The 576,716-nt window shown below is 48.1% G+C and overlaps 3 protein-coding genes, 1 long non-coding RNA gene and 3 pseudogenes across 6 annotated transcripts; 4 read left to right on the top strand and 3 right to left on the bottom strand.

The window, feature by feature from the left end:
* Positions 1 to 81,803: 81,803 nt before the first annotated feature.
* Positions 81,804 to 82,745, bottom strand: LOC149361476 (uncharacterized). Its single transcript, XM_089568089.1, has one exon. The coding sequence runs from the start codon at positions 82,743 to 82,745 to the stop codon at positions 81,804 to 81,806; it is 942 nt and encodes a 313-aa protein (XP_089424215.1).
* A 45,695-nt stretch (positions 82,746 to 128,440) lies between these two features.
* Positions 128,441 to 569,645, bottom strand: LOC149361470 (uncharacterized). Its single transcript, XM_089568088.1, has 3 exons — positions 569,496 to 569,645; positions 408,028 to 408,046; positions 128,441 to 129,027 (listed from the first exon to the last, which is right to left on the bottom strand). The coding sequence occupies exons 1-3, from the start codon at positions 569,643 to 569,645 to the stop codon at positions 128,441 to 128,443; spliced, it is 756 nt and encodes a 251-aa protein (XP_089424214.1).
* Positions 212,199 to 217,036, top strand: LOC149361475 (uncharacterized). The gene is made up of 3 exons (XM_089567456.1): positions 212,199 to 212,202; positions 213,591 to 214,718; positions 217,029 to 217,036. Exons 1-3 carry the CDS (start codon positions 212,199 to 212,201, stop codon positions 217,034 to 217,036), a joined length of 1,140 nt encoding a protein of 379 aa, XP_089423582.1.
* On the top strand, positions 242,905 to 252,915 carry LOC149361474 (uncharacterized; annotated as a pseudogene).
* Positions 255,106 to 279,065, top strand: LOC149361473 (uncharacterized; annotated as a pseudogene).
* On the bottom strand, positions 431,918 to 453,308 carry LOC149361472 (uncharacterized; annotated as a pseudogene).
* LOC149361471 (uncharacterized) lies at positions 522,280 to 524,878 on the top strand. Of its 3 annotated transcripts, none has more exons than XR_016288421.1 (4): positions 522,280 to 522,329; positions 523,445 to 523,561; positions 524,197 to 524,386; positions 524,441 to 524,878. It is a non-coding gene; the product is annotated as an uncharacterized LOC149361471 (long non-coding RNA). The 3 variants fall into 3 exon arrangements; XR_016288420.1 differs by lacking the exon at positions 522,280 to 522,329 and adding an exon at positions 522,494 to 522,683; XR_016288422.1 differs by lacking the exons at positions 522,280 to 522,329; positions 524,197 to 524,386; positions 524,441 to 524,878 and adding exons at positions 522,494 to 522,683; positions 523,732 to 523,983.
* Positions 569,646 to 576,716: the final 7,071 nt, after the last annotated feature.

Below are 576,716 nucleotides of genomic sequence, written 5' to 3'. Positions count from 1 at the left end.
CTTCACTTCCTCTCGACATGCTGCTGCTATTTCCTGCCGACGGAATGCTCGCGTTTTCACAGCGGGCATTTAGCGCGCCTTCCAGAGAACCCAGAAGGCAACATTTCTTCGCTGGAAACGTTTACGCAAGATGGCAGCAATACAGAATAAGAAATTTGCGTAAACAACGCAAAAAATGTGGCGATGCTCGCTGAAAATAGGGAAGACGCGTAAACTAAGTGCTTCCTTCATCTTTATATCCGCTCCGAACTACTTTCAGCCATCGCGGGTATTTTGACATATCCGACATTACGTTGTGGAGAGTCGCAAGCGTAAAAGAAAAGACGAAAGGAGTGAAGTAAACTGGTAGAAACAGTCAGGCCAGGCCGTGCAGCGATGCACCGACAGCTGTGAAGACAGCTGCGAGGGCAGGGATCACAGCGACAGCACCCGGCGCCGAACCGCTCCGTGGCACCACTGGCGCGTCACCATGAGGTTCCGTGGGCGGCGCCTTCGTCGCTGTTGTCGTTGTCGTGCTCGCGTCTTTGCCAGGCTTGTCACCGGTGACCTTGCAGAGGCCCGTTGTCCCGACGCACTCCGTTAATTCCGGGCAGAGAGCAGGGTGGCCCAGACCGGTACAACTCTTGGTCAACCACGTTGCCGGCCGCTGCGTAGTTGCAAATATACATCTGTAGTCTTAAACCGCCAGTTTAAGCTATATCGAGTAGCCCGCAGCTGCATCCGACGGCGTAGGAGCGTGTCCAGGTGATGTGGGTAAAATTTGTGGCTGCCTCCACCGAATCTCACTTTTCGACATTAGCCGAGGAGTACAGGATGGTCTCGTCGAACGAGTCCCGAACAAAGAAGTGCCTCGTGGCCCACCCTTGCGGGTTCATGCACTGGATGAGGAAGTTATGGCCCACCTTTCCAAAATTCACCTTGGCGCGTTGCTCCGGCAGGTTGTGAGCCACGAAGTCTTCTTCAGTGGCGCAGCGTTCTATCAGCGCTTCGGCCACCTCGGCCAGCTCGTCCTCCCAGCGCATTTCGAGCATGTTGCCTCCCGCTGGAAAGTCGGCCAGATGTCCCACTGCCAGGTGGCTGCGGTAGTGGTTGTGCAGCCAGAGGATTTCCTCCTTCCATTTCTCCGTTTCTACATGGTTGGCGTCGCAGCCGCCGTAGTACAACGTGGAGCAGAACGTGTGGACTGGTATACGATTGTACGACTCTCGGCACTTCGGCGGCTTCTGCGGCTTCTGCGGGGGCTTGGCGGTGGCCAGAGGCAGCAGCAGTAGGAATGCAGGGACAGCCGCGCGTATGCCATCCTCGTTTTCTTCTACTCGCGCTGCTGGGGCACGAGCTGGGGGCTAGAAGTGCGAGAGGCGCACCGAAAAAAAAACTGCAGAGTATGCTTACCACCTTCGAATCGTAGCGAAAGCCCGGATTTGTGCTGCGTAGAAGAGGACGATGAGCAGGCAGTGCCGTGGGACGGAGCAGCTGGAAGTAACACTGCTAATCTTTCCAGCAGTTCACCGCCTTTGTCATGGCCACTCCCCCGTAGTGGGTATGCGCTATTTTACTTGAGGTCAACCAACCAACCAACCAACCAAGTCGATGGAGACGGCGCTCTTAAATGTACGGCGCGAGAGTGTGGTGCAGTTTAACACTAGGCGTGTTGGCTGCCGAATCACCACGGTCTTCGAAATGTTTCTTTCGTGAACACGGCACTTAGGTGCGGGGAATACCGAGGGAAACGCATGTCAAGAACGACCGAACTGTGCGTTTCGCAAATTCCAAAGCCAACGCGACCCGGAAAGCAAGAAAGGAATATGAAATCCCACGAGTTTAGCTGCACATGCTTACATACAGACTATCTTTAACTAGAAGCTATTGCTACATATTGCGTGGCCAGACTGAAATACGCCCAGAGCGTGTCCTAGGCAAGCATTTTTCCCTGTGTACATGCTGCCGTGCAAAACCCTCCTAGCTGTAGAGTAGAAACCTGGGTCAGTTGGAACATGTTTACGAAATAAAAACTGTCAGAAGACATAACAGAGCCAGAGACGAGGCACACACACGACGACTGGACGAACAACTGGACTGAGAACCGCCCAGCTGGCTCTCCTATCTGGATGCATGTGTGTGCCTCCCAGACTTTTGACGTCTTGGAAGGTAGGGTCATGCGAGGGTATGGTGACTTGGTGTTTTGTGGCATCAGCATGCTTAGATTGCTTTTTCGGCACTATTTCCATGCATTAGAGGGAAAAAAAATGCGGCGAGAGCCCCGTTGTCTCGCTGAGCGGCCCTGAAAGATTCGTGCTCGCGCAGCCGCGGGTTCGACTCGCAGTGATCAGTATCGAATCAATTTCTCTATCATTTTTCCATGGTTTGGCCTCTCACTCAGCTGGAAGTCAAAACTAGGCACCCGGCGACAGAACCACGAGTGCTCTAGTGAAGATTCCCCTTCAAAAAATGCTTGCAGTTTAGCATTACTAAGGATGAAATTAAGTGCGAAAGCGCAGTTTTTTGCAGGCGGGCACCACCTCCACGTACCTGAAAAGGCGATTGAGATTTCCTCTTACCCGGGGAGCCTGTTAAGCGCGCGTTCAACTTTCTCATAGTAAATGCCATTTATCTCATAAACGCCCGCGGCCTGGGCCTCAGTGCCGCTTTTCAGCGACAGTGTTGCTAACGGCAACGCGTGTTGCTCCAGTGCCGTGTTTCTGCAGCAACGTTGTCCACGACAACGCATGCAGCGCACATCTTACTTTCAGAACCGCCACACAGCTCGAAGCACGAATATTAGTTTGAAAGCAGTAGTAGTGGTCGAAGGAGACGACTTGCAGTGCACAGCTCAAGAGTGCGTTGCAGTTTAACACGAAGCATGTTCGGCTGTGGCAGTAGTATAGGGCTTACTCGGAGCGGTCTGCGAAGCTGATCAGTTCACGCCGCCATGGGTTCGAATCCCTGTCGTGGTTATTTTTTTCGATCCAAGATTCATTTATTACTCTCACTTCCACAAACTCACATGCGCTGTCAACATACAAAAATCCCAAGATCTGATTGACTCATCGGAATAATGTTTTTGCACTGAAAGAACACAAAAGAAGCTGCCGGCACAATATTTGCGTAGTAACACGCCCCAATCACAAAGGAGGAACTCGCCAGACTCGCTGTGGAGCTGAGTGGTTAGAGCGCTCGGCTGCCGAGCTGGAGCATCCGGGGTCGAACTCGACCACGGCGGACGTGTTTCGATGGAGGCGGAACGCAAAGGCGCCCGTGTGCTGCGCGTTGTCAGTCTACGTTAGACATCCCCAGGTGGTCGAAATTATTCCGTAATCCTGCACTACGGCACCTATTGTTCTCTTCCTCTCTTTCACTCCCACCTTCCTCCCTTCCCTTACGGCGCGGTCTAAATGTTCACCGAGGAATGTGAGACAGATACTGTGCCATATCCGTTCCTCAAAAACCAATTTGACAACTTACCATATCACTAGCGAGAGAAATTAAGCATAATCAAACGCTCCATGGCTTTTCATCAATTTATGTACTCTGTTCATGTAGCCATAGGAGGCACTATTTGCAGTTTCGACTTTTGGGCCTCCTTATGTATATATATATATATATATATATATATACCCCGTAACCACGTACTGTAGTGTAACTATGAAATAAACTTGATTTGATTAGAAAATCGGCTTTTAGGCACCTAAAGGAACCAAAAAAATATTGGCTGCGGCTTAGCTGTCGTTAAACCTGGACTGACGCGATGGCCACAGGTGGCCCAGTGGAACTCGCTGAGTCGAATTTTACGTTAAGTCAGTGTTTCGCCGCTACGTTTCGCTGGGCGTTCCTTCTTCATCATCGTCCCTGGACGTGGATTCACTCTTACTGCGTAATTTCCTTTCCTCAAATTCATTTTCTTCATTACGGCCTCTCTTCCTTTTTCTTTTATCACTCTAACTTCCTCCCTTCATCTAAGAACGGATGTCGGGTGTGTACCTAGATATGGGAGAAAATTACTGCGTAACTTTTTTTCCTCAAATACAATTTTCACTTCCTTCATTACGGCCCCTCTTTCTTTTTTTTTTCTTTCACTCCAACTTTCACTCCAACTCCAACTTCTTTCACTCCAACTTTCACTGCAATGAATGGACATAATCAGAGGATGCAAGTGGCCCCAGAAACCTGTGCGTGCCCGCGACTCAGTGATTTTTTACTTACTGCCCTTCGCATACCGGATGGGGCCCACTCATTCGAAATAGTTCATTGCAGCGTTATAAGCTTCCATGGGAAACTGCTATACGTAGTCATGTATAGTATTCGCCCAGCCTATTGCGAATCCGCGCTCAAGATATCTAGCGCGACGGCGGCGACGCATTTGTCTAAGCTTTGCCCTCGTATCACTGGTTGTGCAGGCGGGGGTGGCAACAAGAAGCATGGGATCGCCGACGTTTAAGGTGTCATAGCTGCGATTGACTGCATCCTCCTCTCTTGTGGGGCTTCATAGGTTGGCCAAACTGGCCGCTGCATTAATGACCGCCTTCGGGAGCATGCTGATAACGTAGAAAATATAGACGCAAATGCGAATCACGTGTGGCACCTTGCTTGGTGTGACAGTACGTGTAGGGCAAGATTTCAGAAGACCACGATTCATGGCTAGAGCCGGAATGATAAGGCTCGGATACTTCTAAGGGCTATTACATCAAAAATTTGCTGTGTGAGTGACACATCTGTTCACGTATATTCTGCTGAATGTACTTTTTTAGGCTCGCTTTTTTAAAAACATTTTGCTAGACTTTTGGGCCTTTTCTTTCCTGTCAACGCGCATTCTCGCCGTGCCATTTTATGCGCCTTGTACAACCGCATTAATAAACAGTTTGTAGTAACACTCGCGAATGTCTTATGCGTCCCTTATTCAGTCCCTTGTTAGTTTTTTGCGCTAACTTCCTCATAAAATGCATCACCAATTAGACCGGCAGTTTGCTGTCGAGAAATCTTGATATTACTTCCCGCCATTACTTCTGCTGAAGGCATCAGCATATTCTTACGGTGTCGCAGGGCCAACACATAATGTGATAAGCTGTCCCTGTGATTTTTTTTTCTTAGCGTCCTTTTGACTGCGTTCCACGTGCAGGGAACCTATGTACAGTCGCCCACAGACTTAACACGAATGACGGATTGTGTGGTCTGAACTGCCGTCAGCGCCATGAAGCGATTGTCATCGGGTGCGAGATAATACTCTCGGAATGTTTGCGGTGTCTGACCAAAAAAGGTGCGAACCGCGGCAACTTAGCGGGAAGTTCCTGGCCGCCGCAATAAGAAAACTGCAAAGAGCGTTGCCGGGGCCGTCGAAGCCGAATCGGCGAGAAAAAAGCTCTGAAACGTCCCCGTGACGAGCGCGCTGTCACGCGGCGACCAGGCACAAGCGGAAAAGCAGTATAAGGGAGCTGCGCACCAGATGTCGTCAGCCACCGCAAACATACCGAGAGCATTGTCTCGCACCAATGACTATCGCTTCGTGGCGCTGACGGCAGTCGTCCAGGCCACGCTTTCCGTCGTTCGTGTTAAGTCTGTGGGCAGCTGTACAGCCTGCCTAGCAAGAAGGGCGGCAATCAGGACAAGCCTCGGCTCGTGATGGCTCCCGACGACGCTGCGGGGATGCAACTGGGAAGGCAGCCGCCGGGCACCGTCCACGTGCTGCCCCCTGGCAGCCTGGTCATGATAAACTCGCACTGAAGACTGAGGCCCGGGCCATCCTGGACGACTTCTGAGAACTTTTCCGGGGCCGGGTAGTTTAGGAGTGGGAAAACAGAGCCACTATTAAAGCATACTTCCGGGAACGTTGCTCTACACTCTTTTATTTATTTTTATTTATTTATTTATTTTACCCTCAGGGCTTACAAAAGCATTGTAGAGGGGAGGGGCAGAAATACAAGGGACACTATGCAATTTGGTTAATAAAAGGAAACAGAAAAAAAATATAAAGGCAACAACAACAACGACGAAAAAAGAACAAAAACGGCACGTATTCAAAGCACACGGGTCGGTTACAAATTTGCAATAGTTTGGTGGAACAGAAAGCAGCAGAGTACAGCATCAACGTAAAAAAAAATAAATAAAATGAAGGAACAGTCATACAGATCATGATACGCGCCAGTGCAAGTTTTAAAAAGAAAATGAAAAAGGGCTTCAAAATATGTTAGTAAGGCAAGTACGAAATCGGTGGTTGTCGGTGATAGCGACCAGGTCAGCAGATAGATGGTTCCAGTCACGGGATGTTTTTGGTAGAAATGAATGTGCATATGTGATGGTGTTGTGGCGAGGTATGGCGACTTTGTAGCAGTGATCTACACGGGCAGAAACATGCGCAGCATCTGTGATCAGGCGCGTCCTGAGTTGATGGTTATGATGATAAATTTTATGGAAGAGGCAAATACGAGAAATCTTACGACGGACAGTGAGAGGGGGCAAATTTAGACTTAGTTTCATGTTAGTGACGCTTGCTGTGCGGTGGTAATTATTGAGAATAAAACGAGCAGAGCGATTCTGTACGCTCTCCAAGTTTTTATTCAGTGATACATGGCCAGGGTCCCATATGGATGAAGCGTACTCGAGATTGGGTCGTACATAGGTAGTATATAGCTGTTTTTTAAGTTTAGCTGTTTTTAGCTGTTTTTCGCTATTGTTTCTTTTTTCCTGCAAGAGAGCCATTCCCACGCGGCAGCCGTCTTGGGAACAGCATCATTGAAGGAAATGACGTTTAACGACTCTACGGGGTTGACGTAGCAGGAAGCAGGGTTCAATAAATCCATCCACCCGCTTCCTTTACCGGAACCGGCATTCATAAGTATGTATTCGTGAATGTGTGGGCTGTATTCGCTAGCAATGCCTGAGGAGCTAAAGACAAAGTCAAGATGTTACAGGCTAGCTGCGGAGGTGACTACCATGCGTCTTCCTAAAAACGCTGATTGTTTAGGTCTGTATTCTTCCGAACTAAAACCATCCAGTTGAAATTTCGCAGACACGGTCACAAGTTTCACTGTCTATAGCCCTCACAGCAACCTTTTCCTGTGCAGCAGAGCGTTAAACAATTAAGATGGTCAATAGGTTTCGGGGTAAGTCAAAAGAAAAAAAAGAAAATCAAAAGTAAAAGAATGACACCCGGGGCAATAATATTCTTCCCACTGCATTGAACTCCTCCGTAATCACGCAGCCACGTTGTAGTGACGGCAGTCCAGCGGTCAGGAAGACACCAAACAGTCTTGGAAACGAAGCAAGTTTATTTGGGCTGACTTGCACCCGCAAAAGAACTGAATCATTCGGCGGCGGCGTATGCAACGAACGTGCTCGTCAGTCGTCGAACTACGAATGTCCGCCGCTCGCGGCATCGCTCAATTTAAAGCCGGCAAGGAAACTTCCAGATAGCAGATCAAGATTATCTACAGTAATCTGGAAAAACCTAGATGCAGCCTTTCATGGCTGCAGTCAATCGAGATTAGTCTGGTCGCTTCTCTTGTCACGAACAAAAGTGATAACGACCCTTTCCTGCAGCCTTGAGCGTGAACAAACAAACACTACAATGATACGTGGCATTACCCCCCTTCCAAAGAAGCATCGTCTCGGTGCTTTAACATGAAAATAAACACGGAGAATGAAAACTTCGAGTTCTTTAGCGTTCATAATAAGCCTTCAGGCGTACGACATGGACGACTTCCGGGCGTGTGCGGCGTCGCTGAGATGCCTTCGTGCCGTCGGGGATGACTTCATAGTCGAGGTCACCGATGCGACGGAGAACCCTGTACGGGCCGAAGTAGCGCCGCAGCAACTTTTCACTCAATCCACGGCGGCGAACTGGCGTCCATATCCAAACACGATCACCTGGCTTGTAATGCGTGTCTCATCGGCGCATTGTAGCGTCGGGAGTCGGTGTGCTGCTGGTCTTGAATGCGAAGCCGCGCAAGTCTTCGGGCTTCCTCGGCGCGATGAAGGTAGGCAGCGACGTCCAGGTTGTCTTCGTCAGAAACGTGCGGGAGCATTGCGTCGAGTGTTGTGGTGGGCTTCCTGCCGTATACCAGCTGGAATGGGGTAAACCTGGTTGTCTCCTGGACGGCAGTATTATAAGCGAAGATCACGTACGGCAGAAGGGAGTCCCACGTCTTGTGTTCGGCGTCGATGTACATGGAGAGCATGTCTGCGATGGTCTTGTTCAGACGCTCTGTGAGTCCGTTGGTTTGTGGATGATAGGCAGTTGTCCTCCGATGGCTTGTCTGGCTCTAGTTTAAAATGGCTTGCGTCAGCTCCGCTTTAAATGCCGTCCCTCTGTCTGTGATGAGCACTTCGGGGGCGCCGTGACGGTGGTGAATTTATTCGACAAAAAATTTTGCGGCTTCTGTTGCGGTACCATTAGGCAACGCTTTTGCTTCGGCGTATCGGGTCATGTAGTCGGTGGCCACGATGATCCACTTGTTACCTGATGATGAAGTCGGAAAGGGGCCGAGGAGGTCCATTCCTATTTGCTGAAAGGGCTTAGTTGGAGGTGGTATGGGGTTCAGGAGTCGGGCTGGTCTAATCAGAGGCGTTTTGCGTCGCTGACACGGCACGTTTTCACATAATGGGAAACGTCGTCAGCTAGCTGCGGCCAATAGTACTTCTCCTGAATGCGGTGCAACGTGCGAGCAATCCCGAGATGCCCCGCAGTCGGCTCATTATGATATGCCTGCATAATTTCTTGCCTAAGATTCTTGGGCACGACAAGAAGATGTACTGTCCTGTTGGGCGCGAAGTTCTTCTTCAGGAGGACATTATTGTGAAGGCTGAAGGACGACAGTTGGCGCTTGAACCCCCGGGGAGGTGGTCTTGCCTTTCAAAGAATCAAATAGGCTTTGCAACTCAGGATCCGAGCGCTGCGGCTGCGCGAAACTGCTGGCTCTTACCGGTCCTAGGAAAGCGTCGTCGTCTTCCTCTTGCGGTGCTGCGTCTACGGGGGCTCGCGATAGGCGGTCTGCATCGGAATGTTTGCGGCCAGATTTGTAGACTACAGTTATGTCGAATTCGTGAAGACGCAGGCTCCAACGAGCAAGGCGGCCGGAGGGATCTTTCAAATTGGCCAGCCAGCACAGAGCATGGTGATCGCTCACAACCTTGAATGGTCGTCCGTGTAGGTAGGGGCGAAATTTGGACGTGGTCCAAATAATGGCGAGACATTCTTTCCCTGTTGTCGAGTAGTTGGCTTCGGCTCTCGACAGTGAACGGCTAGCGTACGCGATAACTTTCTCTTGTCGGCCATTTATCTGAACGAGGACCGCTTTAGCCTAAGCCCACAGTGCTTGCATCGGTATTAACTTCGGTTTCGGCGTTTTCATCAAAGTGTCCGAGCACAGGAGGGGACTGTAAGCGGCGCTTCAGCTCGTTGAAAGCTTCCTCTTGCAGCCTTTGGCATTTAAAAGACACGTCAGCCTTGGTAAGTTGGGTCAAAGGTTCAGCGATGCGCGAAAAGTTCTTGACGTATCGTCGGTAATAACCGCACAATCCAAGGAATCTGCATATAGCTTTCTTGTCATTACGCTGTGGAAACTGCGATCGCAGCCGTCTTCTGGGGGTCTGGGCGAACTCCATCCTTGCTTACGACGTGACCAAAGAACAACAGCTCCTCGTAGGCGAAGTGGCACTTCTCTGGTTTCAGTACCAGGCCTGAAGACTTGATCGTTTCCAGCACTATCCGAAGCCTTCTGAGGTGGTCTTCAAAGCTTGAGGAGAAGACAACAACGTGATCTAAGTAGACGAGGCAAATCTGCCACTTCAAGCCTGCGAGCACCGCATCCATAACTCGCTGGAACGTCGCTGGGGCAGAGCAGAGGTCGAATGGCATCACCTTGAACTCGAAGAGTCCGTCTGGCGGGATGAACGCAGTCTTCTCGCGATCTCTTTCGTCGACTTCAATTTGCCAGTAGCCGCTCTTCAGGTCCATCAATGAGAAGTACTTAGCGTTGCATAGCCGATCCAGTGTGTCGTCGATGCGGGGGAGGGGGTAGACATCCTTCATCGTAATGCTGTTCAGGCGGCGGTAATCGACGCAGAAGCGAAGGGTGCCGTCTTTCTTTTTCACTAGGACAACTGGTGCTGCCCAGGGGCTCCTTGATGGCTGGATGACGTCGTCACGTAGCATTTCCTCTACTTGCTTGCGCATAGCTTGGCGTTCTATCGGCGATACGCGGTAGGGGCTCTGGCGCAGTGGTCGGGTGTGTTCGTCTGTGACAATGCGGTGCTTGGCAAGCCGGGTTCGTCGCACCTTCGGTGCTGATGAGGAGCAATCGCTGCTCCTTTGAAGAAGACTGCGTATTTGGTCTTGTCTGCTCCGGGGTAATGCCGGGTTGATGTCGAACGTGGGTTGATGGCCTTGGTCTGCTGGTTCTGCGGGTTGGTCGGGTAGGGCACATACGTCTCTGATATCTGCCAGCTCGTCGAGGAAAGCGATCGTCGTACCTATGTTTAGATGCCGGTATTCTTCGGTGCAGTTGGTTAGCAACACCTGGGCTTGGCCATTTCGGATTTGGGCGACTCCCCTTGCGACGCCCAGTCCTCGATCAAAAACTAACTGGGTGTTCCCTTGGAGGACGCCTACGGCAGTTTCGATGTCTCCAGTACCTATGCAGGCGACGACACTTGATCGGGGCGGCACGCTCAATGCTTCGTCGAGGACGTTTAAGGCAATGTGATGAGTCGCTGTTGTCCCGGCAGATATGGCTTTGTCCGTAGAAAGCTTGATCGACTTGGATCGAAGGTCGATGATCGCCCGATGTTCATTCAGGAAGTCGATTCCCAAAATCACGTCTCGCGAGCATTTCTGTAGGACCAGGAAGGTTGTAGCATAGGTTCGCCCATTTACTGTAATTCTCGCAGCGCAGCGTCCTGACGGCGTAATAAGGTAACCACCTGCGGTGCGGATCAGCAGGCCATCCCAAGTTCTTATCACTTTCCTGAGTCGGACAGCGAGTGGGCCACTCATGACAGTGTAATCAGCTCCCGTGTCGACCAAGGCAGTAACCGCGTGACCGTCGACCGTAACTTCAAGGTCACTTGTTCGCGTTCTCGTATTGTACGTTGTCTTCGGTGTCCGATCTGGGCTTCGTCGAATAGTGAGGCTGCGGTGGGCGTACTCCGAGGTTACTTGACTGGGCAGCGGTAAAAGTTTCAAGTCTGGCCGCGCCGTCGTCGTTGTCGGTGTTGTCGTCGGTGTCGTAGTTGAGGCATGGACTTCGGTTTTCGTCGATGGAGGATCTTTGTGCTTGCGCTCGGAAGCAACCTAACCTCGAGAGGCGGCTTTATTCAGTTTAACCTTCGGGGGCTGGCGGAGCATCCACGCACTGCGTAGCCTCGGCTAGGAGATACATAGCGCGGTGACGGCGGCGACTGGGAACGTGATAGGCGGCTGGGCGGTGAGCATTCTTCCCGACGCAAAAACTCCTCGATTTCGGCTGGTCGCTGGCCGGGTCGGGGTCGTGGGGCGTCGTAAGAGAACCCTCGGATGCCCATTCTTCTGTATGGGCAATACCGGAAAATGTGGCCGGCTTCGCCACAGTGGAAGCATAGTGGGCGGCGCTGGTCGGGAGTTCTCCACTCGTCGCATTTCCTCGGCTGTGTGCGACGCTTGTAGTAGGACGGGCGTGTTGGGGCGAGAGGGCGGTGGTCCAACGCAGCTGGCTGAGGGCGATAGGGCTTGCGTCCCGTCGTCGAGGGCAGGACGGCGCACAGCTGCGGCGTAAGTCATGGCTGGGGGCTGCAGAGGCTGCGTGGGTGTCGGCGTCGCACCCAAGGCCTGTTGAACCTCGTCTCGGATGACGTCAGTGAGCGATGAAAGTTGCGGCTGCGTTCCCGTTGGCAGCAGTCGTCGGAGCTCCTCTCGCACAACTTGACGTACAACCTCCCGCAGGTCATTGTTGTTAGCGGTGTCCAGGCAGCTTGCTGAGAAAACGCGCTGCTGGCGCTCGTGCTGGCAGGCTCGGGCATCAAGACTTTTTTCCACGGTGGTTGCCTCTTCGGCGAATTCCGCTACGGTTTTCGGTGGATTCCGTACCAGGCCGGCAAAGAGTTGCTCTTTAACTCCTCGCATAAGCAGCTTTACTTTTTCTCCTTCCTTCATGATTGCGTCGGCACGCCGGAAGAGACGCTTCATCTCCTCAGTCTACATTGCAACGGTCTCGTTTGGATGTTGCATGCGAGACTGTAGCAGCTGCTGGGCTCTATCCTTTCGCACGACGCTCGTGAAGGTCTTTAGAAGCTGCTCCTTGAAGGTTTCCCATTTGGTGAGGCTAGCTTCCTCATTCTCAAACCAGATTCTTGCTGGTCCCTCCGAGGCGAAGAAGACGTACCTAAGTTTCGTGGCATCGTCCCAGTTGTTGGATAGCCACACGGTCGAACTGCTCCAGCCATTCTTCGGGGTCGGCGCCAGGCGAAGCGTCGAAGATTGGTGGCACCCGGGGCTGCTGAAGAATGATTGGAGTCATCGTCTGGGGCAAGATCATGGTAGACGTTGCTGCTGGCCTTCGCTTCCGGGTAGGGTCCGGCAGAATCCCGAACTCAGGTGCGCCCCCTTGCAGGCGTCGGCTTGCGCGGTGGACTGGACTTAGGTCCTGCGGTACATGACTCAGAGGGCTGGCGTCACGACTTGTAGTGGTGTCCGGAACATGAAAGGCTACCCAGCACCTCCACCAGATGTCACGTTGTAGTGACTGCAGTCCAGCGGTCAGGAAGACACCAACCAGTCTTGGAAACGAACCACTTTATTTGGGCTGACTTGCGCCCGCAAAAGAACTGAATCACTCGGCGGCGGCGTAAGCAACAAACGTGCTCGTCAGTCGTCGAACTACGAATGTCCGCCGCTCGCGGCATCGCTCAATTTAAAGCCGGCAAGGAAACTTCCAGATTACAGGCCAAGATTATCTACAGTAATCTGGAAAAACCAAGATGTAGCCTTTCATGGCTGCCATCAATCGAGATTCGTGTGGTCGCTTCTCGCGTCACGAACAAAAGTGATAACGACCCTTTCCTGCAGCCTTGAGCGTGAACGAACAAACACTACAATGATACGTGGCAGTATGTATTCGTGATTGTGTGAGCTGCATTCGCTAGCAATGCCCGAGGAGCTAAAGACAAAGTCAAGATGTTACAGGCTAGCTGCGGAGATGACTACCATGCGTCTTCCTAAAAACGCTGATTGTTTAGGTCTGTATTCTTCCGAACTAAAACCGTCAAGTTGAAATTTCGCGGACGCGGTCACAGGTTTCACTGTCTATAGCCCTCATAGCAACCTTTTCCAGTGCAGCAGAGCGTTAAACAATTAAGATGGTGAATAGGTTTAGGGGTAAGTCAAAAGAAAAAAAAGAAATATAAAATTAAAAGAATGACACCCGGGACAATAATATTCTTCCCACTGCATTGAACACTTCTGTAATCACGCGGCCACCATAGCCGCGTGAATGAGATCAGGGCCGTTTGCAGTGCACTTGCGTCAACGAGAAACACACAACGACGGTGTTTGTCCAGGATATAGTGCGGAATGCAACATTTCTAGAAAATTGAAACAAAAATATAGATATATGTAAGGTAACATGCGGAAAAGTAAAACGGAAAAGTGAAATGACACCTAAAAGCAAACGAAGAACCTGAAAAGGAAAGGCCGCTTTTTGGCACGGAAATGAGGAAAACAATGGGGCCCCGTTTGAAGCATAACGGGTGGTGATGTTTTTTTTAGGTTGTAACAAAGTAACTGCGGTAACCAGACGGTTATCGTGTCTCTGACTCGTTTGCGGGGTGTAACCGGTAGTACCGACGGTTTTGTAGATACGTTACATAATACAATGCATACTGCTCATTTCTGCGCATAGCCCACTGAAAACAGCAAGGTCCACTGAATCAGGAAGCAAGTGCCACAAAGCACGCGCATTACCCGCCGTCCATTGTTGTCTGTGCGATTATTTGGCCGTCTTTTTTGGTTGAGGTCTTTTTCACCACGGCTTCCCGTGTTTCTGCTTCAGAACTAGAAGGCGTGCTTTTTAGCTTCATTTCTACAGGTCTCGGGCTGAGATCGACGTACGTCGCCGATGACCTTCAGCGCTCAGCCAGAGTCAAACCTTCGTGTATAAGTTTTTAGAACCCGTGGATGGTCAAGCACGGGAGCTGTGCATGACCCGATGCAAACTCCTCGTTTTTGCAGGTAAAACTCACCATCCCAGGTGAAAATGAGTTACCAACTTGCCCAAGCATCTGTTTTAAGGTCTATAGCTGCCTCAATTTCTTTTCGTCTATAGACTGTCTATAGACTCTCTATAGACCAGAGTCTATAGCTATCTCGATTTCCTTTAGTCTATAGACGGTCTATAGACACTCTATACATTAAAGTCTATAGCTGCCTCAATTTCCTTCAGTCTATAGACGGTCTATAGACACTCTATAGACTAAGGTCTATAGCTGTCTCAATTTCCTTTTGTCTATAGACGTTCTATAGACTAAAGTCTATAGCTGACTCAATTTTCTTTCGTCTATAGATGGTCTATAGACTGTCTATTGCCTAAGGTCTATAGCTGCCTCAATTTCCTTTCGTCTATAGGCGGTCAATAGACTACGGTCTTTAGCTGCTTCAATTTCCTTTCGTCTATAGGCGGTCTATAGACTCTCTATAGACTACAGTCTACAACTACCTCAATTTCCTTTCGTCTATAGACTGTAAACTATAGATAGTCTACTGCCTATAGACCAGTCTATAACAATGCTAATTTTATCTAACAATGTTCGATACACTGACTTTCGACTAAGACCAGTACAATGTCAATTTCTTTTTGCACTGCATGCTGAGGGGACCTGCTTCAGGTGACCGCAACTATGTCGGGAGTCCTCCACCTCCGTCGCTATTACAGAAATTAAAAAGTATGGCGTGAGAACATTACAACACCCTCCTGTATATTGTTTTCAGGAGCCTTGACAAGATCTTTTTCGTTATACCGGGACGTATATTGTCAATACAATTAAATATTTAATGCTAACAAGTAAGCCGAGGAAAGGCAGCCGTTCTTGAAGTAAGGGCGCCCGCAAATTATACCACACCGAACGAATACGCTGTCCCTTAAAGGAATCGCTCGACACAATTCCATTTAAACTTTCGATCATTCCTGTCCAACGCGCTGAAATCAGAAACATTTTATCAACGTTCTACATTTCTCTTTAAAACGTCCTGAAAATAAAGGGGGAAAGGCGGGTGTGAGAACTCAAGGAAGCGCCCATCCCTTAGAAACACCTTACAATAGTCTTAAAGAGCCTGGTCCTCTCTGCGATTAACATCTGCCATTTATACCTTTGCAGATTGTATTCACGTGAATAAGTGCTGCGACGCAACAATCACAAAGCCAGCATTTTTTCGTTCCTACCCTTGCACTTGTTGCTTCGGAGCCGATGACACGCAGATGTCGCGCATATCAGTTTTCTAAACACGAGCACACGCATAAAGGACGTTATGCTATGCAAGATTATAACTATTATTTGAGGATTGTACCACATACTATTCGGTGGGAGATGCGGCGCGTATATGGACAAGCAGTTAGATTTCGGTTCTGTTTTCACGAAAACGATAAGATTTTTAGAGGGTAAGCGAAGAATTTAAGCTTATAAACCAATTGCCTTCTGTGGTCTTGGATGTCAGATCAAGCTGAACACGGCAAGAGTTCGAGCGATAAAGATACGACCGTAAAGTGGGTTTCTGTTTCACGTTTTACCCGTTTTACCGCAAGACGGCGGAAAATCATTCAGGCTGCAAACAACCCTGCGCGTGGCTGCATCGGTGGTGTTGGCGTGTTTTTCGCAGATTACGTTTTCTTTAAAATCCAGCTTCATCGTCCGCTTACGGTAAGTCTCACGTTTATATTTTATACATTTGGTCCCCTAAACCACTCTAAGCAGAGGTGTGTGTGCGGAACAGATTATGTGCGCAGTGACAAACGTCTTATCTTCGTTTCTAAGGCGGAAGCCATCGGGTTCTCGACTCATGCCGCTTATCTCTGTGCCGCTCGCGGAAAGGCAGTTTGTGCGATGCCCTTGATGATAAGCCGCTCCTCGCGAGCTGTCTACCAGATTTTTCGTGTTTCAATGTATATTTGCGGCCAGAAATGTTGTTTAGCCTGTGAATGACGGCTGAAATGAAACTGTGCGTTAGTTAGCGCCGTGTGAGCTCAATTTACTTTGCACCTCTGAACACGTACTTACATACACTCTCGTTCTGTGGTGGATTACATTTATTTTCTAATCTTTGTGTTATCGCCTGTCTGGACCATGGAGTGTTGTTCTTTTTGAGGTGTGCATTGCTTGCTACGTATGGACGCTCGCTCGGTGCGCGTTGTGGACGCCGAAGTTTCAGCAAAGGTGTCTGGCAACGCTATTGTCTGGAGCACGAGACGTTTGTCAAAGTTGTAGTCAAGCGGCGCTGGAGGAATGCTTATAGTGTGATGGGTAAATAAAATTCGCTGCCAGAGCGAATGGCCGGCGTGCTCAAACACTGCGAAGAACCCACGAGCTCCATCCCGTCTCCTCTTCGTTGCAGACGTACGGATTCGTCCATGTCTGTTATCAGAGCCGTTGGCCGCCGCCGCTCGTCTGCGGGCACTTCATTTTGAAGCTCGGTAAAGGTCGGCTCGACAAGAGATGGCTTATATTTCGTTCCGAGTGGTTCGTTCATGAATCCCGCTCACGCGTGCACAGATTTCTCGAATACCATTTGCGCGAGAGGCAAAGTATGTGTTTCTGATTTCAGACTGCTACGTTACGAAAGCGCCGAAAGCACCTCTTTACTGCGCTTTTGGGGCTGCACTTGAAGGAAAAACTAAGTGGATTTCAGACAGTATTTTATCGTGACAGTAATATGTTGTCTCAACCTCGCGACTGCTTTTGAAACGGCGCAGCTGCAGCCTCTGTGTGCTGTATGAGTTTTCTGAATAATGAGCGCGGCATGGAAGCGCCGCAACCCGCTTGTTCCTAAGAACGTGCGCTGATGTATGAGCATGCTGTTCTGTCATTGTGGTTCAAGTTATAGGCGCAAATCTGAGGTGAACTAGTTGCTTCTGCCTGCTGGTTTTGTATAGCTCGTGCCCGTTTGAGTATCGGCTTAGGTACACTCGGCCAAATCTTTAACTGCCTGTGGTGTTGCATCGCTAAATGCACCTTGTAAAAAGGTGCCTTTTGGCTACACTGCTGGCATATTCATGTTGTAATTTGACGCGTGAGATGGCATTTCATAGTTTCTTTTTGTTAATATAGTGTTTGAGTGGAGTACTTGCGTGTTTAGATCGAAGTTATAATAAATATTCATCGTCTGCCGCTACGAAGAGCCGAAACAAGCGGAATACGCAGCAATGGTTCTGGTGGCGCATTTGCACTTACTCTGGCTAAACGACTTGTCCGCCTTGAAAGAGTGGTAGTTTACCCTGAGGATGAGGCCATATGGACCACATCCATTGCTGCGTATGCCGCTTGTTTCAGCTGTTCGTAGTTGCAGAGGAATATTTCTGATAATGTTGATCTAAACAATCAAGTACTGCACTCAAACATTATATGAACAAAAAGGAACCACGAAATGCCATCTCAATCGTCAAATTACTGCATGAATATGCCAGCAGTGTAGCCGAAAGGCACCTTTTTTACAAGGTGCATTTATCGATGCAACACCCGAGCCAGTTAAAAATTTAGCCGGGTGTACCATTCTTCACGCAGGGTATTTTGAAGCGCTTCTTCTCTAGCGGTTATAAGAATAAATGCTGGAATATTCTCCTTTTTGGATCCCTGTGTGAGGTGCACTGAATGTGTATTTTATGGAGGTGACATTCTTAACAGCTCCTTGCGAGTGAATGCAGATATGTGGCACAATTGTTTGAAGTCTTCTGTTACAAATAATGTTGTTTTTAATGACCACCATTCAGAACGACTTTCAGTTGGCTCTGGCGTCCCGCAGGGCTCGGTGCTTGGGCCTCTTTTATTTCATTTGTTTATTAATGATGCACTGCATGGTATTCCCGTTAAGGTTAAGCTTTATGCTGACGACTGTGTATTGTACTCGGAAATAGAGAACGCCGCTGACCAGGAACTGCTGAACAATGCCTTAGTACAAGTTGTTGCCTGGTGGAAAGCTTGGCAAATGTCAATTAATTTTCAAAAAAACTTTTTATGTCCATTACACGCAAGAAGCACAAGCTTAAATATCCATATGCTACTAACGGCATATTTCTCTCCGAAGTAACACACTACAAGTATCTAAGACTCTGGATCACTAATGATCTCACTTGGACTAAGCACCTTGAATATGTAGTAGTTAATGCTAACCACAAATTATTCTTCTTGAGGAGAGCTTTCAGACTTTCCACCCCTTCTGTTCGTCTGCTCACATACAAAAGTGTAATTCTGCCGATACTAGATTATGCATGTGTAATTTGGCACCCTTTCACTAAGACTAACATCACCAAGATGGAAATGGTGCAAAGAAAAGCAGTTCGCTTCAGATATAATAGCTTTGGACGTACATCAGTAACCGAACTACTAATGAAAGCAAACCTGCCACCATTAACGCAAAGAAACCGTGTATCACGACTAAAATTCCTCTTTCAACTTATTAACGGTCATTATAAAACCGACCTTAAGGGAGTAATTAGATTTTCATCTGGGTATTCTACAAGGCAGAGACATAGTCGCACAATAACCGCCTTTAGCACCCATAATAACTGTTTTAAGTACTTTCTTTCCCCGAACAGTAACTGAATGGAATCTAATAACCAATAATAAAATTTCCAAATCATCACTATCGGCATTTGTTTAAGGTATTGTTTAGAAACGTGTTGTCTTTAACTGTTTATACGCTCCATGGATCTAATTGGTATTATATGCTTTGTCTGTGATATGGTTTTCATTATGTATTCATTGTATCCCACCCTGCTAAAATCCCCAGAGGGGATTGCAGTATTGATAAATAAAATAAATAAATAAAAGTAAAAGGATTGCTATACAGAGATCAGTATTGGCTGTAGCAGTATTGCAATACAGAAATCAGTATCAGTACTGGATTCAGAGTAGAGTGCTCCAGGGATTATGGGGCTTTGTTACAATTTTTTATGACGACACTTATCTGTCGTGTATTTACTGAAAGGATTAAACCGACGCGATAGCTCAGTGGCTATCATGTTCGTCTGGCGACCTGAAAGATGCAGGTTCGATTCCGGCCTAGGCGGTCGCATTTTAATAGAGGCAAAATGCTAAATGCCTGTGTATTCTGCATAGGTGGCCGAAATTATTCCGCAGCCTTCCACTTCAGAGTCTCGTAGCCTGTGTCGCCTTGGGTCTTTGAACCCCATAAAATCAAACCAAAAGATCAAGATTGCCTTTCCAGAATGGCATAGCCAGGATATGCCTTGCATTGTAAAGCACATGCTTAGAGATGGAAGGGGATTTTTTTTCAGTTCCACTTATATTTTTTTTTCCTTTGTGCTGTGCAAGTGAACATGCCCGGATGACTGACTGCAGGCAACAGGCCGCAGGAATGCTTCTGAGGAAACTAGCCGGACAGTTACTTTCAACATTTATGTTACTGTGGTGAATTCTTATGGTGCATGTATTGCATATTCTTAGCCTGGATAGCTTGGAAATAAACTAAATTTGCAAGCGTATTGATTGTGTCATTTATGAACTCTGTCTGGTGACCTTTTTCAACGGTTGTAGACTGTCTGTCTATAGGCAGTCTATAGATGAGGGTCTACTAATAATTTAGTAGACAGAAGTCTATAGACTGTCTATAGATATATCTCTACTGGACCAGTAGACTTTTGTCTGTAGACTGTCTATAGACAGTAAACTACAGGAAGTCTATGGCCATAAGTCTATAGGTCGTCTATAGACAAGTGTCTATAGACGGTCTATAGGCAACTCTATAGGAAATGTATGACCATAAGTCTATAGATCGTCTATAGACTGTCTAAAAGACCTGTGTCTATAGACTTCCTATAGAACTATAGACTTTCAGTAGACATTTGTCTATAGACTGTCTATAGACAAGTCTACTAAAAGTGTATGGCCATAAATCTATAGACTGTCTATAGACCAGTCTAAAGGATTTGTCTATAGACAGTCTATAGACTTCATAGACTAAAGTCTATAGACAGTCTATGGACTGTCTATAGAAATTTTTATAAGGGGGCCACAGTGCCGTCGGCCGCCGCCCGCGCTCGCCCGACCAAGGCCCGTTGGGCCTGCAGGTCAGAGCAGCCGAGCAGGGTCTCCTGCCAGTTCTCCCGGGTTGTATTGGGGTGATGGGGGTTAGCACGGTTGGAGGGGCAGTCCCACACCATGTGATAGATGTCCGAAGACTTCCCCGCACAGTGCGAACAGTTGCCTGAAAGTGAAGGGTGGAAGTGATTGACAGCTGCCGGGCACAGCAAAGTATTAGTATACACGCGTAGCAGAAGCCGCTCCTCCACCTTTGAGAGACCTTTACACGGGCGGGGATAAAGACCGTGGCCGGATCTATATAATAAAGCCATGTCTTTGAAGGAGTAAGCTGGAGTGAAGTTGAGTTCATGATCGTCGGGGTCGGAGGGAAATGTCCAGCTGGAGAGCGCGCGGCAGGCGGAGTCAGCTGCCTAATTTCCCTCAAGGCCCATGTGAGCAGTAGCCCAAAGGAACGATAAGCCAGTGAGCGTCGTCCCCGGTGTAGACGCTGTTTTGAAGAAGGCGGTAGGCTAGGTACGGTACCCAGCCCTGCTGGACGTTCCGACAGGTCCTGCGTGATTCGGAATAATTGTTTTTGAAGTGGGATCAGATGCTGCCAATGCCGTGGCGACCTCATCCTCGTGTGTTATGCCACGGCCTCGGAAAGAAAGGCCGGTCACTGTTTTGATTGGTGGACGACTGTGGCCGTGTACCATTTCCCATGGTGGGGGCGTGAGGCATCCACGTAGAATAGGCCGGGTTTCGAGCCATAGTGGCGGGCCCGGGACCACCCGCGCCAAGCGCAAGTCATTACGATCCTCACGGTTCATGTTCGTGGGAAGGGGGTGAACGTGGAGGGCATATCTCTACCAGGATGGAATGCGTAGGCGCTCTTCCATGAGAGCGGTGTGCAGGATATGTAGTCGGGCAAGGAGTCGGCGACCCAACGATGTCTTCAAGAAATGTGTGTATCGGTTGGTCAAGTGGCTACCGGAGATTCCGAAATGCGTTCGCCATGCCCCGCTCCAGGAGGCGCTTGTTGGACATGTTCGCGGTGAGGTCCAGAGCCCGCTTGATAATTTTGCGCAGGATGACTCCTAGTGCATCCTCGTCTTGCTTCCGCAGGTGGAGGTACGGAGTCGATTCTATAATTCGACTCGTTACAAATGAATGTGCCAGCCTCAAGCCGTCCTTACATCGTAACCCCAGCGCTTGTTAAAAACACGGCGGACCAAGCGGCCCACCTGTTCCCCCACCTGACGGAGTTTGGCCAATGTCGTTCCTGAGCTTTTGTGTTGATGTATAAAGAGCTCCAGTACCCGGACTTCGATATTTTCAGGGGCAGACCTGTCTCAAGAGAAAATGAAATTCTGGCTGTGCATCTTGGTGACGGGTGTGTGTGCACAAATTCAGACTTCTGGGTGACGCATTGGAGGCCGCAGAAGCGAGCATAACGGTACTATGTTTGCCGCCTCCTGCACGTTGGCCTCAACGTCTCGGAGGGAACCCTGTGTGGCCCACAGGGTGATGTCATCGGCGTACGCGCATGCTGCACACCGGCGACAGAGCTCAGCTGGGTCGGTAGGTGCATCATAGCCAGATTGAATAAAAGGGGAGAGCACCGCGCCCTGTGGTGTACCCCTGGCTCCTAAACGTGAAGGGACATGTTCCTTAACCTGGAGTCGAGTCTAAGGTTGTCGATCGGTAGCAGGGCCGCGCCTTCGCGCGTACTTCACATGTGATGTTCGCGTGCTAGGACGTGACGTCACGCGTTCAGCTGAACATGAAAAATAAGCGGCACTTTAGCTTTGACTAAATCGAGTGAGAAGTGGTAGTTTGGCGATGGTTTAGCCTGGAAGATACCAAAGAAACGACCAACCGACAGCATAAGGAGATTTCGGCCGGCTAAACAAGCGTGAAGCTACCGCTGCTCACTCGGTTCAACCGAAGCTAAAACTCCGTTATTTTTTTTTTGAAGTTGTGCCCTTGTTAGTAAGTAGTGCAGAAACTCCACCATTGCATCTCTGACGCCAGAATTCAGGTGCGCTTCTTGCGGTTCTCGCGAGGCACTTTCCTGTTGTTTTGCAAAGAAGGAAGTGCTGAGAGCCTTAGACACGTTCAGTTCTTTTTACTAATCCTCTCATGACCACCACTCCCGCAGGAATGGCAAATGGCGCCTAAACCTTCACAGTGCATTTTAGTTTGAAATGTTAGTTTTTTAGTGCATGTTAGTTTTTAAAAACCACCGCTTTTTGTATTTAAGAATTTATTTCGAGTAGTGCTTTTAATCTCCTTGTCATTTCTAGATAAAAGGCCAGCAACATTGCTTTCAATTTCTTTTCAACTTCTAAGGGCCTTAGAAAGGACATTGTAGACCACCCTTATAATACACGTCCATCAGAATAGAAACCTTATGTGCGCAACATGCACTACCTATGGATCCATCGCTGCCTCATTGTGCGGTGGGCCGGCACCTATATCGCGCAGATAAGAATAGAAAACCCCTCCTCCAATTCCCCCCCCTAGCAACCCCATAAAAAAAATTATATTCTTACAGGTTCTATTTACAAAGGTTATTTACATAGGCAGGTTGACCCGATCCTGGCGCGTCAGCGGCAAGACACCGAACTTCCTCCTTTTCCCCCGCAACCCCAGAAAAAAACAATTAAATTGTTACAGGTTCTGTTTACACAGGTTATTTACATAGGAACGTCGACCCGAGGCTGGCGCGTCAGCGGCAAGATACCGAACTTCCTCTTTTTCCCCCGCAACCCCAGAAAAAAACTATTAAATTGTTACAGGTTCTGTTTACACAGGTTATTTAGATAGGAAGGTCGACCCGAGGCTGGCGCATCAGCGGCAAGATACCGAACTTCCTCTTTTTCCCCCGCAACCCCAGAAAAAAACAATTAAATTGTTACAGGTTCTGTTTACACAGGTTATTTAGATAGGAAGGTCGACCCGAGGCTGGCGCATCAGCGGCAAGACACCGAACTTCCTCCTTTTCCCCCGCAACCCCAGAAAAAAACAATTAAATTGTTACAGGTTCTGTTTACACAGGTTATTTAGATAGGAAGGTCGACCCGAGGCTGGCGCATCAGCGGCAAGATACCGAACTTGCTCCTTTTCCCCCGCAACCCCAGAAAAAAACAATTAAATTGTTACAGGTTCTGTTTACACAGGTTATTTACATAGGAAGGTCGACCCGAGGCTGGCGCATCAGCGGCAAGATACCGAACTTCCTCTTTTTCCCCCGCAACCCCAGAAAAAAACAATTAAATTGTTACAGGTTCTGTTTACACAGGTTATTTACATAGGAAGGTCGACCCGAGGCTGGCGCGTCAGCGGCAAGATACCGAACTTCCTCTTTTTCCCCCGCAACCCCAGAAAAAAACAATAAGATTGTTACCGGTTCTATTTACACAGGTTATTTAGATAGGAAGGTCGACCCGAGGCTGGCGCATCAGCGGCAAGATACCGAACTTCCTCTTTTTCCCCCGCAACCCCAGAAAAAAACAATTAAATTGTTACAGGTTCTGTTTACACAGGTTATTTACATAGGAAGGTCGACCCGAGGCTGGCGCGTCAGCGGCAAGATACCGAACTTCCTCTTTTTCCCCCGCAACCCCAGAAAAAAACAATAAGATTGTTACCGGTTCTATTTACACAGGTTATTTACATAGGCAGGTCGACCCGTGCCTTTCCCGTCAGCGGTCAGATACCGAACTTCCTCTTCTTATCCCCGCAAGCCCAGAAAAAAGCAATTGAATTGTTGCAAGTTGTATTTACACAGGTTATTTACATAGGCAGGTCGACCCGTGCCTTTCCCGTCAGCGGCAAGATACCGAACTTCCTCTATTTCCCCCGCAACCCCTGAAAAAAGCAATTAAATTGTTACAAGTTCAAATTATTTATTATTTATTTTATTATTTTTATTTATTTATAAATACTGCTGTATCTGAGGAGAGACATAGCAGGAGTGGGTAAATACATGAGTAAAAACAAATAACATGGGTAGCATATTAATAGATAACACAGAAGTATTAAAAACAGATCAACGGGTCAAATTGTCAGGCAACTCAACAACAAACTCTTCAATTGGCAATGAACGAAGTGAGCCGTCCAATCCATTCCAAATTTCAACAGTTAGAGGGAAAAAAGAAAATTTAAAACAATCTATATGTGGTTTGAAGGGAACAATGTTTAATGGGTGGGTCCGTCGGGTTTCGCGTGCGCTTGAGGACACAAACATTAAGGGTGCCTGAATGCCAGATGACGTGTGAACGATCTTGTGCAGCATAATGATGCGTTCACGTGGGCGCCTATGTTCTAAAGTTTGTAAACATAAACTGTGCATATGGCAAGAAGGTGAAAACTTGCGATCATATCGGCCGAAGATGAATCTTATTGCTTTTTTTTTAACTGATTCTAAACGGTCAATGTCGCGCGCGTAATGAGGGGACCAGACAATTGAGGCGTACTCCAGGATGGGTCGAACTAGTGATTTGTAAGCAGTAAATTTGCATTCCTTCGTGGCATTTTTTAAGATTCGTTTGAGATAACCAAGTTTGCGAGGTGCTTTCCCAGATATGTTATTTATGTGAGCATCTGTAAACATAAACTGTGCATATGGGAAGAAGGTGAAAACTTGCGATCACATCGGCCGAAGATGAATCTTATTGCTTTTTTTTTAACTGATTCTAAACGGTCAATGTCGCGCGCGTAATGAGGGGACCAAACAATTGAGGCGTACTCCAGGATGGGTCGAACTATTGATTTGTAAGCAGTAAATTTGCATTCCTTCGTGGCATTTTTTAAGGTTCGTTTTAGATAACGAAGTTTGTGAAGTGCTTTCCCAGATATGTTATTTATGTGAGCATTCCATTTTAAGTTATGCGAAAATATAATGCCCAGGTATCTGAACTCACTGACGTGGGTCAAGCAGTTACAATTGTTACTGTAAGAGAAATGCAGCGGATTCTTTTTGTTACCAAAGGTGATTGCAACAGTTTTAGCGAAATTAACTTTCATTTGCCATGCGTTACTCCTTTCACAGAACAATGTAAACACTTTGTTTAGTTCCTGTTGATCATCGGCGTTAGCAACGTTGCGGTAAAGCACACAGTCACCGGCATATAGGCTTAACTTCACTGCGGTGCCGTTAGTAACATTAGCTACATCATTAATAAAAATTATAAAGAGTAGAGGCCCAAGCACCGACCCTTGGGGCACACCTGAAGTTACAGTGACTGACGATGACTGTGCATGGTTAAAAGTGACGAACTGGGATCTTAAGCATAAGTAGTCGGTTATCCAGTCCAGTAACTAATTGCCGTTAAACATGGTGCGCAGTTTACGAAGAAGCTTATTATGGCAGACCATGTCAAATGCTTTGGAGTAATCTATAAATATTGCATCGATTTGATCACGGTTATTTAAAGCGAAAGCGATGTCGTGAGTAAATTCAATGAGCTGAGTGACGGTGGAAAAACCAGATCGAAAACCGTGCTGACAGTGTGACAGTAGATTATGACAAGTTAAGAACTGAACAAGGTGCTAGTGACTAATGTGCTCAAGATGCTTGCAGCAAGTGTAAATTAGGGAGATCGGTCGGTAATTACTAATTTGTTGTTTATCGCCAGATTTAAACACCGGGATGACATTGGCAATTTTCCAAGCCTGGGGAACGGAGGATGTGGTCAGTGATTTGTTGAAAATCACTGTAAGGTAACGGGCACTCCATTACGAGCACCTCTTTAAAAACATGTTAGGTATGGCGTCTGGTCCCGCACTTTTAGTTGTGTAAATTTTTACTAACAGATTGTGAACCCCAGCGTACCTTACTTCGATGTTGGGTAACTGGTGTTCCGGTCCATGAATGAAAGGAGGATTGGTACCATCATCAAGATGAAAGAAAGAGTGAAAGTAGCTATTGAACGCTTCAGAAATGGTTACGGGACCAATGCAAGGATGCTCGTTGATAATGAAGGGCACAGAGTCATAGGAAGAGGGTAATATTGTTTTCCGAAATTTCGATGGGTTCTCTTCCATGAATGTAGACAGTGTTGTGTTGAAGTAAAAGTGTTTAGCTTGCGTCATTTTTCTCTTTAGCTCCGACTTGAGTGAAAGTAGTAGTGAGTCGCGGCTTTCGTTTCCTGGCCGGCTGCGCTTGCGCAAGCGCTTGATCCGTCTTATGAGATGAATTATGTCTCTTGTGAACCACGGATGCTTGGGGTTATGTTTCACACATTTTGTGGGGAGGAAATGAAGCACACAGTTATGTACTAGATAATAAACCTGCTCTAACAAAGCATCAACATCCCACGTGGCAATGCCTGTCACGAAATATTCCAAAGACGATGCTAGCAGTTCATTAATAGCACGGTCGTTGGCACGGGTAAAATGTTTAACAATATTGAAATTCGGCTTATGGGGCTCGCAAACCACATTAAATTGCATGAAAACACACCTGTGATCTGACAGTCCGTCGACTACATCACACTGAAATCTGTATTGTAGCAACAGTTCATTAAATGGAGACTGAAGCACTTTTTTTGCAAAATCAGGTTGGCAGCGGCGTCCAATAGTTTTTCATGCTGTATACTGGAATATCGCATCTAAATAAGGCAAAAAAAAGCGCGAGTTGCCTTTTTTAGCCGAGATATGCGGCCTGTGCCGCGGGGCACGCTGCGCGGCGCGCCGCCGCCCGTGATTGGTCAAGAGAGGTCGTGACGTCACTTTGAGGACTGGAGAAACTGCCGATGCGGATCCGGCGCTGCGTTGAGTGCAGATCGCAGCTTCCCGTGTCGTTGTAAAAGCAAATACGGTGACTATTTTTTTTACTGACCTCCGAAGAAAAGGATACTACAGTTTTCTCATTCCACGTATCGACTGAAACCAAAAAAGACACAAGCAAGAAATTCTACGCCTAGCACAAGCATACATCAGCGTCAAAGACGCGATGCAGACCATGCTTAAAAGGTGCCAGCACAACCTCGGCTCGTATTCTCGGAAAGGAAGCGGTGCGAACAATACTCAAGTATATTACCACCACCGGACGCCTCCTGGCTCGCCCGGAAGAGCGTCATTCTAAAGAAGAGGCCCAAAGCACTGTGTACACAAAATCCTGTTCTCAGTACCCGGCGCTGCAGGTGGGGGCCAGAAAGTATTTCAAGGAAACGATGAAGGAGCACAAAGTTGATGACAAAATTAGCGAAGCGCAGTAGCCAAGCACTGCGAGGCATGTGACCACAGGATAGTGACGCAATCATTGTGCGCTGGAAACCAAGCCAAATACGCGCACAAGGCTGCTGCTTCACTCGTGGCGCGTTCAGCAGATGCCAGAAAATATTAATGGCTGCCTCGGGAACGTTCGCCTTTCCTAGATTTGCAGTTTAGGTTCAGTGAAGTAGATGCCAACTATATGTGTGTTTAAAACCCAAGCTAGCTGCAACTCGCCGGCTGCCACAACTTGATGAAGAAACCTAGTAAGGTTGCGGTGTTTTTTTGCAAGAACTCAGTTGGCATTCATTTCTGTCATAAATTTACATCTTTAATCAGAACGTCGAACGCTTTCATTTTAATCGCTTAGCTACGATTAAACGAGATGCCGCATATGAAGAGCTTCGATGCTTGCTTGCTTTCCTCTGCTTGCTTGCTTGGACACATGGAACCGAGTATAAAATTACTAACCGAGCATTGCTGAGCACGTTTCAGGTGGCCTGGCCGCACCTAAGCTGAGGAGAGCGACACATGCTTAAGCCTCTATAAGGTTTCTTCAGGGGCTAAGTGAGCATGTTTCTACTTTAGAAGAGGCGCTTCTTCGGAATGGTGACAAGCCTCTCATGCGCGAGAAAATCGAAGGAACTGTCTCATGGTTCAGCCGCGCCTTTTCGACAGAAATCTCCAGAGGTCACATTAGGGACAAGCTCTGCATGTAGCCGCTCTTACGAAAGTGCTTCGAGCAGAGTAGGCTTGCTTTGGTCAACTTGAATACTTCGTCACAGCAGCGAGCGCTTGCGCTGCGAGCTTATGATCTTGGGAAAAACAGTGGAAGACGACACAGTCTCGGCCGTATTTGTTCATGGACACGAACGCAAGAGTAGTACCTCGTGGTGAATCTGATTCTCAAGGTCGGCTGACACACTTTGTACGTCACAACACACACAGTACGAAAAACATCGCGCGCTGAAAGCTCGCTCAGGAGCGCCGAAGTATCCCCGGCTCCTCAACGTGACGTCACGTTGGCCGACATGGACGAGGTTTCCCTCTCCGCTGTTCTCCTCTCCTACGCTAGCTCGGGGCGCGGGAGATTTGAACCTGGCGTTTTTAATTGGTGATTGCGTCACTGTTTCAGCAAAAATCGAAAAAATAATTTCGCAGACGTGATCAGCAATGACACTAATTCAAAACCCTAAAAAATTAGCTGATTATAAAACCGCCTCAGTATCCCTTTAACAAAAACAAGGTTAAGAACAGAGTTTACTCGAGTTGGACATTCATCGACTTGTGTTAAGTCAAATGATATAGCCATATTAATTAGGGATTCAGAAACAGCCTTGTCACGACCTGTTGAAATTAACAACGTCCAATCGATACAAGGAGCATTGAAATCACCTGTAATGATCATTTTATACTTGTGGAGCCTGTGTTTCGCTATGTATTCTGTAATGTGCGAGAAAATGTTTTCCGAACCGGGCGGACGGTACACAGCACCCACAACTGTCACGAAACCAGAAATGTTTATCCGAAACCAAACAGACTCAGTATTCGGAAGTTCTGGCAATACAAAAATTTCAATGCCTTTTTTAATGAACAGAGCTACGCCCCCTCCTCTAGCAAACTGCCTGTCCTTTCTGATAACCGTTGACAGTTGACAGCCGTGCTGTGCGGACGTAGGTTTAGGTGCTCTTCCGATCACGCGTGGAGACCGGGACCGCACCGACTGCGAGAGCGACTGCGTAAAATAAATGAGTACTTTCCTTTAATAGTTTTAATAGTGTGCTTAGTTTTTTTTAGGCTGTTAGGGGAAGTGCATGTTAAGGAATAGAATTTAGGTCAGTGACCTATATTCGGCCGGGACTATTCGGCCGGAAGGTTTTTTTTTTCCAGCGTTTTTTTTGTGCGTTATCCTTTAGAGAGATACCTATTTTTTTCTTAGTGATAGATCGGCATTTGCGGTAGGCAGAATTTTATTTTATTTGTGCACGTGTTTTCAAGTGTGTTTGTCTTGAGCCTGTAGTTACTTTAGCAATCAAGTGTTGCTAAGATGGTTAAGCTACTGAAGGTTAGTTGTACGGAGTTTGAGGCGTCGATGAATTTAAAAGAAACGCGGTTCGATTCGGTGGAGGAGGCCGAAGGCGCAGATTTTATGTGCAAATTCTGCGTATTAGGTGCACGCCTGAATAGGGCTGAACAGGCGAACAGCGAACTAGCTATAAGAATGGATGCTCTAGAAACAGAGTTACAGATAGAGAGGCCAGAGAAGCGTAAGCTTCAAGAACAGCTTTGTCAGTTGGAGTTAAAAACGGCTGGCACCGCCATTGGAAGCCACATTGGCGGGCATTCCAGCGCCAGCCACGTGGATGGGGCTTGCACTGGCATGGACAGCGAGAAGCCAGCATGTCAGATATGTTCAGGCAGGAACAGCTACGAACAGGTGACAGCTGGGAAGTCGAGAGGCGATACTGAGAAGGGGCCCGAGCTAATTCCAGGAAATGAGGTCACAGTGGCTGGTAAGAGGCAGCAAGATCCGGAAGTTAGGAGGGAGGGGCAGAGTACCCTAGTGCTTATCGCTGGTGACTCAAACATGGGGCGCTGCAAAAGAGCTATTCTCGACCGACTGAAGGGTGATAGGCGGGTAGCAGTCGGGGTGTTTCCAGGAAGGACAATGGACGATGTTCTGAGAGCGACTAAAAGTGAACTTTCCGAGAAGGCTGCAAGGCGTAACTTGGTAGTGGTAGCGGCGGGGCTAAATGATGTCCTGAATGGTAACGCGCACAAGTAGGAAAAAGATTAGCTGAGGGAGTTGACGGTATAAGGGCGACAGCACAGCAAGCGCAGATCGTGGTGTGTACAGTGCCGAGGTACAAGAAAGGAATGTAGAGGTTGCTAAAGACGTTGTGAATCTTAATCGAGAGTAAGGCAGTTAGGCCTCGACAAGGGCTTTGAGGTGGTAGACATAAACAAGGAAGTGCACAGAGCAGGTTTGGGCAGAGACTTTGGACGAGATGGCATCCATTTCAGTGGAAGGGTAGGAGAAGAGATAGGCGGGCGCCTGGGAGGCCGAGTGGTAGCTTTTTTAGGGGGTCCACGGTGGCTCACGGCGTAGGGGTAGGTAGAAGCGATGTAGTAAATGTAACAATGGCGGCTGAGCCCAACAAAATGGCCACTAGGAGGCCCAGAAAGAAAACTACGAAAAAATATTTAACGCCAGGATCAGTTACAGAAACATGCAAGGGGTAGAAAGAGAGCGAAATGGCTAGAAATAGAACAGTAGTTAAAGGACGAAGCAGTAGGTGTGTACGCTCTATGCGAGACACATCTGAGGGATCTAGAAGATACACCTTTAATCGATGGCTATATCTGGGAAGGGTGCAACAGAACAACAACGGAGAAGAAGGGAGGAGGAGTAGGTATGCTGATACATCAAGGAACAAATTGCAAAGGATAAAATCAACTTGCAAAGAACATGTCTGGGTATCAGGTACAATTGCTGGCAAAAGGACATGGCTAGGGGCAGTTTATTTATGGACCGGGGACAAATGCAGGCAAGAAAACAAGGATCTTGTTAAGTGCATCAATGACGATATAGAGCAGATTGGAGACGGTGTCGATATTATTTTGCTTGCAGACATGAACGGCCACATCGAGGATCTGGATGGATACACAGATTGTAACGGGAAGTTAATGCTAGACTTGTGTGAGCGGCACAACCTAGTTATTGTCAACAGAGAAACTAAATGTGAGGGACAAATCACGTGGGAATCCCGTAACAGGCAAACAACCATTGACTACTGTCTAATGTCGCAGGGCATCTATAGCAAGCTCGCAATAATGGAAATAGACGAAGAGGGGAAGTAGAGCCTAGGAAGTGATCATAAACGTATTATTCTACAGTTGGGAGCCCTAGTCAAAAGAGAAAGGCAGCGAAGTGAAAAAGACAACGCAAAATTAAACGATGAACAAATAGCACTAATATCAGCCGAAATAGAAGTAATCGAGAAACGCCCCATGCCAAAGTGGGATTATAATCAGTTAGAACTGCTCATCGCTACAAAAATGAAAGAAGTGGAAGGAGTAAACCGCTGGAGATGAAAGAGGAAGCCACGAAGCTGGTGGAATATGGAAATCAAGGAGGCCATCGAACAACGACGTGTGGCTTCAAGGGAACACAGAGAAGCAAAGAAGGCGCAGTTATCTGAAGAGGAAATAGGCGAAAAATGGGAATCTTATCGACAAAAGAAACAGCAAGTTCAGGCGCTAGTCTAGGCTAAAATGAAGCAGTCCTCTGATAAATGGCTGGCTGAAGTTCGCGAGGCAAATAAAGGGGGGCCAAGAAAATTCTGGAACCATATAAGCTGGTTGGGAAAAACAAATAAAAGAACGCAGGAACAGATTATAGATGCTGAGGGAAAATGTTTAGAGGGAGACGATGCTGTGAACTACATTACATTATTTATAGCTGCGTCTTTTAGCAACGACAATGGGGTAATCTTCCCACGTGAGGCGGCAACACAGGACAGCAGAATAGAGAACAGCTTAGAACTGACTAGTCTTAACTGGGAAAAGGCGGAAGCGAATATTCCTAAAACCACATCCGCAGGGATAGAAGAAATTCCAATTAAGCTGATTAATGAACTTGGCCCAAGAAGCAAGGAAGCGCTGATAAAAGCACTGGAGACAGTCATAACAAATCAGCAAATTCCGCCCAGCTGGAGACAGAGTAAAATGAATTTACTTTATAAAAGGAAAGGAGCTAAGATGAACATCAAATCCTACCGTCCGATTACGATAACGTCTGTTATGTACAGGCTGGACATGCAGGCGGTGAAATTAAAAATGCAGGCATAGGTAGAAAATATTCGGATACTTGGAGAACTTCAGAATGGGTCCAGAAGGGGTAGGCGTTTAGATGATAGCCTGCTCGTGCTTGCCCAATGTATAGAATAGCTAAGGCGGAAAACAGACCTCTGTTTTTAGCCTTTCTGGACATAAGCGGTGCATACGATAACGTGAACAGGGAACTCCTGTGGAGCATAGTGAAAGATTTAGGTATCGGTCATGACGTAATTGATTTTCTACAGGAAATCTACCCAGATAATGAAGCTCAAATTACATGGGAAGGGAAAAAAGTACCACAACTGTGGGGGTGCACAAAGGATTAAGGCAAGGTTGTCCTCTATCACCGCTGCTGTTCATGCTTTACGTGATAAATATGGAAAGAAGGCTAGAAGAAACTAATCTAGTTTATAATCTGTCGTACAGATTAGGCGGAAATGTAGTTGAGCAGCGACTCCCGGGTTTAAAGTATGCGGACGATAGTGTACTCTTAGCAGATAGCCAGGAAGATTTACAAAGATTGGTTAATTGCTGTGGAGACGAAGGATTTTAGCGCAACTAAATTTTAGCGCAATTAAATTAGGTGTGATGGTTTTTAACGATACAACTGACCAGGTGCTTAGAATACAAGGCCACGAAATACCCAAAGTGGCCGCATACAAATACCTCGAGATATGGCTGAACGAAGGGCAGATATACACGGAAAAGCACGAACAGGCTCTTAGGACAAAAGGACGAAGAGACGCCGGGATAATGAAACATAGGGCATTATGGGGGTACAACAAATATGAAGTACTACGAGGTATTTGGAAAGGAATAATGGTGCGGGGACTTACTTTCGGCAATGCGGTTCTGTGCTTAAGGGCAGAAGTTCAGTCGAGATTAGACGTAAATCAGAGAGCGGTCGGAAGATCAGCCCTAGGTGCCCACGCCAAAACCACAAACGAGGCAGTACAAGGGGATATGGCCTGGGCATCGTTCGAAGCACGGGAAGCTAAGAGTAAAATACTATATGAAGAACGCCTGAAGAAATTGGACGATAACAGGTGGGCAGCTAAGGTATTTAAATATTTATACAGAAAGAGCGTTGACTCACAGTGGCGGAAAAGAACTAGAAAACTAACCAGTAAGTATGCAGGTCATGAGGACGGAGAAACAAAGAGCATTAAACGACAGGTTAAAAACGCGGAAGTTAAAAATTGGATGAATTCAATGGAAAAGAAACATAGTCTAGAACTATATCGATGCTGGAAAAGGCAGAACAGGAAAGATTTTTTCTGATAACTCAAGAGGCAGTGCCCTACTTTTTGATGGTAGGTCAGGGTGTCCTAGAACGCGCAGCTACAAAAAGAAATTTAACGAAGAAGATGACACATGTGCAGTGTGTGGTAGATCTGTGGGAACAATTGAACAACTCATAATCAAATGTGACGGTATCCATCCGGATGTCGATGCAGGCGCAGTCACTCTTCCTGAGGCCCTAGGGTTTAAAGATAACAATGGTCATGTAAATAAATCTGCAGTGGAAGTCAGCAAAAAGCGATTCGAGGATTGGTGGCTGAAAAGCAGAGATGTGGCACAAGGTTAGAATTGTAAGAAACCGTAGGTAAAGATGGTGGCGATTCTTCATGAGAATTGCCAACACAGTAAACAAAAAAAACTAACGAAGAAAAGCTGAGCATGGTGGCAACTGTCACCACCCCGTTTCAAAGGGGGCGCTCCTATCCGTCCGTCCGTCCGTCCGTCCGTCCGTCCGTCCGTCCGTCCGTCCGTCCGTCCGTCCGTCCGTCCGTCCGTCCGTCCGTCCGTCCGTCCGTCCGTCCGTCCGTCCGTCCGTCCGTCCGTCCGTCCGTCCGTCCGTCCGTCCGTCCGTCCGTCCGTCCGTCCGTCCGTCCGTCCGTCCGTCCGTCCGTCCGTCCGTCCGTCCGTCCGTCCGTCCGTCCGTCCGTCCGTCCGTCCGTCCGTCCGTCCGTCCGTCCGTCCGTCCGTCCGTCCGTCCGTCCGTCCGTCCGTCCGTCCGTCCGTCCGTCCGTCCGTCCGTCCGTCCGTCCGTCCGTCCGTCCGTCCGTCCGTCCGTCCGTCCGTCCGTCCGTCCGTCCGTCCGTCCGTCCGTCCGTCCGTCCGTCCGTCCGTCCGTCCGTCCGTCCGTCCGTCCGTCCGTCCGTCCGTCCGTCCGTCCGTCCGTCCGTCCGTCCGTCCGTCCGTCCGTCCGTCCGTCCGTCCGTCCGTCCGTCCGTCCGTCCGTCCGTCCGTCCGTCCGTCCGTCCGTCCGTCCGTCCGTCCGTCCGTCCGTCCGTCCGTCCGTCCGTCCGTCCGTCCGTCCGTCCGTCCGTCCGTCCGTCCGTCCGTCCGTCCGTCCGTCCGTCCGTCCGTCCGTCCGTCCGTCCGTCCGTCCGTCCGTCCGTCCGTCCGTCCGTCCGTCCGTCCGTCCGTCCGTCCGTCCGTCCGTCCGTCCGTCCGTCCGTCCGTCCGTCCGTCCGTCCGTCCGTCCGTCCGTCCGTCCGTCCGTCCGTCCGTCCGTCCGTCCGTCCGTCCGTCCGTCCGTCCGTCCGTCCGTCCGTCCGTCCGTCCGTCCGTCCGTCCGTCCGTCCGTCCGTCCGTCCGTCCGTCCGTCCGTCCGTCCGTCCGTCCGTCCGTCCGTCCACCAACCGAGTAATCTGGAGGCAAAAATTCTACATCTGATATAGAGGTGTCCAACCATGTTTCTGTTACGCAAATAACTGACGGAGTGTAACACTCTACAAGCCAATTGAAATCTTCAATCTTATTGAGCAAGCTTCTAGCATTTAAGTTCAAAACAGTCAGTTTCTGCTTTTCTTTCTGCTCATTTCTACCTTTCTGCTCATTAACGAGTCATTCTGTGTTCCTAGGCACTGCAGCACGTGCAGCCTTGACATCATCCCAAGTGTAACGAACACTGTCGACTATCAGGGAATCGTATTGCAACCTATAATTATCTGCTTTTTGGCGGATATCAACCGAGTTGTCCCAGAGAGCCTTCCTAATGTGCCGTACACGCGCAGAAAAGTCTTCACTAATGTGCGTATCAGATCCTTTTATTTTTCTGGCCTTTTTAAGGATGGAAAGCTTGGTTCTAAAGTCTAGCAGTTTAAAAATGACAGGTTTCGTCTTTTCAGTTGTTTGCGTGCCAAGCCTGTGACAGTGTTCAATACCTTCACAATGGATTCCAAGCTTGGAATAGAGTAACTCCGATACAGAAGCTAATAGCCCCTCAGAAGTTTCATTTGATGGTACCTTCAAGCCATAGATGATTAAGTTATTCCTATGGGATCGGTTTTCCAGGTCATAATTTTTGCGGTCAAGTTTGGTAATGACATCTTTAAGGTTCTCAACAATTATCTCAAGATCATGAACACGCTGAAGAGCATCGTTAGCAGTTGAAGCCAACGCCTCTATGTGCGTAATACGCTGTTCAAAGGTAGCCATTCCAGAGTTGGGCGCGGAAAGCTGTGCGCTGATTCGTGCTTGTCCAGCTAGCAGCTCCGTTAGCATTTCCTCTGACTTTGGGCCTGGATTTGTCTTGACATCGCCGGACAGCTGCAACAAAATTCTTAACGAATGCAGTAGGCAAGAAAAAATACACGCAAAGTGCTAGGGTCTGGCAGCAGCAACAAGAAACGATTATCGCTGCTATAACATTTGAAAGCGTATTTGTGGCCTACATGCAAAATGAAGCACACGTGTTTTCCAGAACCGTGCGCCAAGCCGCTGCCAGACCCACTGAAGAGGATTGGTCGGTGTGTCGCTTTTATATCCCGTCGGGTCCGTATCCACGACGTTCCGGGGTTGTGCCATGCGTGGTCGAGACAAGCAAGATCGACGGAAGATGAGGCCATGGTTGCATTGCCATCTATAGGCTGACGGCAGGAACTGAATGGAGGGTCCGTGAGCATGCATTTCCCATGAAGGAAGCTTGAGGAGGAAGCATTGCTCAGGAAGTATGGTCCAGCGATGCTTGCGGCTATCTGCAAAATGAAGCACACGTGTTTGCAACAACCGTTCGCCATGCCGCTGCCAGACCCACCATATGCAGGTCGACAAAAGCATGGCGCGTCAGCGGCAAGATACCGAACTTCCTCTTTTGCCCCCGCAACCCCAGAAAAAAGCAATTAAATTCTTACGAATTCTATTTATACAGGTTATTTAGATAGGCAGGTCGACCCGAGCATGGCGCGTCAGCGGCAAGATACTGAACTTCCTCTTTTTCCCCTGCAACCCCAGAAAAAAGCAATTAAATTCTTACAAATTCTATTTACACAGGTTATTTAGATAGGCAGGTCGACCCGAGCATGGCGCGTCAGCGGCAAGATACTGAACTTCCTCTTTTTCCCCTGCAACCCCAGAAAAAAGCAATTAAATTCATACGAATTCTATTTATACCGCTTATTTAGATAGGCAGGTCGACCCGAGCATGGCGCGTCAGCGGCAAGATACCGAACTTCCTCTTTTTCCCCGCAAGCACAAAAAAAACCAATTATATTGTTACAGGTTCTATTTACAAAGGTTATTTACATAGTCAGGTCGACCAGAGCCTGGCGCGTCAGCAGCAAGATATCGAACTTCCTCTTTTTCTCCCGCAACCCCAGAAAAAAAAACAATTATATTGTTACAGGTTCTATTTACAAAGGTTATTTAAAGAGGCAGGTCGACCCGAGCCTGGCGCGTCAGCGGCAAGATCTAGAACTTCCTCTTTTTCCCCCGAAAACCCAGAAAAAAACAAATGAATTGTTACAGGTTCTATTTACAAAGGTTATTTACATAGGCAGGTTGACCCGAGCCTGGCGCGTCAGCGGCAAGATACCGAACTTCCTCTTTGTCCCCCGCAACCCCCAAAAAAACAATTAGATTGTTACAGCTTCTATTTACAAAGGTTATTTACACAGGCAGGTCGACCAGAGCCTGGCGTGTCAGCGGCAAGATACCGAACTTCATCTTTTTCTTCGTTCGTGCGCAGTTCTTCGTTGTTCGGCAGGGCCCATGCGTAGTTCGTGACATTTCCCCGTTCGCAAACGAAGCCCTCTGGGCCAGTCAATCAATCTGGGTCCCGAGAGTGGAAGCCCTTTAGCCGTGCGACATGCACGACTTGGGGTTTCCTTGAGCGGTGTCCAGGCGTAGATTCTGGAGAGACCACATAGTTCAGGTCATTGAGGCAAGCAAGAAAGATGAACGGGCCTCTGTAGTGGGACAGCAGCTTTTGTGATAAACCACGCTAGCGTAGAGGCGTCCACAACCATACAACGTTACCGGGCAGGTAGCAGACATCCCTGCGCCGGTGGTCATAACGCTGTTTAGAGCGATCCTGCGATGCCAAGGTGCGTATCCGGGCAATCCTACGGGCTTCTTGAGTGCGACATAGAATGTTTGCAATAGTAGGCTCGGTGTCGAGAGATAAAGGTAACATGCTGTCGAGGCAGCTTCGAGGCGGACGGGCATAAAGAAGGAAGGACGGGCTGTAACCAGTTATTTCATGCCTCGACGTGTTATAGGCATATGTAATGAAGGGAGGCACGTCGTACTATTTCTTATGGCGGGAATCGACATACATGGCAAGCATGTTCGTAAGTGTCCGATTGGTATGTTCAACCAGTCCATTCGTCTGGGGGTGGTACGGCGTCGAGTGGCTATAATGACATGAACAAAGACGCAGAAGCTCTTCCATAACGTCTGCCGTAAACTGGCGAGCACGGTCACTGAATGAATGAATGAAAACCTTTATTGTTAGAAGGGTTTTTTCTCTGAGCGTAGGTGGAGCTGAAAACAACTCGAGGAGGTCCATGCTAGAGGATGGCAGCATGAAGAAGAAATAGCGAGACTTCAGCAGCGGTGGCGCAAGTTCGGGCGGTGGTTTCACAGTAACGTGTGAGGTGATCAACGCACAAGAAATACCCAGCGCTTACCGTTGGACGAGCGCGGAAACGGGCCGAGAAGATCGAGACCAACTTATTCATATGGTGTGCTTGGATGTCGCACATGATGCAGGCCTCCAGGCGGAGAAGTTGTGGAAAGCTTAACCGCTGACACTGCACGCAGGTGGCCACGTAGCGCTGAACCATGCGATGCATTTTTGTCCAGTAAAAACGTTCCTTGGTGCGGTTAAGGGTCTGGCAAACCCCAAGTGCCCAACAGTGACGTCATCGTGCATTGCGTGTAGAAGAGAGGAATACAGAGTAGCGGGAACGACGAGGAGAAAGTGTGGACCTCCAGGCGAGTAATGAGTTCTATAGAGCAAATCATCGCGAATGCAGAAAGTACTTCCGGATGTCGGGTAACGGGCCTCAGCAAAAAGTGGCACCAAGTGCTGATCCTTGCGTCGTTCGGCCTGGAAAGTGCCAAGATCCGGAAACTCTTGGGAACCGGTAGCGACATAGTAGTCATAGTTTTCATCATCGGAAGTGTTAGCCGTGAGCGGTAGCCGCGCGAGATAATCTGCGTCGGCGTGTTGGCGGCCACTTTTGTAAGAATCTTTGAAGTTGAACTCTTGCAGGCGTAATGCCCAGCGGGCCAACCGACCCCGGGGGTCGCGTAGATTCAGAAGCCAGCGCAGAGAATGATGGTCTGTAGCGACTGTAAAAGCACGTCCATAAAGGTACGAACGAAACCGTTGTACGCCGAAAACAACGGCGAGACGCTCTTGCTCTGTTGCAGTGTAATTGCGTTACGACTTGCTTAGGGCGCGACTTGCATAAGCGAGAACGTGTTGATTGCCCTCACGGCGTTGGATAAGCACAGCACACACGCCGATGCCGCTAGCGTCAGTGCGGAGTTGAGTGGGTGCTGTCGGGCAGAAATGACGCAATATTGGCCGCGAGATAAGGAGAAACTTGAGCTGGCGAAACTCGGAGTCGCATTCGGGAGTCCAGTGGAAAGGAGTGTCTTTCTGCAGGAAACTTTGGAGCGGGTAGGCTAAATTAGAAAATTTGGGAACGGAACGCCGAAAATATGAGCAAAGCCCTAGGAAACTCCTGAGCTCTTTCACTGATCTGGACTGTTTGACACTGCTTACAGCTTTAACCTTCTGCGGGTCGGGCCTGACGTCATCCTTGTCAACGAGATGACCAAGCACAGTAATTTGGCATTCACCGAAGCGACACTTCTTGGAGTTCAGCACGAGGCCCACTCTCTCTATGTAGTCTAGGGCAACGGCTAAGCGGCTGTCATGTTCGGCGAAGGTCATTCCAAAAATAACAACATCGTCCAGATAACACATGCAAACTTGCCACTTCAGGCCACGTAAAAGCGTATCCATAAATCGTTCAAAAGTGGCAGGAGCGTTACAAAGGCCGAATGACATAACATTAAATTCATACAACCCGTCAGGTGTCAAGAACGCCATCTTCGCTTTGTCTATCGGGTGCATCGGCATTTGCCAGTATCCGGACCGCAGATCCACCAAGGAAAAGTACGAGACTGAGTGGAGGCAGTCAATGGCATCATCAACGCGTGAGAGCGGGTAAAGATTCTTCTTTGTGACAGCGTTAAGCCGGCGATAGTCGACACAAAATCGCCATGTGCCATCTTTCTTTTTGACGAGGATCACTGGAGCATCCCACAGGCTTGAAGATTCCTGAATAATGCCGCGGCGTAACATGTCACGGACTTTTTCATCGGTTATCTGACGTTCAGAAGGGGAGACGCGGTATGGCTTCTGTCAAGTCGGTTGTGCAGACCCAGTATTGATCAGTATTCATTATCCAGTATTCATTTTGATTTTGAAGGCATCATAAGTATCATAGATCACATGAAATTATGCTCTTCCTGCGGTCCAGATAATATCAGCAGTAAAGTTCTGAAAAAGACTAAAGTATATTCTGCCATAATACGGTCAAAATTATTTCAGCAATCCCTACAAGACGGTGAACTCCCTGATGACTGGAAATTAGGTACCGTGGTTCCACTCCACAAATCAGGCGGCAAACACCTTTCACCCAACTATCGACCAATATCATTAGCCAGCATTCCTTGCAAGATAATGGAGCACGTCATCCTGTCTCACCTAGCTAACTTTCTTGAGTCATCTTCGTTCTTCAACTGTGCACAACATGGTTTTAGAAAATACTTCTCTTGCGAAACACAATTAATAAGTCTTACAAGCAATATTAACTTCATACTTGATCATGACAACGAGGCTGACTGTATTTATTTAGACTTTCCCAAAGCATTTCACACAGTGTCGCACAACTTACATCTTTACAAACTAAGTAAACTTAACATTGACCATAACGTACTAAGATGGATTGAGTGCTTTTTGTCTAACCGATTGCAGTATGTACACGCTAATGGCTTTAACTCGTCATCAATTCCTGTGACCTCCGGCGTCCCACAAGGTTCTGTTGTAGGTCCTTTGCTGTTCCTTGTATATATTAATGACCTGCCAAACAATGTAACATCTTCAGTAGGACTCTTTGCGGACGATTGTGTCGTTTACCACGAAATAAAAAATATGAATGACGTTGAATTACTTCAGGCAGACCTAACCACTATCTCTAACTGGTGTTCACAATGGCAAATGACTCATAATACAACTAAATGCAAAGTAATGCGCTTTTCCGGTCGCGAAAATTCCAGTCCCGTTGCCTACACTGTTTCTACTTCCTTGCTAATACCCGTGGAATCTTATAAATATCTCGACGTCATTCTAACATCAGATCTAACTTGGAAAGCACACGTCAGCTCTATCACGGCTTCCGCTAACCGCATGCTTGGATACCTTAAGCGCAATTTTTACTTAGCACCAACCCCTGTCAAGCTTTTTCTGTATAAGTCACTTGTGCGCTCAAAATTAGAATATGCTAAGTCTGTATGAGACCCTTTCACTAACACACTTATCGACGCCCTAGAAACTGTGCAGAATAGAGCAGCGCGTTTTATTGTGCGCAACTATGATCGTGCTTCTAGTGTCACAGAAATAAAAAAGTAGTTTATCGTTAACCCCTCTTGCTCTGCGCAGAAAAGTATCCCGTCTGTGTCTGTTTTTGTTTAAAATTTACAGCATGGTTTGGTTTGGTTCATGGGGTTTAACGTCCCAAAGCGACTAAGGCTATGAGAGACGCCGTAGTGAAGGGCTCCGGAAATTTCGACCACCAGGGGTTCTTTAACGTGCACTGACATCGCACACTACACGGGCCTCTAGAATTTCTCCTCCAAATAAATTCAAGCCGCCGCTGCCGAGATCGAACCCGCGTCGTTTGGGTCAGCAGCCGAGCACCATAACCACTGAGCCACCGCGGCGGCAAATTTACAGCATGAACTCTACTCTTAAAGATGCATTGATCCCAACACCAACATATGTTTCATCCCGCATCGATCACTCACGGAAAGTTGTCGTTCCTCGTTGCCGGACAACATTTGCATAAATTCCTTTATTCCAAAAACATCGTCGGAGTGGAACCACCTACCACCACATATTGTAGCTGCAAAGGATGTTGATGAGTTTAGGACACTGTTGTCATTACAATATGGTTTACCATAGCCTCAATTGGTTCACTTCGTTTTGAAGATTGTGTATTTAGCTCTGTTCCTTTTTTTTCGTATGCACTTTGTTTCATTAATAGCCTTCTGCCAGCGTACCCGTACAATGTTTCTACGAATGGTGATGTTCTTGTTCATATCTTTGTGTTTACTTGCAACGTTTTTCGACTGTTTTTGTGAATTTATTTGTTTCGGTGATGGTATTCCTAATTATTGTGTTCTTTCGCTTTTTTGAATCCTGTATTTTCTTGCAGCTAGTTTTCTTTTTTCCATCATGCGTATCATTTTTGTACGTATGTTTATGTATGCGTTACCCCCCTTTTTTGTAAGTTTCATTTTATATCTATGTACCACTCCCCTCAATAATGCCCTGTGGGCCATGAGGGTATCGGAAATAAATAAATAAAAATAAATAAATAAAAATAAAGAAATGTGATGGGTAGGGGAAGCTGGAATCGGCGGTGGTTGGTCGCGACCGAAGTCAAACACGTCCGCATGCTTCATAAAAACGGCCACTAGTACCTGGCGGTCGCTAGTGGGTAGGCATTTCTTGACCATGGCTAGGAATTGAGAGTCGCTGAGATCGCGGCGTCTAGTTGGACGAGACACGTTGTCAGTGATCACGGCAACTGGTACAGAAACACGTTCTTCAAAGCCGGCAAGTTTTAAACCACATGACAACACGGCGAGTTCGTTGGAATGATTAACAGTCCAAACAGTGGCATGGCCCTTGGTCACATGGACGAGGCCGCGGGGTACCAGCACACTTTATTTTGCGCAGTTAAGGGAACCAGGTTCCACCACAGCATCAAAGGCATCAGAAACAGCGCTAGACGACACAACGGGAACGAATATGGCAGACATCGCTGGAACGACGATATCTGCGGAGACGGAAAACACTTTGGCAACCACCGGTGCATTTTCTATGAGAGCTGACCGAAGGCCAGGACTTAATGATATGCCGTCACTGCCGAAGTCGAGGGTAGCGCCTCACTGCTGCAGAAAGTCAATACTTAGGGTGATCTCCGTAGAACGAGGAAGCTCCATGAATTCAGTTAGGAACACGTGGCCAGAACAAATAGCAATCGGAAGCAGTGATTCTCCCCGTACACCACGGAATATGACAGTACTATACCAAGCGAACGTTATTTACGACCCAGGTGGTTTTTGAAAGCTGATGTACTTGACACTGTGAAAAATTCCGTCACCTTGCGCAGTGATGATACTGCAAAGGAGCTTCAAAATGAGGTTGAAGAGATGAAAAAATCTCTTGAGTTCATCAGCAAGGAGTTTGAAACCATAAAGAATCGGAACGCCAGTCTTACTGCCGAGAACAAGAAACTACACGAGAGCAATGAGGCCCTAGTGCGCAGGGTTGCCCACCTGAAACAATATTCGCGTCTGAACAATCTAGAAATTAGAGGTGTCCCTGTGATTCAGGGCGAAGATTGCAACAAGATCGTTGAGGTTCTCGGCAGCGAGATTGACTACCCATAAATTCAGGATACAGTGCACAGGGTTCCAACACGAAACAAGAATGAAAAAAACATAATTGTTCGTTTCCTCTCGCGAAATAAGAAGGCGGAATTCCTGGCAAAAGCTAGGAAAACACATCCTACAACGACATGCCTGGGTTTCCCTCAAACGCAAGAGGCTCCTGTTTATGTCAACGACCATCTTTCACCTGACAACAAGGACCTTTTTTCGAAGGCTCACAAGCTTAAGAAAGATAACAAATGGGCCTTGTTGTGGACATCGAACTGTGTTATTCTAGCTAGGAAGGAGCAGAACAGCGCAGTCTTTCGGATAAATAATGTAGACGACCTTGAAATTTTCCGTGAATAGGCATACGGGTGCGGACGTTCTACATCTTTCTAACCGCCATCATGGCATCATATTGCCCGGAAGATGCTCGTTCGATCTTATCCGAAGCTAAAGGTCTGTCTGCCATACACTTCAATGCTCGTAGCCTACGGAAGAATTACGATAACTTAACCGCTTTGCTTACTTCCCTTCAGCATCAATTTTCCATCATCTCATTTTCTGAAACTTTGCTATCATCCCTTGATAAAGATTTGTATGCTTTTCCTGGCTATTCATGCGAATACGCACACCGTGTTGATAACCCCTATGGTGGTTCGGCTATCTACATTTCATAGCACATTGCTTACAAAAGACGTCTTGATTTGTGTTTGAATGTGAGTAAATGCGAATCGGTTTGGATAAAAATTGATTGCCGATCTACTGGTGGCACAGAGAAGGTTATATGTGGCGCTATATATAGGTCTCCTTCAAATGATGCGTCTGAATTTTGCCGGGCTTTTGAACTAGCACTCCATAAACTATCACTCGAAAATAAAAACGTCTTCATTATGGGAGATTTTAATATCAATATGGTAGACATGACTAATCCCATGTGTGTCGACTACACGACCTGTTTATACAGCTATGGTTATGCAAATGTAATTAGCACGCCTACGGGTTGTACTGACCATGGCTCGCATTCATTACTTGATCATATTCTTTCGAAATTTCCCACTGCTCCTCCAGTTGGCGTGATAGAACGTGATGTCACTGATCATTTTCCGGTATTTCTTTGCGCACTATCATCTCGCTGTAGTAACAACATGTCCACAAGAAAGTCAGTTTTTGATAGCGGAAAATATTTTGAAGCCATGTCTAATACTGATCGTTCATATATATTGGGACTCTCGAACCCAGAAGTGGCTGTATTTGAGCTGTCGAAAATAATTGAAATCAGCAATCAATAAATGCGCATTGCTCCAATCATCCACGAGAAAATATGTTACCCCCATTTCCCCATGAATAACTACTGCTCTATTAAACTCTGTGAAGAAAAAAGAAAACATGTATAAGAAAACTAAACACCAGCCGTTCAATCTTCGTCTTAAATTGAGATAGAAAAGGTATTCCAGTGTACTAACATCGCTTCTAAATAAAGCTAAACGATGTTATTATGAAAACAAGTTATCCAGGCATACTAACAATTCTGAACGAAAGTGGCAGCTGCTTGACGAATTTCTGAATATTCGTAAGTCACATAATGTAGTTAAATCTATTTTCCACGGTGGTGTTACTTTATCTGATCCCGTGGAAATGGCGAATATATTTAGCAATTATTTTTTCAATTCAGCTAATTATCCTTTCTCTTCGTTATGCACACCTTCTCTTGAGCGTTGCCCTCACTCCTTTTTTCTTACCCCCACGTGTCCAGACGAAGTTCTATCTGTAATTGCTTGGCAGCAGTGCGTGCGGATTTCACAACGCTCATTCAAGTTCTTTCTCGTACAGGTGCGGAGCGCATACTTTTTTTCGGCACGTTCCGTTGGATTCTGCGAGGGTACAAGCTGCGCTGGAAAAGAAGGTGTCTGACAAGCTAAGGCGTCGATTGCGGTGAACATCGCTGCGCTGTTATCCTCTGGGATAAGCTGGTGAACATCGACGTTGCCGCGCCTGCGCCGTGCTCTACCAAGCCACAGACTACGCCTACATATCCGGGCCGCTTTCGCGGGCTCCCCTCAGTTTGGCAGCAGTGCGTGCGGATTTCACAACGCTCATTCAAGTTCTTTCTCGTACAGGTGAGGACCGTTTTCCTCATTTTTATTACTTTGCTGTTGTTGCGCGCACTGCTGCCAAAGAACAGTCCTTGTGTTTTCAATCAGTTATCTGTCATGTCAAACACGAAGGAGCTTAGTAAGACGCTTGAGGATTTCAAGCGGGAAATTCGTGCTGAACTTCGCTCCTTTAAACAGAGTGTTGAATATTGTAGTGAATCTTGTGACAGTGTCAACGCACTCTCCGCAGAAATAAAGGCTCTACGTGATGAACTGGCCGCAACGCGCAACTGCAACCAAGAACTCGCTGCAGAAAATCAGAAACTGCACATGCGAATCACAGAATTGGAACAATACTCACGGGCCAATAACCTTGAAATTAAGGGTGTGCCTGATAGTGGAGATGTTTTTGACACTGTGCAGAAGATTTGTGAAAAGGTAGGGGAGCCGGTAACCCAGGACGATGTTGACATTTGCCACAGAGTGCCAACGAGCAAGTCTGATGTAAAGAACATTGTCGTACGCTTTGTGCGCCGTGACAAGCGAAATGCTGTTTTGGCTAAAGCCAGGAAGGCACGTATTTCCACTAACGACATTGGTTTCGAAACGGATGCTTCTGCATATGTCAATGAACATCTGACTAGGCAGGTCAAACAGCTTTTGGGAGCCGCAGTCGCACAGAAACGAAAGGTCGGATGGAAATTTGTTTGGACACAGGGCGGAAAAATTTGTGCTAGGAAGACAGATTCATCAGATATGGTACGAATCACCTGCCAAGAAGACTTGAACAAAATGCAATAGTAGGACTTGCAATGCTTTTGCAAGCTAACTTTCGCACTAACAGCGATATGGCTGCCACACCGGAGTGTAAATACTATGAACCTGACAATTTCAACAAAGCATTTAAAGCGCCGTCTCACTACTTCAGGGCATTTCACTTAAATGCTCGTAGTATTAAAAATAAAATGCATGATCTGCGCATGTTCTTCGATGACTTACGGGACAAATTTGATGCTGTATTATTCACAGAATCCTGGCTTTCTGTAACTGATAGGCCTCCGACAATACCAGATTATATTTATCACGGCATCGTGCGGCCCGCAAACCGAGGCGGTGGAATTGCTATGTTCATCAAAGCCTCAATTACCTGTGAAGTTGTGAACGAATTAACATGCATTACACCCAGTGTTGAGTGCCTTGTGGTACGGCTGAAAAATATTCTTATAGCAGCTGTCTATAGGCCACCATTAGGATACAAGTCCCAATTTTTTGAATTCATGGAAACTTTACTGTCAAGCCTCCATGCAATGCAAGGAGCCTTCTTAGTTATGGGTGATGTGAACATCAATATGCTCGGCGAAGATTCATCTTCTGAGCACCTAGAAACTATACTTCGAACTTTCGCTTGTTCAAATATAATTTCCTTGCCCACCCATGTTACCGATACCAGTGCCACACTTCTAGATATCTGCATTACCAATGTACCGCGTGACCAGTGCTTATCAGGTGTGCTTTCCCTTGATATCAGTGACCACCTCCCGGTTTTTACATGTTTGCCGACGGCGATTGCCAAACAGAAAGTCACTTACAACTCTTCTTATCGTGACATAAACTCTGCTACGCTCGAGAAATTTTACGCCGCGATGGAAAATATTCACTGGGATAGTATCTACGCCGAATGCGATCCTAGCCAAGCGTATTGTCTTTTCCTCAGCAAATTTAAGGCCTGCTATGAGAAACACTTTCCCTTGGTGCACAATTCTAACCGAAAAAAGAAAATACGAAAGCCTTGGATTACGACCACCTTGCACAAGAGAATAAAAGTAAAAAACAAAATGTATCACACTTTCCTCCAATCACGTGATACTATTCTACTAAAGCAATTCAAGGCATTTCGCAATAAATTAAATGCCGATTTAAGGAAGGCAAAAATGTACTACTATCAATGTTTATTTGCTTAAATATACAACACCCCAAGAAAGCTATGGCAAGAAATTAATAATTTATCCGGTAACCTTAAAGCTAAGTGTCCTCTTAATATTGCAGCTTTTGCTGATGGGAAGGCTGATATAGAGGCGTTAGATGCAATGAATGGGTTCTTTTCTAACGTTGGCGAATACATTCCCCCAAACAGAGACTATGCTAATTCGTTTTCTGTACTTCGCCCAAGGCTTGGAAATTCAGTTTTATTCTCCCCAGTTACTTCCGAAGAAGTCATCAGCCTCATTGCCAGAATTCGAAAGAATGTCGCCACTGGACTAGATGGCCTGAGCAGTGTCCCTATTAAACATGTAGCACCGATTATAGCCACCCCACTCGCATTTATAATCAATCAATTGATTGCAACTGGTATCTTTCCTTCTGACCTTAAACAAGTGCGTATAACCCCGGTCCACAAAGGTGGAAGTATTAGTGATATATCCAACTATCGCCCGATATCCGTTTTACCCATTTTCTCTAAGGTTTTTGAGAACGTTATTAATGCTCAACTTACAAATTTTCTTACTAAATACCGTGTTATCAGCGATTCGCAGTACGGCTTCCAGAAAAGAAAATCAGTTGAAATGGCCTTACTACAAATCAAGGATGAAATACTTAAAAACATGGATAACAAACAATTCACTGTAGGCTTATTCATTGACCTGAGGAAAGCATTTGACTGTGTAAACCATAATATATTACTCTCAAAGTTGCAAGATTATGGCATACGTGGCGTCCCCCTTGACCTTATCAAAAGTTATCTTTCAGACAGAAAACAGTGTGTAAAAGTTGATGACCTCACGTCTTCGATTACAACGGTAAAACATGGTGTACCTCAGGTGTCGATCCTGGGGCCTTTGTTGTTCATCTTGTATATTAATGACATGTGCAATTTGCCTCTTTCACCGAAACTGGTCATGTACGCTGATGACACAAATATTTTTTTCTCCGCACAAACCGTAACCCAATTGAACACTGTCATAAATAGTTATTTGGTCAAACTTGAAGAGTGGTTGCATAAAAACAGATTAACCTTGAACGTTAAAAAGACTAAGTATATTATTTTTAAGCCACATAACAAAGCCTGTGACACTGAGCTAGTCCTAAATTTTCAAGATACAACTTTGCAGCGTGTGACATCAGAAAAATTTTTAGGTGTATGGTTCGAAGAAACCATGTCGTGGAACACGCATGTTAGCAAGCTGGTGATAGAACTAAGCAGAACAGTTGGCTGTCTCTATAAGCTGAGAGAACTACTTCCACTGAGGCTCAAAAAAGCAATATATTTTGCTAACTTCTACTCTCGTCTTTCATATTGCATCTTAGTTTGGGGAGTTACAACCATCCATAATTACAATAAACTGGAGCGACTACAAAAAAAAAAGTGCTACGAATTCTTGAGAACTTTTATGGAAACCCTAGCCAGCTGTCTACTGATCCCTTGTTTACTAAACATAATCTGCTTAAAGCATCTAAGTTATATGACTACAAACTGTCTCTGTATATGCATAAGCATAAGCTTCCAAACGATGCACACCGTCCCATGCATGCTTACAGCTTACGTAGGGAAATAAAACGAGTGCCGCGTACACGAACTAATTATGACCGGTCCACACTTGACTTCTGCATACCATCACTTTATAATAAACTTAAACCCCACATTGATTTTACAGCCCCACTTAGCTCATTTAGATACGAATTAACAAATTTTCTGATGAGTCAATGAATATTAGTGCAATCCAAATAAATGACACTGACCAATGAACTGACACCACTACTCGTCCGGCGGAAAACTGATGTTTGTAAGCTGTTTGTGAGTTTCATGTTCATATTCATCTTGATATCTGTTGTGTGTGTAATTCTTTAGGAAATGTAAGCACTGCATTTCCATGTTCATATTCAATTTTATAGTGCTGTGAGGTCCACTGCGTGACGCTGCCTTAACTTTTGTTTGCATCATAATGTGCTAGCATGCATTGGTTTGTTTCTTTTTAAACGTATTGAAATCAAATATATTATATTGAAATATTATTGTATACCTCTTCAGGAAGTGTAAACACTGTATATGTTGTTTGTAAGTTTCATGTTCATATTCATCTTGATATCTGTTCTGTGTGTAATTCTTTAGGAAATGTAAGCACTGCATTTCCATGTTCATATTCATTCTTATAGTGCTGTGAGGTCCACTGCATGATGCTGCCTGTAGGCCCCCAGGGCCCAGTCAAGCTGTCTGAGACAGCTTTTTGCCTGGGGGACCCCCAACTTGTAGGTTGGAAATAAAGTGGATTTGGATTTGGAACTTAAAGACGACCGTCCCCGGCGTTGAAATATCCATGGAAAGCATGTGAAAAGTATCCGATCATTGCTTGCACCAGTCCTCAGACACATCTGCAATCTAGTTCTTAAATCTGCAAGTTATCCCAAGCAGCTCAAGATAGCGAAAATAATACCGGTCTTCAAAAAAGGTGATCCAGCTTTGTCAAATAATTATCGACCGATTGCAATTCTTCCTTTTTTTGACAAAATTTTAGAAAAACTAATTGAAGTAAGGTTGTCTAGTTATATTGAAATATTTAACGTATTGACAGGTAGTCAACACGGCTTTCAGCGCGGACTATCTACAGATACCTCAATAGCGTCTCTCATAGATTACGTTAGGCTAACAATTAATAAAGGAATGTTCTCAGGAGCAGTTTACATAGATTTTAGAAAAGCATTTGATTCCATTGATCGCTCCACCTTGTTTCACAAATTGGAATCTTATGGTATCACTGGACCTCCCCTAATGCTCTTGAAGAGCTTTTTCTGTGACCGAGAGCACATAGTCTCTATTAATGACCATACATCTAACATAGCTTTATTTAACAAGGGTGTTCCACAAGGCTCAATTCTTGGCCCTGTATTGTTTTTACTCTACATTAATGATTTACCATCCTGTTTAAAGAATTGCAATATTATACACACTATACGTAGATGACTCTACCATGCTACCCAGTTGAAAAATCCACCAGAATGGTTTGGTGTGTTCTGGTGTTAACACCAGGATTTCCTGGTGTGGCTGGTGTGGGCACCAGGCCAGCCTGGTGGTGTCTGGTGTGCACACCAGACCAGCCTGATGGTGCTGGTGTGCGCACCAGACTGGTGTGGTGGTGTCTGGTGTGCACACTAGACCGGTGTGGTGTTGTCTGATGTGCACACCAAACTGGTTTCATGTCGTCTGGTGTGCACACTAGACTGGTTTCATGTCGTCTGGTGTGCACACTAGACTGGTTTCGAGTCATCTGGCGTGTATGATCCAGCTCAAGCACACCAGACCTGTTGCTGTATTCATGTGCGGGAGCCGAGCGCCACCAAAAAGATCTGTTCGGTTCATTCTAGTTTGCATGCAAGATGTACCAGATACAATCTCAGGCACATTCCAGACATGTGACCAAGGATTATTTCATGCACTGACCAACATGTAGGTTGGTTTGGTACTTACTGAGATTAATGAAAGATTTCTGTCCTGCTTAATTGCATAGTCCATTGTTGCAACTATGGGTGTTCATGTCTTCACACCACAGTCAAATCGTAAAAAAGTCAAAGGTAAATTGTGAGGTGCATTTGCATATCATACAGCATATAATTTAGTATTTATTACTATTACACTAAGGATGAATGGCAGTCTGTTTATTATGTGGACAAAAAAGGCACACTTTTTTTAGCTTCCAGGTATAGTTAAATGCTCATATAAGCCAGGACAATAAAAAATTTGTATCTGGTGTGACTATGAAAACATAAAGGCATGACAGCAGGTTGAAAAGCTTGAAAGAAATTAAAACACGTTTATTCACAAAATTCAGCATAGAACTCCTTCGTTTCAGAGCTGCAGTAGTGCCTCTGCGAAATGGGCATTTGGGAAAGTGCCCCTGAAAGCATCACAAAAGAACACCATCAATTCATTCCCCTGAATTGTAGCAATGTGGGGCCTTTCATACAGCCAGGCAGCTTCCACAGTGCTTACCAGTGCCTTTCACAGTGATCAAGGCAATGAAATTACTGGAATCGGAATGGTGATAAGGAGGTGGGCTTTTGTGCAGACACAATACTTGACGGGCAGGTGGGAAAGTACTGAAGTGTTGCCAGCTGCATTAAGCACAACAGCAAATGCCAGCTGAGTTGATAACAAATTTTGCAAGGGCATTTGAAGACAACTTCACACAGCACTGTGCATTTGCTCATCGACGCAATGCCCGAAACCATAAGGAACAGCAAGACAGAAACAGGCATGGCTGAGTTGGCAACAGTGAAAAGTGCCACACGGCAAAACAGCCGAAAACATCCTAAGCTCCCTCTGTGCTATAGATTCTGCCTGTAAGAGCTTAATTTTCTGACTGACATGAGAGTTGTACATTGTTAAGAGATGCAGAAGAGAATGTGAACTATCAAGTTTAAATGGCCGAGGATTATTTCGTGCACTGACCAAACACCACCAATTGCATAGCTGCTAAAAGGAGCATTTTGCTACTATAGTTTACTTGTTTTAACACCGGCTAGGAGAGATGCCCCAGGCAACTTTTTCATCAACAGCCAAACAAGGTCTCAAGGTCAGCACATGTAGGTAAAAAAAACAAGCAAAACACATTTTACATATCATTATATAAAGGGTCTTGAAAAACAATGCCCTTCCAAAGTTACATGCACTGAAAAAATTCCCCGCTGTACATTACCACTGAAGGCTATGGAAAGGTGCAAAGGAAGTGCAAATACACTGTAGACAACATCTTCAGCATGAGTTGCTGTTTTTCACGACAATGCCTACTTCAAAGCATGAAGGACAAGAAACCAAAAACTCGTGCTCAGCAGCAGAACAACAAATAATGCACAAGACAGTACACCGCAACTTGACATTACTTAATAAGGCACAATATTATATAAAAAGGGCTCATATCACAGGATACAATGTCAGTCAGGTTATCAAGCTGAAGTAAGCAAAGAATAAAAATAAATGGGTGCAGTTTTCACTGGATATAAACGAATGCATGTGAACTGCTTCAAAGAACTGTTCATGTACTCGGAACAGATTGAAAACACAGAGATAACAGTCCCTGATAAGTGTGTTCATTTAACACAAATGAACACTTACAAAAAAGCTGGCTCATTCGGGTTGCTAAGTCATATATATAGGGATATATCTTGCAGAGAAATCATCAACTAAACTGCATATACTGTGGGGCAAAGGCTTCTCCGAATACTAAGTTCCGAACCTCATGTGAAACACGGCACTGCAGGAGCTTTGGTTGGTCTGTCCAGCGGGCTCAATTTTTAAGGCTACGTGTTCCCTTGATGGAGACAGTTGGCAAGTACGTATGTGAATTTTTTACTAAGCTGCCATTGAAGCATGTATGTGTTGACGTGTTGGCAAATGCAAAGAAAAACATGCCTATCGAAACATTTTCTTGCTGAACATGCACAAGACAGTGTACTGGATGCCACTGCCATGTGACAGTGAACATGCACAACAAACAAGACAGTGTGTTAATGATAATGCAACACGCTGCAACCTCGAACAACACTAACTAGGTACCTTGCAATGTGCTGTCAAGTTTCACGACAGTAAAACGCGATAGCAAGTTGGCCACATTCATAAATAGAGATCAGTGAAAAAGTGGATGAGTGAAACTGCTATGAGGAAGATGTGCAACAGAGTGGGCAAAGGGTATTTTGTGTTTGTCGAAAAGATCAGCATCATCATTTTGCATTTTTCACAAAGCTGTATTCGTGTCTCACATGCTGCATATATATCGTAAAACTGTGCTCAGAATGACATCGCTTTGAAGCAGTTATGACCACTGGTTTTAGTAGAAAAAAAGAGGAACAGAGCTGTAGCAATCACTTCATAAAAAGACCTCAAATATGGTAAATATCCATGCCGCATTCTTTTGGATGTATAAGACGACTTGCATGTACACTGAAACTTGCTTCAAGAAGTATTATGATGCAGTTCACCGATGAAAAAAGCTCAAAAGCTGAAGAAGTTTAAATTTTTGTTTCCCTGCAAAAGTGGGCCGTGTCGAACGGTACACCCGTGCTTGTAAAAACATAACACCAAGGAGGCCTAAAAGTTAAAAATATGCCGAATGGATTGTTTCATAGCTCGGTAGTATCCAGCATGCAAAAGTATGGTGCACAGGGGCAGCATTTTCCCATTTGACAGCATTTGAAGCAAGTGGGATACAAGTGTCTTACTTAAGAATATTTTCATGCTGTTCCCTCATGGTACTGAAAATGACTAATCACTGTCATGAAGATTAGGCATCTTCACTAAGAATGTGCTCTCCTGTTCCACAAGCACACAAGATGAAACAACGCTTTCTTCGCAAAGCATGCCGAGAGCGATGCCAAATGGAGGGTGCTCGATTCTGAACAAAAAGGGCAGCTCAAACACTTCAGTAATCAATTCTTGACACAACAGCAAGATTTTACTGTCAGCAGCAAACACCTTGAGAATTTTAACAAGTTTGCCGTTATTTGCTTCCAGGTAGCATGAACATGTTCTTTCTGCTTGTTGATAATGGGCGTTGTGTACAGTGAACCCCTTGACACGAGCTCTAAGGTACTCACTTACACATGCCTCGGAACCAATGTTTTGCCTCAACAGTATTTGGATGGGTTCTTCATAGACACAAGGTGGCAAAGCTGCACCTAAGACACTAGATTTGCGCTGTTTAGAAATTGTACCTGAAATTAGCTCCTGCTGCTTTTTCAAAAATGGAGGAATAGGTACCAGACGTTTCAAAGAATTTAGAACTCCATTCATAATGAATCTTTCTGGTATTTGCCGAGGAACCCCTTTCGCAGCAGACACAAGCTTCAAGATGTCCCCTTTGCCCCCTTCAAATGGGAAGGTTGACGTGGCCCACAGTAGACCTGTCATCCTAACAGATTTCGCCAGATGTAGAAGTTGATGAACATTGAACGTTTGCGCACCTTCATCATAAAATATTTTCACTTCCTCCACAAACTGTTTCAGCAACCTTTCTGCAATAAAAGTGTCACTGCGTTCAACACTTTCTCTCAGCAGCATAAAAATGCCTTCTACCAGCAATGAAAAATGCCTAATATATCTATCTGGCAGAATGTTTTGAAGGCATGGCACACTGTAGTATAGAAACCAATACTTCCATTCTGTGGCTTTCCAGAATGCCCTCTCTGAAATTGGCCTTGGCAGTCTCGAGAAGCTTATTGGTGGCCGTGCTTTCAATATACTCTGATTTAGCTCCGCAATTCTGTTTCCTACATACCAAGGCTTCCCAGTTGCAGACAGCCAAAGCTGTCATTTGTGCAGTCACACCCTCCAGGACACAATGCATATAATCGGGAGGGAAGCCCCGGACCAAGTCCAATGTTCCTAGCTTCGTAACTGGAGATGGCCCCTTCACTCCATCGACAGAGCACTTTCGTGTAACTGCAAGGGACATGGCTGACAGCACAGTGTCGTGGGACCTTTCAACCATGGCACCGCCTTCAAACGTGTACTTTACTGTGCCTACAACAAAAACACAACGAATCATTAAAATCAAAATTCACTTCATGCCGCACAGATCAAAGCAGTAGTAAAGAACAAATGAAAATAATTAAAAACATGAATATAACACCGGCAAAGTATAAAACATCCAACTAGCCAAGTAGGCTGTTATTCCTTACTTTTACCGCTGGCAACCAATCTGCCATGTAAAACATATGCTGTATATCTGTGTCCTTCATAAGACTGAATGAAAGCAGGAGTCTCACCGTCAACAAAAGTTCCCTTGTTAAGACACCAAGTGCAGCCGTAGTACCCGTTGTACTGCTTTGCACTGAGCAAAGCAGCTCTGGCCGGTGAGTCCACACAGCAGCACACAATTCTGACTGCAGACTCCACACCTTCATCAGCAAAGGTCCACATCAGTCTGCCAACCTCTTGGAACTTGTCCACAAAGGTTTTCATAAAGAGATGTGCAGGTGGATGCTCCTTGCCGAACCAAACTGCTCCAACCAAAATATTCTTCCATCGCAGAGGAACGGGAAGCTCATTGAGGGCAACTTGTATTGGCCACACAGAACCTTTGCTTGACTTAAATACCGGTGCACCATCAGTATTCATCGTCAAAGTTAGGTCGCTCCATTTCATTTCATGGTCGCTGCGAACTTTCTTGTAGAGCAGGCCATCTGTGATATCGGTGAAAGCCTCTGGGCATGATGAAGCAAGCTGAAGCAGGTTGCTTCCAACTATTTTGTTCATGCGTTTCAGGAGCTGTTGCAGTTGTCGCTTCAAGTTAAGAGTGATGAAAAAGCTCCCCTTCTTCAAAACCTCTCCTAGGCTTGCAACTTCTGAACAAATTCGGCAACGCCAGTGGCTGGTACCATTGCCATCAATTAAGAACTGGCAAGTCGGGCAGAAGGCATGAATGCTCACCATTTTTGACTGCTGAAGCCTCCACAGTTTTCGAAAACCATATTTGGTTGAAGGAAAAACCTCTTCAGCAAAGAGGGCGTTCAGAAGCTTGAGCAAGCTGTCAACTTGTGTCCATGGTAGCTTAGCTGCCACAACAAATGATAATATCAGGAGCATGGCTTGCAGTCGAGTTGTGGATTGGCCAGGAAGAGTCGTCTTTGAGTTGGCTGCGATGAAATCAGAAAGATCATCATCTGGGTCGTCAGCTTCCGCATACACATCAGGGTCTCCCTGCTCAGCATTCTGGTTAAAAGAGGCAGCACTTCCTGCTTGTTCAGAGAGCTGAGGTAGTGGCAGCAGACATTCTTCACTCTCAGTTTGTTCGTCTGTAACCTCAGCGTCCCCTCTTGGTACCTCATTTACTGCAGCTAACTGCAAAGAATAAACAAAAGAGGAATGTATTAGCTACATCAGACAGTGACGAAAGCCCGAGTGGCATGCTTTGAGAAATCTGGCCGATTAGTGGGTCAGCATCTTATCATGGCATGATGTGAGCCCAATTAATGCTGAATTGCTGCTCCATCCTCACACCGCTTGTTCTTTACCCAGATTGAGCATTTGAGACTATTCCAGCTGACGAAATGGGAATGGATGTGAGAGGGCAGCAGTTGTAATTGCGTCCACTGCACACAACTCTGCCATTCGCTGTGATAAGATGCTGACCAAGTGACCGGCTACAGCTCTCACAGTGCTATAAAGTGAGCTTCACACACTAACATGAGAAGATTTGTCTGAACCGGTGTTCTGCTGGACAAAGAGAGAGACCTGAGAGATCCGCTATGTTGAGGGCTCAGTGTTTTTACTTTTTGTCATTCTTACTGGTATGCACAGGAATTTTCCATAAAAATTACTACGGGCTTTAAAAAGTATCAGTGCAATCCGTGCTGCTCACAGATGATGTGAGAGCAGAATTGCATGCATACTTCCCGGCGTTTGTTGCATACTTAACCAAGTGTTGTCAGTAATCAGAGCTTTATTTCCTCGGATGTCTTTTATGCCATCGCCTAGGATGGTGAGAAATGACAGGTGGTGGCTAATGTACGACACGTAAACTCATGTTTGCCACATCTACATATAGTATGCCGATGTAATCGACACCTCTCACACATTTATAGTGTTCAGTTGGAGTTCGTGTTTGACTGCATTTATGTTGATGAACTCTTCTATACGCAGCATTTTTCATTGGCGCCTGTGCTCAAGTCCCCAAATGATGGCGGCTACATCCAATTTGGCTGCTATTTGGCTGTATTTCAGCCTGGCTATGTTACAAAAGGCCCTCACAACGCAATATTTCGATCCACATTTCACCTCACCAGTCTCCTTCTGCTTCTGTTTCTTGTTCCTCTTAATTCGATGCTGCGGAGTGCTTTTTTTCCTGATCGTTGTACACCCGCGCTGCCTTGCTCTTCTGCCACAATCTTTGATGCGACAAACTTTTTTGCCATGGTTTCATTCATTACATTCATCATTTCCGTTTCCTAGCCCTGTTTCTCATTTCTGCATGCTGCGTTCTGCTATCAGCCGTCTGCATCCATCACAGACAATATTTTGGACGTTGATAGGCCATGTAAGCAATGTAAGCTCCGCCTTTTCAGGAACTCTCTTTAGATGCTTACCGCGCAGGTAAGAGCATGACCACTGCCTGCGGTGGGTGTAAGGACGCTAGGTTCTCGCGATTCCGCAAAAGAAAAAAGTCTGACTTTAGCTTTCTCCCCCCCCCTTTCACAAAGAAAAAAAAGTGTGTGTGGTGGGGGGGGGGGGGGCAAGTTGAAATACAGAATAAACGAATAGGTCCAAGTTATTCAAAAGGCAACGCTTCAAAGGAGCGCGGCACAGTCTAGCGAAGCAAATCTCCATTACGGTAATGCACGCACAACGCACAGCAGCAGCCGCGCCGTCATGATCCGTGCCGCCGGTGCTCGGCGTTTCGAGCTGTCCAGCTCCAGCACCCGTTTGCCCTTCTTTGCTGTCCCTACTTCACTCAACTTCTGCAGTGCCTTTTATTTCGCAGCGACCCGTACCTCTTTTCCGCATCCACACCCACAAATATGCACTTGCTCGCCCCGCGTTTTGCTTGAAAAATTCACTGAAAAGCGGGCTTCTCCTCACGGCTCGCAAGCCTATTGGCAAAGGTCGCTTTTGCAACTTTGCACAGCTCGGAAAAAAAAAAAACATTTGCGGATTCTTTATGAATTCATGGAATGTAAAACTTTTCGCCGCAGAAAGTGAATGGGCCCTAGCATATGACGTAAACAAGTCGGTGAATTACCTGCGGTGCTTGAGACGTTGCAGCGGATTCCTTTTGCAGCCGGCTCCATGTCGTCTGCCGCGGAATTTTCGGTGATAGCGCATTTGGCTCCAAATAGGCGCGGTAGCGTTTTTTGGGAGGTATGTTGGAGCACCTCCTTTGCACGCTTGTAACAGGCTTGTACAAGTAGATGAGGCGTTGGCTTGTATAAGGTGCAAGAACGACACTGAAGACAGATGGAACGCACAGCCAAGGAGGCGACGACAGACTGCGCGGGAAATTCCGCGCGCCCGCCTCTCCTTTCCTTTTTTTTTGTTTTATAGCGTGCTTCAAAGCGTGCCCGCCTCTCCCAGCAAGGCAAACGCTACAATGTAGCCAAAAAGAAAGTGGCGCTTACAAAGTTAACTATTACATTTGCAACATATAATACAGATAATAACTCAATCTGTTTCAGAGCAACGCGCTAAAGCTGTGTGCAGTCTCATCAGCATGCAATTTTTTGTTTGACAAGACTGCAGCGCCACACACACCATTATGTTGTCAAAACTTCATGTAGAGAGTTTGTTCCAACCGTTCCAACATCCTTTTTGTTCTATACTGCGCGACGTTGGTGACTTGCTCCCGAGTGTGCATCAGTGCAATGGTGTTTTACGTATACGTAAAGTTTCTCCTTGAAAACGTGAAAAAAGTCACTTCATCGGTTCTTGTGAAAATTTCCACGCAAAGAGCACGGGCGATTTTGCGGCGGGGAATATCTATCAGGTTTATTGGGAGGGGGACGAGAAAACAAAGGGCGGATACTACGACGCAGGAATCCTACAGATGACAGGTAAGAACACCTTTATTACTGTCTGAGTACTTTTGTAATTTCTGCTTTGCGGTAGCTGTAGCTACCCTTGTATTTACGTAGGGCGTTGATTGATATTGAAACTTCATTCAGCCTCTATGTATGTACCGCCGTGAGCACGCTTAACACGGACGCTCGAGCGATTGTCTTTCACTGACGTTAGTGCCGCTGGGCGTCGGCCGCTGCGTCTGAGACAAAATTAAAGTGGAAGCAGGGCACGAGCTGTCTCCAACGTCCGCGAACATACCGTGCAGTATGGTCTTGGACTCTGCGCCCAGCGCTCAGAGGCTGTAATATCAGTGCAGGACGCGCAAGCGAGCGTTCCTGTTAAGCGTGGTGACGGCGGTACAGCACTCGAATTTGCTTGTCAGGGCTATAGGAATGTGTTCTTGAGCTTTTCTGCCTTTCGTAACGCGCACCGCTGTTGTGCAGTTCTCACGTTCAACTTGCAGGTTTGCGCATTCCGTCCTGTTTGCAGCATGTTGCATGTTGATGGATGTAACGAAATTAATCTGGCAGTGTCGGGTAGATGGTAGAGTCGCCCGGCAGAAATTACCCCGGCACCTCCCTCAACTGGGCCTCGTGAATACGTTTTTTTTTCTCACTGGCGCCCCTCCAGGCATTCTTCAGTAGTAGTAATGAATGTCTTATGTACAAGTGATGAGTGGCTGGTCTTCCCAGGGTGAACCCGTTGCTTTTTTTTTTTTGGGGGGGGGGGGGGGGGGGGGGGGGGTTGTGTGTATCACTTGGGACTAGTTCGGAAGCATAAAATGTATACTTCACTGCTCTCGGTTACAGCTCAGTTGATGACCATGTCCTAGCTACGTGCATTGAATATTGTGACGCCCATGAAAAGGCCAATTCTACCTATTATTATTCTACATGGTCGGCGCTGCTGACTAAGCCGAAGATGAGGAGAACGAGGTTGGTGGTGTCTCGTGCTCGGCAAGCGGACCCAGCTGCTTTCAGTCCTCCGTCCCGGTCTCAATAAACCCTGGGCGTAACATCTTGGTGGAAAGTGCCGGGTATGCTGGTTCCCCGAAGACGGATCCTCTGCTGCAACCTCGCCGGAGTCGTCGCATTGTTGGTCTGCCGCCTTCTGTGCTCATGATGTCCCTGGACGGCGACGCTCCGAGGTCTGTGCCCAGCAGTTCATGGCAGCATTTCCGGGAGCCACGGCCGTTCGCAGGCTCAACCAGCGAGGACGTGGATGAATGGCTTACCCACTACCAACGGGTGAGCCGCTACAATAAGTGGAACTCTTCTGCCCGACTTGCCAACGTCGTCTTTTCCCTGACCGACACGGCCCTAACGTGGTACGACAACCACGAGGATTCATTTACGACATGGGACCACTTTGTAGAGGAGCTAAAGAAGTGTTTCGGCGACTCTGTCACGAGGAAGAAGCGGGCTGAACAAGCGCTTGCGCAAAGAGCTCAGCTTCCCGGAGAGACCTGTACAAAGTACATTGAAGAAATTATAAAGTTATGCAAGGTCGTCTCTCCTGGCATGACAGAAGAAGATAAAGTTGGTCACCTACTTAAAGGGTTTGCAGAAATCATTTACAATTTTCTTATCGGCAAAGCAAGTCTAGATTCTGTGTCTGACGTCATCCAGCACTGCCGCACATTTGAGACATTGAAGATGCGTCGCATCATACCGAAATTCGGTCGTTTAGCCGGAGTGACAACGGTGGCAGCCGTAGACACAACATCATCGTGTGATCTGGCTTCCACGATCCGCCAGATCGTGCGCGAAGAGTTGTCCAGGTCGATGGAACTCACTCGGAATTCTTCAGAGCTTCCCCCTGAGTATCCGACGCACCCTCCTCCGCCAGCCGCAGTTAACGCAGCGGACTTTGAGGACCACCGGGTGCCCCGACAGCTGCGACCGCGATCGCCTCCAGAACACCGGCCCCGCTTTTACCAACATCCGCCGGTCACATACGACGAGAACACTTGGCCCAATACTAGGCACGAAGACTACTTGCCGGCTCAACGTGCTCCTGGTCCCTCTCTTGTGTGTTACCGCTGCGGTCAGCCCGGTCACATCTCACGATTTTGTCCCCGCCGCCAACCATCGCGTTAGGGCTCCTCAGGCTATCCTCCGCGGCAAGATTACCAACCTGTACCTTCTCGGCGCCCGTCTTACCCGCCTGATGTCGACAACCGATGGCCTGAACAAATGCGGAATAGTTCACCGGCATCGGATAGAAGCGTGACTCCACCTCCAGCTTCCCGCATTCGTCGATCTCCATCACCCTGACGCCGCTCCTCTTCGCCTCCGCCGGAAAACTAGTCGGCGCGACCGATGGGGGTGAGGTCGCTGGAAGTCTGCCGCCGGAAGTGATACCCCTGCCTGTAGTTATGTTGCGGAACAAAGTGAATGTGCTAGTGGATGGTGTACCTGTAATGGCTTTAGTGGATACTGGTGCTACTGTTTCCGTTATGAGCGCTGCATTTAAGTCTCTCCTTGGACGCAAAGTTTTGTTTCGGTGGGACAAAAATGTCCAGTTTTGTGGTGTGAGTGGCGAACCGTTGCCTGCAATCGGAGTGTGTACTGTTAAGGTTTCTTTGAGTGTTCAGCACGGAAATGGCGGTGCTCGCCCGATCGACGCACGACGTCATTCTTGGGCTCGACTTTTTGCAGATGTGTGGCGCCAACGTCGATTGTCGCACCGGTGAGCTCAGCGTCGGCAAATGTTTTACCACTGGCCTTGTGGAAGGCTCTTGCAGTGGAGAGAGTGTGCTCGTTGTTACCCGAGATACTGTCGTGCCTCCTTCTTCGGCCGTATGCGTACCGGTTTCCTGCCCCGATACCACTGTCGACGTGTTTGATGCGACTGTGGAACCGAACCATCTTACCTGCATGAAGAAGAATATTTTGGTTCCTCATGCCATGGTTTCCGTCACCAACGGTCGCACTGAATTATGGGCAGTGAATTGTTCTACAGAAGCGGTACTTTTGCCTGAAGGCCAGAAGCTTGCGTCGTGCAGCCACGCCTCACAAGTGTCCGTTGCCTTGGTTACCGACGCCTTGCACGCGGAAGCGCCAGAGTTTTGTGACGAGCCGAAACTACTCAGCATGATTGACAACTCGCTCTCGACGCATGAGCGCCGTGATCTCTTGGCCATTCTTCTGCGACACTCCACCATGTTTGACTTTTCACAGCCCGGTGGCCCACCTTCCATCCCCTCGTCTCGGATCCTTCACAGGATTGACACTGGCGCCTTACATCCGATCCGGCAAAAGCCCTACCGAGTGGCCCCGTCTGAACGTAAGCTGATCAATGAGAAAGTGAAGGAGATGTTAACTAAAGGTGTTATACAAGAGTCGTCGAGTCCCTGGGCTGCTCCAGTAATTCTGGTTCGGAAGAAGGATGGGTCGTGGCGTTTTTGCGTGGATTACCGTCGTCTGAATGCCGTCACGAGAAAAGACGTATACCCCCTACCTCGAAACGACGATGCCATCGACTGCCTATTTTCAGCCTCCTACTTCTCTGCTATTGATCTTCGGTCGGGGTATTGGCAAATCCCTATGCATCCCGCGGACAAAGAAAAAACAGCGTTTATAACGCCTGATGGCCTTTATGAATTTAATGTGATGCCATTTGGCCTTTGCAATGCGCCCGCCACCTTCGAGAGATTTATGGACACTATACTCCGCGGTTTGAAATGGGAAATATGCATGTGCTACCTCGACGACGTTGTAATTTTCGGAAAGACATTCAGTGAGCACAACGACCGTTTAGCTCTCGTCCTGGACTGTTTGCGCCAAGCTGGCCTTGTGCTTAACTCTAAAAAGTGCCACTTTGGTGCGCGTCAAGCGTTAGTGCTTGGACACCTCGTTGACAAAGACGGCGTCAGACCTGATCCAGCCAAGACTGCAGCTGTCGAGTCGTTCAAGCCACCGCGGTCTGTCAAAGAGCTGCGGAGCTTCTCGGGCTTATGCTCTTACTTCCGCCGCTTTATTCATCGTTTTGCGGACGTAGCTTACCCCCTGACTGGCCTACTTCACAAAGATGTGGCTTTCGAGTGGACACCTGAGTGCGACTCCGCCTTTCGCCAACTAAAATTCCTCCTGACATGCCACCCTGTACTTCGCCACTTCGATCCCTCCGCTCCCACAGAGATTCATACTGACGCCAGCGGTGTTGGCCTCGGCGCTTTTCTCGCCCAGCGATGCGACAACAAAGAGCACGCTGTTGCGTATGCGAGTCGATCGCTCAGCAAGCCGGAGCGCAATTATACAGTCACCGAGCAAGAATGCTTGGCTGTCGTCTTCGCCACGCAGCGTTTCCGTTCCTATCTGCACGGACGACCGTTCACCGTCGTCACCGACCATCATGCCCTCTGCTGGCTCGTTAACCTTCGTGACCCGTGCGGGCGCCTTGCACGGCGGGCTCTCCGGCTACAAGAGTTCGATTACACAGTCGTCTACAAGAGTGGTCGCCGTCACGCTGACGCGGACTGTCTTTCGAGGCTGCCCCTTCCTGAGTCTGAGCCTACCATCGCTACTTTGGACCACTGCGTCGTGTCAGTGTCATCTGCTTTTCCTGATGTCGCAACGTCCAAAGCGGAACAGCAGAAAGATTTAACCCTACGGTCTCTCCTTGCGGCAGCTGAAGATCCTTCCAATGTCAGCCACTTTTGTGTGCGGGATGGTCTTCTGTGGAAGAAAAACTATTCTTCTACGGGCCACCGCTTCCTGCTGGTAGTCCCGAAGAGCCTGTACAACTCTGTTTTGCAAGCCATGCACGATGACCCTACATCTGGACATCTTGGTTCAGCACGGACGCTGCACCGTACTCAGGCACGCTTCTATTGGCCGAAAATACGGGCCACGACCGAGCGGTACGTCGCCAGCTGCACTCAGTGTCAACGATACAAGCGACCTACTAGCCTTGCATCTGGTCAGCTTCACCCTGTGACACCGTCTGCAGCACCGTTTGAGCAAGTGGGCATAGATCTCCTTGGCCCGTTTCCGAAATCCTATCATGGGAACCGCTGGATAGTGGTTTGTGTCGATTACCTTACTCGTTATTGTGAAACGGCAGCCCTACCCGCAGCTACAGCGCATCATGTGTCCTCTTTTCTGCTACGATTCATAGTTCTACGTCATGGACCTCCAAAAGTTATCATCAGTGACCGTGGTCGGCAGTTCACCGCTGACGTCGTGGAGCAACTTCTCCGTTCCTGCGCATCGCATTTTCGCCATTCCTCGCCTTACCATCCCCAGGCGGATGGACTCACTGAGCGCACGAACCGCACGATCACCAACATGCTGTCAATGTATGTTGATTCAAGGCACAAGAATTGGGACAGCGTCCTGCCGTTCATCACGTACGCGTTCAATACCGCGCGCCATGAGACTACTGGCTACAGCCCCTTCTTTTTACTCTATGCTCGACCCCCACGCTACACCCTGGACACCATCCTACCATTTTCTGACCAGCTTCCTGAAGATCGCTCCATCGCTGAGACACTGCCTCGCCGAAGAAGCCCGACGCCTTGCTCGTCTTCGTGTTCTTGCTTCCCAAGATCGGTCTAAAGCGCGCTACGATGCCCGCCGCCGTCATGTCACTTACAGGTCTGGTGATTTGGTCTTGTTCTGGCGGCCTATCAGAAAGCGAGGATTGTCTCAGAAGCTGCTGTGCCATTACGATGGACCCTATGTCATTATTGAGCAATTTGGCGGGCTCAATTACCGCGTAGCTCGTCTCACGGCAAGCGGACGTCGTTCAGCGCGAACTGAAGTCACTCACGTTGCCCGGCTGAAGCCCTACCATTCGCGCGGCGCTTCTTAACTCGCCCCGCGGGCTTCGGCTGCGTAGGGGGAAGTGTGATGCCCATGAAAAGGCCAATTCTACCTATTATTATTCTACATGGTCGGCGCTGCTGACTAAGCCGAAGATGAGGAGAACGAGGTTGGTGGTGTCTCGTGCTCGGCAAGCGGACCCAGCTGCTTTCAGTCCTCCGTCCCGGTCTCAATAAACCCTGGGCGTAACAATATTAAACTGTGAAGGCCTCTGTAGCCGAGAAAGCTGCCCAATGTGACAGAGGTTCTCACGCCACACTAGGTAGGAAGTGTCGATTCTTCATTGTTTCTTGAAAACTTGACATGAATGCGAAATTCTAGAGGCCCCGTGTACTGTGCGGTCAGTGCACATTAAAGAACCCTAGGAGGTCGAAATTTCTGAAGCTGTTCACTGCGGTATCCCTCATAGCCTGAGTTCCTTTGGGACGTTGAACCCCCATAAACAAAAAAACCTGGGGCTGCAGTTTCATATAGCAATGTTTGTTACTGCTGCTGAACAGTGGCGAAAATGATTCATTCTAAAAAAAAGGACAGACTACTCAATTGAGCAGCCAGTCTCTGATGAGTGTTGGTTGAATTTTGGCTGATGGCCAGATAGGCACTGTCAATTAAATAATTTAGAATAGAAGCTGCTGCAAAAGGCTTGGTGCACGAAACATTATCTTGAATTTTATCACTACAATCAATGTATGGAATATTGTGCGAACATACCCCTAAAATAGATTTCTTTTCTTCCCAGAATCGAAAGAAGAAATGGACCAACATATTTCTGGTCAACGTCATCGTGGAGCAGTCGCGCGCCCCGCAAAACGCCCAAGAGACCTGGCACGGGATAAAGTATGTATGCGCAATTGAAACCCGAACCTTGTAATGAAATGTGATGTTTAATAGGTTTTCAGTAACGTTGTGTCACATGGAAGCATTTCTGCAGTTTGCGTCCAAAGAAATTTAATTTTTTTATAATGTTAAAGACAATATGGGTGAATATGTGTTTTGACACTGTGTTAACTACTGCAGGTTCGAAACATCAAAAAGTTGCAGATGCTCGCGCAGCAGGCCGCAACGGACGACCTTATGGCCAGAGGCACAGAGACAGCAGTAGAGAAAGAGGTGCAGAAGCTGAGAAGAGAAAACGAGGAGCTGCGCCAGCTGAACATCAAGCTGCAGCACCAGCTCTTACGCTTCCTCTCAGCTGATGGTACACTCCTTATAATGAGTTTTTTTTCTGTATTTCCTGCTGTGCAAGCTTATTGATTAAATGTTTTCAGGTCACATAACCCGGGAAAAATTTTTGGTTGGTTTAAGAAGCAAGTGTGTGTGTGTTGGGGTGGGAGGGGGGAATAGCTTACGGCGCATATTGAAATCTGCGGACGGAAGAGCAACTTGCTCTCACTTTGAAGGATTTAACCTAGCCATGACTGCCGACAAATCTTTTTGTGTTACTCTTTTACTCTCTTCCCTTGCTTTAAAACACCATACCAATAATTGCTGTACCTGCTTCAATGGCTGAGTGGTCAGGGCACTTGGCTGCTTAGCCAGGACACCTGTGTTCAATCCTGGCCGTGGTGGCGGCGTTTTGAAGTAGGCAGAACACAAAAAGGGTCCGTGTACTCTGCAACGTCTGCATATTAAAAACCCCATGTGGTCAAAGTTATTCCGAAGCCCTCCACTGCGGTGTCCCTCATAGCCTGTGTGTCGCTTCGGGACATGGATTAATTGTAAATTGTGGCTAAGCCATAAATCACAATTTTTTATTTGTTCACAAAGTCAACACGCTAGTATTTCACTCAGTCATGTTGGCTTGTTCAATAAGACCAAGCTTTCCATTAATGTCAGATCTTAAAATTAATTAGTTCAGGTGTTAGAAAAAAAATAATAAATACCTGACAAAGCCATATCTAAACGTGCAGTTTCTTGTGGGACACGAACTGATAGATTTTTTGGCACAGCAGTGAGCCATGCCGCAAAAAAACCCCAGCTATGGGAAGGAATAACGGGGGATAAGGTTGTAGTGGAGCTTCTTTTGGAGGCACTTTTCGCACAAGTGCATGGCTGATTATGTTGGAATCAGTGTAACATCTACCACAAAACTGCGTCTAAACTTGAGTCGGGCATGCATCTGCAGTCAAATTGTCAACCAGCAAATGCATGAGCGTGTAAGAGGGCTGTTTGTGGAGTGCGAGGCGTTTACCATGGGAACAGGCACATAATATTATAAATATACGGGACATGTGCCTCGCGGCCCGCTCCTAACAAATACTCAAGACTCGTCCTCTGTGGCGTCAACATTTCTCTTTGAAGCACTGAGGCGACCAACTTGCAATGCATTCTTGCAAAGAGCAGTAAACACAGGAGAGGACGCTGCAGCCGGGCAAGGGTTGTACTGCTCCACTCCGCACCCCTGAGGAGCGTTCTTTCAGTGTTGTAGTTTAGAGGCCTTGCACTGGATAAAGCGGGAGTGCTCCACATTGTACTCTTGAGGGTAGCTTAAGTATTGTCTGTTTTCTGCCTCAATATATAAAAAATTAAGCTGTGCTCAAATTTCGCATTACAAAAAACCATGATCGTTGGTGAAGTTATTTTCATTGGTCTACATCTGTGCCACCCTTTGCAGCACTGCCTGCTGCGTCTGCACCTTCCGTGGCCGTGGCGGCTGCATCTGCCAGTGCTGCACCTGCCCGTGCTGCTTTTGCCTCTGCTGCACTTGCCCATGCTGCATTTGCCTCTGCTGCATCTGCACCTGCGGCGTCTGCTTCTGTTCCACCTGCTACATTGGCACATGCGGCATTGGCACCTGCGGCATCAGCAGCTTCTTCACTGATGGCTGCTACATCGGCAGCTGCTACCAGGGCGCCTGGAATAGATGCTCCTTGGGCTGAAGTGTTATCAGCTCCCTCCTCTCCGCCTGCAGCCCCCTCTGAGCCTCCACCGAGCCCCATTCCTGTCGCCCTGGCTCATGTGGACTTCACAGAGAGCTTGGGTAGCCAGGAGGAAGGCCCCACCAGGGAAGGCACACAAGTGTGCACAGTAGCAGAGGATGGGAGGGTATGTTTAAAGATACAGCTTAATAATATTTAATATTAGTAGTAACGTTAGTACTTAGTTGTTTCACATAATAGCGAAGGCGAGACAATGAAACTCTTGTGCCACAGGCACTGGCAAGGTGGCAGAAGCAGAGTACATTCACAAGCAACAAATTTGCCGGGCAATTAATATTTAGGTAGCTTCATTCCTTCAGTGACCGCCGTAACATTAAAGGTCCCGTGACCATGTTCAGAGATTACAAACAAACAAGTACTCTGGATAAATTGGGCCGCTAGTGGCAACATCTGTACATCGTTTTTTGGTGTTTTCTAGCTGATAAAAGCTCACATTTTGAATGAGAGTGGTCTCTGAGAATATAACGGGATGCATGCCAACTCAAATTTATATTGTGTGTTCCTCTAAATGATAGTGTAGGAATGCAACAAAAAACACGCCTGTACTTCCATCTTTTCATGGCTTGCAGTGTATGTGTGCGTGCTTTGATAATGCTGCACTTTTCAGTTGCTGGAACCAAAACAGAAGGCAGCGAAATTTCTTGATTCTGATAGCTATATCTCCAATATTAATTGGTCAATACAGAAATTTTTTGTGGGAGCGCATTCTTTGAAACAGGCCGGAAACCATTGAGGTCAAACAAAAATCCAACCAGATGGTGGTCAGGTGCACTCGGGTGCGACGAGAGCAGTGTGGAATGACGCACAATTCTTAACAATAGACTTGCATGGGACCTGGGTATTGATTTAGGCAAGATGTGTGGTATATAGCTGGTTGTCTGCGAGTGTGAAAGCTTCGACAGCTAGTGAGAGGACACATTCTGAAAATATTTGGGGCTGTCAATTCCTCAGGTTTGTTATTGGAAATCAGTGGGAGAGGCATTTGTGTTGCAGTGGATGTAACATGGCCAATTTTGATAACTAATGTCTTGGAAGTGCCTACCTTTTTCTTGTTTTGTTGTTTTATTACTTGGCCAGGGGCCACAATATTGTCATGAGCTGAGGGCAGATACGAAAGTGACGTAACCTTTTTTTTTGTGCTGCATTAACTCCTATATTCCAACCTACACTGAACACAGATTGCCTTGAAGCAGCTGTTTTTATGGGCTGTATGGCTGTGTGTGTTTTTTCACATTATGAAGTGGTGTTTGGTTTGATTTCATGCAGGTTCACCTGGCCAATGGGGTCTATTTGGCCAAAGGGGTGTACGACCAATTGTTGACAGTGCCCAAGGACTCACACTTCGTGAAGCGAGCCGCGACTGCCATTTGGTCGACGGAAGTGCGCGCTAAGCGGAATGTGACGGGCACACTGTCAAACCGGTTCGTCGCCCAAGGCGGAGAGAAGCCGCCCCAACAGCCCCTCACCCCCCACAAAGTTGATGCACTGAAAGGTGAATGCGGTCATCTTGCTCTCTGTTCTGTGATTTAACTGCAGTTTAACTCTCAAATTTATTAGTAAGCAGACTAAAGTTTTCACTCAATGTGCTCTGTGTCCGCAAAAACTGATTGCTGTTGGTGTTACACATTCTGTATGATTGATATTGTGCTTCCACCTTCAGCCATGAAATTAAATATTTAAGTGTCTTTAAAAGAAAATAATGCCTGAAAGGTTTATTGTTCACAGTGGGAAAGCAATTGAGGACTTTTGAGAGCAGATAATTTGACAGCTAGGGGAAGAAAGGACCATATGTTGTGGCGTCATCACAACATCCCCACTGGATTGCGAGAAAACTGCCCATCATGGCAGGTAGCAGTTAAATTAATGATTGGTTGTGAGAGGTGGCTGTTAAATAAAGAAAACTGTGAGCCGCAGAGCTTAAATGTCCCCTCAAATTTTTTTTTGTTTGTTTACAGCGGCATTCTAATGTACTGCAGCTAAATTAACTAGTGCGGAGATCCAAATGTGCGTCATTCAAACACTCATGGTGCATTTTCTTTTCTATGCAGTGTTTTTCGCGCACTACGCATCAAAAAGGGCTGCGCAGAGGAGGACGTCGCCAAGGCCTCGAAGAATGTTAGGATGTCGTTATCACAAAAAGCCTGTGAGCTGCGGCGACAGAGGCCCCCAAAATAAACATCTTGCGTAAGCATAGAAAATTGCATGTTTTTTTATCCGAGAAGTGGCATGGGATTTTTTCCTATGCAACTTTCTCCATATAATGCACCATTACGTCTCACCATACATACCGAATGCAGCAGGGCACATGCCAGGCTCGTGATACGAGCCTGTATGCCTGCATGCATGGAAACGTCGTCTGGTGTCACGGCCTGGTGGATTTTTATGCCCATAAACATCAGCCCGGAAACCCCAGCTCGGAGACACCAAACCGTATTTTCTGATGGGTTTCTCAGCCCCAAAAACACCAGCCCAGAAACACCAGCCCGGAAACACCAGCCCGGGAACACCAGCCCGGGAACACCAGCCCGGAAACACCAGCCCGGAAACACCAGCCCGGGAACACCAGCCCGGAAACACCAGCCCGGAAACACCAGAACCGTGTCTGAATTTCCACTCTGGTGTTAACACCACATACGGCCTGGTGGAATTTTCGATTGGGTCCCTTAAGAGAAAAGTATACAACAGCTGTATCTTACCAGTACTCACCTAAGGGGCAGAAATGTGAAGCTAACAAAGAGAGTTCAGCTTAAGTTAAACACAACGCAGCGAGCAAAGGAAAGAAAAATGATAAGTGTAACGTTAAGAGATCTGAAGAGGGCTGAGTGGGTGAGGGAAGAAACGCGTGTTAGTTGAAATCAAGAGAAAGAAAGGGGTTTGGCAAGGGCATGTAAGGCGAAGGGAAGGTAACCGCTGGTCCTTAAGTAACGGAGTGGATTCCAAGAGAAGGCAAGCGTAGCAGGGGACGGCAGAAAGTTAGGTGGCGGATGAGATTAAGAAGTTAGCGGAGATACAGTGGCTGCAACTGGCAATGGACAGGGTGAATTGGAGATACATGGGAGAGGCATTTGCCCTGCAGTGGGTGTAGACAGGTTGATGATGATGATGATGATGATGATTTTGGTCAAAAAACATCGGGTCGATACTTTTTCTGCGAGGAGAGCAATGCCGCGTCTGCAACAATATCTGCTCGGCACGAACCTGGTGCGGCATGCTGGTGGCTGTGGTGAAGAAGAAAGTCCTGTGCCGGAACTTCTCGGTGCTGTTTTTGCTTCTCAGTGCATCTCTTTGCTGGCGTTCCACTGCCGTCTAGGCCTCGAGTTTCGAACGCAAAGTGCTACGTGCCCAAATAGTCGACAGTTCCTATTCCATCTGAAAATAAAACTCTGCTTCTTGCAGGAGTCAGCTCGGAAGCATGATGAAGAATTGACTCTGCGTTGTCGTACGGAGTCTCAAGCTGAGAAGTAGGTTGTTAGAGTTATGTTCTTGCACAGGAGGCTCTTTTCCTTGAATTTTTAAGAATCCGTCTGCACCGTAAAGTGACAGCCTTATACTATGCATTACGATTTCAATCACCGAACGTGTATCAATCTGCATGTATGTGTATTCTAGTTTAGAGCTAAAGCGTACTGTGTGCTGCCTTATATTTGGAAAGGTGTTTGCACGGCAGACGGAAACGTCTAACGTAGTGCACATCACTTGTGATGCAGATCTGGAAAAGATAGTCTAGTTAATATTTCTGGAAGAACTTGAATTTTCCCTTTTCCTTTGCGATGATTGCAACGAATCTTATCGAGCAACCAAAAAATGACTATCTTTCCTTTCTGCACTTCAATGCACAGTCACTCCGGCACAAATACGACGAATTGACGACTTCCCTTCTTGAATTCCGTTTTCCATTTCATGTGATTATGATAACCGAAACTTGGTACACATCTGCTGACGCATTTTCCTTAGCTGGTTACCAAACGTTTTTCTTAAATAGATCTTGTCGCCGTGGCGGAGGTGTGATGCAGCTTATATCACAACGCCTTTCATGCAGCATTGTGAAATATTTTTCCTTAATCACATTAGATTATGAAGTTTTGACTGTACAGTGCCAGAAATCCATGTTCGTTGTTTTGTACCGTCCGCCTGATGGTGAAATCGATGCGCTGTTGGGATTTTTAGACAGACTGCTAAATTTTGCTTGCACTGATAAGTTGTGTGTCACTCTAGGGGGTGACTTTAACATTAACCTATTGCACCATACATCCATTGCTCGTCAATTAGAACTTCTTCTTGATTCATTTGGGTACAAAAATGTCATAACAGAACCCACACGAATAACTTCTACGTCCGAAAGTTTGCTTGACCTTTTCATAACAAACAGTAGGGAAGACTGTGTATCATCGGGTGTTATTGAGACACATATCAGCGATCACTTACCAATTTATATGTTTAGCAAGCACACTGAAATATTGAAAACATCGAATCACTGTGAGTCATACGTTGCACAAGAAATAAACCTTAAAACGCTAAATGCTTTTCGAACTCGAATTCAAAACGAAGACTGGAGCCGCATTTTTCAGAGTAGCAATCCTGATAGCACTTATAACATGTTCATGGCAATGCTGATAAGTATATACAAGGAGTGCTTTAAGTTCAAAAAGGTTACGAAGAATCGTAAGATACGTAAGCCATGGCTCACCAATGAGTGCCTGGGGATGATCGAGAAGAAAAATTTCTTCTTTTCAGAATTTTTGCGAACCAGAAATCCAGCAGATTTCTCCACTTTCACAAAATACCGCAATTTTGCAACAAAATTTTTGCGTAACATTAAAAACAATTATTTTGAGAATATATTCAGTGCGAACAAATCTCGCAGCGACGTATTATGGCGTAAACTTAACCAACTTCTGAACCGTGGTGTTCACCAAAGGGAAGAGTTCGAAATAACGGTAAATAGCAAGCAAATTAAAGGCAAGGAGTTGGCAGACTTATTCAATGACTACTTTGTACATCTAGCCAAGAGCGTCTGTTCTAACCCTTCAACAGAACATTTGGGCGATCCGAGTGTGAATAGCGCTGTTTTTCTCCCAACAACTCCAGAAGAGGTTCATTCGGTTTTCATGTCGCTTAGGAATAGCAAAGCACGTGATATAGACGGCCTCCAGATCAGGCCGATAAAATTTGTTCTAGATCTCTTGGTCCCAGCACTTACGCATATAATTAATGTTTGCCTCTCTACAGGAATCTTTCCGGAAACTATGCAGCGTGCCAAAGTAACAGTTCTTTTCAAGTCAGGGAATAAAAATGAGCTCTCGAACTATCGCCCCCTCTCGGTTCTGCCTATCATATCAAAAGGACTAGAAAAAATTATTTATAAACGCGTGAATGCGTTCTGCGAAAAATATTCCATTATATCACCACAGCAGTTCGGATTCCGTAAAGGAATGTCAACTGAGTTGGCTCTGCTCACTCAAAATGAATTAATATTGAATGGGTTCGAAAAGAAGAAATTAACCGTAGGCTTATTCGTAGACTTTTCTAAAGCTTTCGATAGTATTAACCACTCCATATTGTTCACTAAATTGCAGCACTATGGATTTCGCGGCGTTCCACTGAAACTTTTAAAATCATACTTACAGCATCGGAAACAGAGTGTTGCCATTGGTGAACAAGTTTCATCTCTGCAAGGCTTAACAGCGGGGGTCCCGCAAGGCAGTATTTTAGGGCCGGTATTGTTTAACATATATGTAAACGATATAATTAGCATCAGTGACAACACTCATTTTATAGTTTACGCAGACGATACAAGTATCTTTTTACAGTCAGATAACGTCACAGAACTTGGGCGTTTAGCCAATACTACACTCGCTTTTTTGTCTGATTGGAGTGCGACTAACTCGCTAAAAATTAATACATCAAAAACAAAGGCAATTTTATTTGTACCATCACAAAACCCTGTAAACTTTGACATAAACTTATACCTTCGAAATGATAGGCTAGAACTTGTGAAAGAGATAAAAACCTTGGGAGTAATCTTTAATGAACACTTAATATGGGATACTCATGTAGACCGAATAAGTAAAAGCCTCGCGAAGACTTGCGGTATACTATCTCGACTTCGCTACACTATTCCTTCAAGGATTAAGGTTTTATTGCATAACGCCCTATTCTCTCCCCATATAAATTATTGCAGCCTTGTATGGGGCACAACTTCCCAAAAAAACTTTCATAAACTATTTCTCATACAAAAAAGAGCTATCCGTCACATCGCAAACGTTTCGTACGATGCTCACACAAGCGAATTATTTCCACTTCTTGATATTCTTCCTGTCAAGCATATATACGAATTCAACCTTTTGCTAAAATACCAACACAGCTTGAAAAACTCTCTCAACTACTTTCTCAAACTGTGCAACCTCACAAAAACTTCGCAACTTTCCTACGACATCAGACACAGAAAGAATTGGACACTACCATTTTCTAGAACTAACCAAGGGTGCAAGCGGATAGCGAATTGTCTTCCAACACTGTTAAATAATTTAGAGGATGTAAATCTCGATATAAAGAATATCTCAAGAAAAGAATGGAAAAAATATCTCATTTCTAGCACAGATCTTGCAACTTAGCCTAGAAATGTAATTAACTTCTGGTCCTAAATGACAGTTCGTTCCGATTGCATCGATAATTTCTCTGTCCTTCATCTAATGATGGCTTCATATGGTTCCCTTACATTTCATTTTGTCAAGTCTCACGTAAGTTTTTTTTTTCTGCTGTGAGATTACAGCAAAATAAACACGGTGCGTTTTGTAGTGTGTGTATTGTGTATATTATGTGTTACATAACATGCCAAATGCGTGGGTAGCATTGCAGTGTGTAACATATGTACTTATGTATGTCCAATAGTCTTATTAGTTGTGTCTTATTGCTTGTATTATTTTCCCATGTACGCCTATTAATAATACGCTTGATTGTGTCCAGTGAGAATGTCTACAAGATACGTATAAGTGATCTACTCTGCTTTTAATCCACACATCTTTAATTGTTTCAATGAAAAGCTGTATGTTCACGCCCTTCAACCTGCCAAATATAGGGGCAGCAACCTTCGTCAAGCTGCTAATCAGCAGCTTTTTGTTGCTTGCCCTCGCATTTTTGTACTGCTGTAAAAAATGCGAAATAAACTGAATTGAATTGAACTGAATTGAATTAAATACTTAGTTGTCATGTCCATTTCCTCACCTCCGAGATGTTCTAAGTAGGCAACGAAAACATGCCTTGGTGACTGTTATTCCAACTCTTCCGATATATTGGATATTAGGTTCAAAGGCTTTGCACAGCACAGTGCAGAAAAACGAAACAGTTCCCCGCAGCCTTTGAAAGTAGTAAAGAAAATAAACCGCAGCGTTCCAAAACCAAGTTTTATTCGGCGGTAGAAGACAGCCATTGCTGAGTAGTGCGCCTCCCTGAACACATGAACAGAAGTCGCAAGAAATTTTTTTTCCTCTTGCCAACAGAATTCTCTCGCACAGGTCGCTGGAAAGGCAAACTGCCCATCCTAGCTGTACCTCACAGAACCCCCTGCCAAAGCAAGCCTCACGAGGCAGCCCAGTGCATCCACCATCCTAGGCGAGCTAAGCAGCTGTCAATAAAGCACAATAAAGCAAAAGAAAAAGGAATTGTGTGTTCCTGAGAGCCAGCTGTCACCGCTGCTGCCACTGACCGCACTGGCAGCAATAAGAGGAAGCGAGCGCACCCGTTTGGTTCGACTGCGTTCTCTTCACACCGACTGGAGAGGGACAGCCAGACTAACTACTGTTACTTTAGCTCAGGGTACTTTGCCCCACACATTGGAATTCAACGAGCTGCACCTCGCTTTTTAAAACGTGCACTGAGTGACTCATTCTGATGTCTTCAAAACAAGATTTCTTTACCAAAATGCTGGGGAGTTTTTCAATTTTTGTTTTCTCCGCCAATGCTACCCGAGCACTGCTCATTCTGTGCTGCGTGTTCTAGGTTTGTTTTCTTGCTCCCTCATGAATTATCAATGGCCGATTGCCGAGTCCTGGGCATTTAGGGCCCATAAATACAAAAGTATTGACTCGAAGACCTGCATGCTCTATTCAGGAAGCTGGCTTCAATTTCCAATAGCGCCTCATGAAAACCCTATTGATCGCTCGGCTGCGCAACTGCGAAAATTGGGCTCTATTTCCTTGGCAACTAGAGCGTAGCAAGATGTGTTGGTGGGCGAGTTTGTTCGAAGACGCCAAATTGTTTCTTTGTACACGGTGAAACCATCCAGAGACTGGTAATTAGGCCATTTTCTGTTTGTCCTACAGCGGCAGATCAGGCAATTTCAACAATAATTGCCATGTGTAATGGTTCTAGAGGAATTTGACAACATTTTGATCTCACAGCGCAAAAATAGCCATATAAAGAACATTTAGTGCACGTGCTCACACTGACAGTTCTGTTTTCTCTACTGGCGTTTTTCAGGCAGAAATGAAGATATCAAAAGTTGTTTTCCTATATGAGCCGAAAGACAAAAAAAAAACATTCTTAAGTACAGGTCGCTGACGATATCATCGTTCTAAAACAACGTCCCCGAAAAACAGCTAGATGTAAGACTTCACAGCTACTTGGAAATGCATAGTATTCTCTCACCCTACCAAATTGTATTGAACAAAGGGTATTCTAAAACACTCCTGTTGCGAACATTGCACGCGTAGCTCGGAATTTTACATTTTCTGGTTCCCAAGAATCACGTATATTCATTGACTTCGCCAAAACGATTGTTTCGTTAAACTAAGATATGCTAAAAGAAAAATTTCTATATTCCTGGTCGACATTATGATTCTCAGGCGGCTATTGCTACGTGGGATCTCAATATGGGGCCGTACGCCTGTATTCAACATACTGAGACACTACTGTTTATAGGCTCTTACATCGCACATAAAGTCGATTTTAATTGCAAATAAATTTTAAAACTGTCGCGCCGCCAATGAAGGGGGATAAGCGGCGATGGCGTCAAGAATTTGCGGAGAATACGGAATGAGGCACGGATATGGCGCTTTGCAGCACGACGATACCGACGTTGTGTTGCGATTGGAATACTACAAATGATTTTTTTAAACTCTTTTCATGCGTGATTTACAACTGTTGCTAAGTATATCTCGGTGCAACAATTTCTTTGGCAGTGGGATTATGAAGCTTCTGAAGGCAAGAAGGTCATCAAATCAATTTTTGTAAAGGTTACGGACCTTCTGCAGCCTTGTAGTTTATCGAAAGATAGTGCCACTCAGTATGTGACGAAGATTATTGTACAAAGCACGATTTATTTAATGTAGAACTGGGGCATTTCCATGGCCTTCAGCAGAACAAAAATTTTGCACTTTCAGTTTATCATCGCGTTTATAAAACCAGGGAAATTAGCAATTCATTCCTCAGTAAAATCTTTTAGGGCTATATTTCATCAATGTGAGCAAACAGCTTGACAGCGATTTTTCAGTTGCACGATGTTGCCGTCTGCAGGAAAGGACAGCCACGTTTACGAAAAAAAACCAAAATTTTATCTCAGCGCGCTGTTACTTTTAAAAAAAAAGTCCAATGTGCAAATAGAAGACCAGTTTTATGACGCATGTTCGTTCCCACGTTAAGCCAGCTGCAACAAAAAAAAACAACTCTTATGCGTATTCTAAAAATGATATTATTCTCTAACCCCCTTCCAACACATAACGGAATGTTCAGATTCTCCACGTAGCCGTTTCCAAACGGCAATGCATACCGAAAACTACGCAAAAAACGTAGACACAGAGCGAGAAGGCACGACACGGGCGCAGTGTATGCAGCGTAATTCAGGAAACAATCGATGATTCTTTCAAGATTGTGGCTGTTTTCGCTGAAGCGAAACGAATTTTGCAGGGCAGCTGTTGCTGCCTCGTGTTGAGGTTCCGCAGGAGGTAGGAAACTTCAGTACGTTTCATTGTCCACCAACTCCAGACGACAGAGCTTATTCATTCCGAAGCGTTAAAAGAAAAGCCAAATGCAGTGTCCTATCGTTGTCACGGCAACGTTATCCAGCTGAAAAAAATAATCCCTGAGAAGTTTTCGAACCTCCGCCGGCGACAACACAGCAGCGTAGTTTCCCCGTGCTTCGGGCAATTTAGCCATCGTCGCAGGATTTTTTTTCTTTATTGCATGGAAGAACTACCGTAGAAAGGAGGAAAACTTCAATCAGACTGGTTCGCGTCTCAAGTTACCGGGCTGCTTAATAGGAGCCCGCCATAGCCCTAACTCAACACTGCATCCCCATCAAAACAACAAAATTCAGGGAGGCACACACATGCACCTAGACACGGCAGCCAGCTGGGAGGTTGTTCGCGTGCAGCATATACACTCCTCACCAAAGCACACTGTTCACGAAACACAGATTTGGATGATCTTGGTGGCTCGGCATGTCTGTCCATCATACGGCATTTCCAAAGACTGAATAGTCCCATCAACATAAACAGATCATAAGGCACAACAGAGTTTTTGTCAACAGGCAGAAATCTAATAGTGTATGGAGTAATTTCAATGTCCTTCTTAAGAGTTCGTTGTAGTATGTCCCAAAAGAACATGGCATCACGGCACAGGATGAAGCAATGATCAATTGTCTCAGGCACGTTACACAGACGGCAATTCACATTCCAGGGTACAAACATCCCCTTGTCATTAAGAAATGTCTTGACAGGCAGCGTCGCTGTGTGTAGTTTGAAAAAACGTTTTAGCGGCTGCCTGAATGCACATCCACCTAACACGCTTTAGAACACTGATGTCCAAAGAGCCCAGATAAGGGTGCCGATACAATGGTGTAGGGAACAAAGACTCAGTGAGAGCCTGGGTCATCTGTTTTCTCGAGAGGCTATACAGGTAATCTAAAGAGAAGCGCACAGTGAGAAAATTAAAAGTGTCAGCAACCTCCTTAAGGAATCCCCATAAAGTCCCCTCACGAGCCTGCACAGTCGGTGCGAATAAGTAAGGCAAATGAAAACTAAGCCGCCTAATGAGCACAGCTACCAGAAACGGGTGGTCTGCCGATTTGAAAAAGAAAAGACGGGAAACAAGTTGATGCACGAACAGGTGAACAAGGCCCACTCCACCACCCTCTAAGGGAAGGAACAAGTTGTCACGCCTCATGGGCTCCCATTGAGAGCGCCAAACGAATGTGGCAAATATTATGTGTATTGCTTGCACCTTCCTCTTCGCACAATGCAGGACTTGAAGGACATACGCGTGCTTTGCAAACAAGAATATGTTACAGACATGTGCCCTCGCAAACACTGAGAGTTCCCTACCCATCCAAGCCTGTGTTTGCCGCCGTAGAGTTACAATTTGTGAATCCCAGTAGGCTGTACTGCTGCGAACTTGGTGCAGCGGAACGCCTAGGTACTCAAGAGGGCTACAGTCCCAGCATATGCCACCGAACTGGCTTGGCCTATTTCCCCAAAAACCCAACCAAAAGCCTTTGGATTTTTCTAAATTAAGAGCCGCGACTGATACATCGCAGAACTGTTTAGTCAAGTTTAGAGCCTCAAGTACACTCTTTTTTGTCAGAACAAAAGAGGGCGACACCATCAGCGTAGGCTAAAACTTTAACTTCACATTGAGCCAGAGAGAAACCGCGGATAGCTGCGCTGTTAATTATACTGAGACAGAGGGGTTCCAGATATAGGGCAAACAACAATGGAGACAGTGGACATCCTTGACGAACAGATGCTTCTAGTGGTATTGGTTTCGTTAGCTCCTGATTAACAATAGCCCTTGTATAAGAGTTCTTATAGCACAGCCTTATGCCTTTGAGCAAGACGTCACCAACATTTGCATACTCCAAGACCGCGAACAAGAATTCGTGCCGAACTTTATGAAACGCCTTCGCCAACTCAGAGCAACTTGGCCTGTCTCATCTGATACTGTCTCTAATACTGAACGTGCAATATGGATATGTGTTTGAATACTGCGGCCTCTAATACCCCAGACCTGATGCGAACCTACCAAGTCCATAATGACGAGCTGCAGACGACTGCTAAGAACCTTGGCAAAAATTATGTAATCAACATTGCAGAGGGAAATTGGACGATATCCCTCAACAGTTTTCAACCGATTAGTATCTTTGCTTTTGTGAATTAATATTGTGTGCCCAGAATAGAAAGTGGGAGGCAGGACACCCACATCATAAGATGCTTGGAAAACTTCCATCAAAACAGGCACTAGGCAAGCCGAAAATGTTTTATAGAATTCGCTAGTAATAACATCTGGCCCAGGAGATTTCTGGCTCTGCAGGGCAGAAATGGCTGATTGAATTTCATCCAAAGTGATAGGTCCCTTCACTATAGCACACTTCTCATTGTTAAGTCGAGGGAAGTTTCCGAGTAAGGAACTATAATCGAAACCCTGATTTGGATCTTCGCAACTGCCAAACAGCTTCCGATAATAGTCGAAGAAAGCAGCAAGAATACCAGGCGCATCGCTGTATGTGCAATCACCATACTGAATTTCCAATATTTCCTTCGCAAGAGCATTCTCTCTTTCATCACTCAGGGCCCGACGAGAAGGTTGCTCATCAAGAAACCTTCGGGACCTAGATCGTATCAAGGCCCCCTTATATCTTTCTGTCGCAAATTGTTGAAGCTCTGCTTTTACTTTATTAATCTCTTCGAGATAGGCACCCGGGTTTACCCTCTCTAGCTCATGTAGCTCCGTTAGGGTGCGCCCAAGCTCACGAAGGTGGTGTCTCTTCAGGAAAGCGATTCTTGCTGAGGCCTCAATTGCCAAGTTTTTGACATCCTGTTTAAACAACTCCCACTTTTGAAAAACGGACAGATCACGGCGTGACCATACGTCCTTCAAACAAATAGGTAGAGCACGCTGAAAGATTTCGTCTTAGAGCAGACAGTTATTCATCTTCCACAACTCCCATCGAGGGTGAAGTACATGCCGAGTGCACCTCCCTATCTGAAGAGACACCATACAGTGGTCACTGAAGAAGATGGGCCGCACCCAGTAACCAAACACACTTGCTAACGCGTCTACAGAAACGTAAATTCTGTCAAGGCGAGCATTAGAGGAAAACTGAAAATGAGTGAAATGCATACTGTCGCCTTTTTCCTGTCCCACATCCACCAGACTATATTCAGAAACCAAGTCGGTAAGTAATGCAGCACTAGGGTCGCATCTCTTACATACCACTGATCGGTCCGCATCCCTAGAAACGCAATTAAAATCTCCCAACGATATAATTTTGCGGTCCGTGCACAAATGTTCAACTAATGACAGAAAGAAAAGCCTTCTATCGCGCTGCTTTGTGGGGGCGTAAACACAAATAATCCGCCACTGTACACCTGAAATTGTGAGATCACAGCATATAAGTCGCCCCTCGTCATCTATGCAATAAGACATGGCTGTCATCTCTAGCGTGTTCGCCAGGAATAGCGTACAACCTCCGGATAAGCCTCTCGCGTGGCTAACAATAATGTTGTATTCCGACAAAAAAGACTCGAGAGCAGCTGCTGTCTCTTCATCAGAGGACAACTTTGTTTCCTGGATAGCGGCTACACACACACTCCATTTCTTTAAGAGATGCCGTACCTGCTGTTGCCTCCTACGATTACGCATACTCCTAACGTTAAGGGTACCGACTTGATATGCTGCGACGCTCGCCATTTTTGATGCCAGTCTTAACAAACGCCATCCCCTGGAATGGGATGGCCCGCCTCCAAATTGGCGGCCTCTCGGGCAGACATCACCCTCCTCTTTAACGCCACCCTTCCCGTGGCCTCTACACATTGTGCCTTGTGGTCAGCGCCATCAATACACACCTCGTCAGCATCTGCTGAACGTTTCAAAGGTGCGGTGCTCTCCATGTCTTCCTCTGAGACAGCCAACGCCTCGGCCCAAGAACCCGGGGTGAGCACATCACTCGCTGCCACACTGACAGCCGACAGAGAACCGGACACGTCAGAGATCTACGCCACACACGGCTCACCGTTACCCTCCAACGACGAAGCAGAATCAGCAGCAGAGGAGGATCGGCGAGCATTCACTGGCTGTATCGCATCGACTGACTCCGCATGAGGCATATCCGGACGTTGACCTGTGGCGACGAGGTGTTCCTGTAGAGCAAGCACAGCAGTCTCTGTAGCACTCACGGGGTGCCCGGGTCCGGCGGTTTTCGTTCTGGAGGCGCGGATGCTAGATGGCCAGTCGCTTCAGATTCCGTGTTGATTTGAGGTATCGGAGTCTTCTGTTCCCCATCTATTCGATGCTCACAACTTAGTTCTCCGGTCGCGTCGACAACCTCAGACACATCCATGATATGTTCTGATGCCACGTCGTCGTCCCATGACCACTGGCCTTGACGCAGCCTGTCAGAGTAACTCAAGACACAGTTCTCCGCAGTATGGCCAAAGCGTCGGCACTGGGTGCATCGAGGCGTGCGACACTGGCGCCGTACATGTCCAACCCGGCTGCATCGGAGGCACAGTGGCGGTCTCCCCGGGATAAGGACTAATGCCTGCACTCCATAAACATTAAGTGTGTGCGGGATTGTGCTTGCTGACACTCCATCCTTGAGTGTGAGGGAGACTTCACGGTTCGCCGTTTCCATATGCTCCATCCCTGGGCACCGCCACTTTTCACGCTCCACAGACTGAATCGTGCCATAAGGCTCTAATGCTTCCACAATCCTCCGGTGTTCCATACAGCGGGGAAGCCAAAGGAGCTTAACCTTGACGTTCTTAGTATCCGGGTCAAACACCATGCACCACAGTCCTTTGACAGGAAACTCCGCTTTGTTAACAAGCTTCTGTTTGGAAGAACTACTCTCGCAGGTAACCATCCACACGTGGCTCATTTGGTATTGACCAATGCACAAAATTTCCCGGAGATCCAATATCTGTGCGAGTGCGTCACGGAAGTCAGGTGCTCGGTACGGGCGACCCTTAAGGTCAGCATGCAGGAAAACGGTATTAAGGACAACATTACCGGTAGGCAATCGGGGAAGTACAACTTTGTACGAGTCCATAGTGTCCTGAGACGTCGGTAGACCTCGGCCAACGGCCGATGCGCTGTTTCCAGCAAGAAACATGTTGAAGCACAGCCGCACAGAACGGCTTCTTCCTCTTCTTCCTCCCATCGTCGCAGGATATATGTGGCAGCCTGCATGCACTCGATTTAATATTATCCTGAAACGTCAGGTCTAGCTGAAACCGAAACTAACCGCAGTATCGTACCCCTGGCTCGCCTTTGGTGTAGCCCCAACCGATCACCCACCACTTCCTGCACTTTTTTAGCGCTATGTTACTGATGGCCTCGGAGTGAGACGCGCGCCCTCGATCACTTGCCCATGCGCAGCTTTTTTCGCGATTGGATGCCCGATTCGTGCGAGCTGGCCGTGACTAGCGTACCATGCAACCTCCGTTATCAGCAGATGCTGCACGCAATCGCAAGAAGTCCTGAGACGCCTTAAGATATATTTCGGAGGCTCTGTGCTCGTGTGATAAGAAAACAGCAGAATGTAGTGAACGAAAGGATGAATTCAGGGTTAAAATGGGCACCATTACAATAAATAAAAATGCGTTATTGCAGCACAGCTAATAAAAATTCACCGTGCGATTACCCCACTCTCTAAGCGCAATAAGACGCGCCGCCCGAGTGGAGCGCAGCGAGGGTGCAGCCAAGATGCAGGTGTGAAAACTCCCGAAACAAAAACGCGGCGCCGCCGCGGTGGCTCAGTGGTTACGGCGCTCGGCTGCTGACCCGAAAGACGCGGGTTCGATACCGGCCGCGGCGGCTGAATTTCGATGAAGGCGAAATTCTAGAGGCCCGTGTGCTGTGCAATGTCAGTGCACGTTAAAGAACCGCACGTAGTCGAAATTTACGGAGCCTTTCACTACGGCGTCCCTCATAGCCTGAGTTGCTTCGGGACGTTAAACCCCAATAAAAAAAAAAACGCGGCGCCGGCGTCACCGAGATCTAGCTGTGCGAGCCGGTTCAGCACAGCAGTTAGCATATAAACAAAGAAATAATGGCTGAACATGTTCAGAAATTCGCACAAATAATCCGGAATATCTTTTCTGTAATAATCTTTTAGCGAGTGGGGTAACTGCGCTGTTACTGTTTTTTTTCAAAGTAACAGGGCAACCTTGGCGCCATCGTAACGACAATCTTAAAGGAGAAAATGTGATAAGATTTCGAAGTTGCCACTACTCTCATTATTACAAAGGACACCCCAAATTTTGGATGTAGCCGCACCCCAGAAAAAACAATTAGAGTGCAATAGTGGGATTTAGTGAATAGATTAAGCTGGATTAGTGAAGTTTACTGGGTAAATTATGTTGGTTTACAGAGATTGTTGGTAAATTAAGGTCGAGGAGCGGGGCGAGTTAGTGTTCTACTGTGTTCTAATATTGTATTCTGAAGAAAGGTTCCCGAACAAGGTCACGACCCTCTCGATCAGTCAGAAATTTTGTTATGGAGAAACTGGATGTTTTTTTACAAACCTACAAGCTAAATACTATCGTTTTAAAAGAGAAAAAGAAAACGATAAGCTACAGTGTTTCTTTTTTTGGTTTTTATTCGAGATGTTGGTCCTTAGACATAATGAGCGAGGGAGAGAAAGTTAGAAGGCGAGTTAACGAGTCTCGTTTAAAAATTACAAAAGTTCTCGAAAAAGCGAATATCATGTGTCAACTTGCGGTATTCGCGTGCAACGTCCCATTGCAGGCCTATCTTCCTTCGGAATCGTCGCCTGACGGAGGCTGTAGGGAGGTCAGCTCACACTAACAGTTTTCGTCACACTGGTCGGGCGCGGCACCACAAAGGGAATACTTGTTAGTCACTTCTAAACGTTTGTCACGCCACCGATGACGCACAGGAAGAGACACAGCCGCCCCTGTCCGATTCCGGCGCACATATACGTACTCCTCCCGAGTGAGACTAAAGGGGAGAGGGTACGAACGCGGAGCAATTAGAGTACGTCTTCGCAGACGCAAAGCATGCTTTTCGGAAACATGGGACATGAACATATCTGGTGGAAGAAGGGAAGACAGCAGGATGTCTGAGGTGTCAAGGTGTGGAAATTTATCCCCATGAGTATTCTGCGGATCGTGAACATGGCAGCGAACACAGTTGATACGCACAGGACCGAGGTAATTTGTGCAAAATTGGTGAATGAATTGTGTAATGTGGGATGTGTGTCAGAGAGCCTTAAACTACCTAAGGGCGGCAATGTAGTAAGTGTGGATGTGAACAATATCGAAATTGAGCACGAGTGGAAGGGAAACATTTGCACTGTGTATCGCTTGAGGCTCCAAGGCAAGGGGAGAGAAAGTATCCGCGCTATATGTAGCGCGGGAGTGAACATGAGGATGGGAGGGATACTAAACCGCGGTAACTCCCTGCAAATGTGCGTGTGATGCATCGGTGTATAGTATCAACCGCGAAGGTAGATGCGAGGTTCATATACGCGGCGAAGCAGAGGAGCGATTGTCTTTGAGTTGACACTATGCCCATGAAGGAAGAGTCTGTAAACGATGAAGTTGAAGCGGCATCTTGTGTGGTCTGCTTGCCTCACGCTGGTAGATGATTTCACTTAATGTATTAAATTGAGTGTACACTTGCAGAATGGGTATTGGTGGGATGCGAGGAAGATAAGGTATGGCGCGCATATCCTCCCGATTGATTGATTGAAGGCAGTCGCACTGTCGACGGGTGAGGGTGTGGCGATGAAATTGAGCCTGGTACGGTATCTGCGACTTGAGGATGGAGCGCACGAGCTGAGGGGCAGTATCAAAACGCGCTCGGCCAGAGCGCATAGCTACGCGTCGAATCAGAACGAGAGCAGCGTGAGCCGATTTACTGGTCACGTTTAGACACGGAGTTCCAGTCCCACAAGTATAAGCTAGAATACCTAGAACACGCACACTCTCTACTTTAGGAATTTGAGAATTATCTACCGTGAATGTAAGACGGTTACTTTCCGTAAGCGACATGTGTTTAAAATGGGAATAAAACGTGGTTTATTACACGAAACGGTCAGATTCAAAGGGGGCAGTCGTGATGTTAAGGCATCCAGCGCTTGATGGAGCGCCGACTGTTGCACAGACGTATTTGGATGACAGGACCACGAGGTTACGTCGTCGGCATACGCAAGGGCGCGTTCAGAAGACATTTTCTCTAGGGCTGGGTCAAGAGATATTTAAGGTGCGTTAAATAATAAGGGGGCGAGGACGGAGACCTGGGGTACGCCGCGGTTGGAGGTAAAGTGACCAAAACGCTCTCCACGGACTTGTACACGGAACGTTGTGTTTGTTAACGATGAGACGAATTGAGAGGAGAAACCGGTGCGGGAGACCGAGATCTTGAAGGGTGCCAAGAATTGCAGAGCGAAGAACGTTGTCATATGGCTTGGTGATGTCAGCAGCGATCACCGTGTGAACAAGATGACTGTGGCAGAATGGTTAGTACGTCCCATAAATCGATAATATGGGAGATGGGGTAGGAACGCTGCCATCATGTGAGAAAAGTGACCGGCTGCCTGTTGTGCAAATGAAGCTTCAATCACATGCAGAGCCGAGGGAATCCTTTCGGCATTTTCAACTACTTGAAAAGTTCGTTCCATGTCTTGAAATACCCGCCAAAGCGGTCGATTACCCTCTGTAGAGGAGAGGCGGGCACACCATGCACCCCAGCGTTGTCTGCTAAGCAGCTTTGAATAGCGCCGGGCACGTGCAGTAACCCGCTGAAGAGCTGGAATGGCTGAAGGGTGATCAGGATTACGAGAAGCGTAAATATTCGCCCGGCGACCAAAAGCCCAGAGATGAGGAAGCTGCATGTCCGGGGTTCAGATCATCTTCATTTACAGTAGTGGAGAATGTGTGAGTCGACAAAAGAGCCCAGAGTGCAGACAGAATAGTAGATGGGTTGAAAGTAGAAAGCCGATTATCTGCGCGTACGGAAACACATGAAGTAAAGGGCACTCTGCGCTGTATTTGCCGGAGACGCGAAGGTATGATATAGATTAAAATACCACTGTGATAACTGCACCAAATGTCTGATTAAACCGTCTAACGAGGGTTGCCGGGGCCTAAACAGCAGGACAAATCCGGGGAATACGGACGACACTGTGGGCGCGTTCAATTTTGCTGTTTATTTACAAGTTGAAATGAAGTATCTCGAAAGGTGCCATTAATGTGTGCACCCCGGCAGGAATCCCAACGGTAGCCCCACGAAGTGTGAGCGCGTTGAAGTCTCCGCCATCCAAAATAGGGGTGCCCTAGCAGTTATTGCGTGGGAAACGAATCCAACCTAGGTTGGGAGATGCTTTTCCCGGACGGCCATAGAAAGATAGAGTATCCGTGGTGTATGTGCAGGTTTTACGAGAAGGCTATGGACCTCTTGGCGAGTGTTACACCACCGTGAAAGACCTACCGGTGTACGGGGAACAGAACGATGAACATAAATTGCAGATTTACCGGGTTGGACGGTGAAAGTGACAGAGCGGGGATGAAGGACGGAAGGAAAATGGTAAGCGCAGAAACCAGAGAGACGAGGAGGGGATTTGTGCTCTTGAAGAAGCAAGGTCCGTGTCTTGAGTTTACCGCCGCCGAGGAGGTTGTTCACTTCAGATGAATTATTAGCAAATCGTCAGCACTTCTACTTCACTACCAAAGATGATTCACTATCCATGACGAGGTCGAAGAGCTTCAATGATCAGGGTGGCCAACTGCTTCATGAGTGCCAATATTTTGTCCACCGCCGGGGTGTGCACATTTAATTGGACGTCGTGGCCGGTATGTGGCTCAGTGCTTTTTGGAGACGCTTTATGAGTAGGCAGCTCGTTTGTTGTGTTTCTCCGAGATGACTGCGGCCTCGGCTGTTCTCGGAGCTTATTGAGTTCCTCTAAACGGCTACGAGGCTCTGCGATGGCATTCTCGAGAGCAGTGTCATCATCTGTGATGTCCTTGGCCTTATGTGTTCATGCGGGCTTGCTTCCTCGACGGTGTACAGCTTGTGTGTAAGAAAGTTGTTGAGCAGGCAGGTTGAGAGTTGGGGGTCTGGTGTAGGAATTTTGGGGAAGCCGCCTTCAACACACGCTAGAGCAGCGAAGCGATTGCTTGTGCTGATGCCAATGCTCCCAGATGCCTTATTCAACTTCTTTGCCTTCTTCCTCGGAGAAGCAGGAGAACGAATGTCGACACCTGGCAGTTTGCAAAGGGCGTGAAGGCCTGCTGTCTGGTCCATATCGGGTACTGCTGCAAGATTTGGAGAGGTATTTTGCTTATACCCTTCTTTATGACAATGATAACAGAAGATAAGACGGAGGACAAGGCATAGAAGAGCGACGCTCGCCACTGCTAATCCTAATTCTATAGTCGGCTCCGCGGTAGTGCAGTCCTTATAGCACTCGGCATGTGACCCGAACGACGCGCGTTCGATGCTGAGCGCAGCTACCGCATTTCGATGCAGGCCGAATGCAAGAAATTCATGTACTGTGCAATGTCAATGCACGTTAAAAAAACCCGAATGGTGTTTATTATCCGGAGCCCTCCACAAGGCGTCCCTCATGACTGGATTCGTGGTTCGACGTCAAGCCGCATCAAACCAGAAATCTTCTAAAGATTCTGTGGTGTCCTTATGTCTTCTTTCCGCTCGTTCTTTCAATTTCACCCTTGCACTAGCGGGCATGGCATTTCGCATTGCATAGAAGCTTTATTAATTAACAGAGGCTGAATATGATCAGTTTTTTCTCTTATCAACCATTTTCCATGCGACGACTCATATCAGGCTTTGGGCATTTCTCTATCGTTCTAAATCCGCTACGGAATTTATCGCTGCGTACGCTTCGCATACATCGCCTTCGTAGTGTGCCCACTTCGTATATTTGTGTTCTAAGCCTGCAAAACTAGCGGAGGTGCCGCATACTTTCGTATCCCGTAGTGAACCTTTGCAAAACATGCGAGGCAAATAGCACACAGAGTGGCAAAATGTTTTGAGGCGCCTAGTACGCATTTGTAAGGAGCCAGCGCCACATTGCGGCGACAGAAGACGCACGGGAGGCGAACGAAGATGACAAGGAAAGGAATACGTGGCAGATAGAACGTGCGGGGGAGAAGAGAGCGACGGAGGTCGGCGACGGAGGTGGACGTGTTCTGCTGGCTCCCCTAGTTCCCAGGCTTGGGCCTCAGCCGCAGACGTCCGGGTGACCAGACCCGGTAGTGGTGGTGAAAACATTTATTACGAATGAGCAGGAGGTATGTTTGGATCAGCCCGTAAGGGACCGATCCTTACAAACACTAGGTGGAGGACCCTAGTATGGGACCCCCGTGGCGGTTGCCGCCGCCCGGGCGAGCCCGACTAAGGCTTGTTGGGCCTGTAAGTCGTGGCAGCCGAGCAGGGTCGCCTCCCACTCCTCCCGGGTTGGGTTGGGGATGGGGGGAATAGCGGGGTTGGAGGGGCAGGCCCACACCACGTGATAAGTGTCAGAAGACACTGCACTACAGTGTGGGCAGCTGCCGCTAAAGGAGGGGTCAAAATGTTTTAGCGCTGCCGGGCACAGCAATGTATTGGTGAGAAGGCGGAGAAGGAGCCGCTCATCCGCCTTCTTAAGGCCTTTACATGGGCTAGGGTAAAGGCGATGACAATTTTGATAATATGTTGTAATATCTTTGAATGTATAGACCGGATTAAAATCGGGTTCCTGATCGGACGGGGAGGAGAAAACAGCCCGGTGAGAGAGCGCGCGGGCGGCTGCGTCTGCTGCCTCGTTTCCTGCCAACCCCTGATGAGCAGGGGCCCATATGAGGTAACGGTGTGCGGGGTCCGTATCCCGTATGCAATTTTGGTATATTCGATGGGCTAGGAAGGGAGTGCAGCCTTGTTCGACGTTCCGACAGGCCCCTTGCGAGTCGGTGATTATGTATTTTGAATTGGAATGTGAGGCCGCGAGAGCAATCGCGACCTCTTCTGCTTGTGTTGCACTGCGGGCTCTGAAAGTGAGGCCGTTAACTGTGTTGCTGTTGTGAACTACCGCGGCCGTGTACCATCCCCCGTGGTGAGGGCCGGAGGCGTCCACGTAGTATACACCTGTTTTGTTGCCATAATATCGGGCTAGCGCTTGCGCTCGTGCCAGGCGCCGACCATTATGGTCTTCATGTGACATGTTTGCTGGAAGAAGCCGCACGTGGAGAGCACGTCTCCACAGTTCCGGGATGCGAAACCTGTCTTCAATTGGAGGGGTGTGTAGTATATGGAGTCGAGCAAGAAGGCGGCGACCCGACTCCGTTAGCGACAAGCGCGTGTACTGGTTTGTAAGGTGCGCCTCCCGGAGTTCCCGGAAAGTATTCACCACCCCAAGAGCCATAAGCCGGCTGTTTGAAGTAGTGATGGGGAGGTCAAGGGCACGTTTAACAATTTTGCGAAGGATGACCTCAAGGGCGTCCTCCTCTTGTTTCCGAAGGTGGAGATAAGGAGTCGAATAGAGAATTCGACTGGTTACAGAGGCGTTTGCCAGCCGCAAGGCATCCTTACTTCGTAACCCTCCGCGTTTGTTGGAAACCCGGCGGACCATGCGGCCCACCTGGTCCCCCACCTTACGGAGTTTGGCCAATGTAGTGTCTGGCCGCCTGTGTTTGTGGATGTAGAGTCCGAGTACCCGTATCTCGTCACTTTCGCGTATGGGACCACTCTCAAGAGAGAGAGATATTTTAGTTGTGCACTTCTGTGAGGGGCGGAGGTGCACAAATTCCGATTTTTGAGGGGAACATTGAAGACCGCAGCGGCGGGCGTAGCGGTCTACTATCGTCGCCGCTGTTTGCAGGCTGGTTTCAATGTCTCCTGTGCTGCCCTGCGTGGCCCACAGAGTTATGTCATCGGCGTACAGGGCGTGCTGCACGCCGGCGACACCACTCGGCTGGGCCGGCAGGTGCATCATGGCCAGATTGAAGAGCAGCGGGGAAAGTACCGCGCCTTGAGGGGTTCCCCGCGTGCCGAGTAGGTAAGGACCATGGTCTCTATCTTGAATTCGAATGTAGGATTGACGATCTATTAAAAATTGGCTTATGTATTGGAATGTATTGAGGCCACAGTCGGTGTGACTTAGGTTAGTGAGTATGATCTCATGTGTTACATTGTCAAATGCCCCTTTAAGATCCAAGGCGAGTACTACCCGGTCATTATGGGGGCATTCGAGGGGGTCAAGGACTTCCCGATTGAGTTGCAGGAGGACATCCTGTGCGGATCTGTGTGGGCGGAATCCAAACATGGTGCTCGCAAAGACTTGTTTGTTTTCAAGATATGTAGATAACCGATACCGCATCATCGTCTCCATTAGTTTGCTCACACATGAGGTGAGAGAGATGGGGCGGAGGTTATCTGTGTCAATTGGTTTGCCAGCTTTAGGAATAAAAGTTACCAAAGCCGTTTTCCATTCGATTGGCAGGGGGGTGTCTCCGCGCCAAATCGCATTGACGTATTCCAGGAGGGACTGGTATGCCAAGTCGGGCAGGTTCGTCAAAAGCTTGACGGTGACCTTATCCCGTCCTGGCGCAGTGCCCCGTTTCAATTTGGCAAGAGCCGCCCGCAGATCATGAAGCTGGAAAGGTTGATCCAGCTCCATGTTCTCTCTGCCTGCGTAAGAGTACGCAGATCCACGGGGGTCTTGGGCTGTACACAGATACTGGTCCTGAAGTTTCTGTGCCAGTTGAGTCGTGTTGCCAGAAAAAGCGTGCAGGGCTCGGTGCAAATGTTTTTGTGTTTCGGTTTGTGTTTGTGTTGGGTCGATTAGGGCTCGAAAGAGACGCCACGTGTTTCAGCCGGACATTTGTCGCGCGGCCGTGTTGCATCTATCTACCCAGTTGGAGTCGGCGAGTTGGGCCGCGTACTCTGCCGCTTTCTGGGTAAGCTCGGCAATTCGAGATATAAGCTTTCTATTGTGTTTCTTGCGTCGCCAACGGCGGACGAGGCTGCGACGGGCTTCCCAGAGGTGTAGAAGGTGGTTATCCACGTCCGTGACCGCCTCTGAAAGCTGGATGTGTGTTTCATGCGAGGAAAGGTGTGCCATCAGCTGTTGGGACCATGCTGTGTAGCCTTGCGCGGAAATGGGTGTATTATCAAGTGAGTTAAAATTTTGCCTGAATTTCGTCCAATCTGGGATATGGGCTTGTGTTCTGGGACGCTTGAGGGGGCGTGTGCGTAGTGTAGTGTTAATGATGCAGTGGTCGCTACCGAGGGTCTCCTCGGTGTTGAGCCAGTCTGCGTGTCGTATGTTGCGAGTGAAGGTTAAGTCCGGACACGTATCCCGTGTCACGGAATTTCCTAGCCGGGTTGGGTGGACAGGGTCCGTGTGGAGGGTGAGGCCCAACGTGGACGCAAGCTCCGCCAGCTTACGCCCGCGCGACTCCTCCTTGCGATACCCTCACTGCTGACTGGGAGCGTTAAAGTCGCCCACAATCAGCAGGGGATCGCGGCCCGCTACTCTTAGCGCGCGGCTAAAGAGGTCCGCAAAAGTCACTCGCTTTAGTTTGGGAGAGCAGTACACGTTGAGTATATGCAACGGTGGGTCCCTGCGGCGGACTGGTAGGAGGGTCACCATTACATAAGAGTACTCTAGTTGTAGGTCGAGATCCGCTAGGTTGGCTGGGTAGTCTTTGTGAACGAGAAGACAAGACGCGGGATCCTGTTGGAACGTCGTGTAATTTGAAATTGTGGCGCCCAGGCCTGGCTCTTGGAGGGCAACCACGGCTGGTAAGGACTCGAAAGTTTCAAGGTGGAGGCGGAAATTGGCCCGCTTAGTGCGGTCCTTAAAGCCTTTACAGTTCCACTGTGTTATTGAAGTTGACATGGCCGAATTGGATATGGCGGAACTCCTTTGATTAAGGTGTCTCGCCATGATTTAAAATTCTTGGGGGGGAGGACGGACAGCCGTCGTCGGGAGCCTCAGCCATCAGACCCAGGCGCCTCTCTCCCCGCCCAGCCGACAGCTTCTCGACACGGGCCGCCTCTGACATCTCCGCTGCATAGCCGGGCTACCTGACCTGGGGGCCGTGCCCGGAGCACAGAGACGCCGACTATTTTCTAGGGCAGCGTTGAGACCGCCGTGGACAACACCGGCAACGGTGCGTCGACACTGGGACGCCCAAAGAGACTGCCTAAAGACTGCCCGACGCCCAGCCACTCCTCCTCGCTCGACGCTTCTGTAAGAGACAAGTGTGCCTTGCCTTTTTTGACTACTCTCTGTACTTTTCGCGAGGGCTTTGTTCAGTTTTCCGGTTTGTTTTCCATCTTGTTGTTTCCTCCTCGCGTGTCTTTCCTCTTTTTGTTTCAACACCGAAAGTAGAGTTTCCTTTCCTAGAGTTCCTAGAGTTTCCTAGAGTTTCCATTAAACTATCGACCCATCTCGTTAACCAGCACTGTTTGCAAACTATTTGAACATATCATTCACAGCAAAGTCATCAGCTATCTCGAAGATCATAACATTATTTTCAATTATCAGCACGGTTTTGGTTTTCGCAAGGGATTTTCTTGTGATACTCTATTAGCTGGCTTTATTAATGTCTTACAATTATCACTTGACGCGGGCTTTCAGGTCGACGCAGTGTTCCTGGATTACTCGAAAGCTTTCGATCGAATTCCTCATCAAATACTTCTACTGAAACTACCACAGCTTAATATACACCCTAACGTGCTCGCTTGGATTAAGGACTTTCTATGAACTAGAACTCAGTTTACCTCCGTTAATAATTCTAACTCTTCCTCTGCTAATGTGGCATCTGGGGTACCACAAGGAAGCGTGCTAGGGCCTTTGCTTTTATGCGAAGCATATTAACGTAGGTTTCAGGCCTTCGCGCGACGCCCGGCGGTGGCCACCATTGACCTTGAAGTGAGATCACATGGTGTGACGTCACGTGATGACGTCACACCGGCTGCAGATAGGGCCTCATATCGCGCCGTCGGACGTCGCCCGGCGGAGGCCTCCACGCTTGGGTTCGCGCCGTCGCGCGCGACGCGGCGGCGGCGCCACCATCGCTGCATCACGTGATTTGTGACGTCACGTCAGGGATGAAGCGGCGCGCGCCCGCCGTCGCGTCAGTCTCTGTGCCCGCAACCGCGGCAGCGTCTTTGCGCCGGGCGTGTATGCGGAATTCAAAACGAAGGCTGCTTCGCATCCACTGGGGCTTAACCTTGATAACCCTCCAACTTTTTTCTAATCTATATTAATGATTTACCTGCCTGTGTAATATCTAGACTTCGCCTTTTCGCTGATGACTGCGTAATTTACCGTAACATTACTACAGACAGTGACCGCCAATCCCTACAATCTGACCTGAACGCAGTAAGCTCTTGGTGCTCATCATGGTTAATGACACTAAACGTTTCTAAAACAAAACTAATATCTTTCACTCGCCGTACAGCTCGCATTCCAACCACTTATATTCTAAACGACAATACTGTGGAACTAACATCAACATACAAGTACCTTGGGGTGCACCTTCAGTTTGACCTAACATGGCATCACCATATCGACCTCACCCTAGCATCTGCTAACCGCTCCCTTGGTTTTCTTAAACGTAACCTCAGATACGCCCCTATACATGTTAAAAAGCTTGCTTATATAACTCTAATACGCCCTAAAATCTAATATGGCATAATGCGGCCATTTGGGACCCTATTCAATCCTACGTTATCACTAGCATTGAATCCTTGCAAAACCGTGCTGTTCGTTTCATATTTTCAGACTACTCACCCTTCACAAGCGTTTCAGGATTGAAAAAGCGTGCCAAACTGGAAGATTTGTCATATCGCCGTAAACTTGCTCGCTTAACCCTTTTCCATGAGCTTTATCACCCCCCATCCCTTCGCCGTGATTTGTTTCATTCACCTGATGCTCTCTTTCCACGCCGTGATCATTCTTTCAAAGTTAAACGCGTAAACTGTCATTCATCGTCTTATGTCAATTCATTTATTCCCCGTACTATCACTGAATGGAATAATTTACCATCAGTAATCGCCACAGAAACTGACAATAAAATATTCCAAGAGCTTCTTCGCTGTGAGGGAAATGTGTGAACGTTTGCTGGTTTTGTTAGTGTTCAATTTTTCTTTGTGTGATGCCTTATGTGTTAATTAACGTTTTTTTGTTACACTTACTTGTTAAAATGTATCGCGATTACTTATGATTGTACCCCCCCCCCCCCCCTATGTAATACCCGCTTCTGGAGGGCCTTTAGGGGTAACTTAAATAAATAAATAAATAAATAAAAATAAAAAATGCCGCCTCGTTTATTTCTTTCCTTTAACTGATGAATTTTAATGCGTAAGTTCGATCTGCAGTCTTACTTCCTCACAAATTTTGGCGTCCGCGACAGGACGAGGTCAGCTGTTATCGCTTTAGTACTTGTTTTTTTTAGGCACAATGAGCGCGTCCGAGCTTGTGGCGATAGGAGAGCGCATGGGACTCCAAGGTGCAGAGTTGCGCGCTTGGGTAGAAGAGGAGCTTAAGAGATCGCGGGATGAGAGAGCCGCTGAGCGTGAATCTTCAAAGCGGAAATTGGAGTTAGAGCGTGAAGCTACGAAGGAGAGATTGGAGTTAGCGGCACAAAACTTAGTTACGAGTGAAGCTTATGGAGGGCGGGGAGCGACTTGCCGCTATGAACCAAATGTTCCCAGGACCGAACCGTCTGTGCTCATCAACTCCATGGGTTCATTCCCGTTTTCGACGAAGATCGTGATTATCTTGATGCATACCTCAAGCGATTTGAGCACGTAGCCACTGGTCAGGGTTGGCCGAAAGACAAGTGGGCCACGGCGTTGAGCCTATGCTTGGGAGGAGAAGCTCTTCGTGTTTTCGGAAGGTTATCGCCGGAAGACTCTCTACATTACACAAAATCTAAGGTAGCGCTTTTGCAGCGATTCCGCTTCACGGCGGAGGAATACCGCGAAAAGTTTCGCCATAGTAAGCCCCACGAGGGCAAGACCGGTAAGCAGTACGCTACGAGGCAGTTCAGTTTTTTCTATCGTTGGGTCGAAATGAAAGGACGAGGCAAAACGTTCGAACAGGTTCGCGACATGATTGTCACCGAAGAATTTTTGAACAACTGCCATGCCAGGCTTGCGATATTCGTTCGGGAGTGTGACTGCAAGACAGTCGAGGAGATCGCGGTTGCCGCGGATCATTTTTTGGAGGCCCAGCGGCAATCCAACTTGTCAACTTTCAAGGATAAGTTGGAATAGAACATCCCCAAGGCGAAGGAAGGTACTACGGGATCAAGATCACAAAAGCGATGCTTTCTGTGCGATAAGGCGGGACACAAAGCGTCCGACTGCCGCACGCAACTGAAGCAACCGTACTGAACGTTCTGTCGCAAGGAAGGTCATGAGGTACAGTCCTGCAGGCGCAAGAACCCAGGAGACCGCGAGGCGTCAGCCGGTTGTATGCATCCTGCCAGTCCTACGGTTGAAGTGGGGCCTGACCTCACCAGTGTGGATGCAGGTTACCCGCCAACGGTTTTCAGTGCCAGCATGCCTGTGCACCAAGGCGAGCTGTTCGGGCAGCCGGTTTCTGTTTTGCGGGATACTGGTACCAATAGTATCTCGGTGCGCAGGAACCTGGTTCCCGAAGCGGCTTTCACCGGTGCTAGAGCTACTCTGCTCCTGGCGGATGGCAGCAGTTTGGAGGTCCCAGATGCGGAGGTGCTGACCTCGTCGCCATATTTTTCGGGCAAGTCCATCGCTAGGTGCTTGGAATCTCCACTGTACGACGTCATCATTGGGAAGGTACCAGGCGCCCAGGACCCCTTTTCCATAAACCGTACGGTATCACCAAGAGATGTGACTGTCCAGAAAGGGATAGAAGAGGCTGAAGGCTCTCCCGTGCTGGGGACGGCGAAGGTTCCTATGGCGTGCAGGGACCTGTCCATCAACGCGTTGGAGGTATCGAGACCCACGTTCCGAAGGGAGCAAGAGGAGGACGCAACCTTGGATGTGTGCCGGAACAAGGTCGGCGAGACTTATCCTGGCAAGAACAATACCGCCTATTCGTTTCACTTCGAAGACGGAGTTCTTTTCCGTGCGTTCCAGTGCTGTGCAGGGCAAACAATACAGCAGGCCGTGGTACCGAAAAGCCTGCGCCATCAAGTCTTTGCACTTGCGCATGAAAGTGCTTTCTCCGGCCATCAGGGCATCCGCAAGACCACTGAGAGGGTGCGCAGCGAGTTTTATTGGCCAGGAATTCAGGCGGATATAAAGACATTCGTAAAGTCTTGCGATGTATGCTAGCAGACTCCCCCAAAAGGAATGTGGCGAGAGCCCCGCTGGGTCGTCTACCGCTCATTCATGCACCGGGTTGAATTTCTAGAATCACTGAAGTTTACTCATGGGGTAAATATTGTACATACTGGTGAATGTAATATGCTCTTTTAGTGTATTCCTGTGTTTCCCCTGTGCTGTTCCATTGTGTCCATTGCTGTATGGCTGACTGTCGTGTGCTCAGTGTTATCTGGTGTGAACTGGGTCAATGCGATCCGGTGGTTCCGTTCAGAGTGCGTGTGTGTGGTGATGTGGTGCGTGCAAAACAGTGTCCGGCGCCTCCTCGTCGCGTCGTCGGCTTCAGTCTTGTGTGCCGCTGCCGATCAGTAACCCGATTTTAATCCGGTCTCTACATTCAAAGATATTGCAACATATTATCAAAATTGTCATCGCCTTTACCCTAGCCCATGTAAAGGCCTGGAGAAGGCGGATGACCGGCTCCTGCTCCGCCTTCTCACCAATACATTGCTGTGCTCGGCAGCGCTAAAACATTTTGACCCCTCCTTTAGTGGCAGCTGCCCACACTGTAGTGCAGTGTCCTCTGATACCTATCTCATGGTGTGGGCCTGCCCCTCCAACCCTGATATTCCCCCCATCCCCAGCCCAAAACCCGGGAGGACTGGGAGGCGACCCTGCTCGGCTGCCACGACTTACAGGCCCAACAAGCCTTAGTCGCCGGGCGGCGGACACCGCCACTGGGGTCCCATACTAGGGACCTCCACCTAGTGTTTGTAAGGATCGGTCCCTTACGGGCTGATCCAAAAATACCTCCTGTTCATTCTTAATAAATGTTTTCACCACAACCACCCCGTGTAATTTTTTCCGATGAAAAAAAAACCGAAAAGGGGGGCTTTTGTAAGGAGCCAGCGCCATACTGCGGCGACAGAAGACGCACGGGAGGCGGACGAAGAAGAAAAGGAAAGGAATACGTCCGAGAGAGAACGTGCAGGGGAGAAGAGAGAGACGGCGGTCGGTGACGGAGGTGGACGGGTTCTGCTTTCTCCCCGAGTTCCCAGGCTTGGGCCTCACCCGCAGACATCCGGGTGACCAGACCCGGACAGCCGTCGTCGGGAGCCTCAGCCATCAGACCCAGGCGCCTCTCTCGCCTGCCCAGCGACAGCTTCTCGACACGGGCCGCCTCTGACATCTCCGCTGCATACCCGGGCTACCTGACCTGGGGGCCGTGCCCGGAGCACAGAGACGCTGACTATTTTTTAGGGCAGCGTTGAGACCGCCGTGGACAACGCCGGCAGCGGTGCGTCGAAACTGGGACGCCCAAGGATTGCCTAAAGACTGCCCGACGCCCAGCCGCTCCTCCCCGCTCGACGCTTGTGTAAGCGACAAATGTGCTTTGCCTTTTTTGACTACTCTCTGTACTTTTCGCGAGGGCTTTGTTCAGTTTTCCCGTTTGTTTTCCATCTTGTTGTTTCCTCCTCGTGTCTCTCTCCTCTTTTTGTTTCAACACCGAAATTAAAATTTCCTTTCCTACAAATGCCGCCTCGTTTATTTCTTTCCTTGAAGTCATGAATTTTAATGCGTAAATTCGACCCGCAGTCTTAATTCCTCATAAATTTGTTCGGAAGTAAGACTGCAGTTTGTCCAAATTGTCCAAATCTTTTAAAACTGAGAATACATTGTATTTACTTGGGGTGGGGCAGAACGTAAGGCCTCGGGAAAGAACTGATTCTCGTCAGTCGTTAGGGCGCTGGATGATAGATTAATAATGTTATCCTGGAAACCAGAGCCAGAGCTTATCGCAGCGGATTTATAATTAGTGGCTGCTCCCGTTCCAGAGCGTTCTGCTTCTGTTGTCGGTATTAATGTCGTTTGTGTGGTTGCGTTGAATTTGTTGCTTGGGCTTGCCGTAACAATGGGGTGATTATTAGCAGCTGCCTCCGTTTCTGATTCTTCGCGTGCAGCAGTATTTTTCCACGCGAGGTGTGGAATCCCGTCCCTAATGAATTTGTTTGCGTTTTATCTCGCGTACCTCGCTGGTTTTCCTTTGCTCAAAGAGCGTAAGTTCGGTGGTCTCAGGCGCGGTTAGGGGAATGCGTTCACGAGCACGACTATGTTCTTTTCTCAGAGTCCCCAAAACCCTCTCTTCGAGTGCCGGCTTGACCAGCCTCGGCGGTCGTCCTCCTTCACAAGCTTTCTCCCAAACGCTTACACCGATGTCTTCATCGCACACCGTGCTGTTACCTTCCCTCGTTCGACCATCTTGACGAGAGCGGCGCAATCAAAGAACCTTAAGCACTCCCGCCATTCATAGTGGCCCCACGCGACAATTCTTCCCCAAAGTCGCCTCGGTTCCCGGCCTTCTTTTTCCTTTTTTTTTGTTGCTTCTGTGGCTGTGTGCATGTGAGGGCGTCAACACCCCACGTGTGTCTAGTTAAATTACACTCTGCCCGCCTTGACTCATCCTGCCAAAGGAGTTGTATATGGCGGAAGTCCCCCCCCCCCCCCTCCTCTTGCTTCGTTGCATTTTGTTTACTCGTTTAAGCGGACAACATCTGAGTGCATCTCAAATCTAAGCTTTGTTTCGGCTACTGTTTGTCGCCATACACTTTACTAGCTGCCAGCTGTGTTAGCACTCATGTTCGCCGTCCATTCTCCTATCCCGTTTTTTTTCTCTTGTCTCTTTTTTTCGCCCTCTCTCTTCGCGACCGCATATGTGGGTGGCGCGTGACGGCAATGACCCACCCCCCTCTTGTTCCCTTTGTGAATTTTTTTTTTCTCGTCCTTGAGCAATCGTCTGCTTGTTTTGGCTCATGTGTCGAACACCTCTGCAGATGAAGACCCTTTAAAGGGCCACTGACCAGGGTCCGGACATTTTTGAAAAACAAGCCCACTGCATAGATGAGGCATCGAGGATAACCTCTGCAAAATACTAGAGCCATGCGCGCCCCGAAAAGCTGCGAAAATTCAAATCAAAGCCCGTTCGTTCTTTCCTTCATTCAAAAACGGGCCCGGCCCACTACTCTGCACCCCGCTGACGTCAAGGGGGGCTACTTTCGCTAAAGGCACTCCATTGGTGCATCGTTCTGACTGACGGGAGAAGGTTGGGCGTAGCCTTGGCGTCGCGTCGTCTGCACAACGCTTTCCGCAGCGCCTTCTGTTCTGGCTCATGCCTACAAACCCGCATGAAGGAACAAAAAAAAAAACTGCGGAGGGAGTGTGCGGCGACAGCCTTGAACCCTAGCCATAAAAAGTAAAAAAACAGTAAAACTGAGGGAGTTGGCTCGCCCCCCCCTCCCCCCCCCCCCGCCGTGATCCCGTCACGAGACGCTCTGCGTGCGCGCCTCCTTCTCAGTTTTTTTCTTCTATGCGAGCCCCCCAAAACAAGGTTTTAATTAGTAGCGCAGCAGAGCCTTTCCCTCGCTCGCCCACTTTACCGCTCCGCACACATACCGCAAATCTTTCGTGCATCTTGCGTACGCCTTGACTCCAATGAATGACATATGCTTTGGAGCGGAGAAAAGACACAAACACACAGAACACAAACACGCATGGAGAAAAGCAAACGGGCGGTTGCCGGGTCCGCGCCTCGCCGTGTGTTTCGAACACAACCGACTTCCGCCCCTCCGCTCGTGAAGCGGTGGGGAGGCCTAAAAGAAAATGAAAAGGTGGCTCGTTAATTGGGAATGACAAACAGATGTATGAAAGGATGCGCTCGCTAACAAGTCTAGGTGGTCGAGCCGATCGCGCCTCTCGATCTTTCAGTGTGCGGAGAAAATGCAAAACCCAAGAAAAGAATTCTATTGAAGGCGGGGCCATGACGTCGCCCTGTGACGCACTCCACAGACACCACGCCTCCGGCTTACACCGGAGAACGAAGGGGTGATTTTGCCTTGCCGAGCCTACTCGACGAGGAGCGGGAGAGAAAAATTTCGAGGAGGGAATTGAAGGAGAGGAGGCTCGCTCAAAGCGAGGTAGAGAGTGTCTGCTGGCCGCGGGTGGGCAGGGGGCCTTTAAAGGCCCCGTGCCCACCCCAGCGCAGCAGACACTCTCTACCTCTCTTTGAGCGAGCCTCCTCTCCTTCCATTCCCTCCTCGAAATTCTTCTCTCCCGCTCCTCGTCGAGTAGGCTCGACAAGGCAAAATCACCCCTTCGTTCTCCGGTGTAAGCCGGAGGCGTGGTGTCTGTGGAGTGCGTCACAGGGCGACGTCATGGCCCCGCCTTCAATAGAATTCTTTTCTTGGTTTTTGCATTTTCTCCGCACACTGAACGATCGAGAGGCGCGATCGGCTCGACCACCTAGACTTGTTAGCGAGCGCATCCTTTCATACATCTGTTTGTCATTCCCAGTTAACGAGCCACCTTTTCATTTTCTTTTAGGCCTCCCCACCGTTTCACGAGCGGAGGGGCGGAAGTCGCTTGTGTTCGAAACACACGGCGAAGCGCGGACCCGGCAACCGCCCGTTTGCTTTTCTCCATGCGTGTTTGTGTTCTGTGTGTTTGTGTCTTTTCTCCGCTCCAAAGCATATGTCATTCATTGGAGTCAAGGCGTACGCAAGATGCACGAAAGATAAGGGGTGTGTGTGCGGAGCGGTCATGTGGGCGAGCGAGGGAAAGGCTCTGCTGCACTACTAATTAAAACCTTGTTTTGGGGGGCTCGCATAGAAGAAAAGAAACTGAGAAGGGAGCGCGCACGCCGAGCGTCTTGTGACGTGATCACGGCGGGGGGGGGGGGGGGGGGGGAGGGGGGGGGGCGAACCAACTCCCTCAGTTTTACTATTCTTTTTACTTTTTATGGCTAGGGTTCAAGGCTGTCGCCGCACGCTCCCTCCGCAGTTTTTTTTTTTTTCCTTCATGCGGGTTTGTAGGCATGAGCCAGAACAGAAGGCGCGGCGCTGCGGAAAGCCTTGTGCAGACGACGCGACGCCAAGGCTACGCCCAACGTTCTCCCGTCAGTCAGAACGATGCACCAATGGAGTGCCTTTAGCGAAAGTAGCCCCCCTTGACGTCAGCGGGGTGCAGAGTAGTGGGCCGGGCCCGTTTTTGAAGGAAGGAAAGAACGAACGGGCTTTGATTTGTATTTTCGCAGCTTTTCGGGGCGCGCATGGCTCTAATATTTTGCAGAGGTTATCTTCGATGCCTCATCTATGCAGTGGGCTTGTTTTTCAAAAATGTCCGGACCCTGGTCCGTGGCCCTTTAAGAAGAGAAGCAAGGACCTTGTAACTTCAGTCTTGAAGAAGGATAGGCTCTGTCCGAAACGTTGACTCGCAAGAAATGTTCACTTCAATGAAGCGTTTCTTAATTTCGGATATATATACATATATATATATATATATATATATATATATATATATATATATATATATATATATATATATATAATGTATGCGAAATTGAGAAACGCTTCGTTTATTGGGAGTCGCCGTTTCGGACAGAGCCTGTCCTTTTTCAAGACAGGTTACATGGTTCTTGCTTCTCTTCTTAAAGGGTCTCCATCTGTACACGTGTTCGACACCTGAGCCAAAACAAGCCGACGCTGTAGAAAGAAGAACGGCTCAGGGAAGAGAAAAAAAAAGAAAAAAAGAAAAAAATTAACAAAAAATACACAAACGGGACAGGGGGTGGGGAGGGTAAATGTCGTTGCCCGCCACCCACGTATGCGGTCGCGGGGAGAAAAGAAAAAAGGAAAAAAGGGGAGGAAAAAAAAAGGAAGAGCGGGAGGGGAATATGGACAGAGAACTGAGTTCTACAACAGCCGACAGCTAGGAAAGTGTATAAAGACAAACAGTGGCCGACGCACAGCATAGATTTGAGATGCACTCAAATGTTGTCCACTTAAACGAGTAAACAAGATACAATGGAGCAAAAGGGCGGGGGGAGAAAAAAAAAAGAAAGACTTCCGCCATGTGCAACTTCTTTGGCAGGATGAGTCAAGGTGGGCAGAGTGGAATTTAACGAGACACACGTGGAGTGTACCTGCACACACCCACACAGGCAACAAAAAAAGGAAAAGAAAAGGCCGGAAACGGAGGCGACTTTGGGGAAGAATCGTCGCGTGGGGCCACTATGAATGGCGGGGGTGCTTAAGTTCTTTGACGGCGCCGCTCTCGTCAAGATGGTCGAACGGGGGAAGGTAAGAACGCTGTGGGCGATGAGGCCATCGGTGTAAGCGTATGGGAGAAAGCTTGCGAGGCCTGTCAGACCGGAACTCCAAGGTTAGTACTGGATTTGAGGGGGCGTATTGAAGACAAAGCGCCCAGGTTCTCATTAATACCTTGGGCAATTGTTCCAAACTTATAAATAAAGTACGACTCGCGTTGCTCCCGCTCCCGGGTGTTGTTGAACCCACCCTGTAAGACTTTTAATTTAAGTGCTTCAAATGGGTGTTTTTTGTCATTAATGTGTTTTGACAAGGGGAGGTTAGGTAGAGATAGGGCATGAGCGCGGTGGTTATTAAAGCGAAATGGTAGAGGGTTAACCGTCTGCCCAATGTACTGCATACTGCACACACCGCATTCTAGGAGGTAGATAACGTTGGAGGAGTCACAATTAAAGTCGCCATTGATTTTCCATTTAAAGCCTGAGGCTGTGCTTATCGCACAGCTGGTTGTTTGCATATGTTTGCAGACGTGGCATCTACTTTTGGCGCAGGGTCGGCAACCCAACCCAAGGTGGTTATGTGTTTTTGAGTGTGCGAGAATGTTTTGAATGTTTTTCGGTCGTCTGTAGACTACGTGAGGGGGAGTAGTGAAAATTTTTGCGAGGCACTCGCTTTGTTCGAGAATGTTGAAATGTTTTTTAAGGATTTTGTTTACGTTGGGGGGATTACCTGTGTAGGTGAGTACCAAGTTTGCCCGGTGATCTGTTTCTTCGCTGCGTCGACGTCCATCTAGTATTTCATCTCGGTTGAGTTTAGATGCACTTTCAATTGCATCGTCGACAATGGCGGGGGGATATCTTTGCTTGGTGAGGACCTCTCGCATGCGATTGGAATTTGTCTCGAAGTCTTGATCTTGTGAACAGATTCTTTTAAATCGGTGTGCCTGAGAGTATGGAATACTTGTTTTGGAGTGGCGAGGATGACAACTTTGAAAGTGTAAGTATTGTTGACGGTCCGTCGGTTTTCTACATGCGCTGGTGTTAAGTGAGCCTTCCGTTACCGAAATCTCGACATCTAGGAAGTTAATTGAGGTGTGGGAGTACGCGTGAGTTAGTGATATGTTGGGGTGGACAAGGTTGAATTGTTCAATAATATGTAGGAGTTCTTGCTCTGTGTCAGTCCAAATTAGAAAAATGTCATCCAAATAGCGTTTGTATAGGATGGGCTTGATGAGAGAATCTTGCAAGAATTTAGATTCAATACTATGCATGAAGATGTTGGCGTAGGCGGGGGCCATCCTTGTACCCATGGCTGTGCCATTAATTTGTAAGTAGTGTTGATCGTTGAATTCAAAGTTGTTGTATTCGAGTACGATTTTCGCAAGTATTTCTAGAACACGTGTGGCAGGAGACTCCTCTTTTCTATCTTGTCTGTACGCTTCGGTCCGAGATCTGATGCCATCGGAATGAGGAATATTAGTGTAGAGTGAGATTACATCTAATGTTACCAGAAACGCACCTTCCGGAAGTTTAAGGCCCTCTATTTCGCGAAGGAAATGGTTTGTGTCTCGTATGTAGGATGGGTGTGTTGTTGGAATATGCCTGATTAGTGTGTCAATGTAACTGGAAATTGGTTCTGTAATCGTGCCAATGCCAGATACTATAGGGCGGCCAGGATTATCCTTTTTGTGGATTTTTGGTAGTAAGTAAAATCGACCTGGCGACGGATGTGGTGCGAGGAGGGCTTTAGATAACCTTAGGGTTATGTCCCCTTTTTGCGCAAGCTGATCCAGAGTCTCTGCTATATATTGTTGGTATTGTGGAGTTGGGTCTTTTTCAAGAAGCTGGTAGAAGCAAGTGTTAGAGAGTTGTCTCAAGCCTTCCTCAATGTATGCTTCACTATCCATTACTACAATACCGCCTCCTTTATCTGCTGGCTTTATGGTTATATCTGTCCGTCTGCTGAGAGCCTTCAATGCATCCCGTTCTTTTTTGGACAGGTTCGGTCTCCCTGGAGTGTGGCTTTTGTAAGCGTGAATTATGTCGTTCTGGACCGCATTAATATACATATCCAAGTGTTTGTCTCTTCCCATGGTAGGAGTCCAGTGTTGGTTTGTAACGCAGAATTCTCTGCTGTCTGCACTAAGTTGGGGCCTGTCACAAAAGTATTCTTTCAGTCGCAACATTCGTGCAAAATTGTCCAAATCTTTTAAAACTGAGAATTCATTGTATTTACTTGTGGTGGGGCAGAACGTAAGACCTCGAGAAAGAACTGATTTCTCGTCAATTGTTAGGGTGCTGGATGATAGATTAATAATGCTATCCTGGAAACCGGACCCAGAGCTTGTAGCAACGGGTTTATCATTAGTGGCTGCTCCCGTTCCAGAGCGTTCTGCTTGTGTTGTCGGTATTAATGTCGTTTGTGTCGTTGCGTTGAATTTGTTGTTGGGGCTTGCCGTAAGCCCCAACAACAAGCTTACGGCAAGCCCCAACAACAAATTCAACGCAACGACACAAACGACATTAATACCGACAACACAAGCAGAACGCTCTGGAACGGGAGCAGCCACTAATGATAAACCCGTTGCTACAAGCTCTGGGTCCGGTTTCCAGGATAGCATTATTAATCTATCATCCAGCACCCTAACAATTGACGAGAAATCAGTTCTTTCTCGAGGTCTTACGTTCTGCCCCACCACAAGTAAATACAATGAATTCTCAGTTTTAAAAGATTTGGACAATTTTGCACGAATGTTGCGACTGAAAGAATACTTTTGTGACAGGCCCCAACTTAGTGCAGACAGCAGAGAATTCTGCGTTACAAACCAACACTGGACTCCTACCATGGGAAGAGACAAACACTTGGATATGTATATTAATGCGGTCCAGAACGACATAATTCACGCTTACAAAAGCCACACTCCAGGGAGACCGAACCTGTCCAAAAAAGAACGGGATGCATTGAAGGCTCTCAGCAGACGGACAGATATAACCATAAAGCCAGCAGATAAAGGAGGCGGTATAGTAGTAATGGATAGTGAAGCATACATTGCGGAAGGCTTGAGACAACTCTCTAACACTTGCTTCTACCAGCTTCTTGAAAAAGACCCAACTCCACAATACCAACAATATATAGCAGAGACTCTGGATCAGCTTGCGCAAAAAGGGGACATAACCCTAAGGTTATCTAAAGCCCTCCTCGCACCACACCCGTCGCCAGGTCGATTTTACTTACTACCGAAAATCCACAAAAAGAATAATCCTGGCCGCCCTATAGTATCCGGCATTGGCACGATTACAGAACCAATTTCCAGTTACATTGACACACTAATCAGGCATATTCCAACAACACACCCATCCTACATACGAGACACAAACCATTTCCTTCGCGAAATAGAGGGCCTTAAACTTCCGGAAGGTGCGTTTCTGGTAACATTAGATGTAATCTCACTCTACACTAATATTCCTCATTCCGATGGCATCAGATCTCTGACCGAAGCGTACAGACAAGATAGAAAAGAGGAGTCTCCTGCCACACGTGTTCTAGAAATACTTGCGAAAATCGTACTCGAATACAACAACTTTGAATTCAACGATCAACACTACTTACAAATTAATGGCACAGCCATGGGTACAAGGATGGCCCCCGCCTACGCCAACATCTTCATGCATAGTATTGAATCTAAATTCTTGCAAGATTCTCTCATCAAGCCCATCCTATACAAACGCTATTTGGATGACATTTTTCTAATTTGGACTGACACAGAGCAAGAACTCCTACATTTTATTGAACAATTCAACCTTGTCCACCCCAACATATCACTCACTCACGCGTACTCCCACACCTCAATTAACTTCCTAGATGTCGAGATTTCGGTAACGGAAGGCTCACTTAACACCAGCGCATATAGAAAACCGACGGACCGTCAACAATACTTACACTTTCAAAGTTGTCATCCTCGCCACTCCAAAACAAGTATTCCATACTCTCAGGCACACCGATTTAAAAGAATCTGTTCACAAGATCAAGACTTCGAGAGAAATTCCAATCGCATGCGAGAGGTCCTCACCAAGCAAAGATATCCCCCCGCCATTGTCGACGATGCAATTGAAAGGGCATCTAAACTCAACCGAGATGAAATACTAGATGGACGTCGACGCAGCGAAGAAACAGATCACCGGGCAAACTTGGTACTCACCTACACAGGTAATCCCCCCAACGTAAACAAAATCCTTAAAAAACATTTCAACATTCTCGAACAAAGCGAGCGCCTCGCAAAAATTTTCACTACTCCCCCTCACGTAGTCTACAGACGACCGAAAAACATTCAAAACATTCTCGTACACTCAAAAACACATAACCACCTTGGGTTGGGTTGCCGACCCTGCGCCAAAAGTAGATGCCACGTCTGCAAACATATGCAAACAACCAGCTGTGCGATAAGCACAGCCTTAGGCTTTAAATGGAAAATCAATGGCGACTTTAATTGTGACTCCTCCAACGTTATCTACCTCCTAGAATGCGGTGTGTGCAGTATGCAGTACATTGGGCAGACGGTTAACCCTCTACGATTTCGCTTTAATAACCACCGCGCTCATGCCCTATCTCTACCTAACCTCCCCTTGTCAAAACACATTAATGACAAAAAACACCCATTTGAAGCACTTAAATTAACAGTCTTACAGGGTGGGTTCAACAACACCCGGGAGCGGGAGCAACGCGAGTCGTACTTTATTTATAAGTTTGGAACAATTGCCCAAGGTATTAATGAGAACCTAGGCGCTTTGTCTTCAATACGCCCCCTCAAATCCAGTACTAACCTTGGAGTTCCGGTCTGACAGGCCTCGCAAGCTTTCTCCCATACGCTTACACCGATGGCCTCATCGCCCACAGCGTTCTTACCTTCCCCCGTTCGACCATCTTGACGAGAGCGGCGCCGTCAAAGAACTTAAGCACCCCCGCCATTCATAGTGGCCCCACGCGACGATTCTTCCCCAAAGTCGCCTCCGTTTCCGGCCTTTTCTTTTCCTTTTTTGTTGCCTGTGTGGGTGTGTGCAGGTACACTCCACGTGTGTCTCGTTAAATTCCACTCTGCCCACCTTGACTCATCCTGCCAAAGAAGTTGCACATGGCGGAAGTCTTTCTTTTTTTTTTCCCCGCCCTTTTGCTCCATTGTATCTTGTTTACTCGTTTAAGTGGACAACATTTGAGTGCATCTCAAATCTATGCTGTGCGTCGGCCACTGTTTGTCTCTATACACTTTGCTAGCTGTCCGCTGTGTTAGGACTCAGTTGTCTGTCCATATTCCCCTCCCGCTCTTCCTTTTTTTTCCTCCCCTTTTTTCCTTTTTTCTTTTCTCCCCGCGACCGCATACGTTGGTGGCGGGCAACGACATTTACCCTCCCCACCCCCTGTCCCGTTTGTGTATTTTTTGTTAATTTTTTCTTTTTTTCTTTTTTTTTTCTTCCCTGAGCCGTTCTTCCTTCTACAGCGTCGGCTTGTTTTGGCTCAGGTGTCGAACACGTGTACAGATGGAGACCCTTTAAGAAGAGAAGCAAGAACCATGTAACCTCAGTCTTGAAAAAGGACAGGCTCTGTCCGAAACGTCGACTCCCAATAAACGAAGCGTTTCTCAATTTCGCTTCTTATTTTAAACTAGCAACCAAGTACGTTTACCTTATTGTGCTATATATATGTATATATATATATAGATATATATATATATATATATATATATGTGTGTGTGTGTGTGTGTGTGTGTGTGTGTGTATGTGCGTGCGTGCGTGCGTGCGTGCGTGTGTGTGTGTGTGTGTGTGTGTGTGTGTGTGTGTGTGTGTGTGTGAAGCCAACAGCCACAGACACCAGGGAATATAGGGGGTTTTTAAATAATTGATTTCTTTTGTGCTGTTGTTCGATTTAGAATATTACTGAATATATTACCGGTTAAAGCTAACTGATTAGAAAAGCAGAAGAAAAAACAACCACTTGCCGCCGCTGGGATCCGAACCCACAACCTATGAATTTCTCGGCAGACCAGGCAGCGGCATGTGGCCTTACGCACCCTTCTGTCTAACCCAGGTTTTCCTGCTTTGTCATGCCGGAGCGGACTATCAGCACAACTTCCATCAAGAGCCTGATGACATCACGAATCTGGCTACGTGCGTCACGCCTACAGCGCCGCCGCATCAGCATGTGACCTCACCGGACATCCCTTTAAATACCCGACCGCAAGAATATCACTTCAGTGGGCTCGGCAGACCAGGCAGCGGCATGTGGCCTTACGCACCCTTCTTCTGTCTAACCCAGGTTTTCCTGCTTGGTTATGCCGGAGCGGACTATCAGCACAACATCCATCAAGAGCCTGATGACATCACGAATCTGGCTACGTGCGTCACGCCTACAGCTCCGCCGCATCAGCATGTGACCTCACCGGACATCCCTTTAAATATCGGACCGCAAGAATTTCACTTCAGTGGGCTCGGCAGACCAGGCAGCGGCATGTGGCCTTACGCACCCTTCTTCTGTCTAACCCAGGTTTTCCTGCTTGGTCATGCCGGAGCGGACTATCAGCACAACTTCCATCAAGAGCCTGATGACATCACGAATCTGGCTACGTGCGTCACGCCTACAGCGCCGCCGCATCAGCATGTGACCTCACCGGACATCCCTTTAAATACCCGACCGCAAGAATTTCACTTCAGTGGGCTCGGCAGACCAGGCAGCGGCATGTGGCCTTACGCACCCTTCTTCTGTCTAACCCAGGTTTTCCTGCTTTGTCATGCCGGAGCGGACTATCAGCACAACTTCCATCAAGAGCCTGATGACATCACGAATCTGGCTACGTGCGTCACGCCTACAGCGCCGCCGCATCAGCATGTGACCTCACCGGACATCCCTTTAATTACCCGACCGCAAGAATATCACTTCAGTGGGCTCGGCAGACCAGGCAGCGGCATGTGGCCTTACGCACCCTTCTTCTGTCTAACCCAGGTTATCCTGCTTGGTCATGCCGGAGCGGACTATCAGCACAACTTCCATCAAGAGCCTGATTACATCACGAATCTGGCTACGTGCGTCACGCCTACAGCTCCGCCGCATCAGCATGTGACCTCACCGGACATCCCTTTAAATATCGGACCGCAAGAATTTCACTTCAGTGGGCTCGGCAGACCAGGCAGCGGCATGCGGCCTTACGCACCCTTCTTCTGTCTAACCCAGGTTTTCCTGCTTGGTCATGCCGGAGCGGACTATCAGCACAACTTCCATCAAGAGCCTGATGACATCACGAATCTGGCTACGTGCGTCACGCCTACAGCGCCGCCGCATCAGCATGTGACCTCACCGGACATCCCTTTAAATACCCGACAGCAAGAATTTCACTTCAGTGGGCTCGGCAGACCAGGCAGCGGCATGTGGCCTTACGCACCCTTCTTCTGTCTAACCCAGGTTTTCCTGCTTGGTCATGCCGGAGCGGACTATCAGCACAACTTCCATCAAGAGCCTGATGACATCACGAATCTGGCTACGTGCGTCACGCCTACAGCGCTGCCGCATCAGCATGTGACCTCACCGGACATCCCTTTAATTACCCGACCGCAAGAATATCACTTCAGTGGGCTCGGCAGACCAGGCAGCGGCATGTGGCCTTACGCACCCTTCTTCTGTCTAACCCAGGTTTTCCTGCTTGGTCATGCCGGAGCGGACTATCAGCACAACTTCCATCAAGAGCCTGATGACATCACGAATCTGGCTACGTGCGTCACGCCTACAGCTCCGCCGCATCAGCATGTGACCTCACCGGACATCCCTTTAAATATCGGACAGCAAGAATTTCACTTCAGTGGGCTCGGCAGACCAGGCAGCGGCATGTGGCCTTACGCACCCTTCTTCTGTCTAACCCAGGTTTTCCTGCTTGGTCATGCCGGAGCGGACTATCAGCACAACTTCCATCAAGAGCCTGATGACATCACGAATCTGGCTACGTGCGTCACGCCTACAGCGCCGCCGCATCAGCATGTGACCTCACCGGACATCCTTTTAAATACCCGACCGCAAGAATATCACTTCAGTGGGCTCGGCAGACCAGGCAGCAGCATGTGGCCTTACGCACCCTTCTTCTGTCTAACCCAGGTTTTCCTGCTTGGTCATGCCGGAGCGGACCATCAGCACAACTTCCATCAAGAGCCTGATGACATCACGAATCTGGCTACGTGCGTCACGCCTACAGCGCCACCGCATCAGCATGTGACCTCACCGGACATCCCTTTAAATACCCGACCGCAAGAATATCACTTCAGTGGGCTCGGCAGAGCAGGCAGCGGCATGTGGCCTTACGCACCCTTCTTCTGGCTAACCCAGGTTTTCCTGCTTGGTCATGCCGGAGCGGACTATCAGCACAACTTCCATCAAGAGCCTGATGACATCACGAATCTGGCTACGTGCGTCACGCCTACAGCGCCGCCGCATCAGCATGTGACCTCACCGGACATCCCTTTAAATACCCGACCGCAAGAATATCACTTCAGTGGGCTCGGCAGACCAGGCAGCGGCATGTGGCCTTACGCACCCTTCTTCTGTCTAACCCAGGTTTTCCTGCTTGGTCATGCCGGAGCGGACTATCAGCACAACTTCCATCAAGAGCCTGATGACATCACGAGTCTGGCTACGTGCGTCACGCCTACAGCGCCGCCGCATCAGCTGTGACCTCACCGGACATGCTTTTAAATACCCGACCGCAAGAATATCACTTCAGTGGGCTCGGCAGACCAGGCAGCGGCATGTGGCCTTACGCACCCTTCTTATGTCTAACCCAGGTTGGTGCCTATTATTGTACATTTAAAAGCGATTGCCGTGGTATTCTGGTTCTGCCTTGCCCCCAGCACTGCATTCGTCTCGCATGTGATGTATACCTAATGTGCGAGTTGATGTTGTGTGGCGACGTCGAACTTAATCCTGGCCCCGAGACCGACTCTGACAGCATGAGCACGCAAGAGATGTTGAAGCAACTGATTCTGGGACAGCAAAAATTGACAGACGAAATGGCAGCATTAAGGACGCATAACGCAAAGATGGAAAAAATATTGTGCGAATTCACTCAACAGCTCGATCTATTAAAAGACCAATAAGCCCGTGTAGATAACCTGGAAAGAACAGTCACCTTCCTACGCGAAAAAATTATTGACTTGGGGGACAGAAGTAGGCGTTCCAACTTAGTTGTGTTTGGGGTAGAAGAAGACAGCGATGAAACAGAATCTGTCCTTAGGGAGAAAGTTATTTCTGAGGTTTTTCAAGAGAAGCTTGGTGTGACATGCAACTCAGTCGCCAGAATCCACCGTATTGGCAAAGCTGGGAAAAAGCGACCCGTCATATTGTTCTTCCAGGACTTTAATGAAAAACAAGAAGTAATGCGGAATGCCCGTAAGCTTAAAGGGCCACGGACCACCCCAGCTCAGCAGACAATCTCTACCTCACTTTGAGCGAGCCTCCTCTCCTTCCATTCCCTCCTCGAAATTTTTCTCTCCCGCTCCTCGTCGAGTAGGCTCGGCAAGGCAAAATCACCCCTTCCTTCTCCGGTGTAAGCCGGAGGCGTGGTGTCTGTGGAGTGCGTCACAGGGCGACGTCATGGCCCCGCCTTCAATAGAATTCTTTTCTTGGTTTTTGCATTTTCTCTGCACACTGAACGATCGAGAGGCGCGATCGGCTCGACCACCTAGACTTGTTAGCGAGCGCATCCTTTCATACATCTGTTTGTCATTCCCAGTTAACGAGCCACCTTTTCATTTTCTTTTAGGCCTCCCCACCGTTTCACGAGCGGAGGGGCGGAAGTCGGTTGTGTTCGAAACACACGGCGAAGCGCGGACCCGGCAACCGCCCGTTTGCTTTTCTCCATGCGTGTTTGTGTTCTGTGTGTTTGTGTCTTTTCTCCGCTCCAAAGCATATGTCATTCATTGGAGTCAAGGCGTACGCAAGATGCACGAAAGATAAGCGGTATGTGTGCGGAGCGGTAAAGTGGGCGAGCGAGGGAAAGGCTCTGCTGCACTACTAATTAAAACCTTGTTTTGGGGGGCTCGCATAGAAGAAAAGAAACTGAGAAGGGAGCGCGCACGCAGAGCGTCTCGTGACGGGATCACGGTGGGGGGGGGGGGGAGGGGGGGGCGAGCCAACTCCCTCAGTTTTACTGTTTTTTTACTTTTTATGGCTAGGGTTCAAGGCTGTCGCCGCACGCTCCCTCCGCAGTTTTTTTTTTTTGTTCCTTCATGCGGGTTTGTAGGCATGAGCCAGAACAGAAGGCGCTGCGGAAAGCGTTGTGCAGACGACGCGACGCCAAGGCTACGCCCAACCTTCTCCCGTCAGTCAGAACGATGCACCAATGGAGTGCCTTTAGCGAAAGTAGCCCCCGTTGACGTCAGCGGGGTGCAGAGTAGTGGGCCGGGCCCGTTTTTGAAGGAAGGAAAGAACGAACGGGCTTTGATTTGAATTTTCGCAGCTTTTCGGGGCGCGCATGGCTCTAGTATTTTGCAGAGGTTATCTTCGATGCCTCATCTATGCAGTGGGCTTGTTTTTCAAAAATGTCCGGACCCTGGTCAGTGGCCCTTTAAAGGAACCAAATATTCGGTACAGAATGACTATTCACGTGACACGCTTAGAATAAGAAAACTTTTATGGGATAGTACAAAAATTGATAGGGATCAAGGCAAGAAGCCTATTCTGGTGCATGATAAACTAAAAATGGACGGGCAGATTTTCCCGTGGGATGAGGCCAACAATTGCAGAATCAAGTTACCAAATGAGTAGAGTAAAGAGTGACTCGCATCACCGCTTGTCAAGGAACTTAAGCTTCTAAACATAAATGCGCGCAGCGTGGCAAATGAAAGCGATCATCTTGAATCCATAATTCTAGGGTATCAGCCACACATTGTTGTAATCACAGAGACTTGCTTACATGAAGGAATTGATGATGAAGATGTTTTCCCTCCCCTTTACCGGGTGTTCCGTCCGGACAGATCTACCAGAGGAGGTGGTGTTGCCGTACTCGTAAAACATGGCATCGACACTTCTTTCCTAACTCAAATTGAAAACCATGAAAGCCTCGCGTTAAAACTTTCTTGTTGGGGACGGTCCTTTCTAGTAATTTCAGTTTACAGAGCTCCCAATTCCCCCCCCCCCGCAGTTTCTACGTGAACTGTCTGATTTCATGAATGATTTTAATCATGACAGAATCTTATTAATTGGTGATTTAAACCTTCCATCAATTAACTGGGACAAGCCCTTTCTTGATCCCGATCATGCTGCTCATCAAGAGCACATATTTAATGTTATGTTGAGACATGACTTGCAGCAAGTAGTGAGGCAGCCAACACGTGTACATGGTTGTACTTCTTCTGTACTTGACCTTATCTTTGTAAGCCGATCTATTAGTGACTACCATGTTTCAATTGAGCAGGGAATTTCCGATCATGATTTGGTCCATTGTTCTTTCCCAGTCCATATTGTTTGTAAAAAGCCTGTGGCCAAAGTCTGCTATGTAAAGGACTTCTCGCGTGCGAAAGATGAGAGCGTGTTGGATTATTTAGATTTTTGACTCAGCAGTTTCCGAGGCAGTAATGCTGATGAGCTATGGAATAAGTTCAAAACACTATGCACTCACTGCCTTGAAAACGTTGTCCCTAACAAAATAATAAAATCACGCAAAGCCTCTCCCTGGATCACACGTGAAGTCCTGCAATTGAAAAGAAAAGTGAAACGTTTGAAACGTGGAGGTGCCAGTCGTTCCATTATTCAGTCTTTTCAACTATCCCTTAATTCAGCTGTGAGGACCGCTAAACGCCATTACTTTGAATACAGACTGCCTAATTTCATTCGAACTTCACCTGATAAATTTTGGAACCACTTATGTCAAAAGAAAAACCTATTGACCGAATAATGCACGATGGCAAGCCTCTCACAGATAAAAACGATATTGCTACGCAATTTAACCGCTACTTCCACAGTTTCTTTGCTAATGCAAGTGGCGAACACGGTCCTTTTGAAACGCCCTCTACTATGCCTTTTGTTACGATATCAAGACCTGGCATTGTTGAATTGCTCCTAAACCTGAAAACTAACGAGTCGCCAGGCCCTGATAAAATTTCGAACGCTTTCTTGCGCCGGTATGCCGAAAACCTTTCCGAGTTTCTGGTTGTTATTTTTCGCGCATCTTTGTCATCAGCTGTGATTCCTTCAGAGTGGAAAACTGCACGTGTTGCTCCTGTTCTAAAGAAAGGGGACGCATCACTGATATCAAATTATCGTCCCATCTCTCTCACTTCAACCTGTTGCAGATTACTAGAACACATAATAGCCAAGTTCATCATCGGTTTTCTTGACAATAACAATATCCTTTCTAACGTTCAACACGGGTTTAGGAAGGGCTATTCTACTGTAACTCAACTAACATCGGTTGTTTATAGTTTCGCATCTGTACTTGATAAAACCGGCCAGGCTGATATTATTTTCATGGATTTTAGTAAAGCATTTGACCTCGTCTCCCATTCTAAATTAATTGACAAGCTTAAACAAGTTGGTCTTCCTAACTTTATAGTTAACTGGGTGTCAGCTTACTTATCTAACCGACAGCAGTTTGTTAGTATTGACGACCATTATTGACACAGCCTGCCTGTCTCTTCTGGTGTTCCCCAAGGAAGTGTCCTCGGGCCCCTGTTATTTTTAATATATGTGAATGACATTGTAAAAGTAGTTACTCATCCCGTTCAAATCCGGCTGTTTGCAGATGACTGTATTTTGTTTAATGTAATTACATGTCGTGAGAATCAACTATTACTCAATTTAAACCTAAACAATATTCTGGATTGGTGCAACCAGTGGGACATGAAACTTAATGCTCAGAAAACCGTATTTATGAGATTAACCAAGAAAAAAAACAGACTTTTATACCCTTACGCTCTTCCATCATTTCCACTTTCGCAGGATACTGAATATAAATATCTTGGCGTGACGATAACTAATAATCTAAGCTGGAACAAACACATAAGTAACGTATGTGCATCAGGGTTTCGTAAACATTGTGCCCTCAAGCACAAACTGAAGAATGCTCCTGTGGACTTCAAATTTCTAGCCTATTCATCATTAATCAGAGCCAAGTTAGAATACGCTTGCATTGTCTGGGACCCATTTACTAAAACTAACATTCAAGCGCTTGAAATGATTCAGCGCAAGGCCATTCGATTCATCTTTTCAAAATACCGTTCAACCGACTCACCTACTGCCATAATGCGAGCAAACCGAATTCAAACATTGCAGGTAAGACGTAAAATTCTCAGATTAAAATTTCTTTTCCTTCTCAAACATAACAAGTTGTCATTGTGCCCGGATCCCTACGTCAAGCTATTTTCCGCTCCACGACCAACAAGACATCGCCACTCTGATTCACTAACTCCATTCACCGCCAGAACTAACCTATTTAAATACTCCTTCTTCCCCCGCACCGTAACTGAATGGAATGCTTTACCTTTAACAGCACTATGTGACATTGACTCCATTGAAGAAATAGAAAATTGACGCCATCTAAATTATTTGCTTTGTGTTTCGAATTTTCTTTCAGTGTTTTATTTTTGTATATTCATTTTGCACTGTATTGCCCCTCCTGCTAGGGCGTAGAAGGGCCTGCAGTATTCTGTAAATAAATAAATGGTGCAAAGTTAGCTTTGTACAGCACGTCGTGGCGCGTACAAAAAGCCTGCGTCCATGCGAAGCGCTGGAGAACATCTATGGCACGCTTTTAGGTATCGATGACAGTTTTCAGCGCCGGGACATACTGCTGCTGCTGGGAAAGAGTTGCTGCGTCTATTACTGCAATGAGCGGCATGTCCCCTTGACTAGAGACCTGCAAAAGCAGTCGGCATCGTTTTGCTGGCGGCCTGATCTGTACACGATGGTCATACCAACCTCCGTAAGCTCCAACTTGCAAGGAAACCAGAGGGATCCCGCAAGTTGGTATTGTAGCATAGCGAGTGGCAGTCACTCACCACTTCCAAGTGCCGGCAATACACGTACGGTTGAAGTTTCATCCGTGCCCGAACTCGAAGGGAAACTGTGGAAAACTTCTGTTCCTGGTAAGAGCCTGTTCTCTTATTCATTCTGCTTATGTTTATGTTTTCCAGTCAGGAAAAGACACAGGTATTACTGAAACCGAGTTATTTAAAATTTTTCCGCCGCCCAATCAGATTTGTGACGTGCAAGCACAAAATAACTCGGTGGACCCCGTGTGGGAGAGGATGAAAATACGTCACCAGCGGGAACTTCCTGTCAACCAGGTTGCCTGGAATGTGAGCTGCAGTTATGGAAAGACACTTTTATGCGAAGCATACTAGCCGCACAACCGAGCTCTTCCTTGCTGCGTCGCGCACGGCCGCGTAGCTACCACTTGACCTTCATCGGCGCACCACGTGATATGACGTCAAAACAGCTGTGAAAGCTGGGGCCTCGTGCGCTCGCTTGCGGACGCGCAGCCTCCGCCGGCGGCCTAACTCCCGCTCCTACCGCTAGGAGATACTGACGTCACGCAATTGTATAAAAGGCGACGCACTCGTTGAGCCAGTTGAGCAGCGAGATGTCGGCCAGGGAGAGGGCGGCTCGTCATACCGCAAAGCGCAAGTTACAAAGATCCACGGGAACGGGAGAAGAACGAGAAGTACGGCTTGCAAAGAGACGTGCACAGTATGCAGATAGACGGCAGCGTTCGAGAACCGATGCCGAGGTGAAGGATGAAGCTTCGAGTACTTCTACTCGGTTCGAGCGGCGAAATGCTACCAAACGGAAAATGCGTGCTGAAGAAACTCCTGAACAACGGGAACAGCGCCTTGTAAAGGAGCGTACTTACCGGAAGAAGCAACGTTTAATTTTTTTGGCTACTATGCTTCGCATCCTAGGCATAACCATGAGCTAAGCCAGGCCATTTTTTTCATTTCGTTTTTCATAGTCACCGAGGACTACAATACAAATATTTATTTCTTTGATACCAGAACAAAAGTTCGCTGGTGAAAAATCCTGAATTCTAATTAGCTAGACAAAGCCTCAATTCTCCCTAAAGACTTTTATATGACCTCTTTGAATATCAAAGACAAATGCGTTTTCTACTGATTAGCGTTAACTTCCGATGTAGGCAATGAACTATGTAAAAAGAAACTGCACCAAGAAATAATGAATAATATATACAGCCCAACGGGTTTGCTTGCGGGGCCTTCAGCGTGCCTAGCTATGCATCCTAAGTGACCGTCATCTCTCGAACCATAAATGGCCTCGAGTCCCCAATCCTGCCAAGCTTTGTACTGCTAGCTGTGCTAAGGAGCCGCACTAAAAAGTTTACAAGCAAACCCCCTGGGCTATATATATTTTTGACGGGGACTGTACACATTCCAGAGCAGCCCCGCACAGGGAATTAGAAAAGTTGCGCAAAAAGTCAAACGAAGTCGACACGAGACAATGTCCTCGTAACAGATGCCGGATGTTCAGAACACTTTTTATTTCACAAGAGGATTCCGGTTACAGGAACCACCTCCCTCATTAACGAAGTCCCTCTATGCTTTCCTCTTCCTGTTTTCGTCAAGACACACCATGTAGATAAAGAAGAAAACATGAAAGATACATTTACTGCGAATGGTTTGCTGGCAGCAGTGAATGGGATGCGAGTTGTATATTGAATAAATTATGGATATATTTTCAGAGATTCCACGATGTGGTGTCTTCCTCCTGTGGTCGTCTTTTTTTTTCCGAAATGCGAATACTTGCCTGTAACTCGATCGTTCTCGTACTGTGCAAAAAGAGGTATGGTATAATAGCCGTCTTTCAATGAGTGTTCTACGGTTTTCGCATGAACACGCTGGATGTTCTGGCTTATTTTAAAGCCCGAATAAAAATAATCCCCTCTCTCCTTTGGTTTCTGTGGCTGTTGCTTCTGTCATATTTATAACTAGCCCCTCATTCCCCTTCCCTTGTTTGCTTAATTGCTTAGCGAGGGCCTCGGTTCTGGCAGCCTTGACGCCATAGGAAGCATAAGAGGGTTCTCACACAGCTTCCACGTCGCCGTTCGATGACGTACTACGTCACATCAGCGGTAACTCAGGACATGCTACGTCGGCTGCTTAAGAACGTGGGTGGCGCTGATGAACACTCTCAAGGTTAGGCTATTTGTGAACATAAATATCCCCGAAAGCAGAAGGTTTGACAGCCGTCGCCGTAGCTCAGCGGTAGAGCACCGGAAGCATAATTCATAGGTCGTGGGTTCGGATCCCACCGGCGGCAAGTGGTTGTTTTTCTTCTGCTTTTCTAATCAATTAGCCTTAGGCGATAACATATTCAGGAATATTGTAAATAGAACAGCACCAAATAAATAAATTAATTAAATATCCCTTGTGTCAGTTGGTTTCTGTGGCTGTTGGCTTCACACACACGCACGCACACGCACACACACGCGCGCGCCCACGCGCACACAGACACACGCACACACACACACACACACACACACACACACACACGCACGCGCGCGCGCGCACACACACACACACACATATATATCCGAAATTGAGAAACGCTTCATTTAAGTAAACATTTCTTGGGAGTCAACGTTTCGGACAGAGCCTGTACTTTTTCAAGACTGAAGTTACATGTTTCGTGCTTCTCTGCTTAAAAAAGGGTCTTCATCTGTACAGGTGTTCGACACATGAGCCAAAACAAGCAGACGATGCAGGAGGAAGAACTGCTCAAGGAAGAGAAAAAAAATTAACAAAAACACACAAACGGAACAGGAGCAAGAAGGTGAATGTCCTCGCCCGCCACCCACATATGCGGTCGCGAGGAGATAAGACGATAAAAAGAGACAAGAGAAAAAAAAAACAGGATATGAGAATGGACGGCGAACATGAGTGCTAACCCAGCTGGCAGCAAGTAAAGTGTAGGGCGACAGACAGTAGCCGAAACAAAGCTTAGATATGAGATGCACTAAAATGTTGTCCGCTTAAACGAGTAAACAAAATGCACCGAAGCAAAAGGAGTTGCGGGGGGGGGGGGGGGGACTTCCGCCATATGCAACTCCTTTAGCAGGATGAGTCAAGGCGGGCAGAGTGGAATTTAACTAGACAAACGCGGGGTGTTGATGCGCTCGCATGCACACACCCGCAGAAGCAACAAAAAAAAGGAAAAGAAAAGGCCGGAAACAGAGGCGGCTTTGGGGAAGAATTCTCGCGTGGGGCCACTATGAATAGCGGGAGTGCTTAAGGTTCTTTGATTGCACCGCTCTCGTCAAGATGGTCGAACGGGGGAAGGTAAGAACGTGGTGTGCGATGCAGACATCGGTGTAAGCGTTTGGTAGAAAGCTTGCGAAGGAGGAGGAACCGTCCAGGCTTGTCAGGCCGGCACTCGAAGAGAGGGTTTTGGGGGCTCTGAGAAAAGAAAAGAGTCCTGCTCGTCAAAACATTCCCCTAACCGCGCCTGAGACCACCGAACTTACGCTCTGTGAGCAAAGGAGAACAAGCGAGGTACGCGAGATAACACGCAAAAAATTCTTTAGGAACAGGATTCCACACCTCGCGTGGACAAACCCTTCAGTACGCGAAGAATCAGAAACGGAGGTAGCTGCTTATAATCACCCCATTGTTACGGCAAGCCCCAGAAACAAATTTAACGCAACGACACAAACGACATTAATACCGACTACAGAAGCAGAACGCTCTGGAACGGGAGCAGCCACTAATTATAAACCCGCTGCGACAAGCTCTGGATCTTGTTTCCAGGATAGCATTATTAACCTATCATCCAGCGCCCTAACGACTGACGAGAGATCAGTTCTTTCTCGAGGCCTTACGTTCTGCCCCACCCCAAGTAAATACAATGTATTCTCAGTTTTAAAAGATTTTGACAATTTTGCACGAATTTTGCGACTAAAAGAATAATTTTGTGATAGGCCCCAACTTAGTGCGGACAGCAGAGAATTCTGCGTTACAAACAAACACTGGGCTCCTTACATGGGAAGAGACAAACACTTTGACATGTGTATTAATTCGGTACAGAACGACATAATTCGCGCTTACAAAGCCACACTCCAGGGACACCGAACCTGTCCAAAAAACAACGGGATGCATTGAAGGCTCTCAGCAGACGGACAGATTTAACTATAAAGCCAGCAGATAAAGGTGGTGGTGTAGTAGTCATCGATAGTGAAGCATACATTGAGGAAGGCTTGAAACAACTCTCTAGCACTTGCTTTTATCAACTTCTTGAAAAACACCCAACTACACAATACCAACAATGTATAGCAGAGACTCTGGATCAACTTGCGCAAAAGGGGAACATAACCGTAAGGTTATCCAAAGCCCTCACTGCACCAAACCCGTCGCCAGGGCGATTTTACTTACTACCGAAAATCAACAAAAATGATAATCCTGGCCGCCCTATAGTATCTGGCATTGGCACGATTACGGAACCAATTTACAGTTACATTGATCCATTAATCAGCATTTTCCAACAACACACTCATCCTACATACCAGATACAAACCATTTCCTTCGCGAAATAGCAGACCTTAAACTTCCGGAAGGAGCCTTTCTGGTAGCATTAGATCTAATCTCACTCTACACTAACATTCCTCTTTTCGATGGCATCAGATCTCTGACCGAAGCGTAGAAGCAAGATAGAAAAAGGAGTCCCCAGCCCCTAGAAATGCTTGCAAAAATCGCACTCGAGCACAACAGCTTTGAATTCAACGATCAACACTACTTAAAAATTAATGGCACAGCCATGGGTACAAGGATGGCCCCCACTTGTGCCCACATCTTCATGCATAGTATTGAATCTAAAGTTTTGCTAGATTCTCTCATGAAGCCCATCCTAAACAAACGCTATTTGGATGACATTTTCTTTTAAAATTTGAACTGACACAGAGCAAGAACTCCTAGATTTTATTGAAAAGTTCAACCATGTCTACGCCAGCATGTCGTTCACTCATGCGTACTCCGACACCACAATTAACTTCCTAGATGTCGAGATTTTCGGTAAAGGAAGGCTCATTTAACACCAGGGTATATAGAAAACCGAAGGACTGTCAACAATACTTATACTTTCAATGTTTTCATCCTCGTCATTCCAAAACAAGCATCCCGTAGTCTCGGCACATCGATTTAAAAGAATCTGTTCACAATACCAAGATTTCGTGAGGAATTGCAATCGCATGCGAGAAGTCCTCACCGAGCAAATATATCCCCCCGCCATTGTAGACGATGCAATTGAAAGGGCATCTAAACTCAACCGAGATGAAATACTAGATGGACGTCGACGCAGTGAAGAAACAGATCACCGGGCAAACTTTGTACGCACCTTCACAAGTAATCCCCCCAACGTAAACAAAATCCTTAAAAAAACATTTCAACATTCTCGAACAAAGCGAGCGCCTCGCCAATATGTTCACTACTCCCCCTCACGTATTCTACAGACGACCGAAAAACATTCGAAACATTCTCGTACACTCAACAACACATTAACCACCTGGGGTTGGGTTGCCGACCCTGCACCAAAAGTAGATGCCAGGTCTGCAAACATATGCAAACAACAAGCTGTGCACTAAGCACAGCATCAGCCTCTAAATCGAAAATCAATGGCGTCTTTAATCTGGACTCCTACAACGTTATCTACCTCCTAGAATGCGATGTGTGTAGTATGCAGTACATTAGGCAGACGGTGAACCCTCTACGAATTCACTTTAATTACTACCGCGCTCATGCCCTGTCTCTACCTAACCTCCCCTTGTCAAAACACATTAATGACAAAAAACACCCACTTGAAGCATTTAAATTAAGTCTTACAGGGTGGGTTCAACAACACCCGGGAACGGGAGCAACGCGAGTCGTACTTTATTTATAATTTTGGAACAATTGCCCAAGACATTAATGAGAACCTGGGCGCTTTGTTTTATATTTGTATATGTTTATATTTTTTATATTTGTTTTTTATTTGTTTTATTGTTCATTTGGTTAAGTGCTAATACATCAACTCCTGTTTTATGAATTACTCTCCACCCTTTTTGTTATTTGATGACTGGTCGTCTACTGTGCTGATACCCTTTTTTCGTTGCTGATACCCTCTTTTGATTTCTGTGTATTCTGTTCGGTTACAGACATTGCTTATATTGATGTTTTTGTTCATCTATGACTTGATGTTCAATTTAGTTCTTCGTTTTATGTTCTTAATGACTTGATGATTTGATGTTCAATTTAGTTCCTCGTTTTCTGTCACTGCCGTCTGAACAGGAGAGGAGAACTCCGTCAAGCGGATAGCCGCTTTTTTTCTCCCCTCCTCCATCAAATTGTATTTGATATGGTGGAAATAAAGCATTATTATTATTATTATTATTATTATTATTATATTATATACGCCCCTTTCCATTTCAGAACTGACCTTCGAGTGCCGGCTTGACAAGCCTGGGCCGTTCCTCCTCCTTCGCAAGCTTTTTCCCATACGCGTACACCGATGTCTTCATCGGACACCGCGCTCTTACCTGACCCCGTTCAGCCATCTTGACGAGAGCGGCGCAATCAAAGAACCGTAAGCACGCCCGCCATTTATAGTGGCCCCGCGCGACGATTCTTCCCCAAAGTCGCCTGCGCTTCCGGCCTTTTCTTTTGCTTTTTTGTTTGTTGCTTCTGCGGGAGTGTGTGCATGTGAGCGCATCTAGACCCGACGTGCGTCTAGTTGAATTCCACTCTGCCCGCCTTGACTCATCCTGCCAAAGGAGTTGCACATGGTGGAAGTCCCCCTGCCCCCCTCCGTTTGCTTCGTTGTATTTTGTTTACTCGTTTACGTGGACAACATTTCAGTGCATCTCAAGTGTATGCTTTCCTTCGGCCACTGTTCGTCGCCATACACTTTACTAGCTGACCGCTGTGTTAGCGCCCGCATATGTCGGTGGTGGGCGACGACATTACCCTTCCCTCTCCTGTTGCTTTTGTGTTTTTTGTTAATATTTTCTCTTCCTTGGGCCGTTCTTCCTCCTGCATCGTCTGCTTGTATTGGCTCATGTGTCGAACACCTGTGCAGATAAAGACCCTTTAAGAAGAGAATTAAGAACCAAGTAACTTCAGTCTTGAAAAAAGACAGGCTCTGTCCGAAATAAACATTAAGATGGTTTCAAAATGGGCTAGTTGGTAGTTAACATGGTCAAACATAATAGCGCTTTTGAAAAAACGGGAAAAAACTGGGACGACACAAACTCTCGTGCGCAAACTGTCAACTCAAGTTTTATTGGTATCAACACACATATACGAGGGTCGTTCAATAAAGATTTCCCCTGACTCACTTCCTTTGGACGGAGAGCAACTAAACTTTGCAGATTTATTAGTCCTTCTCTACATAGGTGCCACCCAAGGACACACACTTCTCCCATTTTTTTATGCAAGAGTAAAAACCTCGCTCGCAGAGGTCAACAGGTAGCTCCAAAAACCATGTTGTGACTTCAGAAATCAGAGTCTCATCATCTGGAAAATGCTTGCCCTTCAAATATGACTTCATTGTTAGAAAGAGCTGGCAGTCTGATGGTGCGAGGTCGGGTGAATAAGGGGGATGCGGTAGAATTTCAAAGCCGCAGCAGCGTGCTTCCATCTGGGCAACATGAGAGTTGTGAACTGAGGCACTGTCTTGCAGAAGGCGGACGCCATTGGTGAGCATGCCACGTCTCTTGCTTTTGATGGCCTCCCGCAATTTTTGCCGCAGTGAAGCATAGTATGCCCCAGTAAGCGTGGCACTTTTCGCTAGCAAATCCACCAAGACTACTCCGTGCTGGTCCCAAAAGACTGTGAGCATGACCTTGCCCGCCTAGGGCTGGGCGCGTGCCTTCTTTGGAGGCGGTGAGTCCAAGTGCTTCGATTGCACCGACTGGACTTTAGTCTCCGGATCATAGTAATGGACTCAGCTTTCATACTGTGCAATCAGTCTGTTGAAAAAGTCCTCCTGGTTTCCATAGCACATGGTCAAAAGAGCCTGGGTGCATTCGGCTCGTTTCTGCTTTCGGAAAGGTGTGAGCAGCCGGGGAACCCAGCGAGCGGATACCTAACGCATGTGAAGATGGTTCTGAATGATTTTTTCCACGTACCTCACACTAATCTTAATATTTTGGGCTAGGTCTCGAACGGTTACGCGGCGATTTTCTAAAATGGCGGCCTCCACTGGCTGGATGGTGTGTTCATCGTTAGCGGAGTGAGGTCGCCCTGCAATCGGAGCCATTTCCACCAAAGTCCGACCACATTTGAATGGACAATGCCAGTTCATTACTACATCACATGATGGGGAATCCTCCCCATAAACCTGTTTTGCCTCATCGAACGTCTCCCTTGGAGTGCGGCCTTTCAAGTACAGGAACTTGATTACTGCTCTGCATTCCACTGCATCCATTATCACACTTCACACCACTTCAGCACCTGTGAAAGGAAGACCGTTATTCGTTGAGAGTTGCACATTGGCGCGTGACCTATAGGGACTTAAGTCATTCCACATGTGCAGTTTCAGCATCCTGCAATAAGTAGAAGTGAGTCAGGGGAAATCTTTATTGAACGCCCCTCGTATAAGCTTCACGTCTTAACATAAATCACCAAAAAAACGGAGTTAAGTAGCAGTTTTTCAATCACGTCAACAAGCATCAAAAAAAGAGATTTTGTCCCAGCTGATTTGATTACAATCGTTCACACTGATCCAAGAGTTGCCTTCCCTGTTTGGAAAGCAAAACTGATGGGTCACTTACAAAGGTCCCTTTTTCCGATTCCATGCAGTAGGCTTCCCACAGCTCCCTGATTGTCTTATCTCCGGATTTTAGCAGAACTGTTGTCTGTTGGAAGTGGGGTTTGCAGCTATCGCACCTGGCGCCGTGCGCCGCCAGATTTCCTGGTGAGTTAATCTGGCGACAGTTGCGGTTGTGCTCCTTTAGTCTTTCATTTAGGCATCTGCCCGTCTGGCCCACATATGCTCGGCCGCAAGATAGTGGTATCTTGTAGACCACCCCTTGGTGGTCTACAAGGGGTGGTCTACAAGGGATGAGTAGTTTCCCCGAATTTTCACTTTGAAGTTCGATGCAGTGCTGGAAGCCGTTACTGATGTCATCATCTGTGAGCAGACTTTGCAACGTGATTTATTACATGGATGACAGCCGATCGACATACTTGTGCTTGTTTTAGAGGAAGTGAGAATGTCACTGAGGTTTTTGCCACGGCGATAGACGACCCGGGGAGCTTGTTGAAAAATGTGTTTGAGTCGATCACTTTGCATGAGAATGACATGGTGTTTTTTCAAAATTCCCGCGACGTTTGGAACCGATGCTGAGTGGGTTAGTACCAGGTTGATATGCGAGTGATGGGATGGTTGGTGCTTTGCTTTGAGGAGTGCCTCACGGTCAAGAAGGCCTGCGCGTTCTAGAGCGTCGTTTATTAATTGCGCAGGATATTTTCGTTTAGTCAGGGCGTTTCGGAGGTTAGTACAGTTTCTTTCGAAGTCGCGCTCGTCAGAACATATCCGTTTAAAGCGGACGGCTTGTCCATATGTGATGCTAGTCTTCCAGTGTTTAAGGTGGCTGCTTTCGAAATGTAAGTATTGTGGTCTGTCACTGGGTTTCCGGTATAAATCTGTGCTAAGTTTGCCATTCTTTATTGAAACTGTTACATCTAGAAAACTAATTGTGGTTGCTGAGTAAGAATGAGAGAAAGTAATGGCCTCATGCGCGTTATTAAAACTAGAGATGAATGATAGAAGTTCAGCTTCACCATGCTCCCAGATAAGAAAAATGTCGTCAATGAATCTTGTAGTAGAAGGGTTTAAATGGGTGCGTAGCAAGAAACTTGTCTTCTAATACACCCATAAATATGTTGGCGTAGTTGGGACCAATCCGTGTGCCCATCGATGTCCCGTTTATCTGGACATAATGTCTATTATCAAATTCGAAGTTGTTAAGTTCGAGTATTAATTTCAAAAGTATGGCTAGCGTGGGACCATCCACGTTAGAATCAAAGTCTTGCTTCTCAAAAGCCTCCACAGCTGACCGGATGCCGTCTAAATGGGGAATGTTAGTATAAAGCGACGCAACATCAAGGGTTACAAGCAAAGCACCATGGGGGATGCTGATGTCGGCTATCTCGGCTAAGAAGTGTGTTGTGTCCTTTATGAAGGACTGAAATGTTGCAGGAATTTTGTTGATAAGGGTGTCAACGTAGCTTGACAGTCTTTCAGTCACGGTTCCTATTCCGGAAATGATCGGTCGGCCAGGGTTGTTGGGTTTGTGAATTTTGGGCAATAAGTAAAACCTGCCTGGTACAGGGCTTAGTGGAATTATTGAATTTACTGTACTTTTATCAAGTTTGTTGCTGAGAATGAGATCGGACAAAGTTTTTTCCAAATCGGTTTTAAACTGAGCAGTTGGATCGCTGTCTAGGAGACGGTAAAATGAAGTATCTGCAAGCTGCCTTTCGGCTTCAGCGACATAATCGGTTTTGTTCATCACCACGATGGCACCACCCTTGTCAGCCGGCTTGATAACAATGTCACTTTGAGAAGCTAGTCTTTTTATTGCTGCGGTTTCTTTTCCAGAAAGGTTGCGACGGAAATTCTTTTTAGTGTTGTATGCCTCTAGCACATCCTTTTGAACTGCCTTAATGTAGATGTCAAGGCAGTTTTCTCTCTGAGTAGGGGGGGTCCAGTTGTTTTGCGACGGCAAATTTTCATCTCGTTTCGGATCTTGGGGACGGTCATGGAAGTGTTCTTTAAGTCTCATATTGCGGGCAAAATTTTCTGTCTTTGAACAGTTGAAACTCATTAAACCCACCGGACGCGGGGCAGAAATTTAGACCATGTGACAGGGCACTCTCGTCATCAGGAGTCAAGGTGAAGTTTGATAGATTGATAACTGAGTTTTGCAAGAGAGATGGCAGTGGCAGCAGAGGCTGGCACTGCGTGGAGGGAAATATTTTGTCGCGCGAAAGCTTTTTTGATTTGATGGCATTTATCTCGGCCCACTTCTTGTCTTTGTAGACTTCAAGGGCGGTTAGTTCTTCGGAAGACAGATTAGAGTGGTTGAGCAATTGCTTCTCTGTATTTGTTAGTGAATTTAGGGTTGATCGGTGGTGATCGAGAACAACACGCGTAAATCCCAAAGCAGCCGTTGCTGAAATGTTTTCCCACTTTGCAGCGTTGCTGACGGACAGTTTTGACGTTGCTGGATTGACATTTACGCGGAGACCACGCGGAGCAGTTGAGGATGCTACATAACTTTCTAAAGTGTTAACATGAAGTTGCGAACGAATACGTTTTTCAACAACTTTTCTAATGCGTAGGAATTTGTCTGAGTATATGGGACAAAAACTGGCGTCAGGAAGCGAATTTGTTAGTCAACAGGCGGGTTTTCTTACGGTGTTTGGGCGTTTCTTTCGTAGGTTGTAGCTGTCCTCGGTCGAGGCATGGTCGGCTGAAGCTGGAACGGACGTAGCGTTGGTCCTGGAAGCTTTTGCTCTAGAAGTGGAGGCTCCAGAGCCCAGAGTGTTGCGATCCTGAGGGTTGGAACATGGCGTAGTTTTATCCCGAGGGCCACGATGTCGGGGTTTGGAAACACTAGCACCAAAGTCCCGAGAGCCGGAGCTTTGGGCGTCGAAAACTCCAAGGTTTGAAGTATGAGGGTCACAAGCTGATATTCTGGGAGCAGTAATGGCACAATCGGAAGGAAGCAGAGCTGAGTCAGCGGGACTAGAGGTGCTAGAAGCATGGTCATCATCAGCAGGAATGCCGGTTGCTGAAACATCAGGAGCAGGAGAGCACGAAGCAGGAGCGTCGGGAACGATGGTGTCGAGAGCGCAATCGTCAAGGGCAAGAGCATCGGTAGCTGGGACGTCGAGGGCCCGAGGTGCGGGAGCAGCAGCATCGGGAGAAGCCGCATCGGGAGAAGCAGCGTCGGGAGAAGCAGCGTCGGGAGAAGCAGCGTCGGGAGAAGCAGCGTCGGGAGAAGCAGCGCCAGGAAAAGCAGCGTCGGGAGAAGCAGCGCCGGGAGGAGCAGCAACGCCGGGAAGAGCAGCTCCGAGAACAGCAGTGCCGTGAGCAGCAACAACGGGAGCAGTAGCGCCGGGAGCAAGGACGTCGGCAAGACATCAGTAACGGCTTCCAGCACTGCATCGAACTTCAAAGTGAAAATTCGGGGAAACTACTCATGTGATACCAGAAACGTAATCTACATGCTCGAATGCTCAGTCTGCGAAATTCAGTATATTGGCCAAACAGAAACACCATTCAGATATCGTTTCAATAATCACAAAGCTCATTGCAAGACAGTGCCTAGCCTTCCTATCTCTAAACATGTGAACAACACTAAGCACCCTTTCGAAAAAATTCAAGTAACTTTACTGGAATCAGGCTTCAAGACCCATCATGAACGCGAAGTTCGTGAATCATTTTTTATACACAAATTTAATACTGTTTCTTGCGGTCTCAATGAAAATGTTGGGAAGCTGACTTGTCTATCATCATAACCGCAACACTTCATAGTATCATGCCGTGTTTCATCTACACTGATCATTTTTGTCCTCTTTTTACTGTTAGCGCCGCTTTTTTTCTTTTTTAGTAAATGGCTTATCTCTGAAATAGGACCGCATCTTAGTACCATACCCTTTCACAAGAGGCGTTGTTTAATCAAAAGTGGTATTCACCTGTGTCCTCGTGTCTGATGATTTTATTATATTTTTTATTATTTTGTTGTTGTTGCTGTTCGCCTTTTTCTTGTGCATTTCAGCTACGACCAAAACATTTTTGTATTATTTACATTTTTTTCACAATGTGATTGCAGTTATACTCCACGATGATTTAGTAATTTTTGACTGTGCTTTCTTTACTACATTTATCATTCACTGGCGATTCATACTGAGCTGTTTGCCGCTGCGATGCGCCAATCAGAATGTTCCCTCCCCGCGTACATTCCCTTATAAACTGTGTCTTATGCCTGTACCCCATCACTCTGACGAAGGCCAGACCCTGGTCGAAACGTTAGAATAAAGTTGTTGTTTTTCTACCGTGTGTCAACCGAATTACGTTTATATATATATATATATATATATATATATATTGTCCCAGTTCTTAGTTTTTCGCTCAGTGCTTTCTGGCAAGAGACCTTTAAAGGGAAGCTGCACCACGGTTTGATCATTCGGAAATTTTTAACGATTGAATACTATGTGAGCTGTAGGCTAAACGCGCAAAATTTTTTGCGCTGACATCCTAAAATGTGACGTAATCGACGATTAATTTTTCAGCTTCGTCTCGCTCCACCAGACAAGTCCAAAGAAGCTCAGTGTGATCTCATACAGGATACAGTTTGTATTTCCGCTGCCGTCAATCAAGCATTTATGTGCATTGTTAGATGCTGCGAAAGAAAACCCGGTGTTCTTTGCCTTTGGTGGCGTTGGTTTTTAGCTCCTTCAAAACATGCGCCCATGCGTTGGAAATGTACACATACATTCGATGAAGTTATCATGCGCCTCCAAACAGAGCATCGCGAAAAAGATTTCGCATGCTTTACCTTGAAGTTTCACTGTTTCGACACGTTTTAGTGCCTTTAGAGCCTTTACAGCTGAGCTTTGAATACTGCTTTCATTGGCTGAACTGTTTGAGAAAATGTTCACCGCTGTTCATAATATATGCGTACTAGACGCCTCTAAACATTTTGCCGCTCTGTCTGCTATTTGCCTCGCATATTTTGCAGAGGATCACTACGGGATACGAAAGTATGCGGCACCTCCGCTAATGTTGCAGGCTTAGAACGTAAATATACGAAGTAGGCACACTACGAAGCCGATGTATGTGAAGTGTACGCAGCGATAAATTCCGTAGCTGATTTAGAACGAGAAAGAAATGGCCAAAGCCTGCTACGAGTCGTCGCATGAAAAATGGTTGATAAGGGTAGAACTGATCATATTCAGCCTCTGTTAATTAATAAAGCTTCTATGCAATGCGAAATCCCATGCACGCTAGTGCAAGGCTGTAGTTGAAAGAACGAGCGCAAAGTAGACATAAGGACACCGCAGAATCGTTAGAATATTTCTGGTTTGATGCGGCTTAACGTCGAACCAGGAATTGTGTCATGAGGGACGCCTTGTGGAGAGATCCGGATAATCAACACCACTTGGGTTTCTTTAACGTCCACTGACATCGCACAGTACATGGATTTCTTGCATTCGGCCTGCATCGAAATGCGGTAGCTCAGCTCAGCATCGAACCCACGTCGTTCGGGTCAGTCGCCGAGTGCTATAACAACTGAACTACCAAGGAGCCGACTATAGAATTAGGATTAGCAGTGGCGAGCGTCGCTCTTCTATGCCTTGTCCTCAGTCTAGTTAGCGCTGGTTTATTCCTCATACCGAGCCATTCTGGACAAAAGCATTCTTAAGCGGGAAACAACTTATGAACGCAATTTTTTTCATGTAATGTAAGATTTCACGATAAAAATTAATATCCGCAGATTACACGATGGCACTCTTACATTTTATTCTCCAATAACGTTTTTGGTTTCGACAAAATCGTTCCCATTTGGTTTTCTAAGGCGGTCTTAACTGTTCGATGTGATCGATGGAAGCACTTTAAAACAAAGATTCTGTAGATATCAGATTAATGGAACATAACGTCCAAGATTTCCTTTAGAGTATATTATCTCCGATTTTCAAAATTTTTGGCCCAGAACGTTGGACATGTGTCAGCAAGAATTCAGGGCACCAGAAACACTGAAGGGGGAAAGGAATAAGCCTTTGAGCTGACGCGTGTTGGTTCTAAACTCTGTGTTTTATTCTTGTTTCTCCTGTTGACGGTCATTATGCGCGGGCTACAAAATGCCTTCTGGGCAAACAGGGTACAAGGACACCCCTCTGGACAGATTTCCAGCAAAGTGGCCGAAATCTCAAGTAACAAAACATAACTGCCAACACTAGGCGCAAGCTAACCTAAGTTCGCCGTTGCTCAGCGAGGCCGCGCTACGCGCCTTCTGCATGGATTCGCCTTCATCAGTGGCAGGCACACAGCCTTCTGCTGCTTCCACGTCAAAGCAAGCTTTCGCGGCTACGCACTTGCCCGTCCTCGCGCTCCACGGCTTGTGACATGGACTGCTCAATCTCCTCCGTGCCTCTCGAACTGCCTCAATGAACTGTGCGCGTGGCTGCAGTTGCGTCTCCCCGTCTAAAGTCAACTGTGCCGGCTGAGCCCCTGACACATCGTCAGATGCCTCAAGAAACTGCGCCTGTGGAACCAGCCGTGGTTTCTTTACCAAGGATACCGGTACTGACTGCACTGACTAAGCCCCGGCCACGTCAACAGAAACCCCTGGTGAGTAGCGCCACAGGTGCACTTCTACCGACTCCATCAACCCTACATTGCACTTTGACATAACTGCCATCCCGCCCCGTTATGTTCAAGCCGCTATTGATCACGTTCTGGGCTCGTCTAACTGCTGTGAATTTGTCGTTCATTGCCCTTCCAACACTATCGCGGTGAACCTACCATCCTCAGAGGCCGCTAAGAAAGTATGCACTGTTACGCAGATCCCGTGGACTCAGTAAACATGTCCCCGTACAAATAAATTACGCATCCGCGCTTAACACCCTCTGATGCGTCGCCTACCACGTGGACAGCAGTACCCTCCTGAGGAAGTGACAACAATTATCAGCTGTTGAACACACTCAGTACTCCAAGTCCGGCCTATGGGGTGCAGGGGCGCGTACTTCGTCACCCTTCAAGGCCCATATACTCTACCAGACTACATGACCTACTACGCCGCGATTGTCAAGCCGCGGTACTTTCGTCCACGCCCTATCTTCTGTTCTCATTGTCATAAAGAAGGGTATATGCAAAACACCTCTCCCAATCGTGCAGCAGTGGCCGATATGGACGAGACAGCAGGCCTTTACGCCCTTTGCAAACTGCCAGGTGTCGACATTCGTTCTCCTGCTTGTCCGAAGAAGAAGGCAAAGAAGTTGAATAAGGCATCTGGGAGCATTGGTATCAGCACAAGCAATCGCTTCGCTGCTCTAGCGTGTGTTGAAGGCGACTTCACCGTGCTTCCTACACCTGACCCCCCAACTCTCAACCTGCCTGCTCAACAACTTTCTTACACACAAGCTGTACACCGTCGAGAAAGCAAGCCCGCATGAACACATAAGGCCACGGACATCATCACAGATGATGACACTACTCTCGAGAATGCCATCGCAGAGGCTCGTAGCCGTTTAGAGGAACTCAAAAAGCTCCGAGAACAGCCGAGGCCGCAGTCATCTCGGAGAAACACAACAAACGAGCTACCTCCTCATAAAGCGTCTCCAAATAGCACTGAGCCACATACAGGCCGCGACGTCCTTTTAAATGAGCACACCCCGGCAGTGGATAAAATATTGGCGCGCATGAAGCAGTTGACCACCCTGATCATTGAAGCTCTTCGACCTCACCTCTGGTAGTGAAGTGCAAGTGCTGAGGATTTGCTAATAATTCATCTGAAGTGAACAACCGCCTCTGCGGCGGTAAACTCAAGACCAGGACCTTGCTTCTTGAAGAGCACACATCCCCTCCTCGACTCTCTGGTTTCGGCGCGTACCATTTTCCTTCCATCCTTCATCGCCGCTCTATCACTTTCACCGTCCAACCCGGCAAATCTGCAATTCATGTTCATCGTTCTGTTCCCCGTACACCGGTATGTCTTTCACGGTGGTGTAATACTCGCCAAGAGGTCCTTAGCCTTCTCGTAAAACCTGCACATACACCGCGGATACTCCATCTTTCTATGGCCGTCCGGGAACAGCATCTCCCAACCTGGGTTGGTTTCGTTTCCCACGGAATAACTACTAGGCCACCACTATTTTGGCTGGCGGAGACTTCAACGCGCTCACACTTCGTGGAGCTACCGTTTGAATTCCTGCCGTGGTGCACACATTAATGGCACCTTTCGAGATAATTCATTTAAACTGCTAAATCAACAGCAAAATTGAACGCGCCCACAGTGTCGTCCGTATTCCCCTGATTTGCCCTGCCGTTTAGGCCCCGGCAACCCTCGTTAGACGGTTTAACCAGACACTTGGTGCAGTTATCGCTGTGGTATTTTAATCTGAATCACACCTTCGCGTCTCCGGCAAATACAGCGCAGCGTGCCCTTTACTTCATGTGTTTCCGTACGCGCAGATAATCGGTTGTCCACTTTCAACCCATCTACTATTCTGTCTGCACTCTTGGCTCTTTTGTCGACTCACACATTCTCCACTACTGTAAATGAAGATGATTTGAACCCCGGACATGCACCTTCTTCATCTCTGGGCTCATCGTCGCCGGGCGAATCACTAGGCTTCCCGTAATCCTGATCACCCTTCAGCCCTTTCAGCTCTTCAACGGGTTACTGCATGTGCCCGGCGCTATTCAAAGCTGCTTAGCAGACAGCGCTGGGCTGCATGGTGTGCCCGCCTCTCCTCTACACATGGTAATCGACTTCTTTGGCGGGTATTTCAAGCCATAGAACGAACTTCTCAAGTTGTTGAATATACCGAAAGGATTCCCTAGGCTCTGCATATGATTGAAGCTTCAGTTGCACAACAGGCAGCCGGTCACTTTTTCTCACATCAGTGCAGCGTTCCTACCCCATCTCCCATATTATCGATTTATTGGACGTACATCACGAATCTCCCATAGTCATCTTGTTCGCACGGTGATCGCTGCTGACATCACAAAGGCATATGACAACGTCCTTCGCTCTGCAATTCTTGGCACCCTTCAAGATCTCGGTCTCCCGCATCGGTTTCTACTCACAATTCGACTTATTGTTAACAAACAGAACGTTCAGTGTACAAGTCCGTGGGGAGCGTTTTGGTCACTTTACCTCCAACCGCGGCGTACCCCAGCGCTCCGTCCTCACCCCCTTATTATTTAACGTAACTTTAATATCTCTTGCCCGAGCCCTAGAGAAAATGTCTTCTGAACGCGCTCTTGCGTATGCCGACGACGTAACCTCGAGGTCCTGTCGTACAGATCCGTCGGAGCAGCGGGCGCTCCATCAAGCGCTGGATGCCTTAACATCCCGGCTGCCCCCTTTGAATATGACCCTTTCGTGTAATAAACCACGTTTTATTAGCATTTTAAACAGATGTCGCTTAGGGTAAGCAACCCCTCTTACATTCATGGTAGATAATTCTCAAATTCCTCAAGTAGAAAGTGTGCGTGTTCTAGGTTTCCTACTTCATACTTCTGGGACTGGAACTCCGTGTCTAAACGTGACCAGTAAATCGGCTCACGCTGCTCTCGTTCTGATTCGACGCGTAGCTATGCGTTCTGGCCGAGCGCGTTTTGATACTGGCCCTCAGCTCGTGCGCTCCATCCTCAAGTTGCAGATACCGTACCAGGCTCAATTTCATCGCCTCTCCCTCACCCGTCGACAGTGGGACTCCCTTGAATCAATCAATCGTGAGGATATGTGCGCCATAACTTATCTTCCTCGCATCCCGCCAATACCCATTCTGCAAGAGAACGCTCAATTTAATACGTTAAGTGAAATTGTCTACCAGCGTGAGGCAAGCAGACTACACAAGGTGCCGCTTCAACTAAATCGGTTACAGACTCTTCCTTCATGGTCATGGTGTCAACTCAAAGACAATCGCTCCTCTGCTTCGCCGCGTATATCAACCTCGCATCTACCTTCGTGGTTCGTACTATACTCCAATGCATCACACACACCTTTGCAGGGAGTTACCGCAGTTTAGAATCCCTCCCATCCTCATGTTAACTCCCGCGCTACATATAGCGCGGATACTTTCTCTCCCTTGCCTTGGAGCTTCGAGCGATACACAGTGGAAATGTTTCCCTTCCACTCGTGCTCAATTTCGATATTGTTCACATCCACACTTACTACCTTGCCGCCCTTAGGTAGCTTAAGGTTGTCTGACACACATCACATATTACACAATTCATTCACCAATTTTGCACAAATTACCCCTGTCCTGTGCGTATCAACTGAGTTCGAGGCCATGCTCATGATCCGCAGTATAATCATGGGGATAAAATTACACACCTTGACACCTCAGATATCCTTCTGCATCCCCTCTTCCACCAGATATGTTCGTGTCCCATGTTTCCGAAAAACAGGCTTTGCTCCTGAGAAGACGCACTCTAATTGCTCCGTGTTCGTACCCTCTCCCCTTTAGTCTCACTCGGGAGGAGGACGTATATGTGCGCCGGAATCGGACAGGGACGGCTATGTCTCTTCCTGTGCGTCATCGGTAGCGTGACAGACGTTTAGAAGTGACTAACAAGTGTTCCCATTGTGGTGCTGCTCCCGACCAGTGTGACTAAAACTGTTGGTGTGGGCTGACCTCCCTACAGCCTCCGTCAGGCGACGATACCTATGGAAGGTAGGCCTGCAATGGGCCGTTGCACGCGAATACCGCAAGTTGACACATGATATTCGCTTTTTCGAGAACTTTTGTAACTTTTTAAACCACGCTTGTTTACTGTCCTTCTAGCTTTCTCTCCCTCGCTCATTATGCCTAAGGACAAACATCTCGAATAAAAACAAAAAAAGAAATACTGTATCAGATAGTATTTAGCTTGTAACGATAGTATGATGGGCTTGGCATCACCCCAACCATGACGACCGCTTCTCGCCTGCGACGCTTGTTCTTGCTGCAGCTGTCCATCTGCCTTTTCAGGTGCGACGCGCACTGCGACGACTGGAAGGATGCCGGAAGGCCCTCATGCATGCCGGCCTGGACGCCGGAACGGCGCGGTGCCCAACATGTGCGGCATCACTACATCACGCCCGCCACCCCCGCGTCAGCTACAGCGTTGCGCCAGTGCCCGGCACCACCGCCGGATAGAAACGCCCCCAGGCTATCACCGCTACTTCCGATGATGATTCACCAGCGATCAACCTCCTCCCCACCTGACCGATGTATATACGCGACACCAGCCACCGCCGCGCTCTATGGGCTTGGCAGCACCCCAACCATGACGACCGCTTCTCACCTGCGACGCTTGTTCTTGCTGCAGGTAAATTCTCAATACTGCTTTTTTGCGCGACGCACGCGGTATGCTGGTTTACTGGTGCTGCCAAGCCCAATGTGTTGCATTCATATTGCCTCTGATTGTTACCATGTCATAAAGCAGTTACTAATCTTGTCAGGCGATATTGAGCTAAACTCCGGTCCCCCTACTCTTCGTTCCGGTGAAAGTGGCATTTTCGAAGCACTCGACGAAATCCGAGCCGGCCAAGCCTCACTTCTCACAGAAATGAAGGCTATCCGCCTCAAGCTTTCCCAAAGTGACGAAGCATTTGAAGAAATTAAAAAATCGACTGGCAAAAATTGAAGCCGACTGTTCATCGATAACAGCTGTAAAGAAACAAGTGAACGATGTACAGGCGCTCTCCGAACAGAACTCTGAGCAGATTGCTGCTATTAAAAGCAGACTTGATGATTCGGACGACACGTCGCGCAGATCAAACCTGTTTTTTTTTTTGGCCATAAAGATGACGAACGGGAAACATGGGCGCAGTCAGAGGCCCTCATTATCCAACACTGCAGCGAGCAGTTAGACACCACTCTTGCTCCCCTAGATATCGAAAGAGCTCTCAGGCTGCGAAAGTGTGGGGCGGACCGAAACCGACCAATAATTGTTAATTTTAAGGTAAAAAAAAGTTCTTTCATGTTCCAAAAACTCAAAGGTACAAGTTACAGTATATCTGAGGACTACTGCCCAAGTACTCTTGCAGCTAGAAAGCGCCTTGTGGAATTCGCAAAGGCAAGGGAAGAAACCTAATTCAAACTCAGACACGACAAACTAACCATCGGAAAGAAAACTTATACTTTTGACCGCAGTAATCAGATGGTCGTCCCCCACCCTTTACGCACGTAGGAAACACTTGTCTTAAACCTAGCCGTTCTTACTTATCCTTTATATATACTAATATCAGAAGCCTTTTGCCTAAACATGATCCCCTCAGCAATATAATTCACACAACAGAGTCTAACCGTGTTGTTCTTACCGAGACATGGCTCACATCATCAATCACCGACTCTGAAATTCTCTCGCTTTCTTCCGATTTAAATATTTTGCGGCGAGATCGAATCGACAAGCGTGGGGGTGGCGTACTGATAGCAGCCCACCGAAAACTCCAATGCATCGAATTAAAAATGTCATCGCCCCTAGAAATTATGTTTATTTCCAATGCCTCTTACCCGCCTATAATAATCGGCGCCTGTTATCGCCCCCCCCCCCGCCCCCCCCCCCCCCCCGACGCCAACGCTTCCTTTGTCGCCGAATTCCACGCAGTTCTTCAATGCGTAACTGCAACGCACCGTCAGTCACCTATTCTGCTGTTCGGACACTTTAACTTTCCTGCTATTACCTGGTCTAATCTCGCCATAACACTATCAAAGAATAACATTGAAAGTGACTTCGTAAACACGTGTCTAACCTTTGGACTAACGCAAGTAGTCGCCCAACCAACACGTCATAGCAGCAATTCGTCTAATACACTCGATCTGATGCTTACCTCGGACACCGATAAGCTCTCTTCGCTCACATATTTACCAGGTCTTAGTGACCATTCCATCGTTCGCTGTTCCTTTCATTGCCATCTACCGGGTACACCAACAATAATGAAAACAATAACATTATATGACAAAGGAAACCATTCCGCAATCAACACTGCACTTCAGGAATTTTCCGCCTGGCTTCTTGAGGACTTTTCTAAACGTTCCACTGAGACTAACTGGTTACTTTTGAAGGATAAAATGCATGAGGTGATAAAGACGTACATACCCACTATCACTGTAACCGAAAAACAATCATCGCCATGGTTCAACCGCACGCTGAAACGTCTCAACAACAAAAAGAAAAGACTCTTTCGCTCTGCTAAACGAATTAACTACGGATGCTCATGGAAAAAGTATTACACTGCCGAAAAGGAGCTTGAGTCACTTGCTAACAAAACAAAGCGTATTTTCTATTCATCAGTTTTGCCAACCATGTTAAAGAATGACCCTAAAAAATTTTGCAGTACTATAAACCCTATACGCTCGCAACCATTACAATTACACGATCACTGCAATCGTCCGATTCCTGAAAGTCAAACAGCCGAAGAGTTAAACCATGCAATCAGTTCTGTTTTGACGCAAGAACCTGCTAACAATTTACCAGATTTTCCCCATTACGATCACACTGTTATGCCTGAGATCACTTTTAATCCTCGCGGTATTGTGAAAATCATTGACTCATTAAGGCTTTCATCTTCTGCAGGTGTCGATGACATTAACACCAAGGTACTAAAACATACGAAAAACACTGTCAGCGTGATTTTATGCCATATTTTCCAGCAATCATTGTCATCAGGAATGGTGCCGGAAGACTGGAAAGTAGCAAGGTTGTTCCAGTCCCGAAAAAAGGTCCTCCATATTTATGTTCTAGTTATCGTCCCATTTCACTAACTAGCGTTTGTTCAAAACTAATGGAGCATGTGCTTTACTCTCACATACTAAAATTCCTGATATCTATCACTTTTTTCATCCTAATCAGCATGGGTTTCGCAAAGGGCTATCATGTGATACTGAACTAGCTTTATTCATTAACGATATAAGCTCTAATCTCGATTTAAACATTACGGTCGACGCTCTCTTTTGGATTTTGAAAGGGCATTCGACAAGGTTCCCTATCAAAGACTTCTACTTAAACTTTCAAGCTTACACATTAACCCCCTTGTATTAGATTAGATACGCAATTTTCTCACTAACCTGAAACAATTTGTGCATGCTAATAAACTTTCGTCATCTTGCTCCCCGGTCCTTTCCGGTGTCCCCGAAGGCACTGTGCTTGGGCCTTTGCTTTTTCTAATCTATATTGACGACCTGCCTAATAATATCACTTCTCATATCCGCCTATTTGCAGACGACTGTGTAATCTACCGCCCCTTCCAAACACCTCTGACTCTCGCTTACTTGAAGACGACATTAAACGTGTTGAAGCCTGGTGCAACCTTGGTTAACGTCCTTAACCACTAATAAAACGTCATTGCTTTCTTTCCATCGGCGCCAAAACTATCAATGCTTCAAGTATGAAATAAGTGCATCTGAAATAGCATCTGTTCAATCGTATAAATATCTCGACATCACATTTTCTAACACACTTAATTGGTCAGCGCACATAACAATCATAACAAACGAAGCCAATCGCACTCTTGGCTTCCTCCGTAGGAACTTGCGACTCGCTTCTGCTTCAATTAAAACATTAACATATCTCACATTTCTCCGGCTGAAGTTGGAGTACGCATGCTCAGTCTGGGACCCTCATCAATCTAACCTTTCGAACACCCTGGAATTAGTTCAGAATCGCGCAGCTAGATTTATTTTTTCTGAGTACTCGTATCACACCAGCGTCACTGCACTTAAATCTGAGGCTAATCTTACTAATCTCGAGTCCAGACGTTGCATCTTTCGGCTCTGCCTCTTTCATAAATTTTATCACAGCCAACTTGATGTTTCAGCTATCCTGCCAGCTCATCGCTTATCAAGCCGTACCAACCATCCCAAAGCAGTTTACCCTCCCCCCGCACAGACTACAGCTCATCTTCGCTCATTCTTCGTGCGAACTGCTCGAGACTGGAACGGCCTGCCAATCGACTCTGTACACCACTCCGATCCACTGCACTTCAAGGCTGCCATCCAATCTCCCATTAGTGACACATTCAGCCCATCCCTCATGTAATACCCCATTCCTGGGGCATTTGAGGTACTGATAACAAATAAATAATAATAATAAATAAATAAATAAATAAATAAATTTAGCTTGTAGGTTTGTAAAAAACATCCCGTTTCTCCATAACAAAATTTCTGACTGATCGAGAGGGTCGTGCCGTTGTTCGGGAATCTTTCTTCCGAATACAATATTAGAACACAATAGAACACCAACTCGACCCACTCTCCGACCTTAATTTACCAACAATCTCTGCCAAACCAACCTAATTTACCCACTAATCTTCACTAATCCACCTTAATCTATTCACTAAATCCCCCTATTGCACTCTAATTGTTGTTTTCTGGGGTGCGGCTACATCTAAAATTGGGGGCGTCTTTTGGAATAATGAGAGTAGTGGCAACTTCGAAATCTTATCACATTTTCTCCTTTAAGATTGGCGTTACGATGGCGCCAAGGTTGCCTTGTTACTTTGAGAAAAAAGAACAGTAACAGCGCAGTTACCCCACTCGCTGAAAGATTATTACAGAAAAGATATTCCGGATTAGTTCTGCGAATTTCCGAAGATGTTCAGCCATTATTTCTTTGTTTTTATGCTAACTGCTGTGCTGAACCGGCTCGCACAGCTAGATCTCGGTGACGCCGGTGCCGTGCTTCTGTTTCGGGAGTTTTCACACCTGCATCTTGGCTGCACACTCGTTGTGCTCCACTCGGGCGGCGCGTCTTATTGTTCTTAGAGAGTGGGGAAATCGCACGGTGAAGTTTTTATTATCTGTGCTGTAATAACGCATTCATATTTATCGTAATGGTGCCCATTTTAAGAAGGCTGGATAACTGGGCGAGTTTGTACTGATACATCGTGGGAGGGAACAGCGCGAAACAAAACGACAGACAAAGCAACAGGACACAAAGACGAGCGCCGACTCGAAACAAAATTTTTTTTGAAAAACGAAAACATATATACATCACAATCACGTGAACAAACAGAGGAACGAGCATTGGTCTAGCGGAATCAAGACCGTCAAACGCACAGTATGCCACGTGGTGAACTCCGAACAAAAGCACACCTGAGAACCGAAATGAAGCAAGTCACGAATTATCTAAAAACGATACTTCTTTGGCAACTAATGCCAAAGAAGGCTGGCTGATACACTGTGATTCATTCTTCCGTATGAAATAAGCTTCCATAATCTCCCTTGTCAATTTATCCCGATGTCTAAACAAAATTTTAGTTTTTGTGACCAAAGGGCAGCACTTTTTCTGTTTTTCATCATTTTCCTTCCCACACTCGCGGCAATGATCTTTCAGATGAGAGTATCTGGTGTAGCTCTTGCTCACATTGAAGAAATATAGCCCTAAAAGATTTTACTGAGGAATGAATTGCTCATTTGCTTGATTTTATAAACGCGTTGATAAACTGAAAGTGCAAAATTTTTGTTCTGCTGAAGGCGATGAAAATATCCCAGTGCCACATTAAATAAATCGTGCTTTGTAGAATAATCTTCATCACATACTGAGTGGCACTATCTCTCGAAAAACTACAAGGCTGCAGAAGGTCCATAACCTCTACAAAAATTGATGTGATGACCTTATTGCATTCAGAAGCTTGATGAACCCACTTCCAAAGAAATTGTTGCATCCAGATATTCATAGCAGCCGTTGTAAAGCACGCATGAAAAGAGTTAAAAAAATTGTTTGCAGTATTCCAATCCCAACACAACGTCGGTATCGTCGCGCGCCATATCCGTGCCTCATTCCGTATTCTCCGCAAATTCTTGACGCCATCGCCGCTTCTCCCGCTTCATTCGCGGCGCGACAGTTTTAAAAATTTATGTGCAATTAACATCGACTTTATATGCGATCCAAGAGCAAATAGATAGTAGCGTCTCAATATGTTGAAAACTGGGGTGCGGCCCCCTATTGACATCCCACGTAGCAATAGCCGTCTGAGAATCATATTGTCGACCAGGAATATAGAAATTTTTCTTTTAGCATGTTGTGGTTTAACGAATCAATCATTTTCGCGAAGTCAATGAATATGAGTGCTTCTTGGGACCCAGAATATGTAAAATTCCTAACTATGCGTGCAAAGTTCGAAACAGGGGTGTTTTAGAATACCCTTTGTTCAACACAACTTGGTAGGGTGAGAGAATACTATGCATTTCCAAGTAGCTGTGAAGTCTAACATCTAGCTGTTATTCGGGGTCGTTGTTTAAGAACGATGATATCGTCAGCGACCTGCACTTAAGAATGTTTTGTTTGTCTTTCGGCTTATATAGGAAAAGAACTTTTGATACCTTCATTTTTGCCTGAAAAACGGCAGTAAGGAAAACAGAACTGTCAGGGTGAGCACGAGCACTAAATGTTCTTTCTATGACTATGTTTGCGCTGTGAGAACAAAATGTTGTTAATTTCCTCTAGAAGCATTACACATGGCAATTATTGTTGAAATTACCTGATCTGCCGCTGTAGCACAAACAGAAAATGGTCTAATTACCAGGCTCTGGTTGGTTTCACCGTGTACCAAAAAACAATTTGGCGTCTTCAAAAAAACTCGCCCACCAACGCATCTTGCTACGCTCTAGTTGCCAAGGAAATAGAGCCCAATTTTCGCAGTTGCGCAGGCGAGCGATCAATAGGGTTTTCATGAGGCGCTATTAGAAATTCAAGCAAGCTTCCTGAATAGAACATGCAGGTCTTCGAGTCAATACTTTTGCATTGATGGGCCCTAAATGCCCAGGACTCGGCAATCGGCCATTGATAATTCATGAGGGAGCAAGAAAACAAACCTCGAACACGGAGCACAGAATGAGCAGTGCTCGGGTAGCATTGGGGCAGAAAACAAAAATTGAAAAACTTCCCAGCATTTAGGTAAAGAAATCCTTTTTTGAAGACATCAGAATGAGTCCCTCAGTGCACTTTTTAAAAAGGGAGGTGCAGGTCGTTGAATTCCAACATGTGGGGCAAAGTACCCGGGAATACCTCCAGCAAGCAGGCGGTGAATAGCATTGCCAAGACCATGTCTCCCTTCTTTACACCTTTCCGTTTTTGGAATTTTTATTGCTGACTTTATGGAGAGCTATAGTAGCTGTGCAATCGTTATAAATATCTTCCAATATTATCACATAACACTCTTCCAAATCATGATTCCTCAATGCCTGCATGACAACTGTGGTTTCCACTGAGTCAAATGCTTTCTGGTAATCGATGAAGGCTATACATGTATATATGGTTTGGTTATATTCAGACTGATAGTGTGAATGTGGTCTATTGTCGAGTATCCTTTACGAAGGGCTGCCTGATCATTTGGTTGACTGAAGTCTTAGGTTGTCCTTACTCTATTAGCGATTACCTTAGTCAATACCTTCTAGGCAACGGACAGTAAGCAGATCGGTGTGTAATTCTTCAAGTCCCTGACGTCTGCTTTCTTATGAATTAAGATAATATTATTGTTCTTTCAAGGTTCTGGTACTCTCGAGGTCACAAGGCATTGCGTGTACAAGGTGGCTAGTTTTTCTAGCACAATCTCTCCTCTGTCCTTCTCACAAATCTGATTGTTCTTGATCCTCACCAGCTGCTTTCCCCCTTTGCATTGTTCCTAAGGCTTTCTTTACTTCATCCTTCGTTACTGGCGGGATGTTCCATTTCTCTGCTCGACTGCCTCTCTCAGTAACTTGATGATTACATTCGCTACTATATAGATTTGTGTACAGCTCTTCGGCTACTTTAACGGTCTTATACATATTGCTAATGACATTGCCCTCTTTGTCTTTTAGCGTATACATCGGATTTTTACATATGCCCAGTTTCCTCTCCACTGAATTTAGGCTACCTCCGTTCCTTAGATCATGCTCCATTTTCTCCATGTTAAAGAGTCTTACATTGGCTACCTTGAGCTAATTTATTAACTTCGATAGCTCTGCTAGTTCTATTCTGTCTGTGGAGTTAGACGTCTTCATGCTTTGGCGTTTCTTAATCAGATCTTTAGTCTCCTGGGATAGCTTGGTGGTTTCCTGTCAAACCATTCCGCCACCTACTTGTGCGGCGCACTCTGTAACTCGCACAATGTATTGTTTCAATACTACGGTCGTATTCTTCATTTAAAGCGCAAAATCTGTTCTGCAGCGATATTGTGAATTCCTCTACCTTCCCTCATAATGCTAACTCATTAAACCTTTTCGCTTCACTAGTTTCCTCCGTTCCCTCTTCAAATCAAAGCTAATACGAGACCTTACCATTCTCTGGTCGCTATAACGGACCTTACCGAGGACCTCCAGATTCTCTTCGCTGCCAGGGTGAGCGCACAGTATGAAGTGTACTTCATTATTAGTCTCACCAGTGGGGCTGTTCTGCTGCAACTTCCTGTTTGCTCGTTTGCGGAAGAAGGCATTCATGTTTCGTAAATTATTCATATCTGCGAAATCTACTAATTACTCTCTCCTAGTATTCCTATATTCTATGCCATAGTCAGCTACCGCCTGGTCTTCAGCCTGCGTTTTACCTATCTTCGCATTAAACTCGCGCATCAGTACAGCGTACTGTGATTTTACTTTGGCCATTGCTGATTCCACATCCTCATAGAAGCTTTCAACTATCTGGTCATCATGGCTTGATGCAGGCGCGTAGGCTGGCACCACCTTCAGCTTGTACCTCTTATTAAGCGTAATTACGTTAGCTTCCACTCTCTCGCTTCAATACTATAAAATTCATCGATGTTACCAGCTATATCCTGATTTATAAGGAAACCTACGGGGGATACCTTGGGCAGCGACAACTGCCTTCTCCGCATCACGCTTTTGGCGTAGGCAGCCCGCAAAAAAATGGGAAAAGGCCAGAATAACCGACTGGCAGGAATTTCGGACTCATGATATCCCTCCCGTACTCTTCTCCGACGGCTATGCGGAGTGATCAACACAGGCCACCAACATACAGAAACAACACATGCGAACACTTCACACCACCGACGAAATCCCCGCAGTGGAAATCACCTCCTGCATTTCTGGGAGGCGCGCCGGAGCTTAACAAAACTGTGGAAGAAGCAAAATACGAATCGCAAGCTTGGAGCTCGCATTCCACAAATTACGGAGCAGGCTGCGGCATATGGCCCACAGGTCACAGACACCAATTGGATAGAGCGTTGCAACTCAGCAGTGCGTCAGATAAGCTCGAAGGAGCCTTGGCGTCTCTTACGCAGCCTCATGGACCCTTCTCAAACGAAAAGCGAGACGTAAAAACAGCTCCGGTGGGCTGTGCACGGGTACCAACCTGTCCGGAAATGTCATATCTGGTTTGATATGAAAAAATCCAGATATGAACAAATAGGGAATTGGGCATATAAGGTCTTATATGAATATACGGGAGTATATAGCCTGATATGCGCAATTCCCTATATACCATTATCTTAATTGAACTCATATAAGGAAATATATGTACATATGGTCATATATGTCCTGATATGCCCTGTTCCCTATATAGCCATATCATGACTGAACTCATATATGATAATATATGAATATATCTGGCATATGTGGCCTGATATGCCCAATTCCCTATATATTCATATCATGATTGAACTCATATAAGGATATATCTGGCATATATGGCCTGATATGCCCAATTCCTTATATATCCATATCATGATTGAACTCATATATGGATATATCTGGCATATATGGCCTGATATGCCCCATTCCCTATATATCCATATCATGATTGAACTCATATATGGATATATCTGGCATATATAGCCTGATATGCTCAATTCCCTATATAATCATATATGGATTGAACTGATATATGGAAATATATGTATATATGGTCCTTATATAGCCAGATATGTCCTATCCTTATATTACCATATCTGATGGAGCCCATATATGGGATTTCTACATATGGTCTTTATATACCCAGATATGGCTATATACGGATTTGGCCGTATCTGCGAACAGTCATATACGGATGAATTGTAGTGAATTACAATTAACGCGCCTGAACTATTATGAATGCGCCTCAGGTTGCCTCGATGGCAGACGAAGAAGTTGACGACGAAGTGTGCCGGCGCGCGCGGCTCCAGCTCTCTGGCTGTGTAGACTGACTGTGATTTTGCTGCCGTCCGCTCAGCTGTTTGGTGAACTGTACAGCTGAGGTCACTAGTACGCGAACCCCCTTTCAATATATATATATATATATATATATATATTGTTACGAAGCAGATCAAGAAGAAGCGGGCTGTTGCGCGAGACGGAGCGCTCGCGCTAGGCCCGCAGCCGTTAAAATCATATTCCATCGGTTATCATGTCGTTCTGTTCCCTGGCTTGCCACCACGTATCATGGCCATATGGGCCATATATGGCCAAATATAGATAAATCTGTATATGTCCATATTTGGCTGGAGCTTATATATGGAGCTAGTTCTATATACGAACATATACTGACAGATCTGCACATAAGCTTATATACTTTTGGTTAAATGTTGAGGGAAATTTTCCCCTAAGGTGGAGAAGACTTCCATTAAGGTATTAATTACTTATTCGCATCCATCCAAGCACAGTCATACACCATGTCCCCAGATCAGGACGAATCTTTTTACGAAAGAGCAAAAGTTGCTGTGGAAGCTGTGTCGGGTCCTTTTGTAGCCGTGTGACTGCTTGGCGGAATGAAAATGAGTGATTACTCCCTTATTAAAACCTTATAAGCTTTCATATGGAAATATATAATAAATGGCAGCCTATGTATATGTGCCCTCATACGGCGAGATCTACCGAAGGAGACGGTACAAAAAAAATTGAAGAAATCCAACGATTTGCGGCGCGCTTCATCAGCTATCTCTGCAAGCACCTAGGCTCCCCTTCTCCAATGTTGCAGGCTGCTACTTTAGAACCACACCAGCATCACATCCAGTAAAACTATTCTCATTCAAGTTCTGTACTGCTCGCTCTCAGTGACTGCCTGCAACAGCGACGCGGCCTTCTATCACATTAGCCAATAAAGAGTGAACCTGGGGCGTGGCGTCTCCAAACAGTGATGGACGGCGGCAAAACAAAAGATGTAATGAAATTAGTTACAACCATTGCAGAATGCTGTCAAACATATGCCGTTATCGCCACATGCAGACGTAAGCGACTGTGCAGTACGTCCTTACCGCTACTACTTCAGATATGTAATACAGCTTAAATTTTTGACGCAGATTTTTATTTTAAAAATTTGAGAGATACGTTGGTGCTATGTAGGGGGGTTATACAGGATGGTTAACATTATGTAAGCGATAAACCTGATTTATTAGACGATTAATTAACTAACATTAACTAATGGACATTTTATTTTGATTCTAAGGGGCAATATTATGTTGCGAAATTAAAGGCCGTCATTGTAAAAGGTGAGCCCAGTTTCTAACTTTTTTTTTAATTGGTATAGGGGTTTGAAATATCGAGAGCCAGATTTTGCGCATTTCAAAGCTCGCTGAGTTGGTTTACCCGCGTTGAAAATGCATAAAACTGTCGGTCACATTTTTATGCATCAAACACGGACACCGTTTGTGTATTTTATGATGTAGAAAAAGTTTCTTTGAATTCGGCGACAATACGACGCGCAGCGACGCTTTTATGAATATGCGAAGCGGACAAAGCAATTCACTGAGCTTGCAAGTGTGTATGTTCAGTATTTCGAACCACATTAACGATTACGAAAATTTAAAAGCTAAGGTTATCTTTTTTTACTGACGGCCTTCATTTTCGCGATACAGACTTACGCCCCAAAATCAAAATTATGAAAGCTGATTAGTTAAATATAATTAATCATTTTTCAGATTATTGAGCTCTATTACGTACATAATTCCCGTCTTGCTGTACGGTCCACCTTCACTGACCAAACCGACATATCTCTCGCACTTTGTAAGTAAAAATCTGTGAACGTTAAAAAATGTCATCCAATACATCTCTAAGTGATGCTTTAAATTGAAAAACCACTCGGTTTTATGCTGCTCTAAAGCTCCTGATAATCATATAGCATAAGTAACACAAGTAACACAAAGTAACACAATTACCACACAGAAATTACGCAGGAAATTTTATTGGGGTACATTTAATGCTCTTATGGTTCTATAGTTCTGTATGCTTCTTATCGTCGATGCTTTTCTTTCTCGCTCCTTATTTCGCCGAGTTTAGTGCCCACGGCCAGCAACAGCAGCTTTCCGGAGAGCTCCCGCCCCTTCTTGGTCGGCAGGGCCGTTGTGTAGGCTGCGTGGGAGATAATTTAGAGCGATCATGATATAAATCTGCGCAGAACTTGTGCACATGGCCACAGTAGCATAAGTAGAAGAATAATGCACTGAATCCGAGACAGCCTACCGTAAAATTCATTGTGGGATATTAAAGGTGCCTTGCGACGTACATAAAACATGGATTCTTTAATCTTTGTATGCAGAGTAAGGGACATTGTGAGTCCTGAACGCGCAATGAAATCACCGAAATCATAATATTTGATATTTTAATCTTCGCTAGAGATGCTTCTTTCAAGCCGATGGTGTCGCAACGCGGTGGACATTTGCGGCAGCGGAAATGAGGTGGCATCTAGATAGGGCGCTACCTTTCTCATTGGTTGGGCGTCCAGTTTGCATATTGTTCCTTCATACTTGCGAATTGGTCCAAAATATTATGTCTATGAGTACTGAAAGCTTTTTCGCATGCCACCAAAAATGGAAAGAAGCAGGGAAAGCGAACGAAAACTAACAAGAATACAGCTAGGGGCGGCACTTTCCATTCCGCTTCAAACCTTCATGGCGGCCAGCGCTGTTCAAATAACGTTGGCTCAGACCAGAAAGCGCGCGCGTCGAGACCGGCCGTGACCATACCAAGACGGCAGCGAAAAAAAAGCCAGTCGACAAACCTTGCCCAAAATGTGAAGAGAAAGGCCGGACAGGAGACGGGAGTCGAGTTTGGGGGGGGGGGGGAGGGGGGCTACCACTGACAGCCTTACAGTCCGACTAAAAAAGAAACTTCGGGGAGCTTCCTTTCGTTCGTCAACCCTGCCCTTACTACGGCGTCGCGTACACGGGGGGAAGACGCCGTCAAAATGCGCGGCTGTCTACAGCCCCGACAAAGCAACAACTGCATGCACGCTTCCGCTGCGTGGGCGCTAGGCGCGGTTCTGATTGGTAGCGCCCAATCTCGGTACTGGGTGAGTGAAATGGGAGAGTGAAATGCGTTTTCGTCTGAGCTTTTCATTTCGAATTTTCAGAGTGGAATAATTTTCGCTTGCATGCCCCGATTTCAATAATTCTTTTTGCTCTGGTCTCTGGAACGCATGATGAATCTATTTAATAATATTAACTGGTACAGAGCAAATCATCGCGATGCCCCATTAAAAGCTTAGTCTCATGCTTTTTTTTCGGCACAACCGCGAACGGAAACAGGTATACGCCAATTGTTTCTGAAACACGTTCGTTCGCACTAACCACCCGAAATAAAACGCGTACCAGATCTTCATTCCACTGCTCCTGCTTAGCTGTAGAGCGCAAACCTTGTGACAAATGTAATGGGGCCATTGTAACCTAATTGGATACGCAGAACGCAGCAATGCTGATCCCGTGTTAAAATAGAATTAGCACTATTACTTACGACAATGAAAAGGGTTCAGTTCCTGATACGTGCATATGACAGAATCCATGACAGGTTGTTGTCTACGCCTCGTTACTTAGAAAATACATCCCTAACTAGCCCCGCAATGTGCTTAGCGAGGTTAGTCTATGTTTTTTGCGTTACACAATTCATATCATGCACTTGAACTACCGCTGGCAGGAACGCAACTCGGTGGCGGTAAAAATTTCGCTACTGAAAAATGAGTGATTACTCTCCGACTGCACATAGCCCAGCTTACAAATAAATCATGCATTATGATACTATTTAGCTTAATTTATAGCCCTATCATCGAAAACTGCCGACAGCATTGACAAAGGTAAACAACAGAGCAATACGGGAAAAACAGTAAATGGTTGTTCACGCTCACCTGAAATATTGATGATTGCAGGTTCACAGAAACCTTGGTATTTCCCGCTCACTTGCACCCTGGATCCTTCCGATGGCTCATCATCCCATGTATGCTTGGCGCAGGTCATTTTAACGACGTCAAAAGTGTCTTCTTCCTCAAAACGCACAAGTGTGGCGCTGTACCATGATTTCAAAGGGAAAACAAGTGGATTGCTCGCCCGGCAGGGAAGTGCGTAGAACACTGCAGAGTCCGGCTTCTAGCTCTGTGCAACAGACGACAGTCAAGGGTGGCGCCACCAATGCGTTCCTTTGCAGATATATGTGCATATCTGTGCATGTCAGATATCGGCACCTGCGCACGGGCGCTCACGCGCGCGTCAGAAGCGGGGTCCGGTTTACAACAATGGGAGGACCGCGGGGGCTCTCGGGGACTCTTTTTCTTCATGGCTTGAAGCTCTTTCAACCTCCCCTAAATTTTCTTGGAATCCTTGCAGATCCCCAACCATCTCTTGTTCACGGCTTGACATTTTTTTTTCAGTCGGCTCCCGAGGGGGAGCGAGTCAGCACCAGGAGCATGGAGGTTCATGCCACTTTTCGACGCCCGTCGCGGCGCGTGCTGGGCGCGCAGGCGCTTTGCGTGTATGCCTTGGAAGTGTCCCTCGAGATGGGGCTTTATATCGCGTGTATATTTATCAAAATAAATATAACTAATGATACCCCTGCTGCGTCGTGTTTTCGGATCACTCTTTAGGACGTATTATGTAAACTGAACCGAATAAATATTTCGTCCTATCTACATAAACCAAAGAGAGGCTTGATTGAGACCTGTTATATTCGAAGTGATTGTTAAAGCGAATTTCGAAAATCGCTAGCTCTCTGCTCCTGGTGCTGGACACTGCGCAATGAATTCGACCATACATCACGTCAGATACATCACAAAGGTCCCAATCGCCTTTCCAAGAGATTGATATGATGCGCAGCTTGACGTTTGCATTCGATCGCAGATTTAGCATCTGCTTGTTCCTCAGATTCGGCACCCCATGCGTGAGCGGTCTTCTCTTCTTGAATGCCTATACTAGCTGCCCGTTGTGGCTCATAATCACGTCATTTTACATGTTTGTTGCTTTAGGACAGGGTGGATTACGGCAACGTTTCAGCTGGTTATCAAAGGTAACGGCGCGCCTTCTCTATCAAATATGTAGCTAGTCCAACGGCAATTTCCGTTTTGGACAAATAAGTTTCATGAGTTTTTTGCACACATAAATGATATTGTGAAGGTGCGGTTTCACAATTTATATTAAGAAATGATTAGCGGTACACCACAGCGGTTTCTGTATGCAAGTTATTCGGCCAAGCGGCCGTTTACTGTGGTGGAATTATCACCGTTGATTTCCTAACAAACCTCTTAAAATTCTAATTACTTGTTGAAGCTTAAGTGCTTGTATTTGTGAAAACACAGGCAGTCATTGCGTTAGGGCGTTATCTTTGCCTGAATTTTTCAAAAAAACGACGGCGTTCTGAGGTATCTTCAATGTCCGGTTAAATCGACGTGATTACGACCTGACTAGAGTGACCAAGGGCGCCAAACTTTTCCCTGGTGTGATGACTGGGTGCATCGTGTGATGTTTCTTCGATTTCTCTTGCCTACAATGAAACAAAACACTTTTCAGCTTCATCTAGTGCTCGTCGTCATGAACACACAAAACTCAGCAACAAATGCCTTCTACCAGGGAACAGCAGTTAGCAAACTTCATTGGAAAAATTAGATCGCTGGTATATACTGTTTTGCATGCATAATTGCACGGATTGGGTCGGAATTTTTATCTTTTTTAGAGGGGGGGGGGAGGGGAATTTGTGTGCGCTGTACTCCATTGCAGCACACAACTACATGTTGTAGTTCTTTAAGGAGAAGCAGAAGGCTGGAACGGCTGATCTGAGGGTCGCTTTTCACTCCAAAGTTGAAAACGGGGATCGTCATCATCTTCATCCGTGATCAATTTTACAAGACAAAAAACCCTCCCATCGACCACCGATTAGCTGTTGTTGAATTCAGTCAGGCAGGGTCAGGCTACCCTTGTTTTTTGTCACATCTGCTCATCAGACATTCAATAAGCTTTGACTGTGACTCGCTGCCCTTTGTTCGGCTCGTTACTTGGCCACCCTAAGCTCATTTTTTCCGCATTTTGTTAGTGCTAAGATATGGATGACACCAATTTGTCCTGTAATACTCTAATTGCTCCCCTTGACGTTATCGCTAGTATTTTCCTTGTCATGCCCAATGCGTGCTACAAGGCTGCTTGAAATCCCGTCGAACCGATCGCCACTCGAGACGACAGAGCTTTCCGGAAAATGAGAAGATATCTTAGCGGAAAATTGAGCACTCAGAGGCTCTTCGGCGTCCGGCCGACATTCGACGGTTTCAAATGCTTACGAAATGCGAACAGAGACCGCCCCTGTCATTGGCGGTGGCCGTTATCTTGCCTCAGAGCCGCGTCCTGCAAATGCTTCGGCCCTTTTGATTTCGACATCTGCTGCTGACTTGTTTCTGCTCCTCTTTGTTTAGCACACTGCTTGCGTTGTCGCTAATTTAGTGCTTCAAGTTAATGACTCGTCATTCAGCATTTACAGCGTGCGCGTGAAATTTCAGCGGGAATACACAAATGTCGACTGCACTGCAGTACCACCGTTGTCTGCATACCCGTTATCGTTTGTATATGGCATAAAACGCAAGCTATGTTGAATATTCTCTTTCTGATGCGCGGATTGTAACTATGCTTGTTTACACAGCATGATCACTGCAAGAAGACCGGATGATTGCGACGAAACACTTGATAGCCAGAGAACTGGCGCTTCCCGGTCGTGGTAGATCCGCTTTCTTCCATACCACAAATACTCGGTGCTGAACTGCTTTATCCAGAAGCATGTTCGACGATTGATCGCATCAATGAAAATTATCTGATTTGTTATCCACGAGCGGCGCCAGTGGTCGACTGTTGACAGCTCCCTAAAGCAATGCTCGGCATGCCGGGTGACACCGGCGCTTCCCGCTCGTTCTATTCGTCCTGCGATATCAGCAATCCTCCGCTAAGGGTTGCAGTTTCCAAAACTTCACTTATGACCATTTGCATTCGCCAAAACTTGTGTATTCGCTCTCCACAAAAGCCGAGACCACATACGCGAACAATGCGGACTAGCGCTTATTCGTCGAAAGCAAGGGTCTCATCGAAGCAGCTCATGACGGCGCTGGAGAGCTCGGAAAGCGCCGTGATAAGGTCTGGTTGCGTGCACAATGGACTCAAATTAAAAGACAACAGTTATCTTTCTATGATTTAGTATTTTTTTGCGGAAATATGGGGAGTCATCATACTAAGAAGCAAACAGAATGAGCGTGAGCGTCACGTTCATTATAACTAGGATCGGCTATAGAATCCAGCCGGAATGAAACGCGAACACGCATATCGCCTTCTTTTTCTACATTGCAGAGAAGTATTCACTTGGAGCCAGTTAAGAAATATGTACTTCGGTAGATCCTTCACCCAGACACAGGAATCAGCCTAGTTCTGCACAACAGCTGAAAGTATACAGGCAAAATATTTTGTTTTGTTCACATGGGCTGTTCGCTTGCCTTGCTGTAGACGGAACAAAATGGGCTGTTAACATCTGACCAGTAAATAATTTACAACTTAAAACAGTGCGCATGGACAGGACACAGTCAAGAAACACACAGACACAGCACTGACTGACAACTGAGGAATTTACTGCTTTGCTTGCAATAAATACAGAAAGTATCGTCTAAAATACAAAGAAAGCCTTGAAATCGTCATTTTGTCACTTCTGTCGTCATTGCTTGTCCAGATAACCCATTTCGTTTTTCGTCAACGTTAGTGATGGTGTGCTTACGCAGGTGGAACGATTCTTTTGAATGATGAACGCTTCGTATATCTCTCGCATGAGCTTTCGGGGGTATCTTCTCAGAATCTTGCAGCGTCGAAAGTGTGGAATGCATTCGCAGTCCGACACGTGTCCCGCTAGCTTGCTGCCATATCCTTTTTCGATGTTGCCGACGTGTTCCATGAGACGTATGTTGACGCAGCGTCCTGACTGCCCAACATATGACGCCCCGCATGACCAACTGGCCCCGCTACTTCCCATGATGCAAATAATTTACATAGCATTTTTTTTCTCACATGGTGTTTCGAATGGGGTTTTAATAGCCGAACGATGGCTGTGGTGTCCAAGTTAAGTATAGGCTCCATGCGCTGCAGTTTGGCGAGCACGAGTGACGTCATCTGGGTAACAGGGAAGAGGGAAGGTGGACGTCGCTCTCTCGCTCAGTTTGCAGTCAGCTAGGAGAGCGCCAAGATATTCCCTCCGAAAGCGGAAACAAACTTTGCTAATTGTGGGTGGCTCGACCTACTGCTGTGTTTATATACCGAAGATAAAATTACATCCCTTTCCATGGAGATCATGCATGCTTGCGCATGCACAATGAGGGTCCACTGGAACAGAGTGCATTTTGGAACTGAATTCATGTGTGCAAACTGGGAGCGGATTTACATAGTCTGGGGTGTTTTCAATGTGCCATCACTGGTAGGAGTCCTAGGAGTTGCTTTGCTTCTTTGTGTAAAGAGAAGAAATGCGCTGAGTAATAGGCAGTGGTTTTGGGGGGCGTTCTTGGAGCGGGCATCTGTAGTTTCAGACTACGGTTTTTTATACATCTGTGTGGTTCAGCGGGTTAGGGCGGTTTTCTTTACATTCATGCGTGCGCGTTGTGGGTACGATGTCGTTTTTCTGAGCGTGCTTATGTAGTTTTTCACCATGTTTCGCTTACAAGTTTTTCTGTATGGATTTGTATCACGTTGCAGAGAGCGGTTTAAAATTTTTATATTGATATTGGTGAATTCCCGCCATCTAAAATCTTTTTCTGGATCAATAGAAAGAAAACTAGAAAGTGCATTACATTTTGTAAAGTAATTTATTGCATTTCACATCGCTAAACCCTTCCTGTAGTTTATCATCACAATGCGATGCATCACGTCAAAATTCCTTTGCTGTCCCTAATTAAATGAATGCCCTGAGGAAATACCTAACACAAAAGTCCTGTAACATACAAATTCAAATTCTTTATTTCTGCCTTGTAAAGATACAGACAGCGGAGGCGCAGAAAAAGCTGAGAGACAGCTTGACTAAGCCGCAGCCCCCTTTCGCTTGGCTGCAGCTTGACAGCAAGGCTTTTAATACAAAAGGCAGTTGCAAAGCGTGATAACAAGTATACAATAATGAGCAGGTACAAGAGAAAACGAAAGAACATTATACAATATTGGCACAATATTCACATTGGGTAGACACAGGTAATGGCAGCAAAGAAAAAAAAAAGAGAAAGAAAAAAAAAAGCACAAGACAAAAAACCCTACATGCTAGCATACAAAGCACGCAAAGACCTGCTTGACGAACTGAAAAGGTCAAAATTATTATATATATACGCGTTTAGCAGGGACGGAAGAGTGAACTGCAGGCGTTCTCTACCCGAGTTTAACCGTGGGGTCGGGACTATCCATGTCTCCGCATACCTTGTTGTGTAGCTTGCATCTCGGGTATGTAGTTCAGCAAGTTTACGTATGTGGTTTACATTTCTACGTGTTTCGAGTTTAAACCGGACACTCAAGCGATATTTATACAAGTTGTGTATATTTAGCACACCACTTTGTAGAAAGAGATCTTTTCTTGGCGAGTCCCAGGGGACATTGTAAACATGACGAAGAAACTTTTTCTGAAAAATGTAGATACGCTGAAGACAGCTAACCGTAGCTGTGCCCCACACTAGATGGCTGTAGTTTAAATAGGAGTAGAAAAGTGAATTATAGAGGAGTAACTTTACTGTTTTTGGAACGACGTATCTGAGCCGACTTATGACTCCGGTTATTTGAGCCAGTTTCGTGACAATATGGTCCGTGTGGTGCTCCCAAGACATGCTGGAAGAAAAAACTACTCCAAGGCATTTAAATTGTTCAACTATGTCTATACGTCGCGAGTTTAGTTTAATCTCGATGGGGGAAGGAAGTAATTTGTTTTTAGGACGAAATATGACAGCTTTTGTTTTCTTCTCATTTATACGCATGTATCTGGGTTCGGACCGCTTTTGTAATTCACTCAAGGTGTCATTGCATTCCCGAACAAGGAGATCAAGATCATTTCCAGTAAAAAAGATGCTAGTGTCGTCAGCGTAGATAATAAATTTAGCGGCGGAGTTAATGTTGGAGATATCATTTAGGTACATATTAAAAAGTAATGGTCCCAATATACTACCCTGGGGAACGCCAGAAGTAACAAGTTTTAGTTCAGATGTCACATTGTCTATGCTTACAGCCTGTTTTCTATGCGAAAGATAATGATTTCAGGATCATTTAAGCCAGTCCACGAATACCACAACGCTCCATGTTTTTCAGGAGTACACTGTGGTTTACTAAATCGAATGCCTTCGAGAAATCCACGAAGACACCAATAACAAAAGCCTTATTTTCAAACTGTGTTAGTATATATTCCTTTTGTTCGAGTAGTGCTAACTCGGCAGATTTATTTTTACAAAACCCAAAATGATTAGGTGACAAAAGGTCATGTTTATCAATAAAATCAGACAACCGTGTATACAGAACTTTTTCAAAGGCTTTCGAGAAGATTGGGAGTATTGATACTGGTCTATAATTTCCTAAATCATTGCGGTCTCCTTTCTTATACAAAACCGTTACTTTGGCTATTTGCATTTTTTTAGGAAATGTGCCCGTAGTAAAGCATAAGTTAAATATATCTGCAAGAACAGGGGCAATACCTGTTATAACATGCTTGACAGGCCTCACTTGAATGCCGTCAATGTCACAGCTATGTCTGTTATTTAGGCTTTGTACGACTGATATAACCTCCTCTGTCGTAACTGGGTTCAGAAATATTGTGTCCCTATTGTAAGAGCTAAAATAGGTGTTGAAATCACTTGACGGGGTGTTATGGGCAAGGGTGGTAAAAAAGTTGTTGAAGGCATCTGCCAACTCTCTGCCGGATACATCTTTATTATCAAGCTTTAAAGCCCGCGGGGCAGCCTGTGGTTGCTCACGCCTCAGTAAGAAATTCAACCTTGACCACAACAGATCGTGGCGACCATTTTTAATTTCAAGAAATGTCGCGAAGTATTCCGCACGAGCGAGACGTAGCTTTTTTGTTAATCTATTTCTGTATTTCTTAGAAATGCTTAGGTCATCTGTTGAACGTGTGTTTAAAAAGATTTTGTACAGTTTGTCTTTCGTTTTAATTTCTTGGCGCAACTCAGAAGATATGCAAGGTTTGCGAGTTTTACGCTTTATTGCACGCACTTTTAGCGGGAAAGACGAATGGTAGAGCTGTTTAAATACTCGGAGGAACTCATCGTAAGCCTCATTTGCGTCACTGGTAACGTCAATACTATCCCACTCAACTTGTTCCAGTGAGCTGTGAAATGAATTGAGGGTAGCATTGGTTATACTTTGGTACTTCGCTTTCTCATGTCGGTACTTTACCAGTCTAGTCTTATTTATGCATGCAAACACTGGAAGGTGGTCACTGATCGCACATGATATTACGCCCGACTCAACTATCGGTTGGGAAGTATTCGTAATCAGCAGATCAAGAAGTGACTCACTTTCTTGTGTTACCCTTGTTGGATCGTTAATAAGATTAATAAATCCGTTCGAGGCCAAGACTGCGTTGAAGTCTCTAGTAGAGGAGTTATCCTTCAACATATCGATATTAAAATCACCTCCAGCTATTAGAGTGTATTTGTTATCTGTTATAAATGAAAGAAAACAGTCGTAAAATTCCAAAAACCTAACCATATTTCCCTTCGGTGGACGATAGCAAACAGAAAACACGAACCTTCCAGTACAGGCTGATAGCACTTCAAAATCTTCAGTAATAAGACTGTACGAGTCCAAGTTGTCGCATTCAATGTCATCTGACACCAGTAAAGCAACTCCACCCCCACGGAGGCCGGAGCGGTTCAAGTAATAAGTTTTGTAATTGGTCATCCTGAAAACGTCGGAATCATCTGTGCTCCAAGTCTCACTGAGCATGATCAAAGAAAAAGCAAATGAAAATTCGCCAAAGAACTCCTTTAAACACAATATCTTGTTTTTTACAGAGCGTGCGTTCAGGTGAATAGCGTTAAGCGTTGTCGGCGCAACACACGAAGCAGTGCGGTTCAAGTCACTCGGCAGATAATACATCTGCTGCATGTCGATTATGTTTCAAGAAGAAACTCGAAAGATACCATGCTGAGTGCTATAGCCGATCCAAATCGCTCTTTCGCTTCACATGAATGGCACTCATTCCCTCACTTCGCCTAACGAAAACCTTTCCATTGACATACGAAGTGAACTTATAGCCTTTTTCTTTGGCACAGACTTTAGTTGCCTGAAGCAGTTCTCTATTTCGGCGTGTTAAATTTTCTTTCATGAAAATGGGCGGGTCGCTATCTTTTAGGTTCTTCTTCTTCTTCAACAAGTTTTCTCTTGTAGCTTGCTTTGCAAAACGCACAATGATGCCTGGCGTCTTATCACATTTCGCGGGAAGTCGATGAACAGTTGCTATATCCGATTCCATCAAGCGAGGCACCCGAAGTTTATCAGCCACGTTACTTAATATGACTGTTAGATCCTCATCCTGCACTTCTTGTATGCCATGCAGTTCCAAGTTCAGCTGACTGCTTCGGAATTCAAGATCGTGTATCTCCTTTTCAAACTGAGCTTGTGCTGCCTGATTTAAGTCATCCTTTTTCTCAAGCTCCGATATCCTCTTTTTTAGGTCCATGATATCAGCCTCTTGATGGCCGACCTTTTGCTCAAATTCATCAAACTTCGAAGATATGAAGCTAAGAGACTCCTCCATGCTTTCAATTTTTTTCTGCCAGGGGCATCAGCCGCTCTAACCTTTGGTTAATTGAGAAGAGCGCGAGTTTGATATCTGTTTCAGAGCCACTACTCTCTTTACTACATGTATTGCTACTTCCGGCACTTCTGCATGATGGGCACTGCCACGCTTTCTTTGTGGCCTCATACTTCGATTTTAAGGTCTTTTCAGTAAGACCAGCACATTTTACAAAGTGATAGTTGCTCTCGCATTTGGAACATTCCACAAATGGCTCATCCTCAGAGATGATCACATCACACGTGCTACAGGAATCATTCATTGCTTGAAGTGTACAGAAGTACTCGCAAAACGAATCTCAGTAATGCAAAAAGCATAGCAAATGTCAACGAATGTCAGCAAATGGCAGCAGCAGCAGCAGCAGCAGAAATACTATTAAAATGGATATTATGGAAACATAGGGCTACTAACCTGCAAAAGAGCAGTTTTCAAATGGTGTTCACGGCTTGCTGCCGCTGCTGCCAAGTGATGGGTGGCCAAAGATGCTCCGCTTTTTGTTGGGTCGAGCTGGCTGGGTGCGCATGTGCAGATGACTTCTTGCCAGGAAATCCCTCGTCACTGGGGCGGATCCGTGAAATGTAGAGCCAGAAGTCGACGCAGCGCTTCGTATGCACGTTCGGTGGGGCCTCGAAGTAGACGGCACTGCAAAAGAGCAGTTTTCAAATGGTGTTCACGGCTTGCTGCCGCTGCTGCCTCAGCAGCGATTCTTAGATTACTCAGCAAGACATTCTTAGTCTTTTTGTTTACTTACACCCATGCTTCTCTGAGCGGAATACATGTACATAAAGCAAAGCAATGTTCATCCTGAGACATCCAGTATATAGCACTACCATTGTCTTTGTGTAGTAACGATGCGTTTTTCGCAATCCCAGCCGACCATGTTATGTATGCGGATGTTATGTATGCGGCTGATTGCATTATGTGAGTCTATTAGACACCTGTTCTTCAAACTGTAAGGGCTCTTAAAGGAGTATGGACACCTAACTTTTGGGTGCGTGTTTTCTTCGTTGTAATGATGCGTGAGGCATTATTATACATGGAGTACCACGTGGTGTTCCTAGAACTGCTAAATAATTTATTATCGATTTTTTGTCTTGCTGTTTAAATTTCAATAACTTCACTATGAGTGGGACGTCAATGAGTGAGGCATGAAAAACTGCGATATAATAGCTGCGTCCTCGTTTTAATTCACTGCAATGCTGGAGCCAGTCAGCCAGCTTCACTATCCGGACTTGTAACGAATGTAAAACAGCGATTATATTGCACTTTTTTCATGCCTGCTGGTCATTTCCGAAACTCTGTGGGGCCACGTCGCCGGCGGAGCGCATGGAGTCAGCAACGCCTCGACTGGTACCCGTGCTGCTCGCGCTGCTGACACTCTTTCTTTCATTGTGAGTACGTGCCGTCCTGCTCGTGGGTGCACAAAAGAGGGGTTGCCGCTCGTTGTGAGTCATGAATGGAATGCGGCGACGTTGAGAGAGTGGAGAAACGTATTGTTGTGTCGTTTGCTGCCACAATAGTTCTCACAACATCAACGGCCAAGAGCAGCCAGTGTAACTCTATAGATTTCCTGGATATATGTCCCACATTCCTGGAAAAGAAATCAATATTCGAAATTTGTAATCTACTGCTGAGGAAATTTTGGAGGTAATGGGAAATCTTGTCAATGTGTAGCAAAATCTTGCAGAACTTTTCCATCGCTTGCATCGAGCGATAACAAAAACATTAATAGCAAGACAAAAAAAAAACAAAACAAAACCATGCAAGCATGTCGATGGGAGGTTGGTATGGTGAAATCTTCCAGTGTATAAAAAAATGCGTTCATACACTTTTTCCCATTGAAAAATGGTTTTCCAGGGAATTGTTGTCTGTGAAATGATTGAGAACGAGAGACGGCAAGCCTGGATAACTTCTGTGCGCAAGCTGAAGTGGCGGTTTTCTCTTGCTAAATTGGTTTGGTATGTTGCGCGTGTATATTGTTTCTGACGAATTTTCATGGTAATTCACTAAGTATGCAGTGTTTAGTCGTAGAGCTCACGCTAACGAAACTATTTTTTTTCCTGTACAGCCCTCCGCCGGTCAGGTAACGCAAACAAATATTTTGGAGGCTGACATCAACAGCTGCGTTAGGCAGACGCGTGTGAGGCAAGGTCAGTGATCGCCTCATTGTTCCTTTGTGTCACGTGACGCCCGGCTCAATTTCCAAGTTATTTTGCTAGGTGTAAAAGATGTCTCAAAGTAAAAGTAGTAAAGATATTAGCTCGCACATGAGTGAGCATTTGAATATAAGAAGAGATGACTCTGCAAATAAATTGTTTTGGGAATGCACGTGCGCTGCAATCGGCATTAAATTAAATGTACAAACCACTGCGTAGTGACTGATCAAACTGTAGCATTTTTTCTGTTAGCCGTAAGCGATCAGCTGGTAAGCACATTTCGCGCGTATTTTCGTTTTTCTTTTCAGCATCGCCTATCTTTATTTTACGTCCAAATAAACACATACTCGTTCTTATTCAGCGAAAAACGTAAAGAAATTCCAACTATTTGGCCAAAAAAGTTGCGTACATCGAATTGCTCAGCTACCCAACAAAATTAAGTATTTTGCGAAAATGTCCCTGCCATAAAAAAAAGGTATTAAGTTCGAATTCCACGTCTTAAATGAACTTGCCATTTACTTGCGACACACATTTCGGCGAAACGGTGACGGCGGTTTCGTCAACAATCTGCTCCACGAAGTGGGCCTGATGCACTGTCAGTTCTATTTTTTTAGGTTCGGCGCAGAAAGAAAAAATCGCTGACCACTCTTTCTTGGAACCTGCACCTGAGAGGGTACTGTCGCGATAGAAAGAAATGCGAACAGCGCGGCGCCTAATTCGAACACAAGTACGCTACAGACATGAATTCCAATTTCGCAGTGCGTAGGCAACATGCTGTTCACATTATTTTCTATCGCCCTTGTCCATTTTCCTAATCCTCTTAATCTCGTCAGCGTTCTAGCACGAAGGAAACAGCAAGCGTCAGCGCAAACAGATTTCCAGGCAGTCCAACACGTGCAAAGCATGTGCGGAACTGGTTTTTTTTCAAGGGAAAGGGCGTTACGCGCAACTTCTCAATGGTATGGGTGACAGGTCTGTCCGGTCAATTTTGGGGAGTCGCGGGAGGCGGTGCTATGGTGCTTTTCACTCGCGCTTGCAACGCCCCTCTGCAAAGCTCTGGTTCCCTCGGCACCCTCGGCGTACCTTCCGGAGCGAAACAAAGGGGCAAAGTGACACGGACCTGGACTACCCACCCTCCAGCTATCTGCTGAGCACCGCTTAAGGCGGCAATGTGTCGCTTTTCTGCTGTTCTGGGGGGGTCTCGAGGGTCCGCTTTTTCACCGCCTCAGCAACGCCATCTCTCGCTCAGTAGGGTAAGGAACATTTTGCCGTGAGTGGTGGCTATATTCTAGGCACTATATGGTGGCTGACCGTGGACACAGCGGCGACTCATTTATTACGCAAATAAAGGATGTCTTGCTTCCCCGTGACGGCCTGTCTCAGAACTGGCATCTGAATATCGGCCGGCAGGGGAGGTTGGATTATGAAGGGAAGAAAAAGTTGAGGAGAAAAGAAACAGACCAACGCGCATAGTATCAAGAACTATTTGCAGAAGATTTTTTACAAACTGTTTAGCTTGGCATAACAGTCGGAGTAGAATGGCGAGCTTGGTCAGTACACCACGGAGACTCAGCGGCGCGGAAAAGGCGATTGGTAAAAGATTTGCGTGTAGCTGTGGAGTTTTTCTCGTCTGCATTGTAAACGTTTTGCTGGCAACTCTAGATAGATGAATTTGCAAACATTTTGTATTTCTCTCTGAGAATTATACTGGAGCGTTTTAATCTTCATCCCTGTTCCTTAGGAGCGATGTGTTATTTACGCTCCTGGACAAGAAATGGCCGTATGCTGCAGCGGTTTGGCAAACGTGTGTTGTCTGGCATTACCGCAAACAATGCAGGTTTCCCAGTCCTTCAGAACGACATAGTTTTGGGGAACAGCGCCCAAAGAAGGAACGTACACCGCACCACCGGCTTGATGGTTTGAGCATTCATCACGTTTGCGAAGGGGCTGAGTTCGATCCCCAAGCGCTTGTTGTACGTTCGGGACTCTATAATCTATCAATGTTCCTAAAAACTATGATTTCGATCGCAACCAACTCGCTGGACTTGTAATCCACTTATTTAGACCCAGTCAGGAAGGTTTAGTTCGCAAGGAAGGTTCGAAGTCCACCCAAGATAGAAAGCGCGTATATGCATGTATTAGTACATTTAAATCATAGCAAAGTTGAAGGTAATTTATAGCACTGTACTTTAATTCACCTTAGTTAAACACCGCTATGTAATAGCAGTCTAACTTGATTGAAGCCTCAATCATACAAAGCTTTGTACCTTGTTGTGCGGTGTGTTTCATGATCTTAATAAACCTATAATATCATGTTTGACACAGAGCTAATTATTTAAGTTCGGAAGTATATGGCGCAAGCATCCCATATATGAGGTAGGATATGTTCCATATCTGCGAGATTGTTTCCATATAAGGATTTGAAGGTCCCCATATAAAGAAAGAGCATCTATATAAGGACGCAAATACGACTATATATAGCAGTATATGGCACTTTAATAAGGTACCTTATGGCCGTATCTGCCCCGTATTTGTGGTCTTATACGCCCATGTATAGCAATATATGGCGGCATATCAGGTTTCCCATGGTCATATCTGACCATATATACGACCATATATGGACCTATTTAACTGTATATGATCCCATATATGAGTATATACAGCCATATATAAAATATACCTGGCCCATATCTGCCATTTTCTTAAGAGAAGGTATGGCGACGCAACTTGCGGACACTTTGCGCGACAGGTATCTCTGCCATACAAATGACGCGGTTGGGCCCGAGTGCACGTACTCCGGCAAGCCAAATCAGGATTTAGACGCCCCTTTTGCATTGCATCACCTTAAGGCGACCCTGGCTAAAATGCGCCGATGTGGGGCACTGGGTCCAGATCGCATAACAGTGAAACTGTTGGCGAACCTCTCGGACTCTGCATTCCTCCATTTGCTACAATACATAAATCGGATCTGGGATGGGTGTCCTCTCCCTCTCGAATGGAAAAAATCGCTTGTAACCTATAGCAGCCCACCGAAAACTCCAATGCATCGAATTAAAAATGTCATCGCCCCTAGAAATTATATTCATTTCCAATGCCTCTTACCCGCCTATAATAATCGGCGCCTGTTATCGCCCCCCCCCCCCCGACGCCAACGCTTCCTTTGTCGCCGAATTCCACGCAGTTCTTCAATGCGTAACTGCAACGCACCGTCAGTCACCTATTCTGCTGTTCGGACACTAACTTTCCTGCTATTACCTGGTCTAATCTCGCCATAACACTATCAAAGAATAACATTGAAAATGACTTCGTAAACTCGTGTCTAACCTTTGGACTAACGCAAGTAGTCGCCCAACCAACACGTCATAGCAGCAATTCGTCTAATACACTCGATCTGATGCTTACCTCGGACACCGATAAGCTCTCTTCGCTCACATATTTACCAGGTCTTAGTGACCATTCCATCGTTCGCTGTTCCTTTCATTGCCATCTACCGGGTACACCAACAATAATGAAAACAATAACATTATATGACAAAGGAAACTATTCCGCAATCAACACTGCACTTCAGGAATTTTCCGCCTGGCTTCTTGAGGACTTTTCTAAACGTTCCACTGAGACTAACTGGTTACTTTTGAAGGATAAAATGCATGAGGTGATAAAGACGTACATACCCACTATCACTGTAACCGAAAAACAATCATCGCCATGGTTCAACCGCACGCTGAAACGTCTCAACAACAAAAAGAAAAGACTCTTTCGCTCTGCTAAACGAATTAACAACGGATGCTCATGGAAAAAGTATTACACTGCCGAAAAGGAGCTTGAGTCACTTGCTAACAAAACAAAGCGTATTTTCTATTCATCAGTTTTGCCAACCATGTTAAAGAATGACCCTAAAAAATTTTGCAGTACTATAAACCCTAAACGCTCGCAACCATTACAATTACACGATCACTGCAATCGTCCGATTCCTGAAAGTCAAACAGCCGAAGAGTTAAACCGTGCAATCAGTTCTGTTTTGACGCAAGAACCTGCTAACAATTTACCAGATTTTCCCCATTACGATCACACTGTTATGCCTGATATCACTTTTAATCCTCGCGGTATGACATTAACACCAAGGTACTAAAACATACGAAAAACACTCAGTGTGATTTTATGCCATATTTTCCAGCAATCATTGTCATCAGGAATGGTGCCGGAAGACTGGAAAGTAGCAAGGTTGTTCCAGTCCCGAAAAAAGGTCCTCCATATTTATGTTCTAGTTATCGTCCCATTTCACTAACTAGCGTTTGTTCAAAACTAATGGAGCATGTGCTTTACTCTCACATACTAAAATTCCTGATATCTATCACTTTTTTCATCCTAATCAGCATGGGTTTCGCAAAGGCCTATCATGTGATACTGAACTAGCTTTATTCATTAACGATATAAGCTCTAATCTCGATTTAAACATTACGGTCGACGCTCTCTTTTTGGATTTTGAAAGGGCATTCGACAAGGTTCCCTATCAAAGACTTCTACTTAAACTTTCAAGCTTACACATTAACCCCCTTGTATTAGATTAGATACGCAATTTTCTCACTAACCTGAAACAATTTGTGCATGCTAATAAACTTTCGTCATCTTGCTCCTCGGTCCTTTCCGGTGTCCCCGAAGGCACTGTGCTTGGGCCTTTGCTTTTTCTAATCTATATTGACGACCTGCCTAATAATATCACTTCTCATATCCGCCTATTTGCAGACGACTGTGTAATCTACCGCCCCATCCAAACACCTCTGACTCTCGCTTACTTGAAGACGACATTAAACGTGTTGAAGCCTGGTGCAACCTTGGTTAACGTCCTTAACCACTAATAAAACGTCATTGCTTTCTTTCCATCGGCGCCAAAACTATCAATGCTTCAAGTATGAAATAAGTGCATCTGAAATAGCATCTGTTCAATCGTATAAATATCTCGACATCACATTTTCTAACACACTTAATTGGTCAGCGCACATAACAATCATAACAAACGAAGCCAATCGCACTCTTGGCTTCCTCCGTAGGAACTTGCGACTCGCTTCTGCTTCAATTAAAACATTAACATATCTCACATTTCTCCGGCTGAAGTTGGAGTACGCATGCTCAGTCTGGGACCCTCATCAATCTAACCTTTCGAACACCCTGGAATTAGTTCAGAATCGCGCAGCTAGATTTATTTTTTCTGAGTACTCGTATCACACCAGCGTCACTGCACTTAAATCTGAGGCTAATCTTACTAATCTCGAGTCCAGACGTTGCATCTTTCGGCTCTGCCTCTTTCACAAATTTTATCACAGCCAACTTGATGTTTCAGCTATCCTGCCAGCTCATCGCTTATCAAGCCGTACCAACCATCCCAAAGCAGTTTACCCTCCCCCCGCACAGACTACAGCTCATCTTCGCTCATTCTTCGTGCGAACTGCTCGAGACTGGAACGGCCTGCCAATCGACTCTGTACACCACTCCGATCCACTGCACTTCAAGGCTGCCATCCAATCTCCCATTAGTGACACATTCAGCCCATCCCTCATGTAATACCCCATTCCTGGGGCATTTGAGGTACTGATAACAAATAAATAATAATATTAAATAAATAAATAAATAAATAAATAAATAAATTTAGCTTGTAGGTTTGTAAAAAACATCCGGTTTCTCCATAACAAAATTTCTGACTGATCGAGAGGGTCGTGCCGTTGTTCGGGAATCTTTCTTCCGAATACAATATTAGAACACAATAGAACACCAACTGGACCCACTCTCCGACCTTAATTTACCAACAATCTCTGCCAAACCAACCTAATTTACCCACTAATCTTCACTAATCCACCTTAATCTATTCACTAAATCCCCCTATTGCACTCTAATTGTTGTTTTCTGGGGTGCGGCTACATCTAAAATTGGGGGCGTCTTTTGGAATAATGAGAGTAGTGGCAACTTCGAAATCTTATCACATTTTCTCCTTTAAGATTGGCGTTACGATGGCGCCAAGGTTGCCTTGTTACTTTGAGAAAAAAGAACAGTAACAGCGCAGTTACCCCACTCGCTGAAAGATTATTACAGAAAAGATATTCCGGATTAGTTCTGCGAATTTCCGAAGATGTTTAGCCATTATTTCTTTGTTTTTATGCTAACTGCTGTGCTGAACCGGCTCGCACAGCTAGATCTCGGTGACGCCGGTGCTGTGCTTCTGTTTCGGGAGTTTTCACACCTGCATCTTGGCTGCACACTCGTTGTGCTCCACTCGGGCGGCGCGTCTTATTGTTCTTAGAGAGTGGGGAAATCGCACGGTGAAGTTTTTATTATCTGTGCTGTAATAACGCATTCATATTTATCGTAATGGTGCCCATTTTAAGAAGGCTGGATAACTGGGCGAGTTTGTACTGATACATCGTGGGAGGGAACAGCGCGAAACAAAACGACAGACAAAGCAACAGGACACAAAGACGAGCGCCGACTCGAAACAGAATTTTTTTTGAAAAACGAAAACATATATACATCACAATCACGTGAACAAACAGAGGAACGAGCATTGGTCTAGCGGAATCAAGACCATCAAACGCACAGTATGCCACGTGGTGAACTCCGAACAAAAGCACACCTGAGAACCGAAATGAAGCAACTCACGAATTATCTAAAAACGATACTTCTTTGGCAACTAATGCCAAAGAAGGCTGGCTGATACACTGTGATTCATTCTTCCGTATGAAATAAGCTTCCATAATCTCCCTTGTCAATTTATCCCGGTGTCTAAACAAAATTTTAGTTTTTGTGACCAAAGGGCAGCACTTTTTCTGTTTTTCATCATTTTCCTTCCCACACTCGCGGCAATGATCTTTCAGATGAGAGTATCTGGTGTAGCTCTTGCTCACATTGAAGAAATATAGCCCTAAAAGATTTTACTGAGGAATGAATTGCTCATTTGCTTGATTTTATAAACGCGTTGATAAACTGAAAGTGCAAAATTTTTGTTCTGCTGAAGGCGATGAAAATATCCCAGTGCCACATTAAATAAATCGTGCTTTGTAGAATAATCTTCATCACATACTGAGTGGCACTATCTCTCGAAAAACTACAAGGCTGCAGAAGGTCCATAACCTCTACAAAAATTGATGTGATGACCTTATTGCATTCAGAAGCTTGATGAACCCACTTCCAAAGAAATTGTTGCATCCAGATATTCATAGGAGCCGTTGTAAAGCACGCATGAAAAGAGTTAAAAAAAATTGTTTGCAGTATTCCAATCCCAACACAACGTCGGTATCGTCGCGCGCCATATCCGTGCCTCATTCCGTATTCTCCGCAAATTCTTGACGCCATCGCCGCTTCTCCCGCTTCATTCGCGGCGCGACAGTTTTAAAAATTTATGTGCAATTAACATCGACTTTATATGCGATCCAAGAGCCAATAGATAGTAGCGTCTCAATATGTTGAAAACTGGGGTGCGGCCCCCTATTGACATCCCACGTAGCAATAGCCGTCTGAGAATCATATTGTCGACCAGGAATATAGAAATTTTTCTTTTAGCATGTTGTGGTTTAACGAATCAATCATTTTCGCGAAGTCAATGAATATGAGTGCTTCTTGGGACCCAGAATATGTAAAATTCCTAACTATGCGTGCAAAGTTCGAAACAGGGGTGTTTTAGAATACCCTTTGTTCAACACAACTTGGTAGGGTGAGAGAATACTATGCATTTCCAAGTAGCTGTGAAGTCTAACATCTAGCTGTTTTTCGGGGTCGTTGTTTAAGAACGATGATATCGTCAGCGACCTGCACTTAAGAATGTTTTGTTTGTCTTTCGGCTTATATAGGAAAAGAACTATTGATACCTTCATTTTTGCCTGAAAAACGGCAGTAAGGAAAACAGAACTGTCAGGGTGAGCACGAGCACTAAATGTTCTTTCTATGACTATGTTTGCGCTGTGAGAACAAAATGTTGTTAATTTCCTCTAGAAGCATTACACATGGCAATTATTGTTGAAATTACCTGATCTGCCGCTGTAGCACAAACAGAAAATGGTCTAATTACCAGGCTCTGGTTGGTTTCACCGTGTACCAAAAAACAATTTGGCGTCTTCAAAAAAACTCGCCCACCAACGCATCTTGCTACGCTCTAGTTGCCAAGGAAATAGAGCCCAATTTTCGCAGTTGCGCAGGCGAGCGATCAATAGGGTTTTCATGAGGCGCTATTAGAAATTCAAGCAAGCTTCCTGAATAGAACATGCAGGTCTTGTAGTCAATACTTTTGCATTGATGGGCCCTAAATGCCCAGGACTCGGCAATCGGCCATTGATAATTCATGAGGGAGCAAGAAAACAAACCTCGAACACGGAGCACAGAATGAGCAGTGCTCGGGTAGCATTGGGGCAGAAAACAAAAATTGAAAAACTTCCCAGCATTTAGGTAAAGAAATCCTTTTTTGAAGACATCAGAATGAGTCCCTCAGTGCACTTTTTAAAAAGGGAGGTGCAGCTCGTTGAATTCCAACATGTGGGGCAAAGTACCCGGGAATACCTCCAGCAAGCAGGCGGTGAATAGCATTGCCAAGACCATGTCTCCCTTCTTTACACCTTTCCGTTTTTGGAATTTTTATTGCTGACTTTATGGAGAGCTATAGTAGCTGTGCAATCGTTATAAATATCTTCCAATATTTTCACATAACACTCTTCCAAATCATGATTCCTCAATGCCTGCATGACAACTGTGGTTTCCACGGCGTCAAATGCTTTCTGGTAATCGATGAAGGCTATACATGTATATATGGTTTGGTTATATTCAGACTGATAGTGTGAATGTGGTCTATTGTCGAGTATCCTTTACGAAAGGCTGCCTGATCATTTGGTTGACTGAAGTCTTAGGTTGTCCTTACTCTATTAGCGATTACCTTAGTCAATACCTTCTAGGCAACGGACAGTAAGCAGATCGGTGTGTAATTCTTCAAGTCCCTGACGTCTGCTTTCTTATGAATTAAGATAATATTATTGTTCTTTCAAGGTTCTGGTACTCTCGAGGTCACAAGGCATTGCGTGTACAAGGTGGCTAGTTTTTCTAGCACAATCTCTCCTCTGTCCTTCAACAAATCTGATTGTTCTTGATCCTCACCAGCTGCTTTCCCCCTTTGCATTGTTCCTAAGGCTTTCTTTACTTCATCCTTCGTTACTGGCGGGATGTTCCATTTCTCTGCTCGACTGCCTCTCTCAGTAACTTGATGATTACATTCGCTACTATATAGATTTGTGTACAGCTCTTCGGCTACTTTAACGGTCTTATACATATTGCTAATGACATTGCCCTCTTTGTATTTTAGCGTATACATCGGATTTTTACATATGCCCAGTTTCCTCTCCACTGAATTTAGGCTACCTCCGTTCCTTAGATCATGCTCCATTTTCTCCATGTTAAAGAGTCTTACATTGGCTACCTTGAGCTAATTTATTAACTTCGATAGCTCTGCTAGTTCTATTCTGTCTGTGGAGTTAGACGTCTTCATGCTTTGGCGTTTCTTAATCAGATCTTTAGTCTCCTGGGATAGCTTGGTGGTTTCCTGTCAAACCATTCCGCCACCTACTTGTGCGGCGCACTCTGTAACTCGCACAATGTATTGTTTCAATACTACGGTCGTATTCTTCATTTAAAGCGCAAAATCTGTTCTGCAGCGATATTGTGAATTCCTCTACCTTCCCTCATAATGCTAACTCATTAAACCTTTTCGCTTCACTAGTCTCCTCCGTTCCCTCTTCAAATCAAAGCTAATACGAGACCTTACCATTCTCTGGTCGCTATAACGGACCTTACCGAGGACCTCCAGATTCTCTTCGCTGCCAGGGTGAGCGCACAGTATGAAGTGTACTTCATTATTAGTCTCACCAGTGGGGCTGTTCTGCTGCAACTTCCTGTTTGCTCGTTTGCGGAAGAAGGCATTCATGTTTCGTAAATTATTCATATCTGCGAAATCTACTAATTACTCTCTCCTAGTATTCCTATATTCTATGCCATAGTCAGCTACCGCCTGGTCTTCAGCCTGCGTTTTACCTATCTTCGCATTAAACTCGCGCATCAGTACAGCGTACTGTGATTTTACTTTGGCCATTGCTGATTCCACATCCTCATAGAAGCTTTCAACTATCTGGTCATCATGGCTTGATGCAGGCGCGTAGGCTGGCACCACCTTCAGCTTGTACCTCTTATTAAGCGTAATTACGTTAGCTTCCACTCTCTCGCTTCAATACTATAAAATTCATCGATGTTACCAGCTATATCCTGATTTATAAGGAAACCTACGGGGGATACCTTGGGCAGCGACCACTGCCTTCTCCGCATCACGCTTTTGGCGTAGGCAGCCCGCAAAAAAATGGGAAAAGGCCAGAATAACCGACTGGCAGGAATTTCGGACTCATGATATCCCTCCCGTACTCTTCTCCGACGGCTATGCGGAGTGATCAACACAGGCCACCAACATACAGAAACAACACATGCGAACACTTCACACCACCGACGAAATCCCCGCAGTGGAAATCACCTCCTGCATTTCTGGGAGGCGCGCCGGAGCTTAACAAAACTGTGGAAGAAGCAAAATACGAATCGCAAGCTTGGAGCTCGCATTCCACAAATTACGGAGCAGGCTGCGTCATATGGCCCACAGGTCACAGACACCAATTGGATAGAGCGTTGCAACTCAGCAGTGCGTCAGATAAGCTCGAAGGAGCCTTGGCGTCTCTTACGCAGCCTCATGGACCCTTCTCAAACGAAAAGCGAGACGTAAAAACAGCTCCGTTGGGCTGTGCACGGGTACCAACCTGTCCGGAAATGTCATATCTGGTTTGATATGAAAAAATACAGATATGAACAAATAGGGAATTGGGCATATAAGGTCTTATATGAATATACGGGCGTATATAGCCTGATATGCGCAATTCCCTATATACCATTATCTTAAGTGAACTCATATAAGGAAATATATGTACATATGGTCGTATATGTCCTGATATGCCCTGTTCCCTATATAGCCATATCATGACTGAACTCATATATGATAATATATGATTATATCTGGCATATGTGGCCTGATATGCCCAATTCCCTATATATTCATATCATGATTGAACTCATATAAGGATATATCTGGCATATATGGCCTGATATGCCCAATTCCTTATATATACAAATCATGATTGAACTCATATATGGATATATCTGGCATATATGGCCTGATATGCCCCATTCCCTATATATCCATATCATGATTGAACTCATATATGGATATATCTGGCATATATAGTCTGATATGCCCAATTCCCTATATAATCATATATGGATTGAACTGATATATGGAAATATATGTATATATGGTCCTTATATAGCCAGATATGTCTTATCCTTATATTATCATATCTGATGGAGCCCATATATGGGATTTCTACATATGGTCTTTATATACCCAGATATGGCTATATACGGATTTGGCCGTATCTGCGAACAGTCATATACGGATGAATATACTTATATGGGCCATATATGGCCAAATATAGATAAATCTGTACATGTCCATATTTGGCTGGAGCTTATATATGGAGCTAGTTCTATATATGAACATATACTGACAGATCTGCACATAAGCTTATATACTTTTGGTTAAATGTTGAGGGAAAATTTCCCCTAAGGTGGAGAAGACTTCCATTAAGGTATTAATTACTTATTCGCATTCATCTAAGCACAGTCATACACCATGTCCCCAGATCAGGACGAATCTTTTTACGAAAGAGCAAAAGTTGCTGTGGAAGCTGTGTCGGGTCCTTTTGTAGCCGTGTGACTGCTTGGCGGAATGAAAGTGAGTGATTACTCCCTTATTAAAACCTTATAAGCTTTCATATGGAAATATATAATAAATGGCAGCCTATGTATATGTGCCCTCATACGGCGAGATCTACCGAAGGAGATGGTACAAAAAAAATTGAAGAAATCCAACGATTTGCGGCGCGCTTCATCAGCTATCTCTGCAAGCACCGAGGCTCCCCTTCTCCAATGTTGCAGGCTGCTACTTTAGAACCACACCAGCATCACATCCAGTAAAACTATTCTCATTCAAGTTCTGTACTGCTCGCTCTCAGTGACTGCCTGCAACAGCGACGCGGCCTTCTATCACATTAGCCAATAAAGAGTGAACCTGGGGCGTGGCGTCTCCAAACAGTGATGGAGGGCGGCAAAACAAAAGATGTAATGAAATTAGTTACAACCATTGCAGAATGCTGTCAAACATATGCCGTTATCGCCACATGCAGACGTAAGCGACTGTGCAGTACGTCCTTACCGCTACTACTTCAGATATGTAATACAGCTTAAATTTTTGACGCAGATTTTTATTTTAAAAATTTGAGATACGTTGGTGCTGTGTAGGGGGTTATACAGGATGGTTAACATTATGTAAGCGATAAACCTGATTTATTAGACGATTAATTAACTAACATTAACTAATGGACATTTTATTTTGATTCTAAGGGGCAATATTATGTTGCGAAATTAAAGGCCGTCATTGTAAAAGGTGAGCCCAGTTTCTAACTTTTTTTTTAATTGGTATAGGGGTTTGAAATATCGAGAGCCAGATTTTGCGCATTTCAAAGCTCGCTGAGTTGGTTTACCCGCATTGAAAATGCATAAAACTGTCGGTCACATTTTTATGCATCAAACACGGACACCGTTTGTGTATTTTATGATGTAGAAAAAGTTTCTTTGAATTCGGCGACAATACGACGCGCAGCGACGCTTTTATAAATATGCGAAGCGGACAAAGCAATTCACTGAGCTTGCAAGTGTGTATGTTCAGTATTTCGAACCACATTAACGATTACGAAAATTTAAAAGCTAAGGTTATCTTTTTTTACTGACGGCCTTCATTTTCGCGATACAGACTTACGCCCCAAAATCAAAATTATGAAAGCTGATTAGTTAAATATAATTAATCATTTTTCAGATTATTGAGCTCTATTACGTACATAATTCCCGTCTTGCTGTACGGTCCACCTTCACTGACCAAACCGACATATCTCTCGCACTTTGTAAAGTAAAAATCTGTAAACGTTAAAAAATGTCATCCAATACATCTCTAAGTGATGCTTTAAATTGAAAAACCACTCGGTTTTATGCTGCTCTAAAGCTCCTGATAATCATATAGCATAGGTAACACAAGTAACACAAAGTAACACAATTACCACACAGAAATTACGCAGGAAATTTTATTGGGGTACATTTAATGCTCTTATGGTTCTATAGTTCTGTATGCTTCTTATCGTCGATGCTTTTCTTTCTCGCTCCTTATTTCGCCGAGTTTAGTGCCCACGGCCAGCAACAGCAGCTTTCCGGAGAGCTCCCGCCCCTTCTTGGTCGGCAGGGCCGTTGTGTAGGCTGCGTGGGAGATAATTTAGAGCGATCATGATATAAATCTGCGCAGAACTTGTGCACATGGCCACAGTAGCATAAGTAGAAGAATTATGCACTGAATCCGAGACAGCCTACCGTAAAATTCATTGTGGGATATTAAAGGTGCCTTGCGACGTACATAAAACATGGGTTCTTTAATCTTTGTATGCAGAGTAAGGGACATTGTGAGGCCTGAACGCGCAATGAAATCACCGAAATCATAATATTTGATATTTTAATCTTCGCTAGAGATGCTTCTTTCAAGCCGATGGTGTCGCAACGCGGTGGACATTTGCGGCAGCGGAAATGAGGTGGCATCTAGATAGGGCGCTACCTTTCTCATTGGTTGGGCGTCCAGTTTGCATATTGTTCCTTCATACTTGCGAATTGGTCCAAAATATTATGTCTATGAGTACTGAAAGCTTTTTCGCATGCCACCAAAAATGGAAAGAAGCAGGGAAAGCGAACGAAAACTAACAAGAATACAGCTAGGGGCGGCACTTTCCATTCCGCTTCAAACCTTCATGGCGGCCAGCGCTGTTCAAATAACGTTGGCTCAGACCAGAAAGCGCGCGCGTCGAGACCGGCCGTGACCATACCAAGACGGCAGCGAAAAAAAAGCCAGTCGACACACCTTGCCCAAAATGTGAAGAGAAAGGCCGGACAGGAGACGGGAGTCGAGTTTGGGGGGGGAGGGGGGCTACCACTGACAGCCTTACAGTCCGACTAAAAAAGAAACTTCGGGGAGCTTCCTTTCGTTCGTCAACCCTGCCCTTACTACGGCGTCGCGTACACGGGGGGAAGACGCCGTCAAAATGCGCGGCTGTCTACAGCCCCGACAAAGCAACAACTGCATGCACGCTTCCGCTGCGTGGGCGCTAGGCGCGGTTCTGATTGGTAGCGCCCAATCTCGGTACTGGGTGAGTGAAATGGGAGAGTGAAATGCGTTTTCGTCTGAGCTTTTCATTTCGAATTTTCAGAGTGGAATAATTTTCGCCTGCATGCCCCGATTTCAATAATTCTTTTTGCTCTGGTCTCTGGAACGCATGATGAATCTATTTAATAATATTAACTGGTACAGAGCAAATCATCGCGATGCCCCATTAAAAGCTTAGTCTCATGCTTTTTTTTCGGCACAACCGCGAACGGAAACAGGTATACGCCAATTGTTTCTGAAACACGTTCGTTCGCACTAACCACCCGAAATAAAACGCGTACCAGATCTTCATTCCACTGCTCCTGCTTAGCTGTAGAGCGCAAACCTTGTGACAAATGTAATGGGGCCATTGTAACCTAATTGGATACGCAGAACGCAGCAATGCTGATCCCGTGTTAAAATAGAATTAGCACTATTACTTACGACAATGAAAAGGGTTCAGTTCCTGATACGTGCATATGACAGAATCCATGACAGGTTGTTGTCTACGCCTCGTTACTTAGAAAATACATCCCTAACTAGCCCCGCAATGTGCTTAGCGAGGTTAGTCTATGTTTTTTGCGTTACACAATTCATATCATGCACTTGAACTACCGCTGGCAGGAACGCAACTCGGTGGCGGTAAAAATTTTGCTACTGAAAAATGAGTGATTACTCTCCGACTGCACATAGCCCAGCTTACAAATAAATCATGCATTATGATACTATTTAGCTTAATTTATAGCCCTATCATCGAAAACTGCCGACAGCATTGACAAAGGTAAACAACAGAGCAATACGGGAAAAACAGTAAATGGTTGTTCACGCTCACCTGAAATATTGATGATTGCAGGTTCACAGAAACCTTGGTATTTCCCGCTCACTTGCACCCTGGATCCTTCCGATGGCTCATCATCCCATGTATGCTTGGCGCAGGTCATTTTAACGACGTCAAAAGTGTCTTCTTCCTCAAAACGCACAAGTGTGGCGCTGTACCATGATTTCAAAGGGAAAACAAGTGGATTGCTCGCCCGGCAGGGAAGTGCGTAGCACACTGCAGAGTCCGGCTTCTAGCTCTGTGCAACAGACGACAGTCAAGGGTGGCGCCACCAATGCGTTCCTTTGCAGATATATGTGCATATCTGTGCATGTCAGATATCGGCACCTGCGCACGGGCGCTCACGCGCGCGTCAGAAGCGGGGTCCGGTTTACAACAATGGGAGGACCGCGGGGGCTCTCGGGGACTCTTTTTCTTCATGGCTTGAAGCTCTTTCAACCTCCCCTAAATTTTCTTGGAATCCTTGCAGATCCCCAACCATCTCTTGTTCACGGCTTGACATTTTTTTTTCAGTCGGCTCCCGAGGGGGAGCGAGTCAGCACCAGGAGCATGGAGGTTCATGCCACTTTTCGACGCCCGTCGCGGCGCGTGCTGGGCGCGCAGGCGCTTTGCGTGTATGCCTTGGAAGTGTCCCTCGAGATGGGGCTTTATATCGCGTGTATATTTATCAAAATAAATATAACTAACGATACCCCTGCTGCGTCGTGTTTTCGGATCACTCTGTAGGACGTATTAAGTAAACTGAACCGAATAAATATTTCGTCCTATCTACATAAACCAAAGAGAGGCTTGATTGAGACCTGTTATATTCGAAGTGATTGTTAAAGCGAATTTCGAAAATCGCTAGCTCTCTGCTCCTGGTGCTGGACACTGCGCAATGAATTCGACCATACATCACGTCAGATACATCACAAAGGTCCCAATCGCCTTTCCAAGAGATTGATATGATGCGCAGCTTGACGTTTGCATTCGATCGCAGATTTAGCATCTGCTTGTTCCGCAGATTCGGCACCCCATGCGTGAGCGGTCTTCTCTTCTTGAATGCCTATACTAGCTGCCCGTTGTGGCTCATAATCACGTCATTTTACATGTTTGTTGCTTTAGGACAGGGTGGATTACGGCAACGTTTCAGCTGGTTATCAAAGGTAACGGCGCGCCTTCTCTATCAAATATGTAGCTAGTCCAACGGCAATTTCCGTTTTGGACAAATAAGTTTCATGAGTTTTTTGCACACATAAATGATATTGTGAAGGTGCGGTTTCACAATTTATATTAAGAAATGATTAGCGGTACACCACAGCGGTTTCTGTATGCAAGTTATTCGGCCAAGCGGCCGTTTACTGTGGTGGAATTATCACCGTTAATTTCCTAACAAACCTCTTAAAATTCTAATTACTTGTTGAAGCTTAAGTGCTTGTTTTTGTGAAAACACAGGCAGTCATTGCGTTAGGGCGTTATCTTTGCCTGAATTTTTCAATAAACGACGGCGTTCTGAGGTATCTTCAATGTCCGGTTAAATCGACGTGATTACGACCTGACTAGAGTGACCAAGGGCGCCAAACTTTTCCCTGGTGTGATGACCAGGTGCATCGCGTGATGTTTCTTCGATTTCTCTTGCCTACAATGAAACAAAACACTTTTCAGCTTCATCTAGTGCTCGTCGTCATGAACACACAAAACTCAGCAACAAATGCCTTCTACCAGGGAACAGCAGTTAGCAAACTTCATTGGAAAAATTAGATCGCTGGTATATACTGTTTTGCATGCATAATTGCACGGATTGGGTCGGAATTTTTATTTTTTTTAGAGGGGGGGGAGGGGAATTTGTGTGCGCTGTACTCCATTGCAGCACACAACAACATGTTGTAGTTCTTTAAGGAGAAGCAGAAGGCTGGAACGGCTGATCTGAGGGTCGCTTTTCACTCCAAAGTTGAAAACGGGGATCGTCATCATCTTCATCCGTGATCAATTTTACAAGACAAAAAACCCTCCCATCGACCACCGATTAGCTGTTGTTGAGTTCAGTCGGGCAGGGTCAGGCTACCCTTGTTTTTTGTCACATCTGCTCATCAGACATTCCATAAGCTTTGACTGTGACTCGCTGCCCTTTGTTCGGCTCGTTACTTGGCCACACTAAGCTCATTTTTTCCGCATTTTGTTAGTGCTAAGATATGGATGACACCAATTTGTTCTGTAATACTCTAATTGCTCCCCTTGACGTTATCGCTAGTATTTTCCTTGTCATGCCCAATGCGTGCTACAAGGCTGCTTGAAATCCCGTCGAACCGATCGCCACTCGAGACGACAGAGCTTTCCGGAAAATGAGAAGATATCTTAGCGGAAAATTGAGCACTCAGAGGCTCTTCGGCGTCCGGCCGACATTCGACGGTTTCAAATGCTTACGAAATGCGAACAGAGACCGCCCCTGTCATTGGCGGTGGCCGTTATCTTGCCTCAGAGCCGCGTCCTGCAAATGCTTCGGCCCTTTTGATTTCGACATCTGCTGCTGACTTGTTTCTGCTCCTCTTTGTTTAGCACACTGCTTGCGTTGTCGCTAATTTAGTGCTTCAAGTTAATGACTCGTCATTCAGCATTTACAGCGTGCGCGTGAAATTTCAGCGGGAATACACAAATGTCGACTGCACTGCAGTACCACCGTTGTCTGCATACCCGTTATCGTTTGTATATGGCATAAAACGCAAGCTATGTTGAATATTCTCTTTCTGATGCGCGGATTGTAACTATGCTTGTTTACACAGCATGATCACTGCAAGAAGACCGGATGATTGCGACGAAACACTTGATAGCCAGAGAACTGGCGCTTCCCGGTCGTGGTAGATCCGCTTTCTTCCATACCACAAATACTCGGTGCTGAACTGCTTTATCCAGAAGCATGTTCGACGATTGATCGCATCAATGAAAATTATCTGATTTGTTATCCACGAGCGGCGCCAGTGGTCGACTGTTGACAGCTCCCTAAAGCAATGCTCGGCATGCCGGGTGACACCGGCGCTTCCCGCTCGTTCTATTCGTCCTGCGATATCAGCAATCCTCCGCTAAGGGTTGCAGTTTCCAAAACTTCACTTATGACCATTTGCATTCGCCAAAACTTGTGTATTCGCTCTCCACAAAAGCCGAGACCACATACGCGAACAATGCGGACTAGCGCTTATTCGTCGAAAGCAAGGGTCTCATCGAAGCAGCTCATGACGGCGCTGGAGAGCTCGGAAAGCGCCGTGATAAGGTCTGGTTGCGTGCACAATGGACTCAAATTAAAAGACAACAGTTATCTTTCTATGATTTAGTATTTTTTTGCGGAAATATGGGGAGTCATCATACTAAGAAGCAAACAGAATGAGCGTGAGCGTCACGTTCATTATAACTAGGATCGGCTATAGAATCCAGCCGGAATGAAACGCGAACACGCATATCGCCTTCTTTTTCTACATTGCAGAGAAGTATTCACTTGGAGCCAGTTAAGAAATATGTACTTCGGTAGATCCTTCACCCAGACACAGGAATCAGCCTAGTTCTGCACAACAGCTGAAAGTATACAGGCAAAATATTTTGTTTTGTTCACATGGGCTGTTCGCTTGCCTTGCTGTAGACGGAACAAAATGGGCTGTTAACATCTGACCAGTAAATAATTTACATAGCATTTTTTTTCTCACATGGTGTTTCGAATGGGGTTTTAATAGCCGAACGATGGCTGTGGTGTCCAAGTTAAGTATAGGCTCCATGCGCTGCAGTTTGGCGAGCACGAGTGACGTCATCTGGGTAACAGGGAAGAGGGAAGGTGGACGTCGCTCTCTCGCTCAGTTTGCAGTCAGCTAGGAGAGCGCCAAGATATTCCCTCCGAAAGCGGAAACAAACTTTGCTAATTGTGGGTGGCTCGACCTACTGCTGTGTTTATATACCGAAGATAAAATTACATCCCTTTCCATGGAGATCATGCATGCTTGCGCATGCACAATGAGGGTCCACTGGAACAGAGTGCATTTTGGAACTAAATTCATGAGTGCAAACTGGGAGCGGATTTACATAGTCTGGGGTGTTTTCAATGTGCCATCACTGGTAGGAGTCCTAGGAGTTGCTTTGCTTCTTTGTGTAAAGAGAAGGAATGCGCTGAGTAATAGGCAGTGGTTTTGGGGGGCGTTCTTGGAGCGGGCATCTGTAGTTTCAGACTACGGTTTTTTATACATCTGTGTGGTTCAGCGGGTTAGGGCGGTTTTCTTTACATTCATGCGTGCGCGTTGTGGGTACGATGTCGTTTTTCTGAGCGTGCTTATGTAGTTTTTCACCATGTTTCGCTTACAAGTTTTTCTGTATGGATTTGTATCACGTTGCAGAGAGCGGTTTAAAATTTTTATATTGATATTGGTGAATTCCCGCCATCTAAAATCTTTTTCTGGATCAATAGAAAGAAAACTAGAAAGTGCATTACATTTTGTAAAGTAATTTATTGCATTTCACATCGCTAAACCCTTCCTGTAGTTTATCATCACAATGCGATGCATCACGTCAAAATTCCTTTGCTGTCCCTAATTAAATGAATGCCCTGAGGAAATACCTAACACAAAAGTCCTGTAACACACAAATTCAAATTCTTTATTTCTGCCTTGTAAAGATACAGACAGCGGAGGCGCAGAAAAAGCTGAGAGACAGCTTGACTAAGCCGCAGCCCCCTTTCGCTTGGCTGCAGCTTGACAGCAAGGCTTTTAATACAAAAGGCAGTTGCAAAGCGTGATAACAAGTATACAATAATGAGCAGGTACAAGAGAAAACGAAAGAACATTATACAATATTGGCACAATATTCACATTGGGTAGACACAGGTAATGGCAGCAAAGAAAAAAAAAGAGAAAGAAGAAAAAAAAAAGCACAAGACAAAAAACCCTACATGCTAGCATACAAAGCACGCAAAGACCTGCTTGACGAACTGAAAAGGTCAAAATTATTATATATATACGCGTTCAGCAGGGACGGAAGAGTGAACTGCAGGCGTTCTCTACCCGAGTTTAACCGTGGGGTCGGGACTATCCATGTCTCCGCATACCTTGTTGTGTAGCTTGCATCTCGGGTATGTAGTTCAGCAAGTTTACGTATGTGGTTTACATTTCTACGTGTTTCGAGTTTAAACCGGACACTCAAGCGATATTTATACAAGTTGTGTATATTTAGCACACCACTTTGTAGAAAGAGATCTTTTCTTGGCGAGTCCCAGGGGACATTGTAAACATGACGAAGAAACTTTTTCTGAAAAATGTAGATACGCTGAAGACAGCTAACCGTAGCTGTGCCCCACACTAGATGGCTGTAGTTTAAATAGGAGTAGAAAAGTGAATTATAGAGGAGTAACTTTACTGTTTTTGGAACGACGTATCTGAGCCGACTTATGACTCCGGTTATTTGAGCCAGTTTCGTGACAATATGGTCCGTGTGGTGCTCCCAAGACATGCTGGAAGAAAAAACTACTCCAAGGCATTTAAATTGTTCAACTATGTCTATACGTCGCGAGTTTAGTTTAATCTCGAAGGGGGAAGGAAGTACTTTGTTTTTAGGACGAAATATGACAGCTTTTGTTTTCTTCTCATTTATACGCATGTATCTGGGTTCGGACCGCTTTTGTAATTCACTCAAGGTGTCATTGCATTCCCGAACAAGGAGATCAAGATCATTTCCAGTAAAAAAGATGCTAGTGTCGTCAGCGTAGATAATAAATTTAGCGGCGGAGTTAATGTTGGAGATATCATTTAGGTACATATTAAAAAGTAATGGTCCCAATATACTACCCTGGGGAACGCCAGAAGTAACAAGTTTTAGTTCAGATGTCACATTGTCTATGCTTACAGCCTGTTTTCTATGCGAAAGATAATGATTTCAGGGTCATTTAAGCCAGTCCACGAATACCACAACGCTCCATGTTTTTCAGGAGTACACTGTGGTTTACTAAATCGAATGCCTTCGAGAAATCCACGAAGACACCAATAACAAAAGCCTTATTTTCAAACTGTGTTAGTATATATTCCTTTTGTTCGAGTAGTGCTAACTCGGCAGATTTATTTTTACAAAACCCAAAATGATTAGGTGACAAAAGGTCATGTTTATCAATAAAATCAGACAACCGTGTATACAGAACTTTTTCAAAGGCTTTCGAGAAGATTGGGAGTATTGATACTGGTCTATAATTTCCTAAATCATTGCGGTCTCCTTTCTTATACAAAACCGTTACTTTGGCTATTTGCATTTTTTTAGAAAATGTGCCCGTAGTAAAGCATAAGTTAAATATATCTGCAAGAACAGGGGCAATACCTGTTATAACATGCTTGACAGGCCTCACTTGAATGCCGTCAATGTCACAGCTATGTCTGTTATTTAGGCTTTGTACGACTGATATAACCTCCTCTGTCGTAACTGGGTTCAGAAATATTGTGTCCCTATTGTAAGAGCTAAAATAGGTGTTGAAATCACTTGACGGGGTGTTATGGGCAAGGGTGGTAAAAAAGTTGTTGAAGGCATCTGCCAACTCTCTGCCGGATACATCTTTATTATCAAGCTTTAAAGCCCGCGGGGCAGCCTGTGGTTGCTCACGCCTCAGTAAGAAATTCAACCTTGACCACAACAGATCGTGGCGACCATTTTTAATTTCAAGAAATGTCGCGAAGTATTCCGCACGAGCGAGACGTAGCTTTTTTGTTAATCTATTTCTGTATTTCTTAGAAATGCTTAGGTCATCTGTTGAACGTGTGTTTAAAAAGATTTTGTACAGTTTGTCTTTCGTTTTAATTTCTTGGCGCAACTCAGAAGATATGCAAGGTTTGCGAGTTTTACGCTTTATTGCACTCACTTTTAGCGGGAAAGACGAATGGTAGAGCTGTTTAAATACTCGGAGGAACTCATCGTAAGCCTCATTTGCGTCACTGGTAACGTCAATACTATCCCACTCAACTTGTTCCAGTGAGCTGTGAAATGAATTGAGGGTAGCATTGGTTATACTTTGGTACTTCGCTTTCTCATGTCGGTACTTTACCAGTCTAGTCTTATTTATGCATGCAAACACTGGAAGGTGGTCACTGATCGCACATGATATTACGCCCGACTCAACTATCGGTTGGGAAGTATTCGTAATCAGCAGATCAAGAAGTGACTCACTTTCTTGTGTTACCCTTGTTGGATCGTTAATAAGATTAATAAATCCGTTCGAGGCCAAGACTGCGTTGAAGTCTCTAGTAGAGGAGTTATCCTTCAACATATCGATATTAAAATCACCTCCAGCTATTAGAGTGTATTTGTTATCTGTTATAAATGAAAGAAAACAGTCGTAAAATTCCAAAAACCTAACCATATTTCCCTTCGGTGGACGATAGCAAACAGAAAACACGAACCTTCCAGTACAGGCTGATAGCACTTCAAAATCTTCAGTAATAAGACTGTACGAGTCCAAGTTGTCGCATTCAATGTCATCTGACACCAGTAAAGCAACTCCACCCCCACGGAGGCCGGAGCGGTTCAAGTAATAAGTTTTGTAATTGGTCATCCTGAAAACGTCGGAATCATCTGTGCTCCAAGTCTCACTGAGCATGATCAAAGAAAAAGCAAATGAAAATTCGCCAAAGAACTCCTTTAAACACAATATCTTGTTTTTTACAGAGCGTGCGTTCAGGTGAATAGCGTTAAGCGTTGTCGGCGCAACACACGAAGCAGTGCGGTTCAAGTCACTCGGCAGATAATACATCTGCTGCATGTCGATTATGTTTCAAGAAGAAACTCGAAAGATACCATGCTGAGTGCTATAGCCGATCCAAATCGCTCTTTCGCTTCACATGAATGGCACTCATTCCCTCACTTCGCCTAACGAAAACCTTTCCATTGACATACGAAGTGAACTTATAGCCTTTTTCTTTGGCACAGACTTTAGTTGCCTGAAGCAGTTCTCTATTTCGGCGTGTTAAATTTTCTTTCATGAAAATGGGCGGGTCGCTATCTTTTAGGTTCTTCTTCTTCTTCAACCAGTTTTCTCTTGTAGCTTGCTTTGCAAAACGCACAATGATGCCTGGCGTCTTATCACATTTAGCGGGAAGTCGATGAACAGTTGCTATATCCGATTCCATCAAGCGAGGCACCCGAAGTCTATCAGCCACGTTACTTAATATGACTGTTAGATCCTCATCCTGCACTTCTTGTATGCCATGCAGTTCCAAGTTCAGCTGACTGCTTCGGAATTCAAGATCGTGTATCTCCTTTTCAAACTGAGCTTGTGCTGCCTGATTTAAGTCATCCTTTTTCTCAAGCTCCGATATCCTCTTTTTTAGGTCCATGATATCAGCCTCTTGATGGCCGACCTTTTGCTCAAATTCATCAAACTTCGAAGATATGAAGCTAAGAGACTCCTCCATGCTTTCAATTTTTTTCTGCCAGGGGCATCAGCCGCTCTAACTTTTGGTTAATTGAGAAGAGCGCGAGTTTGATATCTGTTTCAGAGCCACTACTCTCTTTACTACATGTATTGCTACTTCCGGCACTTCTGCATGATGGGCACTGCCACGCTTTCTTTGTGGCCTCATACTTCGATTTTAAGGTCTTTTCAGTAAGACCAGCACATTTTACAAAGTGATAGTTGCTCTCGCATTTGGAACATTCCACAAATGGCTCATCCTCAGAGATGATCACATCACACGTGCTACAGGAATCATTCATTGCTTGAAGTGTACAGAAGTACTCGCAAAACGAATCTCAGTAATGCAAAAAGCATAGCAAATGTCAACGAATGTCAGCAAATGGCAGCAGCAGCAGCAGCAGCAGCAGAAATACTATTAAAATGGATATTATGGAAACATAGGGCTACTAACCTGCAAAAGAGCAGTTTTCAAATGGTGTTCACGGCTTGCTGCCGCTGCTGCCAAGTGATGGGTGGCCAAAGATGCTCCGCTTTTTGTTGGGTCGAGCTGGCTGGGTGCGCATGTGCAGATGACTTCTTGCCAGGAAATCCCTCGTCACTGGGGCGGATCCGTGAAATGTAGAGCCAGAAGTCGACGCAGCGCTTCGTATGCACGTTCGGTGGGGCCTCGAAGTAGACGGCACTGCAAAAGAGCAGTTTTCAAATGGTGTTCACGGCTTGCTGCCGCTGCTGCCTCAGCAGTGATTCTTAGATTACTCAGCAAGACATTCCTAGTCTTTTTGTTTACTTACACCCATGCTTCTCTGAGCGGAATACATGTACATAAAGCAAAGCAATGTTCATCCTGAGACATCCAGTATATAGCGCTACCATTGTCTTTGTGTAGTAACGATGCGTTTTTCGCAATCCCACCCGACCATGTTATGTATGCGGATGTTATGTATGCGGCTGATTTCATTATGTGAGTCTATTAGACACCTGTTCTTCAAACTGTAAGGGCTCTTAAAGGAGTATGGACACCTAACTTTTGGGTGCGTGTTTTCTTCGTTGTAATGATGCGTGAGGCATTATTATACATGGAGTACCACGTGGTGTTCCTAGAACTGCTAAATAATTTATTATCGATTTTTTGTCTTGCTGTTTAAATTTCAATAACTTCACTATGAGTGGGACGTCAATGAGTGAGGCATGAAAAACTGCGATATAATAGCTGCGTCCTCGTTTTAATTCACTGCAATGCTGGAGCCAGTCAGCCAGCTTCACTATCCGGACTTGTAACGAATGTAAAACAGCGATTATATTGCACTTTTTTCATGCCTGCTGGTCATTTCCGAAACTCTGTGGGGCCACGTCGCCGGCGGAGCGCATGGAGTCAGCAACGCCTCGACTGGTACCCGTGCTGCTCGCGCTGCTGACACTCTTTCTTTCATTGTGAGTACGTGCCGTCCTGCTCGTGGGTGCACAAAAGAGGGGTTGCCGCTCGTTGTGAGTCATGACTGGAATGCGGCGACATTGAGAGAGTGGAGAAACGTATTGTTGTGTCGTTTGCTGCCACAATAGTTCTCACAACATCAACGGCCAAAAGCAGCCAGTGTAACTCTATAGATTTCCTGGATATATGTCCCACATTCCTGGAAAAGAAATCAATATTCGAAATTTGTAATCTACTGCTGAGGAAATTTTGGAGGTAATGGGAAATCTTGTCAATGTGTAGCAAAATCTTGCAGAACTTTTCCATCGCTTGCATCGAGCGATAACAAAAACATTAATAGCAAGACAAAAAAAAACAAAACAAAACCATGCAAGCATGTCGATGGGAGGTTGGTATGGTGAAATCTTCCAGTGTATAAAAAAATGCGTTCATACACTTTTTCCCATTCAAAAATGGTTTTCCAGGGAATTGTTGTCTGTGAAATGATTGAGAACGAGAGACGGCAAGCCTGGATAACTTCTGTGCGCAAGCTGAAGTGGCGGTTTTCTCTTGCTAAATTGGTTTGGTATGTTGCGCGTGTATATTATTTCTGACGAATTTTCATGGTAATTCACTAAGCATGCAGTGTTTAGTCGTAGAGCTCACGCTAACGAAACTATTTTTTTTTCCTGTACAGCCCTCCGCCGGTCAGGTAACGCAAACAAATATTTTGGAGGCTGACATCAACAGCTGCGTTAGGCAGACGCGTGTGAGGCAAGGTCAGTGATCGCCTCATTGTTCCTTTGTGTGACGCCCGGCTCAATTTCCAAGTTATTTTGCTAGGTGTAAAAGATGTCTCAAAGCAAAAGTAGTAAAGATATTAGCTCGCACATGAGTGAGCATTTGAATATAAGAAGAGATGACTCTGCAAATAAATTGTTTTTGGAATGCACGTGCGCTGCAATCGGCATTAAATTAAATGTACAAACCACTGCGTAGTGACTGATCAAACTGTAGCATTTTTTCTGTTAGCCGTAAGCGATCAGCTGGTAAGCACATTTCACGCGTATTTTCGTTTTTCTTTTCAGCATCGCCTATCTTTATTTTACGTCCAAATAAACACATACTCGTTCTTATTCAGCGAAAAACGTAAAGAAATTCCAACTATTTGGCCAAAAAAGTTGCGTACATCGAATTGCTCAGCTACCCAACAAAATTAAGTATTTTGCGAAAATGTCCCTGCCATAAAAAAAAAGGTATTAAGCTCGAATTCCACGTCTTAAATGAACTTGCCATTTACTTGCGACACACATTTCGGCGAAACGGTGACGGCGGTTTCGTCAACAATCTGCTCCACGAAGTGGACCTGATGCACTGTCAGTTCTATTTTTTTAGGTTTGGCGCAGAAAGAAAAAATCGCTGACCACTCTTTCTTGGAACCTGCACCTGAGAGGGTACTGTCGCGATAGAAAGAAATGCGAACAGCGCGGCGCCTAATTCGAACACAAGTACGCTACAGACATGAATTCCAATTTCGCAGTGCGTAGGCAACATGCTGTTCACATTATTTTCTATCGCCCTTGTCCATTTTCCTAATCCTCTTAATCTCGTCAGCGTTCTAGCACGAAGGAAACAGCAAGCGTCAGCGCAAACAGATTTCCAGGCAGTCCAACACGTGCAAAGCATGTGCGGAACTGGTTTTTTTTTCAAGGGAAAGGGCGTTACGCGCAACTTCTCAATGGTATGGGTGACAGGTCTGTCCGGTCAATTTTGGGGAGTCGCGGGAGGCGGTGCTATGGTGCTTTTCACTCGCGCTTGCAACGCCCCTCTGCAAAGCTCTGGTTCCCTCGGCACCCTCGGCGTACCTTCCGGAGCGAAACAAAGGGGCAAAGTGACACGGACCTGGACTACCCACCCTCCAGCTATCTGCTGAGCACCGCTTAAGGCGGCAATGTGTCGCTTTTCTGCTGTTCTGGGGGGGTCTCGAGGGTCCGCTTTTTCACCGCCTCAGCAACGCCAACTCTCGCTCAGTAGGGTAAGGAACATTTTGCCGTGAGTGGTGGCTATATTCTAGGCACTATATGGTGGCTGACCGTGGACACAGCGGCGACTCATTTATTACGCAAATAAAGGATGTCTTGCTTCCCCGTGACGGCCTGTCTCAGAACTGGCATCTGAATATCGGCCGGCAGGGGAGGTTGGATTATGAAGGGAAGAAAAAGTTGAGGAGAAAAGAAACAGACCAACGCGCATAGTATCAAGAACTATTTGCAGAAGATTTTTTACAAACTGTTTAGCTTGGCATAACAGTCGGAGTAGAATGGCGAGCTTGGTCAGTACACCACGGAGACTCAGCGGCGCGGAAAAGGCGATTGGTAAAAGATTTGCGTGTAGCTGTGGAGTTTTTCTCGTCTGCATTGTAAACGTTTTGCTGGCAACTCTAGATAGATGAATTTGCAAACATTTTGTATTTCTCTCTGAGAATTATACTGGAGCGTTTTAATCTTCATCCCTGTTCCTTAGGAGCGATGTGTTATTTACGCTCCTGGACAAGAAATGGCCGTATGCTGCAGCGGTTTGGCAAACGTGTGTTGTCTGGCATTACCGCAAACAATGCAGGTTTCCCAGTCCTTCAGAACGACATAGTTTTGGGGAACAGCGCCCAAAGAAGGAACGTACACCGCACCACCGGCTTGATGGTTTGAGCATTCATCACGTTTGCGAAGGGGCTGAGTTCGATCCCCAAGCGCTTGTTGTACGTTCGGGACTCTATAATCTATCAATGTTCCTAAAAACTATGATTTCGATCGCAACCAACTCGCTGGACTTGTAATCCACTTATTTAGACCCAGTCAGGAAGGTTTAGTTCGCAAGGAAGGTTCGAAGTCCACCCAAGATAGAAAGCGCGTATATGCATGTATTAGTACATTTAAATCATAGAAAAGTTGAAGGTAATTTATAGCACTGTACTTTAATTCACCTTAGTTAAACACCGCTATGTAATAGCAGTCTAACTTGATTGAAGCCTCAATCATACAAAGCTTTGTACCTTGTTGTGCGGTGTGTTTCATGATCTTAATAAACCTATAATATCATGTTTGACACAGAGCTAATTATTTAAGTTCGGAAGTATATGGCGCAAGCATCCCATATATAAGGTAGGATATGTTCCATATCTGCGAGATTGTTTCCATATAAGGATTTGAAGGTCCCCATATAAAGAAAGAGCATCTATATAAGGACGCAAATACGACTATATATAGCAGTATATGGCACTCTAATAAGGTACCTTATGGCCGTATCTGCCCCGTATTTGTGGTCTTATACGCCCATGTATAGCAATATATGGCGGCATATCAGGTTTCCCATGGTCATATCTGACCATATATACGACCATATATGGACCTATTTAACTGTATATGATCCCATATATGAGTATATACAGCCATATATAAAATATATCTGGCCCATATCTGCCATTTTCTTAAGGGAAGGTATGGCGACGCAACTTGCGGACACTTTGCGCGACAGGTATCTCTGCCATACAAATGACGCGGTTGGGCCCGAGTGCACGTACTCCGGCAAGCCAAATCAGGATTTAGACGCCCCTTTTGCATTGCATCACCTTAAGGCGACCCTGGCTAAAATGCGCCGATGTGGGGCACTGGGTCCAGATCGCATAACAGTGAAACTGTTGGCGAACCTCTCGGACTCTGCATTCCTCCATTTGCTACAATACATAAATCGGATCTGGGATGGGTGTCCTCTCCCTCTCGAATGGAAAAAATCGCTTGTAACCTTCATACCCAAAGCAGGTAAAGCCGTGACTACGGACAAGTTGAGACCCACCTCACTGACCTCGTGCGTGGGAAAGCTCCTGGAGACGATGGTTCGGGATCACCTCTCTTCATTCAAGGAGTATAAGAGCCTTTTTGCAGACACTATGTTCGGGTTCCGCCCGCACATGTCTGCACAGGATGTCCTACTCCTACTACACAGGGACATAATACGACTCACAGCCATGCAACAAAATGACAAGGCCATTCTCACCATCGATCTTAAGGAGGCGCTTGACAATGTTTAACATAGTACCATAGTCTTCTCTTATGTCAGAGACTTCCTCTCTGCTCGTCAGGCGCTCCTCCGGATCGAGGACGAGGAATACGGCTCGTACTCAATGGGTACACGAGGTACACCACAGGGGGTGGTGTTATCATCCCTACTCTTCAACATCGCCATCGTGCACCTGCCCGGCCGACTGGTTCAGGTAGAGGGCATAAAACACGCGCTCTACGCAGACGATATTATAATCTGGACCTCCGAGGGGAGCCTTGGTGTGATGGAGGACCGCCTTCAGCAGGCCGCATGCATAGTCGATGCATATGCTGCCGACTGCGGTCTCCAATATGCTCCCGCTAAATCAGAGCTTCTATACGTCACGCCAAACCACAAGGACAACACGTCTGTACACATATACCTGTCGGGCGGTCCCATCAAACAAGTGGCAGAGCTCCGGATCCTGGGTCTGTTCATCACTAACAAACTTAGGCCGGACTCTACTATCGCGAAACTCAAGCGAGTAGGTTAAAAGGTAGGGCGCATGATCCACCGCGTTTCCAACAAGCGGGGTGGTCTGCGGGGCAGGGAAGCGCTACGGCTTGTCCATGCCTTCGTGACCAGCGGTATCCTCTACGCCGTGCCGTAACTACGCACCACCAACAGCAAAACGAGCGCACTGACGCCACCTTGAGGAAGGCAACAAAGCGAGCACTCTACCTCCCGGTGGTTACCTTCAACGCCTAACTTAAGGCGTAGGAAGTGGTAAACTCCTATCAGGAGTTGCAGGAGGCCCACCTCGTTAAGCAATATACGCTGCTATCGCAAACGGTTCCTGGGCGCCGCCTGATAAACCGCTTACACATCCAACACACATGCATACCACAGGGGACGGAGAACATCCTGGTGCTGTGGCGCCACATGCTCTGGGTCGCTCCGCTCCCGCGTAACATGGACACGGTTTCACATGAAGGCAGACGACAAAAAAGGGTTCGCGCGCTTGAGAGGCAATAAGGATCTAAAAAGGGCGTCTACTACGTAGACGTCACAAGGCCGTCGCCCGCGCGATTCTACACGGCTGCCTAGTACACCGGGGAATGAATGTCGATGGGCTATCTTTTAGGGCCCCAAATTCAACACGAGCGGAGGAAGTTGCAATAGCGCTCGCTGCCGCCAATCCAAAATCGAAAACGGTTAGCACAGACTCTCGCCGGGCCTCTGAGCATTATTTTGCAGGAGAAATATCACCCCTTGCCTCCCAAATTCTCAGACGCTTTCCCGCCGATCCAACTCGCACAAATGTGATCTGGGTTCTTGGCCACCATGATCTGCGAAGCAATCAGACCACTGATGCGGCCGCCCGAGCGCTCATGCACCGGCCTCCTCATCCTAGCTCTCATGCCTGAGCAGCTCATAAACCGCTTCTGCGGTTCCGCGAAATTCTAATCCATTATTGCGACAATCACGGCCTCTACCCGGCACCTGCCAAGAGGCTGAGTAAGGCAAATGAGCGAACTCTGCGGCGCCTGCAGACAGGAACTCTTTTCTGTCGTGCCATAGCAAAGCACTTTGATCCGAACGCAGATGGGCGCTGCCCGCACTGTGGAGAGATCTGCGACATCTTGCACATGGCGTGGGCATGCACTCAGAACTCTCACCTTCCCAGTTCGCCCACCCCCACCCGAGAGGCATGGGAAACTGGAGTCCCAAAGGGCTCTAGTAAAGCGGGAGCGAGACGAGGCCTCGTCGTGCGCTCTCCTGGACAAGGATACCGACCATGCAGCGGGGCTTTCTGACCCTCAAACTCTCTTTGAGTATTAAAATTGTTCATCACCGACACCACAACACCTTGTTCTCGCTTATCAGTTAATCCACCATAGCACAGTACGTGCCCGCCCTTTAGTACAGTACACGCCTCACTTGTCCTCCTAACCTCACTAAGCCCTATGACATCCTGAGAACAGGCCGCACTCCAGGGCTGGTTATACAATTCCATCGGCACGCGGAGTTTTTTTTATCCGGTGAAAAATTGCTTGGCAGCGGGATTCGAACCCCGGTCGTTTTGCACGCAAAGCGGATGGTCTACCTCTGCGGCATCGCCGCCGCACGAAAAAAGGGACTAAAATCGGGAGAATAAAATCCAACAAAACTGAACAACGTTCGGTGGAGCACTGAGAAGCGACAACAGCACCGACAAGTGGCCGGAGCAGAACATTTCTCCACAACAGCCACCAGCATGCCGCACCAGGTTGATGCCGAGCAGCTATTGTTGTAGACGCGGCATTGCTCTCCTCTCGAAAAAAGCATCGACCCGATGCTTTGCGACAACAATAGGCACAATCAAAAGGAAACAAAACTGATGGACGCTCGGTACTTAGCCAGTAAATGTCTCGTAAAAATTCAGCCTCCATCGGCCCGCCAACGACTATCTAAGGTCCCCGCTGACGGCGAGTAGTCCAGGAAAACGGATCCGAAAAATCTTCGTTAAGTGACGTCGTTTAGATGACGATGCACTCTGTAGGGGCGGAAGTACTGCTTTAGTCGCTTTTCTGAAAGGCGAAGAATTTGAATTTGTGTCCACACCCCATCCTGACTTTCGGTGCGAATGTCATCAGTTTGTGGCAGTGCTTGTAATGCCGCTCATGACGTCCTTGTTGATGCTGTATGCGCCGCCTAAGCAGTTGTCGGAGTTTTTCTGCGCGAATAGCATATTCCTTGGTGCCAACGTCAGGGTCTTGGCCATCGGAGACCTACGTTTCTTCCAATGATGTCGATACTTCAAGGGCATACCTTTTATGGCCTTGACAGAAGAGAGTCGTCCGCGTGGTTTCTTGTTGTGCCGCGTTGTACACGAAAGTAATATACGACAGAATGAGGTCCCAACAGAGATGTTCAACGTCAAAGTACATGGGCAGCACATCGACGAGAGTTTTGTTAAGAAGCTTGGTCAGGCCATTTGTCTGGGAATACTAGGCGTTTTTTTTCTCATGAGTAGTGGCATTGAATCAGAAGAGGGATTCAAAGAGTTTGTTAGAGAAAGCGATGCCTCTATCCGTGATAATAAGTGTCTGGGCGCCGCGCCCCAGGACGATGTGTCCAATTTAAAATTTCGAAATCTCGGCTGCTGTTATGCAATGGAGTGCCTTTATTTCAGCGGAGGGCTTAAGACAATCAATGACGACGATGATCTGGGTAAGGGCAGAGAAGGTACGTGTCAGCTTGATCAAACGGTGCTCTGGGCACTTCACCAGAATGTAAAAGTTCAACTGACTTTAGAGGGGGTGTTTTTCATCGCTGAAGAGCGTCACACGTGCGCATGCAGCGTCACTCTGCCGCAGCAGCCATAGGTCAGTAATAACTCTTTTGGATAGCAGTTAGAGCACAGGTATATCATAGGTGACCGGCGATGAGCTCGTCATGACACGCCTTCAAGGTCCCTTCCTGGAGAGGCTTTAGAGAAACGTGGAGGCAGTCTCTTCATATTGGATCAAATTTAGCTCTGTACAGCACGTCGTCGCGCATACAAAATGCCATCGTTCATGCGAATGGCTGGAAAACATCTATGGCATGGTTTAAAAACCGATGAGAGTTTTCAGCGCCGGGAATTACTGTTGCTGCTTGTAAGGAGTTGCTGCGTCTACGACTGCGATGAGAGGCATGTCCCCTTGACTGGAGACCTGGACAAGAAGTCGGCATCATTTTCCTGGCGGCCTTATTTGTACACAGTAGTGTTAAGAAGCTCCGTAAGCTCGAACGTGCAAGGCAACCAGAAGGACCCCGTAAGTTCGTTAAGTAGGAGAGCGAGTAGTGGTCGCTTACGACTTCAAAATGCAGGCCGTACAAATAAGGTCGAAATTTTATCACTGCCCAAACAACAGCGAATCATTCATTTTCGGTAGTGGAGTAGTTAGATTCAGCACGAGATAGAGTTCGGCTAGCGTACGCTATGACGAGCTCTGCGCCGTCCTGCCACTGGACGAATAGAGCACCAAAGCTCTCGGTGCTTTCATCTCTGTGGACCAGAGTCTGGGCACGAGAATGGAAATGAGCAAGGACAGCCGTGGTTTTCAAGGAGTGCCATAAGCCATCAAACGCCTGCTGCTTTTTGTCCACATGAGGGGGAGCTAGTCATGCGCGTAAATAGTGCAGCAAGGCAGAAAAAGTTACCAGTGAACCGTCGGTAACAAGAGCAGAGGCGGAAAAAGTGCCGGACCGTTTTCTTCTTAGAAAGAGCGGAAAACTTGCGACAGCTGCGGTTTTAGCAGGATTCGGCCGGACGCCACAATCACTGTTGGCATGGCTCAGTAACAGAGCATAACCGAATTGGCATTTTTTGGGCTTTTGACCTGACCGGCAGATGTTAAAGCCTCTAACACGGAGAAGAGGTGGTAGAGTTGTTCCTCGAAAGTTAGCGTAAAGTCAAAGCAGTTCATGTAGATGAAGCACGTTTTTCACTTAGGCCCGATGAAACAGCTTCCATCAGTGTTTAAAATTTCGCAGGAGCTGAAAATAAACCGATAGGATGGACTTTGAAGTCGTTAGATCCAACCGGCATCGCGAACGCTGTCTCCTTAAAATTCCGCTCCTCAACTTCGATTTTCAATACCCAAAGTTTATGTCCTGCAGAGAAAGTAGCGCTTGTGCCCTAACCAGTCATGAAGGTTGTAAATGCGTGGTAAAGGAAAAACGTGTTTTTCCTTAAATTGTTAAACTTCTGATTGTCAATAGAAGATCGTGGAATGCAATTTTTCTTTCCCACCAACAGTACACGCGAAGCCCAAGGACTCTCTACGGCTGCAGCTGCAGCCTGCGCCATTTCTTGGAGCATTTCATGGAATTGCTCAGCGAGTAGCTTCGCGCTCTCCTGATGAGTCTCGGTAGAGGATGTGTCAAAAAGGTCGGGTGTACTTGTGTGTATTATTATGCAAAGATTTGCGAAAGGACGATGTAATGTTTGGTACACCACCTTGGCCAATCCCCCCGCGTGGGTTTCTGCCATTTTCATGTGGAGGAGAAGAAGAACTGATATAGGAGCCAAACTAGTATTTCATTCTTGGTTGGTAGTAATCCTAGGTAGACATCAGAGACAAATTGGGGTGCTCGATTGGTGTATGTTTCGCTCTGATTATCAAGACACTCGTGAAGTTCGGTGATGTCCCTCGAAGTGCACGACTGCGGTGCCCATGCTGATGTGTTGCCATTCGGATCCGAAATTTTCGAGGACATCCACCAGGCCGCTGGTTATACACACGATACCTTTCGCGACGCAGACCTCATGAGCTAGCTCAAGCACAGTGTTCTGTTCAATAAAGCCGCCAGTACTACACGGGTCGTAACAAAGGAAGGTAACAATTGCACAGCTTAGCGGAGGCACAGCCACGTCGACGAAGCCTAGAGCCGGTCTGTGTGGTTCGGTGTAGGCTAAAAATGTCAAAAATGCTCCCAGACATCCAGGAACGCTTATGAAGGCGCAATTGCCAAGCGAGAAGTCCATTCTAAGTTTCAGGTACTTGTAGCAGGTGGTAGAACAAAAAATATGCCAACAGAAGCAGAGTTGGAACGGTGACTCAAGCAGTGCACCTTGCGGTAAGGGTCATGATATGACCGCAATGAGTACGAATTTGTGGTTCGTTCCATTCTGTTCCCATCTCACTGAGGTGATACTCGAGATACTTGATTATTATAGAAAAGTCTACCGCCCAGTGACGGCATGTATCATCCGGGGGATTTGCTCGGATGATACATCGTATCCGAAATTTGCCTAAAACCGCAAGAATAAAATTGATCAAGTTTTTATTGCGAAAGCAATACTGCTTGCACTTTCAGCATGTCGCGTAGCGAGGCCGGTAGCTACCAAGCGCGGCCTAACTCCTGCTCCTGCCACGAGCGGCGCGCTTAGCGGTTTGACGGCACAGCTGCAAGAGCGGGGCCCCAACTCGCGCCGACGCGTAGCGAGGCCGCAGCTACCAAACGCGGCCGAACTCCTGCTCTTGCCTCCGGATGATACATCGTATCCGAAATAAACACCATGGCATGTAGGAAAGAGACACCATCCGATTAGTGCAAGCTTTCGTGATCTCGCGGATAATGTACGGCACGGCATTCCTTAACCTCTCCAGGTCGGAAATTGAAAAGCTGGAGACACTCATCAGGAAAATCTACAAGACGGCACTGGGGCTAGCGAACTCCACGCCAACGGCCAATCTCGTGGCTTGTAGGAGTACATAACACCGTCAAAGAGATGTGGGAAGCACAATAGCTCTTACAACTCAATAGGCTCGCACTTACAACACCCGGCAGAGAACTGCTCTAGAAGATCCATGTTAATCAGCCCTATTTCGATTCCGTGGCACGCGTTGGGGCTGCGGCCACTCCTCAGATGACAGATCGCAAAGACAAGGAAAATCGAACATTTATCCAGGCATTTACAACTTGTAAAAACGCGGTGCTGCCACAGTCGTGCAGCGCGGTAGAAGGAACGAAAGAGACACGGGTTATGTAAGATGACACCCCGCAGGGAGGTGTAAAGAGGGAGAAAGCACGCGGGCGAGAGTGAAGGCGCACGGTGAGGACGAAGAGAAAGAGCGGGGAGGAGATAAGTCCAGTGTTTGCAGATGAAGCCGGCGATCGGGCGGAAAATTCAAACTGGACTTGGGACAGCACACTCCACGTCTGGTTATGCATATAACCACTATGTGATGTGTTCAGTCCTCACACGGAATATGCAAGACAGTCTCAGTCACAGGACGGAGAAACCTCTTTATCACTCCCCGCGTCGCCGTCTTGATCTCGACCTTTCGCACCCTGCCGTCCGCACTCGCGATGGCGTTCACAATGAGTACCATGGGCCACTCGTTGCGATGATCCTGGCTGTCTCTCAGGAGCACGAGGTCACCTGCCTCTAGATTTCGAGTTGTCGCCTGCCACTTCCGACATCTCTGCAGGGTGGTAAGGAACTCGCGTCGACAACGGCACCAAAAGGCGTAGGCGAGCCACTGGACCTGCCGCCATTGTCGCCGATACATATTCTTTTCACCAAAGGCTAGTGGCACTGTGTTGCCGCCGACTTTCTGGGTCAGGAGCGTTGAGGAGTCAGCCCTTCCCAGCACTCGGGGTCCGTTGAGACAAGAACAAGGGGTCGGGAATTTATGATCCCCGAGACTTCCGCCAAGAAGGTTACCAAGACTTCGTGAGTAAGGTGACGAGAGGTACTCTCAAGAAGCATGGAGTCCAAAATTCGCCGTGTGACTCCTATCATTCTTTCCCAGACTACTCCCATGTGAGAAGCATGAGGGGGGTTGAATACCCAAGTGCATCCTTGGGCTGACAAGAATGTTCCTAGCTTCTCGTGGTCTGGGCCACTGGTGTGCAGTTTTAGTTCTGAGCACGCTCCAACAAAATTCGTACCGCAATCGGACCTCAGTCACTTTGCCGGGCCCCTTATGGCGAAGAATCTCTGGAGAGCATTAATAAAACTTGAGGTGTCCGTGCTCTCCATCACTTCGATGTGAACAGCGCGGATACTCATGCAAGTGAAGAGCACGGCCCACCTTTCGCTGTTGGCCTCACCGCCTCTGGTCCGACGAGATGCGACTTGCCACGAGCCAAATACATCTAGTCCGACAGAAGTGAAAGGTGGCTCGGTGCTTAGTCTTTCTGCAGGCAGGTCTGCCATCTCTTGCTGCAGCTGCCTTCCTCTGAGCTTGCAACACGTAACACAACTGTGCATGTATGAGGCGATGCTACGCTTAGCTCCGACGATCCAGAACCCAGCTGCCCTGACCACTCCCTCAGTAAAATGGTGTCCTTGGTGTTTCACCAGCTCTTGGTAATGCCGCACAATCAGGGTGGTGACATGGTGTCGTCCTTGCAAGATGATGGGCTTCCGCTCTTGCTGATCGAAAGGGTTTGCTCTGTCTAGTCGGCCACCAATTCTCAAAAGACCGTCGGAATCAACCCATGGGTCCTGTCTCCATAGAGGGCTTGACTTCGGAAGCCGCTTTCCTCGTTGCTAGCTTTTCAACTCTTCCGAAAAGGCTTCTTGCTGGACAGACAAAATAATGACTGCCTTCGCTCGGGCTAAGTGTTCTGTACAAGGTCCTAGTTGTCGAGATGAGCTGTTATGCGGGCAGTCTGACATGTTGTGAGAGGTGCTCCGAAATTCGTTCACCAGCCGCTTGAGCATTGCAACTGCGCGAGTCAGCTTAATCCAACTCGAGAAGCGCTCGAATCGCCTGCTGCCGAGTTCTTGCACGTCTACACTGGTTGCGAGAACATTTGCGTGGGGCCGCACCTCCATGTCAGAATCAGCATCGACCAAGTCGAACTTGCCCTTCAATACCCGCGTGCAGAGTTCTTGATGATATCAAATCTCCGGGCCTGTCAGTCAGGCCGATCCTGCCATTTGGGCTGCTGGCACAGACCTTGTTCCGAGGTCCGCAGGGTTCACGTCTGAAGGAACGTAGTGCCATTGCTCTGGTCGTGTAGAGCTCCTGATGCGTTCGACCCTGTTACGGACATACACATAAAACCTCCGAGTCTCATTATGTATGTAACCTAGGACCACCTTGCTGTCAGTGTAGAAATTTACAGCAGCAAGTTCCATATATATTTCACGACTGACGAGCTCTGCTAGCTCCACTGCCAACACCGCGCCGCACAGTTCAAGCCTTAAGGTGGTGTGTTCCGGATGTGGTACTAGCTTAGCCTTTCCTATGACGAACCCAACATGACACGCACCATCTGGATATGTCACTCTGAGGTAAGCCACTGCAGCCACAGCCTTGGTTGATGCGTCGGAGGATATGTGCAGTTCCTTGCGCTGTGCGGTAGTGAGTGAGGCAGGGGAATAGGTGCGAGATATGTCCAGCTGCTCGAGTACTTGCAAGGAGTCTTTCCACGTCTACCCCGCGGCCCTCTTGTCTTCAGGAAGTGGACAGTCCCAGTCGCATGTCCCAACGACTAGCTCTCGGAGCAGGGACTTCCCTTGAATGATGACTGGAGCAACAAACCCAAGTGGGTCGTACAGGCTATTCACCACTGACAAGACACCGCTTGAACAGGGTGAGCTCACGGGCTAGTTGGTTGTTCATAATAATTTTTCAACAGCGCATGCTACACAAGGACACAAGACGAGGAAACACACACACGAGCGCTGAAGTGCAACTTTATTTGAGAAAAGGCGCCAACCTCTACATATATACCCTCAAGGAACCGCCCACTAGGGTAAAACCTAAAATCACTGCACGTGTCATGCCACAAGCAAGAAAAAATATTCAAGAGTTAAGCATACAATACAAGGCTGACCAAGACCGCAAAAACGAAGAAAGATTACAAGAAGCAGCGAGAAGAAATTATTTCACTTGCCCTTTTGGCGCAGGTTGGCGAGGTTGGCGCCTTTTCTCAAATAAAGTTGCAGTTCAGCGCTCGTGTGTGTGTTTCCTCGTCTTGTGTCCTTGTGTAGCATGCGCTGTTGAAAAATTATTAAGACACCGCGCCGAGTGAATGGCTTCTCTTGGATTGAAGTCGTAAATGTGAAGACATCCTTCTTCAGGTTCAAAGAAACTCTCAGACTGCGTAGGATTGGTGGCGTACCATTGCACAAGTCAAGATCCCTCAAATCCTTGGTACGGTATTTTTCTGGAAATGCTTCTAACACTGTAGGGCAGTTGGAGGCTATTTTGTGGAGCTTGAGGTTTGACGCGGCCAACATCTGCTGTGTGCGGCGTATCAGGCTGATGGCTTCCTTGTCTGTAGAGAGAGACTTCAGCCCATCGTCCACATAAAAATCCCTCTCGATGAACTGCCTGACGTCACTGCCAAATTCTTCCTCTCCTTCTCGTGCTGTTCTCCGCAGCCCATACGTTCCAACTGCTGATGAAGGACTATTTCCAAACACATGAACCTTCATTCGATACTCCGCCACGTCACTGTAGATGTTGTTGTTCCGGAAGCACAGAAATCTTAGATAATTTCGATGGTCATCTCGCACCAGGAAGCAGTAGAACATGTGCTTAATGTCCACAGTTATGGCCACGGGTTCCTTCCGTAATCGGATGAGCACTCCGAGCAGGCTGTTGATCAAGTCTGGACCGGTAAGCAGCACACTGTTTAAAGACACGCTTTGAACTGTACACCGGAGTCGAACACAACTCGTGTTTCGCCTTGTTTTCTTGGGTGGCAAACACCAAAGATGGGGAGGTACCAACATTCTTCTCCTTCTCGAACTGGTGGTGCTTCCTTGGCACGGCCGTCTTGAACATCTTGTCCATGAAGGCCGGGAACTGTTCCATCAGTTCTGGTTTTCTCTTCAAGGTCCGTTGGACAGCAGTGAGGCGTGACTCGGCCAAGCACTTGTTATTCGGAAGCCAAGGCCTTGGAGAACGAAAGGGAAGAGGCGCTACCCAACTGTTGGATTCGTCCTTAGAGAACTCGTCGTCCATCATCTTCAAGAACTTCCTGCCCTCGACAGAAAGGGAAGGCATGTTGTCATCCTCCGTTGTCTGGAACAGCGTTTCAGCGATCCCATCGTCATAGCTGTGTTTTCTAGCAGCGTGCTGAGCTGGTTGGAAGCAGTGTCTCGACCCTTACATGGCAGTGAGTTTCTCCTTGACCAACAAGTGATTCTCACATGGCTCAAAAAGGGAGGGACGTCCATTTTTGAGGACGTTTGTTTTGAGGTTGCTGACACAGTCCGGTGTGCGACTTCGACTTACTCAGACTTTTCCTACGATGACCCATCCCAGATTGAGTTTCTGAGCAAATGGCGCTACAGCCGGTCCGTTGCGCTGTTGTGGAACCTTGTGTATTCTGTGGATGTCTCTCCCGAGGAGAAGTAGAATCTTGGCCTCCGGGTCCAAACAAGGAATGAATTTAGCAACAGCTCTGAGATGAGGGTGATGCAATGCCACTTCCGGTGTTGGAATCTCGGTCCTGTTGTTAGGCATTTCGTTGCATTCAATAAGCGTTGGTAAGGGAAGCTTCACGGAGCCATGAATGTCTTCTAAGAGAAAGCCAGACGCCCTTCTTCCTCTCGCCTCGGTAGTTCTAGCACATGTCCTTAGTGTGTAGGGGGAACTGTGACCATTGAGTCTGAAAATGTCGAAGAACTCTGTTCTTGCAAGGAACCCGTTGCTCTGGTCGTGTAAGATGGCATACATTTTTGCAGTCTTGTGAGGCTGCGTCGGATGACTTACTTTCAACAAAAAGATCTTAGAGCAGGATTTGACACCGTTGCTTTGACCGCAGACCTCTGTGCACTTAGATGACACCTCAAGTGCAAAATCCTTCTCTATAATTGCATCATCGGCATCGTTCTGAGCTACAGGAGGCTTGTGGCTGACATTTCCAGCATGAAGCGCCGTGGCATGCCGATCGCTACCACAATCGTCACATTTGAGAACTGTTCTGCAGTCTCTTGCAAAGAGCTCTATCGAAACGCAGCGCCTGTAGCATAACCCAAAATTTTTCAGCGAAGATTTTCTTTTATCCAGCTGCTTTTCCCTGAATGCGCGACACTTCCGGAAGGGGTGAGGCTTCTTGTGCAGAGGACAATACTTGGTTGTATCATGCCACTTCTTTAATGCGTTTGAGGGCGGATGGTCAGTGCTTGCTTCCACGTCCGTCATTTGCACTGAGATGGGCGCTCTTCTCGGGCTTCCATCCGTTGCCCATCTGTCTACTCTTGCGAGCCTTGAAGGTGTGCTGCTTGCGGAGCTGAGTTTGAAGATAGGATCGTTTCTCGTTTTCGCTTGGTCCCTGATAAAGCTGGCAAAGAACGAGAAAGGGGGAAAGGCGACCTGATGATTCTGTTTGTACTTGGAGCCTTTCGCGATGCACATGTCTTGCAAGCGCTGGGGCAGCTTTTCTACAATGGGGTTTACCCCTCTTAGCGGTGTCCAGATAGGAGAGCCCAGCCAGGTGACGGTCACATTTCGCTGCCTCAACTTCAAGGAGCAGGTCTCCCAGCTCTCTAAATTTCTGGGTGTCTTTGTCGGTCAGTCTGGGGAAGCTCGAAAGTTTTCGAAAGATGGCCTCTTCTATAATTTCTGGGCGACCATAGCATTCCTCAAGTCTTTCCCATACTACCCTTTAACCCGGCCTCTGAGCTGTCGACATGCACGGAGCGCGGCCTCTTCGCGTAGCATGACGACTCGGTCCCAAGCCATTTCACGAGAAGGTCAAGTTCCACGCTTGCCGTGACTTCGAGAGTCCGAGTCGTTTTCTTGAACGTAGATTTCCACGAATGGTAGTTTTCAGGGCAGTCGTCGAACTTCGTAAGCTAGGTACTCACAAGGTCGCGCCGAATCAGATACTTTGCCATGGCGATCAGTTCAGGGGCGTTAGGTTCATCTCCCTGCTGACGAGCGATGTTCGGCGTGAAGCCTTGGCTGCGAGCGCTTGGTGTGCATGGAGCGCGGTCTTCAGGAGCTTCATTGGCGTTCTGACAGACGCAACACTCCCCGCCGTCATGCAGCTGCGATTGCTGGCACGGGCCGATGCGCACGTGAGCCTGGTCAAGCACGTAGTGAAAAGTACGTTGAGCGCGGTCTTCGGATGCCTCGGAGACAGATCGACAGATGTGATACCTCCCCGCCGTGCTGATCTACGGCAGCCTCCAGGACATCCGCTTGCGCTTTAGCGGCGGCCGCTTCTCTTTCCAACTGCATGACTTGTAACTTGACTAACGTGGAAAATTGGGCGTGTTGGTACATGTTTGCACGAATGAAAGCAGCGCAAGGAGACGAGGACTAGACGAGAGAACAAGGACGGGATTTCATTTGTTCAGACTTGTAACTCTGTGTCCAGCTCGGCTTTCTTGCGTTCGATTGCTGCAGCCGCCCTTTTCTCTTGTTCTTCGAGTCTGGCCTTTTCCAGTTGCACCGCGGCTTCTTTCTTCTTGAGAGAAGCCTGTACTCGCGCCGCCGCGGCCTCCGCTCTTGCTCTGGCGGCCAGCATGCTTGGCGTTGTCGAGACGGCCGAACGCTCCGAACGAGCCTAGCGCGACGAATGCCGTGACTGCACATAGCTTGCTGTTTTCTCAGAGCATGAAAAATGAGACTGGTGCGGACTCACTTGAGCAGCGGGCGACTTGCGGTCCTGTGACGCCATGTCGTCCGCGGCTGCGATGCGAAAACGGAACTTCTGAAGAGCGGAGCCAGCCAGCGGAGCCTAGGTGCTTTCGAAGATTGCTTGAAACACCGACTCGACGTTCATCGGGTTTTTACTATTCTGATTCCGTGGCACGCGTTGGGGCTGCGGCCACTCCTCAGATTACAGATCGCAAAGACAAGGAATATCGAACATTTATCCAGTCATTTACAACTTGTAAAAATGCGGTGCTGCCACAGTCGTGCAGCGCGGTAGAAAGCGCGGTAGTAATATTCTAAATTGATCAACACCACAAAATAAATAACTTTAAAAAAAAAAAAATCCCCTGTGCCCCTTGGTTGCTGTGGCTGTTGGCTTCTGTCATATTTATAACGAGCCCCTCATCCCCTTCCCTTGTTTGCTTAATAGCTTAGCGAAGGTCTCGATTCTGGCAGCCTTGACGCCTTAGGAAGCATAAGAGGGTTCTCACGCAGCTTCCACCCTCTCCGTTCGATGACGTTCTACGTCACACCTGCGGTAACTCAGGACGTTCTACGTCCGCCGCTTGTGAACGTGGGTGGCACTGATGAACACTCTCAAGTTTAGGTTACTTGTAAACATAAATACCCCCGAAAGCAGAAGAATTGACAGCCGTCGCCGTAGCTCAGAGGTAGAGCACCGGACGCGTAATTCGGAGGTCGTGGGTTCGGATCCCACCGGCGGCAGGTGGTTGTTTTTTCTTCTCCTTTTCTAATCAGTTATCTTTAAACGATAACATATTCAGTAATATTCTAAATTGATCAACACCACAAAATAAATAACTTAAAAAAAAAAATCCCCTGTGCCCCTTGGTTTCTGTGGCTGTTGGCTTCTGTCATATTTATAACGAGCCCCTCATCCCCTTCCCTTGTTTGCTTGAAAGAGACACAAGTTACGTATGATGGCACCCTGGAGGGAGGTTATGGTTGCTAGAAAGTGTAAAGAGAGAGAAAGCACGCGGGCGAGAGTGAAGGCGCACAGTGAAGAGGAACAGAAAGAGTGGGAAGGAGAGAAGTCCAGTGTTTGCAGAAGAAGCCGGCGCACGGGCGGAAAATTCAAACTGGACTTGGGACAGCACAAGCCCTATACAATTGACCAAAGGAAAGAGGTCCCACGCGATGTGAGAAGACGCATGAACGTGCACCCCATTCAGCAGAATGTGCATGCCGCATACAACGTCGAGAGGAGGAAAGCGACAGGGGAAGCCCTGCAGAAGAAATGGGACAAGCAAACTAACACCCTTTACGGGGACACAGCAGTACCAAAGAATGGAGTCATGACTATTGTAGTCTCAACGCCTTGAGGGTCGATGGTGAACTGCGCCTCGGTGAAACCATCTAACCCCACTCACGCAGAGGAGGCAGCTATTTCAGTAGCTGTAGCATCTAACCCCAACGCCGTTGTGCTCACTGATTCCCAGAACGCCTGTCGCAACTTCAGTTACGGATTAATTCATAAGTCAGGGTTGTCATTGCTGACTAAGCATCGACCCCACCAAGCCTCAGTCAGCTGGTTTTACGGTCACCTGGAACTACCAGGAGGAAATGAAGCCGCTCACAGGCATGCCCGAGCTCTTCTATACCGGGCGTCTCCCCCTGATGACCATGAAGGGTGCCGTGACCTGATAGGTTTCGCAGTGTATGCTGACAATCTCGAGCCATACAGAACAGCCAGAAAGGAGTACCCAACACCACACAAATCCCTCAATAAGTTAGAAGAGAGCACCCTTAGGAGACTACAAACCAACACATACCCAATACCAGCTAAATTACACCAGTGATACCCTACACTATACTCTCCGCAGTGCCCACAATGTGGAGAGGTAGCTAACCTCTACCATATGGTGTGGCCATGCGAATTTAATTCCTTAGTTGACCCCAATCCCAAACCCTCGGAGGAGCAGTGGGAGGCTATTCTGCTCAGCGATGATCCTGACCGTCAGCACTGGCTGGTGGGGAGGGCCAGCGCAGCAGCAGCCAATGGACTACCGGACTAGGCGGCCCACTCACACGTTCTAAAATTACTGAACAGATAAAGATGTTTTTAATCAATCAATCAACCTACACATGAATTTTGACAGGTGCGAATAAAAGTTCTCTTTTTATCCTTCCCAGCCTGTGGCTACTAAGTTAGTGCTGCCATAAGGGTTATTTCGCAATCCTTTTATTGCGAAATCAATACTACTCGCTATTTCAAGCCTTCGCGTGTCCAGGCCACAGTTACGTTGGACCTTTAGCGCAGTGAATATGGGCGACCAACTCGCTCTTTCAGATAGCCCTGCTGCAGTTACGCCGCGCCGCGCAACTGTGGCGCTACTGCCGCTGTGACGTCATACCAGCTGTAGATTATGAGCGAGACAGTCTCTCCTTTAGAGAGCCCGGCTGCAGTTACGGTGTGTGTTTACCGGGCTGCGCAACTGTGGCTCTACTGCCGCTGCGACGTCATACCAGCTGCAGATTATGCGAAGCATATTAGAATAGGTAACCCAAGACCTTCGTGACGGTTACACGCCGTGCACACCACGTGACAAAATGACGTCACGACAGATGAGAGACGGGGCTCCAACTCGTGCCGTCGCTGCGGTTGCACGCCGTGCAGACCACGTGGTAAGGTGACGTCACACCACGTGACACAATGACGTCACGACAGATGAGAGACGGGGCTCCGACTTGTGGCCTCGCTGCGGTTGGACGCCGTGCAGACCACGTGGTATGGTGACGTCACACCACGTGACACAATGACGTCTCGACAGATGAGAGACGGGGCTCCAATTTGTGCCGTCGCTGCGGTTGCACGCCGGGCAGACTACGTGGTATGGTGACATCACACCACGTGACACAATGACGTCACGACAGATGAGAGACGGGGCTCCAACTTGTGCCGTCGCTGCGGTTGCAGGCCGTGTGAATCACGTGGTATGTCGACGTCACACTCCCGCGCATTTCGAACGCGCGTTCACACTCGGTGTAGGTGAAACGCTCGCTCCACCGGGCAGGAGGACGCGGCTTCCGTGGCAATCCAAGCGCTCACCCAACGCGCGTCTCGGGGTTAGTCGGCGTTCCGCTGTAGCCATGCCGTTGCCTTCCCCCACGACGAAGGCTTATAGTGGTTGTATTAAAATGACCAAGTATTCAACCAAGGAAAGCCATGTATTACCAAGCCTAGCCATCAATATGCTTCGCATCTCACTATGCTTAACCTTAGCTAAGCCTCAGCCATTTTTATTTCTCTCAGTCGCAACAACATCAAAAACAAAATATCAAAAAAAAATTACCGAACACACTATGAGTCGTCCCGAAGCGGCGGCCGGTAGCCACGCGTGACCCATAGGCGCGGCGCGCTGCGTTCCTTCAGTTCGGGGCGCTTCGCTTTTGCTTTCGCAACCTTCCAGTCTTAACCGAAGCTAAGCCCCGCCAATTTTTTTCCTGCACCAAGCCTAAATTCACAATAACAACGCAGTGTGGTATTACAATCAAAATGTCAGTTGACTATGTTCGTCGCTGTAGGTACTCGAGCTGGAGAGGAACATATCGTGAGTGGCAAGTATAGCCGCTCCATGTATGGCACCTTTCCGAAATGGGGCTCGGGCCCCGATGCATGTGAGACGGCTTTGACAGCACCCGTACGTCGCTATGGAGGTTAATTGGGTAATTAGGCCACAAAAATCAACCGAGAGAGAGTGACTTTACGGTAACAGGAAATCGGGGCACGCCCCAGGGTCCCCGCACGACCCCACTGCATTCAAGTGTTTATGTTCGTAAGGTCCATGACACTGGCAGCGCGGCCAGTGGCGATGGTCTTCATGGCCGGGTCCTCCTAGCGCAGCAGGGTCTCCCAGTTCTCCCAGGTCTTGAGGTTTTCTATGCTCCGCGGGTAGCTCCAGCCGGGCAGATGGAGATGTGGAGGGAACATGTTAAGGGATTTGGGCATAGGGCGCAAACAGGAGTTTGCAAGGAGAAACATAGTGGTCTATGGTGATGGGTGAGGGGAGAGAGTGTCTGTAGTCTGCTCCAGAGCTTTTCGTGTTTGGAATCAAAGGAGAGGTAGGGCGGGGGCGTAGAGCTGGTGCCAGGCCCTCTAGGCCTGCGTCAGCTTGCTGAATGAGTGCATGCGCTCCTTCGTGAATCCCGATCCGAGGCCACCTGAGCCTGGCCTAAAGAACCTCGGGCTGAGAGAGAGAGGAATTCGGGGCACACCCCAGGGTTCCCGCACGACCCCATTGCACTCAAGTGTTTAAAACTCGTACGTTGAGCTCCCATAAGCCTTAAATCTTTTTTTTTTGGGGGGGGGGGGGGGGTGTAACGTTGTCTACGTTATGCCTCGTCCAGCCTCCTCTCCAGCCACGGCTCGAACAGCGAGCACCGCAGCTTGGGCGGGTCAGAGCTTTGATATGTTCCTGAGGCACATAACACTGGCAGCCCGGCTGGTGGTGATGGTCTGCACGGCCGGGTCCTCCTAGCGCAGACAGACAGACAGAGCCACATACACCAGAACAGCGGGGCAGCACAACAGCAATGCGGTAACAACGGTGATTGACTCAACCCTACGCGAGATCACCAGCGCATCACTACAAGACTGTACGATAGTCGAGGCTGAGGAAGCGGCCGTCGCTCTAGCGGCAGCGGAGGGCTATCGGTCTAAACGGTCTCTAAAAATCCTTACAGACTCACAAACAGCATGCCGCAACTACCTACGCGGCAGAATAGGGCACAGAGCGCTCCGCATACTCCGCTCTGGGGGCCACATAACACAACGACAAACAAACGGAGAACCAATCAGGCATACGATAGTATGGACGCCGGGACATACGGGAGTAACAGGGAACCAAGAGGCGGACAGGATAGCTCGAGGGTACACTTATTACCGAGCATCCAACGTAGGCGACCTCGAGGGGAACGAACCTGTACCCCAAGATTATTCGGCGATTCTAAATTATTACAAGGGCTGCAGAAAGCGGTATCCACCACCGGACAACTCCCTTAGCAGAGAGGACTCTGTCGCGTGGAGACAGCTACAGACGGGCTCCTACCCGAACCTACACGTACTCAACAAAATATATCCAACACAATACAATGACAAATGCCCTTGGTGCCAAGAACCCCCCCCGCTGTACCACATAACGTGGGCATGCCAGAGGATAAGCGTGGTACCAGTGATAACAAACCCGAGTGCGGAGCAATGGGAGGGAGTGCTCTCCAGCGATCGTCGGGTCGACCAAGAAGGTCTGATTCGGCGAGCAAAACTGGCAGCAGCATCCAGCGGAGCCCTGGACTAAGGGCAACCGACCTTTGAGCAAGATGGACGAAGCCATCTCAAAACCGCCGAACACAATCCGAATCTAGAGCTAATAAAGTTTTCACTCACTCACTCACTCCTAGCGCAGCAGGGTCTCCCAGTCCTCCCAGGTCTTTAGGTTCTCTAGGTCCCGCGGGGGAGAATCCGCCGGGCAGAGGGAAATGATGTGGAGAGAAGAAGCGAAGGGTTCTGAGTATAAAGCACATGCCGGAGTGGGGAAGGATGGATGATAGGGGGCTAGGGTAAGGGGTGAGCGGAGAGAGTGTGTCTGTAGTCTGTGCCAGAGTGTTGCTTGTTTTTTATCTAGGGAGGAGTAGGGAGGAGGAGTATCTAGGGAGGAGTAGGAGTAGGTTATCTAGGGAGGCTCTGTAGGCCTGCGTCAGCTCGCTGAATGAGTGCATGCGCTTCTTCGCGAATCCCCGATCCGAGGCCACCTGAGCCAGGTTTAAAGAACCTCAGGCTAAAAGGTTGGCGGCCTCGTTTCCGGGATTCCGGACTGCGCAAGCATCCATATCAGCTCCCCTTGGCGGGGTGGGGGTGCATCGGGAGAGTCCAGTATGCCGAAAGCAGGGACATGGACTCGGCCTCAAGCAAAATTTAGAATCGCAGTTTTAGAATCGCTTAAAATGTACGGGGCTTCCATGCGGGTGATAGCAAGTGCAATGGCAGCTTCCTCTGCAGCGTCTGGGCAGGTGTCTGGAGGGAGAGGTAGTGTGAGGAGGGCGGGTAAAGAGGAGTCCACCACAGCTGCTGTCGCTTCATCACCCGTGCAGGCAGCGTCCAACCATACGGCGTCCGGCTCGGGGCCGTACGCTCGATGGAGTGCCTTCGCACAGGCTCTGCGGCGCTGCTCATGGTGAGACAGGTGCATATTCCTCGGGAGCGGCCTCATGAGGAGCTCCCGGTGAAGGGGTCGTGGGATGTCGAATAGGGTTGCGAAGTTGGCCGGTATTCTGATTCCGAGGGAGTCCAGAATATACCGACGTGTGGAGGTTTGTGTGAGCCTGATGTATTGGGCCTGTCGGCGGGCCTCCACCAATTCCCCGATCGTGTTATGGAGGCCCAGGCCTAGTAACCTGTCTGTGGGTGTGTTGAGGGGAGGATGAAGTGCTACCTTGAATGCCTTGCGAATCAAAGCATCCAAAGCGTTTATGTGATGTTTGGATAGTTGTAAATATGGGGTAGTCTACAACACACGGCTGAGGGCAAAGGCATGAATGAGGCGACATAGGTCGCGCTGCTGCATGCCTCTATGATGTCCCGAGACTCTGCGGATGAGGTGCGATATCGCGCCTACAACCTGCTTGAGTTTCTTGAGTGTGGTGGTGTTTTTGCCATCGTTCTGGATATGGTGGCCTAATACACGGAGGGTGCCAACCTCAGGTACCGGGTCACCACTCAGTTCAATTGTAATGGGGGAGCGGGGGTTGCAGTGCTTCTTAGGTTGGATGAGGAAGAGTTCGGTCTTCTCTGGGGGGCAAGACAGTCCGATGGTCGGTGCGTAATTTTGGGGGGTTTGGCTGCTTCCTGTAAGGTGTTCTCTATGCTGCCGTCACTGCCGTGGGTGGTCCACAGGGTGATATCGTCGGCATAAAGAGTGTGCTTCAGGTGAAGAATAGTTGCCAATTTTCGGGCGAGGGGGATGAGGGTGATGTTAAACAAAAAGGGGGAGGGGACGGACCCTTGCGGGGTGCCGATGCTCTGAAGCGTGTAGGAGGGGGAAGACAGAGGGCCAAGTGTATCTCAGCCGTGCGGTCAGTGAGGAATGATTGAATGTAGACGTACGTGGGCACATCCACGTTCAATGGGGATAGAGCAGTCATGAGAGCCTGATGTTCAATGCAGTCAAAAGTCTTGGAAAGATCCAAAGCTAAGACTGCCTTGGTGTGACCTGGAAGAAGCGGGTCGAAAATGTCGTGTGTGAGTTGCAGCATTGCGTCCTGTGCCGGTAAAAGGGGGCAGAATACCAGCATGTTTTGCGGGTAAAGATCGTTGTCCGCCATGTGACATGTTAGTCTCGCTAACGCAACATGCTAGAGGAGCTTCCCGAGGCATGACCTTAGCGAAATCGGGCGAAGGTGGTGGTGTGTATGTGGTTGGACGGGTTCAGGTATGTGATATTACTTTCGCGTGGCGCCAGGACTGCGGAAGGTTACTCTCCCTCCAACAGTGGTTGAAGTATTTCGTAATGTGGGTGATCGATTGGTCATCCAGATTACGGAGCATGGAGTTTGTGATTTTGTCTGCACGAGGTGCAGAGTTGGCGCGGAGAATCAGGAGGGCCGCTCTGACTTCCTTCTTCGTGATGTCTGTGTCGAGTGTGGGTTTTGCTTGTCCTGTGTATAGGGCAGAGGTGTACTCGGTTTGAAGTGTGTCTAGGAGGGTGTAGGGATCGTCATGTGTTCATGTGTGAGGCGCGTGACGTGGGGCTGTGTTGCTGATTTGGTGCGTTTGGGGTTAATGAGGTGTCGGAGGAGTTGCCATGCTCGTTTGCTGGACAGGTTTTCGGCGATGCCGTCACGTATCTGACCCCAGTTAGATCGGCACAGCTCCTCAGAATGCTGTTGGATTTGTGTCTGCAGCGTGACCACCACTTTTTAAGCGTTCTGTTGACTTTATTGCTTTTCCCGCCTTCCAGGAGGCTGTGATAAGCCTCCCAGAGGTGGGCTATGCGTGTGTCGAGGGTAGAGGTTTCGGTTGTAGTTTCAATGTGTCGCGTGTTGTGATGCACTTCATGCTTGAGTGACTGCACACGAAGACACTTTGGAAATTCTAAATTCTGCTTTGTGGAAGCCTTCTGGTCAACCTACTGCCGCTTCCCCGAACCGCTTGGCGAGTGGCGGGAAAACTGGCGTCATGGGTAAGTGGGTGCCTGAATAGACCGGTTGTGTTGTTGGTGAGGCCGTATAAGCGGTTGCCTAAAAACCATCCCGGTGGACACCCGAACCGCACCACAAAGGAAGGAAGGAAGTGGGAGGGAAAGAAAAAAACAGAAAGAAGGCCTGTAATGAAGAAAATGAATTTGAGGAAAGAATATTACGGACGAGGCTGCGCCTTGCGCGGAGGAGAGGCCACAGTTGGCACGGATTTTTCGCGCGGACGTACACTTCGAGCATGGTGGTGGTGGTGGTGAAAAACTTTAATCAAAGAGAGCTTGAGGGTAAAAAACCCTGCTGCATGGTCGGTATCCTTAGTCCGGGACACCGCATGACGAGGCCCCGTCTCGCGCCCGCTTGACCAGAGCCCTTTGGGACTCCAGTGTGGAGCAGTTGAGGAGGGCAGTCTCCCATGCCTCTCGGGTGGGGGTGGGGGAGGGGGGAAGGTGAGGATTCTGAGTACATGCCCACACCATGTACTCGTATGCAGGCGAAGAGAACACGGAGCTGGACAAGCCGTTCCAGCTCCACGACCTCCGGGCGGCCTTGAGCAAAATGAAGCGGGGCACTGCACCCGGGCGCGACAAGGTTACGGTCAAGCTCTTGGCCAACCTTCCCGACGCAGCCTACGCCGCGCTCCTCAAATACATCAATAGCATTTGGGACGGAGAGACTCCTCTCCCTCTCGATTGGAAATCGGCTCTCGTGACCTTTATTCCGAAAGCCGGCAAACCTATTGATGTGGAGAACCTTCGCCCCATCTCCCTCACGTCTTGTGTCGGCAAGCTGATGGAGACGATGGTGCGCGACAGACTCTCCGATTTTCTAGAAACACAGCACACTTTCGCGGACACCATGTTCGGTTTTCGCCCTCACAAGTCTGCACAGGATATACTTCTGCAGCTTCACCACGACATCTTAGATCCTGTCGAATGTCCCCACAACGACAAGGTGGTCCTGGCCTTGGATCTTAAAGGCGCATTCGACAACGTCAAACACGAAGTAATCCTGGACCACCTCAGTAACACCAACTGTGGCCACAAAACATTCAACTACATAAAACAATTTCTTACAGACCGTCAAGCCTACATACGCATACAAGATGCGGAACACGGGCCATACACCATCGGCTCGAGGGGAACACCTCAAGGCGCGGTCCTGTCTCCCCTCCTCTTCAATTTGGCAATGCTTCATCTTCCCTCCAAATTGTCCTCTTTGCCCGGGATACATCACGCTCTTTATGCGGATGACATTACAATCTGGGCCACGCAAGGTAACCTGGGCCACATGGAATCCTGCCTGCAAGCAGCGGCGACCCTAGTCGACGACTACGCGGCCTACTGCGGACTCCAGTGCGCCCCGTCTAAATCAGAATTTGTGCACATACGTCCCTCCCCTCGGGACACAACTCCGCTTTGCATCAGTCTCCCCTCGGGACCGATCCGGGAGTCCAAGGAGATCCGCGTCCTTGGTCTCTTCATACACCACCAACGCAGAGTCGACACCACCCTAGCCAAACTTCGCACGGTGGGAGACCAGGTGGGCCGCATGGTCCGCCGGGTCTCCAACAAGCGGGGCGGATTACGAAGCAAGGATGCACTGCGGCTTGCCCATGCTTTCGTAACGAGTAGAATCCTCTACTCAACCCCCTACTTGCACCTGCGCAAACATGATGATGACCAACTGGAGGTCATCCACCGGAAAGTCATCAAGCGGGCTCTCGACCTCCCGGTCACCACGTCCAACCAGCGACTTCTGGCCTTGGGCGTGGTGAACACATTTCGGGAGCTTCGAGAGGCCCACTTAGTCAACCAATACACGCGTCTTGCACAGACCACGTCCGGTCGCCGCCTCTTGGACCGGCTACACATCAAACATGACTACCATATTGAGGAAAGGGAGAGAGTGCCAGCACCCTGGAGACGCGCCCTCCGGGTCCGACCCCTTCCCCGCAACATGTCCAGAGAAGACCATAGCGGTCGTCGCCAGGCGCGCGCGGAAGCGTTGGCGCGATACTATGGTAACCAACAACATGTGTATTACGTGGACGTTGCCGGCCCACACCACGGGGTGTGGTACACGGCCGCAGTCGTACACAACACAAACACAGTCAACGGGCTCACTTTCAAAGCCTACAGCGCAACACACGCGGAGGAGATTGCCATTGCTCTTGCTCTCACTACTCCCAAGTCGAAACACATCATCACCGACTCGCGAGGGGCCTGTCGGAACTACGAGTTGGGTTGGGCTCCCCCGCTTGCCTGGCGCATACTGGAATATAGCTGTCGATCTGAAGATCCAACTCCACGCAACCTGATTTGGGCCCCCGGTCACCAGGGACTCCAGGGAAACGAACAGGCCGATCAGGCCGCCCGCGCACTCTCTCCCCGGGCTATCTCCCTGTCCTTGGAAGGGTACTCCCAATCAGACAATCTGGCCATTACATTCAAACAAATCACCAATTACTACAAGGAGGAGCACCGGCGCTACCCGGCCCCTTGTAAGGGTCTGGGTCACGCTGACGAGCGCCTCCTCATCAAAATTCTTACTAACACTGTACTGTGCCCGGCGGTGCTTAAACATTTCAATACATCCTTTGATGGCGCGTGCCAGTTCTGTGGGGAGGTGGCTGACACCTTCCACATGGTTTGGGCGTGTCAGTCAAACCCATCTATCCCCCCCAACCCCAACCCCACCAGAGAGGACTGGGAGGCGGCCCTGCTCGGCTGTCAGGACCTAAAGACCCAAAAGGCCTTGGTTCACCGGACGCGGGCGGCGTTGCTTGCCAATGGGGCCCCGGAATAGGGGCTCCACCTAGTATTGTTAGGGGAAAGGGCCAATAGGGCCTACCCCAATCACCTCTCTGTAAATATTTATTGCGTTATAAATGTTTTTCACCACCACCCATCTGTGTTCGGGTCGAAGTGTTTTGCTATTGCAGGACAGAGAAGGGTTCCTGTCTGCAGGCGCCGCAGAGTTCGCTCCTCCGCCTTACTCAGCCCCTTGGCGGGTGCCGGGTAGAGACGGTGGCTGTCGCAATAATAAATTAGGATTTCGCGGAACCGCAGAAGCGGTTTATGAGCTTCTGAGCCATGAGAGCTAGGATGAGGAGCCCGGTGTGTGAGCGCTCGGGCGGCCGCATCAGCGGCCTCATTGCCTCGTAGACCCTGGTGGCCAGGAGCCCAGATCACTTTTGTGCGAGTTGGATCGGCGAGAGCGCGTCTTAGAATTTGCGAGGCAAGAGGTGATATTTCGCCTGCAAGAGAGAGAGAGAGAGAGAGAAAACTTTATTTACAAAGGAATTCGGGGCACGCCCCAGGGTCCCCGCACGACCCCACTGCACTCAAGTGTTTATGTTCCTGAGGTCCATAACGCCATCGGATCGGCGGCAGCGAGAGCTATTGCGACTTCCTCCGCTCGTGTTGAATCGCGAGCATGGTTGGACACCGCGACCGCATGAGCCATTAAAGGCTTAGACCTCATTATTGCAGTATTCGCTGAGTAAAGCGTTTCCTCTATAGAATTCTGACTGCCGCGGTCGGAACTGACAAAAAAAAATTCATTGGGCACTTTGACTGTCGAAAGTGCGTAGAGGCGAAAGCGTTTTCCGAACCACTTTGCTTATGTGATATTGGTGACGTCCCCACTGGATGACATCACACATAATTGATGATGAATTAATGACAAATTACGAATTAGTGGCTAATTACTCATTAATGCCTAAATACTAATTATCTGGCAATTCATGACGCTTATGCTTCGGCTAAACGCGACAGCGTGTTGTAGGCGCTGCCAGGGATCCTCGCAATGCCACCGCCCGTTTGGCGCGATGCCTTGCCCTTTGAACGCAATGCTTTTTGAGGAAAGGAAATGGCGCAGTAATTATCTGTCATCTCGGCAGACACCCGAACCGCACGGTACGGGAAGGGATGAACGCCACCACCCATTCGGCGCGATGCCTTGCCTTTTGACCGCAACGCTTTTTCAGGAAAGCAAATGGCGCAGTAATTCTCTGTCACCTCGGTGGACACCCCAACCGCACAGTACAGGAAGGCAGGAACGCCATCAGCCGTTCGGCGCGATGTCTTGCCCTTTGAACGCAACGCTTTTTGACGAAAGGAAATGGCGCAGTAATTCTCTGTCATATCGGTGGACACCCGAACTGCACCGTACAGGAAGGGAGGAATTGGGAGTGAAAGAAGAAAAAGAAAGAGGGGCCGTAATGAAGAAACTGAAAATTGTATTTGAGGAAAGGAAATTACGCACGAATGCAGAATTACGCTGAAGTATACGGCACAATTCGACAGTAAGGAAAAGAAGCATGTATGTACATCACAGTGTTCTGTATACATTAGGGTATGTGATGTCTGGGGGCGTCATGACACTGGAACCCAGTGCTGTCCACCTCCAGGTGGTTGTGGTGGTGGTGAAAAGCATTTATTACAAGATACACAGATAGGTAGTTTTTGAGGTGGCCCCTAGTTCGCCACCCCCCTCACAATACTAGGTGGGGTCCCTATTCCAGGACCCCATTTGACTCTACCGCCGCTCGGGCACGCCGGAATGACCTGTTGGGCCGGAAGGTCGTGGCTGCCGAGCAGGGCCGTCTCCCAGTCCTTTCGGGTTGGGTTGGGGTGGAAGGTGAGGGAAGGATTCTTCTGGCATGCCCACACCATATGGTAGGTGTCAGCCACCTCCGTACAGTATGGGCATAGGCCAGAAAAGGAGGGGTCGAAGTGTTTCATGACTGCCAGGCACAGCAATGTATTTGTAAAAAGTCTTATCAGAAGACGCTCACCTGCATTTCCAGCCCCTTGAGGGGGGTCGGGTACTTATGGTGAGAGTCTTGGTAGTTATTGACTATATCTTTACATTTTAAAAGGGGTTCGTTGTCCAGATCCGAATCAGTAAGGTCATCGCCAGGGGCCCGGGAAGTGAGTGCGCGGGCGGCTGCGTCTGCAGACTCGTTACCTGGTAGGCCTTGGTAGCCCGGAGTCCAGACTAAGTAGCGGAGCGTAGGATCTCGGTCGCGTGCCGCATTGCTAAGTATTCGATAAGCTGTGAGGGAGACCCCACCCAGCTCGTAATTTCGACAAGTTCCTTGCGAGTCTGATAGGATATATTGCGCCTGAGGGTGAGAGGCCACCAGGGCGATGGCTACCTCCTCAGCGTGAGTTGCGCTGTGAGCTTTCAAAATGAGCCCGTCCCCCTGTATTTGCTGGTGTTTGACCGCGGCCGTGTACCATCCCCCCCTTGAGCGGTGCGGGCTGGCCACGTCCGTATAAAACACACCGTGTTTGTTACCATAATGGCGGTGGAGGGCATCCGCCCGCGCCTTCCGCCGGCCATTATGGTCTTCTATGGACATTTTCGTAGGAAAGGTTCGAACGTGTATGGCGCATCTCCACATTTCGAGCACTCGTACCCTTTCGCCGGCGTGATGGTTGTGCTGAATGTGTAGTTGGTCCAAAAGGCGACGACCGGACACGTTCTGGGCTAAAGGCGTGTATTGGTTGGTGAAGTGCGCTTCTTGCAACTCCCGATATGTGTTCACCACTCCCAGCGCGAGGAGCCTCGCGTTGGAAGTGGAGATCGGAAAGTCGAGCGCCCTTTTGATGATCTTACGGAGGGTAACCTCCAAGACATCTTCGTCCTGCTTGCGTAAGTGAGGGTAGGGGTTCGAATAGAGTATTCGACTCGTAACGAAAGCATGTGCGAGTCGCAACGCATGTGTGCTTAGACCTCCGCGTTGGTTGGAGACCCTACGGACCATGCGGCCCACCTGGTCTCCAAACTTACGCAGCTTGGCCAGTGTTGTGTCTGCGCGACGTGTTCTACTAATAAAGAGTCCGAGAACTCTGATCTCCGATGCCTCACGGATGGGGCCGCTGGCGAGGGAGAGGGAAATGGGGATCGGACACTTCGCTGTTGGCCGAATATGCACGAATTCTGATTTCTGTGGGGGAGCACCGCAGGCCGGAGTACGCGGCATAGTTGTGTCGTCGGCATACAGCGCATGCTGGATGCCTTCGACCTCGGCCAATTTAGAGGCTAGGTGAAGCATTGCTTAGTTAAAGAGCAGAGGGGACAGTACAGCGCCTTGTGATATACCACTGCTGCCCATACTGTACGGGCCGTGCTCTTCGTCCTGGATGCGGACGAAGGCCTGCCGATCCGTGAGAAAGTGTTCAATATAATTGAAGGTTTTAGTGCCGCAGTCAGTCTCGCTCAGGTGGGCGAGAATGGCGCTGTGCTTAACATTGTCAAATGCACCTTTAAGGTCCAAGGCCAGGACTATCTTCTCGTTATGGGGGCACTCGACAGGAGTAAGCACTTCATATTTTAGTTGGAGGAGTATGTCTTGAGATGACCTATGCGGCCTAAAACCGAACATGGTATCCGCGAAGGTGTTGCGATTTTCTAAGTATTCTGAGAGTCGATCTCGAACCAAGCTTCCATGAGTTTGCCCACACAAGATGTTAAGGAAATGGGTCGGAGGTTGTCTGTATTGATTGGTTTGCCGGCCTTTGGGATGAAGGTGAGTAGCGCAGTTTTCCACTCTATGGGTAGAGGATGGTACCCTTCCCAGACGGCTTTTATGTATTCTAAGAGTGCTTCGTACGCCGGATCCGGTAGATTGGCCAAAAGTTTGACCGTTACCGTGTCCCGACCCGGAGCCGTGCCTCGTTTCATTTTGGCAAGAGCCGCCCGTAGATCATGGAGTTGAAATCGCCGATCGAGATCAGGATTTTCTCCGGCTGCATAGAGATGCTCCGACCGCCGGGGATCTTGTGTCTGTGACAGATATCGATCCCGCTGTGTCTGTTCCAGCTGGTCCGTATTGCCCTTAAACTTGTGAATAGCTCTTTGAAGGTGTTTTGGGGTTTCGGTGCGTGTTTGGGTGGGATCGATCAGACTACGGAAAAGTCGCCATGTGTTGCGACTAGATATTTGCCTAGCGGCCAGATTGCAGCGATCCACCCAGTTGGAGTCGGCAAGCTGGGCAGCGTAGTCCGCCGCCTGCTGGGTGATATCGAGAATTCGAAGGTTGAGCTTCCGATTGTGTTTCTGGCGACGCCATTTCTTTGTGAGACTGCGACGCGCCTCCCAGAGATGAAAGAGATGGTTATCCACATCCGTCCCCCTATCTGTAAGCTGAATTTGCTTGTCGTGTTAGCGAATATTTTGTATAAGGGTGTGGGCCCAAGAGGAATAGCCGTTTTGTACCAGACAGTACGGGGGCAAGGACTGCCGGAAAGCCGTCCAGTCTGGGAGTCGTGCTTGGTTTAGGGATCGCTTCAGGAGACGGGTGTAGAGAAAGGTGTTGATGAGGCAGTGGTCGCTGCCGAGGGTGTTCTCGGTGTTGATCCATTCCGCGTGTTGAATGTTCCGAGTGAGGGTAAGATCGGGGCACGTGTCCCGATTGACGGAGTTGCCCACTCTGGTTGGGACTGCAGGGTCGGTTTGGAGGATGATGCCCAGCGTGGAGATAAGCTCCGTCAGCTTTCTGCCACGCGTTTTATCCTTGCGATAGCCCCACATCCGACTGGGGGCGTTGAAATCACCCACAATCAGAAAGGGGTAGCGCCCTGCCACCTTCATTGCCTTACTGAAGATGCCGGAAAAAATTATGTTCTTACGTTTAGGGGGACAGTAAATATTAAGAATGTGTACGGGGGGGTCAGTCCTTTTCAGGTGGAGGACGGAGACCATTACATACGAGTAGGGCAGATTTAATTCGAGATCGACCTCTTGCGCTGTGTAGCTTTTGTGGACAAGCAGACAGGTGGAGGGGTCACGCTGGTACCTATTATTTCCCGACAGCTTCACTGCCGCCGCAGATTCCTGTAGGGCGGCTACCGTAGTTGGGTGATTAAACGTCTCTAGATAGAGGCGAAGGTGATCTCGTTTTTTTTTCGGTCTTTGAGACCTCTGCAATTCCACTGAATAAATGAAAAAGCCTGCTGTTTTGGGGAGCGGCGGGGTCGCTTAGTGCCCTGTGCCATGATGAATTTCGGGGTGAGCTGGGCCAGACTCCATCGCAGCCTGTCCAGCGCCTTGAGGAGGTTCGATGGTGTCCTCGCTAATTTCGCTGATATCAATGTGGCGGTTGAATTTTCATGGACGCTCCTTAATTGTGGCTTGGGCGACGCCCCAGGCGGTTGGAATTGTTGGTCCAGGTTTTAATGTGACTTGTGACCGCGAGGGTCATCTTCTGGGTGGTTTCGCTAATAGTGTTGTTGATTATTTCGGAAATTAGCTGGCAGCCCTTAGCGAAAAAGAGGATGTGCTAAAAATGCATTTCAAACGTATTGTATTATTTTCATATTTATTTCGCATTTTTTTGTCGCTATGCTTAAACTGCAATACGAATGCTTTCTAAGTATACTAGGAATAATATTTTAAACGTTCTTAAAAATACGTGAAAAGTACATTTTTGCCCGCTTAGGATATTTATAATGCACTAAAAATCTAATAAATATATACATTAGAAATATACTAAAATATACATTTAATACATTAAAAATGTGTTTACTCGGGCTTAAAAAAAGTCTACTGGGCGGCTCCATGGAATGACACGGGTTAATTCTTCAACTGGAGAACAAATCGTACACGGGTCCTTATCATTAATCAACAGGAGTCTGATATTATAAGGTCACGTGATTGAATGGGAACGGCAGATACCTACACACAGCATACCAAGACGACAGTGACACAGCAAACAACAAATCCTACGACAAGCGCTATACTTGGCTTGCGGTATATATACCCAGCGAAAGCGACGCACTATTTTGCACGGTGAGGCCTTTTTTTGCGCAAATATTGTGGGCTGCCAGATTATCGCAGAAGTACCCTACTGGTCGCGTTCGAATCTGGGGTTAATGGAGAACGGAATTGCTAGTTGAAACTTGCGTCAGGCACAGGCCAGGAGTCGAACTGTCAACCAACAGATACATTGGTGTGTAAGGGAGCCGGTCTGCCCTGCCAGACGGGGTCCTTTCCGCTGGCTTATTCGGACCCTGAAGTACACAAGGCGCTTTTTCTGGTATAATGCTATCACGTTCTCACACGGAAATGTTCGAATGACATTGAGTGGAATGACATTCGAGAATAGGAACGACATTCGGACTCAACGGACTGCCGCGGTGCTGCACGACACTTTCGAAACGTATTCGAAAGCCTCAGCTCGTTTTCAGTGCACAGCGACGACGACGACGGCGGTCACACTAGTCCGACAACGACAGTATATATCACGCTGAACAACAGCATGTAATTATAGTGAAATATCTAGTTTACTATAATATGATTCTAGAGGGACACGTTTTTCAGGCCAACGACACCGACGAATCCGGTCGGCGGACGGTCAGCCTTGTCGGCGGCTGAGCGACAGCACGGTGATGAGGCGGCGGTGTGTATATGCTCGCGCTTCTAAATGAGCGAAACGAACGGCTATATTTCACGTGTGCACACCTGAACACTCACCAGCGATAAGAGCTTGCCAAATAAATTTCAATCGACGACGGCTCTGTTCCCTTCCGCGACGACTACGCCCAGCGAGTTCGCAGGGTTGGATCTGTGATTTCGGCGGTTGTGAAGAGCGAATCACAAGCTTTAGCGAATGCAAATGGTCACCAGGTGTAGTTTTGGCAACAGTGACCTGAAATCAACTATTGCTTACATCGCAGGGCACGCGTACGATGAACGGGAATCGCCGGTGTGACCCAGACTGCCGAGCCGTGCTTTACGGCCAGCAGCAGTCGTCGCCGTAGCTAGCTTGTGGATAACACGTCAGGCCGTTTTAGTTAAAGCGAACAGTCGCCAGACATACTTCTGGATAAAGTAGTTTAAAAAAAAGTACTGGTCACGTCGGAGAAAGCCGGGACAAGAAGCGAGAAGCGCCAGTCCTGCGCGATGCCAACAACCCGGCTTTCTCTGGCGTGCGAGCGCATCATCGCTTCCCACATATTGTCGCACTGCGTAAACAAGCACGAGTACAACCAGTAAAAAAGAAAACAGATTGTTTAATAGAACGAAAGCGCAGATTGCGTTTTATGTTATGTAAACAAGCGATGTAAACAACAGTGTGAGTGCAGTCGTCCTCATCGGCGCACTCCCGGGGAAATTTCATGCTGACGCGGTTAATATTCATTGGCGTAATATTATCTTCAAGCACTCCCTTAGACAGAACACGTGTAGCATTGGTAGATGACATCTTGGGCTTGGGCGTGTGCCATGGTAGCGCAAGTGTAATGCCTACGGGCACTCCAAAAAAACTTGCCAAAGCGAAATGCGGCACTTTCGAGAAAGCGCGCGAAAATACCTGCAGTGACGTACGCTGCCGGATTAGATGCTATTGGCTAATCGCGTAAACAACTTCCGGGAGAGGAGCTAAATTTTCTGTGAGTGCAGATACGAGCGACACGAGAAGCGACAAGGGCATTTCGCTTCGCGCGACGGCGTCGCTCGTAGCTTGCCGCTGTCGCGTTCGCGTGAGTTTTCGCGTACATGGAGTTCAGCCTCCATGCGTCCCCGCACGGCCCCACTTAGCCCGAACGAGACGAGCGGGGGGCGCTACGGTCACGCGCTTTCTGTTGGGGCAGTGGCGTACATTACGAGGAGGAGGACGAGGAAGTGGTTTTAGAGGGCGCATCCTGATGGCTCTACGTGCGCGCCAAGCGAAGAGGAAAAGTAGCGGAAACGCACTTTGCTAGGGGAACCCCACCAGACCTAATCTTATTACAAGAAACAAACTGTACCCCAACCCTAAGAGGCTACTCATGCCAGGAAAAAGGGAAAACAGCAACACTCATTAGCGACAAAATAACAGCAATAAATCATGGGGAAAAAGCAGACACACAGCTAGAACACGTGATAACTGAAATAATTCCCAAAAGGAAAAGGAAAGCAAAAAGCACCTTTGTTATAAACATATATAGCCCACCTAAAAACAGGGGAGACTTCATCAAGCTTTTCGCGGAGGCAAAGAAACTTGCAGGGCAGAACACCCTAGTTATAGCAGGAGACTTCAACGCGAAAAGCCCGCAATGGGGCAGCAAAAAAGAGGACATAAAAGGGCGGAGCATATGTACAGCAGCAGAAAACACAGGCTGCGAGCTACTTACGGATGAGAGCCAACCCACAAGGCAAGGCAACAGCGTAAGCGTAGACACGTGTCCCGACCTAACCTTTGTCAGAGGAGCTAAACAAGCAGAGTGGGAAAACACACAGGAGAACCTAGGCAGCGACCACTTTATAATCAGAGTGGCCATTGAAGCCGAAAGCATCAGAAGGAAAATAGGCAAGGCAAGACTGACAGACTGGGACGCTTTCCGCACCCACTGCAAAAGCATCAAAGGCGACATCACGTCTTTAGAAGAATGGAGCCAACAACTTAAACAAATAAGAGATACATATACCAAAGAAGTTAACCGCACAGAACAGGCACCAGAGGTAGACAAACGACTCCGCGGCCTATGGGAGGCAAGGAAAAGCCTAACCAAACGCTGGAAGAAACAGAAGCTTAACAGGAAACTAAAAAAGAAGATAGCAGAAATCACCCAGCGAGCGGAAGAATACGCAACACAACTGGCTAGACAGGGATGGCAACAATTCAGCACAACACTGAATGGCACCCTAGGCACGGCCAGAACGTGGCAAATACTAAGGAAGCTCATGGACCCATCGAAGAACAAAGCAGAAAGTAACAAATCGATACAAAGACTGATCCACCAATACGAAGGGACGGAGGAGCAGCTAATCCAAGCAGTAAAAGAGAAATGCTACGGAAAAGAACAGGTGAAAGCCTACCAAGGAGAATAACAAGGGAAAGAAAACCAGGACATGGACAAACCGATAACAAGAGAAGAAGTTAGTCAAGCCATAAGGGCAACGACAAAGAACACGGCAGCGGGGGCGGACAAGATCCAGAACTCGTTGATAAGAAATCTCAGCGATGAAGCGGTAGAACAGCTCACAAAATACTTAAACAAACTCTGGGAAGAGGGAACGGTTCCGAAAGAGTGGAAACACGCGGAAGTCGTTATGATACCCAAACCAGGCAAAAAACTGCAGATAGAAAATCTCAGACCTATCTCGCTAATATCGTGTCTGGGCAAGCTTTTCGAAAGAATCATCACTAAAAGAATACAAACACACCTAGAAGACGGATGATGGTACCCCAACACCATGTTCGGCTTCAGGGAACATCTATCGACCCAAGACGTGCTGCTTCAGCTCAAAGAAGAAGTACTAGAAACAATGCCAAGCAAAGGGGAAAACGTAGTCATGGCCGTGGACATCAAAGGGGCCTTCGACAACGTATCCCACGCAGCAATCATGGAAGGCATCAACGCCACCAACTGCGGAAAGAAAACACACGACTACGTGAGAAGCTTCCTCACAAACAGAACTGCAACGGTGGGTTTGGGAGACCTACGAAGCGAGGTCTTTCAAACACCATGCAGGGGAACTCCACAGGGCTCAGTGATATCACCAGTGCTCTTCAACATATCAATGATCATCCTAGCCAAAGAGCTCAGCCAGATACAAGGAATCAGACACGCAATGTATGCGGATGACATCACCATATGGACCAGCGAAGGCTCGCTAGGAAGCAAAGAAGAAAGTCTACAAGCGGCAGCCACCTGCATTGAAGGATACATGAAGAAGAGGGGACTAAGGTGTTCCACCGAAAAGTCCGAACTTCTCAGAGTAGGAAGGCACCCTACAGAGCCTAACCTCGAGGTGAAACTAGAAGGGCAGAACATACCGGAACAAAGAATGATAAGAATACTCGGTATGTGGCTGCAAGGTAGCAGGAAATGCAGCCACACACTCAGCCTGCTACGCAAAGCGGCGGAGCAAGTAGGCCGAATGATAAATAGAGTAGCCAGCAAAAGGCATGGCATGAAGGAAGAAGACACAATCAGACTGGTGAACAGCCTGATAGTCAGTCGAATAACATACTCACTACCATACCACGTAACCATCAAAGCTGAAAGAGAGCAAGCAGAAGCTATCCTTCGCAAAGCGTACAAGATAGCCTTACATCTACCAAGGAACACGTCCAACGAGAAGCTAATGCAACTAGGGCTAAACAACACTTTTGAAGAGCTGAGTGAATGCCAAATAAAGGCACAACTTCAAAGACTCAGCGACACAAGAACCGGACGAGCACTTCTGACTAGGTTGGGTCGGGAGACGGAGAACCATCACAACAACAGGGCAAACATACCAGACGCACTAAGAAGAAACATAAGCGTACAACCCATCCCCCGTAACATGGACCCAAACCTCCATGCCAGCAGGAGGAGAGCCAGAGCAGAATACTATGAAAAAACAATAGGGCACAGGGACAGCACGGTATAAACCGACGCTTCCACGTACTATGGTGAACGAGGAAATAAAATGGTGGCGGTAGTCGTCAACCACCAGGGAGAACACATAACGAGCCTCACGGCCAGGGCATCAAATGTAGCAGAGGCGGAGGAGATAGCGATAGCCCTAGCAATGAGGGAGGGGGATAGAAAGGGGAGACCCTTGAATATTTTAACAGACTCACAAGAAGCGTGTCGAAACTACACAAAAGGAAGGGTAGGCAAAACAACACTCAGGATCCTCAGCGAGGGGACACCCTCGGGGAGGAGAGAGAAACATAACATAACTTGGATACCAGGCCACGCGGGGGTCTGGGGCAACGAAATGGCGGACGAACTAGCTCGAGGGCTTACTATCCGAGCTGGGGGGTCACAAGCCCCGGAGGAGCTCTGGACTAGCCTAGGGGCTGGGTACTCTGAAACACTAAGTTTATACAGGGGGCTAAGATACAAATACCCCCCACCACACAAAGAGCTAAGCAAGGAAGAAGCCGCAAAATGGCGGAAGCTACAGACAGGCTCCTTCCCCAACTTATATATACTAAGCAAGATGTTCCCGACACAATACCGCGCCACATGCCCTTGGTGCGAAGCGAGGCCAACACTATACCACATAACATGGGAATGCGACAGAAACATATCGTTCCACAAACACGACACACCAAGTGCGGAGCAATGGGAGAGCCGGCTCACCAGCTGCGAGCTAGAGGCCCAAAGGGCACTCATAGCACACGCAAGCGAGGTGGCCAGACTCAGTGGAGCCCTGGACTAGGGGACCACCCAAGGCTAGGAGGCAACCTCAAGACTTGAAGAGAAGACTTGAAGAATACCTCCACCGCAGGCTAAATCTTATAAATCAATAAAGTTTCTACTCACTCACTCACTTGCCACTCGCTTAACTGCAACTTCTGTAATTTCCTAGCTCATAATTACTAATATACACCATAGTAAATGTCTCTAAAGGTCCCTTCTAAGACAACACTATATTCACTAGACGGTCATTGTTGATTCCAAACCATCGAGCTGGCCCGGTGGAGTTTTCCTGACATCTTTTAACCATTTGGCAGGCAAAACTCCGCCACGCCCGCTCGATAGCTTCCAATGAACAAACGCGCGTCCAGTGATTACGGCGTTGTCTTAGAAGGGACCTTTAGAGGCATGTACTGTGGTGTATATTAGTAATTATGAGCAAGGAAATTACATAAGTTGCAGTTAAGCGAGTGGCAAAGTGCGTTTCCGCTACTTTTCCTCTTCGCTTGGCGCGCACGTAGCGCCATCAAGATGCGCCCTCTATAGCGACTCTTATCGAATAAACGTATTGCCTCCGTCTTTTGGCCTTTCTTACACAGCACTCATACCTGAAACTGATAAAAAAGAGAAACTAAAACTAGTTACCGCATATCGACTTATACCACTCACTTATGTAGACTACAAAATAATTTTAAGGTATTCGTGCGAACAGAATACAAACAGTGATCTCGGTTATTGTTTGTTGTACCCCACCAGACATGTGGAATAAAAGGTCATTCACTTTTTTCAAACATTCATACAGCGCCCAGTGTACTTGAGAGCTGCTATGATATTAATGGGATATTGGCCATGCCTCAGATTGCCCTCGAAAAGGCATTTGATTGTGTTCCTCATGAAATTTCGCTTTAGGTTTTAGACCATGCGAATAGTGGTTCAGTTATCCGCGACGGGTTAGCTCTGATGAATTGAAACGGCACGAGAAGATTGATCGTTAACAAGAATTTTGGGGACTCCATTAGCGTGCAGCATTTGGTGCTTCGGGGCTGCCCGCTCAGCTCTCTCTTTTCTTTGTATTTATATCGAAACGCTGTGCATGAAACTAATAGAAAACAACAGTATTATGGCTTTGGGTTGCAAGCAGCGGAAGTTGAGCTGCTAGCTTAAGAAGATGACGTTGCATTTTTCACATTTGATCAGGGCAGCATAAGCGAGGCTGTCGGGTGTGTACGCGACTTCAACGAAATTACCGGCAGCGGGGTCAATTGGTCTAACTGCCTTGGTCTCTGGCATGGACGGGGGCCATCCTACGAGGGCCATTTCGCCAACGTACCATGGTCGACGACCACGGGCAAGGATTTCTGCGTTCCGCTCGATGCTTATCGCGAAAGCGAGGAGTATTGGAAAGGGCTAACAAAGCACGCACTGACAAAGCTGGGAAATGGAAAGGCACCAAGCTCTCAATTTTTGCCAGGGAGACAGTCTGCAACGTTTTTTTATTAGCAAGCTCTGGTACGTAAGCCAGGTTTTGCGCTGCTGTCGTGGGAACATTCAGAAGCTACACAGGATTTTTGCCGTCTTCATATGAGCTTCCAAAAGAGAACGCTGCAGCAGAACGAACCTGTTCCGGCGGGTAAAAGACGGGGGGCTGGGACAGGGGCGGCTGGTGCACAATTTTTTTCTTTTTCACGACGTCGCAGACCCGTTCTTGCGCACCGTGTTCCAATTGGGGCTGCGGCGATTGCTGCCGGAGTTTGTTGTATCTACAGAAGAGCTCTCGGATGGAATTTTCGGTTACTACAAAAAGATTGCCGCAAGCGTCAGGTTCCTTTATTTGTACAAAACTGCAAGAAAAAGTTGTATCGTGATCTTTGTGATAATGTTTTCCCAGAACCCATGTACAGGGCCTCGTACTGTGGAGGCCCGGGAAGTAATGTTTTATAAAGGGTGAAGAAAATGCAGGTGCTACCAGAAGTAAACTCCTGTTTTTTTTTAACTTACACACCAGGACGCTACCAATTAAAAAGTTTTGAGATGGAAAGGATTTTTTTTTATCGTGTGGGACGAGTTCCCTAATTTGTTAACAGCTGAAAACAATAGACCACTTTTTTTCATTGCCGGGAAGGGGTTTTCTTTTGGTATTTGTTACAAAGGACAATAAAGAAATAGCTACCACTTGACGCGCAGGGAATTCGTTAAATAGGCACTGATAACGAGTTAGGGTATAATTTGATCTCATAACGCTCTTGGGCCTCCACTGCATATGGCGCTTAAGAATGGCAGGCTATCATTGTGATACAGCTGCACGACCTGCCCGAATTTTCTTTCTGGAAAGAATGGGCTGGTTTCTTGCCATCCAGAAAGCCGCTGCGGAGCCTCCCGAGAGGATCTCAAGACAAGAGCAGTTGTGTATCTTACACGAATTTTAATCTGACGAAGCCAGACTCGTGTTGACTGGCCACGACAGTGTCGCATGTACATAGCGTTTTGTGTGTGTTTTTCTTAAGTGTTATTGGTAAAATTTGATGTGCCAAAGCCAGGTAATAAATAAAAAAAAGCTGGTGTAGCAGAGTGGTTGGCATGCTCGTCGCGCACTCCGGAGGCCCTGGTTCGATTGCTCAACTGGGCCAATTTGCTACTCGATTTTATTTATTAATGCTTACAGGATTTCTCGCTCATAGGCGAACGCCCCCGACACCGGCTTTTCTGCGACACGGGGCCCTTACCGCTGTCGCGCTTTAATTTGTGTGCTTGCGTCGTTGAGTGCGTCAGTGTGGGTAGCTTAGCACACAGATATGTGAAGTGTACAGTGTTGATCACGCAGCTGCTCTCCTCCTTCGACAGTGTTTTTTTTGTTCTTGGTATTTGTCGTCATAATTTTCTTTTGGGCTTATCCCGTTCAAATATAATATTAATTCGCTCGTGCGGAACGAATTCGTGCACAGCAGAACTGCTCACTAAATAACAAAATGTACATGCGAACTGCTCCCCTTGTTGTTCTAACCCAATAAATAAAACACTACGTCACTAATTGACGAACATTTAAAGTTCCTGCCCATCGCTCATCTAACACATCACGAACCTCTTAGGCAGACCAAATTGTGCGGCGCAGCTACATACCACATTCTCCGAACGCGAGCAGGGGATCAAGCAAAGAGCTCGGTCTCGGAAGCCTCAAAGCATAAAATCTTACAAGCCGTAAGTTAAACGTCATACATCGCAAGCTATACAGGCACTTCTACTTCTTGTACCGGTCATCGAAAGACACGCGGCTGAAAGATACGCGACCGAAAGACACGCCAATAATTGCGAAAGATGAAGAGCCTGATCACTTGCTGCGCCTTGAGTCTGAGTTGTCGGCTTGGAGTTGTGTGTTGATCCCACGGGCCGCGATCAGTACGTCTTTGTCAAGAGCGAAACATGAAGGCAATTGATTGTAATGCGGGTAGCGCGTAGCGGGTAGCTTTCGGGTAGCTTTCAGGACGCGCCCTGTTGCAACAAGAATTCTGTCAGCGCGCATCTCACACGTCATTCTTTGTCTGTAGGAAGGATGACACTGCGTTCTTGTTAGCATTACAGTGTGTCGCCTTGCGGAAGGCAATTTCTAGCCTAAAAATAGGCGTTAGTACTGCGAAGGCCTTACATGACTCATCAGCAGCGAAACGCAATGTCGAACAAAAAGAACTTTAGTAGGACGTTTTTCACAGCTAGTTGGTTCACAGCTCAAGAAAGGCTAAACGTCGCAAAAGACGAGGCCATAGGCAGCGAGAAATATGCAAAACACCACGGGCGCAGACTGCCAACTCTTTATTGATGACAAATACAACACAGTTTACAGCAAAAGAAAGCCAAGCACTTTACCGCCTTGTCACGCGCACATGTACAGATAAAATTCCGGTGAAAACACAGCTGACTGACCATGTACCACTGCGAGGTACTAAAGAAAGAAATGAAAACTTGAGCGAAATGCACGCTGCGCTTCATGCAAAATAGAAAAAAACAATAAGTGAGCATGACGGAGATTGATTGAAAGACTTTTATTTCCATCTTTAAAGACTACATCGACAGAGATGAAAAGAAGGCAATTGTCATTCAACAACAACCCGGTGTAGAGGCAAAAATTGAGGCAATAAAAACATGCAAGCGCAATGAAAAGCAGCGGGCAACAAGAGGAAAAGGTTAAAAAACCAATGGTAAATCAAAGTAAAGGTGAAAGTGACGAAGTTAAAAACGTGAATTGCAAAAATAGAAAAACTAGCGTGAGAAATGAACAATGTGCGCTAGTGTGAGCACGAAACACTATGGTAAAAATATTGAAACACCCTGTAACTAGTGAAGATTTTTATCCTTGAAAGACTGGACAGTGCACAAAAAAAGGTTTTACATGAAGTCTTCCAAAAAGCCGCTTCTTCCGGTAGAAGCGAAACAGAGAGGATGCTGACATAGTTCTTGCTGGATTCTCTTAAGTGTGCCACTTCCACGATTACCCCTTCTATCTGGTCCCTCAACCTCAACAGAAAGGTAATGCGTTCAAAAAGCGATTTGGAGAGAATTTTTCTCTATGCCGCACCTTTATACTTGAACCCTTTGCAGTGTTGGGCTGAGCGACCTCCTGCATTCTTTTGTTCATAATCCAGTTGTGTTCACGTGCCCTTTCGTTGGTACATCTATCGGTTTGTCCAATATAGACCGTGTGGCAGGTCAGGGGAATTGCTAACACAACACCTTAAATGCACTCTGGGAATTTCTTCTCGCGCTCGTTGGAGCACTTTGGCTTACTGTAATTTGTGTCACAAAGGCGCACACTGTTCTGAGCTTAAGCGGAGCCGAGAAGACGACCTCTTTGCCCTGTAACGTCTAGCCAGGATTTTATGTGAGACACGGTGAATGTGGGAAACAGCCTGGAGTTTTTCTTTCTTTAAGGTATTTTTCTGTTTTTCACAACGTTTCAATTTTTCTAGCAAGCTTTCCTACACACCGGTAATTAACAAAGGAGCGTATCCAGCCAAACAGAAGCGCTGCACTTGCAGATAGCACCTATATTCTATTTTATGCCCGAAGGACTTTTCGAGAACGGACTTGCAAGCTGTGGTTATATTAGAGCGTTTCACAAGCTTGAAATGTGCGGTTTAACGGCAGTGGGTTCTTCCCTGACCTGGAGTTGGAATCCAAGCAAGTTACAGGAATTTTTTGTGTGAACCTGGTAGCTTTGCTGCTCTGTGATGAGCATGTGATGACTGTTTTGAGCAATGACTTTCTTGCCAGAAGGTTCTGTGTGTTTCGCTGCGTAGGTGACTATCTGATCATATATAACTCACATGTCGACAACATATAATTTCGGTGATACCGTCACTAACGTTCTATATATATTTGCAATTACTTCCAGGGGCCTCACCTTTACCCATATGTTGCCACTGATAACAGCCTACAGTTCATGCACATAAAACGTGATTGCGCCTCGAAGCATTATTGTTGGCATTACAACTCCGAGTCGAAAAAGAACCCCTTGCCATTTCAAAGGGCGCATTCTAAGCTTGTTAAGCGCGCTAATACAACCATAGCTTGCAATTCTACTCTCGAAAAATTCTAAGAGCATAAAATGGAACAAAGCTTCAATCAGCAAGTGCAGCGCTTCTGTTCAGGTGAATACCCAAATCTCTTAATTAGCAATGTGTGAAAAAGTCTGCTGCAAAAAATGAAACGTTGTATGAAACAGCAAAAGACCGCCAAAATAGACAAACTGCAGGCTGTTCCCTACATTCAATGTGTCTCACATAAAATCAAACAGTGGCTAGACGTTACGTCGTAAAGGTCGACTTCTTGGCTCTGTGTAGGCTTTGCAAACTGTGCGCCTTGTTGACACAAACAAAGCAGGATAGGCCACAGTGTTCCATCAAGCACAAGAAGAAATTCCCAGAGTGCTTTTCGGGGGCTGTGTATGCAATTTCCCGGACCTTTCACAGGGTCTATATTGCTCAAAACGATAGGCGTATCACAGAAAGGGCACGCGAACAGAACTGGACTGTGAATGAAAATGCAGGCGGTCACTGAGCCCAAAAGTTTAAAGGCTCCGAGGATAAAAGTGAGGGAAAGAGAAAGATTCCCTGCAACCTGCTTCTATTTGACAGGGTCCACTACGGCCCCTCCTGCTTGCAGTAGTGGCATTTCACAAGGTACAGGTCAGTGTGGCAAGATTCAGTATGTGATCAAAGTGGTGGTCAGTCTTCTGCGCTTCCTTTGGCTACAGTGCTTTCTTCTATTGGAATGTGTGGTTGCACTGCCTGCATGTCATTTTTCCAGTTTCCATAAATCATTTTATCAATTTATAAATTCTCGAATCTAAGCCGATTTACAAGTTTCTTATCCTGTGCCTGTGTTCTGAGAAATACTGTCCACCTAGGTTTGAATAAATATTGTCACCAGGAAGCGGGAAGCACAGCCGTATTCTCAGATGAGGCTCCGAACCGCCGAGCACAAGCTAGACGAAGACGACGGACGCTCCGCCACGCGCTGGGAGCCAAGTTTCGGCCACCAGGTGGCGCCTGCAGAGTGTCAACAGTGTGGCATTGCCCCCTCCCTTCCAAGAGGCATCGGCTCGATGCCGCACAGGCGGGGAAAAAAAAACAAGAATAGAGGGAGGGCGGAGAGTTAACGGCGCGAGTGTCTAAGTGAAGAGGGGGCTAACGGGAGTAATACGGCTTCATGCTGGCCACGTGGACTACTTCGGACGTCGGTTGTCGAGAGGACCGGACAGTTCCTTGAGGAAGCACTTCGTAGGTCACCGCGCTGAGGCGGCGTAACACCTGGTAGGGACCAAAGTAACGGCGAAGAAGCTTCTAAGAGCGCCCTCGCAAACGGATCGGGCTCCACACCCAGACTTGGTCACCGGGGGTGTAAATCACCTCCCTGCGGCGGGGTTTGAAACGCTTGGCGTCGCGTCGTTGTTGGCGCCGGATTCGTTGCCGGGCCACATGGCGAGCGGCTTCGGCGTCACGAACAAATTGGTCAGCGGCCACGACAGAAGAAGGAACAGGGTCCGGAAGGAGCATGGCGTCCAGCATGGTCAGGGCTTCGCGACCGTGCACCAAATGGAACGGAGTGAAGCGTGTCGTTTCGTGTAGCGCAGTGTTGTACGCGAACGTGATGTAAGGTAGTATCCGGTCCCAGTTCCCATGGTCATCGTCGACATCATATCGGCGATTGTCTTGTTTAGCCGCTCAGTCAGTCCGTTTGTTTTCGGATGGTAGGCTGTAGTCTTTCGATGGCTGGTGCCACTAAGACGAAGTACCTCGCCCGTTAATGCCGACGTAAACGCGGTTCCCGTCAGTTAATACGACTGTAGGGGCTCCGTGACGAAGCACAATGTTGTGAATGAAGAAATCTGCGACTTTGGCTGCGGTACCACGGGGAAGGGCCTTGGTCTCACAGTAGCGGCTAAGATAGTCAGTGGCAACAGCAATGCACCGGTTACCCATGGAAGACGCCGGAAATGGACCGAGTAAGTCCATGCCAACCTGTTGAAATGGGAGGCGCGGGGGATCAATAGGCTGCAGGAGCCCGGCTGGTTTAGTCGGCGGCGTCTTCCGGCGCTGGCACTCACGACATGTTCGTACGTAGCGTTGGACAAGCGCAGCAAGCCTGGGCCAGTAGTACTTGTGACGTATGCGCGGCAACGTGCGGGAAAACCCGAGGTGGCCCGAAGAAAGGTCGTCGTGGCACGCACGCAAAACTTCGTCACGAAGCGCTGTAGGTACTGCAAGCAGATAGACAGTGTCCGTTGGGCCGTAATTCTTTTTGTAGAGGACACCATCACGCAAGCAAAACGACGACAGTCCGCGCTTGAAGAGTCGAGGAGGAGATACGGCCGCCGACTGCCAACTCTTTTTTGATGGCAAATACAACGCAGTTTACAGCAAGTGAAACCAAAGCACTTTACCGCCTTGTCACGCGCACATGTAAAGATAAAATTCCGGTGAAAACACACCTGACACCCCATGTAACACTGCGAGGTACTAAAGAACGAAATGAAAACTTGAGCCAAATGCACGCTGCGCTTCATGCAAAATAAGAAAAACAATAAGTGAGCATGACGGAGATTGATTGAAAGACTCTTATTTCTATCTTGAAAGACTGTATCGACAGAGATGAAAAGAAGGCAAATCTCATTCAACAAATACCCGGTGTAAAGGCAAAAACTGAGGAAATAAAAACATGCAGGCGCAATGAAAAGTAGCGGGCAACAAGAGGAAAAGGCTAAAAAACCAATGGTCAATCAAAGTAAAGGTGAAACTCGCGAAGTCAAAAACGTGAATTGCAAGAATAAAAAAACTGCCGTGAAAAATGAACAATGTGCGCTAGTGTGAGCACGAAACACTATGGTAAAAATATTGAAACTCAGCCTGTAACTAGTGAAGAGTTTCATCCTTGTAAGACTGGACAGTGCATAAAAAAAGGTTTTGGCTGAAGTCCTCCAAAAAGCCATTTCTTCCGGTAGAAGCGAAACAGAGAGGAAGCTGACACAGTTGTTGCTGGATTCTATATAGTGTTCCACTTCCTCGATTACCCTTTCTATCTGGTCCCTCAACCTCAACAGAAAGGTAATGCGTTCAAAAAGCGATTTGGAGAGAATTTTTCTCTATGCCGCACCTTTATACTTGAACCCTTTGCAGTGTTGGGCTGAGCGACCTCCTGCATTCTTTTGTTCATAATCCAGTTGTGTTCACGTGCCCTTTCGTTGGTACATCTATCGGTTTGTCCAATATAGACCGTGTGGCAGGTCAGGGGAATTGCTAACACAACACCTTAAATGCACTCTGGGAATTTCTTCTCGCGCTCGTTGGAGCACTTTGGCTTACTGTAATTTTTGTCACAAAGGCGCACACTGTTCTGAGCTTAAGCAGAACCGAGAAGACGACCTCTTTGCCCTGTAACGTCAAGCCAGGATTTTATGTGAGACACGGTGAATGTGGGAAACAGCCTGGAGTTTTTCTTTCTTTAAGGTCTTTTTCTGTTTTTCACAACGTTTCAATTTTTCTAGCAAGCTTTCCTACACACCGGTAATTAACAAAGGAGCGTATCCAGCCAAACAGAAGCGCTGCACTTGCAGATAGCAGCTGTATTCTATTTGATGCCCGAAGGACTTTTCGAGAACGGACTTGCAAGCTGTGGTTATATTAGCGCGTTTCACAAGCTTGAAATGTGCGGTTTAACGGCAGTGGGTTCTTCCCTGACCTGGAGTTGGAATCCAAGCAAGTTACAGGAATTTTTTGTGTGAACCTGGTAGCTTTGCTGCTCTGTGATGAGCATGTGATGACTGTTTTGAGCAATGACTTTCTTGCCAGAAGGTTCTGTGTGTTTCGCTGCGTAGGTGACTATCTGATCATATATAACTCACCTGTCGACAACATATAACTTCGGTGATACCGTCACTAACGTTCTATATATATTTGCAATTACTTCAAGGGGCCTCACCTTCACCCATATGTTGCCACTTATAACAGCCTACAGTTCATGCACATAAAACGTGATTGCGCCCCGAAGCATTATTGTTGGCATTACAACTCCGAGTCGAAAAAGAACCCCCTGCCATTTCAAAGGGCGCATTCTAAGCTTGTTAAGCGCGCTAATACAACCATAGCTTGCAATTCTGCTCTCGAAAAATTCTAAGAGCATACAATGGAACAAAGCTTCAATCAGCAAGTGCAGCGCTTCTGTTCAGTTGAATGCCCAAATCTCTTAATTAGCAATGTGTGAAAAAGTCTGCTGCAAAAAATGAAACGTTGTATGAAACAGCAAAATACCGCCAAAATAGACAAACTGCAGGCTGTTCCCTACATTCAATGTGTCTCACATAAAATCAAACAGTGGCTAGACGTTACGTCGTAAAGGTCGACTTCTTGGCTCTGTGTAGGCTTTGCAAACTGTGCGCCTTATTGACACAAACAAAGCAGGATAGGCCACAGTGTTCCATCAAGCACAAGAAGAAATTCCCAGAGTGCTTTTCGGGGGCTGTGTATGCAATTTCCCGGACCTTTCACAGGGTCTATATCGCTCAAAACGATAGGCGTATCACAGAAAGGGCACGCGAACAGAACTGGACTGTGAATGAAAATGCAGGAGGTCACTGAGCCCAAAAGTTTAAAGGCTCCGAGGATAAAAGTGAGGGAAAGAGAAAGATTCCCTGCAAACCGCTCTTCGAAAACATGACCATTGTATTGACGTGGAGGGACAAGATAGAATTGGAAATGTTGGTAGTGTTGTAGATAAGAAAATCCTGTAACAAATGCGTTAGCACCCTCTCTGGTTTCCTTTCACCAGACGAAATTGCTTCTCTCGAGAGTACTTGTAAAACAATGTCTTTTCTCACAGTGCTCGGTCTTCCAGGGATGAAACTGCTCACGAGTTTTAGGCTGTCTTTTAATATTTTATTTCATGGCTTTTTACGCCCGCAATCGCGCCCATCCTGCCTTTTTCATCCTAGTTTCTCCTCTTTTGCATTTCACGTTTTTCACGTCGGCACTTGCACCTTTACTATAGTTGAACATTAGCTTTTATTCCCTACTTTTTCCCCTTACCCCGCTTAATCGTCGAAGGACATATGCATTCCTGTCAATGCACCCTGACTTTGGTTAATTATTGAAGAACATTTTCCTTCCTTTCATCTCTCTCATCCTCTCGTATTGTTACTGTTGTTTGTATATAGGGCAGGGTGCACTTTGCTCAAGTTTTTATGTTGTTCTTTAGCGTGCAGCAGTGTTACACGGCTGTGATCGCACCTCAGTTTTATCTGTGCTTGTGCGAGTCACGAGGCGGTCAGCTACTTGGGTTCCGCTTGATATAGACAGTTTTGTATTTTTCAAGGATAATAAGTTGGCAGTCTTCGCCTGTGGTGTCTTGTGTGTTCCTCGCTGCCTATGTCCTCGTCTTTTGCACAGCTTTAAGCTTTCTGAAACCAAATAGTGACCCCCAAAACAGCATGATGTGTTCAGCGTTTCACATAGCCTCAACTGTGTAGCATAAGGTATTAATGGCTAAGCATAGGCAATGAAACAAGACATTACATGAGACAGGAGTAGTTAGGGATTGTTCTGAAATGATAAAAGATGCTATCAAAATATGAAGAGGGTACTTGGTGACAATACCACTGATAATGGCATTAATCTAAAGGGCTTTATTGTAAGAACCTTTAGGTAAAAGGCTCTTAATGTACGGCGCAGTAGAGTTCATGATGAACGAGAGAAACTTCTGCATTCACAGCACATAATGATACTGAGTGTCTATCAATTTTTTTAATCGGTCTCCAGGTTCAATTTTAGCGTTTCCTATAGGTATAACCTCCTCTGAAGCTAAAGCATTGTGCTCCCTTTTGACAATGTAATAATGTATGTATAATGCGAAATCTCCCTTGAAATTATAATTCAAGGGAAGCCTTCATCGAGGCCCGCGAATAATAAAAGCAGTGAGACCGAAGTAAACACAGCCCAATCTGCATGTCTGTTGATGATTTTAATTAGGGTCATGTTCACTTCAGCTCTTTGTCTGTTTGATATTTTTTCTTGTTTCTATGTATGTTTCTGCCCAGGAATGATTCCAATTTACTTTTTTAAGCATTATGAAGAAGGCCTTAGCATTTATGTGGTTTATTATGACAGCTTTCGCATCTAATCTGCAAACAAAAAGAAGCGTTAGCCTCCGCCAAAGAAGAGCACTAGGAATCGGAGGTGCTTCTTTCCTTTGCGATGTTCCGGTACCCCCTAAAAAAATCGGAACCATATTGGTGCCCTGAACTGCGAAAGAAATGAGGGCTACTAATTATTCCTTAAAAATTTAGCGTCCGTCAGCGGCATCGTGGCTGTAAAAACCAAATATCGAGATACCTGGTCATGCGACCATCCAGTAGAGACCGTGACTACAAGGCGTAGACTAGCCACTCCATCCAGCCACCATCTCTATTACATGAAACCCATTTGAACGAGTTAAGCCCCTGTACTCAGGGAAACGGGGAGTCACTGAACCATATAGAGCTTATAGCCGTGAAATAAATTATAGGGGCGTTTACGATTCTCCCTAATGAGAAAGTTTAGCTCAACTCTGTCGATGTCTCAGGCTCAGTAGTCTCAGTGTTTTGCTTTTTGTGTCATAGGCGCGTCTGGCGACACTATTATTTCGATAGTAGCGTTATTTGAAGAAGAGGGCGATGTGCAGTGTGCAGCGCGAGAGTGTACTGCAGTTTAACACAAGGAGTGATCGGCTGCAGCGATAGCGCAGTGCTCCTGTGCAGCGGCCAGCGTACCTGATCAGTTCGTGTCAATGTTTATTTGTATTTCTTTGTTTATTTATTGTTTCCCTTCAATACCTCGTCGCGGGGACGCGCTACACCCAGAAACGGGCGCTTAATTGCTGCGCTGCAAAAGGATAAATGTACCCCCTTCCCCTGCTTATTTGCGGTGTGAATGAATGAATGAAAAATGAAAAACTTTATTGTACAACAAGTGTTCTTTATCGAAGAGTAGGTGGAGCCCTCAGTCCAGGGCCCCAGCGGCCTTTGCAGTCTTGCAAGCCCTGCCGATCAGCTTGAGCTGCTCTTCAGGCTTCGAGCTGGACAGCGCAGCCTCCCACTGCTCCGGTGTTGGTGTGTTGTTTATCGGCACTGCCTGCATTTTCTGACAGGCCCATGTAACGTGGTAAAGCGTTGGGTGTTCACCGCATAGCGGGCATTTGTTGGCATATGTGGAAGGATAAATTTTGCTGAGTAAACTCAGATTGGGGTATGTATTAGTCTGCAGTTGTCTCCAGGCAACCGACTGCTCTCTACTAAGGTCTTTGTGGGGAGGAGGGTAGGCCCTACGGAGGGCTCGTTGGTGTTCTAAGATGGCTCCATACCGTCTAGTGACTGCGTCCAGTTCCCCTTCGGTGCGCTTCCCGGTTGGCGTATCCTCGGGCATTGGCGTCCGCACATTGGTTCCCTTTGACAGCCTCATGGCCTGGTGTCCACGTGATGAAGCAACTCGTAAAAGTGATCGTCCTCGCCTTGAGTATGTGAATGGCTGCAGTGGATATGCGTCCACTGCTGTATCTTCTGCACGCCTCTTGCGGGTCTGTAATGATGTGTGCATGGGGCTCGTCACTCTGCTGGGTGATGGCGAGTGCAATTGCTGCTTCCTCAGCCTCGAGGATGTTGTTGGTTTTTATCGAAGCGCAGTTGATTTCCCTGAGCTGGTGATCCACCACGCTGGCTACCGAGCCGTATCGGTGTCTGTATGTTGTTGCGTCAACGTATAATACGTCTTTTGCCCCGGCGAAGCTTCTTTCGTGGAATTCAGATCTTGCCTTTCTTCTCGCCTTATGTATATCGGGATGCATGTTTTTAGGAATCGGGCTGATCTCAATGATCCTCCTGATTTCATTTGGAACGCTCTCTGTGCTATTGATTTCTTTCAAAGCGTCCCTCATGCCGAGCAACCGCAGCGTGTTTCGGCCTGTTGCGGACAGTACCAGTCTTGTTTTCTGCGCGAGAAGGTGGGCCTCGATATGTTCTTGTACTGTGTTGTTTATGCCCAGTTTAAGGAATTTCTCCGTCGAAATGCTGACCGGCAGTCCGAGAGCGCATTTGTATGCTTTTCTAAGAATTGCCTCTAACTGCTCCTTTTCTTGCTCGAGCGGTGTTTGGTAGGGGACGCCGTATAAGATCCTACTGACCACGAGGGCCTGTACTAGCCTACATGTGTCTTCCTCCTTCATACCTCTTCTTCTGTTGGAAATTCTTGCAATCATCCTGGTGATCTGTGCTGTGGTATTTGCTAGCTGTCTGACCGTGTGATCAATACGACGGTTGCTTTGGATCCACATGCCGAGGATCTTAACTTTCGATACTTCCGGAACCTTCGTTTCCCCTATGTAGATATCTATGGAGTTTTGCAGATCATACCCTTGTCTGTAGACTCTGAGCACCTCGGATTTTTCAGGGGAGCATGCGAGTCCACAGTGTCGGGCGTATGCGTTGAACGTGTCTGCTGCTCGCTGAAGAAGCTCTTGTTTTTCTCCTAAGGATCCCCTTGTCACCCAGATTGTGACATCATCTGCGTAGATGGCATGCCTGATTCCTTCAATTTCTTCAAGCGCCCTTGCTAAACCAATCATTGCAATATTAAAAAGCATAGGTGACAACACAGAGCCTTCCGGTGTTCCTTTTTCGGGGTTTTGAAGGTGTCAGTCCTGATGCCTCCTATTCCAATGGTAGCGGTTCGGTTAGTCAGAAAGGCTTTCACATAGTTGAATATTCTCTGCCCACAACCCAGTTTGCTAAGCCCCTCCAGCACAGCCCTATGACTGACGTTGTCGAAGGCCGCTTTAAGATCGAGAGCGAGCAAGATGTTTTCTCCATATTTTGGAACGGTAGTAAGCACCTCCTCCTTGATCTGCAGGAGAACGTCTTGTGTCGATAGGTATTTTCGAAATCCAAACATAGTGTGCGGCATGAGTTCGTTGTCCTCAAGGTGGGTCTGCAACCTGTGATGCACAACTCTCTCGTACACTTTTCCCAAGCATGATGTTAAGGAAATTGGTCTAAGATTTTCCAGGTTTGGAGTCTTTCCGGACTTCGGAATCATTACTATTTCCGCATGTCGCCAGTCGTCCGGGAGGGTCCCCTGTTCCCAGTGTTTATTGACGAATTCTGTGAATCTTTTGATTGAATTGTCATCCAAATTTCTTACCATGGCATTAGTGATGCCATCCCTCCCTGGTGTTGTGTTCTTTGTGGCGGACATCACAGCGTGTCTGACTTCTTGTATGGTAAGGGGTTCGTCCAGAGCGGGATTCGCTTTGCCCGTGTATGCCAAGCTGCTGTCGGCGTGTGTTGCATTGCCGATATAACGCTGTTTGATGTTCTGTAGTAGTTCCTCGTCAGTGCCTTGGAAGTGGTGCGCGATCCTTTGGGTCGTCTTACGAGTTTCGGATTTTGTCGTGGTTGAGTCTATGAGAGCCCTTAGCAAAATGGCGCATACTCTACAAGAACAACAGCGTCTCGCTGCAGTCCACTGAGTGAGACGCACGGCTCCGAAGTGACCCAGTGATTCCGCGCCAAGCGGTTCGGGAAAGCGGCAATGGGTTGACAACAAAGCTTTCGCAAAGCACACTTCACAATTTCCGAAGTGTCTTCGGTATTTTAGAGCGGAGCTCTTTGGCTCCTGTTTCTGAGTTTCGCGGCGCAACCGTAGCCGTTGCCGTCGCCGTTATTCGTTGTATCCAGCAGTGAATACCTTAGTCGCGATTTAAGCTGCGAAACCAATGGAGCACGAGCTTCGGAAGCAAAGGAAAGGCGCATCACTGCCATCTTGGAACAGTGGACACAATCGTGCTTTAAAGGAGGTAGTAGTGACAGTGTGCGCTGCATGCGCTGGCACTGACAACGTTGAGTCATCTTAAGGAAAGGAAGTTCGCATAACTCCCTCCCTTAGTTAGTGGAGGCCTGAATCGCGCTTATAGGTACGTGGAGTGATGAGAGAGACAGAGATCTGGGCTGCAGGCATTCACATCGTTGTGACAGAAACGCGGCGCTAAAGCCATAAGCCGTCGGCGTTCATAGCTATGTTGAACAGGAGCTATAAACGCCGTCGGCCTATGGCTTCAGCGCAGCGTTTCTGTCACAAAGATGTCAATGCCTGGAGCCCAAATCTCTCTCTCTCATCCCCTCACGTACCTGTCAGCGCGATTCAGGCGTCCACAGACGAAGGAAGCCAGTTATGGGAATTTCCTTTCCTTAAAATGACCCAACATTGTCAGTGCCAGCGAATGCAGCGCACATCTCCCACTCCTGGCCACCAGGGCTTACAAGATAATGAGGCCGCTGACGCGGCTTCCCGAGCACTTACTCACAGGGCTCCCCATCCCAGCTCTTCTGGCTCGGAGACTAACCAGCCGCTGCTGCGATTCAGGGAAATATTAACACATTATAGCGACAACCGCCGCCATTTCCCGGCCCCTGCAACAGGGCTGAGTAAGACGGAGGAGCGAACTTTAAGGCGCCTGCAGACAGGTGCTCTGCTCTGTCCTGAAATAATAAAACATTACGATCCTAACACGGATGGCGATGCCCACACTGTGGGGAGACCTGTGATATCTTCCACATGGTGTGGGCATGTCCTCAAAATCCCCACCTCCCCCATTCCCCTACCCCTTCCAGAGAGGCATCGGAGACTGCCCTCCTCAAGTGTTCCTCGCTTGAGTCCCAAAGGGCTCTGGAGAAACGGGCTAGAGACGGGGCATTGTCATGCGGTGTCCCGGACTAGGGACGCCGACCATGTAGCGGGCCACTGTGGCTCCCAAACTGTCTTTCAGTGATTAAAAGTTTTCACCACCACCGCATCTCCCACTACCACCTCCTAGCTTAAATCACGATTGTGTCCACTGTTCCAAGACTCAACCCCTGGGGAGGACCAAATCACAAATGTCATGCTCAGAAATCTCGATGACCGTTCAATTTCCCTTCTCACCGACTACTTCAATGAGTGCTGGGAAATGGGGGGCTACCTGCTGAATGGAAGCACGGGAGAATAATTCACACGCTATCCTCAATGACATGTTACATCACACCAGAGCAATCCTGGCAGTCGACCTCACCAAAGCATTCGACAAAGTTACGCACAGCGCCATCCTGCAGGGCATCCAAGAGCTGCAGTTGGGGCCTAAGACCTACAACTATATCCGGGCCTTCTTAAACGGTCGCACAGCCTCACTGCATATAGATGATATACAGACCCCCCCCTTCACGCTTGGTAACATTGGTACCCCGCAAGGGGCGGTGTTATCTCCCTTCCTCTTCAACCTCATCCTCATCCCCCTGGCCAAGGCTCTCAGCCGCATCCCGCACTTAGGACACACACTTTACGCGGATGATATAACGGTTTGGACCACATACGGCTCGGATGGCGACATAGAATCGACCCTTCAGGAAGCCGCTACAACTATCGCTACTCACGCGGCAAACATTGGGCTTGAATGCTCCCCCACAAAGTCAGCACTCCTAATAATCCGCCCGCGGCGCGTCCCTACCTCCCCCATCACGATCTACCAGCATGACACTCCCATACCGCAAACACCTACCCTCCGCATCCTTGGCCTGCATTTACAGGACACGGAGAAAAACAACCTTAAGCTGAAAGCACTAAAACAGTCCACTTACTCCGTCATCCATCTTCTTAGAAGGGTTTCACATTCACGAACCGGCCTAGGCGAAGCCGACAATCTCAAGGTGCTGCATGCCTTTGTGCTTAGCCGCATTCTTTACGCCACTCCTTACCTGAACCTCTCCTGTTCGGATAAAGACAAGATCAATGCTCTTATCCGCATGGCTACCAAAGCAGCGCTAAACCTACCAAAGAGCACTAGCACGGACAGACTCTTCAAATTAGGAATGCACAACACTATACAAGAACTTATAGATGCACATCGCTACACACAGTACCTTCGTCTGGCTGGCACGGAAACTGGAGGATATATACTGGATTCTCTGGGAATTCGCATACCGGCACACACGACAGACTTCATCTGTCTCCCTCGAGCCATACACACCGCGCTTATCCTGAAACCCCTTCCTAAGAATGTCCACCCTGAATACCATCAATCCGGCCGAGTCGCGCGAGCCAAAGCTCTCCATAAAGAATATGGCACTTCAGAGGATGTGCGCTGGGTGGACGCCGCGTGTGGTCCAGACCGTTCAGTGGCTGTGGCTTACCATCCAGCAGCCCCCCCATTTACCCATTTCATAGACCCACCTTGTACCCCGGAAGAAGCAGAGGAAGCAGCTATAGCAATAGCCATTGCCCAAACCAATGCGGCTTATATACTAAGCGATTCCAAAACAGCCATTCTTAACTTCGCCCGCGGACGCGTCCATCCCCCCGCGTGGCAGATATTGAGAATGTGCACCCTAAATCCCGATAGGCGTATTGAGCTCGTGTGGGTGCCGGCTCACTCTGGCAATCCCGGAAATGAGGCCGCCGATAACATAGCCCGAGGACTTATTTGCCGGGCAAATGGCGACCCCAGCCGGGATTTCTCGAGGGAGCGGGCACACACGTTCTCAGAACTAACTCAACAAGCACGCCTTGCCCGTCGACTCTATCCCCACCCCCGCCTATCCCACCCCCAACAAATCCTCTGGAGGCGGCTCCAGACCCGAACTCTTCCTACCCCTCAGCGTCTCTCCTACTTCCGCCATGTTTCCCCAGAGTGCACTCTCTGCGGAGAACCGCACGCCACCCTGGACCACATCCTCTTCGGCTGCCCTGCCGATCCTCCCCCGCAGGGACAGCCCGCCATCGGTACATGGAAGGAATGGGAGGCCCTCCTTGCGTCGCAGGACCCGGACGCGCAACTTCGCTGTGTGAACCGGGGTGTCAGTGCCATGGCCCTACGTGGCCTGGACACATGCGCGTAATGTGAGGGCTGTGCGGTGGCCCTGAGACCTTGTACGGTCCAAACTCACTTGCTTAATAAAGTTTTCCATCCGTCCATCCATCCATGTTCCAAGAGGGCAGGTATGCGCTTACCTTTCCTTTCCAAACTGCTGCTCCATTGGTTTCGCAGCTTAAACCGCGACTAAGGTGTCTACTGCTGGCTACAACGGACAACGGCAACGGCTTCGGCGACGCAGTGAAACTCAGAAACGGGAGCCAAGGACCTGCGCTCTAAATCACCGAAGACACTGGAAATTCTAACCTATGCTTGGCGAAAGCCTTCTGGACAACCCACTGCCACTTTCCCGAACCGATTGGCGCGGAATCACTTGGCAACTTCAGAGCAATGCGTCTCCCTCACTCGACTGGAACAAGACGTCTTGCGAAGGAGTGGTGGTCTGGGCGACCGAAGGGAGGCTTGAGGACATGGAAGACCGCCTTCATTTGGCCGCTTCCATAGTCGATGCGTATGCTATTCACTGTGAGCTCCAATGTGCTCCAGCGAAATCAGAGCTTCTGCATGTCTGAGCGAACCCAAACGATAGGACAGCAGTACACATTTTGTCACGAGGTCCAGTTAGAGAGCTGAGGAGCCCCGTATTCTGGGCCTTTTCATTCATCACAGACTCAAACCGGACTCCACTATTGTCCAACTCAAGAGAGTAGGCGAAATGGTAGGGCACATGATCCGCCGCCTTTCCAGCAAGTGGGGCGGTCTGCGGGTCAGGGACGCGCTTCGGCTCGTCTATGCCTTCGTGACTAGCCGGATACTTTACGCCGTGATATAACTCCGCACTACTAAGCAAGACCATGCGCGAATAGACGCCATCAACCGCAAGGCAACTAAGCGAGCGCCGGATCTCCCGGTGGCTACCTCTAATACCGAAATCGAGGCATTACGGGTGCTAAACTCCTACCAGGAGCTGCGGGAGGCGCACCTCGTGAACCAATACAGGCAGCTCATGCAGACGGCACCTGGGCGCCGCCTGCTAAACCGCTTACACATCCAACATGACTGCACTCCACAGGAGGCAGAGCGTATCCCAGAACTGTGGTGCCACATTCTCTGGATCTCCCCGCTCCCCCGTAACATGGACACAGACAAGCACGAAAACAGACAACAAACGCAGGCTCGGGCTCTTGAGAGACAACACGGCTACCAACCCGGCGTAAACTATGTAGACGTAGCAGGGCCAACGCCCACGGGATTTTACAGAGCCGCTGGCGTTCACCAGAAAATGCACATTGATAGACTCTCCTTTCGAGCCCCGAATTTAATGCGAGCCGAAGAAGTAGCGATAGGGCTTGCTGCCGCCCACGCCAATTCGAGCATCATCATCACAGACTCCCGAAAAGCATGTGATCATTACTTGGCAGGGGAGATCTCTCCCTTAGCTGCCTGTATTCTAAGATCGACTGACACCACTCCAACACTGAAAAGAATCATTTGGGCTCCTAGCAACCTGGGCTTACGAGGTAATGAAGGCGCTGACGCGGCTGCCGGAGCGCTTACTCACCGGGCTCCCCATCCGAGCTCTTCTGGCTTTGAGACTAACCAGCCGCTGCTACGAGTCAGGGAAATAACAACGCATTATAGCGACAACCACCGCCTCTTCCAGGCCCTTCCAAAAAGGCTTAGTAAGACGGAGGAGCGAAGTTTAAGGCGCCTGCAGACAGGTACTCTACTCTGTCCTGGAATCACCATACATTATGATCCTAACACGGATGGGCGATGCCCGCACTGTGGGGGGTAGTGGTGAAAACATTTATTTGGAAGGAACAGGAGGTATGTTTGGATCAGCCCGTAAGGAATCGATCCTTAGAAACACTAGGCGGAGGTCCCTAGTATGGGACCCCGGTGGCGGTGGCCGCCGCCCGGACTCGCCCGACTAACGCTTGTTGGGCTATAAGTCGTGACAGCTAAGCAGGGTCCCCTCCCAGTCTTGCAGGGTTGGTTTGGGGTTGGACGGAATGGCCGGGTTGGATGGGCAGGCCCACACCATGTGATAGGAGTCCGAAAACACCGCACTACAGTGCGGGCAGCTGCAGTTAAAGGAGGTGTCAAAATGTTTTAAAGCTGTCGAGCACAGAATTGTATTGGTGAGAAGGCGTAGAAGGAGCCGCTCATCGGCCTCCTTCAGGCCTTTACATGGGCTAGGGTAAAGGCGATGACTGTCTCGATAGTAGGTTGTAACATCTTTGAAGGTATACATTGGATTAAGATCGGGGTTTTGATCGGGTGGGGAGGATAAAACAGCCCTGTGAAAGAGCGCGCGAGTGGCGGCGTCTGCTGCCTCTTTTCCTGGCAACCCCTGATGAGCAGGGGAACATAGTGTTACGAAGAAGACGACGGTGACAGTTGCGTGGGACAGAGCGCTCGCGCTGGCCACTAAATCATCTTTTGTTAATGGTTGGTCACGCCTCATTCTTCGGCTGGCCGCCACGTTACATTTGGTGTGAGGCGCTGGGGTACCTTCATCGCCATCCTGGTCCCGGAGCTTCGGTGTCCTCCGCCTGCAGTGGACGTCGTCCGTGAGTACCTGGTCCGCTCTGCCCGGCCGTGCCCCAGCTCACCCGAACTGAACCTACCTCGCCGCCAACCCCAGCCCCGTCCCCCGCCTGGACCACAGGACACGATGCACTGATGCCAGGGACCTTAAAGACCCGACCGCCCCAAGACCAACCCAAGACCGACACAAGACTCAAGGCTCACACGTGAAGACACCACCCCTCCCCCCCGCCCCTGCCGTCCGTTGCGTGCAAAGGACCTCGGCCGTCAGCTCCTGGCACCATACGGCCCGGGTGCTTCGTGGACCGGGACTCATCTGCAATGTTACGAAGAAGACGATGCTGGCAGTGGCGCGGGACGGAGCGCTCGCGCTAGCCCAGCGGCCATTAAATCATCTCTTGTTCATGGTTCATCGCGCCTGATTCTTCGGCTGGCCGCCAGGTTTCAATGTAATGTAACGGTGTGCGGGATCCGTATCACGTACGTAATTTGGGTAGATTCGAAAGGTTACGAAGGGAGTGCAGCCTTGGCCGCCATTCCAACAGGGCCCTAGCGAGTCGGTGATTATGTATTTTGAATTGCAATGTGAGGCCCCGTGAGCAATCGCGACCTCTTATGCTTGTGTACACTACGGGCTCTGAAGGTGAGGCCGTTAAATATGTTGCTGTTGTGAACTACCGCGACCCTTTCCCATCCCCCATGGTGAGGACTGGAGGCGTCCACGTAGTATACACCTGATTTGTTGCCACAATGCTAGAGCTTCCGGTCGTACCAGGCGCCCACCATTATGGTCTTCGTGTGACATGGTGGCTGGAAGAGGTCGCGCGTGGAGGGCACGTCTCCACTCTTCTGGAATATGAAACCTGTCTTCCATGGGAGCGGTGTGTTGGATATGGAGTTCAGCAAGAAGGCGGCGACCCGACTCCGTTAGCGACAAATGCGTGTACCGGTTTGTAAGGTGCGCCTCCCGGAGCTCCCGGAAAGTATTCACCACCCCAGAGCCATAAGCCGGCTGTTTGAAGTAGTGACGGGAAGGCCAAGGGCACGCTTAATAATTTTGCGAAGGATGACCTGAAGCGCATCCTACTCCTGTGTTCGTAGGTGCAGATAATGAGTCGAGTAGAGAATTCGACTGGTTACAAAGGCGTTTGCCAGCCGCAAGGCATCCTTACTTCGTAACCCCCCGGCATTTGTTGGAAACCCGGCGGACCATGCGGCCCACCTTATGGCGTTTGGCCAATGTAGTGTCTGGCCGTCTGTGTTTGTGGATGTAGAGTCTGAGTACCCGCATCACATCACCTTCGCGTATGGAACCACTCCCAAGAGAAAGAGATATTTTAGTTGTGCACTTTTGAGAGGGAGGTGCACAAATTCCGATTTTTGTGGGAAACATTGAAGACCGCAGCGGCGGGCGTAGCGGTCTACTATCACCGCCGCTGCTTGCAGGCTGGTGTCAATGTCCCCTGTGCAGCCCTGCATGGCCCATAGGGTAATGTCATCGGCATACAGAATGTGCTGCATGCCGTCGACTTCACTCAGCTGGGCCGGCAGGTGCATGATAGCCAGATTGAAGAGCACCGGGGAAAGCACCGCGCTTTGGGGGGTTCAACGTTAGGTGAGATAAACTAATCATGCGTTATGAAGAAGACACATAGCTGCATGCTCTGCGCGCGAAGTTTGCGGGACTGATGATTGTTGCAATGCCAGCGGGAAGGCTATTCCTGTCCGCTGCGGTGCGAGAAAAAAATAAGCTGCGAAGGTGACGGTGCTTGCACGAGGACAGCTAATCTGGAGTTGATGGAGAGTGTGGTGAGGAATGCTTGCCGGAGGGACCATATAGGGTGCAGTTCGTATATGGCTGTAAAATAAATTGTGAAATAATAAAAGACTGCCTGTGCGGCGGCGCAGCTCGAGTGGCTGTATGCCTGAAAGCGATTTCAGATACGTAACACTCGTGCTGTATTGGTATGAAGAATGAATAAGTCTGACGGCGCGGTTTTGCGAAACTTCTAATGCGTTGGTCAGATAAGCTTTATGTGGGTGCCAAGCAGGTGATGCGTATTCTAATTTCGATTTCGCAAGTGCTTCGTAAGTGAATAACTTAACATGCGTGGGCACACAGCGAAGATGAAGTTTTAGACAACCAAGGAATTTTTTAGCTGAAGAAATAATGTTAGTTATATGGGTTTTCCAGGAGAGGTCAGCACTCAAGGTTACGCTTAAGTATTTGTATGATTCTGCTGGCAGCACGGGAACGAAGTCAGTATGCTAGAAGGGCACCAGCGGGTTACGGCGGCGATGAAGAAAGAGTACGTTGGGTTTGTGAGCGTTAAGCTCCATTAGTAAAATTTAACACCAATTTTACACCGAGAACCCACTGAGGAGGACAAGGGCAGAAAAGCCACATTATTTCAAGAGCAGACAAAATGGAAATGATTGAAAATGGTAAATCATTAGAAAGTCCGCCTGGCTTAGGTTAGTGAGTATGATCTCGTGTGTTACATTGTCAAATGCCCCTTTAAGATAGAAGGCGAGCACTACCCGGTCATTATGGGGTATTCAAGATGGTCAAGCACTTCCCGGTTGATTTGCAGGAGGACATTCTGTGCGGATCTGTGTGTGCGGAATCCGAAAATGGTGCTCGCAAAGACATGTTTGTGTTCAAGATAAGCAGAAAACCTATCGCGCATCATCGTCTCCATTAGTTTGCCCACACCGGTCGTGAGAGAGATGGGGCGGAGGTTATCTTTTTCAATTGGTTTGCCTGCTTTAGGCATAAAAGTGACCAGTGCCGTTTTTCAGTCGACTGGCAGAGGGGCGTCCTCGCGCCAAATCGCATTGACGTATTCGAGGAGGGACTTGTATGCTAATTCGGGCAGGTTTGTGAAAAGCTTGACGGTGGCCTTATGCCTTCCTGGCGCAGTACCCCGTTTCATTTTGGCGAGAGCCGCCCGGAAATCTAGGACCTGGAAAGGTTGATCTAGCTGCGTGTTCTGTTTGCCTGCATAAGATTACGCATATCCAAGGGGGTCTAGGGGCGTACACAGATACTGGTCCCGAAGTTTTTGTGCCAGTTCATTCGTATTGCGGGAAAAGCGTGCATGGCTCGCTGCAAATGCTTTTGTGGTTCAGTGGGTGTTTCGGTTGGATCGACTACGGCACGAAAGACACGCCATGTGCTGCGGCTGGACATTTGTCGCGCGGAAGCGTTGCATTTATCCGCCCAGTTGGATTCGGCGAGTTGGGCCGCGTACTCTACCGCTTTCTGGGTAAGCTCAGCAATTCGAGCTTTAAGCTTTCTGTTGTCTTTTTGGCGCCCGCAATGGAGAGCGAGACTGTGGCGGGCTTCGCAGAGGTGTCCGCGCCCGCGACCGCCTCTCAGAGCTGGATCTGAGTTTCATGCGAGCAAAGGTGTGTCAGCAGCTGTTAGGACCATGCTGGGTAGCTGTGCTCGGAAATTGGGTATTATCAAGTGAGTCAAAATTTTGCCTGAATTTCTTTCAATCTCGGATATGGGCTTGTTTTCTGGGGCGCTTGAGGGGGGATGTGCGTAGTGTAGTTTTAAGGAAGCAGTGGTCGCTACCGAGGTTCTCGTCAGTGTTGAACCAGTCTGCGTGTCGTATGTTGCGAGTGAAGTCCGGGCACATATCCCGTGTTACGGAAATTCCCAGCCGAGTTGGGTGGACAGGGTCCGTGTCGAGGGTGAGACCCAACATGGACGCAAGCTCCGGCAGCTTACGCCCGCGAGACTCCTCCTAGCGATACCCCCACAGCTGACTGGGAGCGTTAAAGTACCCCAGAATCAGCAGGGGATCACGACCCGCTACTCTTAGAGCGCGGCTAAAGAAGTCCGAAAAGTCACTCGCTTAAGTTTGGGAGAGCAGTACACTTTGAGTATATGCAACGGTGGGCCCTGCGGCGGAGTGGTAGGAGCGTCACCATTACATAAGAATACTCGAGCTGGAGGTCGAGGTGCACTAAGTTGGCTTTGTAGTCTTAATGAACGAGAAGGCAAAACGCGGGATCCTGTTGGAACGTCGAGTAATTTGAAAATGTGGCGCGCAGGCCTGGCTCCTAGAGGGCAACCACGGCTGATAGCGACTCGATCGTTTCAAGGTAGAGGTGGAAATTGGCCCGATTAGTGCGGTCCTCAAAGCCTCTACAGTTCCACTGTGTCATTGAACTTGACACGGTCGAATTAGAGATGGCGCAACTCATTTGATTAAGGTGTCTCGCCATGATTGAAAAATTTTAGGGAGGAGGAGGAAGGAGTGGCTGCCAAAGAGCCCGCTACTTGCACCATCAAGAGGGCAGTGACGGAAGGAGCGGGGCATCTGTCCTCATTGTTCGAATCAATGATCAGACGGTTGGGTTTTGAAGGACGGGATACATCCCTAATGGGCCCCGTCCGACGGAGGAGGCAGGGGTTGTTGCAGGGAGGCAGACTACCGCGAGGACGGCAGTTATGACCTTGGTGAATATCTAGTTCATGGCGGTCTGGATTATAGATCGTAATTTAGAGGTTAAGCGCTCTTCCATCGCGGAGATGGCTGTCACGAGGGCAGGCGAGAGCTCCGTGTCGCTCTCCATTGCGTCCGAGTTCTGCGGGCTCGGAGCGGTGGACCCCAATTTTGATTCTAAATTTTGAAATTTGTTGAGCAAACGCTCATTCTCTGCCGGGAGCACTTCGATCTGCTTTTTGTATTTCGCGTCGAGCGCGGAGACTGTTAGTGGTAAGGAATGGGGATGGGAGGAGGAGGAGGCGACCTCATTCCAGCTGCTCACCTGTTGTTTGCTGCCTTGGAGCACTGATGCTCGGGCGCCGGCAGTGCCATTTGCCTTGAGGGCCGGGAAGTGGTCAGCTTTCTTCCCGCTGGGCGGTGCTTCATGGCGGGCCCAAATCTTAGATTGAGGCCCCCCATATAGCGCTGCAGCGCGCGCAGCAGCGTTTTGCCGTGCTGAGTGTCCTACCAATGTGGCGTTCGTTTTCTTGATATAGTTCCGCTTGCGGGAGCTGCGTGCGAGGAGCTGGAAAAGCATGTTTTCAATGGGCGCAGAATCCTGGCTATCAGGCGTTGTACTTGCCGGAACCTCGGACCAGGCCTTGGTGTCAGGGTCGTAGCCGCGTTGAACGTTTAGGGATACCATGTTGCTGCGGGTAACTCACGGCCGCGCTCCGGCGTAGGCAGCAAGCCTGGCGCCATCGCCACGATACGCAAGTGATGATCGGCCCTAGAAGGTCCAAATATAATCCCATTTGGGTGCTGGTGGTATCCTCAGGTAGCTAGCAACTTCACAAAGACAGACGCGGCTGTTTTGATGGGGTTCTTGGCGGGATTCCGTGGCTGCAGCCAAAATTTGGCGGAGCCGATGCGCTGCACGTCCTTTCGCTCCGCGCGCTCACAGCTCCCTCCGCACTGTGGAGAGACCTGTGATATCTTCCACACGGTGTGGGCCTGTACTCAAAATCTCCACCTCCCCCCTTCGCCTACCCCTTCCCGAGAAGCATGGGAGGCTGCCCTCCTCAACTGCTCCTCGCTTGAGTCCCAAAGGGCACTGGTGAAACGGGGGAGAGACGGGGCCTCGTGATACGGTGTCCCGGACTAGTGACGCCGAACATGAGGCGGGGCCGCTGTGTAGCTCCCAAACTCTGTTTCTCCGAATAAATGTTTTCACCACCACCGGCGTTCATCGTGTTCTTTGCCGTTGGCGTTGAAAACGTTTTGCACTCCGATCATTTTGAGGAAAGCAAGTGCGCCTAACTGGCTCCCTGGTTGAATGGACACCTGAATCGTGCTAATAGGTACTTACGCGTGGTGATGAGAGAGATATGGGCTGCATGCGTTAGTACTGACAACGGTCAGCGCTAACCTGCCCGGGTGGCAAGGTGGATGGATGGAAACAACTGGCTGGATGGAAACAACTGACCTAGGAGTCCACGGGCTTGTGCTTCACGTAAAGCCTGATCCACCAGCCATTTCTGGCCTGCGGGCTGAGCGGTGCGTAAAGCAGCCTCCCAAGAAGAATGAGTGGGATTGGGAAGGTGGGGTACTGCCTTTGGGGAAGGACATTCCCAAAGGTAGTGGAAAAGTGTGGATCAGGGCACGCCACAGGTGGTACAAACAGGAGGCAAGGTTGGGTGAAAGCATCAGAGACGGTGGGGACAAATAAAACAGCCTGTCTGTAATTGTCGCCATGTGGCGCTGGATGAGGGCGACAAGCTACTGTGGGGTGGTGGCAGTGTCATGCGGCTGAGTTTGTAGAATGCTGTGATTTGATGATATTGATACGTGGCGGCTAGAAGCAGCAGTAGAAACAGCAGAGGTAACCTGCTACGCAAGGGACCGCCGGCTTGGAGTAGTCTCTCAGCACACAAGCGCGCACCTCAGTGTCGTCCTCGTTACAAACCACTTCGCCGTCCTCCCAGCGTCCGTAGCATGACCCCCCCCCCCCCCCCCATCGCGGCAAAACCACCATCCCGGTGCGCACTACACCGGCCAGCTATACTGCGAGTTGTAAGGTTTGAGGCGGGACACATGGACGATGTCGGTGCGGGGTGCAGCTGCCGGGGATGGCGGATGTGGCGGGGTGATCTCGTACGTCACTGCGGTCACCGGACGTACGACCCGATAAGGGCCGCCCCGCCGCGGTGGCTCAGTGGTTACGGCGCTCGGCTGCTGACCCGAAAGACGCGGGTTCCATCCCGGCCGCGGCGGCTGAATTTCTTGAAGGCGAAATTCTAGAGGCCCGTGTGCTGTGCGATGTCAGTGCACGTTAAAGAACCCCAGGTGGTCGAAATTTCCGGACCCCTTCACTACGGCGTCTCTCATAGCCTCAGTCGCTTTGGGACGTTAAACCCCAATAAACCAAACCAAACCAAACCGATAAGGGCCTGTATGTCGGGGAAGCAGTTTTTCACAAAGGCCCACACGGCGGGAATGGACCCAGAGTAACACAAGGGAGCCAGGGGAGTAGGTGACTTCAAGACGGCGACAGTCATGACGTCGTTTCTGATTGACTTGGAGAGGCCGACAGCCGCTGGCGGGCGACAAGACGGGCAGCGTCGGCGCGAGCGATGGCGTCCCGAGCGTAAGGACTCGCTGAGGCGGTGGCGGGCAGTACACTGTCGAAGGGCAGCAAAGGATCGCGGCCAAAAAGAAGGTAAAAAGGGGAGAAACCGGCTGTATTGTGACGCGTAGAATTGTAGGCGGATGTAACAAATGGGAGGCTAATATCCCAGTCGCGGTGATGGCCGGAGACGTACATGGAAATCATGTTGGTGGGGGTACGGTTCAGACGTTCAGTGAGGGCGTTCGTCTGTGGATGGTAGGCCGTGGCGAATTGATGACGGACGTAGCAGGAGCGGAGGAGTTCGGCGACCACTTTGGAAACAAAGCAGCGGCCGCGATCGGTGAACAGGTGACGGGGAGCACCGTGGTGGAGTATGACGTCGTGCAAGAGAAAGTCAGCGACATCAGTTGCGCAGCTGGTTGGGATCGCTCGAGTAATTGCGTAGCGCATGGAGTAGTCCGTCGCGACCGGGATCCATTTGTTTCCCATAGCAGACACCGGAAAAGGGCCGAGCAGGTCGAGGCCGACACGGGAAAACGGGTCTACGGGGATTGGAATCGGCTGAAGGTGTCCGGGAGGGAGAACCGAGGGCGTCCTCCGTCGTTGGCACAGCTCGCAAGCGGCCACATAACAGCGGACAGAACGGTATAGACCGGGCCAAAAGAAGCGGCGGCGCACGCTGTCGTAGGTGCGGGAGACTCCAAGATGACCGGCCGTGGGAACATCATGAAGCTGCTCAAGGACGCTGCTGCGCAGGTGTTGAGGGACCACGAGCAAGAGGTCAGTGCCGTCAGGCCGCATATTGCGCCGGTAGAGGACGTTCTCATAGAGCACAAACGGGGCGAGGGACGCATCACAGCGGTTGGCAGTGAGGCGGTCGATGAAGGAACGTAGCGAAGAATCCAAGCACTGTTATTGTGCAATGTTGTGGAAGGCCGAGATGGATAAGACGCAGGCGTCAACCTCGCATTCGTTGGAGGAGGGCGCATCGACAGGGTAACGGGACGAGCAATCCGCGTCCTGGTGCAAGCGGCCGTACTTGTGGACGACATAAAAAGTGTACTCTTGAAGGCGAAGAGTCCAGCGCCCCAGCCGGCCAGTAGGGTCTTTGAGCGATGAAAGCAAGCATAAGGCGTGGTGATCCGTCATAACAGAGAAAGGGTGCCCAAACAAGTAAGGGCGGAATTTTGCAACAGCCCAAACCAGGGCGAGGCATTCCCGCTCGGTGATAGAATAGTTGCGCTCTGACACAGAAAGGAGACGGCTGGCGTACGCAATAACGCGAAGCTTGTTGCGTTGCCGCTGAGCAAGTAGGGCACCAATGCCATGGCCGCTCGCATCGGTGCGAAGTTCCGTAGGGGCTGAAGGATCAACGTGCGCCAACACAGGCGGGGCAGTGAGGGCACTAATAAGAGCTCTGAAGGCGTCAGCTTGGGGGGGGGTCCCCAAGCGAACGGGATGTTCTTCTTGAGGAGCGTGGTAAGAGGTCGGGCTATTTCCGCGAAGTCCTTGATGAACTCGCGGAAATAGGAACATAGGCCGAGGAAGCTGCCCACATCACCGGAGGAGCGCGGAGTAGGAAATGAACGCACGGCGCGGACTTTGTCGGGGTCGGGTTGGATCCCAGCAGAATCGACCAAGTGGCCAAGGACCTTGAGCTGACGGCGGCCGAAGCTACATTTCTTCGAGTTCAGCTGAAGACCAGCGCGGCGGAAGATGGCAAGGATGGCTGAAAGGCGATGCAGGTGGCTTTGGAATGTGGACGAAAAAACAATCACGTCATCTAAGTAGCAGAGGCATGTCGTCCACTTAAAACCGCGCAGGAGGGAGTCCATCATGCGCTCGAAGGTCGCAGGGGCATTGCACAGGCCGAAAGGCATGACTTTAAATTGGTACAGGCCGTCCGGGGTGACAAAGGCGGTTTTCTCCCGATCCCGTTCATCGACAGCGATCTGCCAGTACCCTGAGCGAAGATCGATGGAGGAAAAGTAACCGGCGCCGTGCAAGCAGTCGAGAGCGTCGTCAATTTGGGGCAAAGGGTAGACGTCTTTCTTTGTGACGGCATTCAGATGGCGGTAATCGACGCAGAATCGCCAGGTTTGATCTTTCTTTTTAACAAGTACGACAGGGGACGCCCAAGGACTACTCGAAGGCTCGATGATGTTGCGGGCCAGCATCTTGTCCACCTCTGCCTGAATAACACGGCGCTCTGCGAGAGAGACCCTATAGGGCCGTCTGTGAATAGGGCGGGCCTCGCCGGTGTCAATGTGGTGGGCGACAACAGAGGTGTGACCCAAGGGACGGTCCCCAAAGTCAAAAATATCACTCTAGGAGGACAAGAGGGTGTGAAGAGCTGTAGAATCAGCAGAGGGCAGATCGGCCGCGATCATCCGGGAAATAGAATCCTCACGGGAGGGCTGCGATGTAGGGACATTGGAGACGGCAGTCGTTGGTTAAGAAGCCAGGACAGAAACTGTGCAATCGGTCAATGGGGACAGATCAGCAAGTAAAATGCCGGTCGGAAGTACCTGAGGGGACAGGCTGAAGTTGAGGACAGGGAGGCAGGTGCAGTTGTTGGTGATGTGGACAATGGTGTGGGGAAAGAGGACGTTACGATTCAGAATCACAGCGGTGATAGGGCAGGCGACGTAGTCTTCATCAGGGACGGGAGGAGAAGGCGACATAGGGATGTAGACAGCAGCTCGTGGCGGCAGACGAGCAAACTCGGTGGACTGAAGGCGAGGTAAGCTGGTGGAGTCGTCATTGCACAGGGGCAGATCCAATCGGAGAAGGCCTCAGGAACAGTCAATAAGAGCTGAGTGGGCGGTTAAAAAGTCAAGGCCAAGGATTATATCCTGAGGGCACCTGGTCAGGACGGTGAACAGAAGGGGTATATGACGTCCGGCAATGCTGACTCTCGCAGTGCACCTTCCAATCACGGCAGCGGGGCTGCCATCGGCGACGCGAACCGTGGACATGGCGGCAGGCGTTAAAACTTTTTTCAGACGGCGGCGCAAAGAAGAGCTCAGGACAGACGCTTGGGCGCCAGTATCAATGAGGGCAAGGACCGGGACACCATCCACGAGAACATTCAAGAGGTTACGTTGGGCAGCTGGGGTCAAGAGAGGATTTTCAGGCCAGGTCAATGATGCAGCGTCACCTCCGGGGGCTGCATCGGCTAGTTTTCCGAGATGTGGCGGGAGGTCGAAGGAGAAGGACTGCGGCGTGTGGTAGAAGAACGGTAGCGGCGGCCTAATGGGGAAGGTGAGCGGCTGGACCCACGAGCGTGCGGAGCGGGCTCGTCACGGAGCGGATCGGAACGTGGTGTGAACCGGCGCGGGCCGTAGTCGTTGCGGCGGTCGACGACGGAGTACGGGCGAGGTGGCGGTGGCCAACGGCTGCGGCAGTGACGGGAGATGTGTCCGACGCGAGAGCAGGTGAAACAGATCGGCCTGTCATCAGACGTACGCCATTCGGCAGGATTGCGATATCGGTACCGAGGCGAGAAGCTGCGGCTGTAAGTGGCAGCTGCGATCACTGGAGGGTCCGGGCTGGCATGAGCGTTGTCCACGACGCGAGGAGAAGGGACGGCCATGTTCGCAACCTCCTGGCGAACGACGGCTTGGATCAGTGCCAAGTGTTGTCCGGCAGTGCCAAGTGTTGTCCGGCAGTGCCAAGGAAGAAACAGCGGGCGTCATCGCTTCCAGTTCGCGGCGCACGATATGGGTTAAGTTAGCCGGGTCGGAAGGCTGCCGCAATGTTGGCAGATCTTCACAGGAGGAGCTAGCAGCAGTGTTCGGCAGCCGGTCAAAACGGTGAGAAATGCGCCGGTGTTTGGCTTGCTCGAAACGCCGGCACACCTCAAGAACAGAAGTGACCGTGGAAGCAGATAGATAGAAGCATAGAAGCAGATTAAAGGCATCGTCGGCAATGCCTTTCGGTATGTGGCCAACTCGATGTGCCTCGGATATGTCTTTATCAACTTTACGGCACAAGGCGAGGACGTCTTGTATGTAGGCTATGTATGGCTCGGAGGAAGTTTGGGCGCGTGACGCGAGTGCTTTCTTGGCGGAGAGTTGGCGGCCAATGGGTTTTCCGAAGAGGTCGTGGAGCTTCTGCTTACGGATGTCCCGTGAGGTCAAGTCATCTACGTGGGTTTCGAACCACACTCTCGCGGTGCCGGTCAGGTAAAATATCACGTTAGCGAGCATCAGCGTTGGATCCCACCTGTTGTGCGTGCTGACGCGTTCGTAAAGGGCCAGCCAATCGTCACATCAACGTCGTCTGTACCGCAGAACGTGCCCGGTTCGCGGTGGTGGGCGACGACGACCGCTGGCGGTGTTGACGGAGAGGGAGATGGCTCGGACTCGGTAGACATGTTGGCGAGATGGCGGCCTCGGCGGAGAGTCAGCTTGAGGTCGGGGATCGAATTTAGCAACCTCCACCAAATGATACGTGGCGGCTAGAAGCAGCAGTAGAAACAACAGAGGTAACCTGCTACGCAAGGGACCGACGGCTTGGAGTAGTTGGTTGGTTGGTTGGCCTCAAGTAGAATGGCACATACCCACTACGGGGGAGTGGCCAAGACGCAGGCAGTGAACTGTTGGAATGATTAGGAGTTTTAGAGGAAAAGGAGTATTAATAGAGTATAGGCTAACAATTTGGACGACGCAACGAAAGGGGTCCTGTTAGCTGGGAGATCGAAGATGGGACGACGGCTTCATGGGCAAATTTGAATGGATCATATGGAATGGTTCAATTTTGTATTGACTGAAGGACGGCCAGAAAAAAAATAAATAAAATTGAGAAAATTAAATTAAAAATAATAATAATAAATGAACTGTTTGATAATCAGAAAAATGCAACACATAGAAAAGTAAATAAATAAAATTAATATTAGCATGGGAGTCGCTGTGTTTCTAGAAGAAATTTTTGAACTGCACAGCGCGCACTCCTGTTGCTTCGTACAAGCGAAGTAGCGCCAAAGGAAAGAACAACCTCAGTGGTCACAGGCAGACCCAGCTGATGGAACAGAATTTCTAATAGGCGCCTCCTCAAAGAAGAGAATCGGCGGCAGAACAGCAGGTAGTGATCCACTGTCTCAGCCTCGGCACAAAATGGGCACAGGGGAGAAACCGCCAGTCCAGATCTGTGAAGGTAGAAATTTAGCAGAGGAACTCGGCATCGCAAACGCGTGAAAGAGAGCTCCAGTCTGCGCGAACTCCAGTCTTTGCTACTCCAAGGGTGCAGAAGGTGCTGATATTCGGGAGATGAAGTAAGCGCGGAGGCTGAAAATTCCTGAAATATTGTGTAACTGCGAAACCTCACCGCAGCTTTATATGCGCAGGTTGGCAGGACAGCAATTATTGGGCCACAGAGAGAGGCCCTTGCTAATGAATCAGCAACCTCATTTAACTGAATGCCCACATGACCCGGTACCTAAAGGAACCTCACCGAATTTAGATGGAGCGGGATCAGCTGCTTAAAGAGGCGTAATGCCCGAGACTCAGAGGGTGATGATAATGAAAAGCAAATAGATAGAGAGTCCGTCATAACCATGACTTGGGAAACGGCAGGATCTAATTTACGTAAGGCTAGAATGACAGCTAATAATTCGGCCAGATAAATTGGAGTGAAGTCAGGGAGACGGAGAGAAAAGGACCATCCAAATGCAGGTGAAAAAATGCCCACACCTGCCTTTTCACGATCCTGCGAGGCATCGGTAGCAATGAGAATATGAAAAGGAAAGGACCTTAGGTGGTCCTGTAACAAACCGTGAAGGAGAGGAAAGGGCTGGAGCTTGGCATTCGATGGGAAAATGTTATCAAATGCAATCTCGACTGAAGGTGAGATGTTATGCAGTGGATGGATATCTGTGAGCTTAATGTTTAAGGGATAGAGGAGAGACTGCACGAGACATATCTGCGGAGTATGCAAACGAGACCAGGTGGCATTTAAAAAGACTGCGGTTTGACTAAGAAATATTACATTGGATGTGTGGAGAGGAGAGTCGCACAAGTTTAAAAAGGTTTGGACTGTTAAAAGGCGAAATCTGGCTAATAAAGATGGAATTCGCGCCTCAAGGTGCAGGACAACATTAGCTACATACTTTGGAAGTCCCAAGCAGAGGCACAACGCCTCACGCTATAAGAGCACAAGCGGATGAAGTTTATAGGCAGGAGCTCCTGAGATTAAAACACATCCGAACTCCAAAATTGGGCGGACATACATTTTATAGATCAGAAGAAGTGTGTGCCTTCTCTTCCCTGACCTAGCGCTGCAAAGCCGACGCAGGATGCCAATGGCCCGAACTCCTTTTACAGAAACTTGCTCAATGTGAGCCCGCCAGGAAAGAGTAGAGTCATAAATCACTCCAAGATACTTTATTGTTTGAACCTGAGGAATTATATGATTTCTATAAGCAACGCAGATATGTACAGGATGAGAAACCGGCAAGACCAACAAGGCGCATTTGTTCACATTGAGGGACAGATGAATAATTCCTAACCATTTGTCTAGAATATTGAGGTAATCCTGCAAGATCTGATACAGAGAGTGAATATCTTTTGCAGAAGCAAAAAATGCGATGTCGTCAGCGTACACGTAAGTTTTCACATTATGGATGCATGGAGTGGAGCTTACAAAGATGTTAAAAAGAACAGGGGAAAGAACTGAGCCTGCGGTACACCTCTTGTCTGCCGAAATTTTCTTGAAGAAACACCATTTCGGCAGCAATAAAACTCTCTATTTTCCAGGAAAGCAAAGATCCAGGCTACGAAATAGTTTGGGAAATTAAGGACCTGTAATCTGTGTAACAGCATCGAGTACTCGACGCTGTCGTAGGCTTTACTGATATCCAGAGTGACAAGCGCGGCAAACTGTTTAGTGCTGCAAGCTAATTTAATACGACTCTCAAGGTCAGTATGAGCACACCAAATCGAACAGCCCGGCCTGAAACCAATTTTACAAGGATTCAAGATATCATTTGAAGAAATGAAATACATGATACGACGAAGCAGGACCCGTTCCACCAATTTCACTAAATTCGATGTTAATGAAATCGGGCGTATGTTGTCAGAAGTGAAACCCTCCCCTTGTTTTTTAAGTAGTGGAACTATTTCCGCAAGACGCCACTCATGGGGTATCCATGGACCTTTAAGGGAATGGTAAAGCAGAGCCAATAGATCTTCAGGAGATTCGGTAAACAAAATTTTAATCATAGATGTATTTACCTTATCGGGGCCAGGAGCCGCTGGTGATAGGCGCAGAACAATTTGCGAAAGCTCAGGCATAGTGACCTGAATGAAATCACTTGAGATGCTTGAGAATGTAGGTGGAGATTGAAGTGCAGATGTGAATAGACGTTCTAGGCCACCCGCAATTCCCTCTAAGGCCTTAGCGATGTCAGCAGGGGATTGAACGAGGGATTCAATATTGACAGCCGGTGGAATCACTTTTCTTCTCCTCATAAAATTAAACAAGGCCCGAGTAAATTTTCACAGGTTCTCTTTTCTTGCACGAGAGGTGCCCCGCCAGAGACGGTTTATCTAACTCGAAGACTGAAGCTTCTTTCTTTTCACCAGGGGTGTCCCGTCAGAGACTGCCTCTCGAAGAGCCGAGATGCAGGGATAAAGGCAAATACTTCAAGTTTATGTACATGTATTTACAATAGATACAAATTAGATACAACGGCAAAAAGACAAACAACCAAAAGGCGGAACTGGCTAATACTAGGGGAGGCCCCTACTCGGCATAGCCGAAGATGCATAGCATCTCACCTTAGCGCAGAACCCCGCTTCCGGCTCCGGGGCCCGGTTTTAAAGCCCTAAAGGCCCAGCCCACATTTCGCTAGCGCCCAATCATGTTACACTGCTCACATGATTGGTTTACCGAGAGCATGGCCAGCCCTCCACCTTCCGTAGGACAAAACGCCCTTTCCATTCCAAAATAAAAGTAAAAACAAACAGAAATAAACATTCGTGCCAGCACGTGCGCGAATCCGTAACGCGGGGCGGGGGGACAACCGTAGTTCCCGGCGCGTTCGCGAGCGGCCGCGTTCCAAGAAAGGAGACGCTTCGCTTTGAGCGCTCCCAGCCGCGTTCCGATGACCACGCGTACACTAGCGATCCCTTACAGCCCGTTTATTTCCTGACTGAGAAAGAAAATCATAATGACTTGTAATATACTCCTCCTTCGCGCGGGAGATAGTGCGCTTAAATGTTGCTGCGACATACTTATAATCCAACCAATTTTTTGGGCATTGATTTAGGAGGAGTTTCTTCCAGGCTGCTTTCCGCCGTCTATAGGCACGCGTGCACTCTGCATTCCACCAATTATTGGTGATTGCATCCTTGGATCCTGTGACAATGAATTGAGACTGTTGCCTTGCGCGTTCCAACACTGTGCATATATGTGTAGCTTTACATTCGGAATTTGTAGTGGTGTTTCGGTCCGAATCGATTGTGAGAGCTGATTTGAGAGTGTCTTTAAAGCGACTGTAATTTATGAAGGTGCGCTGTTGTCGTTCGGGAAGAGTTAAGTTACACGCAACCGTGAAACTAATCGGTAGATGATCACTGTTTGTCGCCCAGTCAACAGGCGCTCAAGACGTGACAGAGACTCCTGGGGAGGAAAAAGTTAAGTCTAACACAGCGGCATAGACCACGTACAAATGTAGGCATTCCTGAATTGTTGCAGACTATGTTGTTGTCGCAAACCCAATCAAATAGTCTAGAGCCGAAACAATCTGTTTTAAACCCCACGTCACGTGGTGCAAAATAAAATCCCCAACTAATAAAACCTGAGATCTGCTGCTAGACATCAATGCATCAAGGGGCCGAGTGTCATGCACACCTGAAGGGAAATATGCGTTAGCTACAGTAAAGGGCTGTTGACCTGGGATATTGAGATCAACCGCTAGTACTTCGCACTGACTGTCCGCATACTGAAAAGAAATCAAAGCCCTGTGACAAAACTAAGAAAATCAGCAACAACAACCCTCCCCCTCGTGAAGACCTGTCTAGCCGGAACGAACGGTAATGTTTAGGATGATAATTAATATCTGTAGTAAGCCATGTTTCCTGTAACGCAATTACATCCGGTTGAAGTTGATTGCATAGGCATATTAAATCTATTGAAGCTGAGGATATCGATCGGCAATTCCATTGGAGAACACTTAACGACCCTATTTTGGCGGGAGTGCTGCAGCGGCAACTGCCGCTTGGAGAATCCTGGTCTTAGGATTTTGATTTGCATGACTTTTTTTGGACTTGGACTGGTGACAAGATGGATCCGGGATACTCAAAAGAGACCCATTTCGTTTTTGGGTGCGGGTATCAAATTCCATCTCAACACATTCATCAGAGGATGCGTCCTTAACGCTGTTGGGGAGAGATTTTTCAGGAGTTCTTTGTCGCTCATGCTGACTTTGGCCCTGTGGAGCGCTATTGATGTCCACAGATGGTGGAGGAGCAGCCGAAACCATAGAGGACAAGAGCGGAGCGGCGTGCGCTTGTAGCAGATTAGTCATCTGGGTAGCTACTACCTGTGAAATGCACGTGGATACAGTTTCTATAATGCGTTCCATTGCATTCGCCACTGCTTTTTCAACCGCAGCGGTAATGGCTTGTGTCCAAGAGGCGTCCATTGCAGGTGGACATTTGGCAGCCGCACTAGAATAACATGAGGCTCTTTCATTGACTGCGGCAAAGGCCTCTCGTCGCGTGCATCGACGTTTATCTATTATCTCTAGAACTTGCACTTCTTGAGCTCGTGCAGGACAATCAGGACAGTTGGCAGAGTGGGCACCACCACACAGGCAACATCTTTCTTGCTGTTCAGGGCATTCTTCTCTAGCATGGCTTTCGCCATATGCACAGCACCGTGAGCCCGATTTGCAGGCTTTGGCGCTGTGGCCAAATCTCCAACAGTTCTGACACTGAAGGGGACGAGAGTTAAATGCGTCAACTAGGAACGCTAGTGGCCACACTTTTATCTCTGAAGGGCACACTACTCCTGCGAATGTGGCTATGACGGACTCTGTAGGTATTTTCACCCCCTCTACCATTCTGCAACGATGGACCGCAATGACGCCCGCAGACGAGAGGTTCTCCAGCGTTTCCGAAGGGCTCAATCGAGAGTCAACACATCGGACTAAACCCTTGGAACATGCTAGATGAGGCGGAATAAATGCGCTCACCGGGTGGTTGGCGAAGGAGGTACACTTCAAAAGGTCGGCGACACAATCCTTGTCCGGTGACCTGCACAATATGCCACCCTTGCCGAACTGCCGCACATCTGTGATTCGCATGTAGTGAGGCGATGTAGTCTGAAGGGCCACCTGCACTGCTTCCGAGTTCTTCAAACGAATCGCGCCTCCATCGGCAGGAACTAAAGCACAGGAATGCTGGTTACTCCACTGCGAAAAAAGACATCGATTGGGAGCTGGTCCTGTGGAAGAGTGGCCGACCAAGGCGAAAACCCTTGGCCGGGAGAAGAGGTAGATATTAAGCCGTCGTCCCGCGCCCAATCACCCTATAACAGGAGCAGGCACAGAAAACAAGAAGGAGAAATTCGGCAAGCTAGCACAACACCGCCAGGTACTCAGCCGCTACCCCGCAGCGGATAGGTTGTTGCTGGCGCTACAAAGGATGGCACATCTTCGATGGCGGTCAGCTCAATGGAGACAACCAAATTGACTTGAGCACACCTCGTTGACTTTCTTCTCCACACAAGCGCGCACCTCATCGTCGTCTTCGTTACAACCCACTTCGTCGTCCTCCCAGCGTCCGTAGCAATATGTAGAGAGGACCGATGGGGCCTTTTTCGCAGGGTTGGGTGCCTGATCATCCGGGGTCCGGGAGGAGAGTTCTCGGGCCAGCACATGAATGCGCTCATTACCGGGGATCGAGGCATGCCCAGGGACCCACGACAGAGTAACTGTTCGGCTGAGAGAGGCTACTGTGGCAAGAATACGATGTGTTGCCGGCGTCGCCACGCCCTTTACATAGAGGCGGTACGCGGCCTGGGAATCTGTGCAAATTTCGTTTTCGTTTTTGTCAATGGTGGAGTGGGCCAGAGCAAGTGCGATGGCGGCTCTTTCCGCTTCTGCAGGCGAATTAGTCCGCGTAGTGGCGGCGGCCCCCACTGTACTTATTTCATAGGTTGCGACTGCCGTGAAATATCCTGGTTTCGAATTTCCTGCCGCGTCGACATAAAGGATACCAGAGCGGTTGCTGTATGTTTTCGTGTAATAGCTTGCTCGTGCCTGCCACCTACCGTGATGAAGACTAGCGCTCATATTGCGTTGTAGGGGCTTCTGACATGTGATCCTGAGTGCGCAGAAAATCGTGTAAGGTGTAGGACTTGTTGGGGTGGGAATGGGTGGATTGAGACGTAGCTGTCGCAGTAGGCGTTGTCTTGTTTCTGTGCGACTCAGGCGGGCTAATTGGTTGGTGCGTTGAGCCTCTATTAATTCGATCACTTTAATGTGGGTACCAGTGGCGAGGAGGCGTTTCGTGCTAACCTTCCGTGGAAGACGTAGGGCGGAGGTGACTGCCGTGCGTGTTAGGATGTCTGCCTGTCGTGTTTGCCGCTGAGTGAGTATGTGGTATGGGAGGTGGTATATAATGCGGCTAATGATTAGTGCATTTGTCATATTGAGGGTCTCGCGTTCAGACAGCCCATGATTGCGTGCTGCCGCCCGCCACCCGCTAGATAAGTGCAGCGACCTGTTTGGTCGGTCTTTGCAAGAGCTGAAGGGTGGCGGTTGCATCGAGTGTGTTGCTACTGAGAAGGCACAGAATTTTCACCTGAGGCACAATGGGCACTGGCATCCCGTACATGTGCAGTTCAATCTGGGGGTCACTAGGGAGGGGCTTCAGCTGCAGGAGTGCCGATTTATTTGGAGAGCAACGGAGGCCTGTGTTTACTAAATGAGTGGTGGTGATGTCTGGCAGATTGCAGGATATCCTGGGCTGTTCCAAGGGATCCTCCCGTTGTCCAGAGGGTTATATCATCTGCGTATATGGCTGTGTGGAGCCCTGGGATAGCAGCAAGGGCTTTTGCCAGTGGCGCTAGGGCAATGTTAAAAAGTAAAGGTGACAGAACCGCCCCTTGTGGGGCACCCCGGTTAGGCAGGGGGAAAGGCTCGGAGGCAATATCCCCAAGGTGGAGTTCTGCTGTACGTCCCTGAAGCCAGACCCGAATATATTGCCATATGCGGATGCCGCATCCCGTGGTGGCTAATGTCGTCAGGATATGGTCATGGCTTATTGCGTCGAAAGCCTTATGAATATCAGGACCAGTATGGTTCGCGTACTGGCTGTACGGCACTTGGTGCAAAAGAGAGACTCATAAAGGGCAAGAAGTACGTCTTGCGCTGACATGTTTGGGCGGAAGCCGAATTGAACGTTGGCGAGAAAGCCTGTTTTCTCGAGAAACGGTTGCAGGCGATTGAGAATGACATGCTCGAAGAGCTTGCCGTCACAGCTCGTTAAGGAGGTGGGGCGCAAATTTTGAAGAGTGAGGGGTTTGCCCAGTTTGGGTATAAATCGCATGCTGGCATGGGTCCATGCTGATGGGAGGGTCCCAGCTTGCCAGTGGTTATTATAGAGCTCCGTGAGTTCCTGGAGGGAGACTTCGTCCAGATTGAGTAGTGCCGTGTACGTTATGCCATCCGGCCCCGGCGCCGTAGAGCGGCGAATACTGAATAGGGCTCGGCGGACTGGGTTAGGTGGCGGGAGATTGGGTGGATCTGCTGACTGAAGGGGTGTGCAAGGTTAGTGTGGTGTTTACTGTATATATAAAGACAAACAGGAATTTCTTACCACTTATGCGTGAGAACAACCCGTTCCTCTCGCTCGTAACGTCTCCCACGGCGGTGATAACCCCGCATAATACTTGCATAGACCTCGCCTTTGAGAACAAGGCACTTTTGCAGCAAGTAGCGCATATACTTATTTCTCCGACCATAAAGCTTTCTTCAGGATAATCAAGAACTTTTAGTGGAGTGTTTCTTGAAGACGAAATTTGTGTGAAAAATAACCAGTTGTCTTTAATTGTACATTCAAGTCGTGCTCTAAATTTTTGCCTCAGTTGATCGGAAAGCTGCAATAGCTGATGAGGTTCGCTCAAATTTCGCATTAGCAAGCAACGTATTCATCGGCAATTTTTATTCGAGAGCCATTATTCCTTGTGTAGTTTCTGTTGGCGTCTGAATGCAAGATTTTTTTATTTTCCTATTTTAAGTTCTCTGTTGTAATTTTATCGTACCAAGTAATAACAATAATTATAAATACTGAGATGGGCAACCAAAAGTTCAGCTGAGCTACTTAGTAAATTGTTTCTCTTTGTGGGATCCCATTTAAATCCCCAGTACATGATCGGGCACCTTTCGAAGCGTTTCAAGAAGGCACAACCTTTGAACCCCCATAAAATGCACGCCTTAAAAGCCTCGAAGAAAACTCACACAGTGTCACCCTCTTTGTTTATAAGGGTAATTAAACCATCGTTTTTAACCAGCTCGACTGCATCCTCATGATTTCCACGCTTCTCTGGAACGAGGCGATGTGCGCAGAATTGGATCGTGACTCTACCAGGAAAGCAGAGATTGAATTTTCAGGTCTACTTCAGGGCTTCTTCAGTTTAGTCTAGCCAGAGAAAAAGCACCTCTATTTTTAGGGGATTTTTAATTTTATTTATTTATTTTGTGGTGTTGATCAATTTATATTACTGAATATGTTGTCGCTTAAAGCCAATTGATTAGAAAAGCAGAAGAAAAAACAACCACATGCCGCCGGTGGGATCCGAACCCACGACCTGCGAATTACGCGTCCGGTGCTCTACCGCTCAGCTACGGCGACGGCTGTCAAACCTTCTGCTTTCGGGGGTATTTATGTTTAAAAATAACTTAACCTTGTGAGTGTTCACCAGCGCTACCCACGTTCTTAAGCGGCGGACGTACCACGTCCAAAGTTACCGCTGATGTGACGTAGAACGTCATCGAACGGCGAGGGTGGAAGCTGTGTGAGAACCCTCTTATGCTTCCTAAGGCATGAAGGCTGCCAGAACCGCGGCCCTCGTTTAGCAATTAAGCAGTCGAGGAAAGGGGAATGCGGGGCTCGTTATAAATATGAGAGAAGCCAACCGCCACAGAAAGCAAGGGGCACAGGGGATTTTTAATTTTATTTATTTATTTTGTGGTGTTGATCAATTTATATTACTGAATATGTTGTCGCTTAAAGCCAATCGATTAGAAAAGCAGAAGAAAAAACAACCACATGCCGGCGGTGGGATCCGAACGTTGCTTTTATTTATTTATTTATTTATTTATTATTTATTGATACTGCGATCTTTTACAAGACCTTCGCAGGGTGGGCACACAATACATAAATTCTGGAAACAACAAAAACGACCTCAGGAACAAGCAAACAATACAAGAACAATTGATCAACAATTTAAGATCAAGAACACAATTTCAAAAAGTCCAAACGAAACAAAGAAATGTAGCGGTACGACATCATAAAAAAGTTAAAGGTGGCTTTCAAACCTTTTTAGTGAAGTTTGGGTTACTGCATCATTAGTTAGATTATTCCAGTCTGTAATCGTTCTGGGGAAAAAGGAGTACTTAAATGTGTTAATTCGTGCGTTTAATGGTGTTACTGTAAAATCATGGCGTTGTCTTGTGCTGTACCCTGAGGAGAACGATATAATATTGGATGTGTCAATATTATACTGACCTTTGATTAACTGAAATAAAAATTTTAGACGACAGATGCGATTTCGCATATCTTAGACACGTATTTTTTTTTTCTCAGTGCGGGACCCTTGCAAAGGGTGCAGCTACGGCGCGGACAACCAGCTCAGACAGTATTAGGCTAGAATTGTCCTGAATAATGCGCCGCTCATTCTGCGAGGCCTCGCGGTAACTTTCATTTCATTTATTTACTCTCAGGACCGATCGGCGTTCCAGAGAGGATTCAGTGAGTAACAAAAATACATGTTTCTTAGGTAGATTAATTAAGGTGATTGTACACAGCATATATGAGGGCATCGGGCGTAGTGATGGACACAACATAGGCGGGAAGGTGGCTCCGGTTCGAGGTGGTCTTTACAGTGGGAATAAAGATGAGTCCCGCAGTTTGTAACGCCAACATTGCGGTGGTGTATGCGGGACGACAAATGCGAAGTTATAAAGAAAGCGATTCTTTTAGTATATATTGGTGAAATATATTATCTGAGACAAAAACGAGAAATAATTCGGCGTAAGGAAAAAGAACAAACATTCAATGTGTTCTTCAAAAGAGTTTCGCTGGCTCTACGTGAGTAATGGAAAGCATAAAACGAGCAGAGTTACTGTGTATTAATTCGAAGGCTTTTATGAGTGATTTGGCGTCTAGATCTAAGGCAGAACAGGATCACTCTAGTTTCGGACAAACAAAAAACTTATATAGAAGTACCTTTAGAGACACTGGAGCGACGGAAAATTACGGCGAAGAAAACCAAGTGTTTGGTTGAGTTCGCTCATGGGCGCTGCACACGGATCCAGTTGTGGTCTGCGGCTAGGGCTAAGCACAAGTTATGCTACAACGCAACCCACACAAGAGAGATGCTACAAGAGAGCCGTCCGCCGGAGAGCAGTTCAATGTCTGTGCCTGGAACAGACCCCATAAGAGAATGGCGGTCACGAGTGAGAAGTGAGTGGGGGGATCAAGGCTGCGAGTACTGCGAGGTAGGCAGTTTGCAGTCCGTTAAATGAAACGGCGGCTTCACGATCACTGATGACTAGCGTAAAGCTCTCAGCGTTCTGACAGAGCCCGCGGAACAGTTCATTGTACGAAGGAGTTAGGGTTTGACGGAACGTGGTCGCGTAGGACGAACTCATGGCGACTTGAGTGAAGATCTTGACTGAAGAATACAGACCGTGTAATGCAATTAGTAGGAACTCCAGGAGTAGGGTTCTGAAATGTGCGGCTAAGGTGGCTAATAAGCTTGGAAGCATCGTGGACAGGCATTGGGAACCAAGGCGAGGAAAATTCTCCAGTGAAGCCTTTTCCGAACGTTGCATACTTATTTTGCAGCACAGTAGCCCAGCTGCGCCCTGTGAGCTAAGCGAGTGCCCATACGGGGAAGCAGAAGGTGATTAGACAAGTGTTCTCTTGGCTAATAGGCGCTGAATGAGCCAAAAGCTCTCAATAGCGCCGTTAGACCATGCCCTTTATTAAAAGTTGATAGGCGGTCATATGGATCTGCCGTGCGCCTAGAAAATTGAGAATGTTCGACAGAGCCGATTGAAATAGGCGGTCTGATCAATTATAACAGCTGGATAGCCGAAACGAGACATCCAGCCGCAGTCATGAAAGTGGCAGCTACAGTTTTCGTCTTAGAGTGAGGAGTCGGCCATGGTTTGCGCCAAGGTGTGAACTGATCTATGCGCAGGACCAGGTAGCATGTCCCATGTAATCAGGAGAGAGAAACAGCACGGTCAGTGGATGTAAGATAACTCATGTAGAATGGAAAAAATGAGCAGTCAGCCATTATTGTATGTCCGCAAACTTTGGCTCGCACATTTTACGACGTGTCCTTGTTCAGCGACAAGCGTTGGTATTCATGCTTGGCTAAATGAAGCGAGTGGTGTTAAGCTTATGCGTCACATAAATACCACTGTGGCTCATGGAGTGCAGTTGGTCAAAAACTGCGCAACGGGAAGCCAAAATTGCCAACCGGCGCTGGCCACCAGAATAAATCGCGAACGTTATCAACGCGGGGAAAAACGAAAGTGGGGCATCAGCGAAGGTGACAAACGTAGATGAGGAACGAAGCTGGTGCAGGTCGGAGTGCCGCACTGGACGGCCGCTATGTCAGATCAGTTGAGTTGTATTCACGCCGTTGGTTTGTCCATTGATGGTTTGGGTGTCAGAGCACTGAAGTGTGAGAGTAAATCAGCGGAAGCGTTTTCCGGCTCGTTCACGTGACGGAGATCCGCTCTAACTTCCGATATAAGGTTGAATTCCCCGATGTCACTGCACTGGAGGGCTGCAATTCAGGTGGAAGCCTAACGTCAAGAGCTTATGGTCTTTGACGGCGTGAAAGTCCAGTTCTTCTAGGAACGCACCAAATCGCGGCTGAATTTTGAGTCTTTACCATCAGATGGCTTTAGCTTCAGTGTTAAAAAAAAAAACAGCGCTACCATCGAAAGGCGTGCTGCCTTTGACCAGCGCCAACTGCAATGCTCAGTGGGTCGGTCATGCGAAGAAGCCCGACGTCGTAAACTGGCTTATATGAGCGGTGGCGTTCGGGCGCGCCTTCTTTGCAACTGCCAATGCAGTTGTAGCACCTTCAGTCTACTGAACAGACACTGACGGCTGTTGCTATCAGATGGATGGTCAGGGGCCAGGGGATCTGGGTCCACTTTGGTAGAAAGCCGAACTGAAGGCTGAGAGGGCCGAAGATTTCCCAGAAATTTAGAGTAATTTAGGAGGTCGGATGCCTTGAATCGCCTTGACCTTGCTGTCGGCAGCCTTGAAGCCTTTTTGTTAAAAAGGCAGCCTAGAAAGTCGACTGCACAGATGACGATGACGCACTTGTTCAGATTCACCGCGCGGCTGCAATCATCTAGTGAGTCTCTGAGGAGCGCTCACAAGTGATGTTCGTGCTCGGTTAATGATCTAACGACGAGCAGGTATTCGAAGTAGGTGTACAAGAAGTCAAGGCTGTGTGTGACAACGTTCAGAGTTCCCTGAAGTCTGTGCTGTGTTGCGTAGTGCAACAGGCTTTCCGCACAAAGAAGCCAAAGGTGGTGGAAATGGCCGTCTATGGAATGTCAGCCCGCTCCACACGAATCTGATGACCAGCTATCCCTAACCCAATCATTCGCTGCCGTGTGCAGCGGCAACGCCCAATTGCTCGATGAAAGCTGCATGATCCTGAGTTCAAGCATGCGTTCGAGCAAAGGCACCCGTTAAAAATTGGAGGCACATTGTCTCGAAGCGTTCAAACGATGAGGTCGCCTAGTTCGTCCAGCCGCCACGGGTTGACTCCTCGTTAAATACAAGATTTTCGTGTAATAATAAAACTTGCAGCGCAGATAAGAAATTTCGTCTTGATGACAAACCTGTAATTACCGCCTGGCGTCCTCCTCTTGTTTTTGTAGTGAGAGCTACATTTCGGCAGCCGCTTCGCGAGGTCAGCGAGGCTGCGCGCTGAGCCGTGGCACCACGGGAAAGGCGTCGCGCCGAACGGGCGAAGGGATTGCATGGTAAAATTGAAAATTGTTTTTTGAGGAAAGGGAAGCCGCAGTAACTGTCTCACATATCTCTACGGGCACCCGACCCGCGCCATAGAGGAAGGAATATACAGTGGGATAAAAAAAATGGTTTTCATTTATGAGGGTTTAACGTCCCAAAGCGACTCGGCCTATGAGGGACGCCTTTGAAAAGGGCTCCGGAAATTTTGACCATCTGGGGTTCTTTAACATGGACTCTCATCGGACAGTACATGGGATTCTAGATTTTAGCCTGCATCGAGCTTCTAGCCGCCCGCCTCGTCAGTTGTGCGTATGCGCGGAGTGTCGTCAGAGATGCGGCGGGTATGTATATCACAACTATATGGAGCCTGTGGTAGAAATGGACAGCTCGTAGGAAGCTAGGGCTCGTCGTAGGAATGAAGGCAAGAGGAGGAGACGAGCCGAGGAGACCAAGGAAAAGCGCGCTAAGCGTCTCGATCAGTGACCTAAGGACGACGCGGCTTTGCGGGCTCGCTTAGCCGAAGACAGTACATCCACGTCGACACACGACAATGAATGGAGTTCTGCGTCTCCGAAAGAATCTAGACTGCCGATACTCTGCCAGGTTTCAGCAGCTAAACCACAGCTATTTTGAATCGTGAAGCTTCAGTGCGAAGGTGGGAGCCAAGCTTCGCGTATGTTGTGAAAAGGAATGGCGAGTTCTGCGCATGCGCGAAACCGAGTGACGTCACGCGCGGCGCACTTGGCCGCAGCTGTCAGCGTCGCTGCATAACTACTTAAAAAGAAACTGCGCAGAGGCTGTGAATCGAACCAATGCCTTTGGCATTTGAAGCGGAGACGCTACTACTCCGCCACAAATGCTCAAGGTTTCGGCATGAATAAAGGCGCATCTAGTGAATGCATGGGTTCCATAAAGAAAACAAAGGAATGAAAAATTTAAATAAGAAAAAATTTAAAAAAGAATTCAGAAAAGAAACGGAAATGAAAAAAAATACTTCATGATAACACCCCACATTGTGCCTGATGTCGACAAAGGCTTACGGCAACCAAAAATAAAATACTAGTTGGGCTTCTATATCTGTTCCAAAAATATCTTCATCCTCTCACAAAGCACTGCATAATAGCACACACAAGTACCCGACCTTTTTGAGAAACCCCATACCAGGATTCATTGCGGGTGCGCCATGCCATTAGCTCAGCAATTCCATTAAATGGTGCAAGCAGTGCAGCAGGCTGCAGAAATGCTGCAACCACAAAGGTGTCCCTGGGCTTGGCGTGTGGTTTGGTGAGTAAGAATTATTGCATTCTACGCTCAAGGTTTGACAGAAGTTTAACAGGTTAAGAAAAACACGCTTTTTTCTTCCCATGCATTTACAACCTTCTTGACAGGTCAGGGGACGTGCGCTGCTTTCTTTGGTGGACATAAAAAGTTGTTGTTGAAAATCAAAGTTGATGGGAATTATTCTCAGGAGGCAGCGTTCGCAACGCCCGATGGACTTAATGACTATAGGTTTATGCCTTCCTATAGGTTTATAGGTCCTTACTATAGGTTTATGTACGGCTCCTACGACGTTTTAAACAATGATGGAAGCTATTTCATCAGGCCGGAGTGAAAAACGTGCGTCAACTACCTGAACGACGTTGTGTTTCCGCTTACTTTCGAGGAACACCTCCAACGCCTCTTCTCGCGTTACAGGCTTTAACATCTGCCGGTCACGTGAAATTCCCAAATATGCCAATTCGATTATGAGAGCTCTTACTTCTGAGCCATGTCGCCAGCAATTGTAGCTTCCGGCCAAATCCTGCTAAAACCGCCGCTGTCGCCACTTTTCCTGCTCTATTTAAGATGCAAACAGCCCGGCGTTTTTTGCGCATCTGCTCTTGATACCGGCGGTTCACCATAACTTTTTCTGCCTTGCTGCACTGTTGACGCGCACGATTAGGTAACCTTCGCGTAGACAGAAAATCAGCAGGCATTTGACGGCTTATGGCGCTGCTTGAAATCCACCGCTGTCCTTCCTCATTTCGGTTTGCTCGTGCCGAGACTGGTCGACAGAGATGAAAGCAGTGAGAGGCTCGGTGCTCTACTCGTCCAGTGGCAGGACGGCGCAGAGCTCGTCATAGCATACGCTAGCCGTACTCAATCTCCTGCTGAATCTAAATACTGCACTACCGAAAACGCAAGAATCGCTGTTGTTTGGGCAGGTATAAAACTTCAACCTTACCTGTATGGCCAGCACTTGGAAGTGTTGAGTGACTGCCACTTGCTATGCTACTGTACCAACTTGCGGGATCCCTCTGGTTTCCTTGCAAGTTGGAGCTTATGGAGCTTGATATCACCATCGTGCACAGATCAGACCGCCAGCAAAATGATGCCGACTGCTTTTCGAGGTCTCTAGTCATGAGGACATGCCTCTGATTGCAGTCGTAGAGGCAGCAACTCTTTCAGAGCAGCAACAGCAATTCCTGGCGCTGAAAACTGTCGTCGATTCCTAACCGCCACACAGGCACACCACACTTGCTTGGCTCAGCTAGAGACATCGGTTTTCCAGATTCTTACCTCCCTCCAAGCACAATCAAAGCAATTGGAATCCTTCACATCTATGCTCCAATCCGTCCATGAGTCACTGCCCCGGGCAAAAAAGAAGGAACGCGTACCATCGCGAGCCTCTACCTCTCCACTATGATACTGGCGTTTGGCGAGGACCTCGAGATTGTGCAGTGGAACTGACGAAATCTTTGCCACATTAAGACCCCCTCCACCAGTGTCTACTCACCCGCCCCTCCCTGCCTCATTTTTCTCCTTCTCCAGGAGACCCGGACGGCCCGCACTGTCCCAGGCTACCGCGCCTACCATGCCACTACGGCCACACCACTTGCGTCTATTTATGTACGCGGTGACGTGCTCGTAGAGCAAATTGACATCCCCTCCGCCCTCCATAAATATTTAGTTAGTGTGATTTATTACCACCCTTCTTTACGCATCTCACTCGTCCTCTTTTTTCTATTTACAACCCCCCTGTCAATTCCTTTTTATTCTCTGCTCAGGGCAAATTCCTTCACTCTTTTCCTTCTACCTCCCATCTCCTCTTTGATGGTGACTTCAATGCCCCTCACACTCTCTGGGGCTACCCACAAACCCTCAAACCCGGCCGCCTCCTCCATTGTCTGGCCCAGGAACGCCACTTCACCCTTCTTAATACTACTGGCTCCCCTACTCGAGCGGGCACTGCCTCACAACGCCCCACGACACCCACCTCACTTTCTCTCGGGGTTCACTTTCCTTTCACAGGCAGGTGACAGCCGAAACTCTTCTAAGTGACCACTTTCTCATCCATATCACCGCCTCTCTTTCCCACATCCCTCGCTGTCATCCGGTTATTCACACTGAATGGCATGCTTTTCACACTAATCTCGCCTCCGACTCCTTTCAATCCTACGACGACTGGACGTCGCGCATTTCTGCAGCGCTCACGTCCAGTAGCCGTCGTGTTCGCTCTCGTCACCCAATCCAAGACCCAGATCCTCACCTTCTTTGTTTATGGCGTCGCCGTAAACGTCTTCAACGCTCCTTTCGCTCCCAACCCCACAATGCCCAACTTTCCTCCCGGATCACTGCTCTGCGGGCCGAGATCGTCGCCAACTGCGCCTCCCTCGAGCATTCTCGTTGGAGTGCACTTTGTGATGGCCTTGACTCTGCATTGCAGTCGCCTTGCGCATGGTCTCTCTTTAAATCCCTCCTTGGCAATAAGCCTGCCCTTGCTCCCACTCTAGCTAAAGCCCTCACTCAGGGGACTCCCTCCGAATTTTTTGATCAGCTCGCCTCTCTCTACCTCCCGCCCCCTCTTGCACCCTCCTACCCGGTGCACTCAGGTGGGCCTAACCCCGATCTGGACCACCCCTTCACTCTCCGGGAGCTCGAATCTGCTCTGGCTGCTTATGCTACACGCTTGGCTCTCGGTGAGGGTGCCATTACATACACCACACTTCGTAACCTTCCTGACTGCGCCAAAGAATTCCTTCCTCAAACCTACAATGAGGCCTGGGAGAGCGGCTGCTTGCCGAGCTCTTGGACATTGTCCCTTATTTCTACGATTCGAAAGCCGGGCAAACCTCCCTCTCTCTCTAACCTCCACCCAATCTCCCTGACGTCGTGCGTTGGTAAGACCCTTGAGCGAATGGCTTTGACTCGCATCTCTAATTTTCTTGAGACACGAGAGTTCTTCTCCCATTCTCTCATTGGCTTCCGACGCCGCGTCTGTGCACAGGACATGTTTCTGATTCTCCAGCAAACGTTCCTGTTCCCTATACCCATTTAAACTTACGCGCTTGTGACCGTCGACGTTCGCGAGGCCTTTGACGGTGTTTGCCACGATCACACCCTTACTCTACTCGCCTCTTTGGATTGTCCCGCATTTACTCTATATCCGCTCATTTCTGTCTAAACGTGTGGCTCGGTTTCGAGTAGACACCCAGTTGTCTAACCCACACCACCTCACCCGTGGCACTCCTAAAGGTGATGTTCTCTCTTCTACCCTTTTCAATTTCGCTATGGCCCCTCTCGGCTCCCAGCTTGCTGAAATTCCCGACCTGAATCATATATTTTACGCCGATGAAATCACTCTCTGGTGTTCATCTGGCTCTCCCGGTCACGTACAGTACACCCTGCAACGTGGCCTAGATCTCATCGCCTCCTTTCTCACCACCGCTGGCCTCTCTCCTGCCCCTGAGAAATCCGAGCTTCTTCTCAACCATTCCTCCTACCAACGCTCACACAACCACTTCGTCTCTCTCCACCTTTCTGGCCCTCCCATTCCTGTCGTCACACAGTGCAAAGTTCTTGGCTTCCCTTTGCATGCGGCCAAGAATATGCAAGCCCTCCACCGCGCTGTCACCACCTGCCACTCGGTAACTCACCTCCTGCGGCGCGTGGTCACTCGACGCTCAGGTCTCCACGAGGCTCACGTGTGTCGAGTTGCCCACGCACTGGCCCTCAACAAGGTCTTGTACTTTGCACCCTACGCTTCGTTCACTCAGACTCAACTTAACGATCTCGAGACTGCCCTTGTGGCCCTCTACAAGGCAGCTCTCAACCACCCTATCACTACCTCTACGACTAAGCACTTTGCCACAGGCCTCTTCCATCCTCTTCGTCGTCTTCTCAGACTCCATCGTGGCTCGCAGCTTTCCCGGCTTTCCCTTACCAGTCAGGGTCAGTGGTTATTGACTCAAGCGGCTATCTCGCCCATTACAAACTCCCCGTTTACCTCTCCTATTGCCAACCCCGCTCCCAAACTTCGTATACTTCCCCTCCCGACCAACATGTCCCCCGTCCTGCACGCCAGCCGTCGTCATGCGGCCGCGCAGCACCATGCCCCTCTCTTTGATATCAAGGGTGTAGCCTACACGGATGCCTCCTTCGTGGCGCCTCGAGGTTCCTGCGGCTACACCCTGTACGATCCACCCGTCCCTGCTCCTGAAACCCACACCAGCGGACCGTATCTACACTCTCCAGACGCATTGTCCCCCGAGGTCCTCGCCATTTCGCATGTCCTCCATTCATTTGCCCTCGTTCCCTCTACACAGTGTATTCAGACTCACAAGCCGCTATACACCGCATACAGAAACGCACCCTGACCCCTTCTTTCCACCCGCCGCGGTGGCTCAGTGGTTACGGCACTCGGCTGCTGACCCGAAAGTCGCGGGTTCGATCCCGGCCACGGTGGTTGAATTTCGATCACGGCGAAATTCTAGAGGCCCGTGTACTGTGCGATGTCAGTGCACGTTAAAGAACCTCAGGTAGTCGAAATTTCCCGAGCCCTTCACTACGGCGGCTCTCATAGCCACAGTTGCTTTGGGACGTTATACCCCAATAAACCAAACCAAACCAAAACCTTCTCTCCAGCAGGAGGTCGAACTGGCGGTCTCCTCACTGCAGTCTTCAATCGTTTTTCTCCGCTGGGTCCCAGGGCATTCAGGGATTGACGGCAATGAGCTGGCCCATCAGCTCGCCCGCGACACACTTTTCTGGGCACCGCTGATCCCCTGGCCCAAGCCCTCAGAGGACGTTGGGAGACTCACCCTTCGCCGCACCATGAAAGAGGACTACCTTGAGCTCCGCCTCGACAAACGCCTTTACCCTCCCCCTCATCCATCACTAATGGTGCAGGAGTCTCACTTTCTTCGGCACATCCAACTGAATGCAGTTATCACCCCGTCCCGCCTCTTTCTGTATCGCTATCGGTCGGACCCTTCCTGTCCCAACTGCCCCTGTATTTATGCGGACCTGGGCCAATGCCGCTTCTATTTCCCGGCTGCTCAGCAGTCCGGTTCCTTCAACCCAACCTCTCTATCCATCACCACCTGGCTCGACTGGCTTGGTGCTGAAGGGGAAGAACAGCGGCTTCTGATCGCCCAGGTGGTCGAGATGCTCGGCCTGTAAATTATGGTCGAATAAAAGTCTTTTACTACTACTACTAAAAGCGTGCCATAGATGTTCTCCAGCGATTCGCATGAACGCAGGCTTTATGTATGCGCCACGACGTGCTGTACAAAGCTAATTTTGCTCTAACAGGAAAAGACTGCCTCAACATTTTCCTACAGCCTCTCCAGGAAGTGACGTTGCATGTGTGTTATGACGAGATTACCGCCGGTCACTTAGGCTATGTCTGCACTCTAACTGCTATCCACCACAGCTGTTATTGACCTAAGCTTGCTGCGGAAGAGTAACGCGATGTGCGCATGTATAACGTTTGTCAGTGATGTAAAAGGCCCCCTGTGAAGCCAATTGAACTTTTACGTTCTGTTTAAGTGTCCAAAGTTCCATTTGATCAAGCTGGCATGGACCTTCTCTGCTGTTATCCAACCTCACCTTCGGGCAACATTTCGATCATGGTCGCCACTGATTATCTGAAACGTTACTCTGAAACCAAGACACTCCAGTCCGTCACAGCAGCCGAGACTGCTAAATTTTTTGTTGAACACATCGACCTGGGGCGCGGCGCCCAGGCACTTATTATCACGGACAGAGGCACCGCTTTCCATGCTAAACTTTTCGAATTCCTCTTGTGAATGAGTGCCACTACTCATAAGAAAAAGAAACCACAATTGCCAGGCAAATGGCCTCACCGAGCGCCTTAACAATACTCTCGTCCACAAGCTGCCTATGAAGATACGTTCTCACTGAACGCCTATCTTGCGACCACATTCTGCTGTATATTACTTTCGTGTACGACGCAGCACAACAAAAAAGCATGCGGACGACTCTCTTCTGTCAAGGCCATAAAAGATATGGCCGAGAAGTATCGACGTTATTGGAAGCAATGTATCTCTCTGATAACCACGACCTCAACGTTGGCACCAAGGAATACACTCTTCGCGCAGAAGAAGCCGAACAACTGGCTAGGCTGCGCATTCAGCACCAACAAGGACATGACGCCCGTAGTTCCAAGCGCTGCCACAGACTGGTGACGTTCACACCGGACGATAGGGTGTGGGTGTGGATACATGTTAGACTCCAAGGTCTTTCAGAAAAGCAACTAAAGCAGTACTTCCGACCGTACAGCGTGCTTCGTCAGCTAAGCGACGTCACTTAACGAAGATTTTGCGGATCCGTTTTTGCTAGACTAATCGCCGTCAGCGAAGACCTGAGATAGTCGATGTCATGAGGATGAAGCCTGACTTTTCAGCAGACATTGAGTGGCTAAGTGCCGACCGTTCCCCAGTTTTGTTTCCATTTTATTCTGCCTATTTTTGTTGCAAAGCATCGGGTCGATGCCCCTTTCGAGAGGAGAACAATGCCGCCTCTACAACAATACCTGCTCGGCACTAACCTGGTGCGGCATGCTGGTGGCTGTGGTGAAGAAAAGTTCTGCTTTGGCCACTTCTCGGTGCTGTTGTCGCTTATCAGTGCTTCTCGGAGTTTGCGTTCCATTGCCGTCTAGGCCTCGAGTTTCTAACGCAAAGTGCTACGTGCACAAATAGTAGACACTTTTTATTGCATCTGAAAATAAAGCTCTGCTTCTTGCAGGAGTCAGCTCGGAAGCACGTTGAAGAACTGACTCTGCGAAGTAGTACGCAATTCCAAGTTGAGAAGCAGGTTGTTAATCTTCTTCTTGCACAGAAGGTTCTTTTCCTTCAATGTTTAAGAATCCGACTACACTGGAAAGTGAAAGCATTACACTCTGCGTTACCCTTTCAATCTGCGAACGCGTAATAATGAGCATCTGCATGTATTCAAATATAGAGCTAAGGCGTAATGAGTGCTGTCTTACATTTACCTTGATAGTTAGTTGTCATATCCATTTCCTCACCGCGCAGATGTTCTAAGAAGGAAACGGAAACCTTCCTTGGTGACCGTGATTCTATCTCTTCCGATTGATTAGATGTTAGATTCATAGGCTTTGCACACCAAAGTGCAGAAAAACAAAACAGTTCTCCGCAGCGTTTGAAAGCGGCAAAAAAACATACTGCCACGTTCCCATAGCATGTCTTATTTTGCAGTGGAAGACAGCCATTGCTGAGAAGTACACCTCACTGAACCCTACATAGAAGTCGTAAGAAATTGTTTTTTCCTCTTGCCGGCAGAGTTCTCTCGCACAGGTCGCTGGAAAGACGAACCGCCTCTCCTTGCTCTATCTCGAAGAACCCCCTGCCACAGGAAGCCTCACGAGGCAACCGAGTGCATCCAACATCCAAGGCGAGCTAGGCAGCTGTCAGTAAAGCACAATAAAGCGAAAGGAAAAGGAGGAGTGTGCTCCCCAGAGCCAGCTGTCACCGCTCCTGTCGCGGACCTCGCCAGGGAACGCGACGCGCACTGGCAGCAATAAGCGGAAGGAAGCGCAGCCGTTTGCTTCGAGTGCGTTCCCTTCACACCGACTGGAGAGGGACTGCCCGAGTTACCACTGTTGGTTTAGCTCAGGGTACGTTGCCCCACATGTTGGAGTTCGGCGAGCTCCACCTCCCTCTCAAAAAATAGCACTCGTTCTGATCTCTTCAAAGCAAGAGTTCTTTGCCAAACTGCTGGGAAGTATTCCAATCTCATTTTCTGTCCCAGTGCTATTCGAGCTCTGCTCGTTGTGAGCTCCGTGTTCGAGGTTTGATTTCGTGTTCCCTCATGAATTATCGACTTTCGATTGCAGAGCCCTGGGCGTATAGGGCCCATCAATACAAAAATGTTGACTCTAAGGCCCTAATGTTCTATTCAGGAAGCTTACTTGAATTTACAGCACCGCCTCAAGAAAAACTCAGTAATTGCTCACCTGGACAACTGGAAAAATTGGGCTCTATATCTTGGCAACTAGTGACTAGCAAGATGTGTTGTTGGGCGAGTTGGTTGGCAGACACCTAATTGTTTCTTTGTACTCGGTGAAACCATCCACAGCGTGGTAAGTAGACCATTTTATGTTTGTCCTACAGCGGCAGATCAGTTAATTTCAACAATTATTGCCACGTGTAATCCTTCTAGAGGACATTGACAGCATTTGCTCACACTGCAAAGCTAATCATAGAAAGAACATTTAGTGCTCGTGCTCACACTGACAGTTTTGTTTTCTCTACTGGTGTTTTTCCGGCAAAAATGAAAGTATCAAAAGTTCTTTCCTTATACAAGCCAAAAGACAGACAACTTTCTTAAGTATAGATCGCTTAAGATATAATCGTTCTTCAACAGCGTCACTAAGAAGCTGTTAGAAGTAAGACTTGAAACCTACTTGGAAAAGTATAGTATTCTCTCGCCCTAACAATTTGGATTGAAGAAAGGGTATTCTAAAACGACCATTTTTTTAACTTTGCGCACATAGTTAGTAAAGTTATGGATTCTGGTTTCCTAGCAGCCGGCATATTCATCGACTTCGCCAAAACGATTGATTTGTTAGACCACAATATGCTTAAAGAAAAGATTCTAGATACCCTGTCGACATTATGATTGATAGCCCTTGTAACGTGGGATATCAAACAGGGTGGTACGCCAGTTTCCAACAAAGGGAGACACTACTATCTACAGGCTCTTGGATCGCACATAAAGACGCTTTTGAGTGAGCATCAGCTTTTAAAACTGTCGCGCCGCCCATGAAGCGGGAGCATCAACGATGCCGTCAAGAATTTCCAGAGGATACGGAATGAGACCCGGATATTACTCTGAAGCGCGACGATATCGATGTTGCGTTGCGATTTGAATACTTCCGAAGATTTTTCTTAAATATTTTTATGGGTGCTTTACACCTATTTCTATGAGGACCTGGATGCGAAAATTTCTTTTCAATGACCTAAATCTACAGTGTCAGGGTACCAAAATCCACAAGGGGTTCATGAAGTTTCTGAAAGCAGAAAGGCTCTGACATCATTTTCCGTAGAGATTACGGTTCTTATATAGCATTGTAGTTTTTCGAAAAATAATGCCACTCAATATTTGACGAAGATTATTCTACAAAGCACGATTGATTTATTGTAGCATTGAGGTACTTTCGTCGCCCTGAACAGAAGAAAACTTTTGCACTTTAAGATTAACTTAGCGGTTATATAATCCGGGAAATCAGCACTTCATTCCTCAGTAAACGCTCTTAGGGGTATATTTCATCACTGTGAGGAAACAGCTTAACAGCGATTTTTTTAGTTTCATGATGTTGCCGTCTGCAGGAAAGGACAGCTACGTTTTCGAACAAACCGAAAGTTTATGTCACCGCGCTGTTAACTTTAAGCAAAATGTCCAATGTGCAAAGAGAAGACCAATTTCATTATTCATGCTTGCTCCGACGTTAAGCCAACTGCCACAAAAAAAAAACAACTCTTATGTGTATTCTAAAAAAGATATTATTCTTTAACCCCTTTCGAACACCTAACGGAATGTTCATATTGCCCACGTCGCCGTTTTCAAACGACAATGCAGGCAGCGTAATTCAAGAAACTTTCGATGACTCTTTCAATGTTGTGGCTGGTCTGGAGCGAAATGAATTTTGCAGGGCAGCTGGTAGTGTCTCGTTTGTAAGTTCGGCCGGAGCTGGGAAACTTCAGCACGTACCATAGCCCCCCACCTCCAGACGACAGCGCTTATTCCTCCCGCAGCGGTAGAAGGAATGCCAGATGCAGCGTCGCGTCGTTGTCACGGCAACGTTATCAAGCTGAAAAACATAATCCCTGAGCTGGATTCAAACCACCGCCAGCGATAACAAAGCAGCGTTGTTTCCCCATGGCTGGGACAATTCGGCCATCGTTGCAGCCTACTGCGCCGCGTCCATGTCCAGAAATTAATATTTTTGTGAAACATCTGGTCTTCGTCAGTCACCAGGTTCACGGAACTAGTTGAAACCGAAACTGACCGCAGTTTCGTACCCCTGGCTCGCCTTTGGTGTAGCCTCAACCGATCACGCACGACTTGCTGCACTTTTCTAGCGTTATGTTGCTGCTGGCCTCAGAGTGAGACGCGCGCCCTCGATCACTTGCCCATGCGCAGCTTTTTTCTTGATTGGATGCCCGCTTCACGCAAGCTGGCCGTGACTAGCGTATCATGCAGCCTGCGTTATCAGCAGATGCTGCACGCAATCGCAAGAAGTCCTGAGACGCTGTAAGACATATTTCGGACGCTCTGTGCTCGTGTGATAAGAAAACAGTAGAATGTAGTGAACGAAGGGATGAATTCACGGTTAAAATGGGCACCATTACGATAAATATGAATGCGTTATTACAGCACACCTATAAAAACTTTACCGTGCGATTACCCCACCCTCTAAGCGCAATACGACGCGCCGCCCGAGTGGAAACACAGCTACGGTGCAGCCAAGATGCAGGTTCGAAAATTCCCGAAGCAGAAGTGCAGCGCTGGCGTCGCCAAGATCCAGCCCTGCAAGCCACTTCATTTCAGCAGTTAGCATAAAAACAAATATGTAATGGCGGAACAACTTCAGTAATTAGCAGAAATGATCCAGAACATCTTTTCTGCAGTAATCATTCAGCGAGTGCAGTAACCCCTCTGCGACTTTTTGCTCAAAGTAACAGGCAGCCTTGGGGCCATCGTAACGACAAATTTAAAGAAGAAATTGTAATAACATTTAGAAGTTGACCCCACCCTCATTAGTTCAAAGGACACCTCAAATTTTGGATGTAACCGCACCCCCGAAAAAGCAAATAGGGCGATACAAGGGGATTTAGGGAATAGATTAAGATGGTATAATGGAGATCAGTGGGTAGATTAGAGTGGTTTAGTAAGTATTGTTGGTGAATTAAGGTGGTAGAGTGGCTCGGGTTAGTGTAATTGTATATTGTGTCCTAATGAAAGGTTCTCGAACAACCTAGTCCTCAGATATTGAAATATGGTGTTGCTGATGACGCCAAGACCCTCTCGACCAATCAGAAATTTTGCTATTGTGAAACCGGATGTGTTTTACAAGTCCACAACACTACCGCATTAAAACAGAAAAAGAAGACGATCAGCGACAGTGTTTATCAGTGTTTATCAGCGATTATCATGTGTCCACTTGCATTAGTCGCACGTAAAGTCCCATCGCAGGCCTACTTTCCGTAGGAATCGTCACCTCACGGAGGCTGTAGCCATGCAAGTCCACAGTAACATTTTTTCATCCCAGTGGCCAGGCGCAGCACCACAATGGGGACACTTGTCAGTCACTGCTAAACGTTTCTCACGCCACCGATGACGCAGTCAGAGCCGCTCCTGACCAATTTCGGCGCATAGATACCTCCTCCTTCCGAGTGAGACTAAAGGGGATAGGGTACTAACACGGTGGAATTAGAGCAAGTGTTGTCAGACGCAAAGCCTGTTTCTTGGAAACATGGGGCAGGAACAGATCTGTTGGAAGAGGGGAAGGTGGCGGGACGTCTGAGGTGTCAAGGTGTGTCATTGCATCTACATGAATATTATGCGGATCGTGAGCTTGGTCACGAGTACAGTGGACACGCACAGGACAGGGTATTTTGTTCAAAGTTGATGAATGGATTGTGTAATTTGAGACGCGCGCCCGACAGCCTTAAGCTGCTTAAGGGCGCCAAGGTAGTCGGTGTAAATGTCAACAATATCGAAAGTGGGTACGAGTGAAAGGGAAGCAATTGCGCTGTGTCTCGCTAGAAGCTCCCGGGCAAGGGAGAGCATGTTTCCGCGCTATACTTAGCGCGGGAGTTAACATGAGGATGGGAGTGACTTTAAACTGCGGTAACTCTCTGCAGTACTGTGTGTGATGCAACGGTGTATATTATGCGCCCTGAAGGTAGATGAACACATAGTTTTTCAGCGCAACGGCACATGGCCATGTGCCGTGTGCCGTTGCGCTGAAAAACTATGACTTTAAATCAAGTATACCAACTAGCCCAAGAACTAACTCTATTGAAGTAGATGAGCAGCTGATATCGGCGCCGAAGCAGAGGACCAATTCTCTATGAGTTGACATTGTGACCATGGAGAAAGTCTGTTAACAATGAAGTTGAAGCAACATCTTGCATGGTCGGTTTGCCTCACGCTGGTGGATGATTTGACTTAATGTATTAAGTTGAGCGTACTCTTGCAGAATAAATGAGGGCGTGATACGAGGAAGCTATGTTATGGCGCGCATAGCCTCCAGATTGATTCATTCAAGGGAGTAGTACTGCCGACGAGTGAGGCGATGAATATGAGCCTCGTATGCTGAATGCGGCTTGACGAGGGAGTACACGAGCTGACGGGCATTATCTAGCTGACGGGCGCATAGCTAAGCTCCGAATCAGACCGATAGTAGCGTGAGCAGATTTACGAGTCGCGTTGAGCCACGGAGTCCGAGTCCGAGACGTATGAAGTAGAAGACCTAGAACACCCACACTTTCTGGTTGAGGAAGTTTAGAATTATATACCGTGAGTGGGAAAGGAGGGGGGGAGCTGCTTTCCGTAAGCGGCATCTGTTTCCATTGCGAATGAAACATGATTTACTGCCCAACAGCGCCAGACCGAAAGGGGGTAGTCGTGATGTTAAGGCATCCAGCTCTTGCTGGAGCGCCGACTGTTGCACAGACGCATCTGAATGACAAGACCGCATAGTTATGTGGTCGGCATACGCAAGGACGCATACCGAAGAAATTTTCTGTTAGGCTTAGACAAGAGGTATAAAAGTTAGGTTAAAATGTGGGGGCGAGGACGTAGCCCTGGGGTACACGGCGGTTTTAGGTAAAGTGACCGGACTCGTACTCTGAAGGTTCTGCTTGTTAAAAATGAGTGAATTGAGAGGCGAAACCGATGCGGGAGACCGAGATCATTAAGGGTACCAAGAATTGGACAGTAAATCACATTGTAATATGCCTTTGTGATGTCAGTGGCTATCACCGTAGGAGCAAGATGACTATGGGGAGAAAGGTTAGGTACGTTGACAGCTAAAACAGCAAGATCGGCTTCTGTTCCAATTTTTAGGATGGGACTCAATTTGAAATTCTCGAGAACAATCATTCGATTATAGCCACCATGACGAGCGAGCCGCTGGAATGTGTTCATAAATCTTGCAGGTAGTAGACGTATGTGAAACAGGGCATAGGGTGAAAAAAGAAACTGGCTGACTACCTGATTTGTGTATTGCTACAACAATGGAATGTTTCCACTGTGGAGGAATAACTCGAGAATGCCGCACGTCATTCAATATAACAAGGAGGGACTTTAGAGCAGGGCCTTCCATACTGCGAAATAAATGGGTAGGGAGCAGTGCTTGTTTTGAAGTGTTCTATGAAGGCCAGCAATTCTGCCATAGTACAGTCTCTAGGGACGTCCTCAAGGGACTCAGAAATCGATAATATGGGAGAAGGGGTAGGAACGCTGTCATCATGTGCAAAAAACTGACGGGCTGCCTGTTGTGCAGATAAAGCTTTATCTCCATTCAGAGCCAAGCGAATGGTTTCGGTACAACCAACTGCTTGAGAAGTGCGTTCCATGGCACGAAATACCCAGCAAAGATGTCAGTTACCCTGTGCAGAAAGGCGGGAACCCCATGGAGCCCAGCTTTGTCTGCTAAGTCGCTTTGACTAGCGCCGCGCTTGTGCAGTAGCCCGAGGAAGAGCTGGAAGAATCGAAGGGTCATCGTGATTACAAGAAGCATAATCGTCCGCCTGGCAACTAAGAACCCAGAGATTAAGAAGCTGCATGTCCGGGTTCGGATCATCCTCATCTACAGTACTGAACAATGTGGGAGTCGACAAAACAGCCGAGAGTGTAGACAACCGATTTTCTGCGCGTATAGTATCACATCATGTAAAGCGCACGCTGCGGTGTATTTTCCGGAGACGCAAAGATGTGATAGAGAGCAAAATACTGCTTTGATCACTGCCCCAAGTGTCTGGTTAAACCATCCAACGAGGGTTTCCGGGGCGTGAACACCAGGACAAATTAAGCGAATACGAACCACCCCGTGGGCGCGTTCAACTTTGCGGTTGATTGAGTAGTTTAAATGATTGATCTAGATATGTGCCTTTTTTTGTGCACCTCGGCAGGGATCTAAATGGTTGACGCAGAAAGTGTGAGCGCGTTGAAGTCTCCGCCAACGAAAATAGGGGTGCCCGAGAAGTTATCGCGGAGGAAACGAATCCAACCTAGGGTGGCAGATGCTGTTCCCGGACGACTATAGAAGGATACAAGTAGCAGCAGTGAATGTGCAGGTTTTACGAGAAGACCAGAGAGCTCTTGGCCAGTGTTGCACCACCATGAAAGATTGTTTGGTGTATGGGAAAAGAATGATGAACGTAAATTTCAGATTTACCGGTTTGGAGGGAGGAAGGGATGCAGCCGCGATCAGTAATGGAAGGAGAATGGTACTCGCAGAATCCAGAGAGGCGAGGAAGGGAATTTCACTTTTTAAGAAGGAGGGCCAAATTCTTGAGTTTACCGACGCGGAGGCGGATGTTCACTTCAGATGACTTATTAGCAAAGCCTCGGCAGTTCCACTGCACTACCAGAGATGATGCACTAGCCATGGCGAGGTCGAAGAGCTTCAACAATCAGGGTGGTCAACTGCTTCATGAACACCATTATTTTGTCCACTGCGGCGAAGTGCACACGTAATGGGACGTCCGCACCTGCTGTGGTTCAGTGCTCTTTGGAGGTGCTTTGTGAGGAGGTGGCTCGTTTGTTATGTTCCTCGAAGAACGAATGTCGTGACCTGACAATTTGCAAAGGGCACAAAGGCCTGCTGTCTCGTCCATATCGACCACGGCTGCAGGATTGGGGGAGGTATTTTGCATATGACCTTCTTTATGACAATGATAACTGAAGATACGGCGTGGACGAAAGGGCTGTAGCATCACAATCGCTCTGTAGTAGATCATGCAGTCTGATAGAGTGGTTGGGCCTTGAAGGGTGAGGAAGTACGCGCCCCGGCGCCCCATAGGCCGGGCGCCCCATGAAGCTTAGGGCAGCTCACATACGTACATTTGCCCGAGGTACCAAGCTTGATAAACTTCTCTCCAAAGATTAAGCATTACCTACCTCCGAGGCCCGATGACTACCAGCAGCATCGACGTGACATTTGTCACAAGTTCGTTCGCCCACAACTTTGGCTGGTGCACTGATTTGGAGACACGCGGAAGCGACCATTACCCAATCCTCATATCGGCTTTCCGTGCGCAGAGGTACCCGAAGAAATTCCTTAAAACAATATAGACTAGGACGCATACAAGGACGTTTTAGGCAGAGGAGTTATTGCGGCAACTCGCAATGAGGAATTAGCAGCGACAATGGCGTATTGCCTGAGAGCGAGTACACAAATAAGAGCTGAAAATGATAGCTTACCTTCAAATGATGACGCATTTCAAAGGCTGTGCGCTATACGGAGGCGAGCTGAAAGGAAAGCTCTGCGCAATAAAATCCTCGATGTCCTACGTGCATGCCGACGGGCACAACGTCACATTCGACGCTACATGGATAAACTCAGTCGGCAAAAGTGGCGTGACTTTTGTTCTACGCTGGATGTGCGCCAGCCAGTAACCAATATTTGGCGGATAGTTAGTGGTATGCGCACGCCACTTCAAGAACTGAACCCCTTCGCTGCACTTTCCCTTCACGAACAAAAATCTATAAAAGAAGTCTCAGAAGAATACTGAAGGCTACTGTCGGCACGGTCAGCGCATTCGACACTCTCTGCTGATAGTCAAACAGGCATCCCAAAGGCGGCAGTGCCAGCGTTAGGCCTGCCTTTCACAATGGAAGATCTATCCACAGCTATCGCGGAGACAACAGACACACGTCTCCGGGTCATGATGAGGTGACCTATGACGCCATTGCAAAGCTACCCCACACCTCCCTTCTTCAGCTCTTGGAGTATTACAATTCTTCCTGGTTGACTGGTGAGGTCCCCACTGAATGGAAGCTGGCGAAAATTGTGCCCGTTTTGAAACCCTGTAAGCAGCCCACAAGCTACGCATCATTCCGACCCATTGCCCTACTGACCTGCGTAGGTAAGCTCATGGAGCGCATGATCTGCAAACGCATAACTTGGTTCCTACAAAGCCGAAATGAGTTCCCTCAAAAAATGAACGAGTTCCGTCAAAACAGCTCGGCGACTCACAATATCATCGCCCTCGTCTCATCACCTGAGGTGTACCTTCATGCTGGGTACATCCCGACAGCCGTTTTCCTAGACATCAAGGCCGCCTTGACTCTTTCACCACGCAATTCTCGCAGTCTTTGCCAGTCTTGTCCTTGGAGGAAAGCTATACAAGTGGATTCGGCATTATTTCAAAGAACGAAAGAACTACAAATTTTCAGAACTACTCCAAACGGTCTAACACGCTTTCGCGCAGTGGAGAGGGGCGTACCACAGGGAGGGGTGCTCAGCCCTCTCCTGTTCAATATTGTCGTTATACACGTAAGAAGAAACCTTCCGTGATGGGTCGGCATAACAATTTATGCAGATGATATCTGCATCTGGACCGCATCACGTTCGCGCTATATTACCCAGAAACGCCTTCAGAGAGCGCTATTGCAGATTTAGATGTACCTGGCTTCCAGAGGTCTTCATCTCTCGCCAGAAAAGAATGCTGTAATGGCGCTTAGCAGAAAAACCATGACCCAATATCCGCTGCTCCTAGACGGACGATCACTACCATATGTACAATCTCAGCGATTCCTGGGTGTTGTAATCGACTATAATCTGTCGTGGTCACCTCAGATAAAAAAACTCCGCGGGAGGATCACAGCAGCATCGCAAGTGTTCAGGTTGAGGGCAGGCACAAGGTGGGATAGCAACTGCCGATCAATGCTTCTGCTTCAAAAAGCCTACGTTAAAGGAACCTTGCGCTACTGTCTACCAGTACTTCAAAGATTATCTGCATCAAGCAATAAGACTCTCGTTGCCACACGGAACAACTTCCTGCGAATATGCCTTGGCCTCATAAGGGTTCCTCGGCATCAGGAACAGTAGTGGAGGCAAGATGTCTCCTACTAGAGGTGATTCCGCCCAGGAAACTATGCGTACCCATCTCCGCCATGTCCTGCAAGGGAAGAAGCACTTCCTACACAGTGTCCACCTAACTCACAGCAACTCTAGCTTTGCCCAGGCAGTGCAGCGCCTGCCCCTCTCTAATGTTAATCAGCCACAGAAACTATTACCGCTGGCCTTTCCTCCATGGACACTCTCTCCTCTAAAGGTGAAGAAATTTATTCTAGGTGTGAGTGCAAAGAGACGGATGCCGCAGGCAGCGCTTCTGCAAGCTACTCTCACCTACTTAAGAAAGGAATATACGCAGAACACCTATATCTTCACCGATGGTTCAACTGCTAAAGAAACCTCTTCATGTGGCCTTTATGTGCCCTCAACAGGCCATGCCCTTTCTTACCGGCTGCTGCGGAGAGTATTCTCTACGACAGCTGAGCTTCACGGCAGTAAGGAAGCTGTTCCTTACATCCTGCGCCGAACCGCCGGCCGTGGGGTTATCTTCACCGATTCAAAAGCATCTCTGCAGATCCTGGCCAACCTGCTGAAGAAAACGAGCCACCAGCCAGTTTCCCTGGACATCAGGTATTTACATTGTTTAGCTAGTGCCGCAGGCCACTGCATAACATTTCAGTGAGTACCTGCTCACTATGGGATTCTGGCTAATGAAAAAGCAGATGAAGCGGCACGTAAGGACCATCAACATGGCAGATACATTCTAACATTTTTCACGAAATCTGATGCGTCCAAAATGCCTAAAAGTTTTTGCTTCCGAAGAAACGTATCGGCTTTGGAGTTTGCCGACACATCAGTAACAATTTCTTTCCTTAATCGACCCACGTCTTAGGTCAAGACTCTCACCCAGAATTCCTCGACATCTGGAAACACTTCATCACCGACTTCGTCTGAATGCTGCATATACAAATGCTTGCGGATATCATTTTGGACAAATGAACAGTCCGCATTGTGGTAATTTTGCCTGGATAGAGACTGTGGAACATATCCTGCTTGAGTGCCCTGCTTATGCTAACGAGCGTGCGTACTATGAACACTGCATGCAGAAGCTCTGCTCAGTGCCCCTAACAATGTACAAAGTTTTAGGTCTCTTAGCCTGCCTTAGGCAACAGGGACTTGCAATGAACTTTCAATTTACATATTTAGAAGACATTTGACATCTCGATAAGCTTTAAATTCACTTGCACGTTACATTCATGCATTCTTCATTCAGCGAACTTCATCAGCCCATTCGTCGCACTAAGCACTCCATCATTCCATCGGTTACATCAATACTCGCCGTTGCATCGTTAGTACCCATTTCATGGCCGCATTTTATCTTTGTTTTTTTGTACCTTTTCCACACTGCTCTCCTTCTGTCTTTATCTCCTAAATTCCCCTCCCTACGCAGAATAGCATGCCAGCGATTTTAAACGCCGGCTAAACTCTCTGTACTTCATTACATAGTTTCTCTCTCTCTCTCTCTCAGCGCCAGTGTTGGGGATGTGTGTTCTCTCCCCTTTTGTCCGTCGTCTTGATTTTGAGCTACACTTATCTTAAGGCATTGTTGGTATCCAGTAAATGCTCTACGAGGTTTACACTCAATCTTGTTATGAGAAATCAGGTGAAATGCTCGCGTGTAATGTAAGTTAAACGGGTCCATTTGCCCACGTTTGTTCATTGAGTGCGAAAACAAAGCCATGCATAACTTCAATGAATTTTCTGAAGGCAGAAAAAAACAGTCCGTAAGCAGTGCTGACATTGCGGGAGAAAACTGTTAAACTCATGCTCTAAAGGATCTTCTTGGGAATAATGTATTCAAGAAGAGTGTATGAAGTACAAATTACTGTGATCGATCTATGCTTAGGAATTATTTTTTATCTCTAGATTTGAATACCGACATGGCATTCACAATTAATTTTCACAACTTTGTGAAAGGAAATTCAGCCAAACTGAACGAGATTGCATCCCGGAATGGACTTGACCATACCGAATTTCTCCTGCATTTGGTGGAAACATGAATGGAGCGGAGACCACAGGTGGTTGCGTATCATAGCTGGCTTATAATACCTGCGCCATGTCAAAAGGAAATACAGCGGGGACTTTTCCCGATGTGAGGCGCACGCTAGAAGCTGGGTCAAGGGAGCGTCCACTGATAATTGTTCCATTGTTCGCAAAGTTCTCCAGATGGAGGCTCTACCAGAGGTCGGACACACCGAACAGCACCATGCCAACCAGAATTGGCGCGAGAAGCGGCGTTCGTGACGTCTGGCTGCAGCTGTCACGCGGCGACAGCGACGCTGAGCCTCTATGTATTCCAGGTGTCCGCTGGCATGCGCATCGCGGCGCTGTGGCCAAACCTAGGAGCCGAAAATCAGGTACTGGACGAATTCGTCGATCACTGATGATAAAGTGGTTGTGTCGACCGCCGCTGGCCAAATTGGGATGGTGTCGAGTAGAGAGTTGCGGACAGGGTCTTGCGCGTCCCTTGCTAACGTAGCGCGAAATGCGTCCCACTGAATACCCCTGCACTGGCGACGAAGATGCTGTGGTCCGTGAGGACCGAGGCTGAGCCGAAAGAGATGGTGATGCGACGGAGCAGCCAAATCGAAATTGAGGTGCTGTTTTGCCTGGCTAGCAAGCCTCGACGCTGAGCTGAAACTGCACTTGGAGTTATTTTTTGTCTCTGCGCTCGGCGCAAATAGACGGCTTGTCATGGCCAACTGCATGGCGATCAACAATGGGAATCCTGATATGCACTTACCTGGCGCTGTCCCTGTGCAGTTATCTACACAAGCAGGCTTTCTTTTCTTTCGCATAACGCTAGATTCGTTAAAAAAAATAAAGCTCTCATTCTGTGACGGCGTGCACATTTCTGATTACCAGTGCTGGTTCATTCACATGCCTTGTGCAATTTTGATGTATTATTTAATTTAGATAGTGTTAATTTAACTGCTAAGATTAACGAGAATCACTCCACGGATGAAACATTTTGGCAAAGTCGCGCGACGTTGCTTGCTACCAGATGCCTCAATCTTGTAGCCGCGTGCTGAAGACGGCCCGTCTCATTTGTTGTAGGAAGTGGTACCCGGTTATTCAGAAATTTTGACCACAGGTGTCTAACAGTTCCTAGTCGTAGAACAAACAAGAACAAACAAAATTTACCTATTTCAATGTTTCAGATGGTCGCAACCCAATAGGGCTCTATTCGATGGAAGGAATAGCATTTGGGGTGGGAACACACACGATGCAAAGTAAGAGGCGGTTTTTCAAGCCGTTCATAGCAGACAAAAGCTTCTGTCTGCGAATTTTTTTAAAATCATATTCATAGACGGTCCGGTTTTCGGAGCCTGCCTGGTTTCGTTTTGAAAACCTCATTTTTCCATATATTCCCAGAGGAAGACTTTCAAGGGTATAATTCGGCTTACCCAGCAGTCCAGGTTGCGGTTTCACTCAGTTGGTTGGGAAATAATTTGTCCATGAACTGTCAAGCCATTGAAGAAAAATGCGGTGGCTCTCCGTCATGCTGGAATCCTTTCTTTGTCACCATATTCAGTGGGAGCTCTGAAGCAAACTAAGAAACGACGCCCTTTAGCACGCAGTCTGTGTTCTTTCCGGTAACGTTTCGGTTAATTAAGTAAGGACTAAGCATACGGCAGTTATAAATGCACACAAAACATTTCCTGATCATCTTACCTGGTGATTATGCCCAAGTAGCTACTGAGGGTTCTGGTCACCCCAATATCAAGCTTTATGTGAATTCACCTTCGAATCCGTGAAAAATTGGGCGCCATCAGTTCAAAGCACCCCTCAGAGCAATTCGGAGTATTCTTGGCATTGAAATGGGCACCAGTTGCGAAAATCGAGCCCTTTCTGAAAGTCATTTGGCCTTTCCTTCTTGTGATGACACATATGATATGAATGGTAGCTATTCCTTGAAAGTGCACTCCGAACTGAAGCCGGGCTCCCTCCATCTGTACTCGCCATTCCCATTTATTGAGCCCGATGGAGATCCGGAGAAGCTGCCCCGAGCAGCTTTTTGCCCAAGGGCTCCAGTCATGTATATATGTGTTAAAATAAATTAATAGAAATGAATACCTTTCTCAAAATCCATGATAGCAATCGCTGCTCGCTTCCTTTTCTGAACATGGGCTGATCCAGTGGTTTTAAATCGCTTATTATCAATATACCGTATTGTGCGTTTTTATCGTGAAGACTTTCAAAAATTTTTCCGCCTCAACCGCTCGCTCGTTTGCGGCGAAACTGCGCACAGAGCTTGCGCAATATGGTAACTTTTGTATCGTAGCAAGTTTTACAACAGTGCTTACTTAGTTGAGCCGTGCATGATGCGAAATCGTACTTGACTGCGTAGAGATCGTCGAACCAAAACCCGCAGACGCCGTTTTTTCGCTGAAGGGCGGCAGTGGCGCCATCTGTTTTCAGCAGTGAAAAGCGTCACGGCAAGGCGCCGAGGTAGCCGAGGTGAGCGTTGCATGAAGCGCGTGCCTACACTGTACGCGTGCCCTTTGAATATGCCGCTTTTTCGGCTAACTGAGCGAAAAAAAATATCAGAACAACTGATTTAACGAGGCTTTACCTTTCAGGTGATATTATTTGCAAAATCGCCGCGGCACTTTGTCGTGACGCTTTTCACTGCTGAAAACCGATCGCGCCACTGCCGCCCTTCAGCCAGGGCACCTTTGGTAGGCGCCCGCCCGTTACAAAGGGAAGGCTACATCATCATCATCATCATCATCAGCGAAAAAACGGCGTCTGCGAGTTTTGGTTCGACGATCTCAACGCAGACAACTACGATTTCGCATCATGCAGGGCTCAACTAAGTAAGTACCGTTGTAAAACTTGCTACGATACAAAAGTTACCGTATTGCGCAATCTCTGTGTGCAGTTTCACCGCAAACGATCGAGCGGTTGAGGCGGGAAAATTTTTGAAAGTCTTTACGATAAAAACGCACAATACGGTATATTTACGTTGAGTAGAACAAGACCGCCAGGAAGTTTGACAGCCTGAAGTCTGGATGCCAGCTCTGCGTCCCATTGCGCGCTAATATAAGCGATCATTATATCCACTTTCTCCGCAAAGGACTGTTAGAGTTGCGCTGGTGCGGCCATTCTCACAGTATTCACGATGCGACGTTCGAGTCCTGATCTTTACGTTTGTTAGGTGGCACTTATCCGCATTTAAGTAATTCGAGACCTTGATAACGCCGTGCCCATGCATTCAGCGCACCACTAAACAAGCACCTAAAAAATAAGCAACAAAGCTTTTTTTGTTAAAGTAGGCCAGCGCACAAAAAGATCAACAGAAAAATATCCTACAGCCACCGCCGCGCAAGCCTTTCTTGTTTCGTGGACGAAACTTTATTTGTCTGATGCACTTCCTAAGACGCAGTGATTATACCCGAACAGGAGCTATATCTGATGTCTAAATCTACGCATAATGACGCCTCAGATCTAGTCCGTCTTACAGTGGCGTTATAAGGGGCGGAGACAAATAAAAAGAAAGAAAACTACTAGCCGCTCTTATCTGGGCTTTCAGAATCGATGCCCGCGTTGTTGACGATGGCTGACCTTTTTCATGTGCCTTGCGACGGAGCAAATGCTAACGCCACCCGCACTATAAACTCAGCTTCAAGGTTCCCTACTAGGGGAAATTACCACAGGTGTTTCCAATGGGCCGCCGCACTCAAATATCGGAACACGTCACCAGCGCACGTTGCGTTCTCCTTGTGCCCTCAGTTACGGTTTGTGGTAGAAAAAAGAGATTTTCTTGAGCTTCTCGACTTTAGGAAATGACTTTTTCATTGCTGCAAAACATTTTATGGCATAGTCTTCTCCGCAGCTACAAACCCGTTATTAGCTGTGAATGCAAACTTAGTTATTTTGAAAATTAGCAAGATTAAGGTAATTAGCTAGATAATTATCATGTTTTCACAGTTACTGATGTCCGCCACAAGCTGACAGTTTCCTCCTCTAGAATATTTCTTGTTTTCTCAAAAGACTGTTTTTAAGAATTTTACAAACTGCTCTCTTAAACCTTCAGGACAGTAGGTATGAAGTCTCGTCTCGCAGTGTTAGTTTACAACAGATGATTCTGTACCCGTGCTGAACTTAATTACAGATTCGGTAACTCATGTTACGAACCATGAATGAAATGAGGAGTAATAAAAAATTCATAGTCTTTTTATGATGAACGCAGCTACACCACCGCCTTTACCACTGTGTCCGCACTTTCTTACAAGCAAATATTTTTGAGATAAAAATTGAGAACCTGACACAGAGTTATTTAGTCATGTTTTAATTACGTAAATATCTGACGGACTGTGACACTCAGTAAGCAAACTTCAATCTTCAGCTTTGTTAAGGAAGCATCCTGGATTTTCTTTAAATATCTCATTTAGCATTTCATGTTGGGGCAGCAGTGCTCTGAAGGCTGACATCAATACTTCCCGACTCTACATCAACAATATGATTTTGAATGCAGCGAAAATATAAGTAGGCTCCCATAATCATAAAACTCAGCAAATGTTGTATCTCTGCAAGATCGAAAGCCCAACGCTGGTGAGTAGGAGCGAAACCTGCAATTTTGATGCACTGTTTCATTCTTCTCTGACGTTTTCTCCCCATGTCTCAGATATTAATCAGCTGGCTAGGCAGTGCATTGGCACTATTTTTTTCTATTTTCAACAAAGTTCTGAGGATCCTTTCATAGAGTTTTATAGTTATCTCTGTGTACCTATTTTTGGATGTGTATCCACTATTTGGAATGGAATGCGCAAGTCCATGTGTTGCCTCATCTATAGGGTTCAGAGTAGGTTCTTGTTCATTTGCAGGTGACGTTTCCTTCACGAGAAAGCACACACAAGCAATGTCACGTCATTCCTGGCGAGACTTCACACTCTTTGAAGCGGACGAGTCCGGGGAGACGGTCCCTTTCTCTAAAAACTTGAACGTTGTGACATTTAGTGCGATGACCTGGTTAGGCTTGTTAGCAGCTGCGTAACGAACGAAATTCTGCAGTGATACAAAAAATTCGATCTAAAATAGACTCCGTGGTCGCACGAGAAAGCCCACTCGAAGTGATCTTGAAAGCTCTTTTGAAAGTACACTAACAGCAGGCACTTGGAGCGATGCAGTGCTATGAAAAACAGGATGCGCGCCACCGAGGCAGTCCCGTACGGAAGGCAAAAAATGAATCCAATTCGCAGACACTCCAGCTTCACAGCTGCTGCGCAGGAAACTCGACTACGAGTATTTAGCCTGTTATTTCTCCATTGTAAGGCCGTCTGCTTTTTAAAATAGCAGACGACAGAGCGAAAAATTCTTTTGGTGCGAATTGCGTCATTGTTTTGGTGCCACTGCGTGCCATGAGCATCAGGACGCGGCAGAATGTTAGGTGCGCGGGAGAGGTTAGGATGTTTATGTGAATAAAGGCCCGGAGGCCGCCGCAGGACTGCGGTAAATGGAGAAATATGGAAAAAGTCTGTCCATTACCTGAAACAGATCCCATATCTTCTCACAGGGTCGCACGCTGTGTGCTTCGCAGCGCGTTAGATTCGTAAGCTGCCAACACAGCAGCAGGTTTTTTGACGGCAACCTTGATGTAATGAAGAGGCACAGAAAAGGGGGCTTTGGTGACCAGAAAACAGCAGTAAATAAATCGGTGACTGCTCTGCGGGGTAAGATGGCTGACTGACTTCCTTCTTGTCGTGCTGTGTGGATGTGTCTCTGAAAAAATAGTATCGCCATTTGGCTTCATACAGAAGGAATGAGACGAATGCGTAAAAAAAAGAAAGGGAAAGCAAATGCATTATAGGGAGACTCAGTCCATGGCTCAAGGAGAAGCGACAGCACTATGATGAACGAGACGAAGCCGGTCTATAAAAAAAGCCGTGCTAGCACTTGCCAAATTGAGCACTCATTGTATTCACAGTAGCAGTCTACTGGAGTGATTTTTGACGTCTGCTGATGACGCAAAAGAAAGGACGGCTGACGCTTACGCAAGCATTGAAAGATGAGCACCTGAGTGCCATCCATAAAGGGGTGTACTACGTGGCTTTCTTGTTTCTAGCTGAGCAGAGCGAGACAGTGTTGTGATGAAGAGTGGCGTTTGGCCTTTTGAATCATTCAGCGCACGTACTTCGATTCAACTTCTAAAAAAAGGCACCTCGCATACCACGCGATACTCCTAATGAACAAACTGTGCAAGCATATTGGGGTGAAACCACTAATGCTTGCTGCAAACCTGACTTAATATTCCGTTTCGTGGTGATTAAATTGTGATATTTCCAAATAAACATCTACTCGCCAAATGCAGGAACCTGCTGTTGTTTTGGGCCCCTATTACCTTGTTCATGGTTCTTCAGCAGATGCTCTCGCCAAAAGTGCTGTAGAGACTTCATTTGAACAATAATACAATGCGCTGATTTTTAGCAGTTACTATGGAGCTCCGGCGTGGCCTTCCTACGATCTCTTTTTGTTTGCTTGGTTTTTTGCACTCCCTCGAGTTGTTTGAATATTTATGAATAACATTCCGATTTGAAAACGTTCGAAAGACACGCATGGTGATCGAAGAAGATGAAAATATGGCATTCACGTGCCTTTAAAACGTGAATGAGAGGCAATCATGCCGAGTTCTTCGGTAGGGCGTCGTGCCTAGCGGCAAATATGCCACGCCCAGCTCTAAATATGATACATATCCTTGCGTCTCTGACAACATTCGAGGCTGCCCTTCCAAGATCTATTCTGCAGTCACCGCATTGAGCGTAAAAAGATACTGACGGTTAAACAAGCAGTTACCAAAGACAACCCTTCAATATGTATTCGTCTGTAAGCATACACTATCCGAAGGTGAAGGATGAGCACTTTATCCTGCTAAGACGCGAGCCAAATACGACAAAAACAACGGCACCTAGGGCTCAAATATTAGGCAGACGAGGTTTGCTGCATTTCGAAGTGGAGACTGACGTGAGTGATGGACCGCTGAGAGGCGCCTCAATCTTTGGGGAAACGTAAGCATAGCATGTTCAAGCCTGAGCTCTCGGCACGGCAAGCGCACTTTTCTTAGATCCGGCGCGCATACACGTATCCAGATGCGCCTACAGCTTTCCTTAATGACGTAACTTACGCCTTTGTTCCCCTTTGTACGCTCTCGTCGTATATAATGCTGTTTTTGCGGCTTACGATAGGCAGTACATTTACGTTCGGCACCTAACAGCCAAGGAGGAACACTGGAAGGCAGAATATGAGTGGGAGAAACGCAGTTTTCGCAGTTCTCGCTTTATCACTGATAAGTGCAGCAGGAATAAAATTCCTCATGAGAAATCACCTCTAAAAATGAAGAGAATACAAGGGACCATTAGGAAGTTTCAGATGGGATACTGAAGCCAGCTTTTACAAGGAAACCAAGGTTTTGGAGGCGTTCACATCACTCCTTCGTTCCGTGTCAAAATGTCTTCATGTGCGGAGGTTTAGAGCGCCTTTGGTATAGGGATAGTCCGGTTCCGGGGTACTTGTGGTACGAGAGTATTATTACCCCAGCTGCACTAGATGCTCCGGTTAGGAAGAAAGCACAGCGCTTTTGAGTAACCAGTCACATAAAAATAAAATTTGGGAATCTTCAGAAATCGATGGTACCAATTAAAAATGATGATAACTCTCGTCAGAAGGAGCACCCAATCTACCCAAGCACGCACAAAACACATAAAAATATATGAGTGTACTTTCTGTAATCAGTGGAAAAATGAACTCAGATGTTGCTAAAATGAAAAGACGATTCATCACGAAGAACCGCCTACCATTCAAGAAAGTATAGAGCATTGTATGACATAATGCGCAAAGAAATTAATCGAAAGAACGCAAACGCAAGTCAACTGAACGGGGTTCCTCAGAGAACTTCCTGTACGGCTAACAGTGCAGGGGACATGGACTCAGTGACAAGTGGCAAAATAACTGCGCGAGCGAGACACGTGTGACGGAAAGCCAAACACGCGCACAAACGAAGAAGCATGGCGCCGAGAGAGACATCCTAGGAATATATCATCATTTCCGCCGGGCGACTACTCTGCTAGTATGAGCTTTGCTTTCCTTGTCTTTAGACATTAGTGAACCAAGTAAATGAACTTTCATGTAGTGCTATCAAAATGAATGTCTTTAGGCTTCATTTCCCTCTTTTTAACGCAAAAAATAATGTCTGAAGATTGAAAAAAAAAACAAAAAAGCGTCAGAAACCCTGTTCAGAAAAAAAAAAAAATCTGCGTCGTCGTTGTCGTCGTCGGCGCTGGCGGCGGCACGAGTAAAAGATCCCCAGAAAGACAACCTATGTGGCAGGTGGAGCATGCAGGTCACATGGTCATGTGACGCAAAAGTATCTGCCCACTGTGTGGGGAGCAAACTTCCCAACGTGACCTGTGGCACTTCAATTATTGATTCTTCGCGAGAGGTTGTTAGGGGCGAGTAATCTGGGTCTCGCATGTTTACCGGTGGCTGCATTTGGAACAGTCACTTGCCGGGGCAGTAGCACATTGCTTAACCGTCACACAGCTGCGCCATGAGGGGAATGAGGATTCCAAGCCTTCCACGAATCCAAATGAAAGAATGATCCATTCCACCTTTGTGAGAATTCATCTATTAGGGCTATCGCGTCATGCCCCTAAGGCAGAGCATCACTTTCCCCTGCATTTTTATTTTTCTGCAGCATCATTCGGCATTTATTTTTTTATTCTTTATGTTTTCTCTTCATAGAGAGCGAGAAAGGAATTTTAATGAGACGAAAAGGTGGAGATCTTTCTTCATACAACTCTGCACCGAAAGGCGTACTCCATGTGGAGGGGCTTTGAAGTCCTAGTTCCGTTAGGATTTGTTAGGTTTTCAACTTTTGGCAACAGATCTTCAAAGTGATTCTTGCATCGTCGTGTGACTGCCTCATTTAATCCGCAAGCACACCTATCATAAGGCAGATATCCTGGTAAATATGCTATATTTCAGATATTTTTGCTGATTATCAACCCACCCCCCCTCTCGCAGGTATCAGTTGTGAACAGCTGCATACCGCCATACACCCCCGACTTCGATTATTTTTATCACCACACTCATTGTTTTCTTGCTGTCCTCGTCATCAAGTTTAAGAACGATTATGATTCATCAATTCATTCAAAGTAAAAATAAATATCTGCAATTCTTATTCCTCCCCCCTTTTTAAACTGAATGCCCCAGTGATTTCTTCTGCTTGTGACAGAGCAGGTACAAGTTTTGAGGATTTTTCTTCTCGCACCGTCCTCTGAGCGGAGAAATCTCGCTTTAATGTTTCTTTCCTGGTCGCGTGACAAGCGATTTGTTATTTTCTCTTTTTTGGCGACTGCTAGATTTTAGTCACAGGGAATCCATTGAGCTGCTCGAACATGTCCACCTGAAACCATATTAGAGCACACGTTATAGTGTACGAATGAAACATTAAAATTGTGCGCAAGGTTTCATTTGCGCAAGTTCTGAAGAATAAACATGCAAATGGATATCCTAAGCTCACCATGACAAGTGCCACTGCATCGGTCTGGAATACATGCACTATGCCACAAACTCCCCGCTAATACGCAGACATTTATGTTGTTTTTGTTGGTGGCTTGTTGTTAGTGGCAAAAAAATGGAAGGAAAAGATGTTGCCAGCCACGGCATCTGGCATAGAAACCTGAAGGACCTGAGCTACGATTAGCGGGAATGAAACGACAGGTAGAGGACAGGGGGAGGAATTGAAAGAGGCGAGCGATAGAAGTGATAGGTTAACTCTTTCGCTACCGCGCCATAGGCGATCGTTCGCATATGATCGATTCAAATCGCCCGCGCAAAAAAGGTCATTTTGGAGCGTTGTGGACGTGCTCCGCCATCTAGTTAGCGAGCTCAACAACTGCTCTTTCGATTGCAGTCTTGGTTTCAGTGTTTTGACATGAGGGGGCACCGTGAAAAATAAAATTTTGAACGGCTGCAGCAGCGTCAGCCGGAGAAAATGGCGTCCGCGTCGCCGCGCGCTCCTTGAAAGCAAAAGCTGACACCGAGCACGTCGGCCGGTTTCGGTTTCGTTTTTTGCGACAAAAGCAGCGGTTATTAGTCAGGCAACAATGTACAATCGTCGGATTTCGGTTTCGGCAGCGAGACTTCGCCTCGGGAGCCTGGAACGTCAGCGCGTACTTGCATGTAAGTTCTGTTTTCGTTCGCTGTGTGTTTTCTGCGGTGCATACGGTTTGTAATTGATGACAGTGGTTTATTTTTGTGCTTCAGGGTCTTCACAACGTATGGCGAAGACAGTTTGCCACATGCTCAAGGTCGCGTCGCGTTTTTCAACTAAGACGACAGCTAGGTGTCCATATCGGCACATCGCTGCGGAGCGGCGCTCGGAGATTCGCTCGACTTCTCGACTTTTTTTTTATGCTCTTCACGGCGGAAATGATGAAGATCGTGTGCGGAAACACTAATAAGTATGCAGGGATGAAGATTTTCAGCGAATTCGGCGTGACGGCTCATGGGAAGACGTGAATCTGTTGGAGATTCTGATGTTCATTGGAATCAACATATACATTGGAATTGTTGACCTGCCACGACTGTATCTCTACTGAAATACCAGAATAATCTATTCTGACCCTCTGCCATCAAAAATCATTTCTCAAAATTGGTTTTTCGCTTTTTTTGTTGTTTTTTTTTGCACGCAACGGACCCGGATGATTCAGTGGCGGCAGCTTCTATAGGCAACACTTGAAAAGTGTCCTGGCTTTTGAACCACACCGATAAAACTTATTTCATGGATCCTGATGTTTTAGAGCTTGCCTAAAATGCCAAATTTTATCAGCTGGCTTTCAGGGAGCAGCTCATTCAAGAAATCTTCGGGTATGATGAGGGAAAAGAAGTCCACGCCCCCAATCCTCTCATAGAATCCATTCAACAATAACTGAAAAGAATGAAAAAAAGAAGAAACTACAAGCTCGGCTATCAGAGAACAAGGGAGGAACAAAGATAAAACCTTATGTGAAGCACTTGTCAGTCTACCTCTGCTTCACATCTTCACCTCCGATTGCTCTTCACAGTGGCACCACAGTCATGACCCCTGACTTGACCGGCCATGGAAAGTGCAGTAAATTTTTCTCATAGCTGAAACTGTGAATAATGACAGCTGTAAAGATGTGCAACAGTTTGTATATTCCAGTTTTTTTCTAATCAAGTTCGGGCTTAGTGCAGCCGATAATTTTTGTTTTTGCTATATGCTTTTTTTTGTGTTTTTAGCAAATTTCACAAATAAATGTTCATTTACTTTTGCACACACAACTCTGGTGTTTGTTTCATTCAGAAGTGTAACTAATAAGCTACAATTTCATGCATTGCAATATGTGCTGGGTGTATTAGTTCTTGAGAAAAAAAAATTTATTTCAGTACGCTCCAAATCGTGCATTTTTCCACGGTAGCGAAAGAGTTAATGGCGGTAATATACACAATATACACGATGTACAAGTACAGGATATCAGACACTTAGGAAGTGTCGCAGTTTTTCCATACCAATTCACTGTTACATAAGACGGCGAGCATATACTAACACGTTCCTTTAGAAACGTAAAAGAGTGTATCATCACTAAAAGTAATGTAGTTAAAGCTGCGGTCTAGTGTACACGATGAATGCCTTTAAACGAAAATACCTCCCGGCATATAAAAAAAAAATAAGTATAATGCACGTGTGAACGACCGAGGCAAATGCACATTTTTGTGCAGCTTATCCAGAGGATAGATGCTGGCCTGACCAATACCGCTAGGGGCGGTCAACTAAGACTCAAAAAATCCCAACACATGATGCGAAGTACTCAGTGCTGGCAGGAGTTGTTTAATGTTGTTTTTGCCACGCTATGTGGGCCGAGGGAAACGATCGATCAGTCCCTGGTGCCCCATCTTCAGATAAACCTATACCTAGCGACCGGCCGTTTCTAAACGTGGAGGGGCCAGCTGTGACAGACGGTCAATACAAGGTGGTTTCTGAAAGTGGTAGGACTGGTTTTTCCCGGGCCAACGGGCGGACGAGAGGCGGTCTGTGTGCGTGCAATTTGTTGAAGGGGGGTATTGGGCATGCTGGGGAAAGTCGGCAGTCGGCTCTCGGCCGTTGAAGGGAGCAGGTCGCTTGTACTGTGAACCCCTGTCGAAACGTCTCGTCACGCAGAATCATGGAGCGTTTACTGGATCAGCGATACGCGATCAAATTTTGTGTAAATCTTAGTAAAACAGGCAAAGAGACTCACGACATGATTAAGGACGCCTACGGTGACGCTGCCATGGGTAGATCAGGTGTTTTTTTGACTGGCACAAGCTGTTCCGAGAAGGTAGGGACAGAGTGGAAGACGACGACCGCTCCGGACGCCCTTCGACCAGCAAGACCAACAATAATGTGTAGCGAGGGAAACATTTACTGAACAGTGATTGTAGGATGAGTATCAGAATAATTTCTGACTTGAACATTCCTCAAATTCAAGTTTTGAGATCGTGAGAGAAAACTTAGCCATGAGGAATGTGTGCGCGACTGTGGTGCCGGGAGTGTTGTCAGAGGAGCAAAAGGCCAACCGGAAAGTGATCTGGCAGGATCTTCTTCATCATGAGAATGAGGACCCCAATTTTTTGCCCAGCACAAGGCGGCAACGCTGCCTCAGGCCCCCTATAGCCCCGATTTGGCCCCGCCAGACCTTTTTCTATTCCCGAGAATAAAATCGACGCTCAGGGGAAAACATCCCGGACCGGTAGAGGCGGTTCAACAGGCCGTGACGAGGGAGCTAAACAGCATTCCGGTCCAGGCGCTCCTGGAGGCGTACGAAAACTGGAAAACTCATTGGCAGCAGCGTGTAGGTGCGGAAGGGTGCTACTTCGAAAATTTCTAATCGTTTGTACTATTCTCTTGAATAAATTCTATTTAAAAAAATCAGTCCTACTACTTTCAGAACAGACCCTGTATATGAATGCGCACTTAGGTTTTACGTTATCTGTGCTTTATGGGGGTAGCGGAGATTGCATTAAACTCCGGGCGCTCTAGGATGTAAGGTGAGGTTGCGGGGCAGCCTCTTCCTGTGAGCCAGTTTTGCCAGATGACATCTGCCTGGCAAGAGATGTATGCAGTCAAAGCTATGCCACATGTCAAAATGGGCATCGTCTTGTACGATCTGTGCCGCCCTTATATTCAGGCGAGTTTGTTTATTAACATTGTCATTTTTCAGGTCTGCTATCACGCCAATGTTTGTACCATATTGTTGTATTTTTTATATCGTAACAAGACTGTATTTGCAGCATTATTTCCTGGGCGAAAATCGCATGTGCTGTAAATTGTTCACTATTAAACATTCTACATTTCATGTATAACTGCTGCACAAACTGACATGTAAAGGGGATCGGGACCCAGTCAAGCTTGCCTCAGAGCAGCTTTTTGTCATCACTCCCTGCATTTTTATTTGTACTAAAAATGCAAAATAAACATTGATTGATTGATAATCTGCACCCAAAAGCCCATTTCTCGGCGGAAGCTTTCTGCTACCCGACGGACTTAATTCTTTTGCCATAGTGGGGCACTGCTTGTTTGATCTTTGCCTATGCCGAAAATTGTTGGTACTCTCACTACACTTCTTGATGTGCAAAAAAAAAATGAACTCCTTTGACACGCTAACAATTCTTCAAGCGTATTACGATCTTGCCGAGAGCAGACACTACGCTCAACTAAAAGAGTTGCGTTTGGTTTCCTCCCCATCCTTGTGTTCAGTAAGAAACGCGCTTTACGAGCTGTTTCGACTAGCGTATTCAGCAAACACGACGTCTCAGAAACAGAATAATAAGAGCACCTGCTTACGGTTTACTGACCGAGGGATACATGTTGCACGAGGAAGGAAAGTTGACAACTTGCTCATATGCTGTTACCTTCACCGGAAACAAGCCAAACAAAATTGTGTGCCTTTCACTCGGGCGCACTCCGGGGGTTAAGCCCAGGTTTTTCTTACTTTGTTCTTGCGTGACAAAAACTTAAAGCTTTCCTGCCTTTTCGGCCTATAAGCCTGCGTGAGGCGCACTAAGTTGTACTGAAAAATTTTCATCGGATTTGAAGATAGAAAAAAAAACAATATTCGCTCGTCAGCTTCAAGAAAGGTACGTTTACAAAAGAACTGTTGCCATCAGAATAAAAAAAATGCACCAACATTCTTAAATACGTGGAGTATTAACTGGAATGAAGTATTTCAGTATAGATGATTAATTTGCGAAGAAAATAAATTTTTTAGTTTTGATATTCAGTTTATCAGAGCATCTTAGCGAGAAGAATATTTTGCATTAAAAAAATATTTCTTCGAATCTGGTTTTTCTATTTCAGTACACGAAAAATGAGTGCATTTCAGAAGCCTGAGTGTTTCATTTGCTTCCTTCTACCTGTTGACGAGAAAATGTTTCTTAAAAGTACAACGACTGCGTTTTGTGAAATTGCCGTTCAAAATTTCGTCCTGCACTACCAAGTCTAAATTGTGCCTGATGCATTCCCGTTAGCGCCGATTCATTGCAGTGGTTCATAGAGCCGTTCCTGGCACATTATTTTGTATTCTCTCTCTTCTACCATTCGGCATAACCACGAAAGTATGTCCTTCTTATCAGGTTGTTGTCCATGTGGTTCAGTAGAATATTAAATGCATCTAGGATAGCCACTGGTTTGCTGAAAACGAGCGGCTCTCGCGTGGGTTGGAAGATCAATTAGGCTTCGCTGCCCTCGCAGTGTATTCAGGAAGCAGCAAGCAGCTGACAGTATTCTCGACTCCAAAACCTAGGCTGCAGACTAACAAAACAACTGATGGATTTTCAACGCTAACAAACAGGGCAAGTGCGCCAAAATTTTGAACTACATAAACCTTGAGTTAAGTTTGCCTAGTGGGTCGTGGGTAGTGGGAAATATTTTCTTTAGTTAGTAAGAAAAGAAACTTTGAAAACGGATGTCACGGTTAATTGAAACAGTGAATTGGTGCGGTTCGAAGCATTTTAAAATACCTTCCAGCATTCACGAGATCACACTGTTTGGAAGGCATGTTCTTTCAGAATCCTGTTATTTTTAATGTTAGAGATCAAAAATTCTTTCTTCGTCAACTTTCCTTACCATCCTCAATTAAATGTCATCACGAGAGGACTGGTACTTGAGAAGTCACGGTGATGCATTTTTTGCCAGTTGGTAATAATGTTTTCTGTGTAGCAACCACTCAACACAACAGTACTAAAGCTGCTGTAGGCATCAGGTGACTAAAAATATAAATCAACCTTGTGAATGGCTGATGTCTGTACAAAAGCAAAATTTTTAAATCCCTAGGTATTAATTGCCAATTAAAGGCAACCTCTGTGTCTGGCGTAGGTTCTTGATGCGGGATTGTACGTCGGCGCAAGAAAGCAGTGTCTCCTTTGCCACGTGGCTTGGGGCTGGTGCTGGTGGTGTCGAAGGAAGAGCAAGTTAAAAAATATCATCACGCTCGGACCGCACCCTGAACCCGTGCTGTTCCCATGTCTCCACAAACCCGGTTTCCTTAGAGTGTTCACGGAAACACCAGCAGGTGCCATGCCGCCTTCAAGAAAGTGATGGGTGTACATGGAAATATCTCGAGAATGGGGACGTCAGCACGACGGAAAATAGAAGAGCCGATTTCGTAAAAGCATCCAAGATGTGGAACAAAACCGCATGCGGAATGATCGTCCCATGGTTCATACGAGGCACAGCAGATGAAACACGAACAGCAAGAGCATCCCGACTGTCTCCCTTGAGAAGCCATAGGCGTTAGAGAAAGACAACACGCGACTTGTGAGAGTGTTGCGCTTGCGTTTCGAAGTGTGTTTAATAACAATTTGGTTGACATGTGTCATATGTGAACGAATTATATACCACAAATATAGACGATTGTCTTCTCTGAGCTGAGATTGTGTAAATGTCATCATCCCCACAATGGCAAGCACGACAGCAGATGCTGAAAACCGGAGCGTCAGTGATTGCAAGCCGTAAAGTTTTTTTTCTAACTTTGAAACGCCTTAAAGAGGAGGCGTAACTTTTGCTAGAAGCAGATGTTTCCGAAGCCTTTCCCGCTGCACAAAGACTAACAGAAACAGAAGATCGTTGTGGAAATGGATGCTGCGGGCAGTGCTGTTTTTAGTTTTATTTCTGCTTATAGCGATCTTGCCAAAGCAGAAAATTAATGTGAGAAAAAAAAAGACGTCTTTTCACATGCCGCATACAGAGACTACGCTTGCCAGGCAAAAATCAAACTACAAATATAAAAGTAGGAAAAAGTATTGTAGCAGCGAACCGCGACTCGAAGTCGCAGGATCTGGTGAAGCTTTCAGAAGCACCACAACCACCCCTTTCTCTGAATATTTCCTTCACCGCGAGTTCTAGGTGCACCTGAGCGAACATTCTGCAGATGACACCGGTCAGAAAGGAACGCGGAGATGAAGTAGAAAGGTACAGCAGTAAGGCTAGTTTGTGCAGTATACCTGAAGGCACCCGGAATTGGCTTTTTTATAGACATACGTTTTGATTTAATTTTTTCGAACGGCACACGTTTTTTTTCGCAAGCTTTCCAGCGAGCTCCGTGGTCACGAAATAATGACGCAATGCAGTTATGAGGAAGGTTAAAATATCACTGACGATTTAGCTTAGCTTGGCTAAATTTCTTTGAGGTGCGCTGGCGTGCCGTTCAGCATTCACAATGTTAAGTTGAAGTCTCCCGCTAGGGTTTGAGCACTAGAGTGAAAGACGTAGACACGGCCGCTTAACACACCTTTAGTTGGCTGTAGAGAAGCATAGCGATAAAGTTGCGACATGAACATATTCATGCCATGACCTTTTGACCGCAATACCAAGAGCTTTTGACAGCCCTATATGGTTGAAGACTGAAACTCTGGAAACGAGCAGTCGCCACCCTCCCTCGCGTACTTCGTCCCCTTCGTCACACGCACGCGTCGGTTTCGGGGTATGAACACAAACTACGCGCCTTTCGTCTTCTTATACTCTGTTTCGGAGGCCCACATGCTCGGTGCGCCAGAAAGTAAAGGCTACTGGTTTTTCCTTCTCTTCCGACGCCGCGTTTTTACGCATCCGTTTCTCTTGGAATAGGCGCCTGGATTGGGGAAGTAGTTTCCATGGCAACCCTCGTGCACTGGGAGGCTTCGAACAGCCGAGGACGAAGTACACGAGTGGGAGGCCTAGTGCTAGGGCACTAAAAATGTGTACTTTCCACATGGCCTCGCTATTGCTTCTAGCGAAAAAACTTCACTTCTCATTGAGAAGCACCCATAATTCTTGTAATATGAACGAAATACCGCGGAGACCTGTAAGTTTTGCTCAAATTGCAATAACCTCCGTTCGAATGAGTTTCAAGACGTCTAATGAAATTGTCGAAATATAGTTAGTATCAATCTTCTCCATCTCCAGATAGCTGATTTCTTCAAAAATGTTGCTCGAAGCACTTGTCTGCTCCGCGAGTCACATACGCAATTGCCCCGGCCGATAACGTAACCACTTATCGTAGGACCCGCTATGGGGAACACTTAAAAAAAACAAGCAACAATACGCTGCCACACTTGTAAACAGATCTGCGGCCCACAAGACATGTGTATGTGCTTCTAGAAACATAGCGCAATGAGCATTTGTGTAGAACATCATCACCATCATCATTAGCCTGACTACGCCCACTGCAGGAGAAAGGCTTCTCCCGTATGCCTGCAATTAACACTGTCCTGTGGCAGCTACTGCGAGCACCTTACCACAAACTTCTTAATCTCATATTAATCTCCAACTATTTAACCTATGGAAAGAGTGCAAACTATCAAGGAAGGTGTCTTTGAGGGCAGTGGACTCTAAATATCACTGACAGCTAGTCGCGGTAGAGCCTATTGCGTTACGAGTTGATTTGTTGGCAGGGTTAGGCGCTGAAAAATGAAGGTGGCGAAAGAGTGAGTACTTCATCCGCATTTTCTTTCATGTGCGTTTGCCATTGTTGCTAGCTTTACGAAACATTTATTGCCGTTTAAGCCAACCGTTACAAACAGAATAAGGCACCTTTTCCAGCATGCGTATTTCCTATGGCTTAGGGACTCAGACATCAGCAGAGACAGATCTTCCCTCTCAGCGGCAGCCGATCATCAGGGTAGGAGGGCCCCATTGGCCAACGGTATTCCGGACCTGGGTGGACCACCCGCTTAATTACAATAGTTTATTCTCTCTTTCACCCAGGTATACCGCAGTGCGAAATCACCGTGCTCATTTTTGGACAAAGCTTCCACTTCGGCTTCGGAAGTGTATGCACGATTCCGGACCGACCTGCGCAAAAAACTGCCACGTTGTGTTGCCGGCAGGCAGTCAAGAAGGAAGACTTGCACTCTTCCGACGAGCATTAACGCTGTTTAATGGGCGACTTTATGCCGACAAAAACAATTCGGTGAAGGCGGTAACTGCAAGTGTGCGCGGTTGTAAGTAAAGAACCGAATAACAACCACTTTCGGCCACGCTCAAACTATAGACAACAACGAAAATTCAGGATAAGGGGGTGTGAAAGAAAGAGTGACCAGCGTATTCCACACTGCAATCTATAGTAGACTATCTTGCTCCACGGAACCGAAGAGCTTCTTCCCTTAATCGGCGCTTGAGCAGCAGGTCCTGCGTTCAGTTTGTACCGCGACGCATGTTCTGCTCCTTCGCGGATTCGGAGAGCTGCTGCGACCTCTGCAGTCGCTATCTGTCGGCTTACTAGAGGCGATGTGTCGTCGTTTAAACCGAACGCACTGAACTTGATAGGAGTTATTTCTTGCCTTAAAAACAGCTTAATCCCATGTGTCTTCGGCGGTCAATAAAACACAAGAGAAACAAACAGGCAAACAAAGGCTTTGGTCTAACATCGAGAACCGTAAGTATAAAGAAATTTGGTCAGGTGGCCTTAGTTTGTAACAGTGCGAAAGGAAGCGCCCGGAGGAAACGCCCTCTTTTGCTCTCCGACATGGAATCTTTTCAGCAACAGCGAACATTCAAACAGTTATGTGGAACGGCGCTTTCACTAATCTGTGCCAAGGAAAAGTTTTAAAAGGGTTTGGTTTTAAAAGATTTTTATTGCAGAAGAGTACTGCGCCATTTGAAATAAATTATAGCCTACGGAATTTTTTGTTCTACTCACACACGCAAAGCATGCTTCGAGCTCGAGAGCTCACCTTTAAATGAATTATTCAACATGCTAAATTTTTCGTTCACAGCTAAAGCACTGTTTCGCTTCATTCCTGTTTGTGGTTCTTAAACTGGCACGAATGACTCATGATTTTTGGGGTGGGAAGTTCGATGTGCAACCTATTTTTTAGAGACAAAAAAAATTTTAAGGTGAATGAAGGCAGTGGAAGGATGAACAAACTAAACCTCCTGAGGCGCTTCCATCGATTTTTGTGCGTCTCAGCAATTATATCTTTCTTATGAGGTTCTTGTTCCCATTCCTGTTCAACCACTTGGTTGGCAGTAGGGGTGTGGTTTGTGGAAGTGGTGCTGACTACGTGCGTGATAGTCTTCTAGATCATTTTCTATACATAAGTTTACTCTCTGTGACCATGGGGAAAAGAACGGAGGATTCCGAAGACATCTTTTTCGCGTAAATAACAGAGACTTCATCGAATGTGAGCACCCTTGTACTTTAGTGAAAATAATTGAAGTCAACGTTTCTTAACTTTCGGCTTTTCACAGACCTGTTGCGAGGGTTCAGTTCTTTTGGCGGTCGGCTGCTGACCTCCAGATCGCGAAACTGAATTCCGGCCGCGACAGCCGCGTTTCGATGGAGGCGAAATATGTTTTAGTGAAATCAGCGCGTTCGTTGTACTGCTAGCACAATTAGGTGAATAGGTCGCAAGGCGAGCTGAGATCTTCGTGTCCTAACTTAAGTAATGTGCTGCTTTGATTCCATGCATTTGCACAAAACATGTAACGTATAGGGTACCTAATTTCAATATTTTCGCTTTCAGTAAAGGCTTTTGATTCAGGATAATCTTTGAAGATAACCTTTTCAGTACCGATTGCCGTGTCTTGTGCCTGAATTATGTGACAAGGGAAGTACTGCATTAAGTTAGACAAACGGAAACGACTGTACATCAGCGTGCTTGTACTTTCTTTGCGGGTACTTTTAATGTTCAAGAAGAACAGCGCGAAGAGACAAGGACCACAGGAAGATACACAAAGACAAGCGTTGACTTTCAACTAAAGATTTATTGCTCGGAACGTGGAAATAAATACGTTTAAAATAAATACGTGGAAATAAATAAATAAATAGTGCCATAAGCACTGAGACACTGTGGCGGCTATATTCGCTTTGTATACGTATATTCAGCTAAGTGGTGGGCACCTGGTGAGAATGTTGAAGACGTCCAGATGCACGTTGGGCACGAAGTAAATGCCGTTTATGTTTTTCATTGTATACACATTCGACAGCAGCAACGGAGATCGCCTACGACTATAACGAAGCAACGGCTATGACGAAGAAATTGTTGGCTCCCTTGCTATCAAACAGTCGTTATAAGCGTAAAACTACAAACGCTTGGAAAACGCAAACATTTCAGCTTCTTTGCGTCCCCCCTCAAAACACTGTGGGTGAAAGTTAAAAACAGCGGTGAAGAACTCATCCTCTTCTGAGCAGTGCCTGTTGAGTGTCCTTTTTTAAGTCTTTCCTTCTGCTTCCGCGCGCCTTGTTTGAGGAAACATGGAAAATGGCGTCCGCCATATAGTTCGTGCGCTCAGCGGTGTACTCTTTTGATGCCGGTTGATGTTTGCTCGATACTTCTCAAGCATAGGTAATTTGCGGGCTTAAAAGTTGATGTTTCTTCTTTTCCATTTGCACACGTAACCTTGAGCAAGAACAAAACACTGAAAATCATATACACAAAAAAACTGATTATAACGGTTATAACTTTGTTTTCTCCAACCTCCCTCAGCAGTTGTTCATGGCTGTCAGCAGTTGTTCATGGCCGCGTTTCGATGGAGGCGAAATATGTTTTAGTGAAATCAGCTCGTTCATTGTACTGCTAGCACAATTAGGTGAGTAGGTCGCAAGGCGAGCCGAGATCTTCGTGTCCTAACTTAAGTAATGTGTTGCTTTGATTCCATGCATTTGCACAAAACATGTAACGTATAGGGTACCTAATTTCAATATTTTCGCTTTCAGTAAAGGCTTTTGATTCAAGATAATCTTTGAGGATAACCTTTTCAGTACCGATTGCCGTGTCCTTGTGCCTGAATTATGTGACAAGGGAAGTACTGCATTAAGTTAGACAAACGGAAACGACTGTACATCAGCGTGCTTGTACTTTCTTTGCGGGCACTTTTAATGGTCGCTGTTGTGAAATAAAAAGGTTCCAGAACATATCAATTTGTACACTTAGGCTTAATTTCTCAAATATTGAAGTTAGACGGGAACTTTTCTTTCACGTCTGTCGCATGCATGCTGCTCATTCGGCAGCCTTGACCCCGAGATCGGACTGATTTCATGCTCCATTCATTGTGTTCTTCATAAATTACGATAGCGACAAAAAGTCTACCCTCTTTTCAATAGCTTCTGCTCAGTGTTTTGTGTCAAAATATTTTCCCCGTTTGTGCTGGAGTTTTTCATTCAAGAGCCGAGGAATCCGCAAAACTTTCGTTATCTTTGAAGAGTTGCAGGTTGTCTTCGCGCGTCACGTCCAGTTATTGAAATTCTCGGAAATTTTTACAGAATAATGCTAGTGGCTCCTTTCTGTATGGAAACTCTACGCGCTGGCATTGGAATAGAGATGTGCTAATTCTAGAAGGATGTCGATATGCGTCTGGAGAATACAGCAAATTAACGATGTCCTCCATCTTCTCTTTCGTTTCTACTTGGAGTATTCTCCTAATTCTTTGCTACATAATTTATTAGCATTGTCTTTAAATCTCAATGCCCCATTTTGGTCTCGGTCCAGAACTGGTAAACAAAATATGGGATTTTCTTCAAAGAAAATGAGGAAATAGGCGAGGGGATGCGCCGGGAAAGTTGTTCGTTGCTATGCGGATGAGGACAATTGCATGGGAACAACTATTTCGCCATGGTAATCCCGTAACACAACTAGAAACTGGGCATTCAGTGGCTGGCTAATGGGAGTATTTGTCAGCTGAGCCCCATCAGTGTCTTCTGTGGTAACGTGGCACTGGCGCTTCCGGAAGTCGGTCCACTTTGGAGGGTAATAGGGAGTGTTTATACAACTTTCACTTTTTTTTGCTTGACACAGCCAAAAAAGCTGGAAATGTGTTCTACTTTTAATACTGAGAGAAAAGAAATACACGCAGCGACCCCATTTCTAGATATGTCAATTGGTAGTGTTCGTATCCATGAACAGAATGATAAGGAGTGCGCCAATTATATCCACCATATAAACCCTAGCATTTTGCTTTTGCACATCGAGATACGGAAATAGTATTCCGGAAGCATCTAAGGACGAGTGGAAGAAATAATTGCAATGCTATTATTCAGAGCATTAGATGCAATGAACGTTAATTGATCGCGCATGCCAATTAGATAAAGAGCAGCCTCGTCTTGCTGGTAGTGTTCGTAAGGCAGTATAATGTTGTTCCTGAACCCTCATTCCGCTGGCCTGTCTGGGAAGCAGAGCCGTGGGCCCGCCGTCGCGCAAAGCAAGCCCGGACTCGCCGCCATGGCACGGCTTGCAACGAGTCATCCTGGCTCACCGGCCGAGACCCTTCCTCCTAGGTATACCCTTCCTCCTTCCTCCTAGGTCATAGGTATCTGCATGATGTCACACTGTTTGTCACGTCAACTGCTAGTCATGGAGGAGTCGGTACTGATGGATTTTGAATTATGATGTCTTTGTACAGCCTGTGATTGAAACCAAATTAAAATATCTTTTCGGCCAAAGGAAGTGTTACTGTTGCCTGGGGGGCATCTCTATATAACTAGGAATTTGTTTCTGAACTTAGTAATTTTGTGTCTATTGTGTTTTAAGAGCACCTCTATGCAAAAAACCCTGGCCATGCAACTGTTCTGTCCCTTCTCCAAAAATATCCTGAAGTAGCATTTCTGCATTCAGTTAGGATAGAAATGTGATGTTGTGGTTGTACACAGTAATGTGTTCTGTACTTCCTGGATTGCCATTAATGACGCATGTTCATCTTCAGCCCCACTGAATCACGCTGGGGAGAGCGTGCGCGAAAACAGTGCGCCACCCAGCGAGCTGGAGGAATCAAGAGCTGGGACTGTTGATGGTGAGATTTTCACTTTGTTTACTTTTGTGCAAAAAGAGAAATGCAAGCCAAACATGGGGACACAGTGAAAGGACAGGACAAATGCTGCTTGTCCCGTCTTATCACTTTGTTCCTTTCTTTGATTTACACTCCTATTCTTTCTGGTATCAAGTGACACGACAAGGCATAGAAGCTAGATCTGCTTTGCCTTAAAGAAAAACAGAGCAAATTTTAAATTTCTCATTGTACCTGCTGCTGCCGAGCAGCAGTCAACAGGCCCAGAAAGACCTAAAGAATATACTTTTTCAGGAAGATATTTGCACGGAGTTCTCCTCAGTGGCTCTTGCAATGGTGCTAGGAGCACATTTCTAGTTTCAAACTCTGTGCTTTGAAAGGGGTCACTCTGAAAATCATCACATATATTTCTCAAAAACGATTGTATTGAACTGAAGTGGTACTGAAATTTACAACCTAGTACTTCCATTGCTTTCTCCTCTTGTAATTCATAGTGCACTGGTTGTTGTGTGCCCTTCCCAAGAGCTGTGTGTTGTGCTTTTGTTTGGTTCTTTTGGATCCTGGCATTTCTGTTGCCTCTCTCTGCCTACATCACCACCAGGAAGCCACTCCTACAAATTGCACTCTACACAGTACTCCCATGTTCTGTGCATTTGTTTCCTTACCAGCATGATTTGGTCGCTTCCAGAGGCACACAGGTCAGCAAGGCCTATATTGTAATTTTTCATTGTCTTTCAAAGTATTTTAAAAGTTTATTGGTTGGAAGTGAATGCGGTGCCTTGGATGCAGCGAAATGTGCTGAAAAATATTAATTGCGATATCACAAAGCTCCCATAAAGGGTGCTGAAGGAGATAAGCAGCCAATAATAGTGCCATGCTCTGAAAGAGGACCTCTTGCTTAGGAAAGAACTGAACAGTCTAACTGCCTTGTGGAGCACATAAGCTGGCTCCTAGACTTGTCTTGCCTGTAGCAAAATGGATGCATGGTAAGAGATAAATGTGACCTTGTTTTATTTCTCAGCAGTTTGGCACCTCCTGTGCCTAGCAAGAAACGTTTGGTCCACCTCTTTGTTGCATTTCGCTTGTCAGCTAAGGGCTATATTTCCATAAGGGCTACCTTTGTTGCAGTTTTAATGCATTGATCCCTGCCGACACTTGCAGTTAGAGCATATGCCTACCTCGAGCATTTTGGCCAATGTGGGTGTTGCCGTAAGCAATACTTTCCAAATGATTCAATGCTATATTAAGGGCACAGGCCTGCTCTGCTTTCTGGCTTCTATTAGCACATGCTTCTCATGACACTGGAAGAATCCATTTGCGACTAACTGCTGCCATCTCTGCCATGGTGCAATAGCAGTGGAAATGCCTAGTAAGCGATGTAAAAATTGGCGAAGCTCAAAGACTGAGAAGTCCTTTACACAACAAGGCTGCAGGTTCTGTGCTAGCTATCACACATAGAGCAGCTCCATTTGGCCTAGGTGTTTGTCAGTGCATGGTGACATTTATGGCATTTAAATTAGGCTAGCAAGGAATAGACCATGAATTAGAAGTGTCTTGGAGGATAAAAATTGGTGGAAGTTTAGGAGCATAGTACAGATTGTGTTGCTGCCTACTGTTAGGCTCATATTGTTCTTTATTGTACCTCGGTGCGCAAATAATATTATTGCGCCCAGGTTAACCCTGCTCTCACTGAAATTGTTGATTGCTTTAGTTTCAGCTACCTTGCTGGAAATCATGCGGCTCGTGCTGGAGGTCCGACAGCAGCAGCGCGACTTGATGCAGCGCATGCAAAGGCTGGAGGATCACGTGCTGCTGCAGTCGGACCGGCAGCTGGAGCAGAAGACTCGTTCTGTGTCGCCATCGCCACCGCCCCCCACCCTTGCACTGCCCGCGTTCTCCCCCGAGGAGTTGTACACTGCGGAAGCTGCCGCCCAGGACGACAGCGTGGATGCTGGAAGGGTGATTTAATGTTTCTGATAATTCGTGTCTGGAAAAAATCAATGCCTACTAACGAATTGCATGCGTAATGTAATTCCGAGGTTTGTGAAGAAATCTTGAGCTCCAAGAGTAGTTGCATGCCGTGCTCTGTGAATAACATGCTCTTCATATATATAATTCCTACTGCTGTGCTGGAGTGCGCTGTCACAGTATGTTTTGTTAATGTAAATGTCTTGTTCATGAAAGTTGCTAGCTGATATACACACTGGCTGTTTCAGTGAACATTTTCAGGAATTCCTAAGAATAGGGAGTTCAAAATAGAAGAAATATTTTGCAGGTACACACGCACAGTTATAGTAGACACTGTACTGCAAACTTTTTCTAATTATACAAATAACTGAAACCCACTTATTAACTTTTTAATTGACGTAGTTCAGTGGTTAGTGCCAGTGGGGAGTACGAAGCCATGAACGTAGCCATATCTTTTTTAAAATAAAGAAAAGCATTTTTTGTAGAAATTCAGGAATTCAGACATTTTTTCCACACGAAACCGAAAATTAGCGATAGAGGCGCACATGAAGTTCAGTGAATATGGTGACGTCTGCTGATGACTTGTTGCAGGGCCTACGGTATCAAACTCTGTGCTCTACTTTGGTGTGCTGTGCACCTTATTTCGCTCCATTGCTGCAAAAAATAACCCTGTACTTGGCAATGACTATCCTTTTCTTTACACCAAGATGTGGTGTGAAACCATGTATATGAGATGGCACAGTACCGCTTGCAGTTCGAACTGGGCACCGTAGCCACTGCAACACGTCATCTGCGCTCAATTTCAATTTTGCTTGGAAAAACTAGAATTTCTCAGGTTGCAGGGCTTATGGAAATCAGTTTTTTGTTTCAAAGGCTGACATTCCATTGCCTTGTATGTCACTTCGAACTCACCTTTGGCAGTAACCATTGAACTGTGTTAATAAAAAATTCAGGGGGCACTTTGACTGTCTAAAGTGCGTAGAGGCGGAAGCGTTTTCCGCACCACTTTCGCTGCTTCTGTGGCACTGGTGGCGTCCCATATAATCGAGTACTAATTACTAAGTGATGACAAATCCCTAATTAATGTTTAATTACTGATTAATGCCTGAAAACTGATTCACTGCTAATTAATGATGCTTAAGTTTCGCTTTTACGAGTGGAACGCGACAGCATGTTGTAGCGCTGCCAGGGAGTCCACGGAACGCCACCACCCGTTCGGCGCGATGCCTTGCCCTTTGAACGCAACGCTTTTTGAGGAAATGAATTGGCGCAGTAATTCTCTATCATCTCTGTGGACACCAGAATCGCACCGTAGAGGAAGGGAGGAAGTGGGAGTCAAAGAAGACAAAGAGGCCCGTATTGAAGAAAATGAAAATTGTATTTTAGGAAAGAAAATTACGCAGTAACTGTCTCGCGAATCTCGATGGAGATGGCCCTCGAAACGAGTGCCAGTTGGATGCTCTTGTCTGGCCTCCTGAGCAGTTGGTTCCATCCTTCTTCGGAGGGAGCTGGCAGTAAGGTTCGAGGGGGCGGATTTTCCGCGCAACCCCAGAGTATGTGAGCCGGGGTGGCGATTTCTCCCTGGTAACAATTTTTCAGACGGGGTCGTATTCCCCGTCTGTGATGAGTGAAAGTCTAGAATGGCTAAGGATAGAGTGTGTCTCCAACCTGCGGAGCAAGGTGGCTTGCGCTCGATTGAAGTCGGGGTGTGGAGGCCGGAACTGGCGTCTCATCTCTCTATAGAGGTTGGTAATCTCGGCAAAGGTCTGGGGAGCCTCGGCAAGAGCGTCTGGGTCCGTGGGGCCGGCCGCCCGGTTGGTTAGTCCTCGGGATAGTCGGTCGAACCCTTCGTTTCCAGAGTTTCCCGCGTGGGCGGGTACCCAGACACCAGGTTGATCTTATGGTCGGGAGTGCAGCCGCGAAGGATGCGTGCAGCGGGGTGGCAGATAAAACCTGCCGAGTAATTTTGTATTGCTCTTTTGGAGTCGCTGAGGACTGTGCGCGTACGTGGGTCAGCGATGGCCAGCGCGATGGCGGTTTCTTCAGCCGGTGTCGGAGAGTGAGCTACTACTGTGGCGGCGGTGACGAGAGTAGACTGTGGCGTGGTTGCACAAGCCACGTATGTGTTTGCACTTTACCGTGCAGCATCTACGTATATTGCGTGTTCGTCGGCAAGGTATGTGGCATCTAGTGCTTGGGCTTTCAGCTGACGGCGCGTATCATGGCGGCCAGGTAGCATGTTTTTGGGGATTGGTTTTATAACTAGGCGGCTATAGACCCCTATCGGAATGGGCGTCGTGGGGTGGACGTCGCCTATGGGGTTGATGTTGAGACGGTCAAGTATGAGCCGCCCGTGTTTAGTGCGGGAGAGGCGGTGGATTTGGGCGGTCTTGTGTGCCTCTATGAGTTCTGTGAGCGTGTTGTAGATGCCGAGTTGGAGGAGGTGCTGTGTGCTGGCGTACTGAGGTAGCCCCAGTTATCTCGATGGACAGCCGTCAAAATTCAGGGGGCACTTTTGGACAGCCGTCAAAATTCAGGGGGGCACTTTTTTACGTAAAATGTGATCACTGATGTATGGTTAAGATGTTAAGCTTCGCCTGTAAGAGTGGAACGCGACAGCGTCTTGCAACGCTGCCAGGGAGTCCATAGAACGCCATCGCCCATTCGGTTCTACGCCTCGCTCGTCGGTAAATTGGTGTTTGAGGAAAGGAAATGAATCTGTCTCTCATATCTTGGTGGACACCTAAATCTCACCGGAAGGGAAGAAAGGAGGATGAGAGTGAGCGAAGACACCGTATTCACTAGACGTGCCTTTGTTCATTCCAAATCATCGCGCTGTTGAAAACATGTGTGGTACAGTGAGAGGTTATCTGCGTGAAGTTGTGCTTGCGTGCAGAATGTTACGAGTGCGATTTTCAATGCAGTACCTCTCCAATGTCACTAGAAAAAATCTGTATAAAGATTTAATTGAATCAATGCTCCCTGTACCCATTTACCGATTGTCAAACTGCGGAGGCCCACGAGCAGAGGTGCTCAAAAGGGTTAAAAGAATGCCAGTTTACCCATCTTTGAAAACTTTCTTCTTCAAACTTCATACCGGAACTCTGTCGGTCAAAACATGGAAGCATGATAAAGGACTCTTTGTCCCTTGGTCAACAGATTGCTTTCTATGTAAAAAACCTGAAACAATAGATCACGTTTTTTTTAGATTGTTGGGATGCGGTTTTTTCTGGCATGTGCTTCAAAGAACATTAAAGAAAGATTTACCGCTACACCCGCATGGCATCAGGTTCTTACCGGTAGGAAAACAGGACATCCCTTATGACACTATTATGCTCCTTGGCCTCCATAGTTTATGGAAAACAAGGACACAATTAAACAATGCAGAATTAGTTGTGAGATCTCCACGCGAGCATTTCATTGAAGGCGTCATACGTCTGAGGGAAGTGTATCAGACACTGCCTGATCAGCCAACTTGGTTAAATGTGTTGGATGACTTGGTTGAACTGAAAAAATTTTAACCTGCTGTGTCAGTGCAAGTGTTGCTGACAAGTTTTACTTCTTTGTACCCGTTGTGAAAATGCAATAAAGAAAAAAAAAAGCTGGCATGGCGTAGTGGATAGCATGCTCGTCTCGCACGCCGAAGACCGGGGTTCGATACCCGAGCTCGACCAGTTTCCTACTCGGTGTTATTTATTTATATGGCCTGACTAGAAAAGTTAATTAGGCTAATTGGGTAATTAAGCAATTAACGAAGCTCAGTCTCACTTGGAGCATCACTATACGATCCCTTCAATTGGTTGCATGGTTACTAGCCAAAGTACAATTGGCCCCGTCTGAAATTCGCGCACAGTGACGTCACGACCGTTTCGACGAAATGAAAAGCGTGACATTTCTGTCGACAGCTGCTGCTTACAACGATGAGACATTAAAGGCTTTCGCCTTAACAGTTAATAAGCGAGTTTTTAATTACCTGTATAATTAGGATGCAGTAAATTATGTCCACCACTGCTGAGAGATCGTTCCTCCAAAAAAAAATTGTTTTCCCATATCGAACTTGCGCTTCTGTAGGAATTTTTGAGAATGTTCACTGGAACGCCATGTCGATTCCTTGTGTGGTGAGATGTACTGTTGGAAGCAAAAGTGGTACACAATGCCGCAGAGCTTGCAAAAACTGCATCACGTGTCGAGACAGCTGTTAGGGGACTCTCTTTATCTGCTCTTTGACTCCTATCAATTTGTTGGGCTCAGTAGCAGTGCTGAACATGTGGCGCTCGCAATATTGCTCACGGCAAGTGCCAGTTGTCACGTCATGTTTCAGCCACGCAGTGCAAAGAAAATGCCACCTGCGAGACTGATGTCGCATCAGAGCGTTTAGGCGAGAAGGAGCTCTAAACATCCAACCGAGCTACTGATGCTGGTTCTGTGCGAAGCATTGCACCTGTCACATCTTGTAGTAGCTTGGTATCTGGCGGTGCAGTCAAAGGCTCTTTTGGGGCAGTTGATCTCAGATGGTGTCACTCGATGTCATTCGATACAGTTTTCCAGAGCTCTGCCGGTGGCCGGTCGTTGCATAACAGACTTGGTCCCTACAAATTTTTTTTCTCAGTCAAATATTTCTGTGATTACATTATTGTTTTACACCGATCATCAGCAAAAAAAAATCCCCTATGCTTTTGCTGCCAGTGGCTGCCTTTCTTCGTATGTGTCTCATAACGAGCCCCTCATTTTCCTTACTATTGTCATTTATTTATTGTTGTGCTGTTATAATTTAGTTCAGCAGTGCACTTTGTAGCTAACATTAATGATGTTGTAAGGTCTGTTTTACATGAAGCTGAGCTTTCGGTTAATAAACTGTTGCATGAACTGCTGTGAACACAGCTGGAAGTTGGTCCTCTCTCAGCGCGTCTTCAACTTGGGCTAGCTTTCCCAAATACAGGGCAGCTTTAACCCACCTCTTCCCTGTCTTTTGCTCACATTATGCACATTTCATTACTTAATCTGCTGCCAAAACAAGCAACATCATTTAATTAAATGTGGTTGCTAAGCACGCCGCTTTACTCAGGTGCTTGGGGATTTAAATAAGCGTCGTTTCTATAGCATTAATTAGACTCCTCAATTTCAGGGTAGTGAGCCCCGCGATGATGGCTCAGTGGTTAGGGCACTCGACTGCTGAACCCAAAAACACAGGTTCAAACCCAGCCATGATGGACAGTTTTCCATAGAGGCGAAAAGCAAGGCGCCCGTGTGCAGTGTGATGTCAGTGGCGCATGTTAAGGACCCCACGTGGTTGAAACTTCCAGAGCCCTCCACTATGGTGTCCCTCATCATAGCCTCAGTCGCTTTGGAACTTTAAGTTCTACAAACCAAATCAATTTTAGCGTAACGGCTGTGCAGAGAAAACACATCCAGCACATATATCTGCAAAAAGCATTATAATTATAATATAATAATTTCCAAGAAGCAAGGCATAATGGGTAGGAGTTGGCCACCTTTGCTTAATCGCTAAAGTTTCTCTGCTCTTAGTAAACTGGGGGAAAAAAAACTGTCCATATTGGTGGTGGTGCTTTCTGCAGGTAGCAACTAGCCAAGCTATTGTATCATACAGAAATTATGCATTATAACTGTAGGTACTCGCATGGGCTGTTGACAGGTAGTCACACAATTGTGTTAGCTATTCGATTCTGCAAAACTAAATGAAATTATAATTGATGTTTGTGCCTAGTAGCTTGTGCACCTCTGGTGTTTCCTCCGCCCAAGGCCAAGAAAGTGCGAGCCGCTAAAGAGCCCAAGGCCCCAACCGGGCCATCGAAACCCGTCAAGTCCGGGACCCAGGCGGTGGCCCCAGTCCTCAACGCCAGGGACTTCCCGCTCTTGGCACCCGCCCAACCACAGGTGAGCAGTTGGTGTAGGGCAGTCTCCGGGCCCCCTACCCGTCCCTCCCCTACCGAAACCACCCTACAGCAGCAGGTAGAGGAGCTCAGGCGCCAGAACCAAATTCTTGCGCGCAAAATTAAAGAATTAGAGGCTAAACAGGCCGGGTCATGCGAACCAATGCAGGAAGCCGAGCCAGATGACGAGGATGACGGATCATCCGTAACATCTTCCCTCACTAGCGTCTCGCGGCAGACCGGGGACACGGTAGTTGGATCAGTTTCCACTGCTGGTCGCGTCGGCGGCCTCGAGGCACTGCAGCGCCAAACCGAGCAACTGGAGGAGCAAGTGGCGGCCCTGCCGAATCAAATCATGTCAGCAGTCCGCCAGACTTTCCAGGACATGTTCAAGGCAGCTTTAACACAAGCACTTCGCGACCTTATGGCTCAGGTCACTGACTACGTTCATGAAGCCGTGCGCCCTGGGTCAGCACCTAAATTAAGAACGCCACTAGCTGCGAATCTCCTCACCTCAAACGTAAGACAGCCTCTCGCCAGGCAGCGGAGGAACATGGTTCAAGCTCGGCAGCTGGTGGGTCGGTGCGGCCCCTCACTGGGGTTGCGCCGGCTCCCGGCCAGAGCTAATCCGATCGCCCTTAAATAAATACAACAAGATGGCTAGCAGATGTAATTGGAATTCTAAAAACTTTGAAAAATTGCAGATCATCCAATGGAACTGCAGGGGTTTCAGAGCTTGGAAAAAGCGGTCACACCTCCAGCTCTACCTGCAGTCCCTAGGTGACATGCCGGCGCTCATTGCCCTGCAGAAGCCGGCATAGACGCTAAATTATCAGGCTACAGCACCTTTCAGGGGGGCCCTTCTACGTGCATCCTGGTGAATAAGTCTTACACCGTGGTTCAGGTCGACTCAGACTTAAGTACCGAGCAAGAATATACAATGGTCCGAGTAACGCCTCTCAGACGCCGGGACCCGTCAATACATGTCCTCAACATATAATGCCCCTCGCATAAGTCGCGCGTAACTTTCAATGAAATCTTCCTTCGCGCGATAAAAATTGCAGCCAAAGAGCCTCTAGTGATCGTTGGAGATTTCAATTTTCCCAGCCTTCATTGGGGCTACCACTTCAAACAGGCAAGAGGACGTAAGCTGGCGGAGCTCATCTCCACCCTCAGCCTCACGTTGCTCACGGACCCGGCGTATCCCACTCGAGTGGGGAATTCGGTAACCCGCGACACATGTCCAGACCTTTCCCTTGTTAAAAATGCTATAGCGGCTGCCTGGGAGAACTTGGGTGATTCTCTAGGCAGCGATCATCTCCTTCTCCGGATTACACTCGTGGCAAAGGCAGCGCGCAAAAAATGGGGTCAGGCCAAGCTGACCGATTGGCAAAAATTCCGAAATCACACTATCCCTCCCGTACTATTTTCCGGCAGCTACGCGGAGTGGGCTAACTACATATACGACATTCAGAAACAACACGCCACAACACTACAAACCACCGAAGAGATCGCCGCAGTGGACACCCACCTCCTGCACGGTGGAAAAAGCAGAAAACTAATCGCAAATTCGAAGACCGCATAGCCAAATTCACAGAGCAGGCTGCAGCGTATGCTGCCGAACTCTCAGATTCAAATTGGATAGCACGCTGCGACGCCGCAGCCCATCAGATGAGCTCGAAGGGGACGTGGCATCTCTTTCGCAGTCTAATCGACCCCTCCCAAATGAGAGGGGAGACGCAAAAGCAGCTCCGGCGGGCTCTGCAAGGGTTTCAAGGTACGACGGCGCAACTTGCGGACACTCTGCACGAAAGATATCTCTGTCTTATGGAGGACCCGCCTGGATCAGAGTACATGTACTCTGGCAGGCCTAATGAAATACTCGATGCCCCTTTTGAGTTGCACGACCTTAAGGCGGCCTTAGCAAAAATGCGCCGGGGTACGGCTCCGGGACGGGACCACATAACAGTGAACCTGTTGGCGAACCTACCGGACTCAGCCTACCTCCATTTATTAGAATACATCAACCAGATCTAGGACGGGCGTCCACTCCCTCCCGAGTGGAAATCGTCACTTGTGACGTTTATCCCTAAAAAAGGTAAGGCCGTCAATACGGACAACCTGAGGCCCATATCACTGACCTCATGTGCGATGTGCGGGCAAGCTTATGGAGACGGTGGTACGGGATCGCCTCTCTCCATACCCGGAGAGTAAGGGCTTCTTTGCAGTCAACATGTTCGGGTTTCGCCCCCACATGTCTGCACAGGACGTCCTTCTCCAGCTGCACAGGGATGTAATACGACCCACAACTATGCAACACAATGACAAAGCCATCCTCGCCCTTGATCTGAAAGGGGCTTTCGACTGTATTAAACACGGAAGCATCTTGGCCAACTTGAGTTCTATCGATTGTGGGTCTAGGACCTACGCGTATGTAAGAGATTTCTTGACTAATCGCCAGGCCTTTCTTCGGATTGAGGGCGAGGAATACGGCCCTTACATGATGGGAACGCGGGGTACCCCTCAGGGAGCAGTGTTATCACCGCTCCTGTTCAACATTGCTATGATGCGCCTCCCAAGCCAATTGGCCTGGGTGGAAGGCGTTCAACACGCGTTATATGCAGATGATATTAGAATTTGGACCACTCGGGGAGCCCTGGGGACATGGAGGACCGCCTTCAGCAGGCTGCTTCCATAGTCGATGCGTATGCTATTGACTGTGGGCTCCAATGTGCTCCAGTGAAATTAGAGCTTCTGAATGTCAGAGCGAACGCAAAGGATAGGACAGCAATACACATCTCTCTGTCAGGAGGTCCTATTAGAGAGGTGGAGGAGCTCCGTATTGTGGGCCTTTTCATTCACCACAGACTCAGACCGGACTCCGCTACTGCGAAACTCAAGAGAGTAGCCGAACAGTTAGGGCGCATGATCCGCCCGGTTTCCAACAGGCGGGGTGGTCTGCGGGGCAGGGACGCGCTTCGGCTCGTCTGTGCCTTCGGGACTAGACGGATCCTCTACGCCGTGCCATGTCTCCGCACTACTAAGCAAGACGAGGCGCGAATAGAGACGCCATCATCCGCAAGGCAACTAAGCGAGCCCTGGATCTCCCGGTGGCTACCTCTAATGCCAAACTCAAGGCAATGGGGGTGCTAAACTCCTACCAGGAGCTGCGGGAGGCGCACCTCGTGAACCAACACACGCGGCTCATGCAGACGGCTCCTGGGCGCTTCCTGCTAAACCGCTTACACATCCAAGACGAGTGCACTCCAGAGGAGGCGGAGCGTATCCCAGTACTGTGGCGCCATATGCTCTGGGTCTCCCCGCTCCCCCGTAACATGGACACCGACATGCACGAAAACAGACGACAAGCGCTGGCTCGGGCTCTTGAGAGACAACACGGCTCCCGAGCCGGTGTATATTATGTAGACGTAGCAGGGCCATCGCCCACGGGATTTTACTCGGCCGCCGTCGTTCACCAGGAAATGCACGTTGATGGACTCTCCTTTCGAGCCCTGAATTCAATGCGAGCCGAGGAAGTAGCGATAGCGCTTGCTGCCGCCCACGCCAAAGCGAGAATAATCACCACGGACTCCCGTAAAGCATGTGATTATTAGTTGTCAGGGGTTCTCCCCCTTAGCGGCTTGTATTCTACGGCGGACTGCCACTGATCCAACACCCGAAAGAATCATTTGGGCTCCTGGCCACCAGGGCTTACGAGGTAGGTAATGAGGCCGCTGACGCGGCTGCCCGAGCGCTTACTCACCGGGCTCCTCATCCCAGCTCTTCTGGCTCGGAGACTAACCAGCCGCTGCTGCGACTCAGGGAAATATTAACACATTATAGCGACAACCACCGCCTTTTCGCGCCCCTGCAAAAAGGCTGAGTAAGACGGAGGAGCGAACTTTAAGGCGCCTGCAGACAGGTACTCTACTCTGTTCTTCAATCATAAACCATTACGAACCTAACACGGATGGGCGATGCCCGTACTGTGGGGAGACCTGTGATATCTTCCACATGGTGTGGGCATGTACTCAAAATCCCCACCTTCCCCTTCCCCTACCCCTTCCAGAGAGGCATGGGAGACTGCCCTCCTCAACTGCTCCTCGCTTGAGTCCCAAAGGGCTCTGGTGAGACGGGCGAGAGACGGGGCCTCGTCGTGCGGTGTCCCGGACTAGGGACGCCGACCATGTAGCGGGGCCACTCTGTGGCTCCCAAACTCTATTTCACAAAATAAAAGTTTCCACCACCACCAACTTAGTCGCGCTTTAAACAGCGAAACCAATAGAGCAGCAGTTTGCAAAGCAGAGGAAAGCGCATAACTGCCCTCTAGGAACAGTGGACAGAATCGTTTTTTAGGCTAGGAGGTGGTAGTGGGAGATGGCGCTGCATGCGCTGGCACTGACAATGTTGTGTCATTTTAAGGAAAGGAAATTCCCATAACTGGCTTCCTTCGTCTGTGGACGCCTGAATTGCGCTGACAGGTACGTGAGGGGATGAGAGAAAGGGAGCTTTGGGCTCCAGGCATTGACATCTTTGTGACATAAACGCGGCGCTGAAACCATAGGCCGACGTCATTTATAGCTCCTGTTACACATAGCTATGAACGCCGACGGCCTATGGCTTCAGCACCGCGTTTCCGTCACAACGATGTGAATGCCTGCGGCCCAGATATCTGTCTCTCTCGTCTCCCCACGTACCTAGAAGCGCGATTCAGGCCTCCACTAACTAAGGGAGGGAGTCATGCGAACTTCCTTTCCTTAGGATGACACAACGTTGTCAGTGCCAGCGCATGCAGCGAACATCTGTCACTACTACCTCCTAGCTTAAAGCACGATTGTGTCCACTCTTCCAAGAGGGCAGTGATGCGCCCTTCCTTTGCTTCCAAAGCTCCTGCTCCATTGGTTTCGCAGCTTAAAGCACGACTAAGGTGTTCACTGCTGGTTACAACGGACAACGGCGACAGGAACGGCTGCGGTGGCGCCGCGAAACTCAGAAAAATAGGAGCCAAAGAGCTGCGCTCTAAAATACCAAAGAGACTTCGGAAATTGTAAAGTGTGCTTGGCGAAAGCTTTGTGGTCAACCCATTGCCGCTTTGCCGAACCGCTTGGCGCGGAATCACTGGGTCACTTCGGAGCCATGCGTCTCACTCACTGGACTGCAACGAGACGTCTGGCGTAGTCAGGGTTGCCAGATCCTGAATTTTAAAAGGAGCCACAAAAAGAAGAAAAGTATCCAAAAACGTGGCTAACCAGCTGCCGAAGTGTCAAAATTAGCCAAAAATAGCGCCAAAGTTGCAGAAAAGCGTCACCAGAAGCATAAAGGGCGCAAGAAATGTATAATTCTTGTAAGACGCAGGGCAATCGTGAATGCCGATAACTCTGAATTACAAAAGCATCGCAAATCAAATGAAAGGAAATACATGAACACCATGGGACAGAAGCACGGAAACGCGCGAGGAATTTCTGAAGGGAAAGAGAGTGTGGGAAAAGTTATCAGAAAAGTTTTTCTTCTTGTCAGAGGAGAAATAATTGGTGTTCCTAAGCCACAGCCATGGCAATTTTAATTCCCAAATATATGTGTGTGTATATATATGGCATGCCTGGCATTGATTTTTGCATGAAATTTCTTCACTGCTCCATAAACAAGGGTTTGATGTTGATGTGCCTATTTTTTTTTCCGTTTCTCTCTTGTGATCTTTTTTCAGCTTTATATTGCAAAAACAGACTGACCGCCACATGCAGTTCATATGTTCTAAACACATAAAAAGCATAGCCTTGGTCAAATTTTTTCAGGTCCAATGGGTTGCTTTTCACCCGTATACTGAGGAACTCATGGCTCTCCGGATATCGCTGGACGATACAAAGAGTCTTCGTCACCGCGTTTCAAAGCCCTTTGCTCTTCCCCGTTCCCCAGTAATCGGCTAAAAGGAAACAGTATTTGCCCTGAAAATTTTTAACCAAGACTGCAATTCCCAGCATCATCCAATTGGATGTCGGGCTAGCATGTGTGGCCGATCAAAGCGCTTTGAACCAGTATCCAACTGAGGAAACAAGGTATATCAGCTAAGTAGCAATTGACATCCTTATTTAGCTAAAGCGCATTGAGTGAATGGAGATGGGACATTTCTTCTTGCTGGTTCTAAGGAAACCCACATAAGTTATAGTCAGACACATAAGTTAGAGTCAGTACAGAATAGTAGTGCCAGATTCATTTTGTCTAACTTTTCCCGCACTGCTAGTGTAACTACAATGAAAAATACTTTGAACCTTCCTAGCCTTTCCCTTCGTAGAAAACTCGCGCGAATACTAACTTTTCACAGGATTTGCTACCACAATCATCAGCTAAAACGGGATCTTCTATCTGAACCATCATTCATACCATCTGGCACGGATCATCGCCACAAGGTACGCATTCCATACTGCCGAAACAATGCATATTTTAGCTCGTTTATACAAAAGACGGCGAGCGATTGGAACCACCTGCCCACCTTGGTTGCCGACATCTCTGACACCTGTTTATTTAAAAATGCCGCGGAAAACTATGTGTTTGACTAGGCTGTTTTCTTACGTAATCTGATTTGTATTTTCTTCAAGCTTACGTTTTTTCATTCCTTGCTGTATACATTACATTTTCCGTTTACTTTTTTTCATTTTGCTGCATTGTTTTTACTTTTTTAACCACTCCCTTCTGTAACGCCCCACCGGGGCCCTGAAGGTATTGTAATAAATAAATAAACAGCATTGCATAGCGGAGGCGGAATCTCGCCTGGGAGAACACAAGAGCGAGAAGTATTTAAGTCTGGGACATGATTACAGGCAAAATTTCAACAATAAGACTGCCACCGCAGAATAATGGTGTTCACGTATGGCATTCTGAGAAGCAAAGATGCATGGATCATTGGCAGAAAAAGAGGTCCATTACAATCCTAACTTCGATTTCAAAAGTGGCCGACCGCAGCGAGCCATGTTCCCCCTGCTCCAGCGGGTTCGGGCGCGCCTCTTCCAACAGGCGTGCCTGGACCGAGTGATGCTCCCCGAGGAAGAGTTCCTTCGGCGTTGGAGCACTCGCTTCATCGCCGTCGACAGGGGCCGCGTGACCGTACTAGTACACTGCACGGGCTCGGGCCGGCCCGAAAGCCCGGGCCCGGCCCGGCCCGCGGGCCGGGCCGGGCCGGGACATGATCTGTTCTGCCGGGCCTGGGCCGGGCCCGGGCCTGAAGTTGCGGGCCCGGGCCGGGCTCGGGCTTAAAGCTGCGGACCCGAGCCAGGCTTGGGTCCGTACAGAAACGTCTGGTGTCCGACTATTCATTCATTATTGCAGAGTGAAGTACAAAACTGCGGCATTGGAGCAGCGACACGGATGAGCTATACGCGCTGAGAAAAAAACTAAGCTTTTTTCATTGACCTATTTATTTCCTTATTTCCACGCCGCGGTGCCTTAGTGTCATTACTGAGCCGGGGAACCAGGATTTGTTCCTAGCCTCAGCGGCCGCATTTCCCTTCAGGAGGTAAGCATTACAGCCATGTACTTCGTAGTATCATTACTCGTTGAAGAAACCCAGGTGGCCGAAATGATCCGGAGCCCTCTGCTTCAGTATCTCTCACAGCCTTACTCCCCTTGGGCCCTTAAGCCCCGAAAACGTAGCTTTTATTCTATAGCTATAGTTTTCTCATGTGAGAAAATTCACAAACTAAAACACGTTTGTTTTTCTTTTTGATCAGCTGACCGGAGCGTCTCGTAAATGAAATAGCCACAAAAGCTCGCGAGAGTTTGTAAATATCATCTCAAAACCACATCTATCCCGCCTCGCTTCTTCAGCCTTGTTGCCATGACAAGTGCATGTTTTGCTCTGTAAGTTATCACGTGGATCGCGCGTTATCTTCTGCTCCACCAGTAAGAGTAAAAATTCAACCGGTCTTAATTGGCAATTGATTGTTCGTAATCCCAGAACATCCCTATACAGAAATGTTTAGGACGCTTATAGTCTTCAAACACCGTGAAATACTCAAGCCTTTTAGCTTTCGTTTCTGCTGAAAAGCGACCAGTTCGGCTATGAGTTCAACCTGTGAGATCGCGTTCACTAAAAAAAAATGTCATCCCACTGCTTGCTAGGCAGCTTTAATGTTTATACTTCGCGGGCGGCAAAATATAACTGATTAAAATCGTGGGGGAATGCAAAGTAGTCTATTACGCGCGTATGCAGCCCTTTTTGTTTGGCTCTAGGATCTTCCGAGTTTATCATTGCGCTCCTACACGAGATCACTGTCCAAAAGATGGGCCTGGCGAGCACTAGTCTTAATCACTTCTTTCTGGGTTAAAAAGAACCAACTTTCTGGAAGCCAAACAGTGGTTTCAGAACCTTTTTCGGCCAGTTTCTTATCGGTCTAGTAGAAGTCCACTTGCTCAGAGTGAGCAGTATACTTCAAGCGATACTCTGAAACGGGTTGGGCTGGGCCCGGGCTGGGCTTCACTCCGGGATTCACGGGCCGGGCCGGGCTCGCTAGAGCGATAATTTAGCGGGCCTGGGCCGGGCCCGGGCTTGAAGCCGCGGGCCTGGGCCGGGCTCGGGCTTCAGGTCTCGGGCCCGGGCCGGGCTTGGGCCTCAGATTGAGGCCCGTGCAGTGCTCTAGACCGTACGGCTCCTGCCTTATTGAGTGTGTGCAGTGCGCGGTGTTGTTGCGCGTTTCTTATTTAGTTAGGGAGCGGGCTTCCCCCGCGGCATCCGGACATTATGGACACTGTGGACATTATTACGTGCAGTGAATGACTTTTGTTTGCAGGGCGACAGGAGTCGCCGTCGTGTCTTGAGTGATCGCTTTTCCGTAATCGAGCGACACTAGTCGTGAACTGTACTCTTGTATTTTTTGAGGGACTGTGGTCCCTTATCGTGTAACCATGGGGTCCAATAAAATTTTCTTTAGAGCCAAAAAGTAGCCAAGTAGCCAAGTTCAAATTTTTGTCGCCAAGCGGTCCAAAAGGTAGCCAATTTGGCGCAAAGCAGCCAAACCTTGCAACCTTGGGCGCAGTGGCGGTGTTAGGGCCACCGCCGAAGCGCGTGCGCTCGTTCTACCGCTACTGTGTGATGTCACGGTTGCTATGCACAGCGGCGCCCCCCATTGACACACCAGTTGCTAAGGAGGGGAGGAGGTCGCGCTTTTACTTTCTCCTTTCCAAGCTCCCGCTCGCTTGCTTTCGCAGCTTAAAGGGAGACTGAAGCACTTTTTTTGAAAATCAGGCTGGCAGCGGCGTCCTATAGTTTTTCATGCTGTATACTGGAATATCGCATCCAAATAAGGCAAAAAGAAGCGCAAACTGCCTTTTTTAGCCGAAATACGCGGCCTGTGCCGCGGGGCACGCCGCGCGGCGCGCCGCCGCCCGTGATTGGTCAAGAGAGGTCGTGACGTCACTTTGAGGACCGGAGAAGCTGCCGATGCGGAGCCGGCGCTGCGTTGAGTGCAGATCGCAGCTTTCGGTGGCGTTGTAAAAGCGAATACGGCGACTATTTTTTTTTTACTGACCTCCAAAGAAAAGGATACTACAGTTTGTTCATTCCACGTATCGCCTGAAAGCAAAAAGATACAAGCAAAAAATTCTACGCCTAGCACAAGCATACGCCAGCGTGAAGGACGCATATGCAGACCATGCGTAAAAGGTGCCAGTACAACTTCGGCTCGTATTCTCGGAAAGGAAGGGGTGCGAACAATACTCAAGTCAATTACCACCACCGGACGCCTCCTGGCTCGCCCGAAAGAGCGTCATCCTAAAGAAAAGGCCCAAAGCACTGTGTACAAAATATCCTGTTCTCAGTACCCGGCGTTGCAGGTTGGGGCAAGAAAGTATTTCAAGGAAACGATGAAGCAGCACAAAGTTGATGTCAAAATTAGCGAAGCGCAGTGGCCAAGCACTGCGAGGCATGTGACCACAGGATAGTGACGCATTCACCAGATGCCAGAAAACATTAATCGCTGCCTCGGAAACGTTCGTCCTTCCTAGATTTGCAGTTTAGGTTCAGTGAAGTAGTGACCAACTATACGTGTGTTTAAAAGACAAGCTAGCTGCTACTCGGCCGCTGCCACAACTTGATGAAGAAACCGAGTAATGTTGGGGTGTGTTTTTCCAAAACCTCGGTTGGCATTCACTTCTCTCATAAATTTGCATCCGAAATCAGAACTTCGAACGCTTTCATTTTAATCGCTTAGCTGCGATTAAACGAGTTGCCGCATATGAAGAGCTTCGATGCTTGCTTGCTTTGCTTTATTGTGCTTTGCTCTGCTTGCTTGCTTGCTTGGACACGTCGAACCGAGTATAAAATCCCTAACCGAGCCTTGCTGAGTTCGTCTCAGGTGGTCTGGCCGCACCTAAGCTGAGGAGAGCGACACGTGCTTGAGCCTCGATAAGGTTTCTGCAGGGACTAAGTGAGCATGCGTCTACTTTTAAAAGAGGCGCTTCTTCGGAATGGTGACACGCCTCTCCTGCGCGAGAAAATCGAAGGAATTGTGTCATGGTTCAGCCGCGCCTTTTCGACAGAAATCTCCAGAGGTCACATTAGGGACAAGCTCTGCATGTAGCCGCTCTTACGAAAGTGCTTCGAGCAGAGTAGGCTTGCTTTGGTCGGCTTGAATCTTCGTCGCAGCAACGAGAGCTTGAGCTGCGACCTTATGATCTTGCGAAAAACAGTGGAAGACGACACAGTCTCGGCCGTATTTGTTCATGGACACGAACGCATAGTAGCACCTCGTGTTGAATCTGATTCTCAAGGTCGGCTGACACGCTTTGTACGTCACAACGCACTCAGCACGAGAAACAACGCGCGCTGAAAGCTCGCTCGGGTGCGCCGAAGTATCCCCGGCTCCTCAACGTGACGTCACGTTGGCCGACATGGACGAGGTTTCCCTCTCCGCTGTTCTCCTGTCCTGCATTCGCGCGGGGCGCGGGAGATTTAAACATCGCGTTTTTAATTGGTGATTGCGCCACTGTTTTGGCCAAAATCGAAAAAATAATTTCACAGACGTGATCAGCAATGACACTACTTCAAAACCCTAAAAAATTAGCTGATTCGAAAACCGCCTCAGTATCCCTTTAAAGGGCGTCCGCTGCTGGTTACAACAGACAACGGCGGTGGCGGCGGCGACGCCGCGAAACGCAGAAACGGGCGCCTAAGAGCTGCGCTCTAAAAAGTGTCAGATCTTAACCCACAATAGTTCGTAGGCGCTGTTGTTCTTGTAGAGTATACACCGTACCCCCTTCATATTTTAATAGCATCTTTTATCATTACAGAACAATCCCTAACTACTCCTGTCTCATCTAATGTCTTGTTTCATTGCCTATGCTCAGCCATTAATACCTTATGCTACAGAGTTGAGGCCAAGTGAAACGCTCAAGACGTCATGCTCTTTTGGGGGTCACTGTTTGGTTTCAGAAGGCTTAAAACTGTGCAAAAGACGAGGACATAGCCAGCGAGGAACACACAAGAAACCACAGGCGCAGACTGCTAACTTATTATTCTTGAAAAATACAAAACAGTCTATATCAAGCGGAACCCAAGTAGCTGACCGCCTCGTCACTCGCACAAGCCCAGATAAAACTGAGTTGCGATCACAGCCGTGTAACACTGACGCACGCTAAAGAACAACATAAAAACTTGAGTAAAGGGCACACTGCCCGTCATATAAACAACAGTAACAATAATAGAGGATAACAATAAGAAAGGAAGGAAAATGTTCTTCAATAATTAACCGAAGTAAGGGCGAAATGGTTTGGTTTGGTTTGTGGGGTTTAACGTCCCAAAGCGACTAAGGCTATGAGAGACGCCGTAGTGGAGGGCTCCGGAAATTTCGACCACCTGGGGTTCTTTAACGTGCACTGACATCGCACAGCACACGGGCCTCTAGAATTTCTCCTCCAAAGAAATTCAACCACCGCGGCCGGGTTCGATCCCGCGTCCTTCGGGTCAGCAGCCGAGCACCATAACCACTGAACCTCAGCGGCGGTATGAAAGGAATTCATATGCCCTTCGACGATTAATCGGGGTAAGGGGAAAAAGTAGGGAATAAAAGCTAATGTTCAACTATAGTAAAGGTGCAAGTGCTGACGTGAAAAAAGTGAATTGCAAAAGAGGAGAAACTAGGACGAAAAAGGCAGGATGTGCGCGAATGTGGGCGTACGAAACCATGAAACAAAATATTAAAAGACAGCCCATAACTCGTGAACAGTTTCATCCCTTTAAGACCGAGCACTGTGAGAAAAGACAATGTTTTACAAGTACTCTCGAGAAAAGCAATTTCTTCTGGTGAAAGGAAACCAGAGGGGGTGCTGACGCATTTGTTCCAGGATTTTCTTATCTACAACACTACCAACATTTCCAATTCTATCTTGTCTCTCGATTTCAATACAATGGTGATGTTTTCGAAGTGCGGTTTGCAGGGAATCTTTCTCTTTCCCTCACTTTTATCCTCGGAGCCTTTAAACTTTTGGGCTCAGTGACCTCCTGCATTTTCATTCACAGTCCAGGTCTGTTCGCCTGCCCTTTCTGTGATACACATATTGTTTTGTCCAATATAGACCCTGTGAAAGGTCCGGGAAATTGCATACACAACCTCAGAAATGAACTCTGGGAATTTCTTCTTGTGCTTGATGGAACACTGTGGCCTATCCTGCTTTGTTTGTGTCACCAAGGCGCATACTCTTCAAAGCTACACGGAGCCGAGAAGTCGACCTTTACGACGTAACGTCTAGCCACTGTTTGATTTTATGTGAGACACAATGAATGTAGGGAACAGCCTGCAGTTTGTCTTTTTTGACGGTCTCTTGCTGTTTCATACATGGTTTCATTTTTTTGCAGCAGACTTTCACACACATTGCTAATTAAGAGATGTGTGCATTCACTTGAACAGAAGCGCTGCGCTTTCTGACTGAAGCTATTTCCATTTTATGCTCGCAGAATTTTTCGGGAGCGGAATTGCAAGCTATCGTTGTATTAGCGCGCTTAACAAGCCTAGAATGCGCCCTTTCAAATGACTGCGGGTTCTTTTTTGACTTGGAGTTGTATTGCCAACAATAGTGCTTCGACGCGCAATCAAGGTTTATGTCCATGAACAGTAGGCTATTATCATTGGCAACATATGGGTGAAGGTGAGGCCCCTGGAAGTAATTGCAAATATATCTAGAACGTTGGTGACGGTATCACCGAGATTATCTGTTGTGGACAGGTGAGGTATATAAGAACCTTCTGGCAAGAAATTAAGCAAACAAGGGAAGGGGTATGAGGGGCTCGTTATAAATATGACAGGAGGCAACAGCCACAGAAACCAAGGGGCACAGGGGATTTTTTTTAATTAATATTTTTATTTTGTGGTGTTGATCAATTTAAAATATTGCTGAATATGTTATCGCTTAAGCCTAATTGATAGAAAAGCAAAAGAAAAAACAACCACATGCCGCCGGTGGGATCCGAACCCATGACCTCCGAATTACGCGTCCGGTGCTCTACCATTGAGCTACGGCGACCGCTGTCAAACCTTCTGCTTTCGCGGGTATTTGTTTACAAGTAACCTAACCTTGAGAGTGTTCATCAGCGCCACCCACGTTCATAAGCGGCGGACGTAGAACGTCCTGAGTTACCGCAGGTGTGACGTAGAACGTCATCGAACTGAGTGGGTGGAAGCTGCGTGAGAACACTCTTATGCTTCCTATGGCGTCAAGGCTGCCAGAACCGAGGCCTTCGCTAAGCAATTAAGCAAACAAGGGAAGGGGTATGAGGGGCTCGTTATAAATGTGACAGAAGGCAACAGCCACAGAAACCAAGGGGCACAGGGGATTTTTTTTTTAATTAATATTTTTATTTTGTGGTGTTGATCAATTTAGAATATTGCTGAATATGTTATCGCTTAAAGCTAATTGATAGAAAAGCAGAAGAAAAAACAACCACATGCCGCCGGTGGGATCCGAACCCACGACCTCCGAATTACGCGTCCGGTGCTCTACCTCTGAGCTACGGCGACAGCTGTCAAACCTTCTGCTTTCGCGGGTATTTATGTTTACAAGTAACCTAACCTTGAGAGTGTTCATTAGCGCCACCCACGTTCTGGCAGCCATGACGCCATAGGAAGCATAAGAGTGTTCTCACGCAGCTTCCACCCACTCAGTTCGATGACGTTCTACGTCACACCTGCGGTAACTCAGGACGTTCTACGTCCGCCGCTTATGAACGTGGGTGGCGCTGATGAACACTCTCAAGGTTAGGTTACTTGTAAACATAAATACCCGCGAAAGCAGAAGGTTTGACAGCTGTCGCCGTAGCTCAGAGGTAGAGCACCGGAGGCGTAATTCGGAGGTCGTGGGTTCGGATCCCACCGGCGGCATGTGGTTGTTTTTTCTTCTGCTTTTCTATCAATTAGCTTTAAGCGATAACATATTCAGCAATATTCTAAATTGATCAACACCACAAAATAAAAATATTAATTAAAAAAAATCCCCTGTGCAACTTGGTTTCTGTGGCTGTTGCCTCCTGTCATATTTATAACGAGCCCCCTCATACCCCTTCCCTTGTTTGCTTAATTGCTTAGCGAAGGCCTCGGTTCTGGCAGCCTTGACGCCATAGGAAGCATAAGAGTGTTCTCACGCAGCTTCCACCCACTCAGTTCGATGACGTTCTACGTCACACCTGCGGTAACTCAGGACGTTCTACGTCCGCCGCTTATGAACGTGGGTGGCGCTGATGAACACTCTCAAGGTTAGGTTACTTGTAAACATAAATACCCGCGAAAGCAGAAGGTTTGACAGCTGTCGCCGTAGCTCAGAGGTGGAGCACCGGACGCGTAATTCGGAGGTCGTGGGTTCGGATCCCACCGGCGGCATGTGGTTGTTTTTTCTTCTGCTTTTCTATCAATTAGCTTTAAGCGATAACATATTCAGCAATATTCTAAATTGATCAACACCACAAAATAAAAATATTAATTAAAAAAAATCCCCTGTGCCACTTGGTTTCTGTGGCTGTTGCCTCCTGTCATATTTATAACGAGCCCCTCATACCCCTTCCCTTGTTTGCTTAATTGCTTAGCGAAGGCCTCGGTTCTGGCAGCCTTGACGCCATAGGAAGCATAAGAGTGTTCTCACGCAGCTTCCACCTACTCAGTTCGATGACGTTCTACGTCACACCTGCGGTAACTCAGGACGTTCTACGTCCGCCGCTTATGAACGTGGGTGGCGCTGATGAACACTCTTAAGGTTAGGTTACTTGTAAACATAAATACCCGCGAAAGCAGAAGGTTTGACAGCTGTCGCCGTAGCTCAGAGGTAGAGCACCGGACGCGTAATTCGGAGGTCGTGGGTTCGGATCCCACCGGCGGCATGTGGTTGTTTTTTCTTCTGCTTTTCTATCAATTAGCTTTAAGCGATAACATATTCAGCAATATTCTAAATTGATCAACACCACAAAATAAAAATATTAATTAAAAAAAATCCCCTTGTGCCCCTTGGTTTCTGTGGCTGTTGCCTCCTGTCACATTCTGGCAAGAAAGTCATTCCTCGACCCACTCATCACATGCTCATCACAGAGCAGGAAAGCTACCAGGTTCACACATGAAATTGCTGTATCTTGATTGGATTCCAACTCCAGGTGATTGGATTCCAAGTGCCGTGAAAGCGCGCATTTCAAGCTTGTGAAACGCGCTAATATAACCACAGCTTGCAAATCCGTTGTCGAAAAATCCTGCGAGCATAAAATAGAATATAGCTGCTATCTGCAAGTGCAACGCTTCTTTCGACTGGATACGAACCTTTGTAAATTACCAGTGTGTAGAAAAGCTTGCTAGAAAATTTGAAACTTTGTGAAAAACAGAAAAAAAACCTTCAAGAAAGAAAAACTCCAGGTTGTTTCCCACACTAACCGCATTAACCGTGTCTCACATAAAATCAGAAATTGGCTAGACGTTACAAGCCAAATGTCGTCTTCTCGGCTCCGCTTAAGCTCAGAACAGTGTGCGCCTTTGTGACACAAATTACAGTAAGCCAAAGTGCTCCGACGAGCGCGAGAAGAAATTCCCAGAGTGCATTTTACGGGTTGTGTAAGCAATTCCCCTGACCTGCCACACGGTCTATATTGGACAAACCGATAGATGTACCAACCAAAGGGCACGTGAACACAAGTGGACTGTGAACAAAAATGCAGGAGGTCATTCAGCCCAACACTGCAAAGGTTCCAAGGATAAAGGTGAGGCAAAGAGAAAAATTCCCTGCAAATAGCTTTTTGAACGTATTATCTTTCTGTTAAGGTTGAAGGACCAAACAGAAAGGGTTATCGTGGAAGCGGCACACTTTATAGAATCCAGCAACAACTGTGTCAGCTTCCTCTCTGTTTCGCTTCTACCGGAAGAAATGGCTTTTTGGAGGACTTCAGCCAAAACCTTTTTTTATGCACTGTCCAGTCTTACAAGGATGAAACTCTTCACTAGTTACAGGCTGAGTTTCAATATTTTTACCATAGTGTTTCGTGCTCACACTAGCGCACATTGTTCATTTTTCACGGCAGTTTTTCTATTCTTGCAATTCACGTTTTTGACTTCGCGACTTTCACCTTTACTTTGATTGACCATTGGTTTTTTAGCCTTTTCCTCTTGTTGCCCGCTACTTTTCATTGCGCCTACATGTTTTTATTTCCTCAGTTTTTTCCTTTACACCGGGTATTTGTTGAATGAGATTTGCCTTCTTTTCATCTCTGTCGATACAGTCTTTCAAGATGGAAATAAGAGTCTTTTAATCAATTTCCGTCATGCTCACTTAGTGTTTTTCTTATTTTGCATGAAGCGCAGCGTGCATTTGGCTCAAGTTTTCATTTCGTTCTTTAGTACCTCGCAGTGTTACATGGGTAGTCAGCTGTGTTTTCACCGGAATTTTATCTCTACATGTGCTCGTGACAAGGCGGTAAAGTGCTTTGGTTTCACTTGCTGTAAACTGCGTTGTATTTGCCATCAAAAAAGAGTTGGCAGTCGGCGGCCGTATCTCCTCCTCGACTCTTCAAGCGCGGACTGTCGTCGTTTTGCTTGCGTGATGGTGTCCTGTACAAAAAGAATTACGGCCCAAGGGACACTGTCTATCTGCTTGCAGTACCTACAGCGCTTCGTGACGAAGTTTTGCGTCCGTGCCACGACGACCTTTCTTCGGGCCACCTCGGGTTTTCCCGCACGTTGGCGCGCATACGTCACAAGAACTAGTGGCCCAGGCTTGCTGCGCTTGTCCAACGCTACGTACGAACACGTCGTGAGTGCCAGCGCCAGAAGACGCCGCCGACTAAACCAGCCGGGCTCCTGCAGCCTATCGATCCCCCGCGCCTCCCATTTCAACAGGTTGGCATGGACTTACTCGGTCCCTTTCCGGCGTCTTCGATGGGTAACCGGTGCATTGCTGTTGCCACTGACTATCTTAGCCGCTACTGTGAGACCAAGGCCCTTCCCCGTGGTACCGCAGCCGAAGTCGCAGATTTCTTCATTCACAACATTGTGCTTCGTCACGGAGCCCCTACAGTCGTATTAACGGACAGGGGAACCGCGTTTACGTCGGCATTAACGGGCGAGGTACTTCGTCTCAGTGGCACCAGCCATCGAAAGACTACAGCCTACCATCCGCAAACAAACGGACTGACTGAGCGGCTAAACAAGACAATCGCCGATATGATTTCGATGTATGTCGGCGATGACCATGGGAACTGGGACCGGATACTACCTTACATCACGTTCGCGTACAACACTGCGCTACACGAAACGACACGCTTCACTCCGTTCCATTTGGTGCACGGTCGCGAAGCCCTGACCATTCTGGACGCCATGCTCCTTCCGGACCCTGTTCCTTCTTCTGTCGTGGCCGCTGACCAATTTGTTCGTGACGCCGAAGCCGCTCGCCATGTGGCTCGACAACGAATCTGGCGCCAACAACAAAGCGACGCCAAGCGTTACAACCTCCGCCGCAGGGAGGTGATTTACACCCCCGGTGACCAAGTCTGGGTGTGGAGCCCGATCCGTTTGCGAGGGCGCTCTGAGAAGCTTCTTCGCCGTTACTTTGGTCCCTACCAGGTGTTACGCCGCCTCAGCGCGGTGACCTACGAAGTGCTTCCTCAAGTAACTGCCCGGTCCTCTCGACAACCGACGTCCGAAGTAGTCCACGTGGTAAGAATGAAGCCGTATTACTCCCGTTAGCCCCCTCTTCACGGAGACACTCGCGCCGTTAACTTTCCGCCCTCCCACTATTCTTGTTTTTTTTCCCCGCCTGTGCGGCATCGAGCCGATGCCTCTTGGAAGGGAGGGGGGCAATACCACACTGCTGACACTCTGCAGGCGCCACCTGGTGGCCGAAACTTGGGTCCCAGCGCGTTGCGGAGCGTCGTCTTCGTCTAGCTTGTGCTCTGCGGTTCGGAGCCTCGTCTGAGAATACGGCCATGCTTCCCGCTTCCTGGTGGCAATATTTATTCAAACCTAGGTTGACAGTATTTCTCAGAACACAGGCACAGGATAAGAAACTTGTAAATCGGCTTAGATTCGAGAATTTATAAATTGATAAAATGATTTATTGAAACTGGAAAAATGACATGCAGGCAGCGCAACCACACATCCCAATAGAAGAAAGCACTGTAGCCAAAGGAAGCACAGAAGACTGACCACCACTTTGATCACATACTGAATCTTGCCACACTGACCTGTACCTTGTGAAATGCCACTACTGCAAGCAGGAGGGGCCGTAGTGGACCCTGTCAAATAGAAGCAGGTTGCAAAATATGTCCTTTTGCTATTGTGTACCATGCATTCATACCACTTCAGAAATTAATAAATACACAATTGAAGGAAATGACTTGCCATTCAATGCTGCAGGCTCTGCCTGCTGTTTGTAAACGATTCTCAACGGCACCTCACTGGCCGTAGCACAAATGAGCTTCGCTTCTGTAAGTTGAAAAATTTTTTACTGGTTATTTCTTCGCACCATATACGAAGTAAATAAAATGTTCAAATTTTTATGTATTAACCTTTACTTAAAAATAAACAAGCCAACTTTTGTAGAGCTAATTTTAGCGCGATATTTTGCATGCAAAAGTTGCACGGAATGTCAAAAAATCCCCATTTTAAACTGCTTCACTTAAGCTTCCTTCAACGCAAGCTTGGTTACTGGTGCCGCTCTTACAGCGTGCCCGAGTGAGGTCCATGAAATCAAGCTATCAGCTGTAATGTGCCTGAAACCTTACTCGCAGTTACAGATTAACCCTATCCGACCCGTAGAAGGCTACTCACCTAAAAGCCTGATAAATTTAGCTGGACCAAAATTATACTATTTACTAAAGAAAGTGCTTTCATGAGACTGAGTCCCTTGAAAGCAATCATTTTCAATGCATGCACATCACCGTGTTCATTCCAGATGCTGGCAGTGCTGTCGAGGGAGATGAGCAAAACTCGTGCACCCCGTATACTAACAGCAGGCAATAAAAGGCTACAAAGCGAAACTTGTCACACAGAGAATAAACCTGTCATGCCTGTGCACATACAGGCAGCAGCTTTTACTGCCTCGAGTACCTCACGGCTCTTGGCTGCTGGAATTTTTTTGCGCTGCACCTCCACCATTTCATCAAAAACCACCTATCTGTGGCAACATGTAAAAGGTTTAACGCAATAGTGCAGGTTAGTTCAATTGGTGCAGCATTCCCACCACTGCATGTAGCAGGCACACAGCCATTTCCAGTTACCTGAAATATAGTTACATTTTCTAGCAATATAATCATGATTTTCAAACAGCAGTCAGCGGTATTGCAATGTGATTAGGAGTTCGTTCTGGAGGAATATTCCACCAGGCTTCTTAAAATCATGTGCTCACAAAACTAAACTAAGACATTTAAGAGCACAAGGAGTTCTAAAATATCCCATTCATGTTACAAGTGTCCAGTGATTGTCCCCCTTCTGTCTTTGCACTAAGCTTCCTTTCAATGAGTGTGTGCAAAAAGGATGTTTTCCAAGAGAGCTTCCCTGATACTAAAGCTGCTTGAAACATGCGATTTGCAGTTCACAAGGCCTTGTCATGATTGAGAGAGGCACCCTTCTAAACAACACTCACCAGCATCAAATATATTGGAAGTGAGGGCCTCCTGCAGCTTTGAATTCAATGCTTGAAGAGCTTTTACTTCCTTTCTTGCATCTTCAAGCTCGGCCACCAGATCTTCGCAAACTGCACTTGACGGTGCGGCAGCATCATCCGAATGTGCGTTCCTAACCTCGGCGAGCTCAGCCTCAGCTGATTTCAGCCTTTGCTCCAGGTATTGGTACAAAGCTAATGGAACTGAACCAACAATGTTGTCGTTTATTGCTTCCTGGATCAATTCAAGTTCCTGACTATGCTGCACTTGCATCCTGACTTTTTTGCAGACTGCGTTACCTGCAATTGCATTGGCAGATGTGTAAAATATTATGCCGCATCATCAAGCAATAATGGAGATGGAACAGAGGGAATAAAGCTGGCTAACAGTTGCTGCAGTAATCATGCAACTCTGATAGGAAAGGAGCGTTCACACTGGCGAGTCGTGAACGCGACGCAACTTGCTCTAGTCAACTCGCGACGGGCGCTGAGCGACAAGAAGTGTTCACACAGGAAAGTAGAGTTTACGACTGGCTTCCCGAGACCTCCTCCTACAAACGAAAATGGGCAGGGGAGGAGAGGCACCGCTCGCGTGTCCTCTCCCCATTAAACTCACACATGAGGGTGTGAGTGACCATGCTCAAGTTTGTTCAGGCGTAATGCGGCTTTGAAAGCCCAGAAAGCTGTAGTGCACCAACAACGAAGCCAGCAGTGGCTGTGTATGTGCGCCTGCTTGCAGTGGCAGTAAGCAGCCAGCCACGTGAGCGTCTGCAGACCCAGCAGTGTGCGCACGATGAATGGTACAACCGAAGTCAGTTTCCTCTTTCTGGCTGCTGTGACGTGTTTGTCTTACTATGTAGCGCACTGTACCTCTTCTACCACATGTGGAGAAATGGCCAAGGACACATATGTGCCACCTCACAACACATAGTGAGAGTACCCTAACAGCGAAAAAGGACATAGTTAATTGTGAACGTGGGAAAATTACTCCACTAATTGTCTCGATATCACAAAGGCGGCATGCAAAATGGACGCATGACCTGTTGTCTGTGTAAATGCTCCAAGACAACTCCAATATCTCTTTCCACATTTCAGTTTTTTTTTGTTTTAGCAGCATATGAAATTCAGGTGCTGCTTAATCATAAGAATGGAAAAGTATTAGAGCGCGTCATTGATAGCCTCTGTGGAAAATTTCATGAAACAATCAACACCTAATCATACAGAAAACAACAACATACGCAGCAGAAGGTGCAAAATGGCCGCCGAAGCGTGTATGTCTGAACACAGGTGCCTAGAACGGGCGCATGCAGGTGGCTTCAATTTCCCAGCACAGCAAGAACCCGGATATTAACGCAACATGACACGGTGTCGTAGCCCCCAACGCCTTGGATTTTTTAGCAGTTTTGAGACTTGATGGTGCATCACAAGAAATCGGTTGGCGAGCGATTTGCCCAAAAGGGTCGCTGGAGACTTGTTTGGGGCTCCCCCTCCGTGACTCGCCAGTGTGAACCCGCTTTTAAGGTTGACAGCATACCCCACTGAAAGATGACAAGCAGTGCTGACTCTTAAATGAATTTTATTTATTATGCTGCAGGCCTCTATACGAACATTTACCAGCCAGTCCAGCTTTCTAATACATTCCCCAAAACAAGGTGCATTCGTAATAAATTACACTTAACTAGTAGTCTTCAGAGAATCCTCAACCTATGGCTCTAGACATCTTAGAGAATAGTTTAAAAAAAATTTCCTACACGTCCAACAATCATGTCTACAGTGTTGCAAGAATCTAATTATTTAACAGGTATAAAGTACTCAATATCGCACCCAGCTCTACATGTGGTCAAGCTTTTACAACTTGGACCAGCGCTTTCACATCAATAAGAAAGAGTGCATCAGAGGTGCATCCTTTCAACTGGCTGCAAGGCTGGTAGCCAAGCGCACTTCTATGGTGTTAATCAGGAAGCCGAAACATCATATCGTAATGGAACATTTTCAAACACAGCGCAGTCATAAGATAATGAACCTACCTTGCCCTTTGATTTTTTTTTTCCTTCAGAGGAAACAAGAGTTTTTCCTAACCTCTTTCCCGAGAAAGATTCCATTTCTTCTTTTGTCTCTGCACACGACATATAAAGTGATAGCATACTGTACGTACAGCGACTAAAGGCAGAAGAGACCAGGGGTTCTGCATAAAAATTTGTGACATATTGATAACAATCAATGATCAGAACAGTAGATTAAAAGGTGTACAAAATCACTATGCAATTCTTGTCTCAGCACTTTAATGGTGCAGTACCAGGAAGCTGCAAGGTCACTGGCTTGGCAGAGAATTTTTCGTTTCACAGCAATTACATTGACTGTTTCGGGTAGTCGGCAGCTGTCTTCATCGCTATCCTCAATAATTTAAGACTGAGCTTACATATCTTAAAATATAAAACAAATCGATTTCCAGCCAATTGCATCAAAAATTCACAACAGTCCCCCACTATGAAAGCAAGCTCGTTATTTTTTCTACTCCCAACACATACGCTGCTACCACGGGGATAAAACACCCTACTAACACTGAGAAGTATTTACAGATGTGAGCAGGCTTTTCTAGTGAGCTCGAGTTTTAACAACCAGATACGGCTGCGAAAGGTCCAAAATTTAGCTGAAGGCCGAATCCATTGAGCCACCCCGGCGAGCACAAGGTGTACGTCAGCGAGCACAAAGTGTACGTCTCAGCACAACGCAAAATGATTTTCTCTCTCCGTTACCAAAAACGCACGCTGTATCCAACGATAGCCCAGAACACGATGTATTTTGTGTTTGTGACTTACCCGCCAAGTGCAGAATTTTGGCCTCGTAGTAGCCACCCGAAGTAGTCGCATCGCCGCTCCAATAAACGTTGTAAGTTTTGGCCGGTTCATAATCCGCTATGTTTTTCGGGTGAAAGAATTGCATTTGAGACTCCTCCATCACGCACGTCGTCAAATCGCACGTATACTGCACAAACGTGAGCATTTTTGCAGCGTAGCGGATGAAGAGAAACGGCGTCCACAGCGAAAGAAATCACAGAAAGGAAGACGGCTTTGCAAGCTTAGACCGTAGACCATCCCGTTCGCATATTATTGCGATTGTCCAGCTCTTTCAGTGACAACCCGTGTGATGGCGCTAGCCTATTACTAAAAGTTCTAGGTTTTATTTTGTTTCACAGCATTATTTACAAAATAATGCCAAAAGTAGCTCTTTTTATATTTTTTCACTACTTTTTTGTAAAAAATGCTCAGATTTTTCCAAATAAAAGTGTCTGTTAGAGGGAAGTTTGCCACTGTGGACGCGAGGCGACGCTGTGCTATTACACAATTTTGAGGAGGAAAAAGGGGAGAGAAACGCTGCCAACTCGTGCTTCAAACGCCGCACGCGGCATGCGGTCGACGATTGGTTCTCTCCACGTCGCCGTAGGCGCCTGCATTCCACCCACTGTACCTACCACGGAGGAAAAAAAAACTTTCTTCCTCCATGGTACCTACGCTCCAAAAAAAAAAAGAAAGAGAAAAAGTTGGGCAACTTTTTGTACGCTTCTGGACAATAATTTACCGCTAATAAAAAGACACCGAACAACAAAACTAAGAGCTAATGTGAGCAGAAAATATTTGTCTTCATATACACTTTAGGTCGTTTCGTAGTCAGCTTTGATGCTGACCGACACAGCGCTCCATATCCTCTTGCGTAGGATGGTTGGTTTGGTTTATGGGGTTTAACGTCCCAAAGCGACTAAGGCTATGAGAGACGCCGTTCGACCACCTGGGGTTCTTTAACGTGCACTGACATCGCACAGTACACGGGCCACAAGAATTTCTCCTCCAAAGAAATTCTAGCCGCCGCGGCCGGAATCGAACCCGCGTCTTTTGGGTCAGAAGCCGATCACCATAGCCACTGAGCCACCGCGGCAGCTCTTGCGTAAGAGTGCTCTTCGTGTTCTTCACGTTATACCTATACACACACACGCACGCCTTGTGTTGTGTGCTTATTCCCATCAGTGCTCCAGCACAGTGGGCTCCTATCGTGAAAGTGTACGACGTCGACAGTTTGACGCTGCAACAAACTTAGCTATGCCACGGGCGCCGCGGCAATGCTACAGGCGCTATTTCGAGCCTGGATCCACTGCAAAGGTGCCCAAGCAGACTCTGCAGCCAACGCCAGAAAGCCAAAGCGTCCCAGGCTAGCAGTGCTAAGGTACCGGTAAAATTTGTAACCCCGCGCTAACGTTCGTGTTTGTAGTAGTAGGTGTCGAGGTGAAGCGTTAGGAGCTAAGTTCATTTTTTTACACTATTTCAGGAAGCATCGCCGAACCCCAACAGCCAGCCTGCGCATTTGGCTGGAGAAATTGATTCTGCGGACACTGCTTTAGGTGCCTCCTCTAGCACAAGTGCATCCGTGAGCTGCCAGGAACTGGAAGCAGTGCCGAGCAGTAGCGATGCTCATGCACCTCGTGAAGGTCATGCCGTCATCTCTAGCAGTGATAGCTGTGGTTCTGAGCAGAATTCTGATGTGAACTCTGACTGTGAGGCTCCACCAGACAGCCTGAATGAAGAAACTGATGCTGACGCCGTAGATGACTCTCAGGATTTCACGGGAAATGACAGTTCTGAAGGGTCTGACTTTACTGATGATTTCATGAAGAACTTTGAAGCTCTCTCAAAAGAAACCCTACCGCACCAATCTACAACCAAGGCGCAGGCACTCCTCCTTCCCCTTGCATACATTGTAACCTCAGGACTGACATGGGCACAAGTGAGAGGGCTCTTGATGCTTATAAATGCTCTGTTTGACTGTCAAGTAGTGCCAGGAAGCACATATTTGCTAAGAAAGTTCTGGAAGAAAAAGAAGTGTGCACTGCCATTCCACTTATTTTGCCAATCTTGCCATGAATACCTTGGAAACTCTCGTGATGTTGGAATAGGTACGCCAGTGACCTGCAAACCATGTGGTTTGGTAAAAACATTCCAAAGCCTGATGAGCACCAGAAGTTTTTTGTTATGTTTAACATCAAACAGCAGCTGCTTGACCTTGAGCGGCGCACAAGTAATGTTCTGTTCAACAATCTCCGCAAGTTGTCAAACCAGCCACTTACACCGGGAGTGTACGCAGACATAACTGATGGCGATCTGTATCGCAGTATAAGGAAACAACTGAATATGACCTGGAGCGACCTCACATTTACATTTAACACAGATGGTGCTCCAGTTTTTGAATCGAGTAAGTGCACCATTTGGCTAATTCAGTTCATGGTGAATGAACTACCAATACAAATTCGGTGGAAAAATGTCACGATTTCAGCCTTGTGGCTTGCAAAGACGCATCCACCCATGAATATATTCATGGCAAGGTTTGTTGACGAAGTCAACAAGATAGGTAGACTTCTGTGGTCCCATGCAGGTGCAGTTGTTACATCAGCAGTTCACGCCCTTGTTTGCTGTGTCGACTCACCTGCAAGAGCAACCCTTTTAAATGCAAAGCAATTTAATGGCTATTTTCACTGCAGCTGGTGCTTGGAAGAAGGGACAGCTGTTGATGGTAAGTGTTTCCGAATGCATGAAATTCATTTTTTTGTTTGTTTCAGTCTCTTCCTACTGAACAAGTGCTTGCTGCAGTTAGTTTTGCATTAGAAACTGTATGCTCAATGTAATGTGAAAACACTTTTAGCGAACCATAACCATAGACTGGAAGCCAAGTGGATTTCAGCTGCCATTGAAGTGCCATTTGTGTGGCTCAATGACTGCTGTCCTAATTACAAAAATTAAGAGGCAACAAAGCATGTTTTCGCTTGCTGATGTTGTGAAGGTGAGGTTAGCTTACCCGCAAGTGTAATTTTGGCCTGTTTTTGCCACAAAGAGGTCATAGCTTATCACATCTTTTTCTTTGTGAATGCTTTGCCTCCCAAAAGATTTACGATGCTATGTAAACTGTGTAAACTCTTAACTGTGTAACTGCATTTTGGTGCAATTTGCAACTTATCCATAAGACACATTTATTACTGTTCAACTGTCTCATCTACATTACTGAAATGACGCTTACTTTCATGAATGCATATTTGTAGGCGTGATGAAGTACCCATGGCACGACCAAGCATCACCTAACAGGACCCATGGAGCTGTGGCCCAAACAATGATTCAGGCAGCATGTCAGAAGAGGCCAGTCAATGGATTAAAGGGGCCTTCTCCACTCATGCGGCTGAAAGGCTTCGATCTTGTTTGGGGTCTGCCTCCTGAAGGCATAGCTAGCTGGGTGTCGAGTATGAGTTGTACTCAGTCATAGTTAAAGATTAATAAAGTAATGATTTTCTTGGTTTCTTGGGGTTTAACGTCCCAAAGCGACTGAGGCTATGAGGGCAGTGTAGTGAAGGGGTTCCGGAAAATTCGACCGCCTAGGGATCTTTACCGTGCATTGACATTGCACAGTACACGGCCCTCTAGAATTTTTTCTTCGAAATTCGACTGCCACGGCCAGGATCGAACCCGCGAACAAAGTAACGAAGTCGGGGGCATGATGCAATGGTGGCATTGTGGAAGTAGCAGTGCAGTTGTTTGATTTTAGGTATTGCTTTGCTAGCGTACACTCCTCTGCAGACCAGGGAACACCACCTCCTCGCCACCATTTATAGCTAAGTGCTGTTCCCATGTCATCACCTGCTTAGGGCAATTAGTCTGCTAAGTAGGTTTATTAGGAGTACTTACGACACTGGCATAAAACCGTGCATGGCCGCCACGAAAAATATCATGTTCTGGCTACTGTGATGATTTAGCGGCAATTCCATCACTATCATCCACACGTAGACCACGCCATTCTCTGTCCTCTTGCTTAACCCAGGAGTGCAATCTGGCAATAACACGTCAACCTAGCTCTTGGAAGTAGACTGCCACTTGTGTTTTTGTCTGCTGGGGATCTCGTTTATGGGGTGACTTTTTGATGATGGAAGCAATTCCATCTACAAGCAACTCCAGATACTACCATTTGCACATCAAGTAATATTCACCGAAAAAAACCTAAATTTGCGTTCTGAAATAAGATCCGAAAAGTCCAACCCCTAACTATGTCCAATGTGTGTTGACAGGTTCCATTTGTTGTGATGGTGTGCTGCCATAAAGAATATCGAATAGTTTGCAAGGGCAACCAGCTCACTTCAAATTCCATGTATTAGCTGTGGCTTATTTATATGCTGTGATGAATACATACTGCAATTTGCTCCGTGGATAACACTGTCTATATATAGTATGTATATGTGGATCTGGAGAGGAAGCTTTGGTTTTGTGGACTTTCATTTGCTTTTTTACTAATGTATTAGGACAGTGTAAATAGAAATATCGCAATGAAATTGGAACTGTGCTAGCTAATTGTATGTGAGAAAAAGAAGTGGCCTAATGAACCCTTTGAATGGCAACTACTTATATCAGTGCTCACCTGAACAAAACACTGATTGCTTTGGTAGCTTGGCCCTTCATGTCTTGTTGCAGAATATAAAATTTCTTAGTCAAAAGTTTAGGGGTGGATGCTAATGAGTAATAATTTCTTAATGTTTTGATTTCTAGCAGCAGTAAATTTTCTTTTCAGTATGCTAGCCTTCAATATAACCAGGCTAGCAGGCTGTCTCACATTGAATACGACAGCTAGAGTTCATTTTGAATGACTTGGTTGCAAAAATCGCAATAAATAGAAATTGAGTACTGATGGTGTACATGCCAGGTGTATCCATAATGCTGGAACATAATACATATTGTAACTATTAACTATATGGCCCAGACAGTTGTGAACCAAGTGGAATAATGGCAGTTTTTTTTTGGTTATTTCTAGCCATACAGTACCACATATAACACTATAGCACAGCCAAAAATACTCTAATTTTAACTTGTTTCTTGCGGTCTAAGAGTGCAAATTAAGTTGCCATGTACATACCGTTTTAAGATCTGCGGTTCATTGCTGTTATGAGAATCAACTACTTAAAATTAAGAAATGTTTCCAGCTGTATTTTCACATTATACCTGCTTTGTGTTTGGAATAGACGTGATTTAGAAATTGCTGACCCATAAACCAACCAACCGCTACTTGTATCAGTGCATGAAAGCATATATGGCAAGAAAGTTTTTATGTGCTATATGCAAGTTGGCCAATGTGTTACCTTCAATATGATGACGTGACTTGTACGTCGCTAAATGGTATTCTTGTGCTGATGGTTTGCTCCCTTTCTCGCACATCTGTTAACTGTCTGATGAAGCAATGCCCTTTTATATGCTGGCATATTCAACGATGAGCCGCAACACTTGTAAATTACTGTGCCTTGCTCGTTTATGAACCTTGTGTGTATTTAAATGTTTAGGCAACCATGTATGTTTTCTGTTTGTGATGAGTATAGTTCACTATAGTGATGAGGGTACATAAAATTTTTGCATTCTTTTTGAGCATGCTGAATGTTAATGAAATTTGGTCTGAAAATGAACAGTGTATATTTTATTAAGGTAATAATAAGCCTTATCATTACCTGAGAGAGTAAATTGTCATCTCTCTTTTACTCGTATTTCACATTTTGGAAACTATACTAAGTGAAAAAAAAGCAGCTGCAGGGGGTAAGTAACGCCCAAAAGTTGTTTATTTCCACTGCAATGAACTTTCAGGTGTTGGCATCAATACTACTAAATTCTAAAATCAGTTAATATTGATATTCACATAAGACACGTAGGAGTCGCAGTGCATTTCAGTTGGCATTCAGAAAGATCCAGAAGTTTGTTTCCATACCGCATGAAACTAGAATGAATCTCACACATACAGGAGATCATGACTAAAAAGGGTTCATTCTTGGGGCAAAGTTATTAAAATCTCGTTATTGATATTGCATACCATCAATTCAAATATATGCTGAGCTTTTGTCCAGCTATGACCTTTGGCGTAACGTTCGATCGGAACTGTGAGCAGTGCGGAAATCCAACTATCTGCAGAACGGTCGACGAAGAGCGTGCGCACCGGGACTGTGCATTTGCCGCGGGTAGGGGGGGGGGCTGTGCTAGGGACGCTGGGAGGACGACGTAAGTGTTTAGAACGAAGACGACGCTGTGGTGCGCGTTTGTGTGCTGTGCGACTGTCCTAAGCCGTCGATCCTATGCCTATAGCTGATTACCTCTGCTGCTTATAGCCATCACGTAACAACATGAACGTAATTCAATAAGGCAGCTAGAACTCTGCGCTGCCCGACCGTAGGCCCGCTGCTCGATGGTCGCTGTACAAAACAGCCAAAGCCCGTTCTTTGCAGATGGACAAATCAATTAATGAATGTGTTATTGTCAAAACCGCGCAAATCAATCATGTGGCTGCACGCAACAACCATATATATGCAGAACATATGCTTGCGAACGCGGTTAATTCTCGCGGACATATTCGATCGCCCCATGTGGAAACTATTCAAATACAGCTTAAGTTAAATGCTCTGGTCCATGCAAAATCAATACAGTAAGTCATACTAGGTTATTGCTTTAAAGTGCTGCCCGTGCTTCCGTGCATGCTGGTGCGCGCATGCTTTCAAGAGCTACGGATAACCGTGCTCGTGAACGCGCGTAAGGGCAGCGCCGGGCGGAAGTATTGCAAGCACTTAGCGGACTGTCTAGGTTGAACACTCGGTGCAAAATCAGTAATATAATAATGACAGAAGCTTCGTAAGGCGGTATTCCGCGAGCGTGTGGACTGGAATTGTGGAGCATATATCTAGCTGCATGCCGTGCTGCACGCAAGACGGCCAAACAAAACACATGTGCACCCTTCGTTCCCCTACACTTTACTGGCACTTTCATTGTAAAATAAGCTATCCCCGCGCAAAAAAGAAAGCGCGTATTCAGTGGCCTGCACGGAACCAATATGCACAATCGCCATCGCACTGCCTGACTGCACATGAGCGAGCTTTCCTGTTTGATGTCAGTCTTGCATACAGAAATTCACCTTGCACGCAGAGAGACCTTCAGAAATGCTGTATGCAGAGTGCGCATACAGGCCTCTTTGTGAGTCTGTGGGCTGCTTATTCTGTTGGCCATTCAGGATGCTTTGTATGTAGCTCTCGGTGTCGGCTTGTTTGCTTGTTTGGCCCATAGGGTGCCCTCAAAGATCGCTTGTATGCAGCTGTCGGTGTCGGCTTGTTTGCTTGTTGGGCCCACAGGATACCCTCAATGATCGCTGTTTGTCCCACAGGATTTCTGTGGGACAAACAGAGCGTTTCTGTAAGAATATTTGACCGGGCAGTGCCGGCTGAGCCCCTGACACCTCGTCAGATGCCTCAAGGAACTGCGTCTGTGGAACAAGCCGTGGTTTCTCTACCAAGGATAGCGGTACTGACTGAACCGACTGAGCCCCGTCAACCTCAACAGAAACCCCCGGTGAGTAGCGCCTCAGGTTCACTTGTACCGACTCCATCAACCCTACATTGCGCTTTGACATAACTGCCATCCCGCCCCGTGATGTTCAAGCCGCTGTTGATCACGTTCTGGGCTTGTCTAACTACTGTGAATTTGTCGTTCATTCCCCTTCCAACACTATCGCGGTGAACTTACCATTCTTAGAGGCCGCTAAGAAAGTATGCACTGTTAGGCAGATCCCCTGGACATGTCCCCGTACAAATAAATTACGCATCCGCGCCTGACACCCTCCGATGCATCACCTACCACGTGGACAGCAGTAGCCCTCCTGAGGAAGTGAGAGCAGTTATCAGCTGTTGAACACACTCAGTACTCCAAGCTCGGCCTATGGGTGCAGGGGCGCGTACCTCCTCACCCTTCAAGGCCCATCCACTCTACCAGACTACATGACCTACTACGGCGCGATATTCAAGCCGCGGTCCTTTCGTCCACGCCGTATCTTCTGTTATCATTGTAATAAAGAAGGGTATATGCAAAATTCCTCTCCCAATCTTGCAGCAGTGCCCGATATGGACGAGACAGCAGGCCTTTACGCCCTTTGCAAAAATCCAGGTGTCGATATTCGTTCTCCTGCTTGTCCGAAGAAGAAGGCAAAGAAGTTGAATAAGGCATCGGGCAGCATTGGTATCAGCACAAGCAATCGCTTCGCTGCTCTAGCGTGTGTTGAAGGCGACTTCCCCGTGCTTCCTACACCTGACCCCCCAACTCTCAACCTGCCTGCTCAACAACCTTCTTACACACAAGCTGTACACCGTCGAGGAAGCAAGCCCGCATGAACACATAAGGCCACGGACATCACAGATGATGACACTGCTCTCGAGAATGCCATCGCAGAGGCTCGTAGACGTTTAGAGGAACTCAATAAGCTCCCAGAACAGCCGAGGCCGCAGCCATCTCGGAGAAACACAACAAACGAGCTACCTCCTCATAAAGCGTCTCCAAAGAGCACTGAGGCACATACCGGCCGCGACGTCGCATTAAATGTGCACACCCCGGCAGTGGACAAAATATTGGCGCTCATGAAGCAGTTGACCACCCTGATCATTGAAGCTCTTCGACCTCGCCATGGATAGTGAATCATCTCTGGTAGTGAAGTGCAAGTGCCGAGGATTTGCTAATAATTCATCTGAAGTGAACAACCGCCTCTGGGGCGGTAAACTCAAGACATGGACCTTGCTTCTTCAAGAGCACAAATCCCCTCCTCGTCTCTCTGGAATCAGCGCGTACCATTTTCCTTCCATCCTTCATCGCCTTTCTATCACTTTCACCGTCCAACCCGGCAAATCTGCAATTCGTGTTCATCGTTCTGTTCCCCGTACAGCGGCAGGTGTTTCACGGTGGTGTAACACTCGCCAAGAGGTCCTTAGCCTTCTCGTAAAACCTGCACATACACCACGGATACTCTATCTTTCTATGGCCATCCGGGAACAGCATCTGCCAACCTAGGTTGGATTTGTTTCCCACGCATTAACTACTAGGGCACCTCTATTTTGGTTGGCGTCGACTTCAACGCGCTCACACTTCGTGAGGCTACCGTTTGGATTCCTGCCGGGGTGCACACATTAATGGCACTTTTCGAGATCATTCATTTAAACTGCTAAATCAAGAGCAAATTTGAACGCGCCCACAGGGTGGTCCACGTTCGCCTGATTTGCCCTTGTGTTTAGGCCCAGGCAACCCTCGTTAGACGGTTTAACCAGACACTTGGTGCAGCGATAACAGCGGCATTTTAATCTATATCACACCTTCGCGTATCTGGCAAATACAGCGCAGCGTGCCCTTTACTTCATGTGTTTCCGTACGCGCAGATAATCGGTTGTCCACATTCAACCCAACTACTATTCTGTCTGCACTCTGGGCTCTTTTGTCGACTCACACATTCTCCACTACTGTAAATGAAGATGATTTGAACCCCGGACATGCACCTTCTTCATCTCTGGGCTTTTGGTCGCCGGGCGAATCACTAGGCTTCTCGTAATCCTGATCACCCTTCAGCCCTTCCAGCTCTTCAGAGGGTTACTGCACATGCCCGGCGCTATTCAAAGCTGCTTAGCAGACAACGCTGGGCTGCATGGTGTGCCCGCCTCTCCTATACAGAGGGTAATCGACTTATTTGGCGGGTATTTCAAGCCATGGAACGAACTTCTCAAGTAGTTGAATATACCGAAATGATTCCCTCGGCTCTGCGTGTGATTGAAGCTTCATCTGCACAACAGGCAGCCGGTCACTTTTTCCCACATCATGGCAGCGTTCCTACCCCATCTCCCATATTATCGATTTATCGGAAGTACATAACCATTCTCCCATAGTCATCTTGTTCGCACGGTGATCGCTGCTTACATCACAAAGACATATGACAACGTCCTTCGCTCTGCAATTCTTGGCACCCTTCAAGATCTCGGTCTCTCGCATCGGTTTCTCCTCTCAATTCGTCTCATTGCTAACAAACAGAACGTTCAGTGTACAAGTCTGTCCTGTCATCCAGATCCGTCTGTGCAACAGTCGGCGCTCCATCAAGCGCTGGATGCCTTAACATCACGACCACCTCCTTTGAATCTGACCATTTCGTGTAATAAAGCACGTTTTATTCGCATTTTAAACAGATGTTGCTTACAGGAAGAAACCCCTCTTACATTCATGCTAGAAAATTCTCAAATTCCTCAAGTAGAAAGTGTACGTGCTCTAGGTTTTCTAGTTCATACTTCTGCGACTGGAACTCCGTGTCTAAACGTAACGAGTAAATCGGCTCACTCTGCTCTCGCTCTCATTCGACGCGTAGCTATGCGCTCTGGCGGACCGCGTTTTGATACTGCCCCTCAGCTCGGCCTCAAGTCGCGGATACCGTACCAGGCTCAATTTCACCGCATCACCCTCACCCGTCGACAGTGGGACTCCCTTGAATTAATCAATCGGGAGGATATGCGAGCCATAACTTATCTTCTTCGCATCCCAACAATACCCATTCTGCAAGAGTACGCTCAATTTAATACATTAAATGAAATCATCTGCCAGCGTGAGGCAAGCAGACCACACAAGATGCCGCTTCAACTTGATCGTTTACAGACTCTTCCTTCATGGTCATAGTGTCAACTCAAAGACAATCGCTCCTTTGCTTCGCCGCGTATATGAACCTCGCATCTACCTTCGTGGTTCATACTATACTCCGAAGCATCACACACACCTTCGCAGGGAGTTACCGCAGTTTAGTATCCCTCCCATCCTCATGTTCACTCCCGCGCTACATATAGCGCGGATACTCTCTCCCCCCTTGCCTTGGAGCCTCAAGCGATACACAGTGCAAATGTTTCCCTTCCACTCGTGCTCAATTTCGACATTGTTTACATCCACACTTACTACCTTGCCGCCCTTAGGTAGTTTAAGGCTGTCTGACACACAACCCATATTGCACAATTCATTCACCAATTTTGCACATATTACCCCGGTCCTGTGCGTATCAACTGGGTTCGCGGCCATGCTCACGATCCGCAGAATACTCATGGGGATAAATTTACACACCTTGACACCTCAGACATCCTTCTGCATCCCCTCTTCTACCAGATATGTTCGTGTCCCATGTTTCTGAAAAACAGGCTCTGCTCCTGAGAAGACGCACTCTAATTGCTCCGTGTTCGTACCCTCTCCCCTTTAGTCTCACTCGGGAGGAGGACGTATATGTGCGCCGGAATCGGACAGGAGCGGCTATGTCTCCTCCTGTGCGTCATCGGTAGCGTGACAAACGTTTAGAAGCGACTAACAAGTGTCCCCATTGTGGTGCTGCTCCGGACCAGCCTGACGAAAACTGTTGGTGTGGGCTGACCTCCCTGCAGCCTCCGTCAGGCGACGATTCCTAAGGAAGATAGGTCTGCAATGGGACATTGCACGCGAATACCGCAAGTTGACACATGATATTCGCTTTTTCGAGAACTTTTGTAACCTTTTAAACGAGGCTCGTTTACTCTTCTTCTAAATTTCACTCCTTCGCTCATTATGCGTAAGGATAAACATCTGGAATAAAAATAAAAAAAGAAACACTGTAGCTGATCGTTTTCGTTTTCTCTTCTAAAGCTATAGTATTTAGCTTGTAGGTTTGTAAAAAACATCCGGTTTCTCTATAACAAAATTTCTGACTGATCGAGAGGGTCGGGACGTTGTTCGAGAACCTTTCATTAAAATACAATATTAGAACACAATGGAACACTAACCCGAACCACTCGACCTTAATTTATCAATAATCTCTGCTAAACTAACCTAATTAACCCACTAATCTTCATTAAAGGAACAGGGTAGGCAAATATTTAAAAAAAAATATTTTTTTGTTTTTTTCGATATTTGGAATTCTTAATCTTCCTTCCACGATTCCCAATGGGTCACTTCCGTGTGCACGAATTATTTACCTAGAAAATTGACCTTTTCCGAATGCTAAGCGGTGACCGACCACGCCTCCTTTCACAGCTATGAGAGATCTGTACGTCTCCTAGGTAGGAAAAAAAATGTAAAAAAAGCGGCCGTTTTCTCCATGTTTAGCAGAATAGTTAATCCATGCCTGGCAGCAGCAGTAAATACCTAGCGCTCCGTTTTTAGCCAAAACAATTCTCAGACGCTGCCGGTATATGTCGCGACGCACGTTGTTTTGGTTCCCTTTCGGCTTGCTTTCACGGTTAAAAAATGTTTTTTATTGTTTTGAGGCTAGATTCTAAGCATTCATGATATGACGATGACGAATAAGTTATTTCATAAGCGGCGCTTTCACGGGAACCGTCATAAGTTCGTTCCTCATGGCACCAAGTCCTCGCAACGCATTCCGACGCTGGACGCAGCGCCCGCCGCGTGCGCGTCTTCTTCAAAGCTGTCGCACTCGGCAGCACAAAGGGATGACCTAAACGGAAGTTTTTGTGACCATGGCTATGCTTTGATTGAGATTGACATGCTGTCGTGTGCCATCGTGAAACCTGTGCGTGTAAAGTGTGCAGTGGGGACTTGCAGCAGCTCGAAAACTCAGCACGAAGAGCTGGCGTTTCTTGCAATTACTCTCTATACTGCGTAAGGAACTCTTCACATCAATTCCAGACGTCATAAAAGACAACGTCGGGCGTCTATGAAGTCAACGCGAGGATTGTGTATGCCTTACGATGCATAGGAAAAGGTGCAGCTGCTGGGAGCGACGACTGTACTTTGCATACAGGGCTGCGCAGCTGGTTACAAAAGAGGCCCGAAAAGCAAGGCAGCAAACGAAGAAGAGAGAGATTGACTCTGAAGGTGGTTACGAGGCTGGTGGTTATTGATCTGATACATCCACATGCATTTATAGCGTGCAGGATTGGAATAAAGTGCTTTTATTTACTTGAAAGCTATTTATTCCGAAATTTTGATTTTCGCAACATTTGCCCCTTTTACTCTGGAACCGCAGCAGCTAGAAACATCATTTTTTGCCAACATTATTGCAGCATAGGAGCACATCTACTGAACCAGAATTACAAAAATTAGTTCAAGGGGTTTTGTTTCACAAGCTATTCATTACCCATTTTTGCCTGAAAAATGAGTAGGTTCACCAAAAACAAGAACAAAAAAAAGCCTCTTTCTATTAAAAAATACTTCTGGTTCAGTAAAGAGAATTTGGAGAGCTAATTTTAACGGTACCAATATGATTTTTCTAACATTAACAGATCCTGAGAAAACGGGTCACAAACATAAACTAAAATACTTGGGAGGTACAGGGCTTACCCTGTCTTAATCCACCTTAATCTATTCACTAAATCCCACTATAGCACTCTAATTGTTTTTTCTGGGGTGTGGCTACATCCAAAATTTAGGGTGTCCTTTGGAATAATGAGAGTAGTGGCAACTTCGAAATCTTATCATATTTTATCCTTTATGATTGTCGTTACGATGGCGCCAAGGTTGCCTTGTTACTTTGAGAAAAAAGACAGTATCAGCGCAGTTACCCCACTCGCTAAAAGATTATTACAGAAAAGATATTCCGGATTATGTCTGCGAATTTCTAAAGATGTTCAGCCATTATTTCTTGTTTTTATGCTAACTGCTGTGCTTGAACCGGCTCGCACAGCTAGATCTCGGTGACGCCGGCGCCGCGCTTCTGTTTCGGGAGTTTTCACACCTGCATCTTGGCTGCACCCTCGCTGTGCTCCACTCGGGCGGCGCGTCTTATTGTTCTTAGAGAGTGGGGTAATCACACGGTGAAGTTTTTTTTAGCTGTGATGCAATAACACATTCATATTTATCGTAATGATGCCCATTTTAACCCCGAATTCATCCCTTCGTTTACTACATTCTACTGTTTTCTTATCACACGAGCACAGAGCCTCCGAAATATGTCTTAAAGCGGCTCAGGACTTCTTGCGATTGCGTGCAGCATCTGCTGATAACGGAGGCTGCATGGTACGCTAGTCACGGCCAGCTTGCACGAAGCGGACATCCAATCGCGAAAAAAGCTGCGCATGGGCAAGCGATCGAGGGCGCGCGTCTCACTCCGAGGCCAGCAGCAACATAGCGCTATAAAATTGCAGGAAGTGGTGCGTGATCGGTTGGGGCTACACCAAAGGGGGGCGGGGGTACGAAACTGCGGTTAGTGTTCGGTTTCAACTAGACCTGATGTTTCAAAAAAATATTATAAAGAGATCACGCAGGCTCCCACATATATCCTGCGACTATGGCTAAATTGTCCGAAGCACGGGGAAACAACGCTGCTGTGTTGTCGCCGGCGGTGGTTCGAAACCTTCTCAGTGATTATGTTTTTCAGCTGGATAACGTTGCCGTGATAGCGATAGGACGCTGCATTTGTCTTTTGTTTTAACGCTTCAAAATGAATAAGCGCTGTCGTCTGTAGTTGGTGGACAGTGGAACGTACTGAAGTTTCCTACCTCCGGCGGAACCTACACACGAGGCAGCTACAGCTGCCCTGCAAAATTCGTTTCGCTCCAGCGAAAACAGCCACGAGCTTGAAAGAATGATCGATTGTTTCCTGAATTACGCTGCGTGCACTGCCCTTTGAAAACGGCTACGTGGACAATCTGAACATTCCGTGAAGTGTTGGAAGGGTTTAGAGAATAATGTCTTTTTTAGAATACAAATAAGAGTTGTTTTTTTGTTGTTGTTGCAGCTTTCTTAAAGTGGGAACGAACATGCTTGATGAAACTGGTCTTCTATTTGCACATTGGACTTTTTACTTAAAAGTAACAGCGCCGTGAGATAAAATTTTGTTTTTTTTTTTCCTAAACGTGGCTGTCGATTCCTGCAGACGGCAACATCGTGCAACTGAAAAATCGCTGTCAAGCTGTTTGCTCACATTGCTGAAATATAGCCGTAAATGATGTTACTGAGGAATGAATTGCTAATTTCCGTGATTTTATAAACACGATGATAAACTGAAAGTGCAAAATATTTGTTCTGCTGAAGGCGATGAAAATACCCCAGTGCTACATTAAATAAATCGTGCTTCGTACAATAATCTTTGTCACATACTGAGTGGCACTATCTTTAAAAAAACTACAAGGCTGCAGAAGGTCCGTAACCTCTAAAAAAATTGATGGGATGACCTTATTGCCTTCAGAAGATTCATGAACGCATTGCCAAAGAAATTGCTGCATCCAGATCTTCATAGCAACAGGTGTAAAGCACGCATGAAAAGATTAAAAAAAATCGTTTGGAGTATTCCAATCGCAACACAGCGTGGGTATCGTCGCGCTGCAAAGCGCCATATCCGGGTCTCATTCCGTATTCTCCGCAAACTCTTCATGCCGTCGCAGCTTCTCGCGCTTCATTGGCGGCACGACAGTTTTAAAGATTTATGTGCAGTTAAAATTGACTTTATATGCGATCCAAGAGCCTATAGATAGTAGCGTCTCAATATGTTTAAAACTGTCGTACGACCCCCTATTGAGATCCCACGTAGCAATAGCCGTCTGAGAACCATATTGTCGACCTGGAATATAGAAATTTTTCCTTTAGCATATTGTGGTGTAACGAATCAATCGCTTTGGCGAAGTCAATGAATATGCGTGCTTCTTGGGAACCAGAATATGTAAAATTCCTAACTATGCGTGCAAAGTTCGAAAAAGGGGTGTGTTAGAATACCCTTTGTTCAAAACAATTGGGTAGGGTGAGAGAATACTATGCATTTCCAAGTAGCTGTGAAGTCTTACATCTAGCTGTTTTTCGGGGACGTTGTTTGAGAACGATGATAGCGTCAGCGACCTGTACTTAAGAATGTTTTCTTTATCGTTCGGCTTATGTAGGAAAAAAACTTTTGATACTTTTATTTTTGCCTGAAAAACGCCAGTAGAGAAAACAGAACTGTCAGTGTGAGCACGAGCACCAAATGTTGTTTTTATGACTATTTTGGCGCTGTGAGATCAAAATGGGTTTAATTTCCTCTAGAAGCATTACACATGGCAATTATTGTTGAAGTTACCTGATCTGCCACTGTAGGACAAACAGAAAATGGCCTAATTACCAGGCTCTGGATGGTTTCACCGTGTACAAAGAAACAATTCGGCGTCTTCAAACGAACTCGCCCACCAACACATCTTGCTATGCTCTAGTTGCCAAGGAAATAGAGCCCAATTTTCGAAGTTGCGCAGGCGAGCGATCAATATCATTTTCACGAGGCGCTATTAGAAATTCAAGTAAGCTTCCTGAATAGAACATGCAGGTCTTCGAGTCAATACTTTTGTATTGATGGGCCCTAAATGCCCAGGACTCGGCAGACGACCACTGATAATTCATGAGGGAGCAAGAAAAAAAACCTCGAACACGGAGCACAGCATGAGCAGCGCTCGGGTAGCATTGGGGTAGAAAACAGAAACTGAGATACTTCCCAGCATTTTGGTAAAGAAATCTTGTTTTGAAGACATCAGAATGAGTCCCTCAGTGCACTTTCTAAAAAGGGGGGTGCAGCTCGTTGAATTAGAACATGTGGGGCAAAGTACCCTGAGCTAAAGCAACAGTAGTAAGTCTGGCTGTCCCTCTCCAGTCGGTGTTCGGTTCATTGGTTCATTGGGGTTTAGCGTCCCAAAGCAATTGAGGTGGTCGCAGTCGAACCAAACGGCTGCGCTCCCTTCCTTTTATTGCTGCCAGTGCGGTCAGTGGCAGCAGCGGCGACTCCTGGCTCTGGGGCCCACACTCTTCCTTTCCCTTTCGCTTTGTTGTGCTTTATTGACAGCTCCTTAGCTCGCCTAGGATCTTTAATACACTCAGCTGCCTCGTGAGGCTTCCTTTGGCAGGGGGTTCTGTGAGATAGAGCTAGGAGGGGCAGTTTGTCTTTCCAGCGACCTGTGTGAGCGAATTCTGTCGGCAAGAGGAAAAAAAAATTTCTTACGACTTCTGTTCATGCGTTCAGGGAGGTGCACTACTCAGCAATGGCTGTCTTCCACCGCCGAATAAGACATGCTTTGCGAACGGTGCGGTTTATTTTCTTCACTACTTTCAAACGCTGCGGGAAACTGTTTCGTTTTTCTGCACTGTGCTATGCGAAGCCTTTGAACCTAATATCCTATATATCGGAAGAGTTGGAATCACAGTCACCAAGGCATGTTTTCGTTGCCTTCTTACAACATCTCGGAGGTGAGGAAATGGACATGACAACTAAGTATTTAGGTAAATATAAGGCAGCACACAGTACGCCTTAGCTCGAAACGGAATATACACACATGCAGATTAATTCGCGTTTGGTGATTGAAATCGCAATGCGTAGTATAAGGCTATCACTTTACGGTGCAGACGGATTCTTAAAAATTCAAGGAAGAGAACCTCCTGTGCAAGAACATAAATCTAACAACCTATTTCTCAGCTTGGGATTCCGTACTACAACGCAGAGTCAGTTCTTCATCATGCTTCCGAGCTGACTCCTGCCAGAAGCAGAGCTTTATTTTCAGATGCGGTAAGAGCTGTCGACTATTTCGGCACGTAGCACTTCGCGTTTGAAACTCGAGGCCTAGACGGCAGTGGAACCCCCATACAGAGATGCACTGAGAAGCAAGAACAGCACCGAGAAGTTCCGGCACAGAACATTCTTCTTCACCACAGCCACCAGGATGCCACACAAGGTTCGTGCCGAGCAGATATTGTTACACACGCGGCATTGCTCTCCTCGCAGAAAAAGCATCGACCCGATGTTTTGTGATCAACATCATCATCATCATCAGCCTGACTACACCCACTGCAGGGAAAGTGCCTCTCCAGTGTCTCTCTACTTAACCCTGTCCTTTGCCAGTTGCGGCCACTGTATCTTCGCAAACTTCTTAATCTATACCGCCCACCAAACTTTCTCCCGTCCCCTGCTACGTTTGCCTTCTCTTGGAATCCATTCCGTTACACTTAAGGAACAGCAGTTATCTTCCCTTCGCATTAGATGCCCTGCCCAAGCCCGTTTCTTCCTCTTGATTTCAACTAGGTTATCATTAACCCGCGTTTGTTCCCTGACCCACTCCGCCCTCTTCCGATCTCTTAACGCTACTTATCATTTTTCTTTCCATAGCTCGCTGCGTTGTCTTTACCTTAAGCTGAACCCTCTTTGTTAGCCTCCACGTTTCTGCCCCTTAGGCGAGTACCGGTAAGATACAGCGGTTGTATACTTTTCTCTTAAAGGATATTGGTAAACTGCCATGATCCGCGAGAACCTGCCATACGCGCTCCACCCTATTCGTATTCTTCTACTTATTTCCTTCCCATGATCTGGATCTGCGGTTGCTACCTGTTCTCAGCAGACATATTCTCTTACGGCTTCCAGCACTTCGCTACTAACTGTTAACTGCTGTTGCCTTGCTAGGCTGTTGAACATTAGTTTGGTTTTCTGCATGTTAATTTTTAGCCCCACCTTTCTCCTCTGCCTGTCTAACTTATTGATCATGCTTTACAGTTCTTGTCCTGAGTGGCTTAGAAAGGCAATCTCATCAGCGAATCGCAAATCACTTAGGTATTCTCCATTAACTCTTATGCCTAACTCTTCCATTTCAGGCCCGGGAATATCTCCAGCAAGCAGGCGGTGAATAGCATTGCCGAGATGATGTCTCCCTGCCTGACACCTTTCCGTTTTTGGAATTTTTATTGCTGACTTTATGGAGAGCTATAGTAGCTGTGCAATCGTTATAAATATCTTCCAATATTTTCACATAACACTCTTCCACACCATGATTCCTCAATGCCTGCATGACAGCTGAGGTTTCCACTGAATCAAATGCTTTATGGTAATCAATGAAGGCTATATATATGGTTTTCTTTATATTCAGACTGATAGTGTGAACGTGGTCTATTGTCGAGTATCCTTTACGAAAACCTGCCTGGTCATTTGGTTGACTGAACTCTAAGGTGGTCCCTACTCTATTAGCGATTACCTCAGTAAATACCTTGTAGGCAACGAACAGTAAGCTCATCGGTCTCTAATTCTTCATGTCCCTGACGTCTCCTTTCTTATGAATTAGGATAATATTAGTGTTCTTTCAAGCTTCTGGTACTCTCGAGGTCAAAAGGCATTGCGTATACAGGCTGGCTAGTTTTTATAGCAGAATCTCTCCTCTGTCCTTCAACAAATCTGATTGTTCTTGATCCTCACCGCTTTCCCCCTTTGTTTTGTTCCTAAGGCTTTCTTTACTTCATCCTTCGTTACTGGCGGGATGTTTCATTTCTTTTCTCGACTGCCTCTCTCAGTAACTTGATGATTACATTCGCTACTATATAGATTTGTGTACAACTCTTCGGCTACTTTAACGATCTTATACACATTGCTAATGACATTGCCCTCTTTGCCTTTTAGAGCATACATCTGATTTTTACCAATGCCCAGTTTCCTCACCAATGAATCTAGGCTACCTCTGTTCCTTAGAACATGTTCAATTTTCTCCATGTTAAACAGTCTTACGTTGGCTACCTTAAGCTAATTTATTAACTTCGATAGCTCTGCTAGTTCTATCCTGTCTGTGGAGTTAGACGTCCTCATGCTTTGGTGTTTCTTAATCAGATATTTAGTCTCCTGCGATAGCTTGGTGGTATCCTGTCAAACCATCCTACCACCTACTTGTGCGGCGCACTCTGTAACTCGCACTCTGTATTGTTTCAATACTACGGTCGTCTTCTTCATTTAAAGCGTAAAATCTGTTCTGCAGCGATATTGTGAATTGCTCTACCTTCCGTCATAATACTAACTCACTAAACCTTTCGCTTCACTAGTTTTCTCCGTTCCCTCTTCAAATCAAAGCTAATACGAGACCTTACCTTCCTGTGGTCACTATAACGGACCTTACCGAGGACCTCCACATTCTCTTCGATGGCAGGGTGAGCGCACAGTATGAAGTGTACTTCATCATTAGTCTCACCAGTGGGGCTCTTCCCCTTCAACTTCCTGTTTGCTTGTTTGGGGAAGAAGGCATTCATATCCCGTAAATTATTTCTATCTGCGAACTCTACTAATTACTCTCCCCTAGTATTCCTAGATTCTATGCCATAGTCAGCTACCGTCTGGTCTCCAGCCTGCTTTTTACCTATCTTCGCATTAAACTCGCTCATCAGTACAGTGTACTGTGATTTAACTTTGGTCATTGCCGATTTCACATCCTCATAGAGGCTTTCAACTATCTGGTCATCATGGCTTGATGCAGGCGCGTGGGCTGGCACCACCTTCAGCTTGTACCTCTTATTTAGCGTAATAACGATAGCTGCCACTCTCTCGTTGATACTCTAAAATTGATTCTATAAACTACACAGGGATATAATACGTCCCGCAGCCATGCAACAAAACGACAAGACCATTCTCTCCCTCGATCTCAAGGGGCCGTTTGACAATGATAAATATAGTACCATACTGTCTAACTTGAACACGACTGACTTCAGGGCGAAGGTCTGCGCATAAGTCAGACACTTCCTCTCTGCGCGTCAGGCACTCCTCCGGATCGAGGACGAAGAATACGGCCCGTAGTCTATGGGCATACTAGGTACACTACAGGGGGCGGTGTTATCACCCCTACTCTTCAACATCGCCAACATGCCCCTGCCCGGCCGACTGGCTCAGGTGGAGGGCATAAAACACGCGCTCTACGCAGACGATATTACAATCTGGACCACCGAGGGGACTCTTGGGGTGATGGAGGACCGCCTCCAGCAGACCTCGTCCATAGTCGATGCATATGCTGCCGACTGCTGCCTTCAATATGCTCCCGCTAAATCACAGCTTCGATATGTCAGGCCGAACCACAAGGACAACACGTCTGTACACATATCTCTGTCGGGCGGTCCCGTCAAACAAGTGGCAGAGCTCCGGATCCTGGGTCTGTTCATTAATAACAAACTTAGGCCGGACTTTACAATAGCGAAACTCAAGCGCGCAGGTTAAAAGGTAGGGCGCATGATCCACCGCGTTTCCAACAAGCGAGGTGGTCTGGCCGCAATGAGCAATGAGGCCGCAGATGCGGCCGCCCGAGCGCTCACACACGGGGGCAGTCATCCTAGCTCTCCTGGCTCAGAAGCTCATAAACCTCTTCTACACCTCCGCGAAATTCTAATTCATTATTGCGACAATCACAGCCTCTACCCGGCACCTGCCAAGAGGTTGAGTAAGGCGAATGAGCGAACTCTGCGGCGCCTGCAGACAGGAACTCTTCTCTGTTCAGCCATAGCAAAGCACTTTGATCCGAACACAGATGGGCGCTGCCCGCACTGTGGAGAGATCTGCGACATTTTACACATGGTGTGGGCATGTACACAGAAGCCTCACCTCCCAGTTCGCCCACCCCCACCAGAGAGGCATGGGAGACTGCCCTCCTCAACTCCTCCACACTGGAGTCCCAAAGGGCTCTAGTAAAGGGGGAGCGAGACGGGGCTTCGCCGTGCGCTGTCCTGGACTAAGGATACCGACCATGCTGCGGGGCTTTCTGACCCTCTAACTCTCTTTGAGTATTAAAGTTTTTCACCACCGACAGCACCACACATTGTTATCGCCTATGAGTTAATCCACCATAGCACAGTACGTGCCCGCCCTTTAGTACAGTATACGCCTCATCAGTCCTCTTAACATCACTAAGCCAGATGACATCCCGAGATCAGGCCGCACTCCAGGGCTGGTTATACAATTCCTCCGGCACGCGGAGTTTTTTTTATCCTGTGAAGAATTGTGTGGCAGCGGGATTCGAGCCCCGGTAGTTTTGCACGTGAAGCGGATGCTCTACCTCTACGCCAACTCCACCGCACGAAAATAGGGACTCAAATCGAGAGAATAAAATCCAACAAAACTGAACAACGTTCGGTGGAGCACTGAGAAGCGACAACAGCACCGACAAGTGGCCGGAGCAGAACTTTTCTCCACCACAGCCACCAGGATGCCGCACCAGGTTCGTACCGAGCAGCTATTGTTGTAGACGCGGCATTGCTCTCCTCTCGAAAAAAGCATCGACCCGATGCTTTGCGACAAAAATAGGCAGAATCAAAAGGAAACAAAATTGAGGAACTCTGGGTACTTGGCCACTAAATGTCTCGTGAAAATTCAGCCTTCACCCGCATGACAACGACCATCTAAGGTACCCGCTGACGGCGAGTAGTCCAGGAAAACCGATCCCAAAAATCTTCGTTAAGTGACGTCGCTTTGATGACGATGCACTCTGTATTGACGGAAGTACTGCTTTAGTCGCTTTTCTGAAAGGACTCGAAGTCGAATCGGTGTCCACACCCACATCCTGACTTTCAGTGCGAATGTCATCAGTCTGTGGCAGCGCTTGTACGCCGCTCATGAGGTCCTTGTTGATGCTGTATGCACCGCCTAAGCAGTTGTCGGAGTTTTTCTGCGCGAATAGCATATTCCTCGGTATCAACGTCGGGGTCGTGGCCATCAGACGGCTACGTTGCTTCCAATAATGCCGATACTTCAAGGGCATACCTTTTATGGCCTTGACAGAAGAGAGTCGTCCGCGCGGTTTCTTGTTGTGCCGCGTTGTACACGAACGTATATACGACAGAATGTGGTCCCAACAGAGATGTTGAACGTTAAAGTACATGGGCAGCACATCGACGAGACAAGATTGGTGAGGCCATTTGTATGGGAATAGTAGGCGGTTTTTTTCTTATGAGTAGTGAGTAGTGGCATTCAGTCGGAACAGGGATTCAAAGAGTTTGTTAGAGAAAGCGATGCCTCTGTCCGTGATAATAAGTGTCTGGGCGCCACGCCCCAGGACGATGTGTCCAATTTAAAATTTCGAAATCTCGGCTGCTGTTATGCAATGGAGTGTCTTGATTTCAGCAGAGGGCTTAAGACAATCAATGACGACGATGATCTGGGCAAGGGCAGGGAAGGTACGTGTCAGCTTGATCAAACGGGGCTTTGGGCACTTCACCAGAAGGTAAAAGTTCAACTGACTTCAGAGGAGGTGTTTTTCATCGCTGACAAACGTTACACGTCCGTACGTAGCGTCACTCTGCCGCAGCAACCATAGGCCAATAATATCTCTTTTGGATAGCAGTTAGAGAGCAGGCATATCAGAGGTGACCGGCGATGAGCTCCTCATGACACGCCTTAGAGGTCTCTTGCTGGAGAGGCTTTAGGGAAACGTGGAGGCAGTCTCTTCATATTGGAGCAAATTTAGCTCTGTACAGCACGTCGTCGAGCATACAAAAAGACATCGTTCATGCGAATGGCTGGAAAGTATCTATGGCATGGTTTTAGGAATCGATGACAGTTTTCAGCGCCGGGAATTACTGGTGTTGCTTGGAAGGAGTTGCTGCGTCTACAACTGCGATGAGAGGCATGTCCCCTTGACTGGAGACCTGGACAAGAAGTCGGCATCATTTTCCTGGCGGCCTCATTTGTACACAGTAGTGTTAAGAAGCTCCGTAAGCTCCAACGTGCAAGGGAACCAGAGGGATCCCGTAAGTTCGTTAAGTAGGAGAGCGAGTAGTGGTCGCTTACGACTTCAAAATGCTGGCCGTACAAATAAGGTCGAAATTTTAGCACTGCCCAAACAACAGCAAATCATTCATTTTCGGTAGTGGAGTAGTTAGATTCAGCACAAGATAGAGTTCGGCTAGCGTACGCTATGACGAGCTCTGCGCCGTCCTGCCACTGGACGAATAGAGCACCAAAGCTCTCGGTGCTTTCATCTCTGTGGACCAGAGTCTCGGCACGAGAATGGAAATGAGGAAGGACAGCCGTGGTTTTCAAGCAGTGCCATAAGCCATCAAACGCCTGCTGCTTTTTTGTCCACATGAGGGGGAGCTAGTCATGCGCGTAAATAGTGCAGCAAGGCAGAAAACGTTACCAGGGAACCGTGGGTAAGAAGAGCAGAGGCGGAAAAAGCGCCGGACCGTTTTCTTCTTAGAAAGAGCGGAAAACTGGTGACAGCTGCGGTTTTAGCAGGATTCGGCCGGACGCCACAAGCACTGGTGGCATGGCTCAGTAACAGAGCTCCTCATAACCGAATTGTCATTTTTTGGGCTTTTAACGTGACCGGCAGATGTTAAAGCCTCTAACACGGAGAAGAGGCGGTAGAGGTGTTACTCGAAAGTTAGCGGAAACGCAAAGCAGGTCGTGTAGATGAAGCACGTTTTTCAATTATGCCCGATGAAACAGCTTCCATCAGTGTTTAAAATTTCGCAGGAGCCGAAAATAAACCGATAGGAAGGACTTTGAGGTCGTTAGAACCAACCGGCGTCGCGAACCCTGTCTCCTTAAAATTCCGCTTCTCAACTTCGATTTTCAATAACCAAAGTTTATGCAACGAAAGCAGCGCGTGTGCCCTAACCTGTCAAGAGGGTTGTAAATGCGTGGTAAAGGAAAAACGTGTTTTTCCTTAAATTGTTAAACTTCTGATTGTCAATAGAAGATTGTGGAATGAAATTTTTCTTTCCCATCAAATCCACACGCAAAGCCCAGGGAATCTCTACGGCTGCAGCGTTTCTGCAGCCCGCGCCATTTCTTGAAGCATTTGATGGAATCGCTCAGCGAATAGCTTCGCGCTCTAGCGATGAGTCTCGGTGCGGGATGTCTTAAAAAGGTCGGGTGTACTTGCGTGTGTTATTATGCATTGTTTTGCGAAAGGACGATGAAATTTTTGGTACACCACCATGGCCAATCGCCCCGCGTGGGTATCTGCCATTTTCATGTGGAGAAGAAGAAGAACAGATAGATATAGGAGCCAAACTAGTCTTTAATGTTTGGTTGGTATTAAGCCTAAGTGTACATCAGGGACAAATTCGTGTGCTCGATTGGTGTATGTTTCGCTTTGATGGTCAAGACACTCCTCATGTTCGGTGATGTTACTCGAAGTGCACCACTGTGGTGGCCTTGCTGATGTGTTGCCATTCGGATCCGAAATTTTCGAGGACATCCACCAGGCCGCTGGTTATACACACGATACCTTTCGCGACGCAGACCCCATGAGCTAGCACAAGCACAGTGTTCTGTTCAACAACGCCGCCACTACTACACGGGTCGTAACAAAGGAAGGTAACATTTGCACAGCTTAGCTGAGGCACAGCCACGTCGACGAAGCGTAGAGCCGGTCTGTGTAGTTCAGTGTCGGCTTAAAATGCCAAAAATGCTCCGAGACATCCAGGAACGTTTTGAATTCACAATTGCTAACCGAGAAGTCTATTCTAAGTTTCAGGTTCTTCTAGCAGGTGGTAGAACAAAAAAGATGCCAACAAAAGCAGAGTTGGAACGGTGACTCAAGCAGTGCACCTTGCGGTAAGGGTCATGATATTACAGCCAGGAGTATGGATTTCTGGTTCGTTCCATTCTGTTCCCATCTCACTGAGGTGATACTCCAGATACTTGATTATTATTGAGACGTCTGCGCCTGTGTCACTGCGAATGCCGCCACTGGGTACCCGTCAACGTGAATGCGGAGGTCGGCGCTAATATCTTCTTCGGCGTCATTGAAATTCGGCGTCACGTAATCAGGCTGTGGCGGCAGCTGTATCTCGAAATGATGCTGCGGTGACATTAGGGTGTCTTCAGAATTTTATTACCGCCGAACTTCCACCTGAGCCCGCCGCCTTCAATTTCCCAGGCGTAGTCTTGAAGAAAGCCCCGCAGCTTATCTGCGAACTCCTGACGGCTGGGCGACAGGTTACGCTGGCGATGGATATCTTGGTGTGATGGTTGGAGGGGTGTCACAGGCAGCGATGTATCCTTCGATTTCGCGGGGCCGATCCCTGAAACATGAACGGGGAGTGTTATGCAGAAAGCGGCGGAGTCCGATATCGCGTTCGCCTCTATAACCAGAGAAACGGTGATACAGGTAGCCGGCTTCTCCGCAATGGTAGCAGATTAGCTGCTGGTCAGAAGTGCTCCAGACAGCAGCCTTCAGAGACAGCGGTCACAACGCTTGTTCCTGACGGCGCTGCTGGTAGAATGACGGTGGCGAAGTGGTGGTCGATGGCGGGTAGTATGGTATGCATCGCACTGGAGGCAAGTCGGTCACGACGCAGAGCTGCCGCGTAGCCGATAGGGATTGGCTACGACATCGATTAGGTGGTGAAAATGCCTGCCGGATCTATTCTCGCACGATTTCGGTAACGGTCGCTGCTGTCGGATCAGGCGAGCAGAGGTTCAGCTTCTGGAGCTCCGCGCGGACCGTCTCGTGTATCAGCTCAGGCAAGAAGGAATTGTCGGTAGACGCACGCAAAGAGGTTGCACTGCTGAATAGCTCCTCGCGCAAAGAGTCGTTTCGGTGGCAGCGTTGCTGCGGGACTCGCTCAACAACGGTCGCTCCTTTGATCAGATTGGCGACAGTCTGCGGTGAATTGCGGACCAAATCAGTGAAGAATTGATCTTTCACTCCGTCCGTCTGGTGTCGGAGGTTCGTGGCTTCCGCTATATTGGGTTCAGCGTGCGGACAAAGGGGAGTTACATCCTCGGCAGGAAGGCAACGTTCTCGTTAGGTTTTCGTAAACAGGAGTTCTAAAGACTAAAAACTACCTGAGACTGGAGCCCCCTTCGCGCCTCCGTCATGTCAATCACTACACCCGACGCCTTCAAATCTGCTGTTTACAATCTCCTTAATTAACTTGCGTACAATAGATGTATTCTTGATCCTCACTGAATTCTCTATGGAACGCCGATCGGCCCTCAGAATAAATAAATGAAATAAAAAAACCGCGAGGCCTCGCAGAATTATCGGCGCATTATGCGGGACAATTCTAGCCTAATACTGTCTGAGCTGGTTGTCCATGCGGCAGCTGCAACCATTCCTAGGCTTCCGCACTGCTAAAAGCAAAAGTATGTGTCTCAGATATGCTAAAAGCAACACGTATTAATTCATGAACGCCCTGACATAAAGAGCTTTGCATGGCGCGGAAATTTACAGAACATGGTGAAGATGAATGAACGGTGGACCGGATTCTGGACTAACCTCGGAAAGAGTAAAAGAGGTGGGCTTTCACATTTCATATTTTTTTATTCCCTGCCTTCATCAATCCACGCTACAAAATTTACTTTATCAATCTGGCCATGGTCTTTAACCTCGTCTGTATAAAGGTCTCTCAAAGACGAAGGAGTGGCTACTGCTCTGACTGTGCATTAATACTTTGCTGTGCTCAGCACCTCTCAAGCGCTCTCACTCTTCTTTCTCGTGCAGTGTTCCTCACTGTACGGAGAAGTCTTCGGCCATCTACCACAAGTTTTGGGTGTGCCCCTTCAACCCTGCTATGCCCCCTCACGACAATCACAACCGGGAGGACTCGGAGGTGACCCTGCTAGGTTGCCCTGACCTACTGGCCCAAAATGCTTTGGTTTAGTGCGCCCGGGCAGCAGCTGACGGCATTGGGTCCCGTATTAGGGGTCCCACCTCGTTTTTATGAGGGCCCGCCCCTTAAGAATTGGTCTAATCATACCTTTTTTCATTTCAGTTTTCGTTATAATTATTCACAACATGCAGACATGTACACAGCACAACGATAAAAATTCAGCTGCAGTAGATGCATGGGTCTCCCCCCTGAGTACCACCGAGATGGCCCAACAGCGCCAGCTCATTTCGCGCGCATTGAAGGCCGCAGAGTCTCAAGGTACCCCGTCTGACCCCCTTTCAAGCAGCGCAACTAGTCTTTGGGCTGGTTTCCCCCTAATTAGAAGTAAATAAACAGTTTATCACCATCATCACAGCGCAGTTCACTAGCTTAACTAAAATAGACAAACACAGCAAGCTGAGCAGTGCCATAGTCCTTCAATGCTAAAAGCATTGAAGGACTATGGCAGTGCCAAGCTTCTATCGCCCCTCATCCCAACCGAACCCGGGAGGACTGGGAGGCGAGTCTGGTTGGCTACTGTTTACTGCAGGCCCAACGGACATTGCTCGGGCGAGCCGGCGCGGCGGTCGGTGCCACTGTTGTCCCGAACTAGGGAGCTCCAACTTGTACTTGTAAGGGCTGGCCCCCTCTGGCTCAGCTCATGCATAACCTCGTAAAATGTATCCGTACATAAATTTTTTCCACCACCAACATGAGGCAACATTTTTTTTTGAAAAAATTATTTCGCATCACTTTCAAACCTGTGCTGTCTAGTCGCGGCAGTGATCATGGCCCAGTTCAAGCCAGGGTAAAGGCTTGTGCACTTGCCTCTTCATTCTCTCCTATCACTGCAACACTAACAGGTTAAAGTAGCATGGCTATGACCTCTTCTCGGTTAAAATTCCGCGTGTTTTTTCTATTGTCGAGTTTGTTCTGGCTACGATGGACGGAAAAAGTTCTGCGACAAAAACAGCTTAAAATGTAGCCGTTAACTGGACTCCTGCATTAAAACCTCAGGAGTAATTTATGCTACCCCTAGATTTACCAACAGCAGAAATACATGCGAGGTCTCTCCTGTTTTATCAGACGTACAGAGATAGTATTGCCCCTGAATAAATATTTTCCACTCGTTTTGTTACGTTAGTAATAAGCACTCAAATGGCAACAGCGGCGACGAAGGCCTACGTCATGCCTGCTTCGAGTCGTGTTCTGCTCACGGCGGCTGTGCGCGAGCACTTTTCTTTTAAAAACCTTTTACAGTGCTCTCACGTCTTCCAGCAGAGCCCCGGGAGGGCCATTAAAGGAATGAGAACGGCAGGGTTGCCACAAGCACAGACACTTAATACACATGCAGGGACCGCTGAGCAGAGAAAAAATGAAAGTAAAGAATTGCAGCCGAAAATTTGGCAGAGGCATAGCTTGGTTAAGCCCGGTAACTTGTGAAATCAATAGCCCTTGCTGCGCCTGGTTTTCCTGGTGGTGTCTTGGTAGTGCTCTTAGTAAAGCTTATTTACGAAAGTTTTGCCCTTTTGTTTTACATGGCATTATACTCACCACGCGAGGGCCCCCACGTGCTGGGAGATTTATGCGTGCCTCGGTCCCGAAAAGGAGCGGCTGACTCAAACCAATGATTGTCTAGAAGCTTCCCTCTTCTTTCGCTCCCACTTCCTCCCTTCCTTTACGTTGCGGTTCGGGGGTCCACCGAGATCACAGAGAATTTCCTTTCCTCAATTAGCGTTGCGTTCAACGGCAAGGCATAGCCCCGAACGGGTAGTGGCGTTCCTCCCTTCCTGTGGTTCGGGTGTCCACCGAGATGACAGAGAATTACCGCGCCATGCCTTGCCCTTTGAACGCACCGCTTTTTGAGGAAAGAAAATGCGCAGTAATTCTCTGTCATCTCGGTGGACACCCGAACCGACCGCTAAGCGCGCCGCGCGCGGCAGGAGCGGGAGTTAGGCCGCGCTTGGTAGCTGCGGCCTCGCTACGCGACGGCGCGAGTTGGACCCTAAGCGCGCCGCGCGTGGCAGGAGCAGGAGTTAGGCCGCGCTTGGCAGCTACCGGCCTCGCTACGCGACGGTCTGAAAGTGCAAGCAGTATAGCTTTCGCCGTAAGAGGGAGAGAGAGAGAAAAAACTTTATTGTACAAGGAATTCGCGGCACGCCCCAGGGTCCCCGCATGACCCCACTGCACTCAAGTGTTTATGTTCCTACGGTCCATAACACTTGCAGCCCGGCCGGTTGCGATGGTCTGCACGGCCGGGTCCTCCTAGCGCAGCAGGGTTCCCAGTCCTCCCAGGTCTTGATGTTCTATAGGTCCCGCGGGGCAGGGTCCGCCGGGCAGAGGGAAAGGATGTGGAGGGAAGAGGCGAAGGGTTCTGGGCATAGGGCGCATGCCGGAGTGGGGAAGAAGGGGTGATAGTGGGCTAGGTTAAGGGGTGAGGGAAGAGAGTGTGTCTGTAGTGTGCGCCAGAGCGTTGCCTGTTTGTTATCTAGGGAGGGGTGGGGCGGGGGGTAGAGCTGGCGTTAGGCTCTGTAGGCCTGCTTCAGCTCGCTGAATGAGTGCATGCGCTCCTTCGTGAATCCCCGATCCGAGGGCACCTGAGCCCGGTTTAAAGAACCTCGGGCTAAAAGGTTGGCGGCCTCGTTTCCGGGATTACCGGAGTGCGCGGGCACCCATATCAGCTCCACTTGGCGGGGCGGGGGTGCATCGGGTGAGTCTAGTATGCCAAAAGCAGGGACATGGACTCGGCCTCGAGCAAAATTTAGAATCGCAGTTTTAGAATCACTTAAAATGTACCGGGCTTCCGTGCGGGTGATAGCAAGTGCAATGGCGGCTTCCTCTGCAGCTTCTGGGGAGGTGTCTGGAGGGAGAGGTAGTGTGAGGTGGGCGCATAAAGAGGAGTCCACCACAGCTGCTGTCGCTTCATCACCCGTGCAGGCAGCGTCCGCCCATACGGCGTCCGGCTCGGGGCCGTACGCTCGATGGAGTGCCTTCGCACGGGCTCTGCGGCGCTGCTCATGGTGGGACGGGTGCATATTCCTCGGGAGCAGCCTGATGAGGAGCTCCTGGTGAAGGGGTCGTGGGATGGCGAGGAGGGTTGGGTCGTTGGCCGGTATTCTGATTCCGAGGGAGTCCAGGATATACCGACCTGTGGAGGTTTGTGTGAGCCTGTCGGTAGGCATCCACCAGTTCCCCGATCGTGTTGTGGAGGCCCAGGCCTTGTAATCTGTCTGTGGGTGTGTTGAGGGGAAGATGAAATGCTACCTTGAATGCCTTGGAAATCAAAGCATCCAAAGCATTTATGTCATTTGGATAGTTGTAAGTATGGGGTAGTGTACAGCACACGGCTGAGGACAAAGGCATGAATGAGGCGACATAGGTTGCGCTCCTTGATGCCTCTGTGATGTCCCGAAACCCTTCGGATGAGGTGCGATATCGCGCCTACAACCTGCTTGAGTTTCTTGAGGCTGGTGGCGTTTTTGCCATCGTTCTGGATGTGCAGGCCCAATACACAGAGGGTGCCAACCTCAGGTACCGGGTCACCATTCAGTTCAATGACAATGGGGGAGCGGGGATAGCGGTGGTTCTTAGGACGGATGACGAGCAGTTCGGACTTCTCTGGGGAGCAAGACAGTCCGATGGTCCGTGCATAATTTTGGGTGAGTGTGGCTGCTTCCTGTAAGGTGTTCTCTATGCTGCCGTCACTGCCGTGGGTGGTCCACAGGGTGATATCGTCGGCATAAAGAGTGTGCTTCAGGTGGCGAATAGTTGCCAATTTTGGGGCGAGGGGGATGAGGGTAATGTTAAAGAGAAAGGGGAAAGGACGGACCCTTGAGGGGTGCCGATACTCTGAAGCGTGTAGGAGGGGGAAGGCAAAGAGCCGAAGTGTATCTCAGCTGTGCGGTCAGTGAGGAATGCTTGAATGTAGGCATACGTGCGCACACCCACATTCAATGGGGATAGGGCAGTCATGATTGCCAGATGTTCAATGCGATCAAAAGCTTTGGAAAGATCCAAAGCTAAGACTGCCCTGGTGTGACCTGCAAGAAGCGGGTCAAAAAGGTCGTGTGTGAGCTGCAGCATGGCGTCCTGTGCGGATAGATGGGGGCGGAAACCCACCATGCTATGCGGGTAAAGATTGTTGTCCGGCATGTGACTTGTGAGTCTCGCTAACACAACATGCTCGAGGAGCTTCCCGAGGCATGAGGTTAGCGAAATAGGGCGAAGGTTTTGGATGGTAAGTGGTTTGTTGTGTTTGGGTATGAATATTACCTTCGCGTGGCGCCACGACTGCGGGAGGCTACCCTCCCTCCAGCACTGGTTGAAGTATTTCGTAATCTGAGTGATGGATCGGTCGTCCAGATTACGGAGCATGGAGTTTGTGATTTGGTCTGCACCAGGTGCGGAGTTGAAGCGGAGAATCAGGAGGGCCGCTCTGACTTCCGTCTCCGTGATGTCGGTGTCGAGTGTGGGATTTGCTTGTCCTGTGTAGTGGGGTAAAGGTGTGGGGGGTGCCTGGAGAGGTGTACATGGTTTGAAGTGTGTCTAGGATGGTGTCGGGATCGGCAATGTGGTCGTGTGTGAGGCGTGTCACGTGGAGGTTTGTCGCTGATTTGGTGTGTGTGGGCTCAATGAGGTATCGGAGGAGTTGCCATGCGCATTTGCCGGACAGGTTTCCTGCGACTCCGTCACATATCTGTCCCCAGTTGGACAAGCAGAGCTCCTCAGAGCGTTGTTGAATTTGTGTCTGCAGCGCGGCCAGCCGCTTTTTAAGTGCTCTGTTAAGTTTGTTGCCTTTCCAGCGTTCCAGGAGGCTGTGATAAGCCTCCCAGAGGTGGGCTAGGCGTGTGTCGAGTGTAGGGGTTTCGGTTGTAGTTTCAATCTGTCGCGTGTTGTGGTGAACGTCATGGGTGAGTGATTGCGCCCATGCGTCGATGTCCGCGATGGGAGTGTCTGGGAGGGTGGTGCGTACAGCCCGAAAGGCATCCCAGTTAATGAGTTTGTGTGCTGTATTTGCGTGACGGGGTGGTTTGTATGGGACAGTGATTTGTATAATGTAATGATCACTGCCCAGTGTATGTTGTGTTCTGTTCCAGGTAACGACGTGTATGCAGCGGCTCAGCGTCAGGTCCGGACTGGTGTCCATGCTGACACTGTTGCCGATCCGCGTAGGAGTCTGAAATGTGTTGTGCACAGTGAGTTGGAGGTTCTGCAGGAGCAGCCACAGCCTGCGACCTCGATGTGTCGTGGTTGTGTATCCCCAGTCAGTATGCTGACTGTTGAAGTCCCCACCGATGAGTAGGGGATGTTTCCCTGCTAGATGGTGTAGCTTTCCCAGAAGTGATTCTAGCGGGGCCATCGGCAGGGACGCGGGGTGGTATACGTTTGCTATAAATATAGAAGGAAGTGAATGTGTGTGATGTATAATTTCCGTGATCACGCAGGGCGTCTCAGACGTAATGTGATGAGTTTTGTAGGTGAGGCTGCGGTGGATGAGTGTGGACGCCCTGGGTGTGTTAGTGGTATCCGAGTGTGTAGATGTGTAGCTGGGGAGGGTTGCTCGGTGTGCAGCCTCCTGTAGAAGTAGTATGTGGGGCATGGGTGTGATGGTGGGAAGAAGAAGCTGCAGAGGCGCGCGCTTTGCCCGGAAGCCGCGGCAGTTCCAGGTTAAAATGGGGAGATAATTAGTGTTCCCCCCGCCATATTGGATGTTGGGGGGATTGAGGATGGTAGTAAGACGTGTGTCAATTGGTATGTGTTGTTCAGGAAAGGTGGCTTGTGCTTGCGGAGGTAGGATGGGGGTAGCGGAGGGTGAAGCTGGGTGAAGCGATGGGTAAGATTATTTTCCAAGAGTTCCATCATTTTGGTAAGCATAGCGTCCATGCGCTGCTGAAGTTTTTCAGTGAGGGTGGCGGCAAGGTGATTGAATTTGGCCTCGAGGCGGGTGTCTAGCTCTGAGTTTGTTGTCAAATTTGGCTTCTAGGGCTACTAATTTAGCGTCTATTTCTGAGGGTACGGGAGGAGGTGTGGCGTCTGAGGTGCGCTGCTTCTTTGCGGGAGGGGTGCTCGAAGTGTCTGTGGATGATGAAGTCGGGTTAATGACAGGGAGTGCAGGTTGAGGGGGCATGGAGGGGGAGGGGGTGCTTAGAAGTGAGGAAAGGCGGCTTACCTCGTCACGCGAGGCCTTGAGTTCCTCCTGGTCTCTCGGATCTTCCTGGGAGGACTGGGGTGGCGCGGGTTGGCGGGTGGTTTTGCCGGAAACGCGGTGTGCCCAGGTGAGACGCGAGGCGTTCTTGCTGCTATGCTGCCGGGTTGTGGAAGGCGACCGGGACGCCTTCGAGCTGCGTCCGCTGGCTGTTCTTGGTTGATCGCAGCGGGAAAGCCGCGATGTATCCGGAGGAGGGAGAGCGTTTCTCGTGGACGCTAGTTTGCGGCCCCGTGCCTTGCAGTTCCCGGTGCCGGTCATATGAGGGCCTCCGCAAAGAATGCAGCTGGGGGTGCATGAGGGCACTTCTTTGGGATGGGACTGTCCGCAGCGGGGGCACTTATTTGATCTTGGCTGGACACACACATCCGCCCGGTGGCATGGGACGCGGGAGTTCGTGCAGGCGTCTATATGCCCTCGGTACGGTGTACATCTGTGGAGGGCTCCTCCATACAGAACGGCGCGTGGGACAGGTCCAGCCCGGAAAGTTATTAGGATGGAACGCGTGGAGCCCATTCGGCGGGAGTCCACGATGAGGGCGTCTTGGTTGCCGGTGATCAGGTCTCGTAGGATCTCTGGTGAGGTCTCATTCCGGTACGCATTAGAGATGACTCCGCGTACTGCTCCGTCCGGCGGTGCTATGTAAGGTGCGATGGCGAATACCTTGCCCTGGATTGTGATGGTGGTTACTCGAACCAGAGTTACTCAGAACCAGTTACTCAGTTACTCAGAGTTACTCGAACCAGAGTTACTCGAACCAGATTGTTGACCGCGTGTACCCTGATTTGGGTACGCGCTGGTTCGTGAAGCTGGGACGCCGCTTGGAGGATGGCTTCCCGTAGTAGTCTGGGTGGAAGCAGGTCCAGCTGCAGCCCGCCTCTTGATCTAAAAACGACCTTGTAGTCCGCAGCAGGAAGCGGGGGCTGCTGCCGCGAACGCTGCGCAGCTGAGCGCGTTGCTTTCAGGTGCGCCGACTTGTCAGGGCATGCAGCCTTGGGGTTGCTGGTAGCAGAGGCTGCGGCCTCCTGGCTTTGGGTTGCTGAACGAACTTCCTTGGCGCGGGCAGCCACGCCAAGGATGTGATTCCAGTCCCTTGGGTCATAGTCGCGGGGGTTGAGAACTTGTCCCTGCACCTGCACCTCCATGCTGGCGTTGGTGGCGGAAGCGTCCGTCGGAGTAGGCCTAACTCGCAGCGGAGCGAGGCCTAGCTCAGGCGAAGCGGTCACAGAGGGAAGAGGGGCAGCCGTGGGTGCCCGAAAAATGGCGTAGTCGGGCCAAAAACTGATAGCGTGCGGCGCTCACCTTCACAGATCAGTGGGTGGTGAAATCTGGGCCGATGAAGTTGGCGAATGGTGAATTCCGTCGTTTTTGTGTGGATCTGATGTGGGGTTCGTCCATACTCCACGGCCCCTTAGCGGGAAGTCTCGCCGTAAAAACTTGATCAATTTTATTTTTGCGGTTTTAGGCTAATACCTTCTACCCATGTTGTTTATTTCTGATACGATGTGTCATCCGGAGGATTTGCTCGGATGATACATCATGTCCGATATAAATATCATCGGTAGAAGGCATTAGCCTAAAACCGCAAAAATAAAATTGATCACGTTTTATTGCGAAAGCAAAAATTACGACGAACTTTAGCGGCTAAAGTGGTGAAAGGCGAAAGCCTGAGTGCTGCGTTCTGCTACTTGATTGTTCACTGCACATTTTGTTGGTGCATTAACTGAGAATTAATGGCGCTTAAGCTTCGCTTTTAGGAGTGGAACGCGCCAGCGTGCTGTAGCGCTGCCACGGAGTCCAAGGAACGCCACCACCCGTTCGGCGCGATGCGTTGCCCTTTGAACGCAACGCTTCCCAGGCAGCACAAACCGTTGGCCCAATATTGGGAGTCTGTTGGCTATGTGTGGCCCTATACAGGACCAATGTTGCCTTCATTGTCCCCATATTGGCACTGCCACAATGTGCCATTTCCAACATTGGCCCTACTTGTCCGATGTTCTCCCCATATTGGCAATGCCGCTTAGTTACACCTCCAACGATGGCCCTACTTGTCCGATGTTTTCCCCATATTGGCAATGCCACTTAGTTACACCTCCAGCGATGGCCCTAAATTCCTGCTGTCGTCCCCATATTGGCAGTGCCGCCTCATTACACCCGCTATGATGGCCCTACTTGTCCGCTGTTTTCCCTGTATTGGCAGTGCCGCTCCACGACACACCAAATGATGTCCCTGTGATTATATGTGGTTATTTCTCCCAATCCGTTTATTTTAATATTCGGACTTGTTTATTTATTTATTTTTTATGACCAACAACAGCGCTAGCGTCGAACTCTGAGGCGAAATTACAATAAAAAGCGCGATGTAATTGATTGCGCGAAAGTGAGCAGAGGTCAGATTCATTCACGAAGGTATACGAATTTTGAAAAGCGGCGTCTTTTGTAATTATGGTATGCAAAAAAAAGAAAGAGAGAAAGAGGTGCCACAATCAAGAAAATGAAATTTCGATTCGAGGAATGGTATAATAACGCACTAATTAACGTACTGCCTCGCATATCTATCGCATACATCGCATATCACAGCCCCCGATTATAGGTTGCCGGCTCAAATTCGTGTCTCAAGATATAGGCTCAACTTAACTAATAAGTTTATGCTGCACGAAACGCTGAATCGTATTACACAATCCGGAATACAATGCCTCACCCACAGGATGCTCACCCTAGAAAAAAACAAATAAATCGCTTTTTACACTAGGTCACAAATTATTGCGTGGCGCATTTTGAGAGAAGAAACGATGTGAGTAAAACGGGATTTTGGTTTTATCGCAAATAAACAGTTGACGTGAGCAACTTGCTGCGCATTTACTGCGTGAAGAAGCAGCAGACGAGAAAGAATATGTAGATGTATGTTAAATTAAAAAAAATAATAATAAGCGAACAAACGGCTCTGCTTCCTGAAGCCGCGAAGCTAAGGTGGCTAGGTTTTTTTAATGTCGCAAATTGTTTTGTTATTCTGCTGTGATTTTTGGGTATTCTATAACGACGGCTCTAGCATACGTTTTTGCTTTAAATTATCACGTTTATCAAATTAAAGATCGGAACTTTTTCCCGGTCGCATTTCCACATGTTTTTTTTTTGCCTTTTCTTTGCGCGTATCCTTAATACCAATGAGCCATAACAGGTGCATTGCTGATTAGCGCGCCGCGTCATTTCGAGCTAGCGCAGACACGCACGGGTGGGCCGCATGACGGCTTAGACCGACCTGCCTACACTGGTGTGTATAAAATGTAGAGTATTCGTCGCTCTAGAAGCGAATCATTGGATTATATTGATGAATGGTGTTGCTTGGACGTATGTCATCCTACTTAGTCCGCCACAAGTATCATATATAAAACACTCAAAGAACACGCATTGTTCCCGCTAATTTTATTTATTGTTTTATATTTCCGGTATTTTCATAGTAACCCGTTTATCTCAGCTTCAACCAAAGAGGCACACGACCGCAGAGATTACGCTAATGTTTGGAGCCGTTTTGACGAAATTCATGCCCAAGCTCCACGTTTCCACTTCCAACATCTCCGCATTGTCGTTTCCTTGCCGCTTTTCACGTGCTCAACGCCTATGGCGCACCCTCTGGACATTCCGGAATTCTTTCACTCATTTCACCCCCCTCCCTCTCCACCCCCTTTTTGAAGTCCCATACAGCCGCCTTTTGCCGGGCCGAGCCTCTTTGTTGGAAGAGCGCTGGCCCTCACCATGCTAGGAGTTTTTTTTTTTCTTTGTGATTTTAGGTACACTGACCTTCTCTAACCTGTTTTCCCCTCGCGCCCAACTAAGCGCAACGCCGCTCATCCACCCTCCCTAGATTTTCTTCTACCCCTTTTCCAGCTGCCGTTTCTCTTGCTGCAGCAAATTCTCCGAAAAATATAAGAAACCTGTCCCATCGTCGTCTCCTCCTTTCCCGAACATTCGCCCAACGAGTATCGCCTGTAGCTAGCAAGGCGGCGAAAAGCCACACAACCAGCGTGCCGACGAAGCATGCGCGCTCAAGCTGACGCCGTTCGTTGTTGAGAATCCGCACCCGATACGATTTGACAATTATGACGGAATTCAGTAGCCTGGCCTGCAAGATTCTATTTGTGAGTACCACCATACTTTTATATTGAAATGTGTTCGGAAATGAATATGGTTCTTGGCGTAATTGCCGCTTTGAATCAGCGCCGACCTTTTTTTTCTCCGGCAGGAAACGAGAAAGCGACAAAGCACTGGCGCCAACTTCTGAATGGCAACTTTCACAGCGAAATGTCTAGCGCAAAGGCATGCACAGAATGGTGAGAACTTTATTTTTCAGCTTTGAAAAAATGGATTTACCGAACGTTGACTATCTCTTCAATCACCGTGGCGGAGTGTCGTGTGGCCCGACTCATGTTGCGTTCTTTACGACATTGGTCGTCTATCGTTTGTGCAAGATGAGTACCAGAAGCGCTTATTCTTTCACTGCAGCAGTTTTCTGGCCGCGTGTAATATTCCCGTGCCGGGTGCCCTTGTCTTGGCCAGTTGCAGGCGTACGAGAAAAGCGGAATTCCTGGTCCCAGCGAACTTTATCCATGTTGTCTCGGAATTAATCACCCATGCACTAACGGAAGAGTGATTTCGTGTGGTTTTCAAGTAAGATTTCCGTCTGCCCCGTTACATGCATGCCAAGCGGCATCGATAATCTGCTTACTTTAAAAAAAGTGTATTCGGTCTCCTGCGTTCAGCGCATTTCGCAAAACTGTGCAAGCCGTCTTTGCATGGAATATTATATTTCATAGCGAAAAAAAAATTGCTCACAGCTGTTCAATAGGGAGAAGCTGCTACCACCTGTGCCATACTTTGCTGGAACAAAAAGGCAAACAACCAGCTCGCAACAGACATATAATTTTCATAGGGAATATAAAAATAGATTGATTTGTATTAAACACTATATTTATCTCTTTTTGTGACTTTTAATATGCATTTGAGGGTGTGACACGGCAAATTGGGATTAGAAATTAGCAATACGGTGGGAAAAAATTGTTAAATTCAATTCAACATTTTGCTATTAGTGTGGGGATTTATATTAAGAGTCATTTAGAAATTATACTTTCAACATATGTTGCGAGTACCTTCTCGCACACTGCGCGCCACTAAGATCAATGTGTTATTTTATTTCTTGTCTTTTTTCTGCTATGGTTGTACTTACACTCATGATCACATCATGCACCTCTTTGCAGCTGCGATGTACAGCCAGGTCATCGTGCAAGAGCTTGGCGAGGAATTTGTTTCAAGGCACTGCAAAAGTTCTCTTACAAGAGGAGTGCAACGATTAGTGCCGATATGACTCATCGATTCAGCGGCTCCGGCACAACGCATTTCACGATGTACTGGCACCGTAGATGCAATAAATTTTGTTCTTTGAATCCGTTCTTTCTTTTTTGTATGTCTGCTGACTGCTCATATGTAAAATGTTACACATACAAGCTCCGGCTGGTGGAAAACAAGCGGTATATGTCTGCATTGTTGCTGGCCAGCAAGAGGTGTGGTACAAAACTAGGTGGGACCCCCGATCGCGTACAATTTCCCACTGGCCTTGCAATTGATATGCCACCTATAAAAGTTAGATCAAGGGTGGAAAAGTGGGCACAAGTCGGAGCAAACCTGGGGCTATTATTGATACTGGCGGAATGTGGGCATACTATTGGCGCGAATTTCGGGCCATTATTGACAGATCGGCTGAATGTGGGCATACTATTGGCGTGAGATTGGCTGAATATGGGCATAGTATTGGCACGAATGTCGGGCCATAATTAATAGATTGGCTGAACATGGGCATAGTCTTGGCACAAACGTTGGCCATTTGTGGATAGACTGGCTGAATGTTGGGTCAATGCTGGCAGCTAGACTGGCTGAGTATAGGCACAATCTTGGCATGAATGAAGGGCCATTGTTGGAAAAAGTCTCGGATTGCTCAAATGCCAGTGTAGGACCAATATTCATGCCAATTTCCGCCACTCTTTTGCCACTGTTGGACCAATCAATTTGTGCTGCTTGGGTTTCTGAGGAAAGGAAATGGGGCTGTAATTCTCTGACATCTCGGTGGACACCTGGGCTGCACCGTACAGGAAGGGAGGTAGTGGGAGAAAGAAGAGGGGCCGTAATGAAGAAAATTAAAATTGTATTTCAGGAAAGGAAATTGCGCAGTAACTGTCTCACATATCTCAGTAGACACTAGTCGAAATTTGTAATTGAGGAAAAGAAGTTGCGCAGTACCTGCCTCAATATTTCGGTGGACACGCGTCAAAATTCGCGCGTGGTGACGTCACGACAATTTGGACCAATATGAAACACGGACAAATACGCCTTGCTCGTCGGTAAATTGGTTTTTGAGGAAAGGAAATGTATCCGTGCTCATATCTCGGTGGACACCTATACGTCGCCCCAACGGGAAGGGAGGAAGATGGGAGTGAACGAAGACACCGTATCCACTAGACGCACCTTTGTTCATTCCAACCATCGAGCTGGCATGGCGGAGTGGTAGCGTGCCCGACTCGCACTCCGGAGACCCGGGTTCGATTCCCGAGCTCGGCTAATTTCTTACACGATTTTATTTATTTATCTGGTCTGACTAGGAAGGTTAATTATACTAATTGGATAAGTAAGCAATTAACAAAACTAAGTCAAACTTACTTATAGCATCACTATACGATCCCTTTAATTGGTTGCATGGTTAGTAGCCAAAGTACAATTCGCCCCGTTTGAAATTCGCGCACTGTGACGTCACGACCGTTTCGACCAATTTACAAGCGTGACATTTCTTTCGACAGCTCCTGCTTACATCGTAAAGGCTTCCACCTTAATACTTCTTGCACTTTCAGCCCGTCGCGTAGCGACGCCGGTAGCTACCAAGCGCGGCCTAACACCTGCTCCTGCCACGCGCGGCGCGATTAGCGGTCTGACGTCCCAGCTGCAAGAGCAGGGCTCCAACTCGTGCCGTCGCGTAGCGAGGCCGCAGCTACCAAGCGCGGCCTAACTGCTTTTCCTGCCTCCGGATGATACATCATATCCGAAATAAACACCATGTAGTGAAGGAAAGGGACACCATCCGATTAGTGCAAGCTTTCGTAATCTCGTGGATAATGTACGGGACGGCATTCCTTAACCTCTCCAGGTCGGAGATTGAAAAGTTAGAGACACTCTTCAGGAAAGCCTACAAGACGTACTGGAGCTACCGAACTCCACGCCAACGGCCAAGCTCATGGCTCTAGGAGTACATAATACCCTCAAAGAGATGTGGGAAGCACAATGGCTCTCACAACTCAATAGGCTCGCACTTACAACACCCCGCCGAGAACTGCTCGAGAAAATCCATGTTAATCAGCCCTATACAATTCACCAAACGGATGAGGTCCCACGCAATGTGAGAAGACGCATGCACGTGCACCCCATTCCGCGGAATATGCATCCCGGATATAACATCGAGAGGAGGAAAGCAAGAGGGGAAGCCCTGCAGAAGAAATGGGACAAGCAAACTAACCCCCTTTAAGTGGACGCAGCAGGACCAAAGAATCGAGTCATTACTACTGTAGTCTGAACGCCTTCAGGGTCGATGGTGAACTGCGCCTCGGTAAAAAGATCTAACCCCACTCACGCAGATTAGGCAGCTATTGCATTAGCTGTAGCATCTAACCCCAACGCCGTTGTGCTCACTGATTCCCAGAACGCCTGTTGCAACTTCAATTACGGATTAATTTATAAGTGAGGGTTGTCATTGGTGACTAAGCATCCACACAACCAAGCCTCAGTCATCTGGTTTCCCGGTCACCTCGAACTACCAGGAGGAAACGAAGCCGCACACAGGCATGCCCGAGCTCTTCCATACCGGGCGTCTCCCCCTGATGACCATGAAGGGTGCCGTGACCTGATAGGTTTAGCAGTAAATGCTGGCAATCTCGCGCCATACAAAACAGCCAGAAAGGAGTACCGAACACCACACAAATTCCTCAATAAGTTAGGAGACTACAAACCAACATATACCCAACACCAGCTAAATTACACCAGTGATACCCTACACTATCCTCTCCGCAGTGCCCACGTTGTGGAGAGGTAGCTAACCTCTACCATATAGTGTGGGCATGTGAATTTAATCGCTTAGTTGACCCCATTCCCAACCCCTCGGAGGAGCAATGGGAGGCTATTCTGCTCAGCGATGATCCTGACCGTCAGCACTGGCGGGTGGGGATGGCCAGCGCAGCAGCAGCAGCCTATGAACTACCGGACTAGGCGGCCTACCCACACGTTCTGAGAATACTGAACAAATAAAGATGTTTTTAATAAATCAGTCAATCTACCTATGAATTTTGACGGGTGCGAATAAAAGTTCTCTCTTTATCCTTCCCAGCCTGTAGCTACTAAGTTAGTGCTGCCGTCAGGGTTATTTCGCAATCCTTTTATTGCGAAAGCAATACTACTCGCTATTTCAAGCTTTCGCGTGACCCGGCCGCTGTTACGTTTGACCTTTAGCGGAGGTGGTGTTGAGTGAATGCGGGCGACCAATTCTCTCTTTCAGATAGCCCGGCTGCAGTTGCTGCAGTTACGCCGCGCTGCGCACCTGTGGCTCTACTCTCGCTGTGACGTCATACCAGCTGCAGATTATTTCTTTCTCTCAGTCGCAACATCAAAAACAAAATATATAAAAAAATACCGAAGAGACTATGATTCGTCGCGCAGCGGCGGCCGGTAGCCACGCGTGACCCGTAGACGCTGAGCGCTGCGTTCCTTTAGCTGGAGGCCCTGCGCTTCTGCTTTCCCAACCTACCAAGCTTAACAAAAGCTAAGGCCCACCAATTTTTTTTCCTGCACGAAGCTTCAATTCACAATAACAACCCAGTGTGGTATTAGAATCAAAATGTCAGCTGACCATGTTCGTCGCTGTAGGTGCTTGAGCTGGAGAGGTACATAACGTGAGTGACAAATATAGCCGCTTCATGTACGGCACCTTTCCGAAATGGCGCTCGGGCGTCGATGCGTGAGAGACGGTTTTGATAGCACCCGTACGTTGCTTTTGATGTTGATAAAGCCACGAAGCATGCTTCCCCGCGATGCCTGGACATTGTGGACCCTTTGAACATTTTGTGCTGTGAATGATTTTGTGTGAACGGCGGCAGCAGTCGCCGTCGTGTTCTTGTTTCATAGCTTTTTTGTGCCGAGCGACACTAGTCGCTGCCTTGGTGTTTTTTTCTTTGTGAGGGACTATGGTCCCTTTGTATGAATAATCAGTCCAATAAACTTCTCTTCAAGCCACGAAAATAACCGAGAGAGAAAGAGAGAGACTTTATTGCAACAGGAAATCGGGGCACGACCCAGGGTCCCCGCACGACCCCACTGTACTCAAGTGTTTATATTCGTAAGGTCCATCACACTGGCAGCGTGGCCGGTGGCGATGGTCTGCATGGCCGGGTCCTCCTAGCGCAGCAGTGTCTCCCAGTCCTCCCAGGTCTTGAGGTTTTCTAGGCTCCGCGGGTAGGTCCAGCCGGGCATATGGAGGGGATGTGGAGGGAACGTGTTAAGGGTTTTATGGCATAGGGCGCAAGCAGGAGTTTGGAAGAAGAAATCATAGTGGTCTAGGGTAATGGATGAGGGGAGAGTGTCTGTAGTCTGCTCCAGAGCGTTGCGTGTTTGTAATCAAAGGAGGGGTGGGGCGGGGGGTAGAGCTGGCGCCAGGCCCTCTAGGCCTGCGCCAGCTTGCTGAATGAGTGCATGCGCTCCTTCGTGAATCCCGATCCGAGGCCACCTGAGCCTGGCCTAAAGAACCTCAGGCTGAGAGAGAGAGGGAGAAAAAAAATTACCGACGATTACGTTACTTCCTAATGCGAAATTTGAGCGCAGCAAATAAGCTGTTTCACCTTTTCGATAGATTGAGGCAAAGAAATCGAGCAACACATGTATGCGCTATCACAGAATTTTTTTTTTATTTTTCACACGTATTCCTTTAACAAAGACTCCACTAACAGTTCTTGACAGTCATGAAGGAAGCTTTGTGGTCGGAGAAATAGAGTGATATATGTTCGAATTGGTACACCAATGCTTGATTCTCAAAGACGAGATCTATACAAGTGCCTCGCGAGGTTGTCACAGCCGTGGGACGCGTTACGAGCGAGAGGAACGGGATGTTCTCCCGCATAAGCGTTAGGAAATTGCTGTTTGTCTTTATGTCAACATTAAAGTCCCCCACTACTAACATCGGTGTGGATCGATGGACGGTTAATGCTAGTTGCACGAAGTGCACGACGTCTTTCGTGAGTGCGGTAGGGGCGAAGTAGGCAGCTACTACCAGCAAGCCGTTGGGCAACTTTGCGGCGCACAGTTCGGCAACTTCATGTGACGTGCCAAACATTTCGACTGGTATTGCAGAGAGACCTGTGCGCAAGTAGATAGCGACTCCCGCCGCTCTGTTGTGGTCTCTGCGAGCACCACAGCAGTATAGGAAATCTATGATTTCGAGAGGCTCTTCGGGATCCATCCAGGTTTCAGCAAAGCAAAGTACAGAGGAATGGCGCAGAATGTGATCGTGGTGTACGTCCTTGGCATGTGCGGCAATGGAGCGTACGTTAAGAATGTGGTTGTGAATGATGAATCAAGTGCTGCCAGCGAATGACGCGTCCATTGGCTGTCCGCGTGTGTTACTGATGTGTGATTAACATGTTAAGCTTCGGCTGTAAGAGTGGAACGCGACAGCGTCTTGCAACGCTGCCAGGGAGTCCACAGAACGCCATCGCCAATTCGGCTGTACGCCTTGCTGGACGGTAAATTTATTTGTTGAGGAAAGGAAATGTATCTCTCTCGCATATCTGGGTGGACACCTGCACCTCGCCGTAAGGGAAAGGGGGAGGATGGGAGTGAACGAAGACGCCGTATTAGCTAGACGCGCCTTTGTTCATTCCAAACCATTCAGCTGGCATTACGGAGTGGCTAGCGTGCTCGTATCGCACTCCGGAGACCCTGGTTCGATTCCCCAACTCGACCAATTTCGTTCTCGGTTTTATTGATTTATGCGGTCTAACTAGAAACGTTAATTAGGCTATTTCATATTTATATTATTAATTTCTATCCATCGTGTTCTGTCATTAACCTGTCAATTGTTGGAACTGTCTAGGATGTTCGACACAACGTATATGAAACGAGCAACGTCTTACTGAGTGGGGAAGTGCGTGGTGGTGGAGGGAACGCGGCTTCGTACTTATCTGTTTTTTTCAGCAGCGTCTCCTTCCGCGGACGCTGTTGTCGCTGCGGCGCGCGTCTTTCTTTTCTTTTCTTCTGACCTCTTCATTCTCCTCTATATTAATTAGGCTAATTGGCCCATTTGAAATTCGCGCACTGTGACGTCACGAGCATTTCGACCAATTGAAAAGCGTGACATTGGGGGCGGAGCTGGTTACGAGGCCGACGCCGACGCCGAAGCGAAACCCAGGAACGGACGCCAAAGAGCTGCGCTCTAAAACTTTATTTCAAGAGGAATTCGGGCCACGCCCGAGGGTCCCCGGACGACGTCCAGCACTCAAGTGTTAAAAAGCTCGTACATTAAGCTCCCATCAGCCTTAAATCTTTTTTGGAGGGGGTGGGGCGTTGTCTACGTTATGCCTCGTCCAGCCTCCTCTCCAGCCGCGGCTGGAACAGCGAGCACCTCAGCATGGGTGGGTCAGAGCTTTGATATGTTCCTAAGGCACATAACACTTGCAGCCCGGCCGGTGGCGATCCTCCGGGTGCAGCAGGGTCTCCCAGTCCTCCCAGGTATTGAGGTTCTCTAGGTCCCGCGGGGGAGGGTCCGCAGGGCAGAGGGAAAGGATGTGGAGAGATGAAGCGAAGGGTTCTTAGCATAGGACACATGCCGGAGTGGGGAAGGATTGACGATAGTGGGCTAGGGTAAGGGGTGAGGGGAGAGAGTGTGTTTGTAGTCGGTGCTAGAGTGTTGCTTGTTTCTTATCTAGGGAGGAGTGGGGCGGTGGCTACAGTTCGCATGAGGCTCTGTAGGTCTGGATCAGCTCGCTGAATGAGTGTATGCGCTCCTTCCCGAATCTCCGATCCGAGGCCACCTGAGCCCGGTTTAAAGAACCTCGGCCTCGTTTGGCGGCCTCGTTTCCGCGATTCCCGGAGTGCGCAGGCACCCATATAAGCTCCACTTGGTGGGGTTGGGGTGCATCGGGAAAGTCCAGCATGCCAAAAGCAGGGACATGGACTCGGCCTCAAGCAAAATTTAGAATCACAGTTTTAGAATCACTTAAAATGTACCGGGCTTCCGTGCGGGTGATAGCAAGTGCAATGGCGGCTTCCTCTGCAGCTTCTGGGGTGGTGTCTGGAGGGAGAGGTAGTAAGAGAAGGGCAGATAAAGAGGAGTCCACACCAGCTGCTGTCGCTTCATCACCCGTGCAGGCAGCGTCCACCCATACGGCGTCCGGCTCGGGGCCGTACGCTCGATGGAGTGCCTTCGCACGGGCTCTGCGGCGCTGCTCATGGTGGGATAGGAGCATATTCGTCGTGAGCGGGCTGATGAGGAGCTCCCGGTGAAGGGGTCGTCGGATGGCGAATAGGGTTGGGAAGTTGGCCGTTTTCTCATACCGAGGGAGTCCAAAATATACCGACGTGTGGAGGTTTGTGTGAGCCTGATGTATTCGGCCTGTCGGTGGGCCTCCACCAGTTCCCCGATCGTGTTGTGGAGGCCCAGGCCTAGTAACCTGTCTGTGGGTGTGTTGAGGGGAAGATGAAGTGCTACCTTGGATGCTTTGCGAATCAAAGCATCCAAAGCGTTTATGTCATGTTTGGATAGTTGTAAGTATGGGGTAGTGTACAATGCACGGCTGAGGGCAAAGGGATGAATGAGGTGACATTGGTCGCGCTCCTTCATGATTCTATGACGTCCCGAAACCCTTCGGATGATGTGCGATATCGCGTCTACACTCTGCTTGAATACACGGAGGGTGCCAACGTCAGGTACTGGGTCACCGTTCAGTTCAATTGGAATAGGGGAGCGGGGGCAGCGGTGGTCCTTAGGCCGGATGAGTAAAAGATCGGACTTCTCTGGGGAGGAAGACAATCCGATGTTCGTGCCTAATTTTGTGTGAGTGTGGCTGCTTCCTGTAAGGTGTTCTTTATGCCGTCGTCACTTCCGTGGGTGGTCCACAGGGTGATACCATCGGCACAAAGAGTGTGCTTCAGGTGAAGAATAGTTGCCAATTTTCGGGCGAGGGGGATGACGGTGATGTTAAGGGACAGAGTAAGCAGAAAATCTGAAAAAAAAATCAACTTTTATTTTGTTTCTAAATATGGAAGTAAATTTTTTTCTGAATCATTTGATGCATCACTCGTTATTTTGCACAATTTATGTCAACCTGAAAAAACTATCTGAAAGCAAGGAGGTCAGCGACAGACCCCCTTTACGAGCGCTGTGTTTTCTGTGATTTTACTAAGAACTAGAAAACACAAAATGTTCCTAATTTTAGGTGAAAATGAAAGTTCTCTGGCAACCGTCCAAGCTCTCTGGCAACCATCCAAGCCGTCTGGCAACCATCCAAGCTCTCTGGCAACCGTCCAGAACCCAAACGAGTCCTTCAACAACGTCGTACGGGAGCATGCTCCAGAAAATGTCCTTATGGGCCTACAGGCATTGAAGTTGTTACATTAGATGTTGTTCTTACCTTCAATGATGATGCCATCCCAAGAACTAGTGTTCTGGAGGCATGCGGACGAAGTCCGGGCAGCAACACTTTCCGCTGGATGAAGCAAGTCGATCAGGGTCGAGTTTACTTCGCTGATCGAGCTACGAAGCAAGTGGCAAAACAGGCACGAGAAGCTAAAAGGCAGGAAAAGAAGCGCCAAGCTGACCTAGGTGATGATTATGCATCTGGTGCCTACTGAATAAATTGGTCAACATGGGTTGGCTAAGTCGGAATCTTGGGATGGATGGATTTGTTTACTTTAAACTCAGTTTTCTCAAAACAAGATTTTTTGTTACGTCGGTACCATTATTTTCGAAATGACAAGAGGTATCAAGATGATTTTTTCTGTTCATATAGTACATATATATGGCAATTTATTTTACCAAAATTATCAGCCTGCGAAAAACATCGTTTATTTAAAAATTAAGATATGTACACAATTTGGTTAAAATTAGGGTGTACAAAGTAAAAAACTCACTAATACTTTTCTTTACTGTATACTAAAATAATTTGGTACAGCAGCTATACACCCAAAATACACCGAAAAGACGGGGCTTACCCTGTCCCCTTAAACAAAAAGTGGGAGGGGACGGACCCTTGAGGGGTGCCGATGCTCTGAAGCGTGTAGGAGGGGGGAGACAGAGGGCCAACTGTATCTCAACCGTGCGGTCAGTGAGGAATGATTGAATGTAGGCGTACGTGCGCACATCCACGTTCAATTGGGATAGAGCAGTCATGATAGCCTGATGTTTAAGGCAATCAAAAGTTTTGGAGAGATCCAAAGCTAAGACTGCCTTGGTGTGACCTGGAAGAAGCGGGTTGAAAATGTGTGCGAGTTGCAGCATAGCGTCCTATGCCGATAGATGCGGGCAGAATCCCAGCATGTTTTGCGGGTAAAGATTGTTGTCCGCCATGTGACATGTGAGTCTCACTAACGCAACATGCTCGAGGAACTTCCGGAGGCATGAGATTAGCGAAATCGGGCGAAGATGGTGGAGTGTATGTGGTTTGTTGGGTTTAGGTATGAATATCACCTTCGCGTGGCGCCAGGACTGCGGAAGGTTACCCTCCCTCCTACACTGGCTGAAGTATTTCGTAATGTGGGTGATCGATTGGTCACCCAGATTACGGAGCATGGAGTTTGTGATTTGGTCTGCACGAGGTGCAGAGTTGGCGCGGAGAATCAGGAGGGCCGCTCTGACTTCCGTCTCCGTGATGTCTGTGTAGAGTGTGGGTTTTGCTTGTCCTGTGTATTAGGCGGAGGTGTGGGGGCACCTGGATAGGTGTACATGGATTAAAGTGTGTCTAGGAGGGTGTCGGGATCGTCAATGTGTTCATGTGTGAGGCATGTCACGTGGGCCTGTGTTGCTGATTTGGTGCGTTCGGGGTCAATGAGGTGTCGGAGGAGTTGCCATGCGCGTTTGCTGGACAGGTTTTCGGCGATGCCGTCACATATCTGCCCCCAGTTAGATCGGTAGAGCTCCTCAGAGTGCTGTTGGATTTGTGTCTGCAGCGTGGCCAGGCGCTTTTTAAGCGTTCTGTTGAGTTTATTGCCCTTCCAGCCTTCCAGGAGGCTGTGATATGCCTCCCAGAGGTGGGCTCGGAGTGTGTCGAGGGCAGGGGTTGCGGTTGTAGTTTCAATGTGTCGCGTGTTGTGAACTTCATGCTTGAGTGACTGCACACGAAGATACTTTAGAAATTCTAAATTCTGCTTTGCGGAAGCCTTCTGGTCAACCCACTGCAGCTTCCCCGAACCGCTTGGCGAGTGGCGGGCAAACTGGCGTCATGGGTAAGTGGGCGCCTGAATCGAGCTGTTGTGTTGTTGATGAGGCCGCATAAGCGGTTGCCTAAAAACCATCCCGGTGGACACCCGAGCCGCACCATAAAGGGAGGGAGCAGAGGCCACAGTGGGCACGATTTCTGCGCGCGGGCGCAAATCGCGAGCATGGATGGACACCGCGACCGCATGAGCCATTAAAGGCATATACCTCATTATCGCAGCATTCGCATAGTAAAGCGTTGCCTCTATAGAATTGTGACTGCCGCGGTCGGAACTGACAAAATATATTTCAGGCGCACTTTGACTGTCGAAAGTGCGTAGAGGCTAAAGCGTTTTCCGCATCACTTTGCCTATGTGACACTGGTGACGCCCCCACTGGATGACGTCACACATAATTAATGATGAATTAATGACAAATTACTAATTAGTGGCTAGTTACTGATTAATGACTAAATACGAATTAGCTGCCAATTCATGACGCTTATGCTTCGGCTTTAGGAGTGGTACGCGACAGCGTGTTGTAGCGCTGCAAGAGAGTCCACACAAGGCCACCACCCTTTCGGCTCGATGTCTTGCCTTTTGAACGCAACGCTTTTTTAGGAAAGCAAATCGCGCAGTAATTCTCTGTCATCTCGGTGGACACCCAAACCGCACCATACAGGAAGGGAGGAAGTGGGAGTGAAAGAAGAAAGAGAAAGAGGGGCCGTAATGAAGAAACTGAAAATTGTATTTGAGGAAAGGAAATTAAGCGGGAATGCAGAATTACGCAGAAGTATACGTCACAATTCGACAGTAAGGAAAAGAAGCGAGTATGTACATCAGAGTGTACTGTATACATAAGGGTATGTGACATCTGGGGGCGTCATAACACTGGCACCCAGTGCTGTCTACCTCCTGAGCCGCTTCTGCCCGACTTTGCAACCAAATTGCCTAGAGTTCACTACATACCAAAAGTAGTGTTCAATTGAGAAGGAAATGTATACTTATGCGTAGTTTAGTAGCAAGTTTTATCATGCAGCTGACGTTTGTAGCCTAATTAGCTGTAAATTTAAAATGAAAGATCCAAAATAAAGAACTTATAAATGAAGCTACAAGATAAACCGTAGCGCTCTTTTGTAATTATAAATCAAAGGCTCTATATCGTGTCTTTTTTTTCCCACTTCACGCAAAATATTAGTAAACATGCATTGGCGTGTGGAATTAACTGCATTTTTTCCCTCAAGATGTGTCGGTTTAGACTTCAGCCGAAGGATACCACGTATAAAAACGCTGGAGGTCACGTCAGGAGTCTACGGAAACTGCGATATGACACCGGCTTGTTCATTTTCTGCGATAGCTCTATAGTGTGGCTGTGGTCACAGTTTGAGTCAATTAAAGCAATGAAGCAGTCATATTTATAGCTTTTGCATGCCTCATGTAATTTCAACTCACTTTGTTCGCCGTGGTGGAACTGGGAATTATGTTCTATGACTTCGGAGGGTCTAACGACCCGAAGCAACCCAGGCTATGAGAGACGAAATAGTGAAGAGCTCCGGAAATTTCGACCACGTGGGGTTGTTTAGCGTGCACTCACGTTGCACAGTACACGGGCCTCTAGAATTTTGCCTCCATCGAAATTCGACTGCCAAAGCCGGGATCGAAGCCTTGTCTTTCGGGTGGTGGTGGTGGTGAAAACATTTATTAAGAATGAACAGGAGGTATGTTTGGATCAGCCCGTAAGCGACCGATCCTTAAAAAACACTAGGTGGAGGTCCCTAGAATGGAACCCCAGTGGCGGTGGCCTCCGCCCGGGCGCGCCCGACTAAGGCTTGTTGGGCCTGTAAGTCGTGGCAGCCGAGCAGGGTCGCCTCCCAGTCCTCCCGGGTTGGATTTGGGATGGGGGAAATAGCGGGGTTGGAGGGGCAGGCCCACACCTTATGATAGGTGTCAGAAGACACTGCACTACAGTGTGGGCAGCTGCCGCTAAAGGAGGGGTCAAAATGTTTTAGCGCTGCCAGCCACAGCAATGTATTGGTGAGAAGGCGGAGAAGGAGCCGCTCATGCGCATTCTTCAGGCCTTTACATGGGCTAGGGTAAAGGCGATGACAATTTTGATAATATGTTGTAATATCTTTGAATGTATAGACCGGATTAAAATCGGGTGCCTGATCGGATGGGGAGGAGAAAACAGACTGGTGAGAGAGCGCGCGGGCGGCTGCGTCTGCTGCCTAGTTTCATGCCAACCCCTGATGAGCAGGGGTCCATATAAGGTAACGGTGTGCGAGGTCCATATCCCGTATGCAATTGTGGTAGATTCGATAGGCTAGGAAGGGAGTGCAGCCTCGTTCGACGTTCCGACAGGCCCCTCGTGAGTCGGAGATTATGTATTTTCAATCGGAATATGAGGCCGCGAGAGCAATCGCGACCTCTTCTGCTTGTGTTACACTGCTCGCTCGAAAGGTGAGGCCGTTAACTGTGTTGCTGTTGCGAACCACCGCAACCGTGTACCATCCCCCGTGGTGAGGACCGGAGGCGTCCACGTAGTATACACCTGTTTTTTCCAATAATGTCGGGCTAGCGCTTACGCTCGTGCCATGCGCCGACCATTACGGTCTTCGTCTGACATGTTTACTGGAAGAGGCCGCACGTGAAAAGCACGTCTCCACAGTTCTCGGATGCGAAACCTGTCTTCCATTGGAGGGGTGTGTTGCATATGAAGTCGAGCAAGAAGGCGTCGACCCGACTCCGTTAGCGACAAGTGCGTGTACCGGTTTGTAAGGTGCGCCTCCCGGAGCTCCCGGAAAGTATGCACCACTCCTAAGCCATAAGCCAGCTGTTTGAAGTAGGGGTGGGGAGGTCAATGGCACACTTAATAATTTTGCGAAGGATGACCTCAAGCGCATCCTCCTCTTGTTTCCGTAGGTGAAGATAAGGAGTCGAATAGAGAATTCGACCGGCTACAAAGGCGTTTGCCAGCCGCAAGGCATCCTTACTTCGTAACCCCCCGCGTTTGTTGGGAACCCGGCGGATCATGCGGTCCACCTGGTCCACCACCTTACGGAGTTTGGCCAATGTAGTATCTTGCCGCCTGTGTTTGTGGATGTAGAGTCCGAGTACCTGTATCTCATCACTCTCGCGTATGAAACCACTCTCAAGAGAAAGAGAGATTTCAGTTGTGCCCTTCTGTGAGGGGCGGAGGTGCACAAATTCTAATTTTTGAGGGGAACATTGAAGACCGGAGCGGCGGGCGTAGTGGTCTACTATCGTCGCCGCTGTTTGCAGGTTGGTTTCAATGTCCCCTGTGCTGCCCTGCGTGGCCCACAGAGTTATGTCATCGGTGTACAGGGCGTGCTGCAAGCCGGCAACACCCTCCAGCTGTGCAGGCAGGTGCATCATAGCCAGATTGAAGAGCAGCGGGGAAAGTACCACCTCTTGGTGGTTTCCCCGCGTGCCGAGTAGGTAGGGACCGTGCTCTGTATCTTGTATTCGGATGTAGGATAGACGATCCATTACAAATTGGCTTATGTATCCGAACGTGTTGAGACCACAGTCGGTCTGGCTTAGGTTAGTGAGTATGACCTCGTGTGTTACATTGTCAGATGCCCCTTTAAGATCCAAGGCGAGTACTACCCGGTCATTATGGGGGCATTCGAGGGGGTCAAGGATTTCGCGATTAAGTTGCAGGACGACATCCTGTGCGGATCTGTGAGGGCGGAATCCGAACGTGGTGCTCGCAAAAACATGTTTGTGTTGAAGATATGCAGATAACCTATCCCGCATCTATCGTCTCCATTAGTTTGCCCACAAAAGAGGTGAGAGAGATGGGGCGAAGGCTATCTATGTCAATTGGTTTGCCTGCTTTAGGAATAAATGTGTCCAGAGCCGTTTTCCAGTTAATTGGCAGGGGGTGTCCCCGCGCCAAATTGAATTGATGTAGCCGAGGAGGGACTGGTAAGCCAAGTCTGGCAGGTTCGTCAAAAGCTTGACGGTGACCTTATCCCTTCCTGGCGCAGTGCCCCGTTTCATTTTGGGAAGAGCCGCCCGCAGATCATGGAGCTGGAAAGGTTGATCCAGCTCCGTGTTGTCCTTGCCTGCATAAGAGTACGCAGATCCACGGGGGTCTTGGGCTGTACACAGATCCTGGTCCCGCAGTTTCTGTGCCAGTTGAGTTCTGTTGCCAGGGAAAGCGTGCATGGCTCGCTGCAAATGTTTTTGTGTTTCGGTTCGTGTTTTGGCTGGGTCGAGTAGGCCTCGAAAGAGACGCCACGTGTTGCGGCTGGACATTTGTCGCGCGGCCGTGTTACATCTATCCACCCAGTTGGAGTCGGCGAGTTGGGCCACGTACTCTGCCGCTTTCTGAGTAAGCTCGGCAATTCGAGCTTTAAGCTTTCTGCTATGTTTTTGGCGTCGCCAATGGCGGACGAGGCTGCGACGGCTTTCCCACTGGTGTAGAAGGTGGTTATCCACGTCCGTGACCGCCTCTGAAAGCTGGATCTGAGTTTCATGCGAGAAAAGGTGTGTCAGCAGCTGTTGGGACCATGCTGGGTAGCCTTGCTCGGAAATGGGTGCGTTATCAAGTGAGTGAAAATTTTGCCTGATTTTCGTCCAACCTGGGATACGGGCTTGTGTTCTGGGACGCTTGAGGGGGCGTGTGCTCAGTGTAGTGTTAAGGATGCAGTGGTCGCTACAGAGGGTCTCCTCGATGTTGAGCCAGTCAGCGTGTCGTATGTTGCGAGTTAAGGTTAAGTCCGGACACGTATCCCGTGTCACGGAATTTCCCAGCCGGGTTGGGTGGACAGGGTCCGTGTGGAGGGTGAGGCCCAACGTGGACGCAAGCTCCGCCAGCCTACGCCCGCGCGAATCCTTCTTGCGATACCCCCACAGCTGACTGGGAGTCTTAAAGTCGCCCACAAGCAGCAGGGGATCGCGGCCCGCTACTCTTAGCGCGCGGCTAAAGAGGTCCGCAAAAGTCACTCGCTTTAGTTGGGGAGAGCAGTACACGTTGAGTATATGCAACGGTGGATCCCTGCGGCGGACTGGTAGGAGGGTCACCATTACATAAGAATACTCGAGCTGGAGGTCGAGATCCACTAACTTGGCTGTGTAGTCTTTGTGAACGAGAAGACAAAACGCGAGATCCTGTTGAAACGTTCATTTCCTGTTTCACACGGTTGGGGTGGGGTGCAATTACCCCAGCTATTGATTATGTAGTCCATGAGTTCTTGTAATTCCTCCGCCGCGAGTTTCACCTGAAGTACTACCGTGATTTTCTATTACCTTCGCACCATCTCTGCTCCTTCCTCCTAGTGCTAGTTTTATTTTTTCGACAAAGAGGTCACTGCGTAGTTCTTTACACAGTCCTCCCTGGTAAAACGTATTTCATCGCGATGGGTCTCTCCTGTTGCAGACACAGTTACGCCTGAGTTCATCCATGGTCCATGCCTTCAAATCTGCGTAGGGCTGAACACAAGTGTTTGTTGCGAAAGCAATACTACGCGATTCGCCGAGCCATTTCGCGGAGCTGAGGAAAGGCCATACTGCGCATGCGCAAGGAGAAGGGACGTCAAATGGCACAAAAGCTGGCCAGCCGCCGCCGTGGCTGTGCTGGTGACTCAGAGGTGCCGCTGCCGCTATCGCCCCTTGCATATGCGCAGTAGTGGCACATAACTAGCGTGCCGGGGCCGCCGCCGCTGCCGCGCGCTACCCATCGCCCCCCTCTCTCTCCTCGTGGCTTTCGCAATCCTCCAGGTTTAACCAGAGCTAAACCACTGCCAATTATACTTTGTTCGCCCTGAGTGTTGTGAGGGTGTATTACGCATCGGAGAAGGCTCTCTGCGGCCTTGGTGTCTAGGTTGCCTTTGAGGAAGAGGTACTTTGTTAAAAAATCCGTGCGAACGACGCCCCCGCGTATTGATCGGCTTGAAGGTCAAGCCTTTCTGTTTGTATTCGTATTTTGCTATTTATTCTGCCTCTTCCACCGTTTCACGAGACTTCTTCTGGCTTCCAAAAGGTGTGTAGCAGGTGGTTGTCTACAGCTGGGGTGTCACTTGTGGTGTCGAAAGTTTCTGTAAAGTTTCCTTTAAGGTCTAGAAAATAGGCTGTTCATTCATTGTATCTAGTTATTTGTAGACAAAACGGAAGCTTGGGCAAGTTTGTTCAATATTATCAACGCCGCGCGAAACACGAGGACAAGACGAGCACACGGAAAAGCGCAGAACTTAAACTGATGGTTTGTTGAGGGTGTCCCACTGGTTAAACACAGCGGCAAACAACCACAAAAGAGGCAGTCTCTCTCACGTCATTTTCTTCTGCTGATTCGAAACTTGTCAAACGTGCAATCGCAAAATTATGTTGTCAAAACGGCTTGGAAAAATCGTGCAGTGATATATTGCACGAAAGCCTTTAGTGTCAGGTAGACCGCCTTGAGGCATCGGGGTACCCAAGCCATATTCTGATCGCTGTTTCAGAAACCTTGCTACGAGATATCTTATATTTAGCCGCATGGGAGAGACGAAGAAGAAAAGAGAAAGAAAAACAAAGATCGCGGTTATAGCATACTTACAGAAGATAGATAGATAGCGATAGTGGGGGGGGGGGGATGCAGGGATATTAGCCAGAAAGGTTTCCTGTTGGCTACCCTGCACTGGGGAAGGGAATGTGGAGATTACAGAGGGAAGATAGAAGGAACGGGAAACCGTCACAATCTGTTTATCAAGGCTTTCTCTCCCAAATAACAAAACAGTGCCCAGCGTTGTCCAGCGTTGTCCTGTGTTCTTCTTCTCCTCGTGTCTCGTTCTTTCGCTGGTGAAGTTATGTCTGATGTACACCAACTAGCCCCCATGGGTACCTTGTTACAGTGCCTTGTAAGCCTTGATGGCAGTCGATTGTTGTAGCGAAGGACCGAGGATCTTGGCTTCTGTGAGTTGGCGAGGATCATGGCGGTCCTTAGCACAACGCAGCTTATAACTTTCGTTCACGAAAACAGGGCACTCACACAGGAGATTACTAATTGTTTCTTCACAGGCACAGTTTACACAAGAAGGGCTGTCGGCCATTGCGATGCGGAAAGCATACTGATTTGTGAAGGCAACGCCGAGCCACAGACAACAAAGTAATGTTGCTTCACGACGCACTATATCACATGGAAAATGGAGCCGCAGTCCAGAGAATAATGCACTGAGGTGACTGTTGCAGAACTCTCCCCTATTCCACGCTGAAATTGTGACCACCAGCTAAGCTCTCGTTGCTTTGTCGCATTGTAAGCGCAAGCAAGAACAGTAAGTTGGGCTATGGAAAGAAGGACCAAAAGATATTCGTTCCGTGAACAAGTGATGTTGTCAACAGGATTCGGCTAACATGTTTACGGTAAGCACTACACGAGACAGGCTGGCAGATGCCTCAAAGACCGGCTATGGGAGCGCAACAACAACATTAGAACAGTACGGCCGGTCATCGCGGCGTTCACCGCATAGATGAAAATCTCATCACAGGTAAAGGTCAGAGTCCCATAAAAATCACCAGAGAAATCAATGAAGCGTACGAGATCAACAAACACAAAGATCACTGTGTAAGCACCGCTTCAGTAGCCGTGCCAGATAAGGAAGTTTGGTTTTCAGAAGGCAGAAAAAAAGACGCCCAGCCGGTCATCAGTTCTGCTGCCAGGGAACGGTTCTTGTGTGCCATTCATGTGTTTTTTTAGGTGGGGCCCTTTGTTTTTTTAGATTGTTTTCACTGTATTTAAGCCATGGAATGCAGTCAATAAACGGTCAATTCAGCGTTTGTCTGTGTGCTGATCTTGTCCTCGTGTTTCGCGCTGCGTTTAGTTATTTGTTCTGACGCAGCTAGTTTGGGGCCCTTCCTAAATATATTCCAATGCTTTATTTTGGCTTTTCATCATGGTTTGCTCCGCCTGTTTTTTTCTAAGGTGATTTGCAGGACGCAGTCATCGCTTTAAGGGTCTTTCCCTTATGAAGCTAGTCATAGTTTTGTGCGTTGCGAACGGCAGCGTAGTCGGAGGACATATCCTATGGCATGGTGGTGCCAAATCGCATCCCGTGGAGCGTGTGTGAGATAAGGGTCAGTGCCATAGATGCGATGGCGGATAATAGCCTTCTGCCTTTCGTTTGTTCCCTTGGGTATCCCTTTGAGCGTGCCAAAGTCGGAAGTCACGTCCAACATTCTATTGGAAAATTGTAAGGTACTGATATAAAAGTATTGTAAAATAGTCCAATCTTCTGATATGTAGCAATATGTTTCGTTTGTAGTGTTTCTATCGCTCCCATCGAGCAGTTAAGGCTACCAGAGTAAAGCAGTGGAGAACGCTTTGATGATAGCAAAAGCGTTATTAGCAAAAATATGCAAGCCTGCTGACGGGATATCGGCTGGCATATTCCGTGTTCAAAACTGCGCTGAAAAACTCTTCCTTGTAAAGAAAAGCTTTTTTTCAGAATTATTGTGCATGCACTGCCTATACTACCATGCCAAGGCCATGCGTGCTTTTGCGCTGTGCGTACTTTTGGCTATGAGTTTAGTATCGCGACAATTCCTCTTCACATAGTGTCATGGCCGTACTTATGGCCACGTGGGCCCAATCAAGCAGCAACCGTGAACAATCGACAAGGCCGACAACCTCGCGACGGCGGTGGTGCAGTGGGGCGCTGGTGATGCCCCCTCCGTGCCTAAGTGGATTAGTGCAGCGGACTTCCTTGAGCGGAGGTGACCGCGGCAGCAGCGGCGAAGGCAGGAGATGCGCGGGAGACATTGTCAGTGGCAACCACCGCGGAAGCGGAGGCGACGTGGCGGCTCCAGTCACGCTGGCTGTTGATTGAAGACGGCCGTGTCCCCGACTGTGGATGCGCAGGAGGCATTGTCAGCGGCAACCACAGCGGAAGCGGAGGCGACGTGGCGGCGCCAGTCACGCTGGCTGTTAATTGAAGACGGCTGTGTCCCCGACTCGTGTTCTGGACATACGGCGGGGAAGCATGTTCATTCACCTGCTGGAAGACTGCGGGATATTCCTTTCTAACCGGGCTGGATTAGTCAGCATCTCCCCCTTCCCATCGACCGAGCTGCGACAGAGTGGAACAGCCCGCACCGCCCCTGCCGTGGGTGGTAACACCAGCGTCCCCTTCGGTCCATCGGATTGGACAGTGCTCTTCGAACTTTATTGCCCAGCCAGGGATCTGGGGAATCTGAACCCTATTTAACTCGGCTGTGAGTGTGGCTGAAAGAAGCCTGCTAGCTCCAGTCGACTCCGGATGACGAAGCTCCCTTCCACTGAGAATCATTCTCAGTCCCTCTTTGCAAATAATATAAATAAGTGTATAAAGTGTTCGTTACCTTCCTCCAACCAAGTCTCCCATCCTCCTCGTCCCATCACCGGTCTCCGGCCATGCTACCCGGGTCGCAACAACTGGTTGGCAGCGGTGAGATCGTCTGCGTGGTGTCCTGGCTCCGGTTTTGGTGAGTGCATTGCCTTCTCTCCTTGAGTATTGCCAGGCTTAGCATTTGTGCTGCTCTTCCTGGTAGTGTACGTTGGTTGTAGTAGCCTGTTCGAATTGTCAGGAGCGGTGGCGGAAACGACAGACAGCTAAAATTCGTCGCCTGCATTTTCCAGTTACCGCCCCCCTCCACCCATATTGAAGGAGCCACGCTGACGGTTCCTCTGTTTACAACGATCTCGGAAGAACGTCTACATCACCTCTTCCCAGGAACATTAACAAGTGACGTCCGCGACACAGCGGCCACATATTCCCGGACCATCGGCACCTCGGCTCATTGGCAGCAGCGGTGGCGGAAACGACAGACAGCTAAAATTCGTCGCCTCCATTTTCCAGTTACCGCCCCCCTCCACCCATATTGAAGGAGCCACGCTGACGGTTCCTCTGTTTACAACGATCTCGGAAGAACGTCTACATCACCTCTTCCCAGGAACATTAACAAGTGACGTCCGCGACACAACGGCCACATATTCCCGGACCATCGGCACCTCGGCTCATTGGCAGCAGCGGTGGCGGAAACGACAGACAGCTAAAATTCGTCGCCTCCATTTCCAGGTTAGTCAGTACTAGCTTACTGATCTGATTTTTTTTTACTTGTCTCAAGCCCGCTACCCGGCTGCTGCCAACTGTTTTTGAACACCTGTGCTTGCTTTTTTCTGACATGTAGTGCCTGACATGTAGTGCCTGTCTCGCGCGTCTCTGACAGTATCTATTGTTGTTGTTTGCTACTGTCTCTTTACTATTGTCGCCCGCCAATCATGACGAAGGAACTTGCAAAGATGTTCAAGGATCTGAAGCGTGAGCTGAAACAGGAGCTCAAGGCTCTCAGAAAAACCTTTGACCGTGACCTGAGGAAAGAAATGAGAGATATCAAAAACAGCCTAGCCTACATCAATCAGGACTATGAAGACATGAAAGAGTCTGTCAATCGCATAAAAGAGGAAAACAAAACACTTCAATAGACTGTAGAGACTCTGCAAGAAGAGCGCAAGTTCTTTCTAAAACAGCTAAAGGGTTATGACTCCAGAATACTACAAACTGAGCAACACTCAAGATGCACCAATGTAGAAGTGAAGGGGCTGCCATTGGCAGCAAATGAGAACATTCTTGAGCTTACAAAGACACTGGGAGCAGCTATTGGCGTACCTCTTGAAAACACGGACATTCAGGCCTTGCACCGTGTTCGCACAGCCAAATGACACTGCGCCGAACATTGTCTTCCAGTTCACCCGCAGGGACAAGCGCGACTCGTTTCTTGAGAAGGCAAGAAAGCAGAGACTAACAACAGAGGAAGTGCAGATGGAACCTGTGGTTCCAATCTTTGTGAACGAACACCTTTGCCCGTCAATGAAACGGTTGTTCGGTGCGACCAAATCTAAGACAAAAGAACTCAAATATAAGTATACATGGATAAAGAACGGGAAAATCTTCGTCCGAAAGCTAGATGGCGCACCAGTAATTCCTATCAACCATGTTGATGACTGGTCCATAATTGTCTGAGTACACATGCGCTTAAATTTGCTTGCTTTTTTTCCACACCATGGGACTTCATCCTTCTGAGATTAAATCTCTGGTAGAAAACAAAACTTCTGCCATATGACTTTTTCATCAAAACGTCCGTTCAGCCGCAAATAAAGAAGACGAACTAGAACTTTTGATGGAGAGCTTCGGTATATCGCTCACAGCAATCATGCTGACCGAAACCTGGTACACCGAAGAATCACGCGTGTTTAGCTTGCCTGGCTATCACTGCTTTTCACGCTATCGTAAGAGCAAACGTGGCGGTGGCATCAGCCTCTTGATAAAATATGATATTCTTGTTGAAATTTTGGAAGATTTCTGCCAGATGAATTCTGATTAGAGGCGCTGACCCTGAGCAACCAAAAAAGCATTTTTGTGGTCAAGTACCGGTCACCTTCTGGTGATTTTACTAGGTTTCTGGCTTTCTTTAGCAAAATTCTAGAACACACTTTAGTTAACAGTCTGGACCTTTATTTGGGAGGATACCTGAATGTTAACGTGTTTACACCTACGCACTGCTAGAAAGAATTTCAGCTTTTAATTCAGTTGTATGGTTTCACAAATGATATAAGTGAACCCACGCGTGTCACTCAAGAAAGGAGTTCTTTGCTGGATGTGTTCATTACAAGCATTAATACTGAGACAATAACTGCGGATACAGTATACACTGGTATCAACGACCATTCAGGAATATTTATGCTAGCTGACAAGGCTCGTCAAATAAAAAATAAAAATGTAAAGTAAACAATCTTGTTCAGATCATCACTCCCTCCAATCTTGAATCTTTCCTTTTGCGATTAATGAAGAAAACTTGAACACCGTTTACAAAGCAACAAGCAGCGATGTCGCATACACTATTTTCATAGCTGTGTTCAGATTCATATATGATGCCCATTTTTCTTTGTGTCATGTAAAAAAAACCATCGAAAGCGCGCATGCTGTGGCTAACGCATGAGTTGTTCAGCATGATTAAACGCAAGAATGCATTATATGCTCGATTCATAAAGACCAAAAGTGGTGATGATTTTTCTGTTTTTAAGGCATAGAGAAATAGCCTAAACTCAAAGGTAAAGGCAGCGAAGAATTTTTATTTTCTTAACATTTTCAGGAACGAGACTACTCTGCGGTCAGATGTAGTCTGGCGAAAACTGAAACTCCTGCTCTCAGTTGGTGGCTGAGAGGCTTTTCCTGATAGTTTCCAGCACCATCGAGTATGCATTTCTCGCGGCGAACTAGCCGACGCTTTAAATACTCTTTTCATTCAACAATCTAATCAGATTAAGGTTTGCAGTAATAATAGTATGGGCAACTTTGATTGGTATCTGCCGGAAATGTATAGCAGTCAGTCACTATTTCTTGCACCCACAAACTGCTCAGAAGTTTATTCGTCCATGAATGCTATAAAAAACAGTAAAGCTCAAGACACAAATGTCATGCAGGTGATCCCGGTAAAGTACGTTCTTGATCTAATCTGTCCAGTTATCACGCATATTTATCACCTAATTTTATCTACAGGCATATTTCCTAAAGAAATGCAGGTCGCTCGTGTAATACCCATATTTAAACACGGGGATAAAGGTACACTAATCAATTACCGTCCAATTTCCGTATTACCAATTTTCTGAAAGGGAATCGAAAAAATATTGCACATATGAATTTCTTCATTCTTTTCGCAACACAGATTGTATTCTGACTTTCAGCATGCTTTCAGACGGCACCGATCAACAGAGACGGCCCTTGTAACACAAAAAGAGATAATTTTAGAAGCTTTTAGCAAAAGAGAGATTATAGCAGGCATCTACATCGACTATATAAAAGCGTTTGATCTCGTAAATCATTTCATCCTTTTATCCCAAGCTACACAGATACGGAGTCCGAGGCATTGCTCACACACTGCTTAAGTCATGCCTTGGAAATAGAACTCAGTACGTTGACATAAATGGCAGTAAATCTTCCGTGCTGGCTGTATGAACTGAAGTCCTGCAAGGAAGCGTACTTGGCCACTGTTATTCATCATCTATGTCAATGACATTCTTCGATGCACAGACAGCGCTCAGTTTGTCTGGTACGCAGATGATACGAGTCTTCTGTTAAGGGCAAGACAGATGCAGACATTGAATTGCTATCGAATGAAGCGCTTCGTGATTTACACCAATGGGTTAACGCAAATTGTTTAAGGATAAACCCGTCTAAAACACAAGCAATTTTGTATTCACCAAAAGGAAAACATGAGCTGACGTTATTGAATCTACGTATAGTACAGATCGCATCCAAATAGTCGATACAGTGAAAATACTTGGTGTTAATTTGTCAAAGCATTTAACTTGGAACAAACACGTTGAGTACGTTCAATCGAAAACATCCAGTGCTGTTTGGTGCTATTGCGAGACTGAGAGAAATTTTGCCTACCAAGGTTAAAATTATTCTCTATAATTCCCTAGTATTATCTCTTCTTCAGTACTGTATTAGTGTCTGGGGCACGACTGGTACGACTGACTGAAAAAAAACTACACTTCAACAAAAAAGCAGTTCGGTATATCGCTAATGTGTCGTTTTTGGATCACTCGGCCCCCTTTTTCGAGAAATATAATGTTTTCCTAGTGTTTTGCCTATATAACTATAGGTTAGTGCTAATATATAATTGTGCCGTGAAAGAAAAAGTAATTTTTTAATACCTTTAGCCCAACTACAAGAAAACGCGAGTACTCACCTTACGAGGCACAAGGAAAAATGGCTTGTACCTACACCTCTCACCTCATACCATACGCAATCTTTGAAATATATTACCCCCACATTACTCAATAGTTTAGAGTCGTCGAACTTCGATCCAGCATACGAACTTAAACATACCATCAGTCTGTTTTGTCGGCAGAAATTATTATAGTTTCCTTACATCTTGTAATGTAAGGCCTTTTCTGTGCTGTAATTATTGTACACATGTCCCTTGTAGAGATTTACTCTCCCTTCAATTTGTTACATACTGTGTCCAGAATGTCCAACACATTGTACTTCATCTGTTTTTTTACTTTGTTTTTCTTTTTTTTCTGTGCCTGAAGCGTTACAAACTGTTGTTGCCTTGCAGTGTTGAATTTGTATTTATTTCTTGAAGCTTGAACTATATTGCTTTTGTAACATGTATTTATTTTTCCTTTGTTATGGTGATGTTATTTCCGACACGCTGCAAGGCCACCATGTGCCGCCGCGGTGGCTCAGTGGCTATGGTGCTCGGCTGCTGGCCCGAAAGACGCGGATTCGATCCCGGCCGCGGCGGTTGAATTTCTTTGGAGGAGAAATTCGAGGCCCGTGTACTGTGCGATGTCAGTGCACATTAAAGAACCCCAGGTGGTCGAAATTTCCGGAGCCCTCCACTACGGCGTCTCTCATAGCCTTAGTCGCTTTGGGACGTTAAACCCCATAAACCAACCAACCAACCAATGCCACCATGTAGGGGACCGGGGCCCCTGTCAAGCTGTTTTTACAGCTTTTAGTACCGGCTCCTACCTTTTCGAAAGGAAAGGAAATAATGAGGAAATGAAATGAAAAATATGAATTCAACGGTGAGGTCCGGTCGCCTTCTTCCCAATGGCCGGTTCGCTTTCTACAGACAGTTGCAAGCCGGGGATATATCTGATGGACCAATCATAGTGGATCAGACTGACGTTATATGACCATTTTAAAAGGAGCAGCTTATAGAATACGGCGGCAGGACAGTTGGAGGCTCATGGGGTCCAATTCGTATTGTTCCTCTGTTTTCTGTGCGTCGTACGTCGTCGAAGTGCTGATAGCTAGAGCAAGGTCACATTTACACCTTGTGTGTTTCGCTTTAACCCTGCAGGACGCGTTTTATTGGGCAAAGATGAACGAAGGCAGAGCCAGCGGGCTCCGCACTGTTTAGGTGGTGGTGGAAAACATTTATGTACAGGTATAATACAGGAGGTTATGCATGAGCTGACCCAGAGGGGGCCAGCCCTTACAAATACTCGGTGGAGGTCCCTAGTTCGGGACCCCAGTGGCATCGGCCGCCGCCCAGGCTCGCGCGACCAAGGCCCGTTGGGCCTGTAGGTCAGAGCAGCCGAGCAGGGTCGCCTCCCAGTCCTCCCGGGTTTGGTTGGGGTTGAAAGTTGAAAGTTGAAAGTTTATTGAGTAATACAATAAAAGTTACAATTGTATACAGCGAGAGGTCCCATGGTACAGGACCGCGGGCGGGACCTCCCGCGGGGGGATAGCAGGGTTGGAGGGGCAGTCCCACACCATTTGGTAGATGTCCGAAGACTTCTCCGCACAGTGCGGACAGCTGCCCGAGAAAGAAGGGTCGAAGTGTTTCAGAGCTGCCGGGCACAGCAAAGTATTAGTATACAGGCGGAGCAGAAGCCGCTCCTCCGCCTTTGACAGACCTTTACACGGGCGGGGATAAAGACCATGGCCAGATTGACAGAGTAAAACGATGTCTTTGAAGGTGTAAGCTGGAATAAATTCGAGTTCCTGATCGTCAGGGTCGGAGGGGAATGTCCGGTGAGAGAGCGCGCGGGCGGCGGCGTCAGCTGCCTCATTTCCCTCAAGGCTGTTGGGACTGAGGCATCCCACCGCTGCCACCACTGTTGGGTTTTGACATCCCACCGCTGCCACCACTGTTGGGACTGGGTGTCCGAGCCATGAAACGGTCGAGGCGACGGTGAGTCAAATGACTTTTATGTACAGTATGTACAAGGGCTTTTACATGATAAAAGGGCCAAGAGCACAAAGAAGAGCTGCCCCGGCGGCGAGCGTAGCTCCGGCGTGATGGCTCTTCTGCTGCCCGTCTGCTGCGCGGGCTCAGCGCGGCTCCGCTTTTAAAGCCGCTGGTAACGGTTACGGCAGCCAGCCGTTCAAATCTTCCAATCAGGTCACGGCACTGGCCACCGTTCAAATTAGACCAATGGTCGAGAGGCGACGGCCGATGACGCGTCGGAAGAGCCCGCACCGACGGAGAGGAGAGGGGAGGAGGAAGGGTCCGTGTCGGCGCCGGCCTGGCGGGATGAGTTACGCTGCACGTCGCGACATGTCCGAGAGAGTCTGGGCCTGCTTTGAGCGACGGCGGGCGCGCAGCGCTTGTTTCCAGAGAGGCCAGCCAGCGAAATGTGGGCTCCGGCACTACAGCACCACCGCCGCCAGACAATGCGCCACGAAGACGAGCTACTTCCGCGTGGCTCGGATGCGGGGCGCGCTCGTACGCCAGGCTCCTCCAAGTTCTCGTCCGGTGTTCAGCCGCAGGTAGCTCCAGGCTCCATTCCGAGAACGGGTCGCGCTCGTCAGGACAGGATCACTGCTCTGCAGCTTTGTCGCCCAGGTGACTGGATCAGCTTCGCTCGGTACTTCGGAAGAGCTTGCTTCTCAGCATCGGTCGTTGATCGTTCTGCATGTTGCCAAGAACCGACCGACAACAGGCAACACCTAACACGAGCAAGTGCCCTCTGTCACCCGTCAATACACCAGACTTACAGGTTAAAAAAACTCCGCTAGGAATAGTTCTGTCCCCTTTTTGTTCCCTCTTACACAAGAGACGCATGTGGGAGACGAGAACTCCACAGTAATTAACTCAGACAAAGTGTCAAACGCAAGCAACACAAGGAATGAAATGATTGTAAATTGGGTCCCTCGAGATCATTTGGGGAGGAAAACAATCGGCTGAGGCCACAAATGAGGACATAATTTTTTCCCCGATCTACGAGGGAACTTAACAGCCGTTCGCGAAGAGACAAAATGTAGGTCACGAGGAGGCGAAGCCAGCCTTGCTTAGAACACACGGCTTAGTGCGTCTACGTTCGCGTTTTCCTCGCTTCTAACGGACGGTAAACGACACCCGCTACAGCGGAAACAAATGACTCTGCCTCTTTCGGTGTGCTGCGCTTTTCTCTCTCTCTCTACTACCGTGGTAGCTAACGTCTCTGCCTCTTTCGCGGTAGACACGCTTTTCTTTCTCTCTCTACTACCGCGGTAGCTAATGTCTCTGCCTCTTTCGCGCTATACGCGTTTTTCTGTCTCTCTGTACTTGTCTTTCCAGTTTCTACGGGAGCTACAGTACGAGAGCGATTCGTTTTCATAGACTGGCCACTTGCCCCTTTTGCGCTTCGCGCGCTAGTCGCGACGTCCCATAGCGAGCGCGCAATGCTTCCGATGGGACCGTTCTTTCTTTCTCTCTGTTCGTGGGGGCAAGTCAGACCTTGCACGAGTCTTGACTTTCTCGCGCACCCGTCTGCCTTTCCGCTCGATGTGTAGTTCGCCTCTACACGGCCTTTTGATTTCACGCCTACCGAATAGAGTTATCCGGACACGCGGCTTTCCATCGCGATAAGTGTGCTTGGCCGAGCGCTTAGACGGTTTCTTGCCAATTTTCTTGCCCCTGTTACTGCGGCCTCGTACAATCTTGCCCTTTTTGAGCCGTACACGCGTTTTCCCTGCGCGCGCGTGCCGCTTTCTGTGGTAGCGCGGTTTCTCCCGTGACTGCAGCGGAAAGCGAGAGCCGTCCTGAAAGCACGCACCTTTGCGCGTCTTGCTCTCTCTGTGCTGGCGGCAAGATTCACACTTGTCCCGCTCCTTAATTTTTCGCCTCCCGGGCAGCGCTCTCTTGAATCTCGGTTTGCTGCCTTCGTGCACTTTTCCGCGCGAATGTTTGTACGATTTCTTTTTGCAGTTTATTCTACTGCCCAGATCTATGTGCCGCGACACACTTATGCGCTTCGCTTTGCGCGATAGTGATGCCTCGCACATTTCTTTAGCTCTGGTTCTGACGCTAGTTTCAGGGCTGACAACGTGACTGACTTTACTGAAGTCATTTTGCCGGCGACGCTGGCGCTTCCGATGGTGGAAACCCGCTTTCGCGCGTTTGCCCTTTCTCTCTTTTCGGCGGCGCCCGTCTTTCTTCTGCCTGCCTTTCATCGTCTTTTGATGACAGCTCTCTCTCTTGAGCTTGCCTTTACTGTCCTTTCGGCGGCAGCACTGCTTGTCTATCACCTTGTGGTGATAGCTCACTTTTCGGAACTGGCTGTTACTTTCCTTCCGGTTGCAGCTTTCTTTCTTGTGCTTTCCTTTCATTTTCTCCTGAGGAAGCACATGCTGCTTTCGTCACCTAGGTTCCTGTTCTCTGACAATGTCACTATGATTCTCAGCCGATTCACGTGCGCTACCTAGATCAGACCTGTCTTTGGCGCCTTCACTAAGTTCCTCAAAGCTGCGCTCTTCCTGCTCAGGGTCTCTGAGTGCGCATTCGTCCTCATCTTTCTCGGAAGGAATGACGTCTACAGCCCCCATGTCGTCTGGAACGTTCTGTACTCCACTGTCGTCCAGCACATTAGTTTCTTCAGGCGCGGACGAACCAGTGTTTTCAACTGACATGAGTGCTGGTATACAGTTCTCGTCCTGCTCCTGACGCGTTTCAGCCAATTTCGGATGAGGGTCGGCTCTGCACTCAGTCGCGGTGTTCCCGCTACTGCAGCTGCTTTCTGGAAAGTCGCAAAGCTCAGAGCAGTGCGAAAGCACGGGACTCGTTTCGCATTCCTCGCCAGAGACACTAACGCACAACTCAGCGTCCGCAAACTCTCCATGCGCCTGCTTCCGTTGATCGTAAATGTCGGGTTTCTGATTTTCTGCCGAACGCGATGCACAACACGGTGTGCCGTCCTCGTTTACTTCGGTTGCGTCGGCGCAGGCGTTTTCATTAATGTCCAGACGGACATCCTCTCTGCCCTGTTCGGCAACTTCTCCTGCTTTCGACACGCTAGGATATCCGCTTTCCGGTAACTCCGCCACAATTTCAATGGGCGAGACCTCTGCAAGTGCACCGTCCGATGCTGTGAATACGTTATCCGATGGTAGAGAGGTTTCCTCGGTTGGCGAATGTTGGGCAATTCCCAATGTTACAGCAGCAGTTACATCTGCCACGTACGGACTACCTTCCTCTGTGCCGCACTGGCAGGGCTGCTCCACAGCGACGCACTCTGCCTCTGTGTCCCGATCTTCCGAACCTTCCGCATTTTCGAGCCATTCTAAAATGTCGGCTTTAAACTGGTATGGAAAATCGTTAAACGATGGGGTTCTATTCTCTCGCAGGTACCTTTGGCGAAGGTCCAGCGGTGTCACGTTATATCTCGTCAGTAAGAAGCTTTTCAGCTCATCGTAGTCCGCGAAGCCGTCGTCCAACAGGCGCTTGACAACGTCATACGCTTCGCTGGAAAGCAGGGATACCAACTTCTGTGCCCAACCATTCCGCTCAACGCGCTTCCTCTCGCAGACGCGCTCGAACTCCGCAAGATATTTCGCCATATCTTCGGCGATCACGAAGGGCTGCGGCCTGTCTCTCAGCTGCTGACCGTTGGTCTCATGCACAGCGAACAATGTTCTATCTCTCTCATAAAAGATATCGTGTGTTTCAAGCTCCAGGTCCATCAGTTTCTTAGCGCGGGCATGCCGTTTTATCTCAAGCTGCCTCCGTTTTTCTGCCTCTTCGAGCTCAAGCTGCTTTTGTTTTTCTGCCTCTTCACGCTCACGGCGCTCTGTGATCTCTTCCCAGGCCTCATTGGCTTCCTCCGCCGTTACATTCTCCTTTCGCATGATCTCAAGAATCGCATGCTTTCGTTTTGCGGGGCCCAAATCAATGCCCAACTCTTGACAAATTTCGATGAGTTCCTTCACATTGAAGTTCTCCATCGCTCACAATAGCCTCTTGTAGTTTGCCCTTTTCTTAGAATTCCCTTGCCGCTCAAAACTATAGCACTACTAGCATGACACGCGCAAGTAATTCTTCCCAAAACGCCTCGTTTTCTCCCTCTGCACCAGCTTTCGTTTCAAAGCGCTCCGACTTGGCTCGAAACAGCAAAGCTCTCTCTAGTGCAACACACAGCTCTACTCTAAACTACAATCACGTGTGCTAGAGCAGTCTGGCGAATTGAGGGGAAAACATCAGGCACTCACCGCGCCGAGGTAGCTGACGCCGGTCGATCCCGCAGCTGCCATCCACTGTTGGGTTTTTGGCATCTCACCGCTGCCACCACTGTTGGGACTGAGGCATCCCACCGCTGCCACCACTGTTGGGTTTTGACATCCCACCGCTGCCACCACTGTTGGGACTGGGTGTCCGAGCCATGAAACGGTCGAGGCGACGGTGAGTCAAATGACGTTTATGTACAGTATGTACAAGGGCTTTTACATGATACAAGGGCCAAGAGCACCACGGGCTAGCACAAAGAAGAAGAGCGGCCCCGGCGGTGAGCGTAGCTCCGGCGTGATGGCTCTTCTGCTGCCCGTCTGCTGCGCGGGCTCAGCGCGGCTCCGCTTTTAAAGCCGCTGGTAACGGTTACGGCAGCCAGCCGTTCAAATCCTCCAATCAGGTCACGGCACTGGCCACCGTTCAAATTAGACCAATGGTCGAGAGGCGACGGCCGATGACGCGTCGGAGGAGCCCTTACCGACGGAGAGGAGAGGGGAGGAGGAAGGGTCCGTGTCGGCGCCGGCCTGGCGGGATGAGTTACGCTGCACGTCGCGACATGTCCGAGAGAGTCTGGGCCGGTTTTGAGCGACGGCGGGCGCGCAGCGCTTGTTTCCAGAGAGGCCAGCCAGCGAAATGTGGGCTCCGGCACTACAAGGCCCATTTGAGCGGGAGCCCAAACGATACGCCGGTGCGCGGGGTCACCGGTGTAGACGCTGTTTTGAAGAATGCGGTAGGCTAGATACGGTACCCAGCCCTGCTCGACGTTCCGACATGCCCCTCGCGAGTCGGAAACAATTGTTTTTGAATTGGAATCAGATGCAGCCAACGCAATGGCGACCTCCTCCGCGTGTGTTATGTCACGGGCTCGGAAAGTAAGGCCGTTCACTGTTATGGATTGGTGGACGACTGCGGCTGTGTACCATCCCCCATGGTGGGGGCCTGAGGCATCCACGTAGAATACGCCGGGTTTCGATCTATAGTGGCGAGCCAGGGCTTCCGCCCGCGCCAGGCGCCGGCCGTTATGGTCCTCACAATTCATGATCGCGGGAAGAGGGCGCACGTGGAGGGCGCATCTCCACTGGGATGGAATACGTACGCGCTCTTCCATGAGAGTGGTGTGTTGGATGTGTAGTCGGGCAAGGAGGCGGCGACCCGACGATGTTTTCGAGAGAAGTGTGTATTGGTTAGTCAAGTGGGCTTCCCGGAGCTTCCGAAATGTGTTCACCATGCCTAGCCCCCGGAGGCGCTTGTTGGAGGTGGTCACGGGGAGGCCTAGAGCCCGCTTAATAACTTTGCGGAGGATGACTTTGAGTGAATCCTCGTCTTGCTTCCGCAGGTGGAGGTATAGAGTCGAATATAGAATTCGACTGGTTACAAATGCATGCGCCAGCCGCAAGGCGTCCTTACATCGTAACCCCCCGCGCTTGTTAGAAACCCGGTGGACCAAGCGGCCCACCTGGTCCCCCACCTGACGGAGTTTCGCCAATGTTGTTTCTGACCGTCTGTCTTGATGCTTAAAGAGCCCCAGTACCCGGACTTCGATATTTTCAGGAATTGGACCTGTCTCAAGAGACAATGAAATTTTGGCTGTGCACTTTGGTGAGGGGTGTATGTGCACAAATTCAGACTTTTGGGTGGAGCATTGGAGGCCGCAGCGGCGAGCATAACGGTCCACTATGGTGGCCGCCTCCGGCAGGTTAGCCTCAATGTCTGCAAGGGAACCCTGCGTGGCCCACAGGGTGATATCATCAGCATACAGCGCATGCTGCACACCGGCGACCGCGCCCAGCTGGGCTGGTAGGCGCATCATAGCCAAATTAAATAAGGGGGAGAGAGCACCGCGCCCTGGGGTGTACCCCTGGCTCCTAAATGAAAAGGGCCATGTTCTTTATCCTGGATCCGAATGCAAGATTGTCTGTCGGTTAAAAATTGCCGAATGTATTGAAAGGCATTTCTGCCGCAGTTAGTTTGAGAGAGGTGGGTGAGAATGATCTCGTGGGTAACGTTGTCGAATGCACCCTTCAAATCCAAGGCGAGTACGACCTTGTCATTGTGAGGGCATTCCACGGGGTCGAGGACAGCCCGATTGAGTTGTAGCAGGACATCTTGTGCAGATCTGTGTGGGCGAAACCCGACCATGGTGTCTGCGAATAGGTGTTTGGATTCCATGAACTCGCACTGTTTAGCGCCATACAATTATCCTCGTGACTTCCCGGTCTTCAACGACTATGCCGGTTTCCGGAAGATCCACGAAGACTACTCAACCGCCTTCAACACAAGGTAAGGACTTCAGAATGCGTCAGGTTTGGCTTCAAAAATTTCGACGTAGCTCTCTGTACTTTTCGCCCACTTACTTGCTATACTTTTAATCTAAATTGAGAAAATATTGAGTACTCAGTCGGCCAGAGCCATGGATCTTAATCGGAGAAGCTTAGAGAAACTACACCTCTGCGGTGTGCAGCCACTCCGCTTTAAAGCGGCAGTTTAAGAACTAAATACACCTCCTTTTGGTGGCATATTTTCTTCTCTACAGTGATGCGCAGGACACTACTCTTCATGAATCGCGATGTCATATTCGTCTGCGACCACTGAATATATTAATATCGACTCTTTGGTTAATAAGGTGAATTGGAAAGCTAGTTGGTTCGTGACTCTATAACTGAGCAGCACAAATTGAACAAGGATTTTGAAGAAACATATACACGAGAACGAGGGCAGCATTGTTCTCGTCTATATGTTTCTTCAAAATCCTTGTTCAGAGAGAGAGAGAGAGACTCTTTAATGAAGAGCAGAGAATTTAGCCGGCGTTTAAAGATCGCTGGCATGCTACTCTGCGTAGGGAGGGGAATTTGGGAGATAAAGACAGGAGAGCTGAGTGGAAGAGGTAAAAAAAAACGAAGATAAAATGCGGCCATGAAATGGGTACTAAGGATGCAATGGCGAGTATTGATGTAACCTATGGAGTGATGGAGTGCATAGTCCGTGAAATGGGCTGACCAAGTTCACTGCATGAAGAATGCATGAAGGTGACGTGCAAGTGAATTTAAAGCTTATCGAGAAGTCCAATGTCTTTTAAATATGTGAATAGAAAAGTCATTGCAAGTCTCTGTTGCCTAAAGCAGGCTAAGGGACCTAAAACTTTGTCCATTGTAAGGGGCACTGAGCAGAGCTTCTGCATGCAATGTTCATAGCACGCACGCTCGTTAGCATATGCAGGGCACTCAAGCAAGATATGCTCCACAGTTTCTATCGCGGCACAGTTGTCACAGTGCGGACTGTCCATTTGTCTAAAACGGTATCGTAAGCCGTTTGTATATGCGGCATTAAGACGAAGTCGATGATAAAGTGTTTCCAGATGTCGAGGAATTCTGGGTGAGAGTCTTGATCTAAGATTTGGGTCAATTGAGTGAAGAAATTGGTACTGATATGTCGGCAAACTTCAAAGCCGATACATTTCTTCAGAAGGAAAACTTTTGGCCACCTGAGACGCATCAGATTTCGTAAAATAAGTTCTAATGTATCTCCGATGTTGATGGCCCTTACGGGCCGCTTCATCTGCTTTTTCATTAGCCTGAATGCCACAGTGAGCAGGAACCCACTGAAATGTTATGCAGTGGCCTGCGGCAATAGCTAAATGATGTAGATATCCGATGTCCAGGGAAACTGGCTGGTGATTCATTTTCTTTAGCAGGTTGGCCAGGATCTGGAGAGATGCTTTCGAATCGGTGAATATAACCCAACGGTCGGCGGTTCGGCGCAGGATGTAAGAAACAGCTTCCTTAATGCCGTGAAGCTCAGCTGTCGTAGAAGATGTCCTCCGCTGAAGCCGGTAAGAAAGGGCATGGCCTGTTGAGGGCACATAAAGGCCACATGAAGAGGTTTCTTTAGTAGTTGAACCATCGGTGAAGATATGGGTGTGCTGCCGATATTCCTCCGTTAAGTAGGCGAGAGTAGTTTGCAGAAGCGCTGCCTGTGGCATGCGGCTCTTTGCATTCACACCTGGAACAAACTTCTTCACCTTTAGAGGAGAGAGTGTCCATGGAGGAAAGGCCAGAGGTAGTAGTTTCTGTGGCTGATTAATTGTAGGGATGGGCAGGTGCTGCACTGCCTGGCCAAAGCTAGAGTTGCTGTGAGTTAGGTGGACACGGTGCACGAAGTGCTTCTTCCCTTGAAGAACATGGCGGATATGGGCACGCATAGTTTCCTGGGCGGCAATCACCTCTAGTGGGAGGCGTTCTGCCTCCGCTACTGTTCCTGATGCAGAGGAACCCTTTGGGAGGCCAAGGCATATTCGCAGGCAGTTGTTCCGTGCGGCAACGAGAGACTTACTGCTTGATGTAGATAATCTTTGAAACACTGGTAGACAGTAGGGCAAGGTTCCTTCAACATAGGCTTTTTCAAGCAGAAGCATTGATCGGCAGTTGCTACCCCACCTTGTTCCCGCCATGAACCTAAACACTTACGATGCTGCAGCGATCCTCTCGCGGAGTTTTTTTTATCTGAGGTGTCCATGACAGATTATAGTCAATTACAACACCCAGGAATCGCTAAGATCGTACATGTGGTAGCGATCGTCCGCCTAGGAGCAGCGGATATCGGGTCATCGTTTTTCTTGTAAACGCCATTGCAACACTCTTTTCTGGCGAGAGACGACCTCTGGAAGCCAGGTACATCGAAATGTGCAATAGCGCTTTCTGTAGACGTTGCTGGGTGATATAGCGCGAGCGTGATGCGGTCCAGATGCAGATATCATCAGCATAAATTGTTATACGGACCCCTCGCGGAAGGTTTCTTCTTATGTGTATAAGAGCAATATTGAACAGGAGAGGGCTGAGCACCGCTCCCTGTGGTACGCCCCTCTCTACTGCGTGAAAGCGTGTTGGACCGTTTGGAGTGGTCATAAAAATTTGCCGTTCTTTCAAATAATGCCCAATCCATTTGTATAGCTTTCCTCCAAGGCCAAGACTGGCAAAGGCGGCGAGAATTGCATGGTGAAAGACAGAGTCAAAGGCGGCCTTGATGTCTAGGAAAACGGCTGTCGGGATGTACCCAGCATGAAGGTACTCCTCAATTGATGAGACGAGGGAGATGATATTGTCAGTCGCAGACCTGTTTTGACGGAACCCGTTCATTTCTTGGGGGAACACATTTCGGCTTTCTAGGAACCATGTTATGCGTTTGCAGATCCTGCGCTCCATGAGCTTACCTACGCAGCTCAGTAGGGCAATGGGCTGGAATGATGCGTAGCTTGTTGGCTGCTTACAGGGCTTCAAAACAGGCAGAATTTTCGCCAGCTTCCATTCAGTGGGGACCTCACCAGTCATCCAGGAACAATTGTAATACTCCAGGAGTCGAAGACGGGAGGTGTGGGGTAGCTTTGCAATGGCTTCATAGGTCACCTCATCATGACCCGGAGACGTGTGTCTATTTGTCTCCGCGATAGCTGTGGATAGTTCTTCCATTGTGAAAGGCAGGTCTAACGCTTGCACTGCCGCCTTTGGGATGCCTGATTGACCATTTGCGGAGAGTGTCGAATGCCCTGACCGTGCCGACAGTAGCCTGCAGTATTCTTCTGAGACTTCTTTAAAGATTTTTGTTCGTGAAGGGAGAGTGCAGCGAAGGGGTGGAGTTGTTGAGGTGGCGTGCGCATACCTCTAACTAAACGCCAAATATTGGTTACTGGTTGGCGCACATCCAGCGTAGAACAAAAGTCACGCCACTTTTGCCGACTGAGTTTATCCATATAGCGTCGAATGTGACGTTGTGCCCGTCGGCATGCACGTAGGTCATCGAGGCTTTTTGTGCGCAGAGCTTTCCTTTCAGCTCGCCTGCGTATAGCGCAGAGCCATTGAAATGTGTCATCATTTGAAGGTAGGCTATCATTTCTAGTTGTAATTTTTGTACTCGCTCTCAGGCAATACGCCATTGTTGATGCTAATTCCTCATTGCGAGTTGTCGCAGTAATTCCTCTGCTTACAGCGCCCTTGTATGCGTCCCAGTCTGTAGATTTTGTAAGGAATTTCTTTGGGTTCCTCTGCGCATGGAAAGCCGATATGAGGATTGGGTAATGGTCGCTTCCGCGTGTCTCCAAATCAGTGCACCAGCCAAAGTTGTGGGCGAATGAACTTGTGACAAATGTCACGTCGATGCTGCTGGTAGTCGTCGGGCCTCGGAGGTAGGTGATGCTGCCATCATTTAATGGCTGAACTGAATGCTTGGAGAGAAGTTTTGCAAGCTTGGCACCTCGGGCACATGTATGTGAGCTGCCCCAAATTTCATTATGAGCATTGAAGTCTCCGCAAATAATATGCGGTGAGGGCGTCCTTGCTATTAAGTTATCAAGTCTCATAGCTTCAAATGGCGTGCCTGGCTCAAGATATACTCCAATCAGAGTGTACTGTTGTCCGGCAATAACTGTGACAGCGCACACGTATTCATTGTCGCTGGGAGGCGGGACATCAACCGATGAGGCCGGGATATCCTTGCGAAAGCCTATCAGCAATCTGCTGACGTTATCTGGTCGTTGTGAATGATGGAAATAGTATCCGTGGAGTCGGAAAGTTTCCTCGACGCGTGATTCACAGATGACTATGAAGGGGAAGCGGTACGCTCGCACTAGCTGTCGGAAATCTGAGAGTTTAGAGCGTAGCCCGCGAGCGTTCCACTGGAAAATGGTGCATGTACGAAAGATGTTGTGGATTGTCAGCTGCGGCGAAGTTCTCGCTGTTGAAGCCATGATTACTGAAGTGTGGTATTACGCCCCTGCGGAGCGTAGGAGACCGACACCAACGGCTCCATTGCAAGGACAGCTTCTACTTCTGGGAGTCCTCCTGACGAGGGGTTTGCACGGATAAGAGCCTTGATGGCTGCAAACAGCATCGGAATGAGTAGGCTTGTGATATCTTGTTCAGAGTTTCCGGTTTGCTGCCTGTCGCTGATCTTCCTGTCATGTTGTGGCTCCTTAGGCTCAGAGCGAGCAATGCCGTTTGTCGGGTCTTGTGCAGTGCGCTGCAGCCGCTTTGATGAAGGAGAAGAACCAACAGACTTACCACACTTCTTTTTTACTGCATCTGCGTAGGTCTTGTCAGGTGCTTTCCCACGCTGTGTTGACTGATTCTCGGAAAGAGCTGCCGTAGTCGTGAAAACCACGTCGGGGTTAGGTGGTGGTTCATGGCGCTTAGGGGGTTTCCCTTGTGTTTGCTCTGCCGTGCGAGCAACTGTGGCTGCTTTCTTTTTATAACACCCTCCATAGGAAGCATGGTGAGGGCCACCGCAGTTAACGCATTTAGGTTGTGCTCTCGAAGTACATTCTTTGTGCGAGTGGGGGCCGGCCAGCACACACTTTGCAGCGCACGGGGCCGTTACAATATCTTGATATGTGGCCATGCCTCTGACATTTTTAGCACTGAGTTGCTGCTCCGACGTATTCAGTTACAGGGTAACTACAGAACCCAAGCGTTACTCTTTTTGGTAGCGGCGCATCTTTTGCGAATTCCAATATAACTGCGTGACGGCGTACTTCTTTGATCTGTCCACCATCCTCAGGAGTGTAGGCGGTTAGCCTCCTTGCTGAAAGGACACCTTGGTCACGTAGATATTCCTTCAGATCAGCAGTAGAACGGTGGCCGTAGCGTTAAGGACAGGTTACTAGTGAGGTGAGTCATGAAAAAACTGCGATATAGTGGCTGCTTCATTTTATTAATTGAATACAGTGCTGAAGCCAGCCTTCTTCAGCGGTCGAAAGGACAAGGTATGTAGAGGCACCGGTTATATTGCAGTTTTTCATGCCTCACGTGACCCATACCCTATCTTTGACGCCACGTCATCACTGAGCTGTTGAAACTGGAACAGCACAAGAAATAAATTTGAATATAAATTATTTAACTCTCATGACAAAGACGAAAACATGCATTCAAAAGTTACGTGTCTATACTGCTTTAATTATCCGCGATATTGTTTGTTATCCATTCATACATGTGCTGTCGTAACTGCGATGCCATGTGTCGTAATGCGGACTATAATTTCAATTTGACGAAATTATATTCTTACTACCCAGTAAGTAGTCCTAATGCTGGAAATGTGCCATTTGTTGTGACACGGTAATTTCATTAGAACATGGTTTTTAACACATGTCACAGCTGTATCTTGCCGGTACTGACGTATGGGGCAGAATCACGGTGGCTAACAAAAAAGTTCAACTTCAATTTACAGCACCGCAGTGAGCTACACAAAGGAGAACTACAGGTTCAGACTTAAGATGCAGGGATTTAGCAAGAATGGGTCGGCGAATAAGGGTCGGTTTCTAGCCGCAACACCAGTCTCACGCTACGCGGGCTATACTGGCTGTAGAGGAGGATGGCACCGAAGGGTAATCCGGTGCGGCTCCCGCCTCGCGCTGGAGCCTCGCGCTTGTCTCTAGCTGGAATTACTGCCAAAAAATCTCCACTGATTTCTTCACTTCAGCCTCAGACTCGTTGTCAGAAAAATATTCAGGGGCCACTTTGACTGTCTAAAGTGCGTAGAGGCGAAAGCGTTTTCCGCACCGCTTTGCCTATTGTGACACTGTTGATGTCATCACTGGATGACGTCACACATAGTTGATGACGAAGTAAAGGCAAATTACTAATGAATGACTAATAACTAATTAATCACTCAACACTAATTGACTGCTAATTAATGACGCTTAAACTTCGCCTTTAGGAGTCGAACGCGAAACCGTGTTGTAGCGCTGCCAGGGAGTCCGAGGAACGCAACCATCCGTTCGACGCGATACCTTGCCCTTTGAACGCAACGCTTTTTGAGGAAAGGAAATGGCGCTGTAATTCTCAGTCATCTCGAAGGACACCTTAACCGCACCGTACAGGAAGGGAGGAAGTGGCAGTAAAAGATTAAAGAGGGGCCGTAATGAAGAAACTGATAATTATATTTGAGTAAAGGAAATTACGCAGCAACTATCTCACATATATCGGTGGACACCCGTCAAAACGCGGACAAATCTGTCGACAAGGCTGCCGACACGGCTGACAACACGGCTGCCGACACGGATTGCTAACGACAGCATGAGGCATTAAAGGTTTGCGCCTTAATAATTTAATGACATCCTAGAGTAAAAATAAAAAGGTGAAATTAGCCGATGGTCGTTAGGAGTTACTGACTGTATTCCAAGAGCAGAAAAGGTTAGCACGCACTGTAAGCAAAAACCCAAAAGGGAGTATAAATGGTGGCGGCCACCCTTTTTACGTTATTTGTGAAAACATTTGCTCCATGAGTGTGGAGTAAAAAGGTGGACTGTCCTGCATTTTACTCCCATGAGGGAATAATGGAGTAAAAATGAGTGTTTACCTACATTTAATCCAGTCTAGAAAGGGAGTTAATTGTGCCAGATACTCCACCAGTGCCGAACTGGAGTAAAAAAAACACCATTTTGTGCAACTCGCCCCGCCACCTAGCGTCTCGTCTGCTTCTGGTCAGTCGTCTGATAATGGCGGTGAGTGAAGACCGCTTGGTTAACATCGTGGCTGGATCTCTGCTCACTTCTGCTCCTTCACGGGCGCCTGCCTCGGTACAAGATATTGGCTTGTCGCCGTTTTCCGCTACAGTACGGTACATAATTGAATTGCTCCTGTGAAGCCTCCAGTGCTCTAGCCATACCTGACTTTCCTTTGTTCGTGTCGCCACCTCGTTACAGTGCCCGCCTAGGCCTAATTCTCACAGGCTTTTTAAGCATGAAATGCTTTTAGCGCCCGTTGTCGGCAGTGTGGTGACGTCATGCCGAGACCAAGAGACGTCATCCGGGCACTGAAATCCACTCATCCGGGCTCTGAAACGAGAACATCCGGGCACTGTACGAGACTTATCGAGATTCAACGAGACTCTGTGAGCCCTCCTACGGGACCCGCATACAAGCGCCGGTTGCTTTCCAAAAAGTCACAAAAATAACTGCTGCCAGTGTCTTCTCAATGTTTATCAAGATATTAGTCGAGCTGTGCATTTGATAACGCACGGAATTATAATTTCCATTTTCTAATAACGCGTGCAAAAAGCACATACATGCCACAATACACTTCGTTGTCATGCGTGATCTGTTAGGGGCTTTGAGGGAAGGCCGCTTAGAGAAAGAGGGGAGCTCCAGGGCGAGAAGGGCTTTTGGCGGAAAACTTTCGCTCCCTCCCCAAGGATGGCGCTGCGGTCCCACACTCACGCATGTAAAAGACCGGCCGCTTGGCCTTCAGAGGCGCTGCACATACATTCTTGTCAGGCCTGCCACTCATCGTGTCCGCGTACGCTTCTGCATCGTCCTGAATTCCAATACCACCACCGTCACTGCTGCTTGATTAAGCCGAGCAATGGAGCCTGATGAAAGCAGAGGTAGGAAACGTCTTGCAGAAAGCGATAGCTTTGCGAGTGATACGCCACAGCAGAAGACTGCTCGCCCCTGCAGACAACGTCATGATTATGCGGCCGCTCCAGAAAGCGACAAGGCCGCCACGGTTCACGGCTGCCTTACCTAAGCCCGCTCGATTGCAGGCGATCGCTTCGATGCAACAAGAAGAGTGTGGTGTGTTGTGTTGAACACTAGACCCATTTCAAGATTTTGACTAGTACCATCTACAACCAATCTGTTATGCCCGTAAACATTTCATGCTTACTCTTCTCTCGGTTACGGGAGAGGCAGAAATGTTTTTCCGTACGGTTCTGGCAATGTGTTGGAGCAGATTATGTGTTTCATGGACATGGAACTGTGATAGAACATAGAAAAACACAGAAAAATGAAGTCAAATGGAAAGTCAGCATTCATTAAAGTCACAGCCTATCATGTAGGCCAGAAGTTCACAAGAAGCGGAGCAGTGCCTTGGAGGCCTTCACCGCCGACGATCGCCGCGGCCAGTGGCCGAGAATCTTGATTTCCGTCAATGGGCGTGGATGTGAATGCTCCAGCGCACGGCTGAGAGACTGCCTTTCGGCGCTATAGGCAGGGCAGTCACAAAGAATGTGGGATATAGTGTCGTCATACCCCCAGATGGCACATCAGGGCTATCAGCCATACCGATTAAAAAACAATAATGGTTGATGATAGCTACACTAACCCACAGGCGACCCAGTAAAGTTTCTTCACGTCGTGGTGGGCCGGATGGAAGCCGATGTTTCAGATCAGGGTCGAAGGATTTTATGCGTGAATTAGGAAATTCGTCGGAATTCCACGAGGCAAGCGTGATGTCTCGCGCAAGTTCGTGAAGCCTGCCTGCTGCGTCTGATCCCGAAAGCGGGAGATCGACACATAATCGCCGTCCTGGTGAGCAGTTCGCGCGACGTCATGCGCGCGGTGATTGCCTGCTATGCCGCTGGGCCCCGGTAGCCATTGCTAGATATTGTCATGCCCTGTATGGATGGCAGAGTGCTGTAGTTGTTGAATTTCCGCGACCAGTTGTTCATGGCCTCCACGGCGAAGAGCAGCTTGTAAGCCCTGGAGGGTAGGTTTGGAGTCCGTGAAAATAGACCAAGGCAGAGGGAGCCGCTGATTGATGTGTTCAATGGCGACACGAAGAGCGGTGCATTCTGCGCCCGTTGAAGAAGTCTGGTGAGCTATGCTAATTTCTTTAGTCCTTGCGGCGATGACCACAGAGCCCGATGAACTGTTAGGGTTCACTCAGCCGTCGCTGTAGACGTGCACCCGGTTTGCATGGTGCTCAAGGAAATATTCAAGAATGCCTAGTTATGGTTCTATCGGCGATGTATCAGTCTTATTCCTGATTCTAGGTATCGAAAGAGGCACACGCGGATTGTGCAGGCTCTAAATGGCGAGGATAGTTTAGAGGCGGTTTAGAGAGAAAGAGGGACAATCGCCCCTTAATTATCGCCCCATTTCTCTTACTAGCATACAATGTAAAATTTTCCAACACGTCATCTACTCACAACTGGCTAGTTTTCTTGAGTCGAACTTTTTCTTTAATTAAGCACAGAGTGGTTTCAGGAAATCAAACTCTTGCGAGACGCACTTATTATGTTTCACAAATTTCATGCTGACCTTTATTGACAATTGTTCGTAGGCTGACTGTGTCTTCTTAAAATTTTCAAAAGTGTTCGATAAAATTAACGATTGCCTTCTACTACTTAAACTCAAGTGCCTAAATATTGACACAAATCTCCTGCGCTGTATTCTTCTTTGTTTATTTATGTGCTGCTATTTGCTGTTCTGCATTAGCCTTTTCGTTTGGTTTAGGTTTTATTGTGCTCTGTTTATTCTCTCTATATAACGTATGTTCGACTCCCGCGAGTAATGCTTTTGCGCTTGAGGGTAATACAATGAAATGAAAAATGGGAACGGCAGATTGGCGCGATGTGCATCAATGGTTTTGTAAGCGAGGTGCGCCGCCTGTTAATAAGAAAACTGGCAAAATGTTGAGAGGGAACCCGGGATATGTGTCGAAAATGAGGTCGAACTAGAGAACATCGTTTCTTAAAGGAACACTTGTAATGCGTAATTACAAAATCTTTTTTGGCCCTTCTTGAGCATTACTGGCAGAGGTATGCGACTGTAGCGATCAGTGTTTATTCAGTCTACAGCAGTCAGAAACTATGTATCTAACTATTACAAGAATATGTATATTTCTTCATTCAAAGATGCTTTGATGCGCTGGTACCAAGAAGGAATAATTTATCCGCATATTGCTCTAACCACCTTTGCAGCTTAGCATATCGATGTCGCCGAGAAATAAAACTAGCGTAAAACAGCTGAACTGATCATTTCAGTTTTTCTCTTTTCGTCTTCCACCCTTCACGAAAAACCCCGATGCAACTGCGCGCAGGCACTGGATACGCTGCACGCTTGTACTATAATTGGTGGGGCCTACAATACACTCATTACGAAAAGCCAAAGGTGACAATAAGGACCCTCACCACGCAGAAAAAGCCAGAGCCAGCTCTTCAGCTATAACCAGACGCACGTAAATAGAATCGGAGCGATGCAGGTTTGGTGGTCTTTTAATTTGATTTTTGGTTGCCTGACGTTCTTTGGTAAGCACGTTCAGCGTTCTGCTGTATTCTATTCTGTTTTTGTGGTATTTTTTTAGGGAGAGCTCGCGACGAGCGGCAATGGCGTACACAGACCAGCTACATTGCGTCCAAATTCTGTGACTGAGTAAATATAGTAGAGCTGATTGGCATTATTACAAATTATATTCCCGGGAAGAGGCTAAAGGGGCCACAGAAAGCGTGCGTCCTTACGAAGCCTACAACCTGGATGAAAATTCATGACACCGGTGGCCGAATGGCAACAGATTAATAAAAAATATGCTTTCGAAATGTACGCAGAGAGTAAAGTACATAGTCAAATTAAAGCGCAGGGAAATGACAGCGGTAGTCCAAGAAAAACCTAAGGAATCGCAACACAAACGGTGAATTGTCTAAGCAGTAAAGCTGCCAAGTGGTGCGCAACAAACACTTTACAAACTAAAAATAAACTTAAAAAAAGACACATGAAAGTGGCTGTGAAAGGAAAGTTTCAAAATACAATGAAATAGAAAAAGAAAAAGATGAAAACATATGGAGGAAGGCACGTATGGAACGTCTGTGCAGCCGGTGCGCAGATGCATTGAAACAAACTGTCGAAGGCCTAAAGGGGGTGGTGGTGGTGAAAACATTTATTCAGAACAGGAGGTGTTTGGATCGGCCCGTAAGGGACCGATCCTCACAAACACTAGGTGGAGGTCCCTAGTTTGGGACCCCAGTGGCGGTAGCCGCCGCCCGGGCGCGCCCGACCAAGGCTTGTTGGGCCTGTAAGTCGTGGCAGCCGAGCAGGGTCGCCTCCCAGTCCTCCCGGGTTGGGTTGGGGATAGGGGGAATGGCCGGGTTGGAGGGGCAGGCCCACACCATGTGATAGGTGTCCGAAGACACCGCACCACAGTGCGGGCAGCTGCCGCTAAAGGAGGGGTCAAAATGTTTTAGTGCTGCCGGGCACAGCAATGTATTGGTGAAGAGGCGGAGAAGAAGCCGCTCATCCGCCTTCTTGAGGCCTTTACATGGGCTAGGGTAAAGGCGATGGCTATCTTGAAAATATGATCAGGATTCCGATTTTAATCCGGTTTATACGTTCAAAAATATCGCAACCTAAAGGGGACGGAATGCGACGCCTGCTGTCGTCTGCGCCGTTTGCTACAGAGCTGAAGCGAGTGACCGCGAGTGTTATCGGGGACAATGCGAAGCACCAATTTCAGATAACTCAAGCGCCTACGCCACTTTGCTTCGATGTGCTCTCGCATTGTCACATTGATTGGTTGTGTCTTTTTTGCGCAATCCCATACAACAGGGCAGTATTATAGTATAAGCTGTGCATTTTAAAACGGCCATTTCGCGGCCGTCTGGTCCTCTATTGTTGATCAGTCGGGTATACCCGTGGCTTTCAGTCGTCTGTGTAAACCGACCCGGCCCTTTGGTGGTTGCCGAGAGGACCTCACCATTGTTTTACATTGACTGCGATACGCAGCCGAGTACTGGGGGGGTGCATCCTAGCACTCTGCCAACAGCAGGCGACTGGACCTGCCAACTAGCTGCCAATGACTGTGATATGAAGTGAACGGTGAGGGCCGGTCGCCTTCTGCCCGATGGCCGGTTTGCTTTCCACAGACGGTTGCAAGCCGCGGACATATCTGACTGACCAATCATAGTGGATCAGTCGGACGCCATATGGTCATTCCAAAATGAGCAGCTTATAGAATACGGCGCCAGGACAGTTGGAGGCACAAGGGATCCAATTTTTGTTTTTGCTCAGTTGTCTGTGCGTCTAAGTCGTCGATGTGCTGAGAGCTCCGATAGCTAGAGCAAGGCTACATTTACACCTTATGTGTTAGTAGGCAGCGGCACGAGCGGAGCCCTCTCTTTGAGTGGATGAGCGTCTCAATTTCCGACCTTAGCCGCCCTGCGCGCTTTCTCTAGTGTGGCTTCCCTGCCTTGCAGAGTCCTTCTGCGACGGCAGACTTCAATTCAAGAAGGGCAGCTTTGGCACTTCCTTGTCTTCGCCACAGCAGCCAGACATTCACCACGGTCAGGCCCGTCAAGTGAAAGATCTAACGGTACCACTCCTTGGACCATATTTTGATCCTATCGTAGCCGAAAATTGAGTCCAACAGATCTCGCAAATGACTCTTCGCAAATTATCTCAAAAACCTCTACAAGATAAAGAAATTTGAAGAACTGTAAGGGTGTGACAAGGTCTGTGATAGTTGACGGCATCTAAGCGCTACCAGTGAACTCTATTTCTTTTGAGTCCCCCGTAAGGCAGGCTTTTGTCCACTTCGGCGGGCATTTGAGAGGGCCTTTTTTGCCTCGAGTACTCAATGCTGCCAGTGGGGCTTCATTTTCACTATCGTCCTCTCTTTCGGACGACTCTGCCAGGAGGGGCGGCGCCTGGGTCGGAAAAATTACGGGGAACTTTAGCGGCTAAAATGATGAAAGGCGAAAGCCTGAGTTCTGCATTCTGCTACCCGACTGTTAACTCCACATTCTGCTGGTGCATTAATTATCTGTCAATTAATGACGCCTAATCTTTGCCTTTAGGAGTGGAACGCGACAGCGTGTTGTAGCGCTGCCAGGGAGTCCACGGAACGCCACCGCCCGTTCGGCGCGATGCGTTGCCCTTTAAAAGCAACGCTTTTTGAGGAAAGCAAATGGCGCTGTAATTCTCTGTCACCTCGGTGACACCTGAACCACATCGTACAGGAAGGGAGGTAGTGCAGTGAAAGAAGAAAGAGAAAGAGGGGCCGTAATGAACAAAACGAAATTTTATTTGTAACTGTCTCGCATATTTCTTTGGACACCCGTGAAAATTCGCGCGCAGTGACGTAACGACCATTCCGACCAATCTTAAACGCGGACAGATTTGCTAACACGTCTTGGTCACGACAGTATAAGCCGTTAAAGGCTTTTGCCTTAAAAATTTCTTCCTCGTCGTCGTCTGACAGCTCACTATCGCTGCTTCTAACGCCATCAGCCGGACTCCACGTTTCGTGCCGACATCCATGACCTGGAATATAGAAAAAAGGATTCCTCACCGTCGGCCAAACGCAAATAATGCAAATCACAGTTCAAATTTATTGTTTCTCTAAAAAAAAATGCCAAGCGTTTTCACACACAAAAATTACCCCTAACTGCATGTGATACAGGCCTAAATGTGGCCCTCACGGCGTAATGAAAAGGTTTTGCGCAATAAAAATGTGCTCAGATGAAGTGAAGGAGCAATTCATTACGTTAATAATTTTTTTAAAACGGGAGTATGCGTCAGAATTACAAAAAACATAGGACTAACTTACTAACTTGGTGCGCACTAACTTGCGACGCTGCGTCCTCGTGTTTGGAAACAGAAATGAAGTTCAAAACAACTTCGAGAGATAGAGCCACCGCCGGTGTAGTTGCAAGACATGATGTAGATTCCCGCTAAATGCAGATAAATTTTTTAGTTCCGTTTCTGCGGTATGAGAAGAAGTTTGGTGTGTATCATATATGATACACCGGGCGGTAAGGGGTTAAAGAACCCCAGGTAGTCGAAATTTCCGGAGCCCTTTACTACGGCGTCTCTCATAGCCTGAGTCGCTTTGGGACGTTAAACCCCATAAACCAAACCAAACCTGTGAGCGAAAGGAGCAGAGATTCAGTTAAAGGTAGTGTTCATTTTTGAAACAAGCAGCTCATACAGCAGTAACCTATATTCATCGGGGATTGTATCGCTGGAGCATAGGTCGGCACTGAGAAGGCCAGAGGTTCGATCGAAGACCGAATTTCAGATCTTTCTCAACATCATACGCTGCATAATAAAAATCATCTCATAACGAACATGTGGTGACTAATCAGTAGGATCGAAAATGTTTTGTCCAAACACGCTGCCAAGATCTTAGAAAGTTATGTTCAATTTTTTGCAACTGATGAGACAGCACATAAGAAAAATGCACGCACAAAAAAATGCACGCACGAAGACAGTAGACACAACGGACGTTGGGTGGTGCAGTATACACCACCGGCGTGCGTGCTGTCTGCTCTCTCTGTCCGTGTGTTCTTTGTGCTCTGAATTGATGTCTCAAATTCTACCCTGAACCAACTGGCCCAGCTCTGTACGGTTTTTGAGCCTAAACAGGCCACTAATTAAGAACTTAATAGTAAAAACTCGAAGCCTGACGATCGAGTCATCTGCTTTTTCCTACAACCATCATATGGCGTGCACTCATACTGGAAGGATAGATTAGCGATTAGAGCAGAACTCGTGGCGGCTTTATATTTTTCCTCTTGTACAAGTCCCGCACGACTGACGTGAAAAGAGAACGATTTCTGTTTTCTACAAGCTTATAACGCAACCATTGAAAGCAAGCGGACGCTTTACATTTTAGAAATAGACGCTAAATTAGCAGCACTGGAAGCCAAATTTGACCACAAACTAAAAGAGCTAGACGCACGCCTCGAGGCCAGATTCAATCACCTTGTCGCCACCCTCACCGAAAAACTTGAGCACCGCATGGACACTATGCTTAACAAAAAGATGGAGCTCTTGGAACACAATCTTACCCACCGCTTCACCCGACTTCAAACCCCCTCCACTCCCCCCATCCTTACTCCGCAAACACAAACCACCTATCCTGAGCCACACATACCAATTGACACCCGTCTTACTTCCATCCTCGATCCCCCCATCATCCAATATGGCGGGGGCGAGCACTAATTATCTACCCATTTTAACTTGGAACTGCCGCGGCTTCTGGGCCAAGCGCGCGCCTCTGCAACTTCTCCTTCCCACCACCACACCCACGCCCCACATACTACTTCTATAGGAGACTGCACACCGGGCAACCTTCCCCTGCTACACATCTACACACTCGGATACCACTAACACACCCAGGGCGTCCACACTCATCCACCGCAGCCTCGCCTACAAAACTCATCACAACACGTCTGAGACGCCTTGTGTGATCACAGAACTTATACATCACACACATTCACTTCCTTCTATATTTATAGCAAACATATACTACCCCCCGTTCCTGCCGATGGCCCCGCTAGAATCACTTCTGCGGAAAGCTACACCATCTAGCAGAGAAACATCTCCTACTCATCGGTGGGGACTTCAACAGTCAGCATACTGACTGGGGATACACAACCATGACACATCGAGGTCGCAGGCTCTGGCTGCTCTTGCAGTACCTCCAACTCACTGTGCACAACACGTTTCAGACGCCTACGCGGATCGGCAACAGTGTCAGCATAGACACCAGTCCTGACCTGACGCTGAGCCGCTGTATCCGCGGCGTTACCTGCAGCAGAACACAACATACACTGGGCAGTGATCATTACATTATACAAATCACTGTCCTGTACAAACCGCCCCGTCCCGCAAATACAATACACAAACTCATTAACTGGGATGCACTTCGCGCTGCACGCACCGCCCTCCCAGACACTCCCATCGCATACATTGACGAATGGGTGCAGTCACTCAAGCATGACGTTCACCACAACACGTGAGACATTGAAACTGCAACCAAAACACCTTCCCTTGACACACGCCTAGCCCACCTCTGGGAGGCTTATAACAGCATCCTAGAACGCAGGAGAAGGCAACAAACACAACAGAACGCTTAAGAAGCGGCTAGAAGCGCTGCAGACACAAATCCAAAAACACTCTGAGGAGCTCTGCCAATCCAACTGGGGACAGATATGTGACGGCATCGCCGGAAACCTGTCCAGCAAACGCGCATAGCAACTCCTCCGACACCTCATTGACCCCATGCGCACCAAATCAGCAACACAGCACCACGTGACACATCTCACACATGAACACATTGACGATCCCGACACCCTTTTAGACACACCTCAAACCATGTACACATCTCCAGGCGGCCCCATACCTTTACCGCACTACACAGGACAAGCAAATCCAACACTCGACACCGACATCACGGAGACGGAAGTCAGAGCGGCCCTCCTGACTCTCCGCGCCAACTCCGCACCTGGTGCAGACCAAATCACAAACTCCATGCTCCATAATATGGATGACCAATCGATCACCCACATTACGAAATACTACAACCAGTGCTGGAGGGAGGGTAACCTGCCGCAGTCCTGGCGCCACGCGAAGGTAATATCCATACCTAAACCCAACAAACCACTTACACTTCAAAACCTTCGCCCGATTTCGCTACCCTCAAGCCTCGGGAAGCTCCTAGAGCATGTTGTGTTAGCGAGACTCACAAGACACATGGCGGACAACAATCTTTACTCGCATAGCATGGTAGGATTTCGCCCCCATCTATCCGCACAGGACGCCATGCTGCAACTCTCACACATTTTCGACCAGCTTCTTCCGGTTCACACCAAGGCAGTCTTTGCTTTGAATCTCTCCAAAGCTTTTCATCGCATTGAACATCAGGCGATCACGACTGCTCTATCCCCATTGAATGTGGGTGCACGCACGTATGCCTACATTCAAGCATTCCTCACTGACCGCACAGCTGAGATACACTTCGGCCCTCTGTCATCCCCCTCCTACACTCTTCAGATTATCGGCACCCCTCAAGGGTCCGTCCTTTCCCCCTTTCTCTTTAACATTACCCTCATCCCCGTCGCCCCAAAATTGGCAACTATTCGCCACCTGAAGCACACTCTTTATGCCGACGATATCACCCTGTGGACCCCTCACGGCAGTGACGGAGACATAGAGAACACCTTACAGGAAGCAGCCACCCTCACTCAAAATTATGCACGGACCATCGGACTGTCTTGCTCCCAGAGAAGTCCGAACTCTTCCTCATCCGGCCTAAGAACCACCGCTGCCCCTGCTCCCCCATTGCCATTGAACTGAATGGTGACCCTGTACCTGAGGTTCGAACCCTCCGTGTATTGGGCCTGCACATCCAGAACGATGGCAAAAACACCACCACCGTCAAGAAAATCAAGCAGGTTGTAGGCGCGATATCGCACCTCATCCGCAGGGTTTTGGGACGTTATAGAGGCTTGAAGGAGCGCGACCTATGTCGCCTCATTCATGCCCTTGTCCTCAGCCGTGCGCTGTACACTACCCCATACATAAAACTATCCATACATGACATAAACGCTTTGGATGCTTTGATTCGCAAGGCATTCAAGTTAGCACTTCACCTTCCCCTCAACACACCCACAGACAGATTACTAGGCCTCGGCCTCCACAATACGTTCGGGGAACTTGTGGAGGCCCACCGACAGGCCCAATGCATCTGGCTCGCACAAACCTCCACAGGTCGGTATATCCTGGACACCCTCGGAATCAAAAAACGGGCCAACGACCCAACCCTCCTCGCCATCCCACGATCCCTGCACCAAGAGCTCCTCAGCAGGCCGCTCCCGAGGTATATGCACCCGTCCTACCATGAGCAGCGCCGCAGAGCCCGTGCAAAGGCACTCCATCGAGCGTACGGCCCCCAGCCGGACGCCGTATGGCTGGACGCTGCCTGCCCGGGTGATGAAGCGACAGCAGCTGTGGTGGACTCCTCTTTTTCCGCTCTCCTGACACTACCTCTCCCTCCAGACACTTCCCCAGAAGCTGCAGAGGAAGGCGCCATTGCACTTGTTATCACCCGCACGGCAGCCCGGTACATTTTAAGCGATTCTAAAGCTGCGATTCTAAATTTTGCTCGAGGCCGAGTCCATGTCCCTGCTTTTGGCATACTGGACTCGCCCGATGCACGCCCGCCTCGCCAAGTGGAGCTGATATGGGTGCCCGCGCACTCCGGGAATCCCGGAAACGAGGCCGCCAACGTTTTAGCCCGAGGTTCTTTAAACCGGGCTCAGGTGACCTCTGATCGGGGATTCACGAAGGAGCGCATGCACTCATTCAGTGAGCTGACCCAGGCGCACAGAGCTATACGCCAGCTCTACCCCCGCCACACCACTCCCTAGATAACAAACACGCAACACTCTGGCGCAGACTACAGACACACGCTCCCTTCACCCCTTAACCTAGCCCATTCTCATCCCTCCTTCCCCACACCGGCATGCACTCTATGCCCAGAACCCTTCGCCTCTTCCCTCCACATCATTTCCGTCTGCCCGGCGGATCCTCCCCCGCGGGACCTAGAGAACCTCAAGACCTGGGAGGACTGGGCGACCCTGCTGCGCTCGGAGGACCCGGCCGTGCAGACCATCGCCACCGGCCGTGCTGCCAGTGTTAGTGACCTTCGGAACATAAACACTTGAGTGCAGTGGGGTCGTGCGAGGACCCTGGGGCGTGCCCCGAATTCCTGTGTAAATAAAGTTTTTTCTCTCTCTCTTTACATTTTCTAAGGTAGATTTGAAATACAAACGTACAGAGTGTGACTTGGTGTATCACCAGGTCAGCATTCCTGCCTGTGTCTTCAAGACTTTGCCAATTGCTAACGGACAGTTAGGAGAACAACGTAAAACTTTTGTTGTCACCTAAGCTTTGCTTGTACCTCTTACTGGATTTGTGGTGTGTTCGGCGCAAAGGACCGATCACTGCAAATGAATTTCTATTTGACAAACACTTTATTTGTCCACCAAGATTTAAAAGCATCATGGCAAGGATGAATACAATGTCACAGCGTTTTCAATCAATGACACCATATCCTAGCCTCTCAAACACGAATTAAATACAACTGCTGTCTTCTAATGAAGGTGAGGCTGAGCAGCCAGAATAGGTCAACATCGGTGTCGCCACTAGCGACCTTTATCACAAGCAAACGGCGGAGATGTGAAGACATTTTGAGCACTGTATGCGCCTTCGTCGTTTTCACCTGTCTGGCTGCGACTTCGTTCTCTTTCGCCTCTGAATACTCTTTGACATCGCTTGGATTGTTCACTCGGGGAACGTCTCTGCCACCGCGCTTGAAAGAAAACATTGTCCCCCTCCCCCCGCGAAGAATACCCGAAGCAAAGGAGCTGCCGAAGCCTGTGAAGGTGATATACCGGAGCCAGCCAAGGCCACGGGAACCCTTAAGGCTATCTTTAAAGCACTTACCAAAAGGGGGGATAGTATAAAGACCAATGTAGGCAACCTAGAGGTCAAAGTATTAAACGTAGAGTCTTAAGGGGGGATAAAGACACAGACTATGATGAATACAGGAGAAGTCTGCGTAGTTATCAGCCTAGCATGCTACTCCAGAGAGGCTAAAGTATATGCCTTAACAGTGGAATTTAGAACGTTTCAAACACAGGTAATGACTACGTTGCAACAAGTGATGGAGGCTCTGAGTGCACTGGAGAATGGCTTACAATCATCACTGCAAAAACTGCATGAATAATACAGCCCCCCCGCAAGAAATTCAAATATGAAAGTGCAATTGGAGAGGCTTTCGACGCAAACGACAGAATCTACAATTTCACATGAAAGCACAACAACGTCCGCAGGATATTAGTGCAATGGAAGAAGCTGGTGGCGCGTTCATATTCCCGGGCTCTACAGGCATATCTACCGCCCGGCTATGACGGCGGCGCCGTCACGGGCGTGTCCACCACCGTGTCAATGCAGCGCAATATTACAACAAAACAACATAACATCGAAACTTCGAAGGTAGACTACGTCCTCCTTGAGATTGCCCGAAAGAACCGAGGAGACACATATTTGTTTCTGCTTTATGTATACAGCCAACGCAAAGATAAGAGCACCGGTATACCGCAGTTACTTATCAAGACTTGCAAACCAGCGACTCAAGCTCAGCTATTAATAGTAGGGGACTTTAGTGTATCACATCCGGAATGGCGATGGGCTAGAGCTAGCCCCAAAGGAAACATGGCAGGCAGTCCAAAACGAGTCTAACTATCATGAACAAATCCCAAGACAACACTACACACACTTTGCCAGAACTCACCCTGGTCAGGAACATGCGAAATTTAAATGGGCTAACACAGGGCGCACGCTAGGTAGAGACCATTACTTTGCATCTACCACCTCTGAGACAACATACCATAAAGCAGTCTTGAAAAAGAAAAATTGCGGACTAGGACAAGTTCAGAGACTTAAAAAGAACTGACACAGTAATTGAAAACATCGCGGAGTGGGCGGAACTACTAAAAATAGATATTAAAGCTACCACCGCTGTAATTTCAATGGAAGAAGAGGGACAAGCTGCTGAGACTACGTTATTGCACATGTTGGAAGCACATTTCAGCTTACAAAACCGCTGAAAGAAGAACAAACACTACACAACTCTTGAAAGAGAATAACGCAATTACAGACACAAATTAAAATTTATACTCTAGAGCTTCAACACAAACAATGGTGGCAGATTTGTGACCGCATGAGTGGTCAGCATTAGTACAAGTAGACTTTGCATCCGCTGAGAAACCTTCTTCACCCCCAACAAACCAAATGAACTCAGTGGAGTCAACTGATGAGATTTGTGCATCAGTATCCAGTGCCAACTACGGAGTTCTTAATAGAACTACGAGATAATTACTGAAACACAGCTCCAGAAGGACCGCAGCTAGATAATCGCGGGACACCAAACGAGGAATTATACGCCGAAATTACGGAAGCGGAGGTGTGCTTTGCCAAGAGGCAGCTAGCCATGACTTCCAAAGCCGGACCTGACAGGCTCAGAGACTTGAACGCGGGGACAGTGAGAGCTCTCACTGATCACATGAACAGGTACTGGAGATAAGGAAGCGTTCTACAATAATGGAAACATGCAAAGAGAACACTGATTCGAAAGCCAGGCAATAAGTTCCATTTAGAGCATCCACGCCCAATTTTTTGGTATTCTGCTTAAGAAAATTAATGAAGCAGGTAGTTCTCAACCACCTACATAAATGCGCCGAGGTCAGTTATTTACTTCCAAGTTTCATGCTATAGGTTTCAGGGCGAATCGTTTCACCCAAGATGTTGTGCTGCAGCTGAAGGCAGACATAATAGACCCAGAAGGTGGCAGAGGAACCATAGGCGTAATTTGCTTGAATTTAAACAAGGCTTTTTATAACGTCATGCATGATGCTATCTTAAGAGATCTCTTGAATAATAACCCAAGAGAAAGGAGATTCAATGACATAGAGTCGTTTTTAAGTAACAGAACGGCAGAGCTAGCAGCGGGAGAAATCGAATCACTCCCTATGGGAGGCTGGGTAAAGGAACGCCTCAGGATTCAGTCCTGTCGCCTTTCCTTTTTAATATCTCACTAAATGAAATTCCGCCTAAATTAGCAGCACTCCTAGGGCTGACACACACTATAATGCAGGTGATATCACTTTTTGGACCATAATTAGCAGTAATGGTCAGAGGGAGGATACCCTGCAACAAGCTGTAGAAATAATAGAAGACATGACGGGTAAAGCAGAGAGAGGGTAAAGCCAAAATAGAGGCTATGATTAGACATGCATACGAGGTTGCATCACTGCTAACGAACTGCAGCTCTAAAATTTCCTTTCCCTCAACAAAGCAGCAAGGGCCATAGTAGATCGCCTAGGACTAGGCACCGAAGTGCCACTACTAGATACGAAGACACAAATACCTAAACGCATCGCTCAGACAATACTATTCACGCCAGTACATAAGAATATGAAGGAGCTAGACACCGCAGCGGACACGGGACAGAGAATGAAGACGACACAGGGCGGTAAGCTGTGTCTCGTGTCCGCTGCGGTGTCTAGCTCCTTGATGTCTCACCAACTGGCCTACACATCTACCCTCCTAACCTAAGAATATGCATACTGCTAACCAATAGGGGAGAAGGAAAGCAAGGGCAAATCCTTCACACAGAGCGCACAGCCAACATGAGCAAGCGGTACATGTAGCCGCAGAATACCTACTGCAACGAGCGTTCGCACTAGCGGCGCTGAGTATGCAAGACAGACTGATAGTCTCCGGCACTAAACGAGATCCTCAGAAACTGCAGGAGAAGAGGATATCGCTCCTGTCATCAGTAACAACAATGCTTATACTATACTAAGCGTCTCTAAATTCACTATACGCAGTCATGCGGCGGGCACAATTTCTCAGGCAGAAATGAACATATTGCGTGAAACAAAAAAACAGAGCTACTGAGTTCATATGAGTGTCGGCTCATTCGGGGAACCGTAGTAACAAAGCGGCACCCATCAAAGCTCCTGTATTTGTCAGGCGAACAGGGCACGAGGTACTTAGATTTTCTCGAAGAACGGCCAAGCGTCATATCCTGACATTGCTATTAATTTTAAACTAAGAAGCAGGATCCTCGACCCTCCGGAGAAAACCTTAGATAAGGAGCACGATACCACCTGGAGGCGACTCCAAATGCGATCCTTCATGAAAGCTTACTTACTATCAAAATTTTATCCATGTGATTACGACCCGGAATGTACACTATGAGGCCAAATAGCCACTTACCATTACATACTATGGAACTGTAATGAGGAGCTGCCAACAGAATCTCTAATTCAATGTTCTACTCTGAACCAATGGGAAGCCGCGTTGGTCAGCTCAGACCTGGGCGTTCAACCCCGGCCATTGAATCGGCTACTGAGGTCGCTGTCAGACGTGGACTTGGAGCTACCTGGCACGGATCATCTGCACTTGGCGTTTTCTAACGAAATAAATGTTTTGCATTCCAATCGCCTTACATACGGTGGAGGTGAACCTTGGTTCCCCCGTTGCCTCTTTCCCTGCTCCTCCCTGAAACTACGTTCCGGTCGCCGTTTGCCGCTTGTGTATTCTAACCGTCACTTCCCGAGGGAAGAGCGCCGAAGGCCCAGGTTCCTCCCGCCCACCCTCTGCCACCCGACACCTCCAGCATGTGAAAAGCAAGACTTCACGGACCAGAATTTTTCTAACGCAGTGCCAAAGACGCTCGCCGAGCGAATACTCCAAGCAAGGATGATGAGTATTCAAAGGTGAATGAAGATGAAGTCGCAGCCCGATAGATGAAAACGACGAAGGCGCATACACTGCTCACAATATCTTCATATCTCCGCCTTTTGCTTGTGATAACTCTCAATGGTGGCGACAACGATGTTGAACTTTTGTAGCTACTGAACCTCATCATCTTTAAAGGCGGCAATTGTTAGAAACGGGATACTTTCAAATAGTTACCAGTACTAAAGGTTGTTGATGAACTAATGTGCCAGTTTAAACGCCGCAAAGTCTAGCGCAAAAAAAAGGAGACGGTACCACAGACTGATATGGACAAGCTTGAATGGAACCTCTTCCTGGCCCCTTTTATTTGCTATAATTTTTCACTAGTGTCCTTGTAGGCTCATCTCTGAAAGCTGCGAAGACTGTAGAGATTCCTACTTATTCACTTTATTGAAAGTGTCGGTGTAAATGCCATTGGGACATTTGATGTGGGCTACTTTTCCATTCTAGTCAAGCAGAGTAACAACACTCCTGCTGCTTGCAGACGGCTGCGATGGTTATCCGCTCTTTGTTCTTTCCGGCCGTGTGCTCTTTCAGATGAACAGTTAGCCATTGCATAGTAGGAGGCAGAAAGCAGCATTCAACACTATGATATAGAAAGACACTTGTGTAAGGACGGATTTGATTTATGGAGGACAGAAAATTTTTATTTCGCCATATTGAAGACCTGCTTGAGGTCAGGTGGGTAGGGTCGTTCTTTGTTCCAGGAGTCCAGTAGCCAGGGCGGCCGTATTAACTTACTGTATGTTGGCATGCTGGCCCTCCAATGCGCGCTAGTTAGGCATTTAGCTGGTTAGACCAAACGCCACACTGGTCCCAAGGGAAGGGTGTTTTATTTCGGCATTGTATTCCTTCGGGAAACCGTTGGCCCTGCTCTTTCCCGCACTAAAAGCGGTCCGGTCACAGGTTTGAATTTTAATTTTGCCGCCAGCACTTATTGCACTGTTCTTCCACCGTGATACTCGCTGCCGCACTGAACGCGGCTGTGTTCATGAATTCAGCGCTTGAGAACGCTGCTGTCGCGTCGCGAAAGCGCTTGGTTACATTGGGTTTTTGCCGCTTTTAAAACGGTCTTTTCAACATGAAGAAAACTCATCTATAGCAGACATGAAAAGAAAAACTAATTAATCTGACGTTTTAATGCCAAATCATTTGTAGGCTATGTCGGCGGGTTCCTCTCACTAAAACATGTCCTCAAAACGTGTCCGCATCAGTTGTGACGTTCTTAGAAGAGGTAGCATCAAACGAATGGTTGTGATCGATAGAGGACGGTGCGAGGATGATGCGTAAAAAAATTGTCACTAAGGGGATTAGGTAATTAGTTAGTCAAAGTCAAAGTCATTTTATTCAGGCAGCAATATAAGGTGCCTAAGAGGCAGATATAAATACAAATTAATGCCTGACTCAGTGTCGGCTCCCTACCGCCCTTCCCAAACATATCACTCAACAGCTGTTACAGTCATGTCATTGAACAAAGTTTTGATCAGTAAACACCACCATAAAAGGAGCATAATAAGACAGCATAGCATACAGGGCTAAGTCATATAAGGAGGAAAGAAACAGCTAAAATAAGTGGCATGTATTTATAGGCAAAGAAAATAAACAAGCAGGTACAATAAAACATATTCATAACAAAAACCATCTGGTGTCTACTTAGAACCCGGAAAAAAAGGAAATGGTCAAAATTGTGTGCTCAAAAAAATGTGTTAATGTTTTTTTTAAAGGCTTGAGCTGAAGAACTGTCAGTAATGATAGTCTTAACCATGGCGTGCTTATTCAAGAAGTCAGGAATCTGATGTTAACTTTTGTGTTCCGTAGTTTGTACGAATCCTGTCTTCGTTATAAATGGTATGCCGGAGATTATACATGTGTTCTTTATGAACATTTTTCTCTATAGACGATGATGCATTCTGTTTGATTTGAGTGTATATGGCTACTGCTATTTTTTTGCATAGGATGTTTGTGATAGTCAGGATTCGGTGTTTTTGAAATAACGGGGCTGAGTGAGTTAGCCGCGGGACATTTTGTACTTGGCGCAGAAAATGTTTTAAGGCGGAAGCCTTTAATGCCTCATCGTTGTAAGCAGGAGTTGTCGACAGAAAATGTCACGCTTTTCAATTGGTCGAAATGCTCGTGACGTCACAGTGCGCGAATTTCAAATGGGGCCAATTGTACTTTGGCTAGTAACCATGCAACCAATCAAAGGGATCGTATAGTGATGCTCCAACTAAGTGGGACTGAGTTTAGTTAATTGCTTAATTAATCAATTAGCCTAATTAAGATAGAGGAGAATGAAGAGATCAGAAGAACGAGGAAAAGAAAAGAAAGACGCGCGTCGCAGCGACAGCAGCGTCCGCGAAAAAAGACGCTGCTGAAAAAAAAAGATACGAAGCCGCGTTCCCTCCACCACCACGCACTTCCCCACTCAGTAAGACGTTGCTCGTTTCATATACGCTGTGTCGAACATCCTAGACAGTTCCAACATTTGACAGGTTAATGACAGAACACGATGGATAGAAATACAATAATATAAATATGAAATAGCCTAATTAACCTTTCTAGTTAGACCGCATAAATCAATAAAACCGAGAACGAAATTGGTCGAGTTGGGGAATCGAACCAGGGTCTCCGGAGTGCGATACGAGCACGCTAGCCACTCCGTAATGCCAGCTGAATGGTTTGGAATGAACAAAGGCGCGTCTAGCTAATACGGCGTCTTCGTTAACTCCCATCTTCCCCCTTTCCCTTACGGCGAGGTGCAGGTGTCCACCCAGATATGCGAGAGAGATACATTTCCTTTCCTCAAAAAAAAAAATAAATTTACCGTCCAGCAAGGCGTACAGACGAATTGGCGATGGCGTTCTGTGGACTCCCTGGCAGCGTTGCAAGACGCTGTCGCGTTCCACTCTTACAGGCGAAGCTTAACATGTGAACCACACATCAGTAACACACGCAGACAGCCAATGGACGCGTCATTCGCTGGCAGCACTTGAATCATCATTCACAACCACATTCGTGGCAGAATGCTGTACTCAGGCTTTCGCCTTGCACCACTTTAGTCGCCAAAGTGACTCCTAATTTTTTGTAGTACATGTAGGTTCTCGAGATTTGTTTTTATAGTCGTAACCCATACAAGCAGACAGTAGTGCAGACGGTAGTGTATTAGAGTATAATACAATTCCTTTTTTAACCATGGTGGTAGCAAATCCTTTAGTTTGTAGGTGAGTCCAATTCATCTTGAGATATCTGTTCGCACTTTTGCGACATGTGCAGACCGGTTTAGGTGTTCCTGAAAGACTACACCTAGAAATTATGTGATGCAACGCGTTCGATTTGTTCATTGCCGAAGTGCAGAAGAATGTCTGACGTACATTTATTTTTTGGTCTTTTGTTTTGTTCGTGTTCAGGGCTAATTTATTTACGCCAAGCCATACCGATAGGTTACGGAGCCAGCCATTCGCCTGCCTCTCAATATCTACAATATTCGCACCAAAAAAAAAGGCGTTAGTGGCATCAGCATACAGGATAATTTGCGTGGTTAGTGGAATATTTACAATATCATTGATATACAACACAAAAAATAATCGACCAAGTATAGACCCTTGTGGTATCCCATATGCGATAACACTAATATCTGACTGCGATTTGCCTACCCGTGTGCACTGGAATCTGACAGTTAACTCTTAATTAAGTCTAGAGGCCTCTAATTCCGTAGTTGGGCAATTTTTGCAGTACGATTTCATGCTTGATAGAGTCGAATGCTATTTTGAAACCAAGAAACAATCTTACTGTGTAGAAGTTATGCTCAAAGTTATCTGTTATTTTATCTTTAATATTTAGAAAGGCCGTTTCTGTGGACTTACATTATCGGAACCCATACTATTGGTCTACTATGACGTCGTTTTGCTAGTAGTAGTTTAGAAGGCGTCTATTTATAACTTTTCCTATTATTTTAGAAAAAATGGGCAAGACAGAGATAGGTCTGTAGTTAAGGCTACATTTATCGCCTCCTTTACGAACAACGGATACTCTTGCGATTTTGAGTTTATCAGGAAAGACACCCGAGCGAAGGATCAAACTGCATATATGCGACAAAGAGCGGCTAAAAAGATGTGCGACTGATTTTATTGATTGCACTTTCAAGTTATCCACTCTGCAAGCACTACTGTTACTTAGCTTTTTTAGTAGCGAAAATATTTCTGCCTCTGTAGTAGGAGTCAAATAGATTGAACCCGCAACAGCCGAACTCATATATGATTAGCAGCCCAAGACTTACAGCCAATAATTCCAGTAAAAATTTCGAAAATAAATGTCGAATCATTGCAGACACCAAGCAATAGCAGGAAATTGTGTAAACAATGCACAACTTGCCCAACTTTCGGCTCTGCTTAATTGTACAAAATGAGTGAAAAAGTAAGTTTGAAGATTTTAAACATGTTTCCTGAATGAAATTCAAAGTAATCGATCAATAACAGTTCATTGATTTGGAGTAATTAATTAATAGATAGCAAAAGCAATGAAGTGTTGAATTGTTCGGATGGGTATATAGTATGTGGACAGAAAAAGAATTAAGGCGTCGAATTTTAACAACAAAATGGGTAATTGATCCATGCATAATCTATTCATTAAAAATTAACTCCTTAAAAGATAAATAATTAAATAATTAACAATTAGTCAATTCGTCTAAATCTAATAAAAAGATGCAAAGAGAGCGGCGAGTGAAGAGGAGGCGTCAATGTTTTGACATTCTCCGAATGCGGGTCGCCGCGGTAGTCTCTAATTGTTTCTGCACGCTCTAGAATTCGGTGCCGAAATTTTTTTGTCAATTTATTTTTTAATGTTCAATTGGAAATAATACAAAAACACTCTAAGAAGATGCATAAAACTGGCAACACCATGTTTGAAGTTGCCCCAAAATATCTTCGCTCGGTATGAACATTACCATTGGAATACATTACCTAGAACATCCGGTAAGATGTGAGAAGTGCGGACTGATAAGCTAAAGCGTTGAAGTAAGTTGTTAAATATTTTAAGAAGAAATTTATGCGTAGTGCCATAAACGCGCGTTACTAGACAGTTAACACGGTGAACCGTGCAGCACACACGAGGACATAAGTTTGGTCCTTTTGCTGCTAAGAATAGAATATGCCAGGAAAAATGCGATACGGAACTTGTTCGCAGTACTCTTTCCAGTAATGGCCGTACTTTTTCGAACACTTTTTCTCGTCTCGGTAACTTCTATGCAGTAATAGAACGGCAAGGAAGAGGACGTACAGGTACGGCACCACACTCGAGGCTTCGCGTGGCAGCGCCCAGCAAAGAGCGGCAATGATTTCGAACATGTAGTTGGCGTGGCGGCTCAGGGCCTAGAAACCTGACGCCAGGAGCAGGTTGACTTTCGGATTTCCAGTGGCATCGTAGTACGTAGCGCGGATCAGCTTTGGGGGTGCTCCCCAGATGCTGCATTCCCCCTGCGTAGCCCTCACAAGTTGTTTTTGGTAATCTGTCCAGTACACCAGGCCCATCGTCAAAACACCGAAGACAAGGATGATGGTCGCTCTGATTGGACGGTCCTCTGGACTGTCGCTCTGATTGGACGGTCCTCTGGACTGTTCTTGGCCATGTACAAGCTTGTCAGTGGGAAGAAGAGGCTAAGAAAACAGACGGATAATCCGCACAGGTAGAAACCTGCAAAAAAAAGACAACCTAAATCGGTACCTGCGTGTTATTTTACACGCAAGTGCCACGAATTCGGCCTAAACTAGACGTATATTTAGCCCACTTCTTCCCGCACTGCTTTCTCTCGTGCCATAATTTTAAACCTCATGAATTTACGCGCTGGATTCGCTTCCCTTTTGAGCAGAGCCATGCCGCGTGATTACGGCGTGGAGGACAGGGGGTTACTTATGATTTCAATTTAGTTATTTCTCTTGATCTTTCAGAACTGGGAGCTCATAGTCCGGTAGCTATCTCGCAAGATTATCCAGGCAGTTGTTCGACACCGTCATTTTTACAGCACTAAATATTTGCACGTCTTAAGTGGTAGCTTACTCACCATCACACCACTAATGTTACGCTTGTATGCATATTGTAACCACGCGAACAACAACAGACGAAGAAAAAGAAACAGACGGGACGGAGCACAAACCTCCAACCATCCTGTCTTTCCTTGCTATCTAATCTTACACGCCGTCTGCGTCATTGCAATATTATCGAGAAAAACAACACCTGAGTCGAGTCCACTGCAAGACGAGCGTGGACAGCCTAAAAATAATTCGCTGTTGCGTCAGCCGTGGTTACTTTATTCCGAACGGGTTCTTCTGTCTCTCTTCCAGCGTCAGAACGCAAGTTCAAAGCCGCACGAAAGACTTCACGAGGTCGCGGGATCAATTCCTAACCTTGATGGGCGTACATTGATGTGAATGAAAGGAGAAAAATTCCGTTTGCTGTGCAATGATCATTCTCATCATCAGCTTAACTGCGTTCATTTGAGGACAGATCAACTTCCCGCTCCCTTCTATTAAACAGTGCGTTGTGTCATATGCGGTCAGCTCACCGTTGCTATCATGCAAACCTCTTCCTATTTCCCACCTGACTGATGCCATAACTAGGCTGTTCTCTTTTGCAATATACTTCGTCACCCTAAAGAAACCCAGGAATTATTTTGATGGTTATGTCCTAATGGAACTAATCCGTCAAATGTTGCTTCAAAATATAATCAGTATTTGAGTTAAATTTAGGAGCTCTGTGTAGATCCTAAAATTCATGAAATTTTTCAGAATTTGTTGTTCGGGACCAATTCGGACGAATCTCGCCAAGTGGTCTTAACCGCCTCGACCCAAATGATATTATGTCGACAATCTGGGGGCACCGCCTCATTGGGCGTCTCCATGTGACATGGGTGGGATATGGGACGTTCAGGTCAGCGTCGAAATATTTTGTTTTTGTTTTTTTCTGCGGCGTCTGCAGGAATGAATTGAGGGCGCAGAGAAGACCATCATTTTTAGTCGCCGATATCTTCGGTATTAATAAAAATAGCTGGAACATTTTTGTGGTGCACCACCGATCACTCGTGCGCTTTTTCTAACCTCCGTACATGCCATTTCACGATAACTTCGAGGGAACATCGTTTTTCTCGCCCGTTTTCTGCATGCTCTGCCTATGGACATTTCTTCTCGTGTCGACCACGAGGTCATTACCTAGCGTTTCTTTCCTAATCTAGTCTGCAGTCAAAGTTACACTAAGCATTTTCCGCTCCCTTAGTCGCAGTGTTGACATGAATTTAGGTGCACAATATACTGCACTTTAATGAACCCCCAGTAGTCAATACTAATCAGAGAATCTCCGCAGCCGCGTCTCCCACGCCTCATTTGCAGTCTGGGAATAAAAAACAAGCTCATTTTGGCTGGCTGGGTCGTTATGATGAAGATTCCGTTTAGGATGGGGACAGTGGAAAGCCAGATTTCCGGGGTGCGTTAACTGGCCACACGAGCTGGAGCGTTCCTTCAGCTCATTATCACAGTCAGCCATCCTCGAATCTCTTCTCTTGGTGGTATCCAGTTTGAACTTCCTACGGAATCATAGGATCATTTTCCTTAATTTATCAGGATCTTAGCAAACGCTGTAACCATGGCTATGTTCAGCGAATGACGGTCTTCTACAATGACCACTCGAAGGGTCAGCTTTTTCAGCGTTGATCTACACTTTTTTTTTTATTCCTCATTGCGATCTGGAACACCACTCCGTCTAGGCAGTAATTGAGCCCCAAATACGTAAATAATTATTATGCACTCTTAAACTGAAAATTGACCTGCAGCAAATTAAAATTCGTTCACAGATATTAACACGCCAAAGGAAAAGCTTGAAATCGGTGGACTTCACGTCTACAAGACGTGAAACGAAAAAATCCTGCAGAAAATCGCGCCTTCAGTTTCCAAAGCCATGAAGTAATCTTGAGTGCATGAGAGCGGATCGCATCAGCGCACTGTTTTTTTTTAATTATGGGCTAGGCGGGTCTGTAAACTATCACGTGAACCCAAAACCACACGTCATCACATACACTCCTTTGAAGTCTGATGTGCCAATCACAAGAAAGTGGCATGCTTACCTACTCTTTCGTCTGCGATGTCAATACTTTGCATGTAACCGTCTTCCTACCAAAAGAACTTCGCTATACACACAGTCTGCAGAATAGCCGTCACTGCCACGGACCAGTTCCAACCACTAGACTCTACTTGTGCTTTCCAGCTCACCAGCACCAGAAGCTGCCATAACATAGTTCCGAAGCGACAGATTGTCCATTGCTTGATGTCGAGTCGCTTTCCGATCCGGGGGTAGTGCTCTAGGCCCCAATAGAAATCAAAGATAATGTTTGCAGAGGTACCACATTCTCCAGGAGAAGGCTTCAGTCTACCTTTGATGTACAGCAGGACTGTTACTGCGTAGGCCATCACAGTGATGGAAATGGCTCACCCTGGAAGATTCCTGTACACCGGCTCACACTCAGTGTCTAGAACGAGAAGGACGAAGGCAACTAATGCCATGGTGATCCCATAATATGCGAAGCCAGTCATGTGGTACATGGGCCTGTGACCCGTAGATGTCGGTGGCCCGTAGTAAGCTCTCCCGCGCAGCACTAGCAAGGACAGGCCGCTGTAGGCGGTATACGCCGCAAGAAGGAGGGAGGTGGCCATCAATGCGTCGCTTCGGCAAGTCCAGGAATCGTACCAGAACGCCATGAATCCCCGTTCCAGAGCTTTCCCTGTGGACGAATCGTGGGTGACGACGAATGATATGGCACATACGACGAAATTCGGAACCAATACGATGAGGAGCAGGGGAGCCAAGGTGCGCGAGATGAAAAGAGCAGAGCAGCCATCTGCTCCTTGGAGGACTGCGGTAGAAAACGAGAGATGAAGGTGTTCAGGGAAGAACAAAATAAAATTGCGTTCTCATGCAAAAACAGTTGTGCGCTCACGCAGTCAAAGTTCATGAACGAGTCTAATGAAAAAAAAAAACATGATTGCAGCGCCATACACGGCAGCTGCCTGAAGGAGGTCAACACACGATAACTTTAATTTTGAAATGAATTCAAGCGCACAACAACACGCACACAAGAGAGGAAAGACACAGGACAGGCGCTAACTTCATCTGATTTATTCGCAGGTAAGAGAGCAGATTATATACATAAATGGAGACATGCCCAGTAAAGAAACACATCGTCAGTTCACAATGCGTGCTCGAAATACGTGTACTCTGCGTGCAAAAGATTAACATACGTCTCACTCACACAGTCATGCCCCCTCTTCCTGATGTGAAAGGTTTCTAACAGTTCACGTGCCGTCTTATCACCGCCTCTGCCAAGTATCTTCTCTTTCAGCCGCGGCTCGCACGCTCTGCAGTTCGCACAATGCTCTGCCAAATAGGGGAACATCTGCGGGCGTTAAGGGGTGGAGGGACACATTTGGCAGAGCATTGTGCGAACTGCAGAGCGTGCGAGCCGCGGCTGAAAGAGATAAAGATACTTGGCAGAGGCGGTGATAAGACGGCACGTGAACTATTAGAAGCCTTTCACATCAGGAAGAGGGGGCATGGCTGTGTGAGTGACACGTCTGTTAATCTTTTGCATGCAGAGTACAGGTATCTCGAGCACGCATTGTGCACTGACGATGTGTTTCTTTACTGGGCATGTCTCCATTTATGTATATAATCTGATCTCTTACCTGCGAATAAATCCGATGAAGTTAGCGCCTGTCCTGTGTCTTTCCCCTCTTGTGTGCGTGTTGTTGTGCGCTTGAATTCATTTCAAAATAAGCTATGTACCATCCAGCCCAAACAGAAGTTTTGTTAAATTATCCATAACTTTATGTTTGGGAATTGTGCGGTTCTTAATGAAAGTCCACAGGAAAGAAGAAGCGATGAGACAAAGAAGACACATGAAAGGCGGAGAAGCGCTGTCTACGCACTTGTTTTAAATGCAAAGCTAATTAAGCTGTTTTCCTCAAAACACGCACTGCATAGGAATAAACCTGTTAACCAGCCTAGCGTAACAGTACTCTCTTTGCCTCATAGTAGTACAGAAAAACATGGCATACTTGGGAAAATAGGTGCCTTGACAAGGACACTGAAATTGTATATGCTCCAGCAAATGCGACCGTGCCAGATTGAAGGTTAATCTTGGTCATGAGGATTTTAATATTGTCGAACGGAGCGTTCATACAAGCTAGGCGCGTAAAGAGGAATAAAAGGAGAAAATCACAAGTAAGAACACAGCACCGAAAGAACGTAAATCACATACCACGAGACAGAAGCCTCAGGATTTGGCACAGAGCAGCCAAATCACATACGGCAAATCTTTTATGCGCTTTCGCTTCCTCGCGCGGTTTTCAAGCGGCACTTGTATGACGATTTGCTGCTAGCAAACTAGTGAAATCAAAGTAATTTGATTGGTGCGGCCTGTACCGAACATATTGCGACCTAGAGTGAATTTACTTTGTAACTATAAGCCTTTGGATTTCATATAGTTCAGAATCGGCGTGCATTGCTAGAATTGAAGGAGTGCTGGGAACACTTTTCGGAAGGGTATAAGCATAGGGTATATTCCCCACCTCACTCCGCAATCGACGCACTCCTTTTAGGCAGAGGGCAGAGTGCAAATCTGCCCGCTCAGCTGTTTAGCTATGCAGGGTGTTTAGTTTTTCTAGCACAATCTCTCCTCCGTCCTTCATCAAATCTGCTGTTACCTATCCTCACCAGCTGCTTTCCCCTTTTGCATTGCTCCTAAGGCTTTCTTTACTTCCTCCCACGTTACTAGTGCCGCTGTGCTCGACTGCCTCTCTCAATAACTTGAAGATTACATTCCCTACTGTATAGATTTGCGTAGAACTCTTCGGCTACTTTGCTAATATCGCTACTCAAAATCGATGAAGAGCGGAAGCTTCGAAAGCAATGGAAAGGCACTGAAGCAATGGAACGGCACATCATCCCTGGCACCCTGGGACAGTGGACAGCTTTGTCCCGTTTTGATGTGGAAACATTAGACGGCTATGTTCATGCGGAATGACTCGCTAAATGTGCACCCGGAAATTCGTCCCTTTGATGTCATCTGTCATATGACGTCATGAGACATTAGTAAAAGATCACGAAATTTGGCTCTATGTGGGAAGCGAACCCGGCCGCCGGCATCCGAGGGCGTGACAGGATGGTGCCAATTTTAAAGAATGATGACGTCACACCCGAGCTGAGTGACAATCCCTGTCATGCGAGGACAGGAGAGGAGAAATGATAGAAAACGCGCGGCGCAAAACCGTGCCTGCCGAAGCGAGATGAATGGATGGAACGAACTTTAATGTCCAACGAATAGGGTGATCTACCCACCCCTCGACATGCAGGTCAAGGGGCGGGTGCCGCCGCCTCAGGTGCAGACTGCGAGGTCTGGGGTCCCAGCAGCCTCTTGAGCCAGTTGGACGAGCAGGAGCTGGAGGTCAGGGTCCGAGCTAGGCAGGTTCTCCCAGGTGTCTTTACTGTGTGTATTGTGCATCCCCCCAGGCGCTCCGATATTATGTGGTCGAGGGTCCCTCTCGCGCTACAAAGATTGCATTTATGGCTCCTGGCCTCGGAGAACATGTGGTTCGCCATATCCCGGTGCGGGTACATGTTTGCAGCGCCTCCACGCAATTGCTTGTGTGCTGTCTAAGTTTGGGTCTTGCTCCGGTACCAGTCTACGCTCCAATCTATAATGCTGCGTGATCTCCCCATATGTTACCACGCACTCTCCGCTCGCTCTGTTATCGAGGGGCCTTGAAGCACCTCGGTGGAAGAGACCTCGAGCCAGTTTGTGGGCAATCTCGTTGCCGGGACGCCTTCATGCGCCGGAGTCCATATTATTTCAATTCTCTTATTTAACTTTCTCTGGCCTAGGATTCTGGCCGCTAAGGCCGAGATTTTTCCCTTGGTAAACATTTATATGGTAGTTTAGCTCACACTAATGATACACTTCGCATCCGTTCCACAGCAAGCTAACGCGATCGCACTTTCCTCGGCAATTTCCCTGCTCCGTCTGCGCAAAGTGTCAGCTGTCACGGGATTGCCCCGACCACTGACTACCGTTTCCACCTTAAAACCGCCACCACCTGTTGCCGTATCTGCATAGGCCACCTCATGTTCCGAAAATCTGCAGAATCTAAGTTCTAATGCCTCGGCTCGTTTTTGCCTCCTGTGTTTGTTTTACTCTGGGCGCATGTTTTTTTGCAGGGGGCGGGGGGGGGGGGGGCGGAATCATGAGATTTTGTCTGACTTCCCTCTCTACCTCCATCTTAAAGGCGAAAATTCGCGCCGCGCATGTGAAGCGCGTCCGCTCGCTTCGGTGTCCCCGCTCCCAGCCCCCGCCGAAGTGAGCACTGTTTTTGGGGGGGGAAAGGCAGTTGCACAGTATATGTCTCAAACATGTCGGTGGACACCTGAACGGCGCTGTAAGGGAAGGTACGAAGGTGGGAGTGAAACAAAAGCGGAAGAGGTGCAGTAGTGGACGTCTCCGCAATAATTACGACCACCTGGGAATCTTTACCACGCACTGACATACGCACAGCGCACAGGCGCCTTGCGTCCGCCTCCAACAAAACGCGGCCAACTTTCCTTTGGTTTGGTTTGGCCTATAGGGTTTAACATCCCAAACCGACTAAGGCTATGAGAGACGCCGTAGTGGAGGGCTCCGGAAATTTCGACCACCTGGGGTTCTTTAAAGCTGATATCGCACAGTACGCGGGCCTTGAATTTCTCCTCCAAAGAAATTTCTATTTCGCCTCCATCGAAACGCCGCCGCCACAGTCGGGATGCAACCCGATTACTGCGGCTCAGGATGGCTGATAGGGGGCCCGAGAGAGCGGACGCGTTTAATAAATCCTCTGGAGGCGAATACAGACCCGGACTCTTCCTACCCCTCAGCTTCTATCCTACTTCCGCCCCGTTCCCCCGAGTGCACTCTCTGCGGAGAAGCGCACGCCACCCTGGACCACATCCTATTCGGCTGCCCTGCCGATCCTCCCCCGCAGGGACAGCCAGCCATCGCAACATGGGAGGAATGGGAGGCCCTTCTTGCGTTGCAGGACCCGGACACGCAACTTTACTATGTGAACCGGAGCCGTGTCATGGCCCAACGTCCATTGTACACAAGAGCGTAATGTGAGGGCTGTGCAGTGGCCCTGAGACCTTGCATGGTCCAAACTCGCGTGCATAATAAAGTTTGCAATCCATCCATCCATCCATGCGGCTCAGTAGACGAGCGCCCTGACCCACCGCGGCGAGTATGCGAGGCCGCTGGTTTTAGCAACACACGTAGCAGGTAGAGACGAAATACCACCTATGTCATCACTGGTGGGCCTAAAAATGAATTGGTTTTTGAGGAAAGGAAATGCGCAGTATCTGTCTCAAGGTACGGACACGCTGGCGGCAAAGCGCAAGCGGCACGCCGCCGGCGGCAAGCCGCTTGCCGCGAAGCCTGCCGCGGCGGCTGGTAGATCTGCCGCGCAGCGAATGGGTCGAGGAGCCATTTTCGGCGGCTTGCCGCGTGCCGCGGAGCGGGGAGACCAATGAGGGGCACCCGACTTTGTCACGTGGGGAGCGTCTGTGTCGCCATCTCTTGGCTCCTGCTAAAGTTGCATGCCAGCGGTGGCGGCGGTGCCGCTCGCGCTCCTTCAGAATCGCGGACCTCGACCGGTTTCTCACGAAGGGCGCGTTCACACTACACCAAAGTTCCGGCGAGCGAAGCGTATTCGCTTCGCTGGAAAAAAAGGGGGCTGTTCTCATTACTCCACCCGCGACGGCGGATCCGACGCGGAACTGCGGCTGCTTCTCGCTTTTTCACGAAAGCAGCGAGACCTCATGGCAGTTTCTTTTCCGGTATCGGGAATTCGCGAACGAAGCGAGAGCGCGCGTGAGCCCCGCAGACAGTTCGCGCGCTTTTGTCGCTGGTTGTTCGGCTGCACACGGTCCTGCGCCGTTTTATCGCAGAATGGCGAGCATTTCAGAGGAGGAGGAGATTGTTTCGATTCTTCTCTGCAACTCTGTAATGGCTATGCTGGAAGAGTTGCGGAAGGCAGAAGAAAGACCAGCTTCGCGGCGGAGGCGGTGGTGGGTGCGCTCGTAAGAGCAATATAAAATTTCCACCTCACCTGATAACCTGCGCCAGGCGCTGATCTACGGGTATCGCCTTACGTAATCTCGTGTCTTTTTTCTGAATACGAGCGCGAATACTGGAGATTTTATAAAAGAATGTTTATAGAAATGAAGTGTTGGCATTTATTTCATTAGTGCGCCTTTCGAGAATATGACCCCATGTATCTACGAAACGACATCAGTAGGCCCAAAGGAAAATTGAAACTCCTTTGCTTGGTCCTTTCCTACAAGGTAATTAGGAAAATTTTTTATGAGCTTTACCTGCCACGAGCAGGGACCAAGTTTCATCTCTAAAACTTCGAAGAACTGACTGTAATTGGTTTCCACATAACCGGCGTGGAACTATAAATCACATCTGTTCCGCTTAAAACCAACCAGTTCCACTAAACGAGATGAAAGGAAGCTGCCTGTTTCACATAAATTAAGCTGGTCCATCTAACATGAAGTTCAACTCAAATTTAGATGTGCGTATCACAGGACACGCGCGCGTTACTAAAATTGTACAAAATTGAATATTCATCACATGTCACTATGTCAATACAAACATGCATGCTAACTGCAGGGAATAAAAAGTTAATTACTCCATTGGTTAAAGATAAGGAGCTCTTGGAAAAGATCGGCAAAGAACTGGGAGTGAGCGGTACGTACAATTGCTTTTATATCTTGCTTCATGCCGATACACGCGAGAATCGTTTTTTTTTTCGGATGCCAGTGTAGTACGTTTCGCGTTGTTCTTTTTTGGGTGCGCCTCCTAGCATCACATGATGTTTAAATAAAGGCATTTTGTATTTGTATTTGTACAGTTCAGATGTGGTAACTGGGCGCTCACATTTTCCTCGGTGTTATGAAGGTACACGCTCGTAAGCGCACACAACCAAGCTGGTACAGGAATCAAACTGATTATTGAGAGGATCCCCCGGCGGAGCCACATCAAGATCCTTGGCTTCACTTTTTAACAATATTTGGGATTCGCCTTTCGCCACACGAAATAAATCGCTAAAAATGCATCGCGCTCACGGTCCGCCCCAGAGCTTGTCACGCAACTCCCAGCGCTGCTACCGTGATGATATACACTCCAAGATATTCGTACGAGCTGAACCTGCATGGGACAGGAGCTGGCAGTGGCACAAGCAAAGTAACGAAAGTACGTCGCGCGTGCTCGCACGAGCTGTGCGTGCATGCGATAGATGCAAACAGCGGCATAAGCAAAATAAGCGCGCCGGTTTTTCAGTGCGTAATGCATGCGTCGTACGATCGCGCGAGTCTGAATGCGTGGTATAAAAGCTAGCACCGGCGCGAAAACAACCATCCTTCCCGTAGGCTCAAAACGGGAAGACCACGCGAAACGTATACTGTATACGCCAAAACGTATACTCTACTGGCACTCGAAAACAGAGTTCTCAACAGCGGCATGAGCATGCGTCGTACACGATCGCGCAAGGTCCGCATGCAAGGGATAAAAGTTCACAGCATAACGAGAACAACGCGAAACGTACTACACTGGCATCCGAAAAAAAAAACGATTCTCGCGTGTATCAGCGTGAAGCAAGATATAAAAGCAATTGTACGTACCGCTCACTCCCAGTTCTTTGCCGATCTTTTCCAAGAGCTCCTCCTTATGTGACACGTCTTTAAAGTTCAGCTGCCGCTTATCGTAAAGGATTGGGTGTTCCTTTATAGCGTCTAGTAGCATCTCCACCGAGAAAGCGCTAGCCGGCCCGCTGCCATGCTTGCCGCCATGCTGAATTTGTCCGGACATGACGTCAACGGCCCGTCGTCGCTTCCGCGGCGAAGGCGGAAAAATCGGTCCCGCACCGATCACCCTCTCCGCGCCGCTTTCCGCCTTCGTCGGCGTCAAAAGCGGCCGAATCTGGCCGAATCCGATTCGCTCGCCGGAACTTTGGTGTAGTGTGAACGCGCCCGAAGGGAGCTTTGCGCGGCGGCGACTCTTTGCCGCCGAGTGTGGCCGTTTCGCGACGGGGGTGGCGCCGCCAGCGGCATGCCGCGCGTTTTGCCACTAGTGTGTTCGTACCTTCACGTATCTCGGTGGACACCTGGACCGCGCTGGACTCCTGAACCGCGGCTTAAGAGAAGGAAGGATAGTGGGAGTGACTTAAGAAAAGGAAAAAAAGGGGTGCAGTAGCGGAAGGCCTGAAAGTTTATCGTTTTTTGGGGGTTAATATCCCTATGTAACTCAGGCTATCACTGACTCCGTAGTGAAGGTCTTCGGAAATTTCCACTGCCTGAGGTTCTTTAACGTGTACTGACATCGCACAGCAGGCGGTCCAGTAGAATTTCGCCTGTATCGCAACTCGACCGCCGCGGCCGGAATTGGAACCTGCGTCTTTCGGGTCAGCAGCCGACTGCAGTAACCACCGATTGCAGTAACCCCTTGTAGCGGCAGGTTGCCTGCGGCCGCGTTCCTACGCAGACGCGGCTGCCGCCAGGAAGCCAGCGCCCCCCCCCCCCCTCTATCTGAGCCGCCCAAGGGAGGCGATCAAACGCAGGAGCTGGCCGTGCACCGCCCGGCCGACGACCCCCAGGTGAACCAGGGCGAGAACTCCCCCGTCGTCCATTCCGAGAACCACCCGGCCGAGACCCCTGATGGGGACCCGTCAGGTTACCCGCTGCAGGCAGCCGGAACAGCGCGGCTGCCGTCGTGCAACTCGAGGGCTCCTGGGAGCTCTTCGTCTACGATTCCGCGGCGTCGCCGACCGTCTCCGACACAACGGGGGCTTTCTCCCCCGAACCTTTACCACCGTTCGGATCGGGGCACGACGCCAGCCGGGACTCAAAGTCCTCCACATCCTCCGCGGAGGAAGGCGCCTCACCCAACGGTGGCTCCGTGCTGCGCTTGACGGGGGACCTGACGTGCGCGCAGCGCTAGGCCCTCACCGCTTCGAACGACCATGGCCTGCCTCGCAGTGCTCCCCGCCGCCAACATCCTCAGGAGAACGAGGGGCCTCGTATCGCCAGCACGAGCCCCCCGACAGCACCCGGTGCTCCAGAGGCGACGACGGGAGGAACGCTCGACACTTTGATTCAGTGAATCAGCCACTCGATTTACGAGCGCACGCGGCAGACGCAATGGACACCGGAAATTTAGCGGGGAAACACGCGAGGCAGGAATCTGAGGAGAGTTCAGACGCACTGCCCCGCGCCAGGCGAAAAAACCGGTTCCAAGTTCCGCTCATGGCGGGGCTGCTTAACCGTGTAGCAATAGACGATATGCGTAAAGCCCCTCGATAATTTGAAAGTAGCGACACTCTCCTCCACTCCGGCGTTTTCCTCCTCGAATATCCTCGCCCGCCGGCTGCGCGCGCTGCACACGGCACGCTTTTTTGGCCATCGCTCGCTCACCGTCCGGGCAGTTGGCTGACACATGCGCGCGCTCTTAAGTTCGCGCTTTTTCCACGCTCTGTTATTGAATAAAAGCACGAGAAAGACATGCGACACGCGTGACTACCACAAGCCACATAAATTAGCGTCTCGTACACGCAATGGAAGTGCCAATTACGAGCGCTTGCGGCACGAACAAAACCACTTGCTGCATACATCTCACATTCTTTTTCACTTTTCCATACCGTCTGTCTCAACACGGCATGGTATATGAAGCATAATATTTACAATATATTTGAACATTCCTGAATATTTTCAGCATACCAATGTTTAGTTAAATGTAGATTCACTTCGGACTAATTATCGCGGCAGTACAGTTTATGAAGTTGTTCACGAGTGGAGTTTCAGAAGTGGAATGGTTGCTGGGAACAAGCTGGGACATTTGCTTCGATGGCCGTCCTAAAATTTTTCATTAAGGTTCAGTCAGAGTTTGGCACCGCGCAGTGCACATGCAACGGCTTAATCGTTTTTGTAGTTGAGAATTTTCGCGGTGGCTTAAAAACGAATATGAACTTTTCATATAAGCATGAAACGACTTCAGCTCCCGCTGTCGGCGACCTTGAGGTGATGTCGAGCCGAAGCCGAGAGCCAAAGATCCGCGCACCGATTTTCCTGCCATCCAAGGAAAGTGTCCGCACCCCAAAATTTATCCCTCTCATCCACTGAAATTTGACCTTCTCCGAATTTCATCAAAATTGGTGTCAAGCTTAATTTTAATATGACCGATTCAATGGTGAGCTTCAAAATTAGGTGGGCTATCTCCAAAATTTGTCTCTCTGGAACCCATAAATTTGATGTCGTCCATATTTGACCAACATTGGGGTCCAACCAAATTTGACTATGGAAACTCAGTGTTGGATTCCAAATTTAGGTAGACCACCCCCAAAGTTTGGCACACTTGGTCATTTTCCGCCCACATTCTATTCCTTTTTAAATCCGCTTAAAGAGATGTTACGTTAGGAAAGAAGAAAACAGAACGACCGCGACAAAACCCAAGAGGAAGCTATAGGTCTTAGCAATTTGGTCAGCCACAGTCAAGGCTATCCTAAAGCAAGTGCCTGACTAATATAAGTCTTGAGTATAAATACAGTCACAATATGACACAGTTTTTCAGATGCAATGTTTATTAGAGATGAGTCGTGTAGTTTTACGCCGAAAATATACATAAAAACCACGAATAAGCCAGCTGTGGACATTTGTCACCCGTTGGGTGCAGTCCTCAAAACAAAACACAGAAATCAAAAACATACTTAGGGAAATGAAACAGCTCAGATGTAGGCCTATAGTTTTTGAGCGGATGATGTATTCAACAAAAGGCTACGCAACCATGCTCAACTAAAGCAAATAATCACAAACTGTAGCAATGAATATGCAAAAATGGCATGCAATGGATATTTACAATACTTGAGTACATTCAGGCAACAATGGAAAGCATTGAAGTTATTAAAAAATGAATTATTTATGTGAATGCAATATGAGGTCTTTTCCGAGAAAGTGGCATTGATAATCTGACCTGGTAGAAGCGTAACGGTTCAGCAAAACAAGAAATAAGCGTAGGTCGTTAGACAAGTTGCATTCATAAAAAGAATCTAGGTTAAATCTCGCTCGGGACATGCGCCGCATTGCTGCGATGTGCACCATTACCAGAGGTTCGAAAAATTTGCCGCACCGCGGATACCGTTGCACGCGTACCAACACTCTTGCTTCCAGCCTTGCTAACACATGCACACGCATTGCATGCATCAGCCGCCGCTGTTATATCACGTTGAGCGGAACCATGAAGTGACAACAATAACACCCATAACGACGCAAAATGATCAGTGAATTAAATGAGGTTGTTGGCTTTGCGATGCGCGTGCATGCAGTTTCAGTATACACAGTCGCTTAGAAGAAATGCACAGTTGCTCGCAGAGGTGGGCAGTCTTCGTCGGGGTAAAGTTTGCCGATGTTGTGCAGCCGCTTTTTTCTTCTAGTGCTGTCTTTCTTGTCGCTCGGAAACGCGAAAAGAACAAAGGCTTTTTCACGCCGGCTTGTGCACTGAAATGCGCAGCAACTCGGCATAGCGCTGCTCTAAAAGCGCGCGAATAACTCGAAGTGCAAGCGCGCAATGCCAGGGAGCTCGGTCGTAGCAGCGGCGGCTGGCCAAAAAATGGCGCCGACGAAAAATGAAAACACAAAAAGAGCGAACTTTCCGCGCGCTTTTCCCGGAGACCGCCCGCGTAGCCAATCACCGTTAAGAAAAGCGCCGATGGGAGAGGTGAGAGAGGAGGATCGGCGAGGGTGCGCGGCACGGCGGCATAGTTCACAGAAAGACGCTACTTTCAAATTATCGAGGGGCTTTAGATATGCGAAATGCGCAGCGCCATCTCTCGGCGCTCCGAAAACTAAGTCCTCCATGTTGGCACGGTACAGAAAACGAAACCGCTGCCCAGCGTTGGGTTAAAACGGCTGCGCTTCGTTTGAAAAGTAAAATGCCGATGCAGTGTTGCGCTACCGTCTCCACTGTGAAAAGACACTACGATGCGTGCCAGAACTAGGTGCGTTCAAGCTTTTCACTTTTCTATTTTTTTACTCCGTCCCAACGTTTTAGTAACACAAAACGCCATGCGAGGTATCATGTGTCAGCACGCGGATCAGTGCGCAGCTTTCGCTTTCTGCGCTGATTTTTGACAAATCTCTCGAGGTGACTTGCGTTTAAATTCAGATAAGGACCACAGCCTTTGTTGTCTCTGATCAAAATTAGAAGCCGATTTCGTGCATTTATCAACTCTCCGGTCGGGCGTGAATATATATAGACGCATACTTGAACAACGTACGTAATAGAGAAGGTAATTTTTTTGAGCGGGCCAATCGCTTGTGCCGTGGCGAAATAAGTTCACTCGAAGAACCATATGCCGATTACTGCTTAGTTTGCTACGTGTTCAGTTAAGTTTTTCCCGTGTTCAATTAGTTTTAGAAGGGCGAGCAAACTCTCTGGACCATATACGCATATGTTATGCGCGTTAAGGAGTCTGTGAAGCAATACACCCTACGTATAAAAACTGAGGTGCGAATGGTTTATTTCTTGAGGATTCCTATACCTTCATATCTGCGGCGACGAAAATCTAAAAAAAAAGAAGCGAATAATATAGCTACTTTATTATGAAGGAGGGACGCATGTCTAAGCTAGAAAGTACGTGCAACAGTGTTCTGAAAACGCTTCAGGCCATCAGATTTTATTATCGTTGTGGCAAGCTCCAACAGCTTGCTTCGCAACAAAGCCATTTGTCCAAGTTTGGGAGCAAGCTAATTAAGTTTCGGAAGCAACCGAACATGCCAATTTCGCCCCTGCACACACAGCTTGACCAGCGTATCGAGTCCGTGCATGCACCTACAGCTGTAACATCTTTCTCTAATCAAGCCGCCGCGGTGGCTCAGTGCTTATCTGAAAAAAAAAAAGCTGCGTCTTTGCTTACAATATTTTGAATTATATGTGCATGCCTACTTTCCTCTTGTTAATGTCGACTGACTGCGTCTTAAGCAGGACGCGGTTTCAACGAATTGTGGCGAAAATCAACCGACGCCGGGCTCTCAAACGGTGACGTTGAAAACCGCGGATGCGCATTGCACATTACAGTAAAGGAATCGAATTACGCAGCTGGTCGAGGGTCTTGTGTGATTATACTGCAATACACGAAGCTCCTGGCGTCGGCGCGAACGAAAGTTCGCACTGTCACAGAAGTTTGTCAACACACGTGCGCACTCACCGCAAAATAACCGCTCGCTACCCTACCAGATGAATTCGCGTCCACCTGGGAATAAAATAGCCATGATAATGCGTGATGCTTGAACTGGTGCTTTAATGCGAGCATTAAAACGACAACAGCACACGGTCACGGTTCGACTTTCCAACCCACTTTCGAGTGCGGATTATTGCGATCATCAGCGCCAGACTTCAAGCGAAGCTGAAGATGCGGTAGGAGTAAGCTGGCGCTTATTGAAAGCACCTACATTTGGTCGAAGATCAGCTGTGAAAACAACGCAGCAGCTGAAGCTTGCCTGTTGAAATTCCACTCGCAAGAAGAAAGTACATACTACACTCTACCTGTACGCATAGCAAACGATGCACCAGCTCGACGAGCTCGACCGCGCCAAGATGGAAACCGGAAGTTGTGGGCGCGGTGTTGCCAGACCGCCAAGCAATTTCGCATATCGTCTATTACGTCGGTGCCCTGTCTTACATTTTGGCGTTAGTGGATCTCCTCTCCTTGAATGTTGAGTGATTTCGATCGCCGGATAAGCAGAGAGAGGTGACGCACTTCGCACGCGCACTGGGCGTCGACATCCTGTTCCTAGAGGAATGTAATTTCCGCTACACACGCGAGGTCTCCGATTTTAAGTCCCGTTTTTGTGTTGAAGCCTTTTTTTCGTTAGGTTTTCCTGTTTCGTGCGACGTTGGCGTCGTTTTCATCAACAACTCCCTTCGCTCTGGCGCGCATTGCACCTATGGCATCGACGGCCGCACCCTTGGGGTCGATTTCTTCCTGGGTGGAAGGCGCGTCAGAGCGCTGGTAGTGTACGCGCCAACCCACCGCTCCGAGAATTCGGGCAGGGGCCGTGTGTCGGTGCGGCTCCTGCCATATTAAGTGTGGCGCGCCTGTGTGGTACGCGTGTTTCCTACACGATGTTCGCTCGTTATGTTCGTGCCCGAAGTTTGTGCGGGAGGTTTGTGTGCGTTGTTCGCGCGTTATGTTTGTGCGCGCTATGTTCGCGCCTCGAGTTTGTGCGCGAGGTGTGTGTGCCTTGTCCGCGCGCGTTATGTTTGTGCGCGCTATGTTCGCGCCCGGAGTTTGTGCGCGAGGTGTGTGTGCGTTGTTCGCGCGTTATATTTGTGCGCGGTATTTCCATCCGGCGTGCTTCCCCCGCGCGTATGGACACCGGAACTTTCTTGGACATCTCGTAGTTTTGGACTCCTTAAGTTCCCTGCGTGTGTGTTTGTGTGCACCGGGCGACATCAGTCGCCGCTATGTTTGTTTGTTTTTGTAGAGGGACCGATATACCTTTTTGCTCCTGGGTTCAATAAACTTCTCTTAAAGCCTGGTTAATTTTGATTACCTGCAATTAGGAGCGCCATAAATATCAATTACCATGGAAAGCTTCCTAAATCAGTTTTGATTGTTGGCATATAGGGTACGCACACTGTCATCCGATTTGCACCACAACCCACCTGTAATAGCCACCTAGACTTATCTTTCGTGGCTTTTAAAAGAAAAAAATCTATTGACCGTACAGAAAAGCACTCGTGTAATGTTTTTATTCAGGGCCCTTTAATTATGTTTGTGGAGTTTGTGTTTCAGATTTCAACCAAAAGTGCCTTCCCGAGCATCACATAAAGAAAACCGGTGCGATACGTACTCTAAGCGCTTTTCACTGAGGTTTATATTTGCTATGTTTACAAGCAGTGAGATATTCTCAGGTGCGGCCTCTACAGGCAGATTTCGAGGCAAAGTGGGCATTATTTGTGTGCAAAGTGACAGGGAATGATCGGCTTTCTTGAGCTAAAAAGCACGCCACTCAGGCGTTAGGTCTGATTGGACGCATTGGTCCTAAAACAGGCGGCGCCCGCTCTCAAGTTGCACGGCAGTTGGTGCTGGCCGTAGCGCAACCGTGCAAGGTTTAGCAAGCCCATTTCCAGCATTTGACAAGGGTTCAATGGGATCGCCTTGAAGTTGTTAATCGAGAGGCAATGAGGGTCATCACTTGCCTTCCCCGCAACACGTCGATCGTGACGCTCCAAGAACATGCTCAGCTAAATACACTAGATGAGCTAGTGCAGCAACGACGTGACATTTGCCGGATATGTCTAACCTTACACACACAAAGTGCGCACTAAGGGCATATGCTTCGTCGCATTCCATTCTACAGCCGCCTCCGCCAGTTCTCCCTCCCTGGCGTCTTGTGCCGCTAAGAGGCAACACACCAACTGGAAGACTTCGGCCATCATGTACCCTCACGACGTCGTCGTTTTGCGAACGAAGTGCAGAACAAAACGCCCATCTGCCGCATGGCTCCATCGTTTGATACGCTGACGCAAGAATCCAGGCCTGCGAAACAACCACAGTAGTTTACTTCCTTGGCAAGTCGGCCCTGAGCAAAAACGTCCAGGTGTCGCCTCCCAGAACCGCTTCGTCCTTTTATGCGGAGATGCTTGCGTAGTTAAGCGCAGGTAAGCTATGTCGCAGTTAAGTTAAGCTAGTTAAGTAAGTTAAGTAAGCTTACTTACTAAGCTTACTTACGAAGTTAAGTAAGCTTAAGTCGCAGTTAAGCGAGTAGCAAACTACGTTTCCACTTCTTTTCCCCTTCGCTTGGCGCACACGTAGCGCCATCCGGCGCCACCCACTAAAATCTCCTCCTCGCAATATACGCCACTGCCCCAACAGAAAGCGCGCGACGGCAGCGCCTCCGGCTTGTCTCGTTCGGGTGCAATGCGTCCGTGCGGGGAGGCAAAAATCACGCGATGAGCAGCGAACAACGCCGCGCACATCGAACGCGCGCTCACCACTAAGGTGAGCCCGATCGTTCGGCGCGGTGGTGGTGGTGGTGGTGAAAACTTTTAATTACTGAAATAGAGGTTGGGAGCCACAGAGTGGCCCCGCTACATGGTCGGCGTCCCTAGTCCGGGATACCGCATGACAATGCCCCGTCTCTCGCCCGTTTCATCAGAGCCCTTTAGGACTCTAGCGAGGAGCAGTTGAGAAGGGCAGTCTCCCATGCCTCTCTGGAAGGGGTAGGGGAAGGGGGGAGGTGGGGATTTTGAGTACATGCCCACACCATGTGGAAGATACCACAGGTCTCCCCACATTGCGGGCATCGCCCATCCCTGTTAGGATCGTAATCCTTTAAGATTGCAGGACAGAGTAGAGTACCTGTCTGCAGGCGCCTTAAAGTTCGCTCCTCCGTCTTACTCAGCTATTTTGCAGGGGCCGGGAAAAGGCGGTGGATGTCGCTATAATGCGTTATAATTTCCCTGAATCGCAGCAGCGGCTGGTTATTCTCCGAGCCAGAAGAGCTGGGATGAGGAACCCGGTGAGTAAGCGCTCAGGCAGCCGCGTCAGCGGCCTCATTACCTCGTAAGCCCTGGTGGCCAGGAGCCCAAATGATTCTTTTGGGTGTTGGATCAGTGGCAGTCCGTCTTAGAATACAAGCAGCTAAGGGGGAGATCTCCCCTGCCAAGTAATGATCACATGCTCTTCCGGAGTCCGTAATGATGATTCTCGAATTGGCGTGGGCGGCAGCAAGCGCTATCGCTACTTCCTCGGCTCGCATTGAATTCGGGGCTCGAAAAGCGAGTCCATCAACGTGCATTTCCTGGTGAACGACACCGGCCGTGTAAAATCGCGAGGGCGATGGCCCTACTACGTCTACATAATATACACCGGGTCGAGAGCCGTATTGTTTCTCAAGAGCCCGAGCCCGCGCTTGTCGCCTGTTTACGTGCATGTCGGTGTCCATGTTACGGGGGAGCGGGGAGACCCAGAGCATATGGCGCCACAGTACTGGGATACGCTCCGCCTCATCTGGAATGCAGTCGTGTTGGATCTCTAAGCGGTTTAGCAGGCGGCGCCCAGGGGCCGTCTGCATGAGCCGCGTGTATTGGTTCACGAGATGGGCCTCCCGCAGCTCCTGGTAGGAGTTTAGCACCCCCAATGCCTTGAGTTTGACATTAGAGGTAGCCACCGGGAGATCCAGGGCTCGCTTAGTTGCCTGGCGGATGATGGCGTCTATTCGCGCCTCGTCTTGCTTAGTAGTTCGGCGCGGAAGCTATGCTGGCGTTTACTATCGGGTTTATTGGGAGGCCTCCTAGAGACTCCGACAGTAGAAAAAAGAACCAACTGGCCCCGCTACTTCCCATGAAGATTTATGTAATCGTCACAGCTTCGCTCCGAGCGGGCGATGGCGTTCCGGTGACTCCCTGGCAGCCTGCGACAGGCTGTCGCGTTCCACTCTTAAAGGTGAAGCTTAAGCGTCCTCCAACTTTTAACAATAAAGGAACACCTCCGGCGCTGCACACGTGCTCTAATTCCTCCGTGTGCGGTAACCTTCCCCCGCGGGCTTACCCGTGCAGAAGAGGTGTCTCTTCGGAGCACCCGGGTCGGGGTTGCCCTAACTCCAGCCGTGACACGAAAGTGGCCGCAATTCGACGGCTTATGTCCTCGCCCCGGGTGTCCAGTCTGCAAGAACAGAAATTCTGAGGCCGGCATTCGCCGCCTGCTGCCTGGCGCCGCAGCCGACAAGAATGCGTCACCGGCCGGCTGCGTGTTTTCCCCGAACAATACTGCTCATACACCGCTTGGACACAGCGACCATATGATCGTTCACTCCTCGATTCTGTTAGATTAGCGAACCTTTTGTGATATTTTAAGCATCCTTGTCATATATAATTACATATCCTTTTCTGCCCTAAATCCGTAAACATCGCTTATAAAAGTGCGATTAAATGATGACGGAGGAGGCTGTGAAGATAAACCACTCTTTGCTTTTGTTTCAAAAACGCACGATTTAATTCGCAAATAGTAGACCATGAATATCGGAGGCCCAGTCTCGAACTCGATGACCACGATTTTTGGAACAAAAATTGTGCAAAGAAATCTTTCAATAGCTTATTAGCTAATTTTAGCGTACTAACAGGTTTCTGAGCGATTCGGTCAGTTAAACTGGCTACCGATGCCGCAAAGTTAGTGGGAGCACTCTTAGGCTTTCTAACATACCGCAGAAAAATATGAAGGTTTCTTAGGTTCAAAGGTGAACGCAGGAGCAGCGTTTGATAGAGTTTTAAAAAATACTCCCGAATTTCTGCTAGGCAAGGCAGAGGGGTTTGCGTACAAACTGCGAGCTGCGTAGAAACTAGTATGGCTGTACATGAATACCAACCTTGTAGAACAACACACATGAACAGAATGCTCGGACGTACGTTTCAAGGCTTTAAAACCTCTTCGCATAAAAACATTATGTCAAAAGCCCACTGTAGTCCAGGCCGCCGCGGTGGCTCAGTGGCTATGGTGCTCGGCTGCTGTCCCGAAAGACGCGGGTTCGATCCCGATCGCGGCGGCTGAATTTCTTTGGAGGAGAAATTCGAGGCCCGTGTACTGTGCGATGTCAGTGCACGTTAAAGAACCCCAGGTGGTCGAAATTTCCGGAGCCCTCCACTACGGCGTCTCTCATAGCCTCAGCCGCTTTGGGACGTTAAACCCCATAAACCAACAAACCAACCAACCACTGTAGTCCCAATTATATTATCTACCATTCGATAAAGGTATTGCGTCAGTTTGACTCGTACCAAATCATGCCGGTTTATAAACTGAATGCTGCCGTGGTTTTGTTTCTTTCAGCTTTGTTTTCTTTAGCTCGCTTTTATGCAGCGTGTTCAAAGTGAGGCTTTAGGATTTCACACGTTCACTGCTTCGTACGTCGCCGGTCGGTCACGTCTTTCATTCATGCTGTAGGGCCACGAATACTGGGTCACACGAGGATACCGCGGGTGAGGTTATAGTTTGAAGGTCTCCTTCTTAGACACCAGAATAAAATCTGTCCCGACGGTTCGTCGATTGGCCCATATATTCGTGGCCGCATAGCATGAAAGAAAGACGAGACCCGGCGGTGACCTACTAACTAGTGAGGATTAAAACAAATTGGAGGAGACACTTAAGCTCAGCCTTAAGGGTATGGCGCGACATCATAATGGGCCAATTCCCAAATGAGAAGAAAGTTATCTTCTAATATACATTCCTAGAAAACTTGGGAGTCTGGGAGTCCTCATAACCCTTCTAGCACAGTGGCAGTTGCCACTAGCCGTATTCCTTGTGTAGCCCAGGTGTTTCTTCCGGAGCGACCAGTTATTATTTTAACTACCACCTGCCACGGTGGGTAGTTTGTTCACTGTCCGGAGGGCAGGTTTTGATCACGCCGCCAGGTAACGTCAAATAAGCGGCTCACCTGCCTGCTAGGTAGCTCGTAAATTTTTACACACGATGCCGACGCCGGCAACGCCGACACCGGATTTTCTGGTGTACTAGGCATTTAACGTTGTCGCGTTAAAAAAACCGAGAGCAATACAAGAGAATCACTAGTGAAAATGGGTTTTAGGGAAGGGCGGACACACATAAAAAGAAGAATGGTCGTCAGAACCTAATTAACTAAAGTTCATCCCGTTCAAAAAGCACCACTGGATTTTCTATCGCGCATCTGTCGCGCTACAAAATTTGGTGTCGCCAGACAAGCTTTCTCGTATTGCGTTGTGTCGTGGGACAGCTAGGGGCTCGTCTCGTGGGTTTTTTCACGCGACAAAGGTGCTTGTAGTGGGTTTTGTCGCACGACATTTCTTTATTTTGTTGTGCGGAGAAGGTGCCTGTCGTAGGATTCGTCGTGCGACAGGTTTCTGTCACAGGTGCTCTGGCGCGACAGCGGGAGTCGTGCCGCGCGACAGGGCCTGCGTACCTCTGCAGATTTGCCTGTAGCGGGTTCAGTCGGGCGATAGACTTCTAGCACGCTAATTTTCATGCGACAAAAGTGCCTGTCGTGAGACCTGTCGCGCGGCACGAGAGCCTGTCGTGGGTTCTGTCTTGCGAAACATACCTGCGTGGGTTCTCTCTTGCGACAGCTATCTGTCGAGGCATGTGTCGTGCGACAGATTGCTGTCGACGGTAACTGGTTTGCTAGAGAATTCTCGAAATTCTGTTACCCCGTCGTGTGATAGCGATAGGCTGACATTTACCAATTACGTGTTACATCGATTTCACTGTGACGAGCCGCGAAGACGATGCGAGTTGCTCTGGTCGATTAGCGGCGACCATCGAGCGAAATGAAGTGTTAATTCATAAACGCGATTCGAGTTTTCAACTGTCTTCCCGAGACCTGGCTACCCGCAGGAGAATTTGCGGGGAGTAGAGGCGCCGCTCGGTCCTTCAGTTCGCACATGACAGTGTGAGCGAAAGAAGACCATCGTCAAGAGTAATGCGGCTTCAAAACCCAGAAAGCTGTAATGCACCATCGATAAAGCCAGCGGTGCCTGTGAATGCGTCCGTGCTTGCGGTGGCGGCAAGCTGCCAGCCACGTGAGCGTCTGCATGCCAGTCGCCGTGAGCGCGACGAATGGCGCCATTGAAGGTATTGTCCTCCTGGCCGCTGTGACGTGTGCGTCTCGCCATAAAACAAACTGTATAGTATCAAATGCGAAAAAATGCTAGGGGTACATATACGCATCGCTTAACGACGTACGCGAGTAGTGAGAGTAACCTGCATGATCGCGAAAAAGCTGAACCATTACTCGCAGTAATCATCCTGCAATCACAAAGTCAGCATGTATGTATATGCACGCATGACTTGTTGTCAGTATAAATGATCAAGGCGACTCCCATATCAAGTTTCCACGTTTGAGTTTTATAGCGGCGCATGCTGCTTATTATAAAAGAAGAAAAATATATTTTTATGGCTTCGTTTATTGCTCTGGTGAAAATTTGATGACAGTGACACAACCATCTCGCTAAATAGAACAGCGTTGGTAGCCTAAGTCCCAATAGTGGCGTCAGCGTGCTTCCGCACGAACACCTAGGAAGGGCGCGCACGTCGACAGTTGCCTCGCGCCCTCGCTGTAATTTTCCGATGAAGCAAGAACCACGATATTTGTCAGTTGACGTGGCGTTATACCCCGCGACGCCAAGGATTGGGTGGCGAGTTCTACGACATGAAGTCGCTCCGTAAGAATTCGGTCAGTGAGTGACTTCCCCATGAGGATGTACGTACTTGTTCGGGGCTCCCCCTCCGTGACCAAGGGGCTGAATTAATTCGCGCGAACTCTGCAACTCGCTACTTCAAACGCGCATTTAATAACCATTCACACTTTCAAGTAGCAAAACACATGCGACCAGCAGTCGCTTACGATCAGGCAGCATGCAGCTCCATGACACTGTTCCCCAAACCTACAAGGGTGACCTCAGGGTCGCCTGCTCGTTTCATTCTCACGTGAAATGACAAGTCTTGGGAATGACGTCAATCGCACACTTTGGCCCAGTCTCCTGCGCCCTCACGCTCGGTCCTCTAATGTGTTCTGGCCCCTCGCTATTAACAGTGTGCTACGACAATCTGACCGAACAGGAGATGTGGCGGTTTTGATGGACTTCACGGCCATGCAAGTGTAAGGGCGCGCTTCTCGGGGCTGGCCTGCCAGCCTGAATGCTGGCTGCCAGCGTCACAAAAATTCACTGGTAATGATTGTTCCAGTCCAGAGCTCTGGGATAGAGTATCGTTAGCCAATATCGAGCTGTTGGTTGAAGCGATAACAGCAATACAAATTTCCTCCCATAGCCGCTTTGCTGCTGCTCTGCAGCTCGCCTGGCCTCTGCTAGCTCTGCTCCTTAAAGGGTCGCGGAAACCGAGGATATCTTTATTTCCCTATGACGCGGGGTTAACAGTAGGACGGTGCCGAGGAGAGCACGTCAGTGCTAGCCAGTTCCGAAGCGCACTAAGCTACGGCATCTATGTGAAATCGGCTGGGTTTAGCGACGACAAGGGCTGCCAGCGAGCAGCCCGCAGTTTGCCGCCCCATGCACCCGCGGGTGGCGTCGTTACCGAAAGCTCTGCTCGCTCAATGATTGGCTCTGCATCTTGCGAATTGCGCACGAAAGGCTGGAAAATCGAGCAGCGAGCCACTGGCCTGCGATTGAGCGAGACTTTATGCCCACGCTTGCAGCACAGTTGAACAAATTCAGCGCACATATATGCATGGAATATTTGTTGCATTGCGGCGATTCTTAAGCTCGTCCTCGACGCTATCGTCACCGTTCGGGCAGAAACAGAGCATATCTTTATTTCACCACGAGACATAGTTCCCATTAAAACGTACTGTAAATAGAGCAGAACCTCAGGGCTAGCTAGTCGTCCTTTGCGCGCCTTCACTGGAAACGCTATGCTGACGGCGGGGCTCATTTCCTCCATGGCGTAGCAGCTGGTGGGAGACCAGTACCCGGGTGAGATCTCGCATCATGGGGGTAAGTTAATTTTCTTCGAACCTGTTCATTATTTCAAAGCCTTTGCGCACAACTGGCCACGTCAACACAGCTAGTACAGAGACGCGAAGACGCAGTGCCTATCACGGCAGCACGCAGCGCTGAAAGGCTGTTTGCTGGCGGCACACGGGCATGAATGCGCGTGTAGTGTCAGTGGTCACGCGGTCATGGTCAGTATGCCATGCAAATATGCACAGCTGATCCGATCGCTGGGTGCACGATATCGGCGCCGCACTGCCGCCGTACTGCCATTCATCTCTCGCCGAGAATGGAATATGTGCCCGCCAATAGATCTTCGGCCCGGGCTTTACATTCTCGCCGCATGTTACGCTGTAATTGAAGTAACAGCGCTCGAGCAGTTTAACTACGTAGAATGCGATTCAGCTGTATGCGTTAGGATTGAGCTTCCTCCTCTTTCACTTGTATTTCACTTGTACTTGTACTTGTATTTCACTTGTAGGAAAAAAGTGTGGTTTTTCTGCAATTGGCACTATTAATTCATCACACCTGTGAGAATGTGAAATCAGTGCTAATCATGCCAGATTTCAAATTGAGGGACGCCTGCAGAATTTGAAGCAAACCAGCCTTCTACTGAAAATATCGTTCTGCTGTGGTCTGTTCTTTTGAATGGTGGCATGTATTGTAGAAACGATGCTGGATATCGATATGCAAGTGATGTCTCGTCTGAGGCTAGCTTGTGAATGACTGCCGTGGTTATGAATTTCTTGTTGCCTGGCCCACTTCGAAATGTGGTTAAACAGTCGTGTTCCATTCTGCGACCGGCTCCTTTTTGTGCCTTGCATTTTGCCTTACATGCTTGGTTCTAGTCCATTTTTTGCACTGTGCTGCTGTTAAATGTGTCTTTTTACCTTGCAGCAAGCTCCACATAGCTTTACCAGCAATGCCTCTTCCAAGCTCTCAAGTATAGCTGTGCCAGCCTTTCACTTGGTGCTAGGATGCCCAGCATGCAAGCAGGCTTTTGAGGTAAGCACTGAAGACATCTTCCGACACAAGTAGCTTTTATTTTCCTAGTCCACTGCTACTTGTGTGACCCCTCGTTATGTTGATTTTGGTAAGTTAGGTTGCCTATTAAGGGCTCTCTTTTGTTTTTCACCTGCTGCGGTGGCCCACTCCATTGGTGTTCGGCTACTGAGCCCAAAGACGCGGGATTGAATTGTGGTGGCTTCGTTTCGACAAGGCGAAATGCATATTTGCTCGTGTGTTATGCAATGTCAGTGCATGTTAAAGAATCTTTGGTGGTCGAAATTTATGCACAGCCCTCCTCTATGAATGGAGCTATTGTTCAACTTCGAGGCATTAAAGGGACACTGATGCCAAGCTGAAGTTGACCTGTGATGATGAAGTTCCGCATCCTAACCAGAAAGACGACACTTTTTCTGAAAGTGGAGCTTTATAAGCCAGAGAAAGCAAAACATACAATTGTCATCAGCACCGGCTGATTTCGGAAGTAAATTGCGATGCGCTGACTCCGTTTTTTTTTGGCACAGATTCCAGAGGCATGGCTGAACTGCCATTCACCTCAGAACGGTTATCATGGAGTCCTTTGTGTAGACTTCATGAGTTCAAATTGAGTGGCGGGAAAATTTTTAAATGTAAATTTTGTGCCAATCATTGTGTTGATGGCCTTTGCGCTGCTGTTAAAAACCGGGATAGCAGTATGGTATCCCATAAAACTAGGTTCAGGACTTGCAGGAAGTGGTTTATCTCATTCCGCTAGCTTGTGCGAGAAACTACTTCAGGGATATGTGCAGGTGTCTTTAATGAGTTGCTGAGTGAGCACTAACTCGTTAGGGGGAAGGCAGCTTCTAATCTGGCACTAAGTGCCAATGTCGTGAGTGTAAATCATAAGATGACCCATCAGTGTGTACGCCTGATTTCTGTGACACTTCAGTGGTGTATAGAAGTGGTAAACAAATCTGTAAGGTATTTGATGCATATCTCCAAGGCAACGGCTGTATGAGTAGCCAAGCCATTAGTCAATCTTCAACGGAAAGAATTTTCTCTTTTAGATGACGTGCTTGTATATCAGTGACAGTTATTTGTTGTCCTGCCTTTCGCTGGTGTGGGTCATGTGTGTGTGCATCTTCATGCGAGCCTTCTTTTCCTTCACAAAAAATTAATTGATAGTCCAACCTGTTTTCTTCTCTTTTCCTGTGTTGCATCTTTTGGCTGGTTTTAAATCTGTAACTGAGCTCAGACCGTGATAATTACAGCCGGAAAACAGGGCTACTGAATGTGAGCTTGGCATACATGCGTACTGTATGTGTGAAAGTGCAGTTTACAATATTCAGAAATACAAGAATCTTACAAGAATCTAAAATTTTGTTGGAATTCCTATTTGTTCTCTGTTCAAGTGTCGAGAGTTTTTCCGCTTCATCGTGTGATTAGAGCCACTTTGGTACTTAAGCTGAAATCTTTTCTTTAGCCTGCATGTTTGTCACTTTTGGGACAGAAACGTGGAGGCTAATTAAAAAGTTCAGCTGAAAAGAGTATAGACACCTAATCTTGGTGGCATGTTTTCTTCTCTATAATGATGCGGAAGACACTACTATGCATGAATCACCATCTGGTATTCGCGTGAGACCGCTAAATAATTTATAATCAACTTTTTCTGCCATCCTGTTTCGGTGAACAATTTGACTATGGCTATGACATCAAAGAGAGGTTATAGGTCACGTGAGGCGTGGAAAAACTGCAGTTATAATCGCTGGTTCATCATTTTAATTCGCTACAGCGCTGACGCCAGCATTCCTAGAGAGCCAGAAGTACCAATTGTATTGCAGTTTTTCATGCCTCACGTGACCAATAACCTCGCTTTCACGTCACAGCCATCATTCAGCTGTCGAAACCGAAACAAATACAGCAGGAGAAAGAAATTTGATTATAAATTATTTAGCGGTCATAGGAGGAGTCCATGTGGTAATCCGTGTATAATACTTTATGCCTTATTACAAAGAAAAAAACACGTGCCAAACGATAAGGACAGCAAAGTGAGCTATGGAAAGAAAAATGATAAGTCTAACATTAAGAGACCAAAAGGGGGCGGAGTGGGTGAGGGAACAAACGCGGGTTAATGACATGCTACTTGAAATTAAGAGGAAGAAATGGGCCTGGTTGGGGCTTGTAATGGGAAGACAACATAATCGCTGGTCCTTAAGGGTAATGGAGTGGGTTCCAAAAGAATGCAAGCATACCAGGGGGCGGCAGAGAGTTAGATGGGCGGATGAGATAAAGAAGTTTGCGGGGATATGGTGGCCACACCTAGCAAAGGACAGGGTTAATGTGGAGACATGGGTGAGTCCTTTGCCCTGCAGTGGGCCTAGTCAGGCTGATGATGATGGTATGTGTCGCACCTGCTGCTTCGTGCTATCAGCTGGCCCATGCTTGGCCGACCAGACTAGCCAAATTTGTGATGTGGGTTTTCTATTGCACCTGCATTTGTGTACACAGATGACTTGAATGGTAGCAGGTGATCCTGTGCATGTGTTCACGCCACAGCACACATGACCGACACTGAAAGCTTCTATGCCTTTAGTAAGACAGCTGCATCAGTCTGGGGCATAATGTATCCCAGTGCTAGAGTATGAGTAAATTGCTCTGGAATTTAAATCTGGCATCAGGTAGCATAGCGCAAAAGAAGGCTAGCGCGGCTGCCTAATATTCTCTTGGGCAGCTGTGTTGGATTTTCAGTGCCTGTTAGTGTAGTCCGTGAAAGTTCACTGTAACTCATTCGTTTCGATGTAAATTAGGAAGTTCTTAGAGCCCTGTACTTTTTAATGATAATAACAAGGTAATGCAGTAATTCAATTGTACCTGTTCTCTTTCAACACAGTAAAGTGCTGCTGGGTCGAGTTCACAGTTTTACTTTGTAGGTGTGCTCAGGCTGTCATCATCATCAGCAGCAGCAGCAGCAGCCTGACTACACCCACTGCAGGGCAAAGCCTCTCCCATGTCTCTCCAATTAACCCTGTCCTTTGCCACTTGCGGCCACTGTATCCCCACAAACTTCTTAATCTCATCCACCCACCATTTTTTCCTGTGTGTGTGTCTTTTTCGCCATTCTGAAATTCAATCATACAAATGGATTGATGCACGTAGTGTCAAGTGCGTAATGTGATACCACCAGCTCACCCCAAGCTGTGCTCAGATTTGCCTCATTGCTGCAGGAGCAATACGGCAGGCTTGAGGCTGAGTGGTGCAAAAACATGATTTTTCAAAAATGTCTTTGTGGAAATTGCAAGTAATCATGTGAATTTGCTTTCATTTTAGGAGCTGCACACAAGCTGTACGCCTGTCCATGCTGATCATGCTGGCCAGGTGCGCTTAAGGTTACATTACTAGGTTGTTTTCATAATGGCAGTTGTGGATTTCTGTGTGGTTTTAAAACATAAATTGTATAAGTATTTGGCCTGCCAGAAAAGCATAGTGGTGCATTCAAGGCCACTGTTACAAACGGATGTTTTGATTGCTGCAAGAACTTGAAGGCCCCTGTGTGGTCACTGTCGAAGGCCCTCTCCCTACTTAGGAATTGCTGTTTGGGTTACTCAGTCATTTGGCAGAGGAATTGTGTATAGAGATAAGGGATAGAAGAATGCTTCCAACTAAAGAAAAAAATCCGGCAAGCAGTCATCGAAGCAGAAGTACAAAAATGGCAAGGCTTTCTCTAATTTACATCGAATCTTTTTCACTTAGACTTCATATTGCATAGAACGGCTGATGCTTGGCTTACGCACATATTTTCTTTAGGTATGCAGTAGGTCTCACATTCGTGTATGATATGGTCACGGTGGCAAAAAATGATGGTGGTGTTAGAAAACTCGGAATATAGAGGAATGTCTTACAATCAGCAGCGAGACGTGAGGCCAGTGTTCCTCGAACTAAGTTCGTACACCTTTCATGTCTGGCTGATGCAGCAGCTGTTCTGGTTATACACCTTCGAGTACAAGTTAGATACAGAGCACCAGTAGCACTATCTCTACAAGTCGCAGCGTGCTCGACATTGCACTCGTTTCGCTTACGTGCTCCCATCTTTCATTTGTTAAAAAGTGGCCAAAAGTGCTCAATAAGCTGAGTAGGCATCAGAAAGGCACTTCGACCTCGCATATAGCAGTAGAGTTCTTACAGAATAATATAACTTGTGTAAGTATGGAATGATCACAATTGAAAGGCCACATTTCTTTTCAACTAAAGTGGCTGTTTGGACTTGTTGGTCAGTGATCATGTTTAAAGACTGCAGTGTGAAAAGAGAAGAACAAATGAAAAAGTGGACAGGACTGGCGGGTGTCCATTTCTTCGTTTGTTTTTGTCTTTTCGCACCGCATTCTTTAACCGTGATCACATTTCTTTGTCCTTTACATTTTTTTACAAAGCTCGTGCTTGCAAATGTTAGAACATACGAAAAAAATGAAGCCTGGCTGATAACCGCCAGAAATTTTGACCTGCCAAATATACTCACGAATGCAGCAGTGAGACAGGTGGGCAAAAAACAGCAGTACAACTTTTTTAGATTTTTGACAGTAGTGGTGCTTGTACTGCAGCTACTGCTAGGATAACATGTCTTGCCTGTGCAGCTGTGTTGCCTTTATGCATATATTTTGTAAATGAAAGGTTTTTGTGACTTGTAGCCGGCCTTCCAGGTGCTGGTGTTTTGGCATCTGTTTTAACCTCTGTATGCAAAAGCCTTGCCAAAAATAGCTACCAGGAAATGCGTCCATTGGAAGAAAAGTGACATAGGATTGCGATCATTCCGTACATACACCAGTTATCTCATTCTTTGAAGAATGTTGGAGCCAGGTGCAAGGTTGTGAGGGCCTTTTGGCCCCTAATAAGCTTGAGCACCTTTGCCCACTCATTGACTAATGGAAGACAGGCATTAGTAAGTGAAGAAAGCACAATATCAAACACAGCTTAACAAATGTAAACTGTGCTCGGTGGTTGTGTTTTTTCTCATTTCTTTGCTACATGATTGAAGATAAAGGTGCTATCAAAGTAAATGAAAGTAAATGGAAGGCAGTATTAGTGAAAATTTTTGATTTCATAGCCTAATTTAGATATCCCGAATTATATAGTGCACCAATAAATTTCGCACATTACGGTTTGAAGGCAGGTGTACTTTGTCCAGGCCGGCTGTTGCATCAACCCAATATTAAGGGAGTTGAACTTGCATACCGAGCTGCCTCATCTCCACAATCTTGTGGGTCATTGTAACTTGTCCATCTGGACAGGGGAATGTTTCCAATACTGCCTTTGTTTTTCGGCACCATGTCTCGCAGATGCAAGGAACTGCCAAGCTCCCGACCGCTCAGCTAAAAACAGTGTCATGCGCAATGCAAGCATCAACCTTCCTACATGATTACAATTGGAATTACGATTGCAATGAGGTTTCTGGCAGTAAATTCAGTTGCGAGTCATTGCTCATGCTGTGTACTTCCTTTGCCCCTCATCTCTGGGTCCTATTCGTTCTTGATAGTCTTCCTGGTCTGAGCTTCTGTGATAGCCTCTTGACATACACGAGAGATGGCATCTATGAATTCAGTGTGTTATTGGCTCTGACTGAAAAACATGCACTTTCCAGGACTACTACCTGCAGATGTGCCATATCTGTTTTCATAGCCACTGTTGTGCTGTAGTTTTGCTATCCACTTCCCTATTTTGTAATGGAAGATTTCTTGGCTGTAGCAGGCCAGACACATATAACTGTAATGCATAGAGTGCTGTATATATTAGTTAAAATTCATCGTCATCAACCTGACTACACCCACTGCAGGGCAAAGGCCTCTCCCATGTCTCTCCAATTAACCTTGTCCTCTGCCAATTGTGGCCACCGTATCCCCGCAAACTTCTTAACCTCATCCGCCCACCTAATTTTCTACCGCCCCCTGCTACATTTACCTTCTCATGGAATCCACTCTGTTACCCTCAAGGACCAGCGGTTGTCTTGCCTTCGCCTTACATTCCCTGCCCGAGCCCATTTCTTCCTCTTGATTTCAAATAGGATTTCATTAACCCGCGTTTTTTCCCTCACCCACTCCGCCCGCTTCCGGTCTCTTAACGTTACACCTATCATTTTTCTTTCCATAGCTCGCTGCGTTGTCCTTGAATTAAGCTGAACCCTCATTGTTAGCCTCCACATTTCTGCCCCATAGGTGAGTACCAGTAAGATACAGCTGTGTTAGACTTTTCTCTTGGGGGATATTGGCAAACTGGCTTTCACGATCTGAGAGAACCTGCCATATGCGCTCCACCCCGTTCTTATTTTTCTAGTTATTTCCCTCTCATGATCCGGATCAGCTGTCACTACCTGCCCTAAGTATACATATCCTCTTACTACTTTTAGCACCTCGCTACCAATTGTGAACTGCTGTTCCCTTGCTAGACTGTTGAGCATTACTTTGGTTTCCTGCATGTTCATTTCTAGCCCCACAATTCTGCTCTGCCTGTCTAACTCATTCATCATGCTTTGCAGTTCATATCCTGAGTGGCTTAGCAAGGCAATGCCATCATGGAATCTCAAATTCCTTAGGTATTCTCCAGTAACTCTTCTCCCCAACTGTTCCCATTTCAGGCCCCGGAACACCTCGTGTAAACAGGCGGTGAATAGCATTGGTGAAATCGTGTCTCCCTGCCTGACACCTTGCCTTATTGGAATTTTATTGCTGACCTTATGGAGAACTATGGTAGCTGAGCAGTCGTTATGAATATCTTCCAATATTTTCACATAACACTCTTCTACACCCTGATTCCACAATGCCTGCATGACAGCTGTGGTTCCACCGAGTCAATTGCTGTCTGGTAGTCAATGAAGGCTATATATTGGGGTTGGTTGTATTCTGCCCATTTCTCTTTCACCTGATTGATTGCATGAATGTGGTCTTTTGTTCAGTATCCTTTATGAAAGCCTGCCTGATCATTTGATTGATTGAATTCGAAGGTTGTCCTGAGTCTATTAGTGATTACCTTAGTAAATACCTTGTAGACAATGGATAGTAAGCTGATCGGTCTCTAAATCTTGAAGTCCTTGACATCTTCTTTCTTATGAATTAAAATAATGTTCGCATTCTTTCAAGCTCCTGATACGCTCGTGGTCACGAGGCAAGCGTATGCAGGGTGGCTAGTTTCTCTAGCACAATCTCTCCTCCGTCCTTCAACAAATCTGCTGTTACCTGATCCTCACCAGCTGCTTTCCCTCTTTGCATTGCTCCTAAGGCTTTCTTTACTTCCTCCCTCGTTACTGGCGGGATGTCCCATTGCTGTGCTCTACTGCCTCTCTCTGTAACGTTCTGATTACATTCACTACTGTAGAGATTTGTGTAGAACTCTTCGGCTACTTTAACTATCTTATCCATATTGCTTATGACATTGCCATATTTGTTTTTTAGCGCATACATCTGGTTTTTACCAGTGATTAGTTTTCTCTTCACTGATTTTAGGCTACCTCCATGCTTTAGAGCATGCTATGTTTTCTCCATGTTAAACTTTCTTATGTTGGCTACCTTGCACTTATAAATAACTTCGATAGCTCTCCTAGTCCTATTCTATCTCTGAAGTTAGACGTCCTCATGCTTTGGCGTTTCTTCATCAGATCTTTCGTCTCCTGAGATAGCTTGCAGGTATCCTCTCGAATGATCTGACCACCTACTTCTGCAGCACGCTGCAATGAATTTAAATATGTATTTAAAGATAACAGTTAAGGTGGGAGATTGAGATTTGCACTTCAGCTCGGGAGTTATGCCGCTGCTACACAGAATACTTGATCGCCGTAGAGATATTTCATCATCTCGCACCAAACTGCTGTGGCGCCACTGTCACAGTTGATAATTTTGCTGGGAAGCTGTTGTAGCACTCACGCAGTTTTGAAAAGGTGGTATTCATTGTTTTTGTGCTATTGCAAACAGTGATAATACGCTTGCTGCAGTGTTTTGTGGCCAGCCTTCTTTTTTTTTTCAGTGAAATAAGTTGTACATTTCATGTTGAGTATTCTTTCAGCGATTAAGTTGCTTTGATTTTATTCCTTAGTGTAAGTTGCGAGTGCTCCATGTCTGAGTGCAAATTTAGACCACTGAAAAGCCTTCAAAATCTTGATAGATGTCCACACTATTCTAGGGACTCTGTGGCTATTGGAAATGCCTATTTAGCTGCATTCAAGTGCCACTGAGCTGATAGCCATTTGAAAGCCTTCAAAATGCCTGTGTGACAAGGTTATTAGATTATTATTAGGTTATTAGGTTATTAGACTCGGCTCTTGAACATTCTGGGACTCGCCCTTGGCTCTCGGACATTCTGGAAGCCTCACCCGGCTCGCGCATATTACGCGAGGATGTCTCCTGCTGTACGAGCCTTACGCGACTTGCGCACTTTATGTGAGAGATGTCTTGCGTTTGCGAGCTTGCTCGGCTTGCGCAAATTATGTGAAATATGTCTCGCGTTCTGCGACCTCGCTCAATCGTCGCATTTTGCGTGGCAATAAACACACTGTTGAGGATTTGCGGGGTCGCAGCGGAGCACCAGAGAGACGACCAGCGTGGCAGGCTTCTAGTTCCGGACTGCGCGTGCCGGGCGTGCGCTCCGAGCACGCGCTGTCGTTCTTTATTTTCTTTTGTCGCGGGAACGCCGATCTCAGCGCCTGCGCTTTATAGCGTCGCCGGGCGCTACAGGGCCCCCCGCCTAGACGGAACGTCCGAATGTACGTGCCGACGGGGCAGAGATGGAGTAGCCACAGCAGGCAAGCAGGCAGCTAGAGTAACAGTGTCCCCACGGGGTCGCTACAAGGTCCGGTAAGTTCAGGTCAGAGGCCGGGAAGAGCAGTCGGGTGGAGTGCGCCGGCTCAGGTGGACGAGCCTGGCTGCTGCGCAAGGGGCGAATGATGCAGGGTTCCGAGCTGACAACGGACATGGGAGCAGGGGAGGCCATGGTCGGGCCGTCACCGACTGTAGTGCTGCCCGCGGACACAAGTGTCGTCGGTGTGGGGACGTTGAAGCTGGTGTCGGTGGGAATCCGGCGCGCCGAGTACGTCGGCACAAGCGCTGGAGTGGGCGAAACGGCTCCGTGGCCTGACAGCAGCTGTGTTTTGACCATCGACATAGCGGCTACAGCTGTGACGATGCCGGAGCAAGTTGCTGGGCTCAATGCCAGGTGCTTGGGCGAAGCGGGAGTGACAGTCCGGAGCGACTGGCCAGTGCTGATGCGCGTGTGGACACGGTTGGCTGTAGGTGGCTGCCAGGAGGTTGTGGCAGTGACATGCCGTGGAGCTGAGACTGCTACATCAGACGGCTGGCTGACAGCAACAGGCACAGCTGGTGGTTGGACAGTTGCTGCACTACTCGGTGTGGGTAGCTCGACCATTCGGTGCCGAGGGTGGCTCAAGTCAGGCACCAAAGCAGACGCTTGCTGCAGCGGTGTCGAGCTGCCAGGGTCAGAATCCGAGAAGCAGTTGATCGTACTGAGGGCTTGGGGTGGGGCCTCTTGGGCAGGCGGTGTGGTCGCCAGGGTAGTGGGGCTGGTATGTGGCATATGCTGCGGTGGCGGCGGCACCCTCACAGCAGAGGTCTGCAGAGCTGTTGGCGGTAGTGACGAGGTAGATGGGGATGCCGGAAGCCTCGGCACGGCTGCTGCCGCAGAAGCGTCCTTGGCTGCAGGAGGCTCTGGCGACAACGCCACTGAAGCGCAAGGAGGCAGAGCCAGAGACGCGGGTCGGATAGTAGTGGGAGCAGGACGCGAGGCGAAGCTCGTGCGGAGCCCACCTGGTGTGGCATCGAGAGAGACAGCCGGGCTGGAGACGCTGGACGGGAGTGGCGGCGATGCGGCGAGGGGCTGCTGAGGCGGGCCGGGGTGTGATGAAGGCTGCGTGGGCGCGAGCGAGGCCGGTGCAGGGCCAGAGGCTGGCGGCGGCGAGAACGGGTCCGCTGCGTCGTAGAGCGGCGGCGGAACGTAGTAGGCGCCGAAGTACGCCAAGACGGCCGCACGCAGCTCATCGTATGGCCGGCCGCCGAAAGTAGAGTAGGTTAGCCGACGCAGGAGGTCGGCCGGGAGGATGTCACAAAGGACTTCGTGTTTGAACGGCTGGATGGTGATGCCGTTCAGGTACATCGCAGCCTCCAGTTGGGCGAACCACCCGCCGACGCCTGCAGGCCGGAACGCCGGGAGCGGCGGGTCGAAACTTGGGTGCTGCCAGTACGCCATGCTGGAACGCCGCTGCGATAGAAGGCACGGTTCGTCAGGTCACCACTGTTGAGGTATTAGCGGGGTCGCAGCGGAGCACCAGAGAGACGACCAGCGTGGCAGGCTTCTAGTTCCGGACTGCGCGTGCCGGGCGTGCGCTCCGAGCACGCGTTGTCGTTCTTTATTTTCTTCTGTCGCCGGAACGCCGATCTCAGCGCCTGCGCTTTATAGCGTCGCCGGGCGCTACAACACAAAGATAGGCACGCAGAATTCACGCTCAATATTTTCAATAGGGTAGGTGGCTATTACAGGTGGGTTGTGGAGCAAATCGGAGGACAGTGTGCCTACCCTATATGCGAACAATCAAAAATGGTTTAGGAAGTTTTGAATGGTAATTTATATTTATGGCGCTCCTAATTACAGGTAATCAAAATTAACCAGACTGAATTGTCGGAGCGGTGGGCTGGCGCGTACACCACCAGCGCTCTGACGCGCCTTCCACCCAGGAAGAAATCGACCGTAAGGGTGCGGCCGTCGATGCCATAGGTGCAATGCGCGCCAGAGCGAAGGGAGCTGTTGACGAAAACGGCGCCAACGTCGCACGAAACAGAAAAAGTTAACGAAAAAAAGGCTTCATTACAACAACGGGACTTAAAATCGGAGAACTCGCGTGCGCAGCGGAACTTACATAACTCTTGGAACAGGATGTCGACGCCCTGTGCGCGTGCGAAGTGCATCACCTCTCTCTGCTTATCCGGCGATCAAAACCCCTCCACATTCAGGGAGAGGAGATCCACTAACGCTAAGATGGTAAGACAGGGCACCGACGTAATTGCTACACGGTTAAGCGGCCCCGCCATGAGCGGAACTTGGAACCGGTTTCTTTGCCTGGCGCGGGGCAGTGCAACTGAACTCTCCTCAGATTCCTGCCTCGCGTGCTTCCCCGCTAACTTTCCAGCGTCTATTGCGTCTGCCGCATGCGATCGTAAATCGAGTGGCTGGTTCACCGAATCAAAGTCGCGCGCTGTTCCCGTCGTCGCCTCTGGAGCACCGGGTGCTGTCGGGGGGCTGGTGTTGGCGATACGAGGCCCCTCGTCCTCCTCAGGAGGTTGGCGGCGGGGAGCACAGCGAGGCAGGCCATGGTCGTTCGAAGTGGTGAGGGCCTAGCGCTGCGCGCACGTCAGGTCCCCCGTGAAGCGCAGCACGGAGCCACCGTCGGGTGAGGCGCCTTCCTCCGCGCAGGATGTGGAGGACTCTGAGTCCCGGCTCGCCTCGTGCCCCGATCCGAACGGTGGTAAAGGTTCGGGGGAGAAAGCCCCCGTTGTGTCGGAGACGGTCGGCGACGCCGCGGAATCGTAGACGAAGAGCTGCCAGGAGCCCTCCGGTTGCACGACGGCAGCCGCGCTGTTCTGGCTGCTTGCAGCGGGTAACCCGACTGGGTCCACCTCAGGGGTCTCGGCCGGGTGGTTCTCGGAATGGACGACGGGGGAGTTCTCGCCCTGGTTCACCTGGGGGCCGTCGGCCGCGCGGTGCACGGCCAGCTCCTGCGTTTGATCGCTTCCCTTGGGCGGCTGAGATGAGGGGGGGGGGGGGGGGGGCGCTGGCTTCCTGGCGGCAGCCGCGTCTGCGTAGGAACACGGCCGCAGGCAATCTGCCGCTGCATGGGGTTACTGCAATCGGTGGTTGATAGTCTTCTTCGTGCGCTATCTGCGAAGTAATGAATTTTATCTACGTTCTTTTCTGCAGCAGGATTGTTACGTTGTGATGACTGCAGTCCGGAGAGCGGGAAGACACGAAAAAGGGTTCTAGACAAAAGTCTACGTCGGCTGACTTGCGTCCACAATGGAATGAATGACGGAGAGGTGGCGAAAGCAACAAGCATGTTCGGCGGTCGTCGGTTCGTCGAACAGAATGCCCGCCGCTTTCGGCCGTGGTCAATTTAAAGCTGATAGCGAACTTTCGATATACAGCGTGTACAGTTACTACAACATTCTGGAACAACATAGAATCGGCTCCGCCTGGATGCGATCAATCGAGATAAATCTCATCGCGTCTTGCATTCCAAACAATGCGATAAAACGGCGTGCCGGCACCTTTGAAGACTGAACAAACTCACTACAAAGATTCTCCGCAGGATATACCAATCATCAAAACACCAAAAAGTGTCACGAGGAAACGAATCGAGTTCAAATAAACGCTGAAAGTCGTGAATATTGGCAGATATCATTTGCTCGATCTAGCGGCAAGCATTAAACTCTCAATAAAAAAGGAACATATATGCGATAGTAAAGAATACTAAGTGAAGTACAGGGAATGCCGTCGCAGGTTGTTTTCAATGAATATGGTGACATATACTAATATACTATTTTGGATGCGAATCTGAGGCTTGGCCTAGCCAGCATTGCCTTAAAGGCGATGGTGACAGGGTGCGCTTCGTCACTGACACGAGTTTAAATGCGCTTCCGGAAAAGAAAAATTAGATTCATTTTAAATCCTATTTTGTGTGCAGCACATAAATCTTTTAATGCCGAACAAGAATAAACATAGCATCAATGACCCAAAGAAAAATTTTTAGTAAAAACGTGACATGCACGTTGTGGCGCGAGTTTCCATTCAGACAGGTCAATCCGGCTGACCTCTGCATTTCATTACCACAAACAGCTCCCGATAACCGGCTCGCATGGAATATACACGGGATCAGCTGCTGGTTGCTTATTCAACTGCAGGGCTTTTTTATCTGCGTAGGCTGCACAGCTTGATCTCTGCGGAGGGCAGTTACGCGAGGCAATCATGGGGATTATGAAGAAACGTGCGCAGCAAGAAAACTAAGATATAAAAGGTGTCCGATTATAAACGTTGAGACATTCCGCCTTTATTTCTATGCTGTCACAAAAAAAATTCAAAGAAACATTGGTTTCGTTTATGGGGTTTAACGTCCCAAAGCGACTCAGGCTATGAGAGACGCCGTAGTGAAGGGCTCCGGAAATTTCGACCACCTGGGGTTCTTTAACATGCACTGACATCGCACAGTACACGGGTCTCTAGAATTTCTCCCCCAAAGAAATTCTGCCGCCGCGGCCGGGATCGAACCCACGTCTTTCGGTTCAGCAGCCGAGAACCATAACCACTGAGCCACCGCGGCGGCCCCTCAGAAAAAACAATAGCAAAACTAAAAACCCCAGGAAAAGCATAGGAGATGAAGGTGTAAGACATCACGAAAAGAACAACATTATTCCATGAAATTTCCGTTGCGTAGGCGTCACGTTGTTGCGAAGGAAACTGGCTTCTCAGCCTACGTCAAGCAGACACTGTATTTCTGACCATTTTAACTGACGCGGCCAATGGGATCTTTCTGCTGTTTTGCAGCTTCAAACTGTGCGAAACAAGTGTGTCGCTGAATGAGCAGGCAGCGGCGGTAATGGTCGGCAAGGCCGCGATTATCACCGGCACCAACCTAACCACGTCCTCTGCTGGCCGAAATCCTCTCCCATATCTCTGCAATTAATCGTGCCCTGTAGCAGCCACAATCACCTGATCCCTGCAAACTAATGTCGCCTGCCAATCTGATTCTATGCTGCCCTGTGGTACGCTTGCCGTCTTTTGGCACCTGTCCCATTAAGCTCAAGGCCCGTAGGTTGTCTTGCCTTCAAATTACATACTCCTCCCAAGCCCACATCTTGATTTGAATTATGATATGATTCCCTCGTGCCTGTTCGATGAGTCAACTTGGTCTGATCGTGTCTGTAAGCTTCACAACTACCAGCCACTTTTTTATAAGTCGCTGCGCTGTTCTCAGCTTGATTTCAGATCTTTTCTTTATTCGTCAAGTTTCTACCCGTTATGGTAGTATTGGCAAGATAACTCTATTGCATCCTTACGTGTTGAGAAATAAAGATAAGCTTCTTTTCATAACCTCAGTAGATGTGGCAAATGGAGAGCTACTCTTATAGTCCCAATTATTTCACTGGTGTGAGTGAGGCAGGCGGTCACTACCTGCGCTAAGCAGGCGTTTTCAGCTACAACTTGCAACGCTTCTCGGCCTACAGCAAATAGTTTGTCTTTGATGCCTTTGAATATTACATTAGGTTTCTTCCTCTTCATTTTTATGCCTATAGTATTGCAGTATGCATTGCAGTTGGTCCCCAGGGGAGGAGTAGGAATAATAGGAAGAGCAGGGAGGTTAACTGGAAGAATAATCGGTTTTCCACCCCACTCGGCGGGAAAGGGGTGTGGGGATAAAATAAATCAAAGAGAAAGGGGAATGCCATAGCAAGGCTTTGTCATCAGCAGATCGAAGATGTTTTGCTTGCATAACTTGTGTCCAAAACACTTGCGAATTCTGTTCTTTGAAAACCTTCTGCAGACAAGTGTGAATAAAGCTGGAGAGATCGTGTCACACTCTAACGCACTGTTACTAGTTGCTGTTTTGTCGCTTTCCCTATCCGGGACCATGGTGCCTGTGCAGCCGTTTTATTTTCGAGTACCTCAGGATTCGGCTATTTTACAGCATGGCTATGGAATTCCTGCATTACGGCCCAGGTTTAGACTGAGCCAAATTCTTTCTCGTTGCATATTAAAAACAAATGTAAAGGTTACATGACGGAATCCAATAGGTACCACGCACACGCACAAAAAAAATTGTACTTCTTGAACATCTACGCTTTTACCTGATCCTCGGGAAAGTGGTAGCTCTCTATCAATGACTTTATAGCTGCGGAGTGCCTTCGCAATCTGCCATGAAGGCATGCAGCAAATTGATTAAAATGACATTTTTGACACAGCACTTGTATCTTATATACGACACCCGTGCTTCGGGGAAAAAATGTGGTAAGTGTTTGTTTGTGGCAGGATTGCCACTGTTGCTGTCATTTACACTGCGACGTACGTAGCATCTATATTGTTCCCTCTGATCGATTGTTTTTCCACTGATATTACATATGCACGCCAAAGCGACAAATTAGCTCTTTCGTGACATTTTGACATGGTAGGCTCAGTTACATCATCGTAGAAAGGCCCCTGCCCGCCCCAAAAGATGTATGTGTCTCCGCCATCGCTGTGAAGTCCTTAGCCCACTTGAACTGATTTTTTATGTTGAGAGAGAAACAATGAAGTTTTCGATAAAACACGCGATGATGACAGCGCTTGTTTCGAGGAATGGCCGTATACATGTAGATTGGAGAAAAAATGGCACACGTAAGCAATTCAAGTATGATACGACAAGAACACAACTAACGTAAAGCGTTGTACAGTGTATTGTACAGTGTACAGCCGGCCAAATCTTTAGCTGGCATGCTCGACGGCCGTTATTTCTGTGCTCCTGCGCTTTGGGATGAAGCAAACTTGCGGAAATCTCAATATTAAGCACAGGCTTAGAGAGCCTGTGCTTAAATTTGATATTTTCGCAAGCTTGCTCCGTCATAAGCTGAAGGAGCAGAGTGGTGTTCTGAGCCAGTTGATAAAGCATGTTTAAGGAAGGCGTAGCGCGAAAAAACACAGGGACTAGAGAGAGACAAGACACAGGACCAGCGCTGGTCCTGTGTCTTGTCTCTCTCGTCTCGGTCTTTTTTCGCGCTACACCTCCGTTAAACAAGCTGCAGGAGCACGGAAAACGCGGCCGTCACGCACGCCAGCTAAAGATTTGGCCGGCTGTACATTGTATTTCGACCCGCCGCGGTGGCTCAGTGGTTATGGTGCTCGGCTGCTGACCCGAAAGACGCGGGTTGGATCCCTGCCGCGGCGGTTGAATTTCCTTGGAGGAGAAATTCTAGAGGCCCGTGTACTGTGCGATGTCAGTGCACGTTAAAGAACCCCAGGTGGTCGAAATTTCCGGAGCCCTTCACTACGGCGTCTCTCATAGCCTCAGTCGCTTTGGAACTTTAAACCCCATAAACCAAACCAAACCAAACCAAACCAACATTGTACTTTTCATAGATCCTGACAGCCATGAACAACTGCTGAGGGAGGTTGGATAAAACAAAGTTATAACCGTTATAAACAGCTTTTTTTGTGTATATGATTTTCAGTGTTTAGTTCTTGCTCAAGGTTACGTGTGCAAACGCAAAAGAAGAAACATCAACTTTTAAGCACGCAAATTAACTATGCTTGAGAAGTATCGAGCAAACACCAACCTGCATCAAACGAGTACATCGCTGAGCGCACGAACTATATGGCGAACGCCATTTTCCATGTTTCCTCAAACAAGGCGCGCGGAAGCAGAAGGAAAGACTTAAAAAAGGACACTCAACAAGCACTGCTCAGGAGACGATGAGTTCTCCACCGCTGTTTTTAACTTTCATCCACAGTGTTTTAAGGGGTGACGCAAAGAAGCGGAAATGTTTGCGTTTTCCAAGCGTTTGCAGTTTTCCGCTTATAACGACTGTTTGATAGCAAGGAAGCCAACCATTTCTTCGTCATAGCCGTTGCTTCGTTAGAGCCGTAGGTGATCTCCTTTGCTGCTGTCGAATGCGAACGGGCTTACCTGTCATTGTGTATACCATGGAAAACATAAACGGCATTTACTTCGTCTCCAGCGTGCATCTGGACATCTTCAACATTCTCAACAGGTGCCCACCACGCAGCTGAATATACGTATACAAAGCGAATATAGCCGCCACAGTGTCTCAGTGCGTATGGCACTCGACTGCTGACTCTAAAGAGGCGGTTTCGATCCCGGCCGCGGCAGTCGAGTTTTGTGGGAGGCGAAATTCTAGCGGCCCGTGCACTGTTCGATGTCAGCGCACGACCTCAGGTAGTCGAATTTTTCGAGCCCTTCCCTATGGCGTCCCTCATAGGCTGAGTCGCTTCGGGACGTTAAACCCCCCTGAACTAAAAAAAACCGAATACGTTAGTGTGACGAACTCCTGCTTTGCTCATTTAGTTTCAGCGCGTATGTTTCTGTTTCCTTGCAGTGCCGCGCTAGTTGCGTTCTAATACTCCGGCTCCAACGCTGGGCGTGAGCTTCCTTTCTAAGTCCTCTGTTTTGTTCCACATGTTTAAATGTTTGTTGTCTATGTTCGGTGGCGCATCTTCGTCTTTTAGGGTGGTGGATGCGTTGTTCACGTGTTTCTTTAATTTCTCGAACCATCCCTCTATATCGGCGATCTTGGCGACAAACTCGTTTTCCCTGATATGTCTGAATTTGTGCCATTTTGTAATTTCGGTTGTTTATGGTGTTTAGATTTGATGCCTTTCTGTAGTCTAAGCGCTACGATGTAGCGGTCGCTTCCTGTCTTGCTCCGTGGTTTTCCAATGCGTTGTACTCGTGTTGTTGCTTAATCTTAGATTGGGGGACGTGTCTTTGTGTATAATGTTACCCTTCCGTGTGGGCGCATTTGGAACCAGATTGCCCGCGAAACTGTTATCTGCGTTGATCTTCTGGCCAAGGACATCGGAGAGTGAGCAGAGGCTTTTTCTTCGGGCTACCGACAAGTGTTACAACGCTCTCCACCTTTATCGTAAACTCTACCCCGACCGTCATGCTATCTTTCTGTGCACGAGGCTCGCATCCTTCGACAGGTAGAACAGGTTATGTACAAATTGCGTCCCGATCCTTCGTGTCGAGCCGCCGCGGTGGCTCATTAGTTAACGCACTCGTCTACTCAGCCGGAGTACCCAGGATGGAACCTGACCGCGGTGGCCGCGTTACGCAAAAGGTGCTCCTGTGGTGCTGTGCGATGCCAGTGTACATCGGATCCCCAGGTGGCCCAGTTTTAACGCGACAGCGTTAAGGTCCCCGCGTCGCAGATAGGCAGGTGTCGTCGCCGGCGGCCGTGAGCGAAAAATCCCAGAAGCATTAACAAATGAAACAGAGTAGGAATCTGGTCCACTTTGGGAATCGAACCAGGGCCTCTGGAGTGTGATATCAGCACGCCTACCACTCCATCACATCACCTCGATGGTTTTGAAGTTACAGAGGCGCGTCTATTGTATACGGTGTTGTCTTAGAAGGGAGCTTTAAAGACATGTACTGTGGTGTGCATTCCTTTCGGGCGTACACCGAGATATGAGAGACAGGCATTTCCTTTCCTTAAAATCAATCTTCATTTATTTTTCCTTAAAGCACTTACAGCGGTGTTCGGGTGTCCACCGAGGTATGAGAGACAGGCGCCGTTTCCTTTCCTTAGGCCAAGGCGTCGCGCCGAACGGGCCAGCTGTGGACACCTTGCAACGCTGCAACACGCTGTCGTGTGCTATTTTCAAAGACGAAGCTTGAGCGTCATCCAATTTTGAAGCGAGAGCTTCACTACGCCATATAAAGCCAGCTTCGCTGTGGCGAAGTTTCACCTTTTAATGACCTTCGTAAAAAAAGCCCAAGCCACGCTGACAACAAATAAAGCAATAGAAAAGGTGCATATCTGGCCCCTGGGACAGAACACAGTAGCACAAACAAACCTCAAAATCGATGAAGAGCGGAAGCTCCGAAAGCAAAGGAAAGGCACTGAAGCAATGGAAAGGCACATCATCACTGGCACCCTGGGACAGTGGACACCTTTGTCGCGTTTTGATGCGGAAACATTAGATGGCTATGTTCATGCGGAATGACTCGCTAAATGTGCAACCGGAAATTCGTCCCTTTGATGTCATCTGTCATAAGACGCCATGAAACATTATAAATAGATCACGAAATTTGGCTCTAGGTGGGAATGGGACCCGGCCGCAGGCATCCGAGGGCGTGACAGGATGGTGCCAAATTTAAATAATGATGACGTCACACCCGAGCTGAGTGACAATCCCTGCCATGCGAGAACAGGAGAGAGGAGACATGATAGAAAAAAGCGGCGCAAAAACCGTGCCTGCCGAAGCGAGATGGATGGATGGAATGAACTTTAATGTCCAACGAATAAGGTGATCTACCCACCCCCCGACATGCAGGTCAAGGGGCGGGTGCCGCCGCCTCAGGTGCAGACTGCGAGGTCTGGGGTCCCAGCAGCCTCTTGAGCCAGTTGGACGAGCAGGAGCTGGAGGTCAGGGTCTGAGCTAGGCAGGTTCTCCCAGGTGTCTTTACTGTGTATATTGTGCATCCCCTCGGGCGTTCCGATATTATGTGGTCGAGGGTCCCTCTCGCGCTACAAAGATTACATTTATGGCTCCTAGCCTCGGAGAACATGTAGTTCGCCATATCCGGGTGCGGATACGTGTTTGCAGTTCCTCCACGCGATTGCTTGTGTGCTGTCTAATTTTGGGTCTGGCTCCGGTACCAGTCTACGCTCCCGATCTGTAATGCTGCGTGATCTCCCCATATTTTAGCATGCCCTCTCCGCACGCGCTGTTATCGAGGGGCTCTGAAGCACCTCGGTGGTAGAGATCTCGAGCCAGTTTGTGGGCCATCTCGTTGCCCGGGACGCCTTCATGCGCCGGAGTCCAAATTATTTGAATTCCCTTGTTTAACTTTCTCTGGCCTAGGATTCTGGTCGCCAAGGCCGAGATTGTTCCCTTGCTAAACTTTTATATGGCAGCTTTGCTCACACTGATGATACACTTCGCTTCCGTTCCCCAGCAAGCTAATGCGATCGCACTTTCCTCGGCAATTTCTGTGCTCCGTCTGCGCAAAGTGGCAGCTGTCACGGGATTGCCCCGACCACTGACTACCGTTGCCACCGTAAAACCGCCACCACCTCTTGCCGTATCTACATAGGCCACCTCATGTTCCGAAATTCTGCAGAGTCTAATTTATAATGTCTCGGCTCGTTTTTGCCTCCTGTGCTTGTTTCACTCTGGGCGCATGTGTTTTACAGGAGGCGGAGGGGGGGGGGGGGGGGCGGAATCATGAGATTTTGTCTGACTTACCTCTCTACCTCCATCTTAAAGGCCAAAATTCGCGCCGCGCATGTGAAGCGCGTCCGCTCGCGGGACGCCGCGTTTGAGCGCGGAGCGATCGGACGCGTGGTGCATCGGCTCCGTCGATTTCTCGGCTGGAACCGTGGCAACCTGATGTAACGCCTATCAAACCTGTGCGACTGTAACCGTGAAGTCAGCAGGATCATGGAGAACCCGATCATACCCAGGTACGCCGAATTTTCGGCCATTTCGAGCAACCCTCCGCATCACCACGTAGCGGTCGAGCCAAGCCTAACGGCTCCGGCTCCTCCGCCGCTTGCTGCGGAGACGCCTGCCGGCCAACCTCTCAACATGGCTCTGCCTGAACAACGCGGATACGACCCCACGACTCTGTCGTGGTCATCTGTCCCTGTAAGCCAGCCAGAGGACGGCCCATCCACCATTTCGGCGCAGCAAGCTGCCCTTTTCCAAGTCGTTGAGAGCCGCGGCGTCGCCGGCGGCAGAACGCACGAGGAGCGGCAATGCCCAAGACTCCTCTCAACAATTCAACAACGGGAGACGCTCGCGCTCCGTCTTCTACACCTCCACAGAAGACTTCTTCACCAGTCTCGAAGTGGACTCCCAAGCCAACGGTCAGGATGAACCCTGACGACTACGTGGTCGTGCTGCGGCCACGCAGTATGGTCTCCCTCAAGACGGCCTTCCAGCAAGGTGAGCTCGGCGCTGCCATTTCGCAACTCATCGGTAGGCAGCACATGAACACCATCACCATTTCACCAAATTGGGAACAGAACATCATCGTCTGTGGCACGCAGAACCCAGAGGTGGTTAAAAGCTGCTCACGGACCTTCAACTCAACACCAGCAGAGGATCGCTCACATTTCACGGCCACCTCAAGCTCACCGGTGATGTGTGTCGCGGTGTGATATCTGTTCACAACTTAGAAACCAGTGAGTGACTAAAACGTAATGTGCAGTGGCGCGGCGGTGAACTAGTTCATGTCCGCAAGCTGGGACAATCAAACGTAGCTGTGCTGACTTTCGAGTGACGCACCGTTTCGCGTTACGTCCACTATAACGCAGAACTGACTCCCGTCAAGGAGTACAAAAAAACAGTGCCAGCGTGCTACCGTTGCGGCACACTGTGGCACCGGGTGTACAATTGTCCCACCCCGGTCAAGGAAAGATGCGGCATTTGTGGCCAAAACGTGGGGCTTGGTACTGATGGGATAGCGCCCCACGTCTGCAATCCTATGTGCTTAATCTGCGGGGGCCCGCACCTCACCAGCTCAAGCGAATGTACCGCCAAATTCATTAAGTTGCCGCAGCCAGGGCCCAGGACGCCATCCAAGGGAGCCAATGCCGGCGCTACACGGGGAGGTCGGCAGCAAAACAAACAGAAGACGCCACGGCGTAGCGTGATGCCTCCCCCTGGCAAGACAGCAACGGTAACGCCAACACCCGGAGCAGCGGAGTTCCCAGCTCTCAGCGCTTCATCTGGCGGCGCCGCTTGCAACCAACCCAAGGTAGGCAGCTGGGCGTGGGTCGCCTCCTCTCCTTCCCCTCCTCCCTCCTCCCCCACCAGCACCGCCGAGACGCAGGAACACAAGCGCGAGCTCGCCCTCTTGCCAGCTCAAAACGAGAAACTAGCCAGCGAGCTTAACTCGCTCAAATCCCAATTACATACTCCGCCCGCGTCGAGCGACGAGGCAGAAAACATAACAGACAGGGAGATCCCTCCTCCTGTGGAGAGTCGCGCCGAGGCCATGGAGACCCGGGTGACCACAATTCAAAGACAATTGGCTGACCTCCCCAAAATTATCCATGATACCATCGCGCGTCAGGTGGAGAGTGTCATCGCACAGGTGACACAAGCCGTAACGCATATTATCCAAAAATGGATAAAAGACAATCCGCGCGTCCTTAAACGCGTAGGACCCATCAGGGACGCTAACCGCACCTCAAAATTCAATAGAGCTATTCCCGATGAGTTTGACTTTTCGGAAGCCTCCTGCACGTCTGCGCCGGGCACTAGCGGACTGGGGAGTCTTAACAACGTGACCCCACCCTCCGCCTCCGACCATGGCCCCCAACCCTAAGTCGCGAGCAAGAACAACTCAGCCGCTTACACTAACGCAGTGGAAATGCCGCGGTCTCAAGAACCACAAGAAGCGGACTCATCTCCGCCTCTTTCTTGAGAACCTTGAGTTCCTCGTCGCCGTGGTTGCCCTTCAGGAACCCGGCGCCGGTGTCAAACTAACAAACTACACTACATTTCAACACAACCCGCAGACATGTATACTTGTTCACAAGCGATACACTGCGCAGGAGGTCACACTTCCCACAACACCGTCTTTCCTATACACGATGGTTTCAGTGCTGCCCCTAAAGCGGTCTGACCCACCTGTACACATTCTAAATATTTACTGCCCACCGAAACTTAACAACGTCACGTTCAATGAAATTTTCACTCAAGCTATGCAGGTGGCGGGTAGGGATCCCCTCCTAATCGTCGGCGATTTCAACGCCCCGAGCAGGCTATGGGGATACCCCCGGGAGGACAGGCGTGGGAGGAAGCTTGCGGAACTTCTTTCCACACTTGGACTCACCCTGCACACTGACCCCGCCAGCCCAACACGTGTCGGCAATTCCATTCAACAAGATACTTGCCCGGACCTCACATTTACACGCAACATACGCCATGCCGACTGGCTGAATACAGAGGACACTCTAGGTAGTGATCACTGTATAATCAACACAACCATTTACATGCGTCCCCTGAAACGCCCACTAAAACAAGCTCGTATCCCTGACTGGACGACTTTCCGCAACTCTCTACCTATCGTAGACCCCCTACAGTCGGGATACGACGCCTGGTCCAGATCGCTCACGTCTACACTCACACAACACGAAAAGCAGATACAGCTCACAGAAACACAAACAGACTTGGACAACCACCTTCTCCACCTTTGGGAGGCCCGTCGCAGCCTCACGAAGCGATGGAAGAAACAGAAACATAACAGACGCCTAAAGAACCGCATCCTCGAACTCACACAACAGGCAGCGGAATATGCTACTCAGCTAGCCGACACTCACTGGGTGGACCGGTGCAACGCGGCTGCTCGCCAGATGTCTGGCCGCAACACGTGGCGCCTGTTCCGCGCTCTCATCGATCCAATACAAACACGCACGGAAACCCAACGCCAATTACATAGGGCCTTGCACAACTTCACAGGAACGACAAAACAGCTAGCGCACACGCTCAGGGATCGATACCTCTACACCACTAAGGACCCCCGGCAGGCGGCGTTCTCGTATGCAGGCGAAGAGAACACGGAGCTGTACAAGCCTTTCCAACTCCACGACCTCCGGGCAGCCTTAAGAAAAATGAAGCGGGGCACTGCACTCGGGCGCGACAAGGTTAGGGTCAAGCCCTTGGCCAACCCTCCCGACGCAGCCTACGCCGCGCTCCTCAAATACATCAATAGCATTTGGGACGGAGAGACTCCTCTCCCTCTCGATTGGAAATCGGCTCTCGTGACCTTTATTCCGAAGGCCGGAAAACCTACTGATGTGGAGAACCTTCGCCCCATCTCCCTCACGTCTTTTGTCGGCAAGCTGATATAGACGATGGTGCGCGACAGACTCTCCGATTTTCTCGAAACACAACACACTTTCGCGGACACCAAGTTCGGTTTTCGCCCTTACAAGTCAGCACAAGATATACTTCTGCAATTTCACCACGACATCTTAGATCCTGTCGAATGTCTCCACAACGACAAGGTGGTCCTGGCCTTGGATCTTAAAGGCGCATTCGACAACGTCAAAAACGAAGTAATCCTGGACCACCTCAGTAACACCAACTGTGGCCACAGAACATTCAACTACATAAAACAATTTCTTACAGACCGTCAAGCCTACATACGCATACAATATGCGGAACACGGCCCATACACCAGCGGCTCGAGGGGAACACCTCAAGGCGCGGTCCTGTCTCCCCTCCTCTTCAATTTGGCAATGCTTCATCTTCCCTCCAAATTGTCTTCTTTGCCCGGGATACATCACGCTCTTTATGCGGGTGACATTACAATCTGGGCCACGCAAGGTAACCTGGGCCACATGGAATCCTGCCTGCAAGCAGCGGCGACCCTAGTCGACGACTACGCGGCCTACTGCGGACTCCAGTGCGCCCCATCTAAATCAGAATTTGTGCGCATACGTCCCTCCCCTCGGGACACAACTCCAATTTGCATCAGTCTCCCATCGGGACCGATCCGGGAGTCCAAGGAGATCCGCGTCCTTGGTCTCTTCATACACCATCAACGCAGGGTCGACACTACCCTAGCCAAACTTCGCACAGTGGGAGACCAGGTGGGCCGCATGGTCCGCCGGGTCTCCAACAAGCGGGGCGGATTACGAAGAAAGGATGCACTGCGGCTTGCCCGTGCTTTCGTGAGGAGGAGAATCCTCTACTCAACCCCCTACTTGCACCTGCGCAAACATGATGATGACCAACTGGAGGTCATCCACCGGAAAGTCATCAAGCGGGCTCTCGACCTCCCGGTCACCACGTCCAACCAGCGACTTCTGGCCTTGGGCGTGGTAAACACATTCCGGGAGCTTCGAGAAGCCCACTTAGTCAACCAATACACGCGTCTTGCACAGACCACGTCCGGTCGCCGCCTCTTGGACCGGCTACACATCAAACATGACTACCATATTGAGGAAAGGGAGAGAGTGCCAGAACCATGGAGACGCGCCCTCCGGGTCCGAACCCTTCCCCGCAACATGTCCAGAGAAGACCATAGCGGTCGTCGCCAGGCGCGCGCGGAAGCGTTGGTGCGATACTATGGTAACCAACAACATGTGTATTACGTGGACGTTGCCGGCCCACACCACGGGGTGTGGTACACGGCCGCAGTCGTACACAACACAAACACAGTTAACGGGCTCACTTTCAATGCCTACAGCGCAACACACGCGGAGAAGATTGCCATTGCTCCGGCTCTCACTACTCCCAAGTCGAAACACATCATCACCGACTCGCGAGGGGCCTGTCGGAACTATGAGTTGGGCTGGGCTCTCCCGCTTGCATGGCGCATATTGGAATATAGCTGCCGATGCGAAGATCCAACTCCACGCAACCTGATTTGGGCTCCCGGTCATCAGGGCCTACAGGGAAACGAACAGGCCGATCAGGCCGCCCGCGCACTCTCTCCCCGGGCTATCTCCCTGTCCTTGGAAGCCTACTCCCAATTAGACAATCTGGCCCTTACATTCAAACACATCACCGATTACTACAAGGAGGAGCACCGGCGCTACCCTGCCCCTTGTAAGGGACTGGATCGCGCTGACAAGCGCCTCCTCATCAAAATTCTTACTAACACTGTACTGTGCCCGGCGGTACTTAAACATTACGACGCATCCTTTGATAGCACGTGCCAGTTCTGTGGGGAGGTGGCTGACACCTTCCACATGGTTAGGGCGTGTCAATCCAACCCATCTATCCCCCCCAACCCCACCAGAGAGGACTGGGAGGCGGCCCTGATCGGCTGTCAGGACCTAAAGACCCAAAAGGCCTTGGTTCACCGGACGCGTGCGGCGTTGCTTACCAATGGGGCCCCGGAATAGGGGCTCCACCTAGTATTGTTAGGGGAAAGGGCCAAAAGGGCCTACGCCAATCACCTTTCTGTAAAAATTTATTGCACTATAAATGTTTTTCACCACCACCACCACCACCACCGCTCGCTTCGGTGTCCCCGTTCCCTGCCCCAGTCGGAGTGAGCACTGTTTTTGGAGGAAAGGCAATTGCGCAGTATCTGTCTCACATATGTCGGTGGACACCTGAACGGCGCTGTAGTGGAAGGGACGAAGGTGGGAGTGAAATAAAAGAGAAAGAGGTGCGGTAGTGGAGGTCTCCGGAATAATTACGATCACCTGGGAATCTTTACCACGCACTGAAAACGCACAGCACACAGGCGCCTTGCGTCCGCCTCCTACAAAACGCGGCCATCTTTTCTTTGGTTTGGTTTGGTCGATAGGGTTTAACATCCCAAAGCGACTAAGGCTATGAGAGACGCCGTATTGGAGGGCTCCGGAAATTTTGACCACCTGGGGTTCTTTAACGTGCGCTGACATCGCACAGTACACGGGCCTTGAATTTCTCCTCCAAAGAAATTTCTATTTCGCCTCCATCGAAACGCCGCCGCCACAGTCGGGATGCAACCCGATTACTGCGGCTCAGGAGGGCTGATAGGGGGCCCGAGAGAGCGGACGCGTTTAACAAATCCTCTGGAGGCGACTCCAGACCCGGACTCTTCCTACCCTCAGTTTCTATCCTACTTCCACCCCGTTCCCCGGAGTCCACTCTCTGCGGAGAAGCGCCCGCCACCGTGGACCACATCCTCTTCGGCTGCCCTGCCGATCCTTCCCCGCAGGGACAGCCAGCCATCGCAACATGGGATGAATGGGAGGCCCTTCTTGCGTTGCAGGACCTGCACACGCAACTTTACTGTGTGAACCGGAGTGCCCGTGTCATGGCCCTACGTCCATTGTACACAAGCGCGTAATGTGAGGGCTGTGCAGTGGCCCTTAGACCTTGCACGACCCAAACTCGCGTGTATAATAAAGTTTGCTATCCATCCATCCATGCGGCACAGTAGAGGAACGCCCTGACCCACCGCGGCGAGTATGCGAGGCCGCTGGTTTTAGCAACACACGTAGCAGGTGGAGACGAAATCCCAGCTATGTCATCACTGGTGGGCCTAAATATGAATTGGTTTTTGAGGAAAGGAAATGCGCAGTATCTGTCTCACGTATCTCGGTGGACAGCTGGACCGCGCTGGACTCCTGAACCGCGGCTTAAGAGAAAGAAGCATAGTGGGAGGGACTTAAGAAAAGGAAAAAAAGAGGTGCCGTAGCGGAAGGCCTGAAAGGTTATGGTTTTTGGGGGGGTTAATGTCCCTAAGTAACTGAGGCTATCCCTGAAGTGAAGTTCTCCGGAAATTTCGACTGCCTGAGGTTCTTTAACGTGTACTGACTTCGCACAGCAGGCGGTCCAGTAGAATTTCGCCTCTATCGCAACTCGACCGCCGCGGCCGGAATTACAACCTGCGTCTTTCGGGTCAGCAGCCCACTGCAGTAACCACCGATTGCAGTAACCCCATGCAGCGGCAGATTGCCTGCGGCCGCGTTTCTACACAGACGCGACTGCCGCCAGGAAGCCAGCGCCCCCCCCCCCCCCCCCCCCCCATCTGAGCCGCCCAAGGGAGGCGATCAAACGCAGGAGCTGGCCGTGCACCGCCCGGCCGACGGCCCCGAGGTGAACCAGGGCGAGAACTCCCCCGTAGGCCATTCCGAGAACCACCCGACCGAGACCCTTGCGGGGGACCCCGTCAGGTTACCCGGTGCTGGCAGCCAGAACAGCGCGGCTGCCGTCGTGCAACCGGAGGGCTCCTGGAGCTCTTCGTCTACGATTCCGGGGCGTCGCCGACCGTCTCCGACACAACGGGGGCTTTCTCCCCCGAACCTTTACCACCGTTCGGATCGGGGCACGAGGCGAGCCGGGACTCAGAGTCCTCCACATCCTGCGCGGAGGAAGGCACCTCACCCGATGGTGGCTCCGTGCTGCGCCTGACGGGGGACCTGACGTGCGCGAAGCGCTAGGCCCTCACCACTTCGAACGACCATGGCCTGCCTTGCAGTGCTCCCCGCCGCCAACCTCCTGAGGAGGACGAGGGGCCTCGTATCGCCAGCACGAGCCCCCCGACAGCACCCGGTGAGTGAGTGAGTGAAGAAACTATTTCCGCCAGAAGAAGACCCGTGCCCCTCCGGGTCCGCACGCAGGCGTCCGGGGAGGGGCACAAGGTGCTCCAGAGGCGACGAGAGAGAGAAAAAACTTTATTATAACAGGAATTCGGGGCACGCCCCAGGGTCCCCGCACGACCCCACTCCACTCAACTGTTTATGTTCCTAAGGTCAGTAACACTGGCATCCCGGCCGGTGGCGATGGTCTGCACGGCCGGGTCCTCCGAGCGCAGCAGGGTCTCCCAATCCTCCCAGGTCTTGAGGTTCTCTAGGTCCCGCGGGGGAGGGTCCGCCGGGCAGAGGGAAAGGATGTGGAGGGAAGAAGCGAAGCGTCCTGGGCATAGGGCGCATGCCGCTGTAGGGAAGAAGGGATGATAGTGGGCTAGGGTAAGGGGCGAGGGGAGAGTGTGTGTCTGTAATCTGCGCCAGAGTGTTGCGTGTCTGTTATCTAGGGAGGGGTGGGGCGGAGGGTAGTGCTGGCCTGAGGCTCTGTATACCTGGGTCAGCTCACTGAATGAGTCCATGCGCTCCTTCGTGAATACCGCATCGGAGGCCACCTGAGCCCGGTTTAAAGAACCTCGGGCTAAAAGGTTGGCGGCCTCGTTTCCGGGATTCCCGGAGTGCGCGGGCACCCATATCAGCTGCACTTGGCGGGGCGGGGATGCATCGGGCGAGTCCAGTATGCCAAAAGCTGGGACATGGACGCGGTCTCGAGCAAAATTTAGAATCACTGTTTTTGAATCACCGAAAATGTACCGGGCTTCCGTGCGGGTGATAGCGAGTGCAATGGCGGCTTCCTCTGCAGCCTCTGATGAGGTTTCTGGAGGGAGAGGTAATGTGATGAGGGCAGATAGAGAGGAGTCCACCACAGCTGCTGTCGCTTCATCATCCGTGCAGGCAGCGTCCACCCATACGGCGTCCGGCTCGGGGCCGTACGCTCGATGGAGTGCCTTCGCACGGGCTCTGCGGCGCTGCTCATGGTGGAACGGGTGCATATCCCTCGGGAGCGGCCTGCTGAGAAGCTCTCGGTGAAGGGATCGTGGGATGGCGAGGGGGGTTGGGTCGTTGACCGGTATTCTGATTCCCAGGGAGTCCAGGACATACCGACCTGTGGAAGTTTTTGTGAGCCCGATGTATTGGGCCTGTCGGTGGGCCTCCACCAGTTCCCCGATCGTGTTGTGGAGGCCCAGACCTAGTAATCTGTCTGTGGGTGTGTTGAGGGGAAGATGAAGTGCTACTTTGAATGCCTTGCGAATCAAAGCATCCAAAGCGTTTATGTCATGTTTGGTAAGTTGTAAGTATGGTGTAGTGTACAGCACACGGCTGAGGACAAAGGCATGAATGAGGCGACATAGGCCACGCTCCTTCATGCCGCTATGATGTCCCGAAACCCTGCGGATGAGGTGCGATATTGCGCCAACAACCTGCTTGAGTTTCTTCAGAGTGGTGGTGTTTTTGCCATCGTTCTGGATGTGCAGGCCCAATACACGGAGGGTGCCAACCTCAGGTACCGGGTCACCATTCAGTTCAATGCTAATGGGGGAGCGGGGACAGCGGTGGTTCTTAGGACGGATGAGGAGCAGTTCGGACTTCTCTGGGGAGCAAGACGTAATTTGGGTGAGGGTGGCTGCTTCCTGTAAGGTGTTCTCTATGTCGCCGTCACTGCCGTGGGTGGTCCACAGGGTGATATCGTCGCCATAAAAAGTCTGCTTCAGGTGGGGAACAGTTGCCAATTTTCGGGCGAGGGGGATGAGGGTATTGTTAAAGAGAAAGGGGGAAAGGACGGACCCTTGAGGGGTGCCGATACTCTGAAGCGTGTAGGAGGGGGAAGACAGAGGGCCGAAGTGTATCTCAGCCGTGCGGTCAGTGAGGAATGCGTGAATGTAGGCGTACGTGCGCACACCCACATTCAAGGCGGATAGAGCAGTCATGATCGCCTGATGTTCAATGCGATCAAAAGCTTTGGAAAGATCCAAAGCTAAGACTGCCTTGGTGTGACCTGGAAGAAGCGGGTCAAAAAGGTCGTGTGTGAGTTGCAGCATGGCGTCCTGTGCGGATAGATGGGGGCGGAATCCCACCATGCTATGCGGGTAAAGATTGTTGTCCGCCATGTGACTTGTGAGTCTCGTTAATACAACATGCTCGAGGAGCTTCCCGAGGCATGAGGTTAGCGAAATCGGGCGAAGGTTTTGAATGGTAAGTGGTTTGTTGGGTTTGGGTATGAATATTACCTTCGCCTGGCGCCACGACTGCGGGAGGCTGCCCTCCCTCCAGCACTGGTTGAAGTATTTCGTAATCTGGGTGATTGATCGGTCGTCCAGATTACGGAGCATGGAGTTTGTGATTTGGTCTGCACCAGGTGCGGAGTTGGCGCGGAGAATCAGGAGGGCCGCTCTGACTTCCGTCTCCGTGATCTCGGTGTCGAGTGTAGGATTTGGTTGTCCTGAGTAGTGGGGTAGAGGTGAGGGGCCGCCTGGAGATGTGTACATGGTTTGAAGTGTGTCTAAAAGGGTGTCGGGATAGTAAATGTGTTCATGTGTGAGGCGTGTCACGTGGAGCTGTGCTGCTGATTTGGTGCGTGTGGGGTCAATGAGGTGTCGGAGCAGTTGCCATGCACGTTTGCTGGACAGGTTTCCGGAGATGCCGTCACATATCTGTCCCCAGTTGGACCGGCAGAGCTCCTGAGAGTGTTGTTGGATTTGTGCCTGCAGTGCGGCCAGCCGCTTTTTAAGTGTTCTGTTAATTTTGTTGCCTTTCCAGCGTTCCAGGATGCTGTGATAAGCTTCCCAGAGGTGGGCTAGGCGTGTGTCGAGTGTAGGGGTTTCGGTTGTAGTTTCAATGTGTCGCGTGTTATGATGAACGTCATGCCTGAGTGATTGCACCCATGCGTCGATATCCGCGATGGGAGTGTCTGGGAGGGCGGTGCGTACAGAGCGAAAGGCATCCCAGTTAATGAGTTTGTGTGTTGTATTTGCGTGACGGGGTGGTTTGTACGGGACAGTGATTTGTATAATGTAATCATCACTGCCCAGTGTATGTTGTGTTCTGTTCCAGGTAACGCCGCGGATACAGCGGCTCAGCGTCAGGTCCGGACTGGTGTCCATGCTGACACTGTTGCCGATCTTCGTAGGCGTCTGAAACGTGTTGTGCACAGTGATTTTGAGGTTCTGCAGGAGCAGCCAGAGCCTGCGACCTCGATGTGTCGTGGTTGTGTATCCCCAGTCAGTATGCTGACTGTTGAAGTCCCCGCGGATGAGTAGGGGATGTTTCCCTGCCAGATGATGTAGGTCTCGCAGAAGTGATTCTAGCGAGGCCATCGGCTGGGACGGGGGGTGGTATATATTTGCTATAAATATAGAAGTAAGTGAATGTGTGTGATGTATGAGTTCAGTGATCACGCAGGGCGTCTAAGACGTGATGTGATGAGTTTTGTAGGTGAGGCTGCGGTGGACAAGTGTGGACGCCCTGGGTGTGTCAGTGGTATCTGAATGTGCAGATGTGTAGCTGGGGAGGGTTGCCCCCTGTGCAGTCTCCTGGAGCAGAAGTGTGTGGGGCGTTGGTGTGATGGTAGTAAGAAGTTGTTGCAGAGGTGCGCGCTTGGCCCGGAAGCCGCGGCAGTTCCAAGTTAAAATGTGTAGATAATTAGAGCTCCCCCCCGCCATATTGGATATTATTGGGATTGAGGATGGTAGTAAGACGGGTGTCTATTGGTATGTGTTGCTCAGGAAAGGTGGCTTGTGCTTGCGGAGGTAGGATGGGGGTAGTGGAGGGGGTTTGAGGTTGGGTGAACCGATGGGTAAGATTATTTTTCATGAGTTCCATCATATTGGTAAGCATAGTGTTTATACGCTGCTCAAGTTTTTCGGTGAGGGTGGCGGCAAGGTGATTGAATTTGGCCTCGAGGCGGGCGTCTAGCTCTTTGAGTTTTTGGTCAAATTTGGCTTCGAGGGCTGCTAATTTAGCGTCTATTTCTGAGGGCACGGGAGGGGGTGTGGCGTCTGATGTGCGCTGCTTCTTTGCAGGAGGGGGGCTCGAAGTGTCTGTGGATGATGAAGTCGGGTTAATGACAGGGTGTGCGGGTTGAGGGGGCATGGTGGGGGAAGGGGGTGATTAGGAGGGAGGAAAGGCGGCTTACCTCGTTACGCAAGGCCTTGAGTTCCTGGTCTCTCGGATCTGCCTGGGAGGACTGGGGTGGTGGGGGTTGACGGGTGGTTTTGCCGGAGACGCGGTTTGCCCAGGTGAGACGCGAGGCGGTCTTGCCGCCATTCTGCCTGCTTGTGGAAGGCGACCGGGAAGCCGTCGAGCTGCGTCCGTTGGCTGTGCTGGGCTGATCGGAGCGGGAAGGCCGTGATGCAGACGGGGGAGAGAGAGCGTTCCTCGGGAACGCTAGTTTACGGCCCCGTCCCTTGCAGTGCCCAGTTCCGTTCATATGAGGGCCTCCGCAGAGAATGCAGCTGCGGGTGCATGTCGGCACATCTTCTTTGGGATGGGACTGGCCGCAGCGGGGGCACTTATTTGATCTTGGCTGGACACACACATCCGCCCGGTGGCCTGGGACGCGGCAGTTCGTGCAGGCGTCTATATGCCCTCGGTACGGTGTACATCTGTGGAGGGCTCCTCCATACAGAACGGCGCGTGGGACAGGTCCAGCCCGGAAAGTTATTAGGATGGAACGCGTGGAGCCCATTCGGCGGGCGTCTACGATGAGAGCGTCTGGGTTGCCGTTTATAAGATCTTGCAGGAGCTCCGTTGGGGTCTCGTTCCAGTACGCATTGGAGATGACTCCGCGTACCGCTCCGTCCGGTGGGGCTATGTAAGGTGCGACGGCGTACTCCGTACCTTGGTGTTTTAAGGTGGTCACTCCAACCAGAGCGAGCGCGTCATCTTTTAGGGGCGTACTCAGGGTGCATGTGTTGTTGAGTAGGTGTACCCTGAGTTGGATACGCGTTGGTTCGTGGAGCTGGGACGCCGCTTGGAGGATGACCTCCCGTAGTAGTCTGGGTGGAAGCAGGTCCAGCTGCAGCCCGCCTCGTGATCTGTACACGACCTTGTAGTACGCAGCAGGAAGCGGCGGCTGCTGCCGCGAACGCTGCGCAGCTGAGCGCGTTGCTTTCAGGTGCGCCGACTTGTTGGGGCATGCAGGCTTGGGGGTACTGGTAGCAGAGGCTGCGGCCTCCTGGCTTGGGGTTGCTGAACGAACGTCCTTGGCGCGGGCAGCCACACCAAGGATATGAGTCCAGTCCCTTGGGTCATAGTCGCGGGGGTTAATAACTTCTCCCTGCACCTGCACCTCCATGCTGGCGTTGGTGGCGGAAGCGTCCGTCGGAGTAGGCCTAACTCCCAGCGGAGCGAGACCTAGCGCAGGCGAAGCGGTCACAGAGGGCAGAAGGGGGGGCCGTGGGTGCCCGAAAAATGGCGTAGTCTGGCAAAAAACTGGTAGCGTGCGGCGCTCACCTTCACAGATCAGTGGGTGGTGAAATCTGGGCCGATGATGCTGGCGATTAGTGAATTCCGCCGTTTTTGTGTGGAGCCGATGTGGGGTGCGTCCATACTCCACGGCCCCCTTTCGGGAAGTTCCAGGCGACGACGGGAGCAGCGCGCGACTTTGATTCGGTGAACCAGCCACTCGATTTACGAGCGCATGCGGCAGACGCAATGGACACCGGAAAGTTAGCGGGGAAGCACGCGAGGCAGGAGTCTGAGGAGAGTTCAGAGGCACTGCTCTGCCCCAGGCAAAGAAACCGGTTCCAAGTTCCGCTCATGGCGGGGCCGCTTAGCCGTGTAGCAATTACGTCGGCGCCCTGTCTTACCATCTTGGCGTTAGTGGATCTCCTCTCCCTGAATGTGGAGGGATTTCGATCGCCGGATAAGCAGAGAGAGGTGATGCACTTCGAACGCGCACAGGGCGTCGACATCCTGTTCCTAGAGGAAAGTAATTCCCGCTGCACTACGCGAGGTCTCCCATTTTAAGCCCCGTTTTTGTGATGAAGCCTTTTTTTCGTTAACTTTTTCTGTTTCGTGCGACGTTGGCGCCGTTTTCATCAACAGTTCCCTTCGCTCTGGCGCGCATTGCACCTATGGCATCGACGGCCGTACCTTTGCGGTCGATTTCTTCCTGGGCGGAAGGCGCGTCAGAGCGCTGGTGGTGTATGCGCCAGCACACCGCTCCGACAATTCAGTCTGGTTAATTTCGATTACCTGCAATTAGGAGCGCCATAAATATAAATTACCATTGAAAACTTCCTAAACCATTTTTGATTGTTCGCATATAGGGTAGGCACACTGTCATCTGATTTGCACCATAACCCACCTGGAATAGCCACCTAGACTTATCTTTCGTGGCTTTTAAAACAAAAAAATGTATTACAGTACAGAAAGCACTCGTGTAATGTTTTTATTCAGGACCCTTTAATTATGTTCGTGGAGTTTGTGTTTCAGATTTCGACCAAAAGTACCTTGCAGGGCTTCACATAAAGAAAACCGGTGCGATGCATACTCTAAGCGCTGTTCACTGTGGTTTATATTTGCTGTTTTAAAAGCAGTGAAAGATTCTCAGGTGCGGCCCATACAGGCAGATTTAGAGGCAAAGTGGGCAATATTTGAGTGCAAAGTGACAGCGAATGCTCGGCTTTCTTGAGCTAAAAAGCAAGCGACTCAGGAGTTAGGTCTGATTGGACGCATTGGTCCTAAAACAGGCGGCGCCCGTTCTCAAGTTGCACGGCAGTTGGTGCTGGCCGTAGTGCAACCGTGGCAGGTTTAACAATCCCATTTCCAGCAATTGACAAGGGCTCAATGGGATCGCCTTGACGCTGTTAATCGAGAGGCAATGAGGGTCATCACTTGCCTTCCCCGCATCACCCCGATCGTGACGCTCCAAGAACATGCGCAGCTGAATACACTAGATGAGCTAGTGCAGCAACGACGTGACGTTTGCCGGATAAGTCTAACCTTACACACGCAACCTGCGCACTAAGGGCATATGCTTCGTTGCATTCCATTCTACAGCCGCCTCCGCCAGTTCTCCCTCCCTGGCGTCTTGTGCAGCCAAGCGGCAACACACCAACTGATACACTTCGGCCATCATGTACCCTCACGACGTCGTCGTTTTGCGAACGAAGTGCAGAACAAGACGCTCATCTGCCGCATAGCTACATCGTTTGATACGCTGACGCAAGCATCCAGGCCTGCGAAACAACGACAGTAGTTTACTTCCCTGGCAAGTCTGCCCTGAGCAAAAGCGTCCAGGTTTCGCCTCCCAGAACCGCTTCGTCCTTTTATGCGGAGATGCTTGCGTAGTTAAGCTTAGATAAGTTATGTCGCAGTTAAGATAAGCGAGTTAAGTAAGTTAAGTAAGCTTACATACTAAGCTTACTTACTAAGTTAAGTTAAGTACGCTTAAGTCGACGTTAAGCGAGTAGCAAAGTACGTTTCCACTTCTTTTTCCCCTTCGCATGGTGCACATGTAGCGCCATCCAGCGGCACCCACTAAAACCTCCACCTCGCAATATACGCCACTGCCCCAGCAGAAAGCGCACGACGGCAGCGCCTCCGGCTTGTCTCGTTCGGGTGGTGGTGCGGGGACGCAAAAATCACGCGATGAGCGGCGAACAACGCAGCGGACATCGAAGGCGCGCTCACCACTAAGGTGAGCCCGATCGTTCGGCGCGGAAGCTATGCTGGCGTTTACTATCGGATTTACTGGGAGGCCTCCTAGAGACTCCGACATTTTTATGTAATCGTCACAGCTTCGCTCCGAGCGGGCGATGGCGTTCCGCGGACTCCCTGGCAGCCTGCGACAGGCTGTCGCGTTCCACTCTTAAAGGTGAAGCTTAAGCGTCCTCCAACTTTTAACAATAAAGGAACACCTCCGGTGTTGCACACGTGCTCTAATTCCTCCGTGTGCGGTAACCTTCCCCCGCGGGCTTACCCATGCAGAAGAGGTGTCTCTTCGGAGCACCCGGGTCGGGGTTGCCCTAACTCCAGCCGTGACACGAAAGTGGCCGCAATTCGACGGCTTATGTCCTCGCCCCGGGTGTCCAGTCTGCAAGAACAGAAATTCTGAGGCCAGCATTCACCGCCTGCTGCCTGGTGCCGCAGCCGACAAGAATGCATCACCTGCCGGCTGCGGGTCTTTCCCCGAACAATACTGCTCATACACCGCTTGGACACAGCGACCATATGATCGTTCACTCCTCGATTTTGTTAGATCAGCGAACCTTTTGTGATATTTTAAGCATCCTTGTCATACATCATTACATACCATTTTCTACCCTAAATCAGTAAACATCGCTTATAAAAGTGCGATTAAAGGATGAAGGAGGAGGCTGTGAAGATGAACCACTCTGCTTTTGTTTCAAAAAGGCACGATTCAATTCGCAGATAGCAGACCATGAACATCGGAGGCCCAGTATCGAACTCGATGACCACAATTTTTCGAACAAAATTTGTGCAAAGAAATCTTTCAATAGCTTATTAGCTAATTTTAGCGTACTAACAGGTTGCTGTGCGACTCGGTCAGTTAAACTGGCTACCGATGCCGCAATGGCAATGGCAGCATTCTTAGGCTTTCTAACATCCCGCAGAAAAATATGAAGGTTTCTTAGGTTCAAAGGTGGACGCAGGAGCGGCGTTTGATAGTGTATTAAAAACTACTGCCTAATTTCTGCTAGGCAAGGCAGAGTTGTTTGGCTCGCGAAGCGCGCTGCGTAGAAACTAGTATGGCTGTGCATAAATGCCAACCTTGTACTACAACACTCATGAACAGAACGTTTGGACGTACGTTTGAAGGCTTTAAAACCTCTTCGATAAAAACATTATGTCAAAAGCCCACTGTAGTCCCAATTATATTATCTACCATTCGATAAAGGCATTGCGTCAGTTTGACTCGTACCAAATCATGCCGGTTTATAAACTGAACGCCGCCGCTGTTTTGTTTCTTTCAGCTTTGTTTTCTTTAGCTGGCTTTTATGGAGCGTGTTCAAAGTGAGGCTTTAGATTTTAACACGTTCACTGCTTCGTACGTCGCCGGTCGGTCACGTCTTTCATTCATGCTGTAGGGCCACGGATACTGGGTCACACGCTGATACCGCGGGTGAGATAATAGTTTAAAGGTCTCCTTCTTAGACACCAGCATAAAATCTGTCTCGACGGTTCGTCGAATGGCCCATGTATTCGTGGCCGCATAGCATGAAAGAAAGACGAGACCCGGCGGTGACCTACAAAGCAGTGAAGATAAAAAAAAATTGGAGGAGAGACTTAAGCTCAGCCTTAAGGGTACGGCTCGACAGCGTAATGGGCTAATTCCCATATGAGAAGAAAGTTATCTTCTAATATACATTCCTAGAAAACTTGGGAGTCTGGGAGTTCTCATAACCCTTCTAGCACAGTGGCAGTTGCCACTAGCCGTATTCCTTGTGTAGCCCAGGTGTTTCTTCCGGAGCGACCAGTCATTATTTTAACTACCACCTGCCACGGTGGGTAGTTTGTTCACTGTCCGGAGGGCAGGTTTTGATCACGCCGCCAGGTCACGTCAAATAAGCGGCTCACCTGCCTACTAGGTAGCTGGTAAATTTTTACGCATGATGCCGACGCCGGCAACGCCAACACCGGATTTTCTGGTGTACTAGGCATTTAACGTTGTCGCGTTAAAAAAAAGCCGAGAGCAATACAAGAGAATCGCTACTGGAAATGGATTTTAGGGAAGGGCGGACACGCATAATAAGAAGAACGGTCGTCAGAACCTAATTAACTAAAGTTCATCCCGTTCAAAAAGCACCACTGGATTTCCTATCGCGCATCTGTCGCGCTACAAAATTTTGTGTCGCCAGACAAGTTTTCTCGTATTGCGTTGTGCCGTGGGACAGCTAGGGGCTCGTGTCGTGGGTTTTTTCACGCGACAAAGGTGTTTGTAGTGGGTTTTGTCGCACGACGCTTCTTTATTTTGTTGTGCGGAGAAGGTGCCTGTGGTAGGATTCGTCGCGCGACAGGTTTTAATCACAGGTGCTCTGGTGCGACATCGGGAGTCGTGCCGCGTGACAGGGCCTGCGTACCTCTGCAGATTTGCCTGTAGCGGGTTCAGACGGGCGATAGACTTCTAGTACGCTAATTTTCATGCGACAAAAGTGCCTGTCGTGAGATCTGTCGCGCGGCACAAGAGCTTGTCGTGGGTTCTGTCTTGCTAAACATACCTGGCGTGGGTTCTCTCTTTCGACAGATATCTTTCGAGGCATGTGTCGTGCGACAGATTGCTGTCGACGGTAACTGGTTTGCTAGAGAATTCTCGAAATTCTGTTGCCCCGTCGTGGATAGCGATAGGCTGACATTCACCAATGACGTGTTACATCGATTTCACTGTGACGAGACGCGAATACGATGCGAGTTGCTCTGGTCGATTAGCGACGACCATCGAACGAAATGAAGTGTTAATTTATAAAGCGACTCGAGTTTCCAACTGTCTTCCCGAGACCTGGCTACCCGCAGGAGAATTGGCGGGGAGTAGAGGCGCCGCTCGGTCCTTCAGTTCGCACATGACAGTGTGAGCGAAAGAAGACCATCCTCAGGAGTAATGCGGCTTCAAAACCCAGAAAGCTGTAATGCATCATCGCTAAAGCCAGCTGTGCCTGTGAATGCGCCCGTGCTTGCGGTGGCAGCAAGCTGCCAGCCATGCGAGCGCCTTCATGCTAGTCGCCGTGAGCGCGACGACTGGCGCCATCACGACGTTTCGGCTCGAGGACCAGTCTTTTTCCAGTGTATTACAGTATTTAAAACAAGCAGCGTTTATAGCATCCGCGAGGTACAGGAAAAAGCGGAAAGCACAAATGCAAACAATAGTGAGGGGAGAGGTTTAGAAAAAAAAAGTTGGTTACAACCTGGGAAGGCGATCCCCAAGGTGGACGCAGGTGATCGGAAGGAGGGAACGACGGAAAAGTCGATGACAAGCGCGAAGCTGTACAGCGCACTGCTGCCACAGGGTTGTGACAAAAAAAAAATCCTTTACTGTATGACTTTGCAAAATGGCACTCATGACGTATTGCGGCAACAAGCGCGAAGCGCCTGGCAGCCCCACAGCGAGAAGGCAACATTTCAGAACATTCTAGGCATGGGAGTCCGCACGAATGTCAGAGAAACACATCTGAGGAAAGAAAAAAAAAGAGAAAAAACTCTACTGCACAAGAACTTGAAAAAACCCACTCAGAGAAGGGTTGTGGCAGCACAACACGATACAAGATAGGTTATTAGGAAAAAAAAAACACAAGTTTCTAATGAATCCTTACACAGCCACTCAATACACAAAAAAAAAAGAAAAAGACACAAGGCTAACAACAAACACAACAGCAGAAACGAACTGCAGTCAGATGCAAGTACAATGTACTTTGTTAAACAAATGTAATTGTTCACTGCGCGTGACAGCGCGCAGAACAGAAATGCGTGAAAATGCAATAGATAGGGCATGGAAAGATAGGGCATGGAAGCACCGAAAGAATGGGAGGCTCACGCGCGCTCTTCTTCGTCATGCAGTTGCTCTTCTTTCCGGCTGCCGCCTGGGTGGACCATGGCCAAGCGCATCCTTCGAGCGCGCTCGCCATCAACGCCTCTGCTTCAGGGGCATCCAGTATTGCCGCTCCACCAGGATGCGACTGGTCGACAACTTGCCGCCATGAACAGCTTCAACATTCCCTGCCTCATCACGTCCTGCCACAGTCCATTGTAGCCGCAGGATCATCGACAGTCCCCACTGTGCACCATATAAAAGCATGTGCTGCGCAGTCGCCGCTCATAGGGCGTGGAGGCACCGAAAGAATGGGAGGCTCACGCGCGCTCTTCTTCGTCATGCAGGTCAGTTACCAGTTCAAACTACCTTACCACTGCTTTAAGTCTGATGATGCCTTTATAGTCGTGCTTCCATGCCCTGGAGCCTTGTTTGAGCCTTTCTGTTCACTTTTATTGCTTTTGTGTGGGGATGTTGAGTGCAATCCGGGTCCTGACAAACAGGCTCTTGCGGAAATTCTTAATACACTCAAAGATTTAAGCGAGCGCTCAATCAGGATGGAAACAATGCAAAAATCGGTAGCCGAGACGGTGACTGAACTGAAAGACCAGCAGAGAATCGTTTTTTAAGCTATTTCCGACATAAAGACCCGGTTAGACGTTGTGGAAGGCCAGACTTCAATGCTTCAGCATTGGCAGGCCGATTTTAATGAGCTAAGCGATAAAGTTAACCGTCTTGAACTGGAACCCTGCGCAATGCGCCACCGATTAGACGACGCAGAGGACCGTTCTCGACGCGACAATCTGCTTTTTTACGGAATAAAAGACGATGAAAGTGAAGCGTATGCTGATTCTGAAGAGGAAGTTTTAGGGGTCATTGCCGATAAACTAAACCTCAGCTTAACAAGTGAAAGCATTTTACGTGCGCACAGGATCGGTCTGTTTGTAGAAGGAAAAACAAGGCCGGTTATTGTCAAATTTGCTACCTATAAGCACAGAGAATCAGTTTTCGCAAAATGTATTATGTTGAAAGACACTGGCTTTGCTCTCAGTGAGGACGTGTGCGTTGCCACACGCAACATTAAAAAAAAAGCTAAGAGAATACGGTAAAAGCCTGCATAAACCATATAAACTTGGGTATAAGAAACTGCATGTCAATCGAAAATGTTACAGTTATAATGAAGTAGATGACATTGTTTTTGAAATCGCATCTTCGAATACTGCACCGATGACTGCTTCTGCATCACCTAGATTTCTTCGTTCTGGACGCCAATTACTGCCCGATAAGGATAAGAAATAGGAATGCGCGAGGTCAAGAGATGCCACATCAACGAAATCAGAGTTTTTTGTTTGTTATACTAACATTCGAAGTATTTTTCATAAATAGGATGAATTATGCACCTTGATTAACGACCTCAAAGCAGATGTTATTGCATTAACTGAAACGTGGCTCAGCAGCAAAATATCCAATTCAGATTTGTTTCATTGCGATAAAAAATATGTTGTCTACCGCAGTGACCGCACTCAAAGAACAGGTGGTGGTGTTTTGCTCGCAATTGACGAGCGGTTTGATTGTCACTGCATATCAGTTGTTTCTTATATTAAATCTGTGTGGTGCTGCGTGAATTTAGGTTTCAGAAAAGTGATCATCGGCGTTTGCTATCGCTCCCCTTCCAGCGATATGTCATTCTGTGATAGCTTGCATGACAGCCTGAATCGAATCACTGTTCGATATCCCAGCTCACAAATTCTACTTTTGGGGGACTTCAACTATCCCAACATTATCTGGTCCCACACTTTCCCTTTTTCTAACCCACCGAGCGCAGAAACTAACCACTTTATCACCATCTGTGCAGACTTTGGCTTGACACAAATCGTCACTTCACCCACACGTGTTACTCAAAATTCATCTTCTCTTCTAGATCTTGTATTAACGACTGCAGAAGATTGCACGTCAGCTGTAATACATATGCCTGGCCTGAGCAACCACGATGTATTACATTTCACGTTAACTCATGAACACGCACCTTCATCAAACCGCTCCAAAAATATTAGAGACTACAACAAGGCTAATATTCTTGCTATTAATGACGAACTGAGCTCTTTTCTAGACATATTCTTACCTAATTACCTCGAGCGCTCGGTGGAAACTAACTGGTGCATGTTCCGAAATAAGGTATCTGAATTGATAAACCTCCATTGCTCACAGTCAGTCCCTACGTTTCCTTAGGATTTGCTCTAAAGGTGGTGACTTTGAATCAAACTGCGCGCAACTCCGGGCAGACCTAGCACAACAGAAACACCCATTGTCAGTTATCGCCGATTCAATCCAGAAAGCTTCAAGGCATGACCGGCAAACTCTGACAAGGCATGACAAGGCAAACTGTCCGATGATGCAAACAACTACTGGCGCCAAAAGCACAGCGTCATCCTTCTCATTCCAGATGAAAGGTAACTTCTCATGCGACGGCGCTAATTTGGCTACCTCTTGGAATGTGGCACCTGTAAAGCTCAGTTGGTGGGACACACAGTTACACCGTTCAGAATTCGCATCAACAAGCACATTTCGCATGAGCGGACGCTGCCAAATCTCCCAGTTTCAAAACACATAAACAACTTTGGGCATCCATTCGATAACTTTAAAGCTATTGTACTTAAATCGGGGTTCAAAACGCATTTTGAGCGCGAGAGCTGTGCATCATACCTTATTCACAAAATCAACACATTCTCAAGCGGCATCAACGAAAGAGTCGGCCGGCTATCATGCTTACACCCTTAGAGTACCAAATAATTATCCAAGACATGTGGATGACAGAGACTGACAGAACGGGCAGCAGAAAGCATAGCAAGCATTTCTTTCTTTTTTTCATGTCACAGGCATTGTCCCGTATTTAGTGTTTTTTTTTCCTTTTCTATATATTTTTAATTTTTTATTTTTGTTTTTAAGTTTTTTGTACAGTATTGTCATGCATTGTATTGCATTGTGAAGCATTTCTGTCCTGCACGCGCTCACGCAGCGAAGTATTACATTTGTTTACCTCAGTACATTGTACTTGCCACTGACTGCAGTTCGTTTCTTGTGTTTGTTGTTAGCCTTGTGTCTTTTTCTTTTTTATGTAGTTAGTCGTTGTGTAAGGATTCTCCTTTTTTGTGTACTGAGCGGTTGTGTAAGGATTTATTAGAAACTTGTGTTTTTTTCCTAATGACCTATCTTGTATCGTGTTTTGCTGCCACAACCCTTCTCTGAGTGGGATTTTTCAATTTAATTTTCAGTAGTTTTTCTCTCCTTTTTTCTTTTCTCGGAGGTGTTTCTTTGACATGCCTGCGGACCCCATGCCTAGAACGTGCACCTGAAATGTTGCCTTCTCGCTGTGCGGCTGCCAGGCACTTCCCGCTTGTCGCCGCAGTACGTCATTAGTGCCATTTTGCAAAGTTTTATGCAGTAAAGGATTTTTTTTGTCACAACCCTTTTGCAGCTGTGCGCTATACAGCTTCGCGCTTGTCATCGACTTTTCCGTCGTTCCCTCCTTCCGATCACCTGCATCCACGTTAGGGGATCGCCTTTTCAAGTTGTAACCAACTTTTTTTTTCTAACCCTCTCCCCTCACCATTGTTTGTATTTGTGCTTTCCGCTTTTTCCTGTACCTCGCCGATGCAATAAACGTTGCTTGTTTTGAATACTGTAATACACTGGAAAAAGGCTGGTCCTCGAGCCGAAACGTCGTGAATTGAATCTTGTTATGTTTTTCAATTTCTGGTGACTTTATCTTATATATGTATATATGTATATGTCTTTTAAGCAAACAAGGGAAGGGGTACGAGGGGCTCGTTATAAATATACGAGAAGCCAACAGCCACAGAAACCAAGGGGTGCAGTGGATATTTAATTTATTTATTTATTTTGTGCTGTTGTATGATTTAGAAGATTACTGAATATGTTATCGCTTAAATGTAATTGATTAAATAAGCAGAAGAGAAAACAACCACATGCTGCCGGTGGGATCCGAACGCACGACCTCCGAATTACGCGTCCTGTGCTCTACCGCTGAGCTACTTGCTGCACCTGGCTCCCCAACTCTGAACGTGCCTGCTCAGCAACCTTTTATGCACAAGCTGTTCGCCGTGGAGGAAGGAAGCCCTCATCAACAGCTGATGACACAACCACTGATGACACCGCTCTCGAGAATGCCATCGCAGACACTCGTTGGCATTTAGAGGAACCCACTAAGCGCCGAAAACAGCGGCACTCACAGGTATCTCGGAGGAACATAACAAAGGATCCACCTCCTCACAAAGCATCTGCAAAGAGCACTGAGCCACAACAGGCGCCGGCGTCGCATTACATGTGCACTCCCCGGCAGTGGACAAAATAATGGCGCTCATGAAGCAGTTGACCACCCCGATCGTTGAAGCTCTTCGGCCTCGTCATGGCTAGTCCATCATCTCTGGTAGTGCGGTGGAACTGCCGAGACTTTGCTAATAAGTCATCTGAAGTGAACATCCGCCTCCGCGTCGGTAAACTCAAGGATTTGGTCTTCCTTCTTAAGGAGCAAAGTTCCCTTCCTCGCCTCTCTGGTTTCTGCGCGCACCATTCTCCTTCCATCACTGATCGCCGCTACATCACTTCCTCCCTCCAAACTGGCAAATCTGAAATTTATGTTCATCATTCCGTTCCCCACACACCGAACGATCTTTCATGGTAGTGCAACACTCGCCAAGAGCTTCCTGGCTTTCTCGTAAAGCCTGCACATTCACTACTGATACTTGTACCCTTCTATGGTCGTCCGGGAACAGCATCTCCCAACCTAGGTTGGATTCGCTTCCTCCGCAATAACTACTCGGGCACCTGTATTTTAGCTGGGGGAGACTTCAACGCGCTCAGACTTTGTGGGGCAACGCTTTAGATCCTTGCCGGGGTGCACAAATTAACGGCACCTTTCTAGATCGATCATTTCACCTACTCAATCAACCGCAAACTTGAAGGCGCCCACAGGGTGGTCCGTATTCGGTTAATTTGTCCTGGTGTTCCTGCCCCGCCAACCATTGTTGGACGTTTGAGCCAGGCAATAGGGGCAGTGATCACAGCAGCAATTTAATCTGTATCACATCTTTGCATCTCCGGAAAATACACCGCAGTGAGCGGTTTACATCATGTGATACCGTACGCGCAGAAAATTAGTTGTCTACACTCTCGGCAGTTTTGTCGACTCGCACATTCTTCAGTACTGTAAATGATGATCACAACCCAAACATGCAGCTTCTTAATCTCTGGGTTCTTAGTGGCCGGGCGGACTATTATGCTTCTCACAATCCCGATGACCATTCAATTCTTCCAGCTCTTCATTGGGCTACTGCACATGCGCGGCGCTAGTCAAAGCGACTTAGCAGACAACGCTGGGCTGCATGGTGTGCCCGCCTCTCTGCACAGGGTATCTGACATCTTTGGTGGGTATTTCATGCCATAGAACGCACTTCTCAAGTAGTCGGTAGTACCGAAACCATTCGCTTGGCTCTCAATGGGGATAAAGCATGATTTGCACAACAGGCAGCCCGCCAGTTTTTTGCACATGATGACTGCGCTCCTACCCCTTCTCCCAAATTATTGATTTCTGATTCTCTTGAGGAGGTCAGTACAGAGTGTACTATGGCAGAATTGCTGGCCTTCATAGAACACCTCAAAACAAGCACCGCTCCGTAACCTAGCCATTTGTTTCGCAGTTTGGAAGGCCCTGCTCTACAGTCCCTTCTTGATATATTGAATGAGCTGTGGCATTCTGGAGTTATTCCTGCGCAGTGGAAACATTCTATCGTTGTAACAATACCAAAATCAGGTAGTCAGCAAGTTTCTTTTTCGGCCCTCCGCCCTGTTTCACTTAATTCTACTGCCTGCAAGGTTTATGAACACATTCTAGCCGCTCGCTCGTCATGGTGGCTGCAAAGGAATGATTGCTATCCAGAGTTTCAAATTGTGTCCCGTCCTAAAAATTGGAACAGAAGCCGATCTCGCTGTTTTGGCTGCGAACGAACCTAACGTTTCCCCCCTTAGTCATCTTGCTCTTACGGTGATAGCCACTAACATCACAAAGGCATATGAGAATGTCCTTCACTGTTTAATTCTTGGTGCCCTTAATGATCTCGGTCTCCCGCATCGGTTACTGCTCTCAATTCACTCATATTTAACAAGCAGAACCTTCAGTGTACGTGTCCATGATAAGCGTTCTTGTCACTTTACCTAAAACCGCAGTGTACCCCAGGGCTACGTCCTCGCCCCCACATTTCAACGTAACTTTTGTACCTCTTGTCCAAGCCTAACAGAAAATTTCTTGCTAACGCGTCCTTGCATACGCCGACCACGTAACCTTGCGGTCTTTTCATTCAGATGAGTCTGTGCAACGGTCGGCGCTCCAGCAGGAGCTGGATGCCTTAACATCACGACTAACCCCTTTCTGTCTGACGCTGTTGTGCTGTGAATCATGTTCCATTCGCATTAGAAAGAGATGCGGCTTATGCAAACAGCCCCCCCCCCTTTTCCTACTCACGGCATATAATTCTAAAATTCCTCACCTAGAAAGTGTGCGTGTTCTAGGTCTTCTACTTTATACATCTGCGACTGGGATTCCGTGGCTCAAGCGCCACCCGTAAATCGGCTCACGCTACTATCGGTCTGATTCGGCGGTTAGCTATGCGCCCGTCAGCTCGATACTGCCCGTCAGCTCGTGTGCTCCATCCTCATGCCGCATTCAGTATACGAGGCTCAATTTCATCGCCTCACTCGTCGACAGTACGACTCCCTTGAATGAATCAATCTGGAGGCTATGCACGCCATAACTTAGCGTCCTCGTATTACGCCCTCATTTATTCTGCAAGAGTACGCTCAACTTAATACATTAAGTGTAATACATCCACCAGCGTGAGGCAAACCGACCATGCAAGATGTCGCTTCAACCTCATTGTTTACAGAGTTTTTCCATGGTCATACTGTCAACTCATAGAGAATTGGTCCTCTGCTTGGCGCCGATATCAGCTGCTAATCTACCTTAAGGGTGCATAATACACACCGATGCATCACACACAGTACTGCAGAGAGCTACTGCAGTTTACAGCCATTCCCATCCTCATGTTAACTCCCGTGCTAAATATAGCGCGGATACTTGCTCTCCCTTCTCCCTTGCCTTGGAGCTTCAAGCGAGACACAGCGCAATTGCTTCCCTTCCACTCGTACCCACTTTCGATATTGTTGACATATACACCGACTACCATGGCGCCCTTAAGCAGCTTAAGGCTGTAGGGCGCGCGTCCCAAATTACACAATCCATTCATCAACTTTGAACAAAATACCCCTGTCCTGTGCGTGTCCACTGTATTCGTGACCAAGCTCACGATCCGCATAATATTCATGTAGATGCGATGACACACCTTGACACCTCAGACGTCCCGCCACCTTCCCCTCTTCCACCAGATCTGTTCCTGTGCCATGTTTCCAAGAAACAGGAGGGTACTAATTGCTCCGTGTTAGTACCCTCTCCCCTTTAGTCCCACTCGGAAGGAGGAGATATCTCTGCGCCGGAATTGGTCAGGAGCGGCTCTGACTGCGTCATCGGTGGTGTGACAAACGTTAAGCAGTGACTCACAAGTGTCCCCTTTGTGGTGCTGCGCCCGACCAGTGTGGCGAACAACTGTTGCTGTGGAGAGGCATGTCTACAGCCTCTGTGAGGCGACGATTCGTGCGGAAAGTAGGACTGTGATGGGACGTTACACGCGACTAATGCAAATGGACACATGATAATCGCTTTCTCGAGAACTTTTGTCACTTTTTAAGCGAGGCTTGTTTACTCTTCTTCGAACTTTCTCTCCCTTTCTCATAATGCCTAAGGGCAAACATCTCAAATAACAACAAAAATAGAAACACTGTAGCTGACAGTCTTCTTTTTTTCCTTTTAATGCGGTAGTGTTGTGGGCTTCTAAAAAACATCCGGTTTCTGCATAGCAAAATTTCTGATTGGTCGAGAGGGTCTTGGCGTCATCAGCAACAATATATTTCAAAATTTGAGGGCTACGTTGTTCGAAAGCTTTCATTAGAACACAATATGGAATTACACTAACCCGACCCACTCTTCCACCTTAATTCACCAACAACACCTACTAAACCACTCTAATCTACCCACTAATCTCCATTATACCACCTCAATCTATTCCATAAATCCCCCTGTTTCACACTAATTGCTTTTTCTAGGCTGCGGCTACGTCCAAAATTTGGGGTGTCCTTTGGAATAATGTGGGTAGGGCCAACTTCCAAACGTTATTACAATTTATTCTTTAAGATTGTCCTTACTATGGCCCCAAGGTTGCCTGTTACTTTGAGAAAAAATTGTCACAGAGGGGTTACCACACTGGCTAAATGAGTATTGAAGAAAAGATGTTCTGGATTATTTCTGCGAATTACTGAAGATGTTCCGCTATTACATATTTGTTTTTATGCTAACTGCTGAACTGAAGTCGCTTGCACGCCAGGATCGTGTTGACGCCAGCGCTGCACTTCTGCTTCGGGAAAATTCGCACCACCATGTTGGCTGCACCGTAGCTGTGCTTCCACTCGAGCGGCGGGTCTTATTACGATTAGCAAAGTGTGTAATTGTAAGGTGAAGGTTTTCTTCGCTGTGCGGTAATAACTCATTCATAGTCATCGTAATGGTGCCCATTTGAACACTCCATTCATCCCCTCGTTCGCTGCATTCTACTGTTTTGCTATCACGTGAAAACAGAGCGTCCGAAAGATGTTTTAAAGTGTCTCAGGACTTTTTGCGATTGCGTGCAGCATCGGCTGATAACGGAGGCTGCACGAACGCTAGTCACGGCCTGCTTGCACGGAGGGCGCATCCAATCGCGTAAAAAATCGGCGCATGGGCAGGTGATCGAGGGCGCGTCTCAATCTGAGGCCAGCAACATAGCGTTAGAAAAGTGCAGGAAGTTGTGCGCGATCGTTTGGGGCTACGCCAAAGGCGAGCCAGTGGTATGAAACGACGGTTACTTTCGATTTCAACTAGTTCCGCGAACCTGGTGACTGACGAAGACCAGGGGCCCTATTCTCGATATTCACATTCGCCTGTCGGCGCCATATTGCCTCTCTGATTGGCTGCCAGAAGTGTCAATCGCCTTCAATGGGCGTGTCAATCAGGGTCGGTTACGCAAGCACTTTTCGCGGTGACGTCAATTTGACGTGGCATTGAAAACGCATTTTTGTAGCGCTATTCTTGGTGCCCGGCTGGTACATATATGTGATTGTGAAGGGAAAAAAAGCTACAAGCGGTCCGTGCGAGAGCACTTGCGCTCGACTTGCCAATTCGGAGAAAATAGCTGCACACCGGAGATGGCACTTCCTAAAATCTGATTGGTTGGAACAATATCACGTAAATCACGTGATAGGCACACATTTTGGAGTGATGTTAGAATGACGTTTCATCACGTTTACGTTGTGCCGCCATTGCAAAAAATGGCTGATATTCGCCGCCATCATTTCGCCCGGCGAAAGGTACCCGAATCATGCAAATGAGTTAGTGAAATGCTGATTTATACGGCGTTAGGTAGCCGCATTTTAACGGGTATTTATTTCAAGACAAAACTAAGCTTACAAAAGTCTTGTTTTGATTGCACAATGTAATCATATCGCGTTGTAAGAGCTCATCTGAAACAAGCAACCCTCGAGAGCGTTAATAGTGAAGGCTTAAGCGTACAGCCGCATGGGGGCGCTAACTGCTCTCCCGTTGCAAACCCTTCGCTCGCGGTGAGAAATCATCCGTCCGTGCGGTTAGTGAAGCGCGAAAATTGCTCGAATGGCGGTGCCGGCGCTGCGATTTGCTGCTCCTTGCATTCATTCGTCGTTTGTTAAACCCTAGAAGTGGGAAAGGTGAGCGACTTTCGAGGTCACCGCGACGCTTTCGAGTTGTCTCTGACTAGACAGCTCGTCTGTGCAATCATCTGACGAGGCATATATGTGGTGGCTATGCAAGGATGCATTGCGGCGAGAAGCAGTGCCGAACTGTCGAGCTCTGAGGGACGATCGCCAGCTGTGAAACGTCGCTGAACGGATGGGCTTTGCCTCGCGTGATGAGCGGATGACACGAGAGGTGTTCACGCGGCCGAGCAACAAACTCCAGGAATGTGTCCGGCTTCTTGACGAGACATCCGTGTGTGTGTAGCATCATTCTCATTCCTTTCGCATGCATGCTGGAGATGACTTTAAAACAAGAATCCGAAATTTGTATTCGGCACTTCGCGTTGCTTTTTTCATACTGTGTTTCAGTTTTTGCACACAGCGCCAAGTTGAGAAAACAAAGCCTAGCATGCTAGTACGTTGATCGATTTCTTTGTGTTTGGTGTTGATGAATGTGAAAGGCAGCATCGGTGAAATCAGCTGAAAGGCGTCGTTTCCTTAAGTGTGAAAAAAAAATGTGTGACACCGTAAAAGAATACTATAACCTGTCTTAAGCATTATTAATGAAGCACACTAAAGTGATTTCGCTATTCAAGCTGAAATTTTCATAACAGTGTTACATCATCAGTTACGCAGCAGTCACGTGGAAATTACCGTAGGAGGGTGGAAAAAATTATTTCTCTAAGGGCACACGGAAAACAAATATATATGAGTCTTGTACATTTTATTTACAGGTGTGGTGTTCCTGCCGGTGAAGGTTCCAGCTCACAAGAATCTGTGCGGGATCCATCCATGACCCATTTATGTGCAGTCTCTCTCCATGTGCTGCCCGCATGGAAATCGTTAAACTGGTGAGCACGTGCTTAGTGTGCTGTGGCAGGCATGAAGGGATAGCATGTTTGCCTGCAGTAAGATTGCATGCGGCTAATGATATCGGTCTGCATTTATATATAGTTTATTGAGGAAGGAAGAACAGTGTAAATAGAACCACATGTAAATTAATCATGTCTGTACTTTTCAGGTGACAGTGGAGATAGGTGTGGGTGACACGCAGTGTTGTTCTCTGGCTTTGGATTTCTCTTAGTGACCGCAATGTCAAGGTAGCCTCATTTCAATTGGTGCAAAATGAAAAAGCATGCATATACTAAAAAACTCATGGTAGTCATAAACAGTTGAACTTGTGCCCTTCCTTGCAGTGCATTCTGTGGTGGTTTTCTTGAGTATAAAAAGTGTGTATTAATTATTTGTATCCATCAGTTTGGGAAATGTGTCATCAAGTACCTCTAGCTGTATGGCAACACTTCGTTTTGATACTAATGAATGATTTTGCAGTCAGCGTATTTTACATTTGTACGTAAAACTAGACAATAGTTGAACTTGAGGCTTCAACAATTTCTCATATTTGGAAACGCAATGTCTAGCTCGTTGGAAGATTTCAGTGCACAGCGTTGATTAATGTGCAGGTGATGGTTTGCATCTTATGCAGATGTGGTGGACTACTCTCACCGTGGGGTCTCGTGTGCTCGGGGGCCATGATGCCAGATTCATCTTCGCTCACCCCTCGGCTGGACTGGCTGCCTAGCTGGGTGGTGATACCGGGTTCCTGAACGATTACATGAGGTGTCTGCAAAGGTGTCATGGTCATGGTACGCCATGGTCAAGAGTTCTCTGCAAAGGTCAGCGGAGCTTGAACTGTGCAACACAACATATTCATCCACACTCAGCTGCAGGACCATGACACCACTGGCAGGTGGTGATAACAGAAGGAGCACCAACATCTACAGCAAGGAGGAGGACACAGCACCATTTGGATTCTACCTGACAGACAGGAAGTGCATGATCAGCAGCTGCTTTCGAGAATTGCACTCACTGCCGTGATTGTCACGTGTAGCTATGCCACAAGTAATCAGCATGCATTTGCTCTGCTTCAAGTTTGATAGCATACTGCCAGGAAGCTGATGAAGTCTTCATCATTTTGGTGCTGTTCTTTGAATAGGACCATATTGGTGATATCCATGACAGTAGAAATCATTTTTGTCTGGTGCTGCAGTTTTGTGTGAGTCAGGAAGTGCCCCAAGTGTTTTCAGCCTACCGTCTGCCAACTTGCTGAGTGCATGCTTCAACACATGCTTTGGTGATTGTGAAGAAGTGCCATCCCTTCGTATGGTGCCTCCCTACGTGTTCTGCTTGTACACAACGCACATTTTATTTGGTGCTTAAGTTCAGTGAAGGACAGGAAAGCACCAAAATGTTTTCCTTCTAGCACCAGGGTGTTCACTGCACATGCTTTCACCAGTGCTTATCTGTTTGCTTTGGTGTTTGTTGAGAGCCAGCAGTCCACAACATCCTCAACATACAGTATGGTCGCTATGCCTCTAGTCATTTACAACATCTGTTCTTCAGGGTGCAACATGCCTTGTGTGGCACTGTTTGTGTGATAAGATCGCAACATGCTTTGTCTCATGGCATCTGGTTGCCTCTGTGTGCTTGCTTTCGACTGCCTCTTTCACATGCTGGAAGTAGCTATACAGCAGTGAACTATTTTTCCTGAAGGAGAAGTCAGTAATTGTTTCATGGTCATTTTCCCAGATGAAAATGCAAGGCCTGGCCAGCGTCTTCACACGTCTACCCATTCCCATCTTCTAGCTCAAATTTGTACCTGTGACGAAAACCTAGAAATTGTATATTATTTCAGTTGAAGGTAAATGGAGGTATAAATTATGCAGCTGGACGTAATTTGTGTTTCAATAATAAAGCTCCAAATGGCATTTTGTAGCTGGAAGGGCATAACCGGTTCAATAATTCTACTGGAAATGGATCATAATAGTCGTAGTAGTAGTAGTAGTAAACTTATTTGATCTTTCTGGGTTACTCAGGCAGTCTTCCCAGGTTTGGGATCTTTTTCTCTTTCCAGGATTTGTGGTCTGTGTTCTTTTTCTGTGCTGGGCCATCAACCTTGAATGCATGCATTGGAAGATCACTGCCCTCCTTTCCTCCCAGTGAAACTCTGTTAGATCCCATTTTCATTGACATGTTCCCTTGCGTTTTGCTTCATGCAAATTGGGGATGCTGTTTGGTCATTTTATGAAAAATCCGAGACAACCTGCTCACCCCCTGAACCCTTAGTGTGACTGGACCATATCAGTGTACGTGCTGCCATTTTTCTGTTTAGCAAAGGCGACTGCTAGCTACTTAAGTTTGCGAACTAGGCAACACTAATGTGCATGTATACTACCGTCAAACGGTTATGAAAGACGGGCCTGTCCCAAAAAAATTCTTATCTGTGTAGATGAGACACATTCGTCAATGTGTATTGTTGCACTAGGTAATGATTTGCAGTTAGGCTGCATAATTAATTCTAGGATGCATGAAGTTCAGTGATGGAAATAAATTATTTTGCCAATAATGGCTTCCACAAACTTCTCACTCTGCATGTAAAAGACACCTCACTTTTTTTGAGCAAATTGCAACACCTAAGAGGCAATGCAACTTGTCTCGCTCCCCAGAAATGTAGGGGCACACTTAAGCCCAGCATTCATGGGTATGACACGACAGTGTTTATGGCTCCCTACAGTGGTTTCTCTTCACACACACAGTCACTGTTCTTCATTCGTGTTCACACATTTATCACAGTTGCTTCAACACAGGTTCCTAATTCTTGTCTTTGAACTCTTCCACACTGCAGTTCACCTACATAATGTTATTGTAATTAGTTTCTCACTAATTGGCACATCTCTAGTTCACTGCAGTAATTACAATGCTAGGCTTCAAATTAAGCCAACAGCACCCGCGCATCACTTCCTCCCACTTTGTACCTCAGTAAAGTCAATGTGCCTGCGCGGCCTAGTTGGTAGCGTGCCTGGCTGGCAATCCAGGGGTCATGGGTTTCAAGGCAGACAGAAATTTATTAATTTTCTGTACGTAAAATCTATTATTTTATAAAGTGAAGTAGTTTCAGACATGTGCTGACGTTTGGATTCAGATTACAAATCCTCTTTTCAGTGACTTTCACTGCGGACATCCACGCGTGAAGCTTGTTTTTTGACACAATGCCGGTTGGATAACACTGGGTCTTCTGCAGAATCGCAGCCTCTCTCCTTGACAGTGGTGTGTGCAAGCTTTCCGTACCTTTCTTTTCTGGTTGCACATGGCACCCAATAACTTCTTAGCACTAATTGTGATGCCATCACATACCATACAGCACTAATAATATTACTTGGTGGTAGTCAGAAAAAAAAATTATTCTTATAGTGTGAAAAAAGAATAGCGGCCTGTTTCCACCTGACTTGGTTTGGTTTCACACTTCTGCTTGAACTTAAAGAGAAATTAGCCAGCAAAGTTGTACAAGACGGTAATTTTTCAGGGGGCTTAAATTTTATGCACAGGCACTTGCAATGACTCCAATTTCATCAACATTTTGCTACCTGTTATATCATTATATTGGTGATGAATAGTTCCGGTTAATTAATTTAACACTCTCCTCATGAAAACTCCGAGTCAAACTTGCTTACCATTTTTCAAGCTGCCTTAATCATGCTCAAAAAAACAATTTACCCTCCATGCGCACACACCAGTAGGCATTTTAAGTGTTCTATTTTTTTTTTCATGCAGTAGAGTGTAATACATACATAGAAGGGAGAAATCTCCAACCTGTCACTTATGCTCAAGCACCAGAGCGTAATTTTAAATGCACCTATCAGGCTTGCCCAAACAAACCAAAACCTCCTTTCCAAGGGATGGAATCACAGGAGCGATGGGAGGCTGCTCTGTGCATTGCATCATGGTCTGGGCCTTGAAGGTCGCCGCAGCCAAACAGTGCCTGGTCACCTAGAGTGGCCTGAGGGCCGTCGCCAACCTGTTCAACACCCCTTCAGCCACCCTCACCTGATCCACTGAAGTGGGACTAATAAAGTTATTGCCAACCAAGGGCTCCTTCCTGCCAACGCGCTTCACCACAGTAATTTTGAACTGCTCCGTTGAACAAATAATCTCTGAGCTGTACACAAGCTTTGTTCTCAGTAAGCCCTTTGTTATTGGAATGTGGTAATCTACTTTTGCAGAGCAACTTCGATTGGTCCTCAGTGTCCTTTCAGACATTTGCCGACATTTCAGCACCTACATCTGGTATGGTGCCCTTCACTGAACTGTAGATGTCATATTTTGAGTGTACATGGAGGGTTGTCTATTTTAGTTCACAGTAAAGGAAACTACTTTGAGAGTGAACGCATTTCATTGAGCATTACTCTCCTGTAGTGCACAATAGTGGCATCACAGGGTCTTTATTGCATCAGTGTATGGTGTAAATGTTGCCTAACAGCATTGTGATCCACTGCTCAAAGAGAACCAACAATGGCCCTGATATGTATGTGGTCAGGAGTGTGCACAGAGAAAAAAGTCATGCACTTGCACATCAGGCTAGAAACATGACTGAGGCCTCTTGTAGATTGCTCGTGGAGTGCACAGGGCTTGCCAAAACCAATCCACATCATCCAGTGTTATCATGCTGCATTAATGGACCTTCTGCCAGAATACCACTGCTTGTCTGTGATGCTGCCTCCCTCAAATACTGTGGGCCATGTTAGCCTTGCATTTCTTGCCCCCTTTGTGTGTTATCTTGCTGCTGTGCATGCTTTTGCTTTTCTTCTTGTGTTGCTGTTCTTCCTTCTTAACTCACCATTGTTTTTATTCTCCTTCAGCTCCTAGCTTGACCTGACACCGAGGCATGTTCAGGCTTAATATGACATGTGCACTAGATAATACGCGTGTATGTGCATCCTATGATAATAACTTGCATGCACGTTAAAGAACCCCAGGTGGCTGAAATTTTCGGAGCCCTTCACTACGGCGTCCCTCATAGCCTGAGTTGCTTTGGGACATTAAACCCCAATAAACCAAACCAATAACTTGCATGAAGCAAATAAAGCAAGTGTCTTGCACACTGCATTAGCTGTTTGTAATGTGGCATCACCCTCCACTTTCACTATCCTCTTCTATATTCGTCCCACTCCCCAATGTTGAGTAGCATATGTGAAGATATCTTTTTCCAGCCGACTTCACCTCTATTGGCATCACACGTTGCCCTCTTACAAGGAATCTTGCTGCATTGAAAGGAGCTGCCTGGTGCTGCTGTAGATGCATTACTGTTGTCCTGCAGCAAAGGAATTGTAGGGATGGGCATGGCAAATTTTGTTTCACCTCTCACATTTTGGTGCGTACTTGCATCACACGAGTGGTGTAGCTGCCTATATGCCCTTGGTAAGTGCTGTGTGCTCATTGTTAGACAGAATTAAAGAGATTGAGGGCATTTTCAAACATTGAAATTAAATAGCATTATTGAGAGCCTTTTTTTATTTGAATGAAATAATGTACCTGCCACTCTACGCCATGCATTCGTGAGGTGCTTTTATATAAAGTCCGTGAAGTCTGCTTGCAGGCAGACTTAGTTAATGTTCACAAAGCAAAAGATGAGTGCCATGTCCTATTGAGATTAAGTGAAACGCCAACACTGTGAAATACATGCTTCTGTTGACAGTGGATCGACTTTTAGCTGTGTCTGTTTGTCTTTAAGTACTGGCGGGAAACAATATCTCCCTATTTTGCTTTCGCATTTGACGCTTTTGATAATAAGAAGTACGCGCTCATAGCGTTGCACTTGACGCGATTCGCAGTCGCGTTTCGTGCGCGGCCGCTTGCAAACGTAACCAAGGGTAGCGTTAAGTTCTAAGCACCTGAAGAAGTGACGCGGTGAGGTAAAGCTTTCCAACGCCACTGACGCGTTGAGGTTACGATCGAGAGCCAGCCGTTTCTCCACCAATTCCTCTCCCCGTGACGCTGATCGCATCTCACAAGTGCGGAGACGCGACGCGCTGCGCGATGGCTTCGGGCAATAAGCGGTCGCTCTTATTTCCGTGACGACCGGCCACAGGGTCTTTAGCGTCGCATTCAGCACCATCACTCAGCTAATGTGTGCGGCGAGTACGCCGAGACCGCCGCCGCAACGCATTTCACCGTCCATCTCGACGGCGCTACTGTGCTAACTCACCTTCGCGCCGCAACTCGGCGGTGTTTTTTGTACTTGGCGCCAAGTAGCAGACGACACTGTTTATTTTTTTTGTCATACTTTTTTCTTTATTCTTCAATGTCGTCATCCTATTCTGCGTTTACGTAACTTGGCACCGCCCCGATTCACACGTCACGGGTACGCCCCGCTCATGGCGGATTGGCGAATATCGAGAATCGGGCCCCAGGTGTTTGAAAAAAATGTTAATTCGTGGACATGCACGCTGCGCAGTCGGCTGCGACGATGCCCGAATGATCCAAGCCATGGGAAAACAACGCTGCTTTGTTATCGCTGGTGGCGGTTTGAATACTGCTAAGGGATTATGTTTTTGAGCTGGATAACGTGGCCGTGACGACGATAGGACGCTGCATTTTGCTTTTCTTTTACCGCTACAGGAGGAATAAGCGCTGTCGTCTGTAGTTGGTGGGCAATGGTACGCGCTGAAGTTTCTTAGCTCCGGCCCAACTTACGAACGAGACAGTAACAGCTGCCCAGCAAAATTTGTTTCGCCCCAGAACAGCCACAACCTTGAAATAATAATCCATAGTTTCCTGATTTACGCTCCCTGCATTGTCGTTTGAAAACGGAGACGTGGAGAATCTGAATAAATCCGTTAGGTGTTCTAAGGGGGTTAGAGAATAGTATCTTTTTAGAATACGTATAACAGTTTTATTTTTTTGTGGCAGCTGGCTTGACGTGGGAACGAACATGAGTAATGAAACTGGTATTATCTTTGCAGATTGGACTTTTTGCTTAATGTTAACAGCGCGGTGAGATAAACTTTTGGTTTTTTTCGGAAACGTAGCTGTCCTTTCCTGCAGACGGCAACATCGTGCCACTGAAAAATCGCTGTTAATCTGTTTGCTCACATTGATGACGTATAGCCCTAAGAGATTTTACTGAGAAATGAACTCTGATTTCCCGGATTATATAAGCGCTAAGTTAAACTTAAAGTGCGAAATTTTTGTACTGTTCAGGGCGATGATGCTACAATAAATCAATCGTGCTTTGTAGAATAATCTTCGTCACATATTGAGTGGCATTATTTTTTGAAAAACTGCAAGGCTATAGAAGGACCGTAATCTCTACAGAAAAAGATGTGAGAGCATTTCTGCATTCAGAAGCTTCATGAACCCCTTGTGGATTTTGGTACCCTGTAGATTTAGGTCATTCTAACGAAATTTTTGCATCAACGTCCATATAGTAATAGTTGTAAAGCACGCAAAAAATATTTAAGAAAAATCTTTGTAAGTATTCAAATCGCAACGCAACATCGATATCATCGCGCTTCAGAGTAATATCCGGGTCTCATTCCGTATCCTCTGGAAATTCTTGACGGCATCGCCGATTCTCCCGCTTCATGGGTGGCGCGACAGTTTTAAAAACTTACGCGCACTTAAAAGCGTATTTATGTGCGATTCAAGAGCCTGTAGATAGTAGCGTCTCCCTTTGTTGGAAACTGGCGGACGGCTCCCTATTGAGATCCCACATAGCAATAGCCGTCTGGGATTCATGTCTACAGGGTATCTAGAAACTTGTCTTTAAGCATATTGCGGTCTAACGAATCAATCGTTTTGACAAAGTCGATGAATATGCCGGCTGCAATGAAAGCAGAATCCGTAAATTTTCAATGTGTGAAAAGTTAAAAAAAATTGCTTGTTTTAGAATACCCTTCAGAACATATCTTCAGCGATCTGTACTTAATGTTTTCTTTGTCTTTTGGCTTGCATAACGGAAGAACTTTTGATACTTTCATTTTTGCCTCAAAAACACCAGTAGAGAAAACAAAACTGTCAGTGTGAGCACGGGCACGAAATGTTCTTTCTATGACTATTTTTGCTCTGTGAGCTTAAAATGTTGTTAATTTCCCCTAGAAACATTATACATGGCAATTATTGTTTAAATTACCTGATCTGCCACTGCAGGACAAACAGAAAATTGTCTAATTACAAGGCTCTGGATGGTTTCGCCGAGAACAAAGAAACAACTTGGTGTCTTCAAACCAGCTCGTCCACCAACCCATCTTGCTAGGCTCTAGTTGCCAAGGAAATATAGCCAAATTTTCGCAGTTGCCCAGAGGAACGATTGCTAGGTTTTTCTTGAGGCGCGGCTGGAAATTCAAGTAAGCTTCCTGAATAGAACATGCAGGCCTTCGAGTCAATAATTTTGTATTGATGGGCCCTAAACGCCCAGGACTCGGCAATCAACACATGATAATTCATGAGGGAACATGAAAACAAACCTCGAACACGGAGCTCACAACGAGCAGAGCTCGCTTAGCACTGGGGCAAAAAAGAGAAATTGAAATACTTCCCAGCTGTTTGGCAAAGAACTCTTGCTTTGGAGAGATCAGAATGAGTACAATTTTTTTAGAGGGATGTGGAGCTCGCCGAACTCCAACATGTGGGGCAAATTACCCTGAGCTAAACCAACACTGGCAACTCCTGCAGTCCCTCTGCAGTCGGTGTGAAGAGAACGCAGTCGAACCAAACGGCTGCGCAGCCTTCCGATTATTGCTGCCAGTGAGCGTTGCGTTCCCTGGCGAGGTCCGCGGCAGCAGCGGTGACAGCTGGCTCTGGGGAGCACACTGCTCCTTTTCCTTTCGCTTTATTGTGCTTTACTGACAGCTGCCTAGCTCACCTAGGATGCTGGATGCACTCGGCTGCCTCGTGAGGCTTCCTGTGGCAGGGGGTTCTTCGAGATTGAGCTAGGAGAGGCGGTATGTCTTTCCAGCCACCTGTGCGAGAGAACTCTGCCGGCAAGAGGAAAAAACAGTTTCTTACGACTTCTGTGTAGGGTTCAGTGAGGTGTACTTGTCAGCAATGGCTCTCTTCTACTGCAAAATAAGACATCCTATGGGAACGTGGCGGTATGTTTTCTTTGCCACTTCCACACGCTGCGGAGAACTGTTTTGTTTTTCTGCACTTTGGTGTGCAAAGCCTATTTCTCTAACATGTAATAAATCGGAAGAGGTAGAATCATGGTCACCAAAGAAGGTTTCCGTTTCCTTCTTAAAACAACTGCGCGGTGAGGAAATGGATATAACAACTAACTATTCAGGTAAACCCATGGTAGAGAGAGGGTGCGGTAGATGGTCCTTGGCGATCACAAAATGAACAAGGGAGGGGAAAACCTCAGGTTGCTAGAGGCAACGTTTCGACAAGGGGACTTGTCTTCGTCTGGGCAAAGCGTTCATCATCGGCAGGGATTAAATAGGGCCTTCGCTCCGAGGAGGAAGGCCCCGGGGGGGGGGGGGGGGGGGGGGGGGGGGGGGGTGGAAGGAAAGTGGTGTGGGAGGGGATGCGTGTCAGGAAGGGGAGGGAGGTGAATCATGATTCCTTAGGCTGCAATAGTGGAACAACTTATATCCGGGGGGTGTATAATGAAGAAAAGGCTTTGAAGGGGCTGCGACGGGGGAAGGGGATGAGGCGCTGGGTGAACCTGCAAAACTCAGGTAAAAGGATTAGTCAGCGTGGTACAGGGAAATGAGAACAAGGAAAAAAAAATAGGCTGGTACTGGAAGGAGAAAGGAAGGGGGCATTTCCAAGGAAGGACAAGGCAGGGGGGGGGGGGAGGGAAATGGCTCGTGTTCAGAGAAAGCCAAAAAGTGGGGGCGGAGGGGGTAACAGGAGTGTCATGGTTTCCGAGAACTGGTAGCAGGTGATTAGGAGATAAAAAAAAGGTGAACAAAGGGAGAGGGTGACAAGGCCGGAAATGAGGTGGAAGATATGACGTGGGAAGGGTGCAAGGAGCGACAGTATACTTATGTGAGGTTCTAGGAAATAGTCTGACCACGTGCAAGACATTTGTTAATTTAAAATTATGCTGACCCTGGAATGTACCTGAGAGATTCCAGGTTTCCTCTGGACATGTTGATCCCTGTTGGTTGCAGTGTTTTAAATTTGTGGATTAGGAATGCTTCTCTGTATTTTCTGTCCCTAGTCGATTTGAAGCCTGACTGAAGAATGAACAATTTGAGTTCGTCGAATTTGTGATGGCGTTGATTAAAATGGGTCGACACTGCCTTCTGTTCATTCCGTGTTGTGTCAGCCCGGTGCCCGTTTAATCTGGCACTCATTGTTTGTCCGGTTTCTCCGATATATTGTTTCTGGCAGTAGGAGCACTGGAACATGTATTTAATATTGGACGATGTGCAGTCAAAACTGGTCTTTATATCGAAACTGAAATCGCTTGCCGTACTTTTAACCGTAGTGTCCCTTTGTAAATGTTTGCATGTCTTGCATCTAGGTCGAGAGCATGAAGTTACTGTCGGTGGTGGTTTCTTACCGAGCCTAGCATGCGCCAGGATGTCCCTCAGGTTTGTGTTGCGTCTGTATGTTACCCTTGGTGCGTCGGGAAATATTTTCTTGAGACGGTCGTTACCAGTTAAAATGGGGTGGTATTTCCGCAGGATATTGTTTATGTTTGGAAGCGCGTTTGAGTATTTCGTTATAAGTGCAGGAGGTCGTTGACTGTTAGCTTTTGTTCGTTTTTTAAGAACTACATCTCGTTTCAAAGTGGTTGCTCGTTGGAACGCATTATTAAGGGTTGTCTGTGGATGGTTTCTGGTGATTAGTGTGTTTTTTAGCGAGTGGAGGTGTTTCAGGTAGTCATCATCGTCGCTACATATTCTTCTTAGTCTCGTTGCCTGTCCTACGAATATACCTTGTTTGCAGTGTCTTGGATGATGGCTAGTGAAATCTAAGTATTGTTGTCGGTCAGTAGGCTTCCTGTAAAGTGTGGTTTTGAGCTTGCTATTTTCTAAATGGACAGTGGTGTCAAGGAAATCGACTTGCGTTTTCGAGGAGTTGAAGGTGAATTTAATGCTGGAGTGGAATGAATTGAAATGTGTGACGAATGCCTTCAGGGTCTCAGCCCCATGCTCCCATATCATGAAAATATCGTCTATGTACCGCAGGTATATGAGTGGTTTTTTTAGAAATGAAAGCAGAGCTTTATTTTCAGATGCAATAAGAAGTGTCTACTATTTGTGCACGTAGCACTTTGCATTCGAAACTCGAGGCCTAGAGGGCAATGGAACGCAAACACCGAGAAGCACTGAGAAGCGACAACAGCACCCAGACGTGGTCGGAGCAGAACTTTTCTTTACTACAGCCACCAGCATGCCGCAGCAGGTTCGTGCCGAGTAGCTATTGTTGTAGAGGCGGCATTGTTCTCCCCTGGAAAAAAGCATCGACCTGATGCTTTGCCACAAAAATAGGCAAAATAAAAAGGAAACAAAACTGACGAACGCTCGGCACTTAGCCACTAAATGTCTGCTGAAAAGTCAGGCTTCATCCTCATGACATCGACTATCTCAGGTCTCAGCTGACGACGATTAGTCGAGGAAAACCGATCAGCAAAATCTTCGTTAAGTGACGTCGCTTAGCTGACGAAGCACTCTGTACGGGCTGCAGTACTGCTTTAGTAGCTTTTCTGAAAGACCTTGGAGTCGAATATGTGTCCACACCCACACCCTATCGTCCGGTGTGAACGTCACCAGTCTGTGGCAGCGCTTGGAACTACGGGCGTCACGTCCTTGTTGGTGCTGAATGCGGAGCTTAGCCAGTTGTTCGGCTTCTTCTGCGCGAAGAGTTTATTCCACGGTGCCAACGTCGAGGTCGTGGCGATCGAGGTCGTGGCATTGCTTCCAATGACGTCGATACATTTCGGCCACAGCTTTTATGGCCTTGACAGAAGAGAGTCGTCCGCGTGCTTTTTTCTTGTGCTGCGTCGTACACGAAAGTAATATACAGCAGAATGTGGTCGTAAAATAGGCGTTCAATGTGAACGTATCTTCATAGGCAGCATGTCGACGAGAGTATTGTTAAGGCGCTCGGTGAGGCCATTTGCCTGGCAATTGTGGTTTCTTTTTCTTATGAGTAGAGGCACTCAGTCACAAGAGGAATTCAAAAAGTTTAGCATGGAAAGCGGTGCCTCTGTCCGTGATAGTAAGTGCCTGGGCGCAGCGCCCCAGGTCGATGTGTTCAACGAAAAATTCAAAGAGGCGAGTTGAGAAAGGATGTGATCGTGGCAAACACCGTCAAACGCCTTGCGAACATCGACGGTCACAAGTGCGTGAATTTGAGTGGGTATAGGCGACAGGAACGTTTGCTGAATAATCATAAACATGTCCTGTGCACAGACACTGCGTCGGGAGCCAATGAGAGAATGGGGAAAGAACTCCCGTGTCTCAAGAAAATTAGAGAGGCGAGTCAGAGCCATTCGCTCAAGGGTCTTACCAACGCAGGACGTCAGGGAGGTTGGGCGGAGGTTAGAGAGAGAGGGAGGTTTGCCCGGCTTTGGAATCATAGAAATAAGGGAGGATGTCCAGGATCTCGGCAAGCAGCCGCTCTCCCAGGGCTCATTGTAGGTGCGAAGAAGGAATTCTTTGGCGCAGTCAGGAAGGTTACGAAGTGTGGTGTATGTAATGGCATCCTCACCGGGAGCCGAGCGTGTAGCATAAGCAGCCAGAGCAGATTCGAGCTCCCGGAGAGTGAAGGAGTGGTCCAGATCGGGGTTAGATCCACCTGAGTGAACCGGGTAGGAGGGTGCAAGAGGGGGCGGGAGGTAGAAAGAGGCGAGTTGATCAAACACTTCAGAGGGAGCCCCCTGAGTGAGGGCTTTAGCTAGAGTGGGAGCAAGGGCAGGCTTAGTGCCAAGGAGGGATTTAATGGGAGACCATGGAGATCGCGATTGCAATGTAGAGTCAATGCCATCACAAAGAGCACTCCAACGAGAGTGGTCGAGGGAGGCGCAGTTGGCGACGATCTTGGCCCGCAGAGCAGTGATCCGGGAGGAAAGTTGGGCATTGTTTGGTTGGGAGCGAAAGGAGCGTTGAAGACGTTTACGGCCACGCCATAAACGGAGAAGGTGAGAATCTGGGTCTTGGATTGGGTGACGAGAGCGAACATGACGGCTACTGGACGTGAGCGCTGCAGAGATGCGCGACGTCCAGCCGTCATAAGATTGAATGGAGTCGGAGGCGAGATTAGTGCGAAAAGCATACCAGTCAGTGTGAATGACCAGATGACAGCGAGGGATGTGGGAAAGAGAGGTGGTGATATGGATGAGAAAGTGGTCACTTAGAAGAGTTTCGGTTGTCACCTGCCAGTGAAATGAAAGTGAACCCCGAGATAAAGTGAGGTCGGGTGTCGTGGGGCGTTGTGAGGCAGTGCCCGCTCGAGTAGGGGAGCCAGGAGTATTAAGAAGGGTGAGGTGGCGTTCCTGGGCCAGACAATGGAGAATGCGGCCGGGTTTGAGGGTTTGTGGGTAGCCCCAGAGCGTGTGAGTGGCATTAAAGTCACCACCAAAGAGGAGATGGGAGGTAGAAGGAAGAGAGTGAAGGAATTTGCCCAGGGCAGAGAATAAACAGCAAGTAAGAGGGGAGTTGTAAAAAGACAAAAGGACGAGTGAGATTCGGGAAGAAGGGTGGTAATAAACCACACCAACTAAATATTTAAGGAGGGTGGAGGGGATGTGAGTTTGCTCTACGAGCACGTCACTGCGTACATAAATAGACGCAAGTGGTCTGGCCGTAGTGGCACGGTAGGCGCGGTAGCCTGGGACAGTGCGGGCCGTCCGGGTCTCGTGCAGAAGGAAAAATTGAGGCAGGGAGGGGCGGGTGAGTAGACGCTGGTGGAGGGGGGTCTTATTGTGTCATAGATTTCGGCAGTTCCACTGCACAATCTCGAGGTCCTCGTCAAACGCCATTATCATAGTGTAGAGGTAGAGGCTCGCGACGGTACGCGTTTCTTCTTTTTTGCCGGGGGCAGTGACTCATTAACGGATTGAAGCATAGATGTGAAGGATTCCAATTGCTTTGATTGTGGTTGGAGGGTGGAAAGAATCTGGAGAACCGATGTCGCTAGCTTAACCAAGCGAGTGTCGTGTGCCTGTGTGGTGGTTAGGAATTGATGACAGTTTTCAGCGCCAGTAATTGCTGTTGCTGCTTGGAAAGAGTTGCTGCGTCTACGACTGCAATGAGAGGCATGTCATCTTGAGTAGAGACCTGGAAAAGCAGTCGGCATCGTTTTGCTGGCGGCCTGATCTGTACACGATGGTAATATCAAGCTCCGTGAGCTCCAAATTGCAATTCAACCAGAGGGATCCCGCAAGTTGGTCAAGTAGCATAGCGAGTGGCACTGACTCACCACTTCCAGGTGCCGGCCATACAGGCAAGCTTCAAGTTTCATCACTGCCCAAACAACATCGATTCTTCCGTTTTCGGTAGTGCAGTATTTAGATTCAGCACGAGATAGAGTTCGGCTAGCGTACGCTATGACAAGCTCTGCGCCGTCCTGCCACTGGACGAGTAGAGCCCCGAGGCCCTCACTGGTTTCATCTCTGTCGACGGGAGTCTCGGCACGAGCAAACCGAAATGAGGAAGGACAGCCGTGGTTTTCAAGCAGCACCATAAGCCATCAAATGCCTGCTGCTTTTCTGTCTACGCGAAGGTTAGCTAATCGTGCGCGTCAACAGTGCAGCAAGGCAGAAAAAGTTACGATGAAACGCCGGTAGCAAGAGCAGAGGCGCAAAAAACGCCGGACCGTTTGCATCTTAAAGAGAGCAGGAAGACTGGCGACAGCTGCGGTTTTAGCAGGATTTGGCCGGACGCTACAATTGCTGGCGACATGGCTCAGAAATAAGAGCTCCTCATAATCGAATTGGCATATTTGGAGATTTCACGTGACCGGCAGATGTTAAAGCCTGTAACGCGAGAAGAGGCGTTGGAGGTGTTCCTCGCAAGTTAGTGGAAACACAACATCGTTCAGGTAGTTGACGCACGTTTTTCACTCAGGCCTGATGAAATAGCTTCCATCATTGTTTAAAACGTCGCAGGAGCCGTACATATATTCCAAATAGGAATAATAGGAATAGGAAATAATTCCTATAGGAAGGAATTTGAAGCCATTAAGTCTATCCGGCATTGCGAACGCTGCCTCCTCAAAATAATTTTCATCAATGTCGATTTTCAACAACCACTTTTTATGTCCAGCAAAGAAAGCAGCGCGCGTGCCCTGACCTGTCAAGAGGGTTGTAAATGCATAGAAACAGTAAAACGTGTTTTTCTTAACTTGTTACACTTCTGTTTGTCAACCCAAGATCGTAGAATGCAAAAATTCTTACTCACCAAACCACACGCCAAGTCCAGGGACTCCTTTGTGGCTGCAGCATTTCTGCAGCCTGCTGGACTGCTTCCAGCATTTGATGGAATTGCTGAGCTAATGGCATGGCGCACCCGCGATGAGTCCTGGTATGGATGTTGTCAAAAAGGTCGGGTACTTGCGTGGGTTATTATGCAATGCTTTGCGAGAGGACGAATATATTTTTGGAACAGATATAGAAGCCGAACTAGTATTTCGTTCTTCGTTGGTGTAAGCCTGAGTCGACATCAGGCACAAAGAAGGGTGTTATCATGAAGTATTTTTTTTTCTGTTCCTTTTCTTTTCTGTATTGTTTTCTTTTAATTTTTTTTCTTATTTACATTGTTTATTCCTTTTATTTTCTTTATGGAACCCATGCATTCATCAGATGCAACTTTATTCATGCTCAAACCTTGAGCATTCGTAGCGGAGTGGTAGCGTCTCCGCTTCAAATGCCAAAGGCCTTGGTTCGATTCACAGCCTCTGCGCAGTTTCTTTTTAAGTAGTTATTTCAGCTACGCCAACAGCTGCGGCCAAGTGCGCCACGCGTGACGTCCCTCGGTTTCGCGCATGCGCAGAACTCGCCCTTCCTTTTCACAGCATACGCGAAGCTTGGCTCCGACCTTTGTACTGAAGCTTCTCGCTTCAAAATAGCTGTGGTTTAGCTGGTTAAACCTAGTAGGGTATCGGCAGTCTACCTTCTTTCGGAGACGCAGAACTCGATTCATTGTCGTCTGTCGTCGTGGATGTACTGTCGTCGGCTAAGCGAGCCCGCATAGCCGCGTCGTCCTTAGGTCACTGATCCAGACGCTTAGCGCGCTTTTCCTTGGTCTCCTTGGCTCGCCTCCTCCTCTTGCATTCGTTCCTACGACGAGCTGTAGCTTCCTACGAGCTGTCCATTTCTAACTCTGGCTCCGTATCGTTGTGATATACATACCCGCCGCCTCTCTGACGAAACTCCGCACATGCGCACAACTGACGAGGCGGGCGGCTAGAAGCTCGATGCAGGCTAAAATGTAGAGGCCCATGTACTGTACGATCTGAGTGTATGTTAAAGAACCCCAGATGGTCGAAATTTCCGGAGCCCTTCTCAATGGCGTCCCTCATAGCCCAAATCGCTTTGGGACGTTAAACCCTCATAAACCAAAACCATTTCTTTGATGCCACTGTGTATTCCTTCCTCTATGGCGCGGGTCGGGTGCCCGTAGAGATATGTGAGACAGTTACTGCGTCTTCCCTTTCCCAAAAAATAATCTCCAATTTTACCTAGGAATCCCTTCGCCCGTTCGGCGCGACGCCGTGCCCTTGGTGCCACGGCCCAGCACGCAGCATCGCTGACCTCGCGAAGCGGCTGGCGAAATGCAGCTCTCACTACAAAAACAAGAGGAGGACACCAAGCGGTAATTACAGGTTTGTCATCAACCCGTGGAATAAACCAGTGGCGGCTGGACGAACTAGGGGACTTCATCGTTTGAACGCTTCAGGACAATGCGCCTTTAATTATTTATCGGGCGCATTTTGCTCGAACGCATGCATGAACTCAGGGTCATGCAGCTTTCATCGAGCAATTGGGCGTTGCCGCTGCACACGGCAGTGAATGATTGGGTCAGGGATAGGTGGTCCTCAGATTCGTGTGGAGCGGGCTGACATTCCATAGATGGCCATTTCCACCACCTTTGGCTTCTTTTAGTGTGCGGATAGCCTGTTGCACTACGCAACACAGCACAGACTTCAGGGAACTATGAACGCTGTCATACATGGTCTTGACTTCTTGTACACCTACTTCGAATACCTGCTCGTCGTAAGATCATTAACCGAGCACGAACATCACTTGTGAGCCCTGCTCAGCCACTTGATGATTGCAGCCGCGCGGTGAATCTGAACAAGTGCGTCATCGTCATCTGTGCAGTGAGCTTTCTAGGCTGTATTTTTAACCAAAAAGGCTTCAGGGTTGTCGACAGCAAGGTCAAGGCGATTCAAGGCATCCGAACTCCTAAATTACTCTAATTTTCTGTTGGGCCCTCTCAACCTTCAATTCGGCTTTCTACCAAAGTGGACCCAGATCCCCCGGCCCCTGACCATCCATCTGATAGCAACAGCCGTCAGTGTCTCTTGAGTAGACTGAAGGGGCTACAACTGCATTGGCAGCTGCAAAGAAGGCGCGCCCGAACGCCACCGCTCATATAAGCCAGTTTACGACGTCGGGCTTCTTCGCATGACCGACCCACTGAGCATTGCAGTTGGCGCTGGTCAAAGGCAGCACGTCTTTCAATTGTAGCGCTGTTTTTTTAACACTGATGCTAAAGCCATCTGATGCTAAAGACCGAAAATTACGCCACGATTTGGTGCGTTCCTAGAAGAACTGGACTTTCGCGCCGTCAAAGACCATAATTCTTGACGTCAGGCTTCCACCTGAATCGCAGCCCTCTAGTGCAGTGACATCGGGGAACCAAACCTCATATCGGAAGTTAGAGCGGATCTCCCTCACGTGAACGAGCCGGAAAACGCTTCCGCTGATTTACTCTCACACTTCAGTGCTCTGACACCCAAACCATCAATGGACAAACCAACGGCGTGAATACAACTCAACTGATTTGACATAGCGGCCGTCCAGTGCGGCACTCCGACCTGCACCAGCTTCGTTCCTCATCTACGTTTGTCACCTTCGCTGATGCCCCAATTTCGTTTTTCCCGGCGTTGATAACGTTCGCGATTTATTCTGGTGTCCAGCGCCGGTTGGCAATTTTGGCTTCCCGTTGAACAATTTTTGATCAACTGCACTTCCATGAGCCACAGTGGTATTTGTGTGACGCATAAGCTTAACACCGCTCGCTTCATTTAGCCAAGCATGAATACCGACGCTTGTCGCTGAACAAGGACACGTCGTAGAAAGTGCGAGCCAAAGTTTGCGGACCTCAATAATGGCTGACTGCTCATTTTTTCCATTCTACATGAGTTATCTTACATCCACTGACCGTGCTGTTTCTCTCTCCTGATTACCTGGTCACGTACATGGATGAGTTCACACCTTGGCGCGAGGCATGGCCGACTCCTCACTCTAAGACGAAAACTGTTGCTGCCGCTTTCATGACTGCGGCTGGATGTCTCGTTTCGGCAATCCAGCTGTTATAATTGATCAGACCGCCTATTTCAATCGGCTCTGTCGAACATTCTCGTTTTTCTAGGCGCACGGCAGATCCATATGACCGCCTATCAACTTTCAATAAACGGCATGGTCTAACGGCACTATTGAGAGCTTTTGGCTCATTGATCGCCTATTAGCCAAGAGAACGCTTGTCTACACACCCTCTGCTTCTCCGAATGGGCACTCGCTTAGCTCACAAGGCGCAGCTGGGCTACTCTGCTGCAAAATAAGTATGCAACGTACGGAAAAGGCTTCACTGGAGAATTTTCCTCGCCTTGATTCCCGATGTCCGTCCACGATTCTTCCAAGCATATTAGCCACCTTAGCCGCACATTTCAGAACCCTACTCCTGGAGGTCCTACTAATTGCATTACACGGTCTGTATTCGTCAGTCAAGATCTTCACTCAAATTGCCATGAATTCGTCGTACGCGACCACGTTCCGTCACACCCTAACTCCTTCCTACAACGAATTGTTCCGCGGGCTTTGTCAGTACGCCGAGAGCTTTACGCTAGTCATCAGTGATCGTGAAGCCGCCGTTTCATTTAATGGACTGCAAACTGCCTACCTCGCAGTACTCGCACCCGCGATCCCACCACTCACTTCTCACTCGTGACCGCCATTCTCTTATGGGGTCTGTTCCAGGCACAGACATTGAACTGCTCTCCGGCGGACGGCTCTCTTGTAGCATCTCTCTTGTGTGGGTTGCGTTGTAGCATAACTTGTGCTTAGCCGTAGCTGCAGACCACAACTGGATCCGTGTGCAGCGCCTATGAGCGAACTCAACCAAACACTTGGTTTTCTTCGCCGCAATTTTCCGTCGCTCCAGTGTCTCTAAAGGTACTTCTATATAAGTTTTTTTGTGTGTCGGAAACTAGAGTGATCCTTTTCTGCCTTAGATCTGGACGCCAAATCACTTATAAAAGCCGTGATCCTTTTCTGCCTTAGATATGGACGCGAAATCACTCATAAAAGCCGTGATTCTTTTCTGCCTTAGATCTGGACGCCAAATCACTCATAAAAGCCGTGATCCTTTTCTGCCTTAGATCTCGACGCCAAATCACCCATAAAAGCCGTGATCCTTTTCTGCCTTAGATATGGACGCCAAATCACTCATAAAAGCCGTGATCCTTTTCTGCCTTAGATCTGGACGCCAAATCACTCATAAAAGCCGTGATCCTTTTCTGCCTTAGATCTGGACGCCAAATTACTCATAAAAGCCTTCGAATTGATACACAGTAACTCTGCTCGTTTTATGCTTTCCAGTACTCACGTAGAGCCAGCGAAACTCTCTTGAAGAACACATTGAATCTTTGTTCTTTTTCCTTACGCCGCCGTATTTCTCGTTTTTTTTTCTTAGATAATATATTTCAATAATAAATACTAAAAGAATCGCTTTTTCTTATCACTTCGCATTTGTCGTCCCGCATACACCACCGCAATGTTTGCGTTACAAACTGCGGGACTCATTTTTATTCCCACTCTAAAGACTAGCTCGAAGCGGAGCCACCTTCCCGCCTCCGTCGTGGCCATCACTACACCCGACACCCTCATATATGCTGTTTAGAATCACCTTAATTAATCTACCTATGAAACATGTATTTTTTAACTCACTGAATCCTCTCTGGAACGCCGATCGGTCCCGAGAGTAAATAAATGAAATGAAAGTTACCGCGAGGCCTCGCAGAATCAGCGGCGCATTATTCAGGACAGTTCTAGTCTAATACTGTCTGAGCTGGTTGTCCGCGCCGCAGCTGCACCCTTTGCAAGGCTTCCGCACTGAGGAAAAAAAATACGTGTTTAAGATATGCGAAAAGCGACACGTATTAATTTATGAACGGCCTGGCATAGAGAGTCTTGCATGCCACGAAATCAAGCTAATTGTTTTGCAGAACATGGTGAACATGAATGAATGGCTGACATGCTTCTCCACGCTACAAAACTCCCGCTTGGTTGCACTCCAGATGAGAGTTGGTTTCATAAGACATTACAACATATCTTAAACATGCCAATGCCTGCTTCAGCATGCTATTTAGAATAAGCAGACTTGATATCTGAATTAGCTAATGTCTGTCGTTATAGACCAGATTTTTTTACCCTCGCACGCAGGCTGCGGACGCGCGCCTACTCTCGACGCCAGTCGCCATCTGTCGGCGCGCGCGGCCCGAGGGACTGCGGGTCGCGCCGCGCATAGAACGCATGTTTACGTGTTCGCTTCTGCCGTTTTGTGCTCCATCAGCTAACGTATGAGGGTGTGTGCTGTGCGTCACTACTCACATTTGCCCTCTTCCAGACAGTGCTGCGGTTATCTTGTGCGCAGTTACTCGTTAACGTGACATCCGAGGGTAGTCGACCAGGTAGTGTACGGACTGGAAACCGGCACTTCGAAGCAGATTTCTGCGCTGTCGTGTCGTTTGTTGTCGCCTTTTACGTGCGATATCATCTATGATAATATTATGCATTAGAATGTAGATCTATTGACTTGACTCAGTGGAGTAGTAACTGGATAGGCGAGCTGCAGACTGAAGGTTGTCCCGACGGAGCGCGTGTTTTCGATCACCAGTACGTGTTCAGCATCCTTGCGCTGAGCTTGCTCTTGTTCCCATTCAGTACATTTCGTGCACAGGATTGTAAGCACGACCGCTACCGATTTCAGCTGCTTTTTCCGCACACATGTCAGAGGTATCTGTGGGGTAAAGGTTTATCTATAGTATCTTTCTGCTGTTGGTATCTACCTTAGCTTGGTTTGGTTTATTAAGGTTTTACGTTCCAAAGCGACTCAGGCTATGAGGGACGCCGTAGTGGAGGGCTCCGGAAATTTCGACCACCTGGGGTTCTTTAACGTGCACTGACATCGCACAGTACACGGGCCTCTAGAATTTTGCCTCCTTCGAAATTCGGCCGCCGCGGCCGGGATCGAACCCGCGTCTTTTGGGCCAGAGCAGAGAGCCGTAACCACTGAGCCACCGCAGCGGTGCGGTATCTACATTATTCATAGGAAAATATGCGCGATTTCATTACATTTTCCACACTTAGCCAAACGCCTACGCAACGCTCTCACACGCGGCGAGAGCTCCTGAATAACATAACGCGACTTCGGACCTCAGAATTAGTGAAAGCTGGATTAGCTGCTCATATCTATTCAAGCTTTTATAAATTAAGCGAAAGTACGTTTTTATGCACAAGGTTGCATAAACCATGACAAAATTTGTTTTCTGATGGCGCTGCGACTCAGTCGAGCTCACAGCGGTAATTTGTTGATAAACTGGCGCGGCGACAAGAAAGCCGTTTGTGGAAGGGGGGGGGGGCTTTATGGCCGGCAGGAAGGAATAAGAGTGCATGGGAATTGGAACTGCATACTAGCCGCACACCTAATTCTTGATATTGAATAAAAAGTGTCTTTGTGGTGGAGCACCAAGACGGAATTCGATTAAGCACGAGCGCGTTCTAAGCGCCGGCACAATTAACCTGAATGTCAAACTAAATGTCATTAAAACGCGTCAATGTTATCGCTTTGATAACGTAAATACTTCCTGCAACACAGCCACGCAGCGGAAGTATGCTTTACAATGTTTTTTTAGCGCCCGAAGCGCGGCTAAATGCAGGCGCGGCCGCGGAACTGCCGCAGCCCCGCAGTCCCCAAAGAAACGCCCGCACCGCGGCGCGCCAGTCGGTGCAAAATGGCCGCGCCCAGGAGAGGCTCAAAAATCTGGTCTATAAACACTACGACAAGTGCTTACCACCCCTTGCCACTTGAGGCAGTCCAGCCAGATCTGCCGCAATGCATCGTGATTGGTGGAATCACGAAGTAATGTTGCCATCCACCGCAAATACCACAAGAAAACAGTACAACCAAGGTTACTGCTCTCTTAGAGATCTACGCTGCGGTGGTAGCGCAACGGGCACATCTGCGGAGGTAGGGTGGCTTTGGACCTCTCCAGCTCCTGGTCTCCATCAACGAGAAAGCGGCACAAGCTATCGCTAAGAACTTCGTACGCGTCAAGCCAAGTGCCACTAGGATGAAAAGCAAGGCTTCAGCACTGTGCAAAGACCTAGATTTGTGTAAGCTTGCAAGCTCGATTATCAACTGCAAAAAGAAAGCGCTATCAGTTTTCTTCACGGCAAAAACACACAAGGACTCTGTGCCGTTTAGGACTATTGTAAGCGAGAAGGGTTCTTGGCAGATGTTAATTAGCCAGTTTCTGCAAAAACATCTTGGTGCTTTACAGATAGTTGACCCTTTTTTGACAAAAAACTCCGGTGAATTAGTAGGTTTCTTGGATTCCACTGCTAATATTGGCTACGCCTTTTCCATTGATGTGAAAGATTTATTTTATTCAGTGCCTCATAATGAATTGTTCGCGGCTGTCAAAGAATGCATTGAGTGTTCTGGTGAAATAGGGTTCGAAAACTCAGCTGGGGTTTCTGTAGATAGCTTCATGTCCCTGTTAGAATTTTATTTGCAAGCCACCTTTATCACTTTTAAAGAGAGTTTTTACATTCAAAGACAAGGCATTTGTATTGGATCCTGTGTCGCCCCGATCCTGTGCGAAATATTTTTATCTGCTATTGACCGTTCCTTGAATGTAGAGCTTACTAACCACGGTATTCTTAAGTGTTTTAGATATGTTGACGATTTTTTAATTGTTTTTTCGAAACAAAAAACGCTGACCTACACTGATTCAGTTAGCAGTGTTTGAACTCTTTTTGGACTACATGGCAAAGGCTTGGTTTACACGCACGAACTACAAACCAACGGTTCATTGCAGTTTTTAGACATAAAAATGCAGGTTGGCTCGCATCATGTCTGTTGGAAATATGCTCCTCGAGCACAGAAAGCACTACTTCCATTTGATTCTGCACATTCAAAGATTGTGAAAAGAGCAATTGCAAACTCGTGCCTAGAATCAGCCTTAACCAAATCATGCGAGCATGAAATGCATTCCAGCTTCCATAATCAGATCACCAGGCTGCTTTCAGCCGGATTCCCCTGCTCGCTCATCACAGCGGTAGCCGAGAACCTTCTCCAGAAGACAAAGAAAGGCAAGCATAGCTGTGACCTTGAGCGCTTGCGGAGTGCTAAGCGGACGGTGCTTCCTTACATGCACAAAGTCGCCCACAATTTAAAAAAAAGTGGCAAACAGGCAAAGTGTTCCGGTGGTTTTTCGGCTCCAAAAAAGCTTGCTGGGTTATGCCCCAGGATCGCCGAGGAAGGAGCCCCACGGAGCGCATGTACAATAAAACATGCAGAACAATATGTCAAATGTGCCACGGGCGTGGTGTATCAAATCCCGCTCAAGTGTGGACGCGTGTATGTCGGCCAAACTGGACGCTGCATAAATGAGCGCGCAGGGGAGCATGCTCTATCTGTAAGAAAAAGAGACGGGGCGAACTTGCCTGCCCATTGCATTTCATGCTCTGGTTGTGAGCCGATGCTCAATTACATCAAGATTCTGGGCAAGAGCAAAAGCAAAATAGCCCGCGAACTTTTAGAAGCTTTCCACATCAGAGAAAAAGGCGCAAATTGTATTAGCGATACCTCGGTCACCTTGTATAATAGGGAAAGGAATTTTATCCGTAGCTTTCGCTGACGTATGCAGGCCTGACTTGATATCCCCTTCCCCCCTTTTTTTCCCCTCTCCCTATTCTGTTTTGCACGTGTGTATGCTGCGCATATATTCTGTTGCGAAAGCAATAAATCTAGTTGATAGTTTGCGCTCTTTCTGTCTTCTGCCTCTTCCTGTGTACGTTTGTTCGTGTGCGCAACGCCATCCCAAGAAATCCTGGTCTCCCAGGCTTTGTTGCCAAGTATGGCAAGAATTTCATTTTTGCACCCCAGTCTCGTTGGAGAATCTCTAAGTATCTTATAAGACTTGCTCGATGGATCAGCAAAATATGCCTGATTGTGGAGGATGTCAAATACCTCGTTTCCATGGACTCCGAAACGCTGAGGAACCCGCTGAGAGAGAATAGATAATCCCCTGCTATACAGTCGCTGCACCGAACGCAATGAGCTGGTTCGAAACCAACCCTTGAGTCTTCCGGAATTGCCGCCACAGCCCGTGCTTAAAGATAACCGTTTTCTTAAGGGCGCCTCGATGGAAACTCTTTCAGCCATTGTGATGAACAAAGCGAAGCTATGGCCTGACCAGCAAGCACTGTAGGATGTTAGGTGAAACGCCGTTCCTCTCCCTTCGCTAACCTTATCCGCTGATCCAACAAAAATATTATTCCAAAAAGATATTTTTCATACTCACTTTGAAGATGCTAAGCACTAGCGAACATGTTCCCGCCACATGACCATCCTAGCTATTTCTTGGCATTGGGTAAGAACGAACAGACTCGCATCTAAGCGCCTACCACTTCAGAGCATAACCGTAAGTTCTCCGAGTACCTTATAACTTTCTATTCATGAATGCATAGGTAATTTATTTCATGGCATTTATTGCCAGCTTGTATACAACCCATGTTATCGTAATCGGTTTAAATGATTTCATCTTTATTCTTTCTCCTTCTCCTCCGCCGCACAGCGCTAGCAGTAGGAAGCATGTAAAGTTTAGGATACGACGTAGTGTCAGTCCGATTTTATGCGCTTTTGGTAAGCCATAAATGCAAGGCTCTCAGCAGCTGCGACACAGCAGCCGAAAATAGAGGTGCTTTTCCTCTGGCTAGACTACACTGAAGAAGCCTTGAAGTAGACCTGGAAATTCAATCTCTGCTTTCCTGGTAGAGTCACGATCCAATTCTGCGCACATCGTATCGTTCCAGAGAAGTGTCGAAATCTTGAGGATGCAGTCGAGCTGGTTAAACGATGGTTTAATTACCTTTATAAACAAAGAGGGTGACGCGGTGTGAGTTCTCTTCGAGGCTTTTAAGGCGTGCATTTTATGGGGGTTCAAAGGTTGTGCCTTCTTGAAACGCTTCGAAAGGTGCCCGATCATGTACTGGGGTTTTAAATGGGGTCCCACAAAGAGAAACAATTTACTAAGTAGCTCAGCTGCCCTTTTGGTTGTCCATCTCAGTATATATAATTATTGTTATTACTTGGTACGATAAAATTAAAACAGAGAGCTTAAATAGGAAAATAAAAAAATCTTCCATTCAGACGCCAACAGAAACTACACAAGGTTCTCGAATAAAAATTGCCGATGAATACTTTGCTTGCTAATGCGAAATTTGAGCGCAGCTCATCAGCTATTGCAGCTTTTCGATAGACTGAGGCAAAAAATTAGAGCACGACATGTATGTACACTTAAAGACAACTTGTTTTTATTCACGCAAATTTCTTCAAGAAACACTCCAGTAAAAGTTCTTGATTATCATGAAGGAAGCTTTATGGTCGGAGAAATAAGTATATGCGCGACTTGCTGCAGAAGTGCCTTGTTCTCAAAGTTGAGGTCTATGCAAGTATTTCGCGAGGTTATCACCGCTGTGGGAGACGTTACCAGCGAGAGGAACGGATTGTTCTCACACATAAGTGGTAATAAATTCCTGTTTGTCTTTATATATACATTAAAGACCACACCCACCTTGCACACCCCTTCAGTCAGCAGATCCACCCAATCTCCCGCCACCAAACCCAGAACTTGATGCCGACATCACCTTAAACGAAGTCCGCCGAGCACTATTCAGTATTCGCCGCTCTACTGCGCCGGGGCCGGATGGCATAACGTACACGGCACTATTCAATCTGGACGAAGTCTCCCTCCAGGAACTCACGGAGCTCTATAATAACCACTGACAAGGTGGGACGCTCCCATCAGCATGGACCCATGCCAGTATGCGATTTACACCCAAACTGGGCAAACCCCTCACTCTTCAAAATTTTCGCCCCACCTCCTTAACGAGCTGTGTGGGCAAGCTCTTCGAGCATGTCATTCTCAATCGCCTGCGACCGTTTCTCGAAACAACAGGCTTTCTCTGCAACGTTCAGTTCGGCTTCCGCCCAAACATCTCGGCGCAAGACGTACTTCTTGCCCTTAATGAGTCCCTCTTTTGCACAAAGCGCCGTACAGCCAGTACGCGAACCATACTGGCCCTGATATTCATAAGGCTTTCGACGCAATAAGCCATGGCCATATCCTGACTACATTAGCCACCACGGGATGCGGCATCCGCATATGGCAATATATTCGGGCCTTCCTTCACGGACGTACGGCAGAACTCCACCTTGGGGATATTGCCTCGCAGCCTTTCCCCCCTGCCTAACCGGGGTACCCCACAAGGGGCGGTTCTGTCACCTTTACTTTTTAACATTGCCCTAGCGCCACTGGCAGAGGCCCTTGGGGCTATCCCAGGGCCCCACACAGCCATATACGCAGATGATATAACCCTCTGGACAACGGGAGGATCCCTTGGAACAGCCCAGGATATCCTCCAATCTGCCAGACATCACCAACACTCATTTAACAAGCACAGGCCTCCGTTGCTCTCCAAATAAATCGGCACTCCTGCAGCTGAAGCCCCTCCCTGGTGACCCCCAGATTGAACTGCACATGTACGGGAATCCAGTGCCCATTGTGCCTCAGGTGAAAATTCTCTGCCTTCTCAGTAGCAACACACTCGATGCAACCGCCACCCTTCAGCTCTTGCAAAGACCGACCAAACAGGTCGCTGCACTTATCAGGCGGGTGGCAGCACGCAATCATGGGCTGTCTGAACGCGAGACCCTCAATATGACAAATGTACTAATCATTAGCCGCATTATATACCACCTACCATACCACATACTCACTCAGCGGCAAACACGACAGGCAGACATCCTAACACGCACGGCAGTCACCTCCGCCCTACGTCTTCCACGGACGGTTAGCACGAAACGTCTCCTCGCTAATGGTACCCACATTAAAGTGATCGAATTAATAGAGGCTCAACGCACCAACCAATTAGCCCGCCTGAGTCGCACAGAAACAAGACAACGCCTACTGCGACAGCTACGTCTCAATCCACCCATTCCCACCCCAACAAGTCCTACACCTTACATGATTTCTCTGCGCACTCAGGATCACATACGTCAGGAGCCCCTACCACGCAATATGAGCGCTTGAGAGAGAGAGAAAGGAATTTTAATGAGGGAAAGGTGGAGAGGTCGGCCGGTGGTAACATGGTCCTGGCCTGCTACATGGCACTGGCCAGCAGGGGAAAGGGAAGAGGAGGAAAAGGAAAGTGCGAATGAAGGCTGATGATGGCATAATGCAATGAGTTTCTCGGGTGATGTCTACACACACACACACCACACACACCACACTGGCTGTCACTCGCATCGCGGTTAGTAGACACACATAAAACTCATAAAACTGGTGTCTGCAACACAAACACCGACACATGTCATTAACCATGTAGGTTGTGCACAGGCGGTCACAAACGAGTATCCAGGCCTGTTTCACACAAAAAGTTGAGCAGGGCCTTTGTCACACGGCACCAATCAGAATGTCTCGTCCTGGCGCCCAGAAGAGTTTCCTCAGAGAGAGGGCGAGAGTCCAGTTGTTTCACGGTCGCCTCCAATGTTGTTCTTTCAGCAGTATAGTTCGGGCACTCGCAAAGAAGGTGTTCAATAGTCTCTGGAGTGTGGCACTGTGCGCAATTTGGGTTACTTTCGATGCCGATCTTGTGAAGATAGTGTTTGGTGTAGGCAACGCCAAGCCGTAGCCGGTGGAGTAAAGTCCCATGACGTCGCACCACCATAGATATGAGCGCTAGTCTCCATCTCGGTAGGCGGCAGGCACGAGCAAGCTACTACATGAAAACATACAGCAACTGCTCCGATATCCTTTATGTCGACGCGGCAGGAAATTCGAAACCAGCATATTTCACGGCAGTCGCAACCTATGAAATCAGTACAGTGGGGGCCGCCGCAACTACGTGGACAAATTCGCCTGCAGAAGCGGAAAGAGCCGCCATCGCACTTGCTCTGGCCCACTCCACCATTGACAAAAACGAAAACGAAATTTGCACAGATTCCCAGGCCGCGTACCGCCTCTACATAAAGGGAGTTGCGACGCCGGCAACACATCGTATTCTTGCCACAGTAACCTCTCTCGACCGAACGGTTGCTCTGTCGTGGGTCCTTGGGCATGCCTCCATCCCCGGTAATGAGCGCGTTCATGCGCTGGCCCGAGAACGCTCCTCCCGGACCCCGGATGATCAGGCACCCAACCCTGCGAAAAAGGCCCCATCGGTCCTCTCTACATATCATCAAATCACAAGATTCTACAAACTCAGGCGCATGACACTGCCACCACCACACTGTAGCTTGTCGCCCTCATCCAGCGCCACATGGCGAGAATTACAGACAGGCTGTTTTATTTGTCTCCACCGTCTCTGATGCTTTCACCCAACCTTTCCTCCTGATTGTACCACCTGTGGCGTGCCCTGATCCACACTTTTCCACTACCTTTGGGAATGTCCTTTCCCAAAGGCAGTACCCCCCCCCCCCTTTCCAATCCCACTCATTCTTCTTGGGAGGCTGCTTTACGGACCGCTCAGCCCGCAGGCCAGAAATGGCTGGTGGATCAGGCTTTACGTGAAGTACAAGCCCGTGGACTCCTGGACCAGTTGTTTCTATCCATCCATCCAGTTGTTTTCATCCATCCACCTTGCGCTGACCGTTGTCAGTGCTAACGCATGCACCTCATATCTCTGTCATTACCACGCGTAAGTACCTATTAGCGCGATTCAGGTGTCCATTCAACCAGGGAGCCAGTTAGGCGCACTTCCTTTCCTCAAAATGATCGGAGTGCAAAACGTTTTCAACGCCAACAGCAAAGAACACGATGAACGCCGGTGGTGGTGAAAACTTTTATTCGGAGAAACAGAGTTTGGAAGCCACACAGAGGCCCCGCTACATGGTCGGCATCACTAGTCCGGGCAGTGTATTGGCGAAGATTGCAGACAGGAACATTCCCAAACCTGCATATCCTTAGCAAGATTTACCCGACGCAATATCGGGACACTTGCACGTGGTGTGGTAGCAAACCATCGTTGTACCACATCACGTGGGAATGCAGTAAAAACGACAACTTTCGCAAAGACCCGAGTGCAGAACAGTGGGAGAGCCGGCTCTCCAGCGGCGATCTAGGTTGCCAACAAGGTCTTATCCAGCACGCCCAACGAGCAGCGAAGCTCAGCGGTGCCCTGGAATAGGGGCACCGACCCTGTGAGAAGAAGGAAGATGGACCTCTTCTTTCTCGTCTGCTACTAGCACCTTTCTAGAGCAATTAAAGTCTTTCCTACCTACCAACCTACCTAGTCCGGGACACCGTATCACGAGACCCCGTCTATCACCCGTTCCACCAGAGCCCCTTGGGACTCAAGCGAGGAGCAGTTGAGGAGGGCAGTCTCCCATGCTTCTCGGGAAGGGGTAGGCGAAGGGGGGAGGTGGGGATTTTGAGTACAGGCCCACACCGTGCGGAAGATATCAGAGGTCTCTCCACAGTGCGGAGGGAGCTGTGAGCGCGCGGAGAGAGAGGACGCGCAGCGCATCGGCTCCGCCAAATATTGGCTGCAGCCACGGAATCCCGCCAAGAACCCCATCAAAACAGCTGCGTCTGTCTTTGTGAAGTTGCTAGCTACCTGAAGATACGACTAGCACCTAGGGGGGATTACATTTGGACCTTCTAGGGCCGATCATCACTTGCGTATCGCGGCGATGGCGCCAGGCTTGATGCCTACGCCGGCGCGCGGCCGTGAGTTACCCGCAGCAACATGGTATCCCTAAACGTTCAACGCGGCTACGACCCTGACACCAAGGCCTGATCCGAGGTTCCGGCAAGTACAACGGCTGATAGCCGGGATTCTGCGCCCATTGAAAACATGAAGCTTTTCCAGCTCATCGAACCCCGCTCCCGCAAGCGGAACGATATCAAGAAAACGAACGCCACATCGGCAGGACGCTCAACATGGCAAAACGCTGCTGCGCGCGCTGCTGCGCTCCATGGCGCGCCCCAATCTGACTGGGGCCCGCCATGAAGCACCGCCCAACGGGAAGAAAGCTGACCATTTCCCGGCCCTGAAGGCAACTGGCACTGCCGGCGCCCGAGCATCAGCGCCCCAAGGCAGCAAACAACAGGTGAGCAGCTGGACTGAGGTCGCCTCGTTCTCCTCCCATCCCCATTCCTTCCCACTAACAGTCTCCGCGCTCGACGCGAAATACATATAGCAGATCGAAGTGCTCCTGGCAGAGAATGAGCGTTTGCTCAGCATATTTCAAAATTTAGAGTCAAAATTGGCGTCCACCGCTCCGAGCCCGCAGAACTCGGACGCAATGGAGAGCGACACGGAGCTCTCGCCTGCCCTCGTGACAGCCATCTCCGCGATGGAAGAGCGCTTAACCTCTAAATTACGATCTATAATCCAGACCGCCATGAACCAGATATTCACCAAGGTCATAACTGCCGTCCCCGCGGTGGTCTGCCTCCCTGCAAGAACCCCTGCTTCCTCCGTCGGACGGGGCCCATTAGGGATGTATCCCGTCCTTCAAAACCCAACCGTCTGATCATTGATTCGAACAATGAGGACAGATGCCCCGCTCCTTTCGTCACTGCCCTCTTGATGGTGCAAGTAGCGGGCTCTGTGGCAGCCACTCCTTCCTGCTCCTCAATAAAATTTTTCAATCATGGCGAGACACCTTAATGAAAGGAGTTGCGCCATCTTTAATTTGACCGTGTGAACTTCAATGACACAGTGGAACTGTAGAGGCTTTGAGGACCGCACTAATCGGGCCAATTTCCACCTCTACCTTGAAACCATCGAGTCGCTATCAGCCGTGGTTGCCCTCTAGGAGCCAGCCCTGCGCGCCACATTTTCAAATTACTCGACGTTCCAACAGGATCCCGCGTTTTGCCTTCTCGTTCATTAAGACTACAAAGCCAACTTAGGGCACCTCGACCTCCAGCTCGATTATTATTATGTAATGGTGACACTCCTACCACTCCGCCGCAGGGCCCACCGTTGCATATACTTAAAGTGTACTGCTCTCCCAAACTTAAGCGAGTGACTTTTGCGGACTTCTTTAGCACCCGCGTGCTAAGAGCAGCGGGTCGTGATCCCCTGCGGATTCTGGGGTACATTAACGCTCCCACTCAGCTGTGGGGGTATCGCAAGGAGCCTCACGGGCGTAAGCTGCCGGAGCTTGCGTCCACGTTGGGTCTCACCCTCGACACGAACCCTGTCCACCCAACCCGGTTGGGAAAATCCGTGACACGGGATACGTGCCCGGACTTAATCTTCACTCGGAACATACGACACGCAGACTGGTTAAACACTGACGAGAACCTCGGTAGCGACCACTGCTTCCTTAAATCTACACTACGCACATCCCCCCTTAATCGCCCCAGAAAACAAGCCCATATCCCAGATTGGACGTAATTCCGGCAAAATTTGGCTCACTTGATAACACACCAATTTCCGAGGAAAGCTACCCAGCACGGTCCTAACAGCTGCTGACACACCTTTGCTCGCATGAAACTCAGATCCAGCTCTGGCAGGCGGTCGCGGACGCGGACACCTCTGCGAAGCCCGCCACAGTCTCGCTCTCCATTGTGGACGCCAAAAAGACAACAGAAAGCTTAAAGCTCGAATTGCTGAGCTTACCGAGAAAGCGGTAGAGTACGCGGCCCAGCTCGCCGAATGCAACTGGGTGGATAGAGGCAACGCTTCCGCGCGACAAATGTCCAGCCGCAGCACATTGCGTGTCTTTCGTGCCGTAGTCGATCCAACCCACCCAAACACCCACTCAACCACAAAAGCATTTGCAGCGAGTCATGCACGCTTTCCCCGGCAATACGAATCAACTGGCACAAACACATCGGCATCAGTATCTGTGTACGCCCCAAGACCCCCTTGGATATGCGTAATCTTATGCAGGCGAAGAGAACACGGAGCTGGATCAACCTTTCCAGGTCCTAGATTTGCGAGCGGCTCTCGTCAAAATGAAACGGGGTACTGCGCCAGGAAGGGATAAGGCCACCGTCAAGCTTTTCACGAACCTGCCGGACTTGGCATACCAGTCCCTCCTCGAATACGTCAATGCAATTTGACGCGAGGACACCCCCCTGACAATCGACTGGAAAACGGCACTGGTCACTTTTATGCCTAAAGCAGGCAAACCAATTGACAAAGTGTTGTGTCCCCTTATTGCTTTTGTGTGTGTGCGCCCCCGCGGCCTCCTCCTAACGACCACTCGCATCCTCCTCCTGACGACCGCTTGCCCCTCGTCGCACGCTGTCGCCAGATGCCCCCCCCCACGGTGCGCCCCCGCACCCTCCTCCTGTTCTGGGAAGCCACTCCCTCCCGTGGACGCTTCTCCGCTCCCTCCTTTCTTCGGGCGGCCAGTTCGGCTCCTGCCTCGGTCGACGCTGGTCGCACCCTCATCGGCTTTAAATAAACGAAGTCTAAAAGTACCGTGTGCGTCTTTCGCTGCATTCAACACAGCGACCGGACACGACAGTGGCGACGAGAAAGTGGATTCGACCCGCGCTACGCAACGCTATTGACAAGCCATGGCTACGCGAGGGTTTCCCAATCAGATACCAGAGTTCAACGGCTCATCGTGGTCATCGTGGGTTGGACGCCTTCAGTTCTACTTTGAAGCTAACAACATCACAGACCCAGCATTGAAGAGGGCCAACCTGCTGACGCTGTGCGGGGAGCAGACCTACGATACTGTCTGCGCCCTTATTCAGCCAAGCACACCAGCGGCAGTGTCTTACGACGACATCGTAAAAGCGCTGCAAAAGCACTACGACCCAAGGCCATCCGAGGTCTACAGCCGGGCTCGCTTCCAACGACGAGATCAACTGGGAGGAGAAACTGTGAGCGCCTACGTAGCCGCGCTCAAGAAGCTCGCTGCCGACTGCAATTTTGGAACGCTGTCGACAACAGCTACCGGGCAGGAGGGAGACGCAGCTTCTTCTGCTAACACCACCATGCTTCCCTTGGACGTGATGTTACGCGACAGATTTGTGTGCGGACTGAGTGACGAGTCACTGCAGCAGCGCCTGTTCGCTGAGAAGGACCTCACATTCAGCAAAGCTTACGACATCGCCGTTCGAGCGGAGAGCGCCGGTCACCAGCAGAGAGGGATTCGCCGGAACACCGAGCCGGTACACCAGACAAGCAACCAGGTGCGCAAGCCTTCTGTTGTTGTAAAATCGGTCAAAAAGGCACAACGCTGCTGGCGGTGTGACGACCAACACAACCCCCAGGGATGTCGATTCCAGTCAGCCACGTGTAATTTTTGCCACAAGCGAGGGCATATCGAAAGAGCATGCATTACGAAACGGAGACTTGCCAAGATAAAGTCACCTTCCCAGCCTAATCACAGCGTCAACGCCTCAGAGAATACGCCGCTATCTTATCTCCATGGAACAACATCAGCAACACCATCTGTGTTGTACGACCTGAACACCATGAATCTCGGCACGCGACCGAAGATTTTTACAGAAGTAAGCGTACATCACCAGCTGATTAAGTTCGAGGTGGACTCCGGCGCAGCCTGTACTCTGATCAGTGAGGACACGTTCCGAACTTCATGGCCATCTGACGCACCCGCCCTGCAACAAGACGACACGCACCTGCGAACGTGGTCAGGACAGAATCTGCCACTATTGGGCTCTGCCAACGTGCAGGTTAACTACAACGGCCAGACCCATACGCTACCTCTGCTTGTTGTGAAGGGCACAGGATCAAGCCTTCTAGGGAGAAACTGGTTTTCTCCACTAGGCGTGATGATATGCGGCATACACCAGACGCCGAGCCAGAACATGGTTGGTAAACATCAAAACGCCGATGCGCTAAGCCGTCTGCCACTAGACGCAACTGTTGACGAACCATTTCCACCAGGAGACGTTCTGATGTTCGAAGCACTGCCAGAACCTCCGCTTACAGCAGGCACAGTTGCAGCATCTACGCAGAAGTGCGCAGCTCTCCGGCTAGTTTACACAGCTGTTCAACAAGGCAACGTGCATAAACTCAAAGGGGACAACTTCGACGCTTACCGCAGGCGAGCTACAGAGTTGAGCACCCATCGCGGCTGCATCATATTTGGGTCCCGAGTTGTGATGCCGAGAGAACTACGCGCACAAGCTATGTCTCTCATCCACGCCGGACATCGGGGCATCGTTGCAATGAAAAAGTGTGCCAGAAGCTACATGTGGTGGCCTGGCATTGACAACGACATCGAAACAGTGGTGCGAGAATGCAAGCCTTGCCAGAGCAGCCGGAGCGCCCCGCCGAAAGCTCCTGTCCCAGAATGGGAAAAGCCAGACACACCATGGCACACACTGCACATTGATTTTGCAGGACCAATTGAGGGCTGCACTTTCCTTGTGGTCGTAGATGCCTACACAAAGTGGCTTGAGATAAGGCAAATGGGACAGACGACTTCGGCAGCAGTCATTGACAACCTCCGATCACTATTTGCAACGTTCGGCCTGCCGCGCAAGGTAGTGTCGGACAACGGAACACCGTTTGTGTCTGCGGAGATCCTCAAGTTTTATCGCGACAACGGGATCTCATCAGTTACATCGGCCCCCTACCACCTAGCGACAAACGGACAAGCCGAGCGCTACGTAGCCGAGCTAAAACGCGCCCTTGAAAGAGATCAGACAGGCTCGCTGCAGCGCCGCCTTGCGCGCTTTCTCTTCAAGCAGCACACGACGGTTCAGAGCACAACAGGCGAGACCCCCTCGAAAATGATGTTCGAGCGTGAAATGCGAACCCAGCTCACAGCCATCCTCCCCGAGCCAAAGGCAGAGACGTTCCGGGAAGAAAAAGCAATTCCGCGCTGCGGCACGCTTAATGAGGGGCAGCGCGTCCTCGCCCGACAGTTTCTGAAAAAGCCACGCTGGGAGGAAGCTACAATTGTCAGACGCATAGGCCTGCGCTCTTGGCTCGTCAACATACATGGCACAGTAGCACGCCGACATCTCAACCAGCTGCGTAGATTTACGACGCCGTCTGAGAGCTGTCCGCCAGCGGAGAGAACACGTGCACCATCTTCCCACATAGCCTGGCGCCTCTTCCCGGAAGAAGAGACTTCGCCCAGGACAGACCTAGGAGACACAGCGAACAACAGCCAGCCTACAAGTGTTTCTCCCCCGAGCGCACAAAGCCAGCGCGCCTCCACGCGTGAGCGCCGACCCCCTGCACGATACCAGGCAACTTTCTAAGGGGGAAGGAAGTGTTGTGTCCCCTTATTGCTTTTGTGTGTGTGCGCCCCCGCGGCCTCCTCCTAACGACCACTCGCATCCTCCTCCTAACGACCGCTTGCCCCTCGTCGCACGCTGTCGCCAGATGCCCCCCCCCCCACGGTGCGCCCCCGCACCCTCCTCCTGTTCTGGGAAGCCACTCCCTCCCGTGGACGCTTCTCCGCTCCCTCCTTTCTTCGGGCGGCCAGTTCGGCTCCTGCCTCGGTCGACGCTGGTCGCACCCTCATCGGCTTTAAATAAACGAAGTCTAAAAGTACCGTGTGCGTCTTTCGCTGCATTCAACACAGCGACCGGACACGACACAAAGATAACCTCGGCCCCATCTCTCTCACCACCGGTGTGGGCAAACTAATGGAGACGATGGTGCGCGATAGGTTTTCTGCTTATCTTGAACACAAACATGTCTTTGCGAGCACCATGTTCGGATTCCGCACACACAGATCCGCACAGAATGTCCTCCTGCAAATCAATCGGGAAGTGCTTGACCATCTTGAATACACCATAATGACCGGGTAGTACTCGCCTTCTATCTTAAAGGGGCATTTGACAATGTAACACACGAGATCATACTCACTAACCTAAGCCAGACAGACTTTCTAATGATTTACCATTTTCAATCTTTTTCATTTCGTCTGATCTTGAAATAATGTGGCTTTTCTGCCCTTGTCCTCCTCAGTGGGTTCTTCTCGGTGTAAAATTGGTGTTAAATTTTGCTAATGGAGCTTAAAGGGAGACTGAAGCACTTTTTTTGAAAATTAGGCTGGCAGCGGCGTCCTATAGTTTTTCAAACTGTATACTGGAATATCGCATCCAAATAAGGCAAAAACAAGCGCGAATTGCCTTTTTTAGCCGAAATATGCGGCCTGTGCCGCGGGGCACGCCGCGCGGCGCGCCGCCACCCGTGATTGGTCAAGAGAGGTCGTGACGTCACTTTGAGGACTGGTGAAGCTGCCGATGCGGATCCGGCGCTGCGTTGAGTGCAGATCGCAGCTTTCCGTGTCGTTGTAAAAGCGAATACGGTGACTATTTTTTTTACTGACCTCCGAAGAAAAGGATACTACAGTTTGCTCATTCCACGTATCGCATGAAACCAAAAAAGACACAACGAAAAAATTCTACGCCTAGCAAAAGCATACGCCAGCGTCAAAGACGCGATGCAGACCATGCGTAAAAGGTTCCAGCACAACCTCGGCTCGCATTCTCGGAAAGGAAGGGGTGCGAACAATACTCAAGTCAATTACCACCACCGGACGCCTCCTGGCTCGCCCGGAAGAGCGTCATCCTAAAGAAAAGGCCCAAAGCACTGTGTACAAAAAATCCTGTCCTCAGTACCCGGCGTTGCAGGTTGGGACAAGAAAGTATTTCAAGGAAACGATGAAGGAGCACAAAGTTGATGTCAAAATTAGCGAAGCGCAGTAGCCAAGCACTGCGAGGCATGTGACCACAGGATAGTGAAGCAATCATTGTGCGCTGGAAAGGAAGTCAAATACGCGCACAAGGCTGCTGCTTCACTCGTGGCGCGTTCAGTAGATGCCAGAAAATATTAATCGCTGCTTCGGAAACGTACGCCTTTCCTAGGTTTGCAGTTTAGGTTCAGAGAAGTAGTTGCACACTATGTGTGTTTAAAAGCCAAGCTAGCTACAACTCGCCCGCTTCCACAACTTGATGAAGAAACCGAGTAAGGTTGCGGTGTTTTTCTGCAAAAACTCGGTTGGCATTCATCTCATAAATTTGCATCCGAAATCAACATCGAACGCTTTCATTTTAATCGCTTAGCTACGATTAAACGAGATGCCCTTATGAAGAGCTTCGATGCTTGCTTGCTTTTCTTTATTGTGCTTTGCTCTGCTTGCTTGGACACGTCGAACCGAGTATAAAATCACTAACCGAGCCTTGCTAAGCACGCCTCAGGTGGTCTGGCCGCACCTAAGCTGAGGAGAGCGACACATGCCTAAGCCTCTGTAAGGTTTCTTCAGGGGCTAAGTGAGCATGTTTCTACTTTTAAATGAGGCGCTTCTTTGGAATGGTGACAAGCCTCTCATGCGCGAGAAAATCGAAGGAACTGTGTCATGGTTCAGCCGCGCCTTTTCGACAGAAATCTCAAGAGGTCACATTAGGGACAAGCTCTGCACGTAGCCGCTCTTACGAAAGTGCTTCGAGCATAGTAAGCTTGCTTTGGTCACCTTTAATTCTTCGTCACAGCAGCGAGCGCTTCCGCTGCGAGCTTATGATCTTGCGAAAAACAGTGCAAGATGACACAGTCTAGGCCATATTTGTTTATGGACACGAACGCTTAGTAGTACCTCGTGTTGAATCTGATCGGCTGACACACTTTGTACGTCACAACGCACGCAGCACGAAAAACAACGCGCGCTGAAAGCTCGCTCGGGTGCGCCGAAGTATCCCCGGCTCCTCAACGTGACGTCACGTCGGCCGACATGGACGAGGTTTCCCTCTCCGCTGTTCTCCTCTCCTACGCTCGTGTGGGGCGCGGGAGATTTAAACATCGCGTTTTTAATTGGTGACTGCGCCACTGTTTCAGCAAAAATCGAAAAAATAATTTCGCAGACGTGAGCAGCAATGACACTACTTTAAAACCCTAAAAAATTAGCTGATTCGAAAACCGCCTCAGTATTCCTTTAACGCTCACAAATGCAACGTACTCTTTTTCATCGCCGCCGTAACCCGCTCGTGCCCTTCTATCATACTGACTTCGTTCCCGTGCTGCCAGTAGAATCACACAAATACTTAGGCGCAACCTTGTGCGCTGACCTCTCCTGGAAAACGCATATAACTAACATTATTTCTTCAGCTAAAAAATCCCCTGGTTTTGTAAAAATTCATCTTCGCGGTGCGCCCACGCATGTTAAGTTATTCGCTTACGAAGCACTTGTGAAATCGAAATTAGAATACGCATCACCTCTTTGGCACCCACATAAAACTTATATGACCAACGCATTAGAAGTTTCGCAAAACTGCGCCGTAAGATTTATTCATTCTTCATACCATTACAGCACGAGTGTTACGTATCTGAAATCGCGTTCAGGCATACAGCCACTCGAGCTGCGCCGCTGTCTTTTATTATTTCACAATTTATTTTACAACCATATACGAACTGCACCCTATATGGTCCCTCCGGCACGCATATCTCACCGCAATCTCCATCAACTCCAGATCAGCCGTCGTCGTGCACGCACCGTCACCTTCGCAGCTCAATTTTTTCTCGCACCGCAGTTGAATGAAATATCCTTCCCGCTGACATTGCAACAATCACCTGTCCCGCAAACTTCGCGCGCAGAGCATGCACCTATGTGTCTTCATCATAACGCATGATTACTTTATCTCACAAAACGCTGAACCCCCCAAAGCGCGGGGCTTTCCCCGGTGCTCTTCAATCTTGCTATGATGCAGCTGCCGGCCCAGCTGAGTGAAGTCGACGGCGTGCAGCACGCCCTGTATGCCGATGACATCACACTATGGGCCATGCAGGGCTGCACAGGGGACATTGAAACTAGCCTGCAAAACAGCGGCGGTGATAGGAGACCGCTACCCCCGCCGCTGCGGTCTTCAATGTTCCCCTCAAAAAACGGAATTTTAGCACCTCCCTCCAAAAGCGCACAACAAAAATATCTCTTTCTCTTGAGCCTGGTTCCATACGCGAAAGTGATGTGATACGGGTACTCAGACTCTACATCCACAAACACAGACGGCCAGACACTACGTTGGCCAAACGCCATAAGGTGGGGGTCCAGGTGGGCCGCATGGTCCGCCGGGTTTCCAACAAATGCCGGGGGTTACGAAGTAAGGATGCCTTGCGGCTGGCAAACGCCTTTGTAACCAGTCGAATTCTCTACTCGACTCCTTATCTGCACCTACGGACACAGGAGTCGGATGCGCTTGACGTCATCCTTCGCAAAATTATTAAGCGTGCCCTTGGCCTTCCCGTCACTACTTCAAACAGCCGGCTTATGGCTCTCGGGGTGGTGAATACTTTCCGGGAGCTCCGGGAGGCGCACCTTACAAACCGGTACACGCATTTGTCGCTAACGGAGTCGGGTCGCCGCCTTCTTGCTGAACTCCATATCCAATACACCGCTCCCATGGAAGACAGGTTTCACGTCCCAGAAGTGTGGAGACGTGCCCTCCACGCGCGACCTCTTCCTGCCACTATGTCACACGAAGACAATAATGGTGGGCGCCTGGTACGACCGGAAGCCCTAGATCGACATTGCGGCAAAAAATCATGTGTATACTACGTGGACGCCTCCAGTCCTCACCATGGGGGATGGTATTCGGTCGCGGTAGTTCACAACAGCAACATGTTTAACGGCCTCACCTTCAGAGCCCGTAGTGCAACACAAGCATAAGAGGTCGCGATTGCTCACGGGGCCTCACATTCCAATTCAAAATACATAATCACCGACTCGCGAGGGGCCTGTTGGAATGGCGGCCAAGGCTGCACTCCCTTCGTAACCTTTGGAATCTACCAAAATTGCGTACGAGATACGGACCCCGCACACCGTTACATTATATTGTAACCTGGCGGCCAGTCGAAGAATCAGGCGTGATGAACCATGAACAAGAGATGATTTAATGGCCGATGGGGCAGCGCGCGCGCTCCGTCCCGCGCCACTGCCAGCGTCGTCTTCGTAACATTGCAGATGAGTCCCGGTCCACGAAGCATCCGGGCCGTAGTGTGCCAGGAGCTGACGGCCGAGGTCCTTTGCACGCACCGGACGGCAGGGGCGGGGGGGGGGGGGGGGTGTCTTCACGTGTTAGCCTTGTGTCTTGGGTCGGTCTTGGGGCGGTCGGGTCTTTAAGGTCCCTGGCGTCAGTGCATCGTGTCCTGTGGTCCGGGCGGGGGACAGGGCTGGGGTCAGCGGCGAGGTCGGTTCAGGTCGGGCGAGCTGGGGCACGGCCGGGCAGAGCGGACCAGGTACTCACGGCCGACGTCCACTGCAGGCGCAGGACACCGAAGCTCCGGGACCAGGATGGCGATAAAGGTACCTCAGCGCCTCACACCAAATGTAACGTGGCGGCCAGCCGAAGAATGAGGCGTGATCAACCATGAACAAGAGATGATTTAATGGCCAGCGCGAGCGCTCTGTTGTTGTTGTTGTTCACCTCATGGGATGGCGCATACCGACAGAGGGGGATCGGCCAAGAAGAGGGGTGCATAGAGAGTTTTTGAGATTTTTTGCTTGTTTGTTTGGTTTTGTTTTCTGGGAAAAAATAAATAGATAAATTAAGTAATAAATAGAAATAGCAGAATGCTGGGGAAGAGAATCTTTATGAGAAAGCAGAAAGACCAAAATGAAACAGGACAAGCATAACGCACGCAGGAGCTGGACTCAGCAAGATCTCTAGCAGAGGGAGTTGATTAAGAAATAAATGAATGAAAATAATAATAATAATAGTAACTGTGGATAGAAAAAAAAAGTAAAAATGTAATGAGGTGTAAAAAATTAAATAAATAAATGAAGAATAAAATATTAGCAAGGTAACCGTTTAGATTCCAGTAAAAAATTTTGAATGGCGGTAAAAACAGACCTGTGGCTGTAACCGAGAATGGTGGCGCCAAATGACCATATGATCGGGCTGCTCAAACTAAGGCCAAGCTGTTGAAGTGGTTGCTCTAAATATCGACGTCTCATCATGGTGAAGCGTCGACAAAACAACAAAAAATGGTCTATTGATTCTTGTTCACCACAGAATGCGCAGACGGGAGAAAGCGCCAAACCAGACCTCTGCAAATAAAAATTTAAGGGGGGGATCCGGCAGCGCAGCCTAGTTAGAGAGACTTCAAGCTGTCGCGAATGGCATGATTTCCTGCTCCACGGATACTGAAGATGCAGGAAATCATCAGATCTTAAAATTGATCGAGATGTCATGCCTAACAAAATGCTTCTCCGAAACCTCGCTGCTGTGATGTACGCTGTAGCCGGGAGAATAGGTAGCACGGGGCCATTGAGGGACGCTTTTGCCAGGCTATCAGCCACTTCATTCACTGTCACACTGCTATGACCCGGTACCCATATCATATGTAAAAGGCTCAAATGGGGAGGAAGTAATGATAAGAAGGTGATTAGGATTGGAGAATCCATAGCTGAGGCAAGGGACAAGCACAAAGAAAAGGAGTCAGTAATGACAGCCGTTGCGGAGAAAGAAGGGTCTAGTTTCCGAAGAGCAAGCACCACCGCCAGAAACTCCGCTTGGAAAATTGGGGTGAAATCCGGAAGATGCACAGAAAAAGACCAATCCAGAAGCGGGCAATATATTCCCACTCCTGCCTTTTCATCCCATTGGGAGGCGTCAGTAGCAATCATGATGGAAACAGGTAGACTTTGTAAATGGTCTTTTAAGAATCCATTTAAAATGCTTTATGGTAAATACTTTGCATTCTTCGGGAAAACGTCATCATAGACAATTTTCACGGAAGGCCCACTCTTCTGTGTCGGAAGTATGTCAGACAGGTGTACATTTAACGGGTGAAGTAAAGATTCTACCAGTACTACCTGCGGTGTATGAAATCGAGGCCAGTGGATTCCAAAAAAGAAGGTCGGCTGGCAACAAAACACAGACGAGGAACGGTGGAAACTTGAGTCATATATCGTGAGGTACGTCTGAACAGTGAGAAACTTAAATCTAGATACTAAAGGTGGAATTCGAGCTTCAAGGTAAAGCACGTCGTTAGCTACAAATTTAGCGAGGTCAAGGCACAACCGTAGAGCTTCCCGCTCTAAAAGAACAAGGGGGCGAATTTTGTAAGCAGCTGAACCAGAAAACAGCACTGATCCAAATTCTAACATTGGTCGGACGTACATAACATAAATCATTAAAAGTGCATCTCTCCGCATTCCAGACCGGGGATTGCTTAATCTACGCAACATGCCCACAGCCCGAGTGCCTTTCGCTGCAACATGGTCAATGTGAGAGCGCCATTTGAGCTTGTCGTCATAAATGACACCAAGATATTTTAAAGACTGAACTTGGGGAATAATTTGTTGCTTGTAAGTTAGAGTCAGAGCAACAGGATCTTGGAGTCGGAAAACAAGGGTAGCCCATTTGCTAACATTTAAAGTGAGTCGTAGCCCACCCAACCAAATCTCAAGCAAGTTCAGGTACGATTGCAGACGCACGTAAAGAGATTGAATGTCAGGAGCAGCCGAGAAAAAAGCAATGACGTCCGCATAGACGTACGTGCGAATTTCGTGATGACTGGGAATTGAGCTGAGTAGAATGTTGAAGAGTATGGGCGAAAGGGTTGCCCCCTGAGGAACACCTCTAGTTTGTTTATACCATCCAGAGTTGACACCATGGAGTATACAATAAAACTGCCTCTTATCTAGGAACGCCAAGATCCAAGCAATTAAGTAGTGTGGAAACTGCAGAGTCTGCAGTCTTTGCAATAATATGGTGTGTTCCACACTGTCGTAAGCTTTGGCTACATCTAATGTAACCAAAGCAGCATGCATTTTTTGACGCCGCGCAAGGAGGATTCGACTCTCGAGGTCAACATGGGCATTCCATATTGAACATTTTCGACGGAAACCGATTTGACAGTGACTGAGGATATTATCACTATCCACAAACTCCGAAATACGTAGGAGCAAGACCCTTTCAATTAATTTAACCACATTGGATGTCAATGAAATAGGTCTAATATTTTCCAGAGAATAGCCGCCGCCATTATTTTAGGTAAAGGAATCACTTTGGCGAGTTTCCATTCAGGTGGAATCGAAGCATGATTGATGGAATCATTTACTAGCTGTAATAAAGAGTTAGGATACTCCTCAAAGAGGATCTTTATCATGTTTGACGGTACCCTATCAGGTCCAGGAACAGCTGATGGTAACCTCAGCACTATAGGCGAAAGTTCTGAAAGGGTAACCTGAGGGACAAGCTTAATCTGATCCACTGACGCTACACACACGGAGTGCAAAGGTAGTGCAGACGAGAAACGCTTCTCTAATCCTTTGGCAATGGTTTCAATGGTGTCTGTTGCTTCTTGCGGAGTCAAGACACATGAGGGAAAATTACCTGGGGCCGGTACCTTTTTCCGCGAGTGTAAAAATCTGAAAAGTGCACGTCGGTTTCCTGATTTCGTCAGGAAATAGAAACGCTCAGATTCATAATTGTCTTTAGCCCGCGAAATCGCGCGTTTAAAAGTGGCTGCAATAAACTTATAATCATGCCAATTTTTCGGGCACTGATTGTGGAGGAGCTTCTTCCATGCAGCCTTTCTGCGTCTGTAGTCCCGCGTACAGTCTGCATTCCACCACCTTGTTGAATTGGTCCCTTTTGATGTAGGCACCAGGAATTCGGACTTTTTGCGGCATTCCTCAATAGCCAAGCAAATGTCTTTTGAATTATGATCGTCTTCAGAACTTAACGCTAACGCAAGAGTAGAGCGCAAAGGAACCTGGAACTGGTTATAATTAATATATGATCTCAACTGTGAAGACGCTGGAGTTAAGCGGCAGTTAACCTCAAAAATAATAGGTATGTGATCACTAGATGTACCACAACCAACTGTCGACCAATTCAGAACAGGAACACAAGGGCTGGAGAAAGTTAAATCTAATACAGATACGGTTTGAGCCCGAAGAAAGGTCGGCAAACCTGAATTCATGCACATAAGGTTGTTATCTGTAACCCAATCCCAAAGGCGTTTGCCACAGGGATCTGTCTTATATCCCCACGATACATTGTGCGAATTGAAGTCGCCTGCCAACAGAACTGACTTGTGGCAATTGACTAGTAGAAGATCTAGAGGCCTTGAATCCTGCACACCATTAGGAAAATAAATTTTAACTAATGAGAAGGTATAGCACCCAGGAATTACAAAGTCTAAAGCCATCATCTCATAGTCTAGAGAAGAGAACTTGAAAACAATTTTGGCCCTGTGACAAAATTTTGAAGAAACGAGAATGAACAACCCCCCTCCTCTTGACAGGCGATCTTGGCGAAATGAGGAATAATTTTGTAAATGGAAATGTTTTTCAGGTGAAAGCCAAGTTTCTTGCAAAATGATTATGTCTGGATTAAGTTGTGATGAAAGGTAAAGTAAATCTGTTGAAGCTGAAATGAGTGACCGACAGTTCCAGTGGAGTATTCGTAACACCCCTATGGTGGCGCGATCTGAGCAGCAGCAACTGCCTGCCGCAAAATATTTTCCTTTGGCTTAGAGCCCAGCTGTTGTTTCTTTGATTTCGGATTTTGAGGAGAAGACGGGTTAGACATATGGGAGCCACTGCGTTTGAGGACTCGCGTATCTGTATCCATCATCTCTGCATCATGAGTGACTGGGACATCATTCGAAACGCCGGAGCTAATAATAGGAGCATCAGGACTAACTGGTTCCTGGGGTGGCGATATGACCGATAATGAAGGTTGAGAAAGCAACGATGGCAAACGTGTCATCTGTGAAGATATTGCAGATTGCATGGCCTGAGTAATCTGCGTAGCGAGAGCGTTTGAGATGCTCTCTGTGACAGTTGATACAATCTTTTCAATCATTTTCGTCACTGAGGCTTCTACAGCAGTCACTATGGCCTGCGAGACAGATGCATCGAGGGCGACACCTGAGCGGGCTGCCACACCCGCATAGCCATGCGCTCTTTCTTTAATTTCGATTATGGCTTCACGCCGCGAACAGCGTTTGCGGTCAATTAACTCAACAATGTGTGATTCTTGAGCCCGAGAAGGGCAATCCAGCGAATTTGCAGCGTGATCACCCCCGCAAAGGTCACACTTAACCTCCTGTTCGGTGCATGCAGTCGATGCATGGTCACTGCCGCAATTGCAACATCGCAAGGTGGACTTGCAACCACCAGCACTATGTCCATATCGCCAGCAGTTATTACATTGCAGTGGCTTTGATGGAAGGGGATCGACCCGGAAGATCAGTGGCCATGCTTTAATTTCTGACGGGCAGGAAGTACCAGCAAAAGTGGCAATGACTGATTCGGTTGGTACACGCACATTATTCACCTCCCGGCTACATCTCTACACAGCAACAACGCCTGCCGCGGAGAGAAGGTCGAGGGTCTCCACCGGAGTCATACAGGAGTCGACCCCACGGACTAGACCTTTTGTGCAGGCGAGATGGGAAGGAATAAAGCTGTTAACCGGAATATATCCCAAGGATGCGCAGTTTAGAAGATCCTTTACGCAGGATAGGTCTTGGGAACGGCACAGTATCCCGCCGCGTCCAAACTGCCTCACCTCAGAAATTTCCTCATAGAGGGACGTGGCTGCCTGGAGAGCAACACGAACAGTCCCTGGGTTGGACATTTTGATGGCACCACCATCCTTCGGCACCAGCGCCACAGGAATGCTGCGGACGCCTGTGCGTTGAAAAGCCTCCAGAGGCATCTCATTAGGCGATAGGGAAGCCGACCAGGGGGAGCTCCCCCGGCCGGCAGACTGCGTAGACATGAACTCAATTAATTGAACTGCGTGCGTTATCTACACAAGACAAAATGCGCAAAGGAGCAGGGGGAAAAACAGAAACAGGACAAGCCACCCAATACTTAGCCGATCCGCCTCGGACTGGGGCTGGCCGCGCAACTGCCAGCGTCGTCTTCTTCGTAACACTATATTCCCCTGCTCAGCAGGGGTTGCCAGGGAAAGAGGCAGCAGACGCCGCCACTCGCGCGCTCTTTCACAGGGCTGTTTTCTCCTCCCCACCCGATTAAAACCCCGATCTTATTCCAATCTATACCTCCAAAGATGTTACAACCTACTATCAAGACAGTCATCGCCTTTACCCTAGCCCATGTAAAGGCCTGAAGGAGGCCGATTAGCGGCTCCTTCTCCGCCTTCTCACCAATACAATTCTGTGCTCGGCAGCTCTAAAACATTTTGACACCTCCTTTAACGGCAGCTGCCCCCACTGTAGTGCGGTTCATGGTTGAAAAACGGCGCACAAAAGACTAGACACAAGAGTAAAGGCGACGACAGGACAAGCGCTGATCTCACAACTAAGGCTTTATTGCAAAAACCTGGGTATATAAGGAAGGCATAATCATGAAAACAAAATTGAACAAACAAAACTATGACAATGATAAAACTAGTGTGCGCCCGAAGCCCACAATCTGTCAAGAAACGTGATCTCGTTATCACTTAAAGCAACCGAAGGTTTGCTAACGCAGCCCCGTTGCTCCGTTGCGATGAAGTATGCTTCTGCTACCTCCCGCGTGGTTTGATCTCTGTGAGAATACAACACCTTTGCTTGGCTTAACAAAGCAGTGCACTTTTTCTTCTTGCTTTTCATCACTGCGCACCCCTTACAGTGGGTAACAAGATAAGATTGGTCATTGCCTTTATCTAAATTGTTGTTGTGTTCTTGCAAACGCTTATTCAAGCAACGGCCGGTCTGTCCGATGTAGCGGGCTCCGCAGGAAAGGGGAAAGCTGTAGACGACACACGTGCCCGCTACATCGGACAGACCGGCCGTTGCTTGAATAAGCGTTTGCAAGAACACAACAACAATTTAGATAAAGGCAATGACCAATCTTATCTTGTTACCCACTGTAAGGGGTGCGCAGTGATGAAAAGCAAGAAGAAAAAGTGCACTGCTTTGTTAAGCCAAGCAAAGGTGTTGTATTCTCACAGAGATCAAACCACGCGGGAGGTAGCAGAAGCATACTTCATCGCAACGGAGCAACGGGGCTGCGTTAGCAAACCTTCGGTTGCTTTAAGTGATAACGAGATCACGTTTCTTGACAGATTGTGGGCTTCGGGCGCACACTAGTTTTATCATTGTCATAGTTTTGTTTGTTCAATTTTGTTTTCATGATTATGCCTTCCTTATATACCCAGGTTTTTGCAATAAAGCCTTAGTTGTGAGATCAGCGCTTGTCCTGTCGTCGCCTTTACTCTTGTGTCTAGTCTTTTGTGCGCTGTTTTTCAACCATGAACCTATACCAACTCGCCCAACTTAACGTTCTACTAAGTGTAGTGCGGTGTTTTCGGACTCCTATCATATCGCGTGGGCCTGCCCATCCAACCCGGTCATTCCATCCATCCCCAAACCAAACCGGGAGGACTGGGAGGGGACCCTGCTTAGCTGTCACGAATTATAGACCAACAAGCGTTAGTCGGGCGAGCCCGGGCGGCGGCCACCGCCACCGGGGTCCCATACTAGGGACCTCCGCCTAGTGTTTGTAAGGATCGATTCCTTACGGGCTGATCCAAACATACCTCCTGTTCCTTCCAAATAAATGTTTTCACCACCACCCCCCACAGTGCGGGCCTCGCCCATCAGTGTTACGATCATAATGTATGGTGATTCCAGGACAGACTAGAGTACCTGTCTGCAGGCGCCTTAAACTTCGCTCCTCCATCTTACTAAGCTCTTTGCAAGGGCCTGGAAGAGGCGGTGGTTGTCGCTATGATGCCGACAACCACCGAGATATGCCGAGATATGCCGAGATATGCGAGATGCCGAGATATGCGAGACACTTACTGCGTAATTCCCTGTCCTCAAATACAATTTTCAGTTTCTTCATTAGGGCCCCTCCTTCTCATTATTCTTTCACTCCCACTTCCTCCCGTCCTGTACGGTGCGGTTAAGGTGTCCACTGAGATGACAGAGAACTGCGCCGTTGCTTTTCCTCAAAAGGTTTGTGTTCAAAGGGCAAGGCACTGCGCCGAGGGGGTGGTGGCGTTCCTCCCTTCTGTCACGGTGCGGTTGGGGTGTTCACCGAGATGACAGAAAATTACTGCAGCATTTACTTTCCTGAAAAAGCGTTGCGTTCAAAGGGCAAGGCACCGCGCGGAACGGGTGGTGGATGTCCTGCCTTCCTGTACAGTGCGGTTCGGGTGTCCACCGAGATTACAGAGAATTACAGCGCAATTTCCTTTCCTAAAAAAGCGTCGCGTTCAAAGGGGAACGCATCGCGCAGAATGTGTGGTGGCGTTCCGTGGAGAGAGAGAGAAAAACTTTAATTTAACAGGAATTCGGGGCACGCCCCAGGGTCCCCGCACGACCTCACTGCACTCAAGTGTTAAGGTTCCTAAGGTTCATAACACTGGCAGCACGGCCGGTGGCGATGGTCTGCACGGCCGCGTCCTCCGAGCGCAGCAGGGTCTCCCAGTCCTCCCAGGTTTTGAGGTTCTCTAGGTCCCGCGGGGGAGGGTCCGCCGGGCAGAGGGAAAGAATGTGGAGGGAAGAAGCGAACGGTTCTGGGCATAGGGCTCAAGCAGGAGTGGGGAAGGAGGGATGATAGTGGGTTAGGGTAAAAGGCGAGGGGAGAGTATGTGTTTGTAATCTGCGCCAGAGTGTTGCGTGTCTGTTATCTAGGGTGGGGTGGGGCGGGGGGTAGAGCTGGCGAGAGGCTCTGTATGCCTGGGTCAGCTCACTGAATGAGTGCATGCGATCCTTGGTGAATCCCCGATCCGAGGCCACCTGAGCCCGGTTTAAAGAACCTCGGGCCAAAAGGTTGGCGGCCTCGTTTCCGGGATTCCCGGAGTGCGCAGGCACCCATATCAGCTCCACTTGGCGGGGCGGGGGTGCATCGGGCGAGTCCAGGATGTCAAAAGCAGGGACATGAACTCGGCCTCGAGCAAAATTTAGAATCGCAGTTTTAGAGTCAGCTAATATATACCGGGCTTCCGTGCGGGTTATAGCAAGCGCAATGGCGGCTTCCTCTGCAGCCTCTGGGGATGTGTCTGGAGGGAGAGGTAGTGTGAGGAGCGTGGATGAAGAGGAGTCCACCGCAGCTGCTGTCGCTTCATCACCGTGCAGGCAGCGTCCACCCATACGGCGTCCGGCTCGGGGCCGTACGCTCGATGGAGTGCCTTCGCACGGGGTCTGCGGCGCTGCTCATGGTGGGACGGGTGCATATTCCCGGGAGCGGCCTGATGAGAAGCTCTCGGTGAAGGGATCGTGGGATGGCGAGCAGGGTTGGGTCGTTGGCCGGTATTTTGATTCCCAGGGAGTCCAGGATATACCGACCTGTGGATGGTTTTGTGAGCCTGATGTATTGGGCCTGTTGGTGGGCCTCCACCAGTTCCCCGATGGTGTTGTGGAGGCCCAGGCCTAGTAACCTGTCTGTGGGTGTGTTGAGGGGAAAATGAAGTGCTACCTTGAATGCCTTGCGAAGCAAAGCATCCAAAGCGTTTATGTCATGTTTCGATAGTTGTAAGTATGGGGTAGTGTACAACACACGGCTGAGGACAAAGGGATGAGTGAGGCGACAAAGGTCGCGCTCCTTCATCCGTCTATGATGTCCCGAGACTCTGCGGATGAGGTACGATATCGCGCCTATAACCTCCCCGAGTTTCTTGAGGTTGGTGGTGTTTTTGCCATCTTTCTGGATGTGGAGGCCCAATACACGGAGAGTGACAACCTCAGGTACCGGGTAACCATTCAATTCAAAGGCAAAGGGGGAGCGGGGACAGCTGCGGTTCTTAGGCTGGATCAGGAGCAGTTCGGACTTCTCTGGGGAGCAAGACAGTCCGATGGTCCGTTCGTACTTTCGGGTGAGGGTGGCTGCTTCCTGTAAGGTGTTCTCTATGTCGCCGTCATTGCCGTTGGTGGTCCACAGGGTGATATCGTCGGCATAAGCAGTGTGCTTGAGGTGGGGAATAGTTGCCAATTTCCGAGCGAGGGGTATGAGGGTAATGTTAAAGAGAAAGAGGGAAAGGACGGACCCCTGAGGGGTGCCGATACTCTGAAGTGTGTAGGAGGGGGAAGACAGAGGGCCGAAGTGTATCTCAGCATTGCGGTCAGTCAGGAAGGCTTGAATATAGGCGTACGTGCGCATACCCACATTCAATGGGGATAGAGCAGTCATGATCGCCTGATGTTCAATGTGATCAAAAGCTTTGGAGAGATCCAAAGCTAAGACTGCCTTGGTGTGACCTGGAAGAAGCGGGTCGAAAAGGTCGTGTGTGATTTGCAGCATGGCATCCTGTGCGGATAGATGAGGGCGGAATCCCACCATGCTATGCGGGTAGAGATTGTTGTCCGCCATGCGACTTGTCAGTCTCGCTAACACAACATTCTCGAGGAGCTTCCCGAGGCATGAGGTTAGCGAAATCGGGCGAAGGTTTTGAATGGTGAGTGGTTTGTTGGGTTTTGGTATAAATATTACCTTCGCGTGGCGCCAGGACTGCGGGAGGTTACCCTCCCTCCAGCACTGGTTGAAGTATTTCGTAATGTGGGTGATCGATTGGTCGTCCAGATTACGGAGCATGGAGTTTGTGATTTGGTCTGCACCAGGTGCGGAGTTGGCGCGGAGAATCAGGAGGGCCGCTCTGACTTCCGTCTCCGTGATCTCGGTGTCGAGTGTAGGATTTGGTTGTCCTGTGTAGTGGGGTAGAGGTGAGGGGCCGCCTGGAGATGTGTACATGGTTTGAAGTGTGTCTAAAAGGGTGTCGGGATAGTAAATGTGTTCATGTGTGAGGCGTGTCACGTGGAGCTGTGCTGCTGATTTGGTGCGTGTGGGGTCAATGAGGTGTCGGAGCAGTTGCCATGCACGTTTGCTGGACAGGTTTCCGGCGATGCCGTCACATATCTGTCCCCAGTTGGATCGACGGAGCTCCTCAGAGTGCTGTTGGATTTGTGTCTGCAGTGCGGCCAGCCGCTTTTTAAGCGTTCTGTTGTGTTTGTTGCCTTTCCAGCGTTCCAGGATGCTGTGATAAGCCTCCCAGAGGTGGGCTAGGCGTGTGTCAAGGGTCGGTGTTTCGGTTGTAGTTTCAATGTGTCGCGTGTTGTGGTGAACGTCATGCTTGAGTGATTGCACCCATGCATCGATGTCTGCGATGGGAGTGTCTGGGAGGGCGGTGCGTGCAGCGCGAAAGGCATCCCAGTTAATGAGTTCGTGTGTCATATTTGCGTGACGGGGTGGTTTGTATGGGACAGTGATTTGTATAATGTAATCATCACTGCCCAGTGTAAGTTGTGTTCTGTTCCAGGTAACGCCGAGGATACAGCGGCTCAGCGTCAGGTCCGGACTCGTGTCCATGCTGACACTGTTGCCGATCCGCCTAGGCGTCTGAAACGTGTTGTGCACAGTGAGTTGGAGGTTCTGCAGGAGCAGCCAGAGCCTGCGACCTCGATGTGTCGTGGTTGTGTATCCCCAGTCAGTATGCTGACTGTTGAAGTCCCCACCGATGAGTAGGGGATGTTTCCCTGCTAGATGGTGTAGCTTTCGCAGAAGTGATTCTAGCGGGCCCATCGGCAGGGAAGGGGGGTGGTATATGTTTGCTATAAATATAGAAGGAAGTGAATGTGTGTGATGTATAAGTTCCGTGATCACGCAGGGCGTCTCAGATGTAATGTGATGAGTTTTGTAGGTGAGGCTGCGGTGGATGAGTGTGGACGCCCTGGGTGTGTTAGTGGTACCCGAGTGTGTAGCTGGGGAGGGTTGCTCGGTGTGCAGTCACCTGGAGAAGTATGTGGGGCGTGGGTGTGATGGTGGGAAGGAGAAGTTGCAGAGGTGCGCGCTTTGCCCGGAAGCCGCGGCAGTTCCAAGTTATAATGGGGAGATAATTAGTGTTCCCCCCGCCATATTGGATGGTGGGGGGATTGAGGAGGGTAGTAAGAAGGGTGTCAGTTGGTATGTGTGGCTCAGGAAAGGTGTTTTGTGCGTTCCGTGGACTGCCTGCAGCGCTACAGCATGCTGTCGCGTTCCACTCCTGAAGGCTAAGGTTAAGCGTCATTAATAAGCAGTTAATTTGTATTTAGTCATTAATCTGTAATCACTCACTAATTAGTAATTTTTCATTACTTCGTCATCAGCCCTGCCGCGGTGGCTCTGTGGTTACGGCGCTCGGCTGCTAACCCGAAAGACGCGGGTTCGATCCCGGCTGCGGCGGCTGAATTTCGATGAAGGTGAAATTCTAGAAGCGAGTGTGCTGTGCGATGTCAGTGCACGTTAAAGAACCTCAGGTGGTCGAAATTTCTGGAGTCCTTCACTACTGCGTCGCTCATAGCATGAGTTGCTTTTTGACGTCAAACCCCAATAAACCAACCAATTATGTGTGATGTCATCCAGTGGTGACGTCACCAGTGTTACATAAGCAAAGTGGTGCGGAAAACGCTTTCGCCTCTGCACACTTTTGACAGTCAAAGTGGCCCTGAATTTTTTGTGAGGGGGGTTGCGCTCTAGGGGATACCTCCCAAACTACCTCTCTGTGTAGCTTGTTTTGGTTTGGTTTGGTTTATGGGGTTTAACGTCCAAAAGCTACTAAGGCTATGAGAGACGCCGTAGTGGAGGGCTCCGGAAATTTCGACCACCTGGGGTTCTTTAACGTGCACTGACTTCGCACAGTACACTGGCCTCGAAATTCTCCTCCAAAGAAATTCAGCCGCCGCGGCCGGGATCGAACCCGCGTCTTTCGGGCCAGCAGCCGAGCACCATAGCCACTGAGCCACCGCGGCGGCAGCAGTTCTGCTTGTAATAAATGCTTTTCACCACCACCTGGAGGTGGACA

This window comes from Amblyomma mixtum, chromosome 2, assembly GCF_055824585.1.
Source record: "Amblyomma mixtum isolate Tamu chromosome 2, ASM5582458v1, whole genome shotgun sequence".
NCBI lineage: Eukaryota > Metazoa > Arthropoda > Arachnida > Ixodida > Ixodidae > Amblyomma > Amblyomma mixtum.
The sequence above is the reverse complement of the archived record's forward strand: the minus strand, read 5'-3'. Positions and strand labels throughout refer to the sequence as shown.

Coding starts and splice junctions, on each gene's coding strand:
- LOC149361476 (XM_089568089.1), bottom strand. CDS start 82,745: ATGTTTCTTGCTGGAAACAGCGCATCGGCCGTTGGCCGAGGTCTACCG.
- LOC149361470 (XM_089568088.1), bottom strand. CDS start 569,645: ATGCCTCTGGAGGCTTTTCAACGCACAGGCGTCCGCAGCATTCCTGTG.